Raw genomic sequence first — 565,609 nt, 5'->3', positions numbered from 1 at the left:
TGCCCCCAATCCCTCCCAGCATCAGAGTCTTTTCCAGTGAGTCAACTCTTCACATGAGGTGGCCAAAGTACTGGAGTTTCAGCTTTAGCATCAGTCCTTCCAATGGACTGATCTCCATTAGAATGGACTGGTTGGATCTCCTTGCAGTCCAAGGGACTCTCAAGAGTCTTGTCCAACACCACAGTTCAAATCTGCCACTGTTTCCACTGTTTCCCCATCTATTTGCCATGAAGTGATAGGACCAGGTGCCATGATCTTAGTTTTCTGAATGTTGAGCTTTAAGCCAACTTTTTCACTCTCCTCTTTCACTTCCATCAAGAGGCTTTTTAGTTCCTCTGCACTTTCTGCCATAAGGGTGGTGTCATCTGCATATATGAGGTTATTGATATTTCTCCTGGAAATCTTGATTCCAGCTTGTGCTTCTTCCAGCCCAGTGTTTCTCATGATGTACTCTGCATATAAGTTAAATAAGCAGCGCTCAGCTTTCTTCACAGTCCAACTCTCACATCCATACATGACCACTGGAAAAACCATAACCTTGACTAGACGGACCTTTGTTGGCAAAGTAATGTCTCTGCTTTTGAGTATGCTATCTAGGTTGGTCGTAACTTTCCTTCCAAGGAGTAAGCGTCTTTTAATTTCATGGCTTCAATCACCATCAACAGTGATTTTGCAGCCCAAAAAATACTGTGGTAAATCACAAGATAAATGGATTAATGGTGAATAAATAAACGAAGGAAAGTAACTAGCCTCGAGTTGTGAGAGATGGGCACACTTGTGTTTCTACCAAGAAGAAGCTCAATTAGCTAGCAAAAAGGCCCATAAATTAGAAGCATGAGACGTGGGGTAGTGATATACCTGCTAGCAATTATCCATTATGTGTCAAGGCTCTGGAATAATGACAGAATAGCAGGACAGACAGTCGTGGTCCTCTCACAGCTTAAAGTGAAAAAGATGCTGCTGCTGCTGCTGCTGCTAAGTTGCTCCAGTCGTGTCCAACTCTGTGTGATCCCATAGATGGCAGCCCACCAGGCTCTCCCGTCCCTGGGATTCTCCAGGCAAGAACACTGGAGTGGGTTGCCATTCCCTTCTCCAATGCATGAAAGTGGAAAGTGAAAGTGAAGTTGCTCAGTCGTGTCCAACCCTCAGCGACCCCATGGCCTGCAGCCCACCAGGCTCCTCCGCCCATGGGATTTTCCAGGCAAGAGTATTGGAGTGGGGTGCCATTGCCTTCTCCTATTAATAAGAAGTGTTCAGTTAGATCATGGAGGTCTTATAGCCCAGCTGTGAACCTTACCAGGCAGTAACGAGAGAACTATGAAGAACTTTCTACAGAGGAGTGACATGTTCACTTTTGCATTTCAGAAAGATCACAAAAGCAGCAGTGGCTAAGGTAGATTTCAGCAGTGAGTCTAGAGGCAAAAGAATACAAAGGAGGCTATGGCAATTGATCAGGAAGAAGTGGTGGATCCAACTACAGCAGTAATGACGGAGCTAGAACAAGGGGTATTTAGGAGTTCAAATTAACAGGACCATGTGACTTAGACGGGTGGTGTCATCCTAGCACTGGGACCCTCTGCACCTGCCCCAGGGTGGTCCCAGAAGTTTCAGGCAGAAGCCAGGGCTCACATGGAAGAGATCAAAAGACATTGAAGCCAAAACACTCAACGGGAACTTTAGCCAGGAAGGATCCCTATGGATGATTTTCATCATCTTGAAGGGCCACAGGGCAGGGCTGGGAACCTGAGACCTGGCCTGTCTGTCAAGGAGCAGCTACTTCATTGCACTGTGTTTACACAGACTATTCAGTTCACTTCATAACTTTCACAAATAAGTCTAGAATCTGTCTTGCTTCACAGGAAGTCATAAATTATATCACCTCAAGTGTGTTTGCTTCTGTCAAAGGAATTTGTGGAGCTGATCTTTATCAATATGTTTCTAGGTTCAGCAACTTTGTTTATGTTTTATACACTGACTTAGATGATTCTATGGTAATATGATATATCATCAAATTTATGCCCAAAAGGAAGTTCAAAAGCTCTGAAAAAAATTTTTTTAATACTAGAGGGACATTGTAAAGACAAGTGACTATTGAAATCCCAATTTTCATTCCCACCTTTTTTCATTTGTTAAAATGCGTACTTTTTGATCTGGATCGCTGTGGGATACTTGGGAGGAGGTTAAAGTTTAAAAACTCAGGAAATCAATGCAGCTTTTTAAAGCATGAGAAATAACTGTAAACTTCATGTTTTAAAAACACCACACATATATACAATGGAATATTACCCAGCCATAAAAAGGAACACATTGGAGTCAGTTCTAATGAGGTAGATGAACCTAGAGCTTATTATGTAGAATGAAGTAAATCAGAAAGAGAAAAACGAATATCATATATTAATGCATATATATACATAAACTAGAAAGATGGTACTGATGAACCTATTTGCAGGGCAGCAATGGAGATGCAGACACAGAGAAAAGACTTGTGTACACAAAGAGGGAAGGAGAAGGTAGGATGAATTGGGAAAGTGGCATTGAAACATACACATTGCCATATGTAAAGCAGATAGCCAGTGGGAGCTTGCTGTATGACACAGGAAGCTCAAACCCAGTGCTCTGTGAGAACCCAGTGGGGTAGGATAGGGTGGGAGGTGGGAAGGAGTTTCAAGAGGGAGTGGGCATATGTATACCTATGGCTGATTCATGTTGATGTATGGCAGAAACCAGCACAATATTATAAAGCAATTATCCTCCAATTAAAAATAAAGAAATTTAAAAAATAAAAGTAAAGACCGACATCAATAAAAAAATAAAAACACAAGTCTTTGATTGGTAAGTATAAGCTTTAATTGGCTCCATACAGATGGATACTTTAGAGGTATTTATTTAGATGTTGTTATTTACTTATTTAGTTAATTGTTTTGGGCGTATTTCCCATGGCTTGCAGGATCTTAGCTGCCCAATCAGGGATTGAGCACAAGCCCTGGCAATGAAAGCACCAAGTCCTAACCACGGAATTCCCTTAATTTTTTAAATTCACTTTTAAAAATTCACTTTTAAAGATGGGTTTGCAAATAAACAGAAAAATAAATAAAACAAAATAAAGGACTGCCCTAGTGATCCAGTGGTTAAGACTCTCGGCTCCCATTCTAGGGGGTAAGGGTTTGATCCCTGATCGGGGAAGCAAGATCCCACATGCCACACAGTATGGCCACCCCCCCAAGAAAAAAATAAAGATGAATTTGTTGTAGTTTTGCCATTAGTTTTGGGGTATAGTCTTTGGATCTAGGATATAAACTTTACGCCCTATGGCCCTCCTAGAGTTCTGATGGAAGGCCTACAGGGTTTGCGGTCCCTTCCAACTTGGTGAGACTAGCGCTATGTTCCGTCTCCCTAGCCCCCAGCCTACAACACGGTTGCTCTGTTTCTGCAGTTTTTTCCAGCTGTTGCTTTAACAGTTTCCTTGGAGTCTTGTCTAAACAAGCACAGGTCAGGGGTCAGCCAAGAGTTTTAAAGTGAATTTGTACCCAGATTCGGAGAACTTCCTCTCTGTGGCTGCTCTGTGGTTCCCGGCTCAGTTTCCAGCTGCGCCGGCATCTCTAGCCTCCATTTTCCGCCAAGCCAGATGCCCTGCGGTCTTCTGCTCCTGTTCTAGCTGCCCTGCTGGTGTAGACTGGGACGCACCCTCAGGAGACACCGGACACGCCCTGTGTAGCCCTGGACGCTAGTCATCCTGGTTCTCTTCCCTCTGGGCTCCAATCCCCGCCCCCTCCCCCAATTTCTATTTGACTTTGGTGGTTTTTCAAGGGCCTTCAAATAGTTAAGCTTTATATTTGTCCAGAGTTTATAGCCGCCACCTGAAGGAGAGTTAGTTCAAAACGAGCCACTCCACCCTTTCCAGAGCTAGAAATTCAACAATTTACTTTCAAGTGTTGATTCTTCAAATATTGCAGAGCAATGTTGTATTCTTAAATATTCCTATTTGTAATCCGATGGACTGACATGTAGATATGTAACAGCAAAATGGCAAAATATGTGTTCTGAGCCAGCATAGCATCAGGATTGGCAGTGGCTTAATGTTATCATTATGTGGGGAGTTCCCTTCTATAAACCCTCATCCTTCTACTTTTCGTAAACTGTGTCATCCTCAATAATCAATTTTTCAATGCTTAGACCTTAATTGATGTTTCTTTCAATTCTCCTTACAGGATGGAGTGTTGAAAAGTATGTATATTTTTAAACTACCTGCATGTTCCTTATCAAAGACTAGCAGCATATCCTTTGTTACATGATTCCTATCAAGACCGTGGCTGACCTAGCAGCCTCGAGGTTCTTTTGAGACTATATTTCACATTTTGAGCTCTTCATTTCCTAGGAAGATAAGCACTCTTGAAGAAGATATCATTACATGGTCTTCTCGGGGCTTCCAATTGATAACATGTTGTAAACCTAAAATCAGTTGAGAACCTCCGAACTTCTTAGTATTTAAAATTGACAATAAAATAATTGAGAATAAACCAAGAAAAATTTAGCACTTGTATATATGTCTTATTTTCCAAAAATTGTATTCTGTTTAAAAAAATGTTTTCATAAAGTATCTTTTTTAAACATTGAAGTATGGTTGATTTACAATGTTCTATTAGTTTCTGGTATACACCGAAGTGATTAAGAGATAGATAGACAGCTAGATTCTCTTTCAGATTCTTTTCCATTATAGATTATTGCAAGATAGTGAATATGGTTCCCTGGGCTGTACCTTGTTGTTTATCTGTTTTATATTTTGTAACCCCCAGTGCAGTGCACATCTGACTCTGGTGATCTCTTGGGCTGTAGCCCACCAGGCTCCTCTGTCCATGGAATTTTCCAGGCAAAAATACTGGAGTGGATTGTTATTTCCTCCTACAGGGGATCTTCCCAACCCAGGGATCGAACCTGCATCTCTTGTGTCTCCTACTTTGGGAGCCGGATTCTTTACCAGTGCACCACTTGGGAAGCCCTTGTTAATCCACAATTCCTAATTTATACCCCCCGCCACCCTTTCCCCTTTGGTAACCATAAGTTAGTTTTCTAAGTCTGTGAGTCTATTTCTGTTTTGTGAATAAGTTCATTTGTATCATTTTTTAGATTCCACATATAAGCAATATCATATGATATTTATCTTTTTCTGTCTGACTTACTTCACTTAGTATGATAACCTCTAGGTCCATCAATTGCTGCAAATGACATTATTTCATTCTTCAAAAAGTAACTTCGGTGTTCCAAACAAAGGGGTTAGTGGGCCAATGACTGTTGGTGTGTTGTTCATGAGTAACTACTAGTGCTGCTGCTGCTGCTAAGTCACTTCAGTCGTGTCCGACTCTGTGTGACCCCAGAGATGGCAGCCCACCAGGCTCCCCCGTCCCTGGGATTCTCCAGGCAAGAACACTGAAGTGGGTTGCCATTCCCTTCTCCAATGGATGAAAGTGAAAAGTGAAAGTGAAGTCGTTCAGTCGTGTCTGACCCTCAGTGATCCCATGGACTGCAGCCTTCCAGGCTCCTCCATCCATGGGATTTTCCAGGCAAGAGTACTGGAGTGGGGTGCCATTGCCTTCTACTAGTAATGGTACTTTATATTTGAATAGCATTTTACAACCTAGCAATGGCAAGTTTGATTGTATATTGATGATTCCCAAACTTGTGTCTCCAATTCTATGCCCCCATCTTGGACTCTAGACCCATATATCCAATAACCTGCTCAACACTTTACTGAGAAATCTAGTAGTTTGAACTGAACATGTTCAAACTCAGCTCCTAATAGTCTCTCCTTGCCCCACTTCCCCAAAGTGTTCTCCCTTCAGCCATCCCTATTGTTGCGGCAGTCTGAAGCCGAGTTGGAAAAGAATTTTCAGACATAGAGTCCTGCAGAAAGCAGCGAGTTTATTAAGGACAAAGTACAGAGTTAACGAAGGCGCTGCAAATCCAGTAGGCTGACCTCCTGTCAGACCAGTGAGAGCTAATGCTTTTCATGGGTTAGTGGCCAATTATAGACTCAAGACAAAGAAAATTCCTGCTGGAAGGCTGGTATTAGGTGATTAGTTTGGGCGTTATAGGGTGACTACCATGAGTGGGCATTTTTGCCTAATTTGGGGGTCAGGAAGCCTGCTAGAGATGATTGGGGGAGGGCCTTTGGCAATGGTTACAAAGGGGCTCGGTCAGTTCTGGAGGTGACCTTGGTTCTGGTCTCTGCTTCTGTGGCCTTGGTACAGGGCCTTGCCCCTGTGTCCTTGAGGCAGACTCAATACCTATCTCAGTTGGTATATATCACCACTGCAAGCGTCCAGTAAAAAAAGGATCATTCATCATCCCTTACTCCTTTTCCACTTTTTTTTTTTTTTTTTGGTCGCACCATACAGCTTGTGAGATCTTAGTTCCCTGATCAGGGACCAAACCCGAGCTCCCTGCAGTAGAACCTCAGAGCTCTAACTGCTACACTCCTAGGAGAGACTCCATTTCTACATTTTAGAATTGATTTCTCACTTAGTTTAGGATTTCCCTTGGAGAGCACTTAAAGAGTAGGATATAATCGTGGAGACTCAAATTATATTTATGCATTCTTTTCTGGATTACCTAAAGTAGATATATTTATATTTTTGAGAACAACTTTTACACTTACAGTCCAAAGAATACTCTAGAAACTCTTTTGGAATGTCTGATGTTACTGGTCAGCAGCCATTTTTGATTTATGATCTATTACAAATACCTGAGAAATCACCTTGAAATTATTTTCCTGGCATTTGCACAACTGATACAGGTCACTGATAACATTAGTTATTCTGTCACCACTTGCGACATCCTTCAGGTTCAGCAAATGCTTGGTATAACATTTCACAGATTCAAGGCATCTTATTCTCATTAAAGAAATGAATCTCCAGGGTCTCATGAAAATCGTGAGTATCTCTTCAGTGTTTTCCACCAGCAGTGCAGTGTAAAGCAATAAATAGTAGCAAAGCAAGAGTTCCAGAGCAATATGGTACATTTACCACGCTGAGGAGTAGACAAAATCTTACATATATGAACTTTGCATGTAATTAGTTCTCTTTTCTTCTCCACATAAAAAGCATTTTAGTTTGTTCATACATAATCTTGTCTAGCTTCAAATTATACTAATTAAATTTTGTCAAAACAAGCTAAGCTTTTATTCCATTTTATTAAAAAAATTTTTATTGGAGTATTAGTTGCTTTACTATGTTATGTTAGTGTCTTCTGTACAGCAAAGTGAGTCAGTTATATGTCAAACCAAGCCTTCAAAGTCTAATTATTCCGGGGACTTCCCTGATGGTCCAGTGGCTAAGACTCCCCACCCTCAATGCAGGGGGCCTGGGTTCAATCCGTGGTCAAAGAACTAGAACCCACAATCTGCAATGAAGATCATGTGTGAAGACCTGGCACAGCCAAATAAATTTTTTATATATATAATAAAGTAGGAGTATTCTAAGCTGTGTTTTATGTGTAGGCAGTTTGTAAGTGTGACCTGAGCTCTGGTCAGGAATGAATCATGAAAGAAGACAAACAGGAGATGTGTGATGAAATCCGTATTTGAAATGTTGACGTCTCACCATCTGTCTTCCTTCTAAGGATGTACTGAGTCCCGTTCTCAGAGGGGTGAGCTTGACCCAAGGATGCCAAAGTCCATGGGAAAGACTCGAGGATAACAAACTGCTTTTGCTTCATCTGATGCATTATTCTTCAATCTTTTCCTCTGTATCTTAGTAAGGTTGCTTATAAGCAAACTTCTTGACCACATCCTGTTTTCTGGTTCATTTTCACTCAATTATTTAAGATTGTAAAGCGTAAGTTTCCCATGTTTCTGTACAAATCCTCTAAATAATATAGAATCTCAGGGACGTTCCTGGTGGAAGCCCTGGTTCAATCCCCAGACGGGGAACTAGATCCCAGAAGCCACAACTCAGAGTCCTCTTGCCGCAACTAAATTAGATCCTGCATGTCACAACTAAGACCCGGCAAGGTCAAATAAGTAAATAAATAATTTTTAAAATGTAAAACCTCTGCTCCTGAATAAAAAGGAGAAATTTCAGTTCCTCGGAGAGGAAGGAACCAGAGATCAAATTGCCAACATCCGTTGGATCATTGAACAAGCAAGAGAGTTCGAGAAAAACATCTACTTTTGCTTTATTGACTATGCCAAAGCCTTTGACTATGTGGATCACAACAAATTGTGGAACATTTTTCAAGAGATGGGAATACCAGACCACCTGACCTGCCTCCTGAGAAATCTGTATCCAGGTCAAGAAGCAACAGTTAGAACTGGACATGGAACAACACACTGGTTCCAAATAGGAAAAGGAGTACGTCAAGCCTGTATATTGTCACTCTACTTATTTAACTTATATGCAGAGTACATCATGAGAAACACTGGGCTGGATGAAGCACAAGCTGGAATCAAGACTGCCAGGAGAAATATCAATAACCTCAGATATGCAGATGACACCACCCTTATGGCAGAAAGTGAAGAGGAACTCAAAAGCCTCTTGATGAAAGTGAAAGAGAAGAGTGAAAAAGTTGGCTTAAAGCTCAACATTCAGAAAATGAAGATCATGGCCTATGGTCCCAACACTTCATGGCAAATAGATGGGGAAGCAATGGAAGCAGTGAGAGACTTTATTTTGTGGGGCTCCAAAATCACTGCAGATGGTGACTGCAGCCATGAAATTAAAAGACGCTTGCTCCTGAGAAGAAAAGTTATGACCAACCTAGACAGCATATTGAAAAGCAGAGACATTACTTTGCCGGTAAGTGTCCATTTAGTCAAAGCTATGGTTTTTCCAGTGGTCATGTATGGATGTGAGAGTTGAACTGTGAAGAAAGCTGAGCACTGAAGAATTGATGCTTTTGAATTGTGGTTTTGGAGAAGACTCTTGAGAGTCCCTTGGACTGCAAGGAGATCCAATTAGTCCATCCTAAAGGAGATCAGTCCTGGGTGTTCATTGGAAGGACTGATGTTGAAGCTGAAGCTCCAATACTTTGGCCACCTGCTGCGAGGAGCTGACTCATTGGAAAAGACCCTGATGCTGGGAAAGATTGAGGGCAGGAGGAGAAGGGGACGACAGAGGATGAGGTGGTTGGATGGCATCACAGACTCAATGAACATGAGTTTGAGCAAGCTCCAGGAGTTGGTGATGGTCAGGCGTGCTGCCTGGCATGCTGCAGTTCATGGGATCACAAAGAGTCAGACACGACTGAGTGACTGAACTGAACAGAGAAGAAGGAACTACACCCCTCAAGTTGTCCCACAAAAGTAACAGCCTTCCTGGCATTCACAGTGGCAGGAAGGGCGAGGCCCAGTCTCGTCTCCCACTACACAGCTGTGAAAGGTTCTTCCCGGGAGAACCTTTCCTCTGCTATTTTCAGTTTTGTCTGAAGCTCATGTCCCTAAACGCCACCCATGTACTACAACGCCATCTGTGCATACATCTAAGTCGCCTCAGTTATGTCTGACTTGTGACCCCATGAACTATAGCCCACCAGACTCCTCTGTCCATGGGATTCTCTAGCCAAGAATGCTGTATGGGTTGCCACGTGCTCCTCCAGGGGCTCTTCCAACCCAGGGATGGAACGCATGTCTCCTGAGGCTCCTGAATTGCCGGCAGATCGTAGCCCATCTGTACTGGAGATGACTGCAAATACTTCTAGATTTTATCACATTCCATCTGAGTCTCTTTTTCTAGCTGTATATTCCTGGTCCCTTTAATCCACCTTTATCAAGTAAGTTGGGTAGTTATACAAGGCTACTGGGCTAAATCGTTTGGCCAAAGCTTATTCTAGATGTTTCTGTGAAGGCAAGTATTGACGTGATTCACATTTAGATTGGTAGACTGCCTATAAAAGCACATAGCCCTCCACTCTGTGCCTGGGTCTCACAGGATCAGTTGAAAGTCTTAAGAGGAAAGACAAAGGTTGCCTGAAAAAGAAGCAATCTTGCCTCAATACAGGAGCTAGAAACCCTGCCTGAATTTCCAGCCTGTTGTCCTGTGGGATTTAGACTCAGGACTATAACATCAACTCTTGCCAGAATTTCTAGCCTGTTCACTTGCCTTACTGATTTCTGAAGGTCAGATCTGACCGTTGTGAGCCAATTTCATATACAGATAGATAGGTAGATAGATAGATATGGATGTGTATATTCAGTCGCTTCAGTCGTGTCTGACTCCCTGTGACCCTATGGACTGCAGCCCAGCAGGCTCCTCTGTCCGTGGGATTCTCCAGGCAGGAATACTGGAGTGGGTTGCCATGCCCCTCTCCAGGGGATCTTCCCAGCCCAAGGACTGAACTATCATCCACCTTCACTTCCTGCATTGCAGGCGGATTCTTTTACCCACTGAGCCACCTGGGAAGCCCTAGATACGAATAAGGATATAGAGATATTCTCATCTAGAGGTATATTATATTGGTTCTTACTAAATTTGGTCCACACAACTTAGCGACTGAACAACAACAAAAATTTGGTCCAAGCACCAGTTGGATCAAAATGCTATACTAAAAAAAGCCTTTCGATAGAACATAAGCAGGGCATGAGGTTTTGGATACACAGAGAAGGATGTTTTTGTCCTTTTTTGAAAGGCTCTGCTCTATCGTTCCTTTGTGTGTAGGAGTCCGCTGTCAAAGCTGGGATGCAGAAGGTGGGATATTTATTTAAACAGATTCAATTTATTACAATAGGCCTTTTGGGGGGAAAGACAGGGAGCACTGACTAGCAGAGATGAGGTAAATTAGGGCATTAAACTATATTCTTCACTATAACCTATAACCAAGGGCACTGACGCCTGAACATAGAGACTGGAATAGATGGCATCTGTACATCCTCATCCCCTCTCTGGAATTCCCTGTGCAGTTGAATTAAGGTGTTTTTGTGTGTGTGTGTGTGTGTGTTTTTTTTTTTTGCTACATCTTGGCAACAGTTAGAAATGGTCTTTAAAAGCATAGTGCTTAGGGTGTTTAAGAGAATGAGTTCAGGTTGTTTATGGAAACCTGGGTCAGGAATGTAGTCTGTTTGGAGAGAACATTTCTAGGCAGAAGGCTTTTCCACCTCTGTTTTTTGTTTTTTGTCTTTTTTTTAAATCTAGCCCTTAAGAAACATTAAAAAAGAGAATGCTTATTTTCCGCAGGCAGAGGCCCCCATAGGTAGCCAGGTGGCATTTTTACTCAGCAGTGCCCTTCTGATTCATCAGTGGGGCAGCACAGATGGCTGAGAGCGCAGAAAGGCTTAGCCACCCTCTTCCCTCCAAAACCGAGGCTCGGACTGCCTCGTGTTCAAAGGAGATTCATCAGATGAGCCGTAAGACACAATGTGATGTGGGTAGCTCAACTGCCTGAGAGAGAATCACAAGACCCCGTTCTCAAGGGCTGATTAATGGAAAATCCATTACTGGTGCAGAACACTCTTTGCTTTAACCAGGCGGTATAGAAATAGAAATAAACAGGGTGACCATCAGCTGAAGGGGTAGGGGGTAGGACTCTACTTGTCTGACATGCAAGGTTGGTAAATATAAATGTTAAAGGGTGGTGCTTGGCTTTTTAAAACCTTTATTAAATTATCTCTGATTTTTTTTTAACTTTTTTTGAAGAAAATATGCGAGTATATTTTTCTTTCATGAAGCAGTAGTTTTAGATTTGGAAAGGAGAGGGAAGTATCAAGTAGAAACAGCAATATCATTAATAAAGTGATATAAGCATAAAAACATAGGTGCTAGAAATAATGTCAAACTATGTTTTTAAAAAAGGAAACACAAAAATAACTATAATCAGAGATTCACATACCATGATTTTTACATTCTAAAGCATGATACAAATATATTCTCTCCCATTAAGTAAACAGCTTGTAAAAATATGTTTTCCCCACACAAAAGTTCAGCAACCAAATTGTTCTAGGTAATGACATTTTCAGCCTCTCAGTTTATCAAATGTCCTTTACCACATTTTGACGAGGAATGAAATTACATTTTAACATTCTTCCCAAGAAGGAAGGCCAGAATACAGAATACAGAATACAGAATACAGAATACAGAATACCCAGTTAAACCTGAATTTCAGATAAGCAATACTTTTTGTATGTCCATGCAATAATCTTCCGAACCCAGAGATTAAACCTGTGTCTTCTGCATTACAGGAAGATTCTTTATGGTCTGAGCCACCAGGAAAACCCTATTTGGGATATACTTACACTCAAAAAGTACTTATTGTTTATCTTAATTTAAATCTAATAGGAACCATCTAACTTTTTTGCCAACTCTGGCAAACCCATCACTAAAACAAACTTCACTGGAAGGAATTTGAAGTTCTCAATGTAGTTTTTAATTGAACACATAGAGTTTTCTCTACAGTCCAAAATCTACATTGAATGTGAAAGGGAAATTCACTCAGTCGTGTCTGACTCTTTGCAACCCCACGGACTATACAGTCCATGGAATTCTCCAGGCCAGAATACTGGAGTGTGTTGCCTTTCCTTTCTCCAGGGGATCTTCCCAACCCAGGGTTCGAACCCAAGTCTCCCACTTTGCAGGCAGATTCTTTACCAGCTGAGCCACAAGGTGAAGCCCAAGAATACTGGAGTGGGTAGCCTTTCCCTTCTTCAGGGGATTTTCCCAACCCAGGAATCCAACCGTGGTCTCCTGCATTACAGGCGGATTCTTTACCAACTGAGCTTAATCATCTTGTCACCAGCTGCTTTGTCTTGTTCTCCGTGCACAGAGCCCATCACATCATGGAAAAAACTATTATCATGGTCACCCTTTCCACATTGCCAGATCCAATAAACTGAATCCCATAAGTTTCAGTGTGTTTTCTTCGGCTTTTATTACTCTCAAAATATTTTCTACTTTTCCTTGCAATTTCTTCTTTGATTTTCTGATTATTTGGAAGTATGTTGTTTAAGTTTTACATATTTGTGAATTTCCTGGGTTACTTCTATTATTGATTTCTATTCCATTGTGGTAGGAACACATACTATGTAGGACTTTTATCTTTTTAATCTACAGAGGCTTGTTTTGTGTTCTAACGTATGTTCTGTTCCGGAGAATGTTCCATGCACACTTTGGAATACTGTATATCTCTTGTTGAGTGTTCTTTGATGCCTGTCAAGTTTCCTTAGGTTATTGTACTGCTCATATCTTCTTTATCCTTATTGATTTTCTGGCCTAATTGTCAAATGCTGCTGTTTAGTCACTAAGTCGTGTCCAACTCTTTTACGACCCCATGGACTGTATAGCCTGCAGGGTTCTTCTGTCCGTGGGATTTCCCAAGCAAGAATATTGAAGTGGGTTGCCATTTCCTACTTTAGAAACTTGGAGGCAGAGCCCTGATGGTGGGCTATCGTGCATATTTCAGGCTCTAGGCAATGTTCTTTTCCGAAGGTGGAGAGTCAGCATGACAGAGCACAGGGCTTAATGCTACAGGAGTGGATGTAGTACGGAGTCAGGTTTATTCTTCTCTGTTACCGTGTGTCTTCTTACTCAGTGGCTTTCAACGATTTTGATGATTTTTTGGCATTTCTTGTAATGTCTATACTATTATTTGCTTAATATTTTTCCTTAAATTGTGGCTTTGCTCTGTCTCAGCGAAAATACCCTGAAATCATAGTTTGGATGTGTTGTTCTTTCCCTATTACACATTAAAATAAATCCTATTAACATACAATATTTGTGGACCATCTAGAATCATCCTGTAAGCCAGAGCACCCTTGTACCACACTTTGGGAAATGCTCACTTCAGGGTTTTGCCCAGGGTCTGTCTGTTCACTCCCACCCCTCCCCTACCTATTACCCTGTGCAGAACCTTTGGGTCCAATGTTAGGAGATTAATACTTAGCAGTAATAAAACTCACTACTCCATGCCAAGCACAACACTTGCTAAGTACAAGTGGGATTTTGTTGATAAATAACTATAATCAAAGCTAATGTGATGTGGTTAAAAGTGGGGACTCTGGAGATGAATTAAAATTCCAGCCCTGCCACTCACTATGAAAATCACTTGGCCTCTCTCAGGTAGCTCAGAGGACTATTATGACGATCAAATAAATTAATACTTGTTCAGGGTTTAGAACAGATTAGAAGCTGCGAGTTCTGGCAATGGAAATCTAAAGGAAAAAAGTAGTCCATGAATGTATTAGGCATCCTTTCCTTTGAAAAAAATTTGGCCATTGAACAGGAGTGTGCTGATACTTTTTTTAATCTCGTGGCCGGTAACGCATGCATTCATTACAGCAGTGTATGAGGGCTTTATGAATTGGGTGAGCAGTAGCAATAAATATACAGCGCTCAATGATTTAAAATGGCATATGACTGACTGCAATCTAGTTATGCAAATTGAGTACTGTAATCAAATTTGTGAATAATCCTCCTCCCCCTCAATTCTCAAAAATTTATCTCTATAGTTTGTTCTTATTTGAAAACTGAATGTTTTCATTAAGCACTTGGAGCTGTGCAGAAGTGCATGTTTGTGTGCACGTATGCACACTGCTTTGTTTTTTACTTTGGGTTTGTTGTGGTTGTTGTTCAATCTCTACGTTGTGCTTCTTTGTGACCCCACGGACTGCAGCCAGCCAGGCTCTTCTGTCCATGGGATTTCCCAGGTAAGAATACTGGAGTGGGTGGCCATTTCCTTCTCCAGGGGACCTTGCAGACCCAGGCATCAAAACTGCATCTCTTGCGTCTTCTGCAATGGCAGATGGGTTCTTCCCCAGCTGAGCCACTGGGGAAGTCCTGTTTTTTGGTAATATTCATTTATTTGACTGCACGGGGTCTTAGTTGTGGCCTGTGGAATCTTCAGTTGTGGCCTGTAAGACCTAGTTCCCTGACCAGGGTTCAGACCTGGGCCCTTTGCATTGGGAGCTCAGAGTCTTAGCCATTGGACCACCAGGGAAGTCCCATGCACAGTATTTGGAAGAGAATTTCTATTATTAGATAGCAAATAGTTTTCTCTTAAATAAACAAAACTTAAACTCGTATGTTTAATTTATTAAAACAAATGTTTCACACATCATACTATGAACAATTTTTTTCTATTTTTGTTACGAAGTAACTGAAGATTCAGCTATATTATTTTAAAATGTTATTTATTATGTTTACTTGACAACATTATCAATTACATTTATGAGGTGTACATTTATGAGCTTTATAAATAGTAAAGCTAAATTTGAATAAAACATCTCAATTCTAATTTTGAAACCTAGTCAAAAGATATGCTTTAGTACAGTAAAAATCCATTAAATATACATCATCAGTGTTAGGCTGTCTCTGGTAGGCAAACATTCATCAGTGTTGAGAGAAGATATTCAGCTGATACTGGAAACCAAAATTCACTTAAAAACAACTGTACTTTATCACTGTTACATGGTAGATTTCCTTAAAAGCTATAGATATATACTTTGGAGATTAAATTATGCAAATTACTTCCTGAAGTGTTTTAACAGGTTGTAAATGCTAAATAAAAGTCTTAGGAAATGACTCAGGAGGTAAGATTGTAAAGATATCTTTCCAAAGCCATTTTGACAGTCCCTAAGAGCCAAATAGAGATTTGTGAAATTCCCTATATATGATCCAATGGGGGAGGCTTTGAGTGAGAACCAAGTTTCTTGATTTCTACTCCAACTAACAAACTAAATGGACTTTGCTCATTAACTTTTGCTCTCGCACACTCGTGTGTGCGTGTGTGTGTGTGCGTGTGTGTGTGTGCGCTGTGCTCAGTTGTGTCCAACTCTTTGTGATCCCATGGACTGCAGCTCACCAGGTTCCTTTGTCTATGGGATTCTCCAGGCAGGAATACTGGAGTGGGTTGCTATTTCCTCCTCCAGGAGATCTTCCTGACCCAGGGCTCAAACCCTCACCTCTTGTGTCTCCTGCATTGGCAGACAGATTCTTTACCACTGCACCACCTTGGAGGCCCAACTTTCATGCTTATCTGTTCATTTGGAAGTCACATTCCAGACCTGATTCTATGTACTATGGTAGGCTTTGCTGTGCAAAATTTCCCTGTAGTAACTAAATATTTTCAGTCTATAATGTACTCTGATCATTGGTTTTGCTATCATATATATGTACATAAATATCATTGATATAATATACATTTATCTGCATGCTAAATGAATCTCCCAATTTAAGAGAGCGCTTCCGTGTCGTCTTCCACTGTGTACATGAAGACCAGTATTATGCTATGCCCAGGACTGCTGTTCAAAAGTTCTCATTGTCACAGCTAAAGAATGGACTGACTCGATCTGAATAGTTGACTGCAGACCCCAGTCTGGAGGGACACACTTCCCAGGCCTCTGCTCCGTCTGTCCGGGAGGGTGCTGCTCCTAGAGGATAAGGCAGAGAGTGTTGTCTGACAGTCCAGCAATCTCTGGGAATCTTCAGAGGAAGTGATGCTGTTGGAGAGCTTGCTGTGATGACTGGAGCTGGAAGGTCCAAGGCTTCTGGGTAGATGGACATCTGGGTGTTTTCAGAAGCATAGTCACAGCTGGAAAGGCTCTTTTCGTCCCGCACGTTGTCACAGCATTTCAGGGCGGGGGGCTGGCAGGCCTGGTAGGAGACTCTGGTGGTGGTGGTGATCACCGTCTGAAGGGCTGGAGCGGCGGGCGGGGCGGTCACAAGGTACCTGCAGGGGGGCTGTGGGGTGTACTGAGGGTGAGTGGCCTCGGGCGGGAACTGTCCTTGGTCTGTCCTCTCCCCCGGGCCAGCTTTTCCAAGGGCTGGTTTCCAGCCGTGCTGTTTACTGGTGAAATCAAAGCTCCTCTCAAAGCTGCTGTAGGTGTTGACATTGTACTGTAGTGCATTCAGATGGACCCAGTCCGAGTCCTTAGGGATACTGCCGGCATCTTTATAAAAGGTGGGATATGGGCTCGAATTTGCGTATCCAGGACCTGCCAATTCATAGCTGCAGGGGGTCCGGGGCAAATAGATTCTTGGGTTCGAATATTTCTGAAAGGGTGGTACTATGTCTCCCTGGAAGGTGGTGAGGTCGCATGTAGCTTTGTAAGCATCTGAGTTTGGAAAGGAAAGGCAGGGCTGGCCCGGAACAGGGAAGCTGGCATCAGGAATCACATCCAAGCCCTCTGGGTTCTCCAGGGAAGGGATGTTGTTGAAATGTCTGCTGTGATCTTGACTCTCTCCTGCCTAAAGAAATGACCCAAAGTTTTTATTTGTAAATAGAGATGTAAATTACATGAACACCCTCACCTGTCAACAGTCGCCAACCAACCAAATAACAAGCTTCCAGTTGGTGACTCTGTGCTATGAGCACAGAAACACTATCTGGGCATCCGGTCCAGGAATTTCACGGCTTGAGCTCAGGCTTGAATTCCACACTGCTGACCTCGGAGGGTCCAGGGTAGCCTGGGAGGGTGGGTCTCAGTGGTGGATGGTCCTATCTTCCGCACATTATGTGCAGGAGAGCAGAGGCTTAGGAGCCTGCTGCAGACCTGGGTTCAAATCCTGCCTGTCCCTCATGAGTTGGACAAGTTAGTTACTCTCTCTGAGCTTCAGGTTCCTCACTTAAAAATGGAGCTCAATAACCATAGTTTCTTCTTAAGGCTTTTGTGATCTTAAGAAGTATAAATCTCTTAGCCTGTATGTATTGGCACATAGAAAGTGCTCAGACAAGATCAGTGTCTCTTATCTTCAGGCAAATATTCTGTCTGCTTGGCATACTTTGGTAGAAAAGCCAAACTGGCTCAAGTTGCACAAAGAACTTTTATCTGTTCTACATTAATAATGCAAAGTGAAGTGAAGTGAAGTGAAGTCGCTCAGTTGTGTCCGACTCTTTGCGACCCCATGGATAGTAGTCTACCAGGCTCTGCCGTCCATGGGATTTTCCAGGCAAGAATACTGGAGTGGGCTGCCATTTCCTTCTCCAAGGACCTTCTCAAAGCTGTACTGTTAACTCACTGGGATGTACCTATATTTTTCTGTATGACCGTTGGATAATTGCCCTTGTATTAGAATGTCAGCTCACAGCCCCACTCTATCATTAACTGTAGAGATACTCTGCCTTTTTTTTTCTTCCAAGAAGAAGGGATTAGAAAACCTATTCAAAAATTTGATTCAATGACATTTTGTTAGAGACAGAATTTTCACATAAAATCAAACGTTTTAAATTGAGGTATGACATTCCTATTTTGTGTAAATCTCAGTGTATTTTGTGATAAAGACAAACACAGAGCACAAGTGTAACGGCAGCTGCCCATTACCTCAGGTTCTCGAATTCTCCTTTTCTGTGGTTGGTAAAAAGAAGCCATTTGTCTCTTGATTGCACTTCTTCTAGCTTCCGTCTCTGACTTACTCTCTGGTCTTGGGTGATCATGAACTCCCTTGGCCTGCATTAATATGGGGATGAATCACGTGTTCCTCTGTGGCGAAGCTGGGCAAAAATTAAATATGCCTTTCCCAACATCCCAACTTGTTATTTTTTTCAAAGAAACAGGGGAAAAAAAATCTTAAACAACGAAAACTGCACTAATTAATTATAGACATCTTAAAAGATGACCTAATAGTCCTTTTAAATATGAAAATAACTATAACTAAGTTCACTCTTAGCACACAGTAGGTGAACTAATTTCTAGGAACCTAGTAAGGCTAGGCTAGAAGCCACAACACCTATTTCTGGCCAGTTGAGCTGTATTTGGTTTGGTCCAGAGTTTCTAAGGAGCTTCCCTGGTGGCTTAGGCAGTAAAGAATCTGCCTGCCAACACAGAAGACAGGGGTTCAATCCTTGGGTGGGGAAGATCCCCTGCTGCTGCTGCTACTGCTAAGTTGCTTCAATCGTGTCCGACTCTGTGTGACCCCATAGACAGCAGCCCACCAGGCTCCCCCATCCTAGGATTCTCCAGGCAAGAACACTGGAGTGGGTTGCCATTGCCTTCTCCGAAGATCCCCTAGAGAAGGGAATGGCAACCCACTCCAGTATTCTTGCCTGGAGAATTCCATGGACAGAAGAACCTGTTGGGCTAAAGTCCACGTGCTCACAAAGAGTTGGACACAACTTAGGGACTAAACCAGAAAGGAGAGTTTCTAAGACACCTGGCAGGTGGCCTGGTCCCTGTGAAACGATGAGAATGTCCATCGCAAACTAGGGTTCCCTCACCTACCTGAAAAAAGATTGCATTGCCATCCAGTCGCCAGAAATTGGTTACAGGGTAACCGCTGTGCCCTCGACAGGGGATCAATTCCAAAGCAGAGTGACAGTTGGGACAAGGCTTCTCTGCATAAGCCAGAAGTGGGAAATGTTAATAATTAATATTAATACATATTAATTATATTGTTAACAACATTAATTAATAAATATTAATAATTCCCGGCCCCCCTGGAAGGAAGGAAGGAGAACGCATTCACTGGGAAGGGGAACTCACGCCTGCAGGGCCACCCCGACCCGGCCCCATGGCTCACTCTGCTGCTTCAGCCGCGCCTTGTCGCAGATGGCCGGCCGCAGCTGCAGCCGCGAGCCGTCGGGCAGGGCGCAGTCCTGCGCACACACCACCACGCCCAGGCACGACTTCTTGAGGATGTGGCCATTGTGATTGTTGGTGTTGCGCATGGCCCAGCCGCTCAGGTGCCGCTGCGCCTTCCTCTCCTCGCTGCTGTAGATGAGGCGCACATAGCCGTCCGGCCACTCGCAGAAGCGGTCAAAGTGGGCTGGCTTCTGCAAAGGCGTCCAAGGACAGCAATCAAGTTTATCCACCCCAAACCCCATGCAGCAAGCTTTTAATCTTCTCCAAGCATATCAGGATGAAAACTGAGTCTTTTTAATTCCAGAAATACTGTAAAACCCAGAAGCTGCGCTCTTACAAAATGTCACTCATTGTGTGTGTGTCCCCTTCTGACAACTGGCTATAAACTGATGCTTCTATACCACTTCCTACAAAAATGGTACAGGTATTAGTTTTAGCTTTCACACTGCCCACAGACAATAGGCGCAATATTGTCCCTATTTAACTGAATAGTAAACGGAGGCCAGAGAGCTTCATCGACTTGCCCAAAGTCACACAGCTAGTAAGATCTGGCTGTAGGATTTGAGCCCACACAGTTTGACTCCAGAGCCTGTCCTCCTTACCACCAGGTTATACCACTTCTTGGTGTATTCACATGTTACAAATATTTTTAAGGTAAGTATTAAAGTGCCAGGGCAGAAAGTGGTTAGAAAGTTCTTCACTGATATACACTTGAGCCTGTATCTTTTCTTCCATCCAGTGGTTTTTCTTCCAAAGCTCTTGGCTTGATACCCAGTACAACATGAGAGAGACAAGAACAGCTTCCCAAAGTAGCCTTCCAGGTTTGCATGTATACGTGCTGAGTCACTCAGCCGTGTCCAACTCTTTGCCACCCCATGGACTGTAGCCCCCAGGCTCCTCTGTCCATGGGATTCTCCAGGCAAGAATACTAGAGTGGATGGCCATACCCTCCTCCAGGGGACCTTCCCTACCCAGGGACTGAACCTGCGTCTCTCTCTAATGTCTCCTGCACCAGCAGGCAGGTTCTTTACCTCTACTGCCACCTGGGAAGCCCAGCCTTCCAGGTTTACAAGGGTATTATGATGACAGCCTGGATATAAGGTAAACCCGAGCACTTGGTGGAGCCTGCTAGGTCCTGGTCCTCTCTCCAGAGCAATATGGATTGTCATTCTCCTACACAAAGAGCTGCCTGGCTAGAATAATGTGATATCTAAAAGAATGAACACCGCTTTCCTATTCATGTTTGGTGGTCCTTGTCCATATTATGCATTATTTATACTGCGATGTCTTTCTTGTTATAAGTTTAATATAAAATTACCCTTTCCTGCACACTCAACTATTTACCAGCTACTCTTTATGGCAGGGGTCTGCAAACTAGGGACCATGTGCCTAATTCAGCCTCCCACTTGTTTTAGTACAGCTCACAAACTAAGAATGATTTTGACATTTTTTAATGATTGAGGGGACAAATCAAAAGAATTATATGTTGTGACACGTGAAAAGTCACACGAAATCCAAATTTTGCTATCCACGATGAAGTGGTATTAGAACACGGCCATGTACATTTGTCTACGTTTGGTCTGTTTTCACACTATAGTGTCCTAAACATGCACAGGATGAGAGTTTAAGACCGTTATCTAATTCCACTGCTTAATGACAAGTGAGTGACCCTAGACGAAGGCAAATTCAGGATGTCACAATGTGACAAATTCAATGTCACACTGTGAGTGTAGCCCTTTCTCCTTGGGTTAGCCGGAGCAGGACCCTCGTTCTCCAACCCAGAGCACCTGCCTCTTTAGAGACGGCACACTCACTCTGTTTAAGGACTAATCTCTCAGAGGATAAGTTCTTCACATTTACATGGGAAGTCTAGAAAATGCTTGTGAGGGAACCCATCCTTCCCTTATTTGGATATGGCTCTTTTCTAAAATACAAGAACAGATTCCCCCCAGCCCCCGTGGGGATTTACACGGACAGAGGTCAGTGGGAAGGAGATGCCGCAGCTGTACTGTGGTCCACTTTCACAGAATGGTGCAGTGTGACCCTAAAGTAGGCAGGCTTGAAAACAAACAGATTTCCATGAATGTGTACCCCAAAGTACTTATCTCTTTGAGAGGCTACCCAACGTTGCTAATGAATTGCTGTCCACCTGAACAGCTGTATGGCACATAATAGATGCTGAATAAAGGTCAAGTCTCTCTCACCCCTTGTACCAGGGCATTGCCAGAAGTCCACCTCTGCAAATGTTTCCAGGTCATTCCTAATTCTCCTTCCACCTCCACCCAGGACTTTAAAGTCACTCTGCAGTTTTTGCTCCCAACCACTGTGACCAAGCATAATGGCCCAGCCCATTCTGGGGACTTGGCTTGAGACACCTTCTTTCTGTTAAAAACTAAAACAAATTCGCCCTAAATTCACCCTAAACAGATGACACTGATTTCCTCCTCACTAGAGAAGTAAGCTCAGAAGTTGTGTCCAAAACCTGGATTCCAGAGGCTGTCTGGGCGCCTGCGACCTGGTTAGCGCGACTGCAAAGCCCCTCAAGAGCCACGCTTCATCCTAGCAGCCAGGATAAATGGCCCAAGTCCTGCTGTTTAAGATTCGGTCGCTGCAATTTATGGTCCTATCTCAGTTCCGCTGCGTGAGAAGAGGTGGCATCTGCATTCACCAAGATGCCCCTCCACCTTTCTAGTGGATGTCGAAGAATGGACAAGCAAGAGTCAGCGGATTCCTACCTCAGTTAAAAGAAAGTGGGGGACGCGGTGTCAGGCTCCCGGCGGCCAGACGACCTGAAACGTGGAGCCTAATTGACGGTTCCTGCTGCTTTCTGTGTTTTCAAAAGGGTTCGAGGAAACAGGTGGGAGAAGACAATCTCTAGCCCCAGCTCCGCCATTTGTGGAGTCCCTGCACATTGGCGGGCTCTCAGGGATGTGTTTTTTTGGAGGGAGGAGGAGGGTAGGGCGGCCTGTCCACAGGCTCTGCCAAGACATCCCTCCTCTTTGGAGGGAGAGCGGCTCGCGCAGCGGGTTTCACGCACCTGCGGCATCTGCGGGTCGTTGATGTCCCAGCTGAGCTTCATCCCGTAGGACCACGCGCAGTCCGCCAGCTGCCCCTCCGCCGCCGGCATCCGGTTCTCCTCGCGGGCGCTCCCTGCCAAGTGTCCTGAAAGACACAAGAAAAACAAACCAACCTAGAGCAGCCCAAGGTTGTTTTCCCGCTGTTTTAAAAGCAAGTGGAGAGAGAGACAGACAGAGAGGCCGATTTAGAAATGCAGAAGCGGCGGACAAGGGCTCGGGGCGGTTCGGGTGGAGCCCTGTTCTTGGTGGCAGTGCTGAAAAGTCTCCACCTGGAGCACAGCGCGGGCGCCAGGCAGCTGCCTGCTCGTTTATAAAGGTGCTCCCCCCACCCCCGCCCCGCGGCCCCGCGCGCTGTGCTCCGCCTTTCCTCGCTCCCCGCCCGCCCGCTCCCACCCTCCAGGGACCTGCAGGGCCGGTTCCCCACTTCCAGGCAGGGCGAGGGACGGAGGGGAGGTGGACCTGAGGACTCAAGGTGACGGGAAACTGAAGCCTAGACGGGCCAGAGTCGGGGGAGGTTGAAATGTCTAGTTAAAGTTGAAACTCATGTTCATTTTCCTAACTGCGCCCCACCTCTGGGGTTTCCTACTGGATCTAGAGAGAGGCTTTTGAGACAGAACCTTTCCAGCAAAATGCCCAAGAGGTAATACTCAGTCCCCAGGCAGTTCGGGAACCACCTCTAAACGCCTGGGCGGCCGCGCGCCCTTGTCCGAGAAGATGCGCGCCTACTAGCTTTGGGGCGCGTTCTTTTCGGGGATTTTGTTCCGGCTGATGTTGCTGTTCAGTCGCTCAGTCGTGTCCGACTCCCTGAGACCCCATGGACTGCAGCATGCCAGGCTTCCCTATCCTTCACCATCTCCCAGAGCTTGCTCAAACATGTCCACTGAGTCGGTGGTGCCATCCAGCCATCTCGTCCTCTGTCGTCCCCTTCTTCTCCGGCCTCTGAGTCTTTTCTAATGAGTCAGTTCTTCGCATCAGGTAGGAAGGGGGAAGGGGAAGGAGGGGGGGAACTCTGCGGCCCCCAAGCGCCCCAAACCTGTATTTTCTCTGCCGCCTTGGCTACTTCTGAGCCTGTTTTCTTTCTGCTAGGAAAAGGATCTGAGGCTCGGAGATTTCTCAGTCGCCATCCACATGAAACGACCCTTTTAAAAAATAGTATTTTTTTTTCCTCCCTAACCGCGTGGAAATCGTCGTGGAAATATCACAACAAAATCGTATTTACACCCATTGCGTCTGCAGAGGCTCTGGAGACTGGAAGAACCAGGTGAGCGCATAGGGCGCTGTGGGCTTCCCAGGGCTGAGACCAAGCTTTCTTTAGCTGTGCGCCCACTTCCTTAGGGTGATTGGAAGGGCCCAATACAAGGAACCAATGGAAGGGGTTTAAGTTGCTCTGTGGCCGCCACGGTCAGCGAGGGAGGGTGGGTTTCCAGAATTCACTCCCTGCGCCTTTGTTCTTGGGGATGGCACGTTTCTGCTACCAGCATAGCCAGACAGAAGTGACCTGTTAGTTGCTCTGCCGCTGCTGCTAAGCCGCTTCAGTCGTGTCTGACTCTGTGCGACCCCATAGACGGCCTCCCACCAGGCTCCCCCGTCCCTGGGATGCTCCAGGCAAAAACACTGGAGTGGGTTGCCATTTCCTTCTCCAATGCATGCAAGTGAAAAGTGAAAGTGAAGTCCCTCAGTCGTGTCCAACCCTCAGCGACCCCATGGCCTGCAGCCCACCAGGCTCCTCTGTCCATGGGATTTTCCAGGCAAGAGAAGTGGAGTGGGGTGCCATCGCCTTCTCCGGTTAGTTGCTCAGTCCTGCCCAACTCTTTGCGACCCCATGGACTGCAGCCCACCAGCCTCCGCTGTCCATGCGATTTTCCAAACAAGGATATAGTCTAGTGGCTTGCCATTTCCTTCTCCACTGATCTTCCCGACCCAGGGATAGAGCCCGGGTCTCCTGCACTGCAGGCAGATTCTTTAGGCAGCCAGACGGAGGCCGGCTTCTAAAGACGTTCACTGTTAGAGAGGGACGCTGGGAACCTGCATCCCGCCAAATCCTCACCCCCGCGCGCCTAGAATTTGGCATCTCCGAGCGCGCACGCGGTTGCAGCGTTGCACCTGGAGGGAAGGACGCACAGTCCAGCGCCTCTTGCAGGATTACAGCCTCTTCCTTTGGCGAAAGGTGAGGAAAGCGATGCGCACTTAAACTCGCAAGAAGCGAATCTCGTCCACGCTCCTAGTCCTCTTAACTTCCCTGGCGGAGGGCAAGTTAAACCAACAGTGAAGTTCGACTCAGAGCCGCTGCTGTTGACGGCCCAGGGGCAGAGAATTCCCAAGAGGGTAAAAGCCAGATTTGGATAATGACACGAATTTTCTTCTTTCTCTAGTTTCAAGCTGGGATTCCCGGCTCCCACCCTCCCCGAAACTCCCCTCCCCCGCCCCCCCAAGCAGAGGCGCAAAGTTCTTGTAAGAGAAAATGACAAATTCATTCCCCAGCCTCCCTACCGCGATCACCCTGCCCCTAAAGTTTCTATGTTCTTGTGGGTCAGCGTTTCTGATTAAAATCATTCACAGAGTTGCCGCGAAAATCTGGGAGGAAACGGAGAAACGTATTCACTGTTCACCCACTAGTTTCATCCACAGACTTTCAGTGTATCAGCCGCGCCCTGAACCTCCTGGCAACTTCTATCATTCAGTTGCTTTTTGGGTTCTTTTCTTTTTCCACGGTTAAAATAACTGACCCTTCTCTTTCCACTTATTACAAATCGACATTTCTTTGTCAAGTTTAAGATAATATTACGTTTTAAAATGTTTTAAAAACATTTTAAAGGAGATCAAGCCAGTCAATCCTAACGGAAATCAGTCCTGAATATTCATTGGAAGGACTATTGCTGAAGCTGAAGCTCCAATACTTGGATCATCTGATGTGAAGAGAGCCAACTCATTGGAAAAGACCCTGATGCTGGGAAAGATCGAGGGTGGGAGGAGAAGGAGTTGACAGAGGATGAGATGTTTGGATGGCATGACCAACTCAGAGGACATGAATTTGAGCAAGCTCCGGGAGTTGGTGAAGGACAGGGAAGCCTGGCATAATGCAGTCCGAGGAGTTGTAAAGTGTCAGATACAGCTTAGCGACTGATCAGTAACAAAAAATGTTTTTAATATAACTTCAAAATCGGACTTAAAATCACTTGTGAAAATATGTAGAAACTAATTTCTGGTCTTACTGTAACCATTGTTATACTATTCCTTTTCTCTGTAATTTTGGAATATTCCTAGAGTCCTTATCCTTCAAAAATGTAAAAAAGCACAATTTAAAAAAATGAAAGCCAAGTCAATTAATCAAGTACTTATTTTTTTTTTCTAAATAGATTCTGGTATCCAAAGAAAAGTCGTTGTCTCTACTGGATTTAGTTTGAGCAGAGTTAGAATATATATTCCAAGTTGTCCTAAAATTATGTCTGGGTAAAACATGTTAGTAAAAGAAGTTAATCAAAGTGAAAACATAAAAAAAAAATAAATGGTGTTGTCTGTGATGTTATCTTTAATTTCTCTTGAATTTTTGAATCCATTAACAACCATGTTATTTGAAAGACATATTTTTCCCACAGTCTGAAAATAATTGATTAAAACTTTTAAACTAATATCAAGAAGACTTAAATGTCATACATTATATTCTTACTGTATTACCTATTTTATTCTCTACAAGTGCATTTAAACTGTATTTGATTATTTGCTATCAACCTTAAAATTTTCCTGCATTAATAGTTGCATTGATTCAGAACACTATATTCACAGCTGATTTTGAAATCTTAGAAGTTTATTAATTCAAAAGCAAAGGAATCTAAAACTTTGGTTTATATTAAAATAAGTAAATTACATCATATTTACCAGGAATGGTTATGATGAGCTTTGAAACAAGTACTTTATTGAATGGACTGGAGATAGAAGGTAGAGTTCAGGGCTAACTTGCAGAGATTCTGGTTATATTAAGTTTACCTTGGATGCAAACAAATATCTTCTGTAAAGGTCATGACACCAAGTACCCACAGCATCTGATTATCATACAAGTTAATTTTTCACAAGGAATGTTTGGATCTGAGAGGTCCTTTTGTCTGCTTTTTTTCTTTTTTTAAAGAAAATTCCAGTCCAACTTATTTTTGTCACCGTGTACCCATATCAGACAACCGATCAGCCTAAACTTGGTACACATTCTTGTGGGGCTAAAGTAAGTGGGCAGAAAACAAGCAGCCTGGATGAAAATGTTTATTTTATTTGGACTGAGCACAGCGAGATGTGTATATTTTAAAACCCTTTCTTTTGTAAAATCAGGAATAAAGTCACAGTTTCAGGTACAAATCTGGTTCCTATGGGGAAAGTTCAGCTTCAGTCCGTTAATATCAATGGATCGAAACCAGCTCTGCTGTTAAAGGTGGAGAGAAAACTGCCGGCTTCAGCATAGGGTGCGCCTATCACCTTAGAACTTCGCTTTTAAAGTCTGTTAATTGACATGTTTTCATCCCTGGAGAAGTCGCTTTTCTTAAGGTGCGCTTGCGTGCGCCCAGGTGGCCTTATCTTGATTCCTAGTTAACACGCCAGCGTTTCTTAACACGCTTCTCAATCGCGGGACTCTGCTAAGTTTTCAGGGGCGGGATGATTGATTAGAGTTTGGGGCGGAGCTTGGGGTCCGGGCGCGGTGGGCTACCCCAGCCCTCGTGGGCGGAACCCAGGAGGCGGAGCGCGGCGTGGCGCGTCCGGCTCCCGGCGTGCGCCCTGGTTCGGGTACGTGGCGTCCAGCCTGAGCCTCGGGATGGGGGAGGTGAGTGACCTCGGGGGGACCAGAGCACCGTCGAACCCCGGCCCCCTCTCCACCGTTCCAGAGGGACGCGGGGGCGCACGTCCGTCGGGCTCTGGGCTCCGAGCCTGGCGCGCTCGCCCAGAATGCTCCGGTTGCTCCGTACCCCGCCAGGCTCTTCTGTCTGTGGGATTCTCCAGGCAAGAATACTGGAGCGGGTTTCCAGTTCCTTCTCTGGGGGATCTTCCTGACACAAGGATCGAACCCGCGTCTCCCGCATTGGGAGATTCCTTACCACTGCGCCACCTGGGAAGCCTGGCGTGCCCCCCGGCCCTTCGCAGGGGCGCTGGGGCGCTTCACCCTTCTTAGGTTTGCTGGGAGTTTGTTGGTCGCTTTCAGGGAGACCGTAAGTAGAATAGAAACTTCCGGTCCCTCGCTAGTAAAGCGTTTGGGGAAGGGGGACTGGAGAATTAATGTCTGAAGGCAAGGATATACTTCTTTTCGAGTTGTTCGGGATGTTTTCCCAGCCCGTTTTCTTCTCTGGTTTCCTGGAAAGTGCAAGGACACAAACCTACCCAGGTCCCAGATCTATGGCCCCAAGACTCTGGGGCTTCTGTAAGCCCCGCCGCTCAGGGTTTGAAGGGAGCAAAGTGGGTTGGTACTTTCCCTCATTCCTTTTCTTGAATACACTGTTGGTGGAAAAAAACAAGCCTGGATTTGAGTCTTTGAATTCACCTTTTTCCCCTATTTATAAATAATATTATTGTAAAATATGCTGACATTTAAGGATTTTGTCCAGCACACAAAGGACTATTAGCCCAAGCTAGATTAAAAAAAAAAAAATTCTTTAGGAGAGAGATTACATTTTTTTTTAAGTTATTCTTTAATTGTTGGGAGCAGGTGAGATGCCCTTGTTTAGCGTGTTTGTGAAAACTAGGTTGGTAATCCAGGAATCACTTCTTGAAGAAAATGTGCAACAACCCAATGTTTAGTAAGTTTTCTTGTTGCTGTTTTGATCCTTGAAGTTTCAGTTTTAAGCCCTGGAGTCACATTTAAAATTCACGCAAGTCAGAAATATAAAGCTTAAGCTCATGACTGGGGTTGAAACTCGCTTTAGAAAACCTTATTTTACAAGCTCTCATTCTGAAAATGGTTCATTCATTCAAAACCTTTTTTTTTTTAAAATTATAGTTGCTGCTATAGAATTTAAATTTATGTGGTCATTTATTACAATGATATTTACTTTGTTTCTTGTGGTAATTTGTATTTGTTATAAGTGTTAAAGAAGGTTGGATAAAGCTTTGGGGCTTTCTTCTAAGTCATAGTTTTCTTAGACCAGTGGCGTGAATGAAGAAAGTTTGTTCAGGAAAATAATATAAACCTTATTTCTTTTTAAAACTTAGTGCATTTCTTGGAAATAATTTTTTTAAAATGTTTTTTGTACACAGGAGAACGAAGGTCCTTTGCAGTCCGTTCCGGGAAAGGATGAGAGTGGACTGCCCCGGGACGCTTTCTCTGTAATGACCGAGTTTGTGTTCCGCGTGTGTGCTGTCTTGTTCTGTGTTTCCTTCCTCCAGTTATTCAAGCCTGAGAAGTCCTTTTCTACCTTTCTAATCTGCATCAGCTTATCACCATCTCTTTGATTACCCTACTAATATCCTAATCTAGGCTATTCCGTTGCACTGTTCTAGGTGGAGGTAGACAGTATCGAACAAAATAGACGCAATGCTGGCTCTCCTAGAACTTTCACCCTGGCAGAGAGCCAAAGAGAATAAGAACACAAGTAAGATGGTAGGAGGAAAGTGGAACAGGTGTTGTGATGGAGAATAATTGCCCTTGACTAACTTTAGATAGAGGCTTCCTAGGTGGTGCAGTGGTAAAGAATCTACCTGCCAATGCAGGAGACGCAAGAGACTTGGGTTCAATCCCTGGGTCGGGAAGATCCTCTAGAGTAGAAAATGGCATCTCACTCCAGTATTCTTGTCTGGAGAATTCTATGGACAGAGGAGCCTGGTGGGCTATAGTCTATGGGGTCGAAAAGAGTTGGACACCACTGAGCAACTGAGCATGCACGCACGCACACACATGCATGCAACTTTAGATAAGGTCCGGAAGACCTACCTGAAAAGGGGATATTAAAGCTGAGAACTGAGGGATGACAAGCAGCCAGAACGGTAAGTGGTGGGGAGAAGCAGTCCAGGCATAGCATATCCGGTGCAAAGGCCCTGAGGCCAGGAAGAGCTTGACTTATTCTGGGACTCAGAAGGGAAGTGAGACAGGATATGCTGACAGAGCCCTACAGACCTAGGCAAAGGGTTTGGATTTGTTCTGAGTATAGAGAAACCGCAAGTAGGAAGAAGCTTGAACTGCTGAGTCAGAGAATCTGAACATGAGTCCCAGCCGGGTGATCTCATACACGTTCTTAACCTTTCCCAGCCTTGTTTTATTATCCCCAGATAAAGAGTCTAACACCTAGATCAGTGGTGAGGAGTAAATTAGAATATCTGCAGAATGCCTAACCCCCTTGGTTAAAAAAAAAAAAAAACCTTACTATTAATATGTGGTCATTTAAATTCTGTTTAAATGTTTAATTTCAAAAGCTCTGTCCTCGTTTAAATCAGTACTAGGAATAGATGGAATTTCAGGCTAGGTATAGTAAAATGATTCATTAAAATACTGTAAGTTAGCCTATAGGACGGAGAAGGCAATGGCACCCCACTCCAGTACTCTTGCCTGGAAAATCCCATGGATGGAGGAGCCTGGTAGGCTGCAGTCCATGGGGTCGCTGAGGGTTGGACATGATTGAGCAACTTCACTTCACTTTTCACTTTCATGCATTGGAGAAGGAAATGGCAACCCACTCCAGTGTTCTTGCCTGGAGAATCCCAGGGATGGGGGAACCTGGTGGGCTGCTGTCTATGGGGTCGCACAGAGTCGGACACGACTGAAGCGACTTAGCAGCAGCAGCACCCTATAGGATTGGACTGGGTTTTCTTGATTACAGAAGAAGTCATATCTTTTATAGTATAGATATTTAGGAATATATGTTATTCAAGCACACATACAGAGACACACATATAGAGATAGGTCTTGACTAACTTTCAGGCAGAAAAGTTCAGTTTCATTCATCGTAGCAATTTGTGTGTATTAGTTCCCTTAACTGTAAGTATTGGTGTTGAATTCGTTTTCTCCTGTTAAAATCATTTATATAACTTAATGAGTGATAATAGGCTTGCATTTTGTAGTGTTTTAGTGTTTCTAACATCACTGGGGATAAAGTCTCTCCCCACAGATATCTGTAATTCAGGTGTGGTTTTCCCTAAGTCAGCAGTTCTCAGACTTTAGGGTGATGAGGATCACCTGAAGGGCCCTGCTCCCAGAGTTTCTGACTCCTGACACATGCCCCGGTGACGTCTGTGCTGTACTGGTGGTGGTTTTGCAAACTACTGTCTTAAGCCCCCAAAATAATTGCCTGCATGGTTACTGTTCAAGATATAACTCTATTCTTACCTTCTTTTTTGGCACTCAATTTTTCTACACGGAATTGTTATTGGTAACAATTGTTAGAAATATCACTATGAAATAAGAATCCTTGGGGAAAAAGAGTAATTTTCAAACTGTCAACATTCCAGCTTCAATCGCTTCTTACTAATGCATTCCATGATGAAGGATTTCAGAAAATCAAAGAATATTTTCAGGAACAGCGCCATGTTCTTCAAAAATATAACAATCTTTTATTACGCCATCTCGACAGATCAATAAATAAGGTAAGTGAGTTTTGTTTGTTTGTAATCAGAGTACCGATGTGTGACTGTGTAAGGCTTTTAACTTGGTGTGGTCTCATCCCAAGGAACTGGATAAAAATGAATTCCAGCATGTCTCTCTGTTGCTGAAATGTATCCAGCGATTCTTCATTGATGGCCTCAAAGAAGATGAGCCTTTACTGATTAAGCAGGGTCTGATCCCAAAGATAAGTGTCATCTTTTAATTTTGTGTGGATTTGGATAATGTAAAGAACAAGAGAGGATTCAGTTGCCCAGTTTGGTATTTTATATTCCTTTGAAGTCAGATTTGAAAAGGAGCTGATGCCAGGGCTTGTTGCCTGTATCCAACCAAAACTTAAGTTCTGCGTGTTTCCTGGTGTATGGGGTGGACAGGACACTTGGGGAGTGCACAGGAATAAGTCAGACACAGCCCCTCCTCCCCTTGACAAGTCAATGCAGTAATAGTATGATTTTATTATTTCAGTGAATTTAGCTTAAATACAGAATGAAGAGAGTGGACTATTACACCTCTCCCCCAAAGGCTTTATAACTGTTTCAATAGACTTTATTAACAAGATTGTTGTTCATTTACTCAGTCACGTCCGACTCTTTGCAACCCCATGGACTGCAGCGCTCCACGCTTCCCTGTCTTTCACCATCTCCCAGAGTTTGCTCAGATTCATGTCCATCGAGTCAGTGATGCCACCTGACCATCATCTTCTATCAGTCCCCTTCTCCTCTGTCCTCAGTCTTTCTGGCATCAGGGTCTTTTCCAATAACAAGATTGGACCTAGATAAATGATTGGTTTATGCTTTGCCACAGGCCATTTCTCCAACTTCCTAAAAGCCTAGTTGAATCTGAAAAAACACGTGGCAAAAGTATCTTTTGCTTATTCTACTGCTGCTGCTAAGTCGCTTCAGTCGTGTCCAGCTCTGTGCGACTCCATAGACGGCCTCCCACCAGGCTCCCCCGTCCCTGGGATTCTCAAGGCAAGAACACTGGAGTGGGTTGCCATTTCCTTCTCCAATGCGTGAAAGTGAAGTCGCTTAGTCGTGTCCTACTCTTAGCAACCCCATGGACTGCAGCCTACCAGGCTCCTCCGCCCATGGGATTTTCCAGGCAAGAGTACTGGAGTGGGGTGCCATCGCTTTCTCTGTTGCTTATTCTAGGTCACCTAAATTACACAGTTCTGTTTTTTAATCAGAAGGTAACATTGTGTGCACCTTTGATAATGGCTGCTACTGCTAAGTCACTTCAGTCATGTCAGACTCTGTGCGACCCCATAGACGGCAGCCCACCAGGCTCCCCTGTCCCTGGGATTCTTCAGGTAAGAACACTGGAGTGGTTGCCATTTCCTTCTCCAATGCATGAAAGTGAAAAGGGAAAGTGAAGTCGCTCAGTCATGCCCGACCCTCAGCGACCCCATGGACTGCAGCCTTCCAGGCTCCTCCATCCATGGGATTTTCCAGGCAGGAGTACTGGAGTGGGGTGCCATTGTCTTCTGGAAGCAAAGCAGAGTTTTCCCAGTCTCTGGCTGCACTTTTTTTTTCATGGTAAGATTTGCAGCCCTGAGATTGATTGTTGATGAGGACATGAGTGTAGGGGACAGAAGGGTGACCCGAGCTGGCAATAAAGTCTCTATTGACCCTCTGCAGGTACTTGCATCTCAAGTTTATCAAGATCGGGTTGGGCCAAGGAGATGTGTCCATCCTTTTTCACTTTAAAATGCCTATAATCATGGGGCTGCCCCTCCATCTGGAGAAGGGAATGGCACCCCACTCCAGTACTCTTGCCTGGAAAATCCCATGGACGGAGGAGCCTGGTAGGCTGCAGTCCATGGGGACGCGAAGAGTTGGACATGACTGAGCAACTTCACTTTCCCTTTTCACTTTCATGCATTGAAGAAGGAAATGGCAACCCACTCCAGTGTTCTTGCCTGGAGAATCCCAGGGACGGGGGAGCCTGGTGGGCTGCCGTCTGTGGGGTTGCACAGAGTCTGACACGACTGAAGTGACTTAGCAACAGCAGCAGCCCCTTCATGGAGGGGAGAGAGTAAACTCCGGGTTTTCCTAACTTCTCTTGGGGACTTTAAAAGTGTTAGCTGCTGGGGTGTAGGGGGAGACCCGCAGGAGGGAGTAGAAATCTAAGGGCTGTACTTAATGCAAGTTGTATATTTCATTTTTTTAATGGGGTATAATTGTTTATAGTGTTGTTAGTTTCTGCTGAATAGCAAAGTAAATCAGCTATCAGTTCAGTTGCTCAGTTGTGTCCAACTCTTTGCGACCCCATGGACTACAGCACGGCAGGCCTTCCTGTCCATCTCCAACTCCCAAAGTTTACTCAAACTCATGTCCACTGAGTCAGTGATGCCGTCTAGCCATCTCATCCTCTGTCGTCCCCTTCTCCTGCCTTCAATCCTTCCCAGCATCAGGGTCTTTTCCAGTGAATCAGTTCTTTCCATCAGGTGGCCAAAGTATTGAAGTTTCGGCTTCAACATCAGTCCTTCCAGTGAACATTCAGGACTGATCAGCTATATGTGTACATATATCCCCTCCCTCCCAGACCTCCCTCCCACCTCACCCCTCATCCCACCTGTCTAGGCCATCACAGAGCACTGAGCTGAGCTCTCTGTGCTATACAGCAGCTTCCCACTAGCCATCTATTTACACATGGTAGTGTGTGTGTGTGTGTGTGTGTGTGTATGTATATATCAGAAAGAGAAAAATATCAACATATGTGTATTTCATATTGATTTTAGCCCCACCCAACTCTCTGATCCCCTGGAGAAGGAACTGGCAACCTACTCCAGTATTCTTGCCTGGGCAATCCCATGGACAGAGGAGCCTGGAGGCCTACAGTCCATGGGGTCAAAAAGAGTTGGACACGACTAAGCGACTAAGCAACAGCTTCCTGATATACTTACTTATGCAGATAATATGAAACAGAGACAAAGAGCCAAAACTCCAAAGGAATGGAGCAGGCTGTCCCAGGCACCTTGGAAGCTGAAGCTGATTTGGGGGGATGAATTGGGATCTGCTCTGAACTGAAATCTATATTTAGACTTCAGAATGCCTTCCCAAGGGTTGAGAAGTGTCAGATCAAGTTTCCACTGGAGTTTTGACCCAAATAGGAATTTCCACATTCCGTTGTTATTCTAGCTGGTGATGGAAATGCCCCAGCCATGATTTAAACACCTTGTAAAGCATGTAATGTTAATTCGTGTAGGTTGATATTATCAGAGTGGAGGGGGTACCAGATTTTATACTTCTAAAGCCCACTGGGCTCACAGGCTCAACATAAAGTCTGCTGGGAGGTGGTTCGCCATAGAAGAAGAATTTCCTACAGAGAGGAGCAAGTTTGGCCCTGTACTTGAAGATTCAGGAGGACTGAGTGACTTCTCCTTTGCCATATGCATCATGAGTAAGAGCTATTGCACCCATCAGTAGTTATCTGTCTCGTTTCTGGTAATGACACAGCTGTAGGGGCAGCTGGTGTAACAGCTATTATGCATAATTTTGGCACAGAGATGCCTTCAGAGTGAATTCCTAGTCCAGGTTTTGATCAAATAATGTGGCATTTTGCCCACCTGTCTATACTCAGTGGATTTTGATGAGCTGGGGAGGGGGACAGGATTTGGGGGCATAAATGGAATAGAGACAGAAATGGATTTAAAAGCATAGAATTTTGAGCATGAGTATAGGGAGGGAGAAAAAAGTGCCTTAGCGGTGAGTTCACTTAAAAATTTTTTAATTGGAGAATAGCTGATTGACAATATCGTGTTAGTTTCAGGTATATAGCCATGTGAATCAGTTATACGTATATCCACTTGTTAAGTTTTCTTTCCCCATGTAGGCCATTAGAGTGTTGAGTAGAGTTCCCTGTACTATACAACAAGTTATTATTTGTCTGTTATATATATATTAATAGTGCTGTGTATAAATCAGTCTTAATTTATCCCCTGCCCCACTGACCTCTGGGACATTTCTTCCATGGACTGTTGGAGAAAAGTTTGCTTTAGGAGGTGGATGACCCAATCAAATGCAAATATTTGTCTGATTTGAGATAAAAGAAAATCACCTGGAACTTAATAGAGCTTCCAAACGTTGCTGTACCCTAGAATCGCCTAGAGAGCTTTGAGACATCATGTGAAGGTCTCATTGCCAGAGATTCTGACTTACTGGGTCTGCAGTGGTCTCACTCATGAGAGCATTTTAAAGCTCCTCAGGATTTCCTAATGTGCAGCCAAGATTGAGAGCTGATGGGTTCATCCATGGCCTTTGGATGGTACCTCGGTTCTTGACTCGAAAGTGGAGAGTTTCCAAGGCCCCACTCCTGTAAGAGAATGCCTCATCACAAACTCATGTCACCAACTTCTTGTTCAGTTGATTTCTGACTATGCATGCCAGGATTTTCTTTCTTTCTTTTTTTTTTTTTTTTAATAAAAGTGTCTAGTCTCTGCAAAAACATCCAAAGATGGCCTTTGCTTCATTGAATAAATATATTCTAGAGAGGTTTATGGGCTTCCCAGGTGGCTCAGTGATAAAGAATCTGCCTGCCCATGCAGGAGACATGTGTTTGATCCCTGGGTTGGGAAGATCTCCTGGAGGAGGGCATGGCAACCCACTCCAATATTCTTGCCTGGAGAATCCCATGGACAGAGGAGCCTGGCGGGCTCAGTTTGTGGGGTCGCAAAGAGTTGGAGACAGCTGAGCATCTGAGCGTACACAGAGCGCAGGGAGGTTTATACAAGTTAATTAAATCACACCAATTCTAGCTTCGTAATATAAACTTGGATAGATGTTCCTATGGGATGAAGGGTGGTGGTGAGGGGTGGGGATCTCCAATTAGCTGGAAGCTTCTGGCAGAAGAAAGGAAGGAAGGAATGTGGCCGGGCCTGTGTCCTGCACTGGCCCACTTCTGGAGAGCTCTCTGGAATCTGCTGTCCTTTGATGTTGGATGGCTTGTTTTCTGTAACCTCCGGGATTACAGGAATGAGGAATTTCTCCTGCGTTCTCTTGACCACTCTCTAGCCCCTTTATAAGGCTTCCTGGTGTGGATGATCTTGGCAAAGTCTCCGGTTCTTGCTGGTATCAGAACTTACTGCAACTCTGTAGTGGTCTGAGTCCATTCTGGAGTGGTCTAGATGAAGACTTCAGGACCAGACCTAATCGAATGGAAAGAGGTCTTTAAAATGATAGAGTTGTGAAATTTTATCAGATGGGGAGTAGAGATTTAGTCCTAGAGATTGTATAAGTATTTCTTTTATTGTGTACATGGTTTCCTGGTTTGAAAGAACAGTGGGATTTCTGACCATGGCAGATCTAGCCTCAGACACATCTCTGAAGAACGCGACAGAAGACTTCTTTGACACAGCCTTGGTAAGGATGGGGGCAGGCGCTTTAGTGAGCAGATAGCGTTGGTAATTTGCAGGAATCTGCAAGTTGTTTATAAAGCTTGTGTTTTTCCAAGAAGTGGATTTTACTAAAAGACTCATTTTATTATTAGAAATGTTATATGAAATAGTAACAAACAGTATTATGTAACCAACGTTATAGAAAAATAAGGTGATTTATTATCAAATATATTGTTCACCTGATTGGAGGTAATACAGTGGATTGAAGGTCAAATAGGATTTCTCTATAATTTTTTTCTATGGTAGTTAAAGCCAACTTCTGCCTGTTAGAGAATTATCAGCCTTAATACATTAATGTTACAGTTGATAATGCTTTTAAAAAATAATAGAAGTTTTACTTTTTCTTTTCATTAGATTATTTCCAGACGTAGTAGTCAAGGTAAGTGTATTATTTACTACTAACTGGCCACTGACCTCTCATTACTCAAATATTCTTGAATAGAGAAGAATATTTACCTAAATGATGGGAAAAGTGCTGTGGGTCTAACTGTTATAGTTGGATTAGCTGACCGTCTTGTGGCAGGCAGATTGTGGTGCTGCAGTGAGTTTTGCTATCAAGTGTGCCTCACTTGCCTCTGGTGCATCTTTATTTCGCTGCTTCTGCCACTGTTTGGTCCTTCAGTTCCGATCAGGGACGGAGAGGCACTTCTGTCATCCGAACCAGCAAAATTACCTAATACTGATTTAACTTGAAATCAATTTCATGCCTCTCTCTGTCTTTCAAGCGCACAAAAGGTAGATTATTTGGATGTTCGGGTGATATTGTTCCGCTTAGCTCACGTTAAAGGTAATTCCACATTTTCAACTATGAAACCATGCATTCAAAGACGCACAGAGCGGTGGGGTGGGCTTGGGTGGGGGAGGTAAAGAGGGAGGGGCTAATTTGTGCCTAATTTGTGCCGTGTATACTTACAGCTAATTCACGATGTTGTATGCCAGAAACCAACACGACATTGTAAAGCAATTATCCTCCACTTAAAAATAAAGAAGACAAAGATAGATAGATATCGGGGCCATTTTAATGTCCTCTCCCTATTTTCCATCTTTTTCATTCTTCTGAAAAGCTACTACTAAATTCACACTACATTCTACAGTGAATGTGCTGTGCTGCGCTTAGTTGCTCAGCTGTGTCCGACTCTTTGCGACCCCATGGATTATAGTCTGCCAGGCTCCTCTGTCCATGGGATTCTCCAAGCAAGAATCCTGGAGTGGGTTTCCATTCCCATCTCCAGAGTATCTTCCTGATCCAGGGATTGAACCTGGGTCTTCCGCATTGCAGGCAGAGATTCTTTACCATCTGAGACACCAGGGAAGCCGCCCAAGACCTTTATAAAATGTTTGCTTTTATAAAATTCACAAATGTGAAAAATGCATAGAAACAATGGGAAACTGTGTTCAGGAGCCGCCCTTGCACGTTGCTCACTCTGGATACCGAAGCAGCTTTGCCTGAGATGCGAAAAACACAGTCAGACTCCGCATGGACTGCTGCTGCTTATCTCCATGGGTGTCCAGGTCGTGCAGGACAAGGAAACCTGGTGCGCTGCAGTGCATGGGGTCGCAGAGAGTCTGACATGACTTAGCAACTGAACAACAAAGGCCCTGCAGATCTACTGTGGCCTGGGGCTTTCTAGAACTTGCAGTAGGCTAGCATGTGTCCCTTATCCACCCTAGATAGTTTCGGAAACATTTGCTGCCCTTGGCTTTTCAGCCTTTGCTTCTCCTGCTGTGTACGATCATTTCCTTATTCTTTTATTTTTATTTTTTTAGCATCAGTGTGATTCTTTGAAAATTCTGCTTTCAGGGAAAATTCAGCTGTTGAATTCCTTCATATTTACCTTGGGATTTCTAGTGACAGAAGCAGCTGTAAATCCTTTGATCCAACGGGAGGTGAGTTGCTGACACCAGTGGCCCTAGGCCCCATGGAGAAGTTTGTGCCTCGTCCTGTCTTTGTCTCTTCCTCTGAAAACCTTTCCCAACTCCCAACAGGCACTGAAGACCTTGAATGGCATTCTGCAAGCTGTACCTCGGGAAGAGAGAAAACGTCTCCTCTTGTTGGAAGGCCCTTGTCGTCTTATGTACGTGACCTTGACCTGATCTGGTGGTCATGTAAGGGCAAAATCTCTGAACTGTACTACCCCAATTTGTTGCGCTTCCTTGGTGGCTCAGATGGTAAAGAATCTGCCTGCAATACAGGAGATCGGGGCTATATACCTGGGTCGGGAAGATCCCCTGGAGAAGGGCATGGCTACCCACTCCAGGATTCTTGTCTGGAGAATCCCATGGACAGAGGAGCCTGATGGGCTACAGTCCATGGGGTCACAAAGAGCCAGACACAACTGGGCAACTAACACACAGACAGTCTTTGTTCTGTTTAGGTGTTTGTGGTGGTGGATTTTTTTTTTTTCTTCTGGTTCTATGACATTTGTGAGGTGAAATACTTTCTCAGGCTTTAGATTATTTTTCTCTGTGAATGTGAACTGAATTAGTGACTCATGGGAGAATGTTAAGAATACAGACCTGGTGCCAGGCTTTAGCCTTCCAACCCTGGTTTCACCACTTACACTGGTTGTTCCTCTAGAGCACAGTTTTAACTCACTACACCTCAGTCTGCTCACCTGTAAAATGGAACCAACATTAATACCTGATCGATAGAGTACAGGTCAAATCAGGCAATCCATTGAAAGTGATTAGCATATCACCTGGTAGAGAGCAGATATTCACAGGTTACCAGCTATTAGCTGTCCCAGTACAGCGTGTATTGCTTTCCACGGGATGGATTTTGGGGGGTTTGGTGACCTGCTCACAGTTACATAGTTCCTGGGACATTGACATTTGGAGGTAAGGTGGTCGTGTCGACCATGGGAAGCAACACTAGTACCTTGTTTTGAGATTTGAGCCTGAATCTGTGTGCTGAGCACCAGTCAGCATCAGAGACATCATTATGGCCCTCCATTGTTCAAGTGACACTCAGCCATGCCTGCAAGAGGAGGGGATCCAGCTGATCACAGTGAGGGCTTCCCTGGGGGCTCAGATGGTAAAGGATCCCCTTGCAATGCAGGAGACATGGGCTCGATCTCTGGGTCGGGAAGATCCCCTGGAGGAGGCATGGCAACCTACTCCAGTATTCTTGCCTGGAGAATCCCATGGACAGAGGAGCCCGGCAGGCCACAGTCCATAGGGTCGCAAAGAGTCGGACACGACTGAGCAACTGAGCACAGCACAGACTGAAGGAGGTGATTGGAGACTGTGGAGCTCACTGTGTTTGTCCGCTTACCTCTTTGCAGGATACAGTGTTTCCTCTGAATTTTTCCTGCTGTGTTTCTTTGAATACATTAGTTTAATTATTGCCCTTAGTCATGTGTTTAGATCTGGAGAGAAGTCGACCTGATGGACTCTGCTCAGTTTTCAGCCTAATGCACTTAACGTTTGAGTGTTCTCATCTGGAATGTTCTGCATTTCTAGTCAAATGTAAAACCTGCAAACATAAAATTAAGTAGAACTCTTGATAAGACGATTCTAAGACTTCTATTAAATTGTGACAAATCCATCCACTTATTATGAGAAACTGAACTGTTGGCAAGATTTCTAAAATCCATTCTTTAGCTTTGGAGTTATGACATTAAAAAAGATCAGCATCACACTTGTCAGCATTTAATTGAAATTCTTAAATGAACATGAAGTTTGGGAATCTCTGGTCACAGTAATGTGATAACTTAACCCCATTACATCTGTAGCTTTATCAGTTTTAAAAATTCATTCCAAACAGTGATAGGAAAGACTCCATGGACTGCAGCCCACCAGGCTCTTCCATCCATGGGATTTTCCAGGCAAGAGTACTGGAGTGGGGTGCCATTGCCTTCTCCAGGAAAGACCCACAGCACCTACTATATCATTTCTTCCAGGGTAAAGCTAGGTAATAATAAAAAAGAATATATATCTTCACAGGCTGGTGAGGTGATTATAGAGTTCCCGAATCTTAGCATTTGATAAATTCTTTGGGGAGGATCAAACTCATTTACAGAAGAACTAGAATCTCAGAATGTGTAGTAGTTCTAGTTTCTCTTTAAAAAAGTATATTTAAGTCAATATATAAATTTGAGACTTTTCCCATAAACATATGTTCTTAACATCGAGGACATTCTGATAATGAGTTTGAAATACTTTCAAAAAAATATACATCTCAGTTTAAAATTTTAATGCCAATGTAGTAAAGTTTTACTTATTTATGTTCATCCCAGTAAAATGAAATTTATCTAAATATTTCAGGAAAGACCTTGCAAGGACAATCTTGACTGTGGGTGGTAAGAAGCATTTAGAATTTTAAATATGAGAATATTAAATACTGGATGTGGGTTTAATGAGCATCTTGGAACTATGGGAAATAAAGTATGGTCAAATTGAAATTAGGAAGTAGAATTTTATTTTTAATTTATGATTGAAGCATTAAGCATGCTGAAACCATAAATAGTTAATGAATATTCCTTTACTCTCCAATGAGATGAGTCAAATTTGATCATTTTTCCATATTTGCTTCAAATTATTTTTTAAGTAAATCAGAGTTACAGGTAAAGCCCCATGTCCAAATTCCCATCCCATTCCCCTCTTTAATCTGTAGAGATAATCCTTGACTTGGACTTGTTTTCCATTTTCACGAATATGTTTATACTTTAATACATATATTCACAAGCAACATACACTGTTATTTTGCAAATTTTAAGTTTGCATATCCAGTTGCCATTTGGTTTTTACCTTTAATATTGTCTAAAATCTAAATATGTTGGGATATATAGTTTTGTTTATCCGCTCTGAAAAACCACAATTTATCTTGAGATTTTGTTATAGTAGAAATATTTCTTAAGACTGGGGAAAAAAATCTTTTTTTTTTTAAATTGAGGTCTAGTTGATGTATAATGTTATATAAGTTACAGGTATACAATATAGTAATTCACAATTTTTAAAGGTTATACTCAGCTTATAGCTACTGTAAAATTCTTTCTGTACTCCCCATGCTGAGCAGTGTATCCTTATAGCTAATTTTATACCCAACACTTTGTACCTCCTACTTTCTCACTCCTATCTTGCCCCTTTCCCCTTCCCTCTTCCCACTGGTAACCACTAATTTGTTCTCTGTGTCTGCAAGTCTTAGACATAGTTGGTTTTAAGTGTTTTAATATATCTGAAATATCGAATGCAGAAGTAACATTTAGTTTTTTTTTAGAAATTGTTGCATATTGACCTATTGTTTGGATTTTTCTCCTAAAATTTCTTATAGATGAATTTAAATGATTATTGGGGCTTCCCTGGTGGCTCAGATTGTAAAGAATCTGCCTGCAATGCAGGAGACCTGGGTTTGAACCCTAGGTCGGGAAGATCCTCCAGAGAAGGGAATGGCAAGCCACTCTTGTATTCTTACATGGAGAATTGCATAGACAGAGGAGCCTGGCGGGCTGCAGTCCATGGGGTTGCAAAGGGTCAGGCATGACTGAGCAACTAACACTTTCACACTTTAAATGATTGTAATTGCTCCAGGATATAGCTTGCTGCTTAACACTAGAAGCCCCGTGCTAGTCGTCTAAGCTGGAGCTTCTTAGAACAAATGCTGGTCTGTGGAACTCGTTGTTGCTTTTGCTTGGTGCCCAGAATCATCCCTGTCTGCCATGTCTTTAATCTCTAGATTATGACCAGCAGGTGGCTCTTTGTGAAGCGCTGTGTAGACTGACGACGAGACAATCCAGGGAGGACTTTGTCCCTCAGTGGTTTGAAGATGACACCGTTGCTAAGGCTTTCAAAGAAATTAACGACCGAGAATTTGAGACGGTGAGATCTGTGGTCATGAAAATTCTATTTAAGCAATACTCATGAAGCATCTTCTCAGAGCCTTCCAGTATGTTGGGCTTAGGGGAGGGTTTTTTTCCTTGAGTGTGATTGTGTTGCCATTTTGAAGCTTCCTGTTTCCCACTTATGTGAAAATAACTTGAGGACAACAGCAATAGAGTATGTGTGGAGCAAATACCAGCTTAGAGTTAGGACATCTTTATAGGACATCTTTATTGGAGACAGGACTGTGTGCATTTGATGGATCCAGTCAGAGACCATGTCGTGGAGCCGGAAGCGACTTTCAACAAATCTTGATGGGCAGGGAGAGTCAGAGGAGAAAAGGATGTGTCTTGCAGAGGCACCTGGGGTGATGGTGGAGGCTGAAGCTGGCCTGGGGGCTCTGCTGGCAGAGGAGTATCGTGGGGTGCTTATGACGTGAGCCCTCCAGCCTCTGTAGCTTGAAGTGAAGTGAAAGCGCTCAGTTGTGTCCAACTCTTTGCGACCCCATGGTCTATACAGTCCATGGAATTTTTCAGGCCAGAGTACTGGAGTGAGTAGCCTTTCCCTTCACCAGGGGATCTTCCCAACCCAGAGTTAGAACCCAGGTCTCCCACATTGCAGGCAGATTCTTTACCAGCTGAGCCACAAGGAAAGCCAACAACTTTTGGTGTCTTTCATGCAACCTGCTTCCCTTTTAGCTCAGTTGGTAAAGAATCCGCTTGCAATGCAGGAGACCTCGGTTTGATTCCTGGGTCAGGAAGATCCGCAGGAGGATGAATAGGCTACCCACTCCAGTCTTCTGGCCTGGAGAATTCCATGCCCTGTGTAATCCATGTGGTCACAAAGAGTCAGACACGACTGAGTGACTTCACTTTCACTTTTCACTTTCAGTTTTGCAAAACAAAAGTAATTATCTTGTTTCTCAAATCATTTTCTGTCACAGCCGTCAGTTTCTTAGTGGAATTGCTTTTAGAGGAAGGCTCACATCCGTGTCCCAGACATGGAGTGCAAGGACTGTTTACAACATACATCCCCCGCCAACAAGGGGGAAAAAAACCTCGATCACTATTTCTCTAGTTTTAGAATTTGGGAGGTAACAAGTTTGCCTCCCTAATGGTTTTTGATTAGGAGAATTCTAGACATATTCTTTATTCTTAGAACCTATAGCAGGAGAGAGATTCCAGGAAGGAGCAGGAGAGAGAACTCCTGATTAGGAAAATTGACAGTGGATAAAAACCCCTAGTTGTGGGGGTTTGTGGTTGGCTTGTGCTGGGGAGATGGATGCCCAAGGGCTAGTCAAATATTACAGTCTAGGTCATCAGTAAGAGGTATTCCTCTTGATCACTCTTTTAATCCAGGGAAACATAATTGCACATAAAGTATTCCTCAGCTGGGGGTTCAGAACTTGAGCGTGGAGCCTCCTCTTTCTGATACAAAGCTTTGTTACAGTTACCATGGTTAATAATGAGTCCTTATGGAGTCTTGATGTCACTGGATCCTGAAAATGTAGAAGCAAACACTGGTCCCTGTTACGCTGCAAAGGGTAGTACTTAAATTGAATATCTTGGTTTGTTTAACAAAAAGTTTGCATTATTTACTTTGAAGGATTGTAGACGGTTTGTCAATCACCTAAATGACAGGCTTGGTGACCAAAGAAGGTAAGACGTTTCTCTGAGCTTTACTTTGTTGACTAGTTCTATTCTGAATGTCTTTTTAAAAATTTATTTGATTTTTGGTTGCTCTGGGTCTTTGTTTCTGCACGCGGGCTTTCTCTATAGTTGCGGCAAGTAGGGGCTCCTCTTCATTGTGGTGCACGGCTTTCTCTTGGGGTGGTTTCTCTTGCTGCAGAGCAGGGGCTGTGGGGTGCGTGGGTTTCGGTAGCTGTGGCTCATGGGCGTAGCTGTTCCGAGGCATGTAGGATCTTCCCCGGGCTAGGGATCGAACCTGTTATCTCCTGCATTGGCAGGCAGATTCTTATCCCCTGTACTACCAGAGAAATCACTGAATGTCTAATGTTTTTTAAGAAATCTAGAATCCGTTTTATTTTAGGGGAGAATACAGAATTTACTGGGCATCACTGGGTTATCCATTGAGTAGAACCCTCAGAAGAGAAGACTCATTGTGCCTAGCGATTCATTAGTGTGTGTGTAAAATGGTTTCGTTCAGTCTGTAACATATTTACCTGTGATTTAGAGCAGTTGTAACATTATATCCTCCAGAGAGATTTTATGAAGAATGATTTCCTGTAGGTCTGAGGATAACTAGGGAAAGATGTATTATGGACAGTTAAGTCTCTGAGAAAATATTGGCTAAATTCACTCCTTTCATTAGGACTCTTGCCGGGCAGCTGGGTTGAGGTGTATGTAGTACTGGAAAACCTGGCTTGTAACCTGCCAGGTGGGATTTGAATTCTGCCCATGGTACCAAATCTCCATTTGCAGCTTGAGAGCCTCTTCCATACTTTGTACCAAGGGACTTACCAGCACACCTAGTTATCCATATTTGTTTGTAGAATGTCTGTAGCTTGTGTGTGGGGTCCATCCATATTTTATTTTACTTTTTAATTGTGAGATGTTTTGCAGGGTCTATTCATTTCCGTGCGTTGCTGCTTTTGCTGGTGATCATGAGGTATGTGTGTCTCTGGGGTTGTGAAGTTGGCTGCTATATAGTGAGATCCATAGGTAGATGTACATCAGACCAAACTGCTCTTGCTACACAGAAGGGTGGTTTTTTGTTTTTTTTTTTTTTAAGCAATCTTGCTTTTCTTCCTAGAGGCCTCAGCTCTGAAGCTTATTATTTAAGAGCCCTGCTGTCACTACTTGATAAATGAATTTTTGAGTTTATATACTTTGTTCATGAGGTCAGTCACAGGACCCTTGCCTTACTTTATCCTGTTGATGGGCATCATTGTTCATACCTGGACTGGAGGGAACAGGGCAGGTCCCTTGCTTCTTTCCTTCCAGTAAGTACCTCCCACTCTGTCCTCAGCAACTGGGATCACTCTCCTTTCTCTAGGTCATTCTACCTTGTACTTCATAGTCCAAAACTGTATGGTCTCTTTTCACCCTCTTTGGCTCCTAGAGGAACAAGATCCTTCATGTAAAAGTGCTCCAACCTGTACCATCTCAGGTTTTTTGTTTTGGGTAAAATTTTCAAAGGCCTCTGAACCTGGACTTTGCTGAGGTTTCCTGGATCGTGTCTCTTGAATGTCCTAGTGAACCCTTTCTTTGTTTGGGTCTAGCGTGCCCTTCTTGGCCTCTGTAGCTAAACTGTTAGATCATGACTACATAAATTCTTTCTCTCTCGAACTGATTTTGGTAGCTTGATTCCTGCGTCTCAGGTCTGTCTGTTTTTCCTTCTGGTTGTCTGAGGACTCCAATCCCTGCTTGCTTACTTCTTTCTAGGACTTCTAAATTTCCATCAGCTTCAGTAGGGGGTCCATACTTTGGCTTTCCACGCCACAGACATGTGTTAACACCTTTGCTCAACTTTGTAGCTGTCATTAATAAAAAGTGGACATGCCTGATGGAATGGTGGCCAAGAAATACTGTTTATTGGAGAAGCAAGTGGGAGAATAGTAAGTCTAGTGTTTGTCCCACTTGCTGAGGAATAGAAACTTTATATATGCTTGCTGAGTGTGTGTAACATATCTGGGAAGAAACAAAGGCGTTGTTAATGGTTCCCATGAAAAGGGACCTCTGTGAAGTTGGGGGACAAAGAAGGAGATATTTACTCTTTCTATAAGCACCATACACACACATTTATACACATAAGTACCATACTATTTTAATCTAGCTTTCTTTCCTTCTTTCCCCTTTCTGTAAGAGCATATATTTATTTTGTAATACAGTCGTTTCTTGGTACCTATGGGGGGCCAGGCCCAAGACCCCTTGTGGATGCCAAAATCTGCAGACACCCAAGTCCCTTATCTAAAATAGCTTAGTATTTGCATGCAATGAACACACACTCTCCCACATACTTAAAATCATCTCTAGATTACTTACAGTGCCTAACACAATGCAAATGCTATGCAAATAGTTGTAGATAGTAATACAATATGTTATGTAAATAATTGCCAGCATGTGGCAAAAATCAAGGTTTGCTTTTTAGAACTTTCTGAATCAATCCACATTTGCTTTAATGAACCCATGGATATGGAGGAGTGACTGTAATCAATGAAAATGAGAATAATGTGAAATCTTCAGGTCTTAGCCTTCTTCCAACATGTGGCAAGTTAGACAGCCAACCACCATTTTTATTTGATCACAGTACCTCCTTGCTAGAAGTTTCTATCCATTGCCATGTGGATTGTTACTGCTTTCACATAGAACTATTTTCTCTGTGACTTGCACTAGGAAAAAAAATGGTGTGGATAGTTATCTGACACATTTAAACATCTATTGCTAAGTATAGAGTTTTTATAAGTTTTTATAAGTATATACAGTTTTTTCAGAAATAGGTGAGCTATTAAAATTGAATCCCTCTTCCTGTTTTGCAGAAGTGAGAGACAGTAAGAGACCCTGTAATCTTAAAGTAGGATTGTTCTAGGGAAAAACGTTCTGTTTTTAGTGGAATTTTCATTTGACTCTTTCACATATTAATGCTGAAATTATATCTTACAGATGAGAAAACCTGCAGATGAAAAATTAGAGAAATTTTGGATCGATTTCAACCTAGGGAGTCAGAGTGTAACTTTTTATATAAACAATCCTGAGGTAATCATGTTTGATTCCTGTTTAGACCTCAGTGCTTAGAGAATGTTGATATCCAAGTGTGTGTTAAGTGCTCATGAATTTCACTTATTTATTTTTTTTCCAAGAGTGATCTGTGGGACTCAGTAAGACTTTTGAAGGAAGCAGTGATGAATTTCAGCATACTAGGTAAGATGTTCATTCTAAACCACTCCACGTTTTACCGGTGAGTGTTATTTCTGTTTACAGTTGCTGTGTGTGCTTAGTTAATTCAGGGCGAACTTTGCTTGCACTTGAGGTAGAGGGAGCTGGTGAGTGGGGTGGAAGCCGGGCTGTGCTCGGGGGCAAGGACTGGTGACTCCTCCAGTCTGTAATGTTAGGGTTCAGTGACTTGCCTGATTTTCTCATTGTAAAAAATGGCTGTAGTTCCTGAACAAATTGAAAATAGAGTCACCATGGGATCCAGCAGTTCCACTTCTGGATTTATATCCAGAAGAATTGAAAGTTGGACTTGAATAGATTTGCCAATATTCATGGCACGCTTATTCACAGTAGCCAAGAAATTGAAGACACCCAAGTGTTCATCGACCGATGAATGGATAAAGTAGATGTAATCTGTACATACACTGGACTGTTATTTACCTTAAAAAAAAGGAGATTCTGGCACATGCTCCAACGCAGATGAACCCTGAGGATGTCATGCTAAGTAGTAAACGCTAGTCACAAAAAAGACGAATACTGTATGATTCCACTAAAATGAAGTGTCTGAAGTCAAGTCAAGTTGATAGAGACAGAGAGCAGAATGGTGGTTACCAGGGGCTGCGGGGAGGGGGAAATGGAGAGCTGTTCAGTGGGTGCAGAGTTTCAGATCTGTAAGATGAGAAAGTTCTGGAGATCTTTTCCACAACCATGTGAATATAGTTAATACCACTGAACTCTACACCTAAGAAAGATTAACAAGTTAAGTGTTATATTTTGTATCACAATTTTAAGAAGTGGTTATGTTAAAATGGCTGTCTGGGGAGGCCTTACAAATAGCTGTGGAAAGAAGAGAAGTGAAAGCAAAGGAGAAAAGTAAAGATAAAAGCATCTGAATGCAGAGTTCCAAAGAATAGCAAGGAGAGATAAGAAAGCCTTCCTCAGCTATCAGTGCAAAGAAATAGAGGAAAACAATAGAATGGGAAAGACTAGAGATCTCTTCAAGAAAATTAGAGATACCAAGGGAACATTTCATGAAAAGATGGGCTTAATAAAGGACAGAAATGGTATGGACCTAACAGAAGCAGAAGATATTAAGAAGAGGTGGCAAGAATACACAGAAGAACTGTACAAAAAAGATCTTCACAACCACGATAATCACGATGGTGTGATCACTCACCTAGAGCCAGACATTCTGGAATGTGAAGTCAAGTGGGCCTTAGGAAGCATCACTATGAACAAAGCTAGTGGAGGTGATGGAATTCCAGTGGAGCTATTTCAAATCCTGAAAGATGATGCTGTGAAAGTGTTGCACTCAATATGCCAGCAAATTTGGAAAACTCAGCAGTGGCCACAGGACTGGAAAAGGTCAGTTTTCATTCCAATCCCAAAGAAAGGCAATGCCAAAGAATGCTCAAACTACTGCTCAATTGCACTCATCTCACACGCTAGTAAAATAATGCTCAAAATTCTCCAAGCCAGGCTTCAGCAATACTTGAACTGTGAACTTCCAGATGTTCAAGCTGGTTTTAGAAAAGGCAGAGGAACCATAGATCAAATTGCCAACATCCACTGGATCATTGAAAAAGCAAGAGAGTTCCAGAAAAAATATCTACTGCAGCTTTATTGACTATGCCAAAGCCTTTGACTGTGTGGATCACAAAAAACTGTGGGAAATTCTGAAAGAGATGGGAATACCAGACCACCTGACCTGCCTCTTGAGGAACCTTTATGCAGGTGAGGAAGCAACAGTAGGAACTGGACATGGAACAACAGACTGGTTCCAAATAGGAAAAGGAGTACATCAAGGCTGTATATTGTCACCCTGCTTATTTAACTTATATGCAGGGCACATCATGAGAAACACTGGGCTGGAAGAAGCATAAGCTGGAATCAAGATTGCCGGGAGAAATGTCAATCACCTCAGATATGCAGGTGACACCATCCTTATGGCAGAAAGTGAAGAGGAACTAAAGAGCCTCTTGATGAAAGTGAAAGAGGAGAGTGAAAAAGTTGGCTTAAAGCTCAACATTCAGAAAACGAAGATCATGGCATCTGGTCCCATCACTTCATGGGAAATAGATGGAGAAACAGTGGAAACGGTGTCAGACTTTATTTTTGGGGGCTCCAAAATCACTGCAGATGAAATTAAAAGACACTTACTTTATTTTGGGGGGCTCCAAAATCACTGCAGCCATGAAATTAAAAGACGCTTACTCCTTGGAAGGAAAGTTATGACCAACCTAGATAGCAAATTAAAAAGCAGAGACATTACTTTGTCGACAAAGGTCCGTCTAGTCAAGGCTATGGTTTTCCAGTGGTCATGTATGGATGTGAGACTTGGACTGTGAAGAAGGCTGAGCGCCGAAGAATTGATGCTTTTGAACTGTGGTGTTGGAGAAGACTCTTGAGAGTCCCTTGGACTGCAAGGAGATCCAACCAGTCCATTTTGAAGATTAGCCCTGGGATTTCTTTGGAGGGAATGATGCTAAAGCTGAAACTCCAGTACTTTGGTCACCTCATGTGAAGAGTTGACTCATTGGAAATGACTCTGATGCTGGGAGGGATTGGGGGCAGGAGGAGAAGGGGACGACAGAGGATGAGAAGGCTGGATGGCATCACTGACTTGATGGACGTGAGTCTGAGTGAACTCCGGGAGTTGGTGATGGACAGGGAGGCCTGGCGTGCTGCAATTCATGGGGTCGCAAAGAGTTGGACCCAACTGAGTGACTGGACTGAACTGAACTGACTGATGCTTACTTCACAAAGAATCTAGGGCGGCTTGCCTATTTATACCAAAATAATAGAAATAGAAAATTGAAACCGCAGACAAGAAGGACAGTGTCTGTCATGCCAGCTGAATTGAACTTGACCACCGTGGAGGTTCAGATTGGGGTGAAAAGTGAGACCATGTGTAATATGATTCTCACCTCACAAGCCCTGGAGAGAGCAGATCCATCCTTCCCAGCGTTGAACTCACACTGGAGGTTCTCCCAAGGGGCTCCTGCGGGTAAGGCGGGCCTTCCTCAGCTCCCAGTGTTCCTTGCTGGAATTTCCTGGATACATAAATTAACTTCAGTGTTTTGTTAAAGGATAATTTTTGAAAAGGTGAAATGGTGACCCTCATAAAAATACATTAATAAAACTTGGATTAAAGGCCACATTAATGAGAGAATTGGTAAGATGTAATAACCAGGGACTGATGCAAAGAACTACACAAATAGGTTTGTAAATAGAATAGTTGCATTTCATAAACACAATTTGAGTTTCTATGAACAAGAATCACTTGCATTATTTAATTTCTTCTGTTAAATATTATTAGAAAAAGAGGGAAATTGGGGCATGAGGAGGCAGTAGAGGAGGAGGCAGAAGGAGAGCTTTCACTGCGCAGCTGGGAGAAGGAAAGGGTGGTAAAGACCGCCCATCATTCAGATACTAATTGCAAGTCGATTACAGGTTGACACCTGTATGCCTGACCAACCGGGTACCACTCAGGCTCCCACAAGCTCCTCCTCAGCTTTCATAATTTGCTATAATGGTTCACAGAACTCAGGGAAACATGTTTGTTTACATTTATCAGTTTATTATAGGGGACATACATAATAAAGGATCCAGAGGGTCCATAGTGCAGGGGTCTGTCTTTCTGAGGAGGTGGGCTGCATCACCCTCCTGGAATGTTTGTGTTCACCAGCCTGACAGCTCTGTGAACCCTGAACCCCATAGTTCAAGGATTTTTATGGAAGCATTATCATGTAGGCATGATCCAATATTAACTCCATCTCTGGCCTTTTCTCCCCTCCCTGAAGGTTGGGGAGATGGAAGTTCCAACCCTCTAACCATGCCTTGGTCTTTCTGGGGACCAGTCTGAATCCTGAAGTTGTCTAGGCTCCTTAAGCCCCCAGTTACCTCAAAACACACTCATCACTCAGGAGATGCCAAGGATTGTTAGAAGCTCCAGTGTCAGGAACCAAGGTCAGAGACCAAATATGAGAGCAAAAGATGCTTCTAGCAACCCGTTGCTTAAAATGGATTTTAGAAGTTCTGTGTCAGAAACCGAGGCCAAGATCAAATGTATATTTTTTATGGTGACACAGATGGGAAGGAGCAGAAGCCAGCGGTTCTATAGTCACAGAATTGGAAAGGCAGTATATGCTGAACTGGAAGTGCCCCCTCTCTCTAGGAAAGGGGTTTATAAACATCTCACTAAAAATGTAAATATAAGTATAAATTAAGAGTAACTCTTTGCAAATCCATGGACTATAGCCTGCCAGGCTCCTCTGTCCATGAGATTCTCCAAGCAAGAATACTGGAGTGGGTTGCTATGCCCTCCTCCAGGGGATCTCCCCAGCCCAGGGATCCAACCCAGATCCCCAGCATTGCAGGCAGATTCTTTACTGTCTGAGTGACCAGGGAAACTATATAGTCACTACCTGTTACTATTTAAGATATATAACATATCATTGGTGTTTACTCTGAAGTCAATATTTTAGAGAGACTTCCCATGGATCTGACTGTGGTCAGATCCTAATGTTACTCTGCGTATTGTAAGTTTCCGAACCCTGAACTTTGCTTCTGAGGTGGTTTTCAGTAACCCACTTGCCAAGTCAATACCCTGTACTTCATAAATATATCACCTTTTGGGGAGACTCTAAGATTCATAAAGTGCTTCATAGGAGCTGGAGGAGGTAGCTGTGACGTGGGGTAGTTTTATAGTCGAGGAAACTGAGGCTTGTATAGCAAACTCGGTGAGCAAGACTTGCCTTTTGCGTGCACAGCCCTTCCTGCTAAGAGGTTGGTAGTGCTTTAGGAGCCTGTTGAGGGTTTGGTATAGCTCTTGGGCTATTTCTTCTCAGCCTTGTATCTTTGCATTTAGCTCCACAGCCCAGTTCAGTTCAGTCACTCAGTTGTGTCTGACTCTTTGTGACCCCATGGACTGCAGCACACTAGGCTTCCCTGTCTACCATCAGCTCCCAGAGCTTGCTAAAATTCATCCATTGATTCGGTAATGCCGTCCAACCATCTCATCATCTGCTGTCCCCTTCTGCCTTCAGTCTTTCCCAGCATCAGGGTCTTTTCCAGTGAGTCAACTCTCTACATCAGGTGGCCAGAGGATTGGAGTTTCAGCTTCAACATCAGTCCATCTAATGAATATTCAGGACTGATCTCCTTTAGGATGGACTGGTTTGATCTCCATGCAGTTCAAGGGACTCTCAAGAGTCTTCTCCAATACCACAGTTAGCTATTTACTTTTTCAGATATTGTTTAAAATTGTTTTTGCTGCAGAGTTTGAGACTTACCCTGCCAGAGACTGAATGTCCAGTATGATCAGCCTTTGGGGAATTGTTGAATTTCACTAGAGGCCAGCACTATCCTATGGAAATATGATCTGAACCATATATTTAATTAAAAATTTGCTGCTGCTGCTAAGTCACTTCAGTTGTGTCTAACTCTGTGCGACCCCATAGACAGCAGCCCACCAGGCTCCACCATCCCTAGAATTCTCCAGGCAAGAACACTGGAGTGGGTTGCCATGCTAGTAACCTCATTAAAGTTTTTTTTTTTCAAGTGGACTAATTTTAATGTGTATTTCACTCAGTATATCCAAAATATTCACAGTTTAACATGTAATCAGTATAAACAATTAATGAAATACTTTACCTTCTCTTTTTGGTGCCAGTCTTTATAAGCTGTAGTTTTGTGCTTATAACGCATCTCATGTTGTACTAGCCGTATTTCGAGTATCAGGGGCTAAAGATCTGGATCCAGATGTGTGTCTTTTTTTCCTTTTTCCGTTCTCATCAGTTTGTGAAAGAGCTTTGCCTGCTCTCGTGAGTTTTTGTTCCTGCTGCTTCTAATGCAGCCTGTACTCACTGCGGCTTATGTTTGGACTTGCTGTAAATTGTGGTCTGAACTAGTTCCTCTATTAAAACCAAACTACTGTTTGTCAGTAAAGAGCTGGTGTCCTGGTCGGAGACCCTCAAGGAGACTATTGTCTGAGAAGCAGGCCTCTCCGAGGATGTTTCCATTTCTCTTCAAGTGGAGTCTGTTGAGATGAGTGTGGATTATTTCAGTTTGTAGATTGGAAACAGTGCATTTTATTTTGAACTGTAGAAATGGGTGGGATCTAAGAGAAAGAATGAGAATGAAGGTTGTGCTTAATATATTGAGAAGTAAAATACCTGTCAGAGATGATAGCTTTGTATTCACAAATGTTCTTTAAAAAAATGGATTGAATTTTAGAAGACCCATCTCAATTGCTGTGCTGCTAAATTACTTCTGTTTCTGCAAGATTAACTACTTAAACATAATATTTGTATATAAAAACACATGTGTACTTGATAAAAACAATTTCAGGGTAACTTCATTTAAATCATATCTTTTCAACTTCTCATTGCAGGAAAATCTGGACAGTGAGCAAATATCCCAGTCATTTAAAATTATAAAATTTAAAAACACAACCCCTTTCAGTTTGTTGATCTACATTGACTTTATTTTTTGCTAGAAACTGAGATGAAGATGCTTGAAATTTACCTGAAGAAGCCTATTAATATCAGAAACAAAGAAGTGACGAAAGTAGAAATCCGTTTTGAGCTGCAGTTCAACATATCACACGCTTCCATGAAAGCTTTAGGAGAAGAGAAACAGGTGACGCATTTAATTCCTCTGTTTCATTTCCATATTGGGGTTTTATAAATTGAAATATAATTGACATAAAACATTATTTGTTTCAGGTGTAAATCATAGCGATTCCGTTTTGTATATATTGTGAAATAATTGCCATAATGAGACTCGTTGATAGTCTTCACCATTGTTAGAGGTTTTTTCTTCTTGTGAAAACTTTTACTTTCTTAGCAGCTTCAACTAGGCAGTATAGTATTAACTATAGTCACGATGCTATACATTAAATCCCCTTGACATACTCATGTTATAGCAGGAAGCTTGTACCCTCCGACCCCCTTCACTCACTTCGTTTACCCTCAACCCCCTCCTCTGGAATCACCAATCTGCTGTTTGTATCTGTGAGCTTATTTTTGTTGTTGGCGTTTTTAAGGTTGCACATGCAAGTGAGATCATACGGAATTTCTCTTTCTCTGTGTGACTTGCCTCAGTTTGCATAAGGCCCTCACAGTGCCTCCATATTGTTGCAAACGGCAAATTTGCTTCTTTTTAATGGCGGTATAATATTTTGTGTAAAAATACATATGTGACTCCAGAGAAATATTTGTCAGTTTTGTTTATATTTTCAAAGCAATAGCTCTTAGTTTTGTTGATCTTTTCTTTCTTTCTTTCTTTCTTTTTTTGCCTCCACTTTGTTTATTTCCATTCTTTTTTCTTCGTTGTACTAACTGGGTTCATTTATTTTCGTTTTCTAGTTCCTTCAAGTGTAAAGATATGTTGTTTATTTGAGATCTTTCTTCTTTGTTTTTTGATGTGGGCGTTTATCACTACAATTTTCCTCTTAGAACTGCTCTTGCTGCATCGCATAAGTTTGGTCTGTTTTATTTCCATTTTCATTTGCCAAAAGGTATTTTTAAGCTCTCTTTTGCTTTCTTCATTGACCCATTGGTTTTTCAGAAGTGTGTAATTTAGTCGCCACATATGCATGAATTTCCCAGTTTTTCTCTTGTAATTGATTTCTGGTTTCACATCACTGTGGTCGGTAAGGGTGCGTAATATGATTTCAGTCTTAAATTTATTAAGACTTGTTTTGTGACCTAATATGTAAGTGTTTCCTGGATTCTATGTGTGTTGAAAGAATGTGTATTCTGTTGCTTTTGGGTAGAACGTTATGTGTATGTCAAGTCCATCTGATCTAACATTAATTTAAGGCTGATGTCTTCACATTAGTTTTCCATCTAAGTAATGTATCCATTGATGTAAATGGGGTATTAAAGTCCCTTGTGTGTGCTCAGTCACTCAGTCATGTCCGACTCTTTGCAGCCCCATGTTCTATAGCTCTCCAGGCTCCTCTGCCCATGGAATTTTCCAGGCAAGAAACTGGAGTGGGTAGCCATTCCCTTCTCCAGGGGATCTTCCCGACCCAGGGATGGAACCCACGTCTCTTGCATCTCCTGCCTTGGCAGGTGTATTCTTTACCCCAGCTCTACCTGGGAAGCCCCCATTTAAGTCCCTTACTATTATCATAGCTTCCCTAGTGGCTTAGATGGTAAAGCATCTGCCTGCAATGTGAGAGACCCGGGTTCGATCCCTGGGTTGCGAAGATCTCCTGGAGAAGGAAACAGCAACCCACTCCAGTACTCTTGCCTGGAGAATCCCACGGATGGAGGAGCCTGGTAGGCTACAGTCCATGGGGTCGCAAAGAGTCGGACACGACTGAGTGACTTCACTTTCACTATTATCATATTGCTGTCTATTTCTCTCTATATATGTTAATGTTAAATTTATGAAAGAATTACTGCTTTTAAAAACTGTGTGGTTTTGGTGTGCATTTCAGGTCATGCATGACCAGACAAAAATCTCAGCCGTTTTTGGTGAATTAGAGAAAGACGACACTGAGATTCCTGGCAGCCACAAAACAGAGACAGGTATATTGGGAAACAGCAAAATTTCTTACCTGGATTCCCTGTAGAAGCAGTGATAAAATGTTTCTTAAAAGCAGTTACTGAAAACCTGTGGTCATATAAGAGTAATTAATGTGTTACACCTTTGGAGAAAAAGTTGCAAATTAAATTTGAATTATTTTGTCCACCTGATATAGTCTCTTTGGGGATCAGTTAAAAATGACAAAGAACTAATGATGGGGTGGCTGGAGGCAAATGCTAGGGGTGTGTAGGGGCCTGTCTGCCCGCAAAGCTGGCCCTGCACAGGTGAAATATTTCTTATGAGTTAGACCCAAAGGCCAAGATGCCTCTAGATTTTTGGTGTTTGAGGCAGGTCCCAATTACCAGTTCTTACCAGAAGATGGCGCTGTACCAGATGTGGCTGCATTTGCAGGGTGTATGCAGCATTTTGTATGGTTATTGTTACCAATTTTTTATTGCTCTTTCCTTCATGCGTATAGACCAAGCAAAGGACTCTACCGAGCCGGCAGAGTTAACCAGGGCTGAAGATGACCACCGCCTAATAACTCTCCCCTTAAATAACCAGTCTGAGCCTGCTGTAAGTACAAGGACCTGAGGGCAGGATTCTGAACCGTGGCCTCTGGGGTGCTGGCAGGTGGAAGCTGACTCTCCCGGGTGGTTCTCCACTTTCTCCTGGCCAGCCATGGCTGTCTTTTTTTCTGACGATCCCCTCCTCTAAATTAGGTTTATCAGTTGTACTTATTTTTCCTTGCCTTTCCCTCAACTTGGCTCTCCAGTGGAATGTGTGGCTTGGCTGGCTTTGCCTCATTCCCTCATTTGGGATTTGGAGACTGCGCTTAGGAGAAGCAGCACCATTTCTGGAATCAGACATGGCATTTAGTTACTGACTGTGGGAACTTGAGGAAATGACGTAACATCACTGGGACTGAGGCTTCTCATCTAAAGAACAAAGCTGCGTTGGGCTCCCCTGGTGGCTCGGTGATAAAGAATCCACCTGCCAGTGCAGGAGAGACAGGTTCAGTCGTTGGATCGGGAAGATCCCAAGAAGAAGGACATGGCAACCCACTCTGGGATTCTTGCCTGGAGAATCCCCTGGACAGAGGAGCCTGGCAGGCTGCAGTCCATGGGGTCGTAAAGAGCTGGATATGACTTAAGTGACTAAAGAAAACAAACAATACCGGGCTTATAGTGTGGCCCTCTTAGGGCCACATATAAAAACATATGTAAAGCGCCTAACACAAGGCTTGGCGTGTATTGATGTTCAGTCCGTTTTCTTATGTTTGATCACATGGACAGATTATAGAGAAGTGTGATGATAGTGTCATATTTTTTAAACAAATATACACCAAAGATTATTTCTACAGATATCTTTTGGGGAACTTGATCTCAACAGTTATGATGCTGTTGACATTTTTGTGAGTCTTCCTTTGATGTTTCCCTTAGTAACTGTGAGACACTCTTGATTATCTTTGATGTGGTAAGCCTTCTCCTGTGGGTGGGTATCTTTTTTTTTTTTAATAGCCAATAGTCACTTGGAACCAAATTTAATGAAGAAAGAGCCTGATATCTTAGTGTTTAAACGCTTTTCTTTGGAGGTGTAGAATGATCCCCAAAAGTCTCAGAGGCACCCTAATTAAGCAGATGTTTATATATGCATTTCCTGCAGCAAACAAATACAGCTGATAATTCACCCCAAAAATCAAAACTGGATGATACACAAAAAGGTCAGATTTTTTTTTTCTATCGTAAGACCTGAATGGTATATTTCAATGTATACTTCACATCCTTAACAGTTTTTGTTTTCCATTTTTATGCTTGGAATTTACTTCAGAACATGAATATTCTGTAGATTTACAAGAATCATCAGCAACAACTCAGTTTCCTACCTTAAATGATGCATCTAGGTAAGTGATTTTCAGAAGTCGTAAACCACGTGAAGTCGCTCAGTTGCGTCCGACTCTTTGCAACCCCATGAACTGCAGCCTACCAGGGTCCTCTGTCCATGGGATTTTCCGGGCAGGAATACTGGAGTGGGTTGCTATTTCCTTCTCCAGGGTATCTTCCCAACCCAGGGATCGAACTCCTGGTCTCCTGCATTGCGGGCAGACGCTTTACCATCTGAGCCACCAGGGAAGCCCGTAAACCACGTAGATTGTTGTTAATGTGATTCATTAATTGCAATTTGACTGTCTGGGTTTTCCCCTTTCCTGCCTGTGGCCATGCCCCACACAAGGAGAGAGCGTTGTGTGCAGTTTTCGGTGAATAATTTCAGCAGGGCTGGAGTGTTCTCTTGTCCTGTGGGTCTCTACCCCTTTCAAGGATCACAGCCTTGTCGTGGCCACGGGGCCTGCATCACTCAGTGAAGCTATGATCCATGCTATGCAGGGGCCCCCAAGACGGACGGGTCATGGTGGAGAGTTCTGACAAAGCATGGTCCACTGGGGCAGGAAATCGTAGTCCCAGTGTTATCTTTGGTGATGTAGTTTTCCCTAGCAGAACACTGGATACTCCTAGACAGAAAGTGCGTGTCGCTTGGCGATAATTTATTTGCCACTTTCTATGTAGGCCTCTGAAGAATGGGCCATACATGTGATTTTTTTTTTTACAGCTTTGTTGAGACATAATTGAAATAACATGTACCTATATAGAGAGTGTACAGTTTGAGTTTTGACATTTGTCTACACCTGGGAGCCATCACCGCAATCAAGATAAGGACCATATCCATCATTTCCAAGAATTTCATTCTGCCCCTTGGAAATCCCTCCCTCTTTCTCCATGCCCACCCCCACCCTTGGCAATCATTGATCTGCTTTGTCACTATAGATGAGTTTGTAGTTTTAAAACTCTTACTTAAATGGAATCAAACTGGAGGAATTCTTTTTTTTTTTTCTTTCCTAGCATCTTTCATTCATTGTAATTATTGGGATTGGCCAGGAAGTTTGTTTGGTTTTCTCATCACTTATAGAAAAATCTGAACAAAAACTTTTTGGCCAACCTAGTATTTTGAGATTCTTCGCGTTGTATCAGCAGTTTGTTCTTTTATGTTATTGAGTGCTGCGGAGAATAGTGGGCCCATTGTATGGATATACCACAACTTGTCTGTCCATTCTCCTCTTGATGGACACTTGAGTTTCCAGTTTTTGTTGTCACAAGTAAAGCCCTTAGGCTTCGTGTATAAGCCTCTGTGTGGAGGTGGAGGTGGTTTAGCTGCTGAGTCATGTCCAGCTCTCTGCAGCTGCGTGGACTGTAGCCCGTCAGCCTCCTCTGTCCATGGGATTCTCCAGGCAAGAATACTGCAGTGGCTTTTCATTTCCTCTCCAGGAGATCTTCCTGACCCAGGAATCCTGCATTCCTGGTCTCCAGTCTCCTGCATTGCAGGCAGGTTCTTTACCGCTGTGCCACCTGGGAAACTCCTCTGTATGGAAATTATGTTATCTTTTCTCTGGGGTGAATATATAGGAGTGGGATAGCTGGATCATCACTGGTGTATATTTAACTTTTAAAAAACTGCCAAGATGTTTTCCAGTATCTTTAGAGCATTCCACGTTACCACCAACAGTCTTTGAGGGTTCTGGTTGCTAGACTTTCTCATTAGTAGGTTCAGTGATATAATTTCATTGATGGATGAAGTAAGAAATGAATGAACAAATCCAGTACTGATGTGGGCTCCTTCCTTCCACAAAGGATCCTCAGTGAGTGAAATTTCCTTTATTTACTTCATTAATTTTTATATATTGTTATGACTCCACCTCCCAAACACCATTCTTCTTCTTTGAATTATTAGATCTCTTTCTGTGTTGTGTATCTGTGTCAGCATTTATTATTTGGGGATTTCAAGGGTTTACCATTTATACATAATTATAAATTATATATGTAATTTACATATGCAAATTCCAAGTTGTAAATTACATATGCAGCTCTAGGACCTGCATTTGTGCCCAGTCGTGTCCGACTCTTTGCGACCCCGTGGACTGCAGCCTGCCAGGCTCCTCTATCCATGGGATTCTCCAGGCATGCATACTGATGTGGGTTGCTGTTTCCTGCTGTTTTCCCAGGAGATCTTCCTTACCCAGGGATCGGACTGGTGTCTCCTACATTGCAGGCGGATGCTTTACCAATGAACAGCTCTATTTCTCCTTTAATACTGTTAGTTTAAAGTACTCTTTGTCACCCTGTGAAACCTGTTCCTGCCTGACCTTAAAAAATGAAAGTTCGAAGCTAGAAATAGAGCCTACATGTGTCAGGCTGTCCAGGAACTAAAAAGGAGTGTTTTTATATCATCGCTGAAGCTAGCCATTTCCTGGTCAAAGGTCTCTTTCAATTAGAAGAGAGCAGAGACCTACCCCACCACTCCGCTTCCTTCTTGTCATGCTTTCTTGTCCAGGCATCTAGTGTTTCATCATTTCAGATCTGTAGAGTTATCCAGGTGTCTTGCAGCTTTACTTCTTCCTCTCATGCCCGCCGAAGCAGGAGTGGGAGCTGGTTTGGAAGTGTGCCGCGCTCAGGCGACCCTGCAGCCTTCTTCTGGGGCTCTGTTCCTCCCAGAAACTTGCCCTTCTCTGCGCCTGTCTGATCCTCTATTCAGCAGTGAGAACTTCCCAGCCCTGCTTGAATCTGAGAATCCTTTGTCTCCTTCTGGGAAGTGTGGAACATTGTTGCTGCTGCTCCGAGAAGTCTAGATTTGCCTTTGGGAAGGGGCTGCTCACTTGTCGTCCTACGGAACATGTCCATGTAGAGCAGAGGGTAGGTCTTCGTCTTCCGGAGGGTACTCATTCCCCGAGAACATCTAGCAAAACCACCGCAGACTCTGAGCTAAGGATTCCAGACTGGAGTAATCTGTTCATCGCCAGGTCTCTGTTTCTCTGTCTGTAAATGAGTACCTCAATTAAAAGGGACATTCAGAAACCTTTACGGCAAAGAAATCTTGGGTACTGCTCAGAGCTTTTTAGCTCTTTCGTGTTGCAATAAGTGAAACAGCACGTACAACTGCTTTTACATTCAGACTGAAACCGCGGAATGCAATTCAGGGCTCAGAGGAGCACAGGTTTTTCTGTCTCAATTCATAAGGAACTTAATGAGAAGCAGAGTGGCAGGAAAGGAGTTTATTAGTTCTTGCCTGGAAAATTCCCTGGATAGAGGGCTACAGTCTGTGGGGTCCCAAAGAGTCAGAAATGGCTGAGCATGCTCTTGCTAAAAAGGTGCGAGTTGCAGGCAGATGAGAGGGTTTTGAGCGTTTCGCAGGTTACATTTTATAATTAACGGAACAGCAGGGAGAAGACCATCATCTTCCTTATTTTTGAGTTAAGCTTCCGACATTGGCTCTTCCTCCACGTCAGGCTGGGAAATTTTCTTGTCTCTACGTGGTCAAACTGGGACCATCATGGCACTATTCAAATCAGAGAAGAATGGTATGCATGCTAGACTATGGTAAATCATGTCAGCTATCAGTCTAACGGGGCTTCCCAGGTGAGTCAGTCAGTAAGGAATCTGCCTGCCAATGCAGGAGACGCAGGTTCGATCCCTGGGTCAGGAAGATCCCCCTGGAAAAGGAGATGGCAACCCATTCCAGTGTTCTCACCTGGAGAATTCCATGGATGGAGGGAGGGGCCTGGCAGCTACAGTCCACGGGGTCGCCAAGAGTTGGACACAACTTAGTGACTGAGCAATAGCAATCAGTATGATGAGGGTTTTCTACTTCGGAATGTCGCCTTTCCCCTGTATTTTTGTTTTTAATGTATGCAGAGGAGCATGTCCTAGGAATCATTAACCTAGTGACCTCAGCCGGCAGGATGCAAACATCATTGACTTGATGTGTATTTTTGTTGTTGGTTTCATTGTTAAGCAAGCCTGCTTTGCTTCATGATTTTCCATTTGCTTCCTGGGGTGATCATTAACTTACGTTGGTCTCCCAAAGTTCCTTAAAGTTCCCCCTCTACCTATAGTCTCCAAGTGGGATTTTAAACTAGCTCTTTGATTATCCTATTCTATCCCTGTTCAGACTACACACACATGCACAATAACATTTAGTATAGGGCTGACTTTTTAAACAATTGTGGTAAAATGAGCGTCATGTAAAGTTTGCCATCTCCACCATTGTGAGTGGGTGTTCCGGGCATTAAGCTCTCTCACGTTGTTGTACGTACAGTCATCACCTCCGTCCATCTCCTGAGCATTTTCCATCTTCCCAGTCTGAAATGCTGTCCCCATTAAACAATTCCCCAATTTAACAAAATTGAAAGATACAAGAGCCCTAGAAGGACACACCAAATGGTAAAGTACTTGTGATTATGAATCCCTTTGTTTGTGGCTCCTTGTGTTTTTTGGTTTCCTATTATAAATGTGGTAACTTTTAAGAAATAAGTGTTATTTTAAAAACCTTAAAAAAAGATTGGGATACAAAAATCTAATTTCTTTCTGTATGCTAGCAAATAGATAATAGCAAACCATGTTATCTGATAAGAAGTTAATATCCAAAATATATAAGGAATGCCTACATTTAATAGCCCCCCCCCCACCGCCGAAAAAATCATCTGATTAAAAAAGAAGGGGAAAGGCTTTCAACAGACATTTCTCCAAAGGAGATATGCAAATGGTCAAGAAGTGTGTGAGAAGATGCTTGATGTCACTAATCATCCGGAAAGGCTTTTGTAGCGCCCAGCTGAGTCTAAGACAGAACCGGGTAGGAAACTCTGCTGCCTTGCTCATTTTGTCCTGCCATCCTCGTCATTATATGCCTCACGGAGATGGGCTCAACAAAGGTTTTGTTTTCAATAGTGAATCGTTGGCAGGCAGAAGATGTACGGACATGGATTGCAAGACGAGAAGTTTGCCACAGAATGGGGTGCTTTCCGTGCACTGGGCTCACAGCATGCAAAGGGCACACAGCAGAAAAAAGAAGGGTGAAGCTGTCGGTGCCACAGTTCCGCTAATTCAATGTATTTTGCTTTCAGGAAAGATTCTGCTTTTGAGGATAATAGAAAGCAAGAAACAAGGATGTCGGTAATGGAGCCACTTTCACTGTTTCGGGCAGTCCTTCCCGTCTTAGTTATTTGCATACCATCTTCGAGCTTTGCCTTGGCTCTGCGCCTTTATGTTTCTCAGTTAAATTTATTTTAAGGTTTTTTTAAAAGGAAGTATTTCACTGTCAAGTGGAAAATCAGGGTTAATTCTAACAAATAGTTGGTAAAGCCCCCAAGTAAGTACAACGGAGAATAGCAAAGTTATATCGAATTGTGATACTTTTCCTTGTATTAGGCTTTGAGCCAAAAGTCTGTCCTTACTTTGTCGAAAAAGACACATGTATACTTAAGGCTGATTCATGCTGTTGTATGGCAGAAACCAACACCACATTGTAAAGCAATTATCCTCCAAATTAAAAGTAAATTTAAAAGGAGATTATGAAGTAAAAGAGAAGTGTTAAAGGCTTTCTAGCAGCTGAGATTTCCTCTGACTAGAATCAGAAGTGTTAATGAATTGAAAAGAAATTTTTTTGCCCTAAGTCAATGATGTTTTGTTCTACATTGCCTGCTTCTCTCTCTCTGTTGCTCTTCCTTTGGGAAACAGAGTGCCTTAAGTCTATCATCAGTGCATTGGAAAAGAAATCTGTATGGGAACAGGAAATGAGATTTTTGTTCCTAAAATTGAGATCATGGATTCCAAACAAGCAAAGTTCCTTCTGGCTGTCTTTTAACTGTAGTTCTCAGTCCTATGGGCTAGCGTTTTGAAGTTGGTGATAGCTCAGTAATCAGGCGCACCAGCTTTTGGAAAGTTCCCTACCATCTCTAAAGTTATGATTAGAGAGGCTTTTATTATCTTTTACAATAGCAGCTGCCTAAGGATATAATCATCTTCTCTTTCTCCCTTTTCTGTACTTGGGTGCCCTTTTATTATGTAAGACAGTCCAGTCTTCTCAAGGAGGTACTTCTCTTTTGCCTAACTTCATGGTCATGTGTTTAATTGTGCATAAATGCTACCAGCATCCTTTCAGCAGTTCTCATGTATCACCTGTGTTTGCAAAAGTCTGATTATAGGAAACACCTTTTCTCGGAGAGTGATCAGGATTCAAGTAGTAGTGGCAGTGAGCTGTCTTGGGCCGGTGACCGAAAGCGGAAATCCTTGAAGTCGTATCCCAGTAGGAAAAAGACCAGAACCAGAAGGAGCAGCATAAGAAGTAAGTCTGGTAATGTGTTTTCTTTCCAGTAGCTTTTCAAGTGAATCAGTAGGTATTACTTTTGTGGGATGTGATGGGAAAGGGCATCAACGAGATATATGACCACGTGATCCTGCTGCTGTTACACGGGAAAGGGAAAGTGTTGATATGTGAAACAGTACTAAGGAATATGGAATTGACCAATAATTGTGAAATATGAACTACAGATAAATGGAGTAATGAGTTCAGATAAGAGGAGTTTGACGTAAGCTGACATAAGCTGAAATCTTCAGGAAAAGCTTCGAGGAAGGCTGGGTGGGACCTCAGCTGATCCTTGGGAAAAGAATAGGATTTGAAGAAGTATGGAGAAGAGGAAGCATTCTGGTTAGGTAAAACCAGAAGAACATGGGCCGGTCCCTGGGCAAGATGGCAGCCCAAAGGAGAAGAGGGTGGCAGAGGACGAGATGGTTAGCTGGCCTCACCGACTCTATGGACACGAGTTTGAGCAAACTCCGAGAGACAGTGAAGGACAGGGAAGCCTGGCGTGCTACAGTCCGTGGGGTCGCAAAGAGTCGGACACGACTTAGCGACCGAACAGCAGCAAGAACATGGGAAGAGTGTTCAGAAACAGTATCTGGAGCAAAGAATTCATGCTGGCCAGAGGAACAAAGCTGAATAATTAGAGAGTTAGACATTTCAGCGCGGGAAGTGGGGGTTGCAGGAAGTGGGGGTTGCTTCTAGAGTGTATTTTGTGTTTCTCATAAGTAAATTCTCCACTGGGCTCTTGTTTCCTTTCATTCTAGTCTTGCCTCCTTTTCCTCCCAGTGGTGGCAGTGACCTTAAGAAAGATCAAGTGAGTAAATGCTTTCTGTGGTGCCCTGTGCCCTTTATGGGGTAAGTTTGAAACAAGTTGATCTGTTTAGGTTTGAATGACCTTTATTTAAAAAAACCTCCTTTCTGGAATCGAAAAATGACAAGCCAGTGGTTTGCTAGTATGTAAACTACTTTCGGTAGAAACTTCAAGGAGTTCCACACATTTAGTATGAATCTTGGGCAGAGATTTAGGATCTTTTTTCTTTGGTTGAAAATTTATTGAAAGATGGTTATTATGAAGTATGGTTGAAATCTGGGCTATTCTGATTTCCTACAAATAGGTGCTCTTTTGAATTTGTATTAAAATAAACTTCTTGATTTAATTCTTCTCTCAGTTTTCAGTTTGTGGACATGTTATTCACAAAGATTTTAATTATTTGAATCTTTATGTTGCCAGAGGTTGAACTACCTTCAGGCTTACGTAAATATTGAATAAACCCTGAAGGTTTCTTAAATTCTTTCAGTTATACTTGTTTTATAGAAAGCAGTTAAGAATATGGACATGAGTGTCCTCCAGACCAATTTAAAGATTACTTTACCATGTTTTTAGCTGAATTACCTCTCTCAGCAGTTGGCTTTTGTCCTTTGTTGAATGAAATGAGATATAGTGAATATAGTATTGTATGTGTGTATATGATTATATTTTATATAATATGTCATGTATATAAATATATATATCATATGCTATATGTATATGATTATATATCACATATGCCATATATAAAACATATACACATGATTATGTATTATATATATAATCATGTATATATGTAACATTTTATATGTGTGTGTGTGTATGCAGACACACAGAAAGACACACACTACAGAATTTGTCCAGTGTTCAAGAATTTTCTAGTTTCACTTTTCACTTTCACTATATAACATATAATCATGTATATATGAAATATATTTTATATAGGGTATATAATATGATATATAATGTGTGTATAGTATGTGATGTATATTATATATAATTTGTACATATATATAGAATACATACATTTATGTATAAATATATATATTTTATATGTATGGGTATATACACACGAAAACACAGACACACTACAGAATATAGTGTGAAGTGTTTAAGGATTTTCTACAGGCAGCGCTGGGATTCTGAGGACATCAACAGCACCCTGCTCACCTGTACACAAATACAATGTGTTTAGCGTTCTAATGGGATCTGGCCGTGGCGCTAGTGGTAAAGAACCTGCCTGCCAATGCAGGAGCCATGGGTTTGATCCCTGGGTCGGGAAGGTCCCCTCGAGAAGGAAATGGCAACCCACTCCAGTATTCTTGCCTGGGAAATCCCATGGACAGAGGAGCCTGGCGGGCTACAGTACAGGGGATCGCACAGAGTCGGACACGACCGAAGCGACTTAGCGCAGCGCAGCGCTCTAATCATACCTTGTTGTCTGCCCTCACCTACCAGCCTTCTTCCATCTGCCCAGGGGGACTCTTATGTTCTGCAATGACAGGGAGTGTTTATAGCTCAAACTCTAAGCCAGAGCAAGTACCTAAATATTTGTTGAGTAGTTCAACCTGAGATAAGGAGTTATCAGTTAGAAATAGACCACAGAAGGACTTCGCTGTTGGTCCAGTGCTTAAGGCTTGGCTTTCCAGGGCAACGGGTGCAGGTTTGATCCCTGTTTGAGGAGCTAGGATCCCATATGTTTCTGAGCCAAAAACATAAAACAGAAGCAATATGTAACAAATTCAATAAAGACTTTAAAAAATAGTCCACATCAAAAAAACTTAAAAAAAAAAAGAATAAAGAAATAGGCTCAAAGAACAGTTTTTAACAATATACAGCTTTAAAAAAAATTAGGTACCAAAAAACATCAAAGCTCTGAGAATCCACAGATTTACGATATGCAGCTGCCAGCCAGTCTGTGGTGATTCTCAGTGAGGGCATTGCTGACTTTATAGAGACATTGATAGCTGACACTGACGTCTCTGTGCTGGAGTTTAAGAGAATAACTTAGAGCAAGGGTTGGCAAACCTTTTCTCTGGAGGGTCAGGTAGTAAATATTTTGGTCTCTCCGGGTGGGTGGTTTCTATGGCAACTGTTCAACCCTGCCATTGTAGCATGCAGGCATCCACATGTGCAGTACTCAAGTGCATGGATGTGTTGGGTTCCAGTTAAACTTTATTTACGAAAACTTTATTCCCATTGAACTGTAGAGCTGCAGTTGGTTGACTCCTGGTTTAGAGGAGTGGCTCTCAGACTTTGGTGATCATCAGAATGACCAGAATGGTCACCAGAAATGCAGATCACTGGGACCTGTCCCCAGAGTTTTTGACTGAGTGCGTTGTCAGTGGGGCTTAAGAATTTGCATTTCCATCAAGTTCTCAGGTGCTGCTGAGGCTGTGGTCTGGGACCACACTTTGAGAACTTAGAGTCAGCTTTGAGTTAGTTTATTGATTCATGACCTAATGTGCTTCTAGCCTTGGGATCTTATGGTCTTAAAGTTTCTTTTTTCAAATGGATCATGTCCAATTCTTAAACATTTTTAAAAAGGATATTGGAAGTGTCTTGGAATGTTTTAATAACTTGCTGTGAGTGATTGTGACTGTTAGCACTTTGTAAAAAGTACTATGTTTTAGGTTAAAATTCTAACACCCTTATGGAAAGATTCCTCCAGGCAAAATAATGTCACACCTCCCAAAATTTCTGGAACCGAATTTCAGAGTAGTTCTGCCTTTTTAACTCCTGAAGATTCTGCCCAGAAAACAGGTATATGATTTTCTGTTGATTTACATAGAAAAAAATTCTATTTTGGAAATGGTAGTTTAAAAAAGCAAAATATGTTTCTGTTAATATCTGTTGAAGAAAGTGTGAGGGTATGATCGATTAATCTTCTCTTTCTTGTCCTGATTAACAAAAGACAGAGGACTTTGTGTTTTAATTCCGTTTAACATTTGAGATCACCTTGTGTGTAAGAATTGTTGGTGTTCATCTGCTTTTAAAATAGCAACAAATGGTGGTTGATTGCAGGGTTTGGTAAACTTTTTCTGTAGAGGAACAGGTAGTATTTATTTTTTGCTTTTTTGGCCCCTAGAGTTTCTGTTGCAACTATTCAACTCTGCATTCGTAGTCCCAAATCAGTCACAGACAAGATGTAAACTAATGGCTGTATCTGTGTTTCCATAAAACTTTATTTATAAAACCAAGTGACAGACGGGATTTGACCTGAGGGGTCAGGGTGTGCCGACCTTTGACTTATAAGGTTTTTCTCAGCCCCCACGGTATTCTGTTGAAACAATTCACATCTTTTAAATTGGTGAGAATCAGGATATTGTTTTCTTCACCTTTATCATTCTACAGCTCAGCACATTGGCAGGCACTTAGCAGGCACGAGTGCCAGCCTCTTAATTTGGCTGCCACTGGAAGAAAAGAAGTGGGGAGAGAAGAATAGGAGCGAGGGAGACAGAGCATTAGAGAGGAGGGGAACAAAGGGACAGATCTGAGAGAGGCAAGAGGGCTACAGCGGTGAGGTGATAGAGTTCCTGCCACGTGTTTGGGGCCACATGGGCAGCTACGAAAGGTGCTGACCTACTGGAGGTAACTGGCTATTCATTTTATCTGCAAACCTGTAAACCTAATACCCATGTATACTTTGAAAGAGACGAAGTGTTTTTTGGTTTGAGTTTTTTTTAAATAACTGTATCCCTTACAGGGGGCAGGGTATGTTGAAGTTTAATTTATAGATTGATAGAGAAATGTCATTTCCTCATTAGCTTCTTAGCATGTTTATTCTCTTAGAACTATTCATTTTCTCCAATACTCAGAACTTCACAGCCCCGGCCAGCTGAGCAATCTCTCTTCCCTGGAGCACTCAGATGTTGAAAATGAATCTAAGGTACTGTTTAATTGTTGGTTATTTATCTGTTTTCCAGAATTGATATTATACTTAATGTACTGGCTTATTCCTTCTTAAGGGATGATGTAATACCATGTGTTGCTTATTTTGACATAAATACATGTATTTCTGACCACCTGTTTTTTTTTTTTTTTAAGACTATGGCCCCAGAGTCATTGATGAAAAGTACTAGTTTCAAACATAAACTGCAAAACGTGGAAGACAGAGGTGAGAGAATTCTAAACTTTTTTATTTTTTTGCAGAATTAAGCAAAATTAATCTGATTTTGGCTGACAGGACTGTTATTCAAATTGAGGCAGATATAATCACTATACAGAGTGACAGTTGCCAGACCTTGGAGAGGGCAGTGCCGTCTGCTTCCCTGCTCCAAGTGGTAAGCTGGTACGGGAGGAGCAGGGGTTTCACTCCCGAAACTGGAAGGTCTGTGTCAGGAAGTGAGTAGCCTGGGATCCGAGTCCCGTCACCCAGCGCGCCTCCTCTCTGACCCCAGGGGTGGTATTGAAGTCCTGCACTATTATAGCATTGTTGCTTTGTCCCTTCAAATCTGTTAATGTTTGCGTAAAATAGGTGCCACGATATTGGGTGCATGTATATTTACAGTTTGTTACCTTCTTTTTATGAATTGATCCTTTTGTCATTGTGTAATGACCCTGTTTTCTCATTACACTTTTTAACCTAAAGTCCATTTTTCTGATAATCTATAGTAGATACATAAAAGATAAAGCAAAGGGAATCAAAACATACCACTGTAGAAAATGGACCACAAAAGCAAACAGCAAAGGAGGGACTATAAAAGAGCCAGAAAGCAAGTAATACAAAGGCATTAGTAGGTCCTTAAAAATCAGTGACCACTTTAAGTGTAAATAGATTAAACTGTCCAATCAAACGATGAAGAGTGGCTTCATGGATAAAAATAACAAGACCCAGCTATATGCTGTCTACAGAGACTCAGCTCAGCTTTGAGGATGCACAAAGGCTCAAAGTGAAAGAATGGAAAAGCGTACTCTATGCAAGTGGACGGGGCTCCCCTGGTAGCTCAGTTGGTAAAGAATCCACCTGCAATGCAGAAGAGCCAGGTTCGATCCCTGTGCGGGGAAGATCCCCTGAAGAAGGACATGGCAACTCACTCCAGTATACTTGCCTGGAGAATCCCATGGACAGAGGAGCCTGGTGGACTACAAGGGGTCACAAAGAGTCAGACGAGACTTAGGAGCTAAAACCAAGGGTCCCCTTGTATATGAGGAATTCTTTTCCACTGCTTTTGAAATTCTCTCCGTGTGTTTGATTTTAGACAGTTTTGTTATAGTGTGTCTTATAGAAGATCTTTGTGAGGGAATCTTTTGGGAGTTTATGAGCTTCCTGAACTGGGATGTCCAAATTTCTCCCCAGATTTTGGAAGTTCTCAGCCATTATTATTTTCTTAAATTTTATTTATTTATTTTTGGCTGTACCTGGGTCTTCGTTGCTGCAGGGGCCTTTCCATAGCTGTGGTGAGCAGGGCTTACTCTTGGTTGCAGTACCTGGGCTTCTTATTGTGGTGGCTTCTCTTGTTGTGATGGACAGGCTTTTGTAGTTGCTGCACGTGGGCTCAGTACTTGTGGTCCCCAGGCTCTAGAGCACAGGCTCAATAGTTGTAGCGCACAGGCTTGGTTGCTCTGCGGCATGTAGAATCTTCCCAGACCAGGCATTGAACCCACGTCCCCTGCATTGGTAGGCAGACTCTTTACCAACTGAGCCACCCAGGAAGCCTGCCATTATTTTCTTAAATAGCTTTCTGCTCCTTTTCCCTCTTTTCTCCTTCTGGGACTCTAAAAGAGTGTAGACTGTTTCCTTTTTTAAAAAAATTGGGATATCATTGACAGGTAACATATTAACTTCAAGTGTACAGCATAATCATTAGCTATTCATGCATGCTGTCAAATGATCACAATGAATGTGGTTAACACCTGCCCCACACATAATGAGTCTTGTTCTTGTGATGAGAACTTCTAAGGTCTACTCTCTCAGAAACTTTCAAATGTGCAATAAAGTCTTAACTGTAGTCACCACACTGCCTGTATATTTCATTCCCAGGGCTTAACTTGTTTTGTCACTGGAAGTTTGCACCTTTGAGTGTTCTTATAGCTAACTGACTTCCTTAGAGCAACTGTTTTGCATTCCTTTTTAGGCAAATTGCAGAGCTCCTTTTTTTAAATTTTTTTGTGGAGGTCAGTCGCTGTATCTTTTTTTGAAAGTCACTCAGTCACATCTGACTCTTTGTGACCCCATGGACTATACACTCCATGGAATTCTCCAGGCCAGAATACTGTATAATTGTGTTTTTTTTTTTGGAGGGGTAGCGTTTCCTTGAGTTCACGTCCCTTGAGGTTTCGTGTTGCTGTCTTCATATTTAGTCTATAGTGATTGGCTTCAGGAGAGAAATGCGTCTTGTCTACTAGGGATCCTGAAGCCTTCCCAGGCCTTTTCTAGGGATATGCCTGCTCCACGCTTTTCTTTCTCCGGGGAACCTCTGCGGACTGCGTTTTCTCTGCAACCTGCACAGCCAGGCCGGGTGCTGACAGCCTCCAGTCGCTTCCTCTGGGGCTGGTGGGTGCTTCCTCCCAGTCCTGCCGAATAGGCCTGGCTGTCTTACGAATGCTGACAGTCAGTGCCCTTTGTTGTTGCTTAGGCGCTCAGTTGTGTCTGCCTCTTTGTGACCCCGTGGACTGTAGCCCACCAGGCTCCTCTGTCCTGTGGGATTTCCCAGGCTGGAATCCTGGAGTGCTCTTGGGAGTGTACAAAATGAACCAGCCCCAGGTTGGGCTTGTGTGTAGGCAAGGCGTCCTGGTTGTTTGTGGTGTCCGTGGACCAGCTGTGGGGTGATCCTGTAGGTGATGTGTGCCCAGCAGCTCTTGAGAAAGCCTCCTTACGGGGCCCCTGAAGGCTCCCTTATAGGGTCCCTGAGGCAGGTAGCAGGATCTAGGTCCCTTCAATGCTCCCTGAGAACCCTGGATGCTGTTCTCCAAGCCCCTCCCCACCCCAGGCCGTGTAGTGCACCTCAGGATTCTGGATGGAGCAAGAAAGAAGTTGTCTTCTTTGCCTGGGGTGAGCACTAGCACAGACGCCCTCGCCTTCCCCCGAGGGAGAAAGCTTGAACTCAGAGGGTTTCTCTCGGTGCTGAGCTGGGCTGCCCTGAGCACACGCTGATGTGGCTCAAGTGACAGTCCGTGTTATCCTCTCGGATGCGTCCAGTCACATATTTTCCCTTGTCCAGCAACGTGTCAGGTCTTTACACTAGACTCAGACTTCCACAAAGCTCCTTTATCAGGGGATTTCCAAAACCCGGTGTCCTTTGGGGAAAGACAGTAGGAGACTCCTGTTTGGCTCTTTTTGCTCATGGGCTGCTGTTTTGATGTTTTCTCTGGAATTTTGGGTGTGCTGGGCTCCCCGAGCTGTGAGCAGACAGGATGACTGATTCCTCATGATTTTGCACTTTGCCCTCATCCTGTACCTTCTTTGAAAGGGGCTTCCCAGGTGGCTCAGTAGCGAAGAATCTGCCTCCAATGCAGGAGACCCTGAGTCAGGAAGATCCCCTGGAGAAGCAAATAGCAACCCACTCCAGTATTCTTGCCTGGAAAATCACATGGACAGAGGAGCCTGGCAGGCTACAGTCCGTGTGGTCACAAAGTCAGACATGGCTTAGCAACTAAACGGCAACAACACAACTTAGAAAGTAAGAATAAGAAACTTAGAAAATGAATAAGAAACTTAGAAAATGCTGTCATGTAGAGATGAACCTCTGCAGAATTCTGTGTTTGAATAATTATCTGTACATACTCACAAATCAGTATTTATTATTAATTGGTTTGTGTGTGTGTTCTCAGTTGTGTCTGACTCTTTGCGACCTCATTGACCACCAGGTTCCTCTGTCCATGGGATTTTCCAGGCAAGAATACTGGAGTGGGTTGCCATACCCTCCTCCAGGGGATCTTCCCAAACCAGGGATCAAACCCGCATCTCTTGAGTCTCCTGCATTGGCAAGCGAAATGCATTCCTCCAGACAAAAGATTTTTCAGTGGTCTCCATCAGGCTGATAAATTCAATAATAAAGATGGTCTTTAACTTTTCAGATTCTTAGCATAGTACACATTGGTAGAATAAACAGAGGAATTGGCATTAGGAAAGTGTTAGGTAAAAGACCAGGACACCAGAAGGGTGTCTAACAGGCTTTTTAATGGTGAAGCGCTCCCGGGCAGGGTCCCCGGACCTGAACGAGGCAGGTCGAGGGAGTCCGTGCCCGGACCGTGTTGGGGGTAGTTTTTATACGTTCGATGCGAGGGATGGTCAGGCTAGATGGACGGGGCTTCGGATAGGTTGCCAGGCCGAGGCGTTGCGGGCTGACAGGTCCTTCTGTGTGGCTGGGGTGGGGCGGCTTTAGCTGGCGAAGTGTGGTGTCATTGGTCCCTGGGATCTGGGAGGCTCCTTCCGTTGGGGACGTCCCCCGCAGGCAGGAGGGAGAGGAGGGGCGGCCCATCATGGCCCCCGGGGTCTGGCCTTACAGAAAGTACCTCCATAAGAAGGGTATTTTGATAAAAATGACTTTTCTTGTCCCAGTGAAGGCTCTTGACCTTTATCATTTATAGCCACATGGTGTCACTTCAGAGTAAGATATTTTTTAATGCCTCAACTTGGGAGAACTTGGCTGTTCATCATAGGGTTGGTTCTGTGTGGCACTAGAAACTGTTTCCATCAGAACTATGAGTAAATAAATGCAATATGGACACCAAATTATTCACTACATACAACCTGTGCCCAAAATAAGTTCAGAAGCTCCTCAGATTGCAAAAGCTGTCAACTTTCACAGTGATGAAGACACCTGTGTCCGAAAGCAAGTGGACACTCCTTTAGCAGCCACCAAGAGAACCAACATTCATTCGAGATCACCTTAGTTTTGGCCACGGTGTGTTTACTGCCTGTGTTCATTTTTTAAGTGCTGCGTGTACATAGTTTTAGCCCCTTTATGAGAATGTCCAAAAGTCCTGGTTCAAAGAGGCATGCAGTTGCCGTGGAAACAAAGCTGAGTCAGCTGCATCACTTAGTACCTGCATGCTTTAAGGAGTGGGCTGGTTTCCCTAGAGGAGCTTGTTCTCCCTGAAGAGCCGCTCCTCTGTTTCAGGTAAAGTAATTTACAAGAGTGCCCCTTCCACACTCTTGTGCCAGATTATTTCCATGTCACTGAAGTGGGCCTCTGGGATGAGCCCCATTGAGTAGGTTCACAAATTCTAAGCAGCTTGTTTAGGGAACCATCACGTTATTTACACAGTGTTCCTGGATTCCTCTCTCCACCGGAGCTAACTATTATATCATCTATGCCAGTAGATGCTTTGATTTTTCCATGGGTGGGGCATGAACATTCAAGGCCATGCTTTGAGCTATTGCTACAAATGTTGTCAGGAGAGGGGGAAAAAAAACCCAGAAGAGGCAAAACAGGCAGAAAGAAGAGAAATGTAACAAAACATAGTAGTTGTTCATGGGTATCTAACTGGGGCTAGCTAGAATTCTAAGTGGTTTCTTTGGGTCTTGACTGGGGTGTAGGCACTATGTGAGATTTAAGCCTGAGTGCTGTTTGGGAAGGCAATGGCATTCCACTCCAGTATGCTTGCCTGGAAAATCCCATGGATGGAGGAGCCTGGTAGGCTGCAGTCCATGGGGTCGCTAGGAGTTGGACACGACTGAGCGACTTCCCTTTCACTTTTCACTTTAATGCATTGGAGAAGGAAATGGCAACCCACTCCAGTGTTCTTGCCTGGAGAATCCCGGGGACAGGGGAGCCTGGTGGGCTGCCTTCTATGGGGTCGCACAGAGCCGGACATGACTGAAGCAACTTAGCAGCAGCAGCTGTTTGTTTTGAGGCTGAAAGAGGACTGGCTGTGTCTGGATTCTTTCCTGGATTAAAAAAAAATCATTTTAGTCTTGAAACAGTGCAACTCCCTAACAAATACCCATCCGACTCGATGGACACGAGTTTGAGCAAGCTCCAGGAGTTGGTGATGGACAGAGAAGCCTCGTGTCCTGCCGTCTGTGGGGTCCCAAGGAGTCGGATACAACTGAGCCACTGAACTGAACTGATACTTTTCAAACAAAGGAACACACCCGAATCTTAGAGCAGTGAAAAGAGATAGTTGCACCTCTCCAGGTTGAGAGTATTGCTTATGCTCTTCACTTTTTAAAAAAAGCGAGAGAAGCCGGATGTGAGTGAGCTCTTTGAGGTTCCGAGTGAGAATGTGATCACTCACACTAGTGAGGCCCTGGGTCAGACAGCCCTCAGTCTGGTGCTGAGGCTTCATGTCACCAGCAGGTGGTGCCCTCCTTGAGCTGATCTGATCAGCTTCCAAGGGCCAGTCGGCCTGGAAACCTTGCTACCTTGCCCTTTAGCCAGAAGCCCTGGTTGATGCCAACCATTACTGCTTTCCACTTGAGCCAGCCCGTATCCTGGTAAGGAGAGTGCTCTTGCATGTCACTGAGCTCATCAAAGCGTGCTCGGGTCCTCTCTCAGGCATGAGCACACCTAGCGCTTTGAGACGTGTCCTTAGTCGACGTGCCAAATGATAAGCAATTTGTAACAAGGCGGGAACACGTTTCACTTGCCACTCATCACGGCTAGATATTCGCTGGTAAAAAGAGAGCAAGATAAATCTGGGAACAAGGAGACGTGTGTGTGTGATGATCAGTGTTTTCCGCTTGCCTTCAGACAGAGCCCACCGTCACGGCACTAAGTGGAAACAGCCACGGCTGGAAGATGGTGGTGAACCAGGGGCCCTTTCCTTGGTGGCAGAAGAAGCTGAGTTGGCAGGTAATGCCGGGTACCCGGATGTTTCAGATGTGTGAGCACTGAGGGTCCCAATGTGAACTACAAGGCAGCTAGAGTTTTAAGATCATAATGGCTGCAGGAACCAAAAAACAAAGTGCTTTGTCTTCAGACATAAGCAAATCATCGCACAAACTGTAGATAAGAGCAAGTACTATCTCCTCCTGGCATTTTGATTTCTGCCTCTTAAGTCTTTGTAGCAATTTCCAGGCCCCAAGTGTTCTTAAACTTACAGGTATCTGCTTTAGTATAGCCAAATGTTTGTGTTAGAAATATCCACTCCACAGATGAAGGAGAATGATCTGAAATGTCTACATACGTGGGGTTGGCCTTCTGGATGAGCGACATGCCTATCCTTTGAAACAAAAGGCTCTAAGAAGGCAAATTTGGAGGCCCCCAGGTACTCAAAGTGGGTGGTGAGAGCCGGGCAGCCCTGCATTCCGATCCTGGAGCTGTTGGTGTGAGCACGTACCAGTTGTGTGATCTGTGTGAAAAGTGGACGTGAACAGTGCCTGCTTCACTTGGATTTTCTGAGAATTAAATGAGTTGATCCACACAGTGCCAGACCCTTTGTGAGCCCTTGTAAAGCCTCTTGGCACCCAGAAGCTGTTAAACGCCAGTCCCTAGAATGTCGTACCCATCACGTTATCCTAGAGCCCTCTAACAACACCTCAGCCTGCTTCTTAGACATGCTCTGATTTAAGGTGCAATCAGTTGCTCTGATTTAAGGTGCTGGGAAAGTTTGTTGAAGTGAGCCCTTGCCAGACAGTTTTGGTGGGAAGCTGCGTGAAGCATCGGCTGAGGACTCTTGGCTCAAGCTGGTCTGGTCAGTCACGGTTGGAGTCAGTCTTGCTGCAGCCACGGAAGTCCGTGACCCACAGAAGCCAGCAGGTCTTCTCTGGGTCATGCCTGAGTTTCTAAAGGACTTTCCATGCTCTGGGCAGCAGGAAGGCTGAGCACACCTACTTTGAGCCCTTTGTTAGTTTTACTTAATGTTCTATTCTTCTTGTGCAGGGAGCATTTCAACTTCATCCTTAAACGTTACGCCAGAGAACTTAAAAGGTTCTGTGATGATCACTGCTTTTGAAAACTTCACTAGAGAACTGAAAAGAAACTATGAGGTAATGGCCCGGTAAAAATGAAAAGCTAGCTCGTTATGCATGTGAAGTAGCAGGCTCACATTCCTAAATACCGCTGTGGTCCTTCCTGTGTGACGGTGTGCCCGAGTCTCTGGGGAGGTACATTGTCCTAGCTGTGGTTGCTGAATTTAGTGTCTTTGTGAATTGTGGTTTGTATTTATAAGACAGCTGTTCTGGGGACTTCCTGGTGGTCCGGGGGTCCAGTGGTAAAGAATCTGAGCTTCCGCTGCAGGGGGTATGGGTTCGATCCCTGGTTGGGGAACTAAGATCCCACATGCTGCACGATGTGACTCTCCGCCAAAAACCCAAAATCAAAACCCCAGCTTAAACTAGGTCAGCTGTTCCATGTCCATTTGCTCTCCTGGGACCAGATGGACCTGTACGGAAAGGCTTTGGTTTTTGTTGATTGCAGTCTCAGAAAACTGGACAAGCGGAAAGCAACGATTTGGTCACAGTGATAGACAAGGAAGGGAGGGCCAGGGGACCGTGTGGATGAGAGAGGCGTCTGGAGCGGAGAGGCAGGTGGGCTGGGTGGTCAGCTGACTAGGGCAAATCTTCGAGACGCCACACATGCAGGCTGTCACGGAACCTTGTCTGCAAGAGGACTTTGAAACCATTTGCGTCCCCTCCATTTCCGTACTGTTTATAAATCCCTAAGGAGTTATTAGCACGTTTGAGAAAAGTACTTATGGTCTCACCCTAACGTATATTCGTTGAACTAACTTGAAAGATCTCCAGTCTTATTTTCTGCAAGACTAATGTAAGCTGATTTATAATGGAAATTTGTCTGTGATATTCAATATGTATATCAGTGGCATGAATACAAGGTTTCCTGTTTTAGCTTATTGTCCTTTATTGATATCAAACCTGAGGTAATAACATATGAAATGTGTAGCATGGTGTCTTATTAAAGTACTTTAGAGATGATGTTCTCTGTGAATATCATGTGTGGGCAACATCTTTTTAATACAAAGCCTACACCCTATTTATGTAGTTATGTTTAACCCGGATGTGCTCATTTTGTTGTTGTTATGGTTTAGCTTAGGTACAGAAGGAGCCCACTTTATTCAAAAAATGCAAACGACGTACCAGATTGCCTGATAGAACTGTTAAACCAGATACATCATCGCAGGTAAGTGTTGGGTTTCAGTGCAAGTTTATGGAATTGTGATTCCTCAAAACAACATTTCCAAGGGGAAAGAAGAGAAAGGAGATGTATATTCTTAAGACAAGAAACATCTAGAGAAAAATATGGAGTATCTCTGCAATAAGACTAGAGATGTCTTTGTCACATCCAGCAGTCTGGTGAAGCTTGTTGCTCTTGTTTTTTCTCAGATTGAATAAACTAGAACAGTTTCACAGTTTCGTTCTTCAAGAGCTGAGCAGTCTTGACAAGGATTTCGAGGTTCTTCAACACCTTGAGGACAATGTTCTGGTAAGTTCTTTTTGTTTGGAACATTCTCTGTGACTTAAGAAGATGTGTTCTGGTGTAGAAATACTGTCAATCGCTTCAACCAACCCACGTCTTGTTCAATTTTAGGAATTTTGGGGGAAGCAGTCAGCTGACCTGAAATCATTCTGTGAACTGCAGTTCCAGAGGTATTATTTTTTTTTTTTTAAACAAGTATCTTTCCTAGAAGTATCTTCGTTGAAGTAGGAGGTATTTAGCTAAAGCATGAGTGATTGATGTTGGTAAAACCTTACTTAGGTAGCTAATTAGCTGCGTCTTTTCTAACCAGCCGCTTCTGTGGGACTCCTTGGGCGTAGAGTATGGCTTACGATACTGATCAAGACATATACATTTCGAAAAGCATAAGCAGGATCATGCAAACTTCATTTTCTTTTAGGATGCACATTGTTTTCTTTTTAAGCAAGATTTTTAAAAATTAAAACAGATTTTGAGAAAAATATCAAGGTTTCTGAGTGAACAGTTGATTTTCAGTTGTGTACTTGGTAGAATATATTCTATACACCTTATATATGTAGTGTAGGTATACATTTTTTTATTTTTCAATTTTATTTACGTAGTTTATTTTTGGCTGCGCTGGGTCTTTTGCTGCAGCAAAGTTTCTCTGGTTGCGGCGAGGGAAAGCTGCTCTTCGTTGCTGGGGGCAGGCTTCTCATCGTGGTGGCTTTCTCGTGGCAGAGCAGGGGCTCTAGGCATGTGGGCTTCCGTAGTTGTCGAGCGTAGGCTCAGTGGTTGTGGTGCATGGACTCAGTTGCCCCCAAGGTGTAATAAATGTTTACCTATTGATATAAATAACAGATTTTTATGAAAAATAACAAGATTTTTCAAAACAAGAACTTTGAGAAGATTAGTGTTGTTTTGTGCTTTTGCAGATCTCTAATGTTTGGCTTAATCAGTTCGGTCGCTCAGTCGTGTCCGACTCTTTGCGACCCCAAAGAATGCAGCACACCAGGCTTCCCTGTCCATCAGCAACTCTCAGAGTTTACTTCAACTCATGTCCATCGACTCGGTGATGCCATCCAACCATCTCATCCTCTGTTGTCCCTTCTTCTCCTGCCTTCAGTCTTTCCCAGCATCAGGGTCTTTTCAAATGAGTCAGTTATTTGCATGAGGTGGCCACAGTATTGGAGTTTCAGCTTTAGCATCAGTCCTTCCAATGAACACCCAGGGCTGATCTCCTTTAGGATGGACTGGTTGGATCCCCTTGCAGTCCAAGGGACTCTCAAAAGTCTTCTCCTACACCACAGTTCAAAAGCATCAATTCTTCAGCACTCAGCTTTCTTTATAGTCCAACTCTCACATCCATACATGACCACTGGAAAAACCATAGCTTTGACTAGAGGGACCTTTGTTGGCAAAGAAATGTCTCTGCTTTTTAATATGCTATCTAGATTGGTCATAACTTTTCTTCCAAGGAGCAAGCATCTTTTAATTTCATAACTGCAGTCACTATTTGCAGTGATTTTGAAGCCCAAGAAAATAAAGTCTGTCAGTATTTCCACTGTTTCCCCATCCATTTGCCATGAAGCGATGGGACTGGATGCCATGATCTTAGTTTTCTGAATGTTAGTTTTAAGCCAGCTTTTTCACTCTCCTCTTTCACTTTCATCAAGAGGCTCTTTAGTTCTTCACTTTCTGCCATAAGGGTGGTGTCATCTGCATATCTTAGGTTATTGATATTTCTCCCGGAAGTCTTGATTCCAGCTTGTGCTTCTTCCAGCCCAGCGTTTCTCATGATGTACTCTGCATATAAGTTAAATAAGCAGGGTGACAATATACAGACTTGATGTACTCCTTTTACTATTTGGAACCAGTCTGTTGTTCCGTGTCCAGTTCTAACTGTTGCTTCTTGATCTGTGTACTGGTTTCTCAGAAGGCAAGTCAGGTGGTCTGGTTTTCCCATCTCTTTAAGAATTTTCCACAATTTGTTGTGATCCACACAGTCTGCCTTAATAAGGGACTCCATATCTGCTTCTGAATTCCATCCATCGTGACACCACACGTCAGGTAGCCTCTGAAAAGCTCCACTGTATGTCTGTAGAGACAGTAGGAATGAAGGAAGCAACTTTTGTGCTGGTCTTCATCACAGTATTACCAGAATAGTTTTGACCTCACAGAATCTTTGAAAACTTAGACATCCCAAAGGCTCACACTTCGGGAACTGCTGGTAGTGGTGTATGTGTGTATGTGTATATGTGTAGACTGGGAAGGTTCTGCTTTTATTGATGGAGGGAGAAGGAGAAGGGTGTGGCTGGATCTTAAAGGCTGGATGTGAGATGTACATTAGATTTGTGGTTTCAGCATCTGAATGGAGCTGTCAAGTGGGTAACCAGATAGTCAAGACTGAAACTCATGGTGGAGGGTCTGACAGTGAGACCGGATGAGTTGACTTAGGGACCAGTTACAGAGAGCAATTGTTCCAGGACAGAATCCTCGGGATGCTGCAGGGAGCTGAAGTTTGATAAGGGAGAGGAAGCCAGCAGAAGAGGGCGAGAGGATTGTGCAAGGAGGGGGTGGGTGGTGTTACAGAGGATGAGAAGATGTGTGCACATGCATATGTAGTGAGAGGTCTGGATTCTAGGAGATTCTCATCAAAATGTCAACCATGGTTATTTCTGTGTGGTGACATTTTAGGTGACTTGACTTTTCTAACTTAGGCTGTTCTGTATTTTTTTTAGATTAAGTGCAAGATATAAATGACTTTGGGCTTCCCTCGTGGCTAAGATGGTAAGGAGTCCACCTGCAGTGCAGGAGACCTGGGTTTGATCCCTGGGTCAGGAAGATCCCCTGGAGCAGGGAATGGCAACCCATTCCAGTACTTTTGCCTGGAGAATTCCATGCAACAGTCTGGTGGGCTCCAGTCCATAGGGTCGCAAAGAGTTGGACACAACTGAGCTACACTTTCACTTTCACAAATGACTCTTGTGTAATAAACTCAAACAACATAACATTTTAAGTGAATTTTTCTCTCTCCCTAACCTTCGCTCTTTTTTATGATCCAGAGAGAACTATCTCTTTACTGTTTAGTATATATTCTTGATTTTTTTTCTGTTTCATTTGAGTCGCCCAGTCGTGTCCGACTCTTTGTGACCCCATGGACTGCAGCACGCCAGGCTTCCCTGTCCATCACCAACTCGTGGAGCTTGCTCAAACTCACATCCATTGAGTTGGTGATGCCATCCAGCCATCTCATCCTCTATCGTCTCCTTCTCCTCCTGCCTTCAATCTTTCCCAGCATCAGGGTCTTTTCCACTGAGTCAGTTCTTTGCATCAGGTAGCCAAAGTATTGGAGTTTCAGCTTCAGCATCAGTCCTTCCAATGGATATTCAGGACTGATTTCCTTTAAGATGGACTGGTTGGATCTCCTTGCAGTCCAAGGGACTCTCAAGAGTCTTCTCCAACACCACAGTTTAAAAGCATCAATTTCTCGGTGCTCAGCTATGTTTCTATGTTTACATAAGAATATATACAAACATCTTGATAAGTTTCAGTATGTGTATTTTAAGTAACATAAATGATATATTAAATTTTATGTGCATTGTTCTTCCTTTGCTCCCTCAGTAACAGAAGTAGGATTTCTTTCCAAGTGAGTAATAAGGATCTGCTAATTTTTAAAATAACTGTAGCTATTCTAGTTTATGGGTCTATTATACTTTCACATTTGATTTCCTGTTGATGAGCATTCAGATTATTTTAAATTATCACAAACAAATCTTAGTGAATACCCTTGTATCTTGAATGACTTTCAGTATCAGGGAAACGTTACTGTTTTACTTGGGGAAAACAAAAATAACAAAATCTCCAAGTCAAAATAGTACTAAAAGAGGATATGGATAAAAGCCTAATCTGGGCTAAGTATATTAGAATCCCAGCCCTAGTGGGGAATTGGATCTAATGTGAATTAAATGTATGTGTTACAGTCATTCATGTATAAGAGAAATCAGACTCCAGCAGCTGAACCAAATAGAGGTTTTGTTTGAACCCTGTGAGCAGTAGCCCAGAGGGATTTTGTCCAAGGCTGGTGCTGAGCTCAGTCATGTCTGACTCTTTGAGACCCCCATGGACTATAGCCTCCTAGGCTTCTCTGCCCATGGGATTCTCCAGGGCAAGAATACGGGAGTGGGTTGCCATTTCCTTCTCCAGGGGATCTTCCCAACCCAAGGATCAAACCTGCATCTCCTGTGTCTCCTGCCTTGCAGGCAGATTCTTCACTGGCTGAGTCATCGGGGAAACCCATCCAAGGCTGGAACGGCAGCTCTGAGTGCCAGTTAGGGATGCAGGTTCCTTTTGCTTCCTACTCTGTTATCTTTCCTTTCGCTTTGGGTTTCATGGTCACAGAATAGCAGCTCTAGCTCCAAGCACATCTGCTCTCTAGGCAGGGAGGGGCAGATGGTGAAGGATTTGGTAAAAGATGTGTGCCAGTAGAGTCTCTCTTCTTTTTTAAAAATTAGGGAAATAGTTTTCATGGAAGCCGAATCAGTAGACTTTTGTCTCCATATTATTGGCCAGAACTGAATCACATGAAGCTTTGTTAGTTACAAGGGAATCTGGGGCTGCAGATTTAAACTGAGCTTGTTACTGTCCTCCCGCAAAGTGGGGTTCTGTTAATAAGGAGAAAGGGGAGTATAGATGTTGGGTAGGTAACCAATAATGTCTGTCATGCCTGAATTAAATTGTAAGATTGAGAAATAAATCACAGAGGTGATTCTGTCTGTTCTCAATGAGCATGCGCCCTCGTGTTCGCTTTAGGATGGGAGAATGTGGTCCCACTGACTTGTTTTGTGAACCTCCAACTGCACTCAGTCTGCTTATTAACAATGGGCATTTTCCCAAAGGCCAGACCAGCCACTTTAACTGGCCCTCCTCCTTAGAAATAGCTGTCTTTTCTCCAACACCAAAGGGGGGAAACTCATGCATTAGACTGTGGAGAGACGACACGTGAGTCTTGAAAGCAGCACACGTTTAAGAGATTTTTGAGAGTGATTTTGACCCTGGGCAGTTCCCTCCAGTGCGGTGGCCTTAGCTCCCTGTGGAGCTAAGTTATTATCTGAGTTAGGGAGGTAGCTGATGACAGGGAGTGACATTCACGTTGGTTCCCTGAGTTCTAGGGACTAGGAGGGGGATAGTTCAGGCTTCACTAACTGCTGTTCTCCTGCTCCCTTTCTGCCAGCCTGAGCCACGGGGAGAAGACAAAGCAGCCTCCAGCCACACAGGCCGTGCCTTAGTGTTCTGTGCGCGTCCACAGCAAACGGAGTTCCTGAGACCTGCCAAGTCGGGACAGACTGTAATATGTTGGTCGTTTGTCCATTTGTTCACAAAGGTTTACCTTTGGTATTTAAATTTGGTCAGAAAATAAGAAGTTCAGGATGTTTAGCATCTTGGAGCGATGTTGCCCTTTTTTTTTTTTAATTTTTGAAAGTAAAATTGATTTTTACTTGAGAAGTGTCTTCAAGTTATTTGGGAGAAGGGAAACCTCAACATCTGTGTGTATATATATATACACTACATAGTGTGTCTCTTTAAGGAAGAGCTTACTTTGGGATGAAAATAGGTCAGATGAAAATGGTGTTGTATTTTGAAATAGTTATTCTTCTGTTTGGCAGATATTCTGGTTTCTCTGAAACTTTAACAAAACTTCCAGCTTTTGCAGAGGAGAAATATTCATCTTTTGATAATTACTAAATGCTCTAATAAAGTCTGGTGTGTGGAGTTGTATATACAGCTGATTGGGTTTATTTTAGAAAAGTGAAACCTACATAAGTTAAGGTAACTATAAAGTACATGATTGGATAACTGCAGTTAAAGACTACACTGAAGGCCAGATTATACATTATATAATTGTTATATAATATAGCTTAGTTATAGTTTAATATGCCTAAAGCAGTCTTTATAACCCAAATTTGTCATTTTTCTTGAATGTTTTAATGAGCTATGTTTTAGTATGTTGTAAGCTATAAGAGTATCAGAGCACTTATTTAATAGCTTCTTTTTTTAAGATGTGATTAACATTAAAATCAGTAGACTTTGAGTAAAGCAGATTACCCGCCATAAAGTGGGTGGGCCTCGCCTAATCAGTTGAACACCTTAAGAGTCAAGACAGGTTGCTGAAAGAAGGGATTTCTGTTTCAAGATTACAGCCTAGAAACCCTGCCTGAGTTTCCAGTCTGATGGCCAGCCCTTCAGATTTCACACCGGCCAGCTCCCACAATTTTGGGAGCCAGTTGCTGAATGATATCTCCCTCTCTCTTTATATACAATGTATATGTCTGTATGTTATATATATGTGTATCAGAGAAGGCAATGGCATCCCACTCCAGTACTCTTGCCTGGAAAATCCCATGGATGGAGGAGCCTGGTAGGCTGCAGTCCATGGGGTCATTAAGAGTCGGACACGACCGAGTGATTTCACTTTCACTTTTCACTCATGCATTGGAGAAGGAAATGGCAACCCACTCCAGTGTTCTTGCCTGGAGAATCGCAGAGACGGGGAAGCCTGATGGGCTGCCGTCTATGGGGTAGCAGTGTCAATACACGACTGAAGTGACTTAGCAGCATGTTATATATATGTGTATATGTTATATACACGTATAAATTGTATATCAAGATATTTATCATTTCAGTTCAGTCGTTCAGTTGTGTCCGACTCTTTGTGACCCCATGAATCGCAGCACGCCAGGCCTCTCTTTCCATCACCAACTCCTGGAGTTCACTCACACTCACGTCCATCGAGTCAGTGATGCCATCCAGCCGTCTCATCCTCTGTTGTCCCCTTCTCCTCCTGCCCCCAATCCCTCCCAGCATCAGAGTCTTTTCCAATGAGTCAACTCTTCACATGAGGTGGCCAAAGTACTGGAGTTTCAGCTTTAGCATCATTCCTTCCAAAGAACACCCAGGACTGATCTCCTTGCAGTCCAAGGGACTCTCAAGAGTCTTCTCCAACACCACAGTTCAAAAGCATCAATTCTTCGGTGCTCAGCTTTCTTCACAGTCCAACTCTCATATCCATACATGACCACTGGAAAACCATAGCCTTGACTAGATGGACCTTAGTTGGCAAAGTAATGTCTCTGCTTTTGAATATGCTATCTAGGTTGGTCATAACTTTTCTTCCAAGGAGTAAGTGTCTTTTAATTTCATGGCTGCAGTCACCATCTGCAGTGATTTTGGAGCCCCCCAAAATAAAGTCTGACACTGTTTCCACTGTTTCCCCATCTATTTCCCATGAAGTGATGGGACCACATGCCATGATCTTAGTTTTCTGAATGTTGAGCTTTAAGCCAACTTTTTCACTCTCCTCTTTCACTTTCATCAAGAGGCTTTTGAGTTCCTCTTCACTTTCTGCCATAAGGGTGGTATCATCTGCATATCTGATATTGATATTTCTCCTGGCAATCTTGATTCCAGCTTGTGCTTCTTCCAGCCCAGCGTTTCTCATGATGTACTCTGCATAATGCCAAAGAATGCTCAAACTACTGCACAGTTGCACTCATCTCACACGCTAGTAAAGTAATGCTCAAAATTCTCCAAGCCAGGCTTCAGCAATATGTGAACCATGAACTTCCAGATGTTCAAGCTGGTTTTAGAAAAGGCAGAGGAACCAGAGATCAAATTGCCAACATCCCCTGGATCATGGAAAAAGCAAGAGAGTTCCAGAAAAACATCAATTTCTGCTTTATTGACTATGCCAAAGCCTTTGAGTGTGAGGATCACAATAAACAAGATATTTGTATCTATGTCCTATTGGTTATCTTTCTCTGGAGAATCCTGACTAATACAGAAGGTCTCCAGTCCAGTGTAGCTGAACCTCAACTACGGAATGAAATGTACGTGTGTGTGTCTGTGTGTGTGTGTGTCTATGTGTGTGTGTGTCTGTGTGTGTGTGTCTGTGAATGTGTCTATGTGTAGCAGGAAAGTGGAAGGGGGTCAGAGTGGTTAGAACATATGGACAGTAGGTGTCAGTTCAGCATTCTGATGCTTTTAGAAAATGAGTATGCTAATTAAGATAAAAATCTTGGCTTCGCCTTGGGTCAAGGAAAGCCAGAGAAACTTGTTTCCACATGAACTGGGATCTGTTGAGGCGGAGGCCCAGCTGTAATTGGCCTAGCCCTTAACGTTTCTGGTCCTTCAATGGTTTGATTCTCCCGTTTATGATACAGTTGTTACTACTGACCAGATAACAAAGAAGCAGACAGCATCTCGGATCTGGAGGACTGGCCACTGTTGACTGAGACCTCTCTTGCTGGGGATTCAGGTAAGTTCAGCTGGGGTCGCTGGATCTTTCCCTACGTGCATGGGCATTTTCGACTGTTGCCACAGGACATGGTGGCTTTGCGACCTGTTGACTTGGGCAGGGTGACTCACGCCCCTGTACCTTTCTGGTGAGAGTGGCCACGGCGGAGGTCCAGGGGGAGGCTTGCGGGCAGAGGACTGGGCTTGCCACTTTGCACGCTTGCCTCATGGCCGGTCTGCAAGCTCCCCCTGAGGCACATGCTGGCCCTGCAGCTGCTGTGCTTCCCCAGCCGTCTATCAGCTCCTCCTCCTGGGCCAGGTGTGTGTAGGGCTCTGGGGCACAGGCCTTGGCTTCTGCAGGTCACCCTCACCACCGAGGTCAGAGGCACGTGACCGTCTGTCTGCGTGGGCTGCAGCTCAGGCTCATTCTCAGTCTTCCCCAGCCCACGTCCATATTCTCTTCCCGAATGTCTGTGGTATGCCCGCTGAGCACCCACATCACACCTGATGATAGCTGCCTTCCCGAGGCTCCTCCTTCACTCCTGCAGCCGTGTGAGGTCAGGTTCTGGGGGATTTACGTGGCTGTCACCTAGCAGTTCTGCTTCTCAGCTTGCATACAAATACACAGTGCAGTTGTTATCAAAAGAAGGGAAAACTTCAGATAGACTCCCAAAGTGTGCTTATTCACATGCGGTGATGGCGTTTCAGCTGTCTGGGTCGCTCTTCTCGAGCCAGGAGTAGCAGAGTGGTGTTGGGAGCTGAATCAGGCACAAACAGTGGTCTCAGCATTCATCTTTGGTTCCCCACGGGACAGGGCGAGACCAAATCCTGACACCTTTAACAGCATCAACAGCATGTTCTTGGAGTTTTGAGGTAACCCCTGTTTTCCTCTAGGAGGTACTCACTAGTTGTGAGCTCTTTTTTCTTTTTTTAATGGAAGGATACTTGCTTTACAATATTGTGTTGGTTTCTGCCATACATCCGCATGAATCAGCCATAGATATATACATATGTCCCCTCCCTCTTCAACCTCCCATCTTCCACCCTCAACCTGAGCTCTTTGAGCAGAGACCCTGTTTGATCTCTTCACTATTTTATTCCAAAGCCCCAGTACAATGCCAGCCACATGGGGGGCACTGGAGAAGTGCCTCATCCTTGGGAAAGGATGGTGAGTCCTGGTAGAATGCTAGGTGTTTAACCTCTGGGATTTGCTAGGACTAAGTTCCCTCCCTGTCTCATTGGAAAATTCCTCACCCATCAAAACTAAGCCCAGACACTGTCTCCTTTCGAAAAATTTTCTCGGTAAGTGGTTTTCCGTATTTCTATTATTTTTTTTTAAATGTTTCTCCATCTGCTTTATAAGACTATGAACTTGGAAGGGCAAATATTTCATCTGGGTCACTTCTGTATCACCATAATAACATACAGCACTGGGAAGGTAGATTTGATGAATTTTGCAATTGAACATGACTATTTCCGGAGTTTATCAAGGCTCATAAGATTAAACTGGACTTAAAAAATAAAGGCTAGCTCTGTACATGGACCATCTTTGGGACAGTGCCTAAATCTTTCAGAGAAATTTGCAACTTGTGATATTTATCATTAGGGTCACAGTCAACAGGAAAGTGAAGTTCATCTCCCTTGAAATGTGTGAACTCAGTCTAGGCAAAACCGTGCAGAAGAATTTTTCCTTTTGTTCTTTAGTGCTCAGGTGTCAAATTCAGATGCCTTTGGGGGTCAGCTGGGTTAACAAGCCGAGTGTAAAAGGATGAGTGGTGGTAACTGGTCACACAAGAGCACAGCCCCCGTCTCAGGGTCAGCCTGGTGTGTGCAGATGCCAAGGTGCCTGCCGCAGCTGGGCTGGACTGTCAGACGGGAGTTGGCTTCAGATGGGGTCATAGTAGGGCTTCCCACGTGGCTCAGGAGTAAAGAAGCTGCCTGCCAATGCAGGAGACGTGGGTTCCATCCCCTGCAGGAGGAAGTGGCAACCCACTGCGGTGCTCCCGCCTGGAGAGTCCCAAGGACAGAGGAGCCTGGTGGGCTGCAGTCCGTGGGGTTGCAAAGGGTTGGACGTGACTTAGCAGCTGGGGACACCCACACACAGGGTTATAATGGGCTCCCAGTGGGTTGCTTCTAAGAGCCAAACTGGCTGATTTACGAAGTGTTCAGTGAGGGTTTGACTTTCATATTTGCTTGTCCTCCTGGTGTCATCCCAGTGTTTCCTGAGTGCTGCCTCTCAAGACAGAAAAATGACCTACAAATCGATAGCTTTTGCTTCCCACCGCCCCCCCGCCCCACCAACCCATGACTGAAAGTCATGTTACTGAAGGTCAAGGGATATTTTAGGTGAGTGTAGTTTAGGTGTTGTAAGAGTGATTATTATTTTAACTTGCCTTGGAGTAGAACCCTTTATGTTTTATTTTTAGAATTCTTCTTTAATGTGAATATAATTTGATTTTGAAGAAATCCTAAATAGTAAGTGGTAATAATAAACTGAATAATAAAAACACATTGAGTTTTTCTTTATACTGAGAAACTGAAGCTTATTTAGGTGAACGTTTGTCATGTACAAGCAGCTTTTAATTTGCAACAAGTTACTAGGCTTTAATGAACTGGTTGCACCCACTGTTTAAGGTAAGGAAACCCCAGGAGGTGATGGGGAGGTCTCTGGCCCCCGTTTGGGGAGGTGAGGTGAAGTTTCCGCTCTCCAGGGCCACCTCCTACTCTGCCCCGCTCCTGCTCTTCAGGATATTCTGCCCCATCCTTGTTACTGTCCAGGAACTTAAGCCACTTCCTAAGCAGACTTGGAGCCCTCTCTTGTACCATTCTGCGTGTTGCTGTCAACATCACATTAAACCTCTACTCTCTACATCGACACCATGCCAGTCTGTGATCTGCCCCACGACCTTACGTCTGTCTCAGGCTTCAGACAGACTCCTGAGCTGCTGCACCAGCCTCCTGTCTGCCTGACTCTGCAGAGAGAGTGCCCAGGGCTGCAGAGCGTGGCCCCATGTTGCTTGTGCCCAGTCTAGCCTCTTCAGCCAGTCCTGCACTCTTCCCTGGGTCATTCTGTGTAGCTGTTTCTGTTATAACCTTTCTATCCTCTGCTTGCTGTGCAGTATGCTAAATCGCTTCAGTCATGTTCGACTCTTTGTGACCCATGACTGGAGCCCGCCAGGTTCCTCTGTCCATGAAATTTTCCAGGCAAGAATACTGGAGTGGGTTGCCATGCTCTTCTCCAGGGGATCTTCCTGACCCAGGGATTGAATCTGCATCTCTGACGTCTTCTGCATCGGCAAGTAGACTCTGTACCGTTACCACCACCATATCCTCTCTGCTAGTCTACTCTTAACTTTTCCTTATGAATGACCATTTTCTGAAAGAGTTCAACTCGGTATATGAATACTGCATAAAGGTGACATTGTTATATAAAAGCCCACTGCTTACTGAAATGGATTACACCTGCAAAATTAATTGCTAAAATATAACTTTGTTAAAAAAAAACCAAATTCCTGTGTAATAGGTCACTTGGAATAGCATGCAGAACACATTTTAACTTCTTTGAAGCGAATAAAAGGAATCATGACATACTTTAGTGTAAAAATCAATTTATTATACAACAATCATACAGATGCTTTTTATCTACAAAGGAAAAATGGCTTCTTCTGCCTCCCAGGCCACCTCAGTCATGATACTATGTTCTTAAGATATAAGTGTTTTCCAAGGAAAATAAAAAAAAGTAGTATCCTTATTTTCCAAATAAGGAAGTCCCCAGAAACATAAAATGAAATGGAAATACTGGAAAGAACTGACTGGTTTCTTACACAAGAAGTGAAGTTCTGTCCATCATAGTAAACTTTTGCCTTAAAAATACTTTACCAATGTGGGGGGGACTTCCCCCTCAATATGTCTAAATAGTTTAGTATGTAATTTTGATGGGTTGAGATTTCTGTATTTAATTCCAGTAAGTGAACATTCTTTTGTTTGAAAAATTGGAATAAACATCTGCTTACCATATTACATTACGTTTCATTCTTATGAGTGAGGAGAAATTTGAGGGAAAAACATTTCCCTTTTTTTTCTAACAAATTATACAGTTGTTTTTTTTTTTTTAAAAAAAAACAGCTTTTGCTTTAGAAAAATCACAGTAAAAGTAAACATTTTGTTTAAAATTGTAACACTTAATAACAGGTGAAGATAGTTACCTGATTCAGTTTTTGTGACTAAGACTTCATAACTCTGTATTTATTTTTTTTAACCAGCCCTTGAATGGTTTAAGGCTATCAAGTGTTTCATGAAGCTTCCCTAGGATTACAGATCAAGTCAGAAGTAAGCATCCTGAAGCCTCTATCCAAATCGAGCTGGAGAGTGTAAACTAACCAAGCTTCCCCTTTGATCAGTGTTTTCCAGCTGTCTGGGCCGTCTGCCTTGACTGAAGGATGCCTCTGTCCTTGCTGTGCGGGGATGGGGCCCACCGGAGCATCTGGAACAGCAGCTGCAAGGCTGAGTGCAGAGCCGGGGCCTGATGACTGAGGGGAAGCTGGAGACAACAGCTGACTGTGACCTCTGCCTTCTGAGCCTCCTTTTGACCTGCGGTGAGTGCATTTTGATAACATTTTAGCTCCCGTCTGAGACCTAAAACTGCACCAGAGTCTAGCTCCTCCAAGGGGTTTCCTCCCTAGTCTGTTGTGGACTTTGTTACGGGAGCAGGGAGAGTCATACTCAAAGCGAGCCCTTGTTTTAAAGTGAGTTTCTGGGAGGGCATGGTACTTACAGCTGTGCAGGCCTGATGTGATGGAAGGAGGGGGCTGAGCACCCTAGAACAAGTCAGCTTTAGGAGACTAGAAAGACCCAAGAGAAAGTGGCCGTCAGACGGAAGATGTCTGTTCCGGAGAAATGGGCCTGCTGGCAGAGGAGGGGCTGGAGGGCACGACACCCTTGCCGCGAGGACTGGGAAGGCCAGTTGCCTCTCAGGGCAGCGGAACCCCGTGGGGCATTTACAAGAAACACGTTGGAAGTGTCAGTGTACATGTCGGCACCAAAGTCCGTGTTTTTGTTTTCCCCTTAAAAAATGTTTTTTTCAAACAGAAGCTCAGAAAACAGAAATGGTCCCCAAAGGACAAAGTCCTTTTGTGCTGTAATGGGTTGGGGCATTTAAGCCTCTAATGTCAATGTTACGACCTAAAAACTTCTTAAAGTAAGGTAGGAAAGCAGATAGAGTGTCAAAGTGGGCAAATCTCGTTTTTACAGGGTATGAATTATTTTATAGGGTGTAAATCTGCATCAGATCTTCGGAAAATACCGTTTCTATTCTTGGGACAATTTAATGGACCGCCCTTCCCGTGGGGAGAAAGCAGTGGTCCCTCTCGCCTTCCTCTGTGTGCTTCTCTGTGGGGCTTGGGTTACGCCAGCAGGGCACGGGTGTGCTGGCTTTGCCAAACCGGCGCTTTTTACTGCGGGCAGGGCTGGAACCTTTCCACAGCCCTCTCTTTCTTCCTATTTTCAAAAACCTAACCTGTAAAGACAAACAGCAGCTGTTTGGGGATAATATTCACAAGCAGGCTCATAAGAAATCGTTGACAAGGTCAGCATCTATTTTGCCGTCGAGGCTCTATTAATTCTAACTTACAGAGAGTCCAGGGACAGCTCATTCCAAGGGCCCAGTGAGGCAGATCACTGGGCTCGAGTCCTTGTTCAGAGAGGAGATAGCCAGCCATATTCGGATTCTACTTTTAAAACTGAGCAGTGTCTGTTATCCTAACCCAGGGCACCTTAACATAGGATGTAGGTGTGAATACATGAATAACTAAGGAAACCCAGCTAAAACAGAAGAACTAGGCCTATCCAGAGCCCCTGCACTATGAGGGTTTGGGAGATTTTTCTTCAAAATAAAAAAGAAAAAAAGGAATAAAAAACTATTACCATGTCACTAAGTTGAGAATTAGGAGTAATTGTGGGAATCTGAGATTCTGGACATAAGACAGACTTGAGAGAGAGAAGGGGTTGCTGGGTTGTCCATCTATGTCACCATTTTAATATTTTCTGGGGTTGATTCCTAAAGGAACAAATGGACCGATTGTGTACTGACAATTATTGCTGAATATAGATTACAGCATACCCTGTATTTAGAAGATAATAACATTTTGTTTTAAACATTTTAATCTGAACAAAACTAACTTATTTGTAGACTTGCTGTGAGAAACAGCGCTCCCTGTGTCCTGGCTCTGCAGGTGCATAAGGCGTGGTGGGGACCGTGTCCGGGAGGGGGGCTAGGTCGGCAGGGCAGGTGGGGTGCTAGGTTGGCGGGGCAGGGTTGCGGGGGGCTAGGTTGGTGGGGAGAGGAGAGAAGGCGCACCGGTTCTGAGTTCTGCGGAGTTCTCGCCTCACTGCTGATGAAAGCTTTCAGTTAACAGATCAACCCAACAGCAATATATTAATACATTCTGGGTACAAATGATTTATAAACTCAAAAGAAATTAGTTTATGCTAAAACATATAACTTTCAATTCAGTCTTTGCTTTAAAACAAGCGGATCTGTTAGGCTATTATATATGCTTTGTCTTTGAGACGCGACCCTTATTGTGCCTTCTTGCTTATTACTCCGTTCGCTGCACTGAAGTAGGCTTTGGAAAAACCATTCTTGACTTCTTTCCCTGCCTCTTCCATGGCTTTCTTCATTGGCTTTTTCCGGTATGTCTGTTGGGATGCGTACATGTTGAAGAGAAAAAGAGAAAGGGATTCGTTAATAGAACCTTGTCTGTAATGTGACTTAGGGTCTAAAACAATGCATGATTTCATTGGGTACTGAACTTTCTAGTAAGAATGCTTATTTGTTAAATGATGGTTGTTAAGCTTCTGACTAAAAACAAGACAAATGCATGAATTCCAGTGAAAAGCTGTCTTACCTTACCCACATCAGCTTAGTACTGATATATTGTTTTATGGGATTAGCATTCAAATTCTGCATTAGTTGCTTACATGGAGGGAATGATTTTTGGGGAAGTCTTTTTAAAAAAATCAAGGTATAAGTGAAATTCAGTGCATTAGTTCAGGTGTATAACAGGATTTAATGCTTGTAAATAATTTAATGCTTGTTAAATGGTCACACTGTGTAGCTTACCATCCCACATATAGGATTTACCATACTTACCATCCCACAAGAATTTTTTCTTGTGATGAGAACTTTTAAGATCTAGTCTCTTAGCAACTTTCAAGTATGCACTATGACTTAAGGATATAAATTTAAAAAAAAATACAATCCAAGTGAAAAAGTGCTATTATTTCAAAAGTACTGGTACCTGAGCTTTTGGCTTTATTTGTGTCTTGGCACAGCCTCCCTATTCAGACAAAATATATGATCTCACTTTTTTAAAAAAAGTGAATAGTTACCAACTCAGGGTCAGGACTGACCTTGACTGTGGCTCTGAGCACCACTGCTCCCCACTGCGGGACTATGGATTCCTTCAAGTTTCAACACCAAGACAAATTGCTTAGTCTGCTAGCAACATTCGTCTTTTTTTTTTTAGGAGAGGGGTGGCTTTGTTTGGTTCTATCAATGGTTGCTTCTTTAGAAATTCTCAAAGGAAACTTTTATCTCACGGAAGACAAAGCCTTGCCAGTCCAAATTCCAAAACACAAGAGCTGAAAAGCAATCAGAAGTTCTGCTCCCACAGCCGCATTCTGTATAAAACCACCGTACATTTGCTCAAAGTCAACCCAGACTAACGTCAGTGAGCACTTGTTTGTTCATGGGAGAAAATGCAGTCAATACAATTTCAGAAGTACCATTCTGAATAAACTGTATACCCTCGTTTTTCTTATGAAGCGTTCTATTTCCGCAGCCCACAGAGAGGAGCAATTTAAAACCGACCACCACCTGAGGCCTGTGCTGTCACCGCTGCCATCAGTCCTTTAGAGCAGAGTTGCTCTGAAATTGCATTTTGAAAATCCCTTCCACTTAAATTGTTAAAAAGAAAATGACACTTAAGGAAAAGTCAATGTGACCTTCTCATCCTGGTTCACCTCAAAAGAAAATACAGTATTGTAAAGTAAAAAAATAATTAAAGAAAAAAAAGAATGTTTTCAAATCAGCAGTAAGCCTACACCCTTGCAGTAGCTGATGGAAACTGGTTTTCACCGTTAGGTTCATTTAGTCCATGTTCCCTCCATTCATAGAGATTTCCTGGGTCTGTGTTACTATACACAGTGTTTACCTTTCAGAGGTCAGACTTTGGCAGCCTGGTGCAAATACAAGATTCAAATGCATAGTATTTTTGATGAAACTTCACAGGCATGCATTGAAAAACGTTTGGCAGAATGCCCGCCAGACCAGTAACAGGGGTTAGTTATCCTATGGAGGAGGGTGCAGGGAGGACTCTGTGCATCTCTGTTATCTGAACTGATCAACAAGCCTGCACTTCCGCAACGTTTAACTGGTAAAATTAAAAACGTAACGCAGAGGTGCTCAGCCTCATGTTTTGCTGTTGACTGTTTGAGTTTAAACGTACCTGAATGTAGAAGTTTAAGAAGAGGATGACCAGCGTCATCATGTAAGAAGACTGGAAGAGGAGGCAGCCGAGGGGGAAGCCGCAGGGCCTGACCACGGCGCTCATGGTGTGGCTGATGGTGAGCAGGAACTGCACCTGTGGGCGGCAAGGGCGGCTCGCTCTGCGCTCAGGCAGCTGCAGGCCTGCTCCCGGGGCCGAGACAACCCCGGAGGCGCCCCAGGGGCCCACTCTCCTCTCCGGGAATTTGCTCGGAAGTTAGGAAGTGTGTAAAATTGGCCATTGTTAATTTTCTCTGGGAAATATCAGGTCAGGCCATTTAGCTAGAAACGCTTCAGCAGACAATAACATCAAAAGTATTCGTCTACATTTCACAGCAAGGAGTGAGCTAGCTGCATATTCCACACACACAGAATGCATTTCGTACACGAAGGACACTATAACAAGGTTTCACTCTTAAAAGCCCGTTTTTAGAGAGAGACTGGCAGCCTCATCCCCCACAGGAAAGCCTCCGGCCTCCAGGGCAGGGACCGAACATGCAGCCTCGGCAGAGCAGAGCTGGCGGGGGGCGGACGTACCAGCTGGGCCTGCGTCAGGTACTTCTTCCACCAGAGGTACTTGTGCATGGACGGGAACACGGACAGCCCGTAGTAGGAGTACATGAGGATGTGGATGAAGCTGTTCAGGGTGGGGCCAAAGAAACCTAGGAGAGCACAGGAGGCATTATCGTTCCTCTGGGAGGCAGGACCGGCCGTTCTGTGTCAAGTACTGTTCCTCCCGTCATAACCGCACAAACAACACGGCGCTCACAGAACTCACCCCGATTCCTGTGCCATCACCGCAGGAGTCAACCAGACACCTAGAGAGAGGGACTCACCTGCGACTGGCTGGGACTCTGAAAACCATACAGCTTACTCCCCATTTTGCCACGGCTATGCTGTCTCTGTCAGGACTACCATTTAACCAGGAAACAGAATTTGAGAGAGAACATGTGTTTGCTTTCGCTAAACCTTCCAGCCATTTGGATTGTAGACAGATTGTATGATTGTAGCCTTTGTACATGGCTGAACAGGGCGCTCGAGAGTCAGGGAAAATGTTCTGCCCTTCATAATTAGGTAAATGGAATCTCCCTGGAAGGGACCTAGAACCAGGAGATGCTGCAGAAGGTGAATCGGGGAAGGTCCCGCAGGATGAGAAGAGGCTGAGGTGGGCTGGGGACTTTCCCAGTGGCCGGGAAGCCTCCTAGACTTCTGGGACAAGGAGTGTCTAACACTTTTAGGTACCTGCTGTGCTGAGCTGTGCCGGGGCACCCCCCCATCCCCTGCCGTCAACTCATAACAGGTGCTGTCATCCACGTGGGTGAGTCGTGTTTCAGGAAACTAAGGAGCAAGGGCTAAGTTCTGTGTTGGGTCAACTAAGGGTCAAAGGATTGAAATGCAAGAGGTGAGGAAGTGCACAAGCCCAGGAGCGGGGGAGCAGGGTGTGAGAACGCCAGGTAGGTGAAGGGCTCCGGACGGGGCGCAGCACAAGGTGAGCGCGACAGGCTGGCCTGGGATCCAGGCGGCTGGTCTGTGAGCTGCCAACTCCGGGGAGAGGAGACAGGCTGTGCAGCTGGAGGACCACCTAAATAGCTTTGTCCCCTTGCATCTATTACTTTGTAAATTTTGTTTCTTATCTGGAAAATTGGTATAAGTAATTACCGCTTAAGGCTGTGATGGGGTTAACTATATAAACTAAAAGGCACTGCGCATATGTGGGTTAATTAATTTAAATTCTCCTGCCTGGTTTACCAGTCCTGGATTAGCAGTTTGGATAGATCAATGCAGATCAGTGAATATGACAAGAGGAACAGCACCAGGAATCTAGCAAGTCCTTATACACTGGCTGGAATGACTTGTCAGGGCACTGGATTTATATGAAAGCACAGAGTTTCAGACTACCCGGCAGCACAATATTAGTGATTTTTTTTTTTTTTTTACCAACCTGAGTTTTCAATTCCATCAATTAATTTTTAAAAAGTAGTTGATGCTTATAATTTTCATAGTATTCTAGACTGAACAGAAACTATCACACACATAGAATTCCCGTGAATGAAACACAATGTCTTTACACAGTGGTTAAAATCGACTTTTAGATGTTTTCAGTTCAGTTCAGTTGCTCAGTCGTGTCCGACTCTTTAGTGGTTTATAAATGAAACTTGATAATCACAAAAAATACCCTTGACAGCTGTCCTTTGGTATTGATTTTAGTCTACATGTTGATTACACTATAGTCTATATTCTTAGTAACTAAACTCAAACCGGAGTATGTCAGTCTAGGAGAGGTGGAAAAGGGTCTCTTCTGTCCACTGCACCTGCAGCAAGCTTACTTCACACTGGAGTTTAAACTGACATCTTCATAGTCAGTGTACTGCAGATACCCCTAGTTGTTTTTTTTTTTTTTAATATCATCTCTACAAGTTCCTATATCCCAGGACAAAATCATTCTGACCTGAGTTTCACCTGATTTTTCATAGAATACTTTTGAATTCTTGGGTATAAAACAATATCCAGTAGAAAAGTACTGTTCTCTCTTGAGCACTGTTTCTCAAACTGCAGGTCAGAACACATCAACTGTGAAAGTCAGTACAGTGAGAGTTATTAGCTTTTTGAAAAAGTGAGGTCACTTTTTTCTTTTTTTTTTTTTAAAGTGAATCACACAGAGCCAGGCTAAATACTGTTTCATGAAATTTGTTTCATTCAATATGAGTATCCTGGGTTGTAATATAATACTTATTGATGTCTCAGTAAAAAAAAAAAAAAAAAAAAATTGAAAGCCACTGCTCTGGTGGGTCAGAGGGACGTGATTTTAATTTTTCAGAATGGATAAACAAGCCCCCGAAGTTGAAATGACTGCATCTGTACCACAGCTGAGGGGTCGTGACTGGAAGGTGCTGTGTTTCTACTGCCCCAGGGCGTGGGGTAACTCCAGCTGGGACGTGCACTTCTGCCATCAGACGTATGGTGCGTGGAAGAGAAAACACTTAAAATTTATCCTAATACTCAAAGATTTTGCCAGGATCAAAGATGAGAAACGAAACGGCCACCAGCAAACATGTGCTTCCCCGTGTGACGGGCAGGAGACCCATTACACAGAACTGACAAACGTTTACTTACTTTGCCCACAAGGTATCCAGTTCAAGACGCACCACCAGATGTTAAACATGGAGGCGTGATGGTAGACGTGAAGAAAGGTGATCTGGCTGGTTTTCTTCCGCAACACAAAGAAAATTGTGTCCAGGAACTCTATTAATTTGGAGAAGTAGTACCACCACAACACCCTGGCTACCTGTACGAGAAGTCAAGCGGGAGGAAGACAGGGTGAGCTGCGACGCCGCCCGGGGCTGCGTGCCCCTGCGGGCGCCAGGCCACGCTTCCCCGGCTCACCTGCCCAGCTCTCAGACCAGCAGGAACCATCTCACCCGGTGTCCCTGCTGCCAGCTATTCCGTATTCCCAGCAACCCAGCCCCGTCTGGTGAAAGGAATTATTGTATCTTTCCAAAGTACTGGGGAGGGGGGACCGAAAGTCTGTTCCCTTTCTGTGCTCCACTGTTTTCTTTCCGATCTTTTATTTCTTAAACTTGATCAGTTGTATAGAATTCCTAATAGTATGGATTTGGGTGATTTACTTTTCCTAGTGTTGTTTAAACTTGTTTCTCTATCCGCCACACTTTCTGTAAAGAGCAATGACAGAGGCTTAGCTGGATTCAGGTTTAAGGCTGGGGGTAAGATTACAGTTGACCCTTAACAACGGGGCAGGGAGGGATGGTCATGGCATGGACCCCCTGCACAGTCCAGCGTCCGTGCATAACTTACAGCCAGCCCTCCGTAGCATGGTTCCTCCGTGTCGGGTTGTACAGCACTTTAGTACTGAAGAGAGTCTGTGTATTAAGTGGACCCGTGTAATTCAAACTCATGCGGTTTAGTGGTCAACTGTACTTCAGGCGTGGGTCTGTGTACTTCCTATGGAATCACATCAAGAGGTACCCAACTTCTGGTTGTCCCACTGACACTAACATCAACAGAGTTCAGGTGTTAACAGCCTGACCTAATCATCGTGACGCTTCCACTCAACTTTCACCCAGTAGTTTCAGCATTTACAGATGACTGCTGTCTGGACCCATTACCCTTCACTATAAGCTGCAAAATGGTGCTTTTCAAATTTTTTTTATACTTATGTGCATGTTTTTGTCTTTATAGAAATAGCTCTTCCTCTTGAGCTATTTGGAAACTTACATAGCAGGTGGGTTGTTGTTAGTCACTCAGTCGTGTCCAACTCTGTGACCGCCATAGACCATAGCCCTCCAGGCTCCTCTGTGGGATTTCCCAGGCAAGAATACTGGAGTGGGTTGCCATGCCCTTCTCAAGGGGATGTTCCTGACCCAGGGGATTGAACCTGGGTCTCCTGCATTGCAGGCAGTTTCTTTATTGTTTGAGCCACCAGGGAAGCTCTTCCTCTTTAGCTATTTGGAAACTTACATATGAATGGCAGGATAGATGTTTGATTCTTTTCAATTTTTTTTTTTTTCTAGAATTACTTGGTGTCCTAGTAACCTTCAAAAGGTAACAAAGAAATTTTTTTTTAGTGTCATTTTAAACCCGTTTAGTTTTTATAAATTTAATATGCCAGTATTCCTTTTGATACTCAAACTGTCCCACTTTAGCTGTGGGAGTCCCTTTAAGCTGGCCCTTACATCTTCTTGTCGTGACCCCAGCTTCCTGGCTCTGTCACATGATGTCCTGGATTCTTCTCATGTATGTATTTCCCCCCAGCCGCCCGCTGAACAGGAATCGGTCAACTCTCTAAGAACACTAAACCCTCCTGTTGGATTATATTTAGAGAGCATGATGTGGGTATCACTGCTGGTTTCTCAGAGACTAACTAGACCTTTCCTGTGAACAGAGCTAAACAACCACGTTTTAGAAAGAATGTTCATTTTGATATTTCTGATTTAAATCTATGATTACTGAGTCTTGGTTTCTCTTTTCTATGTTTCAAATATCAGTTGTAATGATATTGACATTATTATGTACTTTATCTTAAGCATACCTGTAATAGTCCCACAAAAAGGAATACCAATATTTTTATTAATAAGAGCAGCGCCCACCCCCCTCCAAATTACTGAATGCCGTTGAGGTCATCTTGCTCAGGGTATGCAGTCAAAACACTGTTTAAAGGCACATGAAAGAATTCCTTGGGTAGTTATGCCAGCAACTTAATATATGGGTAATTATTTTATTTCCAAGATGTGGAGTGAGAGGCTGCCTTGCATTCTTTTTAAATTTGCTTTATAATTATGTGAAAACACCTACTGTTTCTGAAAATTAGACAAGGGACATTCAGAGAAGTCCAATTTCCACCTCTGTCTACTCTGCCCTGGTCCCTCCCCTAAAAGGAAACCATCGTGTTTGCTTATGGTTTTAAAAAGAAACAATGGCAGAATAAACTAAAAGCTAAGACATGCATATTCCTATCATTTTCTGCATATGAGGCCCTGTACTATAAGCATGGTCTGTGGGTTGCTGTTTTCACTGAGCTCCATCCTGGAGATGATTCTATATCGGGACAGAGGTCATCCTCATTCCACTTTGCAAAGGGATCTACTGCGTGGATGTGCCATGGTTTGTCCCATCTGTCCCCCAAGTGAGCACTTCTACTAGGACAGAGACCCCTTCTTATCTAAGCCCAGCCTCCATCCTCGTCTCTGGGAGGAGAAAGCTTTCTCTCCTTTTCAGTGAGAAACGGTTACAAACAGCTGACTCACCCGGATGTCGGCCTCCCCTGCACTGGTCAGATCCTGACACTGTAAGTTGTAGCCTCCTTCCCAACTGGAGAGAATAAGCTGCCAAAGAAACAAAGGAGGAAAAAATCAGTGCAAAAATTTGGACGAAAACTCAACTTCCTATTCATGTTTCTGATTGGCATCTATTCAAGGTTTGAGTTCTCCCCAGTATGAGCTTTACTCTATCCTGTTCCCAAACACACATTATCAAAGGACCTAATTTCTTGCTGCTGAACTGGCATCAGTGGTTAAAATCTTTGGTTAATATAGAATTTACTTCTAACCTTCACAGCCACCAAAAACAGAATTTAGCTATCATTTGAGTAACAGAATATTTTCCGTAAGCAATTATCTAATCATATGCTCTACCAATAAAATACAGAATTAAATGTAAACAGATGTGAAGAAACTACACTAAAATTTTAGTACTTTATTGGCTTACATAGAAATATTTGTTATTGGATCATCCCAATGTTATGAATTATGTATTTGTTACCATTTTCCATGAGAAAACCAGGGCTCACAGACATTCTTAAATCATTTTCTTCATTGTATTTATGCTATGTAGTAATCAGTCATTTGTATGATTATAATTGATACACATCTGTTTTCCCCATTATGCTCAAAAAACAAAGCTCCATAAAGTCTATGCCTCCTTCTTTGCTCATTTTTTGCAACCACAATTCCTTGTCCAATGCCTGGCACAGAGAAAGTCCTGAATGACTATTTGCTTGTGATCACCCGACTGTAAGTAGCAGAAGGATGACTGGATTCAGGTCTTCTAATTCCTTGTCTAGTGTTCCCTCTACAACTTAAGGAAATGGACTTTCTTTGTGGGAAATTCTATAAAAGTTTTCTGCCTTCTTTTTCACTGTTACTAACAAACTTGAAATTCTAGACTATAAGGCCTTTGGCTTTGAGTTACATATGATATTATATGTGAAAGCCTATAATTTTCTGTATCTTATCAAAAAGGTGTAAAGGTACCGACTGTTAGAGCACGGAGGGAGGGATGTTAATGAACTCAACACCAAGAAAAAGAGATAAACTCGAAGAACACTGAGGATGTTTCAGAACCTTCGTGAGTCTTCCATATCCTCATCTGCTTCTCTTCTAGCAAAATCACCCCAGTTAACATCGTGATAAGTATAGATTATCAGGATAAATGAATCCAGGGAAAGTAAGAGAGACTGAATCTTCTTCAGGTCCCAGAGCTGTCCATGCTTGTTTTCAAATGGGAACCAGTGGGAGGCCCCAGTGGATCCAGGAATATCTAGAAGTATATGTAAATTTTTTCTGCCTTTTTCAAAATAAAGTTACTTAACTTTGTTCAGAAAGATTAATTAAAAATCTCCATGGTCAGGCTATTGTTCTGCAGCTTGGGGCTCTACCATCTACCGTGTTTATGTAATAGCAACGCCACAGTAGGAAAGAACAGGCCATGCTCTGCTTAGTCAGCTGTCCCCGGGCTGTCCCCTCCCCACCGCGCCTCTGCAGAACCATCTGACACATTGAGTGCTAGAACAAGCAGCCAGGCTGGGGGAGGCTCAGAGTGCCTTACCCCAGACCCCTCCTGATGCCCTGGGCACGCTGGTATGCAGGAAGCACCCAACCTGCGTGTTGAAGAGGAAGAAACCAGGCTTTCAAATGGGGCTGTCAGCCTTAAGGAGGTGTGGGCCAACTCGCTCCAGAATAGGACTAGAATCCACTCCCCATCTCCACTGCCTGAGTCCACGCCACTGGTGTCTGTGACTGTAGTACCATCAAGGCTCCCAAGCAGACCCTCTGCCTCCATGCTTGCCCCAACTCGCCGAGTCCATTTTCCATGTTGAAGATCCCATCCCTCCTCTATTAACATCCTCCGATGGCTCCTCCTAAGAACAGCCAAGTTCCTGGCAAGGCCCTGGGTAACCTGCCCCTATCTACCTCATCTCACATTACCAGTCTTCCATCCACTCTCCTTGGCACACTGCTGCTTCTCGTGGTCCTCAAACACCACCCGGAGCTTGGTGCAGCCTCAAGGCCTCCCCAGATCTTGACCCGCCTGGCCTGCTCTCATCACCGTGTGCAGCTCAGCCATCGCCTCCTTGGAGAGGCCTCCCCAACCCCGCCCGGTCCAGTGCTCCCTCTTGCACTTGGGCCAAGGCTGTGCTCCAGAGCCTGGGACTCGACCTGACACCGTGTAGGGCCTATAGGGTGTGTTTGCTGGAACAATGTTAGTGGTTTCAGGGCAGCTTCCTGGCCTAAGCGTACATCTGGCCTGGGTGTAACAGGTTAGCAAGGTTAAGGTAAGCTACCCCTTGACTAGTCTATAAATACAGCCCGTAGTGTAAGGGGGATGACCTTAAACCCCGAAAGAGGTTACGGTCAGGAGACTAGAAGGCACTCAACCACCAGCAGCGATTTTGAACTGAGAGATGGAAAAGTCTGCGAAGAGAAACAGCAGACGAGTGGGAGCTAAAGGTCACAGTGGAGAATGAGCTCTTTGCGGGGGTTTCTCCCTAAAAGAGACAAACCCCGTACATGTATGTGGCGGTTCAGGCACCGAACTGTCGTTCTCGTTCCTGCCGTCGGTGCCTGTTGTGGACTTCGTCCTAACTCACAGGACTGTCTCCTGCACTTGCGCTAGTCTGTGAGCTCTTCAAGAACAGAAACCACCTCTGACCTCGCTGTGGCCCCTGGGCCGCACCGAGCGGGTGCTCACTGAGTGCCGGCTGAACAGAACTGACGTCCTGACGCTCACGAGGGAGTGAGGCAGGCCAGACGTCGCGTCTCCATCTTACAGCTAAGCTGGCTGAGTGAGTCCCCCAGGGCCGCAGAGGACGTGGAGAGCCGCCACTGCACTCGGGTCTCCTGCCTCTGGGCGCCAACAGCTCCAAGCAGGGCTCGCACCATTGACCGAGTGAACCGCGAGGTGGGCCCTGCAGACGCAAGGCCGCTGAGACCCGGTCCAGGAAGAGCACCTCTCCCTGCTGCACAGAGAGGAAAAAACCCGTAAATTACTCTCTCGCAAGCTCATCCAGTGAACTAAATTGACCCAGGAGGGAAACTAAAATAAATGCTCCCCTTTTAGACGCAGGTGGCGTGATTTTAGAGCTGTCAGGATGGCCTCTCTGATCCCAAGTTCTGCCACACGCACTCTGATGCCTCCAATCCCATAATCAGCGTTTCAGAACAGTCATTTCAGACAGTGGTTACTAACCATTACTAGGATGGTGCATATTAGACTAATTAAACACAGATTAAAAACTATGGGTGAGAGGGCCTGTGTTTCAGACAAGAATTTACTTTCATTCAGAATCCAAGGACCCCAGGAAGGGCAGCTATATGTGTGCCACTATTAGCCATTTATAATACTCATGAATGATTTTATCCTAATTTTTCTCCAAAAACACTCTGTTTTAGTTCTCTCTCTCTCTCGAGGTTTAACACTTTAAGATTTTCTCTTGTATTACAGTAAATAATCTTTGGTTGTATAGGCAGGGCCATCATTACTTGTTCTTTTTCTTGTGAAATTACTCAGGTTTGGCACATTATAAAGGAATAGGGAAGACATGATGCAGTGCGGGCAACTATAGCCAAGCTGGGATGTCACCCCAGGCCTCTGGGAGTTGGTCCTCAGGACACACAGTGGCCCAGGGATGCAAGGAGCATCCTTTAAGGGATGTTATGTTTGCATTTCAGTCACACTAACTGTATTTGATGTTTAATTAAAAAAATACTGTTACTCAATAGCTGTCTCTCCTCAGGCAAACCAGTTTAACTTTTCTAAGCCTCAGTATCATAATCTATAAAAGGAGAAAATAATAATACATGATCTTTAAGCCCATTCAGACCTAAACTGTGACTTTAAACTACAAGTAAAGACTAAGGACTAAAGAAATAGGTCTAAATGACAATAAGAAAAATTCAAGTTAGAAACAAAGACTTCCACCCATTTGGAAGGAATAATATCAGGCGCTGGAACAGCTTCTTGAGATATTTAAGATCAGTATTGATAGAAACCGTGAAAGTTCTGGAATGCCCGACGTAACTGTTTTGCGGACACTTACCTCTGCCAGCATGTATGCGGAGAGAAGTGTGATTCCAAGATTGTACAATGTGAGGACGCCCCTGAGGGAAAGAGCAGGTCTGTTCCTCATGCATCTGTTGCCCAGCCATATCAACAGCAGGTATAAGACGGTGAGAGACAAGGTAGGGAGGTAGGAGTCCAGCATGAACCAGCCTCTGACTCGAGCATCTGGAAAGAAACACACAGTGAGAATCCCACAGAGCACCCTGCGTGCTTAGTAAGGAGACGCCGTCGCGTGTGGTGCGCGTGTTGCACCGGGTCCAGCAGGGAACCGTGGGCCACAGCATGAGCAAGCTGGATTCGGGTTCCATTAGGAAGAAGAAACCAGTGGGGCTGAAACAGTTAAGGAAGGTTCCACAGCATGAACAGGGCTTAGGCCGAACACTGACAGTGAACAAATAAGAGGTGGGAAGTAACTGTTCTCAGATGTCTAAGTGGCAGAGTTCTGTGTCTACTCTCAGTAAGTAGCAAGCATGTGTGTTACGCTGTCCCATACAATCGGCTCAGAAAGCGCCAGCACCTGCAGGAGGCCATCGGGCAGTTAGCAGCTGAGTCAGGACGTGAATCCAGCTCCTGGGTCACGTCACCTTGCTGCTGCCTCCACCGAGCGGCTCTGGGAGGCAGAACAGAGCATACGTCCATACTGCGCCCTAGCTCCTAACACCCACACCCCCTGGAGTCAGCTTAGGATCACTGTATAGAAACAAGGAGTGGTTAGAGTCCAGCTGGTCCAAACGGGGCAGCGGGATTACAGGAGGGTGACAGCAAGAGGCTGGAATGAGCCTTGGAGCTGAGGGTTCGGAATGGAGAACAGGAAACAAACCAAGGACCCAGATCTGATCGTGGACCAAGAATACGCACAGCCAGGAGGCAAGTGTCCCTTACTCTGGAGAGTGAACATGTACAAACCTAAAGAAGCTTTTCACGAAGATGGCACCAAAGGTGAAGAAGGAAGCCCCTGCCCCTCCTAAAGCCGAAGCCAAAGCAAAGGCTTTGAGGCCAAAAAAGCTGTGCTGAAAGGTGTCCACAGCCACAAACAAAGACGGGACGTCACCCACCTTCCAGTGGCCCAGAACACTGTGGCTCGAGGCAGCTCTCACGTCCTCGGAGAGCGCCCCCAAGAGAAACAGACTGGACCACTGCGCCATCGTCAAGCTCCCCCTCACCACCGAGTCAGCTGTGAAGAAGACAGAAGGCCACACCACACGTGTGTCCACTGTGGGTGTCAAGGCCAACAAGCGCCCAATCCAGCAGGCTGTGAAGAAGCCCCCTGATGCTGACATGGTCAAGGTCAACACCCTGATCAGGCCTAATGGAGAGAGAGAGAAGAAGGCATATGTTCGACCAGCTCCGGACTATGATGCTTGGATGTTCACAACAAAATTGGGATCATCTAAACTGAGAGTTTGGAGAAGGCAATGGCACCCCACTCCAGTACTCTTGCCTGGAAAATCCCACGGACTGAGGAGCCTGGTGGGCTGCAGTCCATGGGGTTGCTAAGACTCGGACACGATTGAGCAACTTCACTTTAACTTTTCACTTTCCTGCATTGGAGAAGGAAATGGCAACCCACTCCAGTGTTCTTGCCTGGAGAATCTCAGCGACGGGGGAGCCTAGTGGGCTGTCGTCTATGGGGTCATGCAGAGTTGGACACGACTGAAGCGACTTAGCAGCAGCAAACTGAGAGTTGGACTATACAGAAAGCTGAGAGCCGAAGAATTGATGCTTTTGAACTGTGGTATTGCAGAAGACTCTTGAGAGTCCCTTGGACTGCAAGGAGATCCAACCAATCCATCCTAAAGGAAATCAGTCCTGAATATTCATTGGAAGGACTGATGCTGAAGCTGAAACTCCAATACTTTGGCCACCTGATGCAAACAACTGACTCATTTGACAAGACCCTGATGCTGGGAAAGACTGAAGGCAGGAGAAAGGGACGACAGAGGATGAGATGGTTGGATGGCATCACTGACTCAATGGACATGAATTTGAGCAAGCTCCGGGAGTTGGTGAGGGACAGGGAGGCCTGGCATGCGGCAGGCCATGGGGTCACAAAGAGTCAAGACACAGTTGAGTGACTGAACTGAACTGAAACTGAGTCCAGCTGGCTAATTCCAAATATAAAAGTTTTCACTATTGAAAAAAAAAAAAAAAAACCTAAAGAAAACACACACAGTAGAACTATAATACAGTCAGTAATTAGAAAATAACTGGAGGCACAAAGTGATTTTTGTTCTCTGTTCTGCTCCTTTTTGTTGTTGTCTAGAGAGAGAAAATGGTTTGGCCCAGAATTATGAGAACTGCGCACTGACTCTGATCTCTGTAAACAGAGCTGTCGGAGCTGGATTCTCCCTTTCCGCAGTCCCTCTGGTCCCCAGAGCCCCAGTTCCCCTTCTGCTCCCTGCCACCCCACGCAGCCCCGGGCTCTCCACACCCTGTCCTGCAGAGCACAGCTTCTATGAGCCAAGTGCCTTCTCAAGCTCTGTGTCATCACTGATGCTGTGAACTTCCCCCATGTGTGACACAGCTGCAAGGTAAGGGGAGCGTTCCTGCAGCTAACAAGTTACCTTTCGCACAAGGGGCTCTAACCATCTGTCCTGAGGTCTGCACACCGTGCCTCTCCCTAACGTCCACCTCCACATCTAAAGCCTGCGTGTCCTTCAAGGCCCACGTCAAGGGCCTGGCCAATTCCCCCTGTTCTTCCATAACTACAGCTCTTCAGTGTAACAAAGCACTAATCATTTTTTAGTTGGCATGTTATCATGGAGACAGTGTGCGTGCTAGTCGCTCGGTTGTGTCCAGCTCTTCACGACTGCATGGTCTGTAGCTTGCCAGGATCCTTTGTTCATGGGATTTCCCAGGCAAGAATACTAGAGTGGGTTCCCTTCTCTAGGGGATCTTCTTGACCCAGGGATCGAACCCAGGTCTCCTGCACTGCAGGCAGATTCTTAACCATCTGAGCCGGCAGGGAAGCCCATGTGACTGTAGCACTGGTTTTATAATGAACATCTGCTGAGCACTGATTCTGTGCCACACACAGTCCTAAAGCCTTTTATGTGTGTTAACTTAAATTTCTCAAAGCAATCTAATTATATAGGTGATCTTATTTTGAACAGCTGTAGAGAGGTGTCACTGACATATACAGAAAACCCTGCATACTCTTTGTGTGTTCAATCTGATGAGTTTGGACACATGCAAACCCCTGTGCTGCCAACACCACAGTCAAGGTGATGGATAACTCCATCCTACAGGCGGAATTATCTCTGGTTTACAATAGAGAAAAACTGAGTAAAAACAGCTAAATAACTTGCACTAAACTCTACCTGCCTCTGCTTATGGTATTATGAGTTAAACAGTGTCCCCCAGAAAGGTGTGTTCAGGTCCAAACTCCTGGTCTCTGTAGATGCTGTCTTACTGAGAAACAGGATCTTTGCAGACACAAACCGGCTAACATAAGGCTGTACTGGGTAAGGTGGGCCCTGCTCAGGGACCTGTGTCCTGATAAGAAGGGGAGGCGCAGGAGAAGGCCACATGGAGACGAAGGCAGAGACAGCGGCGACGGAGCGATGGAGCTCTAGGGCAGCGGCTGGAAAGCCCTGAGTGGGAGGTGTGGACAGAGCGCTCCCAGAAGCGCAGGGCAGGCAAGGCTCTGCTGACACCATGTTTCCAGAACAGGGAGAGAATGGACAGCTGTTGTCTTAAGCCGCACAGTCTGTGGGGTTTTTGCTACGACAGCCCCGGAAACTAACACACGTGGTTGACTTCCGTGCTTTCTGTCTCAGAGGTTCTGGTTTCAGGCTCCAGCCACAGTGTGTACTCTGAGAGATGAGACTACCTTGTATTTCTACTCAGTCTCACTCATATCTTACAGCTGCTTAGTGTGGAGGTGAAGGAAACAGTCATTCAATGCATGCCAGTCAACAGGTCAGGTCAAGCACGGGAGACAGCGCTGGAGGCTGTCGTTGTAAACAGTGGCCACGGTTGTCAGGGAGGGTCACAACTGCCCTAACCGAAACCCAGGACCAGCACTTACAAATCATCGTCGTTGGGACCTGAGACCTTAACTCTGCAGCGGGGTCAGGTATGCGCCCAGAACAATCTCTCTGGATGGTGCCCACATGGCACGGGTATAGTCGGAAAAGGCTTGGGGACACCTGTCGGTTCCCCAGGGGACTTGCCACACGACTTCAGCCCGGCCACCTCTCAAGGGAGAGGAGGATGCCTGTCAGCCGGGAGGCTCAGCCTCCTGCCACCGTAGACGTCACCTGATCAGCAGTCAAATGTCAACCTCACAGTCTCCTCGCAGCAAAGGGAATTTCCATAAAAATGACCAAAACTGAGCAAACAACTGCAATCCTGTCTTTAACTGCTTCCCGTCCACGTAATTCCAGGTGACAGTGACCTTACTGATGCCAAAGCTCAGTGTGACCTTGGCTCAGACACTGCCTGTTAAGACTCTGGTGTAGACGTCACATGCTGGCTGGTCACCCAGAAGCCCCGCATGCCCACTGGAGTGCCATGCCCTTGACACCGCCTGCTACAACAGTGCCGCAGAGGGCATGCCACACAGAGCGGACCGCGGGGGACGGGTATCCCACCCTGCCCACCCTATGGCATTATCACAAGGAGAAGATGGAAAACAAAACGAAGACCAAGGACAATGTGAATACCCAGATGTATTTATTTTAAAGCTCCCTACAATCAGAGTATTATCTCACTAACACTATGTAAGTAGTCACTCGCTCAGGATAGTTTACGCAGCCTGTGTCTCTGCATGATTCTATTTAAAGATTCTGAGAAACTGGAAAACCTCTTTTCCCTCTCCTCCCACCCCTAATGCTGAGGAGACAACTTGTAAATTCTCCAGCTCTGTGAACCAGCAAGGCTCAAGGGAAACAAAGCATGTTCTTGAGACTTTCCTCATTTATTTGCAAAATATACAGTGTCTAATAGGTTCCTAGGACCGTTAAGACACCCTGGAGATACCAGTCATGGGTCCTGTCCTCATGGAAGAAAGAGCTATTAATCAAGTGCATGAAGGAAATAAACAGAAGCTGAAAGAGAGCATGATGCGAGGTTTAAGATTCGCTGCTTTCAAGGGCAGATCTCCGCCGTCCTGGTGAGGGAAAGGCTATCTGAGGAGGGGACGGTTAAGCGGCCATCCGACGGTGGGGACCAGCAGCATAGGAATGAATTTTACGCTCAGAGGAAGGAAAAGATGTCTAGAGCATGGGGAGAGTGGACAGCTGGGGCCGGACAGGACAGGGCTGCGTGGTCCAGGAGGAGCTGGGTTTTATCCTGAGGATGCAGGGAAGACCTGATGGGTTTTAAGCTAGAGTCTGCACAGTATGACTTAGGCTTTTGAAGTCTTATTGCAGCTGCCACTGAGCAGACAACGAGGAAGGGCAGCTGCGTCAGGAGGTCCCCTGTGGTCTGAGTGGGCGGTGATGGATGAACCACCGGGACCCTCAGGATGGCTGGGAGCTGAGGAGCCCAAACCGTGGCTCCGGGCAGGGAAAGCCCAGCATGTCTAGAGGGAGTCTATCGGACAGGGAGGGGCAGAGAGACCATGTGTGAGGAGGTGGGAGGCTGGTGGAGGAAGAGAGGAGAGGAAGAAGTAGGCTTGGAAGGAAAGGACTGCCACCATGGCAGCCATGGAGGGACCAGAGGCACGGATGGCACTGCAATGTGTTCCTGCCCCGGGGAGAGGCTGGAGGGCAGGAGGCGGGGGCCCTACAAGGGCGGGGGCGGGGGGGTGTGGGGGTGTGGGAGGGGCAGCAGGTCTCTCAGGGGAGGAGGGGCCCCGGGGGGAGGGGCGGCAGGGAGGAGGGGCAGCAGGTCTCAGGGGGTGGAGGGGCCCCAGGGGGAGGGGTGGCAGCTCTCTCAGGGGTAGGCATTGGACTGTTCACAAGACACCTGCAAGGGCGCCATCCTCTTCTCTAACTAGACAGTGCTCCTTCCACCTTGAGTTCTCAAGTTTTCACTCACCCCGAGGTCCAAACATATTGTCCAAAAAAGCATTGACTTCATCATCAAAGGCCTTTAGATGCTCCTGAAAAGAAAAAGAAAAAATGCTTTAAGCAGATGCTTCTGGAATCTCTCAAAATGAACCACTGCCAACAACACACGGCTGACTGAATCTCCAAGGGTCCTGGCCTCGGGGACTCTGACTGCAGAGATTTGCGGGAGGTGGACCAGAGATGCGGCCTCACCATCACCAGCCTGTAAGGACTGGGAAGGAAACAGTTTCTCTTTCCATTTCTTAGGTAAGAGGAGTCCTAGAGGACAGTTTGGAACCTTCAAACATTCAAGGGTGACTGACTGTCCCATCTCCTTTGAGGATGCTTAGAGAGGTAGAAGCTTCTCCACAAACAACTCCTACCGTTGCAGTTCCTGGGCTATGTGCAAACCACATGGAAGCCTAAACCCGCAGGACTCACGTGATGTCTGCACAAGCCACAGGCCTAGCATGCACGTAACATCTGTGCGCAAGCCACGGGGAGAGTCTACACCCGCGGGAGGCACGTAACGTCTGTGTGCAAGCCACGGGGAGTGTCTACACCCGCGGGACGCACGTAACATCTGTGCGCAAGCCACAGGGAGAGTCTACACCCGCGGGACGCACGTAATGTCTACGCACAAGCCACAGGGAAGTCTACACCGGCAGGACGCATGTAACGTCTGTGCGCAAGCCACAGGAAGAGTCTACACCCGCGGGACGCACATAACATCTGCGCAAGCCACAGGGAAGTCTACACCCACAGGACGCACATAATGTCTGTGGGCAAGCCACAGAGAGGGTCTACACCTGCAGGATGTGTGAAATGTCTGTGTGCAAGCCACAGGGAGAGTCTACACCCACAAGACACAACCTAGTATTAAAGAAAAATTTAGCTGAACTGTATTTCACAAAGCTAAACGTAAAACCATAAAGACAACTCGTTTTTCAAGGAAGGAAATTAGGTACTATGGCTATTTTTCCCATTGTCTTTATGTTTTGTTTTTCAAAACGTTTTCAGCACATTAGCATCCATTTACTATTACAATAGATAGTGTCACTGCTGCTGCTAAGTCGCTTCAGTCATCTCTGACTCCATGCGACCCCAGAGATGGCAGCCCACCAGGCTCCCCTGTCCCTGGGATTCTCCAGGCAAGAACACTGGAGTGGGTTGCCATTTCCTTCTCCAATGCATGAAAGTGAAAAGTGAAAGTGAAGTCGCTCAGTCCGACTCTTAGCGACCCCATGGACTGCAGCCCACCAGGCTCCTCTGTCCATCAATTCAGTTCAGTTAAGTTCAGTTCAGTCACTCAGTCGTGTCCGACTCTTTGCAACCCCATGAATCGCAGCACGCCAGGCCTCCCTGTCCATCACCAACTCCTGGAGTTCACCCAGACTCACGTTCATCGAGTCAGTGATGCCATCCAGCCATCTCATCCTCTGCCGTCCCCTTTTCCTCCTGCCCCCAATCCCTCCCAGCATCAGAGTCAACTCTTTACATGAGGTGGCCAAAGTACTGGAGTTTCAGCTTTAGCATCATTCCTTGCAAAGAAATCCCAGGACTGATCTCCTTCAGAATGGACTGGTTGGATCTCCTTGCAGTCCAAGGGACTCTCAAGACTCTTCTCCAACACCACAGTTCAAAAGCATCAATTCTTTGGCGCTCAGCCTTCTTCACAGTCCAACTCTCACATCCATACATGACCACTGGAAAACCATAGCCTTGACTAGATGGACCTTAGTTGGCAAAGTAATGTCTCTGCTTTTGAATATGCTATCTAGGTTGGTCATAACTTTTCTTCCAAGGAGTAAGCATCTTGTAGTTTCATGGCTGCAGTCACCATCTCCAGTGATTTTGGAGCCCCACAAAATAAAGTCTGACACTGTTTCCACTGTTTCCCCATCTATTGCCCATGAAGTGATGGGACTGGATGCCATGATCTTCGTTTTCTGAATGTAGAGCTTTAAGCCAACTTTTTCGCTCTCCTCTTTCACTTTCATCAAGAGGCTTTTGAGTTCCTCTTCACTTTCTGCCATAAGGGTGGTGTCATCTGCATATCTGAGGTGATTGATATTTCTTCTGGCAATCTGGATTCCAGTTTGTGTTTCTTCCAGTCCAGCGTTTCTCATGATGTACTCTGCATAGAAGTTAAATAAGCAGGGTGACAATATACAGCCTTGATGCACTCCTTTTCCTATTTGGAACCAGTCTGTTGTTCCATGTCCAGTTCTAACTGTTGCTTCCTGACCTGCATACAGATTTCTCAAGAGGCAGGTCAGGTGGTCTGTATTCCCATCTCTCTCAGAATTTTCCACAAATTAATTTACCGCCACTTTAGTGGGTTCAGGGTGGGACTGGAGAGTTTCTGCTAAGCATCTGATGGCTGATCACCTGACTGCTGCCTCCCTTTCACGCTGGAGTGCCACCTCCAGGAAAGGTAGGAAGAGATGAACACTGCACAGTGTTCCTGGGAAAGGGAAATCTGATGAGGATTTCAAGTGAGCAGACTGGCCTCTTGACAGCAAGTGAGTTACCTGGATGGTTGTCAGGAAGTTCACGCAGAACATTCTCCATAATCAACAGCTAGTGTGCAGTCAAACGCATTTTATTCTCAAAGAAAATGATAAGTGCCAAAGAGGAGAATGGAGTTACTGGCTGGCATCAGAAAAGATGTGTGTTGGTGATCAGCACTTACTGTCTGCGTCTGTCCCACATTCGTGACATTGATTCGGAGGCAATTTCAAGGAAACGTAGGTCTCTGGGAACCTCAGGCAGCTTGGGGAGGAGGATGAGGATGAAAGACGAGCATTTATTAGCACCCACGACTTGCTGACCGGTGAACTAGGACCTTTATTATTTCACCGTATCTCTATGGAAAGTATACAGACTAAACTGGGCTTCCCTGGTGGCTCAGTGGTGGAGTCCACCTGCCAGTGCAGGAGACATGGGTTCGATCCCTGGTCCGGGAAGATCCCACATGCCGCGGACCAACTAAGCCCGTGAGCCACAGCTACCGAGCTCGTGCTCTGCAACAAGAAGATGCCTCAACGAGAAGCCCGTGTGCCACAGCTACAGAGTAGCCCCTCTTGCCCCAACTAGAGACAAGCTCATGCGGCAGTGCAGACCCAGCACAGCCAAAAATATATAAATAGATAAATTAGGGAAAAAAAACTATCTGAACTAAACCAACTTTGGAAGATTTTAAATAGTGTTTTTATCTTTGGTTTCCATGAGGGACATTCTGGGAGACCTCCAGACTGGGGAAAGGTCGGTTACCTAACATCTCAGGGTGAAACGGTCTTATCTGTGCTGCTGTCCAAATAGGGCAGACCTGTCTAGAGGCCTCTCATTCCCAAGCAAAGAAGGTTAACCTCGCTGATGTAGCCACCCTCACGACAAACAACAACGAAATCTTCTCCATCGCCACATCTACCCACAATGTTTAAACTGTCCCAGTTTGTTTGCTAGCGTTCAAAATCCATCTTCCAGTGTCAGCAGATCTAATACAATGACAAAAGTCACAAGGCTTGTATTACTTCTATTATCTTTCAGAAATTCAGTCACAGTGGAGGAAAACAGGAACAAAAGGAAAGCTAAGAGGAGGAGACAGGAACAGCGAACAGAATGAAAGGTACTATGAATGAATTCTTTCGGTCATTAGCTTCGTGATTTATTAACCAATTCTCTGGATGTTACCATGTGTCAGCACCATGTTAGATGCTGACATATGAAGTCAAAGGAGGCATGGCCCTTATCGTCACACAGGATAACAGACAAGGCATCAGTAACTAGGGGTCAGTTTCTCAAGTACGATAGGAAGGGTTAATAGCGATGCGCTGTAAGAACCATGCACGAGAAAGGAAATACTATCCAGCCATAAAAAAAGTCCTTGAGTATACTGTTCATAACTATAGGAATGAAAAAGGAAAGAAGGCTGTTCCCAAGGTGGGGGGAAAGTCCTGGGTTTTCCTGGTGCCAAAGAAGGTGGTAAAGAATCCACCTGCCAAGATAGGAGACAGGGGTTTGATCTTTGGTCTAGGAAGATCCCACATGCTGCAAAGCAACTAACAAACCCATGGGCCACAACTCCTGAGCCTGTGCGCTAGAGCCCAGGGGGCCACAGCTACTGAAACCCAGGCACCCTAGAGCCCACGCTCTGCAACGAGAGAAGCCGCCGCAATGAGAAGCCCAGGCACCGCGACTCGAGAGCCGCCCCGCTCGCCACGGCTAGAGAAAAGCCTGCACAGCAACGGAAACCCAGCACAGCCAAGTAGATAAATAGTTAAAAAAAAAAAAAAAAACATACTTTACAAAAAGAAAAGAAAAATCCTGCCATTTGTGACAACATGGGTGGACCGTGAGGGCATGATGCTGGGTGAACAAATACATCAGAGAAAAAAAACAAATACTATATGATCTCACTTATGTATGGAATCTGAAAGAAACAAAACCAAAAGACCAAACTGAGATACAGAGAACAGATCGGTAGTTGCCAGAGGTGGGGGCTGGGAGGTGGCAGAAACGGTGAAGGGGGTCAAAAGGTACAAGCTTTCAGTTATTAAAAAAGAATTAAGTCCCAGCAATGCAATGTACAGCATGGTGACTACAGTTAACAATGCTGAACCGACACCACCGTGTGTAAAATAGACGGCTCACGGGAAGCCGCTACACAGCACAGGACGCTCAGCCCCATGCTCTGTGATGACCTAGATAGTGGCTGGGGGCAGTGGCGGGGAGGCGAGACGTGTATACTTATGGCTGGTGGCTGGGCTTCCCTGGTGGCTCAGATGATAAAGCATCCCCTTCAATGCAGGAGACATGGGTTCGAGCCCTGGTCAGGAAGATCCCTGGAGAAGGAAATGGCAGAACCCACTCTAGTATTCTCGTTGGAGAATCCCGTGGACAGAGGAGCCTGACAGGCTCCAGTCCATTGGGTCGCAGAGAGTCAGACATGACTGAGCAACTAACAGCAAGCCACTATGGCTGATTCACACTGTCGTGCAACAGAAGCTAACGCAAAACTGTAAAGCAATTATACTCCAATTCACAATAATAACAATATTGACTATTTCACAATAAACTGTGGAAAATTCTGAAAGAGATGGGAATACCAGACCACCTAACCTGCCTCTTGAGAAATCGGTATGCAGGTCAAGAAGCAACAGTTAGAACTGGACATGGAACAACAGACTGGTTCCAAATAGGAAAAGGTGTACGTCAAGGCTGTATATTGTCACCCTGCTTATTTAACTTATATGCAGAGTACATCATGAGAAATGCTGGACTGGAAGAAACACAAGCTGGAATCAAGATTGCCGGGAGAAATATCAATCACCTCAGATATGCAGATGACACCACTCTTATGGCAGAAAGTGAAGAGGAGCTAAAAAGCCTCTTGATGAAGTGAAAGAGGAGAGTGAAAAAGTTGGCTTAAAGCTCAACATTCAGAAAACAAAGATCATGGCATCTGGTCCCATCACTTCATGGGCAATAGATGGGGAAACAGTGGAAACAGTGTCAGACTTTACTTTGGGGGGCTTCAAAATCACCGCAGATGGTGACTGCAGCCATGAAATTAAAAGATGCTTACTCCTTGGAAGAAAAGTTACGACCAACCTAGATAGTATATTCAAAAGCAGAGACATTACTTTGCCGACTAAGGTCCGTCTAGTCAAGGCTATGGTTTTTCCAGTGGTCATGTATGGATGTGAGAGTTGGACTGTAAAGAAGGCTGAGTGCCGAAGAATTGATGCTTTTGAACTGTGGTGTTGGAGAAGAGTCTTGAGAGTCCCTTGGACTGCAAGGAGATCCAACCAGTCCATTCTGAAGGAGATCAACCCTGGGATTTCTTTGGAGGGAATGATGCTGAAGCTGAAACTCCAGTACTTTGGCCACCTAATGCGAAGAGTTGACTCATTGGAAAAGACTCTGATGCTGGGACGGATTGGGGGCAGGAGGAGAGGGGGACGACCGAGGATGGGATGGCTGGATGGTATCACGGACTCGATGGACATGAGTCTGAGTGAACTCTGGGAGTTGGTGATGGACAGGGAGGCCTGGCGTGCTGCGATTCATGGGGTCGCAAAGAGTCAGACACGACTGAGCGACTGAACTGAACTGAACAGAGCAGAGTTATCATCACAAGAAAAAAATGGTCACTGTTCATGTTAACTAGACTGACTGTGGTGTTCACTTTGCAGTGTCTATAAATACCAGATCACTATCCTGTACACCCGAAACAAAAGGAAAAATACTAGATTTCACTTAAATCTCTTATAAAGACAGCCTTCCAGGAAGAGCTGCTGCTTTGTCGAGTTTTGAAAGCTTCTAGGACATTGTCTAGACGAAGAAGAAGGAGCAGCAAACCCACGGAGATGCGACTCAGCTGGGAGATGCTCGTGGCCAGGGCTCCTGGTGACCTTTCTGACAGACAGAAGTAAAGCCAACCGGGGAAGGTCAGAAACCTGGGGACAATTACCTCTTTGGTTCTGGGTTCTTTAAAACAGTTATTGAGAATGCAGTCTAAAAAGACAAGGATGAAATGGCATTGGAAGAATAAATCAGAGTTCCCACCGGGTCAGGAAAAGGTAAGCCAAAGTACAGAGCTGGGGCAGTGTTAGTCACCCAGGATGAACTCTGAGCAAAGGGTGAGAGCAGAGCCTGGGTACCGAGTTCACAGCTGCACTCCGGGTCCTACATGTGGAAACGCAGGCGGATGAATGGATAATAGACTGTGATATAGCCTACAAGGAAATACTACTCTGCAACATAAAGGAATGAACTATTGATGCAAACACGTGTGGATGAATCTCAAAATTATGATGTTGCATTAAAGAAGCTAGAGCCCCCTCCCGCCCCCCCAAAAAAAACCAAATTACACAGTTTCCATTTACATGAAATTCCAGAAAATAAAAAATTATCTGTGTGACACAAAATCAGTGGTTGCCCAGGGTGGCAGGAGAGAGGAGCAGAGCAGCCTTCAAAAATGAGAGGGAAACAGGGAGCATTTTCATATACATGTGTGAGAGAATCTGTAGCAGCAGAACGACACCCCAAGGTGTGCGAAGGGTGTTGTCCTTTAGGAAAAAAATCTAGTGGGAAATGATTCCATATGGAAAGCAGCATTTACAGAGAAGAATAAAGAGCATCCGAAATGTCTCTACCTTATCACAGAGCCTCAACCCAGAGCCAGCTAACCCCCGCCCACCTGACCATGTCCACTGCCACGCCAGCATTCCCTCCCACACCCCCAGCATCCCACCCCTGGAGCAGTGCTGGGGGTCACCCAGGTGACGTCCTGCACCCGCCCCTTGTCCTACTGCTAGGAGTGACACCACCACCTGGGGGTGGGGACCCTTCAGAGACCACCCATCGATATTACATCATCCTTCACTTTCACTCTACCTGAAGTACCGCATCACTCTTTAAGACAGTATAAAAGGAAGTTTGGGGATATCATCATAGATTTCTTTTTCAAAGCTTTCACTGAACACAACTAAAAGTTTTCCATGCTCTGATGATCCTGCTCTTGAAACGTGCTTTGATTATAACCAAGGCTTCCCAGGTGGCGCAAGTGGTAAAAGGCCTGCCTGTCAACACAGGAAACTAAGAGACGCACGTTCGATCCCTGGGTTGGGAAAATCCCCTGCAGGACGGCATGGCAACCCACTCCAGTATTCTTGCCTGGAGAATCTCCATGGACAGAGGAACCGGGCAGGCAGAGGGTCGCAAAGAGTCAGATACGACCGAGGTGACTGAGCACAGCACCAAGGATTTCACTGCATATTCTACTCTATGAAACTCAAACTTGCTGTATACGGTGAGTTTGTAACTGTATACTGGTTACGTGACCATACGTTTCACAGGCAGTTTAGTAATTACCTGTCTCCACAAACCCGTCAGACAGCATCTGCACCGTGGAAACAGAAATAACATCACTTTTCCTTATATTTGTTTTATCTGAATACAATATTCTGAAAGTGGCCTACTGAGAGAAGACTGCAGAGAAACTGGTGGCCCCTTTTGATCAGGATGCTGTATTTCTATTAAAGTATCAGAAGACTGCACTCACACTCACACCAGTTAGTCACTGTCAACAAACATTTCCAGGTACATCTCATGTTGTGTGTGTGCACGCTCAGTCGCGTCCGATTCTCTGCGACTCCATGGACTGTAGCCTGCCAGGCTCCTCTGTCCATGGGATTTTAAAGGCAAGAGTACAAAAAAATAAAAATAAAGGCAAGAGTACTAGAACAGGTTGCCATCATGGTGCTGCTGCTGCTGCTAAGTCGCTTCAGTCCTGTCCAACTCTTAGCGACCCCATGGACTGCAGCCCACCAGGCTCCTCCGTCCTTGGGATTTTCCAGGCAAGAGTACTGGAGTGGGGTGCCATTGCCTTCTCCAAGGTTGCCATTATGTTTCATGTTAATTGCTATCAAATTCAAGCTTTACCCTTTCTATACTTAGACAACTGATTTTTTTTTACTTGAATGGAATTTAGACCTTTATCCCTTTTGAATTTATCTTCATTTCCAGCCCCACCTTATACTCTGAAGATTATGCAAACTCCAAATATTTATTTTCCCTTTGGGCTTAGTCACTTTTAAAGTGCCGGCACCTTTATTCAAATTACTAATTAAAACAAGTGACATAGTCTGCATGTTACGAACTGAATGTTTGTTTCTCTCATATTTGTATGTTGAAGCCTCTCCCCCAGTGACAGGGCCTTTGGGAGATAATTAGATTTTGATGACCTGATGAGGGTGGGTCTTCATGATCGGATTAGTGCCCTGATTATATTAGGTTCCCCTGCCAGTCATTTTGCAAGTTGTTGCCTTCTCTCCAAGAATAAGGAAAGAAAACTGAACCAACATTATTTCTTTTACAATATTCTGGTCTCATTAAAAGATATTATTAAATAACTTGCCTTAATTTCAAGTGTATAAAATGAAATCTGCTATACAGAAAAAGAGTCAATCTCACAGTTAGAAAATACAGCCATTCAGGGATTCTATACTGGGTATGTGAGGAGCCAGGAAAGCTGCTAAGGCTGCGATGCAAGATATTTGCAATGATTGCTACAACTTCTATTTCCCCAGGAAGTTGTCAGTGAATACCAAACTCCTTGGAGATTTAACCCAAGGCCAGATAGTTGTATTCAGGACACCTTGGAACAGTACCAGCTTCTGTGTTTGGGCACATGGGGAAGAATGAAGCTCTTTCACAATTAACAGCAGTGATGAAAGGAGATTCTGTTTGTATGTGCTCTGGTTATCAAGTGCTGACCAGAGGGGAGGCAGGTTGGCTGTTCTGCATGTACAAGCGCTATCCTTCCCAAAGTGAAAACAAAGCAAAGCTTTCAATGGTTTCTTCTAAAAGACATGGGCCAGACTTTATTTCCATTTTTAAGTGATAATCACACCTTTGTTTTCTACCTATTTATACATCTGTATTCTATTTCTATATGGTCTAAAAATATCTACAGGGACTTCCCTGGAAGTCCAGTGGTTAGGACTTTGCCTTCCAACGCAGGGCGTGTAGATTTGATCCCTGGTTGGGGGGCTAAGATCCCACATGCCTTAGGCCCAAAAAATCAAAACTTAAAAACAGAAACAATATTGTAGCAGATTTAATAAAGACTTTAAAAATGGTCCACATCAAAAAAAAAAAAAAAAAACCACCTTAAAAACAATACCCACAGCATTTCAGTAAATTCTTGGTAACATCAAAAGATGTGTACTGCTAATCCTAGGAGACAGTCTATGAGTCACATGGATAGACTATATTATATTCTCCTTCTTTCAAGCTATAAAAACAAACCAATAGTGGGAGTTACTGAGCAATCCAGAATCTCTCCCTGCTGAATGAAATCCTTATCACATCCTCTTTGTTTCAAGTATTAGTGACAGTGACAGTTACTTCACACTTCACCCTGTAAAGCCTTTTCTAAAAGGTAAAGGAAAATCATACCTTTTCCTTAACATTTTAATCCAGATGTCAAATCAAACTGAGCACCATTAGCAGGCTCTAAGGGGAAAAGAAGTCACAGAAAGGCAAAATGCAGTCTGAGCTGTATGTGAAGAAAAAAAAAAAAAGGCTTTTTTTGATGGTTACACACTGGTCATAGCAAACACCCACTTCCAACAACACAAGAGAAGACTCTACACATGGACATCACCAGATGGTCAACACTGAAATCACATTGATTATATTATTTGCAGCCAAAGATGGAGAAGCTCTATACAGTCAGCAAAAACAAGACCGGGAGCTGACTGTGGCTCAGATCATGAACTCCTTATTGCCAAATTCAGACTTAAATTGAAGAAAATGGGAAAAACCACTAGACCATTCAGGTATGACCTAAATCAAATCCCTTATGATTATACAGTGGAAGTGAGAAATAGATTTAAGGGCCTAATTCTGATAGATAGAGTGCCTGATGAACTATGGAATGAGGTTCGTGACATTGTACAGGAGACAGGGATCAAGACCATCCCCATGGAAAAGAAATGCAAAAAAGTAAAATGGCTGTCTGAGGAGGCCTTACAAATAGCTGTGAAAAGAAGAGAGGCGAAAAGCAAAGGAGAAAAGGAAAGATATAAGCATCTGAATGCAGAGTTCAAAGAATAGCAAGGAGAGATAAGAAAGCCTTCCTCAGCAATCAATGCAAAGAAATAGAGGAAAACAACAAAATGGGAAAGACTAGAGACCTCTTCAAGAAAATTATAGATACCAAGGGAACACTTCATGCAAATATGGGCTTGATACAGGACAGAAATGGTAGGGACCTAACAGAAGCAGAAGATATTAAGAAGAGGTGGCAAGAATACACAGAAGAACTGTACAAAAAGATCTTCATGACCCAGATAATCACGATAGTGTGATCACTCACCTAGAGCCAGATATCCTGGAATGTGCAGTCAAGTGGGCCTTAGAAAGCATCACTACGAACAAAGCTAGTGGAGGTGATGGAATTCCAGTGGAGCTATTTCAAATGCTGAAAGATGATGCTGTGAAAGTGCTGCACTCAATATGCCAGCAAATTTGGAAAACTCAGCAGTGGCCACAGGACTGGAAAAGGTCAGTTTTCATTCCAATCCCAAAGAAAGGCAATGCCAAAGAATGCTCAAACTACCACACAATTGCACTCATCTCACACACTAGTAAAATAATGCTCAAAATTCTCCAAGCCAGGCTTTAGCAATATGTGAACCATGAACTTCCAAATGTTCAAGCTGGTTTTAGAGAAGCCAGAGGAACCAGAGATCGAATTGCCAACATCTGCTGGATCATGACTATGCCAAAGCCTTTGACTGTGTGGATCACAATAAACTGAAAAATTCTGAAAGAGATGGGAATACCAGCCTACCTGACCTGCCTCTTGAGAAATCTGTATGCAGGTCAGGAAGCAACAGTTAGAACTGGACACAGAACAACAGACTGGTTCCAAATGGGAAAAGGAGTACGTCAAGGCTGTATATTGTCATCCTGCTTATTTAACTTCTATGCAGAGTACATCATGAGAAACGCTAGGCTGGAAGAAGCACAAGCTGGAATCAAGATTGCCGGGAGAAATATCAATAACCTCAGATATGCAGATGACACCACCCTTATGGCAGAAAGTGAAGAGGAACTCAAAAGCCTCTTGATGAAAGTGAAAGAGGAGAGTAAAAAAGTTGGCTTAAAGCTCAACATTCAGAAAACGAAGATCATGGCATCCGGTCCCATTACTTCATGGCAAAGAGATGGGGAAACCGTGGAAACAGTTGCTGACTTTATTTTTGGGGGCTCCAAAATCACTGCAGATGGTGACTGCAGCCATGAAACTAAAAGATGCTTACTCCTTGGAAGGAAAGTTATGACCAACCTAGATAGTGTATTAAAAAGCAGAGACATTACTTTGCCAACAAAGGTCCATCTAGTCAAGGCTATGGTTTTTCCAGTGGTCATGTATGGATGTGAGAGTTGGACTGTGAAGAAGGCTGAGTGCTGAAGAATTGATGCTTTTGAACGGCGGTGTTAGAGAAGACTCTTGAGAGTCCCTTGGACTGCAAGGAGATCCAACCAGTCCATCCTAAAGCAGATCAGTCCTGGGTGTTCATTGGAAGGATTGATTATGAAGCTGAAATTCCAATACTTTGGTCACCTCATGAGAAGAGTTAACTCATTGGAAAAGACCCTGATGCTGGGAGGGATTGGGGGCAGGAGGAGAAGGGGACGACAGAGGATGAGATGGCTGGATGGCATCACCGACTTGATGGACATGAGTTTGAGTGAACTCCGGGAGTTGGTGATGGACAGGGAAGCCTGGCGTGCTGTGATTCATGGGGTCGCAAAGAGTCAGACACGACTGAGTGACTGAACTGAACTGAACTGGTATTTATGATGGCGTCAGAATTTTACACACTGATTTTAGGTACCTCATGTTATTCTGAACACCTTCTGGATGTCACCTTAATTAATCAATCAACATTCAACCATCAGGCCAACACTGCCTCCCAAACCACTGGGCTGAGGAAATAAACAAGACAACTCTATGCGGGGTGTGGAGAGAAGAGAGCCGTGAGAAGTATTATCTATTTGACAGATGAGATAAGGCAGAAGATAAAATGACTACAACTATACATCATGCATGGCTAAGCCGATTATCTCTGCCAAGATACCATGTCAAAATAAAGAAAATTACACAAATATAAGTCTGACACCCATGTTTTTTAAAACAGCATTGCATCACAAACCTCTCCTAGTTCTTCCCAAGCTATTGTTTTGAGTCTGTTAGATGAACACTTTTATGAAGTATTACCATCCTTAATTTTTTTTTTTGTTTTTAGCCTCATGGCATGTGGTAGCTTAGTTCCCAGAGCACCTCAGTCCCCTGCAGTGGAAAGGTCTTTTAACCACTGGACCACCAGAGAAGGCTCACTATCCTTAATCTTATTGACCAGTCGTTTCTATTCAGTGGAGAATAAAAAGCATTTTGCAGCGTGTTTTCTCAATTTTCTTTAAAGTGCTAAACAACAGATGCTTCAAGCCCTCCTCTGTGGTCCGCACCCTCTATCTCTGCTTCCAGTTAAGACAGCTGTCCCCTTCTTTGCCTATATAAGAACTTTGAAGCTACTACTGGAGATCAACATAAAACATGGCGATTTACTTTATTAGATAACTAAATAAAAATATTTTTAACTTCATATATGGTGCCAGTGTCTGAAGTATGTTGGCCCAAAGGGTAATTTGGAAATGAACTGGGCAGACAGGACTGAAGTCGGTGAAAGTGAATCTACAGCCTTTCAGAGGAACACTGAATCATTTCTCCAGCAAGCTGGGTTACTTCACTCATTTTCATTCAATAATTTTTTAGTTTAACTTCATGCAACCAAGGTCTTTTGAATGCTTATCTGCCATGTAACTTTTAATAGAGTAGAAGAAATATTTAAAGTGAATACATGACTGAAGAAGTCAACGTCTCTCAGTCGTGTCTGACTCTTTGTGACCCTACAGACTGTATAGTCCATGGCATTCTCCAGGCCAGAATACTGGAGTGAGCAGCCATTCCCTTCTCCAGGGGATCATCCCAACCCAGCTAAAGCAGCTATAACAGGCTCACAGTGTTTTCCCTCCCAGTCTTTAAAAGAGAAAAGATAAATTCAGTAATGCTAAGGGTACCGCCTCTGGGCAGTAGAAGTGGGGGTGAGCCACATTCCAGAGTTCTATTTAAGAAGGTACCGGATGCCGCTCGGTTTTCGGGAAGATTATGTGAGCACGTGAAGTTCACTAGTGACCTTACTTGATTCTAGTTGTTTCTAGTTATTTCTCAAGTTGTGGCCCAACTTAGTCTCTAGAGCCGTAAGAGACAGAAAAAGCTCCGCGGTCTGACTGTGTGAAAACGGGTGTTGGATTTACATAAAGGTGGAAAGTCAAAGCCGGAGATGTTAGACAGGGTTTTGTGTTTTGTTTTTTGTTTGTTTGTTTTTTTTTTTTTTTCAAAAAGAAAGTCTGACCAACTAATTTGCATGGCTTTAAACAGCCCCGAGGCTGGAAATGGAAAGACCACCGCAGCCAGCAGCAGGCTGGGCGAAAAGGTCAGAAGACGCCGGCGGGGCTGTGAGCTTCTGCTGCACAGCACGTGGTGGGAAATCCTTAGCAATCCTTCCCGGCTGTAACACGAGAGACCAGCCAACTTTTCCGCGTTAATCCTGGACTCGAGTTAGGTGTTATATTACAGATCCCTGGGACAGCCACCAAGCAGCTGATTCTTAAATAGCAAGTCTCCTTGGTTTCTTCACCAGAAAAGCTAGAAATTGCGGGGAAATGGAAGCAGTTTATTTTCTTCATGTCCACTATCTCAGTAAAACAGAGCTCTGAAGCCCACCAGGACACGCAGCATGAGGCAGCAGCTGCTAACAATCAAAGGGAAACCCTTACAACACACACACGCTTTCGCCGGTTCTCTCTTCTCTCTGAGTGAGCAGGAGTCCTATTTTCACCTAACTGTTTATAAGCCTAAATGTTAGTCACTCAGTTGTGCCTGACTCTGTGACCCAGTGGACTGCAGCCCACCAGGTTCCTATGTCTATGGGATTTTCCAGGCAAGGATACTGGGGTGGTTTTTCATTTCCTTCTTCAGGGGATCTTCCCGACCCAGGGACTGAACCTGGGTCTCCTGTACTGCAGGCAGATTCTTCACCGACTCAGCTACCAGGGACTTATTCTAGCTTGCTATTCCTTCAATCTCAAGAATTTCCTAATAGAGTCACTTAAATATGTTCACAGACAAAGCTATGTAACTCCATGACAGCAACGGTTATTTTCAGTTCAGTTCAGTCGTGTCCACCTCTTTGCGACCCCATGAACCGCAGCACGCCAGGCCTCCCTGTCCATCACCAATTGCCGGAGTCTACCCAAACCCATGTCCGTTGAGTCGGTGATGCTATCCAACCATCTCATCCTCTGTCGTCCCCTTCTCCTCCTGCCCTCAATCTTTCGCAGCATCAGGGTCTTTTCAAATGAGTCTGCTCTTCGCATCAGGTGGCCAAAGTATTGGAATTTCAGCTTCAACATCAGTCCTTCCAATAGTTATTTTAGCTTAGGATAAAATCTTTTAGAATAAAACATATTCATGTCAGTCTCATAAGGGTAACTTGCATGCACTTAGCAGAGTGTCAGAATGTAGGACTAACTCAGTGTTACACACATTATTAATTAAAGCTCCCAGAAGGGGCTTTCCTAGTTCAGCTGGATCTCTTAAAGGAGATGCCCACACATTTATTTACTCAGTAAAAACGACTGCTTCCCTATAAAGTCAGCAACCATCTTCATGTGGCAGAAAGCACTGGAACACGAGTTAAGGGACCCAGTTCTTGCCCGGGCACCGGCACCAGGAAGTATTGTGGCCGTGAACCTCATTCACAAAATATGGGGGGAAAAAGGCATCTAATTCAACTTTGCAGCCAAGTCGGAAATGCTTGATTTCCACAATAATTCCAATAGAAACCCACCCACCCTACTGGAAAACCTCTAGTGAAACACTTCTCACTGCTTGGCAAGGTAGCACGGTCTATTTTTAGAATGTTTCTCATTTTTAGGAAACCATTTCTTATTTTGGGTTAAAAATCTTTCTCCATCCAACGGTTACCCACCAGTCCTAGTTCTCTCGTCTAAAATCACACACGACCAGGACCGTTTTCCTTTCACCTGAGAGCCCTGAACATACTTGACATTTCATATCAAGCCATCACTTCTTCCAAAAGCCTCAGTAAACTCCTCTTTCCCGTTCTCCCTCCCGACTTTGTTGTCTGGCCTTTCCTGCTCCCTTCTTCCTCCTCCCACGAGCATTAATTCATAAACTATCAGACACCCATCCACAGATGTGACAGGCACTCTCGACCCTCGCTTTCTTCAGCCTCCTCTTCTGGATTTATTCCAGTTAGTCTGTCAATATCTTTGCAAAATACAGAGCCTTCAGAAGTGAACATTTTCAGAACGTGATAGAACTATTACCTCTTACTGTGAATGAAAGTGAAAGTGAAGTCGCTCAGTCGTGTCCGACTCTTTGCGATCCCATGGACTGTAGACTACCAGGCTCCTCTGTCCATGGGATTTTCCAGGCAATAGTCCTGGAGTGGATTGCCATTTCCTTACTGTGAATAAGAGTAACCAATTTCCATTGATATAACCAATTCCTTTTGCCTGTGCCTAAAAACTTCCCCCAATACCATCCCTCCAAATGGGCCAAATTTGGACTTTTGTTGGGGAGAATCTACCGACATAGATTTCTCTTCTCTTTCATCAACTAAATGATGACTACAGAGCTTCTTAATGCAGTGTGTGAGTTGCTTAGTCTCTGGGGATTTGGTTTTGCTTTAGATTTGGATGTAGCGCTTTAACTCCGGAATAGAATAGCTTTTTGCCCTAGAATGCTATATACTATACACCTCCCTTGCGGTGGCTGCTCTGATAAGCTCCAGCTTCATTTAACTTTACATTTATCTGACTCTTCAGTTTGGCCACTTTTTATAGATTTTACTCTTGGCAAGAAGCTGGTGGCAACAAACAGGCTGATCTGTGATTGAATGGCTTTAGCCCAGAGTAACTATTTCCATCAGCAGAGAACTGCCTACAAGTTGTAAAAATGGGTGTAGATTCTCTTTTCTTCTTTTCTTTTTACATACTGACTGGTTCATAAAGAAAGCACTAATTCTCCTTCATTAGTTACCTACAGCTGTCAGGAAGTGAGCTTTTCTTTAAAAAAAAAAATGTTTTTTGAATTTTAAAACAATCAGGAATTCCTAATTTCAGAATTATCCTCCAATGTCACTGATTTCTTCATCATAGAAACTAGATGACAATGGTCTTCCCAGGTGGCGCTAGTGGTAAGGAATCTGCCTGCCAACGTAAGAGACGTGGGTTTGATCCCTGGGTCGGGAAGATCCCCTGGAGGAGGAAATGGCAACCCAAAATGGCAACCCACTCCAGTATTCTCGCCTGGGAAATCCCATGAACAGAGGAGCGTGGTGGGGTACAGTCCACGGGGTCACAGAGAGTCAGACAGGACTGAGCATATAGCACACACACAGACAATAATTGCAATAATAAATGAAAATGGAATGTGTTTATCAGGAATCAGCTGTCATATTTATTGGGCATATTAGATACTATTATCTCACTTAATTCTTTCAGCTACTCTATAAAATAGATATTTTCACCTCCTTCAACAGAGCAGGAAAGTGAGGCTTTGAGAAATAAAGCAACTTGTCTAACTTCCATGAGCTAATAAATAATGAACCACTACCCTCCGCTTAGAGGAATGTTGTGCCTTCTTGCCACCCACTCAGCTGGTGATTATTTTTAGCCAATCCTGGGTCTGGTGTGTGTGGGAGTTATGTTAAAGGAGACGGCATGGCATTCAGGGTGGTTCCTTGGAAAGAATGGGGGTTTTACAAGGGTTTTAGTCTTGGTTCTGACAGTAAGTAGCTGTATAACCTTGGGCAAGATAATCATCTGGGAGTAATATCTTTGCTATCTATAAAATAAGCATCCTAACTTACGTGAAGCTTAGAGGATGTCATATCTGTGAAAGTATCTATGACCGGCCTGTGCCCAAAGCAGACGCTGAACAGGTGTTCATTCATTCCCTGCATTTTCAGGCCCCCGCTGAGCAGCACAGTCATGTCTGTGTCTCTTTTCCACCATCACCCTTGGATCATTTAGAGGGAGTGACGTCATAGGAGAAATGTCCCTTCTTGAATTTAGGCTTATCTCAACAGTGATGTCTTTAAAAAAAATTTTTTTTTTCCTATGGTCCTTTTTCAAAAAATTAGAAGAGGAAGTGCAGTAGTGTAAAAAGGAGAGTAACGAAATTCTAGTTTGAGTTATAACACAGGAAAAGGACCCAAGGGATATTCAACATGAATATTCGCAGAGACAGCACTGCCTAAGTTAGCAGTTAGAGTGAACAGCTGCTGCACGCAGGCGTTCAGGGTCCATCCCCACGGCCTCCTGCGAGGACACACGAGCGTCTCTCCCCAGCCTGCCTCTGTTTCCCTGTCTGCTAAAAGGAGGTGTTGGTACCAACTCCCAGGTCTGCCCTGAGGATGAGTAAATATAGGAAAGGTTCCCCTGAGAGTTCCTGGAGCTCTGGCTTACTAAGGGTGATCAGGTGCTATTGTTGGTGTCTGGCTATTGTCTCTCTATGGCGCCTAGGAAAACACCCTTCTTCCTCTGATGAATGTTGAGAACAACAAACAGGCCCATCTACCGTTTATCCTTTAGTCCTCTAAAACCGCATGGCGACCGAGTCTGACCCTGTAAGGTCTTTCTTTCAGAGTTGGTTCCGCCAGACAAAAAAGGATGGACTAGGGTCTCAGCAAACAGAAGGCCATCCTGTCTTGAGGCTCATCTGTCCTACATGAGCTATTCATATCAGATCTCTAATGCAGATCCCACATCCATTTTCAACTTGAGAAAAAAACAGAAAGGCATAAAAAGGTGAAGAAGAGTAAAATAAGGACCACATGTCAAAACTCTATCACATTTGTTTCATATCTTTTAAAATTAATTCACTATTTCCCGAATACACCTAGCAGGTGCTGGGAACAGAGAAATAAAACATAATTGATCAAGTCGCCCTTGCCTTTGCATGCCTCCCTGACGCCGTGTCCCTTATTCCCTCCTCAGATATAACCACTGCAATCATTTTGATATAAGGCCTTCTTGTCCATTTTTATATATTTACATACAGATATTCAAACAAAAATCACATTGCTTTTGTACATCTTAAGGTTGCATATAAATTATACTTGATTTCTGCAGCTTCATCTATTCCAGTTCACTCACTGTAACTGCTGTTATGGATCGCATCCTATGAATAGTCTATAATGTTATGCATTATAGGTTTTTTAGGCTTTATAGGTTATTTCCAGTTTGGGGGCTATTACAAATGATGATGCTTTATCCAAGTCTCCTTGTGTTCATAAGTGAGAATTTCTCTGGGAATTGCTATGTTGTTTATTAAAATGTCTAATTTTGGTAAAAACTGCCATAGTGCTCTAAGAGAAGTTACAGGATTTGCTGCTGTCAGCCTCCTAAAGTTTTTGTCAAGTTCATGTGTGTGGCATGGCTTTAATTTGCATTTCCTTATTGCTCCTGCGGTTGTGCACGCCTTTCAATGTTTATTGACTTGTGGTTTCCCCTGCAGTGAGCTGCCATTAATAACAGCTGCCCATCCACGCTTCTAACAGGTTGCTTATCTGCTGTTTGCATTTATGTGTGTGTGGTCAGTCATGTACCATTATTTACAATCCCATGGACTGTAGCCCGCCACGCTCCTCTGTCCATGAGATTTTCCAGGCAAGATCACTGGAGTGGGTTGCCATTTCCTCCTCCAGGGGATCTTCCCGACCCAGGGACTGAACTCGTATCTCCTGTGTCTTCTGCAATGGTAGGTGGATTCCTTACCACTGAGCCGCCTGGGAAGCCTTTCCATCTACTGATTTTATAAAAGTCATCTATATAACAATCTGTACTCTTACACAGACGGCAAATATCTTCTCCTGGTCTGTTGCTTGTTTTTAAAATCTCTATCTAATAGTGTTTTCTGCCATGTCAAAATTTAACATTTTGATGTGATCAAATCTGTCACTTTTTATGGTTGGTGATTTTTCAGTCTTGCTGAAATTACCATGGGTAGCAGGAAAGTCAATTACTATAATGAAACAAGCGATGGTGGAAGAATGAGACACAGGTATAGAGTGGGCTTGAATCCTCAAACCACCACGTACTAGTCATAGGACTCTGAATAAAACAACCCGAGTCTGTTTCTTCTTGCTGGACACGTCTGACCATTTATCCAGTGAGTATTCTTTGGGTGTCTGTTGCACACTAGCACCATCCTAGTGTGGAAACTGCAGCGGTAAGCAAGATGTACAAAGTTCTTGCCCTTGCAGACCTTACACTGCAGAGGGGAAGGCAGATCATGAACTAAGCAATTAACCTATAACTGAGATGCCGTGAACATGTCCTGTAAACTGAAAAGCATACAAACATGTGGTGCTATGATTATCACTAAGAGGGACATTGTGGAAAGTTCCTCTAAGGTTGCTCACACACTGAAGGTATAATTATCCTATTTTTTCTTTTTAAAAAAGAATGAACCATACAAGGCAAAGCAACTACTAGGTAGGAAAGGGTTTTATGTGCAAGGGCATCATGGACTTTGACCAGCAACCTGGAGACTTCCCTCCACTTGGTTCAAAGTCCTCCTCCAGCCTTGCCTGAACCAGTCCTCTAAGCAACAACTTCATGCCAGGAAGACGGGTCTGTCCCCTGCCCGCAACATATCCAACGCGTCTTCGACTTTTCTCACCCAATCTTAGCCTCTTCTAACACTGTCCTCTCCTAGATCATGAAAAGTAATAAGCCCCATATCATCCACCTATTTCGTTTGGTTTTACACATACACTAAAATTTATAATCAATTTCCACTACTAAACTGATAGGGGAAAAGTAGGAAAAGCAGCAGTAAATATATAAAATCATGTATATCATATATATATATATATGATATATTCTTTCCTCATGATTTGCAATACAACATACCAATCTAAGAATCAGCTTTATTTAGGGTTTTAGTATGCGAAGTAACGGCAATCTGGTGGCAAAGGCAGAGCACGGAAGATCTGTTTTCTTGCACATTTGTAAGGGTTAAGCCATTAGATTAAGCACAATTAAGAGGCTCAAGACAAAGGCAATTTGATGTGGGCAGTTGGGAAAATAGCTGAAGTTTAATCTGATTACGTGGCACTCTTAGAAGGTTCCAAAATGGTACTTCAAATCCATTAAACAATTTTCAAAATACATTCAGTTATGTGACTGCATCTGTTGGTGAGAATCATTCAGTGAGAAAAACTGCTCTGAAATGAGAACACAGTTTAGCCTTTCATTTTTCACTATTTAACAGAATTCATGCAGCCTAAAGAAAAGGACAAAGAATAAAGTCTTTATCAATTTTTCATTCTCCCCAGAAAAAGTCCTGAATGTCAAAACTAAAATCTCAGGAATATGAAAAACTTTTTAATGTAAATATATCAATCAAGTTAGATTTTTAAAGATCTCTATCCTGGGCATAGAGAAAAGTTAGGTTTGTAAATATGAATATGATGAAGTTTCTGTGGGCCACCAGTTTTGAGTATTTACTCTTGGCTAGCTTATCTATTATGAGGGGCCTTATATATTATCTTGATCTAATATTCACCTTATGTTACTATATATTTTATAGATGAGATAAATGGAGTAGAGAATTGAACCTAGGAGTGTGTGGTGAAAGAGTTGTTTTCAAAAGTTGACAACATGAAAATAAGAGAACTAACACACTGAACTAGCCCCCTTATAACCTCCTTATCCAGGCTCTTCCAGCCCCAGCTGTTATGGAAACCAGCTTACTCTTCCTAAACAATGCTTTCATCATTTGGCTCTCCATTCCAAAATCCAGTTTACAAAACCTAGAAGACACTTCCCAGCCTCAGATTCAAGACTCTTCAAAATCTGGCTCAATTCATCCCATAATCCCCTTGGTCTCTAACCTTCCAACTCAACTCTTTTTTGAGCACCTATTCTGTGCTAGGCTCAGCAAAGATGTGTCCTTGTCTGTCACAAGCTGCTCATAGCATACAGTTCAGTTCAGTCACTCAGTCGTGTCCGACTCTTTGCGACCCCATGCATTGCAGCACACCAGGCCTCCCTGTCTATCACCAACTCCCGGAGTTCACTCAGACTCACGTCCATCGAGTCAATGATGCCATCCAGCCATCTCATCCTCTGTCATCCCCTTCTCCTCCTGCCCCCAATCCCTCCCAGCATCAGAGTCTTTTCCAAAGAGTCAACTCTTCGCATGAGGTGGCCAAAGTACTGGAGTTTCATAGCATACAGCTTTAACTCAAATGTACCTGTTAATGCTTTCTGCTTCCTTACCAAGTTATATCCCTAAATGGAATGTTCAATTCTACCTTCCTTTTTCCTACCTACTAAAATCCGACCTACTCAAGATCCAGTGTTGACCCCCAACACCTTTATGATCATACACTAACCATCTTTGCTAGAAAGTGTCCCTCGTTCCTTGAGAACCCCATCTAGAACACTAGCTTCCACATTCATGTACATGGGATTCCAAGAGAACAGATTCCGCAGCCCAGCATTCCGATTCTGAGTCCGCACGTGTGGCTTCACCAAGTCTGGGGATGTACACTTAAAATTCCTGCTCCTTCCACCCGTGCTAGCTCTCCAAGGACGGGTTTGATGTTTTTCCCTCTCACTGAATTGCCTCCTCTTCTGAGTACGCTGGTGTCACAGACTCAAATCTTGACCTCAGCTTTATCGACCCTGATGATTTCTGGCTCTTCAGTTACCAGCCATCTCCTGGTCCCGACCACATTCTTGGCCTGATATTGAAGCAAACGTGCCTTGTATTGCAGGGTTTAGATTTTTTTAAAAAATAAGACAACTAGTCACCGTATCATGTAAGTCGTCTTACTGGGTAAAATGTTACACAGACATAAAGCACATTTACTGGCCTGAGTGACTGGTCATCTCGGCTGCTGACTTGTGCATATGCTCCTGCTGGAGGACCCAAGAGTCTCTCGCTGCACGTCTGACTTCCTGAAGCAGGAACTGTCTTTTCGATGGAAACTGACAGTGCCAAGCGTACTGCCTGTTACCAACCACGTGCCAGATGAATGAACCAGTGGGTACACCTACTCAAAGGCTTACTGAGGCGTGTACTACATCTCCTTGATGTCAATTTTAAAGAACATGGTACTCAATGTAGACAACAGTCCTCTTTCCATCAAAAGAAAAATTAACGCAATTCCAAAAGTTAATGCAATTCTATCAATTCCCAAAGTGTGCACCAAGGACTTACGACTATGACAGACACCTGTTCTATCTTACATAATCTGTTACAACAGGGACAAACCCACTTACTTTTAAATTGTAAAGTGAAAAAGATTTATGGTACAGTAAATATAATTTACAAAGAAACCAAAAACACCACAGAAACATTTTAGTAGGAGAGGGAGGATCTTGAAGGGGTCAAGGTAAGCACCACACCGTTGCTGAAGAAACACGGCAGTGAAGGCAGTACGCTTTGAGTCTGAAACAGACTTTAGCCAGTAAATCCCAAGATGGCTTGGGACACACGCCATTTCTTCTTAGGAATCGGAATAGATAAGAGGCCAAAGGACAGCAATGCTTTCCTTGAATATACAAAGAACTAACAACTCTCCAGCCCGTGGAGAAAAGGGATGTTAAACAGCATCCAGGTACAATTCTGACAGCAGAGTATTTTGCTGACAACCCAAGACACCCTCTCTCGGGCATAACTTCACCAACATTAAACAGCCAGGAAATCTGTAATTTCAAAAAATCTAGCAAGCTGCTGGCTCCAAGAGAGGGCGTCTTCCTGGGATGAAAGCCTTTGAGAAAGTGGAAGCGCAGCAGCCCTTCTTCCCAAGGTGCCTGGAGAGCCCCCGCATGGACCCCCCAGAGGCAGAGAGGAGAGTCGCTTTCAGGCTGAGCCCTCCAGAAATCTCCAAGTGGCCTCACTGATTTTTGCCTTATGCACACCTTCTGATTTCTTCTTGAAAGGCATGAGTTAATTTTTAATCTAACTCTTCAGCATCAGTTCAGTTCAGTCGCTCAGTTGTGTCCGACTCTTCCCGACCCCATGAATCGCAGCACGCCAGGCCTCCCTGTCCATTACCATCTCCCGGAGTTCACTCACACTCACGTCCATCGAGTACATGATGCCATCCAGCCATCTCATCCTCTGTCATCCCCTCTCCTCCTGCTCCCTAATCCCTCCCAGCACCAGAGTCTTTTCCAATGAGTCAACTCTTCGCATGAGGTGGCCAAAGTACTGGAGTTTCAGCTTTAGCATCATTCCTTCCAAAGAAATCCCAGGGCTGATCTCCTTCAGAATGGACTGGTTGGATCTCCTTGCAGTCCAAGGGAATCTCAAGACTCTTCTCCAACACCACAGTTCAAAAGCATCAATTCTTCGGCGCTCAGCCTTCTTCACAGTCCAACTCTCACATCCATACATGACCACAGGAAAATCCATAGCCTTGACTAGACAGTCCTTAGTCGGCAAAGTAATGTCTCTGCTTTTGAATACACTGTCTAGGTTGGTCATAACTTTTCTTCCAAGGAGTAAGCGTCTTGTAGTTTCATGGCTGCAGTCACCATCTCCAGTGATTTTGGAGCCCCACAAAATAAAGTCTGACACTATTTCCACTGTTTCCCCATCTATTGCCCATGAAGTGATGGGACCGGATGCCATGATCTTCGTTTGCTGAATGTTGAGTTTTAAGCCAACTTTTTCACTCTCCTCTTTCACTTTCATCAAGAGGCTTTTGAGTTCCTCTTCACTTTCTGCCATAAGGGTGGTGTCATCTGCATATCTGAGGTGATTGATATTTCTTCTGGCAATCTGGATTCCAGCTTGTGTTTCTTCCAGTCCTGTGTTTCTCATGATGTACTCTGCATAGAAGTTAAATAAGCAGGGTGACAATATACCGCCTTGACGTACTCCTTTTTCTATTTGGAACCAGTCTGTTGTTCCATGTCCAGTTCCTACTGTTGCTTCCTGACCTGCATACAGATTTCTCAAGAGGCAGGTTAGGTGGGCTGGTATTCCCATCTCTTTCAGAATTTTCCAGTTTATTGTGATCCACACAGTCAAAGGCTTTGGCATAGTCCATAAAGCAGAAATAGATGTTTTTCTGGAACTCTCTTGCTTTTTTCATAATCCAGCAGATGTTGGCAATTGGATCTCTGGTTCCTCCACCTTTTCTAAAACCAGTTTGAACATCAGGAAGTTCATGGTTCATGCATTGCTGAAGCCTGGCTTGGAGAATTTTGAGCATTACTTTACTAGCATGTGAGATGAGTGAAATTGTGCAGTAGTTTGAGTATTCTTTGGCATTGCCTTTCTTTGGCATTGGAATGAAAACTGACCTTTTCCAGTCCTGTGGCCACTGCTGAGTTTTCCAAATTTGCTGGCATATTGAGTGCAGCACTTTCACAGCATCATCTTTCAGCATTTGAAATAGCTCCACTGGAATTCCATCACCTCCACTAGCTTTGTTCGTAGTGATGCTTTCTAAGGCCCACTTGACTTCACATTCCAGAATGTCTGGCTCTAGATGAGTGATCACACCATCGTGATTATCTGCATAATGGTCAATAAACGTTTTGAACCTGGTCAAAAAAAAAAGTTACGGTCTCCCAAGTTGCCATAGCATCTGTTATTAAACTCGAAGATTCTAGTAACCAAATTCTACTGAGCCTTATAGAAAAATCAGTACATCTTTTAAGCATTGGAAAAAAACTCAAATAGTGAACTCTCATTATGAACCAAAACTTCTTGTGCAGAGCTGCTGTTGGTCTGAGTAATGTCTCAATACTGCACTCATTCTACTAAAAAACAGACTTTACTTCCTTTGTAAATGAATTACCTACTATTCAGGGTTTCCATATTTATTATACTGGTAAGTAGATTAGGTTTGATATGCACATATATTGTTCATGATCACCTCCATTTAAAATGGCTTTCCCTTATATGCTCCATTTCCATACAAATGAAACAGACTTTTAGGTTTTATGTATATTCATTACTTTTAAATGTATGTGTGTATGTATATCTCTGTCCATCTAGCTACCTATTCTTTTAATTTATGAGAAAGAAATTACATGGGGAAGTCATTCTGATTTTTCCCTTCTCATCTATAGTAACAAGAAATAGGTCTTCTTTCATCATATTTGTATGAGAAGAGTACATTTGCACTGGTTCTAGGATAAGGTTATAAGGATTAGCAAAAGAGATGACATTTTTGGAGTCAGAAGGCTTGTGCCTGGTTTTGTTACCTATAGTATGTGATCCTGAGTAAATCATTTATCTTGTTTGAAACTCAATTTTCTCACCTGTAAATTGGTAGTCTACAGGACTTGTCTCTCTCAAAAGTCTTTTGTGAGGCTTCAAAACAGATAATGTGTGTAAAAATGCATTTAAAAAATCTTACTGATTAATAACTATAAAATATTACTATACTTGTAATGCACTGAAGTGATAATTCAAAGCCAAAAAAAGGCAACATATGTAAAGTAATTATTCAGTAAATGTATGAATAACAACTTTGTTTATATTATTATTAAACTATTCATCTTTAAAGAACTTAATTATATAATTATAGAACTTAAATCTATAATTATAGATTTCATTATATAAAAACAATATAATCTGGTCTGGTCTACAAATTATGAAATGCAAGTAGAATTACAGAAATGCATACACATTTTGATTTCAATAAGAACTTATGAAATTACAGGTTTCCCTATTTAAAAATAACAACCTAACCTCCCTTAAATATAATGATTATGAAGTATAATACAGATGTGGGAATACACACACAGGATCACTTACTAACAGGTCACTCGGGCGTCTGGGCCTTGGTGAAGTATCTATATTACCCAAACAGGCCTAAACTGAATGAATGGTGGTGATTTTAAACGCATTGAGAGACTGTCCTTTGAAGGAAGTTACTGTGGATATGTCTGCAAAGCAAAAGTTCGTTTCCCAATTTGTCCTCTGCAGGTGGGAAATGGGACATAAGGAGACAGGAGCACTGCTCGGGGAGCCAGCAGAACCTGCCAGCACTTGGTCAACAGCTGCTCAGCATTCACCGACCATCAGGGGTGAGGCTCGGTGCCTGAGCTACATCACTGAGCAACGGCGACAGACACCTGCCCTTGCGAAGCTTGCCTTCACATAGGAAGGACAAGAAAGCACACAACGTAATAAATGATCAGAAGGTTCCCAGGGCTATGTAAATGAGTAAATTATAAAGTTATAGTGTTATGGAAAAAGCAGAGAGCCGTAAGGAGATGCATGTAACACGGCCGAGAGCAGGCTCCAGTTTTAAATAGCGATGTTAGGGTAAGCCCAACTAAGAAGGTATTAGGAAGACAACTACACAGCTCGCAGGGGAAACACCCAGCCAGAGAGAACGGCCAGTGTAAAGGCCCCATTTGCTTCTGACAAAATCATCTTGTGAAAACAAGAGGAGCCCATTTCGCTGATGAGTAACCAGTGCCCCAGAGTAACCCGGTCAAGGGCACAGAGCTGGTCCACGACAGACCCAGGACGAGAGGCCAGGGCTCCTGGCTCCCGATTCAGGCCTTCCTTCTGCTTTGCGGCCTCGATCACCAGGCACAGAGGGCGGGGCCCTGTCCTGCTAGGACACTGAGAAACTCAGGGTGTTATCACTGATGTGCTGGTTGCTGCTATTATTATTAACCGGGTCCATTGACAGTTCTTAGAAAGTAGATGAAGCTCAAAAATAACTTCCTTTTCGCTGCTGGTGGTTGATATTTCTCCTCCCTCTCTCTTCCTGTGCTGCTTTTCTTGGGTGGTTCATTTTAGTATCACATTGTCAGGTAAAGCAAGTATATTTCTTTGGATATTTGATAAAGGAAAAGATGTTGAACACGGAAAGAAGCAATCAAATGGAAAGCATTTGTGACGCACGACAAACAGCCAGTGAAGGAATGGACAGAGTGTGGAGGCTGGTGGTTTGGAGAGAGAGGCAGGCTGGGGGAAGGGAAGCAGGGGGCTGGGGAGGTGGGAGGGAGTGAAAATACCAGGAGAGAGCCCCCAGCACTGAGCTATGTGAAAACGACGATGAAAGAACAAGCTTCAAGTAAAGAAACAATCAGACGACAAAAGAAGAAACCTGGAGAAAAAGCAACAGTGGAAAAGGGGCTGGAGACAGTAAACGACATTTTCAACTTAAAATATGAGATTCGATGATAAACAACACAAAGAAGAGAGAAAGACTAAGAATCAGATTTCTGACACCGTAGATGCCAGAGCTGGTGGAATTACTAACAGCAAGAGGGACCAGAGGCAAGTCTGAAAGGCGAGTAGCTCTCTTTCAGTAACGCTGGGTTTAAGGTGGCAGGGAGGTTCTTGCGAGTGCAAAGGGCCCAGCAGATAGGAGGTACATCTGGAAGGTGTGGATCACCCCAGAGCTGTTCTGTCTAACACAGTAACCTTGACCTCGAACCACATGTGTCTATTGAGAAATCGTGGTGAGGCTGAACGGAACAAGTTCCAAGCATAAAACACATACCAGATTTTAAAGATTACACACAGAAAAAAAAAAAAAAGTACCCACTGTTTTCTACGCTTACTACATGTTGAAATACTATTTTTGTGAATTAGGTTAAAAGTATGTTAAAAATTAATTTCACCTGTCTCTTTTTACTTTTTAAAGTGACTACTAGAAAATTTTAAATCACACATATGGCCTGCATTATATTTCTCCTGGAAGGCATGGATATAGAGCAATACTAGCAATGTTTTAGGACCACATAAGGGGACGAGAATTCTGGGAAGAATCACAGACATCATTTAGAAGGGTCTCAACTGCAAACACATATGCGAGAAAGGAAAAAAACATGTCATTATAACAGTTAACATTTACTGAACACTCGCAGCACTAAATGAGCCGCACCAAGTGCATTATCTTATTTGTTCCTCAAACAACCTTATGAAATAACGTTAGCATCTTTTTTTTCACAGAAGAAAAAGCTGGAGCCAAGAGAAGTTAATCTGCCCAAGGTCGCAGTTAACTGCTGTGCTGGAATTCAAACCAGAAGTTGAGTCGGAGCCTCAGGTTCCAAATTGCTACATCCACCCCAGAACAATTGACATTCTGCTATTAAACTGTTAAATTTTAAATGGCTGTATTTAAACTAGCAATTTATTATAATGGTTCATTGTTAAGAGCTAGTGAAATACCAGCATTGTCCTAATTCCAAGGTTAAGAAAAAATACAAGTGAGCAAATTTGTAACTTCAGAATTATGGGAACTACTAATGTTGACCTACTTTGGCTATGTTGAGCCTAAAGAAGAGCTTCCAGTGCAGCTCCGTGCCTTCAGTCAACGTCCACTCCTAACACCCAAACCTGATGACTTAGGTGGTACACAGCCGGCTGTCTAAGGGAGGTGATCCTGGACGCAACTCTAACCAGAAGGGCCCTGCCTCCTGAAGATGACTAGATAGACAAGACTCCTAAACTGTGATTAACATGTTTTGAAGGGATAAATTATATCTCAACTGAAAAAAAAAAAAAACAAAAAACATGTCTTGAAGGGAGCTAAAATTTCTGCCTTTTGTTGAAGAGCCAAAAAGTAAGCTTACCCAACTGGATGCGTTAAAAATGGATTTGATACACTTTTGAAGAAAAGAAAAAAATGACTTGATATTTTGACTGGAGTCATACATAGCAAAATCTCCTAAAAATATAAACTTGCATTAAAATGAGATATCTTACATTTGGTTTGGTTGGTTGCTTGTTTTTAATTAGAAAGAAAATTTTCTTTCCTTTTTATCTTTAATTTTTTACTACCTATCTGGGCAAGACCGTAGTCAGAACCACAAACTTGTACAATGATGGTTAAAATCACATCATTTACAGAAACTTTACCAGGTAGATTTTATCAACCAATTTGGCTCAGATTATAAAAGCACACTTTCCCAGGCTTTAAACAAAGGATTACCATAAATTTATACTCTGGAAGTGGAAAAAGGGAACTTGAAACAAAAATGGGTTTTGGAGTAAGACAAATTAGCAGAGACACCTTGAGAGACTGTTCATGTTGGACTTGGATCCAGAGGGGTGTCTCTGAACCGAACCACTACCTTATAAACCTTGAAGTTTCACACACTCTGCATCACTGCTTTTTTTTTTTTTTTCCAAGTGGGAAGACTCGGATTTGGACATTTACAAGTGAAATAATTCTCCTCTGAAGACCCAAAGTTTCTGAAAAATGCTTGTCTTCAGGCAGTATCGGCTTGCCCTTTATTCTGACTTTTTTAGGTTCCCATGACTGTTCCATTCAGGTAAGAAGACTTTCTTGGACATTTCCCTTACTCGTAATTCATAATAATTTGGAGCAAAGGTTCAGAACCTGAAGGACACAGCCAGTTAGCCCTAAAAACACTTTGTCCACCCAGGTGCCAAGCTGCCAAAAGCACAGCCATCTCTCCTCTTATCGTCAAGGGCCACCACACCGAGCCCCTCTCACCCAAGAACATGTCTCCTCTCAACATTACCCGTGATTCTCATCATTACAACTATTAATTGAATACATATATCTATAATCGCGCTGGCTACTTTTTTCAGTTTATGGAGCACTAGCGATTGGCCAGGCATCGGTGCAGGTACCAGGAATGGAGCAGTGAACAAAATGACGAAAAATAAAAATAAAAAAGCCCAACTCTGCCCTACTGAAACTGACAGTCCGGTGGGGAACGCACTCAATAAAGTCCATAAACTAAATAGAGAGTGTGTTAAACAACAGAGATGCTCCAGGGGGAAAAAAAAAAAATGAAGCCGACTAGGGTCATACGAACTGCGGTGAGTGGAGTGGGAAAGACTGGATTTTTAGGAAGAGTGGCCAAGCAAGAAGGCTCCTCCGTCCACAGGGAGACTGCGTGCGGAGGGTGGACAAAAATCTAGGACTGACTGGTGTCAGCTGGAGCGGGGGTAAAGGAGATACGCGTTCTTTTAAGGACACCTGAAGTGGGGAGAGGGGACCATCTGGGAGGAAGGAGAGAAGCAAAGATAGAACAGGGGCCACCGAGGACGTACGCGACTTCACATCTGAGCTCCGCACACACTTTCCTTTTTTTTGAAGTCACGGAATCGGGTTCTGCCACCGACACTCTCGGGCGATGTCTGGGTCAGGGACACGCGGGGACACACACACGCACGCACGCCCCTTTCTCTCCGGGAACTGAGCCTAAGATCCAGCAGAAAGCCTCATAAACCGAGAAATGAGCCGGAGCCTGCGGAGACAGCGGTTGCGGGGCGGGGCGGAGGGGGGGGGGGAGAGAATGGAGCAGAGAGGCCCGCTCACCCCGGTTCACACGGGGACACCCCACCCCGACCCCTCCGTGCAAACCCGGGGAGGCCGCGCGCAGACACACCCCCGGCTCTTGCAGGCTCCGTGCAGGAGGGAATTCAACCGTTAGCGCCCCGGAGCCGGCGTGAGTCCCGCGGCGGGGCCGGTCCCGCGCGAAGAGGGGCGCCGTCCACCGGGCCGGACCGGACCGGGAGCGTGGAGCGGCCGCCGCGAGACGAGGGGGGCGGCGCGGCGGGCACGTGCATGCAACAGGGGGCTGGACGCGGCGGCCGGCGCCCGGAGGAGCCGGGCAGGACCGCGGAGCCGGCGACACAGGAGCCCGAGCGCGGCCCGCGCGCCCCCCGCCCGCAAACGTCCGCCGCCCCCTCCCCAGGCCCGCGCGGCCCGGCCCGCCGACAGCGACGGGTTCCAGCGGCCGAACCCGCAGCCCCCCGCGCCGCCGCCGCCGGCCGCTCGGCCCCCTTCCCGCCCGGCGCGTCGGTGGCGGAGAGGAGGAAGGGGCGGCGGCGGCGGAGGCGGGAGGCGCGCGACGCCCACTCACCATGGCCGGCGGCGCGGCGACCCCGGCGGCCGGCGATGCGCTGTCCAGGGTAGCCAGCGTCCCTCTGCCCGCGCTCCCGCCGCGCGCGCCCGCCGCCCCGTCCCCGCCCCCGCCCCGCCCCCGCCCGCGCCCCGCCTCGCCCCCGCCCCGCGCCCCGCCCCCTCGGGCTCGCGCGCGCGCCCCCCGCTGCAGAGCCGTTTCGGGCGCCCGCCGCGCCCCGCCCCTGCCCCTCTCCCGGGCTTCGCGGAACGCCGCGCGTGCGGGCCGGCGGGGGAGGGGCGCGCGGGCCAGGCGGCGGCGGCTACCCCGGCCACCGGCGCCCCCTGCCGGCCGGGCGGCGATGTACAGGCCCGGCTCCCGCCACAAACACACACGTACACCGGTACACCGGCGCCCCCTACCGACCGGGCGGCGAGGTGCAGGCCCTGCGGGTGCCCGCTGCGCTCGGCTGCTCAACGTTCGCGGAGGCTCGGCCAGGACTCCAGGCATCGCCAGCCCCATGTACCCCGGTCTCCCCGACCCCAGCCCTGAGGCTGCGAGCGCAGCTGATCTGGGGGAAGAAGGGGCTGCAGGAGGCCAGGACGTCGTCCTTCGCTGACTCGGCTCTGGGGCTTTCAAGCACACGTTCAGTTCAGTTCAGCCACTCAGTCGTGTCCGACTCTGCGACCCCATGAATTGCGGCACGCCAGGCCTCCCTGTCCATCAAAAACTCCCGGAGTTCACTCAGACTCACGTACATCGTACATCGAGTCAGTGATGCCATTCAGCCATCTCATCTTCTGTCGTCCCCTTCTCCTCCTGCCCCCAATCCCTCCCAGCATCAGAGTCTTTTCCAGTGAGTCAACTCTTCGCATGAGGTGGCCAGAGTACTGGAGTTTCAGCTTCAGCATCATTCCTTCCAAAGAAATCCCAGGGCTGATCTCCTTCAGAAAGGACTGGTTGGATCTCCTTGCAGTCCAAGGACTCAAGAGTCTTCTCCAACACCACAGTTCAAAAGCATCAATTCTTCGGCGCTCAGCCTTCTTCACAGTCCAACTCTCACATCCATACATGACCACAGGAAAAACCATAGCCTTGACTAGACCGACCTTAGTCGGCAAAGTAATGTCTCTGCTTTTGAATATGCTATCTAGGTTGATCATAGCTTTCCTTCCAAGGAGTAAGCGTCTTTTAATTTCATGGCTGCAGTCACCATCTCCAGTGATTTTGGAGCCCAGAAAAATAAAGTCTGACACTGTTTCCACTGTTTCCCCATCTATTGCCCATGAAGTGATGGGACCGGATGCCATGATCTTCATTTTCTGAATGTTGAGCTTTAAGCCAACTTTTTCACTCTCCTCTTTCACTTTCATCAAGAGGCTTTTGAGTTCCTCTTCACTTTCTGCCATAAGGGTGGTGTCATCTGCATATCTGAGGTGATTGATATTTCTCCTGGCAATCTGGATTCCAGCTTGTGTTTCTTCCAGTCCTGTGTTTCTCATGATGTACTCTGCATAGAAGTTAAATAAGCAGGGTGACAATATACAGCCTTGACGTACTCCTTTTCCTATTTGGAACCAGTCTGTTGTTCCATGTCCAGTTCTAACTGTTGCTTCCTGACCTGCATACAGATTTCTCAAGAGGCAGGTTAGGTGGGCTGGTATTCCCATCTCTTTCAGAACTTTCCACAGTTTATTGTGATCCACACAGTCAAAGGCTTTGGCATAGTCCATAAAGCAGAAATAGATGTTTTTCTGGAATTCTCTTGCTTTTTTCATGATCCAGTGGGTGTTGGCAGTTGGATCTCTGGTTCCTCCGCCTTTTCTAAAACCAGCTTGAACACCTGGAAGTTCATGGTTCATGTATTGCTAAAGCCTGGCTTGGAGAATTTTGAGCATTACTTTACTAGCATGTGAGATGAGTGCAACTGTGCGGTAGTTTGAGCATTCTTTGGCATTGCCTTTCTTTGGCATTGGAATGAAAACTGACCTTTTCCAGTCCTGTGGCCACTGCTGAGTTTTCCAAATTTGCTGGCATATTGAGTGCAACACTTTCACAGCATCATCTTTCAGGATTTGAAATAGCTCCACTGGAATTCCATCACCTCCACTAGCTTTGTTCGTAGTGATGCTTTCTAAGGCCCACTTGACTGCACATTCCAGGATGTCTGGCTCTAGATGAGTGATCACACCATCGTGATTATCCAGGTTGTGAAGATCTTTTTTGTACAGTTCTGTGTATTCTTGCCACCTCTTCTTAATATCTTCTGCTTCCGTTAGGTCCATACCATTTCTGCCTTGCATCGAGCCCGTCTTTGCATGAAGTGTTCCCTTGGTATCTCTAATTTTCTTGAAGAGATCTCTAGTCTTTCTCATTCTGTTGTTTTCCTCTATTTCTTTGCATTGATCGCTGAAGAAGGCTTTCTTATCTCTCCTTGCTATTCTCTGGAACTCTGCATTCAGATGCTTTTATCTTTCCTTTTCTCCTTTGCTTTTCGCTTCTCTTCTTTTCACAGCTATTTGTAAGGCCTCCTCAGACAGCCATTTTGCTTTTGTGCATTTCTTTTCCATGGGGATGGTCTTGATCCCTGTCTCCTGTACAATGTCACGAACCTCATTCCATAGTTCTTCAGGCACTCTATCTATCAGAATTAGGCCCTTAAATCTATTTCTCACTTCCACTGCATAATTGTAGGGGATTTGATTTAGGTCATACCTGAATGGTCTAGCGGTTTTCCCTACTTTCTTCAATTTAAGTCTGAATTTGGCAATAAGGAGTTCATGATCTGAGACACAGTCAGCTCCCGGTCTTGTTTTTGTTGACTGTATAGAGCTTGTCCATCTTTGGCTGCAAAGAATATAATCAATCTGATTTCGGTGTTGACAAGGCTCCCGCTTGGGATGCAGGATCACCCTGCATTTTGCAGGATGCAGTGGTCAGATGGAGGCGTCAGTCCGGTTCCTCTGGGGGATGAGGTCGGGAGCTGATCAGTCTCCCTACTAGATCCCTTGTCTCGAGTGAGGCTCTGGCTCAAGAGGATGGTCTTGTTCTTTGAATTAAAAATGGGTGCTGGAAGGAAATTCACCCCAGTACTCACCCCAAATTGTTTTTTTTTCCCCATAGCCATATTATGAAATGATTTGTCTTAATATTTTTTCATTTTTTAGGGTTTTTTAACATGTATTATTTTATAATTTTAAATCCACAAAAATGGTTCATACATTCTTTGAACATTCAACTGGAATTGAACATTCAACAGGAAAAGACTGGCTCAGTTTCACTGTGTGATTAATCTACTGTAACACAGTGTGAATTCTCAACGTATTCTCAGACATTATTGTGTATAAATTGCACCTGAGGATTTAATCAACTACGGAGACCTGGATGCATCAAGCTGCTCTCAGGTGCAGATCAGGAATCCAAATTTTTAACAAGTATCACAAGTGAGGCTGATGCAGGCACGTAGGCCATGGACCACATTTTGAGAACACGAGTCCGTCATCTCTGGAAGGATTTAGTCTTATTTTTCTAATAAGATGGTGGAGTAGGGGGGAAGAGGGGGAGAGTGTGATAGCTAGCCCCTAAGCATTCTGCTCCTTGCTTGTAGAAATTATACCATTGATGTCATCTATACCTTGCAAAGAACACTAGGTTCACGTGTAAGGAACCCTTAAATTTTGAATTATACTTCCCATTTGGTCTGATACTTCTTATTTTATGTTTATTATTTTAAAATATTTATCAGTCCACAGGTCCAGAAGGAGACCTAAAATGTCACCGATATATTATCTGTCACTTAAAATAAATTATGGCTTTTCTTGTCACTACAGTAAAGGAACATAGGAGATGGCAAATGCCAGAAGGTATTCCTTTTCTCACTAATTATTTCATTAAATACAAAAAGGAAGTAGTTCTACCCCTATTAACACAGAACTGGGATCATATCTTCACGTTCTGACCAGAGATAACATGAATTCCCACTCATTTGTCCGTTATTAATATGCAATAAATATGCTTTATAAGATTTTTCTTTTATCTTCTTGTTCTCTTGTATGGATCACTCAACTTATAATGTATTGTGACTTTAAATCAGTCTGCTTTTCTTCAGAGTGTTTGTGTTTTTTGGCGAATGATAGAAACCGCCTCTAGAAATCACATTTTTTCCATGGCCATACACTCTGCCTTTGTGTAAAGAAAGCTCTGTCCTGGTGCGTATGGTCAGGCCATTCAAGATGGCTGTTTCTTTGCTCACCCTGTATCCCCTTCTTGTTGGAGAAGGAAATGGCAACCCACTCCAGTGTTCTTGCCTGGAGAATCCCAGGGACAGGGGAGCCTGGTGGGCTGCCGTCTATGGGGTTGCGCAGAGTCGGACACGACTGAAGCGACGCAGCAGCCGCCACCTCATCAGTTTTTAAAGGGTAAACTTTTTGCTGTTTTTTCTTTTTAGATTTTTTGAATGTGAAGTCTTTACTGTATTTGTTACGATATTGCTTCTGTATTATGGTTTTGGTTTTTTTGGCCAGGAGGCATGTGGAATCTTAGCTCCCTGACCACCCCCTCCCTTAGTTGGAAGGTGAAGTCTTAACTACTAGACCTCCAGGGAAGTCCCACCAGTATAGTTTTTGACGTTTAGGATGACCATGTTTGGGGTCACAGGAGCTTGTAGTCACGCTTACAGTACTAACAGTGGCTGCCTTTTATAGCATTCTTGTGTGCCAGGCACTGTGGCCAGTACTTTGCATGTATTATCTCATTTAATCCTTAAAGCAATCCAGCAAGTAAGGTATTATCAGCCCCAACTTATAGATGGAAAGCTGAGGGTTAGAGAGATGAAGAAATTTGGCTGGGGACACTTGTGTGCTAAGTCGCTTCAGTCATCAGACTCTTTGTGACCCTAGCGACTATAGCCAGCCAGGCTCCTCTCTCCATGGGGATTCTCCTGGCAAGAACATGGGAACGGGTTGCCGTATCCTCTTCCAGGGGATCTTCCCAACCCATAGTTAATAAGAAACAGAGCTGAGATCCCAAACCACCTTATTCTGATTCAAAAAAAAAAAAAAAAATCCATGTTGCTAACCTCTAGGCTACACTGCCTGGGCTTCTAAATGCCTGGGAGAAACCAATGCCACTCTGAGGGTGGTTTTATTATTCTTGGTACCTTTATGTGTATTTGCAATCTTTCTTAACTTGACAAGGGAAATTGACCATTGTAAAATGTCCATGTAGTGGATCTCGATCAACAGACATGTATTGAGCACCTTCTCTGTACACAGAGCAGGGTAGGAGCTGGGCCGAATCAGCAGATTAACAGAATGGATCACTGCCTTCTAAATGTCACAGTCCAGAGGTGGGTGTGGAGGGAGGCAGACGGATACCCAAGCAGATGCATTGCAAAGTGGACTGTGGTGTGTGCTCACAAAGAGCTACCCGTGAAAAGGGATGCGGATCGGAGAGAAAGAATTCTAATTTGTGGAGGGTGGGCGGCGCAGGGGAGTTGAAAAGCTTTTGAGAGTGTGGGAGCTGCAAGGCCCTTGAATGAGGAGCAGGATATTAGGTTTGGGATAAAGATTAGGCGCGTGGGGAGTGAAGACAATGGACATGACAGGATAATACCAGGTTCTAATGATGTGTATCTGGGGCTGCTGTTTCCCCCTGTCGATTTGGTGGAAATGCACAGAGAACAACCTGGCCCCTCGTACCACAGGCAGATGGAAATGCACTCCAGCCAGGGTCCAGGTTGGGGTGACCACAGTAGGTGCTTACTGACCATCCAGATTAACTGCCTAGATCTCTGTGCTGGTCTCTTTTAAAAAGCCCAGATTGTCTTTGATTACTCGTGGCCACGGTCCCTGTGACCCTTGCCGCCACTTACCGCATCAGCCAGCTTCTGATCTACAGAAACCTTGGGCTTTGCTGAGGTCAGGCAACTTGCCAGCTCCATGCTGACGGGAGAGCCTGGGTGACTGAGGTAACTAGCTTTATGCTGCTGTGATTACAAACTGACTACCATCCTGGATTGTTCTTGGTGAGCTAAGAGAGCTGTGACTGCCAGAGGTGGGCAGACCCTGTGCTTTATGGCGGATCCATGAGAGTCCTTTCAGGTCTGTGACAGTAAGAAAGGAAGCTCTTCGTTCCAGGACTTGGAAGGACTTCATTTTACAACTTTTGAGAAATCTGTTTCTCTGGCTTGATGGGGCTAAGCAAAGAGGGATTGCTGCGCACCAAGTTTTTCATTTCTGTTTTTTTTTTTTTTTTTTTTTTGCCATGCTGCGAGGCTTGTAGGATCTTAGTTGCCTTACTAGGGATTGAAGCCAGGTCCCTGGCGCTGAAAATGCGAAGTTCTAACCACTGGACTGCCAGGGAATTCCCTTTTCATTTCTATTTTGACAAGGAGACACAGGTTCGATTCCTGGGTCAGGAAGATCCCCTAGAGGAGGAGGAAATGGCAACCCACTCCAGTATTATTACCTGGGAAATCCATGGACAAAGGAGCCTGGTGGGTCGCAGTCCATGGGGTGGTGAAGAGTTGGACACAACTTAGCAAATGAACAACAACAAGGCAACATGGAGGAAATTCGCCTTGTAATTTAATATTAAAATTTTTATATTGGGTGTTAAGACCTCCTATGCCCATATTCTGCAAGACTACACCTTTTTAGATATATTTGCCATGAGAACCTCACTATCAAGACTGAATCAAGGAAACTTTTGCCAAGGGTCACTGTGCTTAAATTACATTTTAGCGCCCTCTGCTGGACAAATTGAATGCACCGCTGATAAACGCGGGTGATTTCTGCCAGTGGAACCTTTTATTTTTTTTTCCCCAATATGATCTTTTTTGACTTGTGCTGTTTAAACAAAGGCTCTGGAAGTATATTACAGTCTGTACTAAAAGAAGTTTTTCCTGTGAACAAATGCCTCTGACAAGTTCTATCCAGCTACCAGTGGTATTTGTCTCCAGCAGATCAATGTATATATAATTTACACATTTACAACCTAAAAATAAACTTAGTGAAAATCAGAAATTTTTAATATTTAATTAATAGTTAATTTTTGTCATTTAAATTACAGTGTGTCTTGGTGTGGTCCTCCTTGGGTTGTTGATCCTATTTCAGTCTCTTGGTCCTCATTTCCCAGGAAAGAGGATTTAGACCAGATGCAGAGATATCAGGTTTTTGCTGGCAGTAAGAAATATACTTTAGACTATGATCCCGTCTATATATAGAATTTTCATCAATAAGACAATAAATTTGCTTTGTGAAATGCACTCTAATATTTCTTTTTCAATTGCAATCCATCTGGAAAAAAATTATTTTCATATTCATAAACGCATGGTGACATGAAGCTTGGAAATGTGAACTCAAGGACCTTTTCAGTTTGTTTTTTTTTTTCCCCTGTCTTTTTATTTTTCATCGCTATTCGTCAGCAAAATGTCCTAAGACTGTTGCATTTAGGCTTCTACAGCATGCATTTGTCTTTCTGATTGTGAGGGAGGGACTGTTGGCAGTTGGGATTTACAGCAAGCTGAATGGCAGAAGAGATATGCTGTGTCTTCCAGAGCGATTTATATTATAGATCCCAGATACTTTATTTTTCTCCCAATCTGCAACATAACTACACAACTGATTCTTGGAATTTAATGGAGGCAGGTGGAAGTTTGGTTGTTTTCTTTTCCTCAGTAACCACTTAGCTCTCACTTAAGCAGGCAGAATAAGCATAGTAGTAAGAGCGTGGACTTGGGGCTGACTCTCTCAATCTGCATCCTGGTTCTTGCTTTACTAGTTATGTAACTTTGGTCTGGCTACTTAACCTCTTGTGCCTCATCTTCCTCATCTATAAAATGGGAATAATAATAGTTTCAACCTAATAGAATCGAGGTGAGGACTGAGTTAACATAGCAGACAAGCACAATAGGAATGTTATTAGCTACTGTTAGCCTAGACTTTAATTAAGTAACATCTGAACATTTGAGCCTAACTTTACATTTTCCTGATAATGCAGAAAAGTTATATACTGATAAGTACTTTTAAGACAGTGACTTTAAAACAGTAGCTTGAACTATAATATTATGCCCAGTAAAAATATTTGGCAGAAACCAACACAATTCTGTGTAGCAATTATCCCTCAGTTAAAAAATAAATACGTTAAAAAAAATTTTTTTTAAGTGTTTTCAGCAATAGCATAGCTGTCTTTTATAGGTCTAAATTGTCTGGTCTTTCTTTAAAAAAAAAAAAAAAGACTAACAAATCAACCTAAACAGCTACCATATAAACTTTTATGCATGTGGTCTAGAAGTAAATATTCTACCTATCACAGGAATAATCAGATCAAGAAAGGAAATGAGGACTGGCTGCATGCGCCTCCACAGTTGCTATCCGTGGAGATAACAGTCTTCTGCTATAGCTAGCTCAGAGGGTAAAGCGTCTGCCTGCAGTGCAGGAGACCTGGGTTTGATCCCTGGGTCAGGAAGATCCCCTGGAGAAGGAAATGGCAACCCACTCCAGTACCCTTGCCTGGAAAATCCCATGGACAGAGAAGCCTGGTAGACTACAGTCCATGGGATCGCAAAGAGTCAGACACGACTGAGTGACTTCACTTTCTTTTCTTTCTTTAAGTGGCCACAGGGAAACAGGTGTGTGTGCAGTGCCTAAGCATAACTGAACTAAACCACTTTTAAGACTTACACTGTATTTATGGGGGTTTTCACGAGGTCACGGTGAGAAGAGAGGACAGTATACTTGGAATAAAGATATTTTTCCAGGGACTTCCCTGGCTGCCCAGTGGCTAAGACTCGTGCTTCCACTGCAGGGGTGTGGATTGAAAGGAACAGTAGAACTGATTCCTCTCCCTGGCCTCTCACTCTTGCTAGTCACGAAGCTTGCCCCATGAACCCTCTCTGACCCCTCGGTCTTGCCCCATGAACCCTCTCTGACCCCTCGGTCTTGCCCCATGAACCCTCTCTGACCCCTCGGTCTTGCCCCATGAACCCACTCTGACCCCTCGGTTTTGCCCCATGAACCCTCTCTGAACCCACGGTCTTGCCCCATGAACCCTCCCTGACCCCGCGGTCTTCCCTCCCCAGGCCCTTCCCCGTGGACCTCATTAGTCCACATCTGTGTCCCTGCAGCCTCCTCTGGGCTGTCTTCACACTTGTAAGCGAAATCTCTCCTCTGTTCTCTCAGGTCTCTGGCTGAGCCTAAGGATTCAACATAAGACAGATGAAAAGCATAGAGACCTTATTTAGTAATTTTTGTATGTACATAGGAGCCATAGGCTGCACCGGCGCAGGAGGGCCGAGAGGAGCTACTCCATGTTCCAGGTCAGGAGGGGCGGCGGTGAGGAGATACCCCTCGTCCAAGGTAAGGAGCAGCAGCTGTGCTTTGCTGGAGCAGCCGTGAAGAGATACTCCATATCCAAGGTAAGAGAAACCCAAGTAAGATGGTAGGGATTGCGAGAGGGCGTCAGAGGGCAGACACACTGAAACCATAATCACAGAAAGCTAGTCAGTCTAATCACATGGACCACAGCCTTGTCTAACTCAGTGAAACTAAGCCATGCCTTTTGGGGCCATCCAAGATAGGCGGGTCATGATGGACAGGTCTGACAGAATGTGGTCCACTGGAGAAGGGAATGGCAAACCACTTCAGTATTCTTGCCTTGAGAACCCCATGAACAGTATGAAAAGGCAAAATGATAGGATACTGAAAGAGGAACGCCCCAGCTCCGTAGGTGCCCAATATGCTACTGGAGATCAGTGGAGAAATAACTCCAGAAAGAATGAAGGGATGGAGCCAAAGCAAAAACGATACCCAGTTGTGGATGTGACTGGTGATAGAAAAAGGTCCGATGCTGTAAAGAGCAATATTGCATAGGAACCTGGAATGTTAGGTCCATGAATCCAGGCAAATTGGAAGTGATCAAACAGGAGATGGCAAGAGTGAACGTCAACAATCTAGGAATCAGCGAACCAAAATGGACTGGAATGGGTGAATTAACTCAGATGACCATTTTATCTACTATTTCGAGCAGGAATCCCTTAGAAGAAATGGAGTAGCCATCATGGTCCAAAAGAGTCCGAAATGCAGTACTTGGATGCAATCTCAAAAATGACAGAATGATCTCTGTTCGTTTCCAAGGCAAACCATTAAATATCACAGTAATCCAAGTCTATGCCCCAATCAGTAACGCTGAAGAAGCTGAAGTTGAACTGTTCTATGAAGACCTACAAGACCTTTTAGAACTAGCACCCAAAAAGATGTCCTTTTCATCATAGGGGACTGGAATGCAAAAATAGGAAGCCAAGAAATACCTGGAGTAACAGGCAAATTTGGCCTTGGAGTACGGAATGAAGCAGGGCAAAGGCTAATAGAGTTTTGCCAAGAGAACACACTGGTCATAGCAAACACCCTCTTCCAACAACACAAGAGAAGACTCTACACATGGACATCACCAGATGGTCAACACTGAAATCAGATTGATTATATTCTTTGCAGCCAAAGATGGAGAAGCTCTATACAGTCAGCAAAAACAAGACTGGGAGCTGACTGTGGCTCAGATCATGAACTCCTTATTGCCAAATTCAGACTTAAATTGAAGAAAGTAGGGAAAACCACTAGACCATTCAGGTATGACCTAAATCAAATCCCCTACAATTATGCAGTGGAAGTGAGAAATAGATTTAAGGGACTAGATCTGATAGATAGAGTGCCACTACGGAATGAGGTTCGTACAGGAGACAGGGATCAAGACCATCCCCATGGAAAAGAAATGCAAAAAAGCAAAATGGCTGTCTGAGGAGGCCTTACAAATAGCTGTGAAAAGAAGAGAAGCGAAAAGCAAAGGAGAAAAGGAAAGATATAAGCATCTGAATGCAGAGTTCCAAAGAGTAGCAAGGAGAGATAAGAAAGCCTTCCTCAGCAATCAATGCAAAGAAATAGAGGAAAAGAACAGAATACGAAAGCCTAGAGATCTCTTCAAGAAAATTAGAGACACCAAGGGAACATTTCATGCAAAGATGGTCACAATGAAGGACAGAAATGGTAGGGACCTAACAGAAGCAGAAGAGATTAAGAAGAGGTGGCAAGAATACACAGAAGAACTGTACAAAAAAGATTTTCTTTGACCAAGATAATCACGATGGTGTGATCACTCACCTAGAGCCAGATATACTGGAATGTGAAGTCAAGTGGGCCTTAGGAAGCATCACTACAAACAAAGCTAGTGGAGGTGATGGAATTCCAGTGGAGCTATTTCAAATGCTGAAAGATGATGCTGTGAAAGTGCTGCACTCAATAGGCCAGCAAATTTGGAAAACTCAGCAGTGGCCACAGGACTGGAAAAGGTCAGTTTTCATTCCAATCCCAAAGAAAGGCAATGCCAAAGAATGCTCAAACTACCGCACAATTGCACTCATCTCACACACTAGTAAAGTAATGCTCAAAATTCTCCAAGCCAGGCTTCAGCAATACATGAACCGTGAACTTCCTGATGTTCAAGCTGGTTTTAGAGAAGCCAGAGTAACCAGAGATCAAATTGCCAACATCCGCTGGATCATGGAAAAAGCAAGAGAGTTCCAGAAAAACATCTATTTCTGCTTTATTGACTATGCCAAAGCCTTTGACCTTGTGGATCACAATAAACTGTGGAAAGTTCTGAAAGAGATGGGAATACCAGCCCACCTGACCTGCCTCTTGAGAAACCTGTATGCAGGTCAGGAAGCAACAGTTAGAACTGGACATGGAACAACAGACTGGTTCCAAATAGGAAAAGGAGTACGTCAAGGCTGTATATTGTCATCCTGCTTATTTAACTTATATGCAGAGTACATCATGAGAAACGCTGGACTGGAAGAAACACAAGCTGGAATCAAGATTGCCAGGAGAAATATCAATCACCTCAGATATGCAGATGACACCACCCTTGTGGCAGAAAGTGAAGAAGAACTCATAAGCCTCTTGATGAAAGTGAAAGAGGAGAGTGAAAAAGTTGGCTTAAAGCTCAACATTCAGAAAATGAAGATCATGGCATCCGGTCCCATCACTTCATGGGCAATAGATGGAGAAACAGTGGAAACAGTGTCAGACTTTATTTTTCTGGGCTCCAAAATCACTGCAGATGGTGATTGCAGCCATGAAACTAAAAGACGCTTACTCCTTGGAAGGAAAGTTAAGACCAACCTAGACTGCATATTGGAGAAGGCAATGGCACCCCACTCCAGTACTCTTGCCTGTAAAATCCCATGGACGGAGGAGCCTGGTGGGCTGCCGTCCATGGTGTCGCGAAGAGTCGGACACGACTGAAGTGACTTAGCAGCAGCAGCAGCAGATAGCATATTGAAAAGCAGAGACATTACTTCGCCAACAATGGTCCATCTAGTCAAGGGTATGGTTTTTCCAGTGGTCATGTATGGATGTGAGAGTTGGACTGTGAAGAAAGCTGAGCACTGAAGAACTGATGCTTTTGAACTGTGGTGTTGGAGAAGAGTCTTGAGAGTCCCTTGGACTGCAAGGAGATCCAACCAGTCCATTCTAAAGGAGATCAGCCCTGGGATTTCTTTGGAAGGAATGATGCTAAAGCTGAAACTCCAGTACTTTGGCCACCTCATGTGAAGAGTTGACTCATTGGAAAAGACTCTGATGCTGGGACGGATTGGGGGCAGGAGGAGAAGGGGACGACAGAGGATGGGATGCCTGGATGGCATCACTAACTCGATCGATGTGAGTCTAAGTGAACTCCAGGAGTTGGTGATGGACAGGGAGGCCTGGCGTGCTGCGATTCATTGGGTCGCAAAGAGTCGGACAGGACTGAGCGACTGAACTGAACTGAGGAGCTTTCACGAAAATAATAGAAACCCCAAGAAGCAGCTAAGGGCCACACTCACACACTAGGTTGGACAAAGAGCAGTGAATTTCAAACATGTGACAAAACACGAGGTCTGAACTAGGGCAGCTGATCCTGGAGAAGCGGGTGGGAAGAAAAGCGTTATTTTGGCAAGGTTTGTTTGCACAGATTTCTCTTGCCTATCGCTCCCCGTCTCTGGTGATAAGATGACTTTTTTCCCCTCTTGGTTCAGGGAGGTCACCTCTCACATAAGAATTTTATCTCCTGCTTTCAGGAAGAAAAAGGAAGATCAGAGTGACCTTTTTACATATGCTGGTTCTCTAGGGACTTTAACTCAAAATATCAATATGCCCAAGTGACATCATTTAGGGTGACGTGCTCAGAACCCCCATAAGACCTAAGGTCTTTCCAACATACCTTGCATGCCACTGCTGGCCTAATCTTTTTTTAAACCCTGTTTTTTTCCCCCTTCATTAATTTATGCATTTGGAAGCCAGTACTGAGAGACTAAGATGCAGGGAACACAGATGTCAAAACCTTTGGTTTGAAAAAACACGATTTAGTAGGAGAGAGAAAAAAATTGTGAGAGTACCGCATGATGCGTAGATAATCAGTGTGAATACATGATCTAGGTAGAGCCTGAGAGAGGTTGATAAGTCACCCTTGGGCGATCCAAGCTTTCACAGAAGCAATACAGTCAAGGGGTTTTAAAGAATGAGTTTGTCAGGAAGGCAAATTCTCAGTAAGTGTGTATCACACTCAAAATGGGGGAAAAACTCATAAAGAAGAACTTCCCTGATGGTTCAGTGGCTAAGACTCCATGCTCCCAATCCTGGGGACCTGGGTTCCATCCCTGGTCAGGGAACTAGATCCCACATGCCACAGCTAAGACCTGGCACAACCAAATAGATAAATCTCTTTTTTTTGGTTTGTTTGTTTTCAGTAATGAAGAGGGATTATTTCAAGAGCAAGCCCAATCTTTTAAAAATATTTCTCTGAACTCTTTGTCCTCTCTTCTTACATGTTCATCACTCCTTCAGCTTCCACTTTGCCCACTTTGCCCACTTTGCAGATGGCTGCTTGAGTCCTGACTGGTCTTTTGAACAACCTCCGGACACCCTCTGGCATCTTCCCGCTGAATATCTTTATCCACACGAGCATGCAGACCTCGCCCCATTCCCCAAGTCAGTGATTTCTGTGCAGGGCCTTGACTTCTGCTCAGTCACTCGGGCTAATGATTCAGAAGTTATTGGTTCCTTCCAGGTCCTCAGCAGGACAGAGAACTCATGGGTCTCTGTCCATCGCCTTCTCCCCTTCCTCGTTTTTTTTTTTTTCTCCATTCCCCCCCACCAATTAGTGTTCAAGAATAATTAACAGGGGCTTCCCTGGTGGTCCAGTGGCTAAGACTCCCAGGTTCCACTGCAAGGGACACAATTTCCATCCTTGGTCAGAGAACTGAGATCCCGTAAGCCTGTGCTGTACAGCTAAAAGAATAGATAAATAAAGGTGTGTGCTCAATAACATCCTTTTTTAAAACTAAGAATGGCAAGCAACTAAAAAAACAAAGATTTGAGAATGTGCTGGATATTGTGTTCAAAAAGTTAATTGTAGAAATTATGTGAGGACTCGGATGTTGAGCCTCTTAATTTGTTTCTGCCAGGCCTTGGGATTGTAGTAATCCAGGATTCCTTTAATCCAATTTCAGGATCTGAGCTTTTCTGGGTCAGCCAGATCAGACAGAGCTGACCCAGCCTGCAGGTTTATTTCTGGTTCTCTCTCACTCTTGTGATGCGGCCTTTTGGTTTTTCAGCCCCATGTGGCTTGGTCTCCCAGTGCCCTGAGCCTGGAGCCCCCAGAGCTCGCAAGGCACGTCTCAGCATCCTCTTTAAGACCGTCCAACCTTTTTTGGGTAAAAGAGCCCTAAATGCCTGGCTTTCTGGATTTCCATTTCCATCTGCTCCCCTATCTCGGAGCAATTATTCCTTGTCATCTTCTCAGTTTTTTTTTTTTTTTTTTTTGAGACTTAGGCTTACACTTTTTCTTCAGATTTTTCAAGTGTATTCAGGAAGAGGGTCAGCACTAGTCTATCATTACCAAAAGCACAAAGAAACTTGAGGGACCACCATCCTAGAGGTTCAGTCACTGAAGAATCTGCCGGCAACGCAGGAGACATGGGTTTGATGCCTGGGTCGAGAATATCCCCTGGAGGAAGAAATGGCCACCCAGTTCAGTAATCTTGCCTGGAAAATCCTATGAACAGAGGAGCCTGGTGTGCTCTAGCCCATGGGATTGCAAGAGTCAGGCACAATTTAGAGGCTAAACCGCTCACTACTACCACCACGCTAGACTGTGCCGACGATCTCTTTAATATCTCTGATCCTTCATCCTCCCACTTTCTTCTCTGCTGCCAAATCAACATTTTTTAAAACAATATTTCCATCAAGTCATTTCCCTGCTCAAAAACAAAACAAAACACTTCAGTGATGCTGTATGTGGTAGCTCTGTACTGTATCAACTTAGCAACACTGGAATTTCCCAGAATTTCCTTTCCCAAATGGTTCTGGATCAGCGGCGGCCAATAGAAACACTCTGAATCACATTTGCGAGGTGGAAATAAAGCAGCTGCCAAGTGTTTTTTTTTGCTTTAACGTTTTCATGGCTGATGGAAGGTGCCAGGTACATTGTCTTGATTGGCAGGTAGATCACACCATGTGGGGGGGTTGTCCTTCCCTTCTCCCCCAATTCACACGCACCTAGAATCTTAGAACGAAACCTCATATGGAAATAGGGCCTTTGCAAATGTAATTAGTTACATTAAGATGAAGTCTTACTAGGTCAGGCAGGTCCTGGATCCAGAGACTGATGTCTTTATAAGAAGGCCACGGGAAGACATAGAAATGCAGACGCATAGAGGACAGCCCTGTGAAAACGGAGGCAGAGACCAGAGATCTGCAGCTCTAAGGACTGCCAGCCACCACCAGAAGTCAGAGAGGATTCTCTGCCAGATCCTCCCGGGAGGGGACGTATGGCCCTGCCAGCACCTTGATTTTAGCCTCCACAACTCGAAGCGAATACATTTCTGTTGCTTCGAGCCCTACGATCTGTAATGCTGTGTCAGGGCAGCGCTAGCAAATGAATTCACCCCTCCTCCTGGGAGGTCTCCTCGATTTCCTCCAACTCCCGGACTGAGCGCGTGTGTGGCTCCCTCGTGAAGGGTACCAGCGTCTCCTCCACAGCAAACACTGCAGCCCGCGGCATATGCGACCTTAGATTCCTGACCAGGGATTGAACCTGAGTCCTCTGCAGGAGGCAGAGTCTTTAACCACTGGACCACCAGGGAAGTCCCAGGAATTATGTCTTTTCCATGGACACTTAAGGACCCTAAACCTCCCCACCTCCCTCCCCCACACACAAAATGCTTTTTCATGACTTCAGCACTTTGCTTATGCCTTTTCCCTTCATCATCCTCTTTCCCCAAGAACTTTCCCAGTGTCACTCTCAGCCTTGTGGTACAAAGGAAACACCTTTTCCTCTTAAGTCAGACTGACCTGTGTTTGAAGATCAGCTCTAGCTATAACAGCTTCCCTGGTGGCTCAGAGGTTAAAGCATCTGCCTCCAATGCGGGAGACCTGGGTTTGATCCCTAGGTCGGGAAGATCCCCTGGAGAAGGAAATGGCAACCCACTCCAGTATTCTTGCCTGGAGAATCCCATGGACGGAGGAGCCTGGTAGGCTACAGTCCACGGGGTCGCAAAGAGTCGGACACGACTGAGCGACTTCACCTTCACCTTCTATCTATAACCGGCTACCAATTTCTTAGATTCTCTAAGCCTCAGTCTCATATCATAAAACTCCTATGTTACACATGTAAAATAATATTTAATAAAGTCACATACATGTGTCTTGTTCCCTTGTTAGACTAAGATCTTCAACTTTTAAAAACTATAACTGACAGCGAGAATATATTTTGTATTGCAACTGAATTCACACACATACACACAGTCTCATCCCCCTCCCCCATATACACAGAAAACAGAAACAATTCTCACGAGTAGTGTGCCCTTACCCTTGTAGTACATACACATTATTTTGTCCTTCATAGCATGGTCATGACTCACTAAACGGATCTCACAAAGCACATACATTGAAAAATGCTGAGACGGTTTGGGTTCTTTTATGTTAGGGAGCACATTTTATTTATTTTTGTATTGCTCCTGGCAAGCACAGTGCCTGGCACAAAGCGGGTATCTGACAAATACTTGCCATAGACTTGGGTTTCACTTGTGGGCAGGAATCTTGTCTTGGTTATCTTGTATCCATCCCACAGCTAGTATAATTCTTCCCATAACGTTTAGAGATCAAATGGCTAAGTTCCAGGCCTACTGCCAGGCTTTGGAGATCAAACATTTGTTGTCTTTTTTTATATATATTTATTTTTATTTATGTATTTATTTGGCTGCACTGACTCTTAGTTGTGGCATGCGGGATTTTTTTTTTTTTTTTTAAAGATTTATTTATTTATTTTTGGCTGTGCTGGGTCTTCATTGCTGGGCAGGCTTTCTCTAGTTGCAGTGAGCAGGGGCTACTCTTTGTTGCCATACGCGGGCTTCTCATTGCGGCTTCTCTTGTTATGGCGCACAGGCTCTAGAGGGGCGGGCTTCAGGAGTTCCAGCCCTTGGGCTCAAAAGTTGTGGCACACGGGCTCGGCTGCTCTGAGGCATGTGGGATTTCCAGGACTAGAGATCAGACCTGTGTCGCCCGCATCAGCAGGCGGATTCTTAACCGCTGGACCACCAGGGAAGCCGCGTGCGGAACCTTTAGTTGCAGGGTGCAGGATTTTTAGTTGCTGCATTCAAACTCTTCGTTGCAATATGTGGGGTCTAGTTCCCCGACCAGGGATGGAACTGGGGCCCCTTGCACTGGGAGTATGGAGCCCTAGCCACAGGACCACCAGGGAAGTCCCAGAAATCAAACAGTATCTGACAGACACCTACTATGTGGTGATATGTCAGTGCCAGATTGATGACTCCTTCCCCTGACTATCTTAAACGCAGTGTGGGATCGCTGAGAGGGGGATACTGAATAATGCTGCCCACCTGGGAAACTGGAAAAGGAAATAAGGGACATGGAGGCCAAAATACCACCTTTATTATTAAGAAGAACTAGATCAGAGAACATATAATAATGTGAGAACCAGTCTGGCCTGTTAATTAAACCTGAAGTGGAGACAAGGCTGAACTAGACCTTCCCTATGCTGAAGGCCTACACAGACCACGCAGAAGGTGGCTCAGACCCAAGAGGAAAGTGGGAGGAGCTGAACTCAGCAGAGCCAGCTTGTTTTTCCTAAAATGCACCCGTTAGACAAGTCACTCCCCCCCTGACTAGGGACAGAAGGGATCAAAGGGCATGGAGAGACCAGACATAGTACCAACTGAGTACATATATGTAGTATTTGCATGCATGAAATACTAAATAATAAAACAATCCAAAAGTGAAAGTGAAAGTCGCTCAGTCATGTCCTACTCTTTGTGACCCCATGGACTACACAGTCCATGAAATTCACCAGGCCAGAATATTGGAGTGGGCAGCCTTTCCCTTCTCCAGGGGATCTTCCCAACCCAGGGATCAAACCCAGGTCTCCTGAATTGCAGGTGGATTCTTTACCAGTTGAGCCACAAGGGAAGCCCAAACAATCCAAGGAATATCACAAAGTGTGGTGGTGATTTAGTCCCTAAGTCACGTTCAACTCTTTGTGACCACATGGACCATAGCCCACCAGGCTCCTCTGCCCATGGGCTTTCTCAGTTGAGAACACTGGATTGGGTTGCCATTTCCTTCTCCAGGAGATCTTCCTGACCCAAGAATCAAACCTGGATCTTCTGCAATGCAGGCAGATTCTTTACCAACAGAGCTCTGAGGGAAGATCACAAAGAAGGGAACTAATTATTTGCTAAATGGAGTTGACACGAGTTTCTCAAGTCTGATTGTTCATCAAAACTTGAGGGACATTAAGTAATTAGAGGCCCTCTCTAACCCCCTCCCCAGCTTCAATATGCTTGCCATGAAATCCCGGAATCTGACTTGAAAGCTTCCTGGGTAATTTCGGTATGCAGGTGTGGGCTGAGAAGCATTGACTGAGAGGAGGCAGGCAAGTGATCTGGACTCGGGGAGGTCTTACTGAGGAGGAAATTGCACCGACATTGCAGGATAAGGACTGAGATAGTCAGAAAGGAGACAGCAAAGCACCTGTGCCGGAAGAACAGTAAGTAGAAGGACTCCAGAAATAACTGTGGCTCAGGGGTAAGCTTGAGAGTTTGTTCTTGAAAACCCTTACGAAGTTTGTCCCTGGAAAATAATCTATGCTAACAAATGACAAGCCATATCTCAGCATGGCTTAGTAGGAAAGACTGTGAACTGTTATGAGATGGTTCTTGGTTGTGTGACTTCGCCTCCATCACAACATCCATCACCCAGATATTTAAGGATCATTTGTAAGTGGTGCAGGCAGGGGGACCCCTTCCAGGGTCCAAGAGTGGGCTCTTGTCTAACACTCAGAAACGAATTGTCTCAGGAGATATAGTGCAAAGCAAGATGTCCTTTATTGGGAAGGGGTGCCCAGGAGGAGAGAAGCAGGGCAAGGGACCCCAGGACCCCAGGTATGTGGCTTGAAGTCTCCGGTTTTATGGTGATGGGGTTGGTTTCCGGGTTGTCTCTGGCCAATCATTTAGACTCAGTGACCTTCCTTGTGGCACACATATCTCTCAGCCAAGATGGATTCCAGCGCAAAGGGTTCTGGGAACTTGGCAGGACATGTCATCTCCTCCCTCCTTTCAGTCCCTCTCTTATTGTCCTGGTTAGGTTTCTGCTGGCAGCATGTCATTCTTTTATCTAGACCTCCTGTTGTGAGACAACTGCGGCAAGTTGTAACCGCTGTGTCTGGCCAAGGTGGACGATTTCAGTTAATGGCTCCCTAATATAACGACTGTGTGAGTACTCAGTTGTCTGAATCTTTGCAGCCCCATGGACTGCAGCCTGCCAGGCTCCTCTGTCCATGGGATTTCCCAGGCAAGAATACTGGAGTGGGTTCCCATTTCCTCCTCCAAGGGATCTTCCTGACCCAGTGATCGAACTTAAGTCTCTTGTATCTCCTGCAATGGCAGGCAGATTCTTTACCACTGCGCCACTTGGGAAACCCAAACATAAAGACTGGAGTTCTTATAGCATTCTGGGGAGGTGGTTACACAGTCTTCCCCATTTCGGGAAATAACACTGCATTTACCTAGAAGCTCAGGTTACAAACCTTGGAGCCATTTTTTGATTTCTTTTCCTTACCTGTCCCCATGTCTAATCCATTAGCTAACCCTGATGATTTTCCTTCCAAACCATATGCCAAATCTCTCAATTTCTCACTGACTCCATTGTTTCCTTAAGATCATTAATTACTGAAACCTATTCAAGAGAAAGCTTTTTCAGTCTCCTCTTTCACTCTCATTAAGAGGCTCTTAGCTGGCTTAAAACTCAACATTCATAAAACTAAGTTCGTGGCATCCAGTAAAGTGGAAACAGTGACAGACTTTCTTTCCCTGGGCTCCAAAATCACTGCGGATGGTGACTGCAGCCATGAAATTAAAAGATGCTTGCTCCTTGGAAGGAAAGCTATGACAAACCTAGGCAGTGTACTAAAAAGCAAAGACATCTCTTTGCCAAAAAAGGTCCATCTAGTCAAAGCTATTGGAGAAGGAAATGGCAACCCACTCCAGTATTCTTGCCTGGAGAATCCCAGGGACAGGGGAGCCTACTGGGCTGCTGTCTGTGGGGTCGCACAGAGTTGGACACGACTGATGCGACTTAGCAGCAGCAGCAGCAGTCAAAGCTATGAAAGGTATGGTTTTCCAGTAGTCATGTATGGATGTGAGAGTTGGACCATGTTGACTAAAAAAGATGTACAACTTGAGAGTTGTGAGTTAAATTTTATTTGGGGCATAATGAGGACGGCAGCCCAGGAGGCAGCATCTCAGATAGCTCCGAGAGACTGCTCCAAAGTGGGGGAAAGTCAATATATAAGGTTTTAGTGAGGGGGGAGTTCAATACCATGAAGCACTGACAAAAGGTTTTTTGTTAGTCATGAGGGTCTGATGTCACCGTGAAGGGATTTAGTGCTTCTCTAGATAAGAGGAAATGCAAGGATTGAGGTCATAAAATCTGTTCCTAAAAACATCCAGCTATCTAAAGACCTGTCTCTCCAGATTCCCTGGAGCAGAGTGCCTCACTCCACCCTGAACTCCCTTGGGGGTTGTTGAAGGTCAACAGCTGTAGCAGCGCTGAGTCGATCTCCACAGAGGCAGATGGTAAAGGGCTTTGATGTTCAGTCTTTGGCATGCTCTTGGTAAGTGCCAGTTTGTAGTTGACAACCATAAAGAAGGCTAAGTGCTGAAGAACTGATGCTTTTGAATTGTGCTGGGGGAGACTCTTGAGAGTCCCTTTGACTGCCAGGATATCAAACCAGTCCATCCTAAAGGAAATCTGAATATTCATTGGAAGGACTAATGCTGAAGTGGCTAAATTTGTTTGCCCTTTGTGGCTTTGGTGAGAACAAAAGAATGCAGAAACAAAAGACTGTTATCAAGGAAGAGAAATAACAATAGCAAAGATAATAAATCAGTCCTAAACTCCCAGTTCTGTTAGAAAAGTGAAAATGAGCCTGAAGCACTTTCTTGAGCTCCTTTGCAGAATTTAAACTCGAGGTACAGTAGTAAAGAATTCGCTTGCCAATGCAGGAGACCCAGGTTCCGTCCCGGGGTTGAGAAGATTCCCTGGAGGAGGAAATGGCAACCCACTTCAGTACTGTTGCCTGAAGAACTGGATGAACAGAGCACTACAGATCATGGGGTTGCAGGGAGTTGGATGTGACTGAGCAACTGAGCCTGCACACATGCACAGATGCTCAAACACCAGATCAACTAGAACCTAAGGGAGGAAGATGTTGACTCTTTCTGACCCTCCTGACTTCAGTCAGCTAAAGCTTGCGTTCAGTTGACCTTCCAACCCCCTTCATGAATATGCATGTACCCTTAGTTTAAAACTTCCCCAGTTTTGCTGTAGGTGAAAATACTGATTTGGGAAAGTTCCCCAGTGTTCTCCTAATTTACTGCAAGTAATAAATCCTTCCTTTTGCCTTTTGTCCCGGTTGTCTTTTGGTTTGACACCCTCCAAGAGGTGAACCCAGTTTTCGGGTAACAGCTTCTGCACTGGCTGCTCCCGTAACCTGTGTACTGTTCCTCAGCTGGATCCTTCCTGTCTTTATTCAAGTCTCAGACTAAATGTCACACTTTCTCAGGTAGGCTTTTCCTGATCCCCCCAATCTAAAATAACACCCCATCTTTATCACATTGTCCTGTTTGTTTTCATTATAGGAATCAGCAGTTCCAGAGATTTCCCTATTCACACTAATTGTATCTTCCAACTGTAACACAGACACCTTGAATATAAACACCTTTGTCTTATTCACTGCTGTATCCTCAGCACTGAGAACAGTGCCTGGCAGCTATTAGGCCTTCTATATATGTGAATGAAAGAGAAGATACAAAGCTTTAAGATAATTCTTCCAGCTTCATGTTGTTTTCAACCATTCAACTGGATTTTAATAAAATGTGTTTTATTTATGCAATAGAATTGAACCATCTATGGGGAAAAAAATCAATGGATTTTTTAGTAAATATATATATATTAATAATAGCATGAGATCCATTCTCTCTTCATAGAAACCCTGTATTAAATTTTATGCAAAGCCATTTTTGCTTAATATATTTCAATATGCAGTATTTGCTCATAATACTGCTGCTTAGGAAATTTGTTGTTTAGTTGCTCACTAAGTCGTATCTGATTCTTTGTGACCCTATGGACTGTGGCCCGCCAAGCTCCTCTGTCCATTGGATTTCCCAGGCAAGATTATTGGGGTGGGTTGCCATTCCCTTCTCCAGGAATCTTCCTGACCCAGGGATCAAACCCACGTCTCCTGCATTGGCAGGTGGGTTCTTTACCTGAAAAGCCGCTTAGGGTATACAGGCCACAGAATGGAGCAGCTGGGGATGGCCAGGATCTATTTATCAACCAATCAAGCAACTGCTGCTCAGATTCTGTTAGCTTGTTTTTGGAGACAGAATATTACCCCAAAACTGATATCAATAAAAAATTAATCAGTTGATTTAAGAAAGAAGTGGAAACTTTTATTTTAGCCAAATTTGAGGATTATAATCCACAAAAAACATCTGAGAAAGCTGTAAGAGCTGTTCCACCCATCAAGGCACAAATGTTTTTTGAGACAGAAGGCTGTACATTAAGTGTTGTATGATTGACAGTTTATACAACCCAGATCTGAACACCATCATGGTGGGTCACGTGACCCCTCAGAAGATCAGGAAGGAATGTCATCTTTCAAGGAATTGTTTCGATGTTAGACTGTTGCTCTTTATGGTTGATTTCTGCTGATGCGGAAGATTTGGCATAATGCAAATACACAGTGCACAGTAATGGGGAAAGAGGAGGCTGAAGGCCAGAGAAAAGTTGTTTACATTTTTCCTGTCTTGCCATAAAATACGAATTTTATTTCACACTGGGTTGGCCTCTTGGTGGGGGTTGAGTCAAAAGATACAACCAAGGCAAAGAATGGCATTAGGAAGCACTTATTTGCAGCAAGTCCGACTGAGCGACTGAACTGAACTGAACTGAAGGAGAGCACTGAGGATTTCCCTCAAAGCAGTGTCTTCCAGAACAGAACTGGGAAAGTCTAAAGCTAAGGGTATATGCATATTCATCAAGGGGCTTGGGAGGCCAAGAGTCTAGCTTTAGCTGGATTGAAAACCAGAGAGTCAAAAAAGGTCAACATCCTCTCTGAGGGCGATCTGGTGGTTGAGTGCCTCAAGGGGGTTTGAATTTTGCAAAACACCTCAAGAAAGTGCTTCAGGCTAATGGGAACTATTAGAACTGGGAGTTAACAAATGATTTGTTATCTTTGGTATTGTTATTTCCATTGCCTGATAACAGACAGTGAAGTTATGGGGGGGGGGGGAAGTCGGGGGAGGGGGGCGATGGCCAGGTGAAGATCACAAAAACTTGTTTAGTGTTCAGTCTGTCCCCGCTCTTTAGGACCCCAATGACTGCAGGCTTCACTGTCCTTCACCATCCCCCAGAGTTTGCTCAAACTCATGGGGTCACAAAGAGTCGGACATGACTAAGTGCCTAACACTACACTACTAAATGGCCACTGAGTCGGTGATGATCACAAAATGGCTTAGGCCGAAAATGGCTTCTGTTCTCTTCCTCAGCGGACCCTCTACCTCGCCTGCTAAGAAGAGGCCAGGGGAAAGAAATCAATAGAAGAGTGGAGAGGTATGTCAGGGAGCAACAGACTCATAGGAAATCATGAAGGCTACACCTGGCTCCTTCTAAAAGTGTAATACACATCTATCTTCATTTCTCCTGGGGCCACCTCTTCAAGGAGTGAGTGTCATCGGGCGGAATTGAGGAGTTTTAATTTCAGAGGACAGTAACTGAGATGATTACATCGTCCTCTTTCGCGGTGTGTTTGAGCCAGTGCGGCAAAATCTTCACTTGTGGGTCATCTGTCACTCGGTCTCAGGAAGGCGGCTGAATAAAATTCACAACTCAGGCGAATTAAGGGCAAAGCTGAGGTCCATAAGTCCCTCGCGGGCCGTTTCCGAAATACATTATCTATGAAAACACATAACAACATCTATTATGGGGGAAAGGGAGATTGCATGCCTCTGGCCCCCTCTCTTTGGCAGGGACGCAGGTCCTCAAAAGTCCCAAGTATCCAACTCGCCGCCAGCAAGAGGGCTAGGTTCACCAGCAACCAGTTTTTCAGGCAGCTGCGTCCCCTTTCTTCCTTCTTCGTGGTTCTTCGGTCACGGTGGCTTCAAAGAGAACGACTCTGTGTGTCTGAAATCAGCCTGGCGCTTTGGCACACCGCGGGAGGGGTAGACCACTGCACGGATTCCGAGAACCGCAGTCAGAAAGCAGAGGTTGGGCTTGAGGGAAAAAACCGTAGGCTGAGGGAGGGAGAAGGCAAGCAACTGCGTTGGCGGTTCATTCTGGGAGTTGTAGTCCCCGTGGAGGCGGCCTCCTCAAGGCTCCTGCGGACTCTGCACTCCATCTCCCAGCAGGCCCCGCGTCGCAGAGGCGGCGAGCGGTGGGGGCGCCGAGTGACGAGCTGCCGCAGGGGGAGGGGGCCTGAGGCGGAGAGTCGCTGCGGACGCCGCGGGGAGACGTTACCTGCCGTCCGCGAGGGGGGCCGAAGGACCCTCGGGTGGGCGACCGCGAGGGTCAGGCGGCCGCCGCACGCTCCTGTGCTCGCCCTCGGTCCGCCTCAGGGGCTCGCGGCGTCCGCCATGGAAGCACATCCGGCCGCCTCCGGGGTCTCCCGGAGCCGCGTCCCCGGGTCCCCGGAGCGATGAGCGAGTAGCGGCGCCCCCACTCTCCGCCTCCCGCCCGACATCGGTCGGCTGCCCTGAGAGGGACCGCGCAGGCCGGCCGCCGGCCGCGGGGCCGCCCCCGCGCCGCCCCGCCCCGTCCCGCCTCCCGGGGGCGCTGCCGGCGGGTGGGGGCGGGGGGCGTCCGCCGCTCATGCCGCCCCGGCCGCTGAAGCCCCGGCCGCGCCGCCCTCCCGCCTGCCCGCCCGCGCCCGCCGCCGCCCCGCCGCCCCCAAGATGTGGCACAACGTCGGGCTGACCCTGCTGGTGTTCGTGGCCACGCTGCTGATCGTGCTGCTGCTGATGGTGTGCGGTGAGTGGGTAGTTAACACCCGCCGGCTCGGCTGGTCCTGCCGACTGGCTGGTTCTGTCTCTGGTTTTTAAAAGAGAAAAAGAAAAAAGACTGCCTGGGTGGGCAAGTGACGAAAACCCGTGGGTTCTCCACTTGCCCCTCGGGAGTGAGCCCGGAGCTGGGTACCCCTGCCCACCGCAGAGGAGGGAGCCGGGTCCAGCGCTGGGCATGTGGACCCGGGGTTAAGCCTGGCCGCCGCAGCGCCTCGATCGCCACCCTTGCCACAGATCAGCCCAAATCGTCACCTTGGCCTGTTTGCGAAGGTGCGGTGATCGGTTCGTCCTCTTTCTGTCTTTTTACATGTTCTGACTCCCGATGATAAAGCGAGGGAGGTTTCATTACCTTCCTTGAACCAGGGGTAGAAGCAAGAGTTGGCTTTGCAGCACGCGTGAGATTGTTTGCTTGAAGTTTAGGCGTAAGCTGAATTCCAAACAGCAGTGTCGAGACGAGGCAGAACTTAAAAAACACCGGCTATATTAAACTTCCAGGGTCAGGTAACCTAACTCTTAGTTCTGTAGAAATGGTGCTATTTTGTTCGCTGTGATTTTTTTTTCTCCTTCACCTCCATGGCATGAGAGGACGTGAAACTTTTCTCAAGGTAATTTTAGCGCAATTGTAGATCTTTTTTTTTTTTTTCTAATATACAGTAACTGGTAGCTACCTAGCCGTCTCATCCTCTGACACCCTCTTCTCCTTCTGCCCTCAATCTTTCCCAGCATCAGGGACTTTTCCAATGAGTCCTCTGTCGCATCAGATGACCAAAATACTGTTGGATGGCATCACCAAGGCAATGAATGTGAACTTGGGCAAAATCTGAGAGATGGTGGGGGACAGGGAGGCCAGGCATGCTGCAGTCCATGCGGTTGCAAAGAGTGGGACAGGACTGGGCTACTGAACAACAAACAACAGCAGATAGCCACAGCTCTCTTAGCAAAGGGGCTGAGCAATTGTGAACATTTGGGAAAGTGTTTACAACCAGATGTCAGTGAGTTTGCTTTTTCATAATTATCATATTGAAGTAGGGATTCAGGTTGATGCAATAATTGGTTCATATTCAAAATATGGGGCTTATTCATTACCTGATTAATGCACCACGTGCTCAGTGTCAGCTGTGTTTGGAGACATTTAGGCATGTACATATATGTATATTTGTATCCATATACTTGTATGTGTATTTTAAATTTTCTTTTACATGACCATATACATGTGTATAGATAAACTTGTGTGTATATACTTGTTTGTATATTTTTAGTTTTCTTGCTTTTGCTAAGGCACTAGAGTTAAAGCTTCTAACTTACAGGCTTTTCTGATGATAAAGCAATTGGAAGGCCCTTGTCAACTTCCTGCCTGTGATGTCAGGATTTGGGGCTAATTGTAGATGTTTAGGATCCTTGAAATAAGGAAAACCAAATCTTTGTGGTTTGTGTGGTTATGAGGAAGGAGGTAAACATGCTCTCCTTTCTGGTTTGAACATGCAAACTACCTGGAGATGGCCCTGCACCATGTGAACCATACCCGTTTCCTTGTTGTTCAGTCGCTAAGTCTCGTCCGGCTCTTGGGGGCCCAGTGGACTGCAGCACACCTGTCTGTCTTTCAGTGTCTCCCGGAGTCTGCTCAAACTCATGTTCACTGAGTCTGTGATGCCATCCAACCTTCTCATCCTCTGCCGCTCCCTTCTCACCACTTTATAGAGTATTTGCCAAACTTGCCTTTGAGACCTCAAAATTCCTATTTGCTACATATTCAGACTTGCTGTCTCAGCCTCCAGTAGCCATTTGACTTAAATTCTACTCATTTTTCTAAAAGTACCCTGCCTTTGACTTCAGAAAACAATGTGGAATGAGAGGTGAGGTGTGCTAAGTAAAAGAATGTCGTATTTTGATTGGAGTGTTTGAGACTAATAGCTGTAAGAAGTAATCTGAGCACTTTTTTGTTGGGAGAGTGAATTTTGGGGTAGCTTCGTGTTTTGGCTAGTGAGGGAGCCTGGGGCTTAGGGAGGAGGAGGGATGGATCCCACCAGATATGAAAGAGAAACTAAGTCTGCTGTAACAATATAGACATTAAACCACAGAAATTTATTTTCTTACAGTCTGGAGGCTAGAAGTTCAAGCAGGGTTAATTTCCTCTGAGCCTCTCTACTTGACTTACAGATAACCATCTTCTCCCTGTGTCTTAACCTTTCATCTGTGGGTGTGTCTATGTCCTAACCTTGTGTAAGAAGGGCACCAGTCATATTGGATTAGGGCCCCACCCGTATCAATTTATTTAACCTTTAAATAAGCCTTTAAAGGCTTTGCCTCCAAATATAGTCACATTAGGGATTAAAAATCAATGACCTGGGTCTGTCCCAGGAAATGCATAGCCTGAAAGACCTCTGATGGGTTCTTTCACATAGTGAATTCTGATTTTCAAATTTCAGGATTCTTAGGGAGGTCTTCCTTCTCCTATCTGTTGGTTGTACTTTCTTGCCTCTCATTCATTCTAAAAATATTTTCCATTCCCACTATTCATTGAAACTGCTGTTGTCAAGGTCAGTCACAAATGGCCTCTGTATCACCAAGTCCATGGTCACTTTAGAGTTCTAATTCTCTTTATCCTCACAGACTCATTCTGTACAGGTGAGCATTCTTCCCAGGAAGCATTTCTTGTGGCTTCTGTACACTCTACCCCCATGGTGTTCTTCCTACCATAGTGGTTAATTGTTTTATCTTTTCCTGTCTTCCCATCCCCTAGAATTTAACTTTTTTTGACTAAATCTATGATAGGAAATGTTTTACATTATTCCCAGTACATTCATAAGTATGTAAATTACATGTATCAATCAGTTTATATGTACATGTTTCTATCTACCCATCATTGCTCTTATCTCTGACTTAAAAATTTTACAGACTAGTACTTGGCCATTACTCCATGAGATGCATGCTATTTTCTACACTCCTATCATACATTGTGTTATAGTAAAAATAAATATATATTTCTGTTTTTACCTTCCTTCCATTCTGTCCCTCATCTAGTTCTAAAGATTTAAATAGTAACTCTAACTAATGACTAACATTGGTATCTCTAGCTATCACGACTCTCCCACACCCTAGGTTCACGCCTCAGTACCCTGACTTGAAGATCTAATAACCGTCTCAAACTAAACACATCTAAAACAGAACTTTTGATTTCTCCAACCTGTTTGTTCCTCCCTGCTCACATGTTATCAGCAGCCAGGGACTTGGGTGTCATTCTTGGATTTGCCCTTTCCTTACAAATACTCACTCCATCTGGAAGTCACTTCAGTTTTGTCTCTCTCTTTTTTTGCCTTCCAGTGTTACTGAGCTATAATTGACATACGGCTGCTGCCGCTAAGTTGCTTCAGTTGTGTCCGACTCTGTGAGACCCCATAGACGGCAGCCTATCAGGCTCCCCCGTCCCTGGGATTCTCCAGGCAAGAATACTGGAGTGGGTTGCCATTTCCTTCTCCAGTGCATGAAAGTGAAAAGTGAAAGTGAAGTCGCTCAGTTGTGTCCGACTCTTCGAGACCCCATGGACTGCAGCCCACCAGGCTCCTCCGTCCATGGGATTTTCCAGGCAAGAGTACTAGAGTGGGGTGCCATTGCCTTCTCCAATAATTGACATACAGCACTGTATAAACTTGGGGCTTCCCAGGTGGCTCAGTGGTGAAGAATCCGCCTGCAGTGTTGGAGACGAAGGTTTGAACCCTGGGTTGGGAAGATCCCCTGGAGAAGGGAATGGCAACCCACTCAGATATTCTTGCCTGGGGAATCCCATGGACAGAGGAGACTGGTGGGCTACAGTCCATGGGGTCGCAAAAGAGTTGGACACACTTGAGCAACTTAACAACAATTGTCGAGATCTAAGGAGTGCAACTTAATTGACCTACACATATCATGAAATGATTATCATCGTAAGTTTGGTGAATATCCATCATCTCCTAGATACGGAAGTAAAGAAATAGAAAAAACTTTTTTCCAGTGATGAGAACTCTTAAATTTATTTACTCACTTAGCTTTCATATATAACATACATCAGTGTTAATTATATTTATCCTGTTGTACATTATGTCCCTAGTACTCATTCTTATAACTAGAAATTTATCCCTCTATTCAATCCCACCCCTCTCCTCCCTATCAGCCACAGATCTGATCTGTTTCTATGAATTTGTTTGTTTTTAAGTACTAATTGACCTACCACACTGTTAGTTCCTGTTACAGGATATTAGGATTTGATATTGGTATACATTTCAAAGTGATAGCCATGAAAGTCTAGTTATATCTGTCACTACAGAGATACTACATAGTTATTGATTTTATTCCCCATGGTGTACAGTTCATACCCATGACTCATTTACTTTGCAACTAAATTTGTACTTCTTAATCTCTCTCATCTACTTCTCCCTGCCCCACCCCCCTCCTTTGGCAACCATCTCTCTGTTCTCTGTATCTATGACTCTGTTTATGTTTAGTTATGGTTGTTCATTTGTTTTGTTTTTTAGATTTCACCTGTAAGTGAACTCATAGAGTGTTTTTCTTTCTCTGACTTATGACACTAACATCATACCTTTTAGATCTATCCAGGTTGTTACAAATGGCAAGATTTCATTTTTTAATCCCTATGGCCGAGTGATACTCCACTGTATACATATACTTTCTCTTTGTTATCTGTCCAGTTCCCTTTGCATCGACCGTCTCCTCAGTTTCAGTCTGGTAGTCAGTTTTGTCTGTGGTGGTTTGACTCTTTGGCCGTGGCACTCAGCGGTGCAGAGGCTCGCTGTATTTTATCTTTTTGTTTCCTCCAACAAGAGTGTAAGCTCAGTGGGGACAGGGCCTTCTTTGGCTTGCTCATTGCTCTGTTCTTGGATCTTGGAGAGTAATGCCTCACATGTAGAGGGCCCTTGTATACGTGAAGTAGAAGTGAAGAAAGATTGCTCTGTATAAATTGTTAAATTCCTATTAGAAACACACGCTTAAGTGTAGTACAAACCAAGGTTGTCTCAAACTGGATAACCTTTGTATTCCTCAGTAAAATACATTTGTGAAAGTGAAGTCGCCCAGTTGTGTCCAACTCTTTGCGACCCCATGGACTGTAGCCTACCAGGCTTCTCCGTCCATGGGATTTTCCAGGCAAGAGTACTGGAGTGGGGTGCCATTTCCTTCTCCAGGGGATCTTCCCGACCTAGGGATTGAACCCAGGTCTCCCGCAATGCAAGCAGACGCTTTACCCTCTGAGCCACCAGGGAAGCCCCAAAATACACTTAGTGAACTCTTATGTTCAGGTGCTGTGGTGGAGGTCATGAATATTCAAAAATTAATAAAGCACAGTCCCCAGTATACTTTCTTAAATGTCTGGTAGAATTAATTTAGGTCAGGACTTTTCTTTTGGGGGAAGTTTTAAATTACAAACTCAGTATCTTTCATTTGGGCTAATGTTGGGCTATTCCAGTTAACCTGTTTTTTTTTTTGAGTGAGCTTTTGAGTTTGTGTTTTTCAAGCACTGTGTCTGTTTAATCTGAATTAATATTCTCTCATCATTTAATATCTGTAGGATCTGTGATGATGTCTTCTCTTTCATTCTTGGTATTGTGTTCTTTCTTTTGCTTATGGTCAGTCTGGCTAGAGGTTTATGAATTTTATTGATCTTCTCAAAGAATCTGGATCTTTTTGTTTTACTGATTTTTTTATTTCTTTTTTTGGGGGGATCAAACCATTTTATTGAGGGGCTTTGGGGGGGAGATCGAAAAGCTGGGAGGGCAATGACATCTGATGTCCTTCTCTGAGCCATCTGCCCACTCCTCAGCTGCTGAAAGGCTGATTTTTTATTTCTTGTCCAAATTTTATTTCATTGGTTTATGTTTATCTTTATTTTCTTCTACTTATTTTGATTTTAATTTGTACTACTAGTTTCTTATGGTAGAAACTTAGATTATTGATTTTAAACTATTCTTATTTAAAAAGATAAAAATAGGTATTTAATGATGTTAATTTCTTTTTTAAGTATTAGTTTTGTATTTTTTAGAAAAAACTTTATTTGGTTCAAAATGTTTTTTAGTTTCACTTGTGATTTCTCCTTTCAATTGTGAGTTATTTAGGACATTTCTTTTTTTCCCCCCTATATATCATTTTATCATTTTCTAGTTAAATTTTATTATAGTGAGAAAATGTATCTTGTATCATAGAAGTTAAGAAGGTTTATGCTTAATGGGCTTGCCTAGTGGCTCAGATGGTAAAAAATCTGCCAGCAATGCAGGAGAACTGGGTTTGATCCCAGGGTTGGGAAGATCTCCAGTATTCTCTGATATTCAGTGTTATCACTGTGGTTGATAGCATTGTTCAACAGTTCTGTTTATCAGCTATTCTGTTACATAGTAGGAATCTTAGGAGCTCTGAGATGAAAGTCATTAAATCCTTAGTTTATGGTACTTTTGGTGTGTAAGGCTTCCCTGGTGGCTCAGTAGGTAAAGCGTCTGCCAACAATGCGGGAGACCCGGGTTCGATCCCTGGGTCGGGAAGATCCCCTGGAGAAGGAAATGGCAACCCACTCCAGTACTCTTGCCTGGAAAATCCCAGGGACTGAGAAGCCTGGTAGGCTGCAGTCCATGGGGTCGCAAAGAATCGGACATGACTGAGCGACTTTCCCTTTCCCTTTGGTGTATATTGAGGGTGGGGGTTGGAGGATGGAAGTTGAATAGTTTGTGTGGGGTTTCTACTCTGTGTTCTAAGACAGAAGAAACAGAAGAAAAAGTAGATAAGCCATACATTTTCCTTCCTTAAGGAACTTGTGTCTTGGGAAAAGGACTGTTATTAATACAGTGACAGATGGAAGTGAATGTGAAATCCTAAAGCAATCACCCAAGAGAGTGTAATACTGAAGAGATAGTATAGTAGAAAGATGTAAAAATTATGTGTTGACCTTGCTTAAAAGGGCTTCCCTGGTGGGTTAGATGGTAAAGAATCTGCCTGCAGTGCAAAAGACCCAGGTTCGATCCCTGGGTCAGGGTTGCTTAAAAATGTCAGTGATAGTGGTAATGACCCCTTGTCTGTAGAGTTTGCCCTGGGTGGGGAAGAGACCACAGCCTAAGAGATGGTGCCGATGGCTAACCTTTGACGAGTAATTTATGACGTACAGGCATTCTCCTTAGCACGTGACACATATTCATTCTTTTTATTACTGTACTGTCCCTTTGAAAGTATGTGGTGTTGTCTGCATTTTATAGACGAAACCAAGACACACAGAGGTTAGCTTGCTCACATTTCAAGTGAGTTGTTGAATTAGGATTCATGGCCAAGCAGTGTGGCTGCAGCATGCCTCTGAGTTAAGAAATTGCAGTGGTAATCCAGTTGACAGTAAGGATGGAAGATGGCGCTGGGAATGTAACGAAGGAAGTAGACGGGAGAGGGTTTATTAGTGTAGAAGCCACAGTAGGGGAAGGCCATAGTGCTGGAATACCCTGTTTTCCACCTGAGGGTTGGGGAGGGGATACAGTACCCCTTATGGAAATATGAGCATCAGAAGAAAGAAATGTCGGATGGACATACTTTTTAAAGGTGTCCTTCCAGCCAACGAGGTAGAGATTCCTTCCTGAGGTTTAAGAAAGGGATAAAGTATGGATGAAAATTTTAGTCATATGTAAGAGAGCTGATATTTGGATCTATGGGAGTGTTGTGATTGCTGAAAGGAGGGGAAAATTTTTAAAAAAAGGAAGAGGTTTTAAAGGGAATTTTAAAACTGTCCTTCATTTTCTGGATAACAGGGATTGAGGTGTGGAGGTATTTTGGTTCAACGTTGTGTTGGATCAGTGATGGTCCCCCGTGTGTCTTTACAGAAGAGACATGCAGTAGAGGGAGCTTTGTGGGAAGAGTTGAAAGAGCAAGGTTCTGTTTTCACTTTGCCTGTGTCTTGGCCTTGGACATACTACCTTAGAAGTGAGCTTTAGCTGCCTTCTGTGTAAAAGGGAAAAAAAGTTACAGGATGGAACATGGAAAAGAGCTTTATACCAATTGAGATTGGTATTGAGCCAGTCAGCTAACCATTTAGATATCACCATGATGGTAGGATTAAGTTAAGACTGTGGAGGAATGAGTCCACAAAGATAGGAATTTTTTTCTACTGCACCCAGGCATTTTGAACTAGGAGATCTTGGGTAGGCAGTCATGTTCTCATTTCCTGATTAGTGTTTTGTGTTTTAGCTATACTTTCACTATGAAAATATGAGAAATTTGATGCACTTACTGAAGAAGAGAAACTGGAGAAGGAATGGCAAACCACTTCAGTTATTTTTGCCTTGAGAACCCCATGAACAGTATGAAAAGGCAAAAAGTTAGGACACAGAAAGATGAACTTCCCAGATTGGTAGGTGCCCAATATGCTACTGGAGATCAGTGGAGAAATAACTCCAGAAAGAATGAAGAGACAGAACCAAAGCAAAAACAACACCCAGTTGTGGATGTGACTGGTGATGGAAGCAAAGTCCGATGCTGTAAAGAGCAATTTTGCATAGGAATCTGAATGTTAGGTCCATGAAGCAAGGCAAATTGGAAGTGGTCAAACAGGAGATGGCAAGAGTGAACGTCGACATTTTAGGAATCAGCGAACTAAAATGGACTGGAATGGGTGAATTTAACTCAGATGACCATTATATCCACTACTGTGGGCGAGAATCCCTTAGAAGAAATGGAGTAGCCATCATAGTCAACAAAAGAGTCCAAAATGCAGAACTTGGATGCAATCTCAAAAACAACAGAATGATCTCTGTTCATTTCCAGGGCAAACCATTCAGTATCACAGTTATCCAAGTCTATGCCCTGACCAGTAATGCTGAAGAAGCTGAAGTTGAACGGTTCTCTGAAGACCTACAAGACCTTCTAGAACTAACACCCCAAAAAGATGTCCTTTTCATTATAGGGGACTGGAATGCAAAAGTAGGAAGTCAAGAAACACCTGGAGGAACAGGCACATCTGGCCTTGGAGTACAAAATGAAGCAGGGCAAAGGCTAATAGAGTTTTGCCAAGAGAATGCACTGGTCATAGCAAATACCTTCTTCCAGCAACAAGAGAAGACTCTACACATGGACATCACCAGATGGTCAACACCGAAATCAGATTGATTACATTCTTTGCAGCCAAAGATGGAGAAGCTCTATACAGTCAACAAAAACAAGGCAGAGCTGACTGTGGCTCAGATCATGAACTCCTTATTACCAAATTCAGACTCAAATTGAAGAAAGTAGGGAAAACCACTAGCCCATTCAGGTATGACCTAAATCAAATCCCATACGATTATACAGTGGAAGTGAGAAGTAGTTTCAAGGGATTAGATCTGATAGAATGCCTGAAGAACTATGGATGGAGGTTCGTGACATTGTATAGGAGACAGGGATCAAGACCATCCCCATGGAAAAGAAATGCAAAAAAGTAAAATGGCTGTCTGAGGAGGCCTTACAAATAGTTGAGAAAAGAAGAGAAGCAAAAGCAAAGGAGAGAAGGGAAGATACACCCATTTGAATGCGGAGTTCCAAAGAATAGCAAGGAGAGATAAGAAAGCCTTCCTTAGTGATCAGCGCAAAGAAATAGAGGAAAACAACAGAATGGGAAAGACTAGAGATCTTTTCAAGAAAATTAGAGATACCAAGGGAACATTTCATGCAAAGATGGGCTCGATAAAGGACAGAAATGGTATGGACCTAACAGAAGCAGAAGAGATTAAGAAGAGGTGGCAAGAATACACAGAAGAACTATACAGAAAAGATCTTTAGGACCCAGATAATCACGATGGTATGATCACTCACCTAGAGCCAGACATTCTGGAATGTGAAGTCAAGTGGGCCTTAGAAAGCATCACTACGAACAAAGCTAGTGGAGGTGATGGAATTCCAGTGGAGCTATTTCAAATGCTGAAAGATGATGCTGTGAAAGTGCTGCACTCAATATGCCAGCAAATTTGGAAAACTCAGCAGTGGCCACAGGACTGGAAAAGGTCAGTTTTCATTCCAATCCCAAAGAAAGGCAATGCCAAAGAATGCTCAAACTACCACACAATCATGCTCATCTCACATGCTAGTAAAGTAATGCTCAAAATTCTCCAAGCGAGGCTTCATTAGTACATGAACCGTGAACTTCCAGATGTTCAAGCTAGATTTAGAAAAGGCAGGGGAACCAGAGATTAAATTGCCAACATCTGTTGGATCATCAAAAAAGCAAAAGAGTTCCAGAAAAACATCTTCTGCTTTAAGTCTTTGACTGTGTGAACCACAACAAACTGGAAATTTCTTAAAGACATGGGAATACCAGACTGCCTGACCTACCTCTAGAGAAATCTGTACGCAGGAAGCAACAGTGAGAACTGGACATGGAACAACAGACTGGTTCCAAATAGGAAAAGGAGTACGTCAAGGCTGTATATTGTCACCCTGCTTATTTAACTTATACGCAGAGTACATCATGGGAAATGCCAGGCTGGATGAAGCACAAGCTGGAATCAAGATTGCAGGGAGAAATATCAATAATCTCAGATATGCAGATGACACCAACCTTATGGCAGAAAGTGGAGAACTAAAGAGCCTCTTGATGAAAGTGAAAGAGGAGAGTGAAAAAGTAGGGTTAAAACTCACATTCAGAAAACTAAGATCATGCCATCCAGTCCCGTCACTTCATGGCAAATAAGTGGGGAAACAGTGACAGACTTTATTTTTTGGGGGCTCCAAAATCACTCAGATTGCAGCCATGAAATTAAAAGATGCTTACTCCTTGGGACCAACTTAGACAGCATATTAAAAAACAGACATTACTTTGTCAACAAAGGCCCATCTACTCAAGACTGTGTTTTTTCCAGTAGTCATGTATGGATGTGAGAGTTGGACTATAAAGAAAGCCGAGTGCTGAAAAATTGATGCTTTTGAACTGTGGTGTTGGAGAAGAGTCTTGAGAGTCCCTTGGACTGCAAGGAGATCCACCCAGTCCATCCTAAAGGAGATCAGTCCTGGGTGTTCATTGGAAGGACTGATGCTGAAGCTCCAATACTTTGGCCACCTGATGCGAAGAACTGACTCATTTGAAAAGACCCGGATGCTGGGAAAGATTGAAGGTGGGAGGAGAAGGGGATGACAGAGGATGAGATGGTTGGATGGCATCACCGACTCAATGGACATGGGTTTGGGTGGACTCCAAGAGGTGGTGATGGACAGGGAGGCCTAGCGTGCTGCGGTCCATGGGGTCGCAAAGAGTCAGACATAACTGAGCCACTGAACTGAACTGGTGAGCTCATTCCTCTGATTTGGTGATCCTGCCCTCTTCCATGGTGATGAATTACTTTGAGCCTTTGTTTTCTTTTCTAGAAAATGGGGATAATGATTCCTAGTCTCACTAGTTCAGAGGGCTAATGAGAGTATTAAATTAAATGTTGAATGTAAAAGCACTTGGTGAACTGAGAACTCTGTGATTACAACTGTCCTGTGGGTTTGTGGCGTGTTGATGGTGATGGTTCATTATTCAGGTTCATCTGCTATTGCTACCCTTCTGCTGCTAGCACATGTATCTTGCATTGTTGTGTTAGCTGCTCAGTCGTGTCCAACTCTTTTCGACTCCGTGGATGTAGCCCGCCAGGCTTCTCTGTTCAGGAATTCTCCAGGCAAGAATACTGGAGTGGGTAGCCATTCCCTTCTTCAGGGGATCTTCCCAACCTGGGTCTTTCGAACCTGGGTCACCTGCATTGGCAGGTGGGTTCTCTACTGTTTGAGCCACCAGGGAAGCCCTTATTCTTGCATAGAAAGGCAATATACAGTGCGTTTTCATGGAATGCATCCTCTGAACTAATGCTTGGGTACTGGCACACACAAGTTGAGTACTTTGCTTATCCCAGGATACACAACCTCTGTTGCCAGCCGGTTTATCTAACACACAGACTTGCCTTTTAAACTGTGAAAATCTGCTGTACTTATTTAACAATTAGTATACATTTTTGACTAACGTGCATATAATTTTGTTCAGTCCTTCTCCCTGCCCCCTCTTTCTGTTATCCCTCCCTCCCTCCATCCATTTTTCTCTTAGAATCCCAGGACAAGATAGGAGACCCACAGTCTACAGAATAAAAATAGGTAAAGAGTTTCCAGTGTTTGCATATCAGGTTTGGGTGGGAGGAACTGTACGAGCTACACTTCTACAAGAGGCCCTTTAGGCATTCAGTATTCTTGCCTAAAAAATCTCGTGGACAGAGGAGGCTGGCGGGCCATAGTCCGTGGGGTCACAGAGAGTTAGTGACTAAACAGCAGCAGCAGAGGAACTGTGAATACACGCGTGTTATGAGTATCCCACCTCTCTCCTGCTCCTCCATTGCTTGTCCTTTTCTCCTTTTCCTTGGCCACTTGCTGTAATTGATCTGCTGTAGCACTCATATTTCTTCTTCACGTGACCTCTTTTCCACACCTACCTGTGCATCAGAATCATCTAGGAAACTTAGAAAGGATGAGCAAGCACAATTCTGGAGACTGATTTGCAGTGTCCAGGATGAGTCGTTGGGAACCAGTAGCTTCTCAAGGCTCCTGAGCAGAGGATGGTGAGTAGCCAGTTTGAGTGATGCACAGTGTGGTCATCGCATGTGTAGGGTCATTCCATTGGACAATAAATAAATGCTTTCAAAATTGCTTTCCACTTAGACATATTCTTCTCCCGAAAAGGGAGAATAGGACTTCCAGCCTCAGCAGATCCTACGTCACCTGGAGGGAATGTGATGTGCCAGAAGTATGTAGAAAGACAGTGTATAGTGAACAACAGTTTGGCTATAAATGATCCGTGCAGAACATTTCCTCACAGTACCTGTCCCGAAGTTAAGTTTGTTGTGGTTTAGTCGCCAAGTGTCCAATTCTTTGTGACCCCGTGGAGTGTAGCCCGCTGGACTCCTCTGTCCATGGAATTTTCCCAGGCAAGAGTACTGGAGTGGGTTGCCATTTCCTTCTCTGGGGGTTCTTTCTGGCCTCCACAATTGAAATTGTGTCTCCCGCGTTGGCAGGTGAATTCTGTACTGTTGAGCCACCACACCAGGGAAGCCCAAAGAAAAAGCTGTTTTTATTTCCAGGTCTAATGAACATAGCCAGTGACTATTAGCAGTTTTATCCGGCAGTGTAGTACCTCTCTTAACTTCTTCTTTGCTAAGTCACACTTTTCCACTTTACCTATTGGGAGTTTTAGTAGTGGTTCTTTTTCCAAAATAAATGTTGTGTAGTTGTGTTTCCATTCAAATTGCCTGGCATTTTGAGTGTCACCCTCTATTCAGACAGTTAACACTGATGAATGGTCTGTTGCCTAAGCACCAGCTCTTCCCAGCTCTAAGTGCCGAGAGATAGAACCCCCTCCCCTGCCGTCTCCCCAGAATTACAGCTGTGTGAAAAGTTAGCCTTTACTTGGAAAATAACAGGTGAATTTCCCCGAATCTAGTGAATACCCCTGTAGTTCTTGGTTGTTCGGGTTCACCGCTACAATTTCCTTTTTAACTTTGCTTTCTCACCCTATCATTACAGTAGCCATTGAGAAAGGCAGCGCAGTGGATGTTTCTTTGGCTGCCCAGTGGATGAGCTCCACATCTGTATTAGGGAGAATTCTCTGCCTCACGATTTTTTGTGGGAAGCAGCATCCCTACCTACATGCTCTTCCACGTGCAACCCTCACTCACACCCAGGCAGAATAGGGAAAAATGAGCTGCTTTTCAGGTTTGCTTAACTGCAGGTGAAGGGAATAATTGAAGAGGTGTGACGTGCTTTAGCTGGTGTGGTGGGGAGGGGAGTGTCATGTGTAGAGGCTGTAACTTGCTACCCCAGCCTCTGGAGTCTCTCTGACTGGCTACCTCGTTCTGAATTTTCACTTCAGATTGAATCCCTTACATTGTTTGGTTGCTGGCAGTGATGTTTTTTTAAAAGTCTTTTGTTTTGGATGTGTTTTATTAAAATTGAGAAAGAATTCATGGTCTCACTGAATGCTCTTTTATTTCTATCTCCCAAGGTTGACTGCTGAAGCGGTCTCCAGTTCCTTTCTTGCAGATTCCTATGCTGGGGGACTTGACTTTCTCTGAACTGCCCCAAGGGCAAGAGTATTTTATGGTGGGAACCCCACTGGTGACAGCCCTTCCCTCTTCGGTCAGAAGAGTTCCAGTTACTTCCCTTTACATTCTAAATTTTTGCTCATTTTATACCTAATAACCACTGTTAGAATCTTTGATCTTTATGAGGTCAAGACTATCATCATCATTGATTGAGCTTGCTTATAATTTTCCTGATGGTAAATTCACCTCCATAACGTCTATTTAGCACTTAACTTTTAGGTTGAGTTCTCAAAATTAACCTAAGAGAGGTTTTCCTTAGTGTCTTGAAATCACTTGGGCTTATTTAGGCCAATTAATGGTATTTGGGTATTTAAAACGAGAAGTCTACAGAGTTCAGTTCAGTTCAGTCGTGTCCGATTCTTTGCGACCCCGTGGACTGCAGCACGCCAGGCCTCCCTATCCATCACCAACTGCCAGAGTCTACCCAAACCCATGTCCATTGAGTCAGTGATGCCATCCAACCATCTCATCCTCTGTTGTCCCCTTTTCCTCCTGCCCTCAATCTTTCCCAGCATCAGGGTCTTCTTAAATGGTCAGCTCTTCGCATCAGGTGGCCAAAGTATTGGAGTTTCGGCTTCAACATCGGTCCTTCCAATGAACACCCAGGACTGATCTCCTTTAGGATGGACTGGTTGGATCTCCTTGCAGTCTACAGAGTATTCATGAATTATTTGTTGGTTTCTGATATTTTTCTCCTGATTTTTCTGATTGTCAAAACATTTTTCCATGTCCACTGTGGAAAATTTTTGATATGGACAGAGAAGTATCATAAAAAAGTATAGTTTCCCCCCATTGACCTACAGATTCAATACAATCCCTGTCAAAATTCATGCAGTTTTTTTCCCCAAAAATTGACAAGATAATTCTAAAATGACACATGGAAATGCAAGAGACTCAAATGCAAGTGACTCAAAATAGTCTTGAAAAGAACAAAGTTCGTGAACTTATACTCTTGATTTTAAAACTAAACACAAAGCTACTAAAATCAACATAATGTATATATGGCATAAGGATAGGCAGATCAATGGAATAGATCTTTGTGACCCCATGGACTATACAGTCCATGGAATTCTCCAGGCCAGAATACTGGAGTGGGTAGCCATTCCCTTCTCCAGGGGATCTTCCCAACCCAGGGATCAAACCCAGGTCTCCTGCATTGCAGGTGGATACTTTTACCAGCTGAGCCACAAGGGAAGCCCAGAAATAAACTATAACATTTATGATCATTGGAATTTTGACAAAATTGCAAAGACAGTTTAATAGAGGGATGAATAGTCTTTTCAACAAATAGTTCTGCAACAATTTAGTATTCACATGCAAAAGGATTAATTTAGATCTTTTACACCAAAGTTAAAATCAATCAAAGACCTACGTGTAAGAGCTAAAACTAAACCTCTTAGAAGAATGCATAGGCATAAATCTTCATGACCTTGAGTTAGTCAGTGGTTCCCTAGATATGGTACCCAGAAGCATAAGCAACCAAAGAAAAACAAAACAAATGGATTTCATCAAATAAAAACTAACTTAGGCTCCATCATTATTAAAAAACGATCATACTTCAAAGAACATGATCAAGACAGTGAAAAGTCCAGCCCACAGAATGGGCAAAAAATGTTTGCAGATCCTATTTCTGATAAACAACTGGTATCAAGAATATATTTAGAATTCCTACAACTCAATAAAAAGACAAGCTGATTATAAAGTGGGCAGAGAGGTTTAATAGACATTCCTCCAAAGAAGATTTACAAACGGCCAGTAAACACAAGAAAAAGATGTTCAGCAAATTTAGTCATTAGGGAAGTACGATCATAAAAGCCACTATGATATACCACTTCATACCCGCTAGGATGACTATAATAAAAGTGGAAAATTGAAAGTCTTGGTGAGGATGTGGAGAAACTGAGAGCCTCTTACATTTCTAATGGGAATGTGAAATGGCACAGCTGCTTTGGACAGGACTTCAGCAATTTCACAGTTACGTGAAAGTTATCATATGACCCAGCAGCTCTGCCCCTTGGTGTACAGTGAACCCTTGAACAACACGGGTATGAACTGTGTAGGTCCGCTTTTGTGTGAATTTCTTGTCCTAAATACACCTGCAGTTAAGTACATGATCTGAGGTTGAATCCTTGGGTGTGGAACCATGGATATGGTAGGTCTACTGTAAAGTTGCAGATGGATTTTCAAAGGTGAGGAGGGTCTAACCATGGCCTTGTTCGGGGGTCAGTTGTTACACCCAGGAGAAGTGAAAATATGTTAGTGCAAAAATTTGTACACTTGGTCGTGGGCATCCTGTGTAATCCCAGAGTTTGTCTTTATGCCTTGTCCATAGTAAATGCTTGATAACTGTTTGTTACATAAATTGTGATCACTTACACCTTTAGATTATACATCCTATTTTGTAGTGTACCCCTGACACAGAGTTAACTGAAATGCTCTCAGTTGATAACGCTGGGCGTAATAATTTTTCTGAATGTTTTTTATCTCTCTTTAGGTTGGTATTTTGTTTGGCATCTTTTTTTGTCAAAATTCAAGTTTCTTCGGGAACTGGTTGGAGACACCGGATCCCAGGAGGGAGACCGTGAGCCTTCAGGATCTGAGACGGAAGAAGATGCTTCACCGTCTCCGCACAGGATCAGGTCTGCTCGCCAGAGGAGGGCCCCTGCCGATGAAGGCCACTGAGCCAGCCGGTCCTGTGATGGCGAATGACCAAGGGTTCTGGGAGTCTCTCTGTAATGACGGGGCTTTGCAGTTTGCTAAAGGAGTGAAGAACATTCATTCTTGGATTTTAAGTCCAATTCAAAAAAAGATTTACATGTAAGCCATATGCAAATAAAGGGAAGTTCAACCAAATCGAACCATTGCAGATTTCATCGTTAAGATAATTTTTGCTTGTATGCTTAAACATATATACTTTTTCTTTGACCCTTGGGCTTCTTTTCTTGCACTGGTGTTAATCTGATAAATATTACAGGCTTGAAAACCCATATTTTATTAATGTTAGTTCTGCGTCATGTTTCCCCTCCCCCCTCCCGCCCCCACATCATGCCTTGTCTGAAATTGGGATATATCTCACGGTTACAGTCAACCAGGCAACAGTCGTGATGTAATTACCCTCGTCTGGGCACGTGTGGACCTCAGGCTTGTCATAGTAGCATTACTGATTGTTGGTATCAAATGTGTCAGGTTTAACTGGCTTTTAAAAATGTCTTCAAAAAGATTACACTATGATTCAGCCTTGAAACGAAAAGTCATCGTGTATGCAGAAAAGCACGGCAACAGAGCAGCAGGGCGTGCGTTCCACATCAGCGAGGCAAACATCCGTCGCTGGAGGAGCGACCGAAATTCCATATTTTCTTGTAAAGCCACCACAAAGTGCTTTACGGGACCTAAGAAAGGAAGATACCCGCAGGTAGACGAGGGTGTGCTACATTTTGTCAGTGAGACGCGTGCAAAAGGACTGCCCGTCACACGCCAAGCAATGCAGCTGAAGGCCGGAGAAATTGCCAAAGGCCTCGGGATAGATGAAGCGAAGTTCAAAGCCACCAGAGGCTGGTGTGATCGATTCATGCGTCGAGCAGGACTGTCCTTGAGGCGTCAGACCTCATTGCGTCCAAAGCTTTCCGCTGACGTTAACCAGCGGGCGGTGCCCGAGCGCCGTTTAAAGCGGTGCTCTATCACCAGGGCGCTTGACGATGCCCAGGGGGGTGTGGTCTGGAGGAACGCAGACGCCCATTTGAATGATTCTGAAGAGTTAGACTCAGACTACGACGTTATAGTCATCACTTAACCAACTTATTTCATCATGCACTTCCTGGACGTGAGCACAAGGTTGATCTGATAAATACCTGTTTGAAAGCTCTGTTTGAGTAAATCAGAAAACTAGGCATTCTGCAGAATACAAAAGCATCGTGTCATAGTTGAATCGCCTGTGTCTTTTCTTAGTGATATTTATGGTGCATCTTACCGGTGATGGTATCTTAGGTTAGGGGGAAAAAAATAGTCTGTAAATTTATTTTTATTCCTAGGATAGCAACTATTTATTGGGGAACTTAATTCTGACTCTTACCATATCGTTAAAATAGTTATCCTCTGAGACATCTTTTGGAGCACCCTGTTCACGATTCTAGAATAGAAATGTGGGAATCTGGGCTCTGTCCTCTTCCTTCAGGAAGGGTAGGCTTCATTACTCCTTGCACATGGGAGGACTTCCTGCTCAAGGCATGTGCTGAGGAGAAAATACTTCTTCACAGACAGCAGTTCAGTGACAAGGCCTCCGAGGCGCTAGGTATTGAGAGAGCGGGTGAAAATGCCTGCTCTACTGTAAAATGATTCCTGCCATGTTCCCTTGTTTGTCTTCACTGAACTTTGGACTCAGTGTTTCCTGGGGAAGAGAGCTATGCATTAAAGAACTTTCCCATTTAGTGTTGCCTGCTTTACATGAAAGTGAATTGCAAAGCCAACTTACTTTATTAATCTTAAGTTCTTTCTATTTTAAACGTTTGTTTCTCAAGAACTGGTCATTACAGAATATCGCCTCTGTTTCATGACTGTGTAACTTTGTTTGATACCTCATACTCAACGCTGATAGTTTTATTAACAGTTCATCTGCTCTGCCCCGAATTGATGAACACCTGTGCTGTCATTGTGGCCCTTTGCATGTACTAAAAGGGAATTTACAGAGTTTAACTTTACTTTTCAATATTTGCTAAGGGGAGCGGTCCCCAGCAGCTCAGAGCAGGGCACCGTCTTTGTTTCCTTACTGGATACACTTTTTTCTCTATGTGACTATATTGTTCAAGCATTCATTTTAATGCTTTTGTACTAGCTATATATCACATTAAAGTGCTCATCAGGTAGGGGAAAACCTCATGCTTCTTGGTGCTGGGAGGATATTTGAATTGGATTTTTTGCAGGCTGATATTTGGAGCTATGGATTCTGCTTTGTAGTGAATGTCTTAGGTTAGATAATAGTTGCTGACCAACTTTTTTAGTAGCTGGAAGGCTTCCTATTGTGTCAGTATTAAGAGTGATGGCCAACATAACCGCTAAAATATTCAAGGGTCATCCATAAATTAATCCATGAAAAGATATACATGTTGGTATTATTTATTAATATTTATGCTTTTATGAATGTCTTTAAAAATAGAATTTTAAGAAATATTCTGCTTAGCTTGCTTGGGAAATATGCCCAGAGCATATTAATAGCTCACACTCTGCCATGTTTTAACTCTTAGGAAAGTAAAAAGAAGTAGCTGCTGCCATATGAAAATTCTACAAACTGATTTCTTTGTTTGAAACATTTTTTCCCCCTATGCACCTCTTTTCCAATAGACTCACCATAGTACATATTTCTAAGGCCACGGAGAGAGGCAAGAGAAATAGTTAACACAGAGTTACTTGTGTGATACAGGGTTTTTGTTTTTCCTGTTTTAGTGCTTTTGTAGCTGAACTTGCAGAGCTCATCATAAGTGCATTTTCAGTTTCTTAGTGGCCTGTGGTTGATGTTGAAGCTTGGAGGGTTCTGAGCATGAAAACAAAACAAAACAAAACAAGTATTAGTCTTGTCTGAATGCTCTCAGACAGTGATGGTAACCTCGGACGCCCTCGTTGGAGGATGAATTCTAAAATGAGAAGACTCTAGTGGGTGCTTTCATTTCTATCCAACCAACCACTTACAAATCGTTTTTCTTCTTTTGCTTCTGAAACTTCTGTGAAAATTGCGTATATCGGATTTTATTGGTAGCATTGCTCTGATTTCAAGGCCAAAAGACACTAAATATTTGTGTGACGCTGTTAAAGTTTTTAAGATTTATATTCATCCAGGGGCTCTCTGTAGTGATGTTTTCGTGGTGGGAACGTTTTGTGGTGGATAGCCAATGTACATGCTGATCCATTTCTTTAGATGTTATCAGATTTAAAAACAACTTCAACCTGTCATTTTAACTGAAAGTTGGGAATATAGTAGGTAATGGTTTCACAAAATAGGGCATTTTAAACCAAAATGTGTTGAAAGATTTGAAAGTAGTGCATTTTTACTTTTTAGAGTTCCATGCTGCAGTATTTTTAAATTCAGTTTTTCTTAAAAGCTATGTTTTAATGTAACATGTAACCAGTGTAACATTAGCTTTTGACTGGTAAACTTGAAGTGCTTTTATATTTCAGGTTGACTTTAAAAAGCCAGTGAGCAGTACTCAAAGGTTATGGGTTCTTAAGCAATTAATGGAGTAGTATTTTGATATGGAGTCTAAAATGAAAGCACCTTGTATTGTCTGCTTTTAAAGTATTCTATAGTTTTTAACTTAAAGCGTAAAGAGAAACATTTTATCTTATATTAATAAAAATTAACATTTTTCACTTATTAATGTACGTGTATCCCTTGCTTTATGACCAGTGTTTATTACCCTTTAAATTCTATGCATAACCATTCACCAAATAGTGCTGCTCTGGTTTCTTGAAGGAAACGTTCTGTGCTACGCTATGGTATATTGTCATCTTGCTGCTTGACAAATAGGTTTATAAGAAATTAGAACTGTGTGTGTTCATAATGCCTTTGTATAACGAGATGAGGAGTCCGTGTAAATGTTATTCGCTGTAAAACAGTTACTAGCTGTTAAAACTGGTCAACACTATGTCTAAAGCTTCTGTGGTTTGTCTGTATGATGTCACTTTACAAAGAATAAATTAAAGTGAAAACAAAAGTTGTGTTTGTTTCACTGATGAAGTATAAGAAGTATGAAGGGTGGCTTGGACATGAGGGATTGGAAACCAGCCATTTTTACCGGTGGGCTCACCCTTCACCTCATTTGTCAAACTAAACCTCTACAAGAATTAGGACAAGTTAGCAGTAACATTCCTAGTAGATGAAAAGAATGGACTTGAAACCTAAGGATATACAGTGTTAGAACTAGTTTACATTTAACGTTTAGCCCTTTTTTCCTTCTTAGGCTTCATCCCATATCCTCAAGATTGTTTGGAAGATCTGTTCACCATAGGTCACATCTCCCGTTTTGTTGGTGTTAACCACCAGGAAGACTGGTTGAGGGGACTGATGAAAGCCAAGTAAGAAGATGGAGGGATGCCTTTGAAACCCATTTGAGATGGGGAACCGTGAACTGCTATGGCTGGGTGCCAAGTTTTGATTTTTCCTCCACGGTGCTCAGCTGCCAAGAATGTAGAATGGAAAAAGTGGCCTGTGCCAGGGTCAGGCTTTGTAAGGTAGGGGTGTCTCAAGGGCATGGTCACTCGAGATTGCTGGAGGCCGGTCATGGGGTCTTGGCTGGATCATAAGAGAAGCCAGATCAGTAAGCACCGAAGTGGGGCAAGTGGGAAGGCATGGAGGTGGGAGGTAGTAAGATGCGTGAGTGTAATCGAACAGAAAATTGGGTTGGAGGCTAGGATTTTGGAGGGGAAGCAACCACAGAAAAGGGGAATCTGAACTGTGATGCATCCTAGGGTGTCGTGAGGGCCATCAGCCCGCCCACGAATAGTTCTGCCTGATGGCTGGAGTCAGGATGGAAAAGTGGACTGGGTCAGGGACGCGGAAGACTGATCTTCAGGTCTGGGAGGTCAGGCGGCTCTTAACAGGAGGGAGTTTGCTCAGAATGAAAGAGGCGTGTTCTTGGGGAGCTGTGAGAAGGCTTTGTCTTCAGCCTGCCCCTTCCCCCCACCCCAGCAGCTCTACAAGCCAGAGCGTGAGTGTTACAATTAATGTGCTTTGGTTATAAAAGTGATCACTGTTGATGAAGAACTTCCTTGGGGATCGGGAGGACAGAAGAAGGGAGGACAACAGAAGCTTCTCAAAGAATCTTAGGGGGCGGGGGGAGTTTATCAGGGAGAGGACGTGAAGAGGCTTCTGGACAGAAAAAAAAAAAAGGGCTGAGGGAAGGTGCCTGGTTTGCAGAACAGCAGGTATTAACGATTGACTGATCTGGAGTGGAGAATTTGACTATGGGGTGTGATGTTTTAGAGCTGAAGAAGTAGGAAAGATGAGGTCATCAAAGACCTCATACGCAGCGTCAGTGGCTTTACCATCTTGCGTGGCTGCAGCACCTGGACCAACTGCAGTGGCTCAGGAAGTTCATGCTGACCGCACGAAGGAGTCCTCGCGTGAAGATGCAGTGGAAACGGTGCTAGACAGCCAGCGGTGGGCTGGGAGGGAGTTACGGCCCTGGAAGTTTGAGGATGAAGCATCCTCAGGGCTTGAGGTTGGGTCATGAAGGCAAGTGAAAGAGAAGTGAAAGACGGTTTCAACATTGGAGGTCAACAGTACTGGGATGTGTACAGAAGAAGTAGGCTTGAGGTTGGTCCAAGGGAGATGAAAGATGAGAGTCCAGGTTGGGGCATACCTATCTGAGGTGCTTACAGGCTCCTGGGTGGACAGAAATAATCAACAATTGTAAAAATGGTAGGAGGGTCATCCATGGTCATCGCTGTAGTAGCAACTGTTGGCAAAAACAGGATCTACCAGGAGAGAAGCCAGAATTGGAGACCCAACGAGTTGCCCCTAAGGGGCATTGATATTTAAGAGGCTGGTTAAAAAACAAAAAAAGGCCACCAGGGACGCTGAAAAGGACTGCTAAGAACCAGCAACATACCTGGGAAGAAGGCAACGTGCTTGAGGCAAAATGAAGAACTTGAAGGAGCACGCGTTAAACGGGTATATATTAAAGAAAGTTGCTGCTCAGAAACTGGCTACCTGATCCTTGCAGAAGTCCAAGCAAAAGAAAGACGTAAACCTCTGCAAGGTGATGGTGGGACAGGCGGAATAGATGTTGATGGGGTTCAACTGGATGGGGTTTGGTGGTTGATTAGATATGGGAGGTGAAGGGCAAGGATGAACCCTTGGTGGAGGCTGATAGAGGACGTGGGGGGAGAATGTCTGAGGGGGTTAGTTCAGGTGGATGGAAATGACCAGTGGAAACGGCCACTCTGAGGATTCAGGTCAGAACCGAGTTCCTACCCAAATGCTATAACTTGATAGTTGGCAATTACTTAACCTTTCTGTTCCTGGTCTGCTGAATGAGAATGAGAACGTGTACGGTAAGTGAGGAGTCAATTTTTAAAAATACCTGTTAACCACACTCCTTAATATACAGTGGGCTTCCCTGGTGGCTCAGATGGTAAAGAATCCACCTACGATGCAGGAGACCTGGGTTTGATCCCTGGGCTGGGAAGATCCCCTGGGGAACGGAACAGCTACCCACTCCAGTATTCTGGCCTGGTGAATTCCGTGGACTACAGTCCATGGGGTTGCAAAAGAGTCAGACACGACTGAGCGACTTTCACTAATATACAGCAAGCAACCTGTAACTTCACCCTGCTTCTCTTCTTTCCTCACTTCTTGCTCTCCTTTGTAGCAAAGTAACCCTTCTATTGACAGCTTGGTCCAGGAGTTGTCAGTTCACTGAAAACAGTTGAAATGGGGAGTCACAAAGCATTCACATTCATCCTGCAGTATTTTGAGGAAAAGTCAAGGCTTTTTTCACCGATTATAGATCCCTGAGTTCAATCTCAGTTTCTTTGCAAAAGCCAGTCTTATAATCTGGTGGTCTCTAGTTTCATCCTCTTTAAAATTGGAACAAGAACAGAACCTTGCGAAGATTTTTACTGGAGTGTTTTTCTATGTTTTACAGTTGCCTGGCTTGCCCCCAGACAGACAAGACTTTTTGTATCTTGCTGTTATTGCTGTTTGGGCATTCAGTCATGTCTGACTCCTCTGCCACTCCATGATGGTGGCCTGCCAGGCTCCTCTGTCCATGGGATTTCCCAGGCAAGAACCCTGGAGTGGCTTGCCATGTCTTCCTGCCCAGGTTCTCTTCCTCGCCCAGGGGTTGAACCCAGGTCTCCTGCATTGCAGACAGATTCTTTAGCATCTGAGTCACCAGGGGAGACCTCCAAGTTTTTCAAAACATTTAACTAGGTTTTCATAGAAACAGCAACCCTTTTCTCACACTCATGGCTTGTTGTAATATTTAATTACATAATTACAAGATCTGAGATGACTGACCTAAGAAGGCTTGGAAACCGTTTGGGTTAAAAGTCATTTGGTGACAAAAATATGTGAACCGTACAAGAGTCTAACCCTCTATCCTTAATCATGTAGCCCACCCGGGGCAGAGACGGTGCATCTCACATACCGGAGCAAATGAAAGCCTCAGCGGGTATCTCCTCCCCCTTCCTGCATGGAACCTTCGAACCTGTGTGCTATCTCTTCCGATCCCCCCCACCCCCGCTGGCCCCACCCCGCATTCGAGGACAGACCCCTCTGCTGGTGTGACCTGAATTTCTCCTCCGGCACTCTGGATCCCCTTACACCTTTTCAGCCAAGTAACACTCAGTTATTCTGTACCCTCGATGGCTCTCTGTCACCTGGGTCATCCTCTTCGACGTCCAAGCATGTTCAATAAACACTCTGCCTCGAAAGAAAGAAGGAAAGGCCCCTCCGGCTCTCTCCCCTCACCACGCCACACTGGACTTCTCTAAGGACGTGTCTCCATGACCCTGGTGCCAAATCTGAGGGACAGTTTCCAGTCCTCAGCTTTGCCTGACTTCCCAACAGCATTCGTGTGGTTGGTTGCTCGTCCCTTCTCTGTTCCTTGAAGGCTTCTCCTCCTTTGGATCTTTCTTTGTGTATTTATTTGGCCACATTAGGTCTTAGTTGCGGCACGTGGGATCTCCAGTTGAAGCACGTGCGGTCTAGTTCCCCGACCAGGGATCGAACGTGGGCCCCCTGTATTGGGAGCACAGGGTCTTAGCCACTGGACCACCAGGGATGTCCTCCTTTGGTTTTTCATGGTACTAGATTCTGCCTCCATTGGTTTTAAGCCTTCTCTCGTTTGCAGGCTTATCCTGCAGTGACCTGTCCAAGCTCGTTGGGGCTACGTTCTTGCCCGCTTTTCCTTCCCGTCTCCCCGGGCAGTCCTGTTTGTGACTTCAGCCTCCGCCTCTCCCCCAGTGGAGCCACATTCCAGGCTTCTGAGACAGCGACCTCCTCGGCGTCTCCTCTTGGTTTCCTTGAACTGTGGTCACACCCCACGTCTTCAACCGCCTTGGACACTGACGTCTTACCAGCTTCCCTGTTGACTCTTGTGAAGCCGACAAAACAGGTGTCACTCCTGACCCATCTTTCAGGTCACTGATTCAGCCTATCAAAGTCTGGTTGATTTTGCTTCTGAAATAGCTCTTGAAACCTTCTCTACTTTTCTCCATTTTTTCCCCCACTATCTGTAGGCAATGAAGTGTAGTAGCCAAGAGGGTGGTCTCTGCAATTAGACCTCTGCGTGCCTCATTTTTCATCTGTACAGTGGGTGTAATAATAGTATCTGTCTCATAGGGGTCTCTGCAAGCCTCATTTTTCATCTGTACAATGGGTGTAATAATAGTATCTGTCTCATAGGGTTTCTGTTAGGATTAAATGAGTGAACCCACACAAAGCAATTAGTGCCCAGTATGTGGAGTTGGAGAAGGAAATGGCAACCCACTTCAGCATTCTTGCTTGGGAAATCTCACGGACAGAGGAGCCCAGCAGGCTTCATTCCATGGGGTGGCAAGAGTCGGACACGATTTGGCGACTAAAGCACCACCACTATAGTATGGGGGAATTCCCTGCCACTAATGCCCACCTGGACCTGCAGAGCAGCTCCTCAAATTCATTACAGTCCCTCTGCAGCCTTCTCCTTGTCACCAGAATAATCTTTTTGAAACTCAACTACGACTCTGTCGGCTCCTTGCATATAGCATGGGAATGGCTTCCCGTTGCCCCCAGAGAAAGGGTGGAAAAGCCTTAACACACTTGGGGACATGGCAGGACTTCACTCACCAGCTTCTCCAGCAGCATCAGGCACCCCTGCCTTCCCTGAGCCCACACTCTGCCCTGGGCCTCCTCTCAGCTCCACGATCACTTTGATCACCTGCACCCTTGTTCCCGCGTCCCTGCTCGGGCTCTCGCCCCTCCCCTGGTCTCCTAGTCATTTGTCCGGTTGCAGCTCAAAGTCGCTTTCTCAGGCAGCGTCTTTGAACACCACCCAGACCATTTCCAGGCAGTCCCTTGGTTACACAGAGTAGTCCTCCTCTCTTCCAGACAAGAGTCGGACACTTGGGCTTCCCTGGTGGCTCCGTGGTCGAGAATCTGCCCAGCATTGTAGGAGACACGGTGCGATCCTTAGGCCTGGAAGAGCCCATGGAGAAGGAGATGGCAACCCACTCCAGTATCGCCTGAGAAATCCCGTGGACAGAGGAACCCTGGTGGGCTGCAGTCCATGAGGTTGCAAAGAGTCGGACACGACTGAGCGACTAAACAACAAAGTGGATTTATTTAAGCTCCATTTCATTTTCCATATCCCCTCTGTTGAATTAATCAATGTAGCAGTATAAGATAGAACTTACAACTGCATATTCAATCTTTTGGTTGGAATCTGAGGGACTTAATTCCTGCTCTGTCAGCATCTCCTGAAAATGGTGGTTGTTTTGTTTAATCAACAAACGCAGAAGTGTATGTTACTGAGATGCTTAGTTTTCAAGCCCCTGACTCCTGTGCGTTTTGTGTCCATAACTCCTCCATCCCTTCTGAGAAGGTCCAAGGAGCCCGTCGAAATGGTCGGAACAGCAGCTTCTGACCACAAGATGGCGTCAGATTTCAGGAATTAGCCAGAGTCCATTGCCTGTCGGGGTGTGTTCCTTTAAGAAGACGTTAAAGGGTTTGATAATTATGTGGCACCGTGTTTTGCGTCATAGGTATTTAGCTTAATCCCCTTTACCTAAAGCAGCTAAGTGAGCGTATAAATCTTTGATCAGACTGGAAGGGGAGGGGGGTTATTCATCGCTAGGTCAGGACAGATGTAAACCAGGGCTATTCGGGCTGTCCAGGGACTTCTTTCCACTCCATTTAGAGCGGAGGCCAGCCAGATGACAATGTATTTACAGACCCTCCGATGAGGGCTTGAAGTCAGAGACAGAGGAGCCCTCCCAAACAGCGCCTGAACTCCACCGACAAAAGTGTGACTCCAGAAACCAGTCAGTTTCAGGAGGGGTGGGGAGAAGGATGCTTGGTCCAAAGGCCCCCATGTTTACTTGTGGGTGCAGCATCCTTACCTTGGGGATATGCCTTAGGACCATAAGGGCTCTGTGTAGATAGGAAGTGCCTTTGATTTGCCCAGGAGCCTGGCAGGCTGCAGCCCGTGGGGTAGGTTGCAAGAGTCGGGCACGACTTAGCTCACTAATAACTGCAGCTTAGCTAACTAAACAACAGCAACAGCAGTTTCATATCTTGCGTTCCCAAGCTCTGTGGGATTGAGGAAGGCAAGGAACATGTCACCCCTCCTTTATAAAAGAGATTGAGGTTCAAGCGGGTGAAGTAACTCGGCCGTGTGTGTGATGGTGCCAAACCCTGGACCCCCGCCTTGTTACTTAGAGAAGGGAAACTGTTTCTTTTTAATTTAAAGCATCCAAATCACCTTAGGTCATTCAGCACAGAGGAGAACGTGTAATGTTCAAATACAAACACGGCACGCAGCCCACACCTGTAAGAGCCTGCCCAGCGGGATAAGCTCGTGGAGAAAGTCACCGTGTGTCTCCTTTCTCCTCTGCGCTCCAGACCACGGCCGGCCTCTGTGTCCTGAGGGCTGGCCTTCCTCACCCCAGGAGGGTCTCAGCAAGCTGGGCTCACTGGGGTTCTGATGGTCCAGCAGGGAGAGGGACCTGCAGTGGGTCAATGGGAAAGGGACACTTGGGGAGAGTGACCCAGTTGGCTTCCCGGGGACCAAAGGCCGAGCTGTGTGTCCTGTTCTCACGCAGCCCTGGGAGGTGGCAGGCCTCCGATGGGGGTGACCTGCGGGTTCTGGGGATCCGAAGGCTTGGCTCAGGGTTTGGAAAGTGCAGCCAGCTTTCCTCCGGCCACGCTGGGGCCGGGGAGTGATGCTGGGAGTGGATCTCACGGGGCGGATGGTGAGCATCTCAGAGGCAGTCCTGAGGGACTGAAGAGTGAAGGTTCCTTTTGCTGAGGTTCTGGCTCTCAGGGAGGGAGCTGGGTTGGCCTGTAGTGACTAAGACTGAATGTCTCACCAGCCGTGGTGGAGAGCTCAGAGTCACAGCTCATTTGGTTTAGACAAAACAATGCAAAACAAAACACGAGACGAGTCTCGCACTGAGTGTTGTCACCTTAACCCGTCCTTGCTAATGATTACAAGTAAGAACAAGCTTGCAGAGCTCTTCCCCAGACCAGAGACAAACACAGGGAGAACCCCACAGCCCTGGGCTTTCTCGTATCTTCCTTCGAATCTCGCATCCTGGGTCCTTGCTCTGTGCTCTCAGACCCAAACGCAGGTCATTTTGCCTGGTCACCTCCTCTGGCCTTTAATTCCCCCCTTCCCACTCACCCCACTTCCTGGTTATCTGACCTGCTAGTGCCCGCAGAGTCACCAAGATGCTAAATGCAGACTCTGGGCCTCTTCCTCATTTCAGTTGACTTGACTCAGAGTCCCAGGCAGGTCAGAACTAAGAATCTGTGTTGTTAAATGTTCCCCCAGCCTTCCCTGGTGGCTCAGAGGGTAAAGTGTCTGCCTGCAATGCAGGAAACCTGGGTTTGATTCCTGGGTCAGGAAGATCCCCTGGAGAAGGGAATGGCAACCCATTCCAGTACTCTTGCCTGGAAAATCCCACAGACAGAGGAGCCTGGTGGGTACAGTCCATGGGGTCGCAAAGAATTGGACACGAGTGAGCGACTTCACTTTTGCTTTCTTTCCAGCTGTTTATGATCCTTTTTATTTAAAACCCCCAGTACTGGGTTGAATAGTGACCCTCCAAACTTTGTGTCCACCTGGGACCTGTAGATGAGGCCTTCTTTGGAAATAGGATCTTTACAGGTTAGCGTGAGGTCCTTCTGGGTTAGCTTGGGCCATAATCCAGTGACTGGTGTCCTTGTAAGGAGAGGGAGTAGCTGTTTGCAGTAGATGGGAACGCCTGTGTGCACGGCCTTGGTCTGTTGCGTTTCCGGAAAAGATTTCTCATGGTGGACATGTATTTTCGAACCTTGGAAACCCAGTGTACAGCACCTCGGGCCTGGTGTGAAATGAGTCCATCGCCCCGTCACCCCTATGGCTGTCATCCTCAGGGGCTGTCTCAACCCTGCCACTTCCTAGTAAATGTCAGATCCCGTTCCAGATGCATTAGCCAACCTGTTTCCCAGGTATTCAAATCCGTCTGGGCAGCTGCTTTTTACACTTTAGCAAAAGAAGTTGGTTCAAACTCTTAAGTACCATTGTTAAACCTCTGAGGCATGCTTTTGAATGACCCGAATGTACACGTGAGGAATTCAATTGAGAAAGTTGAGAACAGAGTACTCCCCCCAACAAATGTGTGGTTCAGTCAAGGGATCTTAGGTTTGGCAAGACGATTAAGGAGCATCAAGCATTTTCTATGTCACAACGGTGGAAGCACATCATGCTCTTTTTTTGTTTGTTTATTTCTCTTGTTTATTTTTTCCCTTGTGTATGTGAGGAGAGTGACTCCTCTGGAAAAAGGTGCTTAGTCACTAAGTAAGTATCAAGGCAAAGCTTAGCGTTTTCAGAGAAGAGAATTACACCTGTGCGCCATAAGGAGCACTGAGGAGAGCTTAACATGATATGTGAATGTAAGGTGTGACTATGAAGTTACGCTACTTTGGGGGGCATGTTACAGAAACAAACTTTACTATCTTGTTAGATTTTTAGTCATAAAAAGTTTATGCTCCTGTTTGTGGAGAAGTACCTTTTCTAAACGATAGTTCAGACGTGCCTGGAAACTTTTCGCATGTTGAAAAAGGGTGACTTCAAAAACTGCTTTCTCTGTTTTACCTCTATTTTTTTCAAACTCTGGGATATGGCCCATTAGGTAGATTGTGACATTATTTTAGGGTCACAAATAAGCTGAAATGTATGACATCACTGATATCTGATTTTTTTGATGACGGCGCCATGCAGTGTGTGGAATCTTAGTTCCCCGACCAGGGTCAGAACCTGCAGAGGGAGGGAGGAGCCATAACTTCTGGACTGTCAGGGAAGTTCTTCTTTTTCCTCTTTATTGCTTTTAAATTTTACCTCCCATTTATTGTCATCAAATAAAGCTGCTTTTGGTAACAGAAGAGGTGGGGGATTCAGACCAACCCTCTTGCTAAAAATAAAGTAAAGCTAGAGAAAGTATAAAATGCAGTTTTAAAAATCATCAAAGAATCAACAAGGTGGAAGAAATTAATGACCAAGATCAGAGAAGACAGAAATCAAGAGTGAGGCTAGTATTGGGGGCCACTCTTGGCCTGGATCAAGCTATGTCATCAAATCATTTCTACAAGTGATTTTTCAAATACAAATGTCTAGCACACACACATAAATTAGCATGGAAACACTTTTTTTTTTAACCCAATAAAATATGTATCTGTGTGTGTGTGTGTGTGTGTGTGTGTGTGTGTGTGTGTGTGTGTGTGTATCAGTCCAAAAGCCAGCTTCTTATTCAGTTGTGTCAAACACTTTCAGGGAGGCATTTCCTTCAAATCAGGAGGAAGGCAAGAATGCCTGTTACTTCTCCAGTTATTTAACATTGCATTGGAATGTTAGCTAATGCAACCAAGCAGGAGAAAACACGCTTGTAAGAGCTGGAAAGGAAGAGGCAAACTCTTTGTTGACAATATAATTACATACCTAGAAAAACCAAAAGAATCAGTGGAAAAGCACTGCAAACCATAAGATAATAAGGCAGCAGGACATAAAATTAGCCTAGTAAAATTGCTAGCCTTTGTAAATATAAACTATAAGACACTAGAAGGTATAATGGAAGGGAAGACCCTGTATACAGTAATAAAATTTTAAATGCCTAGACAGAAACCTAGTAAGAAATATGCAAAAATAATAAGAAACCTGCAAAACACTAGTGAAAGATATAAAAAGAACTTTGAACAAACTGAGTAAAAAAAGCACCATAATCTTGAGTAGGGAAACTTAACATCATAAAGATGTTATTTCTCTCTAAATTAGTTTTATAAATTTAATGCAATCTCAATAAAAATTTCCTCAGGCTTTTTTTTTTCTGGAACTAGACAAGTTGATTATAAAGTTTATATGGATGAATAAACAACCAAGAATAGCCAGGAAATATTTGGAAAGAATATTTAATGCATAGCTAATCCTATTAGAGTTAGCAAAACATTTAACATCCTCTAAATTAAAACAGTGAGGTATTGGCTCAGGAAAAGACTTATAAACTAGTGGATCAGAATAGAACGCCCAGAAATATACATAAGGAAAATTTAGTATATGACAAAAGAGGCATTGAAATCAGAAGGGAAAACTGAATAGTACTGGGGCAAATGAACTTCGGTAAAGAAAAAGAAAAAAATTAGATCTTTTTCTCATAATGTATGCCAGGAGAAATTATAAATATATTAGAAATGTAAATGAAAATTAAACAACAACAAAAAAGAAAAATACTAGAAGGAAATATGGGTAAATCTTTTATGACCCCAAAGTGGAAACTTCTAACTAAAAAATCTAGACAATAAAAAAAATTTGACAACTTTGCAAACAACAAAATAAGTCACAAGATAATTGTTCTGTGGGTAAGTCATGTCTGACTCATGACCCCATGGACTGCAGCACGCCAACCTTCCCTGTCCTTCACTGTCTCCTGGAGTTTGCTCAAATTCATTTCCATGAGTTGGTGATGCTATCTAACCATTCTCACTTGGAGCATTCCATCCTGGCAGGCTACAGTCCAAGGGGTTGCAAAGAGTTGGACAACTGAGCGACTAACACTTTCACTTTAACAGTTAATTCAGTTCAGTTGCTCAGTCGTGTCTGACTCTGCGACCCCGTGGACTGCAGCATGCCAGGCCTCCCTGTCCATCACCAACTCCCGAAGTAATTACAAATTGGGAAAATTTCAACTTAATATCACCAGGTACTTACTTAACCCACGTCTCCTGTGTCTTCTGCATCGCAAATGGATCCTTTACCTGCGCAGCCATTGGGGAAGCCTTAATATAATAAAGATTTCCTAAAAATTGAAAAGATCTACAACCTGACTTTTTAAAAGATTAGCAAAGGTGTGAATAGAGAATTCTCAGAAAAGGTACATGAGTAGCCCTCATTCACAATAAGAGCATTGCATGTCAAAACTACTGAGATTCATCTCTCATCAGTCAGATTGAAAAAAAAAAAACTCCCAAGTTTGACAATGTAAATTTTGCAAGGCTATATGAAAATGAGCACTTTCATACACTCCAACTGTGGACCCCAAATGGTACAATTTCTATGAAATGAAATTAGCATTATCTAGCAAAATTACATATGTATGTCCTCTTTGATCCAGCAATCATATGTCCAGGAGTCTATCTCAAATATTCAATTGCAAATATATGAAGACATATGCAGAAAGCTTTTCACCATGACCTTATTTGTTACAGCAAAAGGCTGGAACAACCCAAATGTTTCTCAGTAGAGAGTCAGTTAATAAGCTATGGGGTATCCATGAAGTAAAGTACTATGAAGTGTAAAAAGAAATGAAAAGACAACCCCCACTTCCTATGATGGAGTAGTTAGCAGAAAACTGTCTCTTCCACTGAGAACAACTGAAAAAGCTGGGAACAATTAAAATCGATGTGTTTGAAATTTTCAGAGAGTCACTACAAGAACCTGAGTTGAAGGATCAAGACACCAGAGAGAGGAATTCCATGGCACCCCAGTGGTTAGGGCTCTGCGCTTCCACTGCACGGTGCACGGGTTCGATTCCTGGTCAGGGAACTAAGATTCCTTCATGGTGCGCAGCAAGATACCAGAGGGAAGGGAGACTCACTGAAGTGGGCCTCGCTTCCTGAAGCTGCTTTTCTCCTCTTGGCATCTTGAAACTCTTGGCGCTGAGAAAGAGGCTGAGAGGTTTGTGGAAGCGTCACCACTCCCAGCAGACTTATCGGTCTGAGGAAATAAAACCTGGAGCGCGGGGCTCCCACGTCAGCCAGGATTCCAGAAGCAAAGGTTCCAGAGAAAAAGGGAGGTACAGAGAAAGGAGCCTGACATTTGGTGGTTTTCACTTTGAAGTCCTTGGTGAATCTTAGTCACATAAAGTGAAAGGCTGAGACGCCAAGAAAAGCAGCTGGAAAACAGAGTGGAATTTTTGGCAGTCTTATGTTATTGTGGAGATAAAAATTGGAAACCAGGAACTGACCAGGAGGCTGCACTCCATAAATGCTGTAGGCTTTCAGCTGGGGTCCTAAGAGAGGGTGCCTGAGCATCAACCAAGCCTCACTACAACTCAGCCTTGAATCACCTTAGTTCCTGGCTGAACTGAGAAAAGCTGCCCGCCAGACCAGAGAGTGAACCTTCTCTGAAGTAAAATAACTTCATCCAGAGCTTTCTGTCAGGCACAGGGGTGAGCATCCCATCCAAAATTATCAGGATCCCAGATATAGAGCCAAGGGAGAAAAGCGAAACAGAATATACTCCACAGGTGTCCCAGATTACTGCCCTTACCAGACACAGATTTAAAAATAATTGTAATCAATGTGATCGAGAAAATAAATGAAAAAACCAAAGACTAGAGAGCTGGAATCAATATTTTCAAGGAAGCAAATAGAAGTTCTAGAATTGAAAAATATAATCAAAATTTGAACTAAAAAGTGGCATTTAACAGCAGACTGGACACAGCTGAAGAGAGGACTGATGAGCTGGACAGGCTACAGTAGAAAATAGCCTGACTAAAGAACAAAAAAAAAAAAAAAATTAAAAAGATGGAAACACAGAAAAGCGTATGAGACGTGTGACATGGTCTGTCATATAAGACGTTCTAGCAAATGGAATTGGGAGTCCCTAAAGGGAAGAAAGAGAATGTAGCAGAAGCAATATTTGAGGAGATAATAACCAAGGGAATTTCCCAAAAGGGATAAGGAAATTTAAGTCACAGGATTAAACATTACAAAGAACCCCAAGCAGGATCAAGGCACCATATCTTACACTTTGGCACAACATAATCGAATTAATCTAAGCAATCTCTGTGAGATAGTGGAGGGCAGAGGAGCGCTGCAGTCCACGGGGTCACAAACAGTTGGACACGGCTGAACAACAATCGAATCCGAAGAGAAATCGTGAAAGTACGGACAGAAAAAAGATGCTTTACTTTTTAAGACTAAAAGCTACTTCTCAGCAGAAATTATGGAAACCAAGTGATGAAACAACAGCTTTAAAAAACTAAAAGGAGATAACAGGCAGTTTAGAATTCCATAGCTGGTGAAAATATCCTTCTAAAGAGGAGGCAAAATGAAGATATTTCCAGAAAAAAAAAAAAAAAAGCTGAGGGTATAGATTCCTGTATTTCGCAGGTAGACGTATTAGAAGAAATAGTAAGCGCAGTTTTCGTGTTTTGCATCATGACTGTGGTAGGTTCTCCTGATGCACTGAGGTACGTGATTCTTTCAATTTACTAATTTCTTGTTTAGGCTCGTTGCATCATTTGCATTCACTTAGACTATATTTCTTTTTTTCTTTTTGGTATTAAGATTATGTGAGATGAATTAGAAATGCATCTTTGTAGTCTGGAATATTCTGGAATAGTTTACTCACCGAAGGATTATTTATATCTTTTTTGATAAGACTCTTTAAAATCCACCTGAATCTAGGGTCGTATTTGGGGCTTGTACTTTGTAACTTGTTCAGTTTTTTTTTCCCCAAAGGATTAGTTTTCATGCAAGTTTCTGCCTCTTCCTGATTTTGATGATTTAAAATTTCCAGGAACTGTCCTACTTCATCCAGATTTTCAGACACATGGGCAGAATTGCATATAGTAGTCTTTCCTCTATACTGTGATAATTTCTCTTTTCCTATCTCATATTACAGATTCATGTTTTTTTTTTTTTTTCTCTTTTCTTTCCTGCACACAGTTGCCAGGGATTTGTCTTTTTTGTTGGACCTTTAAAAGCAAAAATCTTGATTTTACTTATTAATTGTACTCTTTTTTTGTTGTCTAGTTTATTACTTTTGCTTTTATCTCTACCAATTCTTTTTTTCTCACTTCATTTTGACTTATTTTGTATTCTTAAAATTTTTGAGTGAAGATTAGTTTATTTAGTTCCTTAATTCCAATTACTTTTTTTTTTTTTGAGGTTCTTTATTTAAATGTGAATTTGAAGATAGATGTCTTCTCAAGAGAACTGAAAACATCATTTCCAAATTCCAACTGTGGTAACTGTATGAATTGTTATCCCTTATTTAAGGAATCAGTCTGAGAGATTTCACGTGAAAATATGAAGTTAGATATACAAGAGAGAAAACAAGATTGTCGTTAGCCTTGTAAATTAGAAAGATGTGTCTTTATGAAAACATTAAGAAATGTGAATGACCATGTTTCTCTTCTTTTATTCCTACTTGAACCAAGGATTATCCAAATTCCCATTTCCTAAAGTTGCTATTCAAAAAAGGAACGCCTTTTCTGTTCCTTTTTAAACAAGGAACATCTTTCCTTTAAAATATCATCCTCTTTATCCCAAGTCTTGATTATTAATATTGCTTGTCAGATCTCATTCCTTTTTGACCAGCCAGTTCTCCAAGTTCAACCAACTTTGTTCAGAAACATTTACAATTTTTTACAATGTGGAAAAGCGATTCATTTCCATTGAAGAGAGCCTTTTCACAATTCCCGAAATGAAATTTGAGCTTACACAAAGAGAGCCTCAGACAGAAAGGGTAATTTTTCATAAACTACTGAAAATGAGATGCAGACTGGATGCTTGTCTGTGACCTTAGCCTTGTGGCTCCCGCCACGGAACTGAGGGGCTATTCTTCATTGTTCTGTGGCTCAGCCTCACGCATGAATACTTGTGTATGACAGAGGCATCCAGCAGGGCGATTCTTCACCGGTTTAAATTGTTTGTAGTCTCTTTTGTGTGTATAATTCAGAATTTAAACATCCCTCTAAGTGCATTTGTTTGTACGTTACTCGAGCTTCACACTGGGGCTTTGAGACGCCCCTGTGTACTATTTCTCTGTGAAATGCCTGCTTAGCGTGGATGAGAAGGCAGTAGTGGGGTGGAGAACATGACCCGAGGCCCCGAGAACATGCCCAAGGAACCCAGAACGCCTGTGAGAACCCAGCGGGGAGAATGAGACGCTGAATGAAAAGTGGGGAGTTGGGGCAGCAGCATCGGGATGATACCCAGGACAGAGCCTGCTTTTAGGAACCGGACAGATTCGTGGGTGATGGGTGATCAGGATGAATTAAGAAGGAACGTGGTGGTTGTGTGCCTGGCAGGAGAGACACAGCGTGAGAAAGCTGGGAAGATGCGGGGGGGCTGGTGTGTGCAAAGGGGCTCTTCACGAATACCCGAAGCAAGCGTGGGCAGGATGCAGGGACTGAGGTTCCCGGCAAGGAGGGCCTTGAACGTCCCCCAGGTGGGCACTGAAGCGCCTCCGGGGGTGACCTGATCACACTGGGACTGGATGGAGGGAAAACCAACAAAGGTCCGTCTAGTCAAGGCTATGGTTTTTCCAGTGGTCCTGTATGGATGTGAGAGTTGGACTGTGAAGAAAGCTGAGCACCGAAGAACTGATGCTTTTGAACTGTGGTGTTGGAGAAGACTCTTGAGAGTCCCTTGGACTGCAAGGAGATCCAACCAGTCCATTCTGAAGGAGATCAGCCCTGGGATTTCTTTGGAGGGAATGATACTGAAGCTGAAACTCCAGTACTCTGGCCACCTCATGCGAAGAGTTGACTCATTGGAAAAGACTCTGATGCTGGGAGGGATTGGGGGCAGGAGGAGAAGGGGATGACAGAGGATGAGATGGCTGGATGGCATCACTGACTCTATGGATATGAGTGAGTGAACTCCGGGAGCTGAACTGAGGCAGCCCTCGCAGTGACGTTGCTGGTACCATGATAACTGGCATCAAGGGACTAGCCACAGGGATGATGGAAAGTGAATGAATTTGTGATAGAGGCAACATTCTATTACTCTCGGTCACTGGTTAGATATGGGGCCTAAAGGAACAGAATGACTCGTGATAAGCAGGCTTCACCAAGCAGGTGGCTGATGATGTTGTTCACTGAGAAGGACCGCAGCCACCCAGGTCATCTGCAGAATGTGAGCAGAGTGCTGATGCATGCTGGAAGGCGTGAGAAAAGTGGAGACCACCCGAGAACCACGCGGGACATCTCAGAGCCCCGAGCTGAGCGCCTGGTGCTGTATCGTAGGCTCCCATGCGCTATCTGTTTCACACATGGGAGTGTGTTTATGTCAGTCCTAACCTCCCAGTTGATACCTCCCTTAAAGAAGATGTGTTCCGTATTTACAATGGAATATTACTCAGTCATTACTCAGTCCAGCTCCTGGAGTTCACTCAGACTCACATCCATCGAGTCAGTGATGCCATCCAGCCATCTCATTTGTAGAGATATGGATGGCCCTCGAGTCTGTCATACAGAGAGAAGTAAGCCAGAAAGAGAAAAACAATAATGTATATTTATGCATATATGTGGAATCTAGAAAAATGGTACAGATGAACCTATTTGTTGGGCAGGAGTAGTGACTCAGACGTAGAGAACAGACGTGTGGTTTTTCATAAGGGGTCCCCGCTGGTGGGGCTGAGTGGGCTTGTCCTGTAAAGTTCCCCTTTCCCTGCTCGCCTTGGCTGGGCCTGGGCCCCAGCCTGGGGTGAGGACTGGATTTTTCCCGTTGCCCCCTCTTCCAGCACTGATTCATGGGGAGGGCTTTGCTCTCAGTACCCCTGGTTGGTCCGTCACCCTGGGGGCTGACGCTTCTTGTTACCTGTATGACTCTAGCTCCTAATATGTAGCAAAAAGCCACCTGGAAGATTTATTTACACACCACTGCATGTTATTGAGTTGAAGGAAGCTTAGCGGTCCATTCAGCCCTGTATAACTGCTTTTTAAGATGAGCAAGACTGATTCTTAAAATGGATAGCCAACAAGGACCTTCTGTATAGCACAGAGAATGCTGCTCCATGTGATGAGGCAGCCTGGACGGGAGGGAGTTTAGGGGAGAATGGGGACATGTATATGTATGAGTGAGTCCCTTTGCTCTGCACCTGAAACTCTCACACTGTTGTTAATTGGCTATTCCTCAATACAAATTAAAAAGTTTAAAAAATTACACACACACACGCACACACAAAAGATGAGCAACTCAGGGTAAGAGGAAAATGAAGAGAGAGACAAGAAAGGGCCAGAGTATAGATGAGCTGAGTGGTATGAGGTCTGCTGGGGGTAGGAGGGAGTCTTGCCTTTGACCTTGAAAGTCCAGGGGTGGTAGCTGGGAGAGAAACACTCACGTTCCAAAGTCTACGAAGTTCCGAAGACTCATTCAGTAAATGCTTGGTGGCTTATAGCCATGCCAGGCACTATTTTTGCCTCTGAGATCACAACAGTGGGCGAGACAGAAGGATTTCTTCTCTCACGAGATCACATTAGGTGGAAGCAGACAGACTATAAAAGGCAGAACTATAAGAGCTATTAATTAGCGTTCAGAGAGGATTAAGCTAAGTGAATGTGCTCGAAGGTGGCCTGGAGGTGACCCTGAGGTCTGGGTGACAATGGGGAGCCTGATCTTGACCATCTGGGAGGGGAGCCCAGGGGCAGGGGGAGAGCTGGAGCAAAGCAATGACTTCGTCTTATTTGGGGACCAAAACACAGAGGCCTCCGTGGTTGGGACATGGAGGGGTCAGGGCGAGCATGGTCTGAGCTGAGGTCAGAGGTCAGCAGCGATCACAGTGGGCTTTGCAAGTCAAGGTTGGAGTCACAGGGCAGAGAGGAGGCCTGGAGGGCGCTGGGCGGGCGGCTTCCAGGATGTGAGTCAGGTTTTCAAAAGGTCGCCTTCTGTGTGGTCTCTGCACCGTGGATTCGCCCATGTGAAACAGTGAGCCCAGTCAGAGAGAGACGAATGTGGCTCCAATGAGGCCGACGAGCCAGGGTGAGACCCCGAGCAGAGAAGAGACAGATGGGCAGGGAATCCGGTGTTGTCTCGGTGATGGGGAGACCGGCTTGGGGTCTCCCTCCTGGAGGCACCCCCATCCACCTGCTGCTCCCCTGGCAGTGTTGCCTGTGATCACTCCACTCTGTCAAGCAGCTGTCTGATTTCTTCACCATATAATCACTGTTTCCCTCTTGCAACTCGTATGCAGTCTGTGAGCAGACTTGAGGAGCTATCTCTGCCACGGGGACGCAGCAGTGACAAGGTGGAAGGAAGATCTTCCCTCCTGTGGGAACGTGAGGAAAGTGGGGCTTGAGCTCCATCCACCTGGAACTAGGACTGCCCACCTCTGAGTTGCGAGCTTGCAGGTGTCACAGGGTTAGGGCTGAGAGAGAGCCCAGTAAGGGGCTTGGATGTTTCCAGGCAAGGATGATGCAACTTGCATCCATGAAGTGACTGGCATTCCTATGGTTTTTCCAGTGGTCATGTATGGATGTGAGAGTTGGACTATAATGAAAGCTGAGTGCTGAAGAATTGATGCTTTTGAACTGTGGTGTTGGAGAAGACTCTTGAGAGTCCCTTGGACTGCAAGGAGATCCAACCAGTCCATCCTAAAGGAGATCAGTCCTGGGTGTTCATTGGAAGGACTGATGTTGAAACTGAAACTCCAATACTCTGACCACCTGATTCGAAGAACTGACTCATTTGAAAAGACCCTGATGCTGGGAAACATTGAAGTCCAGAGGAGAACGGGGCGACAGAGGATGAGATGGTTGGATGGCATCACCGCCTCAATGCACATGAGTTTGGGTAAACTCCAGGAGTTGGTGATGGACGAGGAGGCCTGGCATGCTGCAGTCCATGGGGTCGCAAAGAATCGGACATGACTGAGCGACTGAACTGAACTGAACTGAACTGAATGCCTCCTGCAAGAGACATGAATGGGTTCTAATCCTCAATCTTATCTTTAAGAGTTAACTATTTGATACCTGTCCAAGACCACATTTCAGGAAAGGGCTTTAGTTCCCCAAGGGGAGACTGGCAGCAGGAAAAAGGGACATCCACACTGGTCTCATACCCAAGCCTGGAAAAAGCTGCACCGAGATTGATCTGGGGCGTGAGAAAGAGCCAAGAGAGGAGCTGGCCCAGCCCAGCCCCCGGAGGGTCAGGCGTCTGTAGACGAGACCCGGCGATAAGCCCTGTAGGACAGGCCCCGTCCATCCTCCTGGGAGCATCTTGACCCCACAGAGGAAGAGGCAGTATCGATGCTTTTGTACACACCCCATAAACATCCAAGCTATTATACGCTCAAAATATTATACATGAACACATGTGATCTTAAAGATATTAAGTAAAAACAGAAGACAGGGAATACTTAAGGTCAAAAGGATGAGATGAAAAGTTAGAACCCAGATATTCAAGCTTTAGGTTACTAAATAGTTACTGACGCTGGTTACTGCATTTGCCTTTGAACTCCTTGGCAGTAAAGGCAAAAGTGAAAACATCAGGTAGTTACAAAAATCTCATTTCCATGAGAAAAACCTTGTCTGTTACTCAGGAGAAACAAAACACACCCCGGCGTTTAAATATGAATACGTCTGCCGATAATTCGCTTACTGGTAATAAAGCTTTTCTTCCATTTAGCCTTTTGCTAGTTTTCTCTGTAATTGATTTTTACTTGTAGGAGCCATGGTTAAAACATCTGTAAATGCTGGGATATGCTCAAGATCTGTGTATGAGGACAGGGAAGTAACAGGAATGTTGAGTTGTTTTGAGAGATCACATGGGGTGATGTAACATCACAGTTATCCAAAACCATAGATTCTGAGTCCAGGGACTGAGGGCTTGGTCCAGTTACACCAACTCCGCATGGGAGTGCGCTGGAGCTGGCCCCGTGGGGCGCTATGAAACCGATTCTAACCTCAGGAACCAGCAACAGAGAAATCACTAGACATCCAACAGCAACAAAAAAAGGCACTGCAGAAAATGATGGGAAATTGCTTACATAATGTGAAACAATGCAACAGTAACTTATGGACACTCTCAATCCTGCCCTTTGGAGAGATTTCAGGTCTTACTATCTTTAAGGATTCTGCTAAGACCTTTTGTTTCAAAGGACTCCTCCAAATGTGGGATTAGTGGGGGGCGGTACTTGGAAACTGGATTCATTCACTCGGTCAGTTAGTCAGTCAACAAACCTGACTTGAGCTCCTTGTGTGAGCCTGGTCACGAGATGGAGAAGGGGAACTCAAGATGCTCTCCAGTCTGAAATGTAGAAGAGCACAGGGAGATATGCAGGCAGAGGCGTCTTAGTACAGCGGCGTGTTTGCAGAGCACTTAGGAATTATTTTCAATGCTTATTTTCACGTTGTCGAGCAAGGTCTGTTTAGGAACCCCTGTTTGCTGTGGCAGAATCTGGCAGAAAAACCAGATTGTGCTCTTGGGCCATTTTTCCCCACCAGACCACAAGGGGGTGCTGTGTGAGGCCACCCTGAGGGGTTCCAAGAGAACTCTGCTTTAGAGCCACAAAATGCAGGACCCTTACGCGAGAAATTTTGCCACCATCCTAGGAGGTGCCCACATGAAGGTCTTGCTCTCTGGGGTGAGGGGGTGCTGGCCAGTCACCCTGGGGGAACGTAAAGGACTCTTGAGGGACTCCTAACCACATCGGCGGCCTGGGACCCTTACTTGTCCACCCCTTCTGGGGAACTCTGCTCTAGAAAACTCTGCGTGGCAGGCCCGGACAGGCCCTCTTCTTAATGCTCCTTGCATTCCTTTTGTTTCTTGCTTATTGATTTTTCTTTTTGCAAACAGGATAGGGGTACCCACTACTCAAGGAAAACCTTCTTTTGTCAAAGCTCAGGCCTTCTAGTGTTGACTGGCTGTCTAGACAGAGAGGTAAAAATAATTGCCCTAGGGCAAGGACAACCTCAACTTCGGCGTCCATTTACATTTTTACATCTTCCTAAAAGTACACCTGCATCGTCCTTTGTCTTGGTGTTTTGACACTGGGCACGACCCAGGCAGCTGGCCCATTCACAACCATCCTCTTTAGAGAATTCACCGCTTTTTAATAGGGATTTAGGGCCCTAAATCACAAAGGTGACCCTGTCAGGCTCCCTGGGTCATAAAGAAGACTCATAAATGGTTCTTGGAAGACAGGCCGGGGAGGGCTGGCTGCTCCCGGGAGTCTCACAGCATCCTGACTGCCCGGCTGGCCAGAGAAAATTACGGGTATGTTTTCACTGAACATCATTTCTTGCTGATGCTTGTCTGCCTGGAAAATTATCTGTGAGGAGACGGACTAAGGTGCCCTTTCTGTTAGCTCAGTTTTCTTAATGATAGTTGTTGGGGGATGGTTTAGACCATGACAGCTTTGGGTTGTTTTCCCCACTCCCCCGGCCCTCCAGCTACGGGGGAATTTTAGAGGCTGGTAATAGTCAGCTCTGAGATAAAAGTCAGTGTGTGCTCGGGGTTTTAGTTATCCCTTTTTAGAGGCCATCCCCCCCCACCCCACACACAAATGTTGGCCTCTACTCATTAAATCCCTTTCAAGATTGTTTTTCTTTTTTTTTTTCAGCCACAAAATAAACCTGTGCCTACTTGTCCGGGACCTGGGAAGAAGGAAGGTGGGCCTAACATGGCCTCCTCCTGGTGCAGTTTTCATGTGTTTTGTTTTTTTTTTTAAATTATTGATTATTTTTGACTGTGCTGGGTCTTCATTGCTGGGTGTGGGCTTTCTGCAGTTGCTTTAGGCGGGCTTCTCATTCCTGCAGCTTCTCTTGTTGCAGAGCATGGGCCCTGGGGCTCGAGGGCTTCAGTAGTGGTGCTTCCTGTCGTGTTGGGACCTCCCCAGACCAGGGGTCCCTTGCTTGGCAAGGCGGATTCTTAACCACGGGACCACCAGAGGTGTCACTCTCTCGCCCTAGATTTTTCCCCATCAGCCCCGTGTCCTGGGCCTGATGTGGATGGTGCGGTAAGCGTGGAGTTCACGCAGGCTGGTTCCATGGAGACGCCGAGACTGTGGTGCTTCCTAGGTCAGAAACGATCCACACCCAAGGAGATGCCACAGGAGGAACCCGCAGCCCGGCTCCCGCTCCATCAGATCCCCATCCAGCTCTTCCCGGACCGTGCTGACTCCCCTCCGGCAGACCTGGAAGCTGTCCACGTCTACCTCTGCTCCTTCTTTTAAATCCAGGCTGCCTTTGCCTTTCGCCTGGAATGGAGGAAAGAGCTTCCAAACTGAGCTGATTGGATCCACAAGCGACAAGGTCCCTCCTCTCGTCCCACACTTCAGAGGGCTGTTTTCAGAAGAGAGTGCGTATTTGTCTTTATCACTGTTGGCCCCCTTTCAAGGAGCCTTCCCATGTATTAAACACCTCTTAATCTACGACTGGATTGCTCTTCCCGTCTATACTGTGTTTTATATTTCTTTCCCTTTCTTGTGTCCAAGCTGCAAAGTCCTTTTATTTTGCAAACATCTCATATGACATATATACTATTGATACCAGGTATAAAATAGATCCCTAAGGAGAACAGACTGTAGGGCACAGGGAACTCTACTAAATGCTCTGTGGTGACTGAGTGGGGAGGAAAACAAAGAGGGAGGTGGTACATGTGTATGGATGGTTGATTCATTTTGCTGTACAGAGAAACTAACAAGACATCTCATTCGCACGCCTCTCAGCCGTTTGCGGGGGGAGTAAAACAAAGATGAACTATCTGAATATCCTTGACCAGGTTTTCATAAGTGTTAAGAGAAAAAACGGAGAAGGCAATGGCAACCCACTCCAGTACTCTTGCCTGGAAAATCCCATGGACGGAGGAGCCTGGGAGGCTGCCGTCTATGGGGTCGCACAGAGTCAGATACGACTGAAGCAACTTAGCAGATGCAGCAGCAGCAAGAGAAAGAAAAAAATCTCATCTTAGGGTCAAAAAAGTTTCAGGGTAGCGGTAGACAAGACAGGTTTCTCTATTTCGAGACTCCGTTGAGGCTTTACTCTGCTCCCGAGTTTCACTATGTGCTCAGTGATGTTTTCCAAAACGACAAGACAACAGCCTGTCTACTAACAATTTATTTCTCAAGCTATCTCCAGAACCTAGACTATCAAGGAGCCTCAAATAAATTTTTAGAATATCAATTTCTTGAAGTTCGTATTTGCTCTGCTGCCCCTTTGCTTTTTTTTAAAATTCAATTCTTATTTTGTATTGGGGCGTAGTTGATTTACAAGGTCGAGTTAGTTTCAGATGTACAACGAAGTGACTCAGTTATGCATATAAGAGACAGCCACTCTTTTTCAGGTTCTTTTCCCGCAGAGGCCGTTCCAGAGTGCTAAGTGAGAGTCTTTTTCGGCTCTTGGTCTCTCCCCAGCCCTCTTTCTGCCCCCATCTCCCCTCCTCTCTCCACTCTCCCGCTTTCACGTCTTCACTGTCTTTCTTATCTCTTTTATCTCCTGTCTACCTCTTCTCCCGCTTGCTCCCCTTTCTCTTGTCTGAAAGGGTGTGAGCTCAGCGTGAAGCCCTGTCCCGGTGCGGTGGAGCCCCCCACGCCTCTGCCCTGCCCTCCCCTCCTGCCAGCCTCAGCAGGCTCCCCCCACGCCCCACCCTCCATCCGTGCTGCCAGCCCTTCCTTTGCCCTCAGTCCCCTTCGCCCCAGAGAGGCTGTCTCCCCATCCTGCATCCCTCTGATGCTCTCTCTCCCTGAGTCCCGAGTCTTTGCCTGAAGCTTTCAGCTGAACATTGGTCCATCCCCTGCCTCGACTTGTGTAAAAGGCATGTTTACTTTCAGTTCTCAAACAAAGAAGAGCAGAGAGCAGGGTTCCCCTTCACTCCTGCCCCTTGGGTACCCAGCGAGCTGCTGAGCAGAGACCCTGGCTGTGAGATGGGGGTTGCTGCTTGGACTGGGGCACCTGCTGTGTGATTGATGGACGGGGTGGGCCTGTCTGCTCTGCTCGGCCAGGCAGGAAACCTTCAATGAATAAACCAATCCTTCTTTCTCAAGTCCTCTGGTGAACGGCAGCGTTTCTTTCATCATAACTCTGCAAACACTGGGAAGAATGTAGATGTGGTTTATGGGGAATCATCAGAAGACCAGACCGCCTTTCACTGACCGGGGAGGAGGAAACCACGTCTGTCCCCAGGTGGGTCATGAACTAGCCCCGATGGGCTGTTTACAAAGCTGAGCTTTCCGAATGGCCCTTCTTTTGCAGGCCCTCCAGGGTTTCTGTGAGTCAGTGAACGATAATATTGATTTGAAATAATATCAATTCTATTAATATCAGCATTAATATTGATTTGAAAACAATGAAACGTTAGAGTCGGTTGGGAAATATTTTTACCTCTTTTCAAAATCAACTTTATTCCTGCATGACTCACATACAGTAAAATGTACCCACTTAAGTGTATATTATGCAAATATTGGGGCTTCCCAGGTGGTGCTAGTGGTAAAGAATCTGCCTGCCAATGCAGGAGACGCAACAGACTTGGGTACGATCCTTGGGTCAGGAAGATCCACTGGAGAAGGGAATAGCACCCCCACTCCAGTATTCTCGTCTGTAAAATCCCATGGACAGAGGAGTCTGGCAGGCTACAGTCTATGGGGTGCAAAGAGTCAGACATGACCGAGAGACTGAACACATGCAGATATTTGCGTTCACATAATTACCCTAGGAATCGAGATGTAAATACAGTACTGTCCACTATGATAGCCACTCACCACTTGTGGCTATTTAAATTAAAAGTAACTAAAACGAAAAACAGTTCCTCAGTCCATCACATTTCAAAATCTTAATGGCAACATGTGACATTATTGGCCACTGTATTGGGCAGTGAAAAGTACAAATGCAGGCACATCTGATATAAAACATATATATATATAGCATTGAGATAAAACATATCCATCACACCCAAAAGTTCCTTTGTGCTCTTTTCCAGATAACTCCAAACTCCCAACTCTGATTTCAGGAAATCACAGATTTGAGCTGCTACGACACATTAGACCTGTGTTTTCTAGAGCTCCATATTTATATGCAGTCTTGATTCACCTGGCTTTTTCTCAGCATAATGATTGTAAGGTTGATCCATTCTTGATGTAAGATCTGTAATTAGTTCTCTCCTTTTTATTTTTAAAAATTAGTTAATTAATTTTGAGGGCTGCACCTTGCAGCTGGTAGAACTTTCCCAACCAGAGATCCAACCCACACCCAGTGCAGTGCAAGCATAGAGCCTTAACCTCTGCACTGCCAGGGAAGCCCTCATTCCATTCTTTTTACTGCTAAACAGGATTCCACTGTATGCAGAGACCACAGTTTATCCACTCACCTGTTGATGCCGTTTGGATTGCTTCCATTTTGGGATTATGCTAAATAAAGCAGTTAATTTTGTGGACACTTCTTTTTCAAAAAATTTTGTGTTAGTTTCAGGTGTACAGCAAAGGAATTCTTATTTTCAGGTTCTTTTCAGGTTATTACAAGATAGTAATAACCTGTGCTATACAGTAGGTCCTTGTTAATGGACATAGATTTTCATTTCACTTGCCTAAATACCTTTGGAATGGCTGGGTTATATGGTAAGTGTATACTTAACTTTGTAAGAGATTGCCAGATTGTATTCCAAAATGGCTTTACTATGTTACACTCCTACCAGCAATGTAGGGGAGCTCCAAAGAACCCCAATTATGACCAGTTTTTGTTTTGTTGCTGTTGTTCAGTCGCTAAGTCGTGTCTGACTCTTCGTGACCCTATGAACTGCAGCACGCCAGGCTTTCCTGCCCTTCACTCTTTTTCATTTGTCTGTTCTATTCAGTACTAAAAGAGAGTATCTCCAGCCTAGAATCGAATACTGTAATTCTTTTCTGTTTCTCCTTTCAGTTCTCTGTTTTCGCTTCACTATATTTTGCACCTTTGTGACTAGGTGCATTTGCATTGAGGAACATTTTGTCTGCTTTGTGAACTGATCTTCTCATGATGATGAAGCCCTCTTTGCCCAAGTGAATTCTGCTTTGTCTGCTGAGAAAGCCATGCCAGCTTTTCTTTTTAAAAATTAGAATATGCATGTTATATTTCTCTCTCTTTGCTTTTAACTTATCTGTGTATTTTTACTTAAATTGGGCATCTTTTAAATAGCATATAATTTAATCTTGCAGGGGGTGGGGTGGGAGGGAGGTGAGATAAATGTAAAAGCTGACAACATTGTAAAGCAATTATACTCCAATGATGAAATAAACAATATATATGTTACTAAATAATTTTATAAAATATAATTAATTGATAAATACATACAATTAGTTTATTTAAATTCAATATAATTTAAAATTTTATTTTTAAAAATAGAATTTAAATTTTAAAATTTAAAATAATTCAAATGATTTAATTATTTAAGTTGAATAATAACATTAACATTGAATAATAACAATAACATTAAACCTGTGGCTGAGTCATGTCAATGTATGGCAAAACCAATACAGTATTGTAAAGCAAAATAAAGTAAAACTAAAAATTTAAAAAAACATTAAATAATAAATAATTTTAATAAAATAAAATATAAATTTAGTATTTCTTTTTAAAAAAATCTAGTTTGAGAATCTCTGACTTGTAATTGGAGTGTTCAGACCATTTGTATAAAAAAGATAATAACCAACAAAGAATAAACTGTGTTCATTCCAAGTGTGCAGTTTGAGGAGTTTCAACACTCGTGTACCCGTGAAGCTATCTCCACAATTGAGAAGCTGGGCGTTTTCATCTTTGCGCAGATCCTTGGGCTCCTTGGTAGCTCGCCCTGTCCCCGACAGCGGCTGCCTGCTTCCTGCCACTGCAGTTTGCATTTTGCGGAACTCTGTATAAACATGCACTCTGTGTGCACACTTCTTGTGTGCATCGAAACGACTCTGAAGCTCATTCATGTTGTTTTCTGTTTCACTTGTTTCTTTGCTCCTTCGTGTGTCTGTGTAGTATTCCGTTGTGTGGATATGTAACAGTGTTTATTCATTCACGTAGACATTTGCGTTGTTCCTAGCTTTGGGCTATTACAAATAGAGCTACTATAAACATGCTTTTTGTATGAACCTATGATTTTATTTTTCTTGGGTAAAAATTAATTCCTAGGTCCTATGGTGACATGAGGGCTTCCCTGATGGCTCAGATGGTAAAGCATCTGCCTTCAATGCGGGAGAACTGGGCTTGATCCCTGGGTTGGGAAGATCCCCTGAAGGAGGTCACGGCAACCCACTCCAGGATTCTTGCCTGGAGAAACCCACGGACAGAGGGGTTCAGCGGGCTACAGTCCACGGGGTCACAAAGAGTCAGACACGACTAAGCGACTAACACTTTCACTTTTCTTTTCATGGTGTCATGGGGCTTCCCTGGAGGCTCAGTTTGATCCCTGGGTTGGGAAGCTCCTCTGGAAGAGGAAATGGCCAACTCCCTCCAGTATCGTTCCCATGGACAGAGGAGCCTGGTGGGCTACGGTCCACAGGGTTGGAAAGAATCAGACATGACTGAAGTGAATTAGCATGCACACATGCATGGTTTTAATATATTAATTAAACTAAACTTAATTAATACATTTAATTTTTTTTTAACTGCCAATCTATTTTTCAAGTGTTTTGCACTCTCCATAGCAGGGTATAAGAGCTCCATTTACTCCAATTCCTTGTCAACAGTTGGTATAGCTTATCTTTTTACTTTAATAATTCTATTTGGTGGGTTTGTATTTCACTTACTTGTTGTATATTCATATCTTTTTTTTTTTTTGCTAGCTGCTTGGCTTGTGAGATCTTACTTCCTGATCAGGGATTGAACCTATGCCCCCTACAGAGGAAGCTTGGCACGCTAACCACTGGACTGCCAGGCAAGTCCTTCACATGTCTTCTTTTGTGAGATTTCTGTTCAAAATTTTTGCCCAGTTAAAAAATTTAGTTATTTGATCCTTATTCTAATACATATCTTGGGCTGTGGGTGAAGAGAGTGAAGTCGCTCAGTCATGTCCGACTCTTTGCGACCCCGTGGACTGTAGCCCACCAGGCTTCTCTGTCCATGGGGTTCTCCAGGCAAGAATACTGGAGTGGGTTGCCATTTCCTTCTCCAGGGGATCTTCCTGAGCCAGGAATCGAACCCACATCTCCCGCATTGCAGGCAGACACTTTAAGCTCTGAGCCACTGAGGTGGTACAAATATTGTTGCTGTTTGTGGTTTGACCTTTTGTTTTCTTAATGGTCTTCCTAGAAAAGTTTTAAATTGTGATGAAGTCCAATTTATCAGTTTTTTATGATTGATGTTTTTTGTTCAACCTAAGGAACTCTTGTCTACCTAAGATGACAAAGATTTTTCTCCCGTCATTTTCTTCTAGAAGTTCTAAAGCTTCATGTTCAGGTCTATTATCCATTTGAGCATCTGAGTTAACTTCTATGTAGAGTGTAAGGTAAATATTCTGCTTTTTCCATGCAGAGATCTAGTTTTTCAAGCACCATTTTTTTTTCCAGAAGACTTTCCATTTCCCAGTAAGTGCCTTGACACTTTCTTTGGAAATGTTTATAGATGTGGGAAAAGAGTATATTCAAGGTATAGTCAAATAGTTTATCTGTAACTATCAGTGGGATAGCAGAATGAAAGTGGGCCAAGCATTAAAGATAATTTATGTGGTTATGAATCTATTTTCATCGAATATAGTTTTCTTTTAAATATTTCTTGATGTCTATTCAAGAATGCGTTGAGCAATTCTCTTTGATTCTAAAATGACATCAATAGTACATTCACATTATGACAGCAGATACCATCCCACCTACCATTTAAATATTCAGGCTTCCTGGTGAAGAGAAGCCTTTTTTCAGACATTTGGGTTTGGTAATGCTCAAAAATTCCAGAATTTTCTTCAAATGCAATACATTCTGAAGTGACACAAAATGAGCGTATAGCTCTCAATTTTACTCAAAAATCCAGATCTATAGTATTAATAAACTCACCATAATTCACCTTTCTATGTTAGGAGTGCCAAAATAAGCTAACATTTAACTGTGTGACAAAGAAAGAAATGGAAAAAGAAAACCCAAGGCCTATGAAAACAGACATCCAAAATTTTAATGATTTAAAAATAGCCTCTACATATAGTACGGGAAAGAGATTAACACAGATTGAACATTTTGGTTTTGAAAACATGAAATGTCACCTCTTAGCATAGAACAAGTCATCTCCTAAGAAATACATGATACAATGAAATCTACAAGGACACTTTTTCAAACTCATTGCTGATTTTTAGCAACCCCCTTCCTCCACACACACTTGCTTGTCCTACAGCAATCTGACTTCTTTTGGCAGAATAGAATGTTGAGAACTACAACACTGGTTCTGAAAAGCACCTCCTGGATAAGTTTTACTGATTTTTTATTTAATCCCACTTAGATCATATATCCTTCTCTCCTAAATCCTCTCCTGTTCCAATAATTTGGTTGTCTAAAGCAAGCAAGCTTAATTAAGTCAAGGCATATATTGCAAATCAAACATTTTCCAGTTGACTGGAGTGGGATCATTAAATGAAAACTGGACTGACAAACCATAAATAACTTGCTTCTTGACTTGGTGATTTGTGAATACATTTACCCATTGGGTTGGAAGGGTTTCATTTGCCCCATGATGAATCCGATGGCTTGTGATGCTGTGCCAACCCCAGCATGTATCAGAGGACAGACTGTGGAATGGATGCTGTGCTGAGCTGGGGAACAGTGAATGAGCTGTTCACGGGGTCATTGGGCAGACAGAGCTGTAAAGCCTAGATGGGCTCCTGACAGCTGCTCTGAGCGCTGGGTGTGCGTGTGCACGTTTTAGGGAGGGTACAGGATCAAGCCACGACTTCCCCTAAGAGTAAGATTGTAGCCTGGCGTCTCTAACCTTTAGGTGATTGAGGAACTGGCCAGCTTCCCTCAGGTACCAGGGATAGCAGCACCGAAGAGGATGATGACAGTCAGTCAGAAAGGCCTCCACTTACAACTCGGGTGGAACCGTCCTTCTTTTGTGGATGATCACTGCCCAATGTGTTTTTAGGAATTCCTGCTGCAAACAATATGCTTTTTTGCAAATCTGAAAATGTCCTTTGGAAAATCTCATGGCCAGATTACTCACAAATGCCGATGATCAAAAAGCCCTGGGGATGGACTTCCTGGGTGGCCCAGTGGTTAAAGACTCTGAACTCCCCATGCAGGGGGCATGGGTTCCAGCCCTGGTCTGGAAACTAAGATCCCACATGCCACCTGGTGGGGCCACAAAAGAAAGTCTTTGGGGAACACATGGTCCCCTTTTGTTGGGACAGCGTCCTGTGTTGAAACAACCCAGCGCTAATCAGGAAGCAGCCTCAACACACGTGTCTCTCCTCTGGCACCTAATGTGTCAGAGTTTGGGTTAAGATATATCAAGACTTTCTGAAACTTTCTAAGAGGGTTTTTTTTCAACCAGAAGTGAGGCATCTTGCAATAACATGTCCGAGACGGCCAATTTTGGAGGGGCTTTCAAAAAGGAAAACAAGGTATTAACCCGCCTCCTTATGGAAGGTGAACACTTGCAAACACACTGTACTGTGTGTCTCAGACTTGGGAGTGACAGGCTCGGAACAATCACGAGTGTATGTAGAGCAATATTGCAACCAGCTGGTAGGTTTTTCTAAAAAGAAAATGCAGCATTGGGAGGTGCCTCCTAAGGTGCTTCTTATCTCATGGTTCTTAATGGAATGTATCAGACAAACATCTACAAACGAACGTGAACACGTAGTCACACACATGTGGATAAGATTCTGTACAATTTGTGTCTCAGATGCTTATGTGTATACATAAGAACAACACGGGGGGGAAAAAGCCACACACCACCCCCCTGGAGTTCCCTGAATTTCTGAATGCCATCTAACCCATGAAATGTGAAAGTCTTTCACTTTTATACAAAAATATCTACAAAAATAGACAAGATTTACAAAAACCAGAGAGTGTTTTCCAGTTTTCCTCAGTAACCCAAGGCAGTGCTCCCTTTCCTGCGTCTCCGCTCAGAACGTGGCCATCTCCAGCAGAGAGCGCTTGAAGAGCTGTGCGTTCCTGGACAGGTCGGTCACCTGGTGGACCATCTCCTGCAGGGCGGGGGTACTGGGGTAGTGAAGCGCGGCCGTCTTGGTGGCCAAAACTATAGTCTTGAGCTGCTCGCACAGCTGGTTGCTGGAGTTCATCACTTTGTTGCGAACGTCCTGGGCGGCCACCTGCCGGGTCAGCGTGTCTCCGATGAACACAAGTTTGTGGGCACTGAGGATGACAAACTTGCTGTGGGCCACGAAGATCCTCGGGGGCTGCGCCGAGCTGAGGCAGCTGAAGAGCGCGTCGATGGCGTTGAGCAGGGAGATGCAGTGGGTCTCGCACTGGTCATAGTAGAAGCAGAGGAGCTGCCGGTCCTGCGCGCTCACGCCGCTGCTGGTGGTCGGGAGGCTCTGGGACGGCTTCCACTTGGACATGTCGTTCTCCACGGGCTTTGTGATTTCTTGTTCCAGCAGCTGGAACTGACTCAGCTACAGGGGAGAAAAAAAGTTAGTTAAGGACAAGGCGGTGTGTGCCGAAGTGGAAACTAACCAGGGCTTGTAGCTGTAAGGCAGGGATGTTCATGTCAGGTGGTTTTTTAGATGCCAGGCCTTGTCAGCTTGCCTGGCTTTCCTGAGTTGTAAAATGCAGAGGTTGAGAAAGAGGATGCCTAAGGAATCCTCCAGCTCTGACTTCTGCAACTGGACACGATTGGTCTCTTCTGTCCTCAGAAGGGAAGGCAGGGTAGGGTTTCAACCCAGCTCCCTTGGACAGCGAAGAGATCAAACCAGTCAATCCTGAAGGAAATCAACCCTGACTATTCACTGGAAAGACTGATGCTGAAGCAGAAGCTCTAATACTTTGGTCACCTGATGGGAAGAGCCAAGTCAATGGAAAAGACCCTGATGCTAGGAAAGATTGAAGACAGGAGGAGAGCGGGGCAACAGACGATGAGATGGTTGCAGTCAAATGCTCTACCACTTAGCTACACACCCTGATGAGATGGTTGGATGGCCTCACTGACTCAATGGACATGAGTTTGAGCAAACTCCGGGAAATAGTGAATGATACGGAAGCCTGGCGTGCTGCAGTCCTTGGAATTGCAGAGTCAGACACGAATGAGCGACTGAACAACAGTTACCTATGTCTTTACGAAGGTTAAATGAGTTAACATTTGCAAAGTGCTTAGAATAATGTTTGGTATTATGTAGGCTCTAGGTAAATGTTTATTGAGTGGTGGCCAGGGAAAAGCAAATGTAGGGATCTCTTTGTCAAGTCAGCCACTGATGCTGTTTGCTCCTTCTAGAGGAAAGCCTTGACTTTGTCCCTTTCAGACACTTACATAAAAGATAATCCATGACCCTTTTTTATTTCTCCTACTCTTTCTGTCCAGATTTATAAATGTCATTATCCAGCAACACAGGGATGACTAATGCATATAAATAAGGCTTCTCAGGTGACTCAGTGGTAAAGAATCTGCCTGCCAATGCAGGAGACTTGAGTTCGATCCCTGGGTCAGGAAAATTTGCTGGAGAAGGAAATGGCAACCCGTTCCAGTATTCTTGCCTGGAGAATCCCATGGACAGAGGAGGCTGGTAGGGTACAGTCCATGGCGTCACAAAGGGTAGGACACGACTTAGCGACTAAACAAGAAAACAGCAAATGCATACAAATACACGGGCACTGTGGAAGAGATCTTCTCTAAAGGATCTGAACACTGATTGGGCTCCTAATACCTAGACCCTCAACACTGTCTAAAGGGACCTCAGCCCAGGTCAGACTCAGCGTTACCTTTCTCCCTTCTCTCATTGCTCCTAGATGGTGTATTATTTAAAATGCAATGATAATAATTTCCAGCTATTGCACCAAGTGTCAGGAGAGACTCTCTCCGGCATGCAAAGACTATCCTTCACTGGAGTTTAGGAGTCCGTCAATCTTCTGCCCTCAAATAGGGTTGAGCCTGAGCATGGCTAACCTCACCCAGCTTCTCCCCTGAGAAAGGCACAGTGAGCTTTCCTTTTCCTTAGACTCTGGTTTCTTCTTAGGAATTACTATGATTCCAACAAGTCCCCCAAAGCCCTGCAGTCTTAACTTGGCCAAACACCAAAGCAAATATAAACAGCGTGATGCTTCAGCATAGTTAGCTTATGCTTTTCCAAGTATGTTCATAAACATATCATCTCATTAGATGGAGGGGAGAGGGATTTTCTCACTTTATAGAGAAATAATTGATGTTTGGGGAGATTAAGTGACTTGCCTAAGGTCGCATAGTTGATTGGTGAGGCAGCACAGATTGGAACTCTGGTTTCCTGAGTTCTGTGTGCTATTTCATGTCACTGGACACCATTTCAGTTCATCTTAAAAGGCCTAGAAATCCTCGATCCATTTTCTCCCTTTTTTTATGCTCTTACATTAGCAATACCCATTATTATTTGCCGCACTCATGTCCAACTTTTGGATGAAAGTGCCTTGCCTGAAGCCCTTAGTAAATGGACTAGGATATATTTTGAAAACACTGAATCCTGCCCTCCAACCCTTTGACTGGACCTAGGATAGCCAAGCCATGGGCTTGTGTGGGAGAGACAGAGGGAGAGGGGAGAGGAGGAGACAGACAGACAGATGGATACGGCTCAGACTTTCCTTTGGAGGGTATTTTATAAACCACAGAAGGAGTTATTAGCTTAGGAAGCCGAGATGAAAACCTATCTACAGAAAAGACTTTGAGTGGCCATTTATGGGTTCTGTAAAAGTTCCAGGGAAGCCATATGAGTAGAGAAGCAGAGGAAACTGCCAGCAAACAGAGGCAAAGGAAGTCAATTTGGAGAGAAGCAAAGGAAGCACAGAAAGGAGATGGAATGGACAGTCCTAGTTCTTTCGGACGTGGCTCTACCTTCATCTTCTGCTCTTGAGCTCTCCCATTAGGGCTTTACTATAAAACCCACTTGCTTGGGCCAGTTTCAGTGGGTCTTGCTCCTTGAGACCAACTGCCTTAACCCAAACAATCCTAATGTGTTAGACGTACAGGCTTGGCCTGGAAAGCTGCTATTTGAACAGAGTGCAGGTATACCCAGCTGGATCACCAAGGCCATAAAACCTTCTTTTTGTTCTTATACCGTATTTATGCTAAAGTGTACTGGGAGGATCCAAATCACGATCTTTTGAAGCCGTACCTTTCTGATTAAATGGGAAGTCTTTTCAACACTGAATAGTTTTTGTTCTGATTGAACGTACCTGATGATGTTCCAGCTGCATCTTATTCTGTTTGATGATATTTTCTTTTTCCAAGAGCTCTTTCTGTTGCCTCTCGAACTCCTCCTTCCCCTATTATTTTTCAATGCAAAGAAAACATTACATCACCACTATGATTCACTTATGCTAACAGCTTCATTGACAAACATACAAATTCTCTGCTACTTTCCACTGCTTTGGAAACTTCCTGCACGACCGGTTAGGCCCTGTGAACCCCAGCTCTCATCCGGACTTCCAGAGTCACTGTGTAGATCAGAAGTGAAAACTAAGATCAATTTCCATATGGGGTGCCATGCTCCCCGCTCCACTTTACCATTTTTGTAGGACTATTCATGACCCCAACTCCCCCCAACCTCCTTATGCAGTGCTTTTTCTCAGGGTTCTTTTCTAATAGATTATTTGCAAACCCATAAACCTCCTGCTCAGTTGCTTCAGTCGTGTCAGACCCTCTGTGACCCAATGGACTGTACCCCACCAGGCTCCTCTGTCCCTGGGATTCTCAAGACATGAATACTGGAGTGGATTGCCATGCTCTCCTCCATGGGATCTTCCCAACCCAGGGATCGAACCTGCACCTCTTATGTCTCCTGCATTGGCAGGCGGGTTCTTTACCACTAGTGCCACCTGGAAAGTCCCAAAGTGAAAGTGTTAGTTGCTCAGTTGACCCCATGGACTGTAGCCTGCCAGGCTCCTCTGTCCATGGAATTCTCCAGGCAAGAATACTGGAGTGGGTGGCCATTCCCTTTTTCAGGGAATCTTCCCCACCCAGGGGTAGAGCCCAGGTCTCTAGCATTGCAGGCAGATTCTTTACTTTCTCAGCCACCAGGGAAGCCCCTGCAGGTCTAAATGTGAGCCACATTACATTTCTAGTCTCCTCAAATTATGTGCAGCTCTACACCAAATTAGTATTTTCCAAAATGCAGAGCTGGTCAACCAGCTGGGTGAATGGCTTTTGTTGTTATCGTTTTGTTTGTTATCTTTTGGCCCAGCCACACGGCATGCGGGGTCTTAACTCCCTGACCAGAGACCGGAGCTGTGCCCGCTGCATTGGAAGTGCCAAGACTTAACTCCGGGACTGCCAAGGGGAGTCCCCGGGGAGGTGTTTAATGCCTCCATCTACTCTCACCCCACACTGTTCTTCAGCACAAGGTGTGGCTCTGCTCTCTCCTCCCCCTGCTGCACACAATGGAGAGGTGTTCAGTAATCCCTGGGACAATCCATGGCTGTCAGTCAAATGAAAAGAATAGCGGAATGAGATAGTAAGCCAAATTCTAAATAACGGATCTTGTAGAATGTTTTAACTCCCTGAACGGAAAGGGCAAGCTGTCATGATCCTGGGTCAATCTGGTAGGACTGTCACTTGTAGGAGGCAGATTGTGATGGCCTGATTTCCCATAAGCAGGTCAACTTCTAGATCAATTGGGAAATGCCCAGTGGTCTTCAAAGTAAGTCTACGGTAGGGTTAAGTTTCTCTGTGAGTAAGTACACACACACACACACACACACACACACAGAGTACAGAGCTGAAGGTAACTTAGAAAATTTTCTAGTGCAGAGGGTTTTGAATCTTTTTTTCTAAAACATTGAAGCACCCCACTCCTCCTTTTTTTTTTCTTCAAATTAAATATCCTGTAGAACCATATAGTGAAATGTGAATATAAGTGGAGCTGGCCTGACTATTCAAGGACCCAATGCTCTACTTGGGGCTTCCCTGGTGGCTCAGCGGTGAAGAATCTGCCTTCCATGCCAGAGCCACGGAAGATTTGGGTTCGATCTCTGGGTTGGGAAGATCCTCTGGAGGAGGGCATGGCAACCCATTCCAGTATTCTTGCCTGGAGAATCCCATGGACAGAGGTGGCTGGCAGGCGAGGGTCCATGGGGTCACACAGAGTTGGACACGACTGAAGCAACTTAGCACTATTCTACTTGGGTTGGGGGTGGCTGGTCTCTTCCTGCTTGCCTGAGGCATATCAATCAGATCTAATTTAACTCTAGGCTTCACCCATTTGGCAAATGAGGAAGTCAGGTGAGTTTACGTAAGTTGGTGACACAGTCAGTGTCCTGGAAGTCTAGAGGCCTCTGGACCCTCACACCAGTGTTCTTCCTACTGGACACCACCACCTCCAGATTGTGAACCACTAACCGTGTTCCTGAACCTTTAACCGCGGTCTCCACTTCAACGGTCTAGACTACATCTTACAGGGGTGAGCCCCAGGCCCCTGCATGTGAATATCGGGGCCTTAGGAGTCTGAAGTCTTTACCTGCAGGTGGACATAGTCATAATCATCCATCCAGCTCCTTTCAGAGCCATCGCTGCTGCTACAGTCGGGGGGCTGCTCCTTGCCCAGGCTGGGGGGCAGTGGCTTGTTGAGGGCGGGGGCCTTGTGGTCCCCGGCGGGCAGCAGCTGCCCCGGGGAGCCGGCGGGCCGGTACTCGGTGGAGTTCGTGACGCTCTCCGGCCCGCCCTTCCCAGGGCCGGGTCTGAAGAGGGCCTCGGCGTTGGTGCTGATGGTTGTGGTGAGCTGCTTGGCGTCGTCCGGCACGGTCTTGGCCACCATCACGAAGCGGTCCAGGCTGTCCCACTTGTTGTGGGGCTTGTGGACGGCCAGCACGTTCAGGGACCAGCCGCACTCGCTCAGCTCGTGGCTGGTCTGGCTCAGGATTTGGTGGGAGTCCTCCAGCCTCTGGAGCTCGCGCTTCACCTTGTGGTGGAGGACGAGCTCGGGGAGGCAGGCGGCGTTCGCCGCGGCGCCCTGCGCGAAGTGCAGGTAGTCTCTGAGGGCCAGCTCCACCCTGTCCACGGCGGCGCGGACCCCGTTGACGTGCCGCTCCATGTGGCCGTAGCTCCGCCAGTCGGTGGTGACCAGCGCCATCAGGCTGGAGACGGCCCCGTCCAGGGCTTGCTGCAGCCGGAGCAGCCGCTCGAGGGCTGCATCAGGGTCCAAGAAGAGCCTTCTGTCCTGCGCCGGGGAAGTGGACAGCGAGGACTCCTTGGAGGTGGTGGAGGACGTGGACATGGTGCTCCGCGTGCTGCCCGTGCTGGAGAAGGACAGCCGGTTGATGCCGTCCACCACGTCCGCGGGGCCCTTGGCTTCCGGCGGCTGGTGCAGCGGCACGTCGTACACCCCGTCCCTCTCTTCCGGGCTGGCCTTCTCGCTGGTCTCTGCTGGTGCTTCCAAAAACTGGACGCCCCGGGGGATGTCGTAGGCATCGTTGTTCTGGGAGCCCACGGGTGGGCCCGGCTGGGGGGCCGGCTGGGTCAGGGACGCGCCGTGTCTCCGTGGGGCCAGCTCAGCAGCTCCGGGGGTGTCGCCGTTGTACTTAGGGTGCAGATCCTTCCCCAGGGGCTTGGTGCCCGTCGGGGGGATGTCGTAGACGCCCTCGGGCCTGCCCGCTTGTCTCATTGGAGGCGGAAAGTCATACTCTTTCTCCCGGAGCCCGGCCTCGTCTCTGTAGCCGGAGGGTGGAGTGGAGTATCCCTGGGAAGCAAGCGGACAAGGACGCTGTTATCTGCTGGGCTGGTCTAAGCGGCAGTGCAGAAACCGCGCGGTGCGTCCCCACGAGGGCCGGCGGTCCTCGCGGGTGCTGCTCCCTCCCCTCTCCTCCAGGCACTAGGTGTTTCCCGAGGCTGCTCTCGCCCCCACCCTCTGTCGAGGGCGCCCTCCCCTGGACACCCTGCTGCCCTGTGTGGACCCTCCTGCCTCAGCTGCTCTCGGGGTTCCTGGACCACGTGTCAGGAGACCCGAGGTCTCCTGCCGGACCTGCCAGCGGGGGTGAAGCTCAATCAGCTGCTGAAAGGGTCTGAGGTGCAGTTCCCTCTTATGTGGAATCAGGATAACTGTACTTCCTGTGCCACGTAGCCCACAGTGACTCCAAACTTGTATGCGTGTGCACAGCCTGAGTCATCTGTGATGTCCTGTATAAACATGAGCCATGTGACATATAGGCTTCCCTGCTCACTCAGTCGGTGAAGAATCTATCTGCCTGCGGTGCTGGAGACCTGGGTTCGATCCCTGGGTCTGGAAGATCCCCTGGAGGAGAGCATGGCAACCCACCGACGCCAGTATTCCTGCCTGGAGAATCCCATGGACAGAGGAGCCTGGCGGGCTACAGTCCATGGGACTGAAAAGAGTCAGACACGACTGAGCGACTACACCACCACCATAGGACATATATGAGTTGCTTGCCAAACAGAATCAATTGCTTTTCCTTCCTACGGGCTCGCCTTATTGACTGCCCCATTTTCTTATGGGGAGGGGGTTAAACATGGAATCCCTACAGTCGTCTTTGTTGTCTCTTCTTACCCCCTGGCTCCCCTTCCCTCCCTGTTCTTGCACACAAAGACAAGTTTTTTCCTCTTTGGATTATCTCAGTGTGTGCAGGCTTACACACACATACACCCCCACACACGCGTGCGCGCTTTTGGCAGCTTCTGCAGTAGCTCACTTACCCCTTTGCTAGGAGGGATGTCATAGACCCCTTGAGGCTTTATCTCTCCCACGGGGACAGAAAACACGGGGCCCTTCACAGAGGATGGCGGGATGTCGTACACCTGGGGAGAAACACCTGAGTTAGCCAGCATGGAAATACTTGTCATTTTTATGTTTTCTTTTTTTAAATTTACACATCTATTTTCGGCCGTGCTGAGTCTTTCTTGCTGTGTGGCTTTTCTCCAGTGATGGCGCGAGGAGGCTGCTCTTTAGTTGCCATGCGGGGGCTTCGAGTTTTGGGGGCTTTTCCTATTGCAGAGCCCCGGCTCTAGAGAACAGGCTCGGTTGTGGCTCATGGGCTGAGCTGCTCCGTGGCACATGGGATCTTCTGGGACCAGGGATCGAACCCATGTCTCCTGCACTGGCAGGCGGTTTCTTTACGACTAAGCCACCAAGAAAAATCCTACTTGTTATCTTGTTATGTACTAAGCTTTTAATGATGGATATGTTTACCAGGTTATGTATTCCCTTGCTCTTTGGCTGAATTCTATGTAATAAAAATTGATGGAATTTTTCAATTTTGGGTTCTTTGACTTAGATTGAGTATAAAAATGATCTTAGGTGAAAAAAAAATCTGCACCGTGTGTACTTTATTATTTTTTAAATTAATTTAACAGTTTATGGCTGCATCGCACAGCATGAGGGGATCTTGGTTCCCTGAGCAGGGATCCAACCTGTGCCCCCTAACCTTTGGATCTCCAGGGAATTCCCAACACTGTCTGTACTTTAAAGTGTAGTTTAAACTTTATGCTCCCTGAGAAAATGATAAGCAAGAAAAGCTTTGTGGGATCAAAGCCTTGGATTCCTTAATGAAGCAAATCCAGAAAACAAGTAATCCTGGCCCCTGGATAGACAACCTAAATAAAGCTTCACATGAAATGTGCATATTTTGTGAACTTCCCTTTCCTCTGGAGCCCAGAAGGAAAGCTGCCCTGAGGTGCCCCGTCCCCGGTGACGACCGTGTTCTTGGTACGTACCCCGTGAGCCGTCTGGAAAGGAGGGACATCGTAGACGTCCTTTTGATATCTGGTCGGGTACTCGTACACATAGCCATGGCTTGTCCTAACCGGCGTGATCACCTGTGGATGGCGAGACACGAGTTAACTTCCAAGCCGAGTCCTGAGGGCATTGCAAAGCCTAGTAATTAGACGCTCCGCCCCCATCTCTCCCCAACTAGGGAAAAAAAGGAAGAGGGAGGAGACCAAAGAAGGAGACGAGGAGACACCAGGCCAGTCAACTTCCAAGTCCCTCTTGAATCCCAGGGAGGAACCAGGCCCTGAAATCTCTCTGCCTTCCTCATGGTAATAAAATCACCTCAAAGGTGGTCAGACCAAGTCCTGATTCCCAAAAGGTACTTGAAGGGAGCTTCCTTTCTCACTTGCTTCAGTTGTGGCCAACTCTGCGACCCCCTGGACTGTAGCCCACCAGACTCCTCTGTCCATGGAATTCTCCTGGCAAAAATACTAGAGTTGGTTTCCATTTCCTCCTCCAGGGGATTTTCCTGGCCCAAGAATTGAATCTGCATCTCCTGCAGATTCATCTCACTGAGCCACTGAGAAGCCCCCTTGAAGGGAGACTTGCGTTTAAAATATGAAAGTCCCAGATCAATCCTCTGGAGCACAGCATAATGAAAAAAAAAGAAAAGAAAAAAAAAAAAAAGGGGGGGGGGGCTCTGAAACCATTTGTAAAGTGAATAATGTAAATAGAGTTGAGCCACTTAAAATTCCTCTCATACCTTCCCCAGGAAGCCTCTTCATCTGACGTGATTATGATTACAACTAAAATTCCATAGGCCACGAATTCCATAGGTTTATGAAACTAAAGCTTGCACACACTGTCCTGAGAAGCCTCCAGGAGCTTTCATGCTAAAGAATGAAATGCATGAAATACTGAGTCCTGGAGCTGACCAGGAAGAGAGTTCAGGTCTAATCATTTTCCCATTTCCACCAGGAAAGCAAATGTCCAGACGGTGCCCACGACCAAGTGATGTCAGATGTCAGACACACTCATCGCAGCCCAGCATCTGGAACTAATGTCAATGAAACAAACCTTACCCGCCAGGCTCGTATTTTCGTATCTACACGCCCCACTGTGTCCTAAGCATGGGTAGAGAAATGACTGGAACTTAAACTCCTTTGAAAATATATTTAATCCCCCACAGAGCTTCAAAATGACCAGGGTCTTGTATCTGCCTCACCCCTGTGGGGCGACATGCTAACAGCACCCAGCTCAGTATTGTCCGGGACATTTGTGAGAACAGACATCACAGATTAGGAAGAGCTGGTTGTTCCCTGAGAAACCATCATCGTTTATCCTTTCTCTAACGTGAAAACTCTGGCGTCAGGCTGCCTACGAAAGTATGCGAAAAATGCTCATATCCATCTTACCCTGAGATGGGTGGAACTCAGCCAAAAGCGCCAGTGCCCTTCTCCCTGGGGGCTCTAAATGCCTGGGTTCAATTTGCTCTTTAAATCCCTGGTGCTTGTAGCTGATTATGTCTTGCAATGAAGGTAAAAGAGATTAGCATGCAGCCACCAGCCCAGCCCATCTCTCCACTGCCTCGGGTTTAAAAAAGGAGTCTCTTGCTTTAAGGTTTGTTGGCACAGAGCATACAGAACCATTTCACAAAGTGGCTACTGTATCGTGCAGAGCAAGTCTTCCTTTTTAAAGCAGGATGCTGGTCGCTCAAGAAAGATACACTGTGTTCCCCATGCCTTTAGACGATTTTTTTTTTTCTTCACTCACTATTGTCCAGGAGAGACATGAAGTACCTTCTCTTCCTCTATCTCATCAGCTCCTCTATTTATAGTTCTGTTTTGGCTCTTTAATAGAACCTACTCACAACCCTGCTTTTGTTCAGTCTACAAGCTTCTAAGAGTGGATTCTATCCAAGGCTGCCAAGTTAGTAATAATGCTAATGGAAAATCAAGGCTGGTTATGCTGAAGGCCAGCCGAAGGGTTTCATCTTTAGTTTGAAAAATGGAGGGGGGCTGGGAGATAGATGGGGTGGTTCTTGTATCTGAAAATAGCCCTTGGTACATGTAAACAGGAGGCGCCGTCTCAGGAAGGCGGGTCCCCAGCAAGGCTTTGCCTTGCCTGTGCGGACGGTCCCTGGCAGAGAGCATCCGAGCTCCCCAGTATTTAACGCCTCACTTCCTGACAAATGTCACTGAACTCCTGCGTGCTCCCTCTTTCTCATTTAGAGGATGCCTGTGGTCATCTTTTTTTTTTTTTTCCAACTTTGCATTCCAAACCAGTCATTTTCTTTGTTTATGTATTAAAAGAAACAGATGGTGAAAACCACAGGGGCGAAAAGCCAACAAAATACAGCCTCCCTCGACGTGACCATCCAATTCACATCGGTTCTCAAATGGCACGGAGAGGGGACCTGGGCGTGCATCTGGTCAGACGCGGGCAGAGCATAGCGTGAGGTCCCCTGTGCCGCCTGGGAGGACGAGGAGCTGGACGCCTTCCCCTTCTGGACCGTCTTCTCCTCACCCCACTGCTTGGGTCACTTTCATGCCAATTGCGTGTTTTCTCCTCAGAGCAAAGTGCTGACTGTTCTGTACCTTACAAAGTATCCAGTTTTGTGGTTTAAAAGGCCAGTTTCTTTCTGCTTGACAAAGTACACAAAAACCTTTCTCTCCCAGGATCACTGAACCTCAACCTACAAGGAACACCAAGGTCTGGCTCAGGGGAACATACATTTGGGGCGAAATCTCCTGGGCGTTTGCACGGCAGGCAAGGCTGCCAGTGGCAAGGATGCCACTGCTCCACACAAAGGGTGTCTTAAAAACTAATTTTCTCAATGAAATCAGGTCAGGCTTTTCATTTCCTTTCTCCCTCCATTTGTTTTCCTTTCCTGCATTCCTTTCATTCTGCGTACGTATTTATAGTTACAAGGGCTTAGCCTTAGGAATTACCAAAGTGACCTCTTAACTCCTTAGTGATGGCACAAAGAGGGGGCAAACTGTGGGCTTCTCGAGGCTCTGTAACCAGCTGCACCTGAAACTGTCTTCCTGGTTCCCCTGCAGAGGGTTTTCTGTCTAGGCGAGAAATTCACCCTTCCTGGGATGTTTGTATACCTGTCATTCGTGTCAACTAATGGAAGAGTCTGAAGATGGATCTCTGAAAAGAGCTATGGAGCAAAGGGCAGACTGTATACCTGTAGAAAGGGACAGTCCATTGAGTAAATCTTTGAGGCTGGATCCCAGCAGGGGAGGATCAAATATTTGGAAACCAGGGTTATCTTAACTCACTAATAATTTTTTTTTTCAGATTTAAAAAAACTTATTGGAAGACAATTGCTTTTCAATGTTGTGTTGCTTACCATATGACCCAGCAATGTCACTACTGGGGATACAGTCTGAGAAGACCATAATTGAAAAAGACACATGTACCCCAGTGTTCATTGCAGCACCATTGATAATAGCCAGGGCATGGAACCAACCTAGATGTCCATCAACAGATGAATGGATAAAGAAGTAATGGTACATATATACAATGGAATATTACTCAGCCATAAAAAGGAATGCATTTGAGTCAGTTCTGGTGAGGTGGATGAATCCAGAGCCTGTTACAGACAGTGAAGTAAGGCAGAAAGAGAAAAACAAATATTGTCTATTAACGTACATATAATGAAATCTACTAATTCTGCTTGTAGAAAAAGCAAGAAAATGCTCAGGGCTTACCCTGTCCCATACTTTAGTTCGTGTCATTTTCTGCTTCAGATTCTGCACAGCATGAGCTCTTTAGAGATGCTATTAAGACTTCCATGTCTCAATTTTGAGACCTATGCATGCTGAAATTTGAAAGATGGGATGTGTGTGTCTAGGGTGGCAGTGAGAGCTAGGGGACACTGAAAACCACCAGGTGTGCAAGTCACTGGCCCGGGACGGAGCCCTGGGTCTGTCACCCATGTCTCTACATTCCGTTGGCCTGAGTTTGCACCTATAGCAGGGCCCAGGCCTGATGCTGAGCTGCCTGTGTGCTGAGCAGGTCGGGGGAAGGGAGAGACAAGCTGAGATCCTGGGCCGGGAGCACAAAACTCCTCCCCTTCTGAGAGGTGGCAGCCAGTCCTCAGCTCCAGCCAACTGCCATCTTGAAAAAAACACTCCCTGGGTTGCCAGATCTTTCCAATTTTCACGAGAAGCCAGAAATCTGGGTTTTTATGTGATATCTGATTTTCAAAACTGGCTCAACTATTTCAAACAGCATCTGGGCCAACGACACGTGCCTCTGGCCCCCAGGTGCCAGTCCCGACTTTCATCTGTGTATTTCTTCCTCCCTCACCCCCCTCAGTCTGAGGGCAGAAGCCAAAAGCTCTTTACCAGCTCTGTGCTTTGGCGAGGCGGAAGCACTCCATTTTTCGCAGGCACCCTGTTTGCCACACCTCTGAGCTTTCACTCATGCTGTGGCTGTACAAGATGCTTGACTTTCCTTCCTCCTCTGCAAATTTTATTCACTTTTTGGGGTCAACCTGAGTGCCCCTCTCCCACAAAGCCCTTCCCAGACAAGATACATCTCCCTCCTTGGAACTGACTGTGTGTGTACTTACATCTCTAACAGTGCTTATCCCTTGAGGTTTGACTGTTTCAAACTATCTCATCCCTTTTCTTCTCATTGTCGACATGGAGACAGGGCCGAGAAAGTGCCTTGAACATAGTCGATCTTGGAAAAATGTATGGACTGAATATAGCTTCCCTCGTAGCCCAGTTGGTAAAGAATCTGCCTGCAAGGTTGGAGACCTGGGTTTAATTCCTGGGTCGGGAAGATCTCCTGGAGAAGGAAATGGCAATCCACTGCAGTATTCTTGCCTGGGAAATCCGATGGGCTACAGTCCACGGGGTTGCAAGAGTCGGACACAACTTAGCGACTAAACCGCCACCACCATGGACTGAATACAGTCACGAACTAAAGAAAACTCGAGACTTTCCTTAAGCAAAGGGATGTAGCTCTGCAGAGGGGAATTACAGAGGATGAAGCTGGTTTCCAGATAGGTCAGCTCTAGGATGAGTGGGACTCGTGGGAGGAGGGGCATGTCTTATCAGCCATGCAGGGCAGCGCTGTGCCAGTGGGGTGGCGAACAAAGCAGGGGGAGTCTTGGGTAGAGGTGACCAATCAGAAACCATGGAAGCATTTTATCACCTGCCCCACTCTCTGGTGGTTTCCCTTCCCCCAGTCCAGAGCCCACATGTGACCCAAACACCTGCATTCTTCTCAGCTGCAAGCCAGAAACATATGCGGGAGCTTTGCAAAAAGAAATGAAAACAAACTCTGCCTTTTACCTTTACATCAGAAAGAAGATACAGTAGAAAGGCACAGGGGTCATGCTTTCTCTAGTTCTGAAAACAGGAGACAGGCCCATGTCACATGAAACCTCGGACCGAAGGCCAAGGTCACACTGGGTCTCTGGCCCATTGAAAGGATCAGGTCTGACGAGGGGAGTGATTGAGAACATAGGCTGGACACAGGCAGAGCTGGGTGTGGACCCTGGTTATGCCGCTTAGCAGCCATGAGGGCATGGCCAAGGCATTTGCCCTTCTAAGCCTGTTCCCTCACTGCTGTTTAGTCGCTAAATCGAGTCTGACTCTTCTGTGACCTCACGGGCTCCTCTGTCCATGGGATTTCCCATGCAAGAATACTGGGAGTGGGTTGCCATTTCCTTCTCCAGGGGTCTTCCTGACTCAGGGATCGAACCTACGTCTCCTGCATTGCAGGCAGATTTTTTTTACCACTTGAGCCACCAGGGAAGCTTGCTTCCTCGTTAGTAACACATAAAAGATAATACTTATAGGCTATTAGGAGTATTAAGTGACATCAAGTACATAGGGTACCTGGCATAGCATAAAATTGTAAGCCTCAGCTATCTTTATCATAATCGTTACCTAGGTTATGCAGATTTTACTTTTGGACTTAAATTGGGCACTAGGTAATTCAGATCAACCATCCTAATGAAGACAGCTTTAAAAAAGTGAGGAGATAATATGAAAAATCCTCTTGAGGGTATCAAAAGTTAAAAGAGAGTAAAGAATTACCAGGTCAAAATAGAAAAGTAGAGAAGGGGCGACTTCCCCGGTGGCCTAGTGGTTAAGAATCTGCCTTGCAATGCCAGGGGTGCAGGTTCAATCCCTGGTTAGGGAACTAAGATCCCACATGCCGTGGCACCACTGAGCCTGCCTGCCACAGTGAAAAGGTCTCACGTGACGTGATGAAGATCTCGTGTGACACAACTAAGGTCTGGTGCAGCCAAATAAATTTTAAAAAGAAGACAAAGAAAAGGAAAGAAGAGAAGAAATTCACAAAGAGAGGCCTGAATTTTGAGGTTGCTTTCTTCTGGGTATTTGCTGACCTAAAATAGGTGAGAGGCTACATTGTGTTTTTTCAGCTTCTATGGGTGAGGGGACTTGAGAGCTCCTCTAGGTAGAAACCATGAAAACCATCCTCCAGTTTGGGTTGGGATCTTAATGGCTGCATGGGAAAGTAAGGATTAACTGGAAGAGAACCTACCCTTGTACAGGCCTAAGCTAGGTTTTAAGTCATCATGGTGGGCAAGAACATCTCAAAGCCTGAAATCAGATTTATGTGCGCTTGTGAGGCTGGCAGAGAGAAGTGAAATCCTCTCTGAAAGTACAGAACATCTTTATAGGGCTTCGATTATTTCTACCAATATTTAAAAAAACACAATGTCCAACACAATCAAAGATAACCAGGAATGCAGGAGACAGACAAACGAAACAAGAACAGCCAATTCCTGCTTCCTTCCTAATAGGATCAGGATGTCTGGCCACAAATCTCAAAGCCACTTGCTTTCAAAATGTTACATGACTAAAGTGAAGTGAAGTGGCTCAGTCGTGTCCGACTCTTTGCGACCCCGTGGACTGTAGCCCACAGGGCTTCTCCATCCATGGGGTTCTCCAGGCAAGAATACTGGAGTGGGTTGCCATTTCCTTCTCCAGGGGATCTTCCTGACCCAGGAATCAAACCCACATCTCCCGCATTGCAGGCAGACGCTTTAACCTCTGAGCCACCAGGGAACCTCATGACTAAACAGTAGGAGAAAACCAAATTTAATCATCCTAAAATCGAAGTCATGTAGAAAGACACTGACCTTTGCAAACGTATAAAGTGTCCCCGAAGATGTCTTATGAGGCCGTGGAAATTTCAGACTAAAGCAGGACATGACAAAGACTTTGGCCCTGGTGATCATGAGCGGATTTACTGGGATTACTGTTTGACTTTGGCCATATCAGTGTCGCCATTGTCACAGTTATCACCACAGCACACAAGACACAACGGTAGGAAACCCCAGGAGAAAGCGTGCTTTGTAATCTTGAGAGATACAGAGATTTATCCAAGAGAAAGACAGCAAAGAACCTAATCCAAGAGACTTGAGTTTCTCCTCGGTGGATTTCTTTTCAGTGGGCTGGGTTTGTCAGGAGGCTCTCACGGAGAAGTGGGGCGCATATGCACGAGCAATGTTCAGAAGCAAAACGCTTCCTTTCCAGACAACTTCTGTTCACAGGGCATCACTTGTACCAATGTCTCAGCGAGTCTCCTTGGAGGCACTGCTTCCTGTGAACATCCCCTGAACCTTCTTAAAGCAGAGCTGGTGGGCGCTGGGGAGGGGGCGCAGCAGAGCAGAGGCCGTGAGGTTAGGGGAGCTTCAGCAAGATGCTACCCATTCAGGGGCCGCGAGCAAAGTGGGGAGAGAGCCGGCTGAGGCGCGAATGGAGGCAGATCCTGCCCGCCCTCAACGCGGTGAAAGCCCATTAATAGGGTCTCAGGCCCCCTCACGTTCTGCACTCCCTTGCCCCAGCCCTACGGCTCATGTACTTACACAAATTCTCATCTCCCTCCGCCAACCAACTCACGCCTCTGTTTTGACTCTTTCCCTCCTTCCACGCTCCCAGCAACCAGAAGGAAGAACAAAAAACAGGAGAAAGGATACAGAAAATTCCTCCCGCTTGAGAGAAGGCATTGGGCGGAGTGCATGAGAGCCCAGGCCGGGATGCGGAGGAGCACAAGGAACTTCAGCACCATCGGTCCTGTTCTTGTAGCTTTTACTAACTTTTTATTTTTTATTTTTTGATGTGGACCATTTAAAAACTAATTTTAAAATTTATTTATTGTTGGCTGTGCTGGGTGTTTGCTGCTTCGTGCAGGCTTTACTCTAGTTGGGGAGCGCACGGCCGGCTGTCTAGTCGGGGTGCGAAGGCTTCTTTCTCATTCTAGTGGCTTCTCTTGTGCAGCGAGGCCTCACGGGCACGCAGTGCAGGCTTTAGTAACTGCAGCATGTGGGCTCACTGGCGGCTCCCAGGCTCCACAGCTGTGGTGCCCGGCTTCGTTGCTCTCCGGCATGTGGGATCTTCCCTGACCGGGGATCGAACCCATGTCTCTTGCATTGGCAGGCGGATCCTTCACCACTGAGCCACCAGGGAATCCCTGATGCGGACCATTTATAAAAAGTCTTTGTTGGATTTGTTCCAGTATTGCTTCTGTTTTATGTTGTGTGTTTTCGGCCACAAGGCATGTGGGATCTTAACTTCTCCGCTAGGGATCGGACCCACACCGCCTGCTCTGGAAGGTAAAGTCTTATAACCGCTGGATCGGCTCCAGGGAAGTCCCTTAATATTTTATTACTGTTATTGCCATTATTATTCATGGTTCTACAGTTGATGTATGTATTTATAAAAAATCACAAAATCGCAAAAATAGGATTTAAGTTTTAACAACATTAAAAAAAAAATAAGAAATTCCACTCGGAGGGGGTAGGAAGGAGTCTTCTGTAACTGAATCTCTGTGTTCCATGATTTAATTCCGTGTCCCTCTCTACAATCCAAAGCAACATTAGGAATGGTCTGAATTCCACAATCCCTTGCTTCTGATACCCAGATAACACCTCCCCGGTGGCACTAGTGGTAAAGAACACGCCTGCCAATGCAGGAGACGTAAGAGATGTGGGTTTGATCCCTGGGTCAGGAAAATCCCCTGGAGGAGGGCATGGCAACCCACTCCAGTATTTTTTCCTGGAGAATCCCATGGACAGAAGAGCCTGGGGGGCTTCGGTCCATAGGTTTGCAAAGAGTCGGACACGAATGAAACGACTTAACACACACAACGCCTCAGTAATGGACCAGTGGAGCTGACCCTTGAAACCAGCAGAGCAGGAATGAGTGTGACCAGCTCCTGGTGCTCTGCCCTAAGGCCTCAGCGAGAACTGGGCAGCCCAGGAGGTGCTCAGGAAATGTAACGGGTGACTGATGAGAAGTGAAAAAATGCCACAGTGGTTACAGCACATATTCACCATCTTGCTGCTAAGCACCAAAGACCGTCTGAATTCAAAAGCAGACCTCACCGATTAGCAGTCGTCTTTTTGAATTTTCCTAGATATATACGGAAAGTAAAATTAGATGGCTTCCTATCTTTAATCCCTCGACACCGTGTTTTATTTATACTGTCTCTGGGACTTGTGCATTAACAAGGGTATTTCGATTTCAACAACTGCCTGTTGGAAAGGACTTATTTCACCTAAATGCCCTTAAAAAGCATTAACAGAGCCACCACAATATTTATTCTATCTTATAATAACCTCTTTGTCTTAAAGCCCATGGACGGTGTGACTCGTTCCCTTTAAAGAAAGCCCCAGGAAAAGAAACATCAGTATTATCAGTGCCCGCTCATGAGAGCTTGGATCCCATTTTCAGAAACTGCAAAGTTACAGGGGTTTGTCTGTTTAAAATACAAGATGACTTCTTGCTTTTCTCCGACTGGAGGAAATGCCACAAGTTGCCTATGCTGGATTTATTAATTCTCTATAAATTCTCTCTGCTCCGCTTGGGTGTAGCAGTGAGCTCATTTATTTACTTGCATAGCAACAATATAATGAAAACTGAGTCTGGCCTTAGAAATACACCCTCCTGGGCCGTGTCCATGGTTAACCCTTCCTACTGCTTCTCCCGTGTGCATCGAGAGCTCTCCTCCTGTACTTAGGGAGGTGATCAACTTTCCTTCAAGGACATGTGGATGTCTGGTTTTAGGCTAGAACGAAACCTTTTGCTAGCCACGTGAAAATCACGGCCGGGTCCTTTTTCCAAAAGAGAAAAATGTCACTGAAACTCAGAGGTGGAACGACGCTCTTGGGTCCTGCTCCTTTGACATGGTGTTTGGACGGCAAACAACTCTGTGCAAACAGTGGCCCGATTGTTAGACCCCAGCACATCTCCCCACTGCTTTCAGGAAGCGCTTTGTGTAGCAAGTGCTAAAGCAATATTTAGTTATGGAGTGACCAAGTGCCAGAGAGCAGCTAAGAGCATTTAAACGTGAAAGAACATGATGGGAAATGACGTCCGGTTTTTGCAAGTGTTTGAGGTCTTTCTCTGGACGGGGCTGAATACAGCCCATGACAGAGCTGGGCACAGCACAGCCATTTAAAATATATATATATATATATATATATATATATATATATCCCGAGGCCTGAAATGTTCTTTGAGTGAAAACTATAAAAGGCGCAAGCATGTTGGTTCTTTTCTTGTCCAAATAAATTCAAAAATACACGAAGCACAAAATCTAGATTTTTGACTTGGATTTTTCAGAGAGGTGCTCACAGACTGCCTGAAAGGGATGTGATGATGGGAAGAGGGAAGGGTGAAAATTTCTGCACCCAGATGCCTCTGGGTACCATTTCCTCCTAAATAGGATGACGGAAGATGTTGTGACTTAACTGGGAGAAAAAGGTGATGGCAGGTGGAGGCGGCTCACATGGCAGAACCTGGTGGCAGATCTGAAAGGCCCTGGCCCAGGGCTGTGGCAGGGCTGTTGTTTCAAGAGGCACAAGACCCATCAAGGGCCCCTGCCGAGCCCGGAGGATTAAACGGAAAATGGGCAGAACATGAGTCCCAGGATGACACTCTCTGAGCTCTTGGTAACAAGGCAGGCATGAGATGCTCCTGGAAAGTGTTCTCTGTATGGGACTAACTCTGCTGCCCCCCGGCTCCCCATCCTGCCCCCTACCCCGGTGCTCCTGTCTACTCCTTGCTCTTTAAGACATGGTTCTGCCTTCTAAGGGAGACTGGTTTCCAGATAAGAAGATGGGTGGGATCCTAAAGGAAGGGTGTAAGAAGGACCTGCCCAAAGGGAGGCGTCAACTGAAACTGACATCAACGCCCAGCTGTCTTTTCTTCTTTCTTAAGAATCTTAAGGCCAGGTCATGTAATTAAACTTTTCAAGAGACTAGGGAAAGAATCAGATGAGGATATTTGGGTCATAAAACTTTAGCTAAGACCATTAAGTGACAACCCAACCCTACTCCCCATTTCACGGCCGAGGGGACTCAATTCAGAGGTTATTCAGCTGGGGGATGACAGGGGCGTGCCCTCCCCCCCGCCCCAGGCCATGGAGACTGCAGTGTTCACAGGCTTCACAGCGAACAAATGAGACATTACCTCTCTAACTTCGGGCTTCCCAGGTGGCTCAGCGGTCAAGAATCCGCCTGCCAATGCAGGAAACATGGGTTCGATCCCTGGGTCTGAAAGATCCCCTGGAGGAGGAAATGGCAACCCACTCCAGTATTCTTGTCTGGGAAACCTCCATAGACAGAGGAGCCTGGTGGGCTACAGTCCATGGGGTTCACAAAAGAGTTGGGACACGACTTAGCTATTAAACAACAACAACATCACCCCTCTAACTTCACAAATAAATACTCCTAAAAGAAAGTTACTTCCTTATTCGAGAAGCAAAAGTTGAGATCTGGGGAGCTTATGTTTTGGGGGTGCCCCTTTCACTGGCAAGCCGGTTCTGGGAGATTTGACTGCATCTGCTTAAATGAATTTATCCACTTGGAGTGATTTAAAGTCATTAGAAAAGATGGTGTTTCCAATGGCAGAGAAAGCCACCATGGCAGTGTTCTTGGCGGTATCAGGGTCTTTACAGCATCCGGATGACCTGCTCAGAGCTTCTAAGGGTCAGCCTGCCCTGGAGCAGGAGATCCTGGGTCCTTGACTCCGACTCCCTCAGCCTCCAGGCCATGCTCTGGATCCGAGGTGGCAGCCTTTGGAAATGACTTTCATTCTTTCTGACCAACAGGATGCTTTTTAGCACCCAGGGCTCTGGTGAGCTGGAATTGCTCAGGAGTGTTTAAATATGCCTCTCACTTTAGGGCTTGGCAGCATCAGCCATTAGCTGGGATGTGAAAGTCATTAGCTTCAGAGTCAGACAGACGTGGGCTCAAACATGAACCCGACGTCTTCCTAGAACTACGTCCATCAGCGAGGTCATGTCTCAGGCCTCAGAGCCCACCCCTGGAAAGTGGAGGTGGTGAGGAACGCCTTAGGAGGCTACTGGGGGGACTACATGAGATTATGTATGTAACATCCCTAACATGCAACCAAGCTCCGAGGGATCCCCGGTTACCCCCACTTTAGATCTAAAATGATCTTTAAAACAATGAGTAACTTAATAACATGTTCAAGGTTAATTGGTGGTAAATGTGAAAACAAAAGTGTGCCATGCTGTAAGGAAACCAAGGACCATAAAAATGATTCAAATAAACCAGATGTGAGTATGGCCTTGCTAAGGGATTCTTTGTTCCAAAAGCTGATCTACTGTGGGATCCCTTTAAGGGGAGACTCCTTGTGCTCTTCACACGTTGCTGGAGTCACAACTTTGAAGGAAGACATACCATCCTGAGTCACACCTGGGCAGTGAGTCATACCTGGGCAGTGAGTCACACTTAGATAGGAGCAGCAGCCTGCCTCTCTGGATGGTGGCCTGGACCATGAGGTTTATGGCACAGCTATTCAGAACCAAGTGCATTTCTTTCTTTTTCTCCTATTTTTTGGCTTTAGCTCCCTACCAGGGATTAAACCTGTGCCCCCTGCAATGGAAGAGCAGAGCCTTAACCACTGGACTGCCAGGAAAGTCACCCCGGTGCATTGCTGACTACACCTACCTCTGTAAGCACAATGTACTCAAACCAGTCTGCCTTTAAAGATGTGTTCAACCAATAGTGTCTCAATTTTACCATCGAATCACCAAAATTTATGTATTCTTTCCTCTACCTCACAAATAAAGCATTGTCTACTGGGCCAGACAATACACTACCTATGATGCTGACCCGTTCTCTCTGATAAGCAGTCACATACCATGAAGTCATTCTAGAAGGACGAACACTACCTCTCTTTGCTTTGGTGTGAGTCTGTAAGAAGTGACTGAATCATTCCTAGAAATATGCATTATCTCTGAGCTTTGTAACCAGTTGCAATCGAGTGTGAAGGCTTTGGCACTGACTAAACAAAAAAGACCTTTGTTTGAAGGAGGTGTTACAATTTGCTCACCTCACTGGTGTGGGTGACTTGACGGTGAAGAAATACTTTTCATTTTTAAAGTGATGTCACAGAGTCCTTGAAATGCTCAAGGACCTCTAATTTTGTGTAAGATTTAAGTTAAAAAAAATTATTTGGTTGCATCAGATCTTAGTTGGGGCATATGGGATGTAGTTCCCTGACTAGGGATCTAACCTGAGTCCCCTGCATGCCTTAATCACTGCACCACCAGGGAAGTCCCTAAAGATTTAAATTTTATCTTGACTTTGAAGGTAGAGATTTTAGGTGAAAGTCCACTTTTCTGCATACCCCAAAGAACCACGTATTGACGGGAAAATCATTAAATTAGAACTATCTTTATCTAGAAATGCACAATTCTAGAACAGGGTCATATTTTATTGAATTTATAAGTGAAGAAACTGAAGGTACCCTCTACCTCGTCAAACTCTGATTCTCCCCAATATTATTCAGGGTGTGTATGTATGGTTTTTTTTTTGTGTGTGTGTGTGTCCATGTGTCTGTCTAGGAAGTGAACAAAGGAAAGTGAGGTGGAGTTCGAGTTCATCTTCTCTATTTCCTTTTAATCTATTTTCACTTGTTGGTAGACGAGTCATACTGCTAATAGCAGCTAGCTGGCTGGTATCTGAGTGCTGTCCTGGACAACCAGATTTCACAATGCTTCACATCCCAATAAGGGAAGTCCTCTGCCCCCTAACCAAAGGCTTTGTGGGGGTGTGAGCACGGGTGTGTGTAATTTATGATGACTCAGCGTCTAAGAAGGCACAAACATTGTAGCTTCAACTAGTTATGGTTCTTATATTACCTTTCAAGGAATGGGCCTGGAAGACCTGGCTAAAGTCTTTGAATCATTTCCTGCCAATATTGGGCCATGTCTCATTGTGGAAGGTAGGAAGTAGTCTTTATAAGGATGTCGTCATGGGGTTTAGATAAATCTTTAAGGTTACTTGAGTTTTCTGTGTGCTACCCGGAAGCAGAACGTCCCCCAGCCTAGTCTATCATACACAGTATAAAGGTGGGCTGTTTCAATGTGCTTGACCACTACCAAGGTGGTAGTGAACTTGCCTGCCAGTACAGGAGATGTAAGAGACTTGGGTTTGATCCCTGGGTCAGGAAGATCCCCTGGAGGAAGGCATGGCAGCCCACTCCAGTATTCTTGCCTGGAGAATCCCATGGACAGAGGATCCTGGCTGGGCTACAGACCATGGGGTTGGTCTCAAAGAGTCGGATATGACTGAAGTGACTTAGCACACATGCATGAGCTCCCTTAAGATTAGGTGAAATTTACAACATATTTTGGGAGCCTCGAGAAGGGAGCAATTGCTGGGGTGCAGAGAAAGCTTCCCAGAGGAGATGAACATTGAAATGGGTTTTAAAGTATGAATAGGAGTTCATGGGTAGCACAGAGAAGGGAAGGTGCTAAATGGCAGCATACGCAAAGGAGGCTCCGTTCCTCAGTAGGAACAGCTTGGTTCTCCTCTTTCGAGACTATACAAGTCTTAACTTATCCTGTTGTCTAAACTCTCCAAAATGCATACAAGTTATGCCTTCAGAAAAGCTGAATGTGACCTCAGTCATGCTTCGGATGCTCACTGGTTGTGAACAGATAGTTATGATTACAGAAGACAGATGGTGACATTCTCCAAGACCCTCCCGGGGGAAAAGGACCGTGTATTATCTGACATGTGTCGTAACAGACTAACGCACTGGATGCAGGATCTGACTTGTGTGTGCTGGTGAAGGGGTGATAAGATCAGAGCCACTGTTCAGCTTATTTAAAGGTCAACTCAAATTAAATGCCTCCTTCCTTGCTTCTGCCTGTGCATTCACTCACTGGCTGTTATCTATGTGCTGATGGTTTGCTAGGAGCTTGGCCTACGCTGTACAGAGGCAGCCACGTCAGCCTGGATGGGAGGGCAGTCTGGGGGAGGATGGATACATGCATACACATGGCTGAGTCCCTTCGCTGTTCACCTGAAACTGTCACAGCATTGTTAATCAGTTATACCCCCATACAAAATAAAAAGTTAAAAAAAAGAGAGCCAGCCATGGCCTCTGCCTGCCTTAATGGAATTTATAATTTAGCCCAAAACTGATTTGAGAAAGATGCAAAGGAAATCTAAATCCACCAGTTAGAATAAAAGCGATATGTTCAAAGACTCAGAGAAACACACATAATTCCCTGTGAAGATCAGGCAGGAAATGGGTGAACTCAGGTGGCAGGTTTTGAGCTCTGAGGCAGAGAAATCTACCTCTTAGACCTTTGTAGACCTTGTGCTTTTAAAGTGTGGGTCTAAATCATACCCTCTAAACCATAGAGCCCCATATTAAGGACAATTTTGCCTTGAAAAACTGGAGGACACTTTTAAAAAATATAATTCAGCTTTTCAAAAGCTTGGACTATGAGTAATTCATTTAATTTAGAAATGCCTGTGAGTTCTTGGCAATCACAGAGCATATTTAGAAGTCTCTTGCAAAGTGAGAAGAATCTAACCTACAGATTGCTTTCACATGTAATGAAATAGTTATGACATCTAAATGGAACAATTTATGAGGTTGACATTGTGTTGTTTCTGGCACATTTGTCTAAATGTTTACTAATTTCTATTAATTTCTATTTTGCACTTTTTGTATTTTGGAGCCAAAATTTTTTATTCAGTGCTCCAAGGTTCCCGTAGACACTGGGCATTCTGCCCACAGTGCCTAATGGATATAGCGGCCCTGCACACAAAACCCAGTGTGAAAGAGACCAATGAAATTAAGTCAAGGTGTCAATGTGTATGGTTTCCAGGTAATCTGGGGAGTTCTTTCCACTCTGGGCAAAATTTCCGGAGAGCCAAAGAAAGAGCCACACAATCAATGGGAACAGCATATACACTAGCAGTGAAGTATTTGCATATTCAGTGCAGCGTATAAACTCTGAGAAAGGAAAGAAAAATGCCAGGGAGAGGCACCGGTTTTTTAAGGCCCTGCTCTGCAAATCCCTTGCCGGCCCTCTCCATGCTGTGCGTCATTTCATTCTTACAGCAGCCCTCGCAGGGCCTTATGACTATTCCCATTTGACAGACGAGGAAACTAAAGTCTAAAGAAGTTCGGTCACTTGTCAAGAGATTTACAGCTACAGAGAAACAAAACCAGGAGTTGACCTCCCCCAGAGCCCAGGCTCTTTTCACAACACTCATGCTGTCTTCTTTCAGGAAAGGGTGGGGATGATATGATTTTCTTTCTTTCTCTAACCACTGATTTAATAAGTGACGAATGTCATTTTCTGTGGATGGGATGCAGGAAGTGGGGTGGGGACTGGAGTTTCCCAGAGAGCAAGACTGAATTGATACAAGGCAGAATTCACTCTTTTTTTTTTTTTTTTCTGAATGATTCATTAGTAGAAAAAACTCTGGTGGATAAAACTTCTGAAGCCCACAGGCTGTAGCAGCATCAAGGAAATCTTTAACTGTGGAAAGTCCCAAATCACAGGTTGGAACACGTCCAGCCTCCTTCGTGGCCCTGTCACAGCTCGTCTCCAAGGGCAGTCCTGGACCACCTTCCTCGGCTATCCCAGGAGCTTCCCCAAATTCCCAGCTTCCCCCGGGCCTGGGAACCTGCATTTCAACTCACCTTCCCTCTCTCCCTTGCTGACAGGTAAATTTTAAACCACACTTCAGTGGTTTCAGATTTTAGAACTACACTTCAGTGGTTCAGAGCTAGATTCCACTGCCTCTTCTTTCTCTCCTTTAAGAGATTGTAAGGACTAGAGCGTAAGCCACCAGGAATGGCCAGTTCTGGGTTCACCACCATTTTGCAGCCAGGAAATTAAAAGGGAAAACTGGATATGGGGCTCTTTAGTTAAGTCAGGAAACGAGAACTATCCAATGAGAACTCACACAAACAAAACCCCTGCAGGGGGTTTATCTTGGTACATCCTTCCAAGTACTGAGATAAACTCTTGGGGCCTTGGCTGAAGTCATCAGTATGATTCTCACCCAGTGAGAAGCTCCTGAGTCAGAGGAGATTTGTTTTTTAACAAGCACAAAAAAACGTTTTGCTTTATTCTTCTAAATCCCAAAGTGACAAAGATACTATCAATTAGCTCCAGGGTAGCATATAAGTATGCCAGTATTTTTCTCACACTGAAAATTTGAAGGAAGAATGAGTATTTGTTTTTTTCCTACTAGCTTCAAAAATTGAAGAAAAATCTGTGGCCAAAGCTCAGACCAGATGGGTGTATATGTTTTTAACAAAATAAGTTAAAGAAAGAGTTAATATGTGTGTGTTATGGGAAAAAAAAATCATACCTCTTTCCCTCAAGTGTCAGGAATTAATTCAATGATTTTAAATTTTTCCATAAAAGATTATCTTCTCACTTTAACGTGAGAAAGCTGAGTGTAAGCAAAATTGTATTTCATGTGTCATTCCTTGAAATAATCAATCATAAAGTTACTTTTCAACTAGATACAGTAACAGACCATCACAGACAAGGATTCTGTAACTGAGGGAGATGCTGACATAAGTTTTTTTAAAATTATTATTCTTATTTGATTTATTTATATTTTCTGTCTATGCTACACAGCATATGGGATCTTAGTTCCCTGACCAGGGATCGAACTCTCGCCCCCTGCACTGGAAGGGGGACCACTGGACCATCAGGGAAGTCCTGATGGCAGTTTTTAAAGCAGCTGTTGGTACTCAGAAGATTAAAATGACCTGTTAGCAGTCAGCTCTCCCCACTACAACAAAGGAAGAAAGGAGGGAAGAAAAAAGGGGCGAGAGAGAAAGAGCAGGAGGCATGGAGGGAGGGACAGGAAAGACAAGAAGAGGACAAGCCCACTCCCGTGGGGTACGAGCGAGTGGTCCAGTGGCAGCATGGAGGTGGCAGCCCAGAGCCAGTGGCATTGACGACTCGAGGTGAGGCCAGGGGTCTCACCGGGTGTGTGGCTGAGAAGAGCCCGGGCTATGCCTCCTGCCTCCGGACGTGAACAGCCTCAGACCTGGATGGCTCGAAGCTCCACCCTCGGGGGTTTGTCTGCCCCTGTGCTCAGGAAACCTCCCCCAGGTTTGCAGCAGCATCCTCCACGAAGGGCTGGCAGAGCGTGTGCCCTTCCAGAATCCGACTTCCTCCTATGGAAGCACATGCCACTTGCTTAACCACTGATTTCAGAATTAAAACAACAACAACAACAAGTGCCCAAGGGTAACCTCAGCACCCCGACCTCCATCCAAGGGAAGGTGCGTCAAAATCTCTCCCCTTTAAGTGGACAGAGGGTTCAGGAGTCAAGCTGCGGAACAGTTACACAACGGGAAGAAGTCCCAAGTTTCAGACTTTTCAGGCTTGGGCCTAAAAAGGTTTGAGTCTGAAAATGAAAACACCTTCCTGCCAAAATAAACTGTGATGGACGCTCAGACCCCACCACCTTTCAGCCAAGCATTTCCTGTCCTGCCACAGCACCCCCACCTGCTCACACCAGCTCTGATGAGGGAGGGCTATTTTTAAGATGCCACAGCCAGGACCAAGAATGAGAGAAGTTATTTATTTATAGTTACACCTTTCGAGCATTCTTTCTCTCCCTTATCTCCAGGAAGGCATCATACATATCTCCTGGCTTGACTCTCCCTTTGAATTTAAAATCCCTGGGATAAGAAGGACTATGAAAGGTCACAGATGCCATCCATGACCTCTAGACTGGGATCGTCATCCTGGACAATATACAAGTTGGAAAACTGTTCACTCCTTGAGGAATCCATCCTACACCAGGCTTGAGCGACACCTGTGCTTACATTCGTGGCTTTGTAATTTAAAAGATTCCAACAGTAAATCCCCCTACTTTTTTTTTTTTTCCAACAGAGGGTTCCATTATCATGCAAATAGACATTCCATTATCTACCTGGGATTATAAACTCAGACTCTTGTACTGGGTTTTTCGAGGCAGGGCGTATGTACACATCACGTTCTCCGCATCAGCAAGCTCTTCCTGGTGTCTAGCTGCATCCTTTCATTCATAACTCAGTGATCTTTTCTCATTCTGTTAAATGAGCCCCTTCTTAATACCAAGACTTCATAGGACCCACTGCAGATCCTTGGAATTTGCCAGTAAACCAAACAGAAACGCCCTCCCTTGTGAAGTGCACAGAAGTTTCATCTTCCAGTTGGCTCCTACTCCCACCCACCTCCACACACACACACACACAAGTTCACGGCCATTATTGTCTTCACAGCCGTTTCCCCACCTGACATTTGGTGTTGGCTGATGTCTCCCTGGTGGCTCAGATGGTAAAGCGTCTGCCTACAATGCGGGAGACCAGGGTTCAATTCGTGGGTTGGGAAGATCTCCTGGAGAAGGCAGTGGCAATTCACTCCAGTACTCTTGCCTGGAAAATCCCATGGACGGAGGAGCCTGGTAGGTTACAGTCCATGGGGTCGCAAAGAGTCGGACGGGACTGAGCAACTTATGCCCATGACTATGACGTCTCTCGCTACAGCGTAAGTGTTGTGGAGGCCACATTCCCTCTTGGATTCATCAGGCTATCACAAGCATCGAAACTAGGCTAGATGCTTAAAACTCCTTCAATGGTCTGCTTATCTCAAATTCTTACAGCATTTGGAATTACAGAGAGTGCTGAAGAGGTCTTTCTTTCTTTTTTTTTAAGATTTTTTGATGTGGAGCATTTTTAAAGCCTTCATTGAATTTGCTACAATCTTGCTTCTGTTTCATGTTTGATTGTTTGTTTTTTCTTATCTGACAGGCACGTAGGAATCTTAGTTCCCTGACCAGGGACAGAACCTGCATGCACCCTTGCATTGGAAGGCGAAGCCTTAACCATTGGATCACCAAGGAAGTGCCCTCACCTTTTTTTTTTTTTTTTTTTAGTATGATGCCTTTCTAAATACCCTAGCTCCACTATTTTTACCCACCGCCTCAGGCATTGTTATAGGAACTACTAGAAGGACAAGAGGCTGGCTCTTCTCTGAATTCACTAGTCTCTGTGTTAAGTGAGTCGACCTTGAGGCTGATGGCTCTCCAGAACACGGTGGCTGGCTTCACCCACTCCCCCTTCCTTGCGGCCTCGACTTCTCGTGCATTCATGCAGCCAGCCGTGTGGTGTCATGGCCAGTGGGGTCATAATCGAGCTTTTAGTGAAAGGAGAGTCCTTGCTGCTTCACTATGCTTGTGCAAAGTATGGTGCCTTGTACTACTCAAGGGAGAAAGAGAAAAGACTGGACTGTGGAGTGCAGAGCCCACGTGTAAAAGCAGGGCTATCAGAAAGATGGGAACACTTGACGACGCGGTATAACCTGGCACAACTCGGGAACCTGTAAGGGCTATGGATCAACAGTACTTGGCATGGGGTGGGTGTTCAAGAAGGTTTTACTGACCAATGAATGGAAAAATGACTTCCCCTGTCAAAAAAAACGTGCAAGCTAGAGTATTCAGACATTCTTACTTCTTGGAAGATTTACTTACTTCTTCGACGGCTTCTTGGAAGCTCCAAGTTCTTATTTTAGGAGCACATAGACACATATTTTGATTGCAATGGAAAAAATTAAATAAGAAGAGAAATCCAGCTGTTGTTCACTCACCTTTTTACTTAGGTGGGGACCGTTAGCGCCCCCAGCGCCTCTCTGCCCTGAGGGTGGCACTTGATACACATCTTGTTCCTGGGTCCCATGGCCGGTGGGGACTTGGTAAATTCCCTGATTTTGGTAGGAAGGCGGCACTTGGTAGATGGTGTCTCGAGGGGCGCCCTGTGGGTTTGGTATTTGATAGAGCTTCTGTTGGCCAAAGGGCGGTGGCCCCAGTCCCGAAGTGGGCAGGTCCTGATTGGAGGAGGTCTCCTGCACTGGGCCAATCAGAAGCTTCACCCGGTTGCCGGGGACAATGCCCTGCCGGCCGTGTAAGGAGCAGAGCCACCATCCCTCCAGTCCTCCTGTGTTCTGCTCAATGACAGTCAGGATGTCTCCCTTGCGGAAAGCCAGCTCCTCGGCACACTCCGGGACATTGTCGTACAAGGCTCGGGCCATAAGATTCTAGGCAGGAAAGAAGAGAGGGGGAACGCAGGTTAGCAGATGAACTGAGTCCCTGAAACACCTAAGCCCGTGCTCTGATGGAGAGGCACACTTCCTGGAAAGAGGAGGATCCAAACAATGGGCTGTAAGGAGAAAAACAGATGGTGCAGACAAAAGACAGATCCATACGTACTGTGTCTGCCACCAATGACATCAGACCGCCTCCTCGGAAAAGCTCGGAACACCACCGAGTGCTGTGTTCCAACAGCAGAGGCTGTGCCAAGGGAATTACGAGGAGCTCGGCAAAGGAGCTGGAGAGCAGTTCACTCTACAAAGCATTTTTCTTCCTTGCTCCAATCCAGCCGAAGGAAGAAAAATATATTCCAAGATATTCAAATGGACTGCAACAGACATTTTTTAAAAGTATATTGGAGGTAAAGAGAGTCAAAGAACATTCCCCCCAGACAAACAGCACAAATGGCGTTTATATCCAGTATTAAAATGGAAACAGAAGTACACTGATCTCTGCCTTGGCAGGCCTTAACAATTCATACTCTCAGTTGATCAAGAGGTCTTCGGATACAGGGAGACTCTACAAGCGGGGGATGTTTCCATGATAATCCTGTGCAGAGTGCAGTGACGGTGGTCCACACCTCCAGACCCGAGCATGCGGAGCTCCAAAGAGGTTACCCCACGTGGGCAGGCAGAGGCCGCCCCGTCCCCTCTGGTACTTTGTTCCCACCTTTCCTGAGGGCCCCTCCTCACCCCGCCACTTTATTTCCTCCTCCTTGAATCTCACCATTCACATCGGAAAGGCTCTGCCTTCCCCTTTCATGGGCCCCAGACACTTTCTCTCTTTGTGTGAAGGCCTGTCTGGCACTTTCAGTACGGAGCAGCCAGCCAAAGCAGGCATTCGGCGGGGAGCGGGTAGGCAGGACATGCCGACGTTCTTGGAAGTCTTTCAAAGGCTGGGCGATTTCATTTCTTGGCATCAGTCACGTCTCGAGGCATGAGGGTAGCCTTCCCCACCCCGATGCCGGCTCCTTCCCAGCACACACAGAGCCCTGGAACGTTGCAAATTCATCTCCAGCCATCGGAAAACTCAAGACGGTCTCTTCAGTGCTTCACTAGACAGTTGGGATGCCCTCGATGTTGGGGTGATGATGATCGGCTGCGGGAGAAAAGACTGCCGATTGGATGGAGTGTGCTCTGATGACATACCCGTGGAATTTGGGGCTGTTGTTGTCTGGATTTCTGCCCCCGTGTTTTCTTCTCTAAAAATGTGAATTTGATCTTTCAGCCTCCTGCTTTTCAGCCCTTCATCACTGACATGCACGCACCATCTCCCCCTGTACTATGCCCCATAACCACAGGTCCTGTGCTGTGGGTCTGTCCCCTGCTCAGTGGTTGGGGAGGTTCCTACTTTTACTCTGTTAACCAAGCTCCTCTGAGTACAGTGCAACAGCTTAACAGGAAAGGAGAGGAGGAAAGGAGATGAAGCCCTGGAATTCAGTGCCCAGGAAGCCTGGTGATGCTCTTTAAGAATAAGACTGCAGTCCTTGTTCTTGACGGTTTTCTGATCCAGGAAGCCTGTAATGTAGACAGGAGGGCAGAAAAGGGAAGTTGAAGGATACTGAGGGGTTTGTGTTCCAGGTGAAAGCTGTACTTGGTATTTATATTCTAGGAAGCTTCGGGTTCCTTCTAACAAAGGTTCACACACAAAAAAATAAAAACACACAGCACTGTAACATGATGTGAGGAACCATTTAAGGATGAGTCCTAACCCGAAAATCTCTTACGTTTCTCTTCTCCCATCTTGTGGGTGATCTGTCCTTGAAAGAAAATTCATTGAGTTGAAGAAGACAAGACTCTTTTCCTCTGTATCTAAATGATGGGAAGGAAATTCAGTCAGTTCAGTTCAGTTCAGTCGCTCAGTCGTGTCCAACTCTTTGTGACCCCATGGACCACAGCATGCCAGGCCTTCCTGTCCATCACCAACTCCCGGAGTTTACTCAGACTCATGTCCATTGAGTTGGTGACGCCATCCAACCATCTCATCCTCTGTTGTCCCCTTCTCCTCTGGACTTCAATCTCTCCCAGCATCAGGGTCTTTTCAAATGAGTCATCTCTTCACATCAGGTGGCCAAAGCTTCAACATCAGTCCTTCCAATGAACATTCAGGACTGATCTCCTTTAGGATGGACTGGTTGGATCTCCTTGCAGTCCAAGGGACTCTGAAGAGTCTTCTCCAACACCACAGTTCAAAAGCATCAATTCTTCTGTGCTCAGCTTTCTTTATAGCCCAGCTCTCACATCCATACGTGACTCCACCAAAACTGTCCTGAGGTGACAGAGCAGGGAGAAGGCTGACCACTCTGGACTCTGTCCCTTTCTCCGAGGCCCATGCAAAGACTGGGAATGGCTGGCAAGGAGGCCCTAATGCCTCCTGACATCAGGAGTGACAGGGTTGGAACCAGATCTATGGGAGTTGAGGGTCCAGAGCTTGATACTGGTGATCAAGAAGGGAAAGAAAAGAAACAGAACAGGGACTTCCCCAGTGGTCCAGTGGATAAGACTCTCCCTTCCAATGCAGGCGGCCTGGTTTCCATTTCTGACTGGGCAACTAAGGTCCCCTATGTTGCTCGTGGCCAAAAATCAAAAACAGAAACAGAGGAGACTAGAAGCGTGAAAGACCACAAGCCTTATTTGCATACATGAGCTCCAGGCATCTGGAGCTGGGCACGGCTGTGGAGCTCTGGGAGGCACTGAAGTGGAGCCACGGGCCACAACCAGCTCGAGGCGGCTAGCAATCCCCGCATGAAGGCTAGTCTAGATGGTCTCTGCCTCTTGCCCCCATGACCCTCCACCACCACCAGCTAAGCCGCACGTTCAGGTTTCTAGACAGGCTGCCAGAGCCGCTTCTCGTGGAAAACCCAGGGAGCCGCTTGTGGACGCACCGTGGGTGTCTTCTGACTAGCTCCTCCTCCGTGCCCACAGAGACTGGGATTCAGGGAGTCCGGTGAGGCTCCCCTGCCAGCCTGGTGCCTCAACACTGAGAGTTCTTCTCAGCCTCGGCCTAACGGGAATAAGTTATTTACCACCTGCATGAGCTACAGGGAGCCAGCAGCCTCACACACAGAGGGGTTACAGCTCCTTCAGAGGACCTTCAGAGGACACTTGGACCCGGCCTCCCTGTTCCACAGATGAGGAAACACATCTGGCAGAGGGGACAGTTAATCATCTGCCCAAGGCCACACCTCGGTGGAGTCAGAGATGGGAACAGAACTGTAGTCTCTTGGCCTTCCAGGCCACCTTAGTTCTAGTTCATACTGTTCTGCAAACTGGGCTCCTTTCCATTTTACAGTAAAGCTTTGAAGACGACGATTCTTTTTGTCATGTCTAGGGAATAAGCCAATTCTTGGGGTTTGGGGTCTTGGCTGTGTGACTTGGGCAGATTACTCCCTTCAACCTTTGCACCAGAACTTCCTCATCTGTAAAATGAGAATGAGGATAATATCCCTATGTCATGGATTTGCAGTGAGGATTAAATGAGTTCATTCAAGTCAGTCCTTGAACATAGTGGGAGACTTGGGAAGCAGTGATGACTGTTTAATGTGTTGATGGTGCTTTGATGGTAAACTTCCTAGTAGGTTACCTCCTCAGTTCACAATCAAGGGTTGGTGATACTATTATATATACTTTATACATCTGATGTTTCTCTTGCTCATAATTACACTTCAAGAGGATCATATCTTGAAGCAGTATTTCTCTGAATTAAGAATGAGTTCTGGTCACTGCAACCTCTTGTTGAGTATTTGCCTACAAACAACAAAAGTGAAATCATTGGTTGATTCAAGAGACCTTCTGAGACAAAGTAAAATAATAAAAGTTTCCCAGGTGACTCAGTGGTAAAGAACCTGCCTGCCAATGCAGGAGACAGGGGTTTAATCCCTGGGTCAGGAAGATCCCCTGGAGAAGGAAACAGTATTCCATTCCAGCATTCTTGCCTGGAAAACCCCACGGACAGAAGAGTCTGGTGGGTTACAGTCCACGGGGTCTCAGAGAGTCAGACATGACTTAGCGACTAAACAACAATGGTATTTCTGGAAAAATTTTATGAGGTTCCAGAAGAGTACCACCCATCAGAAAATGTAGAAAAACATGGGCAAAGAGGAGCTTGACTTTTGAAAACACTCGATATGTTGAGGCAAGAATTTAGTAAGAAGATAATAGCAAAATTAACTTCAACCAGAACAGGAACCATCTCATTCAAAAGTGCACAAGCAACTCACAGACAGGCAGGTGAAGAGTTAATGTCCCTGGCAAGGACAAGCTGGAGGGAACCTTTCTCTCACTGGTTCCTTAAAGGCCACAAAGTCAGAAGGTATCTCTGCATATCTCACAAAAACCCAGGCAAGACAGTTTGCCTGGTCAAGACCTACTGCTTCGCCCACTCCCTGGGATATTTATCTCCAGGGCAGGAAAGGTCAACACAGAAACACATCAAGGGAAGATAAGAGAGCTATGTAATTTTATATCCAGCTGGATGGTTAGCCTCCAGAGGCTGGCAGTTAGAAATGCGGCTAGAGCTTGGCAAAGCACCAACACAGTCGGGGCACAGAACTCGAAAGCCAGAAGAACATCAAACAATTATAGTCCAACTTGTTCACTTTACAAATGAGAAAAACGAGGCCCCAGAAGTTAATGATTTGCCAAGTCACCTGGCAAGACGGTCAGAGAGCTGAGCTAAGAATGCGGGCCTCTTGTCTCCAGCTCGAGAATTAGGATGGTATTTAATAAAGTCAGAGGCATGTGCTACAAAAGCTGTGGTTCTAATTAGGATGGGAAATCTGCATTTAGAGTCATAAATCCTATTTGAGGGACTCTAATTGTCTCAGCCTGTGGCGCTGACCCCACCCTGGCCTTACTTGAAACTGTCCTGGGCTTCTATGCTCCCCATCCTGGTTCTCCTTCTTCCCTTGAGCTCAAAACCAGTCATTTCCCTTCTCTTCCACAGGACATTAAAAAAATTTTTTTAAGGTTTATTATTAATTTATTTAGCCGTATAAGTTTATTTAGCAGCGCAACATGCAGGATCTTAGTTCCCCGACCAGGGGTTGAACCTGTACCCTGTGCAGAGGAAGTGCAGAGCCTCACCCCTCAACCGCCAGGCAAGCCCCTATTTTATCCCCCCTATCCTTTTAGTGGTCATGTTCCAAAAGGATCTCTCTTCTTTCTGAGCTCGCTCTCTACAGGACATCTCATTCATGCTGATGGCATCGAAACACCCAGGTGACACTCAGATCCACAGCTCCAGCCTCGATATTCCCTCTCCTCTCCAGTCCCGTACTTCCCATCATCTAGTGAGCATCTTCACTTCACATCCAAGTGCCAAAGCCCTCTTCTCCTGGTCTCTCTCAGTGAACAGCAGGCACATAGCTGCCCAAGACTGGAGCCTCAGAGGTTTGCTGAGTCACTCCACAACCCGAACCCCAATCAGCTGGGACCTGCTCATCCTCCTCACTGCCGCTCCCCGCTCAGGCCACCAGTGACTTATTTTTGGTGGGAAGGGAGGAGAGGGCAGGTACGGCAACTGCTTCCCAACTGGTTTTCTTGCATTCAACTTCTTCCCACCTCCAAACCCATCTTCCACATCACCAGAAGAGTTCTCTGGGCCCAAAGTTGGTTCCCTTTCTAGTTCTTGTTGATAGCATTTCTTGAGATCAAACCAGTCAATCCTAAAAGAAACCAACCCTGAATAGTTACTGGAAGGACTGCTGCTGAAGCTGAAGCTCCAATACTTTGGGCACCTGATTCAAAGAGCCAAGTCATTGGAAAAGACCCTGATGATGGGAAAGACTGAAGGCAGGAGGAGAAGGGGATGACAGAGGATGAGATGGTTGGTTGGCATCATCGACTCAATGGGCATGAGCTTGAGCAAACTCCAGGAGATAACGGAGGACAGGGGAGCCTGGCCTGCTGCAGTCCATGGGGTCACAAAGAATCAGACACAACTCAGTGACTGAACAGACCTGTACCATCCCATTCAAGACCAAGAACTCCTTAAGTTCAGGGAGGCTGTTCTTGGGCATTTTCAGAACCAGTGTCTGAAGCAAAATACTCACTCTTTGTGTTTGCTAACTTGAAATGGACTCTTGATTCTGGTTCTCTACAGAGAGGGTGAAATGGTTTTCTAGAGATGTCTGCAAGGTATGTGGTGGAGATTTTGGACGTGGGGAGATGAACTACCAGGACCAGAAAGATAAATGGTGCGTCCAAGTCACTAAGCCTCAGGGCCAGAGAACGTGGGAGGCGGCCGGCAGGAAAGCGCCCACCCTGCCCTCTTAAAACAGGATGGGGCGCCTGCGTCTGCCACAGAAGCTCTGAGCAAACAGGAAGGCCAAGAGGAGCCGGCGTCCCCATCTGGTTAAACACAATGGTTTCTGTGAGAGCCTTTCTCTCCCTTCAGTGCAGCAACCAAGGTCTGCCGGTGGGTGACTGAGCACCATTCACGCTTTGCCAGAATGCTTGGCTGCTGTGATCCCCGGGTTCCCAGGCTGTACCTGAGGACTGGGAGGAAAATGCCCGGCGTTACAGCAAGTACACAGAGCTCTGGACCACACTGGGTTTCCAGACCCGCTCTTGCCTGCCCTGCTACCAAAACGTCGATTGCGCATTACTCCTACTGCCAGGGAAATGATCTTCCAAATACGGAGAGGTGTGACTTATAATTTCCATGACCATTTATGCCGTTCTCTGAAGAGAAGTGAGACACAATGACTGGTGTGTCATCCTCCCGTCCCTCCCCCCACCCCGCCTGGACGGATAGCATCATCAATGGCCCAGCTTCCTCTTATTATTCGGCTTCGTTCTATATTTACCACGCAGGAGCTCCTGCCAAGGCCTTGGGCCGCCACATTCTCAACAACGTGACTTTCCTGCGCCCAACCCCAGCCCCCCCCCAAACTTTAGCCCTGGACTCCGGCAGGGACATGCGCACAGAGCAAAGGAGGAAACGGTCATGGTCAAGGAAATCGGTCCCCAAGGAAGTAGCTGGGGGATGAGCGTGAGCGAGGTCTCGGGACACACGGGAGAAGAGCAAGAGGATCTGGTGTCTTTAGTCTGCCGACAAAAATCAGCTTAGGTCTTTTCCATTACAGTTTATTATGAGCTTTAGAATATGATATCTTGTAATAACCTATAATGGAAAAGAATTTTAAAACGAATACAGATACACACACCTATGTGTGTGTGTCCATGGGATTCTCCAGGCAAGAATACTGGAGGGGGTAGCCATTCCCTTCTCCAGGGGATCTTCCTGACCAACCTAAGTCTCCAGCATTGCAGGCAGATTCTTTACCATCTGAGCCACCAGGGAAGCCCTGTATGATCCCGTGTATACATATAGCTTCCCAGGTGGTGCTAGTGGTAAAGAACTCGTCTGCCAGTAGGAGACTCAAGAGATGCCGGTTCGAGCCCTGGGTTGGGAAGATCCCCTGGAGGAGGAAATGGCAACCCACTCCAGTATCTGTGCCTGGAGAATTCCATGGACAGAGGAGCGTGGCAGGCTACAGTCCACAGGGTCGCAGAGTCAGACATGACTGAAGCAAGTTAACATGCACGCAAGCATGTAGATATATATATCTCCAACTCACTTTGCTGTAGAGCTGAAACCTAACACGATGTTGTAAATCAACTCTGCTGCTGCTGCTGCTAAGTTGCTTCAGTCGTGTCCAACTCTGTGCGACCCCAGAGACAGCAGCCCACCAGGCTCCCCCGTCCCTGGGATTCTCCAGGCAAGAACACTGGAGTGGGTTGCCATTTCCTTCTCCAATGCATGAAAGTGAAAAGTGAAATCAACTCTACTTCAGCTAAAAAAACAATCAGCTCCAGTCTGAGAGCCATCAAACCGCTTTGGCTTTCTCCTGCTCCCATCTTTAGGATATAGTGGGATGTGAGATTTCCACAAAGAAGGACACAGTCACGGTCCAAAACCCTGGATATCTGCAAGTGTCTGGGTTTTGATTCCTGGAATACTTGGTTTAGACCTGGATTCTTTCATCAGATGACATCTGGAATGTGGAATTTTTTAAAGAGCTGAATCCTCTGGAGATTAAGTAGTAGATACAAGGCTTTCAGGTTTAGGAGTCAGAAGATATGATGCAGAGCGCATCTAAGGTTTTTTTCTCAGTAATATTTTTCCATTGCGACCTGACACTTTTCATTAGGTGCCCTGAACCAGCTGCAGAACGGCAGTGTGACATCCCACGAGGTGTCTAGGAATACTATAGTCCCTAGTCGTGTTTCCTGACCTCTGGGGAGAGTGTCCACCAAAGGTCCCTCTGCACTGGGACCGAATTTCAGTCAAAGATTTACATATCCTGGGAAGTGCTTCTGAACCCCTATGATGATCACAAAGCTCACACCAGTGTCTTGGACTTTCTCTGAATATTCATGTCATCTACTTGGCTCCAAGTTCTCACATCCTCTAAGATGTTCATTCCTGAATGGAAGGTGCTTTTAAAAAATGTGGCCTTGGGCACTCGTCTCCCAGAGGTGCTCTTTGACCTGCAGTGGCCCTGACATGCACGGTGCGGCTGTGCCCCGGGCATGGTGGCCCAGGAGGCGCCCAGGTTTGGTTCCTTCCACGTTGGCCTGCTCCACTTTGGTGAGGGGTGATTCAGAACCCAGCATGACTTTGTGGTTCACAGACCAGAGGGGCATTAGTTCTTGAGAGCCAGTGAGAAGACAGACCTGATGCTCACTGCAAACCTGGATATTTTTAATTAATTTATTAATTTTTGGCTGCCCTGGCTCTTTGTTGCTGCACGTGAGCTTTCTCTAGTTGCAGAGAGTGGGGGCTACTCTTGGTGGCCGTGCTGGGGCTTCTCATTGTGGTGGCTTCTTTAGTTTCGGGGCACAGGTTCTAGGTGCATGGACTTCAGTAGTTGCGGCATGCAGGCTCAGTAGCTGTAGCTCTCAGGCTTAGCTGTTCCGAGGCCTGTGGAATCTTCCCAGACCAGGGATCGAACCTGTGTGCCCTGCATTGGTGGGCGGATTCTTATCCACTGTGCCACCAGGGAAATCCCAACAAATCTGGGTATTTGGATGTCAGAAGAATTTTTCTATGTAACTAGATTTTGTAACACGATATGGAGAGCATAGTTGAGATGAAAGAAGTGGGTCTTCAAGTGTTGGCTTTCTGCCTGCCCTAGAACAAATGCTATATATTTACCCCTGATTTTTGAGGTCGATGCAGGACAGAAATATCCACAGGCTGGGACCTGTTTACCAAGAAACCAATGGTGGCTGGGAGCAAATTCTCCGCTTCAAATAAGAAAAATGGGAAACAGGTTGTCAGGTGGTGCGGGTGTGCAAGTAAGTGTGCGACTTCACAGCCAACTTCTATTGCTTCTTGGCTGGCTGTGGAGGATGGGTTTGATTGCTGACATTAATTGAGAAAAATAAATCAGCTTTTGCTCACAAGTTTGATGATATACATGTGTCTTTATGAGCTCAATTCTCTGCTCTTTTGTGGTTTGGGGATTTTTTTCGGGGAGCTCCTGAGGGTCTGAAAGAAGGTGAGAGAACACCCAGGTTTCTGTAGGTACTCAGAACCAGTAGTCACCCATGGCTTGACCAGACCCACCAGGCTAGAATTTTAGACTGAGAGGGAATCCCAGAGATCACTGTAGCCCAAGCTTCTTGTTTTACAGCCCAGAGGGTCTCCTATTAGATAAGCAGCAAAGCGGATCTAGCATCTGGTTCCCTCTTAATCTCGGATTTTTTTTTTCCTGCTGGACTAGGGTGTGCTTCCTGAGAACCTTCTCCATCTTAGAATAGAGTACCATTGCTATTAAGCCTCAAATGCTGTAAGCATTTGTCCCAGGTTGCCTGGTTTTGATAGATTTAAGCATAGTGTATTGGCAAAGGATCAAAACCATGGGGCAGGCACAAATGCTTTTCAGGGTCTGTCCCTAGATAAATCTGACAGGCGCCATATAATGATGACGGCCTGACACCCACTCACCCAAAAGATAGGTTTTATTAACAGCAAAAAAACCATCTGGATTTCAGCCAACATTACAGTGTTGGTACCGAATGACTTCTATTTGCCTGTCTAGACAAATCCCTCTAACATTCAGGTACTTGGGGAAGTGAAATGAGAATTAAGTCATAAATGAGTAGGGGACTCTAGTCCACAAATATTACAATATAATTCCCCCCAACTGTATTAATTCCCAATAGTCAAAACACCCAAGTTGTAACATCTAATAAAGCATATTTCAAAGAAGGGAAAGATCTTCCTATTTTCACATGCCCATCTATCTTATCTTCCTGCATCAAGGTATGCAGTCCGCAAGGTATGAAGTTATATCTAAATCCATGAATGCATATATGTACATATGCTATCAATCTTTGCCTCCCAGCCAGAACACAGCTGATGCAACTTGGGTGGCACCCCTCACTGGAACTCTTAGATGACTCCTGACCTAGGTTTGATGCCTGATTGTTATTCTCCTACTTAATTTCTGAAGTCCTCAAAGAGTTTTTAAAAAATGGATTTGTACACGTGGTTGAGCAGGTATATACAATCAGAGACTGTCAGCACTGCATTTGCAGAGTTGCCTCAAGAAAGAATCTTTAGATGCTGAGAAGCTAATCTTCGCTTCAGGTGATATGTGGCCATGTTCAGAGGCATTTTTGGTCGTCACACTGCGTGTGCGCATGTGCGGATGTTATTGGTAGCTAGTGGTCAGAGGCCAAGGATGCCGCAATGCACAGAACAGTCCCCACAAGAAGGAATTATCCACCCTCAATGTCAGTAGGGCTGCAGGGTGGGGGGGAGGGAGGGGAAACCCGGACAGAAGGATGCACGAGACATTACTAAATCGATAGAGTCTAATCTCGGTCCTCATCTTGTCAGATTAATGACAATGAGTCACTGCCTTTTGTGCCTCTGTTTCCCCATTTGCAAAGTGGGGATAATGCACTTGTTCTTTATAATAACATCAAGAGGAGCCATGGAATTATATATGCAAAACACTCTGACTTCTTCAGAAGAAAGGGTCTCTGTAAAATCAAAGCACAGTTATGATTACTGCACTATTATGAGCTCATGAAATTGCATCTTAAGAACTGCACTCCTCCCCCTCAAAAAAAAAAGAAAAAAAATTCCTCCGGGGAAAGAAAACAAACCAGAATGATCTCATCATGATTACACCTGCCACACCAAAAAAACAGACACAGTTCAGAGAAGCTAAATTCTTTCCCTCCAGCAACGAAGTAAGCTGCGTCTGTAATTAAGATCTTAATAAGGGAGGGCGGGAGGCTGGATGCAGATGCCGCAGGCTCTGAAGCGCAGAGCCATCCCACCAGGTTTCAACAAGAACAATGGAAACACAGCCCCGGTCACTGCTTCTTGCTCTCTCAGGTGTTCTCTGCATGGTCCCTATTTCAAAGCGGTCTTGCCTTCATTTCTTCACTTCCACAAAGAGAAAGAAAAGGACCATCTTATTATTTACAAGTAAATGTGTGTGTGCTCAGTTGCCAAGTCGTGCTGACTCTTCGCGACCCCAAGGACTGCAGCACTCCAGGCTTCCCGTCCCTCACCGTCTCCTGGAGTAAAATGTTATGTTGTAGATATTATTTAGAAGTAGATTATGAAAGGTGTGCCAGAATCCACTTTAGAAAAAAAAGCCCCGAGGCAATTTTCTGATACAAAGCTGGAAAAACTCAGATAGAAAGCTGACCTAAGGCAAAGGGGATAATGCCCTGGACAGCCGATTGATCTTGGGAGCAGCTTGTGTTTAGTGTCCGGAACAACCACGTGTAAACTTCCCAAGATGGTCCCCGTTTCAAATATCCTTCCCAGGGTTAGACCATCTGTCCCATGTTGGGGTCTGTGAAACACGGATACGTACCCACAGAAGGGAAACATATTTTAAACTAAAAGTAAAAGATAGACATCTAAGTTGTATCTTGTTAATGGATCTGCCTGCATTGAATTGAGGATACAGGAGGAAAAAAGACAGGTACTGATAAGAGTCTTGGATTTAGTCAACAGACGTGTTCTCTCATTGGCAAGGAATCGAGGTCTGTTCCAAGGGCATCCGGGCCTCTGTGGGACTGTCGAGCCGTCTAACTCCACCGTGGACGCCCCTGGGCTGTGTCCTTATCATCCTTTTCCCGGTGCTCACTGCACTTAGCAGCTCTGAGTGGGAAAGGATGGAGAATCAGAGAAGAACACGGAAGTTCTATCCCAGAGGAGCACTCAAGGGAAAAGGGACTTCGAGATGGTTTTCTGCCAGTGTTCTTTTGATGGTCCTGAAGCGGTGCTGGTCCTCTCAGCCACATTTCCTGCTGCTTCTAAGTCACGCCATGAATGACAAGCAACAACAAGCAAGCAAACAAAAAAAAAAAAACCAGTGACGACAACAGGCTCGTCGACAGATCACTAGCACGTCCTTCGAGGAGGCTGCAGCGCCTAGAAGCCCGCTTTCCCGCCTCTGCAGTGTGCTGGCTTGGCTGGTTACGGCTATTCGGGGGCTGAGAGAGGGAAGTCCAGCTCATTCTTTCAGTAGAGTGCAGAGCCTGGGAACAGAGAAGCCTGAGGCCTGAGTCAGCCCCATCTTCTGTAGGAGTGAGGTGCTGAGTTCCGGGTAAACACACCGACTACCACAAGTCAGTGAGACTACGGCTAATTCATACAAGAGACAGCACTGGGTTTCCACGTAAGTAGAAGAAGAAGTTAGGAAAATTGCTGTCTAAATACACACTGCTTTACTTAAATAGAAAGATCTGGTTCAAATCTGAGCTGTATATGCTGTTTGGTGATCACAACTTAGAGTTTCACAAATAACCCCCCCTCCCCAACACACACAACTAAGGGTAAAGAAAGGAATGAAATTTAAATTAAAAAGATGCTATTAAGCATTTTTCTGCCATGCTTGCACTTTCACGTATTCAGGGCTGCTCAGTCTTTACTTCTGGTAAGTATAAACATCAACATTCCACGTAAGGAACAACTTTGGTAGCATCTTATAACTATTACCTTGACATATTAGAAATATCAGGAGGAATTCTCATCTGCAATGTACATACCAAGATCTACAAAGAAATAAGATGTCTTCAAATCAGTAAACCCAGCCTTTGAGGAAGGATCGTGAACCACCTACCTAAATACCATTTAGCACAACTCATGTACTAAATTAATTGGGGAAGAGGTTGAGAGAAGGGACTAGTCTTTTTTGTTTGTTTGTTTTAAAAAAGAATGAACTGGAATTTAGTGGTCCATGATGTCTGTGTGTGTTCTCAGCTGCTCAGTCGTGTCTGATTCTTTGTAGCCCCATGGACTGTAGTCCACCAAGCTCCTCTGTGCATGCGATTTCCTCTGTGCAGGCAAGAATAATGGAGTGGGTTGCCATTTCCTACCCCAGGAAATCTTCCTGACCCAGGGACCAAACCCTGGTCCCTTGTGTTTCCTGCATTGGCAGGCAAATTCTTTACCACTGAGCTACCTGGGTATCCCAGTCCATGATGAGACCTAAGCATATGTATTTAAAAACACTCCACTGGCAGCTTTATTGAGTTGGCCCAAAAGTTCGTTATATATGGAAGATATATGGAAAAATCCAAATGAACTTTTGGCCAACCCAATATTATCTCTATAATTAGCTGCCCCCCCCCCCCCACACCCCACCTCAACCATGAAAAATCACAGTCACATGCCATCACTGCTTATATTTTCTGGGCAGTCTGTTCCACCTTCCTCAAAGTGCATGCCTGAATTCACCTAGATCACACTGTCTGCCTTTCGAAAGAAGGCACTGCTCTTTCCAGTGCGGAGTGGAAAAGGTTACCAATGAAGCATTTATAGTAAAAGGAAAATTGCTCAGGAAGATAGTATTGAGTGAGAGTGAAAAGCTGGCTTAAAACTCAACATTCAAAAACCTAAGATCATGGCATCCGGTACCATCACTTCATGGCAAATTGAAGGGGAAACAATGGAAACAGTGACAGACTTTATTGTAGGGGGCTCCAAAATCACTGCAGATGGTGACTGCAGCCATGAAATTAAAAGATGCTTGCTCCTTGGAAGAAAAGCTAGGACCAACCTAGGCAGCATATTAAAAAGCAGAGACACTACTTCGCTGACAAAGGTGTAGTCAAAGCTCTGATTCTTCCAGTAGTCATATATGGATGTGAGAGTTGGACGACAAAGAAAGCTGAGTGCCAAAGAATTGATGCTTTTGAACTGTAGTGTTGGAGAAGACTCTTAAGAGTCCCTTGGACTGCAAGGAGAGCCAACCAGTCCATCCTAGAGGAAATCTATCAGTCCTGAATATTCACTGGAAGGACTGATGCTGAAGCTGAAACTCCAATACTCTGGCCACCTGACTCGAAGAACCAATTCATTGAAAAAGACCCTGATGCTGGGAAAGATTGAAGGCAGGAGGAGAAGGGGGCGACAGAGGATGAGGTGGTTGAATGGCATCACCAACTCGATGGACATGAGTTTGAGCAAGCTCTGGGAGTTGGTGATGGACAGGGAAGCCTGGCATGCTGCAGTCCATGGGGTGGGAAAGAGTCGGACATGACTGAGCGACTGAACTGAACTGTGATGTTCCCCAGGCGTGTGGAGTCCTCTTTTACTAGTAAGAAATGCCGCAGGGAGATAACTGGAATGTTCAAAGTAAATAAGAGGGAAGTGGGGTTGTTGACAAAGTATAAACGGAGTTTTTTCTTTTTTTAGGGGGACCCCTTTTCCATGCCCACGTTCTTTGCAATCATCCATTGCCTAGGTAACTGGTAGCTATTTTCTGCATTTTAAATTGAAAAGAGAGTATTTCTTCCCAGTGGCCCCATTTTGTTTATCTTGGCAAGGAGGCTTGGTAATTAAGTCTATACGTTACTGGAGGGCTGGGATACAGGGGCTGGGATTTCAAACCAATTTGTTTAGGTTCCTTTCTAGCCCTAAAGTGATCTAAAAACAGATCATCAGCACCTCTAACTTTATACCTCTGTCACTCTGACTCCAGTAGGATAAGGGATGTGGTTTACCCTGAGCCCTACTCACCTCCTGTATCAAATCCACCTCTGATTCTTTAGTCATGACTTTTCTCTTTTTTTCAGTAATATTTTTGTTATGGAAAAGCAATTCTAGTGAAGGTTTTCTCTTACATTTTAACCTATACAGTGCGTCTATCAATATCCCTATATATGAGTATATTCTGAATATTTTATATATCTTATAAATGCATCGTACCATAGCTGCCATTTTTAAATGCCTACTATGTGCTAGAAACTGATGATTTTCAAATATTATACCCTTACAACTATCTAATGAGACAGGTATTATTACTCCCATTTTATAAATGAGGAAATGGAGGCTTGCTAAAATTATACTGTTAAAAAGCAACAAAAGTGAGATTTAAAATAAAATCTATGTTCTTTCCAATAGGCCATATGGGGAAAACTCTTTTAATAGCTATTTGTGTATTTCATGTAATCCAACATTCAATTCAATGTTTGTTGAGTACCTCCTATGAGCAAGGGCCTATAACCTCAGGAATATCAAATCTTATTAATAACAATGAAGATACCAAAGCACTAATATATTAGCAAATGGGGACACAGGTGAGTTGGTACACCCTAGTGTCTGGCGACCACATTTCTACAAGACACAGCCAGGCCCGTGGAATATTTAATAGTACTCGATTATCTTAACATAGTAAATAGGGTTTTGACATAATACAAGTTTTGAGTCCATGCTATCCTTTCAACATCTGTTGGGTTTATACTTATATAAGGAGAGCTGGGGCCTGCTAGGATTGTCTATTTCCAGTGCAGCCATGGTAAACACCTCTCCATGCAAAACATCTCACTTCAGCTTGAGAACAATCCATGAGGCTGGATTAACCCTAGTTTGGTGGTGGTGCTCCCTCCCTCAGTCGTGTCTGACTCTTTGCGACTCTACGGACTGTAGCCTGCCAGGCTCTCTGTCCATGGGATTTCCCAGGCAAGAATACTGGAGTGGGTTGCCATTTCCTCCTCCAGGGATCTTCCTGACCCAGGGATTGAACCTGAGTCTCCTGCATTTCAGACAGATGCTTTACTGCTGAGCCACCCTACAGATAAGAAAGCTGAGGCTCACAGAGCTTAACTTGCCCAAGGTTACAGAGCATCGAGTCACAGGAAACAGAAATGCCTTTCCCCAAACCCCACGCTCTACTTTGCCTCTACTGCAAGAACACGTAAGACCAAGTCCCCGTCCAGGCCCCAACACACAACAGATCCTGGATCATACTTTTTATTCAAGGGCTTGCCTATCAATCTGCCTCTATACAGATAAAGGGTAAGTCTCTCATATTGAGTGGGGCTTACCTAAAGCTGGACAGCCCCAGTGGGCAACCTTGGTGAATTCCAGGTATCATTTAGATAGTGATTTGGTTGAAAGGGGTTAATGAGTAAGGCAGTGCTAACAGAGTAGGGCAGAGGTGAAAAACAGAAAGCCTACTGTAGAGATGATAGGAGACAAAGGTTTAGGCTTCTGATTGTTGCATAGAGTGGATGGATGAGGAGACTTGACTTCTAGCAAGTACAGACGAACCAAATCATGTAGGCACAAAGAGACAGGAGCCAATGAATGGGAGCAGCAAGGGACCACGATTTTCCATAGCAGACTCAGAGGAGAGCAGGAAGACAGGGGTACAGAGAGCGCTTTGAGTGTGTCACGCCTGTGTGGGTGGGGGGAGGCCAGCCCTCTAGAAGTCTGGTACTGGAGAAGTATAATGGATGCTTGAATGAAAAAAATGAGAGACAATGAGGTCATAAGGGCACAAAAGGGGAGTGAATTGGCAGAGGCTTGAAAAGTAGAGAGGAAGTTTCTTTAGAAGTGGGGGGCAGGGGTGCAGACAGGAAGCCGCCGCTGATGAGTTCTTAGAAGAGGACTGATGTACATCCCAGCAAAGAAGGGGTGCTTACGGAATCTTTGTTACGTGCATCTTGCACACTTGGTGCTCTCAGAACACCTTCAGTCCCATAAAGACTTTGATCTCCAAGCAGGTAAGTCATTTAGCTCTGAAAATGGGCTTGCTCAATCAGTGAAACAATACATAAGAAAACTGAATTTTTTTCAAAGCCTCTTTTGTTGCTTTGAAATCTCAGATGGGATTTAAAAAAGAGGCAGGGGACAGGGTGTGTAACACACCGTTCAGAAGCGTATAAAACGTTTTAAACCAAAATGGCAAAGCCAGGAAAGAATCAGGAATTACATATAGACTGTAAGTAAACAGGCTGACTAAATGGAAGACACTCGGATCACATCTTCTCCAGCCACTCTGAGAAAATAAAAACATTTCCAAAGTCCCCTTGAAAGCTTTTCGTTAGTACACACTTTCTGCTTTCCCTACCTACCTTACCCACATTCAGTCAGAACCCAAGAATCTGGACTTCAGAATGTAGTTTTCTTATTTGTAGTCTAAGTTTCATCTGTAATTTTCTTCAATCAAAACATTCAAGAATGAATTTGTTGAATGGCAGACTAGATAAATAATTTAGAGTTTCAGTGTACGCACACAGGATACAGAAATTTGGCCAAGCCACAAAAGCTGCTCAGCTATTAGAGATCAAACAGCCCAGGCCTGTGGGGCACTTACCAGGCCTGGGCCTGCACAAAGTGGGCGGGGCCTCTGCTCAAACACAGCTGTGCATCCACCTCTCAATTACCCTCCTGGCAGAAAGTAGCAACAACCCACCTCCAGACCCTCAGGAGGGAGGCCTTCACTGAGCACCATGGCCACTGAGGCATAGCCCCCTCACCCACCTCCAGTATTGCAGAGCATGCTGTGTATATTCAAAGGAGCTTGGGGAAAATTCTTAATAAATGAAGCCCCCCATAATTTACTGATTAGAGAACTCCAGATGGCATCCTTTAAAGAGCAATGGAACCTCAAGTGCATATGAGAAGAACGGCTCCCTTCTTATGAACAAATAAAAACACATACAATGTAACCAAAATAGACCCCATATAGGCTAACCAGCCCCAAAATTCACCAAAGTAATAGCTCGTAATAGCTTGCATTCCACCGTGCTCAAGATGACTATAAATGCATAGCTGGCTGACTTGGAACTATGTGTAAATTCAAAATGAGTGGAGGCTTGGTTGTTCTCTAGTTATGATCCCTGAAGTAGCCAAACCAGATAATCTGGTTAAAAAAAAAAAAATCTTATAGTGACAGGATTATAAATCTCTCAGTGAGCATTTTTAAGTCTTAACTGAGCTAAATTTATATTGTTTAGAGCAACAGAATATCTAAAAGGTAATTCCCAACTCCAGGGTTTTACAATCTAATAATTATCTGGCTTTACTACCTAAGTGGCTTCAATGCAATGACTGTCAGACACTCATTTCACTTTGCTTTGTAGGGGCACTGTTTAAAAAAAAAAAAAAAGAACCTATTCTGCAGGGATACTTCGAATGACATAGAGTCTTGAGCTACATGGGAGAAGAAAAAGCAGTCACACAGGACATTTTAGGAGGTCACAGATAGTTCTTTCTTTAATAGTGGTTTAAAGTCACAAGTTCTAGAGCCAGATCACCTTGGTTCAAATTCCAGCTCTGCTACTTTCCAGCTGTGTGGTTTGGGATAAATTACCTAGCCTCTCTGAGCCACAATTTCCACATCTGAAAATGAATATAAAGTATTAACACTACCTCATGGAGTTAATTGGGAAAGCTAAATATGACAACCCTGTATTGTCATGGTGAGTCTTAAAAACTGTTATTTATCATTCCTCTACCTTTGTGTCATCTCCTCTACTTAAAATAACAAAATCTCCTCCTGAAATAGTCCATTATTAAAAGAGAGAAAATAGATTTTGTAAGAAAGGGAAAGTAGATTGCTTCAGCTATTGGTTCCGTTTATACTCACCACAAGGTGTCAATCTGTCATTTGGTTAGTTGGGGAAGTCAGAAGTTTTGCTGGTAAAGATGCCCACAAGCTAATAAAAATCATATCTTCACAGCATTTGGCAGCGTGTTTGCCAGCAGAGAGGCAGGGTTTCCCCATGAACGCCAACCACAGTTCACATCATCAGCTGCCATGATGTTTTCTTTCCACAAAATAAAACTAAACATGATGAGGTCACTGAATAAAAGTGACTTGAGACTTTTTGTCACTTTCCAGACTGCAGTACTCTATGCTAAAAACAGCTATTTATACTTTCCAACAATAAATGCAGGAACACATTTTCTCCCCCACCCCACCCCCGACCTCACCCAAGGTTTTTATGAATCTAAAGGCATTTACAGTAGGAAGACGAGGGCAAAGATTCACTGAAGGCTAAATAATATGTGGGGACTTAACATTAGTGATATCTTATCACTGTTCTAAATAAAGGAACTGCGTAAATACCAGTGGACCATTTCAAGAATGAGAGCTTTCCTGCCAGGTAGAAGGATCTGCCTCTGGTTGTATCCTAATGTCAAAAATACTAAGAATCTTCAGGATTATCCATCTCTCTGATCTTTCCTATTGAGGCAGAAAATGGAAAGCTGATAGTTGTGATAATTGATACCCCTGGCCTTCAGAGGGTTCTAACCTTTTCAAGGAGAACTATAACTCATGCATCACAATAGATACTTTCAACAGTTAGATTTAGAGCTATTGAACATGATTTATAGCTTTTGAATAAAAGGCTTATCACGGAGGTTAGCCAGTGGCTATTAGCCAGGACTGAGGATTTACAACCTCACATTTAAGAAAGGATGAGCCAGAAGCTGGATGATTCAGAAAGAAGGCAAAGTAGCTCTCAGCTGGTACAATCCTGCAGGTCAGACAGGTAATTCAAATTGCCAACCCCCGAGCATAAATACCTTGCCAAAACGCATCTCAATAGCAGTATGTTTGTTTAAACGTGCTAACGTAACAATAATGCTCAGTCTCTTTTTCAGTCCTGTGGGACTCTTTGCGATCCTTTGGACTGCAGCCCTCCAGGCTCCTCTGTCCATGGGATCTTCTCAACCCAGGGATCGACCCTGTGTCTCTAGGACTGTGTCTATTCCAGAACAGAAGTGTTCATCCTCCAAGGAAAATTCACCTTCGATTCTGTGCAGTCAGCTTGAATAGGGGTCTCTGGAAGCTGCTAGCCTGGTTAGATGGAGGCAACTTAGACAAAACAGTATATTCTAAATAAGTTATAATCCTTTTTCCAGGAATAAACACACAAATGCATGGGAAAACAGGCTGCTGAGCGTCCTGACACTTTTTTGAGTTTCAGAGACAATAAACTGGCTGGAGCCTTCAGACCCTCCGTCCATTCAAACGCCATGAAAGTATTTCCAAGAAATAGCATATATTCAGTTGGTTCTGAATCCAACATCCTTTATGGATAGCAAAATCCTCCATCATCAGCTGTATAATAGTACCTGGAAACTTTAAGTTCTCCCACTAAAATTATATATGGCAAACTGCTTCCCAAAGCGAACGCTTTAATGCAAAGGATGAAAACTGCTTGAAAACAGCCAGCCTGAGAGACTTAGCACTTTTGATTCTTCTCTTACTACGGCTCCGGGGGCGTGGGGGTAGTGGAGGCTAGGCCCCGGGAGCCGGGAGTCCTGAGCCCAGGCGCGCTCCCCTTGGAGTTAGACGCCCTCCGATCTGCAGTGACTGCCATACCCCGGCGCCAAGACCGAGACCGACGCCGGGGAACTTGCAGCGGGGGTGGATTGGGCGCGCTGCGAGCTCCCGGCGTAGGTCTCAGAGGCTGGATCTCTGCCTGCCTGCTTGTCTGGCAACCCGGTGACCCATCTCAGAACCCCTCTGGGGGCACAGTAGAGGAGTTGTCACAGTGGTGGACACACACATACACAGAGAAACCTTCTGCATAAGTCACTCTTACCTTATACTTCATCTCGGCAGCGGTGAACTGAGCCGTTTTCCTGTACTAGCGAGACTGCCCTAAGCACCGGCGAGCCCGCCCCTCCATCGAGCGCTGGGCTTAAATGCAAGCGAGGACCGCCGAGCTTCGGGCCGCTTCTCCGCGCAGCACCGACCTCGGTACCGCTCAGCCCGCCCAGCCTCTGAGCTCACTGTTTTCGTCCGGGCCGGCAGAGCACGGAGCTCGTTTGCATATAGCCTCGCCATTGGCTCGCGGGCCAAGGTAACGCAGACGCCCCGCCCACCCCGAACTCCTGGAAACTGACAAAGAACTTGTAATGCGATCATTTATTTTTACATTGTCGGAGAGGGTGGAAAAGAAACTCGGGAACCTTCCCGGAATCCTACCAAACCTTATACTTTATCTACCCCGAACCTCTACCAAAACCCTGGGAAGAGGAGATGAACACTTAAAAAAAATTTTTTTTTTTAGTTTTAAAGATTAATCCGAATTTTAAAGAAATGGAATTCACAAAGCAGTCTGACAGCCATGCGACCTAGCAACTCCTTCATAAATCCATTTCATTCCAAAGCCATTCACCTCACAAGCTCTACATGAAACGAACTCAGGGAACAAAAGGTTTTCTGTCTCCGGGGGCCCCTTTTTACTAACTACCCCTGCTGCTATCTCTCTCTCTCCCTTTCTCTCCTCCCTCCCCTCCCTTTCCTTGTGGCTGTTTGCTTTTTTGTGTGTGTGTTCTTTTCAGTGTTCAAAGTACTTGCAGTGTCAGTCTGCAAGGCGACAGAATACAATTCTCCCTCAGTGAAAGGGAACTCTGAAGCTGGGCACCAGGGATTCCCTGGTTGGCTTCTCACCGGGGCCTCGGGGAGCTGAGGGGTCAGCTGCATTCAGAGACCTCCTCTGGCTTTGTAGAGGATAAAGCTTAGCTGTGACCTCTTCGATGGGGCTGGCCAGTGTGCCCGCCCCATACATCATCACTGTTCACCAAGGACTGCGTTCTTTGATGGCTGGCATTTCTAGCTCCAGCTTTGAACACTGCAGTTTTTCCTTCTGACCTCTCTCCTGAAGATGACCCATTAACCCACCAACACTTATTATCTGGGGAACAACGACCAAAAAAATGCCTGCTGTTTGAGAAAGTTGGTTAAAAAGACCAGTCTTCTCTCAGTAACGCATGGAACATTTGGTTCAGCTTCATGCTTTCTATAGAGAGAAAGATCACCCAGGAGAGGACAGAAACGGCCACCTTCAGCAACTCTTCTGAGGCGTGGAGCGGTGAGGGGAAAATTCTTTTTCATGGGACCTCAGGATTGAGACTTGGTGAATATAGACAATGGCTGTCCCTGAAAGGGATGGACTCCAACCAGACTACATGACTCTGATGGAAAAACTCAGCCCTTGGTGTGTTTTTTTTTTTTTCCTGACCAGGTTGGATGAGAATCAGTTTGATTTTTTTCCTTCCCAATTCCCAGTGGATTAACTTATGAGCTAAGCAAAAAAGTACAGGAGAGCAGCTGTCCTACAAAAGGGGTTTCCGGACACAGTTTAAATAAGAGGACCCCCCACCCTGGACAGGACCCCTAGAGTGCTACACCCCACCCAGGCCCAGGTGATCACGGCAAGGTTGACTCACCGTTTTGGACCTCCACTAGGCCTCTTTCCCTCATTTAGCTTTAGAGGGAAAATGAGCCTGAGTGATTTTGCAAGGTCCTTCTGAACGCACATTAAGCATGTGACATATGATGCCGCCATGGACAGAGGAGCCTGGTGGGCTATGCAGTCCATGAGGTCATAAATAGTCGGACACAACTGAGAAACTAGACAGCATAATCAACACACTGCAGGGACCTTCCTAACAGTCCTACAGACTCATGGGACAGTCACTAGCTTGCGGGAAATTTTTCTTTTGGTGTCTGCCTGGATATGTCACAGGCCTTCTCATCTGTAAGATGATGAGTCTTTGGCCTCCAGGAGATCTAGATAACATTCCTTTGGCTTCCTCAGCAGTAAAGCTGAATCACCTCCTGTTTCGTTTGATGAACATCATTGAATAGTGAACACGATCTCACCTCATTTTAATGCTTTCAAACAGTTTCCCAAAGCATAGCTAGGACTTTTTCATTCTCTAGGTAAAAAGCTTAACTCACCCCAAGTGGCTCTCCTGCTTTCCGGCTTCTGTTCTACACAGAATATACCTGAAAACCTACCTGAAGTTCATTTCAAGGTGGTCTGGGTCGCTGCCTTGTTAGTTACATATATATAAAAAAGCACAAAGGTGTTACAGTCAGGTAAACGTGTGTTAGAATCTCAACAAATTTCTAACTTGCTAATTTTGGTGTTCTGAAATGTAAAATAGAGAATAATACCAACCTGCTAGGGCTATAATGAGGATTAAATGATATCATGTGGATAAAAGTGAATAGTCTGGCACATAGTAAAACATTAGTTTTACTCTGAAATTAAAAGATGCTTGCTCCTTGGAAGAAAAACTATGACAAACCTAGAGAGCGTATTAAAAAACAGAGACATCACTTTGCCTATCAAGTTCCGTCTAGTCAAAGCTATGGTTTTTCCAGTAGTCATGTATGGATGTGAGAGTTGGACCATAAAGAAGGCTGAGTGCCGAAGAACTGATACTTTCAAACTGTGGTGTTGGAGAAGACTCTTGAGAGTCCCTTGGACTACAAGGAGATCCAACCAGTCAATCCTAATAGAAATCAGTCCTGAATATTCATTGGAGGGACTGATGCTAAAGCTGAAACTCCAATACTTTGGCCACCTGATGCGAAGAACTGACTCATTGGAAAAGACCCTGATGTTGGGCAAGATTGAAGGCATGAGGAAAAGGGGACGACAGAGGATGAGATGGTTGGATGGCATCACTGACTTAATGGCATGAATTTGAGCAAACTCCAGGAGACAGTGAAAGACAGGAAAGCCTGGCATGCTGCAGTCCACAGGGTTGCAGAGTCAGACATGACTTAGTGATTGAACAATAACAACAAAACCTTAGGAAATGGTTGCTTATTAGTATTATTTCCATTATTATTATTTTAATATTAAATTTATTTTGTATTATTTTATGACTATATCATATAACCTTGTAACATCATGTTATATGATATAAATTAATTTAAAATGATTAATTATAACTATTATCACTATTAGACTATTATCAATATTGTTAAGTGTGGTGGGCACTCAGAAGAAGCTGGAGGAATGTCCCCACCTCTGTGGCACCCCATCCCTGGGCAGCTTTCTAATTTAACAAACATCAATTCAGCACCTACCACATGCCAGGGGCTGTTCTGGGAAAGGAGGATACAGCAGCCCAGATAAAGATCTTACTCTCAGAGCTCACAGTCTGGTAGGAGTTGGAGGACAACAGTTTAAGGAATATATTATACAATTTTGAAGTGGTGGATGCCATGAAGAAAAATATTGAGCAGGGAAAAACCACTAGAAGGTGGGTTCTCACAGGTTCCACCCTCATAGACCAGGGTGGGTGAGGGGTGTTTCATGTTAGAGATAATGGTCATGCAAGCCCCTCTAAGGAGTTGATATGGAAGCAGGAACCTGAATATTATGCGGGATCCACTCTGAGATCTGGGGAAAGAACCTTCCGGACAGAGACAATGACCCACGGAAAGGGCCTGAGATACCAGTGAGCTCGGTGCGTTCAAGAGCAAGCAGGTTAGTATGCTCAGAGGGGAGGACCCACAGGAGGGATGGAGAGAGGGTGGTGGCAGGGTTTGGATTTTCTCCTGAGTGTGACAGGAAGTCACTGGAGTGTCCTGAGCAGGGAAGCAAAGGGTCTAGCCCTCTCTATTTTTACCCTTGGTTTGTGTAAGTCCTCATGCACAGCAGACTACTGAAATACTGAGCCTTTTCCTCATGCAACTTACAAAGTGCTGAAACTGTTACTTTGTTAGTGTCATCTGCTATGTTCTCTTCAAAACAGCTATGGAGAAACACAAATTCTCTCAATGAAAGCAGAAACAGCCCCCTCTCCATCTACTAAGTGAGCTTTTGGATGCAGAAATAACTGTTTAAATTGTGCTGTATAAACACTGGCGATTGGTTTATGCAGCCACCCTCATGCTCCCTTGGATGGCTTCCCAAAGTGGTCCAGGCCCCCGGGCCTTGGACACTAACCTGTCTCTCAGCCTGTCGGTCTTGCCACCTGGCTGCCACCTCTGCCAAGGGCTCTGCCCACCGCTCCCCCGACCCCCGCAACCCCCACCCACCAGAAGCTCGTGCAGGCCTGAACGAGGGAAATGACACAGGGGCCGTCCAGACCATTTTCCAGCTGCCACTGGGCACTGGCGTGGATGCAGCAAAAGTCAGAGAGGGTGCTGGCGGGAAGAGGCTCTTCCGTCCACACTGGGAGGAGCTCACATGGCTTCTCTCTGAGAGTGAAGGGCAAAGCCCAAGCCTGTGAGGGAAGGGAGCAACCTAGTGAGTCACCCGGTCTAGCCTGGGGAAAGGAAGACGAAGCTGCCGCTCCGGGGGGCACCCTGCTCGAGGAGGATCCTAACCACAGTCAGCGCTTTAGGTCAGTCTGCTGTATCTCCTGTCTGATTTAGTCCAGCCACAACTTTCAGTTTCCCTGCCTGAAGTCTCTCCCCGCTCTGGTCTATATTCCACATCGCCACTTGCTTAATTTCTAGAATACAGAGTCGATCATGTTACTACTATATTTAAAAGCCTTTAAAAATACTCCAGTGCCTTAAAAATAGAATCCACATGTATCGGCATGGACTATGATCCGAGCCCAGCCTCCCTTTCTGGCCTCATCTCCCATCGACATCCTCCACACGTTGGGGCAGAGTGGGGGAGGGGGCAGATTCACTGAATCTGAGCCGCTTGTACTGTCCTGACTTTACACAGACAGTTCCCTCCGCCCAGAATGTCCTCCCTTGCCTCTTCTGCTCTCCAACCCCGTTCCAACACTAACTCTTTTGTCCTGCGTTGTCTACACCCCCACCCGGCCCACCTCGCCTTTTCAGAACGAATTCCTCCCTCCTTTCACTATGCCCCTATTGTGCTTGGACCGAGGCCCTAGCAGAAGGCTCCTCCCCGCAGTGTCCTGATGACTGGGTGATATCTGGGTCCCCCGCTCCCAGGTGACCTGAGTTCCCTGCAGGCTCATACCTTACAGGATCTGAAATGCCTTCTGAATGAATAAGAGGACCAAGGCTTCTTAGAAGAATGTTGTTGACTTGAGGTTCTGCCTGTTGTTTAGGAGGAGAGGGAGGGAAACTCTTGTTTGAAGGTGGGACTGCTCTTTCCATTTATTACATAGGGAGCTTCAGACCAGCTCAAGGCCTGCTGCCTGTCCTGGCTCTTGGACGCAGGGCAGTTTGATAACTACAGCTTTTTATATGACCTATGAGCTAAGAATAGATTATATACTTTTAAATGATTAGAATAAAATCTAAATAAGGATGATATTTCATAAGACAAGAAATAATTACATGAAATTCAAATTGCAGTGTCTATAAATAAAGTTTTATTGGAACAGACACATCTGTTTGTTTACACGTTGACTTTCAGCTGCAATAGCAGACTTGAGCAAGTGTGAGCAGAGGTGGTGAAAAGGGCAAAGCTGGAAAAATGTATTATCTGGCCCTCCAGAGAAAAAGTTTGATGACCCATGCTCTAGAGCAGTGCAAGATACACGCATCGCAGAGTTCTTCCACATCTCCTGAGACACAATCTAGAAATACTCACTCTAGAGCCATCTTTTACCATTTCTAGTTTGATACCAGTTTTGTTTTTTGAGAGTCTACATTATGCCAGAGTTATTTCAAGAAAATAATTGGCAGCAGCAACTTTTCAATTCCATAAGTCTCCAGAAACTTCTCCAAACAAAGATGGGTCATTGGGAATTTTCTGCTACAGCCCACTGATTCAGGGGTCTGTACCTGGAAACTGTCCCAGGTTCTAGGCCCTGTCCTGGGCAAATCACAAACATTATTTCACTCAATATTCACCTAACGAGCCCTAATGAGGTGGGTCACAATATTCTAGGTTTACATGTAACAAAACGGAGACTTGGAGAGCTTGTTCAACCTACACAAAGGTCCAAGCAGGCAGGGGCAGGTCTGGCATGTGAGCCCAGGCTTCTTGGCTCCTTGGTTTGTGTGCTACATGCTACCAGGAGTCATCTGTGTGCTTTGGTTATTTGAGTCCCATTTGTGAGATCAATAAATTAGCATCTCCATCCTAGTGGGACTAAGCCTAACTGAGGAACAAGTACGTTCTCCGGTTGTGAATAAGGCTACTAGCGTGCACAAAAACACACACATATCTTACTAACTCGTACTTTCAAGTCTGTGTGTGTGTGTGTGTGTATGTATGCATGTGGTCCCTCTTGCCCAGACTGCCTTCCTTTCATCCTCTGCTTACCTACATCCTGTCTTCCCTCCAGTTTCCACCCCATCTTCCTCATGGAACCTTTTCCTACAAAGTCTCTCCTTTGTTGATTCCTCCAGTTCCCAGTGTCTCTCATCACCTATGATATGGGTCAGTGCTTCTCAATCTGACCTCCCTTAAAAGCCAGTTGCGACATTTCCATATTTACGTCAACAAAAGAAATTTGCAAGGCGTATTAGCATACCCTCTTGATGTTCAGTAATTGCAGTAAAACATGAAATGCCACGTTGGTTAAGTGCCATCATGCATAACGCAGTGTGTCATCTGGAAAGAAACTTGGAGAAACTGGCAGTTTAAGACCCAAATGGGAAACCCAAGGACTCATTAGTAGTTAAAAACAAATCACAGCACCTTGTTTTCAAAATGACCGGTGTACCTTTGAAGTGCAAAGTCCAGTCTGCTGCAGCAGCTCTGTGCCCGGCCCCTTTCACAGGACACTTCACTCAGCTTTCTATGCACGTGAAAGAAAAATAAATGTGGAAATTTCATCCTTGTGGGGGAAAAAAAAACCAGTTGTGGATGCTTTGGCTTCTCCCCTCTAAGTTGGATTCAGCAGGGCTGATGGGAGACCTTGGTACCTACACGTGAACAGAGATCCTCAGAGGATTCTACACACAGCGTTGCATGTGGGGCATATCACTTAGTGCTCAGTTACTGCTTGGTCCTGTTTCACCCTTGGGAATGCCTTCTCCACAGTGAGATTTTTAAGCAACTTATAGATGTAGAAAAGGATCCCTTTCTGCAGCTGTGTAGTTCATTGCATCGCATTCTATGTCTTCTCAAAGCCCTATGTCTTGTCCGCGCACCAAGCCTTCACTGATGTCAATTTGGAAAAAAATAAGCTACCGTTCAGCAGGCAGGGGCAAGAACACCTCCCACTCTAAGCAATCACTGCCCCTCCCTCCCTTTTTTGTCTGGTTAGGGCTTCCCAGGTGGCGGGGTGGTCAAGGATCTGCATTATTCCGACCCAGGGATCGAACTTGTATCTCCTGCATTGGCAGGCGGATTCTTTACCACCGAGCCATCTTGCAATCCCTAGGCCCCTCTGAGTCCTTGATAAATCTTCCAAGAATACATGTAACACAGTGTCACTAACATGCTACAAAGACTCTTGTAAATGGGTGATGGTTAATATCTTGACTTGATTTTTGAAAAACGTGTGCAGCTGCAAAATTTCTATACACACAGAATACTGCTATTATAACTTGGGAATAGTTAATTACTATCTTTCCCCGGCAAAGAACTAAAAAAAAAAAAAAGTAACAGAATAAATTATATGTTAAGTAAATCCACTTAACTCTAGTGAAATATGACAAGAATTTGTGAGGCTCCATCTCAACATTTAGTATGTTCTTTATACGAAAGGATTTGGGGGAGTTAACTCAGGAGTGAAATGATAAGCAAAGTTAGAAACACATAATAAAGATTTAGGTTTATTTATCGTCGTAAATGTGCAAAGGCTTAGATTTCTACTATTTGTATGTATCCAGCTGGGCAGAGGAATGAAGTTCAGTGGGACAGAAGGAGTTTTTCACAGTAAAACTGTGCAGACTCCTGCCAAGGGCTCCGTCCTGTTTTCCCCAGCCTTGAGGTGTTCTGTTCGTGCACGCTTTAGTGTGTCCAAATAAACGATTTGTTATATGAAACTGTCATGGAAATCTCTTCTGCTGGTAGAAATTTGGACTGTGGGCTTTTACATAGGTCAAGGTGATCTGCCAAGACCAAATAAACAGACGTGCTGTGACTGGGCGGAGGATGGCCCCTGCTCTCTCTGAAGGCAGGATCCAACACAGTGATATGCTCCATGGTGTGCATTCAACTGGTGTTACTTAGTCACTCAGTTGTGTCCGACTCTTTGCAGACTCACGGACTGTAGCCCACCAGGCTCCTCTGTCCGTGGGATTCTCCAGGCAAGAATACTGGAGTGGGTTGCCATTCCTTCTCCAGGGAATCTTCTTGACCCCAGGATCGAACCTGAGTCTCCTACATTGACAGATTCTTTACCACTGAGCCACCGGGGAAGCCTAAGAGGGGACAAAGGCTCCATGGTTCCTTCTTGGTAACTTCTGTTCTTCCTTTGTATATTCTTAAATTCGAAAAGACTTCCTGACCTCTCCTTGCATCCGTAGCGTCACTGTCTCTGTGCCCGGACATGAGAACACGGCGTGTTGTGCTAGAGCTCTGGCCACCCCTTCTTACTCTCCCCGCGTTGCTCCCGTCCAGGTGCGACGGGCAGCGGCTGGTGGACAGCCTGCCCTACATTCTCGGGTGGGGCTGGATGCTCTGTTTCCGGTCGACTCCTGAGCTTTACCAATCTCTGGACGCATGCACGGGTGGCTAAAAGTCACCCTTCCCATCTGGCATCCAGCGAGGCTCAGGGTGGAGGTGGGCGGAGAACAATGGAGGGAGCAGGGAAATGAGAGGGTTGGCACAGTGTTTCAAGCACTGAACAGTCACTTAACTGGAGGCCCCGGACAGATCATTTCAGGAGAGGCCAGAGAATGTCCAGCAGGCCCCGTCCCCAGGCATCTGGCCCATCTGAGCAGACCCTGGCGGCCGCCAGCTGGCGCTGAGGAGCGGGCCGAAGGAATCTGAGCAATGCAGGGCCTGAGGTCGGTGGGGGGTGGGGAGGAGGAGGGTTGGGGGGGGGATGGAGGAATGTGCTGTTGAATCCAAGCTTTTGAAGAGTTTGATTCATTTTAGAGAGCAAACAAAGCACTCCAGCTATCAGCGATCTTTTATTTTGTCTGCTGGAGGAATGCCTCTCCAGCGTGGGCCGGAGCCTGGGCGGCGGTGGAGACTCCGGCGTCCACCCTCGACGGGCTGGGCGAGTGTGGCCGGCACACTCTTTCCTGGCCACTGAGGCTGGAAAGAAACAGCAAGCAGCTCTCTTCTCCATCAGGAAAGCCAGGAGAAGCCTAGTGAACTGGCACGTGCAGGACCTAAAGGTTCACTCACAGCCCTGAGGTTTACAGATGCTAAGTAGCCGTTCCCTTAGCTTAAGTCTTGGCACCCTGAGATTTAGACCAGAAGGTGTAGACAGGGAGGGGAGGTTTGCAAGGGTTTTCCAGCTTTGATGGCCTGTGATTCTCACGATTCAGGCTCTAACCAGCCTGGGAAGCTCCTGGTCTTCGGAAGGGTGGAGGGTTGGGAGAAGCAGCCAGGCTGTGGCCCTCCCGTCCATAGAAGCTGGAGGCCATGCGCTCCCCACCTTGAGATTTTCCCATCTCAAGGTTGCTGTCTGTCTTCAAAAGCCAAACCCCATGCAGTCAGGTCACCAGGAAATGAAATCCTCCCACTTGAAGGCTTCCCTAGTGGCTCGGATGGTAAAGCGTCTGCCCGTAATGCAGGAGAGCTGGGTTTGATCCCTGGGTCAGGACAATCCCCTGGAGAAGGAAATGGCAACCCACTCCAGTACCCTTGCCTGGAAAATCCCATGGATGGAGGAGCCTGGTAGGCTACAGTCCATGGGGTCACAAAGAGTCGGGCACAACTGACTGGCCTCACAGTACCTGGCAGCTCTGTGCTTTCCATCCTCCCCATCAAGGAGGGGAGGACTCAGCCCCAGGACCCAGGTCCCCACCTCTCCGTGCTCCCATTCCCACCCCTGGTCTTTCGAATCCCCTTCTCTACAAGGATGTTCGCGCCTTCTTCATCCTCAACACAGATCCATGGTTCCTTGTTCAAAAACCTGGAGGCCAGACGAGCTGTGGAATTCTGAGTATTTCAGCTTTTCAGGACCGATTTCACGTCTATTTGGCATGCAACAGAACTCCCAGGGGGACCCGGCCAGCACACCGCACGCAGATTCATTCATATTTCAGCAGACGTGTGAACGTTTGGACCAAAGTGGGTGAATGAGGAATATGCACCACTTTGAGCCAATCCAGGCAGGTTTTGCTCCCAAACAAGTCATGAAAGAATGCTAAATTTTTGTACTTATAATCGTGGGTGAACGAACCTGGACCACTGACATACTCCCCAGCTTCTTGGACTCTCCTAGGCCACCTCTCCTGCCCCCGACTCCACGCACGCGCTCTTCTCTCTCTGTCACTTGCTGCCACCAGACACTGAACTGCCCAGTCCCGACCCCCTCCCCCTGGCCTCTGCCTTTGACACCCTCTCCACCCACCTGCATCCAGGCCGGTGTACCCCATGCACATGCTCCCTACTGTAAAATCGCGGCCTTTTCCATTCTCAAGCCATCAGGCTACGCTTAAAAATACATTACTAGAAAGACAGAATGAAAAAGACTTAGGAAGTACAAGTCTTGCTTGTTGTTACTATTATGTTGCTGTTCAGTTGCTCAGTCGTGTCCGACTCTTTGCGACCCCATGGACTGCAGCACACCAGGCTTCCCTGTCCATCACTATCTCTCAGTTCATGTCCATTGAGTCGGTGATGCCATCCAACCATCTCATCCTCTGCCACCCTCTTTTCCTTTTGCCTTCAGTCCTTCCTAGCTTCAGGGTCTTTTCCAATAAGTCGACTGTTTGCATCAGGTGGCCAAAGTATTGGAGCTTCAGTATCAGTCAATCCAATGAATTTTTAGAGTTGATTTCCTTAAGGATTGACTGGTTGGATCTCCTTGATGTCCAAGGGACTCTCAAGAGTCTTCTCCAGCACCACATTTGGAAAGCATCAATTCTTCGGCACTCAGCCTTCTTTATGGTCCAACTCTCTTATTATTACGAATGACTCCTAATGTCTGTCAGACTGTGAAGGGCTCACTCTCAGCTTCACTCTTGGTGTGGGCCTGGGTGCTGTGTGGACTGGGTCTGCAGATGGCGTGGCGTGAGGCCCTCACCCTCCTTTGCCCAAGTTGGTCATCTGCGTCCCTCTGTTCCTGAACTTCTCCTCCACTTGCTATCTTGAATGGCCTCTTCCTTCAGCCTCTACGGCAGTGGGCTCTTCCTACTCTTCTCTCACTGATGGGTACAGTTGGCACCTGGTCCTTGGTATCCAGGGTTCTGATCCACGAATTCAACCAATCGCAGATGGTGTAGATTTTTCTATCCAGCGCGGGTTGAATCTGTGGATATGGAGCCCATGGATAGAGCATCCTCGGATTCTGGTATCCACGGGAGATCCTGACGCCCATCCAGGATACCAAGGGAAGCTGCACTTCTGTCTTCTTTTTCAGGCAGGCTTTCCCCAGGGTGCATCCTTCAGTATTTTCTCCTTTATCTGTCTTATCTTCTCCAGTGACTTCTGCTCTCATTTCTGCGTTGATGACAATCACATACCCTGGCCTGTGTTCTGAATTCCAGACTCTCATTTCCTCCTGCACCCAAGTATTCCAGAGGCTTCTTATCAATTCCTCCTATTCGCATATTGTGACGGTTCGTTTTGGTTTTTAATTTTTTTGTAGATTGGAGGATAGTTGCTTTACAATATTGTGTTGGTTTCTGCCATTGATCAGCATGAAGCAGCCATAGGTATACATTTGTCCCCTCCCACCTTCCACTCCATCCCACCCCAACTGTCACAGAGCACCAGGTTTCAGCTCCCTGCGTGTGACAGTTCATTTTCCGTGTTAACCTGGCTAGGCCACAGTATCCAGTTATTTGGTCAAATTCTAACCTAGATGTGTTGTTAAGATACATTTTAGATGAGAATGACATTTAAATCAGTAGACTTTGAGTAAAGCAGATAAGGCTGCACCATGTAGGTGGACCTACCTAATCAGTTGAAGGCCTTAAGAATAAAAAGACCAGTGTCCCCCAGGAAGAAGGAATGTTCTTCCAGATGGCCTTTGGACTGAGCTGCACTGTCAGCTCTTCTCTGGTGTCTACAGCCTGCCAGCCTCCCCTGCAGAGTTTGGACTGGTCAACCTTTACAGTCATGTGAGAAATTCCTTAATCAGTCTCTCTCTGCACATGCACACACACACATACACCCTGTTGGTCTACTCGTTCTGTTTCTTGGGAAGACCATGGCTACACACCCAAGAAGCAAAGATATTTGAAGTAGAGGGATGATGGGAACTCTGATCCTGCTGTCTGCGCCTCTGCATGCAGCCATGCCTGAACTCCGATCTTAGCCTGAATGCTCAAGCAATAAATACACTTTTCTGCTTCACCTGGTTGGGGCTGAGCTTTCTTCACTTGCAACTGCAGTGTCCTGACTAACCTTCTGCCAGAGAGTATTCTCCTGAAGCGCACAGATGATACGTTATGCATTGGGCCCCCACGCGGCACTGCATTTAGAATCTTCTCAGTCTGCGTGTTGCGTTAACCCCCAACTTGCCCTTGAGCTACCAGCTACCTTGCGATATTGTGTCTGAATGAGAGGAGAGAGACAGAAATGACAGAAAGGAGCATTTCCCCTTGGTTCCTAAGAAGGCAGAAATAAAAAGGAGACTTATGTGTTAGGAAAATTCCACTGGGAATTTGGTGACCCAAATGAGAAGCAGATCTACCCTTTTCTTTCAGATTCATTGATTTAGATACACAGATTCACCAGTGAAAGGAAGAGCAAGGCAGAATTTTATTGTTAAGTGTGGGGTAGCAGTATCTTGTCTACCTGGAGATCCATATAAATGTTTACATCACATTTCCTTTGCCAATTAACTTATACTTGTTAATCACAGCTGAGATCTCATTCATTCGTCCACCAGGGCTTAACTAATTACCCAACAGAATGCCAGGCTCAGTGGAAATTACAAAGATGTATAAACACTCACACGCTGCTCTTACTTCTTAAATACCTATTACGGTAGCTGCCAAGGGGACTTCACGAAGATAAACGTGTAAAAAAAAAAAAATCACACCGTAAAGTTATGTAAGTTTCTATTTTAAAATCATCTGGTTCTAATTTACTAAATTTAATGCTTTAGAGTCAATGCCAAAGTGCTACATTTGATTTATGGAAATACTTCAGCACATTTTTCCATCGCACTCTTGTACAATATATTTACTGCCCTTTTGTTATGGTTAGAAAGATTATGGACCTTAGAAAAAGCCCTCTTTACGAGCTTGCTGATATTTTATTATAAAATGCCATAAGACAGAGTAAGAAGTCTAGTAAACAATAATACTCACTTAGGAGCATTCCACATGCTTTAGCTTTTTTTTTTTTTTTTTGGTATATACATATATAAATTTAACAGAGAGGTCCATCTGGAAAATGGATGCTTAAAAACTTTCACTTTATGCCAAACCACTTCTTTTCATGGCAGACAAGTACTTTGGGACGGGGGAGAGAAATTTAAATAGCAGTCATATTATGCTATGCTGCCAGCAAAATAATAACAACGTTAATACCGAAGGATAAAAAGATGCCAGAGACACAGACTTCCATTACCCCAAAGGGGGAACCTACAAAATATCCCAGTGAAGTGGAATATAAGAATATGACATCTGTACCTCTCTGTGGCTTTCCAGGCCCTGGGCTTGACCAACTTACCTGGCACCGTAGTTTGGCAACTACCCTATGGCATTTTATAGAAAAACCAAGGCCTCGTGCCAGCCTCTTCATTGAAACCTCCCAGATGTGCTGTGGTTTAGCCAACAAAGTCCGCCCTGAACTTTCAAAGTGGTATTTAGGCCCATGCATACTCATTTCACTTCTGCTGTACCTCCGTTTTGCTCAGCTTACAAAACAAGAGGTTTTTCACTTCACATCCACATAAAATAAGATGTTGGCCTAGGAATTTCCCCTGCGCCTTGCAGCGCTGTGCTTCTTTCAAACAAAGAAACCTCATCTTCTTCAGAGTTTAGACAGATCAAGGCAATGGCACCTCACTCCAGTACTCTTACATGAAAAATCCCATGGATGGAGGCTGCAGTCCATGGGGTCACTAAGAGTCAGATACGACTGAGTGACTTCACTTTCACTTTCGCTCATTGGAGAAGGAAATGGCAACCCACTCCAGTGTTCTTGCCTAGAGAATCCCAGGGACCGGGGAGCCTGGTGGGCTGCTGTCTATGGGGTCGTGCAGAGTCGGACACGGCTGAAGTGACTTAGCAGTAACAACGAACAATTGCAGAGACCAGGCCAATCGACATGTTTTTATTCCAACAGGCCATCTTCACGGCAGGTTAGAGGAGCCAGGATACAGGTATTCATAGAAAGGCATGGGAAAGAGTGTTGTGTGACCACCGGGTTCCAGGGCCCCAGATGACTATACCCTGCATCCCTCGCATCAAGATGGGGCCAGGGTATCAACAGAGCAGACTTGTCTGCTCTGCCCTGTTCTGCCTGGATTTGCTTTCCCAACTCCTCTGTCCTGGAGACCAGTCTTCCCACCTCCCCTTGAGAACACTGTAATAAGAAATGAAATTAAACAGGCAATGACCGCATAGTAAAGACAATACTATGATCTCTTACTCCTTCTAGGTTCTTCTTTGGAATGTCTCTTTTTGCACCTCTTCAAGTTCATCCAACTCCTCCCTCATCCCCAGCTGAAGTCTCACCTTCTCCCTGAAACATCCTCCAGTCTCTATGGATGAGTCCTTCTCGTGAATTCGTGCCAGGCTCACTTCTGGGCCACCTCCTGTAACACTGGCGTCCTGGCGCCACTGTGTATGACTTGCGACCCTCTAACTATGCCTTGTGTGTGGCGAGTGACCCTCATTTGCACAACGGCTGGTCTTGGAAGCAGGCAATCCCTTATCTGACCCAGGCAATTTACTGAGACACAATTCACATACCCACAGCTCACCATTTCAGAATGGACTATTTGGTGGCTTTTAGTATATTCGCAGAATTATACCACCATCATCACTATCCCACTCCAGAACATTTCCATCACCCTGAAAAGAAGCTCCACGCCCATCAGCAGTCATTCTCCACCCCTCCTCCCCACCACCCCAAATCCCTGACAACCACAACCACCGTTCCAGTTTCTTTCTAGCAGTAACAATTTATCACTGACTTCATGCCTTTCTTTCTAGGTGCAATTCCAAAGGCTAACACAAAAAGAGACGAGCTATGCAGTTTTCTGTACGCATCTGGAAAGATGGTGTCAGTTGTATGAACTGAGTGCTTGTGAGAGAATACAGAATGATAACAACCAATAAATGGTGATTCAATTTATAAAGGAAAAGCAGAAGTTGGGGGGTGTTGGGAAGTGAAGTCTTTAGAGCGAGAGGAGAAGCAAGTTCTCCCAGAGGTAGGGAGACTGTTGTTTGTATTGACCATAAAGAGGTCTTACTACGTGCCTGATAGTTATGTGTATGTCTGTTCTCAGTTGCTCAGTTGTGTCTGGCTCTTTGCGACTCCATGGACTTGTAGCCCACCAGGCTCCTCTGTCCATGGGATTTTTTGGCAAGGATACTGGAGCGGATTGCCATCTAAGGGTATCGTCTAATCTCTGTAATAACCAATCACATAGGGGTTAGGAATCCCATACCAGAGATGAGGAATCTGATCCTCAGAGAGGTAAATGCCTTGCCCAGGGTCACACAGCAAGGGTTTCATTAAGAGTCAGCAGGTTTCAAATCTCATGGATAGGGCTGAGGACAAAGTGCTGAGTACCTAGAATGACATTCATTCAGTTTTTTAGATTAATCACCCAATAGGTCAGTCAGTCACTCAACAAACATGTATTGAGTCCTATTGAAGGTTAAGTTTGACTGAAAATGATAGAAAAACCCTAGATGGGTGGGCTTAAAAAAGATAGAAGTTAATTCTCGTTTATTAGAAGTCCAGAAGAAAGCAATCCAGGGCTGTTTGAGGGCTTCATAAAGTCTGCAGAGATTTAAGTTCCTCCTATTGTGTGCTTTGCTATCCTCAATACAATGTCCAAGGCAGCTCAGATTCAAGCCATCACAGCCTCCTTCCAGCCAGCAAGAAGAGAGGCGTGAAAAAAAGGTGCCTCTTCCCTGAAAGGTGCCCGAGGACAATTTGCGGATATTCTATCAGCCAGAATCAGTCACATGGCCACACTTAGCTGCAAGGGAAGCTGGGAAATGTAGTCTTTATTCTGGGGAAGAGGAGAATGGGCATCCGAGGATGACAGTGTCAGCCACTAGTACCTACTAGGTAAACAGTATAACTGTGCATAGTACCGGTGTGACAACTGCTGAATGTACACACATTAGGCTTTGTCCGCCTGTCAGAATAGCCCTCTGCTTGTGGCAGATACTCATAACAGGCCAGGAGGCTATATACCGCATGACCCTCCTGCTGTGTGGAGGTTGCACTCTGTCTGCTGGAGTGGGCTTCCTCCCAGCCTCTGCTGTCAGTCTGCCCTCCTGGTGCATGCTGACACAAGTGTAGAGGCCCTTGTGAAGGGGCTCCTGCCAGGACCCGATCTTTCCCAGTCTTCTCCAAACCACAGAGATGTCTGGACCACGAGCCCTCCCTCTTCCTGTGACTCCGCGGGGAGAGGTGCGCACATGGATGGGTATGGCCAAAGCAGAGCCAGACCCCGGCCCTTGCGTGTGATCGAGAGAGTGGGAGGGAGGGAACAGCTGCGACTGGGAGGGGAAAGGGTCCCTGCTGCTCCGTCTGCCAATTGGCCATTGTCCTTAGAGGTCAAGGACAGCACAACGTCATAACACTGGTGAGATGTTGGCTCTGGATGAGTTAGAGCCCCATGACAAGCACAGTAGCCGAAGCCCACATTTAACTAGACATGCCATGAAGATGAGACAATCGTACGCTAGCCTTGCTGGAATCCCTACTTGTCACCCTTTATTAGTTACCTCCTCAGGGTGGCTTCCAGAATCTCTACTTTTCCTCTGCATCACAGAAGGGGAAGCATCCCTGGGCATCCTTAACCACCAAAGAGGACAGAGATGATGTTATACCCAGAATCCGTTCCAAATCTACGAGGAGGCTTTAGCTGACGGTCCTGCCACCCACCCCCTCCACCTGCCTCATCCAGTCCTTCCTCCCCAGATCCCAGAAAGACCCATTAGTTGAGTCCAGCGACAGTCTTTGAGCCTGACTACAATTGTTCCCTTGGGATAAAGGGATAAAGGTGTTGGCAAAACGTGCTGAGATTCCGTAAGTAGGCACAGCAACACCCTCCCATTCCTCCAAGCGAGGCTTCTTTAAACTTCACCCTCTGCCCTGGTTTCAAAGTTCTCATTTGCAAATCAATTTAATAAGGCCCCAGGTGGAAATCTCTGACTAAGAGTATTAAAATGGTTCTTCTGACTAGATTGGGGAATAAAACCACACACCTGCAAATTCCTTACTACCTTTAATTGTAATCTTTAACTGCCGGCCAGTGCACCATATTTTAATTTCTCTAGGTATTGTGCCTGGATTTTCCACCTGTGGAGACAGAATTTTGCTCCTATAACAGGGCTTAAGGAGACAATGGAGTATGGGATAAGGCACTGTTTGAGTTTTAAAGAAATATAACATTTGATGGAAAGAATAAATGCAATCCTATAAAAAAATTAAAGCCTTATAAAAAACTGGTGGCCTATTATTTCTTTCTCTGGCTCTTAAGTCTCTCAACATGGAAATGTCAGTTCAAGCATAACTAATATGGCTTATATTTCAGGGGAGATAAAGGTCTGGGGCAACAATAAGGATGTTACGTGGTGGTGGTTGCTTTGTTTAAATCACCTTCCTGGGTCTTTTGTCTTCTAGTCATGGGACACCTATGATGGGGACATCTCAGGGAGGTTGGTATTAAACAGAGAGCAGGAGGATCTTGGAGGCTGGGCAGTCAGGTAAGGAGCTCAAATCCACAGGGTAGTGGAAAACACCAGCTTTGCAGTGGAGAAGTTGTGTCCGGAAGAACCAGCTCCCATGGTTCTCTCTCCTCTTTAATGTGGGAAGGGTGCATATTAGGATCCTGGTGGCTCAGATGGTAAAGATTCCGCCTGCAGTGCAGGAGACCCCGGGTTCGATCCCTGGGTTGGGAAGATCCCCTGGAGAAGAAATGGCAGCCCACTCCAGTATTCTTGCCTGGAGAAGTCCATGGGTAGAGGAGCCTGGCGGACTATAGTCCATGGGGTCGCAAAGAGTCGGGCAGACTGAGCGACTAACCCTTAGCACTCTGGTGGGAAAACACTGAGCCTGCTCATCTGCTGTGGAAGCGACCTACACAGGCTTCTCCCATCGGATCCAGGTCCCCCACTGATGGGTTTGTGACCCATGGAAGTCTCAGAGACACGCTGGGGCGTTAGGAACAGAGCTAAAAGGGGAAAACAAAGCAAAACGAGGGCTTGGCCTGGTTTTGCTGAAGAATGTCGTTCTTTCCCGGTGTTTCTACAAAGAAGTAACTCTCACACTCAATTGCCTCAGTCTGACTAATTTTTTTGTGGGTTCATCCCAGGGTCTGTTTTCTGCGGGCTCTGTGTTGTTATACACCTCAGCCTGAGTCTGTGTGTGTGCGTGTGTGTGTGTGTGTGGAGTGGAGGGTGAAGGGCAGAATTCTCCCCTTTCCTCCCGCTTTTACTTCACGTAAACACCTCCCCACGAACCCGTGTGCTTTGCTCTGCCCCAGTGTGAGGCTATGTTATCTGACCTGTGAGTCACGGGCTGAAACGTGTGAGTTAGAGCCTGATCCTGAGGCCTGGGTGTGGCAGCTCCACCCCGGCTAGATCCTCAGATTTGTCTTTGGGCTCTTAGCTGCGGCAGTGGAAGCCTCTCCAGAAACAATGGTGCTGTCACTTTTTACCAGCCTGAGTGTGTTATGAACTTCTTGGCCCACAGGCCACTGAGAATATAGACAAATACAAAAATCGGAAAAGGGCTCTCGAGGGTCTAAGGAGGTGCCAGTCAAGTGAGAGAGCAGCAGGTTCCCACTGAAATATCAAAACCGGCTCTGGTTTCCCCACCTCGCGGTAACTCATTTATCTCTGTTCGCTTTGTAAACTGTGTGCTAACATACCTCTCTTTGGGGCCTTTCCTTCCCTTTAAATGGAGCAGAACAAATTAACACATGCACACAGACAGCCCCCACGCCTCTGCGCACGCACGTGCACACACACACACACACACACATACACACACACGCACAGATACAGACTAAAACACGATTCAGTGCCGATTGGCTTTAAAGACCCTGGAAGTTATGCTTGACCTTTCCCAGTCCTCCTGGAAGTACCCACTTCCATGGCCAAAGAAACACCCCAGCGATCAGAAAGGAGCTGCTAGGAAGTCGACATCTTTGTTCCATGTCCCTTATACGATCTGATTCTACAGAGCCTTCCGCACAGGCAAAGCATTGCTATCTTAATGTGCAAAGTCAGAAATGGAGAGAAGTCAGAGAGAAACGCATTCCTGGCCTGGCATAGTTCTATTTGCCTTAAAAAAGTTCTGCCTCTCAAATGCATGTCTTGTTTTGTGTGTAAATTGGTTTTGTATCCCAGGGTCCAACATATCCGTTAAAAAAAAAAAGAAGAAATAAAAATTAAACAGAGAGCGATGATAGGAATGTACCCCCCACCCCCCTCTATTTCAACACAGAAATCATTCTTTTAGAAAATTGAGCTTGAGCAAGATGTTTCTGATGCTTCCTGATGGTCGCCTAGGAACAAAACATTATCGTCTGAGGCAACTGTAGGGACAGAAGAATGTCTAAGTTTGTCTTAACAATCTCAGATTCTTGCAAACAGCCGAGTCCCAAGGAAGCCGGGACATATCTCGCAAGAACCTCTAGGACAAGGGATCAGATTATGGTCCAAAGAAAATGTAGAGAATTCAGTCCTAATAGGTTCTCAGGGCAACATCCTATGTTGGTTGTGCTGTGTTCACACGTGCACGTGGTCCCTTAACTCAAAAACACTTGTCAAATCAAACGGAGTTTTAATTCTTGTTAATAATAATAATAAAGTTTCACCTTGCAGGATCGTAAGGGAAGGAAAAGACATGAGGAAATTAAACAAAGCCTCCCCAGTTGTGAGCATCTGGCCTCCTCAGTCAAGGTCACTGGGAGTAAGTGTCATGTAGCAGTCAGTGTTTCTGAAGGGAAGATGTGATCAGAGCCTCTGCCTCATTCTTCACTTTTATTTCCTCCTCTTTGAAAAGCCCTATGTCTCCAGGAATGTTGCCGGAGAATTTATGCGTTTTCTTTTCCCTGCACAACCCCATTTGATTGTGAATTAAATCCTGAACTTTTCGGTTTTGCATATTTAAAGTGTTCAAAATGAATTTCTGCTTTTCCATTCTTGCATGTATAATTGTATGTGTGCGAAACCATTATCTCTAAATCTGTAAGAAGATATAAAGACTATGAACAAAGTTCACTGCTTTCTTCTGAACACAATAGGCAGCAAGACAGCTAGGCATCTAGGGCAAGTGTGACGGCTGCACCATCCAAAGGGCTTCGCACACACAGAAAACTAGACCCACACCTGCCCTCTAGGATGGCGATGATTCAGGTGCTGACGCAACAGCCACACAGACAAGCCCGTAAACACCGGGAAGGAATTACATTCACATGGTCGTTCTGCCGGCATTCGCGTCTCTGTGTGTCTGTGTTTGCTATTTGGAGCTACTGACTAATATCACAGCATCATCAACTAGATGGCAGAAGCATGGGGTTAAGGTTGTTAGGTGAAATACAGAATAGGCTCCATTTGAAGTTCAGGTAAATAAGAATAATTTTTTTAGTATATCTCATGAGATATTTGGGACATATTTCTACAAGAAAATATTTGTTGATCTGAAATTCAAATTTAGCTGGAAGTCCCCTATTTTTACTTCCTAAAGCTGACAACCTTACCTGCAGAGAAATAGTGTTACTGCCCTGACAGCCATCTGGAACAAGAGGAGAAATCCCAAAGATGATCATAGCTTATTTTTACGTAGAAGATGCTCACAATATACCTAATTTCTCTCCCTCTGTGAAGAAAGCACCTCTTCCCTTCTACATTCTGGATCCTATCTCAAGAGCTCAACTGGGCAGAATGTCACTGGTATGTGTTATCTGAGAGTGACTAATTGAAACTTTTTCCCTAACGCTGGACTTTTAACAAGTGGCATTTCAGTTCAACAAATATTTATTAAGCACATACAGCTTTGCAGAAGAGTATGCTAGGCTGAGTCTCTTTTCTCCAGAGTTTAGAATTCAAAGAGTATGCTAGGCTGAGTCTCTTTTCTCCAGAGACTAACATGCCTAGGATGGATGCTAATTAAACTGTATATTTGATAATTAAATATATGTTTTACATATTTAATTTAATAATTAATTTAAATTTAATAATTACATTGAAAGGTACAAATAAAGAGCTCTAGAATCATACAGAGAGACAGGTAAGTTTTGTAAGCATGGGAAAATGAGAGAAGAGTTCACACAGGAAAGAGTGGGTGTGACTTCCCTGGAGGTCCAGTGGTTAAAACTCCATGCTCCCAATGCATGGGGCATGGGTTTGATTCCTGGTTAAGGAACTTAGATCTAGCATGCTGCATAGCCAGCCAACAGTTGGACAGAAAATTCTAAGAGGAACCACTAAAGAGACAGAAATAAGAATGTGTGGTCAAGGAGAGTATTCTACCAGGAAGGAATGATTTATTTGCTTGTTTGCTCAGTAGGTATTTACTGAACACCCATGCACACGTCAGTGCAGAACTGCAATTGTGTAAAGAGCTACGAAGAAGAGGTAAGTGGTGCCATGATGCAGTGAGCGAGGTGGGACAGGATTTTGTGAGGGAGGCAACGATTGAGCTGAGCTCTGAAGGGAGAACAAACTGAAGCAGGGGCCGGGAGGAGGAGGACACTGAGGCAACTGAAATGGTATGTGCAAAGGTCCTGTGGCAGAAATAAGCAGGAAGCCTTCAAAGAACTGAAAGGAAGCCAGTGTATGTGGAGCCCAGAAAACGTAGTTGAGAGGCAGGATACAGCTGGATCCATGCAAGGCCTTTTGGGATCTGTTAAGTAATTCCATCTTGATCTGCAGAGCAAAAAGGAGCCATTCTATGTGTTTATGTAGGAATATAGCATAATTAACTTTGAGTTTGAAAGAATCACCCTGACTGAGCTGGTGAGAAAATTGGAGGGGAACCAGACAGCTGTGAGGAGACCAGTGAGAAGGTAACTTCAGTAATCTGAGCAAGAACCAAGGGACACATGTATTCTCCATCTTTCCCGATGATTTTTTTTTTTCCCACTATATTTTGAGAGGGATCTGGGAAGAGCATCACTAGGCCTCTGATCACACCACAGAACATCGGGGTCTTGATGACCAGCCAAGTGAGAGGAATTTCATAACTCACTGTGTGTGGTTATTGCTGAAGGTGGTCTCAGACCTGTTCAACAGAGTGCCTGGGGCTGTCCCGGGCCTCAGGAGTGGTGGGATGCAGGAGACTAACACCCCTGCTGGCCTTAGGGGTTTGGAACCTCCTTTCTCACACCAAGCAGCTGACAAAACACAGCCCCCACTGCTCCAGCAGGAGTCTTCCTGTGGCGTCCTTCAGGGAGCTAACATTTTCCCTCTCCCATCGGTCCCTTCCCTACCAGGTGTATTGGTGGCAGAGGGCAGAATGGTCCTATAACTCTTGGTAAACTCTTGGAACCTCTCCAACCCTCTCTAAAACCACAGGAGCACCTCTGCTCCTGTTGGCTGCACTCACCAAACAATTTTCAGGAAGAGCAGCTGGCATCTGTTTCAGGGTGTTCTTTGGTATTTAATTTTTACATGATGTATATAATTGTCCCATGGAGTCACAAAGAATCGGACACGACTGAGCAACTGCTGCTGCTGCTGCTGCTGCTGCTAAGTCGCTTCAGTTGTGTCCGACTCTGTGTGACCCCAGCTGAACAATATACAATTGCTACAAATTGTGGATTCAAAAGGGCCTTTGCAGCAGCCTTGGAGGATCAGTGATTATGAGTGGATTTAGGTGAATCACATGTTGTGCAGACTCGGAATGGCCCCCATGTGGATGGCATATTTGCCGAATGGGGATGGCTTATTTGCTGACTGGTCCACTTTCACTCACCTTCCAACTTTGCCGCAGGCTGAATCTCCCTTTGAGTAGCAGTGGTCAACCTCTACGTCTGTGGGACAGGAGTTCACGGATGCCAGGAAACAAGGTAAAATTTCGAAGTATGATGGGTCAGGTTGCCTCTTAGACCCCAGGGAAAAGGCAAAGGGTGGCCGCTGGACTCCTGGCTCCAGACCAATCCCCTTTCAAGGGGCCATAAACCACGTGGATCTTAGTAGACCCTGCAAACGAGGCAGTCCAGAGTTTTTCCCCACTACCACTGTGGACATTCTAGGTGGGATGGCCCTCTGTGGTGGGCTGTCCTGTGTATTACAGGATGTTGAGTGGCATCTCTGGCCTCTACACGTTGGATGTCAGAGCACCCCTCTCTCCAGTTCTGACAACCAAAAATGTCTCTAGACATTGACAAATACCCACTGAGGGGGCAGACTGACCCTGGTAGAGAACCTCCGGTGGATTCCATGTTCCTCATTTATCTAATAAAGCAGGACCTGGGCAAGGAATAATGCCTCCTGAAGGCCCACGATTCCAGGTGACGACGTGGAACAGCCCTAGGGTCTCTGGACTCCTGATCTGGCTCAGTCTCCTAATCAGACCAATTTTCTCAACTGTGCTTTTTTCTGTCACTCTCCTTCCTCTAGACGCTGCTCTTTACCCTTCCCTTCTGTTCTAGTGTCTCCATTTTTTAGGTCCTCTAGCTCTTGAGGTCTGCCAGGAAGCACTAAGAGATTTGCAAGGTCAAGTTCCAAGCCAACAGAAGAGCTGGTGTCAGGCACAACTCTCAACAGGATGAGAACTGAGGCTTTTCATTTCTGCCTGCTCCCAGAGCACAGAGCACTAGGCACAATGTAGATGGTTGGGAGGTGTGTGCTTTCATTGAGGAGCATAAAGATTTCTTTTCAATCCCTTGTCTAGTGATTAGTCAGTGTCTGGAGGCAGGAGAAGGGGATGACAGGATGAGATGGTTGGATGGCATCACCAACTCAATGGACATGAGTTTGAGCAAGCTCTGGGAGATAGTGAAGGACAGGGAAGCCTGGCGTGCTGCAGTCCATCAGGCTGCAAAGAGTCGGACACGACTGAGCGACTGAACAACAACACAGACAAGTGTCCTATGTCCATCTGTTGCTCTTAAAATGGAATCTTACAGCCTTTATTCACACTGAGATATGAATAACCGATAATAACCACAAATAAGAAGTTTCCGCAGAGCTGGCATATCCTGAAAGAGACAAAGGCCAGCTGGAAGAGGCTCTGTGGCAGCTGTGTACCTGGTAGTACTGCTGTAGCACCTAAGAATGGGCCTTTTTTTTTTTTACATGAATCGTCAAAAACCAAAGTCCACAGTGAGTGCAGATGAACTGAAACTTCACCCCAGCATCTTGTAGCACACACGGCAACTTCCCGGCATAACTGCATGTTTACAAGACTGGGGCCATTCAGCTGTGAAATGCTCTGAGGCCAGCACGTGCCCACCAGCGAGGCTCAGGGGCTTCATCCGGCCCCCCACGGCCTGCACATCAGCATTCTGTCACAAGAGAACAAGATGAGAGCAGAGCTCCAGCACCCTGATGGGTTTTGCTGTAGAAGGTGTGAATGCTCTTCTCTGAACTTTGCTTACTTAATGATTTAACACGGTTGCTATCAAGAATTTGAAGGGAAGTGGTTTTGTGGGTTTGAATACATTTTTTACATTTAACTTTTGGGTCACTCGCTTATTGGTCTAAAGCCCCATTTAAAAACTTTTTTTGGGGCTATTTGATCAGCTGTGAAAGCCAGCTTGCCATCTACACCCTTTCCCTGGCATCTGGACCAAAGGTTGCAGGTTCTGAACCATCCAAAGCCATGTAAATGGTCACAGCCCATGGGTGATGGTGCCCACACTTCCCCTCTAGAGAGCATGTGGAGCTGAGTGAGGTCATGACACCCTCCGAAGGGGTGATGTCGATCTGGGTGGAAGGGCGCAAAGTCATCAGTTGATCAGGGCTGATTGTGTCTCAAAGCACGATAAGGCTGCTGAGTGTCTGGGAAAAGGGTTATTTATTACTTCATTGGCTTCTGGCATTGCAGATGGTCCTCTGTCGTAAGAGGAGCTGCAATGTGAAACCAAAAAACGCACCCATCATGTCTCCCTGCTGGCACCCTAGTGCTGCTGATGTTTTTCTTGGGGGTCCCGGGAGTCTCTTTGTGCAGGACTGCAGGGGACCTGGAAACATGACCCAGCTCTGGGCAGTTCATGCAAAGGACCCAGATGTGGCGTCTAGGTTAAGAGGGACACATGCGTGGCTTTTGTGCTCCTCAAAGTGAATGTCCCTGCCTCTCTTCACCCAGTGACCCCAAGTCAGCTGAGAAGGCTTGTAAAATAAGGCCCTCTGGCAGGATGAGGGCGTCTCCCCTCGCCTGGCTCTGACAGTCTTGCACGAAGAACTGTGTCTGTCAGCGAAGGTGTTCCCGGGCGGCACTCCCTGCCTAGAACCTGGGTATTCAGAAGCATTTTCCAGTTAATTTAAGCTTAAAGGCCTTCTGCCTTTAAAGGCCACCTTGAAAGAAGGACAAAAATGGCGAATTCCAAGTTTTTTAAAAAGGCAAGTCGTTGTTTAGATTGTTATTCATTATGTGATCATATCCTTGAAAAGAGCAGGACCCTAAGAAACTTGATGTAAATGGTGGATTTTGAAAGTATTAGTCCTCTTCCCTGAAGTCAGGCACCAAAGGGGTGTCTCTGCAAATGATTTTATGAGCATGTATAACCATCCAATCTTAGGGCTCTAGGCATGCAGTATTATTAGCAAAATTGAGGGCTTATATAGTGGAGTTCTGTTTGTATGCTCTTATTCAAAGCAAAAAAATGACACCTTGCAAAAATAATGCACAAACACGCGCAGTCTGAAACATACTCTCTCCCCTTCACTGGAGTTAGAAAAACAAGTCAGATCTTTAGCATATTGTTTTAAGATAGACAATAAACTGTGGAAAATTGTGAAAGAGATGGGAATACCAGACCACCTAACCTGCCTCTTGAGAAACCTATATGCAGGTCAGGAAGCAACAGTTAGAACTGGACGTGGAACAACAGACTGGTTCCAAATAGGAAAAGGAGTACGTCAAGGCTGTATATGGTCACCCTGCTTATTTAACTTATATGCAGAGTACATCCTGAGAAACGCTGGGCTGGAAGAAGCACAAGCTGGAATCAAGATTGCCGGGAGAAATATCAATAACCTCAGATATGCAGATGACATCACCCTTATGGCAGAAAGTGAAGAGGAACTAAAAAGCCTCTTGATGAAAGTGAAAGAGGAGAGTGAAAAAGTTGGCTTAAAGCTCAACATTCAGAAAACGAAGATCATGGCATCCGGTCCCATCACTTCATGGGAAATAGATGGGGAAACAGTGTCAGACTTTATTTTTCTGGGCTCCAAAATCACTGGAGATGGTGACTGCAGCCATGAAATTAAAAGACGCTTACTCCTTGGAAGAAAAGTTATGACCAACCTAGATAGCATATTGAAAAGCAGAGACATTACTTTGCCAACAAAGGTCTGTCTAGTCAAGGCTATGGTTTTTCCTGTGGTCATGTATGGATGTGAGAGTTGGACTGTGAAGAAGGCTGAGTGCCGAAGAATTGATGCTTTTGAACTGTGGTGTTGGAGAAGACTCTTGAAGTCCCTTGGACTGCAAGGAGATCCAACCAGTGCATTCTGAAGGAGATCAGCCCTTGGATTTCTTTGGAAGGAATGATACTGAAGCTGAAACTCCAGTACTTTGGCCACCTCATGCAAAGAGTTGACTCATTGGAAAAGACCCTGATGCTGGGAGGGATTGGGGACAGGAGGAGAAGGGGACGACAGAGGATGAGATGGCTGGATGGCATCACGGACTCGATGGACGTGAGTCTGAGTGAACTCCGGGAGTTGGTGATGGACAGGGAGGCCTGGTGTGCTGCAATTCATGGGGTCACAAAGAGTCGGACACGACTGAGCGACTGAACTGAACTGACCAGCTATTGGGGATTCCCAGGTGGCTCAGGGGTAAAAAATCCACCCGTCAATGCAGGAGATGCAGGAGACACAGGTTCGATCCCTGGATCAGAAAGATCCTCTGCAGGAGGAAAAGGCAACCCATTCCAGTATCCTTGCCTGGGAAATCCCATGGACAGAGGAGCCTGAAGGGCTACAGTCTGTGGGGTCTCAGAGAGTTGGATATGACTGAGCAACTGAGTATGCACAATGAAATATTAAAGTCAGCAACTAGCCATCTTTACATCAAGGATAAAGGCATTGAGAGTCACATCAGTAAGATTGGAACTTCGAGGGATAAGAGCAGTTGGTGGACTGGATGGTATGGGGTTAGCAGTTCAGTGACTGCTGCTTTACAGCAAACACACACACACACACACCATATTTATCTTGCTTTTCATCAGCTTAGTCATTGTTGAGTTTATTCATTCATTCAACTTATACAGAGTCCTTTTTATTTGCCATGTGTCAGATAAGGCATTAGAAATCCAGGGATGAATCCACTACAGTCATTGCCCTCAAGGAGCAGTTAAACTGCGTCCTGTCTTTTACAAACTGCACCCAGTTTATAATTTTAATTTTCCTAGTTAAAAATGGAGACATACTACCTGTCAGGTATGACTATCTTTGTGGGAACAACTGGAGAGATGACAGGAACGCAAATGACAGGAAATCCAGGATGCATGGGGGTTGTTCATAACCTACGCCTTGTTTTTATCTCATTTTCTCTGCTTCCCCTTATTCTTGCTCCACTAAAATCCCAAAGGAGTGAAGCCTGGGCAGTGAAAGATCATGCAGGCCCAGTGGTGAAGCTTGCAGACCACCACACAATCGTTGCTGGGATATGTTAGAGTCTTGTCTTATCCTGAGGATGTCTAATTTGGAACTGATCTCCTTGGAAGAAACCTCCACCTTAACCACCTCCCAAATTTCTCAACTTCATCTGATTTTGAAACATCATCTTTTTAAAGAAATAGACAAAACAAAAGCCTCAAGTATGCTTGAATCTTCCCCAGTGTGGAAGTCTGGTGCAGGACATGTGTCCAGACTAGATTCACACAGGGCTGTGGTTTGCTGAGGCCTTTTGTCTTGCAGTCCCCTGGCCTGGGTTCTATTTGCTGTGAGTGACTGGTAAAGAAGCTCCTACTTTCAGACGGCCCGAAAAGGGCAAGAGGAAATTAATAAGTAACTTTCAAACCGAAAGTGCCAAAGAGGCTTTGCTTTCAAGATTTACTTTCTTTGGCACTTTGAAAAATTCTGGCGGCTCTCTTGGTGACAGGTTTGTGGCAACATTCTCTTGGCCTAGGTAAATGTTTGCTCTTTTTTTTTTCCCTTCCAGATTGTGCAATTATGGGTCTCAATTCCCTCCCTGCCCAGAGGTGGAAATATGCCACCTGCCCTCTGAGTGTAGAAGAAGGAACATAGGGACTCTGCTTCCCGGATTCTCTGTTTGAAACAAGTTTAGGAATTTATGTGTGGTTGGAATGGGGAGTTTTGACGATTCTGGAACCTGCATACCACCTCACATTTCCAATTTGGCTTCAATTGTAATCCCAGGATAGGGCTGTTAGAGGAAAGCATTTCCATCCAGAGAGCCCAGAAAACTGAAATAGAAAACTCTGAGTTAAAAACATAATATAGATTTGCTGAAAGGCTAAAATAAGTGAATGCCCAGAAAATATGTTTGAGGAGGAGCAGGGTAGAGAGAGAGTCCTGGACTCTTCAGACAGGTGTGGTTTCTTACATCATGACATCTGCTTTTTGTGAAGGTCACAGATAAAATCAGGTGACATTTTCACATACAGAATTATGCTACACATAAGTTATTTATTACATATAATTACTTTACACATTAATGTGTAAACTGTGGGCCTCGTAAAATTAGATCGAAATGGTCCTATAGAAATTAAGTTATTCCATTTTTTTCCATGGTATTTCTATGAAATCTAGGATAGCTGATGTGTTAGTAGAAAATCTAAAGGAAATGAACACTAAGTCCATGGCTGATTTTTAATTCTCACGATTTCATGATATGCACAGCAATTGCATTTTTGGTTTTGTTTGAGTCCATTTCAAACCTATGACGCATATTTTCCATGTTGGGTGCATGTATTCTGGGTAAACTATCATTTAAAAGTTTAAAATCATGTAGATCAAATAACCAGGTGGGATTTTGTAGCTTTCTGGGGGTGAGCTGGGGTGGATGGGGGTGATTCTGATTAAATGTAAAACAGTTCAAAGAAGTTCAAGAGTCTGGCCTGCACGACTAACAGTCTGCAGTAGATATTAGAAATCCAGACAGACTAGAGGCAAAATGCCCTCTCCTCATAGACAGACTGTATTCTAACCTCCAAGGACTCTGCTCATGCAGTCACTCTCTCAGTTCAACTGTCTCTGCCAGCCCAGACTTCATTGCTTTAGAGAGCAGTGGAAAAACCCCCTCCCAGGGATGACTGTATCAAATTCACCATGTGTTTAATCTGTCTGGCACGCTGAGGGCCCTCTCAAGTCGTAGAGAATGCGGGGCGAGGAGAGCCGTCTTGGGCTGCAGCGCTTGCGTTTGGAAAGTGAAAGCAAGTTGTTATTTTCTCCTCCTCAGCTCACATTCCTGGCCTTGGATGGCATGAGGTCATCATTTGGTTGGAATGGAAGAGTGTGTGTTAAGGTCACACATGGATAAGTGTCATTTTTGTCTGGGACACCGACCCAGGGAGTGTGTAACCTCCTGAGGGATGGAGTCCCATCATTTATACAGAAAGTTTATGAGTCCTAACTAAAATTTTGATTCATGGTTCATTAAGCCTAAACCTTTGCAATCCTAAGTCAAGATGGCAGACGGTTTTGTTTTCCTCACAGTAATTCCTGCAGAGCATCTCCCAGTCTTTCTGGGCTCAGGTTCAGACTTACCCACTTACTAGCTGTGTGACCTGGGCAAATTCCTTACTTCTTCTAGGTCTCAGTTTGGGACACGGTGAGGCTTTCTTTCCCCTCAATTTTTTATTCTTTTCTTTTTTAGTAGTCACAGTATTTAATGCATTGCTTAGAAATGCGTGCGTGCTAAGTCGCTTCAGTCGTGCTGGACTCTTTGTGACCCTATGCTTAGCAACAGAAGACTCAGTTAATATTTGTGAAGTGAGTGAATCAGTGTATGAATGAACAAGTCAATGAATAAACCAGTTAACGGGGGAAAAGCAGGGACTCTAACAGTACCTTTCTCCTAGGGCTGTTATAAAGATGGAACAAGACTACTTCTGTAAACAACTTCAAGCACTGCCAAGTACACAGGAAGCTCCCCTTTAATTATTATTATGAGTAAATTCCATATCCTGAGGTTTCACTGTTTTTGCTAGTCCCTTCAGTTCAGTTCAGTCGCTCAGTCGTGTCCGACTCTTTGCGACCCCATGAATCACAGCACACCAGGCCTCCCTGTCCATCACCAACTCCCGGAGTTCACTCAGACTCAGTTCCTTAGGCATCCTTTTTTCCCCTGAGCCCTGAGGACACTAATAGAATTCTCAAGACACCCCCTTTATCAACAGTTGTTCACTGAATACCTCTACGGGTAGGGTATCTGCTTTGAGAGGTTTTTTGACAGAATCTAAAAAGACAACTATTCATACAGTCTGAACTTTTCATGTGCTAAGGTGAAAAATGCAGTCAAAATTCAGCAGGGAGATGGTGAGAATGAACTGGAACAGAAGTGATACTAGAAGAAGCTGAAAGATAGGGATGCACTTAACCCCAGAATGTCAGCATGGAATCAAGGATAATTAATCTTTGGTTATGTATGATTTTGGAATGAGTAGAGATATTACGAGTATATAAGAAGGCTTCCTTGGTACCGACTAGAGACTGATTTTGAAGCTGAAGCTCCAATACTTTGGCCACCTGATGTGAAGAGCTGACTCATTGGAAAAGACCTGGATGCCGGGAAAGATTAAGGGCAGGAGAAGAAGGGGGCGAAAGAGGAGGAGATGGTTGGATGGCGTCACCGACTCAATGGATATGACTTTGAGCAAACTCTGGGAGATAATAAAGGACAGGGAAGCCTGGCGTGCTGCAGTCCATGGGGTTGGAAAGAGTCTGACACGACTTAGCAACTGAAGAGCAATAACAATAAAGTGCTCGAGGAACTAGGAGAGCAAGGTGGCCCAGAGGGTGGAACTCAGTTGCAGATCTTAAGTGGGAAAATGAAGCAGAAAGAAGACAGGAGGAGAGAGTAATTGTAGTTTATCCAGGGAGAGGGCAGGGAGTGATGGCTCTGTGCATTCTGGATCCAATGGGAAGAGAACTGGAAGGAGTGAAAGAGAAGCCAGCAGAGATCCCTGCATGTGGACGGTGGACAGTGGAGACGAAGGAGGGTCTGCGCCAGGTCTTGTGATGGGGGGTGGAGGGACTCTGAGCCCAGCACAGGCTACAGAAGCGGGAAGAGCCGCGCTTGAGCTGGTAGTCCACCACCTCCACCATCTGATGGGCAGCAAAGGCCTTCAGGTGATTGGAGCAGGAAGGTGCAGCCTCACTAAGGGATGCCCCAGAGATGAGAATCCAGGAAGCTCCATGGAGCCACAGCGCCCAAGGTCCAGTGGGCTCAGAGGTCTCCGCTGTGGGAGCCGGCTGTCAACTCTAGCAACAATCCTGGGGTGGGGTCTATGAACTCAAGGGAAGAAACGGTTGCCTGAAAATTGAATCTCCAGCCAAGTTGTCCTCAGAGTATGAAAACAGCAGACAGCTATCATCAAGGTTTCAAAAGTGCAAGAAATACAGTCTCAGTGGGTTCTTTTGACAAGTAAAAACTGTCTTGAAAGACAATCCAGCCACAAATAAGTGAGATACATACATCTCACATATGTGTATACACACACACAGACACACAATGGAATATTACTCAGCCATAAAAAGGATGAAACAATGCCATTTGCAGCTACATGGATAGATCTAGAGATCATGCTAAGCAAAGTAAGTCAGAAAAAGAAAGACAAAAGCCATACGAAAGTGAACGTTGCTCAGTTGTGTCTGACTCTTTGTGACCCCATTAGTCCATGGAATTCTCTAGGTCAGAATACTGGAGTGAGTAGCCTTTCCCTTCTGCAGGGGATCTTCCCAACCCAGGGATTGAACCCAGGTCTCCCACATCGCAGGCGGATTCTTTACCAGCTGAGCCACAAGGGAAGCCCAAGAATACTGGAGAGGGTAGTCTATCCCTTCTCCAGGGGATCTCCCCAACCCAGGAATCGAACCGAGGTCCCCTGCAATGCAGGTGGATTCTTCTGCAACTGAGCTATCAGGGAAGCAAATGCAATATGATGCCGCTTATATGTGGAGTCTAAAATACGACACAAATGAACATATCTGTCAAACAAAAACAGACTCATAGACATAGAGAATAGACTTGTGGCTGCAAAGGCCGGTATGGTGGTGGCTGGGGCGGTTAGCAGGTGCAAATGAGTGTATACAGGATGGATAAACAACGAGGCCTTTCCGCACAGCACAGGGAACCATGTTCAGTATTCTGTCATAAACTATAATGGAAAAGGATATGAAAAATAACAGACATGAATAGCTGAAGCACTTAACTGTACAGCAGAAATTAACACAACGCTGTACATCAACTACACTTTGAAAAAGTCAAAAAATTTAAAAATGAGTTAAAGAATTCAGGAACCAAGAGGCTGTGGATTCACTTAAAATGGAACTGAGAGCAAATAACTATAGGAAGTATGGCTGAGGAAGAGAACTTAAAAGGTCATATGTAAATATTATAGTTAATCAAATTGGGGATGGTAAGAACAGGGGTAGGAGAAAACTATAAGTTAACCAACTTCCTCATCTTTCCTGTTAGGGAGTTAGTGCACGCCATTCAATGTTGAAAGAGACAGTTTAAAAACAACAATAATTCTAGCTCTTAAAATTTTGCCTCAAGATTTTCTTAATTTAGGGAGATCTTTTAAGGACCAATCTCTCTAGTGGTGAAGAAACATTTATTTGAAATGCATCGATTTCTTCAGTTTTCAGTGTCTTTCTCATGAGAAAGTTAATATAATTCTTGTCATTTAAAACTGCATAGGTGGAATTCTTTTTCTTTTGTAAATTTCAGCAGGGAATCATGGGATTCATTCATCTTGGGCTGTTTTGTAGAAGAACTTCAGTACAGAGTCAGGCTTTATACCTGGTCTGTATTCATGAAGACTGTCTGGAAGAATACTCACCAAAGATCAGTAATAGTTATTTCTGCAAGGTGAGGTTTGGGGTGATTTTTAAATGTTAGTTTAAGGGTTTCCCTGGTGGCCCAGTGGTAAAAACTACACCTGCCAACGCAGGAGACGCGGGGTTTGCTTCCTGGTCTAGGAAGATCCCACATGCCGTGGAGCAGCTAAGCCGGTGCACCACAACCACTGAGCCCACGTGCCGCGCCACAGCTACTGAAGCTCACGTGCCCTAGGGCCTGGGCTCCGCAACAAAGGAACCCTCTGCAGTGAGAAGCCCGCGCCCCGCAGTTAGATGGTAGCCCCCGCTCGCCGCACCGAGAAAAAAGCCCGAGCAGCGGCGAGATCCTGAGCCGCCAACGACACATTTAGAAATTGTTTCCAAAAAAACTTCTCTATCCCTTGAATTTTGGGAGAGTACACGTTGGGCTTTAACCTATTCTTTCACTGAATCTACATTTAGAGTTTTCAATTTTAGTTTTCCAGGATGTGTGAATGGAAACACTTTTCTTTAAGAACTCTATCCTGGGATACCAATTGAATAGATGCATGTATTATTCTTCACCAGTAACACTGGTGGGAAAGTTCTAGAAACAAAAGTTGGTCATGTTTTACAGAACGAGAGGCAATTCTTCTGTAGGGCTTGGGAGTGAGGAGTTGGGAGAGAGGTGTCATGGGTACAGATGAAATGTGTTTATTAAAGAATAGCCTAAACCAGCAGTTTTCAACTGGGGGTGATAGTGCATCCCCCCCACCTTCCCCACCCCCGCCTTAGGGGAAATTTGATTATTTCTTCTGGGGACATTTTTGTGGCAACTAGGGTGGGGAAAGTGCTAGTGGCATCTAGTGGGTGGGGTCCAAGGATATTGGTTAACATATTAAACACAGAGACAGCCCCGACAATAAAGAGCTCTCTGGCCCCAAATGTTAACAGTGCCAGGGTTGAGAAACCCTACCCTAAAGTCTTAGAAAAGTAGCTTCTAGAGAGACAACTAATTCACTCACAAGAGGGAGTCTGGAGGCAGAGGATTCTATTTTGGAGATAAAAGAAGTTGGGTTTAATCTCTCTGGCCACTAGGGCTTTTAGCCAAATACGTCTTTAAAAACAAACTTTCTGCTTCTTATTGGTCTCTAATTAGTTTTCAGCTATGGGATTGATTCATTTGTCACTGAGGAATGAAAAACTGCCAGTGAAATCAGTGGTCTAACCAAGGGCAGATGTTTCTAGCAGTACTTGACTGAGTACAGTGGTACTCTTGATGAGGATGAAACAGGAGAGTGAAAAAACTGGCTTGAAATTCAACATTAAAAACCCAAGATCATGTCATCCAGTATTCACAGTAAATAGAAGGGAAAAAGTGAAAGCAGTGACAGATTTTATTGTCTTGGGCTCCAAAATGACTACAGACAGTGACTACAGCCGTGAAATTAAAAGATGCTTGCTCCTTGGAAGCAAAGCTGTGACAAACATATTTAAAAGCAGAGGCATCATTTTGCCAACACAGGTCTGTATAGTCAAAGCTATGGTTCTTCCAGTAGTCATGTATGGATGTGAGAGTTGGACCATAAAGAAGGCTGAGGGCAGAAGAATTGATGCTTTCTAACCGCGGTGCTGGAGAAAACTCTTGAGAGCTCCTTGGACTGCAGGGAGATCAAACCAGTCAATCCTAAAGGAAACCAACCTTGAATATTCATTGGAAGGACTGATGCTGAAACTGAAGCTCCAATATTTTGGCAACCAGATGCGAAGAACTGACTCATTAGAAAAGACCCTGATGCTGGGAAAGACTGAAGGCAAAAATAAGGGGGCAATGGAGAATGAGATGGTTAGAGAACATCACTGACTTAATGGACATGAATGTAAACAAACTCCAGGAAACAGCGGGGGACAGAGGAGCCTGGCATGCTGCAGTCCATAGGGTCACAAAGAGTTGAAGACAACTTAGTGAGTCAGCAACCTTGACTGAGCTGGCCTCTGATCTCATTCCTACAAGCCCAATCAGACCATCTGAAGTCTCTGAGAAGCCAGGTGATGGCCCAGCTCAGTTGCATTAAACAGGAAGTTAGTACAGGAACATTGGGCCATCTTGGTATGGAATGAACCACCTTCTCCTCACTCACTGTAAGGACCGTCCATCACTGCGGATCAAGAGCATCAAGAGATGGGAGTGGAGATAGCTTCCACGGAGGAGCAATTTTGCTTTCAGCCCAGCAGTGTCTACAGCATTCACACCAAAGAAAATCTGGACTTGCTGGCATTACCTGTCTGTCCTATAATTATAAACAGCCCTCCCATGAAAATCTCAGCATCTGTAGCTGCTGCCTGCAGCGGCTCTTTCTGAAGTCAGTATCCCTTGATGTCAATTATTTTATTTCAGGCACAGTCATTTCTCTGGCAGTGCTTCCTGAAAACGTGTCTTTTCAAGAAAACTAAAGCTGGAAATGGCTTGTGACATGCCATCCGACTTTATCAGGCCAAGAACAAATGACTCTCGAGTTTATTAGATGCCAGATGAGCTGATGAGCTGAATTCTTGGGCCGAAGCTTTGATGAGGTCTGACGCCTCTGCAAAAATAAGAAGTTACCACTTCCTTGGTGGCAGGGGTGTAGTTTCCCAATACCTTTTATTAATAATAATGCCTTGGTACTTGTCCTGTGACTTGACTCTAATGCACATATTTTAAAAATGTAGAACTGGCTTTATATGCGTTTGTGCTCTGTCCTTCAGTCGTGTTCTCCTCTTTGCGACCCTATGCACTGTAGCCCGCCAGGATCCTCTGTCTAATGGGATTCTCCAGGCAAGAATATTGGAGTGGGTTGCCATGCCCTCCTCCAGGGGGTCTTCCTGACCCAGGGATCAAACCAGCATCTCCTGCATTGCAGGTGGATTCTTTACAGATGAGCCACTGGGAAGCCCGAGCTTTATGGTGAGAGAGTTAGTCGCTCAGTCGTGTCTAACTCTTTGTGACCCCATGGTCTGTCCATGGAATTCTCCAGCCAAGAATACTGGAGTGGGTTTCCATTCCCTTCTCCAGCAGATCTTCCCAACTCAGCGATCCAAACCGGTTCTGCATTGTGGGCAGATTCTTTACCATCTGAGCCACCAGGGAAAACCCTTTATGGCTTTATGGTAGCAGAGAATCTTTTGGTACTGGAGAGCAAGTTAGCATCGAGGGCTGTTAGAGGTACTGGCTTTCAGTGAAGTATGTTGATTGCTGCATATATTGTTAATTTACAACAGAGATCTTGGGGTGGGGGAGAGAAAGGGGGGTGTGTAGAAGTAACATGAATGAGCTAGTGTGAAAAAATAAAACTATTACAGTGTCTATTGAGATATGGATCTTATCTAGGGGAGAAGAATGCCTTCCTTCTATATTCCATAAACTAATTATATTTGAATATTATATCTAAGGCTTATAATAAGGTTTATTTCTAAGCAAATGCCATAACAATAGATTGGATTTAAGTAGAGAGGTGTAAAAAGGGAACTGTGACCCCTGAGCCTTCTCCCAACAATGCCTTTGACCACAGCAGGCGGGTCTCAGTAGGTCTGAGGTTGGAAATTTTGCATACAACTTTTAGGAACAAGTTATATTACATATGGGAGAATCTTAGAGCTTACTTAGTTCCAAAATAAAGCCCTTCCTCCCGTGATAGTTCCTCCCATACTTAGAAAGTATGAAAACCACTAGGATAGTGTTCTCTAGTCATATTTCAGAGAGGAAGCTTAAGAAGAATCCTAGGGCTCAGTGTATGTCCCTTGTCCACGCAAGGACACATTCTTTAGCACCTTTATCTAGACAGACCCCACGTGGTCTACTAGTCTTTTGCAGACCAGACTTTCCCCACGCAAGCTGCAATGTAATTGCAAATTATTGCAAAATGATACTTCCTTGACAGGGATTTATGCATTTCCTATGTCTCTCAGCACGTATTTCAAAAGCACTTCAAAGACTGTTATTTCTGGCTGTGGATAAATCTGCATTTTGTGTTGCTTTTCACTAGATTTTCTAAGGGATCAATGTTCCTGATTTTATCCTTAATTTGGATTCATTTATCATCATCTTCCAGAGAAGGCAATGGCAATCCACTCCAGTACTCTTGCCTGGAAAATCCCATGGACGGAGGAGCCTGGTAGGCTGTAGCCCATGCGGTCAGAGTCGGACATGACTGGGCTACTTCACTTTCACTTTTCACTTTTCATGCATTGGAGAAAGAAATGGCAACCCACTCCAATGTTCTTGTCTTGAGAATCCCAGGGATGGGGGAGCCTGGTAGGCTGCTGTCTATGGGGTCGCACAGAGTTGGACACGACTGAAGCGACTTAGCAGCAGCAGCAGCAGCAGCATCTTCTATGGCCTGACTCTCCAAGTATTAATTTAACACTAAAGATCAAACCAGTCTATCTTAAAGGAAATCAGTCTTGAATAATCATTAGAAGGGCTGATGTTGAAGCTGAAGCTTCAATCCTTTGGAGCACTTGTAATGTTTGGAACCTTAGGTATTTTATATTACCAATAATAGAGATTTCAGTTATCATATTATTGGGTTGGCTATAAATACTCATTATGGAAAAACCCAAATGAAATTTTTGGCCAACCCCAAACATTTGAATAGCACTGCACTGTGTATGAATCATTTTCACAGGGAGGCTATTTTGCCATTCGATTTTCTACTGGATACAAGGAATCAGGGGAGGAGGCAGAACAGTACTCATTGTCTCCATCAGCCCTGGTGCATGTACCCAGCTCACACACCTGCCCTGGGATCAGGCAGTCACAGCCTCACCTCTATTCTAGTCTCTTTCCCTGGCCACTGGGGAGAAAGGCAGTTTTACATGACATGTTTGAACCATTCTTGTGAGTCTCTGGAGGACACAGAAGTAAGCATACTTTGATATTCTATATATTGATCTTACAATTTAACTCTCAACTGAAAAGCTTATTTTTCCAATTTCTCAATTATTCTACGGCAGCTTTCAGGAGCTCCCGCACACTCAAGACATGAGCAGGTATGTCAATTTCCTAATGCCAATTATGATGCATTTATTCTTTCTCTGTGACTTGTCTGCTGTCTGGGACACCCCTTTTTCAGAGCAGGACATGTGTGCATCAGGAATAAGTGTGGTATTAGAGAAAATGAACTTGAATTCATGTTTGGAGAGATATTTGGCCTTAGGCTTTGAAAAATTTGATGCAAAATTCCTGAGTTGACAATACACCCTTCCAGTGTCCCCTTCTGGTTATTATTTGGCTTTCTTCACAAGTTTTCAGGTAGGGATGGCATGAAATGCCAGCATTTTGTTTCTTATGAGAATAGTTCCTCAAGATGAACCAACAGAGTGGCTCCAGACTAGGACAGAGTTTCCCACAAGGCCTGAGAACTAGGTGGGCATCACACCCACACGACTGCTCAGTCTGGTCCATTGCATTTTGAATAGATTAGGTATTCCAGGGGATACCCTAAGCACATCAGCATTTTGGTTGATGGACACAGATCAACCTTGGACACCCCTGGACACCCCTGGACACCCCTGGACACACATAAGAGTAAGTTTCTGGGATCCCAAAGCAGAGCATGAAGCTCCTAGAAGGACCAACCTGTGGGATGCCACCTAGCCCTGGCCCCATTGCCTTTCCCACCTCGTCTTCATCTGATCTCTACAGGTTATACATCAATCTCTTCTGTGTGATCGGGCTGAATCAGCTCCTGAAAGTCTGACTAATTCTGGCACAAAGAGAAAATTTATTTATTTATTTTGACTTCTAGGAGCAAATCTTGGAATGTGATGATACAAGGCAAGTGGTTTAACTGCCTGGCTGGTTTCCCCTTATTAGCAGCTCTCTTTCCTTGACCTCTAGCTGAAACAGACATCTAATGAAAAAATACAAAAGAAGGTATTAATATTTTCTGGAAAATTCATAACAGTGGAATTAGTTGCTATTCTGTTTGCTGTAACAAGGTAGAAAATGAAAACTGATCTTCAATTAATTTACATCAAATTAATTTCTGATTTGAAAACTATAAAGTAGTGATTTTAATATTGGATGTCTATCAATCAAGGTAAACAATAAAGTCAGTATACTTATAAAAGGCATTCATTTGTTAACACAAGAGGAATAAAAGAGCAGCTATATAAAATAAGACTGAGTTAGAGTTGTTGACTTTTAATGACAATAAAGAATTTTCCAGTGTTTGGCAAAAAAGGATTACATTTATTTTTATTTCATCTTAGTTCCTTACCTAGTTTCAGAGATATTTAAGTCTGACTGAAATTAGGAGGAAGAATTTTACTTATTTATAAGAAAGTTCAATAAGGTTGAACATTGAAATTAGAGTTTGTGAACTTAAAGAAAGGGCCCAAATTCTTAAGAACCCTTATCTTGCAAAAGTGCTGTTCTCTTTTAGTTTTAAACTATTTAACGCAAGCCCAGGAGTCTGATTTTAACTGTATTCAGTGAATCTAACCCATGCTGGGCAGATTCACAAACTGGTATCTGATGAGGCTTTAGGGCTGGGGGAGACGTTTGGTGATAGCATTGCAGGATATGCTTTCGGAAGCCCTGCCCCCAGAGTTCTGCTCTGTGCTCCATTTGGTTAGGCCATGGGGCATTCTGGTTGCTGGGAACAACCTGAACAACTGATTTCTGACCTTCTCTGAAGCCTTAGGCTATTTAGAGAGCTGGTGAGAGCTTTGGGGAGAAGATTGAGAGACTATCCTGCTTGTTTTGGTTTGTTTTTATTCCTAGGGATCTATTCATATTACGATGACAAAATGGATCACTTATTACTGGTGTGTGCCAGGCCAAATATGGAGGTGATACTCAGGACAAATTACTAGACTTTCCCCCCTAAGGATGTTCCTGAGAATAATCTCTTTACTTCCTCAGCTGCAAGCCTGGAGTAAGCTGTAAAAAATAAACAAACACACCCTATTGATAAACAAGGAGAAAATGAGGTAAGAGGTAAGAGGTGTGCCATGGGGCTCCTTCTAGCCTTCTGTCAACTTCAATTAACAAGCAAAGCTCCAGTGCTCATTACCCTGAGGTTACAACCTAGTAGATAGTTATTTAGCTGCTCTTAAGGGGAAGCCTTAATTACAGCATCACCAAATGCAGAGTGCGGCTTTCTCTCCCTCCCCCTTCAAAAGTGCCAGGGAGACCAACATATCTTCACGTTGTTCTAATTAAAAAAGTCTCCAGTGATCTCTCCATCCCCCGGCATTTCCGACCCTCCCAGGAATAATAGCAACAAGTTTTCTCCCTAAAATAAGCAAGCAGACATTTTCAGGACAGTTGGAGACCTTGAATTGTCTTAGCCAGTTGATTAGCCTCCAGGAAAGTCTTGAGCACTTCACGTCATCCTGAGCTGCGGCAGCCCTTGTAGTGTCAAGCCTATGTTTCACAAGCTGAAACTCCTGGAGGTTAAGTGGCTACAGATAACGTATTAGTGCTACTCATTTATTCATAAGCTGAGTGCCTACCATGGTGACCGGGCTTTCCAGGTGGCTAAGACAGTAAAGAATCCACCTGCAATGCAAGAGACCTAGGTTCAATCCCTGGGTGGGGAAGATCCTTTGGAGAAGGGAATGGCAACCTAGTCCAGTATTCTTGCCTGGAGAATTCCATGGACAGAGGAGCCTGGCAGGCTACAGTCCATGGGGTACGCAAAGAGTCAGACACGATTGAGCCACTAACACACACATACCATGGTGATTGGTTTTGAAAACACGAAGATGAAAAGAACATTGCTCTTGCCTCCGAAAGGTGTTCCATCTAGTTGGATAGACAAACCCAAAGAGATACTTAGGAATCCAAAAAAGGCAGTCGATTTAAGAGAATTGTTTGAGGATTTCAGGGAAGGCTTCTAGAAGGAGGTAATACCTTAGCTGAATATTGGTGAAAAGAGAAACTATGAGTTAGATGACAGAAGGGAATTGGGTGGCGGGGGGGGGGGGGGGGGGGCGCGGTGGGAGAGAGCCTTCTGAGACCAGAAGCTGGTGATGCAGAAGCCAAGACAAGCTGTTGAGCAAACAGCAGCTGAGCAGTGCTCGTGGTTGGCATATTCCTAAAATGGTAGGATCCTTGACTGATGCCTTTTCTGCACTATGGAGTCACCGGCAGGGCAGGAAGGCCTACGTGGGCCATGCTGGCCCGTCTGGGGTTGCAGTGTGATCTGGTGGCAGAGCTGGATCTGAATCTTAACAATTAGCAGATGAAATCCAAGCTCTCGGGCTTCTGGGGGGTAAAACTAGTCCCCCAAGAGAAGGGCCCATAGGCGCCTGCAGAAAAAGGGGCCCAGTGCGGAGAGAGGGTCAACACACCCTAGAACGGTAAGAAGTCCTGGTAGAAAGTCATCTGATTTATTTCCAGCCCTGTTTTATGTCCATCTGTACTTCTGTGTTTGGAAGGAAAAAGGCAGAGTCAGGACACTGTGACACCAGTCATGTTACGACTAGATCTGGAGCGTCATTCATCAGGGAAGTTGTAGGTCATCTGTTCCAACACTTTAATTCTCCCTCCATCTTCCTTCCCTCCTCCCCAACCTCACTGAACCAGTCTTTCCAGCTGTCCTTGGAAGGAAATAACAAACACGCCTATAGTTCAAGTATGACAATACCATCCAGGGCTGTGTCTGGGCCTCTGCTGCTGTGTAAACCAGGCTCGTGTATCGTAAAACCGCAACGAGCATCCCTGCCCTTAAAGCCTGTTTCCGTCTGGTTCTCATATTGAGACACTTCGCCACTCTCATCTTAGGTGGCCCCCCCGCAGAAGGGCGGCCCAGGGAAGACCTGGAGAGCCGGGTCAGGACCCGCTCCCCACCTGCTTCCTCCACTGGCCCTGAGCTGGGCGCTCAGCTCACCTCCCTCTCTCCAAGCTGAAGACACGGCCTCCGCACATCACACGGTTGACCCCTTCTGCGAATGCAACGAGCCAGATCTGAGCACGCTCTCCATTCTCACCTCTGTCCACACTGGTCACAATCTGCACCTCCTCCCACCTGCCCAAGCTCCGTGGAAGGAAGTGGGGGAGGGGGACGGTGGGTGGGGGGTGAAGAGAGGGGAGCAGTGGGGTGGAAGGATCACAGGGAGTGGCTGATGTGACATGACCTTTTAACACTCAGCACTCCCCAAAGCTATGATCGTTTTCTCAACACGTGTTCAGTCGAGCAGTCGTGTCTGACTCTGCAACCCCACGGACTGTGGCCATCCAGGCTCCTCTGTCCCTGGGATTCTCCAGGCAAGAATACTAGGGCGGTTTGCCATTTCCTCCTCCAAGGAATCTTCCTGACCCAGGGATCGAACACACATCTACACACATCTCCTACACCTCAGGCAGATTCTTTACCCCTGAGCCACGGGGGAAGTCCCATGGAAGGAATTGGGGGCAGGGGTGATGATACAACATGACCTTTTAACATTCAGCACTTCCCAAAGCTGTGATTGCTTTTTTAATAAATGAAACAAAATGATCACCTCCTGCTTTTCAGATTTCGTGCTACAGTTGAGCGCAGGTTGACCTAGATGTGTCTCCGTAGTTTGTAATGTTTTATGTTGATTTTTATTGGAGGCACTGTACACCAGATGGGATCTTAGTTCCCCCACCAGGAATCAAACCCGTGCCTCCTGCATTGGAAGCACGAAGTCTTAACCAGGGGACCACCAGGGAAATCCCTGCAACGTTTTAAATTAAGGTAGGATGTGTGTGTGATGGAGCTGAGGCTCCAGTATTTTGGCCACCTGATGCGAACGGCCGACTCCCTGGGAAAGTCCCTGATGCTGGGAAAGATTGAGGGCAGAAGGAAAAGAGGGCGTCGGAGGATGAGATGGCTGGACGGCATCACTGATGCAATGGACGTGAACCTGGGCAAACTCCGGGAGATGGTGCGGGACAGGGAGGCCTGGTGTGTTGCAGTTCATGGAGTCGCAAAGAGTCGGATAAGATTAGAAGACCGAACATCAACAACAAGGATGTGAGAGCACCAGGTGGAAAACGAGAACCCCACCGTCTGACGAGGTGGTGTTTACCTCAAGGTCATGAACTGGGGAAATTCTGTTTTTCACCAATGGCAGAAGGTATGTTTCCTTCCTTCCTCCCAACCCCGGGCTGGATCTTTGGCTCCTCCTTGCACTGGCCTTGGCTCCCACAGACCCTTGAGATGTGTGATCTAGGTGTAAGAGCCCCAGGAAAGAGGCTTGGGGAGGGTTCTCCAAGTGAAGGAGAGAAAAGCCATGCCTGGGGGCTGCAGTTGGAAGCGCTGTTTCTTTCTTTCTAGCCTCACCCTGTTCGCGCTTCATTTCACATCTGCAGCATGCAAAGGAGAGCGCTGTTGATCCACACAGATACTGGACTGCTATGCTGCTTATCTGGTCTTCGTAACTGTCTGCTTGATTCTCATTTCTCTTCCCTCCTGGTTTGCTTAATCGCTTCTCTCTAGACCCTGAGGTTGTTAATCTGTCCAAGCCAGCAGGCTGACTCCCACAGCCGTGGGGCCTGGGGAATGAATGGGTCAGTCACACAGGGCTCTTTGTTTTCCAGGCTTCGTTATTAACAGATCATCAAAAGGACGACTGGCCTTGTGCTGGGGTATGGAAAGATAGCCCTGTTGCTTAATTGTTGCCTAATTTAACTCAGCCAAGGATGTGGTTTCTTGACAAGGTGAAGTTTTGTTGAAAGGGGTGTCTGAGATGATGACGTTATACATCAAACAGCCATATGATTACCTATTCACCTTTCCTTACGAGTGCATTTTATAATAGCTATACTCTTGAAAATAGGTATTGATGTTAAAATTTTATTTTATTTATTAAATTTTTTAAATCGGAGTTTAGTTGCTTTGTAATGTTGTGTTAGTTTGTGTGGTGATATATGTATATATAGCAAAGTGCATCAGCTCTCTGTTTACATATATCCCCTCTTTTGTGGATTTCCTTCCCATTTGGGGTATCCCTGGTGGCTCAGAGGTTAAAGTGTCTGCCTGCAATATGGGGGACCCGGGTTCGATTCCTGGGTCGGGAAGATCCCTTGGAGAAGGAAATGGCAATCCACTCCAGCACTCTTGTTTGGAAAATCCCATGGACGGACGAGCCTGATAGGCGATAGTCATGGGGCCGCAAAGAGTCAGACACGACTGAGCGACTGAACTGAACGAGGTCACCATAAATGACTGAGTAGAGTTCCCTGAGCCATACGGCAGATTCTCATTAGTTATCTATTTTATCTGTGCTATCAATAGTGTACATATGTCAGTGGGGTATATAGTGTCAAAAGTGTATATATGAAGTTGAAAATTAAAAAAAATATATTGTAACTACTAGTGCAGAGGTGTTATTTAAGACTCAGGTGAAATGAAAAAGTTGTTAGTAAGTGAATAATTCTCCTTTCATTTAGTTTCTGTAAAAATAAGTCCACCAAAAGTGAAAGTTAGTTGCACAGTTGTATCCGACTCTTTGTGACCCCATGCACTGCAGCCTGCCAGGCTCCTCTGTCCATGGGATTCTCCAGGCGAGAGTACTGGAGTGGGTTGCCATTTCCATCTCCAGGGGATCTTCCTGACCCAGGAATCTAACCTGGGTCTCCTGCATTGCAGGCAGATTCTTTACCAACTGAGCTACTAGGGAAGCCCAGTACACCAAAGGTTGAATTAAAGCAAGGGCAGGCTGCAGTGTGCCACGTGTCACACAGAGCCCCCGAGGCTGAGGCATGCATACTCATCTCTGTCTGCTCACTTGGACTGCCCTTGACGCGGTCCCCGCTGGGTGCCAACCCGAGGCTCCTTTTCCTGCTGGCCAATTCCATTCTGCCAGTGACTCAGTATGACGTCATCCACATCAATGCTATCAAGGTGGGATGGGTTCTAGGGCTTGTTGCTACAACTGCAGGCAGGATCAACACCCCGTGACCTGCAGAGTACCTGTCAGCAGTTCTCAGCACGTAGTTCAATATGGAGTTGTTCCCTGGAAAATGACTGTCCCTCTTGGACGAACTGACCCCTCCACGGATGTGACTCCCAAGTCTGATTAGAAATCTGCGTCCAATGGCTCTGACCCCTTGTGCTGGGTCTGTTCCTTCTTTAGTAGCATTTTCTCAAGTGGGGCCCAGAGAGGACTTGCCTGCACTAATGGCCAATGACACTTCCATATCCAAATGTGCTTCCTCCCTGCGTAATAATCACTTTCACTTTAAAGTGTCTTTATCTTGACATCATCTCGGGAAGATCCCCTAGAGAAGGAAATGGTAACCGACTCCAGTATTCCTGCCTGGAGAATCCCATGGACAGAGGAGCCTTGCGGGCTATAGTCCATGGGGTCGAAAAAGTCGGACACAACTGAAGCAACTTAGCACAGCACATTCTTATCTTGACATCACCTCAAGACAAATCTTCAGATACTGATGGATACATCTTGAATATATTTGTGGATATGACATGAATTCAAAATTTTAATCAATGAACTAGATTTGGAAATGGGAGACATCTTTTGGCCATCAGAGTTATGTGTATAAACACAGAAATGAATTAATAAGTATAATTTAAAAAAACAACCCTACCAATACCAATGAAATGGAAATTACCTGGAGAGAAAACCAGCCTTGACTAAGGGAAATGTCTAAATTATAGTTTTAAAATGCAATTCAGTTATTATTATTTATATGCTAATTGACATTCATTCTATTCTGGCCTGCGTTATTAGGAGTGTGTGTGTGTGTGAGTGTGTGTGTGTGTGTGTGTGTGTGTGTTTGTGTGTGCTGGGTCCTCCCTCCTCTAAAATGTAGGCTCCTTGTTGTTTAGTCTTTGCAACCCCTTGGACTGTGGCCTGCCAGGCTTTTCTGTCCATGGATTTTTCAGGCAAGAAAACCACTGGAATGGGTTTGCCATTCCTTTCCCCAGGGGATCTTCCTGACTCAGGGATCAAACCCATGTCTCCTCCATTGCAGGCAGGTTCTTTACAGCTGAGCCACCAGGGAAGCCCTGAAAGCTCCTTACAGGTAAGGATTTATTCAACCCCCGGGACCTATGCGGAGAAGGCAATGGCACCCCACTCCAGCACTCTTGCCTGGAAAATCCCATGGATAGAAGAGCCTGGTGGGCCGAAGTCCATGGGGTCACTAAGAGTCGGACATGACTGAGCGACTTCACTTTCACTTTTCACTTTCTTGCATTGGAGAAGGAAATGGCAACCCACTCCAGTGTTCTCGCCTGGAGAATCCCAGGGACGGGGGAGCCTCGTGGGCTGCCGTCTATGGGGTCGCACAGAGTCGGACACGACTGAAGCGACTTAGCAGCAGCAGCAGCCGGGACCTATGTGTCCATGAGCACGGCTATTTCTGCTACTAATGCTTCTGGCCCACTTACCCCAAATCAGTGATCAAAATCCTGCCAACTCACACCTCACCAGGCATCTTTTAACTTCAAGCTCCTTTTAGAGGCATTGGCACCACCACTGTGATACTTCTGCTTTAGGGCACTTACATTCTGAGAGAGGAACAGGAAGGGTTTTGTCTTCTCTCTGTCTTTACTCAGAAGAACCGAGTAGTAACACCTGCCAGGCTCCCGAGGGGGAGTGGAGCCAAACAGTGGTATATGCCGTATAATAACACAGGGTGTACGCTCAGTGTGCATGTGACAGGCTCCCGAGGGGGAGCGGAGCCAAACAGTGGTATACACAGTATAATAACACAGTGTGTGCATGCAGGGTGCATGTGATGGGAAGCATGAATCCAAAGGAATTTGAAATGAACATAATGGAATAAAGAGGATGAATAGTTCCATTAAGTCTAGTCGAGGAATATCTGGGAAAAAAAAAACAAAACCCTATGATGATGGGAAATGAGGCCAGGGTCACGGCAGGGTCTTCAGTGCAGCCGAGCCTGTGTATTAGCGCCCTACGAGAACGGCCAGACGTGCCCGGGCGTGAAGCTACAAGTTAATCATTTTCATTTGCAATGTGGGGTGGTGGCAAAACGCAGGGAGGAAATGTCACGCAATGTGGATGTCTATGGGGAAAGCCACTGTCGCCCTGAGCACCCCCTCTCATCCCTTACACACAGGGGCTTCTGCCTAAGCAGCTCAGAACTCACAGGGAGTGAGACTCCAAGGGCGGTCTTGTAGGTCAAATGCAAACACACCCCAGAACGGCAGCTTAAGTAGAAAGTGGGCGATGGGGAAAGACTACAGTCTTTATTGGATGAAAGGTCAGCATTCACGGGGAAGAAGAAAGAGGTGGTGTCTGGGGGTGGGGAAGTGATGGAAGAGGACATTCCAAAGTACGCTGCCCGGCCAGGCTCAGGAATGGGTTTCAGTTAGCAAAGGAAGGAAGCCAGGAACTCTTGCTTTCTGAAGCCCAGGGGCAGGGGCTGGGAAAGAGGCCCAGGTGAGCGCGTGAGAGATGGGCTCGGCCAGGAGCATGAACTAGTCCACGGGGGCGAGGGGCTTTTTGCTGAGCCCTGAAAGACCCAAAGAACTTAGGACCTTAAAAAAAAAAAAAAATCCAACTGGACTTTTGCTTACTTTTGCTTAAGGCTTCCCTGGTGCCTCAGATCGAAAAGCGTCTGCCTGCATGGTGGGAGACCTGGGTTCGATCCCTGGGTCAGGAAGATGCCCTGGAGAAGGAAATGGCAACCTACTCCAGTACTCTTGCCTAGAAAATTTCATGGATGGAGGAGTCTGGTGGGCTACAGTCCATGGGGCCTCAAAGAGTTTGACACGACTGAGCGACTTCACTGTCTTTCTCTCTTTTGCTCACAGCCATTCATAATCATCTTAGTTTGCTGCGAAAGGTCTGTGGGGATTGGCACTTTTCTCCCAGGAAGAGAGTGGTTTGAGGGGCAATTCTGACTCTACAGCTGATGCTAAATCCACGCTAGGGCAACAGGGACTTTCTCCAGCGCCCTGCAGTTTGTGTAATCGTGAATAACGGCTACGTGTGCTGGTTCTCCTCCGTTGGCCTCCCCACCCACTCAGGTTCCCTCTCTTCCGCTTTCAGCCCAGCTTTGCGCCCTGGGAGGCTGACCGCGAGGGCTGCCTCCCCTTCGCTGGCTGGCTTCTCAGCGGGTTCAGAGGTTGGAAGGAGAGAGACCCCAGTGTTTCTGCCCTGCCTGCTCCTTGCTCTGTATCTTTGGCAGCCGCCCCATGTCTCTCTCCAGCCTGAGCTTTCACTGGATCCTGGTATCACCTCTGCTGCCCTTGCCCTTCCAGACTAGACTGGGAACACCTTCGCACCGTTGCCAGTCTCTGGGAGTCATGACACCCCTGGTTTGCTCGCTTAGCCCTGCCTACACCTCCGGCTCAACACCTTGACCAAACCTCGAACTGCGAACACTAACTCTGCTGAGTGTTGTTATGAGCCAGGCTTTATTCACGAGGCCAAGGCACCGAAAGGTTAGGACGTTTGCCCAAGGCTGCCCAGTAAGTGGCAGAGTCAAGTCCAGACCCCGGTATCTGAACTCTCGGCTCCCGAGTACTTAACCACTGATTCATCCTAGATCTTTCCCTAGCTTGAGTCACTTCCTTGGAGCACAGCTGAAAAAATGAGAGCATGAATTCAAAGACCTCTAAAAATGCATGCCTCAGAGATTCATATACTAAAGCTTACTCACAGGAAAATCTCTCAGATCACAATCCCTTCTTGTTTTATGCCTAATTCTGACAGGCTATCAAATTTCCCATCACAGTGGTTCTCAGCCTCGGTTGTACAAGAGAATCATCTGGGGAGTTTTAATCCGTCCCTATGCCCAGGCCGTGCCCTCAACTGAATGCTTCCGCAACACTGCAGATGGAGCCCAGGCATGGATAATTTATTAAGCTCCCAGGAGATTTCAGCATGCCGCCAAAATCTGAGAACCACCGTCCTGACCCACAGTGGCAGTTACTGGAAGGCAGGGTTATGAGTGGGCAGGCCTGGTGATACAAACAAGGGGTAGCAGCTGGCAGCAGTCCAAGTGGAGAATGGAGAGGAGCCACGGAAAGTTTGCACAAGAACCAATGACAAATAAAAAATAAAGCATTCATTTAGTCAAACTGCTCCTAGGTCTGAAGACATTGTTTTCTTGCTATTACATTCTAATAATGGTCTGGAGTCACTTTAAAAGGTAGAGTTATCGTCCATATACTTTGTTTAATGAAGCAAAGGGACAGGTGTACCCTTCAGAAAACTTTTAACCCTAAAGATTACATCAGTGAAGTTATTCTTAAAGTATCTGGAAGATATGCTTAAAACACAATATTTCGGATTGATCTGTAGATGCCAAATAAAGAAGGAATTGCTATTTGACAACAAACATTTATCAAAATTTATCAAAATACACTTGCTGACCTTCAGCAGAAGCTTAGCTCACCTGCTCTTGATTCATGGTCACGGTTGACACTTTTACATTTTTTGGTCCTAACGTGGTGTTTGGCCTTGGTGGAAACCGAGGCTGCTGCCAGTGGCCGGTCCTTCTGGAGATGGTCGGCAAAGGGAAAATGCAGACTTCGTGTGTCTAAATGTCGGATGCGGTCTCCTAGTTGTTATTGTTGGTTGTCCCTTTTGGACTATGGTTGGAATATTCCACCAGTCTGTTCCTGATGGCAGACCAAACAACGTTTATTCCTTTCTTATGTTTCTCGTGGCTGGTCTTCTTGTTTACATGCTTGGCTGCACAAAACTGATGTGGGATGTGGTGATGGTTTGCACGCTGCTGAGCGCCTGGCTCTGGTCCACTTACTGTGCCCCGATGGCTCGCTTCTCCCCTCCCCTTCCCCATGCTGCCCACCCCGAGCTCAGAAGCAGGGCCACTGACCAAGGGGAGATTCGACAGTTGCCGTTCCACACCCAAAGAGGACCCTCTTCTCCTTTCATCTGCCTCACCCCTGTATCTCTGCTCCCACTAATGCCTCCCCGGCACCCCCTTGCTCTCAAAGGGCCCTGGTGCTCTTTTTTTTTTTTTATTAGCTCACCATGAGAATACAGATCCAGCCCAGTTCATGAGGGGAACTTTGGGGTGTGGCTCCTGGGGACTGTCTTACAGGGACAGCCTTGCACAGACAGGCCCTGCCGAAGGTCTCATCCTAGGCGCTGGTGACATTTGGGGCCACATCGTCCTGGGGGGTGGTCCTGTGCATTGTAGGATGTTTCCCAGCATTCCTGGCGTCTACCCACCAGGTACCAGTGGTATCTCTTCCTCCAGGCTCTGACAGTGAAAATGTCTCCAGACATTGCCTGGGGTGGGGGTGGGGGACTAACATCCCTGGTTGAGGACCACATATGTAGACCCCAAATGTCGACTTTCACTGGATGCTGGGGTCAAGGACTGCAGTCTGGACAAGTTTTGCACCAGAAGTTGGCTGTGAGATGTGCAGGCTGCTGTCCTCTATCAAAAGCCTCGTCATGGGGATGAGCAGTGACTCCCGCTGCTATGGACCCCCTGGCTGATGGGGAACTTTCCAGCAGTCAGAGGTGTCCCAAGGTGAAATGAGTGGCTTCTGGCTGGCTTCCAGGAAGACCCTGGTCTTCCCTTCCAGAGTAGGCTGGTATCTTCTCTTTGCTCTTCCAGAAGCATCCCCACTCTTCTCCCCCCTTCTCTGTGGCCCAGACTCTCATCTGCAGGGACTCCAGGGATGGGCTTCCTTGCCCTCTGGCTTTTAGTTGGAGGGAAGGAGCAGGTGAGGTCAGGCTGTTGATTCCTCGTGTTCCCTCATCCTGCAGGGTCGCTGAGGGCTGGCTGTGCCCCCTTCTGCGTGCTCGGCCTCCTCGGGCCCACGGATGGTCGGGGGGCCTCTCTGCACCAGCCCCGGCGGCTGCACTAACCTATGGTTTTGCTCTGCCCAGCCCCCAATCGGAGCATCAAATCCTCTGAGTTCCTGTTAAAGTAGGACAATCCAGGTATATCATATATTTCTTGCTGGGACCTTGTGTAGTACACAAAGTTGTGGGGACTTTATATATGTATATATTTAAAATTTTATTTTTAATTGGAAGATAAGTACTTTATAATATTGTGATGGTTTCTGCCATACACCAACAGGGACTTTATATTGAGGGTCCATGGATCTTCAAGGCTTCTTCTGAGCCCCAGATCTAAGAGGCTATGGTAGGCACAGGTGAGTGTTTCAGTGGTCACTTGAACACTACTTTAAGGAGAAAAATTCTTTTATCTTGGCTGAGAGATAATGCATATTTATTTGTAAGTGGCTATATTTGTGTCATTGCCGTGGAGGAAAGACAGGCATATTCAGAATGCCAAGCACTAGTGTTGCAGACAGTATCGGTCGTTGGATCAAGAACCACTCCAACAAGCCCTTCTTTCTCTCTCAGAATCCTGGCTGTTATCACCCTCCTTCAAGTGGCCATGTCCTTCAAGAGACCCTGGGCTGTTTCTCAGCCCCGGGTTGTGAGTACTGAATTACTTCACTCTTCCTACTAAGATGAGCTTTGGCATGGGTGTGTGATGCATTCGGAATTAGTTGGAAAGGGAGTTCTTCAGAGCGGCTACTAGTAAAGTTTCCTCACTCATAGAAAGACACACAAGTAAAGACTCTTCCCTTTATCCCACCTCTGGACACTGTGAGGGCTGTGATATCCATAGCTGCAGCAGCCTTCTTGCCACCAGGAGGAAAGTGGAGCTCAAAGATGAAAGGATCTTGGTCCTTGATGCCATCTTTGAGTCAATGAATTGACCAAACTTAGAGCTACTTTTCTTCAGAGTTATACCATGTGACACAGTAGATGTTCTTATTGTTAAAGCTACTTCTACCTGTCATTTCTGGTACTTGGCCAGGAGCCCAAAGTACCCTCATATGCCGCTGTCCGGTATGCACCTCATTTAATCCGGTAATGAACTGCAGGGATCAAAAATGTCATGCTAAGCCTCAAAGCTTCTCCATCTTGGCTGCAAAGAATATAATCAATCTGATTTCGGTGTTGACCATCTGGTGATGTCTATGCGTAGAGTCTTCTTTTGTGTTGTTGGAAGAGGGTGTTTGCTATGACCAGTGCATTTTCTTGGCAAAACTCTATTAGTCTTTGCCCTGCTTCATTCCTCATTCCAAGGCCAAATTTGCCTGTTACTCCAGGTGTTTCTTGACTTTCTACTTTTGCATTCCAGTCCCCTATAATGAAAAGGACATCTTTTTTGGGTGTTAGTTCTAAAAGGTCTTGTAGGTCTTCATAAAACCGTTCAACTTCAGTTTCTTCAGTGTTACTGGTTGGGGCATAGACTTGGATAACTGTGATATTGAATGGTTTGCCTTGGAGACGAACAGAGATCATTCTGTCGTTTTGAGACTGCATCCAAGTACTGCATTTCAGACTCTTTTGCCACCACCCTTATGGCAGAAAGTGAAGAGGAGCTAAAAGCCTCTTGATGAAAGTGAAAGAGGAGAGCGAAAAAGTTGGCTTAAAGCTCAACATTCAGAAAATGAAGATCATGGCATCCGGTTCCATCACTTCATGGGAAATAGATGGGAAACAGTAGAAACAGTGTCAGACTTTATTTTTTTGGGCTCCAAAATCACTGGAGATGGTGACTGCAGCCATGAAATTAAAAGACACTTACTCCTTGGAAGAAAAGTTATGACACCTAGATAGTGTATTCAAAAGCAGAGACATGACTTTGCCAACTAAGGTCCGTCTAGTCAAGGCTATGGTTTTTCCTGTGATCATGTATGGATGTGAGAGTTGGACTGTGAAGAAGGCTGAGTGCCGAAGAATTGATGCTTTTGAACTGCAAGGAGATCCAACCAGTCCATTCTGAAGGAGATCAGCCCTGGGATTTCTTTGGAAGGAATGATGCTGAAGCTGAAACTCCAGTACTTTGGCCACCTCATGCGAAGAGTTGACTCATTGGAAAAGACTCTGATGCTGGGAGGGATTGGGGGCAGGAGGAGAAGGGGACGACAGAGGATGAGATGGCTGGAAGGCATCACTGACTCGATAGATGTGAATCTGAGTGAACTCCGGGAGTTGGTGATGGACAGGGAGGCCTGGCGTGCTGCGATTCATGGGGTCGCAAAGAGTTGGACACACCTGAGCGACTGAACTGAACCGAACTGAACTGAAGCCTCGAAGCAGCATTTGCTCACTCTCTCCTTGAAAATCTTAAAATCTGGCTTCCGCGTTCGCGTGCTCTCCAGGGTTTTCCCTGGCCCCACTGGCTGCCCCATTTCCCTCTTTCTGAGATTCTCCCCTTCTTGCAGGGACTCTTTTTTTCCAGTGATAGTCACCACCTGGGTGCCCTCAGCCAGGGCCCTGAATCTCATCACCACGCGGGCACTGATGGCTCCATAAGCGAATCTCCGGACTGCCCCCCGTCGTTCAGTCCTATGTATGCAACTGCCTGCTCGATCTGCCCCTTGGCTAGCTGATAGACCACCCCAACTTCACACATCCCAAACAAATCCTTGGGGTGTCCCCCCACCCCTGCAAACTTCTCCAGGCTTCTATATCTCAGTCAAAGGCATCCTCTTCCCACACAGGCCAAAATATCAGAGTCATCCTTTCCTCCTTTCTTATCCCACGACATGGAACCCATGCATGCTCGGTAGCTCAGTTGCGTCCCTTTGCAACCCCATGTACTGTAGCCCACCAGACTCCTCTGTCCATGGGATTTCCCAGGTAAAAATACTGGAGGGGGTTGCCATTTCCTCCTCCAGGGGATCCTCCCGACCTAGGGATCAAACCGACATCTCCTGCATTGGTAGGCAGATTCTTCGCCACGGAGCCACCTGGGAAGCCCACGGAAGCCATACCCTACATCTACTTGCTTAACAAATGTTCCATTTATTTCTTGTCTCTTTCACCACTGCTGGTCTGAGCCACGAATCTCTCTGTCCTGCACCACAGTGACAGCTTCTGGTTCTTCCTGCTTCTCTGGCCATCCTACCATCAGCCCTCTGCACATGAGCCTCAGGGATTTTTTCCAGAATAAGTCAGATCTTGTTATGGGAAACCCCATGGTTTCCCATCTCACTTAGAATACACTCAAAAGTCACTATGCTGGCCTACACGGCCCCATTGGGTTTGGTCTCTAGAAGCCCCTCCTGTGATCTCTTTACTGCAACCCTATGGGCCTCATGCATTTTCCTGGAACATGTTTTCTTTCCCTCAAGCACAAGCCTGCCTTATGACCTTTGCACTGACCACTCCCCACGTCTGGAATGTTCTACCAACAAGCCTCATGTCACATCACTAATTTTTTTTTTTTTATTGAAGTAGAATTGATTTACAATATTATATTGGTTTCAGGTATACAACAGAGTGATTCAACAATTTTTACAGATTATACTCATATACAAAACATGGGCTGTCTTCCCTGCTGTATAAGATATCCTTTTAGTTTATTTATATTATCCTTTACTTACTTATATTTATCTATTTTTTAGAAGTTTGTGCCTCTGAGCCCCCTGCTCCTATCTCGCCTCTTCCCACTCCCCTCTGCCATTTGTAACCACCAGTGTATTCTCTATAACAGACACTTTTCACTTTCTTCAGGTCTCCACTGAACTGCCAGCTGTCTCAGAAAGAACTTCCTTTAATCCTCTACCAAACTAGCATTTCTTTTCATTCTCTGTCTCTTCACGCTGCTTTATTTTTTATCCTTATAAAGCCCTACTCCTTGATAATCGATTGCATATGTGTTTATTTGCTTATTATCTGTCTCTCTGACTTGAATATAATCTCTGTGGGACCAGGGATTTTGTTTTGTTTGCTGCTGTGTTCCTGCACTTTAACAATACCTGGCCGTATACGATTCGCTGAGTGAATGAATGATTTAGATCCAGTATTCCTTTGTTGTATAGCGGGGAGCTTACATGGGATCTCAGGTTACAGAGAGGGAAAAAAGGCAGCTAGGATTCGGACCCAAACCTGTACTTTTTTGGTCCAGGGCTCTTTCTATTACTTTATACTGTCACCTACCTACATAAGTTAATGATTATTTTCCTTCAAAGGTAATTTGTGATTTTATAGGGAGCAAAGTCACCTAGCATAGAAATGGGTTTCCAATTGGGCAGTTTGCGTCAACAAGCCAGGAGGGAGATGGGATGTGTGGGTGTGTGTTTGCTGGGTGCCAAGGGGTGCCAAGAGTCTTCCTGGACTTGGATATCATATCACACCACAAAACCAATCTAGCATATAGCCTGGACTGTTGTTTACCCTATAGCAAGTAGATGCCTTTTAATGAAGGAATCAGCTTTCTAAGGATTTTAAGAGCAATGAGAGAAAATGAAATGCAACATCCAAATTGCAGGATAGGGAGTCTGTGTTCAAGATTAAGGTCGGGTCTTTAAAGACCAAACCCCCTTCCAGAAAATTCAGTTCAGTCTGAGACATTCAAATCATATGAGAAACATACCTGAAGGTGTTAACCATGTAGCCTAGTTTAAGCTGGATCAGCTAATAATAAAATCTACCCTTTATTGAGTGCTTACTATGTTCCTGATGCTGTTTATTTATGATAAAATCAACAGCCATTGTTAACATTTATTTGTGGCTTATTACATGACGAGATTGCATAGTTTTAAGTATTTAACAAGTTCACTTGACCCTCGTGAGAACACTTATAAGGAAGGTGCTAGTATTTTCTGCATTTTGCTAATTATAAAACTGAATTCTAGAGGACTGCTCAGCAGTAGGTGGTCAAACTGGGATTTGAACATAGGCAGTTTGACCTACAGGCTGTGCTATATACTAAACGGCATAGATGCGCTCTCTCATGCAATGATCACAACTCTAGGAAATAGATACTATCACCTCCTCTTTATAGTTCCTGTCTTGAATTGCTGTAAAAGGATACAGGGGCTTAAGCCTCTAGTGAGTGCCTTTAGGATATCAGTCTTGAAGACATTGGTCAAGACTAACTCACTTACAGTTTGTGACTGAGAAATCACAATACAGTTCTCTAAACACTGAAAACTGTAAAAGATTGCTGAGAAAATTAAAGAAGACCTAAAGAAGAGGAGACATATAATGTGTTCATAGATCAAAGCATTCAATAGTGGTAAGATGTCAGTTCTCCCTAAATTGATTTATACATTCAGCATCATATCAATCAAAAGAGCAGTGTTTTTTTCTTTAGAAATTGAAAAACTGATTATAAACCTCATACAGAAGTACAAAGGACCCAGAACAGCAAAAACAAAATAAAACAAACCATAGTTTAAAAATGAAAAAAATGATAAAAGAACAAAGTTGAAGAACTAATGCTACTTGACTTCAAAATTTATAAGCTACACTAATCAAGACAGTGGGTTTTGGCTTAAAGGTAGACAAATAGATTAATGGAACAAAGTCATATACAGACAACTGATTTTTGATAAAAGTGCAAAAAAATTGAGTGGGAAAACACAGTCTTTCCAACAAATGGTACTGGTACAATTGGTTAGCCATATAAATTAATGAACTTCAATCCATAACTTCTATCATATAAATATTAACTCAAAGTGGATCAAAGAAAAATGTAAAACCAAAAACATAAACTTCTGGAAGGTAATGTAAGATAAACTGTTTGTAGCCTTGGGCTAGGTAAAGATTCCTTAGACATCACACCAAAAGCACAATCCATAAAAGAACAAACTAATAAATATGATTTCATCAAAATTTAAAACTTCTGTTCTTCCAAAGACAATGTCAACAGAATGAAAAGACAAGTCAGAGCCTGGAAGAAAATGTTCACTCCAGAAAATAATCATATCCAGAATTGATAAGAAACTCTCAAAACTCAATAATAAGAAAACCTTAAGAACTGACAAACTCTATGAATGGACATTTTATTAAAGAGGACGTATTGATGACAACTAAACGCAAGAACAGACATTCAGCATTATTAGTTATTAGGGAAATGCTAAGCAAAACCATGGTAAGATACCACTACAACTATCTGAATGGCTAAAATTAAAAGCAGAGTACATCATGAGAAATGCTGGGTTGGATGAATTGGAGGCTAGAATCAAGCTTACCGGGAGAAATATCACTAACCTCAGATATGCAGATGACACCACCCTTATGGCAGAGAGTGAAGAAAAACTAAAGAGCCTCTTGATGAAAGTGCAAGAAAAGAGTGAAAAAGTTGGCTCAAAGCTCAAAATTCAGAAAACTAAGATCATGGCATCTGGTCCCATCACTTCATGGCAAATAGATGGGAAACAGTGGAAACAGTTGCTGACTTTATTTTGGGGGGCTCCAAAATCACTGCAGATGGTGATTGCAGCCATGAAATTAAAAGACACTTAGTCCTTGGAAGGAAAGTTATGATCAACTTAGACAGCATATTAAAAAGCAGAGACATTATTTTGTCAACAAAGGTCTGTTGGTTTTTGAAAAACTGTCAAGGCTATAGTTTTTCCAGTAGTCATGTATGGATGTGAGAGTTGGACTATAAAGAAAGCTGAGCACCAAAGAATTGATTATTCTTAACTGTGGTGTTGGAGAAGACTTTTGAGAGTCCCTTGGACTGCAAGGAGATCCAACCAGTCCATCCTAAAGGAGATCAGTCCTGGGTGTTCATTGGAAAGACTGATGCTGAAGCTGAAACTGCAATACTTTGGCCACCTGATGTGAAGAGTTGACTCATTTAAGAAGACCCTGATGCTGGGAAAGATTGAGGGCAGGAGGAAAAGGGGACGACAGAGGATGAGATGGTGGGATGGCATCACTGCCTCAATGGACATGAGTTTGGATAAACTGCAGGAGTTGGTGATGGACAGGAAGGCCTGGCGTGCTACAGGCCATGGGGTTGCAAAGAGTCAGACACGACTGAGAACTGAACTGAACTGAACCGAAAATTAAAAGAAAAACCTGACCATACCAAGTGTCAGCAAGCATATGGAGGAAATGGAACTCTCATATACCGTTGATGGAAATGTAAAATGGTACAACTGCTTTGGAACCCAGTTTGTCAGTTTCTTAGAAAGCTAGGCATTAGACCTACCATATGACCTATGCATTCATTCCTAGGTATTTACTTAACCAAAAGAAAAGAGAATGTCTATCCATGCAAATACTTTTAATTTTCCCCAGGAGAAGCAGTCAGAAAGAAGGTATGTACTATAGGCTTCATTTATTAATATATTAATTTCTAGGAATTGAAAACGCAATGGCAGAAAGGAGATCAATGGTTTCCTGGGACAGGCGTAGAAAGGGGCAGAAGGTGGGATTATAAAGGAAAAAGAGAAAATTAGGGAGCAGGTGATGAATACGTTCATTATCTTGGTCGTAGTAATGGTTTTACAGGTATACATGTATGTCAACACTATCAAAATTTACAGTCTAAATATGTGCAGTTTATTGTATTACAAGTATACTTCAATAAAGCTACTTAAAAAAAATCAAGTAGTTAAATCTGTAGACATAGGTTTATATGTGTGTGACAACCTGGCATGGTCACAGAGTATACAAACCCTCTCCCTAGACACACAAGGAGACAGGCAGATAGACACAAACATGTACACATATTAATAAGAACACCTAGAGACTAGAAACAATACCCTCGAGTTTTCAGGCTATATTCTTTATCTCCTCTGTCTCTGCCCTTTATTGATGTTCAGTCACTCAGTCGTGTCTCTTTGTGACCCCATGGATTGAAGCACACCAGTCTTCCCTGTCCTTCACTATCTCCCGGAGTTTGTTCAAACTCATGTCCATTGAGTTGTGAGGCCACCCGACCACCTCATCCTCTGTTGTCCCCTTCTCCTCTTGCCCTCAATCTTTCCCAGAATCAGGGTCTTTTCCAGTGGGTCGGCTCTTTGCATCAGGTCGCCAAAGTCTTGGAGCTTCAACTTCAGCATTAGTCCTTCCAATGAATATTCAGAGTTGACTGTCCTTTATGTACTGTCCTGTAAACTCCTGAGGTTCTGTGGCAGAGCTTTCTGAGCTTATTTTCACTTAAAAAGGATTGTGTGAACACTGAAGCCTTCAGTGTACAAGATTTCAAACAAAGTTGTAAGAAGGAGAGTGGAGAAGGACCTACCTGTATAGCAGAAGGGAGAAGGGACAGGGCTAAGATGCTAACCCATCACCTGGTAGGTGAGAGGTGCCACTTACCCTTTCAGCTTCTGGAAGCTGAATTTTATAATGAGCTGTCACTGTATTTATCACCTAGCAATTACTCTAATTGAATAAGGTGTGAAGAAAACCTGGAAAACATTAGTTGTCAATGACCGTGGTATCTTTGATGAAGCTGTCTATGGTAGGGTCCCAGATGTAATTGAAAATCAGCCCACAGCCTGTTAAAATGGTCTAGGTTCTTTATGCCCCTTCATTCTATGTACTGCTTCTGGCTTATAATATGGCAATTGTTTTATCAGATCACGAAAGGCAGTCATATTATTAAAACATCTTGATCTTGACTTTATATATATGATTCAGTCAAAACTGAGTAAGGCTGGTCAGCTGCAGTTCGAGAAGAGTATGGGACGAGCCTGAGCTGCTCTGAGTAATATTACTTCCTGCACAGGTGCACCCCATAAAGTGATGTTTACCTCGAAGTATATAGCATGGTCTAACGTCTGTTCATAAAACTGACTTTGTTGGCATGCTCAAGGTGGAACGGGCTCACAGCATCAGATAGAGTAGTTTAAAGTAAATGCGACCGGCTAGTAGACCAGAAAGGTGTGAGACAGCTCTGCCAGGAGGCTGGCTGCACGAGGAGCCACATCATGACAAGGTCGAGTGGTGTCCAAAGAGTCATAGTTACTGACAGTGGTTTGAGGCACTTTGGCCCACCGTAGGGATGCTCTCAGTAAGAGAGCCATACCGCCATGTCCAACACTCCCAAGACTTGTCTTCCCTAGACGGTTTCACGTTGTCGGGCTCTGCCATCCAGAGGGCTTCTGTGACCCTCTGACTCTCTTAACTGCTCCCTTAGCTGCCCAGCTCCTGTTTACACAGCCTTCATCCAAACAACCACTCCGTTTTCTACCCATGAACTTAAAATCAAATATATACTCTCCTTGTTATTGTACCCCTAGATCTGTGGGGCTGAAGTCTGAGATGCTCCCATATACTTCTACTTGCCTTACTCCCACAGTGGGCTATTTATATCCATCCTGCTTTTTCCATTTAGTGTGCATTTGATCTATGCATTTTACTAGTTCCACTCTGAAAGCAACCTTATTTCCAAGTTCTGTAAAGACTCTTAACCAGCCAGCCTCTCTCTCTCCTACTTCCCATAGTGACCCTTGTTTTGAGCTCAGGCTTTGCCATGGATTAACCTGAGTTCAATGAATCCATTCATCTTGCTGTCTTAATAAGCTGTCACTCTATTTCCCCAACTTACAAGAAAAAAATTGTTTTGAAGAAGGGGAGGGATTTTCCTGGTGGTTAAGACTCTGAGCTCCCTGTTCCCACTGCAGGGGGCAAGGGTTCGATCCCTGATCAGGGAACTAAGATCTCCTATGCCTGTGCGGTGCAGCTGAAAAAAGAAAAAGAAGAAAGAAGGGGTACAGTGGGCATGGAAAGAAGAGAATGAGGTAGAAAGACTGCAGAATGTAGTTAAATTCTGTACTATTTTTAATATCTGATCTGTAAACATGAAAATGTGATTGTCCTTTGGCTAAAAGTATAATTTGGCACTGCTATATATCTAATTCTATTATTACTGTTACTTGATTTTATGTGATAATGTTTGGATTAGATCAGCACCTTAATTTCCAGCCAAGTGGAAGTTATTATTTTCATTTCTTTTCCCAGTCTTGTTGTTATGGTGGCGGAGGGGAGACCTCAGAATATTAACTAGTTTGACAAAGATTCTTAAACCTAAGAGAACTAATGTGCAGACTTTACTCAGTGTCATATCTCCAGATGAGAAAGTTAAAATCCAGGCAAAAAAATCCAGATATAGAACCTTCATGATGATCAAGTCAGAGTTTAAAAAAACAGATACATAACTGAATGTTCAGCAGACATTGATGGAGACAGTCAGAGATGTGGCCAAGGTTTCTCCAGGCAACTTTCAGAGCCTGACAAGGAGACCAGCCTTCCCTGGCCCACTTCCTCATTCTGTATCAGGTATTTTTGGGAAACCTCTGGTTTTTTTTTTCTCACATTTGATTTCAACTGTGAGGAGGACGTCCGGGCATCTTTTTCGAAGGACAGTGTGACGGTTGGCAATGGGGATGACACCATCCAGACTTTCTCTCTCCATAAACTCTGTCTCCACCCTTTAAGCTCTCTTGGTAGAATCGAGCACAAAACACAAGCCCTAATAGGTGACTCTGGCCTCTGAATAAAGCATTACAGGGTATTCTGTTTCTATTTTTCTTGACTTTCCGCAAAGTAATTTCATATCCCTTGGGAGCCAAGAGGCATTTCCTGTAATTAGGGTTTGCTACTGGCACTTGCTCCCTGAAACACTCATCTGTCCAGCTCCCAGGCTGAGAACTGTGCCGGAATTGTGGGTTCAGAGCAGGGGTGGTCATAGTCCTTCTCGCCCTGGAGTCCTGGATAGAAAGTTCTAGAAACAATACTCCAACTGTATCTTGAGATTTTTATGAGCCTTTTATACACTAATTGAAAGCAACAGGAATGGGCAGGAGCCTCTTGGCCAGACTGAACTGCTGCTGATTAGCTGTGTGATGAGCTGTGTGTAACTCAGGCTTTTGGGGTCTCTGTTGCCTCAACCCAAAAAAAAAAAAAAAACAAAAAAAACAAGTAACAAAAAACTTGAAGGGATGGAAAGCAAGAGGCATTTGAGGACTCTCTGAGGCAAACACTATTATCATCTTCGCGCTTCTTAGTTCTCAGCCAGTAGCCTGCTGGTGGAAATGATTTACTCCATGTTCCTGGTCTGTTCCCTAGAAGGTGCCCCACCCCTTCTTAGCCATACTGCTGGAAGGGGCGGACCCTGAGATGGTGGGGCCACATGATGGAAAGCCCAGATTCCTGAGGACAGCTGCCCAAGAGAGCCATGGACTCTCACAGGAGTGAGGACTGAACTGTACTGGGCTAGCCCTCCAAGATTATACAGGATTTACTTGTTATTGCAGCTCACACCAGGACTACGCTGACTAGCATGTTCTTCCAGCTCTAAAATGCTGCATCTAATAAACAGCAGTCATGTATGGATGTGAGAGTCAGACCATAAAGAAGGCTGAGCGCCGAAGAATTGATGCTTTTGAACTGTGGTTTTGGAGAAGACTCTTGAGAGTTCCTTAGACTGAAAGGAGATCCAACCAGTCAATCCTAAAGGAAATCAGTCCTGAATATTCACTGGAAGGACTGATGCTGAAGATGAAGCTCAAATACTTTGGCTACCTAATGTGAAGAATTGACTCATTGTAAAAGACCCTGATGCTGGGAGGCAGGAGGAGAAGCGGGCAACAGAGGATGAGATGGTTGGATGGCATCACCAACTCAATGGATATGAATTTCAGCAGGCTTTGGGCGTTGGTGATGGACAAGGAAGCCTGGCATACTGCAGTCCACGTGTTCGCAGAGAGTCAGACATGACTGAGTAACTGAACTGAACTGAATAAATGGCAAGTACAGATCAGAGATAGAAAGAGATTTGAACAGAGGAAGGAAGCTGGATGTAAGGCTGCTATTTACTTGGATGTCTTTCTCAAAGATGAGTCTCTCAAAGAGATGGTAAAAAGTCAGGGGGTCTGTGGGTAATACTTCAGTTCAGTTCAGTCGCTCAGTCGTGTCTGACTCTTTGCAACCCCATGAATTGCAGCACGCCAGGCCTCCCTGTCCATCACCAACTCCCGGAGTTCTCCCAAACTCATGTCCATTGAGTTGGTGATGCCATCCAGCCATCTCATCTTCTGTCGTCCCCTTCTCCTCCTGCCCCCAATCCCTCCCAGCTTCAGAGTCTTTTCCAATGAGTCAGTGAGGACAAAAAGCTCGCTGATTCCCACACTCCTGATGTTTGTGGGGAGATGGTGAGTGTAGAGTCACCTCTGACTTCTCAGTGGCTGTGATGTTTTGTTGTGCTGCTTCTAGAATTTTTTTTTTTTTTTTTTTGGTCACATGGAAAGTGATCAGGTCTAGGTGGCTACTGACCATTTCAAGGGAAAGAGCTGCCCTTTCCATGTTTTTAGTTTAATCCTTTTCCAGAACAGATTCCCACAAGAAAGTGTTTTAATCCCAACTTAATTTTACTGAGTGGAAGTACCATTTTCAAGAAACCCCCAAAGCTTCATACTTTAGAATAAATGAGGCCTCTCCATGGGAAAAGAAAGCCAGAAGAATTGACTGGGAAAGCACGTGGCCCCATGTCAAACTGGACCTAGGTCAGATGTCTCTTTGACAGTGTTGGTTCTTCAGGGCTTTGTGATCCACAGTCGAACATAATCAGCCCTCAGCATTCCCACCCAGGGGAGCTCAACCTGACTTGATTTAGATGAGAGAGTTCAACCTCTGTCCAGATGTGTTTCTTTGCAGGCGCAGCAACTCTTACCCATGCAGGACACTTCATCCTGGAATATGCTTCCCATTTTGCAGATAAGCTCAGGGGATCTGCATCCCCCGATACAATCTCTGCACTAAATTGCCCCGTAGTAGTGATTTATACCCCAATAAAACTACATATTGAAATGGAGAGTTGGTTTGGTTGTACACCAACATAATTTATGCATGTCTTAGTTTTGGAATAAACTTGGTATTTATGCAAGGGGGTGAGGTCTTTGTGATGGGAGGTATATTTTCACATTGACAGAGCTGGTGACAGTGACGGACAGCAGAAGGAAATGTCCCCAGACATCTTTAGATCACCCCAGAATCTGAGAAATGTCCTCCTTTGAGTTAGGAGATGAATTGTCTCTTTTCCATTTGCTGAAAGAAAGGGAAGGCAGCTAATTCTTTTTGGAGGGCTTCTTTGCATGAAACATAGTGCTAGCTGCTCTAAGTCCATATTTCTTATTTAAATCTTTCAACAGTCTAATGTAAGTTGGCATTATTCTCCTCACTTTGCAGAGGAGGAATCGGAGGTGGAGAGGGGGTAAGAAATGTTAGTAAAGAGTGGGGTTGAGATTTGAATCCTATCTTTTTGGCTCCAGAGAGCATCCTTTCCCCACTAAGCCACTCTGTCACCATCCTGCTGGGCTTTCTCTATGTGTGCTGAATTGGGTTCCATGTTTCAGGGTTCAGAATTAGTCACCTTTTAACCTACTGAGAGCCGTGATGAGAAATTTTTCAAGAAGATGACGGTGAATCCTTCCATCCGTTTAGGGGACGTCCATGCACGTGTGTTGCTGTGGACCCTGCAGAGCATTGACCGGGGGCCCCACTTGAGACCAAGCAATCATCCTGTCAGTGCCCAGAGACTCAGCCACTGGCAGCTCCCGGCTGAGTGCCCCCGAGACCATCCTTAACCGAAGACAGCGTCTCAGGCTGGTCTCAGGGAGGTCATGCCTCCTCCCTGGGGAAGTCCACTCCCTGTGGCTGGCCCACCCATTGGCTTCAGTTTTGGACCCTCGGAAGGGCCACCCCAGAGGGTCTGTGCGCTTAGCTGGGGCCTTTACTGTGACTGCGCTGCGGCCCAGCCCTCTCTCCGCCTACTCCTGCTTCCTTCACTGCTCGTACATATTCCTGAGACGGCTCCCCATCACCCCCTGCACGCCATTCTCCATCTTTCCAGAGTTTGCTCCCCTGGGAACTCGACCTGTGAGGCTGCTAAACCAAATCTTCCCTGTGGTTTCGTGTTGCGTGTGCTTAGTCAGTGTTCTGGGCTCGCATGCCTTTCCAAATTCATATGTTGAGGTCCCAGCCCCCCACGTCTCAGAATGTGACTTGGCCTGGAGATAAGGTCTCTGAGGAGGTGATGAAGGGTCAGTGAGGTCATCAGAGCAGATGCTGCTCCAAGAGGACCAGTGTCCTTGTAAGAAGAGACGAGCGCACAGGCACGCAGAGGGGAGACCACGTAGGACACGGAGAAAAGATGGCCGCCTACAAGCCAAGGAGAGAGGCCTCAGGAGAAACCAGACCGCTGCCAGCTTGAACTTGGGCTTCCTGCCTCCAGAACCGCGAGAACATACGTTTCTGTGAAGTCACCCGGGCTGGAGGACTCCGTAATGACAGCCCCTGTGGACTAATGAAGGCAGATTTCGAGGTACTACATTTCTGTCCGTCTTCTTTCATCTTTACTCTCAAGGAACAACTCAGAAATCTGAACAACTTAAACAGTCTTTTTAGATGGGAGGAGGTAAGGTAATAATTCCCAGTAGACAGCTTTCACATTCTCTAAAATATATCAAAATAATCATATTTTTAAAGAGGTGAGAAAAGAGTATGTGAACGACCCCCACTTCAATGTATTTTCCTTTTTAGGATATTTATCACAAGCCTATAAATCCACCATCTGACAACTAGTTTGGACCAGGACTGAACTTCTATTTAATGGGAAAAAAGGACACCATTTTCAAGCTCTGTCAGTCAGCGCTGGCCTCTGTGAAGCAAAGATTCAGTCTGGCTTTCTTCTTTAGAGAAACGCTAACAGACCATGTCCAACTGCCAGCTTCCTGCCTTCATACAAAGGGGAAGAGTCAGCGACGCCAGAGAAAAAGCTTTGCAGTTTAAAGAGTTTTTTCCTTCAGTTTTTTCCAAGCCAGCCTTTGACTCTCCCCCAGCAGTGTGTTGGGGAATGTTTAACTCCCGGCTTTCTAAACACAAAACAACATGAAGCAGTTTCTGCCGATTTCTGTGCTGTAAATACCCCACCACGGCTGACATCAAGAGACTGCGGAAGAGTCGAAGTAGGTCTGGGGGCTTGACCAGCTGCCCCCACACACACTGACTCCAGCTGGACGCAGAAGAAGGCTGCTCGCTGGCCTCTCTGCAGCCCTCAGCTGGCCCTCCAGGTGGGAGCTGCGTTCTCCACTTTCTTTTTTTCGTTTGTTTTAATAAATATATATTGATTTATTTGAAAACGCCGGGTCTTAGTTGCGGCAGGCAGGATCTGGTTCCCTGACCGGGGATAGAACCCGGGCCCCCTGCACTGGCAGCACAGAGTCTTAGCCACCGGACCACCAGGGAAGTCCCTCCACTTTCTCCTCACGCTGATATTTGCACTGATATTTGCTTCAGGGCCTGCCGGTTTTTGCTGAGCTCTTTGGTAAGTGCTTCCTTTTAAGAGTGTTTATGGATTTAGCACAGGTCTCCCCAAACAACCTTTTTGGGCCACATGCCCCAGAAGCTTTTTTCCTGGGGTCTTCACTGTCGCTCTTGGAGCCAGAAAACCACAGCCTGAGGGGGTCCCAGGAGATCAGCCACGTCAGCGTAAGCCTGACTCCCAAAGGCTCGTCGTCTCTCTGGACTCTCCTCACACTCTGCTTCTCCCATCTTCCCCCTTTAGTGGTTCAGTTTAGCTGCATAGACTTTATTTCACCTGTGCTGTAGGACTCCAGGTCGCACTGGTTGTCGGGTGTGCTCAGTAGCTCAGTCGTGTCCAGCTCTTTGCCACCCTGTGGTCTCTAGCCCACCAGGCTCCTCTATGCACGGGGATTCTCCAGGCAGGAGGACTGGAGTGGGTTGCCATTTCCTGCTCCAGGGGATCTCCCAACTCAGGGATCGAACCTGTGTCTCTTGCTTTTCCCATATCCCCTTCTCCCTGAAGAGCAGCATGAATATATCCTTAGGAAGCCCTGACAGCCGGGAGTGAATGCTCCTTTTTAATAGGTGATGCTGAGAACTGCCAAATATTTGCATCCTACATAGTCTACTGTCATGTAAGTGTGTGTGTGTGTGTGTGGAATATTTTAAATAAATCTCAATGATGAGAAAAAAAAAAATCACTCCAAAGTTGTGAAATTAATGATCTCAAAGATCCCTTGGACTCTGAATGTAGATAAGCAAATTGAGGATTCTGGGTGGTAGGAGTGTCTGGTTTTCAAGTTGAAGGTACCAAAACTCAACCTGTATTTGAAATACCCCAGAGCTAATATTCACTGCAGGGACTGAAATGAAGTGAAATACGCCTTGCTTTGGAGAAGGCGATCTCCTCTTGTTCCCTCCACTTCTTTCTCCCTTTCTTTCTTTCTTCTTCCCTTCCTCTGCTTTTGTCTCACTTTTGGAAAACTGGCTGAGCAGGTAGAAAAAAATGAGAAGAGGTGATTTTTATTTCACTCTTCATTAGGAAATTAATTCACACTGAATGCCTTGAGGAATCACAAACGTAATTTGCTCCAGTGGAGGCCTCCAAGTGTCCAATTCTGTTACAGATTTTTGTCATAGAACCCTAGGACTACGGAAGATTTTTAATAGGCCTTTAACTTTCAAACAGTACAGCGACATGACAACCTAGCTGGTTGAATAAAAGAAATCCTTTTGTTACTTAAAATATTTTAAGAACGTATTTGTCATTTTGCTTAACTGACAGCCGTTTATGGAGTTTTCTTATTTGTGTTGATGGTTAGTTCTTTCGTGATAGAGACGACAGATTACTGATCCTAACCCATAAAGGAATTAACTTTTTTTCCATTGAGCACAAGTTACTTTATGTACGCTTTCTCATTTCATCCTCAAGACAGTCCTTCTATCACCATTTTATAAACTTGAAAACAGATTCAAAAGTCTCAAGTTAGTAGAGTGAGGCTTAAATCCAGGTCTGCCTCCAAGGGTACCACGCAAGAGCACGCTGCCTACCTCTACTAGAAGTCAATTAATAGGCGAAATTACACGTCGCTTCTTTTACTTAGTTTCCGTAAAACCTTAGCAAGCCTTGGTTCAATAGGAGGATGGATTCTTTTAACCCTAACCTCCACCCTAGGCCAACATGTTTTCTTATGGGACGGCTGAATGGGAAAGGATTGGTTTAGAGACAACGGGCAGACAGAGAGAGGAGACACCAGAGGACTGGCTAATTGGTAACCTAGGTCAGGGGTCCCCAACCTTCAGGATCTAATGCCTGATGATCTGAGGTGGAGCTGATTTAATGATAATGGAAAATAAAGTGCACAATAAATAAATAATGTCCTTGAATCACCCTGACGTCATCCCCATCCCCCACCTCTGGTCCGTGGAAAAATTGTTTTCCATGAGACCAGCGCCTGGTGCCAAAAAGGTTGGTGGCCAATGACCCAGGTGATCAGCTTCTGATCAGTTCAGAAGTGCAACCTCCAGACTTGCTAGGGCACTAGTACACGAGGTGGAATATTCTGCCTCTGTCCCAAAAGATTCTTCCCCTGAGATTTCTGAATGGAAGAGGGTTTTCTGTGGGTATCAGCACATCCATGTAAAAAGATTTACCTAACAGAGCAAAATCTGGGGGCCTAACATCAACCTTTCAATTTCAAGTGTTCGTTGCAGTCCTGGGTGGGAAATGGAATACCATTTCTATTACTGTTTCAAATGCATTCGTCTGAGTTGGACCACACATAATGCGTGGTTTTTTCAACGGTACTCACCCTTGCCCACATTTTCCCAGGTGGCTCTCTGTCTCTTACGCCAAAGAATGCTGAAGCTCTGGGTCTTGAAAAGGATGATCCCAGTGTTTTAGTTGGCTGATCAGGTTCTTCGTTTTCATTGCTCTACTTAAAGAACACACGGTGTTCTCATGCGGGTGTACGACATTAGGGAGCTCACAGCTTCCTGGGCCTGAAAAGAGAAGTTAAAAAGAGTGGGTAAACTCTGGCAGAGGCCAAGATGCTTTTCATCACTAAAGGGTGGCATCACAGGAGCTGGAAATCTTGTTAATGGAATCCATAGTCTCAGTAATACAGTTGTCTCATTAATGGAACCCATCATTCATTCATGCAGTCAAGGGTAATATTTATGGAAAATATATTATGGTAAATATATTTTTTATTATGCATGAGCTGAAACCTTAGAGATGCACAAAGTATGGTCCTGTTCTCAAAGAACTCACAGTCTAGGAGGGCAAATGAAACAATCCGGTCCTATAAAATGTTACAGCAATTCTGGCAGAATGCAAAGCGGGTCTGGTAAGGGCACCAAGGAGGGAAAAAGTAAATGTTGGCTGGAGTCTTGTGCAATGGGTAGATGGTAGCCAGGTGCTTCTTACTGGGGTAAAATGGTAGACATGAGTGTGATCCTTCGTTGTCTGTAACCTACAACTTTCTCTGTCATTGATTTCCCTTCTTTTTCTGCACCTCGACCTCCCTGCCCCACTTGCTGCTGCTGCTGGTCAGTCGCTCAGTCGTGTCTGACCCTTTGTGACTTCATGGACTGTAGCCTGCAAGGCTCCCCTGTCCATGGAATTCTCCAGGCAAGAATACTGGACTGGGTTGCCATTTCCTTCTCCAGGGGATCTTCCTGACCCAGGGTTTGAACCTGCGTCTTCTGCTTGGCAGGCAGATTCTTCACCACTGAGCCACCTGAGACGCCCCCATTCCCCTTTAAACTAATCCAACATGCTGTTCCTTTGATGATCTTGAAATGTGCCTGGCTCCAATTTTTGGCATCAACTTGTGAAGGTCCCTGGAGCCATATGCTTTTCTTGTTTTTCCAAAATAAGGAGAACTGGTACTTTGGCGATGAGCCTTTTAAATAGCTCAGATACAAAGCCCGGAATTTGACTTTTTGCAAAAAAAAAAAAAAAAAAATTTGCCTGGGCTTTTGGTTGGTTAGTACTGGCCAGTTTTTCACTTCCTGTTCATCATCTCTCAGCCATAAGGTTCAGTTTTGGTATGAGGTATGTGTGTATCTTTATAGGCCATAGTTGAAATATATATTTTTAGAAAAACTCTTGATACTTAAACCATGTGGGGCATTTGGAAGTCTTTTTGAGAATCAGGAATCTGAATCTTTGTAAAAGGAAAGTGTTTTTCCCATCAAGAATGAAAAATAAAAACTAAATGGATGTTTTAAACTGTGGAGCAGAAAAATAAGGATTGTGTCTAAGACATTGTAGAAGCTTGGTGAACTGTGTAACGAACCTATCAGCTGCCTCAAGGCAGAGAAGTCTTTCTAGCAGTGCTTTCCAACTGGAGGGGAACAGGCAGCTGGCTGCCTCTCACTTCTCTTAAGATGGGAACGTCATCCTGTAGTTTGTTTGATAAACACGGTATTTGTAATCTCGGTTAAGAGGAAGAAGACTTCTCTCTGGGGTGCTTGCATGGGCTGGGCAGGAGGACACAGGCCTGTAACTTGCAGGCTCTGCCTGCACCCATCCATGTCGCTCAAGGATCTCAGTCCGGACAGTGGAGAGAATCAGCTGTGAGAGAGTCCACATCTCACTGAGGTCTTCGCCCCTGGAGACATTTCAACTGCCCGAGGCGTCTGAGCTTAAAGGCGACCACTCACAGCTGACCTGTCTATAGGTGCAGGAAGGTGAAGTCGCTCAGTCGTGTCCGACTCTTTGCGACCCGATGGACTGTAACCTACTAGGCTTCTCCGTCCATGGGATTCTCCAGGCAAGAATACTGGAGTGGATTGCCATTTCCTTCTCCAAGGGATCTTCCCAACCCAGGGATCGAACCTGGGTCTCCCGCATTGGAGGCAGACGCTTTAACCTCTGAGCCAATCCCATAAACTGCAGCACCATGGATAGAATGTATATAGAGAGGTTTCATTAATTCTTTATTGTGAAATATGACACATGTGCAGAAAACTGTATAAAACAATGTAGAGATTAATAAATTATCATGAATGTAACCACACCTGGGTCAAGATACAGAACACTGCCAGGGCCCCAGAAGCTGTCCAGTGCCTTTCCTAATACAACTTTCTTTTCCTTTAAAGGCAGGACACATCACACAGTATGTATTTATGTTGGTTTCTTCCACTAGGCATTACGGATGTGAAATGCATTGATGTTGCTGCCTACAGCTGCAGCCTGTCAACTTCATTGCTGTATAGTATTCCATCGTGTGGGTATCCTTCCATTTTAATGCTGATGGACAACTGAGTTGTCACTGGTGTTGGACCATTATCAACAATTTTTGCTAGGTAGATCTTTATCCATTTCTTCTGTGCATATACCCAAGAAGGGAACTGCTGGACAGTGGATATGCATATCTTCAATTTTAGTGGAAAATACCAACCTGTTTTCCAAAGTGGTTGTACCAATTCACATTCTTACTGGCAGGGTATGAGAGGCTCCATTGCTTCTAACAAAGTTTGGTACTTGTTTTTTAGTTTTAATCATGCTGTGTTCGAGTATTTTCCATATAACACTAAAAAGTTTCTCCCCTCCTGCCCCCCACCCTGATTATTTTCTATCTAAAGATACTAGAGTGACTTTAGTAACTTGGAGTTCTGAGTTGACTGCTAATAATATCAGTAGATGTACATTAAGAGAAGACATGTGGCCTTGGAAGATTCATAGTAATAAAAATCCCAATAAACAGAATTGACCCATACAGCATTTAAAAATAACACTGAGATTAGAAACTGACATAGGGATTGAATCAATACACCAGCTGGTGTTGACCTCTCATCCTTTCATAGGGGTATGTGTGTCCCGAGGGCACGCCCTACCCCTCGTGGCTGGGTGCAAGTTGCCGAATTACCCAGCTGGGGCCAGTCAGGACCACCTTAGAGGAGGAAGGTCAGCTGAGGAGCCTGTCAGCTTACAGCTCGTTAGCGGTCACATCTGGCAGCGTCTGCTCCTCCAGCAGGCAGCAGAGACCCCATGCTCTGGTCAACAGGGAGCAGGGGGCACGTACAAGGCTCTTCCACAGAAATAGCACAGCCCGCTCACTGCCCACCAGCTTCTCTACCGACCTGGCCTCTGAGCTTCCCCCCCAACTTCACCCTCCTGGAGCAGTCTCCTTCCCCCCAGGAGGCTATCGCAGCTTCCTGGGAAAAGCCTAGGTCTGGATCAACGCAGTTGTTTACTTTCTCTACATCAATCTCCCAGCTGTTGAAGCATGGCTGGAAAAACCTCACACCCTGCAGATGGTGCCTCTATAAACTTTGGTCATGATGCCATCTGGACCATGGTTACTGTCAGGCAGCCCTCCTCTCTTCCCCTGCTCAGCTCACCGCCCTGTCTACCATTTTCCTAATGCAATGATACTGGACCTTCCTTAATGATGTGCTGGGCCCCTACTGAAGACAGAGCTGACTACTGTCCGTTATGCACAAGGCTCTTTCGAACTGTCTCTACCTTCCTCAAGTCTCTGGTTCCACTTCCTGTCTGTCTCCTGAGCCCCAATGCCAGCCTCCACTGTCGGTCTCCACAGGCAGTCTCTCCTCCTGCTTCATGAAGAAAGCTGGGCCGTCTGAAGCCACTCCACTGACTTCCCTCCTCCATATTTGTATATCATTCTGAATGCACAATCATCCCTTTCTCCTCTCTACCTCCTGTGACAATACAGGAAGTGTCTCCCCTCCCGCTAAGGCTCATCCCTCTCCCCGGCCATGGAGCCACCCTCTCTAGCCTCCCATCTCTCTGTGCACCAACTCTCCCCTGACTTCTTCCCAGCAGGGGTCAAACAGGCTCATGACTCTCCCTTAAGGACCTGGTATTGGGAACTTCCTTGGCTTGACCGGGACCTTCATCTGGAGAGGGCAGGAAGCAGTGCTGTGGGTTGAATTGTATTCCCTATACCCCGATTCCCCAGTTCATATGTTGAAGTCCTAGCTCCTAGTATCTCAGAACGTGACCTTATTGGGGAACAGGCCTCTTTCATTAGATAAGATTCTTTCATAGAGATAATTCATCAGAAGGTCATATTCTCTTTGGATCTCAGTGTCCCCATTTTGGGACATAATGGGTGGTTGGACAGTCCTTTTTGTGGAGTGCAGTTCCAAAATCTGTGCGAACAGAGGTGGTGGGAGGGATGAGGGAGTTTAGAAAACAAGACTCTACTGAGCTCTCCATCTCTCTTCTGACCAAAGCAGGTCCAGTTTTAACTGTTTTGTATTTGGGAACTTTGGGTGATATTTGGCTTGAAATGTGTTTCATTGTTTAAAAAATAAAATTAAAAAATTCAAAGCTACTGGCTTAGGTGTTATTTCAGGTCCTTTCCAACTGCAATAACTTATGATTATAAGGTTTTACGAGTTAACACATATGGGTTTGATGAACGTATAATGTAGATTTTTCTCAAAAAAGCCTGATTTAATATATTTTATTTCTTTTCAGTAAAGGAAATTTGTTAAAGGACTTATGAAAGCAATTTAACTTTCAAGCCTTTTAAAGATGTTCATATAGAACAGTTGCAAACTAGAAAAGCAATTTTGGGGGGACCATATGTTGGGATTTGGGATTTAGAAATATGCCCATTGTCCACATGAGGCTATCAGACCCATGAGCAAGCAGGTGCACATGAATAGGACCTTCAGATGATGAGCTCTTGAGAAGAATAACTGTGTCTGTTCCGTCTTTACTTCCCCAGGACCTGGCTTAGTATCTGGTACACTGCATGCTACGTGCACACACGCTCAGTCACGCCTGACTCTTTGCGACCCTGCGACCCTGTGGACTATAGCCCACCAGGCTCCTCTAACCATGGAATTTTCTAGGCAAGAATACTGAAGTGGGTTGCCATTTCCTACTCCAGAGGATCCTCCTGACCCGCGTCTCTTGAGTCTCTTGGATTGACAGTCAGGTTCTTTTATCACTAAGCCATCTGGGAAGCCCCATCTGGTACCCAGTAGATGCTTAATAAATGTTTGTTGAATGAAAACATATGATGACATAAACTCTTTGCCTGGAGCTTGGTGAGAATTCTTGGTGACAGGAAAGAACTTTCTAAAGGAAGCGGTGGGTGGACTGGAAGCCAGAGGAGGGGCAGTGTCCCCGGCCCAGGCCTGGGTGAACATTCAGGACTTCTTCATGCAGGATGGCTATTTCTGTGGGCTGGGATATCCGAAGTTAAGGAAGGCAGCCTTCACAGTGCGCCTAGGACAGTCTAAGTTCCCGGTTTCCTGGCAACTTATTTCATTTCCCACACTGAGGCCAGTGGACCATAGAGTCTATATCTTCCCCGTTTCTTCCTGGATGTGTCTCTAGTCTCTATCTGATCCTTATATCTAAGATCCTTAATGAGAAGGGGCCTGGGTAGCTACTAAGATAAGCCAGGTTCTCCAGCTTTCCTCCTCTTCCATTTGGCCATCCACGACCGGGAATGCGATAGGAAGACCAGTGGCCTGAAATCAGGAGACCTGGCCTCTGGTCCCAGGTGTGTGACTGTGGGCAGCTCAGTCAGTTCCAGGCCCTAGTTCCTATGTGTGAGCTGAAGGGCTCAGACGAAACTATGTCCTTAATTCTACGTCTTGTTAGATGTAAGATTGAATACATGTCACCTGGATATGTAATTGGTGAGCTACCAAAAAAGGTGCTACTAACAAAGACAGTATCTTCCTGTCTCTTTCTGTTTCTGACTCTCTGTCTGTCTCTGACCCTGTCACACTGTGCGATGTTCCCACTTTGCTTGTGCCTTTGATGTAAGACCTTGAAGGTGATGGTGAAAATGCAGTGCTATTTAATTAAAAGGCACAGAAGCCGAACATTTATCAGTTGTTGTTATTGTTGAGTTGCTAAGTCATATCCAACTCTTTTGCAACCCCATGGACTGTAGCCTGCCAGGCTCCTCTGTCCATGGAATTTTCCAGGCAAGAATATTGGAGTGGGTTGCCATTTCCTCCCTCCAGGGGATCTTCCTGACCTAGGGATTGAACTGGTGTCTCCTGTGTTGGCAGGCGGATTCTTTACCACTGAGCCACCTGGGAAGCCCCAAGCAGTTATCAGTAGTGACATCATAAGTTGAGTGCATTTATCTGGTCCCCCTTTCATCACCTGGACAGTGTCCTGAGGGCTTGAGGCTTGGCCTGAGTCAGATGTATGGGCCAAGGTGTCGGAAAGCCCCTCCTCAGGGGGCCAGGTAATGTTCCCTAGAGGAGGACACCAAGAGAGGGAGAAGCAGAGCCCAAGGGCTGAAACCAGCTGCGTCCCCCTTATGGCTTGAGGACAGCTCTGGGCCCTGACTGATCAGCCAGCTGAGCATGCTGGCTCTTCACTGTTCGGCCACTGACAGTATCTGGAGCAGAGGCCTCTTGAAATTACACTTCCTGACTTGTCTTCCTTAGTAATTTCATGTCCTTGGGCTGTGGAGCCTTGTCAGCTGATGATAGAGTCCTTCTATCATGTTCGGATTTGCACAGTTTATTTTGGTAACTAAGACGGAAAGACAGAATTAATTATACCCTCCATGAAACAGTCCATCAGCCACCTGCTCATGGAGCAGAGTCAAATGTTTTGCTGCTCTTTGCCAGAAAGATCAGTCTTCTCTTGAGTCCCATTTGGGATTCTAACCAGGTTATCTATGAAAATTTCTTCTTAAATATGGTGTATATATATATATACACCATATATATATATGGTATACACACACATATATATATTTCCATTTGTGTAAAAACAATAAATAAATACCACTGATCTCTTTCTGCCTATGCCAAAGAAGAACTTGTTGAGGATTTAATACCCTAATGCATTAGACGTACTTAAATTCAACAAAACAGTCAAATTGGTGATTTGGCTTAATTTAGCCAGTTTAAATATTGTTAGTATATCGACTTGCAGATGACTTTGTTTCTTTCAGAGTCATCCCTAGAGGGGACTGACTATTACGTGAATTGGAAATGCTCAGGTATGTTTCAAAGGTCTATGAGACAAGACTTTACTTTGTTTTCACTCGGTAAGACTCAGTGAAGAGGGTGAGATGAGAAGAGCTGTTAGTTCATCTGTGTGCATGTCTAAATGTGCACCCTGGAGGCATGGCAACTGAACAATTCATGTTTAAAAATGTTCTGCAAACAGCAAGATGCTCCAAACTACAGCCAAACCCCAACCAAGAACAAAGGGAACGACAATGCTCATGAAATAAATGAGGATGGAAGTCAGAGTTCTAAGTCCTTTAAACCTTTCTGCACTTAGGTAATGTCTTGCTGAGCACATGGCCCTGGTTCTTTTCCTGGCCTTTGCCAGCAAACTTTTAGGAACCTCCAGGCAGAAGAGAAGAACCAGTTCACCGCACCTTCCACTCCTGAGAGTTCTCAGTTGCTGACTATTTATAGGGACTTTCACTTGCCTCCTTCTCCCATCTGGTATTAATTTTTATTTCTTCTTTTTTTCTAGGTTTTGACTCATCTCCGCCCAGACCAACAGGTTTCCTGGAGGCCTTGCTTCCCCAGATGGGGGGCTCCACCCAGGTAACTCCACTGGCTGCTGTCCACCAGGAAAGGAAGGGCTGGGTCCCCAGTCTCAGAGAACCAGGCCATGATCACTCAGTTATCCAAGTTAGAAGTAGAAAGCTTTCCTTAGCATTTCCTTGATTCCCACTCCCCACATCTAATCAGTACTGGGATCCTCCTCACTCCCGAGGCCCTGTGGCTCCATCTCCTCCAACTCTCCATCTCAGCTGCCACTGTCTTAGCTCATGGCGTCTCTCCTGGACTGTTGAACAATCTTCACATTTCAACCTCAAAACAATGGGGAAGACTTTGAAAAGTTTTAACTGGGAAGTAACTTGATCACATTCTGTTGTCATGGAAAATCACACTGAATCTAATGGATAAACTGGAAAGGCAGCTGGAATGGTGACAGAGAGAAATCCAATGCAGAGCTCTGCTGGGGTCTAGACAAGAAATTAGGAAGGCCCAGGTTAAGCCTAAGGAGGGGCAAGGAGGCGGGTGTTTAGCGTGTAAAATGGATAGAGCATGATAACGGATTGGAATTAGAAGGTGAAGGAGAGGGAGTGTTTATCATGATGTCTCCTGCTAGAAGCTTAGGAGATTGGGTGGATGACAGTGTCATTATGAGAAAGAGGCAATTAAGCCTGTGAGAAAATGATGAATTTAAGGTAGTGTGTTAAGTTCCAGTTTCATGTGGGGAATGTCATGTGGAGAAAGAATCCATGAGCAGTAACATACAAGTCTGGGATTCAGAGAGAGGTTAATGTTGAAGATAGGCTTTGAGTCTGGGCTTAGAGCTGGTAAGGTCACGGCATGTGTAACACTAATGGACAGGGATTATAAAGTAAAAAAGGAAGACAGTGTGTCCCCTGGGGAACACCACCGAGGGGAAGGGGTGGAGAGGTAGGAGGAAATTCAGAGAGCAAGAGAGCAAAGGATTTCACGTTAGATTATTGGCATTCTTGGCGGTGGTGGTTCAGCCGATAAGTCATGCCCAACTCTTGCGACCCCATGGACTGTAGCCTGCCAGGCTCCTCTGTCCATGGGATTTCCCAGGCAAGAACACTGGAGTGGGTTGCTATTTCTTTCTCCAGAGGATCTTCTCGCCTCAGGGATTGAATCAGTGTCTCCTGCATTACAGGCGGATTCTTTGCCAACTCTAAAGCCCCTTGGATATTCTTAAGAAAAGAGGGATAGGGACAGAAGACAAATGACATCTGGGTTGAACAGTGAGTGAGAGCTGAGACGTTTCAGACAGTGAATCTAGATTTCCCTTTCTAGAAACTTTGCCATAAAAACAAGAGGAGAAGTGGGACGCAGAACCTGACGACATGCAAGGTCACTGTTCGGGGAGCAAGTAGCAGCGGCCTGTACGAAAGAGAATAGAGAGGTGCCTGCGACGCTGAATTTTATGTGTCACCTTGCCTGGGCCACAGAGTGTCCATATATTCAGTCAAACACTATTCTAGGTGTTCCCGCAAGAATATTTTTGGATGAGATTAACGTTTAAGTAATTTATTTTGATAAAGGGAATATTTCAGGTTGAAACAAAGAGATAGAACACCAGCTCAAAGCCATATGAAGCATACATTTCTGTAGCTAAGGTCAAAAAAAAAAAAAAATCTAAAAACCAGTATCACTATGATGTTGGTTCATAACTCCACTCTTGATTCTTTTACAGTGTCTAAAAGACAAAAACTGAAAAAGTAATTATAAATCTACACTAATGGATATATAATATCAGTTCAGTTCAGTCGTTCAGTCGTGTCCGACTCTTTGTGACCCCATGACTGCAGCACGCCAGGCTTCCCTGTCCATCACCAACTCCCGGAGCTTGCTCAAACTCATGTCCATTGAGTCAGTGATGCCATCCAACCATCTCATCTTCTGTCATCCCCTTCTCCTCCTGCCTTCAATCTTTCCCAGCATTAGGGTCTTTTCCAATGAGTCAGTTCTTCTGTGGCCAATGTATTGGAGTTTCAGCTTCAGCATAACTTGTAACACAAATAACATACATTGGGGAATGTATTTAAAGTAAACTAAAGATTTGAATAAGTAGACAGAGTAAAGCAGTTTGCTCTCCCTAATGTAGGTGGGCCCAATCCAATCAGATGAAGGTCCGAGTAGAGCAAAAAGACTGACTCTCCCCGAGGATGAGAGAATCCCTCCTGCCTGAATGTCTTTGAACTGGGATATTGGTGTTTTCCTGCTTTTTGACTGAAGACACTGGCTCTTCCTGGGCCTCTCAGCTTTTGGAAAAGCTTCAGACTCCACCCTCGGTCTTTCTCATTCTCAGGCCATCAGACTTGGAATGGAACTAGATCGCTGGCTCTCCTGGGTCTGCAGCTTGCCTACCCACCCTGCAGATTCTTAGGACCTGCCCATCTCTATAGCTACATGAGCCACTTCGTTATAATAACACACATATATGTGTGTGTGTGTGTGTGTTCATGTTATTTTGTCTGTTTCTATGGAGAACCCTGACTAACACAACATAAAATGGAAAATAAAAGGGGGACAAAAGAAAATAAGGAAGGAAGGGAGACTGAAGGTCAGGTGTGGAATGGATGAGGTTCGTGAGAGCCTGCTTCAAAGCTGCAGGGAGAGGGCGGGTGACCGCTTAGCTGTCTGTAATCTCTGAAGGCACTGATGACTCACTCCTGTTATGTAATTAGAATTCGCCTTCAGACGTCGCTGTCTTGGAGGCTCGTGTCTCACAGAAGTGAGATTTCCTCGCCCGGCTTGTTTTCTTGTTCCTTAGGAGCTGTTGCTAGCATAAGGTCATACTTAGAAAATTGAACCCTCAATAAGATTACTCAGAGTCTTGGCTGCTTTCTCCCTGGCCATTTGGTCTTTAGGTTGAAAAAAAGAAACAGCTCACTTTCCTAAAGTGACATCACACGTCACTTGGAAATAAATACGTTCTATAGGCCAGCCTGAAATCTATGGTCTTTTTTTTTTTTTTTTTAACTCATGAAAGAGAAACTTTAGTTTTTAAAAATGTTAGAAAAAAATTTTTATTCTAAAAATCTTCTCTGATAACCCAGTTATTAGGAAACTACCTGCTGAACAGAAGCAGTAGCAGAAGTGAGGATCTGGCCTCTTTATACCTGACTCATTTTTGCCACAGTGATAGGATAGCCTCAGGAACCGCTAGGGTGATTTAAATGAGAGATTTATTGGGCATTCAGAACTCGGTTCACGTCTGCTCTACTTTTGTAAATTCTTTTGTTATACGATTCAAGCGACTGAGATAAATCATGTCATTTGCGGCTGTAGCCGATGCCATTTGGAATATCTGCTCAGTCGCTCTGCTCACTCAGAGAGGCAGGGTCCAGATTTCGGTTTGGACAACAACATGCTTTATTGGTCACAGCTGCCTGGACCTGGGGTGGGTGGCTGACCCCAGTTCAAAGTCCTTCACGCGCCCACTGAGTCACTCTTGCGGGCCCTCTCCAAGCGCGAGCTTGGGAGCAGGGCTGCCTGTCTGCTCTGGGGGCCTCGTCCTTATGATAGGATGACCACCTCCCTTCCTTTCTCCTTGCCCCACCCCCTGGGGCTGAGTTGAACTGTATTTTATTACTTGCAGTCAAGAGAGTCTTAATTTATTTAGTTATAATTTAAAACATAAAAATAGTCCCTACTTGAGTTGGAATAAGAATTTCAATGGTTACAGCTGGGAACGCTGCAATGGGGGAGCCCAGTTCTCCAGTTAAATAACCACCCATACTCTCTAACCCCTTTCTCATCCCAAGAAAGCCTCAGGGACCCTTGGAGGAAGGGTGGCCAGTGCAGTGTGTTTGACAGGACTCCAGAAGCACATCCCTGTTGACCCAGAAAGAGCATTTGCAGGAATTTGTGTTACATGTAAACTTGTATAGGTGCAGGGAACATGGTATGCAGATAAAATTGTTGTTCAGTTGCTAAACTGTGTCTGACTCTTTGCGATCCCATGCATTCTTGCCTTGAGAACCCCGTGAACAGTGTGATAAGGCAAAAAGATAAAATCGCACAGGTTCAAAAAAGACATAGCAGAAAGTCACTTGGTAAGGCACTGCTGGTAAGAGCAGACTATCAGAAACAACCTACATTTCTATTAATATCAGTTCAGTTCAGTTCAGTTCAGTTGCTCAGTCGTGTGTGACTCTGCGACCCCACGAATCGCAGCACGCCAGGCCTCCCTGTCCATCACCGTCTCCCGGAGTTCACTCAAACTCTTGGTTTTAAACAATGTTATACTGGGCTTCCCTGGTGGCTCAGATGGTAAAGAATCTGCCTGCCATGCAGGAGACCTGGGTTTGATCCCTGGGTTTGGAAGATCCCCTGGAGAAGGGCATGGCAACCTACTTGGTATTCTTGCCTGGAAAATCCTCTTGGACAGAGGAGCCTGGCAGGCTATAGTCCTTGGAGTCTCAAAGAGTTGGACATGACTGAGCAACTATATATATAGAGAGAGACTTTATATATATAAATATATGCTGCTAAGCTGCTAAGTCACTTCAGTCGTGCCCGACTCTGTGTGACCCCATAGATGGCAGCCCACCAGGCTCCCTCGTCCCTGGGATTCTCCAGGCAAGAACACTGGAGTGGGTTGCCATTTCCTTCTCCAGTGCATGAAGGTGAAAAGAGAAAGTAAAGTCGCTCAGTCATGTCTGACTCTTAGCGACCCCATGGACTGCAGCCTACTAGGCTCCTCCGTCCATGGGATTTTCCAGGCAAGAGTACTGGAGTAGGGTGCCATTGCCTTCTCCAATATATATATATATATATAGGGTTTCCCTGGTGGCTCAGACAGTAAAGCTTCTGGCTACAATTTGGGAGACCTGGATTCAATCCCTGGGTTGGGAAAATCTCCTGGAGAAGGAAATGGCAACCCACTCCAGTATTCTTGCCTGGAGAATCCCATGGATGGAGGAGCCTGGTGGGCTACAGTCCAGGGGGTTGGGGTTGGAAAGAGTCAGATAAGACTGAGCGGCTTCACTTTTTTGTGTATATATACATATATATACACACACAGGGTGTTGTCAGCTATTTTTAAAAAAAGAGAGTGAGAAAAGGGAAGGAAGGAAGGGAGGGAGTAGAAAAGGAGGAAATCGACAGCCTGTCTTCTGAACGGTCCATAGGATTGGTGGCACCACCACGAATAGGGTTTGTCTTTCTGAAAAAGGTGGGTGCATAGAAGAACAATGAGAGACAATAGCTATGCTAGATCGGGGCCACAGGAGAAGACTGGCTCTTTCTTGATGCTGCAGCTCATTGAATAAAAGCCGGAGCCACCAGCAGCCACAGTTTGATCAGAGAAGGGCAACCACCGCACTCACGAGATGCCGGACCCTGCAGGCAGTGTGGGCAAACAGCCGGGTGTGTGACATCACAGAGGCAGATTTCAGAGTGCGGTGAACCCAAGTGGGGTTTTTACAGCAGACACACGATTGCTTGCAAACGAGTAGCAGGTACAGTGAGCAGCGTTTTGTGTTTTTCTGCAGGTTTTCTCTTTGGTGTCTCGAGGGAGCTGGGAGAAACCCAGGTCTGAAATTCAAACCTGCCTGGGCCAAGATGCTCCCTTAAACTAGACCTGAACCTGGGGGCTCTTCTGGCTTTGTTTGCCGAATTCTAATGGGAACCAAGCCCTCCAGATATTATTCTTATTCTGGTGTGCTGATATTTTTTGCTGGAAACACATCATACCAAGGTGGCTTGGACTCCTTCCCTTTGCCGGACTGTTTGAAAGCTCAAGTGAGCAGACATCCAACTTCCGGGCTGATCCAGGTTTTTCATGATCAAGCCAGGGCAGGCAAAGATTCCAGGAAAACTCTCCTGGGAAGGCCAAAGATTTCTGAAAGTATCTGTGGACAAACGGATGCAATATTACTGGGCTAATTCCCATAATTCAGCTAAAGTGATGGAAGCACTTTGCGGATGACTGGCAGGTAGGCTGACCGTGGTCTGGGTCCCGGCACCTAAGGCCTGAGTTGGGGGAACCCGCCAGCCCTTCAGATGCTCTCTCACTGCAGAGGAGCAGGTAAAGTCAATGGGCATGCAGTGGGGACTAGATTTTTGGACACAGTATTGCCAGGTAGGGGCTTCCCGGGTGGCTCAATAGTAAAGAATCTGCCTGCCAATGCAGGAGACACAGGTTCGATCCCTGGGTGGGGTAGATCATTTGGAGGAGGAGCTGGCAACCCACTCCAGTATTCTTGCCTGGGAAATCCCAAGGACAGAGGAGCCTGGCGGGCTACATGGGGTTGCAAAAGAATCGGATGTGGGTTAACAATTAAACAACAACAACAACAACAACAGACACCTGGTTGAGCCTCCAGGGATGTGAGAGGGACCCCAGAGGCTTTTACTCTCTCTCAACCCTTTTCCTCTCTTTTCCTCTTTCCTCTTCACCCCTCCCCAACAGCTCACCAGAAATCATGGCCTAAAGCAGCAAGACGGCCACTCACCATCTCTTCCCTTCTAATCCTTCCTTACTCATCAGTAAGCAGAAGGTAGAGACGCTGCTCGTACAACGAGCACGCGTCAAGACATGAAATGAAAGCTGGTGACTTAGCTGGGTGCAGTCTTTCCACTGTTAGGGGAAGAATGGAATATGCAAATTGTGTAATTTTGTTGATTAGCATACGCGTTAAATGCTCTTCTATTTGCATTTAAAACAGGCACTGCACAATATTGAAATGAAAGGGGTAGAATTTATGCTAACAATTTAAAATTTAGATTTTCCTTGACTCCGAGTGGCATTCAATAGCTGCATTTTAAAAATAAAAACATGACAAGTGGAGAGAGAGACTGTGGAAGAAAGGCGAAGCTTTTCTTTAGTACCTCTAATGACACCTCTTCCCCTGCTTTTTAAAAAGGGGCTCCCACATTTTCATTTCGCCCTAGGCCCTGCCTGTACACTTTTCTTCCTACAGTGACAGAGGACGGCCTTCTGGCTGTAGAATCCATCCGTCCATGAGCAAAGGCAGTGCCCAGGATCTGAAGTTCCCCGGCAGTGGCACTGAACCAGTGATGATGGAGAAGCCGATAGAATCACCGCAGCTCCTGTGTTCCCCGCCAGCCCTGGCCTGGAGCAGCCCCCCATGGGTTTGATCCTCGTCACCCTCTATCCGGCTTGGCTCCTGGCAGTGTATCTTTCCTTGCCCTTCACCTTCAAGGTCCCACTTCCTCACTCCTTCTAGTTTTCCTGGGGAGATTTCTGCAATGATCACTTTCATTCAACCGGAAACATCATCACGTCCATATCTCTGAAAATCTGGGCCCCAGCCAGCTGAAACTTCTGAGGGTCTATGGACGAACTCACCTATCCTTCTCAGTTCTGTGATCTGTCTCTGACAAGGCCAGTGTTTCTGACAATTAGGACGTGGGGTAGGAACCCCAACACTACTGTTGTTCAGGCGTGAAGTTCTGTCTACCTCTTTTCGACTCTGACACTGCGGACCTCCCCAAAGCGCTCTTCCGGAAACACTGAGTCTTAACGTTTACACTGAAACTTTTTAAGCAGCAGTCTTTCTGTGCAGGTCAGAGGGAACCTGGAGAGTCCTTTGGAGAGTGGGCTCCATTGGGAGTCGCTCTGTTGTAAGCAGTGTTGTTCTTGGCAGGTCTGGGTCAAGCCCCCAGGCAGAGAAGACCCAATGACCTGGACCTCAGGGAGATGTGTTCTATTTACCTAACGAGACTTGATGTCCCACTGTCCCCAGCTCTGCTTGCTTGGCTGAGGGAAAGGAAAAAGAAAACTTATAAACAGTGGGCTTTATCTTTTAAAATTAGTCATAGTTGGGGCTTCCCTGGTGACGCAGAGGTAAAGAATCCACCTGCCATTCCAGGAGACTTGGGTTCCATCCCTGGTCTGGGAAGCAGCTAGTTCTCCCAGTTGTGAAACAAGGATACTAGTGCCCGCCTTATAGATACCAATGTGCTAGGCCTCAGTGCAGCTAGGCTGTGGGCTGAAACCACTGAACTCACGTTCTGGAGCCCAGGAGCCGTGACTGCGGAAGCGCTTGTGCTCCAGAGACTGTGTTCTTCAGCAAGAGAAGCTGTGGCAGTGAGAAGCCTGCACCCCGCAATCAGAGAGTAGCCCCGCTTGCTGCAACCAGAGAAAAGCCCGCCCAGCAACGAAGACCCAGCACGACCCAAAATAATACAGAAATAAATATATTTTAAAAAAATTAGTCATAATGTATTCTGTAAAAATCAGGCCAGTGCCAAAGCACACATTTGTATCATCTTTTTCCATTCATCCAGGTATGTGGTTACCTATCCTGAGCAATCTTGGGAAGTCTTTTCACCTTCTCTGCCGGGAAAATGTTTTCTCCATGCTTCAAAACACAGCACAATATCTACAGACTGCTTCACAGTCCATGTAAGTACTAGCCTGTATTTATAGTTGTGGGCTTCCCAGGTGGCTCAGTGGTAAAGAACCCGCCTGCCTATGCAGGAGACGTGGGTTTGATCCCTGGATAGGGAAAGATCCTCTGGAGGAGGGCATGGCAACCCACTCCAGGATTCTTACCTGGAAAATCCCGTGGACAGAGGAGCCTGGCGGGCTACAGTCCATGGGTCGCAAGAAGTAGGACACGGCTGTGTGAATGCCTGACAGAGCACAGTGCTCAGCACTCCACACGCAGTACAGCCGTCCCTCTTCACGACAGCACATTGGCACCTATAAGGCGGGCACTGGTGTCCTTGTTTCATAACTGGGGAAACTGAGGCCAAGGAAGGTTAGGTAAGATCTTGCCTAAGACCACACAGCTCCCCGAGCTAACAGAGCCCGTGTTGTTTGCCACGGAGTAAACGAAGTTGGTGAGTAGGTATTTTCCAAGGTTGTCAGGAACAGAGCTCATTAGAAGGCAGGCTTGTCTGTGCAATGGCCTCTTAATTAAATAGAAGAGCAAAATTCCTTATATTAAAAAAGAAGCTGTTTTCATCTCCCAACTCTCCATGGAACCAGCTTTCATTTTAACCAGTGTTTCCCAAGTCTGTTGAGCTCTGGTATGGGAAGGTCTCGTTGCACAGGTATTTAGCTCTGTTGCAGATTTAACAGCAATGCGGAAAGCAAGCACAGCTGCAGAACCAGGCTCCTCACAGCTCACAATTACAGCTTGCTGGGGGCCTCCACCAAAACGGCACTGTGTGTTTATGACATTTAAGACATACTTGAGGGTGGTACTGATATACCAATTACAGGCACTGGTATTTTGGCCCCTTGGGGCAGACAAGGAAAGGGGATTTTATTTTGTTATGAGAAACACTTTCTTGCTTATACTTAACTTTTATTATTCACAAAGGATTTCAAAGCATTACCACGGAGTATGAACACCACACTTGAGTCATCTGGACGTACTAGACTCTCACAACCTAATGGGTGGTGTTTCACAGCATATTTCTTTTCAGTTCATCTTGGATTCATTAAAAAAAAAATATCACGGACGTTCACCAGACTTCCTGCCCCCCATCCACCTCCAGCCTTGCTCACTGTGGATGTCAGAGCACACGGAGGGGCTTTCCAAGGCTTTGGTCAAGGCCAAGGACTTGCCTGGGCCCCACTGATCCTTCTCCTGGGGTGTCTGGCTTCCTCGCCCACTCAGGAGCCCAAGGCCCCTTAGTTCAGGCGGTCTGGACCTGGAGTTGTCATTTATAGCCACCCAAACTTCAAGGATGACCAAGTTCTGAAGACATGAGAAATGGACTCAGAGAGGAGGAAAAGTTTTGAGACTCATTAAAAAGAGAAAGGGGAAGAGCTGTGGAGTGGTAAAAGTGATAAACTGATGGTTAGAGGGACTTGGGTATGAGGTAGGATGATCACATTATTTATTACCCAAATTGGGACTCTTTTTGGGGTGAAGACTTCCCTGGTGGCCCAGATGGTAAAGCATCTGCCTGCAATGCAGGAGACCTGGGTTTGATCCCTGGGTTGGGTAGATCCTCTGGAGAAGGAGATCTAGCCACTTCAGTATTCTAGCCTGGAGAATTCCATGGACAGAGGAGTCTGGTGGGCTACAGTCCACGGGGTCACAAAGATATTACTGCTGAAAACTTTACTGGGACAGTAGGCATCCCTGGTGTGGCGTGGTCGCCATAGTACCAGGACACTAACTAGCTGTCTAAACTTCAGAGGAAGGTAGACACCACTAGCATTTTGTGCCAAGAAGTTGGGGGTGGTAGATGCTCTGCAATGAGCCAGAGACATTTGTGTAATGAAGAGTCATCCTATCCCGCAAGTTAGAAGCACCCCCACCGAGAAACACTGCATAAAAGAATGGGCTTTTAATGATTACCTATAAAGAATTGTTGCCTTCCTTCTCCAAGTATATTAGAGAACCACTGGAGAGAGAAAGTTGTTGCTTCTTAGAAATGATGGGGTTGCAAAGAGTTAGACACGACTGAGGGACTGAACTGAACTGAACTGATGAAAGCTTTTATCACTGCTATACCCTTAAGAGCCTAAGCTCTACGCTTTTTGAAATTTTAGGGAGAGTGAGCCTATAATTTCAAGATACCTTAAATAGCAAAATTTGAACCACGTCTTCCAAGTGCCATTCTTCATAAATCTAGAATCAAGCTTAAAATTCACCACCAGCAAATCATTTTCATGGCCTTTATGGCAACTGAACTTTCTTCTATTTAATTCTTCAGCACTGCTTTATTATAAGACATAGGTTGCAAAAAATAATAAGCTATTTGTATTGTAAGTGGAAAAGAATGAGAATCATAGAGCAGATTTGCATAATCTCTTCTGAGGATAGCAAGAAAAATAGACATTTCAACTGTGCCTTTAGATTCGCAATCAGGTTGATGGAAACAAATATCCCCAGGTCATTCACCTTAAAAGAAACAAACAATTGGCCAACCAGAGGTATAGAATTGGTATAGAATTTAAAGACTCCAAAGACAGTTTTCTATAACCTGGGGTATCCTCTAATGCACATTAATGAAGTCTCCTTTATGTACAGTTGGGAAGGTTCCCTGGAGGAGGAAATGGCGACCCACTCCAGCATTTTTGCCTAGAGAATCCCATGGACAGAGGATCCTGGCAGGCTACACTCCCCAGGGTCGCAAAAAGTCAGACACGACTGAGCAACTAATACTAATACTATTAAGAGGGTTCGAGGTGGTGCTAGTGGTAAAGAGCCCAGCGGCCAGTGCAGGAGACGTAAGAGACACAGGTTTCATCCCTTGGTCGGAAAGACCCCCCTAGAGGAGGAAATGGCAACCCACTCCAGTATTCTTGCCTGGGAAGTTCCATGGACAGAGGAGCCTGGCGGGCTACAGTCCATGGGGCCACAAGAGTTGGGCATGACTGAATGACTGGGCACACACAGAGGGCTCAGACCACGCTGCACTGCTTCCCATGGCGCCAGACCATCGGGCAGGACTTCTGCGTGGAGCCGCTTAGGTCTGATAGACCCTGAAAAAGAGGGAAGAGGAGAGGCGACACCACAAGTCCCTGAGTAACCCATCCCCACCCTTATCTAAAGTACACAAAGTATTTTGCTGGGCGGTTTCTTTTTTCTCTCAGTGTTTACAGAATTGTTGAATGATGGTGTTCATTTACTTATGAGATGATTGACATCGTCCCTCAAAACAGAAAAACAACTTGGGCTAACTCTAGAATGCAGGTATGCAGCCCACAGGGCAGTCCTGGGTCTCTGCTTTGCCTTCTATGGTAAACTTGGACTTCTCCTGGGTTTGGTTTCGGTCATCTCAGCTCGGCGTGTGTGGCGAATACACTTTTCACCAGTCTCCCCATGGAATGGTTGACTCAGCTCTGCAGTCTCAGTGGCCTCGGGGGGAGCCGGCCAGGGCTCCCCCACTGTAAGATGCCTCCTGAAAGGGAAGAGGTCGCTGACGACCCACAGAGGAGGCTGTGGCCGTAAATATTTCAGAATTTGGTTTCCTTAACATCTTCAATAATGGAAAACATTTGCTTGTTTAAGACTCTTAAGTCCTCTCCGGTCTTCGGATTCCGTCTCCAAAGGCGAGGTACAAGCATGATGTCAGGAGGAAGGCAGAGCCCAGAAAGCCTCGCCTGGGTCACAGAGAAGTACTAAACTCTTGAGAGGGCCCTAAGGCAAATAAACGGATGCGGCCTAGCACATGTCAAAGACCTGTGCAAGGGCAAACATCTTTATGACTTTGGTCCTGGGAAGGGAGACCCGGCCCGGGATTAGAATTTACAGCTGACAAGCTGCTGATGAGGCAGTCACGGCCATTTAGGGCATGAATGGTCACTCTGGGGACAGGGGGCTTAGCACTCCAGGCTGAAAATCTCAAAGCGAAGTGGGGGCAGCCCCCACTCCCTGGGAGAAGCGTACTCACCCCACAACCTGCCCCTCCTCCGGGGCCTTTTCTTTGCCTTCCTTTGATTTACAGCCCTCCCTGCAGCTCTGTAGAGCTCTGACACACGTGACAATTCAGCATCAATGGAATTCCTAAGACCAGGGGAAGAATCTCTTTCTTGGCTATAAACGTCACTCTGAAATTCTTCTCCTCTGTAATGTTTCAAGAGTGCTTGGAACATGCATGGCTTGCCCCCTGCAGAGTCCCCCTCCTCCAAGCACTCACAACTCCCTTAACCCATCTTGTGCACAAGTGTGCTGATAGATGGCCTCTCTGATCCCCAAATGTCAGCCAGCTTTCCTACAGTGCCTCTCAGATGGAGCAGTTTTGTCCCATGGGAGATGTTTGGTAAGGTCTAGAGACTTTTTGTTTGTTTGTTTGTTTTTTGCTACACCGAGCAGCATGTAGGAGATTGAACCCACGCCTCTGGCAATGGAAGCTCGGAGTTGTAACCATATGACCACTAGGCAAGTCCCTAGACATATTTTTGATGATGATAAGTGGATGAGAAGGGTTACCAGCATGCAGCCATGAAATTAAAAGATGCTTGCTCCTTGGAGAGAAAGCTATGACAAACCTAGACAGCATATTAAAAAGCAGAGACATCACTTTGCTGACAAAGGTCTGTATAGTCAAAGCTATGGTCTTTCCAGTAGTCACATATAGATGTGAGAGTTGGTCCATAAAGAAGGCTGAGTGCCCAAGAATTGATACTTTTGAATAGTGATGCCGGAGAAGACTCTTGAGAGTCCCTTGAACAGTAAGGGGGTCAAACCAGTCAATCCTAAAGGAAATCAACCCTGAATATTCATTTGAAGGACCAATGCAGAAGCTGAAGCTCCAATATTTTGGCCGCCTGATGCAAAGAGCCAACTCACTGGAAAAGACTGAGGGCAGGAGGAGAAGGGGACAACAGAGGATGAGATGGCTGGAGGGCATCATGGACTCAATGGACATGAGTTTGAGCAGACTCAGGGAGATAGCGGAGGACAGAAGGGCCTGGTGTGCAGTCCATGGGGTTGCAAGAGTTGGACACAACTGAGCAACTGAACAACAACGACAGGGGATAGATGCCAGAGATGCTTCTAAACACCCTACAATGAACAGGACAACCCCTCCACCCATCCGAAAACAGAAAGATCCAGTCCAAAATGTCAGTGGTGCCAAGGCTGAGAAATCCAGCACTGAGGTAAGGGTACATCACGTCTGCACAGGTCAAGAAAGTCCTCCTCTAAGCTTGCGCTGTCTGATGGAACTTTCTGTGAGAATGGCAATGTTTGGTACTTGTGCTGTCCACTATATTAGTCGGGAGACACATGAGGTTATTTAGCACTTGACATGTGGTCAGTGTGACTAAGGAGCTGAATTTTTACTTACAGTTTTTTCTTTAATTAACCAAGTTTTGGCTGTGCCGGGTCTTCGCTGCTGCATGGGCGTTTCTCTGGTTGTGCCCAGCGGGGGCTACTCTCTCGTCGTGGTCTCAGCCTTCTCGCTGCAGCGGCTTCGCTTATTGCAGAGCGTAGGCTCTGGGGCGGGCGGCCTTCAGCAGCTGGGACCCGTGAGCTCAGTAGTTGCAGCTCGTGGGTTCTAGAGCACAGGCTCAGTAGTTGAGTTGCTTCGAGGGACCTGGGATCTTCCTGGCTCAGGGGCTGGACTTGTATCTCCTGCATTAGCAGGTGGACTCCCACCACTCAACTACCAGGGAAGCCCTTTGGAAATTAAAAAATGTTTTATTAATATTTACTTTTAATTAATTAAATATTAGTCATCCCGTGCAGTGAGTGACATATTTTAGACAGTGCCGGTCTACATCACGGGAGTTTAGAAGCCCTGGAATAGCCTGCCCTGGCTGGTTCTCTACTCTACTGGCTTATAATTAAAATTCCACAGTTAGACACTCCTTCTTTCGCTAAGACTTTGACCCCTATTGATATGATATTATCCTGGGAGGGAGATGACCTTTAGCTTATCAGCCACTGATGCTAATATGACTAATGGATCTGAAAGGTGTCTGGGGGTGGGGCCCTGAAATGAAGGAGAGGGCACTATGAGATGGGGGACTTTGTAGAGGAAATGGGAGGGGGTGGTGACAGGCTAGAGGTAGCAGAGACCACCTGGGACTGCTTTACTCAAACTCTGCTGAGAACAGAAGTCAAATACAGTCATCTCTTAATATCTGGAGGGGACTGCAGTTCTAGGATCCTCCACAAATACCGAAATTCACAGATGCTCAAGGCCCTTATATGAAATGATGTACTATAGCTGGCCTATAGAAAGGTGGAGGAGGATGCCAGGGAAACTGGAACTGTGTTGTGGAGGGGGCGGAACCCACAGAAGCAGAGCCCATGGAAGCAAAAACCAGAGGTGGAACCACTGTACTCACAATTTCCATTCAGATATATTTGCCGTCTGCAAAAACGAGAGCCAGAGGCAAGCAGAAAAGACCAAGTATGTCACAGAGCCGAGCCCGTTTCCTGTTCCTTTTCTGTTTGCCTTAGGCTCTTAGGCCAAGTCTCCAAACCACTGAGATGTTAGGGTGTCCTCTCTCTGATGCAGCCCAAATGGTGGTGGTGATTTAGTCACTAAGTGGTCGCTCTTTGCAAACCCATGGTGGGTAGCCTGCCAGGCTCCTCTGTCCATGGGATTCCCCAGGCAAGAATACTGGAGTGGCTTGCCATTTTCTTCTCTGGGGGATCTTCCTAACCCAGGGACTGAACCTGCATCTCCTACATTGGCAGATGGATTCTTTACCACTGGGCTACCAGGGAAGCCCCATGTAGCCCAAATAGAAGCAGTAATAAACCACAGAACATAAAATGGTTTTTCCCTTTGATCTGATTATGAAATTTGGAGTTCAGTTCAGTTCAGTCACTCTGACTCTTTCCAGCCCCATGGACTGCAGCATGCCAAGCCTCCCTGTCCATCATCAACTCCTGGAGCTTGCTCAAACTCATGTCCATCGTGTCAGTGATGCCATCGAACCATCTCATCCTCTGTCATCCCCTTCTCCTCCCACCTTCAATCCTTCCCAGCATCAGGGTCTTTTCCAATGAGTCACCTCTTCGTATCATGTAGCCAAAGTTTTGGAGTTTCAGCTTCAGCATCAGTCCTTCCAACGAATATTCAGGACTGATTTCCTTTAGAATGGACTGGTTGGATCTCCTTGCTATCCAAGGGACTCTCAAGAGTCTTCTCCAGCACCACAGTTCAAAAGCATGAATTCTTCAGTGTTCAGCTTTCTTTATCATCCAACTCTCACATCCATACATGACCACTGGAAAAACCATAGCTTTGACTAGATGGACCTTTGTTGGCAAAGTGATGTCTCTGCTTTTTAAATGCTGTCTAGGTTGGTCATAACTTTTCTTCCAAGGAGCAATCGTCTTTTAATTTCATGGCTGCAGTCACCATCTGCAGTGATTTTAGAGCCAAAATATAGAGTCTGTCCCTGTTTCCACTGTTTCCCCATCTATTTTCCATGAAGTGACGGGACCAGATGCCATGATCTTCGTTTTCTGAATGTTGAGCTTTAAGCCAACTTTTTCACTCTCCTCTTTCACTTTCATCAAGAGGCTCTTTAGTTCTTCTTCACTTTCTGCCATAAAGGTGGTATCATCTGTGTATCTGAGGTTATTGATATTCCCCCCAGCAATCTTGATTCCACCTTGTGCTTCATCTAGCCTGGCATTTTGCATGATGTACTCTGTATGTAAGTTAAATAAGCAGGGTGACAATATACAACTGTGACGTACTCCTTTCCTGATCTGGAAACGGTCTGTTGTTCCATGTCCAGTTCTAACTGTTGCTTCCTGACCTGCATATAGGTTTCTCAAAATGCAGGTCAGGTGGTCTGGTATTCCCATCTCTTTAAGAACTTTCCACAGTTTGTTGTGATCCACACAGTCAAAGGCTTTGGCATAGTCAATAAAGCAGAAGCAGATATTTTTTCTGGAACTCTCTTTCTTTTTCAATGATTCAACAGATGTTGGCAATTGGATCTCTGGTTCCTCTGCCTTTTCTAAATCCAACTTGAACATCTGAAAGTTCACAGTTCACGTACTGTTGAAGCCTGGCTAGGAGAATTTTGAGCATTACTTTACTAGCATGTGAGATGAGTGCAATTGTGCGGTAGTTTGAACATTCTTTGGCATTGCCTTCTTTTGGGATTGAATGAAAACTGACCTTTGCCAGGCCTGTGTCCACTGCTGCTCATCAAACTGTACTGTTGTGATTTCTGCTGGTGCCCCAAGCAAGTGCGTGCCTCCGTCTCAACATAGCTCTGCTTTAGGGTCTGAGTTGTAGGGCCTGTAGTCTATGTAATCCACTGAAAAGCCAACTTACTGTATAAGCTTTCCTTGATGAAATATTGTGTACTCAACTTTCAAGACCTCTCGAGATGGAAGTCACCAGCCTCACTGGTAAACTCTATCTACCCATGGTTTTGAGATGGGGAAAGACTGAAAATGAAATCAAACCGAACACAAATCCTCTCTTCTTAAATGTCCTATAAGCTCACACTGGAGCAGCAGGTAGCACAGACTCTGGTCATTCCCAAGGGGCACAATGGAGATTGAACAGAAATCGCAAGTACACCAAAATTATCACAGGGACTGGCAACTGCGATATAAGCACAACAAAAACGATGAGAATTCTTCTGCCTAGAAAGATGCAACATGAGAGAAATACAGGAGAGAAGACAGAATTTTGAACTTTTTCACAAATCACTAGTTTGTCTGAACATGACATGGGTGAGGGAGCGCAGAGGGGAAGGTAGGTAAATTTAGGACAGTGTAAAGAACTATTTCTGTCTCAGTCCATCGAGGTTACTATAACCCAAATACTATGGACAGAGGGCTATACAGCAGAAATTTATTTTTCCACAGTTCTGCAGGCTGGCAAGTCCAAGATTAAGGCACCAGCAGATGTGATGTCTGCTGAGGGCCTGCTTTCTGGTTTACAGACATCCTATCCCCATGTCCTCCTGTAGAGGAAGGGACAAGAGAGCTTTGGGGTCTCTTTTCTAAGGGCGTTAATCCCATCCTCGGAGACTGATGACATAACAGCCTTCCAAAGGCCTCACCTCCAAACATCATCACACTGGGGATTAGGTTTTAATATATGAACTTTGTGGGGGACATAGACCTTCAGTCTACAGCATTCTGCCCCTGACCCTCTGAAATCCGTATCCTTCCTGCATACAAAATTCCTTCATTCCATCCCAGATACCTCTCAAAGTCTTATTTCAGCAACAGTTCAAAAGTCTACAGTCCCGGGTCTCATCTTAATATCATCTAAATCAGAAATGGGCGAGACTAGAGGCATGAGCCATCCTGCGGTGAATTCCTCCCCAGTTGTGAATCTCTGAAACCAGACAAGCTGTGTTGCTTCTCAGACACAAAGGTAGGACAGGCAGAGGCTCGACCTCCCATCCTGATGGAGAAACAGGAAAGGAGAAAGGGATGTCAGGTTCCAGCTCTGTCTAAAACCAAACAAGGTAAACAGCGTTGACACTTAAAGCTCGAGCACATTCTGGTTCAACGCTCATGCTTCCAGGCCTGCTGGGTGGCAGTGTCGCGCCCTACCATGTGTCCGTGGGACAGCGCCTTGGTGGCTCTCCGCTAAGGCTCCACCTGTGTCTGGACTACAGTTCTCTGCCAGGCTCTGCACCACGATGGCTCTTTGCGGGGATCTCCTGTCTCTCCCAGCAAGCCCTGTTCATGCCACGGTTCCACTGGATGTAGCCCAAACCGGGAGAATCTCTCTGCAGGGATCCCACACCTGGAGGTACTGCATGGGCATTTTGCCTCACCTGACCCAGAAAGGTGCCCTCCCCTCCCCCACCCCTGTTGCTTTGAAATCACTTTGCTCCCTAGGCCCTTGCACTCTAGGCCTGTGATAGGAGTGGTGTGTTTGATGACTTCTGAATTGCCTTCAGGGTCATCCTGCCATAGTCTTGAGGACTGGTTATTGGCCTCAGATAGCTGATCTGTAATCATTTCCTAGTAAACAGTCGCCTGACCATCGTCTTCATTTTTTTGCCATATGGACAGGCTGAGAATCTTCCAAATCTTGAAATTCTGCTTTCCTTTTGCTTAACAATTCCATCTGTAAGTTTTTTCTCTCCTCTCGAATTTTACTATATGCAGTAGGGAGTGGACAAGCTGTATCTTCTACACTTAGAATAGCTTCAGCTATGCATCTGATTTCATCACTCACTAGTTTCACTTTCTGTAAAATACTAAAACACAAACACAGTTCAGCCAAGTTCTTTGGCACTTTATAACAGGGATGGCCTTTTCCCTAGTTTTCAGTAACACAATCCTCATTTTCATCTAAGACCTCTCAGAATGACCTTTTCTGTCCATATTTCTACCAACATTCTGCTCATGATTCAGTTCAGTTCAGTTGTTAAGTCGTGTCCGACTCTTTGCGACCCCATGAATCGCAGCATGCCAGGCCTCCCTGTCCATCACCATCTCCTGGAGTTCACTCAGACTCACATCCATCTAGTCCGTGATGCCATCCAGCCATCTCATCCTCAGTCGTCCCCTTCTCCTCTTGCCCCCAATCCCTCCCAACATCAGAGTCTTTTCCAATGAGTCAACTCTTCGCATGAGGTAGCCAAAGTACTGGAGCTTCAGCCTTAGCATCATTCCTTCCAAAGAAATCCCAGGGCTGATCTCCTTCAGAATGGACTGGTTGGATCTCCTTGCAGTCCAAGGGACTCTCAAGAGTCTTCTCCAACACCACAGTTCAAAAGCATCAATTCTTCGGCGCTCAGCCTTCTTCACAGTCCAACTCTCACATCCATTCATGACTACTGGAAAAACCATAGCCTTGACTAGACGGACCTTAGTCGGCAAAGTAATGTCTCTGCTTTTGAATATGCTTTCTAGATTGGTCATAACTTTTCTTCCAAGGAGTAAGCGTCTTTTAATTTCATGGCTGCAATCACCATCTGCAGTGATTTTGGAGCCCCCCAAAATAAAGTCTGACACTGTTTCCACTATTTCCCATCTATTTCCCATGAAGTGATGGGACTGGATGCCATGATCTTCGTTTTCTGAATGTTGAGCTTTAAGCCAACTTTTTCACTCTCCTCTTTCACTTTCATCAAGAGGCTTTTGAGTTCCTCTTCACTTTCTGCCATAAGGGTGGTGTCATTTGCATATCTGACGTTATTGATATTTCTCCCAGCAATCTTGATTCCAGCCTGTGTTTCTTCCAGCCCAGCGTTTCTCATGATGTACTCTGCACATAAGTTAAATAAGCAGGGTGACAATATACAGCCTTGACGTACTCCTTTTCCTATTTGGAACCAGTCTGTTTTTCCATGTCCAGTTCTAACTGTTGCTTCCTGACCTGCATACAGGTTTCTCAAGAGGCAGGTCAGGTGGTCTGGTATTCCCATCTCTTTCAGAATTTCCCACAGTTTATTGTGATCCACACAGTCAAAGGCTTTGGCATAGTCAATAAAGCAGAGATAGATGTTTTTCTGGAACTCTCTTGCTTTTCCATGATCCAGCGGATGTTGGCAGTTGGATCTCTGGTTCCTCTGCCTTTTCTAAAACCAGCTTGAACATCAGGAAGTTCACGGTTCACGTATTGCTGAAGCTTGCCTTGGAGAATTTTGAGCATTACTTTACTAGCGTGTGAGATGAGTGCAACTGTGCGGTAGTTTGAGCATTCTTTGGCATTGCCTTTCTTTGGGACTGGAATGAAAACTGACCTTTTCTAGTCCTGTGGCCACTGCTGAGTTTTCCAAATTTGCTGGCCTATTGAGTGCAGCACTTTCACAGCATAATCTTTCAGGATTTGAAACAGCTCGACTGGAATTCCATCACCTCCACTAGCTTTGTTCGTAGTGATGCTTTCTAAGGCCCACTTGACTTCACATTCCAGGATGTCTGGCTCTAGATGAGTGATCACACCATCGTGATTATCCAGGTCGTGAAGATCTTTTTTGTATAGTTCTTCTGTGTATTCTTGCCATCTTTTCTTAATATCTTCTGCTTCTGTTATCTTATGCTTTCTGTTATTTCTGTCCTTTTTTGTGCCGATCTTTGCATGAAATGTTCCCTTGGTATCTCTAATTTTCTTGAAGAGATCTCCAGTCTTTCTCATTCTGTTGTTTTCCTCTATTTCTTTGCATTGATAGCTGAAGAAGGCTTTCTTATCTCTTTTGCTATTCTTTGGAACTCTGCATTCAGATGCTTATATCTTTCCTTTTCTCCTTGGCTTTTTGCTTCTCTTCTTTTCACAGCTATTTGTAAGGCTTCCCCAGACAGCCATTTTGGTTTTTTGCATTTCTTTTCCATGGGGATGGTCTTGATTCCTGTCTCCTGTACAATGTCATGAACCTCATTCCATAGTTCATCAGGCACTCTATCTATCAGATCTTGGCCCTTAAATTGATTATATTCTCTGCAGCAAAAGATGGAGAAGCTCTATACAGTCAACAAAAACAAGACCAGGAGCTGACTGTGGCTCAGATCATGAACTCCTTATTACCAAATTCAGACTGAAATTGAAGAAAGCAGGGAAAACCGCTAGACCGTTCAAGTATGACCTAAATCAAATCCCTGCTCATGATTAGTTAGGTATTATTTAAGAAGACTAAGGCTGTCTCTACAGTTCTCTTTTCTTTCAGAACTCTCACCAGAATCACCCTTGTTATTGTTTTAACTGCTAAGTCATGTCCAACTCTTTGGGACCCCATGGACCTGGTCCATTTATTGCCATGTAGGGTTTTTCTAACATGCACCTCAAAACTCTTCCAGCCCCTGTCCATCATCCTCATTCCTCAATGCCTCCACATCTTAAACTCTAGCATTCTTGGCCTTCCCTGGTGGCTCAGATGGTGATCTGCCTGCAATATGGGAGACGTGGGTTCCATCCCTGGGTTGGGAAGATCCCTTGGAAAAAGGAATGGCTACCCACTCCAGTATTCTGGCCTGGAGAATTCCACAGACAGCGGAGCCTGGCAGGCTACAGTTCATGGGGTCACAAAGGGTCGGACAAGACTGAGCAACTTTCACACGTACGTACCACATTTTAAAATATTTGCTACAGCAGCATCCCACTTCTCAGTAGCAGTTTCTGTCTTAGTCTGTTCAGGTTGCTATAACAAAAATACCATAGGCTGGGTGGCTTATAAGCAAACATCTATTTCAAATGGCTCCACATGCATGCTGAGTCACTTCAGTCGTGTTTGACTCTTTGCAGTCCCATGGACTGTAGCCCACCAGGCTCCTCTGTCTGTAGGATTTTCCAGACAAGAATACTGGAGTGGGTTGCCATGCCCTCTTCCAAAGGATCTCCCTGACCTGGGAATTGAACCCATGTTTCACGTCCCTTGCATTGGCAGGCGGGTTCTTTACCTCTAGCGCCACCAGGGAAGAACTTCATATAGCCCTGGAGGCTGGTAAGTCCAAGGTCGGCATCAGCAGATTTGGTGTCTAGTGGGAACCTTCTTCCTGGTTCATAGACGGCATCCTCTTGCTGTCCTCACGTGGCGTAAGGCACAACCTTATGATGTCCTTAAAGGAGCACTAACCCCATTCCTGAGGGCCCCACCTTCACGACCCAATCACCTCTCAAAGGTCCCACTTCCTAAAACCATCACGCTGAGGGTTAGGTTTCAACATTTGAATGGCAGAGCCACAAAGCATTCATTCTATGGCGATTATTTAATACAGTGTAGCAGTGAGGCAGGATGATTTAAGAGCCTTTTATCTCCATGCGGAAGGCTGCAGAAATAAAGAGCTCAACGATGTTTAAATGGAAATTGACAGTTCCATAATGAATGTTTGACTGGAGGAAACGAGGGTGTTTAAAGCTGATCTCCTGAGATAAGCAGAAAGAGAGGGGCTCCACCTCCTTCCCATAAGGACCCCTGTGCCGGTCTCTGAAAAGTGACACTAGACCAGTCTTGCCACAAATCTTTGGGTTTATCTCATTCAGCCACTCTTGCTGTGGAACAGAGGTGAGCTAATCTCCTAAGTGAGTTTGCCATTTACCGTTTGACACAAATAGTTTTTCCACATTAGTGTTAAAACAGGCTGAGAAACACAGACCTCCCTGGGAAGAAGTGGCAGTGGCCCCATGGCAGCAGCAAGCCCAGGCCTATGGGGTGGGGGCTGGAGTTCAAATGCACCAAGAGCTGTTTTTACACTGATCCACTCTAAGTCTTTGAGTGCAATGGCTGATTATTGGGTCAACAAACATGAAAAGCTTTGTCACTGGCCCAAGTTTGAACCAGAAGCAACATGTCTTTCACGAGCATTTGAGGATGAAAGATCTAAGATTAAAACAGAAAATCTTGGTCCCAGTAAGCACCATTTGAGGGTCTTTGTTCACACGTGTTTTGCCCTAAAAGAAAAAGTAAAGCAAGAAGACCTACGAAATGTCCTTGATCTTTTTCTCAGCCCAGGGTTGTAAACCCTGAGTTACCTCATGCGTCCACTACAGGAACTGTAGGGTAGGGTTTCCAATGGGACGTTGAGCTTGTAGCTTAGTAAAATGATGACACTCATAAACGGTGGTGCAGTGAACAAAGGTTCAGGGAACATTTGACTGAGTGCACGTTTGACCATATCATCCTTCTTAGACCCTTGAGACTCATCAGAGGCTCTCTATTACCTGCAGGATGGGGGCGGGGGTCTCCTGGTTAGTACCTACGACTCTCACCTTTGCTTCCAACCCCCTGAGGTTCTTCCAGTTCTTCAAACGCTTCATGCTTTCTTGTAATCCCACCCCTTAGCATGCACTGTTAGCTCACAGTCATATGCACCTTCCCTGAGAAACCAACCTCGACAGCCCTTGAATTAGCTTCTCCTTTGCACTCTGTGCTACATTTCATTATAGCATCCGTCGAGTCCTACTGAAATTACCTCCCAAGTCAACTGTGAGCTTCCTGAAGCCAGGGCTGGGGGCTAGGTTACAGTGGTCCATACACTTTCCCAACACCTAATCCAATGCCAGGCACAAAAGGAGGAGCAGGTCCATAAATGCTCAATGAGGAAACAAGTGATTCCAATTAACTGTGCATGACGGAGAGCTTTTTGATAAAGGTGCATCCCACATTTTCTCTTTGGCAGAATACTATGAGACTGCCTCGTTATCAGCTCCACATAAGGGATAGTCCTAAACTCCCTGGTTTCCCTTAAGACAGAAAGAAAGTAAGAAGGGAAATCGCTCATACACTTTGGGAAAAGAACAAAGAAGAAGGGAAGGAAGGAAGGTAGGAAGGTCCTTGGCTTCTGAAAGTCTACCTCAGGTGCAAGAGAAGAGATTATTTATATTCTGCTCGGAAACTTGACCCATGAACATAAAGAAAGAAAGTGACTGAAATTTATTACTTTACATTCATAAGATGAAAAGGAGTCTTTCAGCTCCTCATTGGTCAATAGACTCAAGTTATATTTCAACCATAAACCTTTTCTAAAGAAGCCCAGGAGTGTAGGTAGGAGCTGCATTAGACAATGGAGACCGAGCTGCACCTATTGTGCAGTGCCTGATTAATTAGTCTGTTGCCCAATACCGCCACTTTTCATTTTTTGGAAATGAATAAGCTGTATTATTAGCCTCCACTGGACTTATTGTGCCTCACGGGGACTGAGGCCCCTCTTGGAAAGGGCCGCTCCTTGTCCTCCCCCTGTCACTGTGCAAAGACAAAGCCCTGTGGAGAAGGAGGAGCCAGGACAAGCCGCCCTCCCAGGACGCCGGGACGAGGTCAGGGGAGTGACCGGTGCAGAGGCGGACAGGGCCGCACTGCGCAGGGAGGCTTGCCCACGTGGTGGAGAAGGCTGTCTCTGCTTGCATCTCTCTGAGACAGCTCATCAGGTGCGGCTGGATTTGGGACTGCCAGCAGCTGTGTTTAGGGGTGCCTTTGTCTTATCTACCCACATCCTTTGAGGATTTCAGGGCAGGCCATTTTTATCTCTCTTAATGAATGCCCTGGCAGTTTCTGAACACGGGGCTGTGTTTGCATGCCCTGAGGAGTGTTTATTTTCACCGCTGTTGAGATTGACTAGGACACGTATTCACGGACTCCTTTTGGATGTCTTTTTTTCTCTGACCTTCCCTCCAGTTCAGACCTGAACAGGAAGACAACTGCAGGGAGAAAAGTTTCTGCCCGGAAGTTGGGGTTTCCTGGTTTTCTCTTTTTTTTTTTTTTTCACACCTTAACAGCTCATCAGTCACCTCAGCATACTATTTGTAGTCCTTAAACAGTTTGCAAATCTGTCCTCTAGGTTGGCTAAATAAATACGTCACATCAGTTAAAATTCAGGTTATACAAATTCACTTAGTGGAATAGGGAAATAAGATATATAGAGTGGAAAAATCAGGTTACAAAAAATAGTCTGAGTAAATGATTATAGATGCTCACATATATGATCTTGAAAAAAAAATCTAATAGTATACACACAAAAACAATCATGCTTACTCCTGGACTGGAATTAAGGAGTTTGGGGATTCTAGAAGTTTGTTTTACTTCATACACATTTAAAGATTTTTCCAATGAGCTTGCATTAACTTGCATAATCTGGAAAATAATACAAAATTTTAAGCAAATGAAATGTACGCTTGCTAACAGGGGGAGACAAGTCTTCCTTCTCCTCTCTCTTTCTGTCATCACAACCTTGGTTCATCGCTCACTGTTTCCCTCATCTACAAAAATTTCTTTGCATGTTACCCTCTGCTTAATCTTCCACCTTTATCCACTTTCTTTCAGAAAGGTCTTTCTATAAAGGAAATCTGACCAAGTAACTCCTCTAAATGCTCCAGGGTTTCCTGCAGGATGAGTGAGTGAGTGAAAGTCGCTCAGTCCTGTCCGACTCTTTGCAACCCCCGGGCCTATACAGTCCATGGAATTCTCCAGGCCAGAATACTGGGAGTGGGTAGTCTTTGCCTTCTGCGGGGGATCATCCCAACCCAGGGACTGAACCCTAGTCTCCCACACTGCAGGCAAATTCTTTACCAGCTGAGTCAAAAAGGAAGCCCAAGAATACTGGCGTGGGTAGCCTATCCCTTCTCCAGAAGATCTTCCAGGCCCAGAAATTGAACCAGGGTCTCCTGCATTGCAGGTGGGTTCTTTACCAAATGAGCTATCAGGGAAGCCCTCCTACAGAATAAGGCAGTTCAAAACCCTCAGGCTGATGGCTGAAATGCTTCAGAACCTCAGCAGCATCTGAGGGTCAGTGCCAACTCCTGGGTTTCCAATCCTGGTCAGCGGTCACCGGAAGGCAGGATGAGTCTTTCCTGCTTTGAACGCAGCATCCCCTTCTCCTCCTTGTCTCCTCTCCCTGCCCTCACCCACTTCCTTTATCTCTGAGCCAACCCTCAAGAGTCAACCCCAGCATCACCTGTCACAGGAAGGCTTTCTCGCCTAACGTTAGGGGTCTTTTCTTGTTCATGTCTCTATACAAGCACTTACAACATCTTATAATTATTACTTTGGGTGTCTCTTTTCCACACCTGAAGGGAAGGAGGATCCTCTGTCCAACTCTACTCAGCTCTCAGAGCAGTGTCAGGCACAAGTAGGTGCTTAATAGACATTAAAGATAGACTATACCCTTGGCTGGTGTGGACGGGATGTGAGCGTGTGAGGGAATCAGTTCTACTGATTTATTGTTGTGACTGTGCTGCTGCTGCTGCTAAGTCGTTTCAGTCGTGTCCGACTCTGTGTGACCCCATAGACGGCAGCCCGCCAGGCTCCCCCGTCCCTGGGATTCTCCAGGCAAGAACACTGGAGTGGGTTGCCATTTCCTTCTCCAACGCATGAAAGTGAAAAGTGAAAGTGAAGTCGCTCAGTCGTGTCCGACTCTTAGCTACCCCATGGACTGCAGAAACTATTAATTCTTCATTAACCAAGTTTAGCCTTTCTGTTTCCTCAGAGGATAGTAATGCCCTCAAAAATGGTAAGGTAATTGACCATGCCAGCATTTATCCACTTTATACACTTGGGGCGTGAGGAGGTGTGCTTTATAGACACATTTCAATACACTTCCCCTCTGCAGCAAGGTAAGTCTGGATAAGCTAAGGTTACCTGGGGCTATGGGTTGAATTGTGTCCCCCTTGACCACCTGACCTGCCTCTTGAGAAACCTGTATGCAGGTCAGGAAGCAACAGTTAGAACTGGACATGGAACAACAGACTGGTTCCAAATAGGAAAAGGAGTATGTCAAGGCTGTATATTGTCACCCTGCTTATTTAACTTATATGCAGAGTACATCATGAGAAACGCTGGGCTGGAAGAAACACAAGCTGGAATCAAGATTGCAGGGAGAAATATCAGTTACCTCAGATATGCAGATGACACCACCCTTATGGCAGAAAGTGAAGAGGAACTAAAAAGCCTCTTGATGAAAGTGAAAGAGGAGAGTGAAAAAGTTGGCTTAAAGCTCAACATTCAGAAAACGAAGATCATGGCATCTGGTCCCATCACTTCATGGGAAATAGATGGGGAAACAGTGGAAACAGTGTCAGACTTTATTTTGGGGGGCTCCAAAATCACTGCAGATGGTGATTGCAGCCATGAAATTAAAAGACGCTTACTCCTTGGAAGGAAAATTATGACCAACCTAGATAGCATATTCAAAAGCAGAGATATTACTTTACCAACAAAGGTCTGTCTGGTTAAGGCTATGGTTTTTCCAGTGGTCATGTATGGATGTGAGAGTTGGACTGTGAAGAAAGCTGAGCAGCGAAGAATTGATGCTTTTGAACTGTGGTGTTGCAGAAGACTGTTGAGAGTCCCTTGGACTGCAAGGAGAACCAACCAGTCCATTTTGAAGGAGATCAGCCCTGGGATTTCTTTGGAAGGAATGATGCGAAAGCTGAAACTCCAATACTTTGGCCACCTGATGTGAAGGACTGACTCATTGGAAAAGACCCTGATGCTGGGAAAGATTGAGGGCGGGAGGAGAAGGGGGCGACAGAGGATGAGATGGTTGGATGGCATCACCGACTCAATGGACATGGGTTTAGGTGGACTCCAGGAGTTGGCGATGGACAGGGAAGCCTGGCATGCTGCAGTTCATGGGGTCGCAAAGAGTCAGACATGACTGAGCGACTGAATTGAACTGAACTGAACGGAATTTATATGTTGAAGTCTTAGCTCCCCGTGCCTCAGAGTGTGACCTTATTTGGAAATAAGCTTTTTGCTGATGTAATTAGTTAAGTTAAGATGAAGTCATTAGGGTGGGATCCCAATCCAATATGAGTGATGTCCTTCCAGAAGGGGGAATTTGGACACACACACTCAGAGGGAGAACACCATGCAAAGACGAAGGCAGAGCTGGGGTGACGCTCCTGCAAACCAAGAAACGCTAAGATTACCGGAAAACCACCAGAAGTTAGAGGAGAAGCACAGAATTTGTGGCTCAGATGGTAAAGAATCTGCATGAATTGCAGGAGACCCGGGTTCAGTCTCTAGGTTGGGAAGATTCCCTGGAGAAGGAAATGGCTAACCACTCCAGTATTCCTGCCTGGAGAATCCCATGGACAGAGGAGCCTGGAGGGCTACAGTCTGCAAAGAGTCAGATACGACTGAGTAACTTTTACTCACTCTCACAGATTTTCTGCAGAGCTCTTAGAAAGAACCAACTGGTTGACACCTTGATGTCAGACTTTAAGTCTCCAGAATTGTGAGATCATATATTGCTGTTGTTTAAGCAACTCAGTTTGTGGTACTTTTTTACAGCAATCCTAGCAAATGAGTACACTCAGGGACCCTTGAGTGAAGTGTCAGAAAGAAGGACTATATCCTAAACCTCCTCTATCAAATGCTCATTTATGTTCCAGCATCCGGCATGATTATGGCTTGTTTTGCAAATGGAAAAGGAAAGGACCTATTCCAGCTCTTTTGAAAATTTCATTGTGGATGTTATTTTCTTCTTTCCTAAACTTTTCAACATTTTCAACTGAGAAAAACAACCTATCTGAATTTAAGTACATGTAGAAATAAATTCAAGAGTTGAAGGACAGACTGAAAAATAAGTTCCCTGCTTACTCTCAGCTACTCAACTCCCCTCCCCAGAGCCTGCCTCTTTTATGTCTGTGCGTACTTATATTTCATTTTTTACACTAATGATCTTATACTATAAATATCATTCTGGCTGTACCTTGATTTGATGGCTGAGCTTTCATTGTCAGAGAGGATTCTTTACTAGAATACGCACATATCCCTCATTCTTTTTGTAGACTGCATTTTGTTTCCTGGATGGATATGTTCTGCCTGTTCTTAATAACTTCTCAGCCAGCTTTTCTTAATCAAAACAAGAAGAAAACATTTCTAAAGTTCTCTTTGCAGCCTGGAATGAGCCTGCCCACAGCTCTTATCCCATTAAAGAGATGGATCCTTTCTTTGTCACCAGGGGTTGTTAGACGTGCTTTAAAGCCTATGGTTTAAAGCTGGCTTTCCTTATGTTTTTGCACAGGTATCTCCAAAGCACAGCAGCTTATGTTTGGGGTAGGACTGACTGGTCTTGGCTCACTAGATCTTGTTTCAACAAGTTTTTCTTCTCCAGCGGGCTCTGATAGAAATGACCAATTAGTTACATGTTGGGCCAGATGAAATGTGAGACCACATGCATTAGTTAAAACCTTTGAGTAATGTATCCATTACCTTCCTGGGGCTCAAGGGCCATCATTCACCTCCCAAATGCTACTGCCTTGGAATTTCAGGACTCACCTGACTTCTCTCTCCCTGCACTTCTTGACTCTTTCCTACATTTTCACAGAGACAATGGTAAATGCTTCTGGTTCAACAAGATTCTGTTTGCATTCATCATCTAATTTCCCAAAGCAAGTTAATAAAGCCATTCAGCTGTACTATAACTACATGCTACTTCATATGTTAGATAATTAGGAAATTGGATAAGTATGTTAAGATATTTTGGGGGCTTCCCTGGTGGCTCAGTGGTAAAGAATCTGCCTACCAATGCAGGAGACACGGGTTCAATCCTGACTAGGGAAGATCCCCTGGAGTAGGAAATGGCAACCCCCTCTAACATTCTTGCCTAGAAAACCCTGTGGACTAGGACCAGGACCATGACCTCACAGCTGCTGGCAGGCTACAGTCCATGGGGTCACAAAGAGTCAGATACAACTTAGCGACTAAGCAACAACAAGAGATTTTTCAGGCAATGGAAAATAATCAGCACAAGAATTTCATGCTTGGGAGAAGGGAACTTGAGGGGAGCCCCGCTGTTGGAAACAAAGCCCTAGAAGTCTACGTAGGTGTGTGGGACGGTCGCTCATGATTTCATGGCTGAGAGCTGGACTGTACACGTGTCAGGCAGAACCATCCAATCCTTACCAAACATCTGCTGCCACGGGGTTGAAACTGAAACAAATATAAAAAAGGTTGAGCAGTTCTGGGAGGTAAATATGTGACTATTTAAACTTAAATTAGCAAAAATTAAATGAAATTTAAAATTCAGTTCCTCAATCATGTTCAAGTGTTTAACAGCTGCTACTATATTGCGTGGTGCAGACATAGAGTACTTTCCTCAATGCAGGATGTTTTATTGCTGATCTCAAGTCTCTATGATGCAAAATTCACAATGTCCAGTAGTCAATCATAGATCAGTAGATGTGCAAAAACACAAATAAACAAACTAGGATTGTGTAATCCACAGTAGACAATAAGAGAAGTAAGAAAAGAAAACCCACCTGATTTTAAGGTGGACCAAGTGTTGAACTTAGAAGGTAAAAAATCCAAAACATATGTGTTTTACAAAACAAAACAAAATTTCAAAAAAGTAAAATTAAAAATATACTTATTAATTAAAAAAAATGTCCTAATGAATGAATATGTAAGGATCTTAGTAGAGAAATAGGTATCAGAAAAAGAGTCATGTGGAAATTCTAAAACTGTGCTATACCTGAAATGAGTCACTCACTGGAGGGACTTAAAGTGAAGATGGAAGAAGACTCAGTGAAGCTGGGAACAGGTCAGTAGAAATCACCAAAGAGAGAAAAAAGATTAAGGAAAAATGAACAGAGGGTCAGGTACCTGTAGAAGAGTATCAGACAAACAGTGTAACACATGTGTGATTTGGGTCCCAGAAAGAGTAGAGAGCAAGGATGGAAAAAAAAAAATCTGAAGCAACAGTGGTCAAGCATTCCAGATTTTTAAAAAATGACCTACAAATCCAAGAAGCTCAAGAGTAAAGATAAAGAAAATCCTACATTGGAACGTCAAAGTCTAACTACTCAACACTGAACAGAAAGACAAAATTTTGAAAGCAGGTAGGAAAAAAAAGACAAATTATATACGGGGAGCTAAGTTAAAAATGACTGCTAATTTTTCATCAGAAACAATAGAGGCTAGAAGACCATAAAGCAACATTTTTCAGGTATCAGATGAAAAATCGTGCCCATCCAGAATCCTATATGAAACCAAAATATTCTTCAAAATATAAAGACATTCTTAGAGAAACAAAATCTGAGAAAATTTATCACCAGCAGACCATGGTAAAGGATGTCCTTCAGTCCAAAGGGAAATAATACCAGATGGACAGCACAGAAAGAATGAAAAGGAAGAGAAATGATAAATAATTGAATACATAAATTATGGTATATTCATTCAGTGGATTAATACTTAGTAATAAAGAGCAGAACTATTGATAAATACAGTAACATGGATTAAGCTGACAAAAAGAAGCCGCAGACAAAAGACTTGCTGCTATATGATTCCATTTACATGACATTCTAACAGGAAAAACTAATCTATAGAGATACAAGTAAAATCTATGGTATATTGGGGATGGGGCGTAGGAGAATGACATAAACCAGTGGGGCAACACTTTCTGGGGAGGGAGATGGGAATTCTCCGTGGCTTGATTAGGGTAGTGGGTGTGTACAGTGGTTAAAATCATCAATCTATTCACTGAAATACGTGAATTTTACAGCAGATAAATGAACAAGGTGGGTTAAAGTTTTAAGCTACCTTCTCAGCAAGGTTTTCCTCTCTATTTAAAGCTGCAGCCCACTACTAATTTTTAGTTTTCCCACTAGAAATTTTCCCACTTTACCCACTAGAAAATAGAGGTGTAACTTGGGAGTTAGGAAAATAACAGGGGGAAGTGGAGCTGCAGTTGGCAAGGGATAGATACAGATGCTGCTAAGTCACTTCAGTCATGTCTGACTCTGTGCCACCCCATAGACGGGAGCCAACCAGGCTCCCCCGTCCCTGGGATTCTCCAGGCAAGAACACTGGAGTGGGTTGCCATTTCCTTCTCCAACATACAGATGAGTGGGCTGCTACTGATCTTCCCGAGACCTACCACCCAAAGCCCCTTTTTGTTCTTTTAGAAAATCAGTAAGAATAAACTCTCTTAAAACTGTGGACATTTTGCCACCTGGGCCTGACATATCTCTGGTTATAAAAAGTACTGATAAGCACATGTGGGGGGCATAATATTAAAATATGAGAGTGGCCTCAGTTCTCAAGAGGTAGGCACCTCATTTAGCGTCACACTCCAGACAATTGAGAAAAATCTACCAGGTCCACCATACGGGAAGCTCCACCTTGTTGAAGACAGGGGACTCATTCAAGGTAGAAGAACATTTGGAAGGGGCACGGGGCGAAGTATCCCACAGCGTCATTCGCGCTCCTGTCCTAAGAGTCACACCTGTTCAACGCAAGAGCAAACTGGATTCCAAGCTTCAAGTAAAGGCATGTATATTCCATGTCATAGCTGATCAAATGAGATTCCAACAGCCAGAACCATCGGGATGGTTCTGAAGTATGCGCCCTCATCGGTACCTCCTCCAAGGCAAACGGCCATCTCACAGTGACTTCTTCCACAGGGACCACATTCTAAGGGGTACTGTCCCCTGAGGCCCCCTCCCACCCGCCATCGTGGTTATAGCTTCTCCAGCTCCAAAGTTCAGAAAGCAGGTAACTTTCTGTATTCTTCTCGTTCAACAGTAGCAACAGTATTCTCTTCCTTTTCATCCTTCTTTCTTCCCTGACACCAGTCCCCCACCCCCATTGGAGAATATTTAAAGAAACTGGAGATAAAGAGTCAGGGATGGGGGAGAAGAGGGGAGAACTCATACTTCTCATTCCATGACCTTCTGACTGTCAGAGTTACAAAGGCCAGGAGTCAGCTCTTCTAACGGAAACAAAAGGAATCTGGGAGGTTCTTGTAAAAGTACTTGCCGTTCAGTCGCTCGGTCATGTCTGACTCTTTGCGCCCTCATGGTCTGCAGCACGCCAGGCTTCCCTGTCCTTCACCATCTCCTGGGGTTTGATCAAACTTGTGTCCAGTGAGTAAAAGTAGAGAAGACAGCAGAAAAGAAAGGCATGGTGTGAAAGATCTTGTGTGAGACAGGGTGGTTGGAAAGGGGGCCTGGAAAGAGGGACCAGGGTGAGACTGGATGGAGAGGGGTGGGGAGAGGATGAAATACCCTTGAAGATTCGCAGAGAAGAAAGAGGGACCAGAAATCCTCCCTCCCCAATGCAGGGAATATCTAAGATTCACCAGGGAGTTGCTGGGAGTGGGGGATGGGAGATGTGGAAGACGTGCTGATCGGTGCTTTGAACCAAGTGGAGAAAAGTTGGCTGGGGTAACAAGACACCATGACATTTATGACTTATTTCAACAGTATATAGTCTGGGACACTGGGAGGGAATTTGGGGGTTTCAGCTTATACTTGTGGAGTTACCTTGCTTATCTCAGAGGTGGAGGAGATGGAAAAGTCAACCCCGAGGTAGCAGGTGTGAGTGTGTATGTGTGTGTGAGTGTGTGTGTGCATGCACTGTACTTGAACCAACTTTAGCTCTGCATGAGGAACCAGAGCTGCCTCCGCCCCTCCCTCCCCACCCCACCCACCGCCCCCCAGCCCCGAACCATCACGGCTGCATTTCCAGGGAACCTCAGACTGCCCAACCACACTAAGAGCGCCCTGAGTCCCTGTGCTCTGCCCCAAGTCTCCCAGCAGCCTTTCTGGAGGAGAGAGGATCTTCTTTTCAACCCCATGAACACTTGCAGAGTGTTCAAAGTACACAACATCACGAGCTGGTTGTAAATACCAGTATCTAGAAGTCAGCAAAGCGGTGCTGGTGAAAGTATCTTAGGTCAAGATCAAAAGGCCAGGTCAACGTGACAGAAGAGGGTGTGAACAGCTCTCCAGCCTGCCTCCTGCTCAAGCCCTGCAGCCCACAGGCCTTCCGCTGTTCCTTAAACACCACTCTGCCCCTCGTTCTCTTTGCCCCAAGGCTCTGACTCCTGGACCCCCTGAGGCCCAGCTCCTGAGACCTCTCTATCTGAAGGGTCTCTTATGCCACACTAGCCACGTTCGCTTCTTGATGGCACTTGGCACTCTGGTTACAGCCTAGTGTCTCCACTTGCTTTCTTGGCTTCCTTGTGTCCCCTCCTCTGGAACACAAGCTCCACGAGAACAGACAGCTTGTCCATCCTCTTCTGTACCAAAGATAGTCTGGCTCATAGAAGTTCTCAGTAAGCACTCATCGAATGAATAAACATGCCTATGGATGTAGCGTTTGTATGTTACATAGAAAGCAATTTTCTCCACTAGGTACTGATTCAGCAGTCTCTTCCCAGCCCTACCATTGTATACAATGATGAGAAGAAAGTGAAAGTGTTAGTCGCTCAATCGTGTCCAACTCTTTGGGACCTCATGGACTGTAGCCCACCAAGTTCCTCTGTCCATGGAATTCTCCAGGCAAGAAAACTGGAGTGAGTTGCCATTTCCTTCTCCAGAGGATCTTGCCTATCCCAGGGATCAAACCAGTGTCTCCTGCTTTGCAGGCAGATTCTTTACCATCTGAGCCACCCGGGGACGCCAAATACAATGATGAGGACGATCCTCACCAGATCAGAGAACAGTGATAGGTGTTAGAGACCCACCCCAAAGAGCAATGCTCTTTAAGGAGGAAGTAGATATCTGTGGTTCACTTTTGCTGTGTGGTCAGGAGAAGGCTCAGAGGCCCCCAGGTGAGTTCAAAGGCCCCCTCTGTTTGCTGGGTGGAATAATTCTTATTACAAGGCACACACTAGAATTCACAGGCAGGGAGGGCTTGGCTCTGCCTTGTATTTATCTCTAGACTTTCCCTCTAAGACTGGTGTGGACTCTTTCTGGGGAGGAGGGGAGTTAGGGCTGAGGAGGGGAGGTTAGCGCTGGGGAGCAGATCCAGGCTGGCTGTTGACTGAGCAGTCCCACCGCCCCCACCCCTACCCCCCACCCAGCCCTGCTCAGCTTTTCAAGGCTCCCTGACTGCCTTTGATCACTCAACCAGTAACTGCTGCAGGCAGCAGCCTGAATCTGTGTTCAGAGCCTCACGCAGAGAGGCTGTGAAAACCTTTTCTTTCTGTGGAGCCCAGACAGCCAGCTTCAGTCCAGGGCTACTGAGTCAGGGCCTCCAGGAAGCTGAGTTACACAGAGTCAGCCAAACTTCCCTGTTGCCTCCACTCACACCAGCCTTTCCAGGCCTCAGCCCCTTCCCCTCCGCCCTTCATGGCTCCTCATTTAGGAAAAGGGGAGCCAGTCTGCGCTGCCCAGCCCCCAACCCATCTCTCCACCAATAGAGCAGAACCAGGAGGTGAAGTGGGGTGAAGAGGGGCAGTGGAGGGGGGCGGTGGTATGCTGTGGGAGGTGGGGGCGGTGAAGACTGGAGGCCCAGCCATGTCTTTCCCTCTTTATGAGCTGCAACTTTGGGCAAGTCACTTCTCTCCCAGCTCAATTTCTTTCCTTGCAAATCTGCGCTAAAAATCCTCAATATCTCCAGCTCAGAGTTATCTCTACGTTCAAAAGAGGTGATGGGCAGTGTACAGTCTTACCCAACCTTCTAAACTGAGATGTTCACAGTTCACAGTTCTTCAGGAGCTAGTCTGGGCAATGAAAAACTAATTTACAATTGGCTCTTAATGGCCAATCAAGGGCATCCCGGCAGCTCGGCCAGTAAAGAATCTGCCTGCAAAGCAAGAGACCTGGGTTTGATCCCTGGGTTGGGAAGATGCCCCTGGAGAAGGGAATGGCAACCCACTCCAGTATTCTTGCCTGGAGAATCCCATAGACAGAGGGGCCTGGCAGGCTACAATCCATGGGGTCACAAGGAGTCGGACATGACTGAGCGACTCACACACACATTTAATGGCCAAACGTGACTTCAAGGGTTACACCATCTGGGTAACATATTTCATTTCTGTCTGGTCTCTTCTGGGACATCCAGCCTTAAGAAGAAAGCATTTAAGGTGAGGATTTCAGGTGTCAGGCTGACCTCTAGAGGCAATGCCTTGAGAGAGAAGAGTCTTTGAAACACTCAGATCAGTTTTGACAGTTGTCCTTTTGACTCCTACATAAAGCCGACCTCGCCCCCACACCCTTCCCAACCCCACAGCCACCAGAGGCTCATATAATCTGGACAGGCCACAGCTGGTTGAGACGCCACTGTCATTGTTATCCTGCTAGGTTTTTGCAGCTCTTGCCTCATCAAAACTGTTTTTACAAGTTGCAGAGACCAGGCCGACGTGGGCAGCCCCAAACAGAAGAAGTCTTATCATCCGGCTTTGGCAACTTCCTGTCCTCTGCGCCTCACTGCAGGAGCAGAAATAGAGACTCACAGACTCTCAGAGGAGATGGGAAGTCAGAAGGCGGCAGGCCCGCCTGTCCTCAATGTCACCAGCCAGCGGACAGGCTTACTGAGCACCCGCTCTGTACAAGAGGCTGTAGTGGGGGCTGGGGACATATGACCAAGATGCTGAGCAAGACCTCTCGATCGCTGGTCCTGAGGAAGGGAGGTGGGCAAGGAGACAGGCGGTTGGGCTGCTCGGGTAAGCAGAATAGAGGTGTTCGCTTGGGGGCTCGTGGAGAGGATGGGATGTCGGCCAGGCCTGGGAGAATCAGAAGAGGTTTTGGGGGAGAGGAGTCCTGAAGGAAGATGAGAGGGAGCCGGCAGATGATCACAGAGTTGGGCGAAAAGACGTTCCGGGGGGAGCTGATGGCACGTGCAGGGCAGAGAGGCCAGGAAGGAAAAGAGGCGGGAAGGGAGCAGGGGAGACCGAGGGGGCGGAGTGAGGGCTGAGGAGGCCCAGGGCCAGGGCACGTGGCTGAGCTCACGGTCAGGGCGACGACAGACGAGGCCGGAGCCGGAGCCCGAGCCCGGTCGGGAGGGGCCTCCACCTTGAGAGGAGTCACGGCTTCGCCCCGCAGACAACAAGGGGGGACTCCGAAGGCTTTAAACAGCGCAGTGGTTAGGGAACGGTAGATAAACTTAGATCCCTTCGGTGGGCCCCTGGCAGACAGCAGAGGCAGGTCAGCTTATTGGCACCAAGTCCACAGCTGCTGCCTACAAGCACACGGCCCGGCCCGCCCTCCGCGGCTCGCGCTCCGCCTGCAGGTGCTCGCGACAGGGCAAGCCTTCCCTTATCCCGCTGTGTCCCGGGTTTCCTCTCCTGCAGTGTTAACACGCCTGGGCCCTTCTGCTCCCTCTCACTGGACACAGGAGAGTTTATCCCCAGAAATCTGGGGCTTGGGCACCCCAGCCTCCCCCTCTTATCTCTCCTCCAGAGAAGTGAGTCATCTATACCCCAGCCATCCAAGTGTAGATGGGATCCGAGAAAGCCTCTCCGGGTGGGCAGCACAGACGTTTACACTGAGCCCAGCCTGCTGTGCCTTGGAACTATCAGAGTCTGGCCTTTGTTTCATGGATTAACTAGCGCTGCCATGGAGCTCGCCTCTTCACTCTTGCCTGTTCCCCAGGAACATGCTCTTTTTTGTATTTCTTTGTTGCATTCTGCTCAGCTTCTTCCGGCAGCTTAATTTGGGTGTCTTAATGCCACCCCTCCTCCCAGGCAACACGGCACAATGGTTGGAGTTTGAATGCTCGCTCAGTTCATTATTAACTCTGTCTTCAGGTAAGTGACTTAACCTGTCTGAGCTTCAGTTTCCCATCTGTGTAAGGCTGATACTGTCTATTCCTCAGAACTGTGGGGAGTGCAGCTAATTTATTAACAGGTATTGTCCTTGGTGGGCTTCCCTGGTAGCTCAGTTGGTAAAGAATCCACCTGCCATGCAGGAGACCTGGGTTCGATCCCTGGGTTGGGAAGATCCCCCAGTAGGCACGTGAGAACTGAGAGCTATTAATCATAAAAACAATGGTAGTATTAATGATGACCCACAGCCCTGGCTCTCCTGACTTAGCATCTCTATTTTCCCATCTGTTAAATGAGGATGAGAGTAGTTACTTAGTAGAGTGATTGGGGGATCCGAGGTGATAAAAAAGGGTGGAACACGCGGTCGGCTCTTGGAACGCGGGTGTTTCTCTGCTTCCTTGCCCTCCAGGGGGTCCCTTCTGCTTTTAGCTGTAACATTCATTACTAGGCCCTTTCCCTCTGTCTTGAGATGCTCTTGGCAGGGGTCTCAAGGACCTTCTTGGCAAACAGTCTCTGAGATGAGGTTCCACGTTTGTGTTGCCCAAGATCAAAGAGTCTTTTTTCCATCCCTGGTTTCTTTCTTGTTCTCTCTTTCGTGCCTGTTATTGGTTGAATTGTGTCCCCTACTCTCTCCTCTAAAAAAGATACCTTGTGGTCCTAATGCCCAGCACCTGTGAATGTGGCTTTATTTGGAAATAGGTTCTTTGCAGGCTTAAGTTAATGACGAGGTCACGAGGGTGAGCTCTAGTCCATATGACTGTGGGCCAGATGAGCAGAGAAGAGAAGTCGTGTGCAGCCAGAGACCCGTGGGGGAGGAGGCAGCAGTGTGAAGATGGAGGGAGACTGGAGTCTTGTCACCAGAGCCAAGGAACATCTGGGAACATGCCAGAAACTGAGAGGCGAGCAAGCCTCCTCCTCTAGAGGCTCTGGAGACCGCACGACCTCACCACCTAGACTTGAGGCTTCCAGTCTCCAGGACTGTGGGACCTGGTGACTCAGATGGTAAAGAATCTGCCTGCCATGTAGGAGTCCTGGGTTCGATCCCTGGGTTGGGAGGATCCCCTGGAGAAAGAAATGTCAACCCACTCCAGTATTCTTGTCTGAAGAATTCCATAGGCAGAGGAGCCTGGTGGGCTACAGACCATGGGGTTGCAAAGAGTCGGGCATGACTGAGCAACTTTCACTTACTTACTCACTCCAGGACCGTGAGAGAACACGTTTTGTCATTTTAAGCCAACTAGCTTAGTACTTTGTTATGCACCTCTAGAAAACTAACGCCCTGGCTCCATCACTAGTTTGGGTCCACATGACTGAGAGATTCATTTATTTGTGAAACAAACACTTGTACAGCCTTCAGTTCAGTTCAGTTCAGTCGCTCAGTTGTGTCCGACTCTTTGCGACCCCATGGACTGCAGCACGCCAGGCCTCCCTGTCCATCACCAACTCCTGGAGTTTACTCAAACTCATGTCCATTGAGTCCGTGTTGCCATCCAACCATCTCATCCTCTATCATCCCCTTCTCCTGCCTTCAATCTTTCTCAACATCAAGGTCTTTTCAAATGAGTCAGCTTTTCGCATCAGGTGGCCAAAGTACTGGAGTTTCAACTTCAACATCAGTCCTTAAACTAGTTTTTTATCCAAATGAAGAATATATTATGCAATTATGTATAACATAAAATGGATCAAATGGAGTAAGATTAGGCTGATCAAGAAGAGGAAAGAAAAAACTGCTTAAGAAGACCCCAAACACTACCTTGTTGTTCAGTTGCTAAGTCGCGTCAGACTTTTGTGACCCCATGGACTGCAGCACACCAGGCTTCTTTCACTATCTCCCGGAGTTTGCTCAGATTCACGTCCAAAACACTACCTTACTGATGGATAGAAGAAAGCAACTTTCTGTAAGAGTTGGAAAGGTCTTAGGTGTGTGTCCCGGTGGGAAGAGGTCTAGGAGGTCATGATTCAGATGTCTCTGGGGAGCTGGCATTTTTGTGCTAATTTAAGAGTTCAGTTTATGAAAGGATCTTGGAGAAGGCAATGGCACCCTACTCCAGTACTCTTGCTTGGAAAATCCCATGGACGGAGGAGCCTGGTAGGCTGCAGTCCATGGGGTCTCGAAGAGTTGAACACAACTGAGCGACTTCACTTTGACTTTTCACTTTCATGCATTGGAGAAGGAAATGGCAACCCACCCCAGTGTTCTTGCCTGGAGAATCCCAGGGACGGGGGAGCCTGGTGGGCTGCCGTCTCTGGGGTCGCACAGAGTCAGACACGACTGAAGTGACTTAGCAGCAGCAGTTACGAAGGGATCAGGTTTACAGATTAAAAATTAGCCACAAGGTACAACTTTACTCCTGGCTTAAGAGAAGACTAAAAGAATAAAACAATCAGCTGTGTCTGAACTTGCAGGCCAGCCTGAGAGGCTGTGGTTTGAACAAAACCGAGTTGGCCTGAGTATGAATTACAGGAAGAAAGGAAGGAAGAAAATGAGCTCTAAGGCTATTTATGCCTTTTCTATGGGACACACTGAAGAAAAGGTCGAGTCGCATGTCACAGACCCAGCTGGAAAACTCGGGGCCAGATGGGGCCAAAGGGATGTGAGTCACCGGCTCCCGACTTTCAGGAGCTCTGTATTTCAGACCTCTGAACCCAGCAAAAGCTCATGATTCCAGTGGACCACACCACCCCCCTCCCACCCTCCTGCCTCCGTCCTTGGTTCTCAGGTTGCTTCAAGCTTCAGCCAAATATGTGTAGGTCTTAAACATTAGAATGGATGATCATGGCCTTGGACTCACACAGCCTGGTGTTTCAGGGCAAAATAGTACTTAGAGCTCAGCTGCGTGGGGCTGGAGGAGGAAAAAGGGGTGCAGGCTGTTGAAGGCATGATCAGATGTGATGGGGGCAGTCATATGCCTACCACTGGCCAATCAGAACTCTCCATTGTCCTGGCTACAGTCCTGGCTTAGGAATGGGCACAAGACACATGTCAGCCCGAGGAGGGTCAATCCGGGGACTTTTACACAAGCTATCGGCAATGAGATGCAGTCAGCCAGATTGTTGAGAGAAGGTAGTGTGTGCCTGAAACTGCTAGGCGCATCCTGTTACCATGTTGGAAGAGCCAGCTTGAGTGAGTTCAGGGAGGGAGAGAGAGAGAGACTCAGTTCTGACGAGACTGAGCTTCTTGTATCCAGCTGCCACCAAAGCTCTTTTCTGTGGCAAGAGCTAATACCTTCCATCCTTTTATTTTCCTCAGCCATGAGTGGTTAGGTTTCCTTTACCGGCAATCTAAAGAATTCTGGCTAATACACAGACCTGAGCAAGACACGATAGGGCCACAGCAAATACTACACAAAACTACACAGAAGCCAGACCAAAGATTCTGCCTGTCAGCATGCAGCATATCACACCGCTTCAGTCATGTCCGACTCTGTGCGACCCCATAGACGGCAACCCACCAGGCTCCCCCATCCCTGGGATTCTCCAGGCAAGAACACTGGAGTGGGTTGCCATTTCCTTCTCCAATGCATGAAAGTGAAAAGTAAAAGTGAAGTCACTCAGTCGTGTCAGACTCTTCGCCACCCCATGGACTGCAGCCCTCCAGGCTCCTCCGTCCATGGGATTTTCCAGGCAAGAGTACTGGAGTGGGGTGCCATTGCTTTCTCCAATATCACACCTGAGGGCTTGTAAAGCAGAGCAGATGTAAACAAAGGCGTGGTTTCAAGAGTATTTTAGAGTATCTTAACACACAAAATGAGGGTAGTATTTCTTTACATCCGTCTGGAATTAGGGAATAAAGAGAAAGTTAACAAAAACAAAAACACGGTAATCTGGATCCTTGCAGTAAGATGGCACCATCACCACCAACACCATCACCATCATCCCATCCCAAAGGCAAGAAGGGACAGTCCCGCTGGCCAGACCTGGATGAGTAGCCTAGATCAGAGCCTAGACAAAACAGGGACTGTCCCTGTTTTAAAATTGAAAGTCCTACATTCTCAGGACTTCCTTAGCCCTTAGACGGTCAGTCACACCAAGGGGAGTACTAGGTTTTTATAGTCAAAGCAGCTCCTGTGGGGGTGGGAGGGTGCCAAGCGATCTCTTCTGCTTCAGGCATCAGAGTTCCTCTTCTGTAAGTTTTAAAAGTTGGAGACACATGGGGGTAGGGAAACCTGCTCTCCGAGAGACCTCCCTCAAGAGTTCCATGATTTTATTAATTTTTGTTACAGGGCTGGGCTGACAGGGAATCTTCATTTGCCATCAGCTACCTTCCGTAGCGTCTTTGCAGACTGTAAGCTCAGTTGAGGGTCTAGTCCGCTCTCCTTAATCCTTGTGATCATTATAACTCTCTCATCTCCCCCAGGACAGCACCCTTGGATCAATGTTTTATTGGCCTCAACAACAGAGACTTTTCTACCAACTTTCTAAAGCGTATCGTGTCCTGCACCCCTTCTCGTGTCAGAGAGCTCTCGGCTGGCTAGCTCAGGAGTACTGATGGTATCTGGGGACCTCAGCTGAGGACACGGGCGGGAACCACAGGATTTCCTGCTCTCAGCTTTAGGGGCTTTGTGCTGAATACAATAAGGTATGTTGCCTCTTCCAGGGCCTCCAGTCACGCTCACTGGACTCTCAAAGACTCCATTCTATAATGCTGGTTGATTTATTTTTCACCCATTAACTCCTTCTCCTCATATTTAAGTTTTAAAATTGACTTGCTGAGACGTTGTTCGGTCGCTCTGTCGTGTCCGACTCTTTGCGACCCCATGGACTGTAGCCCACCAGGCTCCTCTGCCCATGGGATTTCCCAGGCAAGAATGCTGGAGTGGGTTGCTATTTCCTTCTCCAAGGGGATCTTCCCGACCCAGGGAACGGAACCCACGTCTCCTGCACCGGCAAGCAGATTCTATAGCTTTTCATTTCTGTGGGTAAACTTGTCATTACCAAATCTGGAAGCCTCAGAATGAATGATTCCAGTCCCTGCTCGGGCCGTGCGGGGCCCCTAATCATCCTGCATCCGCTGGCCTGTTGGTTCTCCGTTGGTGCCGGCATACCGGTGAGCCCCTTGACACTGTCTTCCCACACATCTTCACTGGTGCAAGAACTGTTTCGTGGACTACAGAGATCTATGCGTGGCTGCAACCCGACCTAAACCCAGACACGCCCCCAAACAAAGTCAGAGAGAAGAAAAACACTCTCCATTTGGAGAATCAAGTTACTTCAGGAGGAAAATGGGTACTTCTCTTATAGATTGTGTGTGTGTGTGTGTGTGTGTGTGTGTGTGTGTGTGTATAAAATCTAAATGTGACCCTGGTACATGGCAGGAAGAAGTTACTCTGAACAGCAGCAGAGGACCTGTTAAAGGAATACTTAAAGGAGACTGCGTAGGAAAAAAACAAAGTCCGAATGAATGGTGCTAGGCTGGCTTCCTTCCCTTTTCGTCTTTCTCTTTTTCTGTCTCCCTCTCTTGCATGTTCTGCCTCGTGCTTCTCTTGTGCAAGTCAAGCCTTTCACCGGCACGCTTAGGCCCAGCTACAAGCAACCAGAGCCGCAATCGAGACTTTGACCTCTGTATTCTATGAGTTTCACTTATTTTTTCCAGCTTCCATTATTCATTCCTCAAATTATAACATTAAACAATCCCAGTCACATTGTTCTTTTACTTTAGTTCCCTTCTCATCTTGCTTTTCTCACTGGAGGATAGGATTTGTGCAGGTGTAAAGATCTGGCCCTGGGTTGACTATAGTCATCCAGGAAATACCCACCTACACATGTGGGCTAAGTCATAAGCTACCATGCCCAGAGGTGAATCTCTTATTAGGTGGCAATATATTAGGAATTGAATGTTAAAGAATGAAAAAGAAATGCAAAAAGGCAAAATGGTTGTCTGAGGAGGCCTTACAAATAGCTGAAAAAAGAAGAGAAGCGAAAGGCAAAGGAGAAAAAGAAAGGTATACCCATTTGAATGCAGAGTTCCAAAGAACAGCAAGGAGAGATAAGAAAGCCTTCCTCAGTGATCAATGCAAAGAAATAGAGGAAAACAATAGAATGGGAAAGACTAGAGATCTCGTCAAGAAATACAAAGGGAACATTTCATGCAAAAATGGGCACAATAAATGACAGAAATGGTATGGACCTAACAGAAGCAGAAATATCAAGAAGAGGTGGCAAGAATACACAGAAGAACTATACAAAAAAGATCTTCAGGACCCAGATAACCACAATGGTGTGATCACTCTCCTAGAGCCAGACATCCTGGAATGCAAAGTCACCTGGGTCTTAGGAAGCATCACTACGAACAAAGCTAGTAGAGGTGATGGAATTCCAGTTGAGCTATTTCAAATCCTAAAAGATGATGCTGTGAAAGTGCTGCACTCAATATGCCAGCAAATTTGGAAAACTCAGCAGTGGCCACAGGACCGGAAAAGGTAAATTTTCATTCCAATTCCAAAGAAAGGCAATGCCAAAGAATATTCAAACTATCGCACAATTAGACACACCTCACACACTAGCAAAGTGATGCTCAAAATTCTCCAAGTCAGATTTCAATAGTACGTGAAATGTGAACTTCCTGATGTTCAAGCTGGATTTAGAAAAGGCACAAGAACCAGAAATCAAATTGCAAACATCCATTGAAAAAGCAAGAGATCATTGAAACAGCAAGAGAATTCTAGAAAAACATCTGCTTTATTGATTACACCAAAGACTTTGATGGTGTGGATCACAACAAACTGTGGGAAATTCTTCAAGAGATGGGACTAACAGACCATCTGACCTGCCTCTTTAGAAATCTGTATGCAGGTCAAAAAGCAACAGTTAGAAACAGGTCAAGAAGCAAGCACAGACTGGTTCCAAATTGGGAAAGGAGTACGTCAAGGCTGTATATTGTCACCCTGCTTGTTTAATTTACATGCAGAGTACATCATATGAAATGCTGGGCTGGATGCAGCACAAGCTGGAATCAAGATTGCCGGGAGAAATATCAATAACCTCAGATACGCAGATGACACCACCCTTATGGCAGAAAGTGAAGAAGAACTAAAGAGCCTCTTGATGAAAGTGAAAGAGGAGAGTGAAAAAGATGGTTTAAAACTCAACAGTCAAAAAACGTGAGTTTGTGCAAGCTCTGGGAGTTGGTGACGGACAGGGAAGCCTGGTGTGCTGCAGTCCGCGGGGTCGCAAAGAGTTCGACATGACTGAGCGACTGAACTGAACTGATATTAGGAATTGAATGTTAAAGGAATAGACCTTTATTGACCATTTGCCATGTGGAAATTTTACATGCAGCTCTATGGGGAACAAAATGGCTAGGAAGTTTACAAAAATTTCATTTACTGGAAGAGGCACATGTGTAACAATGAACTATACTAAATGTCAAAATAAATTATTGCTCCTAGACTCTTCATTTCATCATACTGTATAGCCAGACTGCAATCCCCAGGGATAATGCATACTTTTAATTAAATTTCTTTCCTTGTAAAGTTTCTCTTTTAGAACTGAACTATTGAGGCAATATTCAAAGTATTCTGTTAGCCCTGTCCCATTTCTAAATCTTTTTTTTTTTTTTAATTAAAAGATCCCTCTCAATGGGATTCCCTCTCAATTGCAGTCAAGGGCTACAATTTAATACAAGGATTTCTTTGGCTCAGCTTAATATGACTGGGCCACAGTTATCTACAGCACCTTCACATATGGCTGACGAATGCATCTACCACCCATTCCATTGACATAGCCAAAGACATGAAATCCTGGTGAAAGTTGAGCTGGAGTTGGAGTTGTTTAGTTGCTAAGTCATGTCTGACTCTTTTTCGACCCCATGGACTCTGGCCCACCATACTCCTCTGTCCACGGCAAGAATACTGGATTGGGTTGCCATTTCCTTTTCCAGGGGATCATCCCAATCCAGGGATCGACCCCGTGTCTCCTGCATTGAAAGTGCAGAGTTTTAACCACTGGACCACCAGGGTAGTCCCATCAGCATTCTAAACCTAGTATTTTTTTTCCATTTAATAATTATGGCTAAAAACGTTTTCAGGGCTTCCTAAGTATAAAGCACTGTTAGCAGTACTACTTACTATATACTTATCTACTGCTTCAGTTCAGTTCAGTCACTCGGTCGTGTCCGACTCTCTGCAATCCCATGAACTGCAGCACGCCAGGCCTCCCTGTCCATCACCAACTCCCGGAGTTCACCCAAACTAATGTCCATCGAGTCAGCTATGCCATCCAGCCATCTCATCCTCTGTTGTCCCCTTTTCCTCCTGCCCCCAGTCCCTCCCAGCATCAGAGTCTTTTCCAATGAGTCAACTCTTCGCATGAAGTGGCCAAAGTACTGGAGTTTCAGCTTCAGTATCATTCCTTCCAATGAACACCCAGGGCTGATCTCCTTCAGAATGGACTGGTTGCATCTCCTTGCAGTCCAAGGGACTCTCAAGAGTCTTCTCCAACACCACAGTTCAAAAGCATCAATTCTTTGGTACTCAGCTTTCTTCACAGTCCACCTCTCACATCCATACATGACCACTGGAAAAACCATAGCCTTGACCAGACAGACCTTTGTTGGCAAAGTAATGTCTCTGCTTTCGAATATGCTATCTAGGTTGGTCATAACTTTCCTTCCAAGGACTAAGTGTCTTTTAATTTCATGGCTGTAGTCACCATCTGCAGTGATTTTGGAGCCCCAAAAAATAAAGTCTGACACTGTTTCCACTGTTTCCCCATCTATTGCCCATGAAGTGATGGGACCGGATGCCATGATCTTAGTTTTCTGAATGTTGAGCTTTAAGCCAACTTTTTCACTCTCCTCTTTCACTTTCATCAAGAGGCTTTTTACTTCCTCTTCACTTTCTGCCATAAGGGTGGTGTCATCTGCATATCTGACATTATTGATATTTTTCCTGGCAATCTTGATTCCAGCTTGTGCTTCTTCCAGCCCAGCATTTCTCATGATGTACTCTGCACATAAGTTAAATAAGCAGGGTGACAATATACAGCCTTGACGTACTCCTTTTCCTATTTGGAACCAGTCTGTTTTTCCATGTCCAGTTCTAACTGTTGCTTTCTGACCTGCATATAGGTTTCTCAAGAGGCAGGTCAGGTGGTCTGTATTCCCACCTCTTGAAGAATTTCCCACAGTTTATTGTGATCCACACAGTCAAAGGCTTTGGCATAGTCAATAAAGCAGAAATAGACGTTTTTCTGGAACTGTCTTGCATTTTCAATGATCCAGCAGATGTTGGCAATTTGATCTCTGGTTCCTCTGTCTTTTCTAAAACCAGCTGGAACATCTGGAAGTTCACGGTTCACGTATTGCTGAAGCCTACCTTACTATAATTCTGGAGCCTCCACAGGGGTTAGAAGTAAAGGCTCTGGAACCAGCCTGCCTGGGTCCAAATCCCAGTTGTGTTACGTGCCCACTATGTGACCAGTAAGTAAATATATAGTAAGCAGTAGGTATATGTTGTGCTAACTCAGTGGTGTCCAAGTCTTTGCAACCTTATGGATGGTAGCCCACCAGACTCCTCTGTCCATGGGATTCTCCAGGCAAGAATACTGGAATGGATATTATATTACTTCATCTAATCTCACAATAATCCAATGAGGTGATGTACAAAAAAGAGTTAACATAGCAGGCCTGAGGTTGCTATCCTTAAAAAGACTTGCTTGCAAGGCTGACCATTAGCAGCATCTTGGAACTTGGATTTCAAGAGGGTTCCTATCATTCCGAGGAGAATTATTCACTGCACGTAACTGTACAAACGTGGGGTTTATGCTGCTCCCTCCTGGGAATCTTGACTTTTGATATGTCACACAAAGGGTGCCCAAGCAACCAGTGCTCTAGCCCCGAGTCTTCAAGGAGTTTCCTGGTAGCCAGCACTTCACACCTCCCATAACTCGTTGCAGAAGAGTTAAGTATGTCCTACGTGACTCCACTGAGAGATGAACCTTGGTAGTTTTCGCCTGGTTTCCTCTGGGCTTTGCCCTATTTGTTTTCCTTTTGCTGAGGTTGATTTGTATGCATTTGATGTAATAGTTGGGCTTCCCAGGTGGTGCTAGTGGTAAAGAACCTGCCTGCCAATTCAGGAGACTCGGGTTGGATTTCTGGGTCAGGGAGATCCCCTGGAAGAGGGCACAGCAACCCATCCCAGTATTGTTGCCTGGAGAATCCCGTGGATAGGTGTAACAGATCTTAGTATGGTTATATGCTGAGTCCTATGAGTCCTCCTAGTGAGACATCAAACCCACAAGTGGGCTTGGGGACCCTGACACAGGTGTGTGACATTATCACTACTTTAATTTTGAAGGTGAGGAAGCTGATTCATGGAGACGTTAAGTAACTACCCCAAGGTCACATAGCGGGCACGTGACACAACTGGAATTGGGACCCAGGCAGGCTGGTTCCAGAGCCCTTGCTTCTAACCCCTGTGGAAGCTCCAGAATTACAGTAATAATGCCTCCTTCACTGGGAGATTGTGAGTTAAAGGGGGGAGTGTTTGCTCATAATACACTAAATGCTCAGTAAAACTACTATTGTTTATTATGCATCAGCCACCCATCCTTTCCACGTGTTCATCAGGAAATCTACCATACATTTCCTGCAGCTCAGTGACAAGTAGAATGTCTTCAAGAAGCTGAAATATTTAGGAGGAAGGGAAAGGGAGGGGAATGATACGGAACTCATCCCACTATTTTAACAATATTTATTATAACATTTTATCCTGACAGCTAACTGGAGCCTCGACTCTTTCCTTTTCCTTCACCTCTTCCATGGTCTCGGGCCAGTGGAGACTGGACACTGTGGTATCGGTGATGCAGTCAGTACAGCAGGCTGAGTGTTCAGAAGAACTGGGGCAGAAGCTGGACAGGAAGGGGTGATTTCACCCCCTTTCATTATGGTGACCATAGTTTCTATTACTTGTTCTCTAAACAGAACACATTGTCTAAAAACAGAATACTTAACATTCTGTTTGCTGAAATGATTTCCCAATCACCCTTACTGCTTCCTACTTTTCAAACCTTCTAATGAATGCAGAAACATCCTGTTTCTTTCCACTGAGGAAACTAAATGACCCCAGCATTCCGCACACATTCTTGCACTTCTTTCAAAGGAAAACAACCTTCATGTTTTTCTGGCCCTGCCACACAGAACTTCCCATCCCAGGGATCGAACCCGTGCCCCTTGCACTGGAAGTGTGAAGTCTTAACCATGGGACCACCAGGGAAGTCCAGAGAAAAACAACTTTCTTCTAAATGCCTGTTTTCTATGTGTCAAAACAAACGTGTGGTAAGTTGTTATGATGCTTCAGTTGATGGATAAAGATGCTCTAGTTAGAGATGGAGCTGGGTATGCACAGTATATATATATATATATATAGTAGAATTTAGAGGGTAAAGGAGGCTGTCCTTGTTTTAAAACCTCATCTCCATCTACTCCCCCAGACCCCCCTTACTAGAGAAGCAAGTTTCTCATTTCATAGCAAGGAATATGACTTAAAATGGAACTAGCAGGAGAGTAACGGCTTGACATCCCACCAATTAAAACCAATGAGACCAAATCTTTCCCAACGAGCACATTTTGATAAAAGTCAAATTGGAAGGAGCCCATGGATATTAGGCATACGGAAAGAGGACTTGGTCATAACAGGCACCAGAAAAAGGAAATGGAATTTAAGAAGAAAAACTGGTGGTACTCAAGGATCACTTCATAAATACGGTAGATTTTTCTACAGGAAAGCTTGGCTCTTCAAGGCTAGCACTTTATAAGCAACAAGGGAAAGATGGGAATAAAATGAAAAGCCTCCCATTTTTAAATAAATGCATTTTCCACTGAGAAAAATCAGTGTCTTCACACCAAAGGCGTCTACGCTGTAAGGATCCACTGCAAGGAGTTGCTTAGTCATTAGATGAACATCTTTATGCAAATACCTTATTTGAAAGACTGGGGTTTCAGTTTTAGCAGTTTTCAAGTGATCGCTTGCCTGACTTCACATAAGTCACTTCATATCACCTTGGTCTTCTCAGTTTCATTTTCTGTAGAGTGGAGGCTATAATAACGCTCCCCAGGACTGCTGTGAACATTAAATAAGTTGATGTGGGTCAATGTTCTAATGGGACTGTAAGTTAGCGCCTTACTGTTGACTTCCCCGGTGGCTCAGTGGTAAAGAATCCGCCTGCCAGTGCAGGAGGCACAGGCTTAATCCCTGGGTCGGGGAGATGCTTGGAGAAGGAAAAGGCAACCTGCTTCAGTATTCTCGCCTGGAGAATCCCATGGACAGCAAAGCTCGGTGGGCTACAGTCCATGGGGTTGCAAAGAGTCAGACATGATGGCACACATGTTTGTTAGCTATTAACATTCTGATCCAGCTAGCACCAAGATTAAAGAGGAAAATAAAACACATGAAACAAAACCCTAGTTTTCACCATGTTGGATGTCAAGACAGGAGGGTTACTTCAAGAGGAGAAACTTACAGAGCTAAAGGTAAAGGGTGTTGCAATAAACTCACGGCGTGACTGGTCAGAATGTCAGCCGTTCTCCACTGCAGCCACCTTAATCCTTCCTCCTGGGTTTGTCTGGCTGAAATCACACACACAGTGGTCTAAACAGGCGATGGCGTCAATTAAGATTTAGGTCAGAGCCTCTGAAGTAGCCAGTGATTTAGGTTCTGGGATTAAGGAAGACAAAGTCTTAGCAATGGCTGGATAAGAATAACATTCCTCTCTACTGTGATCATGCAACAGCAAGGAAATGTTTGAAATTCAGGCAGCCTAGTATGATGTGCCTGCGAAAGTTATTAGATGGTTGAACTTTTGAAAAACACAGCAGTGCAAATATGTTTTATCAATCTCTCCTGTTGGTAAGAATATTGGAGAAAGCAGATTGGACTCATCTCTCGGTGCAATTCACTCTAAAATAGATCCTTTTCCTAAAGGACTCACTCTGCCCTGCTGTATTCCCATCTGTCTGCCTGGAGTCCCCTCTCCCATCCCCATCATTCAAATACCGTGTGTTTTCTTCTCAAATGCTGAGGACCATCCTTAGGCTCAAAGAAAGCTGCAAATTAGCAAATCTCTTAGCTTTTCTTCTAAGGAAATTATTTTTCAGTGGAAATTTTTGCAATGTTCCTGTCTGATTTTTTTTTTTTTTAACTCTTCCCTGAAGACCAAGCTCCTCAGCTCTGTCCTTGGTAATGCGATTCTAAGGGTGAATAATACCCTTTGGGACCAACTAATTACCATAGTTACTTCAATTTAGCTACGAGCTGTTTTGGCACCTTCCAAACAGCATCCTTTGCAAATTAATCCCGCGTCAGTCGTGTCCAACTCTTTGCGACCCCACAGACCATAGCCCACCAGGCTCCTCTATGCATGGGATTCTCCAGGCAAGAATACTAGAGTGGGCTGCCATGCCCTCCTCTAGGGGATCTTCTCAACCCAGGGATCGAACCCGAGTCTCCTGCAGAGCAGGCAGATTCTTTACCACTAAGCCACCAGGGAAGCCCCAGTGTTTCAGGGACCTATTGCATTTCTTTTTTGGGAGATGGTGATAAGGTGTTTGCCAAGGTCACTTTGTTCAGTGACCAAGAGGCTGCTTAGAACTTACTGAGGAGAATAAGACAGCTGCTTCTCCTGTCTACCCTAGGCCCAGGTGGCCATTTGCAAATTGAGAATGAGAGAGAAGGAAAGAAGGATAACCAGAAATCCAAACAGATGGGGGAAGGCATTGAACGTAAGAGGCAAACGATGATAATTTAACTTACAGATAAACATAATTTAATCTGTCAACTATTTATTCCTGTGAGTCCTCATTAACACAGAAAATCAAGAGTTGTCTATCCTTTAAAGGTAATACAGGGACTTGCCTGGTGGACCAGTGGTTAGGACTCTGAGCTTTCACTGCTGAGGGTGCAGGTTCAATCCCTGGTCAGGAAGCTAAGATCTTGCAAACTCTAATGTATGACCAAAAGAAAATACAAGGTTTTTTTTTTTTTTTTTTTTTTCTGTTTATTAATGATGAGGAAACTATTCTAATACTTGGGTACCTTACAAACCAACACAAATGAAACAAATGATCCCAATAATTTTCTGACTTTTAACTCACTTGAAAAAAAGATCCATGCTGGCGGGGACCATTGTAGGGACTCCATTAATATTTGTTGATACGCAGGTTGGTCAACATGATCACAAAGGAAAGCTAACTTTAAAAAATCCTTCCTAAATTTCCTTTTGATACTTGTACCTCTGTGATCCGGTTTATCACCTAGATAATGAAGTGTATACCATTTTGACTTTCTTTACGTAGGTTGAGCTGAATTTAATTGGATTGACTCATTCATCCTAGAAGACTTCTCTCTCTAAATATATATCTCCATACTCTCCTCTTATGGAACGCTCTTTTCTTGTCAAATCCCACTCATTCTTTAGATTCCTTCTTTTAAAAAGCTTATTCTGTCTCCCCCTCTTCCTCTTATCAGCTAATAAATATCAAGCATTAAATGTGTCAAATAACGGCTTTGGGGATTTGGTGTATGTTGATTTACGGAACACTCAAAACCAGGTATTGACTCATAACTTTCACAACCACCCAGTGAGGCAGGACTGTTATTACCTCCTCGCTGCAGATGAGAAACTGAGGAACAGAAAGGTAAAGTAACTTGCTCAGGAGCACACAGTGGCTGGCTGTTGGAGGAGGGCTTCTAACCCAGGTGGCTGGCTCCAGAGCGGCCCTCGAAAGCACTCAACCAGTTACTCCGGCCAGACCAGTAACACTAACCCTGACACTAGCTATTGACCTCAGCGTCTCCACTCTGTGGACGGACAGAGCGCACTGCCTCCCAGCGTTCCGTTTCTCCTGCACATTTCCCTCTAGAGACACAGGTGCTGAGAGAACGCTGCACTTGCTCGAGCCGTGTTGTGATGGTGCAGGCTCGCGACCGTGCTTTTAGGGGAAAATACTTCCCATGGTGATGCTCAGCCACTGATAGTATCACTTCCTCTAAATGTTTCCACTCCTTATGGGTGAAGCTGTGGGTGGGGAATTTCAGAGTCATGGAAATAGCCAAAAGGTTATGAGAGGTTCATGGACATGGTACCATTCGATAACTATGTGCTAAACAGTCCCATATACTCTAAGGAAAAGATGAATCTAAAAATACTCTAGTAGGAAGGCTCCAGGGGAGTTTTGTATGAAAAGTGGACTCTTCAGGATCTAGCAGTGGTCAGGACTCACCGTGGCCATTTGCTGATTTTGGCAAAGGGTGCTTTTGAAAACTAAGCATCACACAGGCCCTTGCACTAAGGGTTTCTGCGGTAGGGGAAGTGGACAGTGAGAGTGAAAGCTTCCCTGAACGTGCCCACAATCAGGACAGTTCTCCTTCCAGGAGTCAGTTCTATTTCCTCTTTCCCTCCGTGGGTGTGTGCTCAGTCGTTCAGTCGTGTCCGACTGGACAGTCATTTTTATTTCTCCTTTCCTTTCGTTTAAGGACCCTTTCCTCCTTTGATGCTTTTTTCCTTCTGGCTTTTAGGTGCCTAGTTCGTTCACCTGTTACCCCCAGTTAAAACCAGTTTCTAACATAAGGCAAAGACGCTTCACACCTCTGCTGGTAGGGTTTTGTACATGAGAGAGGGAGAACTTTGGGAGGCATCATGCCTTCCTGCAATCATTCTTGAAACTTCTTCTTTGGCAATGACCTAGGACTGTCAACTGACAGAGATGATAAGTAGATTGTCCCTTGTTTACACAACAGAGTGCTCTACAGCCAAGAAAATGAGTCATCAGCATCTATTCGCATCCATATGGATAACCCTCCAAAACGACACAGAGTCAGTCTGGAGTCACAGAGTCAGTCATGGAGGAATGTCTATGGTATGATTACATGTGTTTAAGTTCCCCAACAGGCCAAAATAAACTGCATATACACATAAACTGCGTACAAATTAAGTATATATAAATTGCCTATACATGTATATATATATATATATAGGCACATGAGGCCAGTCTAAAAAGAAAAATAGTGGAGTGTAATTAATACGAAATTTAAGACAGCATTTCCCTTCAAGTGTTGGAAGGTGGGCAGTGGGTACACATGTATTTTTTTTCTTCTACTGTTATTTAGAATGTGTGTGCACATCACATATAGTTCTTTGTAGCACAAAATGTCTCATGTATTTTAAATTTTTTTCTCAAGTGAAATGGATCTGGATTAGTGGCCCTCATTTACCATCTTCCTTGGAAAGTGGAGGAAGGGACTTGGGGAAGAAGAGCCGCCAATAGAAATTAAGTAGAAAGGCTGCCTGGGTGGCTCAGTGGTAAAGAAGCTGCCTGCCCACGCAGGAGACATGGGTCCGATCCCTGGTCAGGGAAGATCCCAAGTGCCTCGGAGTAGCTAAGCTCACGCGTCACAACTACTGGGCCTGTGCTCTAGGGCCCGGGAGCCACAACTACTGAACCTATGTGCCCTAAGAGCCCATCCTCCACAACAAGAGAAGCCACCTCGATGAGAAACCCACGCACGGCAACTAGAGAGGAGCCCCCGCTCTCCACGACTAGAGAAAAGCCTGCACAGCTATGAAGACTCAGCACAGCCAAAAGAAAAAAAAAACTAAAAAAAATTAAATACGGGTGAGTTATAGACCTCCTTCCACCACAACTTCTAATCTAAAGCGAACGTGCAAAGGAAAGTGGGTGCATCGGCACCCCTGCTGAGTTACTCCTGAGCGGCCAGCCTCAGTCCTCAGGGCAGGACTCCCCGACCAGGAGCCTGGGGCTGCGTCCATCCCAGGCAGCCTTTCCCCTCACGGCCTGGACATGTGGGAGCCACAGCGGGCACAGTGAAGTTGCTTATTTTAATGACCAAAAAAGCCTGGGGCACACATGAGGCTGGCTCAGCCAGCCCCTGCCCAGGACGTCCACCCCTCCTGGCCCTGCAGCTGGGTGGACGGGACACAGCCATGCCATTGGGGAGCACCTGCTCTCGCGGAGCTCTGTCCAAGTCTTCCCTCCATCAGGCCCCACCTGTTGGGGTTTCCTCATCAAGTGTGCTGCCAGTACCAGGAGGGACACGGTCCTTTACTTTAAACGGACCCACTTTTAGGGTGGTGGAGGATGGCCAGTTGGATGAAGGTGGTCAAAAAGTACAAACTTCCAGTTATAAGTACTAGAGATGTAATGTGGTGTAGTTGCTGAGTTGTGTCTGACTCTGTGTGACCCCATGGACTGTAGCCCACCGGGCTCCTCTGTCCATGGGATTCTCCAGGCAAGAGTACTGGAGTGGGGTGCCAGTTCCTTCTCCAGGGGATCTTCCTGACCCAGGCATTGAACCCTCATCTCCTGCATTGGCAGGCGGATTCTTTACTGCTGAACCACCAGATAACATACAACATGACAAATATAATTAATGTTGTTCTATGTTATATATGGAAGTTTTTAAGGGCATAAATCCTAAGAATTCTTGTCACAAGGAAAAGATTTTTTTTTCAATTTCTTTAATGTTGTATCTATATGAGATGATGGATGTTCTACTATGACAATCACTTCATGATGTATGTAAGTCAAATCATTATGTTGTACACCTTAAATTATTTGTTGCTGTATGTCAACTATATCTCAAAGAAAACCTGGAAGAATACAAAAACAAAAAAAGGAAAATAAATAAAGACACCTTCTTTTAAACTTAAAGATATGTAAATCAAAAAATAAAAACCTTTCATGCCACTCCTGCAAATAAAAAGCCAGTGTCACTGTGGTTACTAGAAGACAAAATTGTGCTATTAAATTTTAGCTAGCTACCACTGCCTGCTGATGGCTCCTAGCCTGAGGTCTACTTCCTCTTTGTGGAAAAGGTAAATGGCCACAGTTAGACGGGTCTTCAGATCAGGCCTACATCAAAGGATGAAAAGAGTGAAATGGAAAAGATCTTTCTCCATGATAAAGCGATGAAGTCAAGTGACTCAGTGTGATTAAATGCCACACCTGGTGTCAGCTACCACACCCACTTATTGTGTCCCACACTTTGGAAATTTTGATCAAATGAGTTATGGGGAGGCCAGGAGGCAGAGGGGGAGTGGAGGTGATTCGAGGTGGGAGGTGTCTTCACGTGGTGCAGTTTTGTACAGGACATGCTGAATTTAATGGACCCTCCCTGGCTCTGGGGCCTGGGTCATTTTTCCAAGTGAAATCTCACAAGGGGATGAGAATGGGTAGGAAGAGTGCTAGGGGGAGGGAAGAGTGGAAAGAGAAGAGAGGAAAGCCAGAAAGGGCACATGACCAAGTCAGCTGCCACTGTGGGCAATGGGGGCATAAGTCCAGGAGGAAACTCTGAGAAAAAGTAAGATGGTCTTCCTCAGTGATCAATGCAAAGAAATAGATGAAAACAATAGAATGGGAAAGATAGGGATTTCTTCAAGAAAATTAGAGGTACCAAGGGAACTAAAGAGCCTCTTGATGAAAGTGAAAGAGGAGAGTGAAAAAGTTGGCTTAAAGCTCAGCATTCAGAAAACTAAGATCATGGCATCTGGTCCCATCACTTCATGGCAAATAGATGGGGAAACAGTGGAAACTGTGGCTGACTTTATTTTTGGGGGCTCCAAAATCACTTCAGATGGAGATTGCAGCCATGAAATTAAGACTCTCACTCCTTGGAAGGAAAGTTATGACCAACCTAGATAGCATATTCAAAAGTAGAGACATTACTTTGCCAACAAAAGTCCATCTAGTCAAGGCTATGGTTTTTCCAGTAGTCACGTATGGATGTGAGAGTTGGACTGCGAAGAAAGCTGAGCGCCAAAGAATTGACCCTTTTGAACTGTGGTGTTGGAGAAGACTCTTGAGAGTCCCTTGGACTGCAAGGAGATCCAACCAGTCCATCCTAAAGGAGATCAGTCCTAGGTGTTCTTTGGAAGGAATGATGCTAAAGCTGAAACTCCACTACTTTGGCCACCTCATGCGAAGAGTCGACTCATTGGAAAAGACTCTGATGCTAGGAGGGACCGGGGGCAGGAGGAGAAGGGGACGACAGAGGATGAGATGGTTGGATGTCATCACCGACTCGATGGACGTGAGTTTGAGTGAACTCCGGGAGTTGGTGATGGACAGGGAGGCCTGGCGCGCTGCGATTCATGCAGTCGCAAAGAGTCGGACACGACTGAGCAACTGAACTGAACTGAACTGATCTATAGCCCATGAGAGAGTTAATTCCTGGGGCTTTTCATTTGCCTTTGGGCAATGGAAGTGGCTCTACTTGGCCTGGAGAGAGCCGTCAGGTCATGAGATAAAGATTCAGGATGTTAGAAGTCAGCTCAAAGTTGTACTGAGGCCTGAAGAATGTAGGCAGGACTCTTCTTCTACTACACCCTTTCTCTGCTAGATAGTTAAAACAACAACAAAAATCACATGTAATCCTTACCACAGCCCTTCACAATAGTGACTAATTTCCCCTTATTTACATATAGAGGAAGAGGCACCAGAAGTTACATAATTTGACCAAAGTCTAACAGTCTGTCCTCCTGCACCTCCGCTTATACTTTTCTAGTCTTTTTCCTATCCCCCCGACTTATAAAATATTGAACTAAAACTCGCACAACATAAATTAGCCAGTTTAAAGAGAACAATTCAGTGACGTTCAATATAGCCACAATGTGGGGCAAGCACCACCTCTATCTAGTTCCAAACAACTGGATCACCCTAAAAGGAGACCCCGTACCCATGAAGCAGTGGTTCCCCATATTTCCCTGCTCCCAGCCCCCAGTCTCCATTCTGTTTCTATTGATTTCCCCAATTCTCAGTATTTCATTTAAATGGAATCATACATTATGGGACATTTTAGTTTTCATACATTTTAGTTTTCTTTTACTTCAGTTCAGTTGCTTAGTTGTGTTCGACTCTTTGCAACCCCGTGGATTGTAGCATGCCAGGCTTCCCTGTCCATCACCAACTCCTGGAGTTTGCTCAAACTTGTGTTCAGTGACTTGGTGATGCCATCCAACCATCTCATCCTCTGTCTTCCCCTGCTCCTCCAGCCTTCAATCTTTCCCAGCATCAGGGTCTTTTCCAATGAGTCAGTTCTTCACACCAGGTGGCCAAAGGATTGGAGCTTCAGCTTCAGCATCAGTCCTTCCAATGAATATTCAGGACTGGTTTCCTTTAGGATGGACTGGTTGGATCTCCCTGCTGTGTTCTTTTACTTAGAACAATGTTTTTGAGGTTCATATATGTTGTAGCATGTATCAGACCCTTATTCCTTTTTGTGGCTGAATAAAAAGCCTCTTGATGAAAGTGAAAGAGGAGAGTGAAAAAGTTGGCTTAAAGCTCAGTATTCAGAAAATGAAGATCACGGCATCCAGTCCCATCACTTCATGGGAAATAGATGGGGAAACAGTAGAAACAGTGTCAGACTTTATTTTTTTGGGCTCCAAAATCATTGCAGATGGTGACTGCAGCCATGAAATTAAAAGACGCTTACTCCCTGAAAGAAAAGTTATGACCAACGTAGATAGCATATTCAAAAGCAGAGACATTACTTTGCTGACTAAGGTCCATCTAGTCAAGGCTATGGTTTTTCCAGTGGTCATGTATGGATTTGAGAGTTGGACTGTGAAGAAGGCTGAGAGCGAAGAATTGACCCTTTTGAGATGGTGTTGGAGAAGACTCTTGAGAGTCCCTTGGACTGCAAGGAGATCCAACCAGTCCATTCCAAAGGAGATCAGTCCTGGGATTTCTTTGGAAGGAATGATGCTGAAGCTGAAACTCCAGTACTTTGGCCACCTCATGCGAAGAGTTGACTCATAGGAAAAGACTTTGAGGTTGGGAGGGACTGGGGGCAGAAGGAGAAGGGGACGACAGAGGATGAGATGGCTGGATGGCATCACTGACTCGATGGACGTGAATCTGAATGAACTCCGGGAGTTGGTGATGGACAGGGAGGCCTGGCGTGCTGCGATTCATGGGGTCGCAAAGAGTCAGACACGACTGAGTGACTGAACTGAACTGAATATTCTATCAAGACTTCCCTGATGGCTCAGCAGTAAATAATCCACCTGCAATGCAGGAGACACAGGAGTCACAGGTTCAATTCCTGGATCAGGAAGATCCCCTGGGGAAGGAAATGCAACCCATTCCAGTATTCCTGCCTGAAAAATCCTATGGACAGAGGAGCCTGGTGGGTTACAGTCCATAGGGTTACAAAGAGTTGGACGTGAATCAGCGTGCAGGCCCACACAATATTCTATCCTGTGACTGAATAATATTCCGTCTTACAGTTATATACGAATTTATTTATCCATTTATCTGTTGATAGACTTTTAAGCTATTTCTACTTTTTGGCAATTGTGAATATTGCTGTTATGAACACATGTGCATGTACTGATTTGAGCCCCTGTTTTTAGTTCTTTGGAGTGGAATGTGGGTAGGCATGGAATTGCTAGGATATGTGCTCATCCTGTGTCTAACTTTTCAAGAAAGTACCTAGTCTTCTTAGAGAGCTCACGCTCTTCTCGCTGTTTAAATGTTAGGATTTCTTAAGGTTCCATCCCAAGCCACCCCCTCTTTTCTCATTTGATGTTCTCTCTCAAAAATATTTCATCCAAACCCACGGCACCAATTAGCATGTATATACTAAGGATCCCTAGACCTTTGTTCTGGGCTCTAGGACAGCATGTCAACGGCCTGGCTGACATCTGCCCCTGGACGTGCTCAAGGCCCTCCAAAATCCAAGAGAACTCATCCCAGGCCTGGATGTTCATTAACCCTTCTAGTCTCAGCGAGCAGCATCAACATCCATTCAGAAGCCCCAACCAGGACAGCGAGGATCACCTTCAACCTTGCCCCCGGGATCTCCTTTCTTGTCTGCCCTCAAGTCCTGCTGATTGTCCTTCTCGATGCCTCTCTGTCTATTTTGTCTATCATCTCTCTATTTTGTCTCCACCGTGAATACTCACTAGACACCCTTGTCTTGTCTGGACTCCCACTGATGTCCTTGCTTGGCTGACTTCATCAGCCTTCTAACCGGTCTCCCTGTCTGGGTGTGGCTCCTCCCATCCATTCTCCACACAGCAACAAAAGGGATTCCTTAAAAAGGCACATCAGATGACAACGCTCCAAGTTTCTCCATTTTAGAATGACCAGCATCTTCAGCACTGCCTCTTTGTCCGGACTCCTGTTGGGCCACTCTGCTCTTTCCTCTGGCCACACCTTAATTCAGCCAGACAATTCGGGTCTCCCGCCTGGCACTAGCCAATGCTTTGCCTTGTGCATGCATTTTCCAGTTCTCCTGGTGCTGGGGTATGGAAACCTCGCTGACTCCCAGACAGATCAGGCTTCCCTGCTATGTGCTCTGGTCCTTATCACATTTATGTAATGATTAGTCAACGTCTGCCTCTCCTCTGGATTGCAAGCTTTTGTTGGGGGGAGGGCAGGGCAATGTCAGTTTTGTTCCATCCTACTGAAGTTTTGACTTAAATGTGGCTTCCACACTGTGAATACTCACTAGACACTTGTTCAGTAATTTAGTGACAAACAGTGCAGCTCTCACATGGAACAGCTCACACCTTGCCCTGTCCACTGCTCCCCTCTGCCCCATTCTTAGAACAGGAATATCCAAAAAATAAGCAAACCCGGGAGGAGACAGAAAATAGGAGGAAGACCGCTTGGCTGGTTTCCACGGCTCTGTTGTGGAAGATCCTACCTCACACTCACTTCTGGAGGGGAAACCAGCTTCTGGGGGGAAGGGAGGGGCTCTCCAAGCAGGAGTTGAAAGGACTGGAGCCCCCTGCCCTCACTTCTGGTCACTAACATGGGGACTAGCCTGCTCACCAACCTCCTGGCGGCTTTAGATAGTGCCTGACCCATTTAGAAGGGCTTTCCCCCTTTCAAGTTGTGTGTGTTCTCATTTCGAAGTATTAATAAATTCAGCAAGACAAAAAGGTGGCCTCCAGTTCTTTGAGGAATAAAGGCAATGGAACAAACGAATCCGTTAAATGAATTAATGTAAACAGAGAAATGCAAGGATGGAGCTGATGGGGTGGCTCAGTGTGGACATGAAGAATAGTGTCCTTTGTCTCCAAACCCCTTAGAGGGGATGATAACAGCCAGTTCGTGGCAGAGTCTAGACACTCATTGAGTGATTCTAAGTCACCACTTCCTGTCCCTCAGTCATTCCCACAGAGGCTGAACACCACGTTATAAGTGACTCAGATCCACCATCAGTTGTAAGTGACAGCCCACACTTAGAGGGTCTGAAATAATTTAGGAAAAGTAAAAGCTCAGGGTCATTGCAGGGGAAACTCTGACAGCAGGAAGGGGGAGGAGCCATGTCCTTTACACGCAGGAAGCACCCACCCAGGAAGATTTGAAATGCAGAACCACATCGATTTGAAGCTGCCCGTAAGCCAGCGTCTCCAGGTCAACCTGCAGGAGACCAGTAGCCCCTCGGCGGCATGTGGCGTCCCCTCGGCGGCATGTGGCGTCCCCTCGGCGGCATGTGGCGTCTCTCCCAGCAGCTGCAGAGGAGGGTGCCCACGGTGGGGAGCCCCACCGGCTGTCTGACATCAGCTCAGGAAGTCAGAGTCTGAGCGAGCCTGCCGCCCGGGGCCCCTCCCCTCAGGCCACAGCAAGAATCGGGGAACTCACCCAGGGCGGAACCGCGGTGGCGGGGCGCGGGGCTCCCTGGCGTCCTCGCCCTCCCTTTGGACGGGCGGGCTGGAGGTGGCGGCTCAGTCTTGCCTCATGGCTGTGCTTCTTTCTAGCTGCGGCCACCAGACCGGCTTTTGAAGGCAGCTGTGAGCATGGCCCCACCGAGCGACCCCACGCGTAGACAGCCAGTGGCGAGCCTCTGTGTGCTTTTCCTTCCGGTTGCTGAGAAGTGATATTGTCTCAGTTCATTTCCTTTCTGTGCGCCTTTTTTTTTTTTTCTCTCTCCTCTGTCAGACCTCCTGATACACTGAGTTGGTTGTATAGCGACAGGTGACCCGTCTAATTCTGATCTACACTGTTTGCTGTTTTGAGAAAGAGAGGTGATCTTTAGGTTATTGCTGCCAAGAAACTCTGTGGAATACCCTTTCTAAGTGACACAAGCACCTTTTTAGGCTGTACTGAGGCAAAAATTAGGCTATTTGAGACCTATTACTTTAGGATTTTTCAGTTTTATCAGCTCAATATGTTCTGTTGTTCAGTTGCTAAGTCATGTCCAACTATTTGTGACCCCGTGGACTGCAACACACCAAGCTTCCCTGTCCTTCACTATCTTCTGGAGTTTGCTCAAACTCACGTCCATTGGGTCGGTGATGCTATCCAACCATTTTTAACCTCTGTCGCCCCCTTCTCCTTCTGTCTTTAAGCTTTCCCATCATCTGGGTCTTTTCCAATGAGTTGACTCTCCGCATCACATGGCCAAAGTATTGGAGCTTCGCTTCAGCATTAGTCCTTCCAATGAATATTCAGGGTTGATTACCTTTAGGATTAACTGGTTTGATCTCTCTGCAGTCCAAGGGACTCTCAAGAGTCTTCTCTAACACCACAGTTTGAAAGCATCAATTCATCAATATGTTCTAAAGAGTTCTACTACAAATTGACCTGAAACATCCTTTCATTGGACAAGTATTTTATTGAACCTCTACTCTGTGTTGGGGGATAGGTACCCAAACAGACCATTCCTATTTACAGTGTGATACAGGAGCCCCCAGGTGGCTCAGCGGTAAAGAATCTGCCTGCAAGAGAATCTTTGGCAGGAGGCACGGGTTCCATCCCTGGGTTGGAAAGATTCCCCTGGAGAAGGAAATGACAACCCAGCCCAGTATTCTTGCCTGGAAGATCCCATGAACAGAGGAGCCTGGCGGGCTACAGTCCGTGGAGTGGCAAGAATCTGACACAATTGAGTGGCTGAGTACATAGAAATCTAGATGATGTGAAAGGGAATCTGAAAGTATTTCATCCCAAATCCGGGTCTTCTTCCACCTGGGCATCTGGGTAATAGACAAGGGGACGTGCTCTGAGACGGACCACCTGGGTTTCAATCTTGACTTTACTCTTCAAATACTTTAGATCTTTCTGTGCCTTGACCCCCTCATCTGTAAAATGGAAATAATCAAAGGACTGCTGTGAGAATTGAAGGAGTTAGTATACACAGAGTATTCAAGGAGCACCTGGCATAATAAATAAGCAAGCAGCGTTATGTGGGCTTACCATTATTAATGAGTGGAAAATTATATGTAAGTTCAGTCCTTTACTTTTTCCTTTTTTGCCCCACTTCCCACCTCTTGCTGGTGCCTAGCAGATGACTTGGTGGCATAGTGGATTGAGAGAGGAGAGGGAGATGATTTGAATAACTGATACTCTGAAATGATTATGGTGTCTGTTGTTTCAGCTCCATCTCCGAGGCAAGGACAGGGCTGTCCTTGGCCTTCCCCTCATCTTCACACTCTGCTCGTGTTGTCTGGTACACTCTTGTGACTTCTGTTTTGTTGTTGTTTTGTCTCAATTTCCTGTACTACTTCTCTGAAACTCAGATCCATGTCATTTATTTTTAAACATAGAGCTGGCCTGAATCAGGCTAAGGAATCCTCTGCTCATAAGCAGATGCTACGTTTAAACAGAGAAATACTCAGCTCAACGCCTTATCCAACTGGGACTTAGCAATACAGCAACAACAAGAAGGTCTCTATTAATCTTTATATGTGTACATATCAGCATTAATTTTTATACATGTTAGCGGCATTCATGGTACAAATATCATTAAGGTACTCCATTTTTTCCCCTCTCTCTCTCCTTAAAAAAATATTCTTGAGTATGTGCTATATATTGGGACCGGTTCCAGATCTGAGGTAGAATTATTCTACACTTATTATTGTAAGTGTAGAGTTTTCATAACAAATCAATAGAGGAAGAGGAAAAGGAGAGACAGCAAATAATTTTTTCAAAATGCTTCGCCATGCATTTCCCATATCATTAAAGTACCTTATCAATAAATAGTATTTTCTGTAGTAGATGTCCATGCCATATAAATTCAAATGCTAAATCTTAGGAAAATGCTTTACAGTCATATAATAAATAACCCGAAGATTAATGCCAGTGAGTTGTTTCTGCAAGTCAATGACACTTTAGCTATTCTAAGACAAAACTAAGCTTGGATTTCTTTTAAATAGAGTCCTTAAATTTGGTGATTTGACTATCCTTAACTCTGTTATTTCATCTGAATCCACATGGTTTCTTTTCCCACTCTGAGCTGCCTGAACCCCTACGGCTGAGCTCTGCAGGACCCAGAGAAGCCACATCTGTCAAGGCAAACTAATCAGCCCCAACTTTGTCCAAAGACAGATCAGCTTTGTTTTAGAAAAACATGCTAAATGCTTTTCCTACTTGGAAAGATAGAAGTTTTCTATGTCTGTTTTCCTACTTACAGTCTTAGACTGTCTTCTTCTTTTTTTCATTTGTTTTCCTCTGTTTTGATTAGTGGCAGGTTATGCCACATGTCAAAATTTTGACAAACCACAGATGGCTGTGAAAAAAAACAAACAAGTGTTATTTCTAATCACTGTATCCAGTGAAGACTGTGTTTACATTTTCCTTTTTATGTAAACAGTCTTCTTGGCTGCTTTAATTAGCTTATTTGTGCCATCTCGGCTGAAATCTCAGCGCCATAGAATGGTTTATAACTACCTGTTAGGCAGTAGCCAACCTCCCGGCAACTGTTTTGAATCTGTCATGGATGGATGAAAAGTTTAAAAAAAATCTATGGTCAAGATGTGCCTCTGTGTGTGTGTGTGTGTGTGTGTGTGTGTGTGTGTATTTATGATTCCATTGGCTTGACTCATTTCCCTCCACGACTGAACACAGTATTAGCCATGGGGAGTCAGCTGCCCACTGAGGAATTTAAATGAGTATGCTCAGGAGTTGGTTTGGCAGGTTTTATGAGCAGAGTTGTCTAGTATTAGAATGTATGCCTCCTCCCTTCTTGGGACTGGGGGCTGGTCTTGTGGTTTTCATTTTCAGATGAAGAAATCAGACCTCAGAAGGATCCAGCTCATTTGTCCATGCAGTAGCTATGCTGGACCTTCACACTCCCCCGAATGCCCCTGCACCTGGTTGATGCATCGGTTCACAAGACATAGGGCCTGTCCTCAGAAAACTCATAGCAGAGTGGGGATACTAGTGAGATCACTATTCCCATTAATTGGTTCACTCAGAATATTAAAAGCATTTATGGAACAAGTGCTATGATAAATAAAAAATGAATGAAAATCCACTCCTTCCCTAAGAGAAATTTCAATTTAGTAGGTATGACGTACTCACTCCAGTATTCTTGCTTGGAAGACTCCATGGACAGAGCAGCCTGGTGGGCTACAGTCTATGTGGTCACAAAGAGTCAGATACCTTCCTTCACTTTCAGATACGACAAAATGAACCTTATTCACCTTCTTTTGTTCTCTTGCTGCTTACAACCCTCCTTTTCTCTCTCCTGTAACAAGACATTTTTGTCTTCCATCTCTTCTCCTCTGCAGGTCCATCAGCCAAGTCTTGGTGTGTGGCACTCTTACACGACCAGAACCCCACAGAAAGCTATTTCAGCGATCCGTCAATGTTGATTTCCTTGTTTTTGTTCTTCTGGGTGTTCACCCACTTCCAGCCCCAGGTGGCAGTTCAATCTACTTACTTGCTCTCATGCTTCAGAGCTACCCAGACTCGCTGGGGCAAGTTAACAAAGACCACATTGTTTCTGGCAAATTCTCCCCAATAACCTCAACCGAGGCCCTTCTGCAGCTCATGAACCTTCCTACTCATCTCCTCCTGACTATCTGTCATGTCTTCTTCCCAAGCTTTCCTTACTCTCCAGAGCTCTGAGCCCCACCCTCAGCTCATGCCTTGCGGGGGTGAGATGCTGCTATGAGCTCTCTCATTATCCCTCATGATCTCTGCAGAACGTCACTCCCTCACCCATCCAGCTTCTCATCCTCTGCTCATTCATCTATCCTTTGAATTCTGCTTTCAAGCATTCCCATTAGATTAATAAAAATGTTTATCATTAGGAGGAAAATGACATTTTCAGAGATGAAACCATTCTTCTGGCTCACAGAACAGTTGTTTGAAGAAACATAGGTCCCACAAAGAACAAAAGGAAGGAAGACTGAATTCTTTTTAAGATAGATCTGATGACAATCATAAAAGATTCTGATTTATTGGAGGCACTCATTGCGTTTAAGCATCTGGCAAACACCAACTTTTCTCCATGACTGACAACTTAGTCACCTTCTCCTTGACTAGATGATAACCACCTTGGACTTTCCAAAAAAAAAATTAGGAAAATTTTGATAGTGATGACTTTGCCATAATTTTTAAATTAATTTTAAAAACATACAACTAGGACTTCCCTGGTGGTGCAGTGGATAAGGGGCTTCCCTGGGGGCTCAGATGGTAATGAATCCACCTTCAGTGCCGGAGACCTGGGTTCTATACCTGGGTTGGGAAGATCCCCTGGAGGAGGGCATGGCAACCCACTCTAGTATTCTTGCCTGGAGAATCCCATGGACAGAGGAGCCTGGTGGAAGGAATCCACCTGCCAATGCAGGGCTTAGTTGCTGGTCTGGGAGGATTTCACTTGCTGAGGAGCAACTAAACCCAATGCACCACAACTGCTGGGCCCGTGCGCTGCAACTACTGAAACCCACGCGCTTGGAGCCTGTGCTCCGCAACGAGAGAAGCCATCGCAATGAGAAGGCAGCACACTGCAAAGAGACGCCCGTGACTGCAGCGAAGAGTGGCCCCTGTTCTCTGCAACTAGAGAAAGCCCACACGGCCACGGAAACACAGTGCAGCTAAACTTTTTTAAAAAACAAACAAAAATAGAAAATAACTGAAATTAGGGCTGATGGTTGGGGAGCATTTTAGTTTTACCTGCAAGGTTAGCTTATTTTTACAAATCAATGTAAAATATGCAACTAATACGTTGATATTGTAAAGAACTAACATTTCAGGTAAAACTAAAATGCTTTCTGGCCATCGGCCCTCATTTCAGTTTCCTCCTCGGCTTTGCCCACAGGGAATCCTTGCTATCTGTTCAGTATGTGTTCTTTCAAGACGTTTGTGTGCCAGGCATTTGTGTGAATATACGTAACCACTCTCAGATTGCACCATGCACATGTGCAACCTCACCCTTGAGCGTGCTCTTCTACACAAACAGAACACAAGTCTGAAACCATCACTTGGAGCTCAGTTTCTGAAGGAACTGTACAAACTGCTGTTCTGCTTTCATATGAAACAAGACTTTGAAAACAACATCTTATTCATGAGAATATATGGAATAAAATTACACTGCTGTCTTCAATGCCTGAAGAGATTAGACTGCTCTGTCTATCCAACTTTGGATCATTTGTTTTCAAAGTACACAGAAAGCTGGGTTTACGTCCAACTGGTGTGCCCCTGAGTAGAGATTCCCGGATCAGATACGAAAGGTTGATCAGTCATTTGATAAAGTGATTTTTCTGAATTTTCCTTTCTGCCTACACAATCATGTAGCCAAAAAATCAAGTCCAATCATGCGACTCCCGAGGCAGGTCTGCCACCCTGATCGTGACCCAGGCCCAGGGCGGGACTGCCATGTGTTAAGATCATTTATGGACCCTTTTTTTCTCTACAATGGCTGGCTCTTTTTCTTTCCTTTTCCTTGAACATTTCTTTCTTCTGACTCTAGAGCAGACTCTATGTCTCTGTCCCATACTGAGACAATCTTACTCTGAAGACTTAGAAATATTTTTTACTTATTCCTGGTGCTTAAAACACTAGCATGTCTGCTTGTTTTCCCCTTTAGTTTTTACATAATTATTTTACTCTAAGACAACAGAAATTCTGAGAAGAAATCCAGCTCATCCCTCTCCCATCTTTACCACCACTTTTCGTATCTTATCAGCAAAAGCCTCGTGCTGCAGTCTCGTAGGGACCCTAATACTTACTGCCTTCCTAATACTATCCTTCTTATGGGGCCTCCTGCCTTTGATGCTCAGCTTTCCTGAAAGAGTCATCGACCCTGCGTGCATTCACTCCCACATGGTCCAAGCCCTTCTTCCTCACTGCCTTCCTGCCATCCTACCCTCTGCATGCAATAAGTCCCTGCGACTGTCGCCCATGGCATCCTAGAGGGTGAAGCCAAAAGCCATCACAATGACTTGCCTCGGCTGCATTCCCAGTGGCTCATCACCTTTCTCCTCTCAGACCCTCTAGCAGGAGGACCCTGCCCATCTCGGTTCACCCTTCACGGTTCAGCACACCTCCTCTGCTTTTTGCTGCCGATGTCTCACCCCTGGACCTCACATGTTTTCACTCTGCTTCTCTCTGGATGGGTTCCTCTAGTCCCATGTGGATCTGGGGCAAACCTTCTCCTCCTGACTCTCCATGAATGTGGTGGGGCAACTAAGCCTATGTGCTGCAATGAAAATCCTGTGAAGCCAAAAAAACCAAAACACAACAAACAACAACAACAACAAAAAAAAAAAAAAACAAGAAAAAAATACCTCCACCAACTCCCTGTTGCTTACTAAATAAAATGAAATGATTTGGTTGGTCAGTCGAGACCCATGCGCTCTTCTCAGATTCTCTCCTGTTATCGCACTCAGAGTTGCGCTTACTGCTCGCTCTTCCCTCTAGTTCACGTCTCCTCATGACTTGGGGCTTGTAAAGCCTGCCCCCTACCCAGAATGCTCTTCCTCCTCCTCTTTTTGTCAACATCTGTCAGGACTGCTGCCCCCCTGGACAGAGAATCTTTCCGCCATTCACTGCCCCTAAAACTACCATTATTATGCTTATCACATAGGATCACCATAGTGTGCCTGCCTCCTTGGACTTCCAGGCTCCCAGTGGTGAGAAACTGTGGCTTATTCATTTTGGAGACCAAACCAAACATTTTGCAAAGTGGTCTGTAGCGGTCCTGCATCAAAATCACCTACGAGGTGGTTAAATATAGATCCCCAGGCCCCATCCTTGGATTGCTGAATCAGTTTCTCTGGAGAGTGGAACCCTCCCAGGTAATTCTTATGCACATGGGCATTTGGGGACAGGGTTACAATATCCACCAAATATTTGATGAATAAAGACATGATGAAAAGAGCTAAGATGTCTGCTCCTGAAATCTGCTCTATTTCCTTCATTCCTCTGGGGTGTATTTTGGCTGGAGGCATGTCCAGGGAATTTGGCTCAGCCATGGATCAAAGTGACCTAATGGGAACAGCTTTGCATTATTTTCTAATCAGGTCATGCAAAGCACCTATTGTCCTGTCCAAATGCCAAATTAGGTTTAGGGCCATTCAAAGCCCTGAAGATGGTTGGTCCTGATAAGGATCGAGAAATTCTTGCTCAAGTGAGAACTGGTATTGCGGGCGAGCTCTGCATTTTTAACTCACCAAAGCCAAGTTCCTTTGCTTAAGTGGGTCACAAGTACCTTCCAAGGAGTCTCACTGTCTCATCTGCTGTACTTACCACCAGCATTGGTAACTCTAATACTAGTTCATGGTCCTCCCTTGTAGACATTGGGTAGGTTGTGAATGAGCCTAAGAGTTTTGAGACTTTAGGTGAGGCTGATGGATTGTGAAATCACAGAGTCTTCTTTTAAATTTCTTCAGTAGATTTTGAGCTCTATCAACATGACCTTGAGCTCTGCCACAATGCACTCACTATACCAGGCCTGAAGAAGACTAAAATATATATATTGTCTAAATGAGGAGTGCACAAAGTACCCTCAACAAATGTTTGCTGAACTTACTATTTACCAAATAAATCTTACTAAAAGTAAACAAAATAATTTCTTTATAACACAAGGAACATATACTCATTTTTGAACACAGAAGTAAATAATTCAAAAAGGCAACATAACCAGTGTTACACTGGAATGTGTAATTCTTTTAAATGTTTTCCCATATATATGTAGAGCAATATTATAGCGTATTAGCTTATTACTGTTGCTGTAACAAATTACCACAAAATTAATTGCTTAAGACAAAAACACACTTATTATCTTGTAGTTCTAGAGGTTAGAAGTTCAACACAGGTCTCCCTGGCTAGTTATCATGTTGGCAGGGCTGCATTCTTTTGGAAGGTTTAGGGGAGAATCTGTTTTCTTGCCCTTTTCTGTTTCTAGAAATTGCCTATATTCCTTGGCTCCTGGCCCCTTCTTCCATCTTCAAAGCCAGTAACGTTGAATCTCTATAACTGTTCTATAGTTACCTCTCACCTGATTTCAGCTGGGAAAAGTTCTCCTATTTGATTTTAAGGACTCATGGGACTAGCTTGGACTCTCGTGGATACAGGAGTCCAATTCAAGGTTCTTAACTTTATCAGACTCACAAAATCCCTTTTGCCATGTAAAGTAATACAGGACTTCCTGGATGGCTCAGTGGTAAAGAATCTGCCTGCCAAAGCAGGAGACATGAGTTTGACCCCTGGGTCAGGAAGATCCCTTGGAGGAGGAAACGGCAACCACTCCAATATTCTTGCCCGGGCAACGCCACGGACAGAGGAGCCTGGTGGGCTACAGTCCATAGGGTTGCAGAGAACTGGACTCAACTTGGTGACTAAACAATAATAACAACAAACGAACATATTCTTAGGTTCCTAGAATTAGGACAGGGACATGTTGGGGGCCATTCACAATTAGAGAATGAACCTCCTCTAATGTTCAAGGAGGTTACCCAAGATCACAAAGTTTGTAAATATTAAACCTAATAGTTAAATTTTTTCAGATGGCAAGAATTTGGCACAATCAGATTTTCAGTGAATGAAGATGTATGATACAGACATGTAAGGAAGAACAGCAAAGAGCCTGCATAAACATGGAATGAGCCTCCCAGGAGCTGGCACTTCGTCCTCAGCCTACAGACACCAGAATCTCACTGACACCTGGCCACAGCAGCCCACAGCCCCGCAGGAGGCCACTGCCTGTTTCTGGGCCTCTCTTGACACTTCTCACACCCTGCTGAGCTTCCCCTGATGCCCCACTCAGCTTCTTAATCTTAAATTCTACTGATCCATGGCTTTAGCCCACTGCCTCCTCTCCATGAGTCTCTTGGTTTCCGAACCCTTCTGCCACTTGTATTTCTCTCTGTGTGTCACCTTCCTGCTTCCTAAGAGAAAGTCTCTGATGGAGTCCGTTGGTCACTGCAGGGCACTGGACACCCCTGTCTCATAGAGGGCTCCCTGTGGCTGCTGGTCAGCTTATGGATGGCCATCTTCAAAACTGCCCCCTCCTATTTCCATCAGCCAGGATGACAGGGTCAAACGTGATGATTTGTACGATGCTTTTGAACTGTGGTGTTGGAGAAGGCTCTTGAGAGTCCCTTGGACTGCAAGGAGATGCAACCAGTCCATTCTGAAGGAGACCAACCCTGGGATTTCTTTGGAAGGAATGATGCTAAAGCTGAAACTCCAGTACTCTGGCCACCTCATGCGAAGAGTTGACTCATTGGAAAAGACTCTGATGCTGGGAGGGATTGGGGGCAGGAGGAGAAGGGGATGACAAAGGATGACATGGCTGGATGGCATCACGGACTCGATGGATTTGAGTCTGAGTGAACTCTGGGAGATGGTGATGGACAGGGAGGCCTGGCGTGCTGTGATTCATGGGGTCACAAAGAGTCGGACACGACTGAGCGACTGAACTGAACTGAACTGAACTGAAGGAATCACCTCGGGTCCCTTCTTTCAGAATAAGGTTGTGAGCAAGTGGTCACCGAGAGACTTCTCCAAAGCCAAGGCTGGAATGTCTTCCCTATGGACCCCTGGGTACACTGAATGAACGCTAGCTACATGGAATGAATCTCGCTAAATGAAAGCGTGTAAGCAGGGGCTGAACAAGGGGAAGAGAACAGTGCCCAGAACTAATACTGAATATGGACATTTCAAAAACGATTTGGGTAATTGCTTTCAGTTCTTTAAGGTCTTAAGTGCTGATCTTCAACAAAGAGGCCACACAGGCTTATGAAAGCTCTAAAATTATATCATATTTATCAGTCACTGGGACCTCAAGTTGCTCCCACAAACCACATAGAGCCTTGTGAAATAGGGCTTTGGAGAGGGGACCCTGAAGTTTCTAAATTTTCACCCTTTTGTTTCTCCATCTGCATTTGCTCTGAAAGGGGAAAGTGACCTCATTAATTTGGAAAGAATGAGTCGAAACAAGTTTCAGAAGGAGAAAACTTCTCTTGGGCATGCCAAAGCCTGCCACCACCACCCCCTTCCTCATGGAAGAATGCTGCCGTGGAAGTCTCAACGGATGGTTTCCACAAAAATGTGTGCTGTGGTCACAGCTCAGAGAGGCCAGCACAAATCTCAAACACAGCCACTTCCTGATGGAGAACACAATCTAGGCTGTCCTTTAGTCTGGACCTCGATAACCTGGGACAGAAACTGATTTCAAATTTCAATGAATTACACGTGAGGAAATGGCCATCTTAGCGTAAATATTTTCCCATGGTGACAGGCTTTGGGATGTGGCCATGTTACACGTGAGCAGAGCTGTTTCTATGTGCTTTGCTCTTTTCTCCCTCCTCTTGTGCTTTTAGAGAGAATGCCAGTGGCATGTTGTCACCTCGATTTTCTGTACCCCATAATAATTCACTGAATTCTTTCATCTTTACTCTGAAGCACACAACATTCTTCACACAGGCAATCAAAACTTTTTTTTTTTTTTTTTTTGAGCAATTACCACTGTGGTAGGATCTGGGGATAAACCAGTGAGTAAATATATACTCAATATATTGTGTATATTGAATGCTTTGTCTACAAATAATGTAAAGATAGCACTTAAATTGGCTTGAATAATAAATACTTGTTACCTCCCCAAGCAAGAGGTCTGGGGGTAGATCAAGAAATATCTTCATGTCAGTTTTATTCTCGGGTGGTTGGTTCCCTCATAATTGCAAAGTGGCTGCCATAGCTCTAGGTAGTACCTTCTCAACCACATCCAAATGCAAATGAATATATAAATAAATAAAGCCAAAAGGAAATTACCCCCGCTTCGGGTCCCACTCCCCAGCAGATGTGCCCTCAAGCCTTGGGAGGCAGAACTGCATCTCAAGCCTGTTCTTCAGCTGATCAAGCACCATGACAAATGAGATGGGTATCATTTGCTCAGACTAGTCAAATATTGCCTCTGGAGATTAAGAGAGGGCTCAGTCTCTGCTGAAGCACAGGGTTGCCCCACACACAAAGAAAATTCAGTTCTGTTAGCAGCAAGAAAGGATTAACTACTGGACAAGGAACCAAAAAGTCAGCCTTCGTGTGGAACTTCTAGATGACATATGAGGGACAGGGGAAACATTCCTCAACATACACATTTTTTTGTAGGGAGTCCAAAAGACAGAGGTTCCAATATCCACCTTGCTACTGAGCAGTTATAAGATCTTGGGTTAATGTCTTGGAACCTCAGTTTCTGCAGATGTAAAATGGGAAATCATACCTATCTCATTGGGTTGCTCTGGGATCAAATACGTTAGCATTTGCAAAATACCTAGCACTCTGCCAGGCCCATAGGGATTGCCCAGTGAATATCATTTCCTTCCCCAAAGTCCTCAGGCTGCTCAAATCTAAATGGCTGGGTAACTGACAAGTCAGTCAGCTTGTATTCTGATTGATAAGCACGGGGATATGAGGATTTACAGAGGCTTCCAGGTGGAGGTATCACTATCACAGTTACTAGGAATCATTCCGTTTAGTTCAATTCAGTCACTCAGTCATGTCTGACACTTTGCCACCCCATGAACTACAACACGCCAGGCCTCCCTGTCCATCATCAACTCCCGGAGTCCACCCAAACCCATGTCCATTGTGTCGGTGTTGCCACCCAACCATCTCATCCTCTGTCATCCCCTTCTCCTCCTGCCCTCAATCTTTCCCAGAAGCAGGGTCTCTTCCAATGAGTCAGTTCTTTGCATCAGGTGGCCAAAGTATTGGAGTTTCAGCTTCAGCATCAGTCTTCCCAGTGAATACTCAGGACTGATCTCCTGTAGGATGGACTGGCCAGATCTCCTTGCTGTCCAAAGGACTCTCAAGAGTCTTCTCCAACACCACAGTTCAAAAACATCAATTCTTCGGTGCTCAGATTTCCCCAAAATGCTTTTGATACATCCAGTGGGTCCTTTCCATCTTTTCTCCCTAATACTCTATCTTTCTATAGCATTGCTACTATCATCCACTTGTTGGATGTGGGGAGTGAATGAAAGCAACCAGGGTTAAGCCCAAAGGTTTGGGCTGTGGCAAGTGGTCATTTTAAAAGATGAGGAAGGCTATGGGGGACATGGTGGGGTGGGACAGAGCATTAGATCTAGGGCAGGTTAGGTTCTGGTGGTGATGGTGGTGGTGTTGACAGTTTAGTTGCTAAGTCATGTCTGACTCTTTTGTGATCCCATTGCGGTGGAGGGGGAGTAGCCTGTCAGGCTCCTCTCTCCATGGGATTTCCCAGGCAAGAATACTGGAGTGGGTGGCCATTTTCTTCTCCAGGAGATCTTCCCGACCCAGGCATTGAACCCATGTCCTGCATTGCTGGTAGATTCTCTACTGACTGTGCCACCAGAGAAACCCAGGTTAAGTTCTACAAGGTTCTTAGACCCTGAGCGTAGCCGCCGAGAAGCAAGTAGGATATACGAAGGCAGATGCTGGGGAGAGGTCTGGAGATAGATCTTTGGGTGTCACAGGCATGGAGGGTGACATTTGAGGCAATAACACTGGTGAGATCACCAAGGGCATGTGCTCAAAAAGGGAAGCGAACTGACACGTGAGCGTTGGGTGTGTGAAGTAGAGAGGCTGGGAGAGGCCGGTTCCCAGCAGGGGAGACTCAGGAGGACTGACCTGAAGGGAAAAAGACCTCTGTTAGCGCATGGTATCCTGAAAGACCACCGAGGAGCGCCCAGGGGGGGTGTAAAGTGAGTCATCTGCTGAAAGGGAAGTCCGACAGGGGCCAGGAACTGCCCGCTGGAGTCAGGGATGCAGGGGCCCGCGGTGGCCTTGACAGAGCAGTTTCAGCCGTGGGTGTGGGGGGAAGGGGAAGAGAAGTTGGAGGCTGCAGGGCAGATGACTTCTTCAAGAGCTTGGCTGTAAATCAGAAGAACGGGGTGAGAGTGCAAAGAGGGTAGAGGATTGAAGGAGGCTTTTTTTTTGATTGTTGTTAAGACAGGAGGTCTAATGTGCTTCAGTAGTTGACAAGCTAACAGGGAGATTTCATGACATGAAGGGAGAGGAGTGACTTGTTGGAGGAAGCTCTTGAAGAAGGTGAAGGGATGGGATTGAAGAAATAGTGGGAGGTGCTGGCTTCTGTCAAGAGTGTGTTAAACTTCTCTGTGGCATTGTTGCCTCAGCCTTCATGTTGTTTAGCCAAGTAGCCTGCAGGGGCCTTAAACAGACATATACAAGCCCATGCCCCAGAGAGCAGCCTGCAGAGTCATAAGCAAAATGTGAGTTCCTGATCTGACTTCCCCAGTGACCCTGTGATCAGCAAGCTCCCCTGTCTCCCAGGGCCTTCCCCTTGCATGCCCCGTAGATAAGACCCCGTGGTGCTCACCAAAACCACAGTCACTTTGGTTTGAGTTGACCAATCTGGCCTTCGCCTGGGAACCCCAAGGCCCTCCCCCCATGACCCTCAGAGACGCATGTGCCCCAGGTCCTGTCACTTTCTCGGCTATACCCCAACGTGACCTCCCCTTGTGGCCCCTGGCTCCATGCCCTGTGCTTCCTCCAGGATCCATAGTAATGAACCAGCTTCACTGTTTCCTGTGGTCTTTTGTTGAACCTCAGTCACCATCCTGCACTCTGCGCTTCTGTTAACAAAGTTGGTAACAGCTTCTCATGAAGAGGACTTCCCTGGTGGCTCAGATGGTAAAGCGTCTGTCTACAATGCAGGAGACCTGGGTTTGATCCCTGGGTTGGGAAGGAAGCGTAGGTGACAGGCATGGGGGTGTGAGTGGGTGCATGACCTCTCTGACCCTTGTATTTTTTCTGTGAAATAGAAAATAAGGTCATCAGCCAAGACTGAAGTCTGGGGAAGAGGTGATGGAGGTTTAAGGAGACAGGACAGGATGTGAGATAGTCAACTTGAAGAGTGAATGGATTAGGGAAATTGAATCCACACTGGTTACCGCATGTTGACAGCTATATCTATTTTTGAGCCCTGGGATCTCTCCTGAAAGGAGAAGGAAATGCCAACCCACTCTATTATCCTTGCCTGGAGAATCTCCATGGACAGAGAAGCCTGGTGGGCTACAGTCCACTGGGTCGAAAAGCGTTGGACACGATTGAAGCGACTTAGCTTGCATCTGTCATGAACTCCAAACTCATAAACCCAGCTACCTACTGATCACCATTCCCTGGCTTTCTCATGGGAAAGCTAAAGCCATTCTCTCTCTGCCCACCTCCAGCCAGTGTTCCTGCCCTCCCCAGTTCAGGGACTCCCCTGCACAGCCCCAGTTTCCAAAGAAAAATAATAAAAGTCTTTGAGTAGTTCATGAACCAGCATAGGACAATCTCTCTTATTTCCTGACATTGAGAACACTGGAAGAGAATCACGTTTTGGAAGGACCATTATCAGTTCAGTCTGACCATTATCTGTGAGCAATCTGGGAGTGGTAAGTAGTTCAGCTGATACACATTGGGCCTTTCAGTTGTGGTCCTTATTTGTGTTTTAATGTAAAATGAGTTTCAGGTCTTTTTTGAGAGAAGATTTTGGCTGGGAAACTGTGAACGGTTCCGTGCCCGGAGCTGGGGGCAGAGGCTTGGGGAGTAGAATGGGGAAGGGAAAGGGGAAGGAGGTGGCCCAAGGGCGCTCGACTTCACTTCCTTCCGGGATCTGTGTGCAGAGCCAGGAGGCAACCGCCCCTTGCCTTCCTGAGCCCCAGGGCTCTTAAAATGTTCAATGAAGGAGAAAAATAAATAATCTGGTTTTGCAGCTTTGCATGATCTGTGCTTGATTAGATTCTCATGCGAACCGGGCATCTGGATGGTTACCTTAAAATATGCATTTCTTTCAAAAGAAAACTCCCACTTGCATTTTGACCACTTTCCTTTGGTGTTGCTGGGCTGGGTTCAGCCATCTGCAAACCAGAAAAGGTTTCATGGGCACAGGGAAGCTATAGGGTAGGGCAGGGAGAATTGTGCACTTGAGTCTCAACTTTACAGAAACAGGGAGATGACCTAAGTGGAAGGAAGGAAAGTCATCACTTACTGAGTGCCACCTGGGTGCCCAGGTCTGCGTGGACACGTCTCAGGGAGGTTCTCTAGGAGGCTCCTCATTTCCTCTGGTTCTCCTCCAAATCTCTGGTATTAAAGATGAGCCCAGATGGTGAATACACCTCCTGCCAAGTCATTGACATGAGTATTAGTAGTAACTAGTATTGAGAGTCCCTTGGACTGCCAGGAGATCCAACCAGTCCATCCTGAAGGAGATCTGTCCTGGGTGTTCTTTGGAAGGATTGATGCTAAAGCTGAAACTCCAATACTTTGGCCATCTGATGGGAAGAACTGACTCCGTGAAAAAGATCCTGATGCTAGGAAAGATTGAAGGCAGGAGGAGAAGGGGACGACAGAGGATGAGATGGCTGGATGGCATCACCGACTCGATGGACACGAGTCTGAGTGAACTCCGGGAGTTGGTGATGGACAGGGAGGCCTGGCATGCTGTGATTCATGGGGTCGCAAAGAGTCGGACACGACTGAGTGACTGAACTGAACTGAATATTTACTGAGCACATAATGCACGCCAGGTGCTTCACAGGAATCCCTTCATTTAATACTCTACAACACCTTAGTAGAGTGTTCTCATCCATAGGCTCGTGTCCAGAAAAATAACTGAACCCTTGAGATGCTGACTTGTCCAGAATCAACGGTGTTGTGATTCAAACTCAGGTTCCTGAGATGACACGTTTATTAACAGTTGTTATGGGCCATTACCTTTCACGGGCTTCCCTGGTGGCTCAGATGGTAAAGCGTCTGCCTGCAATGCAGGGGACCTGGGTTCGATTCCTGGGTCGGGAAGATCCCTTGGAGAAGGAAATGGCAATCCACTCCAGCACTCTTGCCTGGAAAATCCCATGGATGGAGGAGCCTGATAGGTGACAGTCCATGGGGTGGCAAAGAGTCAGACATGACTGAGCGACTGAACTGAATATTTACCAAGCTGAGACAGGAAAGGTAAAACATTACACCTGCTCTCAGTAGAACTTGCCCCTATATTTACGTTTGATGTCTTCAAGGCCCTTAATTTTTGCTTTCTTTTTCTCCCTAAAGGCATTCTCTCTTCATTTAAGGTACCTATAGCCCTTCTTTTAGGCTTCCCAGGTGGCACTAGTGGTAAAGAAACTGCCTGCCAAGGTGAGAGACGTAAGAGACACAGGTTCGATCCCTGGGTTGGGAGGATCCCCTGGAGGAGGGCATGGCAACCCACTCCAGTATTCTTGCCTGGAGAATGCCATGGACAGAGGAGCCTGGCAGGCTGTAGTCCATAGGGTCGCGAAAGAGATGGACATGACTGAATGACTGAGCGAGCACACACGCACGCAGCCCTCCTATATTCTATACCTCCCTACACTACATATATTCCCTTCCTCTTGAGCCTCCATCCCACCTCTCTAGGTCATCACAGAGCACCAAGCTGAGCTCCCTGTGTTGTGCCTTTCTGTTTTTTACGGTTTTGGGATGTCTTGGGCTGGTGACTGGTTGGAATATCTAGGTTAAGAACCTCCTCTCAAGGTTTCCTGTTTATCTGGAGAAGGTGTGCTCCAGAACCAACCACAGGAAGTGTGTTCTCTGGGTGATGTGAGTAATAGAACAGGTGTCCCAGCCTCATCAGCTCCAGGAGCTGTGATTCTGAGACTCTGAGCCTACTCTGTCTGAGATTTCATTCATTCACCATGAAAGCATGGCTGCCTTGATTGGCACCAGGGATGCTCTGATCACCAAGACAGACACTGTTCTGTCTTAGTGATCACAACGCAAAGTGGGAGACATTAAACCGAACACTTCAGTGAAAAGTGGGCAGATCTCATCTCTCATTGGTCCTTTTCTGTTCTTCCTTTCTTCCTCTACTGACATTGTAATTTTTCTCCCATCCTTTTGCTCCAAGCCTGCCAGACACCATGTATCTAGAACCATCCTTACACCCTTTTGCCAGTATCCCATCTTGGACTTTCCTATCTCACTTCTGCCTAGTGGGTAATTATTGTTTGGTCCAGCTCATTGCCAGCCAGAAATTCCATGGCTTGTGACCCATTTTTCCTCTGCCATTAGCCTTTTGGTCATTCCAAACACACAGGATTAGGAAAAGTGTCAAGAACAGAGACCAGCTGATAATCAGGTTCAGAGCCTCCATTAGTTAATTCACTTATTCATTCAGCAAGCATTGCATAGTCGGTATCTGCCAGGAACTGAGATATAAAAAACAAAAATACGGTTTCTGCAGAGTTAAAAATATATATATAAATGTCCAAAGGCAAGGACCCCATCTATCTTCTTCATGACTCTGTCCCTAGTATTTAACTCATCAGCACAAGGCGGGAACTCAATAAATGCTGTGACTAAAACAATGATTTCATATTTTGGCTGAAAAGACAGATATATAAAGGATGGTAATAAAGTGGGATGATCATTTATTGAAAAAATGTTGATTGACTATCTCCTAAGTGCTGAATATCTCCTAATATGACAAGGAAGACAGATGCAGTCCTTGGCCTTTTGAGTCTTACAGTTAAAAATTTGCACCATAAGTATTACAGTTGTGATAAATAATGTGAAGAAGAGCAAGGTGATGAACACTGTTGATGAGTACTGTTTTGTCATTTATTTTATTTTTTATTTACCTATTTATTTTATTTATTTGGCTGTGTCGGGTCTTAATTGCAGCACGCAGGATCTTTAGTTGGGGTGTGAGAACTCTTAGTGGCAGCAGGTGGGATCTCTAGTCCCCTGACCAGGGATCGAACCTGGGGACCCTGCTTTGGGAACATGGTCTCAGCCACTGGACCACCAGAGAAGTCTCTGACGTGACTACCATTAATGTGTGTTATTATTCCCTAATGCCTAAGGAAGACAGGCCAGCTTCACCCCTTAGATCTAAAGATTTCCACATACTTACTTGCGTAACCTCTGAGCAAGGCTAAGAGTCCCTGGCTGGAACTCTTAACTTGCCCACAATTTCCTAGTCTTTCCTTAACTTTTTCACTCACTACCTGCTTCGCAGAGGCAGAGTCTGAGCTCCAGCTCTCTGCATAAGTGAAATATGGTGGAACTTGGGGACAGAGAGGAAGGGAGCTTTAAGAGTAGATTAACTGAGTTAATTGATCTTTATAAATGTCCTGGGCCAGAGGGAAACAAGTAATCCCATTATGAGCCTTAGCGTCTTAGCTGCTCACAGTATAACAGGGCTCACACCCACTTGGGCATATGAATTTTCTTTATAGAAGAGTATGAGATATAAAAGCCACAGAAAATTGCCTGAAAAAAAATGCATTAATTGGATTCTTGGCAAAAGACTGAAAAATGTCCTAGGCCGATGGAGCAAGTTATTTTTAGACAGTTTTGTCCTAAAATATGTTGATGTCTCTGTGAATGAGTTCATAACACATGCTAAAAACTCCTTTTGGCCTGATCCTTATTAAAAATAAAATCTGCATTTTCCTTTTTATTACATAATAAAATGAAAAAGCTGTCTCCCAGTGCTGTCTCTTGGAGACAATCCTCAGCTGAAATGCCTTTTTTCTGCTTCCATCTCTATGTTCTCCTTCATATGAGCTCCCTTCCTTCTTGTTTTTCTTTTGGGGTATGCCCTACTTTTGTAACCTAAAGACATTAATAGCAATTTAAGTTGTTTATACCACCATTCATGTAGTATTTTAGTTGTCCCTATTTTTAACCCATGAGCTCAACCTTATGACTCAGCAGATTGCCTATATTTCAGCCCTCTGCTCTTTTTCGAATGAAAAAGTTGAGGACCAACACTTTATATGGCATTGCAAGGGTAGGATTAAAGTCCCTGGTAGTTACAGAGATCTGACTTTGTGATAAGAGGCTGGCCAATGATTAGAAGACTTCACCTACTTGGTCTTAAAGTGGAATTAGTCCAGATGGTGCCAATGGGAATTAAGGGCTGCATGGTCCTGGAGCAAACACAATGCCTGTCTTATGGATGCTCTTAATCTCAGAGGTAAATGAGGGACATAGGGCTTTCTGAGGCCTGGCCACACATTCCGTGGTGATTATAGTACCAAATACTCATGATTCAAAGTGACTGGTTATCAGATACTAGAAACATCTTGTAAATCATTAAAAGATTTAAAGTCTCCTTAATGGTCCCATGGATTGAAACTAGTGAGTTTTAAAGTCATTTATTATATTTCTGAGGTTGTATCTATAGTTTTCAACAATCTTGGTCATATATATCACTGAAAGGAAAGACAAATTTACTTCTTTTAGAAAGCACAGCATGTGTGTGTGTATATGTATATATATACATATATGCACAGCATGTCCTGTTTATTTTGCTTGCAGAAACTCTACTATGTATTGTTATTGTTGTTCAGTTGCTAAGTCATGCCAGACTCTTCTGTGATACCACAGACTATAGCCCTCCAGGCTCCTCTGTCCATGGGATTTTCCAGGCAAGACTATGGGAATGTGTTGCCATTTCCTTCTCGAGGGCATCTTCCTGACCCAGGAATCGAACCTGTGTCTCCTGCATTGGCAAGCAAGTTCTTTGCCACTAAGCCACCAGGAAAGTCCTTCTACTGTGTCCATCCTAGACAAATTTCGGGAACTCTGTGCAGACAGGCATAGAGTTAGAGTGCTTCCTTCTTTATGTTTCTGGAAACCTAGAACTTGACATCAGATTTAAAGTAGATTCTCAGTATACAGATTGCATTAAAATCCAGAGGCCCTCTGTACTGACATGATCCTGCCTTTTGAATTATTCCCTACACAATTAATTGTCTGATGACAGGAAGAATCAGTTTCTAGTCTCGAGGTGTAAGCTCAAATCTCTGATAAAATGCACATTGTCTGACTGAAACATTCTTTATATTTCTATCATACATTTTAACTTTAATGCAAATAAAGATTCTGAGAGATCGTGACCTAGAGAAAAGAGGTGAACTGGGGTTACTGGGTTGTTATGGGGTAATAATGAGGAAAGATTTGCTGAGGGTGGAAATGAATCAATCCTGTTGTAGTTCATTGGCTAAGTTGTGTCAGACTCTTCACAGCCCCATGGGCTGCAGCACGCCAGGCCTCCCTGTCTTTCTCTATCTGCCGGAGTTTGCCCAAACTCATGTCCATTGAATCAGTCCTGACTTTGCCCAACTCAACAGTTAAGCATGGGATAGCCTTGCTCTCAGTCACGAATCTAGTACAATTCCTTCAAAAGGAGGAGCTTCCAAACTGTGCTGTAGCCAGGATGAGAATCTAAGGCCAGCACCCATTTCTGGAGGCCCCATCTGTGGGCATCACCAGTTTATGTCAGTGTGGGCAAATCAAAATGACTTCTTTTCAGAAACCTTAGGTCTTTGCATCCATCACTTATTCTTCATGGCTAACTTTCTTGCTTTTGGTTATATTGACTCTCGAGGAGGAGTGATGCCTGTCAAGTCATAGAGTTTGCATGTAGAGTTTTCTTTTTCTTGTGATGTCTTTGTCTGGCTTTGCTATCAGGGTAATGCTGGCTTTAGTACAGCAAGTTGGAAAGTATCCCCTTATGTTTTTTTTTTTTTAGGGAAAATTTATGAAGGATAGGTCTTCTTTTTTAAACACTTGGTAGAATGTACTGGTGACACCACTGGACCTGGGCTTCTCCTTCTGGAATGTTTTCTGATAACTACATGGTAGAGAAAAAGGAAGTAGATTAGTGGTTGTTTGATGACCACCAGCTTGTGACTGATTGCCTAGTAACTGCTAAGGGGCTGAGGGGGACAAAAATATGCTAAAATCAGCTCATGGTAATGGTTGCACAACTGTCGGAATACACTAAAAACACTGAGCTTTATGGTATGTGAATTATATTTTAGCAAAGCTGTTTAAAAACAAGTATTGATTCTGTTCATCATTTCTACTGCTTCTGTTTTCAGTATATTATTAATTTCTGCTTTTTTTCTTTCTTTTAAATTTCATTAGGTTTGTCCTTTCCTAGCGTAAGATGTAAATTTAATTCACTCATTTTTAATTGGTTTAAAGTTACATATTAACCTTTGACAACATTCTAGCTACATTTGACAATTTATTAAAGTAATACTTCTGTTGCAAATATTTTATAATTATCATATATTTCTATGCCTCTAAAATTACAACTTCCAAACACATAAAATATATGAATATTTTGCAAAGTCTATTATGATTTCTGGTTTTCCCCATGAGTCATTTAGGAGCACATGTAAAAGTTTTTTAAGTATGTGTTTGTGTTTATTATCTTTTGGTGGATTTTTATTTTTACTATTATGTGGAGAATCCCAGGGACGGGGGAGCCTGGTGGGCTGCCGTCTATGGGGTCACACAGAGTTGGACACGACTGAAGTGACTTAGCAGCAGCAGTGCTCAATAGGACTTGCCTGGTGGCTCAGACGGTAAAGTGTCTGTCTACAATGCGGGAGATACGGAAAAATCCTCTGGAGAAGGAAATGGCAACCAAATTTATTTTTATTAGTGTTGTTGGAGAAGGCAATGCCACCCCACTCCAGTACTCTTGCCTGGAAAATCCCATGGACGGAGGAGCCTGATAGGCAGCAATCCATGGGGTCGCGGAGAGTTGGACACAACTGAGCGAGTTCCCTTTCACTTTTCACTTTCATGCATTGCAGAAGGAAACAGCAACCCACTCCAGTGTTCTTGCCTGGAGAATCCCAGGGATGGGGGAGCCTGGTGGGCTGCTGTCTATGGGGTCGCACAGAGTCGGACACGACTGAAGCGACTTAGCAGCAGCAGCAGCAGCAGTGTTTTTGTGCCTGAAGTTCTGTTTTGCCTTATAATGATATTGTTACTCAAAATTTCTTTGGTTATCAATTGACTGATACCACTTTCCCCGTAATTTTTGATCTTCTGTGTGATTGTGTTTTCAATTTTGCTTAGGATTTCTTCAAACAGCAAGTAGTTGGGTTAAAAAAAATCAGTCTGTTAATCTCTGTCATTTATTAGACAAATTTATTCCATTTTCATTGCTATAATCACTGATACATTTGAACTTATTTCTACCACATTTTTTTTTTACTATTTTAATTGGATTTAAATATATGTATATATATCTTCATTCTTCCATGTTCTTTTGGACAAAGTTGTGTTTTTGTTATTGTTATTGTTGCCATTGTTCTCTTAAATACTATCCATGCATCTTTTTTCTCTGGTATGTTGGTTTGGAAGTATTTATATTATTTTAACTTTATTACTTCTATTGTTTTAACTACCATCTCCAATCTTTGACCATAATATTTTTACCAAAGTCTAAATTTAGTCAAGAAATTTTGGAATCTTACAAACTTCCTGGGCATATTTAAATACTCATTAAACAACTAACTTCCTGGAGATTTTGAACTTTGCCTCAAAATTGCTAAAATAGCTTTTAAGATAGTTGATTAAATTAATCAACCCAGTTTGTTAATATTTTGTCTACCACTATTTCTTGAATCCCATGCCCTCCCTCTGGGTCCATTTTTGTTTTTGAAACTTAAATACATTCTTTAATATTTGTATTCATCAGCATCAATTGATGGTAAACCCTCTTGTTCTTTCTTTATGAATCTAAAGCCACCTTTATTTCTCTTCTTTTTTTTTAAATGATAGCTTGTCTGGGTATGAAAGTTTAGACTGAGATGATTTCACTTAGCATTTTAAGGATCTTATTCTTGTATTTCCTGGTATCTACTGTTGCTGCCAATTTGTCAGTCCTTTGTAAGTAATCTACCTTTTTCCACCAGTCATTGTAAGATTCTCCCCCTCCCTTTGTTCTCAGTCATTTGTATTCTCACTACATTTGTTACTTTGTAGCAATTAATACTTATTTATCCCTCTGGGTCCTTACACTTAATTTTTACTCTGAGGACTCATGTCTTTCTTCAGTTTTGGAAAAACATTAGCAAATCTCTCCTCAAATATTGCTTTCTTACCTTTCTGGGAAATTCTACTAAATAAAGTAGACATTTCCACTAACCCTCTAAGATATTTAACTGTTTTGTCATATTTCTCTTTGCCTTTTTGTGATGCAGTCTAGTAAAATCCTCAGGGTTATCTTCCAGTTCCCTGGTTGTTAAACAAAACATCTTCACATCTAAATTTTTTACACTGTCTCTTTGAGATCTATCAGTTTTGTCTCATTTCTTCCTAATTTTGCTGGCCAATTCTATGTTCTATTTTTAGTGGATGCTATTCTTTCGCTATGTCCTTTATCATCCTGAAAGTCTCTATCAGGTTACTCTTGTACTTTAATTTTTTTGGCTAAATGTATATCCTTTATATTGATTTATATTGGCTCTCTGTCTTAGCATTCTATTCTTTGGTTTTGGTATCATGGTTTCTGGGCTCATTTTGAGAAGGAATTTTTTTCTTTTTGTTTTTTCCCTTCTCTGCTTATCCCTCTCTCTCTAGTTTTTAGAATTGCCTCCATTTGGCTTCTTGGGGCTTGTTGACCAAAGAACTCTGATGATACAGGTTCAGGGCTCACACACCTCAAGGTTTACAGCTTCAAGTGGTAAGGTTTATGGCCAGTTCCTGGAGATGAGAATGTTTTTATGCTCTACCAATTCAAAGAGACAATATTCCCAGGCCACAATCAGCAGAGCTTTTCTCAGCCTTTATTATTATTATTACTATAATTTTTTTTAATAAAGGGAAGTTCCCCCCAGTCTCCAGCTTCAGTCCTGTTGCCACTTTGTATAGAGTAATTTTAATTACCATAATGCAGATGAGCAAAATTCCCAGATATGTTTGCTTGTTTCCTGCCCCAGAAGCAGGTCCAGAACTTTGTGCCACATGCTACGGCTGACCTTGCTTTTCTGGCCTGCATACCTGGTCCATGTAGGTGTCTACTGTGTTTTGGACTTGCTTACATCGATTTTACTATTTTAATTATACTTTGCCTATCATTGTACTTATTTGAAGGGGGAAGGATTGCGTATACAAAGCATGTACTTACTATTATACTATAAATGGTGATGTGTAGTTCTAGGGTGAGTGGGCTTCAGGAGTTGCATCTCACAGGCCCTAAAGCAAAGGCTCAGTAGTTGTGGCGCAGGGGCTTGGTTGCTTCATGGCGTGTGGAACCTTCCTGGACCAGGGGTTGAACCCATATCCCCTGCATTGGCAGGCAGATTCTTAACCACTGGGCCACCAGGGAAGTCCATAAACACTTTCTTAATGCTTTCTTAAACTCTGGAGCAGTTTTGTCCAACAGCAATAAAGTGCAAGCCACATATACGCTTTTACATATTCTAGCAGCTACACTAAAAATATGTTTTAAAAAAATGGGTAAAATGAAATCTCATAATATATTTTACTTAGCCCAATATTATCATTTTAAAATAAAATCAACATAAAATTATTAATACAGGATCTTTATTCTTTTCACACTAATTCTTTGAAATCTAGTGTATATTTTATACTCAACAGCGCTTCTCAGTTCAGAGGAGCCATATTTCAAATGCTCAACAGCCACCTATGGCTAGTGGCTGCCACAATGGATGGTGCAAATTTATGGTATTTATAAGATAACAATAAATCTAATATCACCACTACCACTTTGGACTTTTTAAACCTTTTTTGGTTCCAAGAATTTCATCGAGTAATTAAGAACACAGCAAGATTTAGATGCCCTCAAAAGCTGTCTGGCCCTCTACAGTACACTTGTCATCACAGTGCTGGTATATTTGGAAAACTGTTTTCATTTGCTTTTTCTGAATCGAGGGAAGACAGCGAAAAGTCTTGTGTGGACAAATTTACCACGGAAATAAGACCATCTTTCCACCTTCAAAAACTGGCTTATGAAAAGTCAAAGTTTTGTTTTTTTCTGAGACAGGACATGAGAATATATAGTGTTTTGAAATGGTCATTACATTAATTGCCTAATGAATTAAGAAGTTAAACTCCATTTATTCCCCAAAAGCACTTGAAGGTGCTAAGAAGAGTTAGAAGAGTAAAATATGATGGAGTTTTATGAGTTTATATGGATTTTGGGGGTTAAGATTAATTTTCAACTCCCCCAAGGCAAAGGATATTTGGCTTTTCTGAGAGGTGTCTCTAGTGGTAAAGAACCCACCTGCCAATCCAGGAGATATAAGAGACCTCGGTTCTATCCCTGGGTTGGGAAGATCCCTGGAGGAGGGCATGGCAACCCATTCTAGTATTCTTGCCTGGAGAATCCCATGGACAGAGGAGCCTGGCGGGCTACAGTCCCTGGGGTCGCAGAGAGTTGGACACGACTGAGTGACTAAGCACACACACAGTGCTTTTGATAGGCTGTTTACAGTCTGACATCCCAGGTATTTCAGGCAGCGAGATAGGTCTGACCTCCTTGCCCCACTGTGGGCATTAACAAACCTTGCTATTTCTCCAGGAAAGTAATCCTTTCAAAGCACTTGGTTACATCGCTAGATTACTTGGTTTCCAAACCATGGGACCACCTGCTCTTAAGATCTCGAAATCACACTTTATAGAATTGTTTATTTTTACAGCTTAGAAACATTGGTAGTTCATCAACTTTCTGATTTTATGGCCAATTTTTAGAGGCACTCGTTTGCCACATCTTTTGAAACTCCTTTCTTCATGGGGAGTGGTTTTCCCCAGGAATTCCCAAGCATGCCATATTTAATGAGCACAATACCAGTAATTACATTAGTACACAGCTCTTTTCTCTCTGGAATCTCTAAATAGTTTCCAGATTGGTGCGGGGGGTGGGGGGGTGGAGTTGGTTTTCAAAATCTCCTTGTGGAGGAAGAAGGGGAAGGCATTAGCTTCCAGTCGAGATAGCAGGGAGTGAGGCTCCGGACAGGACTGAATTGTTGCCTGAGTCTCTCAGTCCATCTGTGCTGGAACATTTCCGTCCTGACTGGAGGTTCCCCCGAGCTGAAATGCACCTATTTGGTGAAGATTCCTCTTCTGCTGGCTGGGGAGCCATCGTGCTATCATCACAGCTGGACATGACAGGTTCCAGGAATCCAGAGTCTGTGCTCAACATGATGGGAAGCATTTTTTATGTCCAAGCATCAGGAATGTGTTACCTCCCACATTAGGAGGAAGCAGTACTGCCCCACCCCCAGCTCTTCTCAGTTACCAGGATCTACTGCTCCCTGTGGCATTTAATATATCCTAAAGGAATAGTAAATGCCATATGGCAGTCCATCCCAAAGGAAATCAGTCTTGAATACTCATGGGAAGGACTGATGCTGAAGCTGAAACTCCAATACTTTGGCCACCTGATGCGTAGGACTGACTCATTGGAAGAGACCCTGATGCTGGGAAAGATTGAAGGCAGGAGGAGAAGAGGATGACAGAGGATGAGATGGTTGGATGGCATCACCGACTCAATGGACATGAGTCTGAGCAAGCTCCAGGAGTTGGTGATGGACAGGGAAGCCTGGCATGCTGCAGTCCATGGGGTCGCAAAGTCGGATATGACTGGGCCACTGAACTGACTGAAGCGTGTTACACACTTGTTCATTTTCTGCCTCTGTGCATGAGCATGTAACCTCTATGAGATCCTGAGCTTTGTCTGGTTTGTTCACAGGTGTGTTTCCTGCCCAGGCACTTAGTAGGATCTCAGTGAACCTTTATTGAATGAAAGGATGCATTGACATGCTGGGACGCTGCCTTCTTTCAAATAGTGATGTGGGGTTAGGGGAGGCTAGACTGAGGTCACAGCGCTGTGGTCTGTGAGCTGTGCGATCCTGAGCAAGCTCCCTGGATTTCAGGTGTCTTGTGTATGAAACGGAGCAGCAATATGTATCTTATAGGCTGACTGAGGATTTGATGATGTCAAATGCTCGAACAAGCCCAGAACCTGGCCTGCAGTAAGCACTCAACAAAGCGTGGCTATTTGGAAAAAAACGCTTTACTATTCCAGTGGGTCCTGATGTGGAAAGTTGTTAGAACTCAGAACCCTCCCTTCAACCATGCGGTTTAAGCCTCAGGGCTAAGTCACACTCCTTCATGGGTCAGGGCAAAAGCCTGGGCCTGTCACAGGTCCCACAGTCTCTAGGGCAGTAGAATATGCTTAGGGATTTTCCCATATTGACACAGTCTTCAAGAATAACCTTGTTCCATATACAGGGGCCATAGGCCGGGTTGTACCTTGCCCAGTGTGGGCAGCTGCTAAGAAGGGGGGGTGGAGCACGTGGCTTTCAATAGACAGAAGGGTAAAAATTTGATTCAGCTCTCCCTGTCTGGCTTTGCTAAAAGGCGCTTTGCCCTTATTTGAACAGGGTGAGACGTGGGTGGGTGGGCAGCAGAGAGAAAGTCTGGGGCGGGGTCCTTCCTAGACTCCCGTAGCAGTAGCTAGTGCTGAAATAGCAGAGTCAGAGTGGCAACAGCGACTCACAGCCCAGCCCCTCATCATCAGAAAGAGAGATACCTGGGCACTCCAGCTGCTACTCCTCCCGGATCCTCCTGGAGGAGGCGCACCTCTGAAAAGCAAGTGAGTGTTAAGTGCATACTCTTATCTGCTTCTCCAAGCACAGAGAGAACACTCTAAGGCTCACTTAAAATAAGTGGCATTGCAAGAATGCAATATTAAGACGATAAGCATTCCAGAAAGCTCCAGGAGTAGGCAGATGCGGGATCACTTCAAAACCAGCTAACAATATAATGTAATAAATGAGACAAAGATGTGACAAGCCCACTTCGGAGCTGTTTGTAGTTCCGCGTGTTATTATGACTGATGCTTAGGCTTTGTTTTACAGATTAAGAAAAGGGAACTAAAAGGATTTCAGAGGCAAGGTGTGCAAATAAAGATTCCTATTAAAACACGTATGTGCATGCACGGGTGTGCGTGTACCCATACACGCACGCATGTGCACGCACACACATGCACAAACCCTGCCTTTGCAAGGTTCTCATCCTCTGACTCCTGGACAGAGCGTGGCCTTAGGGAACCCTGACCCTACAGACTCTGCCCACTCTCAGCTCCCCTCAGCTGACCCCTGCGCAGGAATGCTAGGAATGCCCTCCCATCTACCCACATCACAGGCTCCAATCCCAGGGCCTGGAGAATTCTTCCCTAGGCACTGCGCGGTGATCCACTTTCTACTGCCTCTAAATGTCTGTGACAGTTCGGGCTATCCGGTTTCTATCATTGGAAATTTGTTTCTGTAACTAGAAGAGTGGGATAAACCAGTACCTTCACTCTACTCCCTACCCGCTCACCAAGCCCAACAAGGTAGGAGCTGTGCCCTGTGGTCCTTGCAAAGAGGGTGGTAAATCCTCACGCTCCCTCTTCTTCTGATGGAAGGTCTCTGAGAGGCCTCCCGAAGACAGGGACGGGACTCAAGGGATAGAAAAGCAGCATTTCAGAGCTTCCGCAGGGCTTCCTGCAGCCGGCTAGGATTAGCTGGTCCTGACAGATCCAGGGTTTCTGGACCAGGGGGTCCCAGGCAGCCTGAGGTGAGTGGGGCTGGGGCTGGGGAGGACGGGTGAAGATACTTGACCCTTGACACTGTTCACAGCATTGATGCACGAATTCCACAGCATAGAATTCCCCTGTGTTCGTGCTGAATGGTCATGCTGTCCTCAGAAAACACGTTTGTTCCTGGATGTGGTAGTAGATCACATGAGTTTAAAAAGCAACGGTCATTTCTGGAAGTTGTGAGTGTGCACAGTGTGTGTGTGTGCAATCAGCAAGCCCCCCTTCTCCGGCCCACGTTCGAGACCCCCCAAGGAGACTGTGCTTCAAAGCCTCTCCCAGACCCCAGGCAGTCAGAAAATTCATTGAGCTCCGAGTACAAGTCACGCTCTATGGAAATAAATCAGTCCCCACCCCCCGGAGGCCACAGGCTGCCAGGAAGGCAGGGGAGACAAAGGCAGAGGTGCCCAGTGAGGGGGGGCCGCAGGGGAGGCTGATGGCTCCAGCTTAGATGAATAACATGATTGCAACACGGATGTGAAAGCTAATTCTAGAAAGAAATTCCTCTCTCCTGGAGTATAAACAATTTCCTGTAACTATTTTATTGAGAAATCTAATCTCATGAGTGGTTTTTTTTTTTTTGTCCTTTTCCTGACTAATTTGTTTTTCTGTGTTTAGCGTGTGTGTGTGTGTGTGTGTGTGTGTGTGTGTGTGTGTGTGTGTGTAACTGTCACTGAGGTTGCCATGTACACAGGGCCTGCTCAGGGGGAACTCGGCAGAGCCTGACTTGAGCCCCAGGCTATGTCTACCCTTCCCTGACCCTCCCAGTGCCGCCACACCCCTACACACACACACACTATACCACACACTTCAAAGGCACAACACACACACACAGTCCTACACACATCCCACCACACATACACACATCCCGATACACACACAGATCCCGACACACACATACACACACACATCCCGACACATACCATACATACCACACCCCACATACCCCCAGATACCACACCACATACACACACACACCACAAACCAACACACATCCCACCACACATGCACACATCCTGACACATTGCATATACACATACCACACCCCACACACCCCCAGATACCATACTACACACACACTCAACCCCACAGCCCTGCGCACATCACACCACACACACACACATCCCGACACATACCATACACACACACCACAACCCACACACCCCTAAATACCACACTGCATACATACACACCACAGACCCACACATCCCCAAATACCACATTCACACACGCACACCACAGACCTACACACATCCCACCACGCACACACACATCCTGACACATTGCATATAAACCACCACACCTCACACACCCCCAGATACCACACCACACACACACACAACCCCACAGCCCTACACACACCACACCCCACACACCCCCAGATACACCACATACACACACAACCCTACAGCCCCCAACACATCCCACCACACACACACACATCCCGACACATACCATACACACACCATGCCCCACACACCCCCAGATACCACACCACACACACACAACCCCACAGCCCTACACATATCACACCACACACACACACATCCTGACACATTCCATACACACACACCATACCCCACACACCCCCAAATACCACACCACACACACACACCACAGACTGTCACACATCTCTACGCATACCATATAAACACACCACACCACATACATCCCCCAAATACTATACCACACACACACACACACACACACACATGTCCCATGCCATACCACACACCCACATCCCAAATACCACATCACATGCACACACACACACACACACACACACACACCTCACCCTTCACACACGGGCACCCCACACCCTACACCACTGCAGGGCAGTGGCGCCTGTGGTCCTCCAGCCTGGGATCGTGGGGACAGAGGACACGGGCAGCTGCTTTTCCCCTGGGACAGTTTATGGTTGAGAGCAGCCCTTGGGGTTTCTGGGATCCGCTGTTATTCCTCTTCATACCTTTACTTCAAAGTTGACTAGGAACTTAATGATCCTTAAGATTCACTTGGAAAGTACATAGGAAGTCAGGGTTTCTGTTTGTTTTTTACTTTTCCTAAAGGGTTAAAATCACGGCAGGAAGGAGCCAACCATCAGTCCCCTGGACGAGGCTGGGTTGCCCGCGTACCTTTGCCAGTCTCTCCGTGGCTCCCCTTCCTCAGCCTCGTGGGGAGTCAGCTTGGAGGTGGTTTCCTCGGCCGCACCCTGAGCCCACCTTTCTTAGGCTGTTCTCCCCCTGCTTGGCCTCTTGCACTCTGTCCTCTAACCTCCTGAAAATGCCCTCCTGGCTTGACTCACCTTTGCCCCCTGACCTGAAAGAGTGACCCGTTTCTGGTCACCCCCTGCCCCTGCTGCCTGGAGTCCAGCCCCTTCCTGAAAGCATTGCTGGAATTCCACCTTCTTCATGAAGCCTGCCCTAGTCACCCGCGCCTGAACGGCTCACCTCTCAGCTTGTGGAGGACTCTCTGTCCTCAAGTGGGGCTCAGCTCATTCATTATTTGACAAATATTTGTTGAACAGCTAGTATGCACCGAATAAACACTACGCTCTCCGTGTGGGAGATACAGTGATGGATGAAGCTTTCTGCCCTGCTGTTGGTCCCCAGACGCTCAGAGGTTCCTTGCACGGGAAGACTGGATCTAATCGTTCTTTCCACCCCCCGGAAGGTACGAAGAATTCAGTCCCATCTACTGAACTGATTAACCAATGAAGTCATTATTTCTTTCGTGTAATGCCGTACAGAATTTGAGTCAACACTATAAATGACCTTTCTCAATAACCAAAGCTGACTGTGGGAAGAAGAGGAATACATCTCCTTCTTATGAAAAACAACATGTGATTGTTTTCTGTCTCAAACGCAGAATCCTGGTTTTATCAAACACATCTCAGAGAAACACCCCAGCCCTCAAGCCAGACAGCAGTTGGAAACATCTCCCTTTCCTGCTCAGAGGCTGTGGAATCTCAGAGCCTGAGCTGTGAAATGCCAGTTCTCCTCTCCCACCCCAGGAGGGAAACCGAGCCCTGAGGGTATTCGTCTCCAGACTCTCTGGGTGATGATGACTGGTGCAGGACAGGGACTTAGCTCAGCCCACAAACCAGGAGCAGGAAGGTTAGAAAAAGACAGATGGGACTCAGAGGAGAGGGAACACAATTGCTCAGTGACCCACAGTCTGGATGCTGGAAGCATAGTTATGGTTAGACACATTGCTTCATTACTGACCTTGTTCTTTGACACAGATTCTCCTGTGTACACTGCGTCTTTTTCTAACCAATTCCTCCTTCCTACCAGCACAGCTCATGCTGGAGGATGCCAAATGGCACGTATACCAGTGTTTTTCTACAGCTTAAGACCTCGTCAACACTCTTGATGCCTTTTAAAAAAACAAATGACATCAGCTGCGTCCTTCCTGATAACCACACGGCTTTAAAGGAACACAGAAGTTCTGTTTATAAAAATACACAGATGATTAGGTAACCAATGAGACCTATATTCTCACCATACTTTCTTACAGACTCAAATATTTCAGCCCTGGTTGTAACCTTCCTGAAGCTTTGTGGTTTATTGGACAACCTGGCGAAACTTCACACTTACCTACCTGAGGGTTGGGTGTGCATTTTAAGGTGTCAGGGCATAAGGAGTTCTGTGCCCTATGCAAGCCAGGAAGAGAGCCCTACTAGATACCAAACAGCAACTTGATCTTCACCTCCAGCAACTTGATCTTGAACTTCCCAGTCTCCAGAGCTTTGAGAAATAAACGTCTGTGTTTAAGGTGCCCAAGCTATGCTATTTTCTTATAGTAGCCCAAGCTGACCAAGACAAGCTGTCTGTTTTTGAAAAGGAAATAGCTCAGACCCACCTCTTTCAAGCACACTGCTCTCATTTTCTCTTTGTGTGTTAGTCGCTCAGTCGTATCCGACTCTTTGCAACTCCATGGACCGTAGCCCGCCAGGCTTTTCTGTCCATGGAATTCTCCAGGCAAGAATACTGGGGTGGACTACCATTCCCTTCTCCAGCGGATCTTCCTGATCCAGGGATTGAACCCTGGTGTCCTGCATTGCACGCAGATTCTTTACTGTGTGCACTACAGGGAAGTCCCTCTTTTCTCTTTATTCACCTAATAATTGTAGCATTTACTGAGCATCTTTTTCTCTCCTTTTGTCTTTTTATCTGTCCCAATATCTTTTTCCACCTCACTGCGTGTCTTTTCTGCTTCTACATAATCACCTGGATAAATCCTACTGCATACATGTGAAGACTCAGCTCAGGTGTCCCCTCCTACATGAAGCCTTCCCTGCTCTCTTCTTCACCTGAAGCTGGATTCAGGGCTGATTCTACACCACTCCCACCCTCCCCTCACCAGTATCACCCCATGGTGGCTTCTACCAAAAGCTCTATTCCTCTGAGTTTTACTCTTTACTGTCCTTCACTAAGCTGAGCTTCTCATTGAAGGCAAGGGTATATGCTGCGCTCCAGGAGTAGAGCCTAGAGCAACAGGCATAGAAAATGCTTGTTAAGTGAAAGATGTTTTCCAGTGAAATTCTTGGAACAGGGAGTTAAGCTGTTGACACAAAGTAGGGCCGGTGTGCAGGGAAGGAGGACATGGGGTGGCGGCGAGGGTGAGGGGGAGTAGTTTGCTGGGCAAAGACTAGGGAGCCATCGATGTTTAGCATAAACCTCAAAGTCAGACTGCTGCCTCAAATGTGGCTGGAATCATTGAGATGAAAGACTCCATGCTGCCAATGTAGGGGGTGTGGGTTCGATCCCTGGTTGGGGAACTAAGATCCCACGTGCCCTGCAGTGCAGGCAAAAGATGGAAGAAAAGAGAAAAAAAAGATGAGGTCATTAAGTTGGGCCCTAATCCAATATGACTGGTGTCCTTATAAAAAGGGGAAACTTGGCCACAGAGACAGATACACATGAAGGGAGGTAATGTGAAGACATGGGAGAACACTACCAACAAGACAAGGAGTGCCTGAGGCTGCTGGAAGTGGGAGAAAATAATGGAACAGATTCGCCCTCCCAGCCTGTGTGTGTGTGTGTGTGTGTGTGTTACTCAGTCGTGTCTGACTCGTTGCGACCCCGTGGACTGAAGCCTGCCAGGCTCCTCTGTCCATGGGATTCTCCAGACAATACTGGAGGGACTTGCTGTGCCCTCCTCCAGGGGATCTTCCCGACCCAGGAACTGAACCTGAGCTCTTAGGTCTCCTGTACTGGCGCGGGGAGGGGCGGGGGAGGGTTTCCTTACCACTAGTGCCATCTGGGAAGTGCTCCCAGCTCTCAGGAAGAACCAACCCCGCGGGCACCACGATCTCAGTGTTCCAGCCTGCAGAACTGCGAGGAAGGAAATTTCTGTTGTCGAAGTCACCCTGTTTGTGGTACTTGGTTAACCACAGCCTTGGGAAGCTAGTACAAACTTCTCTTATCAGACTTTGAATTACCTGCAGACAGGGATTTGGAGTTATTAATCCCGGGATCCCTAGCACCTGGCAACCTCACTGGATGTTTGCAGAAATCTGAGGATCAATTCCCTAGGACAGAGGCTTGAAGTGCCCTCTAAGGCAAGCTTTGCTCAGGCTTTAAGCTGGAAGACAGAGGCTACAAAGAACAGAGAACAGAGAGGCTGGAATCAGTAGACATTGGAATTTTGCCCAAGCTTTTACCGTCACTGCCCACCCTCCACTCCCAAATCATGATACTTTTCTCTGTACAGAGACCCCTAGCAAGATTCCAAGATCCAAGAAGTCCATTTGTGTTTACAACCATCACAAACAAGGGTGAGTGAGAACACCATGTCCTTGCACTGGGTCCTGCCCCCATTCCTACCCTGGGGTTTGGCTACACCACAATTGCATAGGAAACTCTTGTTTCTTATTATTTAAAGGTTAACTTGAAATTCATTTCTGATGAGAAAAGTCACAGAACTCTGGAGAGCTGTGCTTGAGTAAATGTTTTACCTTAGGTTAGCCTCCAATTCCAAAAGCTTTGAAAGCTATAAAACTGGAGTGATGGATTTATGTGGTTCCCTGACCAATTCAGATATTTGTAATAAGAATCAAAGAGCAAAAGATAGCACAACCTCAGATTTTTTTCCCTTTACTCAGCTGAAAATTAAACCAGACAGGCAATTACCAAGGTTTTGCCATAATATATAATATGTGTACACCACATTTATGGCGTATTTCATATTACATGGTTATTATTCTGCATTTTCATCCAATCATCTTATTAGCTCTGGCATTTTTATGTGGTGAATGACTGCAAGCTAAAAGTCAAGTGAGAAAGGCACTGGAGGAGAAATAAACACAAACTCAATAAAATAGGGCCCATTAAGAAGTGTGACCACCATGACGATGGACCACAACTGGAAATGTTGACTATGAACTTTTGGAGACTGGGAAAATACTAAGGTGAGAAACACCATCTCTAAAACCATTTTTCCTACTCCAGGACTGTAATTCATCCTAATATGACACGCAATCATTCCTTACTTGTCTTTCTCAAGAATCATGGTTAGATGGCTTTGTGAGTGGTTTTGTAATGTTCTATGATTCCTGAGAGTCCCTTGGACTGCAAGGAGATCCAACCAGTCCATTCTGAAGGAGATCAGCCCTGGGATTTCTTTGGAAGGAACGATGCTAAAGCTGAAACTCCAGTACTTTGGCCACCTCATGCGAAGAGTTAACTCATTGGAAAAGACTCTGATGCTGAGAGGGATTGGGGGCAGGAGCAGAAGGGGACGACAGAGGATGAGATGGCTGGATGGCATCACCGACTCGATGGATGTGAGTCTGAGTGAACTTCGGGAGTTGGTGATGGACAGGGAGGCCTGGCATGCTGTGATTCATGGGGTCGCAAAGAGTCGGACATGACTGAGCAACTGAACTGATGCACTTAGCTAAAAAAAAAAAAATCACAAGAGGAGAGTATCATGCTAAAACATATTTTTAGATATAAAATTTATTTAAATATATATTTTTAAACCTTAGAGAATGCCATTGTATATTCTGACATGTTATTAGAGGAAAATGAAACTGCTCTATTAAATTCTAAAAATAAACTTGGATCTATTTTTTATAGCTCATTCAACTGCTTTTCTAACTTATGAGTCATTTGGTGCTTTTGGTGTTTGATGTCATTTACTTGAAGCTAAGCTGAATCCTATTTTGGGTATATAAGCAAAGAAATGAAGGATTATAGTAAATCAGCCTGCTATTCAGACTAAAAAAATATTTTTCCTAACAGTGTTTTGTCTATCATTTCTTTTGCCTTCTTTCCTCTTTCTAAATTTCCAAACTTCCTTTGTCTTTTCTTCTGGAGCTAAAGTTTTGTTTTCTTTGGTTTCTTTCTTTCTCACTTGCTCTCACTTCCCCCCTGTTTCCTTCTGGAGTTAATGTCACCGTCACCACTTGGAAGTCTGGAGTTTTCCATCCTGAGGATAAATATTGCTCAGCCAAGCAGGTTTGAGGGTAAAATCCAAGTTCTTAATCATATTCTAAAAAGTAGGATTGGTAGAGAAAAGCTCTGCTTTTTTTCCCCCAGTGTAGGAGAAAGTGGTCATGTGAAGTATATTAAAGCTGAAGGATCTAGATACCACTTATTGGCACCATAACTTACACACAAGTTATCATCTGTTATAATTACCGTATATTCTGACTTCGAGAACAAAAAACCAGCATGCGTATGCTATGAGCAATTCTATTCTGATCCACCAAAGAGTAGAAAATGACAAAGCAATCTGTTGAAATATGTTAACTTCTTTTCTATAATCACTAGGTATAGTGAGCTAGTGAAACTCAGGATGTGGAACCATTTATTTCTGCTCTGCAGAGGAGCCTGGTAGGCTGCAGTCCATGGGGTCGCTAAGAGTCAGACATGACTGAGCGACTTCACTTTCACTTTTCACTTTCGTGCATTGGAGAAGGAAATGGCAACCCACTCCAGTGTTCTTGCCTGGAGAATCCCAGGGATGGGGGAGCCTGGTGGGCTGCCATCTCTGGGGTCACACAGAGTCGGACACGACTGAAGGGACTTAGCAGCAGCAGCAGCTTAATGTCCAGCTCACAGTAAGGCTTCAAAGGTCAAACTGAATCAAACTAAATGAGTAAACTCTTGATCAAAATCAAATCTGTAGCTGCCTATTGGAATAGACTTGACTCTGCTGCTTCCCTTGAATTCTGAGGAATTCCTTGTAATCTTTGAGTAACTTGATTACAGAGCCTAGACACTTGATTCTAGTCTTTCATTTTCTTATAACTTCCTGTAAACGTTGAAGAAATCACTGATTCTGTGTTGCCTTAGTAGACAGAGCTTGTATACGTACTATAATGCGTGCGGGCATGCTCAGTCATATCCAGCTCTTTGTGAGCCCACAGACTGTTGCTCATCAGACTTCCCTGTCCACGGAATTTTCCAGGCGAGAGTACCGCAGTGGGTTGCCATTTCCTTCTCCAGGGGATCTGCCTGACCCAGGATTGAACATGTGTTTCCTGCACTGCAGGCGGATTCTTTAGTACTGCACCACCAGGGAAGCCCCATAAGTATGGTATCAGTTCAGTTCAGTTGCTCAGTTGTGTCCGACTCCTTGCGACCCCATGAATTGCAGCACGCCAGGCCTCCCTGTGTATGGTATAGCAGGGAATTAACCAAACCAACTCAATTCACGGTGGCTGCTCTGATCAGAACAGTTACTGTGGTCAACCAGAATGGATCTTAGAGTTGCTTTTCTGTCACCAGAAACAGAAATGCGTTCTTGGCCATAAATCAATGGGTGGCTTAAGACCATCCACTGGATTGCTCAACCATGTTCTCTATGGTGCAATGCACTATGTTGGAACCCCATATCCTGAATTCTTGATCCTCAGGCATGGCCAGGACACTAAACTCCAGGTCGGTTAGGAATTCCTGGCTGTTTTTAGGCATCCTGAGAGGCTGTGGAATTCAAACAGGTGTTATACCAGGACATCCAGTTCTATGCAGAGTCAGTGATCCACATGTTACTGCTCCTGGTAGGTTATTTGGATACTTTTGGGTGGTAACAGAACCACCTATAGCCTCATTGGATGGAAAGAACATATAAGACTTTCTTGATTCCTACCAAAAGCAGTAAGTGCACTGGAAACATCAACCTAATGCCTAACATTCAGCATCAGTTATTGTTAGTATAGCTTTTCACAAACATGGAGAAAAATTTCTCTCCAAGAGAAAATGTAAATCCCCAGTCACCAATTCATTCTCTAAAAAGAATCAAACTTTCCTCAAGAAGGGATGAGACTGAGCAGGAGATGCCATCATTATAAAACATTTTATAACACTGCAGACGGCAGGGCAAATGACCGTTTATGTGAAACCATTCATTTCCTGCAGTGTGGTTCCCGAGTGTTTGCTTTCTTGGAACAAAGATGGGAAATTTCCTGACATGAGAAGGACTATGACGTCAGCTCCACTTACGTGTTGCTCTTCCCAGTCTTGGAAAATGTCCCATTATCCTTCATGCGTTAGATGGATCTAAAATAAGCAAGTCTAGACGGTGGAAACCACATACAAGATCTACGGTTTCTTTCCTCATTATTTAGTACTATCGCATGTAAGTCACTCAATAATCTCCCTCTGATTGAAGGAAAATTAGGAATGTACACAAGGGTATGAAATACATATGTCAGGTAATAAATCTTTGGCTGTATTTCTGGGTTATTCCTAGCTGCTTCAAGTCTTTTGAAGAAGCAGTTGGATATTCAATAAATGGTGCTGGGAAAACTGGACAGCTAAAGAATGAAAGTGGGCCCCTATCTTATACCATACTCAGAAGTTAACTCAAAATGGATTAAAGACGTGAATGTAAGACCTGAAACTAAAATTCCTAGAAGAAAACATAGGTGATAAGCTCTTCGGCATTAGTCCTGGTGATGGCTTTTTGGATTTGGCATGAAAAGCAAAGGAAATAAAAAAGTAGAAATAAGCAAATGAGACTATATCAAACTAAAAAGCTTCTGCACAGAAAAGGAAACCAACAACAAAGTGAAAAGATAACCTGCTAAATGAGAGAAAACATTTGCAAATCACGTATCTACTAAGGAGCTAATATCCAAAGTGTATAAAGAACTCATAAAGAATTCAGTAGCAAAGAAGTTCCAAACAAACAAACAAACAAACCCAATTAAAAACTGGGCAGGGACTTCCTGGTGGTCCAGTGGTTAAGAATCAGCCTTCCAAAGCAGGGGATGAGTTTCAGTCCCTGTTGGGGAAGTAAGATCCCACATGCCATGGGGCAACTGAGCCCATGCACAGCAGCTACTGAGCCTGCGAGCTCTGGAACCCACATGCCACAGCCAGGACCCAATGCAGCCAAAGAAAGAAATGAATGTATTTTTTTGAACGGGCAGAGGATCTGAATAGACATTTTCCCAATAAAGGCATACAGATGGCCAATAGGTACATGAAAATGTGATCAACATCACTAATCATTATGTAAATGCAAATCAGAACCACAGTGAGATATTATCTCATACTTAACAGAATGGCTATTATCAAAAAGACAAGAAATAACAGGGGTTGGTGAGGGTGCAGGGGAAGGGAACCCTTGTGCACTGTTGGTGGGACATAACTTGGTGCAGCCACTAAAGACAACGGCATGAGGGCTCCTCAAAAAATGAAGAATGGAACGAACCTATGGTCCAGCAATTCCACTTCTGGGTCTTTATCCACAGAAAATGAAAATACTGGTGTGAGAAGGGATGTGTGTGCTGTGCTTAGTCGCTCAGTCATATCTGACTCTTTGCAACCCCATGGACTATAGCCCTCCAGGCTCCTCTGTCCATGGATTCTCCAAGCAAGAAAACTAGATTGGTTGCCATTTCCTCCTTCAGGGAATCTTCCCAACCCAGGGACTGAAGCCAGGTCTCCCACATTGCAGGCAGATTCCTTACCATCTGAGCCACCAGGGAAGCCCATATATACCCCCATTTTCATTGTTCAGTTCAGTTTAGTCACTCAATTGTGTCCAACTGTTTGTGACCCCATGGACTGCAGCACGCCAGGCCTCCCTGACCCTCACCAACTCCTGGAACTTACTTAAACTCATGTCCAGAGACTAGGTGATGCCATCCAACCATCTCATCCTCTGTCGTCCTCTTCTCCTCCTGCCTTCAATCTTTCCTAGCATCAGGATCCTTTCCATTGAGTCAGTTCTTCCCATTAGGTGGCCAAAGGATTGGAGTTTCAGCTTCAGCCATCAGTCCTTCCAGTGAATAGTCAGGACTGATTTCCTTTAGGATGGACTAGAGTTTTGCTAGTTTAATTATTGGTCCTTTGTAAGTAATATATTTTTTAATTCTGATTTCTTTAAAAATTTTCTTTTGTCTTTAGTATTCTGCTGCTTGTTACTGACCATGTGTCAAAATTTCCTTCATTTTTAAGACTGAATGATATTCAATTATAACTGTATACCACATTTTGTTGGAGTTCTTGTTAATTTTTGAACAAGGGTTCCTGCATTTTCATTTTGCACTTGTCCTGCGATTATATAGCTAGTTCTGCTTTTATTCTATCACACAAAACTTTTATTGCAAAGCTGTAAAAGAATGACTTCCCTGGTGGCTCAGTGGATAAGAATCCATCTGCCAAAGCAGGGTTCGATGCCTGGTCCAGGAAGATTCCATGTGCCACAGAGAAACTAAGCCTGCGTGTCACAACTGCTGAGCTGATTCTCTAGAGCATTCGAGCCACAGTTACTGAGCCTGTGTGCCCCAACTACTTAAGCCCGAGTGCCCTAGAGCCCATGCTCCACAACAAGAGAAGTCACTGCAATGAAAAGCCCACACGTCATAACTAGAGTAGCCCCTGCTCACTGCAACTAGAGAAAAGCCTGTGCAAAGCAACGAAGATCAGTGCAGTCAAAAAAATAAATAAATAAACAAAAAAAAAGAAAGTGAAATCGCTCAGTCGTGTCCGACTCTTTGCAATCCCATGGACTGTAGTCTACCAGGCTTCTCTGTCCGTGGGATTTCCTAGGCAAGAGTACTGGAGTGGGTTGCCATTTCCTTCTCCAGGGGATCTTCCTGACCCAGGGATCAAACCCAGGTCTCCTGCATTGCAGGCAGATGCTTTACCCTCTGAGCCACCAGGGAAGCCCGAATAAACAAAGTAAAAAAATTAAAGACAAAGAAAAGCTCTAAAGGAACAGAGGAGGGGAAATTAATGGTGTGTCCTTCACAAAACTCTCCCAATAGTTCATGAGATAATCACTCAGAAAGTCAAACCTTTCCCAGATACACAGTGTGCTCAGCATTGGCTCCTGATACTTGGGTTTTACCTCTCTGTGAGGTGGGCTTCCTTCTTCAAACCAGTAGGGTGTGATTCTTCACCGACCCTTGGAGAAACCCATCCCTCCTCACTGGTAGCAGTTATGTCCTAGAATTCCCTCCCTACTCATGTCTACACTCAAGCAGTACGATTGCTCAGACAACCCTTGCAGCAAGACATTTCTCAACTTAAGTCTCTCCCAGACTCTCGTTGGGAGGTGGGGGGTTTCCTGAAGACAGTCCAGGATAAATTTTGGCTCTCCAAGTTCAGTACTCTTTGAGATTTCCCCGGTAGTATTATGTGCAAACATGCCTTATTATTTCTGAGTCATCCCAGAAGTAACTCATGTCTCAGGAGAGACATTGAGTATCAGAAATATCGCAATCAAGATCCATGTTAAGGATGAGAAACGTTTTTCTAATTACAGCAAAGTGCGCTCAGACTGCTCCCTAAGGCCATGGTGACATACATTACGATACACTGAAGTGGCAGGCTGGCCTCTGTCTCCTTCTTTATTCCACAGCTTGACCAGAGGCCCACAGCACATTAAAAATGAGCCCTAACATATATCACTTTTTCAAGTAACAGAACTATTCGCTTTTTGAAGTCCTTGTTCTGGCCACACAAAAAACCTAGATGAAGCTTTGACATAAGGCTTAGGCAGATCACACTTTTAAAGAAAATGTACCTACCAACACTGCTTTTTGTTCTGAAAAGCCAGTCAGAATTAAAGTACTAATTTAAAGAGATTCCCAGGGGTTACAGGATAAGATACTGCCGGGTTACATGTGTGGGGGAGGGTATGCCGCTCATAACGTGTGTTTATGTGAAATCGACTTGGATGACAAAATAATGGGCTTCCCTGGTGGCTCAGATGGTAAAGAAGCTGCCTGCAGTGCAGGAAAAGTCTCTTAGGTTGCTGGAGTTCCAAGTATAAATGAAAGAGGTCAGACTGTGTGATAATAAGAATGCATTATGGCTTTATGATTTCACCTAGTCCTGATCTGGCTCTCAGAGATCCTGTATTTTAGAATTGTTTGGACTTGGGCTGGCCAGCACAGTGGCAACTAGTGACAAGTGACTTTGGGACCCTTGAAATGTGCTGGGAGGATAACACTTGCACTTCATTTTGAAAACTTAGTATGCAAAAAAAAAAAAAAACACATCTCATTCATTTTTAGGAATGAGGTCATTTTGAACATATTGGGTTTCAGTTCAGTTCAATCACTCAGTCATGTCCAACTCTTTGCGACCCCATGAATTGCAGCACGCCAGGCCTCCCTGTCCATCACCATCTCCTGGAGTTCACTCAGACTCACGTTCATCGAGTCCGTGATGTCATCCAGCCATCTCATCCTCTGTCGTTCCCTTTTCCTCCTGCCCCAATCCTTCCCAGCATTAGAGTCTTCTCCAATGAGTCAACTCTTCGCATGAGGTGGCCAAAGTAAAATATACTATTTAGATGATCTTGGTTTCTATTTTTTTGGTTGTTTTTTTAATATTTGTTAGGTCTTAGTTTGCAGCCTGTAGTATCTTTAGCCAACCCTTAAGTTTTGGCATGTGGGACCTAGTTCCCTGTGTGCTTAGTCACTCAGTCATGTCTGACTCTGCGACCGCATGGACTGTAGCCCGCCAGGCTCCACTGTCCGTGGGGATTCTCCAGGTAAGAATACTGGAGTGGGTTGCCATGCCCTCCTCCAGGGGGGTCTTCCCAACCCAGGCACTGAACCCAAGTCTCCAGCATTGTTGGCAGATTTTTTACTGTCTGAGCCACCAGGAAAGCTCAACCAGGGATCAAACCCGGGCTCCCTGCATTTGGAGCATGGAGTCTTAACCGCTGGACCACGAGGGAAGTCCCTCTTTCTACCATTTTAATGAGGCTACAGACCATTTACAATCACGTTTGTAGCTCTCATTACATCTCTATTAGACAGGACTGGTTCAGAATCCAGTTAGTTTTTGATACATACCCATTTAGCTTTGGACCTTTGGTGTTCACACATCTGTTCTCACCCCCTAAAGGCCCATCCCAGTGTGCACTCTTCTTAACTTTAGTCTCAGAAGTGAGTCTTTTGCTGGTGAGTGAGCCCAGCCTACCCTCAGCAGACTCATCTCAACCTCTACAAGCTGTTTCCTACACAGACTTTGGGCAAAAGGGAAATCATTTTATTTCTTTGAACAAAATACCCTTCTCAATCCAAATGGACATTCCACACTGTGGGGTTTTTTTTAAACTGAAATTTGGATTAGAGTAAGGACTGAATTGTCAAATTTGGCAGAACATTTCTTTCTAACACCAATGAGTCTGTTAACCACACTATAAATAAATATATGATTTAAAGCCACTGATGTCTTCCTCGGTGTCTTGGCTGGACAGAGCAGGAACTGCTCATAAAGAGAAAGAGAAGACGTCAGCAAAAGCAGAATTTCAGTAGACTTTATTCTAAAAAAGGCAGTTTTTTTTTTTTTTTTTTTGTAGTGTGAGGAAGTGTACAGAAAATTATGTGCTCGGTGGATTCAAGAGAGACTTATTAGATTGGTTTTGCTGCTGGATGCTAAAGGGCAGACAGAAGGGAGACAGAGAGGAGAGAAGGAGGTATAAGAATATATTCTGTAGGGTTTCATTACTTAAGAATATACTCTGTGCATCAACTTTTTATTTTCTAAATGAAAGGTTTTTTCTATTTTGGTACTTGGTTAATAAATAATGAGTTTAATTTTATAGTATATTAAAATTCATTTGGTGTCATACTGAGCAAAAAATGTAGAATAGGACATGCTGCTCATTCATTTTTGTTGTGAATTTTATTTAAGTTCATGTTGAGCTTGTAATTGGAGCTCATAATGAATACATCCTATGAGATACAGAATTTTGGATTCACACCTTTTTATAGCTATTATTGAAACACAAAAACCTTATTTAGGATTTTTGTTTAAGTCTGTTGTTTCTAGTAATTGTTGTTGTTGTTCAGTTGCTCAGTCATGTCTGACTCTTTGTGATCCCATGGACAGAAGCATGCCAGGCTTCCCTGTCCTTCACCAAGTCCTGGAGTTTGCTCAAACTCATGTCTACTGAGTCAGTGATGCCATCCAACCATCTCAAACTCTGTCGTCCCCTTCTCCTCGTGCCTTCCACCTTTCCCAGCATCAGGGTCTTTTTCAATGAGTAGGTTCTTCGCATCAGGTGGCCAAAGTATTGGAGTTTCAGCTTCAGTGTCAGTCCTTCCGATGAATATTCACGATTGATTTCCTTTAGGATGGATTGGTTGGATCTCCTTGCAGTCTAAGAGACTCTCAAGAGTCTTTTCCAACGTCACATTTTGAATTAATAAGAGGTTATTATTCTAATTTTTTCCAAGCTGATTTAGAAACTTTCGATGCATCCTGATTTTTTTTTTCCCTTGTGTCACATGAAATACCCTAATATCCCCTTAAAATGCAAGTGACGGGTAAGAGAACTAACATTTTCCTTGAAATCACTTTATTGTAGTTACTTTATTGTGTCTGGGAGCAGTGATGGATTTTTCTGGATGTCATCCAAATGTCTTTACCGTGTTTAACGTTATAATAGGAGTCAAGTCTCTTTTTTTTTCCACCATAATTTCAGCTCTTGAACATATTTCAGAATATGTGTGGTACACTGTTTGATACTGCAGTGAAGACACTGGTTGCCTGCCTCCCAACATCTCCTGGGGGTTAATATTAGGAATTATAATAAGTAAATGAAATATGGAGCCCATTTCCTGACCTCACTCATGGCCTACTTGAAAAAGCCTCAAACCTCTGAGAAAAAAATGATACGGATTTATTTTAGTGCTTCTAAAGTTAATTGTGATAATGGTATTTCTCTGCTAGGTAAATTAACTGCTTTATTTCAAATAAAAGCCCAGATGTAATCTTGCTGACTTCAGTCTACCTAATACATCGTTCACACTGAATCAGTATTACAGTCATGGAAGTTGTTATTATTGCAATTCAATCTCAACTTTAATATCACATTTACATACGTCTGAATCATAGCTGAACTAGTAATAACTATATGTGCCGAGGACTGCTTACTGCTAATACATTTAATTCTCTGTCTGAGGACTCTTTCTGGCCACTGGAGTCTGATCGTTCCAACAATACAAAGGCTAAGCCAGAAATGCCAGAGAATGAAAACCCTCAGAAACTGCCTACAATCCATGTCAAATAGGAGAGCGGAGGGATAAATCTCACAGCTTCCCTGCCCCTTCGTTAGTTTAATGTTGAGGCATATTCTGCTCCAGTGCTCTATAAACTCTACCACTAGGGGATACTGTTAAAAATTCATGTTCTGATTCAGGAGATTTGGGGTGGAGCTTGAGAAACTGGTGCGAATCCACTTTGAGTAGGAAGTCTTAGAATCTCCCAAGGTCCCCAGAGAAATCAAGCGCCACTTGCCTTCAGCAGGAAGTGGGCTGAGTAGTCTCCTTTAGTTTTCTTCTCTTTCCTGTTTCACACGGCTTCATTCTCACACTAGTGTTTCCTTCCTGCATGTGGACACTTATCTCAGGGTCTGCTTCTGGGGAACCCAAATCAATAATATACATACACATACAGTACCTACCCATGCTATGGTCTGCCTACCTAGATCCTATCTATATTCTGTCTGTCTATCTATTTATCAATCATATCTCTACCTATCTTCCCATCCACTCACCCATCTTTCTGTCTATCTACCTATCATCTCGAACAGAGCAACCCAGTGCGGTTTCTTAAAGAAGGCAGACAGCTGAAGAGCTAGAAGAGAAAGAATAAAGAAATCTGGGAGAGAACAGAAAGAGTAAGTTGATGATCAACAGCTAAACTGACTTTTTTGTACTTCTGTGCAGCTGTCAAGAGGATCTGATGTCTCGGGACTCTGGTTAAACAGAAGACTGGGCAGTTAGCTATGGCTGCGTAAATGGTGCCTCTTCAGAAGTCCACAGAAGGACACCCATTCTGCTAGGAAAGATAAGCGAGGATGTTTCACCCGATTCTATCACTCAGGACACGCTGTGGGGAGGGTTGACCATCCAGGTCACAGAAAGGAGGTAGGTCAGATGTTAATCTTGGAAGAGACTGAAAGCAGCAGAAGCAGAGGGACACTCGGCAAGGAGGCAAGGGAGGCCCTGGCCCACTTGGTACTTGTGGGTCAGCTCAGCCGAGGAGAGGAAGACGGATGAACAGGCTTTGCAGGTGGTCACCCAGGAATCTTTACTGACTCTGCAGCTAATACAACGTGCAACGAGTGCTGCTTATCTTGCAGGATCTGTGGGAGCGGGATTGAGGGCAAAGTCAAAATCACATCCCATCTCTGCCACTTCCTGGTTATGTCCCCTTAGCACGTTCCACAAACTCTCTAAGCATCAGTTTTCCCATCTATATAATGGAGACATAATGCCTATCTCATAGCATTGTGATGAAAATCAAAGGAGATGTTGTGAATAAAGTAACTTGGATTACTATAACCAGAGGATGAGAGAACTGCCCTTATATTGGAAATATACCCAAGAATGCAGGAGAAATGGGTGCTGATTTGACCAGATTCAGCTATTGCGTACACATAGGTGCACACACACGTGTTTAATACCTTGCTTGCAGAAAGCCATTAGAGTGACAATGCCCTGATAATGTAAGTCGATCCCAGCAGTGACAGCCGAAAAATCCCACCATTGCTCTTAGCTATGCATGAAATCCCTCTGTGAACTCTCTCTTCCAGCAAAGCAAACACCTGTTTCTGATGAAATGCAAAAGGCAAACTTGGTTTAAAGCTCTTGTTCCCCCTTCTTTCAGGAGTCTGTGATCCCTGCAAAGACGGGTCCTGCCGAGGTCAGCTTGGGCTTCCGAGTCAGGCCATCCAAGTTCTCTTAGGACGCCGGCTCAGACTTGACAGTGTCCTACCGTACCTGAGAGTCTGGGGGCTGAAAGAGAAGAGTCACTTTGCTTTTATCACCAAAACCCAAGGATCACAGCCAGTGGTCTCACCATTTGTGGCAGTTTCTCTCCAGGGTCCTGACAGGTTGGTATCCTGGAAGCAACATTTCAGAAGGCCAAGGACATGTCAGCTCTTAGGACTGCATGGAAGAGAATTAGTCCTTGTTATCACCATTGGATCCCAGCGGCTCTTTTATCTCAGACTTGTGAAAGCAGCTTCTCCTGAGTTTTGCCCCAGTCTCTTAATGAGTCAAGGAAGGGAGACGCTGATGGAACTCACAGATGTGGTTAGACCTCCCCAGCAGCAGTCTGGTCAGAGGTCAGCTGGTCTCTTTCCAGTAACAGGTGGCCCTTGGCCTCTATTTCTCAAGAGAGCTTGAATCAAGAGACATTCAGGGTAAAATGCGGTCATGTTGCTTTTTATGTTCTGTAAAGCCTAATTTCTAAAAGCTATTTGACAGCTGACTTTTTGATAGAAGCCTGCAGGAGTAGGTGTCAGAGGTCTCAGAAGCAAAGTCTCTGCTCTTTCAGTCAGGTGAGCTCCCCTTGTTTCAAATTTCAGGATGTCACAAAATATACCACACACACACTTTGTCTCATACACCCTAACATACATGAGGAAGTGTGCAAGCAATCAGAGAAGGAAGCACAGATAATTTATTATAATTATGAATAAAATAAATGAAATCTTCTTTATACCGTGCTGCTGTTATGAAGGGTAATCATGTTAGTTAATCAGCATGCTGGACCTGAAAGTTTCATCACCCTGTCTGTGATGAAACACGAAATGTTTGTCCTTCACCCTCCTCCTTTCCAGCCAGGAAAAATAAAAGATTCGTAATTCACACATACTTGTGAAATTCTAATACCTTTTAAAAGAATCGATAGGCAGCAAGTCTAATCTGAAAGACTCATTTGGAAACCACTAGCCACAGAAATCTAAGTGGTCCTAATTCACAAAGAGACTCAAGCATTCCCTGCTTGGGGGGAATCAGCCTGCATGTCGACCTGACATTCATGCGGAGTGCAAAAAGCGTGAGTCGCTCAGTTGTGTCCAACTCTTTGCGGACTCTCACCCGCCGGGATTATAGCCATAGACTCTAGCCCACCAGGCTCCTCGGTCCATGGGATTCTCTAGGCAAGAATACTCAAGTGGGTTGCCATTCCCTTCTCCAGGGGATCTTCCCAACCCAGGGGTCGAACCCCCAGGTCTCTGGCACTGCAGGCAGATTCTTTACTAACTGAGCCACCAGGGAAGCCCAGAGTACAATCCCAGAGACCGTGGGACATTACCTAGAGCTCCAACGATGGCATCAGAAACACAGACATTACATCTGACAATCGTGTGGTCCAACATGGCTGACCTGGATGGACTCTTTTAGTACTGGCCTACTCTCCCATAGATGTAGGGGTTCCACAGGGTGCCCACCTAGGGATACAGGCATGCATGTTCCCCATGCATACCTTTTAACTTAAGAGTCATATTTGTAGCTCCCCTAGGGGATGGCCCAGACTCTTGTTTGGACTGGAGCACACAGACAGCAGCTGCAGCCCATCAGTGAGATTGGCTGCTGACAGGAAAAAGCATTAACAATTTCATCGGGTCTTATAGATCAGTAACAACAGCGCACCCTTCCCCAACTGGTGGCCACCACGGTAGCTGTAGTGGTTTGATTGAAGTCAGTATTTAAAAAATGCTTTAAACATGGCAAAATATGGGTAACATAAAATCACTTTTAAGTGCACTTTTAAATCACTTTTAAGTTCAGTTGTTTTAAGTACACTCACGATGCTGTGCAAACAGTCTGCAGAACTCTCTTTATTTTGCAAAACTGAAACTCTGTACCCATTAAACAATAACTCCCATTTCCTGTCTCCCCCAGCGGTGGAAACCACCATTCTATGTTCTGTCTCTGAAGGTGACTCCTCTAGGTATCTTACATAAGTGGAATCACGCAGCATTTGTCCTTTTGTGAATGGTATTTCACTTAGCATCGCGTCCTCAAGGTCTATGTTATATAGCACGTGTTAGAATTTCCTTCCTTTTAAAGGCTGAATAGTATTCCATTTATGCATATACCACATTTTTATTATCCGCTGATCTGCCATGAACACTTGGATTGCTTCTTTTGGCTTTTGTGAATAATGCTGCTATAAACATGAGTGTATGGAATCAGCACTTCTAATTACAACAGGAAAGGCTCAGATTCCCTTTCATGATGAGCTTATGAAATGGAGGGTTATGTGTGATCCTCAAGAAGTGGTGTTTTATGGACAGTGTAAAGTTGGTTCATTTCAGGAAGCCCTTTTGGCCCACTGTCCTCACTGATATGGCTGAGGGGGGATTGGGAAATCTATGGGCATGGAGCAGAAAATAAGCTAATTGGTCTATAAATCTATCTCAGTTTTAATCTCTGTCTCCTTCGCACTGAATGTTCATTGTTCCAGCCAACAGGCACCAAATGAGAAATATTACTCAAGAGTTCTACCTTTATTGGTACAACAGTATTGGCTAATTCTTGCAAAGTGCCTAAAACGTTCCAAACAACATTCTTAACTATTACACTATGAGTATACCTGTTGTACAAGCAGGAAATGAGTCAGAAAGTGGCAAAGCACCTGGCCCAGAGTACACAGCTAGTCAGGGTATTTGAACAACAGCAGTTTTACTCTAGAATTCATGCATTTTACCATCGCACCACATGTATCTCATTCTTTCCAATATATGAATAGGTGTGTGTAGGTGTATGCCTATAACAAATATTTTTTGACTGTCAGCAATGAAAGAAGGAGGGCTTCCCAGGTGGCACTAGTGGTAAAGAACCACCCTACCCATGCAGGAGAAATAAGAGACATGGGTTTGATCCCTGGGTTGGGAAGGGCATGGCAATCCCCTCTAGTATTCTTGCCTGGAGAATCCCATGGACAGAAGAGTCCGGTGGGCTACAGTCCATTGGGTCACAAAGAATTGGACATGACTGAAGCAAATTAAATAACCCTGCTTATTCAATTTACATGCAGAGTACATCATGCAAAATGCTGGGCTGGATGAAGCACAAGCTGGAATCAAGATTGCCGGGAGAAACATCCATAACCTCAGATATGTAGATGACACTACCCTTTTGGCAGAAAGTGAAGAAAAACTAAAGAGCCTCTTGATGAAGGTGAAAGAGGAGAGTGAAAAAAAGTAGCTTAAAACTCAACATTCAGAAAACTAAGATCATGGCATCTGGTCCCATCACTTCATGGCAAACAGATGGGGAAACAGTGGAAACAGTGAGAGACTTTACTTTGGGGGGCTCCAAAATCACTGTAGATGGTGACTGCAGCCATGAAATTAAAAGATGCTTGCTCCTTGGAAGAAAAGCTATGACCAACCTTGAAATCATATTGAAAAGCAGAGACATTACTTTGCCAACAAAGGTCTGTCTAGCCAAAGCTATGGTTTTTCTAGTAGTCATGTATGGATGTGAGAGTTGGACTATAATGAAAGTTGAGTGCTGAAGAATTGATGCTTTTGAACTGTGGTGTTGGAGAAGACTCTTGAGAGTCCCTTGGACTGCAAGGAGATCCAACCAGTACATCCTAAAGGAAATCAGTCCTGAATATTCCTTAGAAGGACTAATGACTGAAGTTGAAACTCCAATCCTTTGGCCACCTGATGCGAAGAACTGACTCACTGGAAAAGACCCTAATGCTAGGAAAGATTGAAGGTGGGAGGAGAAGGGGATGACAAGATGAGATGGTTGTATGGCATCACCGACTTGATGGACACGAGTTTGAGCAAGCTCTGGGAGTTGGTGATGGACAGGGAAGCCTGGTCTGCTGCAATCCATGGGGTCGGAAAGAGTCAGACATGACCAAGCGACTGAACTGAACTGAACTGAAGCAACTTAGCACACACGCAATGAATTAAGGCACATTAGAACTCCAAACAGATATTTCTAAAAAATGACACAACTTGAGATAGAAAACAGTCTGGTTTTATAACTGAACACAACTTTGAATCCTAGCTCTCCCATCAACTGTCTGGTAATGCTGATGCTACTGTTTAGTCACTAAGTCAGGTCTGACTCTGCGATCTCATGGACGGTAGCCCACCATGCTCCTCTGTCCATGAGCTTTCCTAGGCAAGAATACTGGAGTGGGTTGCCATTTCCCTTTCCAGGGGATCTTCCTGACCCAGGGATCGAACCTTCGTCTCCTGCATTGACAGGCAAATTCTTTACCATTGAGCCACCTGGAAATCCCCTGGTAACACTGACCAAGTGCTTTATCTTCTTGACTTTAGTTTCCCTACCTGGAAATGAAGCAATATAATATCTACTTGACTTAGTTGTCAACCTTTAAGGAAATAGTGTCTATAAACCCCATATTTCTTCAAGTGGGAAAAGGGCTCCAAACGCCAGGCTCAGGGGCATGTTAATGGGCTGCCCCTGTACTCCCATCCCCTTTGCTCCAGAACACCATGAGTTTGTACACTCATCCTAAGTCAACCTGCACCATCAGCACAGGAAGTGCTGCCTCCAAGCCTTGACCCCAGGCCATCGCTGTTTAATCCTGTCTTGACAGCCTTATTGTCGGAGTCTTGTCTGTTCCCTTGATTTGAATTTTTAATGGGGCAACAATTTGATGAGTCGAAAATGTTTATAAATCCACTACTTTCCTGATAAAACAAGATTCCCGTGGTAGCTAAGTTACTGTTTTTTTCAGTGAGCTCAGTTGATTCAAGAATGGTCACACTTGGTAGGTTAGTCCTGCATCCAGAAAGATTTCTTCAAATTGCCCCCAGACTCTCTGCTTTGAAGACACTCAGGGAGGCACCAAGAGAGCCAGTGAGAGGCACACATATCCAGGCCTGCCAGCCTCAAGAGAAGCCTCCAGACAGCAGAGAAGGAGCTTCTTCATAGACATGGAAAGAGAGTGGAGGTCTCCTTGTGGACATACTTCATCGTTACACACATATATGAAACAAATAAATGCCTCACGGAGTTTCTCACTATATTATTTTAGATGAGTTTAAGGTTCAGAGCAAAACCGAGAGGAAGATACAGAAGCATCTCATATAAGCTACACATGCACAGACTTGCCCAGTCAACCTCCTCACCTGAGTGCTACATCTGTTACGGTTGATGAACCTACACGGACACATCGCTATCACCCAATGGCCAAGGTTCGAGTTAGGGGCTCACCTTTGCTAGTGTACATTCTGTGGGTTTGAACAACTGTAAATGGCTCTGTTGGTAAAGAATCCGTCTGCCAATGCAGGAGTAGCTGGTTCGATCCCTGGATAGGGAGGATCCCCGGGAGAAGGAAATGGCAACCCACTCCAGTACTCTTGCCTGAACATCTCATGGACAGAGGAGCCTGGTGGGCCACAGTCCATAGGGTCACAAGGAGTGGGACACAACTGAGCGAGTAAACCACCGCCACCGTAGTGACATAAGCCTGCAGTGTCTAATGACAGTGGAAACACAGGTTGCTTTTCCTCGTGTTCTCTCTTGTTTATTGCCCGTGACAGGAAGTCAAAAGGCCAGTATCCAGATGAGCAGTATGGAGGCGCTGGTGCTTTCCAAAGGGGAAAACTAACTGCAGAAACTACCATTTTCCAGGGCTGGATCATCATCTCTGACTTGTAAGAAGTGGCCACCAGCTCTGCTTTCATGCGGCAGCTCAGGATTTCTGACGTCTTTTCTCGAATAAGTAGGTCCCTCCTTGGGAGTGGGTACAAGGTCTTCTGCCAACTCTTAAGTCGGATCATGTTTTCCCCTGAGGCCAACTCTGCTTATGACTGAACTATTCAGTTACTGCTCTAAAGCACTGTTCTCACATTTTAAAGGGTAATTACTGAACATTTGCATTTTTTTAAGTTCTCAGAACTGCTTTGCTCAGTTATCTGCACTATCTGCTGTGAGGGCATATTCTCATTGTGGAGATGAAACCAAGTGTGAAATAGGGTAGCGATTGGTAAAGAGGTGAAGGTGAATTTTGGTTCAAGTTGAGAATTCACAGGCCTTGGTCCACTGAGCCATATTTCCCACACTTACTATCTGTGAAACAGCAGCTGTGAGGTGGAACTCTGAGAAATGTGCTCAATAAAGTTCAAGATTTTAAAAGAATCAGTCCCTCCCTTCCCCTTCTTCTTTAAAAAAAAAATTTTTTTTTTTCGCCTCCATTTGGCTGCACAAGGCCTTAGCTGTAGCACATGGGATCTCTGATCTCTGTCGCAGTCTATGAAAGTCTTAGTTGCAACATGTGTCCTCTAGTTCCCTGATCAGGGATCAAACCTGGGCCCCCTGCATGGGGAACTCAGACTCTTAGCCATTGGACCACCAGGGAAGTCCCCCCTTCTTCTGATACAGTATCTGTCGTACTCCTTGCAGCTACTTGGACTCCTTGGCTTGAATACCTTGTGATGGGGAGATCACTACCTCATGAACCACTCATCTCAGATCCAAGTATCTCTTCTTGATGGAAGGTGTTCCTTCTTTAGGTAAAAATCCCAGGTGGTGCTGGATTCTACCTAAAGAACCCGCCTGCCAGTGCACAAGCCACAGGAGTTGCATTTTTGATCCCTGGGTCGGAGGGTTCTGGAGGAGGGCATGGCAACCCACCCCAGTATTCTTGCCTGGAGAATCCCATGCACAGAGGAGCCTAGCGAGCTATAGTCCGTGGAGTCGCACAGAGTCAGACACGACTGAAGTGACTTAGCATGCACGCTGTGTCCCTAGCAGTCTGCTCCTTGGTCCTTGAAACTTGGCCAGCGTCTTGGGACAAAGAATTTTAGAAGCAATTTTTAAAGGGGAAAATGTTGCATGCCTGAGCAGCTAGATCATTGCCTCTGAAGTTCATGAGCCTTATTCATATAATTGATAAATCAGATTAGTTCTCTGTTTCTCAGGGAACCATCACTTTGCTTTTTACCTCTGTCATTTTCTTTGGTTTCTCCCTGCATCTTCCTTCTCTTGTAGATGTTTCTTCGTCTCTCAAGTTTATATTTCTCCCTGTGATGTTTTTCTATTTTTATCTTTTTACTTCTTTTTCCTATTTGCCTTTCCTCTCAATATTAATGAATATTTATTAGACGCCTATTTCAGATTAAGGAATGTGCTTTGTTCAGTCACTAAGTTGTATCCAACTCTTTGTGACCCCATGGACTTCAGCAAACCAGGCTTCCCCGTCCTTCACTATCCCCCGAGTTTGCTCAGACTCATGTCCATTGAGTCAGTGATGCCACCCACCCCTCTCGTCCTCTAGTGCGCTAGGTACATAAAGAAGTATAGAGAAAGCCTCTGCCCTTCAAGAAAATGAGCTCTTCTGTAGAGTCTGCTATCTCTCCTTTAATTAACCACAACAGAAAACAGTTATTTTCCCTGGCTTTGTCTTTTGTTCTTCATAGTTAGTTGGGAAAAAAGGCAAATTGAACATGTTCTATCTCTTATTGGAAGGAACAAAAGGAAAATCTAAGTGGGTTTATTTTTTGTGCCTTTATGTGACACTCAACTTTTCACTTTTTACATCAATGGGACTTGGCTGAAAAACATGTTTTTCTCCATACCTGCATTACTCTCTTTTCTTTGACATGACAAAAATGTTAGGAAAAGGTTCAAATACTCTAGAGACCCTACTGGTTTTTCTATGTTATCAGTAAGCAATGCCAAATGATTGCTTATATTCAACCTGTTGGTTCTTCATAGAGTGAATTGTTTGAAGCCAGTGGTCCTCAACTTGAGCCTGCCTCAGCATCACCTAGAAACCCAGTCAAGGCACCCATTTTTGGGTCCTACTCCCAGAGTTTCTGATTTGGCAAATCTGGGGTGAAAGTGAAAGAGTTACTCCCTCAGTCATGTCTGACTTTGCGACTCCATGCACTGTAGCCTTCCAGGTTCCCCCGTCCACGGGATTCTCCAGGCAGGAATACTGGAGTGGGCTGCCATTCCCTCTTCAGGGGATCTTCCCAACCCAGGGACTGAACCCAGGTCTGCTGCATTGCAGGTGGATTCTTTACCATCTGAGCCGCCAAGTCCAGGCGGGGCCAGAGAATTCGTTTTTCTAACAAGTTTCGGAGTGATGCTACTGCTGGCCTGGGCACCACATGCTGAGAACCACTGAATCAACTGAACCTTGAGAGTTAAGAGCAGCTTTGCCAGTAGGGGACTGGCGGCAGGGCTAGTTACTTTTGCTCATTTTTAGGGTTCAGAACAGTGAAACTTAAAAAAGTTTTAAATAAAAATATTTTAGATACACTGTTCTTATGGACATGTTTTCTGTATGAGTGAGAAGGATCGTCCCCCAGAACCTCAGGACTCCAGCCTCCGCCAGGACCCCAAGGGCAGGAGGACCCTCCTTCATGCCCCTTGGTGTGCAGAGCCCCTCTCCTACCGTGCTGTGCACTACTAGCCAGGTTTTAGGTCAGCTCTGAGATACTGTTTTTCTCTAAGCAAAGGAACAAAAACATGAGCATGACTTGGGTTATAAAATGGTGATTTTTAGGGACCCGTTCTCACTGTTTTTTGTTTTCTTTAATTTAGAGATATCTAACCTCCGCAAACGATCCTGCTGTGACTTTCGCTGACATCATGTTTGTCTGAGTTTTGTAAGATCATGATTTAAAAGCCAAAGAAAACAGTAACCTTAAAAGTCAGAGTTTCTTCTAGACCTGGGCTGTGGACAGACCAGTGGTGGCGGCGTGGGCATATGTATCTGTACATGCGTGTGTGGTGTGCGCATATCCTTGCAAAGGACAGGTGTGTGGGGGGAGGAGTGCAGAGCTCTGGAACATACAGATATGTTAGCATTTCAAATCCCCGAGGATCAGAACAATAACTGGGCTTGGTGACACAGGGAAGAGCTCTAGAATGTAAAACTCCTACAGATCATAGTTAAATGCTATTCAGTGAATTTAAAGCTCCAAGAAAACAATTCTATTACTTTGCTGGTTTCCACTCCAATCTGTAATAGCAAACTTATTGCTCTGGTTCTCAAATGAGAACCTTTTTGATGTTCTGAGTTACACTGTAAGTTGTTGTGGTACTTCCCATCTGAACTATAAAAAATTCACTGTGAGTATGGACAATATTTCACTTACAAACATTATACTATCTTTTAAAATTTATTCAGCAGACTTACCTTCAGACCCCAGTTTAGAGGTGCAAGGAACACTTCACCTCAATTTATTTAGTCTTGTCTATGGGTACAATTTGGTCCCATCACTTTATGGGAAATAGATGGGGAAACAGTGTCAGACTTTATTTTTGGGGGGCTCCAAAATCACTGCAGATGGTGACTACAGCCATGAAATTAAAAGACACTTACTCCTTGGAAGGAAAATTATGACCAACCTACATAGCATATTGAAAAGCAGAGACATTACTTTGCCAACAAAGGCTATGGTTTTCCCAGTGGTCATATATGGATGTGAGAGTTGGACTGTGAAGAAAGCTGAGAGCTGAAGAATTGATGCTTTTGAACTGTGGTGTTGGAGAAGACTCTTGAGAATCCCTTGGACTGCAAGGAGATCCAACCAGTGCATTCTAAAGGAGATCAGTCCTGGGTGTTCTTTGGAAGGAATGATGCTAAAGCTGAAACTCCAGTACTTTGGCCACCTCATGCAAAGAGTTGACTCATTGGAAAAGACTCTGATGCTGGGAGGGATTGGGAGCAGGAGGAAAAGGGGACAACAGAGGATGAGATGGCTGGATGGCATCACCGACTCGATGGACTGAGTCTGAGTGAACTCCGGGAGTTGGTGATGGACAGGGAGGCCTGGTGTACTGGGATTCATGGGGTTGCAAGGAGTCGGACACGACTGAGAGACTGAACTGAACTGAATTGATGGGTACGATTGGAGAAGACAGTGGCATCCCACTCCAGTACTCTTGCCTGGAAAATCCCTTGCAGGAGCCTGGTAGGCTGTAGTCCAAGGGGTCGCTACGAGTCAGACACAACTGAGCGACATCACTTTCACTTTTCACTTTCATGAATTGGAGAAGGAAATGGCAACCCACTCCAGTGTTCTTGCCTGGAGAATGCCAGGGACAGGGAAGCCTGGTGGGCTACAGTCTATGGGGTCGCACAGAGTCGGACACGACTGATGCGACTTAGCAGCAGCAGCAGCATGGGTACGATAGCAGTTGGACTTGGCAGAACAGGAGAGATTCTGACACACATGTGTGCCTGGGAGAGAGGAGATTTAAAATGTTACAACCACAGAACAGAGAATGGGATGTCCCAACTTTATTCTGAAGTACCTCTGTAATGTTCCCAAGATGAGAATATCACAGCAGGCCACTTCATCCGTTGTCTTCTTTGGTCTTTCAAAGAACCTCTGTTTCTGAGATGAGGACAGAGACCCTGGAGACAATCTAACTGATGAGGAAAGTAATTCCTTGTCCGAGAACCAGACTAACCCAGAATAAAGTGAATCGTGTTCTCCTTGATGACCGTTAGTAACCTGTGCATTATTGAATCTTGAATAAATATCTGAAATTATCAAATTCTGAGCACCTGAGATCAGATTTCAAAAACTATGAATGCACAGAGCTTTCCCTCATATATTCTGGTGTAAGGTATGAGGTAAGGCTGAGGCTTCAGGATCTTTTTAAAGCTTCTCAATTGATTCTAGTGCACAGCCAGGTTTGGGAACCACCCTGGTATGAGACAGAGAAAAAGAGAGAGAGAGGCTTCCCTGGTGGCTCAGATGTAAAGCATCTGCCTGCATTGTGGGAGACCCGGGTTCGACCCCTAGGTTGGGAAGAGTCCCCTGGAGAAGGAAATGGCAACCCACTCCAGTACCCTTGCCTGGAAAATCCCATGGAGAGCGGAGCCTGGTGGGTTGCAGTCCATGGGGTTGCAAAGAGTTGGATATGACTGAGCGACTTCACTTTCACTTTTCTGATGAGAACACAGAGGGGTGACCCATTGATCTTTCAGGAGAAAACGAGGTCTGAGAAGATTTCACACAGAAGGTAACACTTAAGCTGGGCTCAGAAGCATGAATATGATTTCAACAAGTGCACAAGCCATTTCTAGGTAGAGAAGAAACCACAGTAGGTCCTGGGAGATGTAAGAATTTAAGGCAAGTTTGGGGAGGCAGGGCAGCACGCTGTGATCACACGGGGCTACATCAGATGATCTACGGGGAATGAGAAGGAAAGAAGGGAGTTTCGAAAAGAAAACTGGTGGCCAAGGACACACCGTCCTGAGTGCTACATAAGAAACCTGAATTTTAGTGCAGGCCGTGGAAAATCATCAACAATTTTTATTTTAAGGAATGATTTTTTTTTTCCAAAAAAGAATCTATATTCTAGAAATGTAATTTGTGAAATGCCATGAAAGAGAAAGTGAAATAAAAAGAGACAGAAAGCAGAGTCTTCATTAGTGGGGCTATCCAACAGACCAGAAAAGAAATAGTCTGGGTCTGATTTTAAAAAGTGGCAGCGAGGCACTTCCCTGGCAGTTCAGTGGCTAAGATTCCAAGCTTCCAATGCGAGAGGCTTGGGTTTGATCCCTGGTCAGGAAAGTAAGATCCCACATGTCACATCAGTTCAGTTCAGTCGCTCAGTCAAGTGGCTTGAGTGACTTGACTGAGTGATTTGCACTCATCCAGCTATAAGCCCCTCCAGGGTAGAGGTCATGACTTATTTGTCTTTATGTTCCCACAACAGCATAATTCCTGCTTTATAGCAGGTGCCCAATGAATTTTTATTGAAAATACTCCCTTTTCTGAAGGAAAGAAGAATTTGGATCATCTTCTGAGAGTGAGGGAGTAAAGAGCAGGGTGAGAACTTGAGGAAAGAGGTTGAGTTCAGAAACCCCAGTGCTGGAGAATGGGAAACTGGCTGGCTAAGGATCTACGTAAGGACTGTTGGGTAAAAGTCTGTGCCAGCGGAGACAGAGGCTTATCCCACTTGTGTAAGGGCAGCACGAGCAACGAGAAGGTAATAATGACCCAGGCACCGCCTTGTGTGTGCTCTCTGTGCTAAGTCGCTTCAGTTGTGCCTGACTCTGTGACTCCCGACTCTCTGGACGGTAGCCCACCAGGCTCCTCTGTCCGTGGGATTCTCCAGCCAGGAACACTGGAGTGGGTTGCCAAAAATGCAGGCACAACCTTATAAGAGCAAAAATCCAAGTTGAGGCTTTCAGAGAGATTTGCTCTGCGAATTCTCTGAAGACTGTGTCTCACGCATTGGTGAGCTCGGAGCCTTGAAGTCAGGTCAGCCCCCCTCATCCTAAGAGACACCCTTCAGTGTGTCTGAGAAAGTGATGTATGTGCTGTGACCGCCTCCTCCCGGCCCCCTGGCACGGGAACAGTCAGAACCCCCACTCTGCTGGGAGAAGGTCATAGTCCAAGAAGACAGGTAAACCAGAGGTCGGGGCACACAGGGCTTCAAGGATGCCAACCGGCTTTGCCGCATCGGGAGATTTCTCACACTCCCTGGGCCAAGTCTCCTGTTTTGTAACAATTCAGTCAAGGGGTTTTACTGAAGTAGACAAGCATGAAATGCATTTTCCAGAGAAGTTTCCGAAGTGGGGGAAAGTTCATGGCTCAGAAGCACTAGTGGGTAATGAAAGGAGACTGCGAACTTCTGTTTTTCTTTATAAAAAAGAAAAGTAAGAGTTTTCCAGGTTTTAAAACCTAAATCTAAAGCCTGTGCTGTGTCCTTGACTCTTAGCCCACCTTCATCTCTAACTCTGATGTTGCAAGCTTATTTGAGGCTGCTTCAAAATCCCCCAAGAGGGTGACCGTAGCGCCAGTCGGCACCAGGACACTCCTGGAAATGCATGCAGGCTGGCTTACCTGTGCAGGGACCTCAGCTGTGTGACTCCCCTCCAGCCCAGAGTCACAGCTACCCAGAGGGACTCACTGACAGCAGGCAAATCTAGCGAAGGCTGCTTGCCTTAGCCGGCTGGTGAGCCCTCATTATAAGTCCCGATTAAACCGCTGTTTATTGTCAGGAATTCATCTTTCCCTCACCTAAAACCAAATGCTAGCTTTAAGGATGAAGAAACAAAACTTAAACAAATCTGGCCGTCACTCTCTGCCTTGGACATTAACCCATTAAGCCCGTGTCTTTGATATGCGATCAAACACAAATGAATGTTATGTTCCCAGATTTAGGAGAAAAAAAATTAATAAAAGTACAAATACAGCTTTATAAAACAAGCCAAGTGAAAATGCTTTGACTCATCCTAGTCCAGCACCTACCCAATCTGCTGGTTCTCAGATCTAGTTCCATTGTCTGACCTTGAGTAAGATATTTAATAAGTCACTGAGACTCAATTATCTCTATTTTTTAATTGACGGATAATTGCTTTACAGAATTTTGTTGGTTTCTGCCAAGTATCAACATGAATCAGCCATAGGTATACATATGACCCCTCCCTCTTGATCAATTATCTCTAAATTGGATTAGTAACACCTCTTTGGAAGGGTTATGAGAATTAAGTAACGTATATAAAGTATGGAAAGTGAAAAGTGAAAGTGAAGTCACTCAGTTATGTCCAACTCTTTGTGACCCCATGGACTGTAGCCTACCAGGCTCCTCTGTCCATGGGATTTTCCAGGCAAGGGTGCTGGAGTGGGTTGCCATTGCCTGCTCCAGGGGATCTTCCCAACCCAGGGATCAAAGCCGGGTGTCCTGCATTTCAGGCAGACACTTTACCATCTGAGCCACCAGGGAAGCATTAAGCATGCAGCACCTTGATAAATGTCTATTTCTGTTCCCTTCAAACTGCCTCTTGGAATTACTCCTGTATCTCTATTAAAATAGCCATACCATCTGGCAATTCCACTCCTGGGCATATAGACAGAACTCTAATCTGAAAAAGATACATGCACCCCTGTGTTCATAGCAGCGCTATCTATAATAGCCAGGTCATGGAAACAGCCTAAATGTCCATCGACAGATAAATAGATGAAGATGTGCCATGGGTAAATTCTGACCATCGTTTTCTTGACTATGCAGCCCAAGAGGCTGAGTTCAAGGGCTTCAACTGCTCAGGAATGGACCCTCCTCCACGAACTTTGCCTTCCTCTCCGTGTCCTTCCTTCTTCCTTCTTTTTCTTTCCTTCCAGTAAAGAAGTATTTTATATTGACTCTTTCATCCTGCTCTGCAATGTCTTATATTTACCATTTCTCTACTACATTTTAGAGGTACTTTTCTGACATTTTTCAGGAGTGTCAAATGCAATGTCCTCCCCTGACTCTTCGCTTTTGCAGGCATTGTTTCAAGTCAGGATTTAGAATTGCTGAGTTGTATGTTTGAAGCAAAGCACCTGTGAGTTGAAAATTTGTTTCATTTTTTACTTTAGAATTGTACACAAAACTTTTTTTATAATACAGTGTGTCACAAAACACAGATGGTTCAGCATCCATTTATATTATGAGCTCATAGCATTACATCAGTGTTTTATAGACACAAGTTCATACCCCAAGGTTGCAATGAGTTTCACATCAGCATCTTTATTTTGTAATTCTTAAGAAGAGTTAGTGTTATGTAATCCTAAGACCGCTGTACTTGAAATAAACAAAAATGTTAATTTTGTAGCATTTTTTTAGAATCTTGATAATTGAAAATCACACATGGGCAGCCCTAACTCTTCCATAGCACTCTGCATTCTGAATTCAGATAAAATAAAACTCACAAAGCAGACAGAAAATAGAAAAATTAAAATTTGCTCATGAAACTCTACCGGCTCTCCTAACTGAATCTTTGATTAAGGGATACACAGCTGCAAAGCTAAGACTTAAAAGCCAGGACCTCCTTCTAATGATCAAAGTTCCACATCTTCTTTGAACAAAAGCTGCAAATGACACACGTTTCTTCCTCCAATGGTCAGATCCCTTACCAAGGAGTAGACTGGCAGACAATCAAGAGAAAAAAATTGGCTTGAATAATCTTAAAACCTGACTCATTCACTCAACAGATACTTACTGAACATCTACTGTGGCTAGGCATTTTTCTAGACGGTGGTGGTGTGGGAATGAGTAAGGCAGAGCAAGTCTTAGAGAGCTCACGTTCCTGTGGGAGATGAGTGACAGCCAACGAGAGACAGACAAGCCTGTAACTACAGCCTGCAGTCGGGGCTTTCGTGGGAGTGAACTGGGTGTGCTGATGAGAGAGAGCACGTCCTTTGAACAGAGTCGTCAGGAAGGTTTGATCTCAGGGGCTATCAGTTCAGTCAGTTCAGTCGCTCAGTCGTGTCCGACTCTTTGCGACCCCATGAATTGCAGCACGCCAGGCCTCCCTGTCCATCACCAACTCCCGGAGTTCACTCAGACTCATGTCCATCGAGTCGGTGATACCATCCAGCCATCTCATCCTCGGTCGTCCCCTTCTCCTCCTGCCCCCAATCCCTCCCAGCATCAGAGTCTTTTCCAATGAGTCAACTCTTTGCATGAGGTGGCCAAAGTACTGGAGTTTCAGCTTTAGCATCATTCCTTCCAAAGAAATCCCAGGGCTGATCTCCTTCAGAATGGACTGGTTGGATCTCCTTGCAGTCCAAGGGATTCTCAAGAGTCTTCTCCAACACCACAGTTCAAAAGCATCAATTCTTCGGCGCTCAGCCTTCTTCACAGTCCAACTCTCACATCCATACATGACCACAGGAAAAACCATAGCCTTGACTAGACGGACCTTAGTCGGCAAAGTAATGTCTCTGCTTTTGAATATGCTATCTAGGTTGCTCATAATTTTTCTTCCAAGGAGTAAGTGTCTTTTAATTTCATGCAAACGGAGACCTGACAAATATGAAGGTGCCCACTGAGCAAAGGGATGAAGGGAAAGCACTCTGGCATGTGGGAGGCACAAAAAGACAGCCAACAAGGCTGGCAGAGAGGAAGTGAGGGAGAAAGTATACTCTCAAATCATGATTTCCACCATACAAGTAAGAGCAGGATGTGAATCTGGAAAAATCCCATTGAATCATCAGCCCAATATACAATATGCAATCAGGCCAATATACAAAAGGAAATGTGTTGTATGGGGACTGATGGGTAGGGCAAACTTACCATATTAAAAAGCAGAGACATCACTTTGTTGACAAAATCTGTATAGTCCAAGTTATGGTTTTTCGCGTAGTCATATATGGATGTGACAGCTGGACCATAAAGAAGCCTGATTGATGCTTTCGAATTGTGGTGTTGGAAAAGACTCCTGAGAGTCTCTTGGACTGCAAGGAGTTGAATCCAGTCAATCCTAAAGGAAATCAAGTCTGAATATTCATTGGAAGGACTGACGCTGACGCTGAAGCTCCAATACTTTGGTCACCTGATGCGAAGAGCCGACTCACTGGAAAAGACTCTGATACTGGGAAAGACTGAAGGCAAAAGAAAGGAGCAGCAGAGGATGAGATGGTTAGATAGCACTGACTCAATGAACATGAGCTTGAGCAAATGCGGAGACAGCAGAGGACAGAGGAGCCCAGTGTGCTGCAGCCCATGGGGTCGCAAAGAGTAGGACACGACTCAGCAACTAAACAACAATGGGTGTACATTACTGGTGCAGCTTGGACAGAGTGAATAGAGAGCTTGGCACCTCAGGTGTAATCTAAGATATCTGTTCCTACCAGTTCCTAAAGACCAGTGCTTAGGTCTTTAGGGTGGTGGGCTCAGTTCAGTTCAGTTGCTCAGCCATGTCTGACTCTTTGTGACCCAATGAATCACAGCACGCCAGGCCTCCCTGTCCCATCACCAACTCCCGGAGTTCACTCAGACTCACCTCCATCGAGTCAGTGATGCCATCCAGCCATCTCATCTTCTGTCGTCCCCTTCTCCTCCTGCCCCCAATCCCTCCCAGCATCAGAGTCTTTTCCAATGAGTCAACTCTTCGCATGAGGTGGCCAAAGTACTGGAGTTTCAGCTTTAGCATCATTCCTTCCAAAGAAATCCCAGGGCTGATCTCCTTCAGAATGGACTGGTTGGATCTCCTTGCAGTCCAAGGGATTCTCAAGAGTCTTCTCCAACACCACAGTTCAAAAGCATCAATTCTTCGGCGCTCAGCTTTCTTCACAGTCTAATGGTGGGCTAGACAGATACAAATTTTAAAGACAGCTTCAAATGTGTGCGTGTGTGTGTTAAGCTGCTTCAGTGGTGTCCGACTCTTTGTGACCCTATGAACTATAGCCTGTCAGGTGCCTCTGTCCATTGATTTCTCCAGGCAAGAATACTGGAGTGGGTTGCCATTCCCTTCTCCAAGGTATCTTCCCCTTCCAGGGATCGAACCCAGGTCTCCTGTATTGTGGGGAGATTCTTTACTGTCTGAGCCACCAGGGAAAATCCATTCAGATGTGTGATGAATGTTAAATTCCTGTTGCAAGTAAACATTGCTGCTGCTGCTGCTGCCCACCAGGCTGCCCCTTCCCTGGGAGTCTCCAGGCAAGAACACTGGAGTGGGTTGCCATTTCCTTCTCCAATGCATGAAAGTGAAAAGTGAAAGTGAAGTTGCTCAGTTGTGTCCGACTCTTAGCAACCCCATATGGACAGCAACCTACCAGGCTCCTCCATCCATAGGATTTTCCAGGCAAGAGTACTGGAGTGGGGTGCCATTGCCTTCTCCAAAATATTGCTACTATTTCAATTATCCATGGAAAGTATTTCTGACTCTGTTATGTGAATAAGATTAATTCTCTACTCCCCTTGGTGGATATTGCGACATTCTTAATCTCCAGATTGCTCTGTGGAATAGCATTCTGAAACCATTATATGCTAATTTCAGGAGTCCCTGAGCACTCCATTATTATTTTAAAAAATAAAAATTAAAGAAATTATGTTAAGTTAAATCCTTCGCATCTACTTATATCCACTTGCTCTTCCTAACTCTGGGGTGAAAGAACAGTCCTCGTCCTTTCATCAGTCAGGAAAAGCACGACTTCTCCTCCTCCTTCTCTTCTCTAGACTAAACATCCCCAGTTCCCCCAATGCTTTCTTTTTGATCTTCATTTCCAAACTATTTATCACTTATGCTCTCTTCCCCTGAAATTTCTCCAGAGTTCCAAATAGTTGAGCCGCACAATGATGAAACAGCTCCAAGGAGGTTTAAGTGATTGCAGATAGAAGCAACCAGGACTTTTTTCATCTTCCCTGAAAGGCCCGTGGTGAACAAAATCCAGGGAAGACAGTTTCTTTCTTTATAACTTCACTTTCTTTTGGGGAAAGCAGTAGGTGAAGGAGGAATTAAGTGGAAGACATTGGTTTTGCATCTGATCTGGTTACTCTAAGAGAAATTTCAGTGTGAAGAGTTTTTATTTTCAGTTAGAACAAAATGCATTTTGTTTATCACTTTAAAAAGCTAATTTGAAAGGTTTAATATTAATTAATTCACATAGCATTTGCTGGTAACCACACAGGTAGCACTAGCAGCAAAGAATCCCTGACTGCCAGTGTAGGAAACCTGAGACAGGGGTTCGATCCCTCGGTTGGGAAGACCCCCTAGAGAAGGAAATGGTGACCCACTCCAGTATTCTTGCCTGGAGAATCCCATGGAAAGAGAAGCCTGGTGGCCTGCAGTCCATGGGGTCTCAAAGAGTTGGACACGACTGAAGTGACTTAGTACAGCACAGAGCACAGCATGCAACTAAGAAAAATATTCAGGGGCAAGACCTTAAAAGTTACTCTTAAGGTCTGTTAAAAACAAATGAACAAGCAAAACACCGATTAAAAATATAACTCTGTTTCCTAATACACCTTTTTCAGCAGTTGAACTGTCTTATGCCAACGTCAAATCCTTGATCAGAATGCTTGTTTGGATCCTGTTTTTAAGGAAGCGCTACATTTTGTGTCCTATACTGGTCCTTAAGCATCAGGCCTGTTTTTATTTCTTCTCTGTGTGATGAAAATGAATGTAAAGCACAGTTTCCATGCCCCCCACACCCCCCGCCCCAGCGTCTGATCTGGGCATACTCATGAGCAGAAGAAGAATCGAGGACGGTCGGGGCAGACTTGATCGGCAGTCTCAGCTTCCTATGTCAGTGTCAGTGACAGGCAGGCCAGGCCACCAGCCACCAGGCTCACGGCACAGTGTCAGTCACACCAATCAGTGGAAACAGGTGCGGAAGCTTGAATTTCACCTACAGAAGTATGGGGAAAATGATGGGCTTTCTGAGGAACAGCCTGTAGGCATTTCCCCCCTCATTTAACATCGGGATTATCCAGGGATTCCAACAACTTAAGCTCAGTTAGCCATGCTTCAATTCAGATTCAAAAGCTTTCTTTGCCTTATCTGTAAATAAAATACACGGGAGACAGCCACTCAAAGAGGGAAATCAGAGATTTAGAGCACTCCGGCATGTGGCAACGAGAGTTGCTGGGGACAGGAAGGCAACAAGACAATGAGTGTTGAGCTTCCCTAAAACTCACAGAGCTGTGCTTTGAAAAGCTTGTCATCTGAAACCAACACGGGGTGGAGAGAGACAATCAGTCAGCATTCTGAGCCCCTCACGTTAAAAAAATAAAACTAAAAATGTACCCGTGCTTAAAAAAAAAAAAAGCAGATACTAAAACTAAAATAAAATTGAATTACAAATCAAACTCTCCCAGCTGTCCCAGGTTTTTTTTTGTTTTGTTTTGTTTTGTTTTTTAAATCAAAGGATGTTCTGGAAGACAGTCAACAAATCAGAGATGAAAGAGTAAGATCTCCTTGGTTACGTTTGGACCCATTAGTCCAACATGATTCCAGGTATTTAAAAATCATGCTGAGGTCACTTTGGAATGCCTACAACCAATTGTTTTTCCCAGTTAGCAACAAAGAATGGGAGTAAGAATCTGGAATGACAAGTCATCAGCAAGATAGCTCAAGAGTCACTGGATTTTATAAGAAGCTATCAAAATCATCTCCCTGCCCATTTCTTTCACACAACGGAGTAGATTTCAACTCTGGTCATTGCTCTTTTCATCATTTTCCTGTCTCCTTTCTGGAAATGCACCCAAGTCAGATTCAGGGGTGTGGTTGGTGTAAGTGCTCTGGGACAAGAAGGAGGACCCCTGGGGCCTGGACCTACCACCAATCCAAGCTGTGTGACACCGGGCCTCAGATTCTTCAGGAGGAAAGAGAAAGAGTTGGATCCGGTGGTTAGCCAGGGGGTGGCTTAAACAACAGAATGTATGCTCTCCTCGTTCTAGAGGCTGGAAGCTCAAGATCTAGGCGTGGGCTGGTTTGGTTTCTTCTGGAGTCTCTCTCCTTAGCTTGTCTTCTCCCTGGCTCCTCTGTGTGCCCGTCTGTGTCCTAACCTCTTCTCATAAGGACACCAGCCACACTGGACCAGCGCCCATGCATATGACTTCATAATCACCTCTTTAAAAGCCCCATCTCCAAATACGGTCCCATTCTGAGGTACTGGGCGTTAGAACATATGAATTTTTGGGGAGGGCAATTGAGCTCCTAACTGTCCCCAGGGTACCTTTCAATTCCAGAGTTCTATGATTTCTTTTCTCCCTCAAATATTTTCATTAACTTATCTTCCCTTTTGTAATGTGAGGAGACCCATCCTGTTATGTTTATAGACTGCAAGGAACTGAGGTTGCACTTTTAGGCTGCCTATAGTCTTAAGCTTAGCAGCAGCAGCAGCAGTCTTAAGCTACTCCGCAGGGTGAGGATACCATTCCAGAAAGTAGGTGGCCAGGTGCGGGTTTTCTGCACTTTTTCTCAGGATGGGACCATTTACCCTACACCCACTGGAGACTCTTTGTTAAAGGCTCTGGCACTATGAGAATTTTCTAGAATTTCTTTCGGCAAGGATGCCAACACTTGCATCATACTCCGCCTTTCAGACTTAGCACGTGCTGGTTACATCCTTTCAGATGGTAACAGACAGAGCTGTGCTTGGGTTCTTTGAAATCATTTATCCTCCCATAAGGATGCAATGACAAGTAAGGTAGACAGACTCTCAGGAGGCTCTGCGGAGGAGACATTGTTCAAAATACTGTGAAGTTCCAAGGTTCTAGCCACCTTGTTTCTGAAGAAACAAGATATCCGTGGTTCTTTACCCCAAGCGATCCTGGTAACAAAGTGCTCCTTCTGTCTCCTCCTCTACTGCTCCCTGAGTCTCCCTGATGTCTCTGAGTTGTACCTTCTTGACACAGAGGATGAGTGGGTTGACCAGTTGGCAGTCAGTACGCTCTGTCTCTGCTGGACAGAGCTCTTCTACCAAACCACCCCATTCACCATTGGTTAGCTTAGGGAATGCTGGCTCCTGTCAGCTGTCTACGTCTGGTCCGACCAACCTCATCATGAGGCCACGTGGCTCTAAGGTGACCAGTGGCCTGCGATTCCCTCTGAGAAAACATCAGATGTTCCAGGTGCTCCAAGACTTCAGAAAAGTAGAGAACAGAGCTAGCAGGCAACTCACTACTTCCAGGAGATCTCACCTCTTTCCTTCCATTTACCAGGAAGCTAAGGAGTAGTTTATATCCATTGTCTTTACTGCCTCACCTTCATCCTCTACTCCCCTAACCCTTGATATTCTTGCACTCTGACTTCTGAGCCCACTTTCCTTAACTCTGGAAGAAATTACCTTTCAATTTTAATATCCCTTTGTCATTTTCTCCTCAAACTTGCTGCTGCTCTTAAAACCATTGGGTGACCTCCCCTACTTGCAAAGCCTCTTGCCTTGGCTTCTGTGACTGCATTATTCGGGGGTTGGAAGGGGGACCGTAAGCTGCAGGGCCAGCCTTGGAGTCAGTGCACCTAGACAGGAATCCAGGTTCTTCCCACTACTCAACATCCATGCAGCTTGAGTGTGTTAATTCTATTCCACTTAATACACTTCTTTTTGAGTACCTATTATATTTGTGATGACTGAGTAATGGGGAGAAATTCCAGATAGATAAAACCAGAGCCTGGACTTAGATGAATGAAGTAATAGATGTGCAGACACTTAAACCTTACTTCTTGTACCCAAGTGGACACTAAGATCTATTGATTCCACCTCCACAGTGCCGTGTGTTAGTTGCTCAGTTGTGTCCGACTCTTTGTGACTCCATGAACTATAGGCATTTCCCAGGCAAAAATACCGGAGTGGGTTGGCATTTCCTCCTCCAGGGGATCTTCCCAAACCAGGGATTGAACCTAGCTCTCCTGCATTGCAGGTGGACTCTTTATGATCTGAGCCACCAGGGGTTATTGCCCTCATGCATTCCTCTTCTTTATCACCATTATCCTGGTTGCATTGAGCTTTCCTGATGGCTCAGCTGGTAAAGAATCTGCTTGCAATGCAGGAGACCTGGGTTTGATCCCTGGATTGGGAAGATCCCCTGGAGAAGGGAATGGCTACCCACTCCAGTATTCTGGCCTGGAGAATTCCCTGGACTGTATAGTTCATGGGGTTGCAAAAAGTCAGACATGACTGAGCGACTTTCACTTTCACTGGTAGCATTCCCCACTACCTTTGACCTGGCTTAGCAGTTAACAAGGGAGCAGGCAATGGCATCCCACTCCAGTACTCTTGCCTGGAAAATCCCATGGGCAGAGATGTCTGGTAGGCTGCAGTCCATGGGGTCGCTGAGAGTCAGACACGACTGAGCAACTTCCCTTTCACTTTTCACTTTCACGCATTGGAGAAGGAAATGGCAACCCACTCCAGTGTTTTTGCCTGGAGAATCCCAGGGATGGGGGAGCCTGGTGGGCTACCATCTATGGGGTCGCACAGAGTCGGACATGACTGAAATGACTTAGCAGTAGCAGCAGCAGTTAACAAACTGAGTTCTGAGAAGTTTCTGGATATCACAGGGAGATTCCTCAAGGACATTCTGTAGGTGATAAGGCAAGAAAGTGGTGTGCCCCTCACAGAGTCCATTTCTGTGTCCTCATTGAAACAAAATCAGTTGTGTGTTTTGTTTTTGGAGAAAACATTTTGTATTTTACTAAAAAAAGAGAAACCCACATATTGATTCTCTCACACCATGAGACCCTATCTTCAGAGTACCGACCCTAAAATCTACTTTATAGTCAGCTTTCAGATTATTCAAAATGAAGCACACTTTTGATCATGTCATTTTTCCATTGTCTGGAAATGCTCTACTAGATCCGGTAGCCATTAGCTATAAGCACGCACGCATGCCAAGTTGCTTCAGCCGTGTCCAACTCTGTGCGACCCTATGGACTGTAGCCCACCAGGCTCCTCTGTCCGTGGGATTTTCCAGGCAAGAATACTGGCGTGGATTGCCATGCCTTCCTCCAGGGGATCTTCCCACCCCTGGAATAGAACCTGTGACTCATGGCTCCTGCACTGACAGGCAGGTTTTTCACCACTAATGCCACCTGAGAAGCATATATGAATCCAAAAGTGAGTGGGTATATGTATAACTGGTTGCTGTACAGCAGAAACTAACACGGCGCTGTAAATCAACTACACTTCAGTGAAAAAATGTCTTAAAAGAGAACAAACCCTAATGTAAAAAACATTAAGCAATAAATGAAACCAAATTAAAAATCCAGTTCATTAGTTGCCTTAGCGTATTTCAAGTGCTTGCTAGTGACATGTATCTACTGGCCACCATATTGCACAACTCATATTTGGAAGATTTTCATCATTGCACACATTTCTGTTAGCTAGAACTGGCCTAGCTCACCAGATAAAAATTCCTGACTTTGATTTAGGACTTGAATCAATCCTCTCTAGGCCCCTCTGTTGCTGTTTCCCTTCATGTAAGGATCCAATCGGACTGAACTGTTCCCAAATATTCACTTTCTGCCTCCATGTCTCAGCGTACCCAGCCGTGCCCAGAGCATCCATTACTCCATCCCTGGATGCCCAACCCTACTCCCCACTGGGGGGCTGTCCTCCACGAAGCCCTTTAGAGTTCACAACTCAAGGTCATTTTCTTGTCCTGTGGATTGTCATAGGGTTTCACATGAAGTGCCCTAATGTCATCTACCACCATTTTTTCACAGTCAGAAGCAGTGACCTGGGGACCCAGCCAGGTAGCCTCTGACTAGTGCTGTGGGCGTGGCACACCCGCTACTTCAAGTCTACAAAGTGGCTTGAGGGAGATTTGGGCTTCTTGGGCTTCCCTGGCAGCTCAGATGGTAAAGCGTCCATCTACAATGTGGGAGACCCGAGTTCAATCTCTGGAGAAGGTCTCCTGGAGACAGAAATGGCAACCCACTCCAGTACTCTTGCCTGGAAAACCCCATGGATGGAGGAACCTGGTGGGCTACAGTCCATGAGGTCGCAAAGAGTCAGACACGACTGAGCGACTTCATTTTCACTTTCTTTCACTTAGGGTTTCTTAGCAGCATGTGTATGAAACTCTGGAAATTTCCATTACTAGCTGGGAGGAACTGGAGATACTCTGAGGTTCCCATAGTCCACAGTTTATGGTTAAGTTAAAGAGGGCAGCGTTTGCTATTACTGGAGTGTCATAGGAAAGTATGTTACATGTATTAAAGCAAGCACTGAGCACCAAATGATAAGACTTCGCCGCAAGTAGTACCTGAAAAGCAATATCACTATTTATAGACACGTGTTAGGTAGAAACATCATTCTAATACCTTCACTATATATTTGTGTTTGTACTGGCTTTGTTTTAACCCCTATCAGTTCAGTTCAGTCTCTCAGTCGTATCTGACTCTTTGCAACCCCATGGACTGCAGCACGCCAGGCTTCCCTGTCCATCACCAACTCCCAGAGCTTGCTCAAACTCATGTCCAGAGACTCGGTGATGCCATCGAACCATCTCATCCTCTGTCGTCCCCTTCTCCTCCTGCCTTCAATCTTTCCCAGCATCAGGGTCTTTTCCAGTGAGTCAGTTCTTCACATCAGGTGGTCAAAGGATTGCAGTTTCAGCTTTAGCCATCAATCCTTCCAATGAATATTCAGGATGGATTTCCTTTAGGAAGGGTTGGTTGGATCTCCTTGTAGTCCAAGGGACTCTCAAGAGTCTTCTCCAACACTACAGTTCAAAAGCATCAATTCTTTGGTGCTCAGCTTTCTTTATAGTCCAACTCTCACATCCATACATGACTACTGGAAAAACCATAGCCTTGACTAGACGGATCTTTGCTGGCAAAGTAATGTCTCTGCTTTTTAATCCTCTTATGATGGTGATTAAAACAAAACAACAGGATCTGAGCTGATCGAATCTTGCGCTTGATCATCAACATGGTGGGTCAGCTAGAGTCTGGGCTGCCATTTCTGGATGCTCTCAAAGAATCATCTCTTCAGAGTACAGTTCTCTCCCACCCCAGCCCCCTTTGACTTACAGTCTACTGGGTTGCAGAGTCCTGGCCTCATAGCACAAGGCTCTCATCAGATAAACCCACCACAACCCACTTTTTTTTTGTTCTTAAGACCCTGCCCTATTCAAGCCCCAGTAGTACTTGAGCCACCCTGGGGCAGGGCCAGCTTTCAAGACTTACTTTGAGATGCTCAGACTGTTATCATCGCTCAGGCTGCCAGCCTCCTCAGGTTACTATGAATGATTATGAGTAAAGCCTGCTTTGAATTAGTTGGAAAGAGGGGTGAATTACAATGTGTTTGGCTCAGGCAATTCATTTCAAGGCTCTCGTTTCCCAAATTTCCTGCAATCATAATCATGGCCCATTTTCACAGCCACTAGACTATCAATCCTTTGTAAATAAGATAAAGAACTAGGAAAAAATAAGACCTTTAAAATCTGTGAAAGTGGTGGTACAAATATTACTCGGGACACTGGGAACCAGTATTCAGAATTACCCTCTCGCCATCAGAAGCTGTGACAGAGAGACTGCTGTTGCTGTTTCTAGATACGGTAAAGACTAGCTGCACTGTTGTTTATGGTAGAGACTAAGTACAATGTTGTTTAGAAATAACAGGTTTGCAGAGCCCTTCTCCTTTTCAGGGATTAAAGAAAATACAACCTGCTCTACCACATTTAAAATGGAAAAAAAAAAAATAATAAGTGGGGCATTTTCTCGTTCTTTGTCTGCACATCCAGTACGGAGGTAGCATTATTCATGTTTTCTTGGTTTTTTCGAGACTGCTTACTACAGTTTTCTAAACCGTCTTCCTTATGTATGCTAATTCACTGGTTTTGAATTCTTGTTCGGTCAAGTCCACCTTTTGAATGCGATAGAGGAAAATTGGAGGCGGGCTCCCCCTGGTGCCTCGGCTAGAGAACTGCACCTGCCTGTCAGACCTTCGCATCAACGGATAAGCGTGCCCTCTAGTGCCCAGAAACAGAGTTAAATGCTCATTGTTGTTCACTTGTTAAGTCCTGATCCACTCTTGCGACCCCACGGCCTGCAGCACGCCAGGGTTCCCTGGCCTTCACTATCCCCTGGAGTTTGCGCAAACTCATGTCCAGCCCACTCGCTGGAAAAGACCCTGATGCTGGGAAAGATTGATGGCAGGAGGAGAAGATGATGACAGAGGATGAGATGGTTGGCTGGCATCACTGACTCATGGATATGCTGCTGCTGCTATGTCGCTTCAGTCGCTTCGGTCGCACTGACTCTGTGCAACCCCATAGACGGCAGCCCACCAGGCTCCCCCATCCCTGGGATTCTCACTGGAGTGGGTTGCCATTTCCTTCTCCAATGCATGAAAGTGAAAAGTAAAAGTGAAGTCACTTAGTCCTGTCAGACTCTTAGCGACCCCATGGACTGTAGCCTACCAGGCTTGCCGTCCATAGGATTCTCCAGGTGAGAGTACTGAAGTGGGTTGCCATTTCCTTCTCCACTCAATGGACATGAGTTTGAACAAACTCCAGGAGATGGTCAAAGACAGGGCAGCCTGGCATGCTGCAGTTCATGGGGTCGCAGAGTCGGACACGACTGAGTGACTGGACAACAAACAACAAACATGTCCACTGGAGTCAGTGATGCCATTTGACCATCTCATCCTCTGCTGTCCTCTCTCCTCTTGCCCTCAATCTTTCCCAGCACCAGGGGCTTTTTCAATGGGCTGCCCTGGTGGCTCAGAGGTTAAAGCGTCTGCCTCCAATGCGGGAGACCCGGGTTCAATCCCTGGATCAGGAAGATCCCCTGGAGAAGGAAATGGTAACCCACTCCAGTATTCTTGCCTAGAGAATCCCATGGACGGAGAAGCCTGATAGGCTACAGTCCACAGGGTCGCAAAGAGTCGGACACAACTGAGCGACTTCACTTTCACTTTGGCTCTTGGCATCGGGTGGCCAAAGTATTGCAGCTTCAGTTTCAGCATCAGTCCTTCCAGTGAATATTCGGGGCTGATTTCCTTTAGGATTTGACCAGTTTGATCTTCTTGCAGTCCAAGGAATTCTCAAGAGTCTTCTCTAGCACCATAGTTTGCAAACATAAATTCTTTGGTGCTCAGTCTTCTTTATGCTAATTACTAATTAAATACTCATGAAAAATATTAAAACTACAAAATACTAACATTACAGGGGAAAAGTGACCAATTATGCCCTAACTATGAGGCACGCACTGTGCTGAGGACCAGGTGAGTACTGGTGGTTTGGCTGTGCATTGCGTGTGCTCAGCCACTCAGCCCTGCCTGACTCTTTGAGACCCCCCCTGGACTGTAGCCCACCAGGCTCCTCTGTCCATGGGATTTTCCAGGCAAGAATGCTGAAGTGGGTTACCATTTCCTACTCCAGGGGATCCTCCCAACTCAGGGATCGAACCCGAATCTCTTGCATCTCCTGCATTGTCAGGAGGATTCTTGACCACTGCGCCACCTTGGTTGAGCACTGCAGGGGGACAAATCATCTCCTAATGCAGTAACTTAAAAACATCAATCGTTTATTATCTCGTACGGTTTCTGTGAGCCAGGAATTCCCGAGCAGCTCTCCTGGCTGGTTCTGGCTGAAGGACCCTCATGAGACAGCAGTCAGATGCTGACTGGGGCATCTCTCAGATTTGTTTGCTCACCTGTCAGGAGGCTGAGCTGTAAGACTGGAAGAGCTGGAGCTGGAACATGCAGCATCACTCCCTGTCTCTCCATGAGGTCATAAACAGCAACACAGCTTCCCCCTGGCTCTCTTCCTTGGGACCCAACCTGAAAGAAGTCTCCCCTCCAGGGAGTCAACGGAGGGTCTACAGAGAGACAGAGCTCTGTAAAGTTAACATCCACTCACAGAAGATCTATATATTGCAATTTATTCCTGCTCAGTAGAAAAAAAGAAATCCTACAGACTGACTTTACAGGGCACTGATCAGTTTCAATCTAATGTGTAATCTCATTTCAGCATTCTTTTCACCTGCTGACTAGATATACTAGATCGTCCTCTCCTTCTTTATACTATCATTATCATCAAGCCAGTTCCTACTTTACTGTGTTAAATAAATCTCTGCCAGTTGTGTGTGCACACACACAGATACGCACATCAGCACCTTGGTAGAAAGCACAGATGGAGTTCTCTCCAAAGGGCAGGTGCGGCCGTCATGGAGAGGTGCTACTTGGGTCTTCCTTCAAGAAAGAGCTAGCAGATGAGCAGCGAGAGAACAGCTGGCTGACAGCCTTGACTGAAGTGCCTCTGCTGGGATCCATCACCGCGACTGAGCTGAGGTCATGCTCTTTCTAGGCAGTCTGGAGCCAGTGAATGAACCCAGTGGAGGCTATACTGAATGTAATTATTCATATGGTTGGATTTAAAGCTACAATCTTGCTACTGTTTTGTATCTATTCTGTTTGGTCTGTCTTGCTTCTCATTCCCATGTTTCTTTCTGTTTTTGTGTTAATAGAGTATTTTTGAGATTTTGTGATTTCACTTTAAATCCTGTTTCTTATTTTTTATGTCTCTTCTATAATTTTCTTTGGTTTGTATAAGATATATTATATATTGTTAATATATTATCAATTATATTATTATATATTTATATATGTGTATTTATAAATATATTTATATTATATTATATAGTAATATAAACACAATATGATTATATTATAAATTATTGTATATTATTGATATATGTATTCATATATTATGTTATAAATATATACACATATTTATATATAATAGTATATTATATATTATATAGTACATATTAATATTGTATTATATTATATATCAGGTATATATAATCATAAACCATAAAAATATAAAATTATGTAAATATATAATTATAAATATAGAATTATTATATATTATTAATATTATATATTATATATATGTATCTTTAGGCTTCCCTGGTAGCTCAGTGGTAGAGAATCCATCTGCAATGCACAAACCTCAGGAGACAGGGCTTCAGTCCATGGGTCACAAAGATCCCCCAGAGGAAGGGACAGCAGCCCACTCTTGTATGCTTGCCTGGAGAATCCCATGGACGGAGGAGCCTGGCGGGCTACAGTTCATAGAGTTGCAAAGAGTGGGATGCCACTGAAGCGACTCAGTAAGCACTCATGCACGCGTATGTATATATCTTTAATTATTCACGGCCTACCTCAAATAATAGAGCACTCCGCATGTAGTTTAAGGATCTCACAACCTACATCTACATACTCCCAAGTTCTCCTTCCCACCTTTTGTACTATAGTTTTCATAAATTTTAATTTATATAGTCTATAAACATGTACTAAAAGATTACTATTTTTATAGCAATTATTGAATAAATAATGTCTTTTATATTTACTTTCTATATTTCCTCTAGGGAAACAGAACTGTTAAAACATCTACATTTATTTATCTCCATAGAAAACAGAACCATTAGATATCTATATCTATACATCTCCATATCTGTATCTATCTGTGTCTATAAAGAAAGCTGAACGCCGAAGAATTGATGCTTTTGAACTGTAGTGTTGGAGAAGACTCTTGAGAGTCCCTTGGACTGCAAGGGGATCCAACCAGGCCATCCTAAAGGAGATCAGTCCTGAATATTCTTTTGAAGGACTGATGCTGAAGGTGAAACTCCAGTACTTTGGCCACCTGATGTGAAGAACTGACTCATTGGAAAAGACCCTGATGCTGGGCAAGACTGAAGATAGGAAGAGAAGGGGATGACAGAGGATGAGATGGTTGGATGGCATCACTGACACGATGGACATGAGTTTGAGTAAGCTCTGGGATTTGGTGATGGACAGGGAAGCCTGGCGTGCTGAAGTCCATGGGGTCACAAAGAGTTGGACATGACTGAGCAACTGAATTGACTGATGTCTCTATACCTAGAGAGAGAGATTCTGAGGAACTGTGTCACATGATTATAGAGGCTGAAAACTTGCACAGTCTGCTGTCTGCAAGCTGATTGTGGAAGGCACTAGTGCAATTCCAGTTTGAGTCTGAAGGCCAGAGAACTGGGGGAGTCGGTGGTATGAATCCCAGATCAAGGGCAGAAGACTGACGCGCCAGCTCAAGCATGCAGGCAGAAAGCAAAAGGGGCAAACTCTCTTCCTCAGATTTTTATTTCAGGCCCTCAGTGATTTAATGATGATCAGACACACCAAGAAGGGCAATGTCAGGGATCACTGAGTTCACCCACTCAAATGCTACTGTCACCCAGAAGCACCCTCACAGGCAGACCACCCACTCAAATGCTAATGTCACCCAGAAGCACCCTCACAGGCAGACCAGAAACAATCTAACACCACTTGGCTCAGTCTAGTTACACAAACAATTAACCACCACACCCTACTCTTTAGCATTTCTATGATTTTCATTTCTTGTGTACAGGTAAGTTTCTAGTATTGTAGTCCTTCCACTAAAGTACTTTAAATTTTCTTTTTAGCTGTTGGGTAATGAATTCTCTCAGCTTTTGTTTGTACAAATCAACATTTGACCTAATTTCTGAAAGGTGTGGAATCCTGAGCTGGTAGGTTTTTCTTTTTTCTCTCAGTTATTTTAAAGATGGCACTCCATCATCTTCTGGGATGAGAAATCTGCTGTCATTTTATTTGGACTGTCTATAAGATTTTCTCTGTGTCTTTGGTTTCCAGCAGTTTAACTGTCATTTGTCTAGGTGGATGGATGTCTTTTTCCTCACATTTCCTGTGCTTCCTGGGTATGCATTTTGAAGCCTTTCCTTATGTTAGTTTTGTTAGCTCTTCAAATATTATCAGTCCCATTCTTTCCTTTTATTTCACTTATATGGCATCTAACTTCTCTCACTCTCGTGCTTTGACCCATGTGTGACAGTGCCTACATCCTCAGCAGGGCCTGTCTTCTTTAAATTTCAGACTTCTTGGCCATCTTGAAAACTTAGTCCTCTGATGGGTTCAAAGAGAGCTATACTTTTACAGTTTATCTTGTATTTTCTTGTTTTCATGGTGGAAGTGATGTTTTCTTTTTAAAATATAGTTTTTTATATCCTTAAGAGAAACCATAATTTTTAATTTTTCTATAGCTTAACATTTAAACAAATGTTATAAGAATAGTGAAAGAAATTCCTGCTGCTGCTGCTGATAAGTCGGTTCAGTCGTGTCCGACTCTGTGTGACCCCAGAGATGGCAGCCCACCAGGCTCCCCCATCCCTGGGATTCTCCAGGCAAGAACACTGGAGTGGGTTGCCACTTCCTTCTCCAATGCATGAAAGTGAAAAGTCAAAGTGAAGTCGCTCAGTCATGCCCGACTCCTAGCAATCCCATGGACTGCAGCCCACCAGGCTCCTCCATCCATGGGATTTTCCAGGGAAGAGTACTGGAGTGGGTTGCCATTGCCTTCTCCAAAAAGAAATTCCTAAATAACCTTCATTCAGATTCATCAATTATTTATATGTGCCTCATTTGCTTTATCATTCTCTCTGCCTTTCTCCTTATATATATTTCTCTATCCATATATGTATATTCATATTTTAGGAATTATTTGAGAACTGGTTGGAGTTATTATACCTTTTATCCTAACTACTTTAATGGATTATCTTTATGAGAAAATTTTCTTATAAACAAGAGTATATTTATCACAATCAATATGCTTAACAATAAACACATATTTCATATTTATTTCATATATATAAATAAAGCCTATAATACACAGATGGACTTTTCAGAATTGCCAACCCATATCCCTGCAAAAAGCACTCCTATTAACTAGAGCTGAATAACTTGCTAGTTTTTTCAGATAAAATTTACATACATTTAAATGCAAAAATCATAAGGGTTCAATTTACTGAGCTATAACATTTTGCATACTCCTAATATCACACTGAAATGTCATCTCTTCCTTTGAAGACTGCCTGGGTTGCCTCCCCTTGCAGCTCGAACATTTCTCTATTAGAAAACTTACTACAATTATTTCTCTGATGCCCACTAGACTATAAACGCATGAAAAAAAAAAAAAGGGACAATGCTTCTTGGGGCCCCCAGTTCCGAACAGTATCTGGTATATAACAAGGTATCAGTGAAAGTTTGCTAAAGAAGCAAAATGACATTGGAACAGATAGCCTGCAGCTTTAAATAAGGGAGCTGTATAATTTTAAAGTTAAGATCTGCTCACTGTGTCTACTAAATCACCAGTAAGGAATGTATGATAAGAATTGTCAAGACACAAAAGGGAGAAAAGGCAGCAGTTGGAACACAAATAAATCATTAGGTTCCTAAGACGCCTCACAAAGACGTGAAACTCTTTTTAATCATTCATGGAGCCTCTAAAACTGGTGGGTGGTACAAATTGCCACCACAAGATTTATATAGTAAAACCTTCAGCTTTTATAACATGTTTAAAAGCAAATGAATGTTACCTGTCCAAAACCTAATGGAGAACATTTTTGTAGTTCCTGTTTGATATGCTGACACCTGAGATTTTCTATTTTCAAAAGAAAAGCAGTGCATAATCAAATGTGTTGACACACAGATATTTCTTTGGTATCACTTACTATTTTGACCAAGGGATAGGTTACATGAATTGAAATCTGATTTCGCGGTTGCTTCTGAGTCATATCAGGAGTTGCTCTTCTTTTTCTTAATTAAAAAACTCAAAAGAAAATATATATTGTTTTGAATATAACTAAGTAAATGTTTTTTAATTCCTGTGAGGAATTACTACAGAGGAGTTCTATGATATATTCAACTCACAATGGGTTTATTGGGACATAACCTCATTGTAAGTGGAGAAAGGTAAATAAATCCAAAGTATATAGAATGAAGGAAATAGTAAAGAAAAGGAACCAATGAAACAGAAAACATAAATGACAGAGAAAATTAACACAAAACATTTTTTTCCTTTTGAAAGAATAACAAATTTGAAACCCCCCACATGGGTTTCCCTGATGGTTCGGATGGTAAAGAATCTGCCTGCAGTTCAGGAAAGCCAGGTTTGATTCCTGGGTCAGGAAGATCCCCTGGAGAAGAAAAGGGCAACCAGCTCCAGTATTCTTGCCTGGGAAATCCCATGGAAAGGGGCGCCTGGAGGCTACAGTTCATGCGGTCACAAAGAGACAAGATTGAACAACTGATACTTAAGCCCTACATAGGCTAATCAAGAAAAAAATAAGAAAAACCACTAACACCAGGAATAAATGTGTGAATATACTACAGATGCTACATATATTATTAACAATTTGATGTTAATAAATTCAACAGCTAGATGAAATTCCTAAACAATGCAACTTACCAAAACAGACACAACAAGAAATAGGAAATATTGCTGAAAATGCATTTATTAAGTAAACTGAATTTGTGATTGAACTCTTTCCTTAAATACATCAGGGTCAGATGGTATCACTGGTGAACTCTTTTAAACATTAAGGTAAGAAAAGGTATCAAACTTACATAAATGTTTTCCAAAACAGAAGATGAGGAAACGCTTTGCAATGTGTTCTATGAGGTCAGCTAGACCCTGGTACTAAATCTGACACAGTCATTTAAAAAAAAAAAGAAAGAAAATAAAAACACCGGTCGTTTCCAACTGGCTACCTAGTCTGGTTTCCTTTTCCCTCCCCCAACAGGCACACACACTGCGGGGAGGGAAGGGAAGAACAGGTTAGCTGGTGGGCGACATCATCAGACTGTCCCCAACTGAACAAGGAAGTTGATGCAGCCCCATGTGACTTTCTTCAGGTTCCTGCAAGATCTAGACAGAAGCCAGAATTCGGCAAAGAAATGTAAGATACACGACTTAGAAGATAAACCACTTGATCTGCTAAGCAAACATTATTGCCAAATGCCTTAAGTAACTGATGGCTTGTAAAACGAGTACTTATGAGAGAGTTCTTTGAGATTATGCTATGCCAGCAGTCATTGATGTCACCAGTCATACGAACAACCCACATGGGGACACTGAAGATGAATAAAATAATGGAGTGATCATGAAATCAGAAATACAAACAGAAAAAGGAAATGGTAAAATTCTGAACTGGAACAAACACAAAGGAAGGAAACCTATAGCAATCCTCGGAACGCTGATGCAGAAGAAGAAGGCAAAGAATAAGATTTTTTTATCCTTAAATTATGCAGAGAATAAGGTCGAAGAGTGCCTAAAATCTTTATCGGAAGTTCCATTTTTATAAAGCACATGTCTGGGTTAATGAAGCTGACAAATATCTCAAAAGGTCTCTTTTCTCCTTCTGGCGTGCAGAGGATTTTCTGGCCAGGCAGTTCTGAGAAAATGCTTTGAGACAACGGCAACTGACACATCCATCTTTTTGAAAACACAGCAAAAATAGGTGCTGGAGATGGCGAGAGTGTCACCGGAAAGAAATAGGAAAGTGAGAGACTCACCTCTTCCATTATCACTGATAATAAGATGGGCATAGCGGGGGAAGAGCAATCACCAGTATTGCTGAGGTTCATCAGGGAATCAAGGTCACAGTGAGGAATACGGACTCTCTTCCTTCAGAAGCTGATGCAGACATTTTAGCTGTGAAATTTCACTCCGTGCTAATGGAAGAGCAGGGGACAAACATGCACTGATGCGGTCTGGCTTAGATTATGTCTAGTGGACTTTCCCCCGAATGCAAGTCATGCTGACTAGACTTTTAGGGAATAACCCCATGGTATGTACACAGTCTATTTTTCCTCTGCCTTAAATATGCGGTTGTCAGAAGCAGTGTCTGTTGTGGGAATTATCTGTTGCTTTGTGAACAATTAAAGATGTTTGTTCTTTTTTCTGTTGATCACAACTGCTATAGAGCTCAACAATGTAATATCTGTTCTCTTTTAGAACAGTGAGGGATAAAAGGCAAATGAACCAAAGCAAATTTGCCATTCTCCATGAATAGCGGGTATAATGCTTTTGGAATTTTTGTAGAACTCCTGCAAATCCTTGCTTTATGTTTAGATGGCATAAATAATGATACAAATGTTAGCTAGAATAACTTTATAGCTGGTTGAGATTTTGTTCCCCGTAGTGCACTGACAGATTTTTCATTTTAATTATCATTGTTGTTCATCAAAATGTCCTATTTTTTAAAAATAGCCTTTGGGAAAATTCCCAGGGCCACACTTCCGATATTTCTTTGCTGCCAGCACCTTTACTGCTGAATTGCATTATATGAAGGGATGGAAAATATCTATATTTATTGTAAATTTTGATTTGAAAAAACCGTGATGCAGCACCAGACTTGATTTTAAGTCGAATTTCCTAGAACTTCCTTGGGGCTCAGCAAGATAATCTCCACTAACCCTTGAGAATTACTGTAAACAAATACTTGCTGTCCCAACAATGAGGCACATTACTCAGGACCTTACAGATATTTTCTTAGAATAGCACCTCACCATTCTTAAATGCTTATCTCTTACAGCCTCAGTCACAGAACAGCTCACAGTCAACACCATGCCAACATGTAGCAAAGTGACTAATCCACTCTCAACACACTCTCTGCCAACCTTTGCTGTTGGTGCTGCGTGCTAAGTTGCTTCAGTCATGTCTGACTCTTTGCAACCCTATGGATTGTAGCCCACCAGGCTCCTTTGTCCATGGGATTCTCTAGGCAAGAATATTGGAGTGGGCTGCCATGCCCTCCTCCAGGGGCTCTTCCCTGGATCGAACCCAAGGATCGAATTCAGGCCTCTTAGGTCTCCTGCATTGGCAGTTGGGTTCTTTACCACTAGCGCCACCTGGGAAGCAGGATCAAACAAAACACGGAGGGAAAGACATAGAGCATCCATTAACCATGTACAAAGCCCCCTACCTGTCTCACTTCAATTTTTTTCTTATTATTTATATATGGCTGAAGGATTTCTCTGCAGCTCAAATTGTAAAGAATCTGCCTGCAATGCAAGAGATCAGAGTTCAATTCCTGGGTCAGGAAGATCCTCTGGAGAAAGGAATGGCAACCCACGCCAGTATTCTTGCCTGGAGAATTCCACGGACAGAGAAGCCTGGCAGGCTACAGTTCACGGGGTCACAAAGAGTCGGACATAACTGAGCAACTAATACATACACACATGCATGGCTGAAGATCCCATATATTCTTCCTTGATGAAGTCTGAGAATGAGAGCAGTGAAATTAGATGACAGCATCTTAAGCATAATTAAGAAATATTTCAACAGACCAGAGGTCAAATAACTTTAACATAATCCCTGATATAAAATATAATCTTAATTTAATGGTAGAAACACATATCAAACAATACAGTTAAGCCAGAGTTTCCTCCAAGCATTTTTCAAAAACCACTGAAAATATCTAGAAGTTTTAAAAATTGGTTTTATCCTTACAGTTGATATTTGGAAGAAAAGCTCTAAGGTGCATATAGGCCATTTAATCACTGAATATTTGCTTCTGGACCTTCCACTGAATGCATTAAATGTTGATAAACTACCTGATAAGAGGCCACTTTTTGAACTTTTAGTCTCCAAAGACCTCTCATTTCAGAAGACAGCACTGAAAGACCGTTTCATTTCTCTGTGACTTCTCTTGGTGATACTCTGGGGACATTTTAGTTGAGTCATTTAAAATAGACCATTACTACTGCCACAAATCAAATGTTGAGGTATTAGTTTCCAATTCTTTGAGGAAGTAAATGTTGGCGAGGCATGGGGAGAAGGAATATATTTCATAAAATACTGCAATAAAGCTCAGGACTGACCACTGACGAGTAGGTGTTTCAGTATGTGATTAAAAAATCTGTAATGGGCAGTTAAGAAAATTACCAATAAGAAGAAACTCTGAGCTCACCAAACAAGGACAGACTGCAGTGTAGATTTTGTCTCCATTAAGTGAGCGTAAAGAAAAAAAAAACAAAACTGAAGATCAAATAGAAAACAATCTACTGTGGTTCTACTTCTGGATATTATTTATTAATACAATCATTCATTGAATTTATTCTTTAACTGAGGCATAGTCTTTCTAGCAAGTGTACATTGAACACTTTTATTTCATGGTCAAGATAGAGTCTGTAGCCTAAGTTACTGACCATCTATTAGTTTTCTTTCCATGACCATACCTACTACATTGTCTTGGTTTATAAAAGTTACCTGGGAAAAATAGAGGTCTTTTTTCTTTTAGAGGAATAATACAGAAATTGTTGCTGCTATTTTGATGAGAAAAATTTTGTACAATGTGTTTTAATCTTTCTAAATGTAAATTTTATTTTCTTAAAGCAAATTACACAAAAAACCCCTCTATAACCATAGATGCAAACCCCTTAATGAGATATTCACAAGTAGAATCCAGCAATATATTAAAAGAATGATATACCATGACAAAGCAGAGTTTATCCCAGGAATGCAAGGTTGGTTTCATTCATATTCAAAAGTCAATCAGTATTACTCATCATAGTGATAGACTAGAGGAACAAAACCATAGGATCTTCTCAATAGATGTGTAAAAAGCACTCGACAGATTTTAAAAACTCTCATAGCATTAAAATGAATTCTAAGTAAACCAGAAATAGAAGGGAACTTCCTCCACCTGATGAAGGATATCTATGAAAATCTTACAGTTAATATAATGCTCACTGGTGAGAGAATAAGTGGTTTTCCTCTCAGACTGGACATAGGGTAAAGATATATCCTTTTAATGTTGTAATGGAGGCCCCAGCCAGTGGTCTAGGGCAAGAAAATGAAATAAAGAGCATAATGTGTTTGCATGAGAATTCTAGGGAACTTAAAAGCAACTTAACTTGGCTTAAAACTCAACATTCAGAAAACTAAGATCATGGCATCTGGTCCCATCACTTCATGGCAAATAGATGGGAAAACAATGCAAACAGTGAGAGACTATTTTGGGGGGCTCCAAAATCATTGCAGATGGTGACTGCAGCCATGAAATTAAAAGATGCCTGCACCTTGGAAGAAAAACTATGACTAACCTAGACAGCATATTAAAAAGCAGAGACATTACTTTGCCAAGAAAGGTCCATCTAGTCAAAGCTATGTTTTTTCCAGTAGTCATGTATGGATGTGAGAGTTGGACTATAAAGAAAGCTGAGTGCCGAAGAATCGATGCTTTTGAACTGTGGTGTTGGAGAAGACTCTTGAGAGTCCCTTGGACTGCAAGGAGATCCAACCAGTCCATCCTAAAGGACATCAGTCCTGAATATTCATTGGAAGGACTAGTGCTGAAGCTGAAATTCCAATCCTTTGGCCACCTGATGCAAAGAACTGACTTATTTGAAAAAACCCTGATGCTGGGAAAGATTAAAGGAGTGAGGAGAAGGGGACGACAGAAGATGAGACGGTTGGATGGCATCACTGACTCGATGGACATGAGTTTGAGTAATCCCTGGGAGTTGGTGATGGACAGGGAAGACTGGCGTGCTTCAGTCCATGGAGTCACAAAGAGTTGGACACGACTGAGCGACTGAACTGAACTATAAGCAATTACTAGAACTAATTAGCAAATTTTTAAATGCTGCAGGGTACACTGTCAATATTCTAAAATCAATTGTTCTTTTATATTTTACTGATTTGATAGTTTTAAAATTTTTCATTTACAAAAGCAACTAAAACATACAATATTTAGAAATAAACTAAAACATGCAAGATCTCTCTGCTAAAATATGCAAAACATTCAGTTCAGTTCAGTTCAGTCGCTCAGTCGTGTCTGACTCTGCGACTCCATGAATCGCAGCACGCCAGGCGTCCCTGTCCATCACCAACTCCCGGAGTTCACTCAAACTCATGTCCATCGAGTCAGTAATGCCATCCAGCCATCTCATTCTCTGTCGTCCCCTTCTCCTCCTACCCCCAATCCTTCCCAGCATCAGTCTTTTCCAGTGAGTCAACTCTTCGCATGAGGTGGCCAAAGTATTGGAGTTTCAGCTTTAGCATCAGTCCATTACTGAGGGAAATTAAGGAAAGTCTAAATAAATGGCTATGTGTATCAACACCATGTTCATGGATTAGAAGACTTAAGTGAACCTCAAAAAGAAGAACAAGTTGGAGGATTTACACTATTTCAACAAGATCCTCTGGAGAAGGGAATGGCAACCTACTCTAGTATTCTTGTCTGGAGAATCCTATGAACAGAGAAGCCTGGCGGGCTATATAGTACATGAGGTAGCTAAGAGCTGAACTTGGCTGAGTGACTAACACACACAAGGCTACATAAAATCAAGACAGTGTGATACTGGCATAAGCACTGAGAAATATAAACGGAACAGGACAGTGAGCCCAGAAATGGACTCACACTGAATCAATTAGTTTTCAACAAAGGTACCAGAGTAATACATTGGGGCAAGCAAAATCTTCTCAATGAATGCTCAGTCTTGTCCAACTCTTTGCGAACCCGTGAACCATATCCCACCAGGCTCCTCTGTCCATGGGATTATCCCGGTAGGAATAATAGAGTGAAAAGTACTGGAATAAACAGATATTCAACCGGGAAGTGCTTATTCAAAAGGCACCTGGATGTTCTTCAGCTTTGCCCTTGTTCAATACACTAATCTGATGTTTTCCTTTTCTATTTACACATCAGTAATGTAGCATCAGGCTTCCCTGTGGCTCAGCTGCTAAAGAAGCAAAGCACCATTTCCACTATTAAAATAATGTTTCCACTGACAATTTTTCCTTTTAGAAAATAACTTTTTTAAGTTACAAAGGCTAGTTTTTCATTTATGACAACTCATATGTTAAAGCATAAAGTCAACAAAAATTACTCATGATTACACAACCCAGAAATCATCCAAATTGACCTTTGGGGTTGGTCTTTTTGTATCTAGTGTTATAAAAATTGTATGATGTATTTTTAACCTAATATTATTTTGCATGTAATTTTATTTTTTCAAGACTCTGAGATTTTATTATTATTGTTGTTTGCCTATAATATGACAATATTAGCTTTCAACATATTTTTATGACACTTGTAATCGCATTTCCTAAAGACATAAATTTTCATTGTAAGCTACATTCAGATTGCACTTCCAACAGACATCTATTTCTGGTGTATCTGCCAACCTCCCCTATCCAAAATGTAACTGTACTACTGAACAAGCATGACTCAGGGAAGCAATCATGGAACATTTTATTTTAAACTCTTACTTTAAACTTATTTTGTGTGTTTAGTTGTTCTCTTACCCCTGATGAAATTCACGGCAGGTCACAAAACTGAGCATTTCAAAATTATTTTAAAATATCCTGTTACAAGGAAAACCACAGAAGCCATCTCTGGGCAGCCAAATTTATAGCAGAAAATCTGTTCCAAGGCCACGAGTGATTGTTCAAGTTCTGACAACCTGAACAAAATGGGCCAATAACGCTGTCACTCAGGAATTTCAAAATTAAGTTTGGGGGAAAGTTTGCCTACAACTAGAGACTGAAGACTGGAGAAATGGAGTCTTCAAAGAGAAAGAAGAAGGAAGTAAATGCAGAAAAAGGAGAAGCAGATATGAACCAAGAGCTTTTCCTGGATTCTGCCAGCTGCTAATTGCTGATTTTACTTCCTTTCACAACTCTAGGTGCATTCCTGCCTCTGGGTTCTGTGAAACCCCTCAATCATTGTCATAGCCAACTTCTCACTCTTTTCTTGTCAAATCAAGTTTTTGTTAAAAGAAGCCCAAATAACACAGAAACGAAATGGACTATGGGAAGTTTTATCCCATAAACAACCAACCTTGTTCATAAACCCTGTTCCTGTTCCGAGTATCCTTTGGCTTTGCCCATGGACGGAAGTCCTTCTCTCATCTATTCCCTCCCTCTGAGGGTCCATGTTAGCTGTCAACTTGCAGTGTCCCCGCTCACTCACTAGGGTGCTGACTGTATTGTTACCTAGATCATTTCTGCTCTTTTGAAATATCAATGTCAAACTTTTATGTGTACTTTCTTGATCTGAGAGAGCACATTGTCAGAAAATGCATAGGATTTGATATTCAGTGACTCCTTCAGGTGAGTTTTTAACTCTAATCCCTTTGTGTTGTTCTTAGAAAGGAAATCAAGTTTTATTTGTCTTACTAAGGAACGATGCTAAAGCTGAAACTCCAGTACTTTGGCCACCTCACGTGAAGAGCTGACTCATTGGAAAAGACTCTGATGCTGGGAGGGATTGGACGCAGGAGGAAAAGGGGACCACAGAGGATGAGATGGCTGGATGGCATCACCGACTTGATGGACGTGAGTTTGAGTGAACTCCGGGAGATGGTGATGGACAGGGAGGCTTGGTGTGCTGTGATTCATGGGGTCGCAAAGAGTCAGACACGACTGAGCGACTGATCTGATCTGATCATTCCCAAGGTAGTCACTAATTTTAATACTGTGAGAATAATGCACTTCAGTTTTTGGGACTCTGAATGTCGATGAGTTCTGTTTTCAAAAATTTGCCTTGAGTGAGTCATAAATTTACACAACATATTTTTAGTGACTAAAGGCAAAATTCACTCACATTGCTAAATTAAACAATTCCGGCATTACCAATGTAATTTGTATTGGTTAGTGTAGTTCAAAGGATATGTCTAGAAAACCAAAGACAGAGAAGTAACACAACCCTAAAATGTCCTAATATTATTTTTTTATCACATGACTTAGAAACTATCTTTACTATTCATATTGCAGACTCTGTTCTACCTTGGGTGAAATATTTTTAGTTTATAAAACCAATTTGTAGAACATACTAGGTTTAGAAACTTGGCTTCTTCACATTCTCAAACTATGGTGAAACTTTATTAAATTAGGTGAATCAAACAAAACATATTCAATAAATAGTCGACATTGGCTAGGTGATGTAGATGTGATAAAAACAAAAGATGCCCTCCTTTACCTGGTAAAGTAGTTAGGAAGAGACACAGAACAACGGTAATAACTCCAGACACTGTGCAAGGATGTTCACGCTGATTTTTAGAAGTCCTGAGATGCAGCGGTAAGAAATGGAAAAAAAAAAAAAAAAAAGCAAACAAAGAAGCCAAGACCAGAGGAAACAAAGAAAGAGCATGCATCTTGCATTTCTGACAACTTTTTCGTCATTCCCTTCTTGGGGCTCCATTGAAATGAACTGAAATTGAAACAGGCAGAGAGAACTTCCTAGAGAGTTGGATTAGATTTGGGACTTGAAGGAAGAGACAGGATTTGAAAGGATAAATGTTCAAGTAGACAACATAAGCCAAAGTGTGGAGATGAGAATACATTTAGTTTTGAAGAGGAGCAGTGAACCTTACTAGCGTTGGAAGTCATAGGAAAGAGAACTGGGAGAACGTGATGGAAAAAAAGAGAAGAATTTTAAACATGAAGAACACAGGGAAATGCTGAGAAGAGGGCTAACAGGATAAAAATTGCTTTGGGGGGATTAGCTGAGCATGGAGAAGGCAATGGCAACCCACTCCAGTACTCTTGCCTGGACAATCCTATGGACGGAGGAGCCTGGTAGGCTGCAGTCCATGGGGTCGCTAAGAGTCGGACACGACTGAGAATCTTCACTTTTTCACTTTTCAATTTCACGCATTGGAGAAGGAAATGGCAACCCACTCTAGTGTTCCTGCCTGGAGAACCCCAGGGACGGGGGAGCCTGGTGGGCTGCCGTCTATGGGGTCGCATAGAGTCAGTGCAACCGAAGCGACTGAAGCGATGTAGCAGCAGCAGCAGCAGCTGAGCAAGGTCATGAAAGATGCTTGGGAAGGGTGAAGACTGGAGTCTGTCATGGTAACTAGGGCGTTGCCATAGTGATCCTTCCACGAGGCGATGATGGCAGTGTTAAGGAGGACCAATGAGCGCTTTCCAAGAAAGAAAACTATCTGATCTTGAGCAACCTGAGTCAGAGGTGATAGTAGAAATTCTTGGTGAAAGGAGTTGAGAGATATATGAGGCTGGAGCTTAGGGAAGCAGACAGCTTGGAGAAGACTGACACAGATTTAGTAGTCAGTGACACAGAGGCGACAGCTGAAGCCAAGAGAACGAGGGAGGCTTCATCAAAGAAGGGATGTGAAGGAGAGAGCAGAGAAACGCAAGTTGGCAGGCACCCACACGGAGGGCACAGGACAAGTAAAGTGAGCCAATGAAGAGGAAACACGTGATCTGAGATGGAGGTGAGACTAAAAAATGGTGTTATCAGAGAACTGAAGCAGCAGGGTGCTTAAGGAGGAGGACTCTGTCACTGGTGCTGCCAGGGGGGTGAAGGAGCGAGAAGATGAGGACCTTAGGAGAAGAGTTAATAACCAATAGCCATCTGGGACTGGAGACCAGATCACGTAGACAAGGGAGGGAAGGAGCTGAGACAGTGAGCCAGAGGACACGGGCGGAATTATAAAGCAGCTGGGAGGACAGGCTCTGGGAGCAACTCCACCTGAATCCTGGCTCCACCCAGACCAGGCAACTTAACACACAGACGCTGCCCTAAGTCTCCATGCATGGGATAGAACGGCGTCCCGCCAAATTCACATCCCTCCCAGAACCTCCGAATGTGACCTTATTTAGAGACAGGGTTCTCACAGATATAAACTAGTAAAGATGAGGTTATTCTACAGCAGGTGGGCCCTTATTCCAATATGACTGCTGGCCTCATAAGAAGAGGAAAGGACAGACAGAGATGCACACACAGGGAAGACAACCACTTGAGGATGAAGGCAGAGACTGGAGTCAACCTGTAGCTGCAAGCCAAGGAAAGCTGAGGACGGCGGGCAACCCTGGAAGTTAGGAGAACCGCCCAGGACAGACTCTCTCCCAGGAACCTGAGAGGACACAGTCCTGCTGACTCCTTGATTTTGAACTTCTAGCCTTCTGAACTGTGAGAAAATACATTTCTGTTGCTTTAAGCCACCCGTTTTGTGGTATTTTGTTATGGCAGCTCCAGTAAACCAATATTCTTGGTAACCGGAAGGTTGGAAATATAATATTAAAAATGCTTAGCTCAGTGTCTGTCCCCTTGCAACAGCTCAGTTACATGTTGTCATATATTTTTCTTTGAACAGTTTGGTGTGGAAGAAAGGAAAAAGTGGTCCTAGATAAGTCATACATGTGGTAAAGTAAATGTTGTTATTGTTTCTTTTTAAACAGCACTTAGGCTTGCATATTGAAACAGAAAATAAAGAAAGTCTCCAGAGAGAGGGATAGACTAAAGAATCTGGAGATAATATAATCTTTGTCAAAGACCAAATCCAGCGCAAATGAGAGATTTCAAGAGATGAGACTATAAAGTAATAGACAACATACTTTAACGACTTACTACCACTTACAGTCCCAGGACGATATTATCCTTCAGAGACGATGTTCTGGAGGGTAGACTGCTCTTCTGATGGCATTGCCATTACCACAAATACCTTTTAACTTTCTTCCAAACCACATAGTTTCAAACCAAACAGACAAAGTTTTCACCAATTATGACACACCTCATTCTTTATCAAAATACATATCTTCCCAGGCTGTGTATTCAACTGACGTGACACCAAGCAACTTCTATTTCCAAGTGCCAAGTCCACCCTGGAATTATAAACATTAGCACCATTGAGGGTTGAGGGCATTTTAAAAAAGTGTACCAAATATTTATCAAAGTAGTCTTAAATACCAAAATTTGGAAGAAAACATTATGATTTCAAATAGAATATCAAACTTGTTGGCATCAAACGCTGATGACTTCAAACTAGACACGTGTTTTGACAAAAGTTTTTTAAAACAAATATATATCAATTTTCCTCCAGATATGTTAACACTTAAGGCCTAACTGGCTACTCATGGAAGCAATGATGGAATTTTTACTGGTGAATTTCCAACTGAAATCCACTCAGCTATTTCTAAGTAAGCCATTTAAGTACATGGCTTTATTTTTTTCCTCCTTATATCTCATACCTCAGGCTACACAAGAAAGAAACGGCTTTGTTTTCCAAAGGCTTACAAAGAACAGGAAGGAATAAACAATGATTTTAAAATGCTTACTAAACTATTCACATCATGTTCAGATTTTCAGAGAGGAAGGACAAGCAAAGGGGGAAAGGGTCATCTTTAATTTGTTCCCATTTTAACTTTCCTGGAGTTTCCATCCAAACAAAAAAAAATAGACCATTAACAAAAAAGTCACTTTGCTTAAAATGAGATCTTTTAAAATGGGCTTTTTAGTACATAAGAATCATGAATTTTTTTGCTGTTTAACCTTCACCATGGAGTAAATCAAATTCTTTACCCATCCTTCTATTGCATTCTGTACACCATATTTCACAGTGAAACACTAACCTGCACTTTATTTGAGCTTAGAAATCCAGGATAAATAGAAGGAGGTTGCAATAAAAGAGGAGGCTCCCCCAGAGCCCAGATTCTGAGAAGCAAAAAATGTGCCCTGCCTGGCTGCAGAACGGAAGTTGCATTTGGTTGTGCAACTCATTGGTTACACAGAACTCTTGGCCTGATTCTGAGAGATGACATCTGTTCAACCATTGCCCAACTCACTCCTTTCTCAATCAGGATGTGTTAGCTTGATTTGAAGACACAGTCTCCCATTCCTTTGATCATCAGGAGAGATGGGGGAACTGAGAGAGGAAGTGGAGTGCCCTACATAATACGACCTTCTCTCAAACTTGCAACTGGGTCACATGGCTGTGATTCATCCTGTCCTATTCTTATAAAACCATCAGCATTTATGGAATATATATATGTCTGTAACTGAGTACACACTTGCATTGTATGCATATATAAAAGGGCATAATATATGTAATATATTTCCTAAGTACACTAAAATATTATGCAACATATAAAATATATATAATATACTATTCTTATAATACATAAGACATATATTATATACATGTTACACAGAATACATACTAAAATTGTACATTATATACATTGTACATTATATACATGTATAACAGATAGTGTGTATTATATTATGTATCATATTATATACGCTTACATAATACACTCACATATATCCGTTCAGTTCACTCATTCAGTCACGTCTGACTATTTGTGACCCCGTGGACTGCAGCACGCCAGGCTTCCCTGTCCATCACCAACCCCCAGAGCTTACTCAAACTCACGTCCATTGCATCAGTGATGCCACCAAACCATCTCATCCTCTGTCATCCCCTTCTCCTCCTGCCTTCAATCTTTCCCAGCATCAGGGTCTTTTCCAGTGAGTCAGTTCTTCACATCAGGTGGCCAAAGTACTGGAGTTTCAGCTTCAGCACCAGTCCTTCCAATGAACACCCAGGACTGATCTTTAGGATGGACTGGTTGGATCTCCTTGCAGTCCAAGGGACTCTCAAGAGTCTTCTTCAACACCACAGTTCAAAAGCATCAATTCTTTGGTGCTCAGCTTTCTTTGTAGTTCAACTCTCACATCCATACATGACCACTGGAAAAACCATAGCCTTGACTAGATGGACCTTTGTTGGCAAAGTAATGTCTCTGCTTTTTAATATGCTGTCTAGGTTGGTCATAGCTTTTCTTCCAAGGAGTAAGCATCTTTTAATTTCATGGCTGCAGTCACCGTCTACAGTGATTTTGGAGCCCCCCCCAAAATAAAGTCTCTTACTGTTTCCATTGTTTCCCCATTGATTTGCCATGAAATGATGGGACCGGATGCCATGATCTTAGTTTTCTGAATGTTGCCTTTAAGCCAACTTTCACTCTCCTCTTTCACTTTCATCAAGAGGCTCTTTAGTTCTTCTTCGCTTTCTGCCATAAGGGTGGTGTCATCTGCATAGCTGAGGTGACTGATATTTCTCCTGGCAATCTTGATTTCAGTTTGTGTTTCATCCAGCCTGGCATTTTGCAAGACGTGCTCTGCATATAAGTTAAATAAGCAGGGTGACAATATACAGCCTTGATGTACTCCTTTCCTGATTTGAAACCAGCCTGCTGTCCCGTGTCCGGTTCTAACTGCTGCTGCCTGACCTGCATCCGGGTTTCTCACGTCTGTGTACATAACTATGTAATGCTCGTGTATACTCAGTCACAGGTTGTTACCTGTCTTCTTACTGTTTCTAATGTGTGTTTTATTCTCTTAAACCAGTGCTGAAGTCTTCAATGGTAGGGACACTATTGAGATATCATGGAAGATCTATACTGTGGGTTGGCATTGGGTAGATTTCTTTAAGAGCAGTTTAGTGAGGAGCAAGCTGTGCAGACCTCTGGGGTGGGGTGTTTCAGGCAGAGAGGTCAGTGGCTACAAGGACCTTGAGATGGAGTGTGTTCGAGAGTGGAAGGAAGAGCAAGGAAGGTCAGGGTTGCTAAAATGCAGCAGACAAAGAGCGGAAGGCAAAGAGTTCAGAGAGAAAGAAAAAGGGTGACTAGCTGACATATGGTCTTCCAGGCCTTAGTAATGCTGAACTGGACTCTAAAAAGCTGATGAAACATAGAGCTTGAAGTTGAGAATTAAGAGATTGGAGAATATCTGTCAATACAACAGAACGAGAGGACATAAGAACTGGCAGACCTTGGAAAGAAGAGAAATCCAGAGTGAGGGTACAACAGAAGTGGCCTGAAACATAACAGACCCTTCTGCAGACACAGTGAAGGGCAGAATAATGTCCTTTAATTAATTAGTGAGCACAATGAGAGTGAAATGAACAGTCCAAAAGGACCAAAAAAGAAATGACAGCTAAGGAAGACAGACAAATAAGATCTCTTCTAAGAAGAGACCAAAACAAATGGAAGAAGAGAAATATTCAAAAAAGATCATTTGAAACTGCACTTCAGAGGAATAAGCAAAGACTTAAACCTATAATATGTCTTAGGAAAACACTGATTCAAAATGATTAACTCTGAGATTGCTGTTGTTCAGTCACTAAGTGGTGTCTGACTCTGTGACCCCACAAACTGCAGCACTCCAGGCTTCCCTCACTCATATCCATGAGTCAGTGATGCCATTCAACCATCTCATCCTCTGTCACCCCCTTCTCCTCCTGCCTTCAATCTTTCCCAGCATCAGAGTCTTTTCCAATGAGTCAGCTTAGCATCAAGTGGCCAATGTATTGGAACTTCAGTTTCAACATCAGCCCTTCCAATGAATATTTAGGGTTGATTTCCTTTAGGATTGACTGGTTTGATCGCCTCACTGTCCAAGGGACTCTCAAGAGTCTTCTCCAGTACCACAATTCAAAAGAATCAGTTCTTCAGTGTTCAGCCTTCTTTATGGTCCAACTCTCACATTTGTACATGACTTCTGGAAAACTGTAGCTTTGACTGTACAGGCCTTTGTCAGCAAAGTGATGTCTCTGCTTTTGAATACACTGTTTGTCATAGCTTTTCTTCCAAGGAGCAAGCATCTTAATGTCATGGTTGAAGTCACTATTCAAAGTGATTTTGGAGCCCCCCAAAATAAAATGTGTCACTGTTTCCACTTTTCCCCCATCTATTTGCCATGAAGTGATGGGGCTGGATGCTATGATCTTAGTTTTTTGAATGTTGAGTTTTAAGCCAGCCTTTTCACTCTCCTCTTTCACTCTCATCAAGAGACTCTTTAGTTGCCCTTCACTTTCTGCCATTAAAGTGTTACCATCTGTGTCTCTGAGGTTGTTGACATTTCTCCTGGCAATCTTAATTCTAGCTTGTGAGTTATCCAGCCCAGCGTTTTGCATGATGCGCTCTGTATATGTTAAATAAGCAGGGTGACAGTATATGTACTCCTTTGACAACTGACGTACTCCTTTCCCAATTTTGAACCAGCCTGTTGTTCCAAGCCTGGTTCTAACTGTTGCTTCTTGTCTTAGACGTCTGGGATGCTTCCTGGTAAAATTACTGGACTTCCCAGATAAGAAAATAATTCTGTGGGCACTCAAGCAAAAATATCAGGTACCTATGAAAACAACAAAGTTAGCTTCTCTTAGCCACAGTCCATTCCAGGACAATAGATAAAAAACTGAAACTCCTCAGTGAAGAAAATGTGGCTCACTGATTTTGTAAAAAAATTGTATTTTAAGATGCACTCAAATTGAACTTTTTGATACATTTTATGCATTTTAATGCATTTTATGCATTAATTCATGTGAGCACCACCACAATGAAAATACAGAATAATTCTATCACCTCCCCAAATTCCCTGTGTTATCCCCTTTTAGTCAAAGCCATCCTTCACCCCAATTGCTGAGAATAAATCAGTTTTCCGTCACTATAGTTTGGTCTTCAGTTTCCTGGGGCTCCCCTTTTTGGGCTTCTGACCAAAACATGGAGCTCTGGAACCAGACAATATGCAATCTTTTGAGACTGGCTTTTTCCCCCCACTCACATAATGCCTTTAAGCTTCATTCAAGTTGTGTGAGTGTACCAGTAGTTTTGTTATTACTTTGTATTACTGAGTAGTATTTGATTGTATAGTTTGCACATATTTTGTGGTACAACTCACTCATCCATTCACCTATTGAAGGACATTTGTATGAGGTTGTTGATATTTCTCCTGGCGATCTTGTGTGCTTATGGATAGATATGCTGTAAACTTTCTGCTATTGAACCCATCCAATAAGTTCTTAATTTTGGTTATTATATTTTTTGGATAGGTATTTTTAGAACTTTTATTTTGTATTGGAGTATAGCCTATTAATAAATAATGTTGTGATAGTTTCCAGTGAACAGCAAAGGGACTCAGCTACACATACACATGTATTCATTCTCCCTCAAATACCCCCCCCCTTCCAATCTGCCACATAACACTGAACAGAATTCTATGTGCTATACTCTAGGTCTCTGTTGGTTATCCATTTTAAATATAGCAGTGTGTACATGTCCATCCCAAGCTCCCTAACTATCTTTTCTCCCCATCCTTCCCCTGGCCACAATATGTTCAGTTCTCTAAGTATGTGGGTCTCTTTCTGTTTTGTAAGTTCATTTGTATCATTTCTTTTTAGATTCCACATATAAGGGACGTCATATGATATTTCTCCTTCTCTGACTTCGCTCAGTATGACGATAGGTCCATCCACGTTGCTCCAAATGGAATTATTTCATTCTTTTTAAAGAATGGCTGAGTAACGTTGCATCATATATATATATATATATATATACGCACCATATCTTCTTTATCCATTCCTCTGTCGACGGACATTTAGGTTGCGTCTATGCTTTGGCTACCATAAGCAGTGCTGCCGTGAACACTGGGGTGTATGTATCCTTTCAGATCATGTTTTTCTCTGAGGATATGTATTTTCAATAGATTTTATCTTTTTGGAGCAGTTTTAAGTTCATGGCAAAATTAAGCACTGAGTATGGAGTTCCTATATGTTTCTTTCCCCCCAACACCATAGATTTCCCCACTATCAACATCTCATACCAGAATGGAATCTTTGTTGCAACCAATGAATGTTATTGTGTTTTTCAGTTTAGAAATTTCCACTTAACTCTTTTTTATAGTTTCCATTTCTTTGTTGAGATTGTCTTTAATTCCTTACTTAAGCATTTTTGTAAGAGTTGCTTTAAAACCTTTGTCAGATAATTACAACATATGTGTCATTTTGGAGTTGACAGCTGTTGGTTGTCTTTTTTCCCATGAAAACTGAAATTTTCCTGGCTTTTCATATGTCCAGGAATATCAGATTATTTCCTGGGCATTTAAAATATTGTAAAACTACATTTTGTTTAAAATTTTATGGATAATAATGACTTTTTTTTAATTTTTACTTTTACTTTATTTTACTTTACAATACTGTATTAGTTTTGCCATACATTGACATGAATCCACCATGGGTGTACATGAGTTCCCAAACATGAACCCCCTTCCCACCTTCCACCCCATATCATCTCTCTGGATCATCCCCGTGCACCAGCCCCAAGCATCCTGTATCCTGCATCAAACACAGACTGGTGATTAGTTTCTTACATGATAGTATACATGTTTCAATGCCATTCTCCCAAATCATCCCACCCTCTCCCTCTCCCTCAGAGTCCAAAGTCTGCGTGAGCAATCCCTGTGGTCTAGTTCAGGGCACAAAGTTCAGACCATTCTTCTGAGGGTTGTAGTTCAAGTCCTTCATAGTGGTTCTTGGAGCTTTCCAACACGCACACCACCTAGGTGTCACTCTGGCATCTGGATGGCAGTCAACTTTAGTTAGCAAGGGCTGCTATGATAAGTGTCATAGATTGGGTAACTTAAACAACAATGTTTCTTGGTGTTTTGGAGACTATGAAGTCCAAGTTCAAGGTGGCAGCAAGATTCCATGTTTGCTGAAGGGCTTCTTCATGGTTTGTAGATGGCCACCTTCCAGTCATATCCTCACACACCTGAAGGAAATCATTTGCCTTGTGCCTCTTCTTATAAGGGCACTAATTCCATTCATGCAGTCTCCACCCTCACAACCTAATTACCTCCCAAAGGCCCAATCTCTAGATACCATCCCATTGGGGTTTAGAGGATAAAGAGTAGAAAACATATCATAACCTGATAGAGAAGAAGAGGAAGAATTTGATGGAAAAGAGGAGATGGGAGAAAGTCAAGGTGTATAATATTAGGGTTGCTTCGAGTGGGTCAATAGATATATTGTAAACAGATGAAGTGTTTAGCAATGTTGGTGATAGAGATTACCATGAAAAATAAAAACAGAACCAACTGTTTCAAATTATATGGGACACATAAAAAAAGCAAAGGAAACAAACCATGCCAATTACTATTTTAAAAGAAGCAACAAAAATATAAATAATAATACAACTTTGATACAACTGCTACCATATACCTATTAAATCAACAAACAGAAATTGTCTAAATTCTCCTATTAAAATAAGAATCTCAAATTGGATCAAATAGTTAAATTCAGCAAGAGAATCCCTAAAACAAAATGATTCATAAAGGTTGAAAAGAAAGAACCAAGATATACTTAAAGGGGCTTCCCAGGTGACACAGTGGTAAAGAATCCACCTGCCAAGACAGAAGACACAGGAGACTTGGGTTTGATCCCTGGGTCGGGAAGATTCCCTGGAGGAGGAAATGGCAGCCCACTCTAGTATTCTTGCCTGGAAAATCCCATGGACAGAGGAGCCTGGTGGGCTATATAGCCCACGGGGTCACAAAGTAGGACACGACTCAGCATGCACGCAAGATATACTTGGCAAATACAAACAACAAAGAAGTTAACATTTCTACTAAAGTCATGACCTTTACATTCAGCTCAGTTCAGTTCAGTCACTCAGCTGTGTCCGACTCTTTGCAATCCCATGGACTGCAGCATGCCAGGCTTCCCTGTCCATCACTTAATAATACATATTAAGACATTTTAAATTAAAAAGTAGAATCATAATTAAAATCCAACACACTTCAATATCTATTCATCAAAAATATAGAATCAAAGTTCATAAAGCCCAAACTGAAAAAAAAAAGGAGAGAAATAGGCACAAATATATCGCTAGTAGGAGACAGATCTCACTCCACCTGTGCTAAACTGTGTTATGTGTTCAAATCATCTGTTGCCTCCACCCACCTCTCCTTTGTCATTCTTTTCTTTCGGCAGAATACCTCTTATCCTGTTCACTTTCATTTTGACCACACAACCCCCTCTGTCCAAAAGAGTGTGAGTATATGTGATATGGGCTTCCCTTGTCGCTTAGACAGTAAAGAATCTGTCTGCAATGCGGTAGACCCAGGTTTGATCCCTGGGTTGGGAAGACCCCCTGGAGAATGGCAACCCACTCCAGTATTCTTGCCTGGAGAATGCCATGGACAGAGGAGCCTGGCAAGCTACAGTCTATGGGGTTGCAAAGAGTCAGACATAACTGAGCGACTAACACACACACACACACACACACACACACACACACACACCTGTGACAGGGACCATCTGAGCATAAACTTTAAGTGCACTTGCACGGTTTGAGCCTGCAACTCTTGTTCTACCAGGACCAGGGGGAGGGTGGGGTGAAGCACGATCATGCAAGTGCAGAGTCATATTCTGTTTTTATTAAAAAATTTTTATATTTGTTCATCATGGATTTTTGTATTAATTTTAATTTTTTAAAACATTGCATTAGAAAATTCATTTATCCTGATTACTGAGGGTTTTTTTTTTTTTTAAGTCCTCTTAAATTTTGCACACAAGGCAAGTTTCCCGCTGGTGGCCCTGCTCCCTGCCCTGAACCATGATGACAGTATGAACCCAGAGAGTAGTTACTCGTTCAGCCCTGTATCTGGAGTGAGAAGACTGTGGAGCTGGGCCGGGCTGAACCAGGCAGATCCCAGGGGAACCACAGTAGGGATGCAGTGCTCATGCAGTACCAGCAAGGAAGAAGATTCGTTTTTTAAACCAACGAGATTTGAAGTTTCTTTGTTATGCAGCATGGTCTAGTGAACCCTAATGTATAGCCAATGGCTGATCTAGTTCCACAGGACTGGAAAAAGTCAGCTTTCATTCCAATCCCAAAGAAAGGCAATGCCAAAGAATGCTCAAACTACCACAGAATTGCATTCATCTCACACATTAGCAAAGTTATGCTCAAAATTCTCCATGGCAGGCTTCAACAATATGTGAACCATGAACTTCCAGATGTTCAAGCTGGATTTAGAAAAGGCAGAGGAACCAAAGATCAAATTGCCAACATCCACTGGATCATCGAAAAAGCAAGCTGCTGCTGCTGCTGCTAAGTTGCTTCAGTTGTGTCCAACTCTGTGCGACCTCAGAGATGGCAGCCCATCAGGCTCCCCTGTCCCTGGGATTCTCCAGGCAAGAATACTGGAGTGGGTTGTCATTTCCTTCTCCAATGTTCCAGAAAAACATCTACATTTGTTTTATTGACTATGTCAAAGCTTTTGACTGTGTGGATCACAACATACTGTGAAAAATTCTTCAAGAGATGGGACTACAAGACCACCTGACCTGTCTCCTGAGAAATCTGTATGCAGGTCAGGAAGCAACAGTTAAAACTGGACATGGAAAAACAGACTAGTTCCAAATTGGAAAAGGAGTACGTAAAGGCTTTGTATTGTTACCCTGCTTATTTAACTTATATGCAGAGTACATCATGCGAAATGCCAGGCTGGATGAAGCACAAGCTGGGATCAAGATTGCTGGGAGAAACATCAATAATCTCAGATATGCAGATGACACCAGTCTTATGGCAGAAAGTGAAGAAGAACTAAAGAGCCTCTTAACGAAAATGAAAGAGGAGAGTAAAAAACTGGGCTTAAAACTCAACATTCAGAAATCTAAGATCATGGCATCTGGTCCTATCACTTTATGGCAAATCGATGGGGAAAGAATGAAACAGTGAGAGACTTTATTTTTTGGGGGCTCCAAAAATCACTGCAGATGGTGACCGCAGCCATGAAATTAAAAGACACTTGCTCCTTGGAAGGAAAACTATGACCAACATAGACAGCATGCTAGAAAACAGAGACATTACTTTGCCAACAAAGGTCTATCTAGTCAAAGCTATGGTTTTTCCAGTGGTCACGTATGGATGTGAGAGTTGGACTATAAAGAAAGCTGAGTGCTGAAGAATTGATGCTTTTGAACTGTGGCATTGGAGAAAACTCTTGAGAGTCCCTTGGACTGCAAGGAGATACAACCAGTCTATCCTAAAGGAGATCTGTCCTGAATATTCATTGGAAGGACTCATGCTGAAGCTGAAACTCCAATACTTTGGCTACTTGGTGTGAAGAACTGACTCGTTTGAAAAGACCCTGATTCTGGGAAAGAGTGAAGGCAGGAGGAGAAGGGGACGACAGAGGATGAGATGGTTGGATGGCATCACCGACTCGATGGACATGGGTTTGTGTAAGCTTCAGGAGTTGGTGATGCACAGGGAAGCCTGGCATGCTGCAGTCCATGGGGTCACAAATAGACATGACTGAGTGACTGGACTGAACTGAACTGATCTAGTGGACAAAAATGTCAGATTATAGATGACCTTTAGTAATGTAATAAATATGTTAGATCTTACTCATGCAGACCACACTATTCCCTAAAAACAGAGAAAAGTGAAAAAAGTAAAAGTGTTAGTCCTTCAGTTGTGTCGGACTCTTTGTGATTCCATGGACTGCAACCTGCCAGGCTCCTCTGTCCACGGAATTCTTAAGGTAAGAATACTGGAGTGGATAGCTAATCCCTTCTTCAGGGGATCTTCCCTATCCAGGGATCAAATCCAGTTCTTCTGCATTGCAGACTCTTTACTGCCTGAGCCACCAGGGAAGCCCCAAAACAGAGAATACATCTTCTTGTACTGCGTACTAACTTACCAAAATTAACCATACACTAGGCTACAAAGAAAACATCAGTATATCTTTCAAAGTGGAAATGGTATAGATAACAGTCTTTGACTACACTGTAATTAAACTATGAAATGTTAACAAATATAGAACTGCTTCCCTTTGAAAGTTGAAAGTTATAAAAAGAATCTCTCTTTTACATGACTTCAAAATAGAAATCAAAGGTAAACTGGCAGAATTTCTAGAAGATAACAATAGAAAATGTTAATAGAACATTATGCATCAAAAGCTACAGGGTACAACCTAAGCAGTGCTCACGGCAAATTCAAAGTTACATACTTACATTAAGAAACAAGAAGAGGGTTTCCTAGGTGCCTCAGTGGTAAAGAAGCCGCCTGTCAATGCAGAAGAAGCAAGAAGAAATACAAGTGAATGAACCAAGGAGCTAGCATAAAATTTACAGAAAATAACAAAACAACTCAAGGAAAGGCAGAATAACGGATAATGATAAAAGAAAAAAGTGAATTAATATAAAGAAACACAGAGGACGGATAAATACATCGAATAGCTTGTTAATTGGGAAAAATAAAGAATGATTAGCAAATACAATTAAGATAAGACAAGTGAATTCACAAAATAAGCAATGTGTTGGAGAAGTGAAAAGATTTACAAAAGAGGTATTGATTAACACTGCAAATTATTTTTTAAGATTGTATCAGATGAAAACAAGCCAAGTAAAAGAATTACAGAAAGAAATCAGGGAGAGAAAAAAATGTCTAAATGGACCAATTGCCATTGAAAAAAACACACTGCATAGAAGAAAATGGACAAAGAGCTGCTTTCCTAAAGCACTGACAGCAGCTTTACAGTTGAATTTCACCAAAAAGCTGAAGGAAAAGAAAAATCCAAATAAGACAGCTCCTAAATATTTTTATAAAGCCAACACAACATTAATTAGCAAAAAAAATAAATAAATAAAACCCACAAAACTAAGTTAAGCACAGCTCTAAAGGGAAAAGCACAGATCAGTTTCACTCACAATATTGATGACATAATTCTAGTAAAAGATTAAGACATGTAATTAAGTAGCATATTAAAAAAATGAGAGATCATAACTAAGTGCCATTAACTCCAGAAAGTCAAAGAAAATGTGTTAGGAAATATTTGAATATAATCCTCATGTATTCAGAATCAAAGGAATCACATGCATATCCATAGATGCTAAAAAAGACATATTACACGTCTTTTCAAAATCAAATTTCTTAGTAAAAGAAAACATTAAGATCTCTCGATATCCCCTAAATTTGTTTATAAATGTAACATTATTTAAATAAAACCAGAACCAGTAATACTTTTAGAACTAGGAAGCTGATTTTAAAGTTCTTCTGGAATAACACACATTCAGGATTAATCAGGAAAAAAAACTGAAAATGAGTAAATAACAAAGACCTATCTTAGCAGAACCTGAAGCATACTGTAGAGTTAAGGAAAATAAAAATAGTGTGGTGCTGACACATGAACAGATAGATGGAACAAAAATGAAAGTCTAGAAATAAATCCAAGTATATATAGAAATTTTGTACATGATAAAGCTAGTATTTTAGGTCAGTGGGAAAAGGATGGATTTTTCAATAAATGTTTTGGGACAACTCAGTTGCCATCTGGAAAAACAAAATTAGATCTGTACTAACACAATTCCAAGTGAGCCAAAGGTGTAAACAAAGACACCCATAAAGTTTTTAGAAAAGATATGAGACTTAAAAAAATAAAATTAAATCTGAGACAGGGAAAAGACATTTTAAAGCAGAAAACTCAGATACCATAAAAGAAAAAGCTGACAACATAGTATATCCGAAATTTCTACAAGACCAAAGAGTTAAAGTTAAAAGGTTACTCACAAATGGAAACAGATTCATACAATACATATCACATATCCTACTCAAGGTGTGAAACGTGTAGCAAGATGAGATTAGGTTGCCTCTGTAATGTGACTATGATGTAGTACCTTACAATAGGAAAGAAAGATAATAAAGGGGAGAAAAAGATGTCCTCAGTAGTTAATGTTTTTCTCAAAGGATCAATATCATTTTATATTCTAATTGATTTTAAAAGCTTTCTTCTGGGCCCTCTCCAGACAATTAATAACATGCTAAGACTTATGGGTGTTCCCTTACTGGTGGGTAAGAAACAAACCAGGAACTCTTTGTGAATTGCTATCTATTTCACATTCAAGGCCACAGGGTTAAAGAAGACCTCCAGGATTTACTTGGGGGTGTTCCCTGATTTCTGGCAGGAATGTAACTGAGCCATTCCTTGATTGGTACATTAATTCATTATCAAAAATCTGTAAGAAATCATACAACTTCCACCTGCATTAATTCAGTTTGGGTTTCATAACCCTAGCCATTGGAAAATTGTCAATTCACTTAAAAATAAAGGCTTTCAACATAGTGAGTACCATTAGCTTTATCAAGGCAAACACAAGTTAAATGCAAGGTATTAACCTAGAGAACTGTGACCTTATGATCTTCAAATCTTACAGATAACTCTTAGCATAGAATGTTATTTCAGATAAGAGATGCCAAAGAAATGCTGATTGAATTGAACTGAAAAGCAGGGGAAAAGTTGTCTGGCTATCAAAGTACATTAACGCCTTGGGGCTTCCTTGCTGTGTCTTACTTTCTCATTTCCAGAAATCAACACTTAGGTTCCATTTTTAAAAACTACAAGAAACAAGAAAAATGCTAACTTTTCTATGAAGCTTATCCAGTAGTTCATTCAACAAATATTTGATGAATACTTTTTGTTAGACACTGTCCCAGGTTCTGAATATTTTAAATGCATGCTACCATGTTTTAAACAATAGTGTGTAATGATAAGAACCTCAGTGATTCCATGAAAGCTAAACATTCCTGATGTGAGTTTGATGAGCTGCTGTTTAGAAAGTTTACCATTAACCTGACATTGAAGGTAGTCACATTCTCCAATATCACTAATTATATAATGTCAACTCTCTTATTGGTAACCATTAGGTAACTTGCATCTTCTCACCCAGAACCTTAACAGAATGCAGTCGACAGTGAGTTAAGGAATTCAAAAACTGGACTGCAAAGTGGTGTCACCTCGGTCAAGTCAACTCTGCAAAATAAGCTTCCCCTATCTGCAAAATAAAGTGAATTTTAAAAAATGGTAAAGCCTCTTTCATCTGATATTTTAAAATCTTAAACTAAGATCTAATTAATTCTAAGTCCTCAGAAGAAAATCACTCCACATTATGAGTTTTGGCTCAGTTCCTATTCAGTTCAGTCGCTCAGTAGTGTCCGACTCTTTGCGACCCCATGAATCCCAGTACGCCAGGCCTCCCTGTCCATCACCAACTCCCAGAGTTCACTCAGACTCACGTCCATCGTGTCGGTGATGCCATCCAGCCATCTCATCCTCGGTCGTCCCCTTCTCCTCCTGCCCCAAATCCCTCCCAGCATCAGAGTCTTTTCCAATGAGTCAACTCTTCACATGAGGTGGCCAAAGTACTGGAGTTTCAGCTTTAACATCATTCCTTCCAAAGAACACCCAGGGCTGATCTCCTTTGGAATGGACTGGTTGGATCTCCTTGCAGTCCAAGGAACTCTCCAGAGTCTTCTCCAACACCACAGTTCAAAAGCATTAATTCTTCGGTGCTCAGCCTGCTTCACAGTCCAACACTCACATCCATGCATGACCACTGGAAAAACCATAGCCTTGACAAGACGGACCTTTGTTGGCAAAGTAATGTCGCTGCTTTTGAATATGCTATCTAGGTTGGCCATAACTTTTCTTCCAAGAGGTAAGCGTCTTTGAATTTCATGGCTGCAATCACCATCTGCAGTGATTTTGGAGTCCAAAAAATAAAGTCTGACACTGTTTCCACTATTTCCCCATCCATTTCCCATGAAGTGATGGGACCAGATGCCATGATCTTCATTTTCTGAATGTTGAGCTTTAGGCCAACTTTTTCACTCTCCACTTTCACTTTCACCAAGAGGCTTTTTAGTTCCTCTTCACTTTCTGCCATAAGGGTGGTGTCATCTGCATATCTGAGGTTATTGATATTTCTCCTGGCAATCTTGATTCCAGCTTGTGCTTCTTCCAGCCCAGCATTCTCATGATGTACTCTGCATATAAGTTAAATGAGCAGGGTGACAATACACAGCCTTGACGCACTCCTTTTCCTATTTGGAACCAGTCCGTTGTTCCATGTCCAGTCCTTTTTTTTTTTTTTAAGGTGTTTTTTTTTTGTTGTTTTTTGTTGTTTTTTTGTTGTTTTTTTTTTTGATGTGGACCATTTTTAAAAGTCTTTATTGAATCTGTTACAAGATTGCTTCTGTTTTGTGTTTTAGTTTTTTGGCCCTGAGGCATGTAGGGTCTTAACTCCCTGCCAGGGGTCGAACCCTCACCCCCTGCCTTGGAAGGTAAAGTCTTAACCACTGGACTGCCAGAGAAGTCCCCCATGTCCAGTTCTAACTGTTGCTTCCTGACCTGCATATAGGTTTCTCAAGAGGCAGGTCAGGTGGTCTGGTATTCCCATCTCTTTCAGAATTTTCCATAGTTTATTGTGATCCACACACTCAAAGCCTTTGGCATAGTCAATAAAGCAGATGTTTCTCTGGAACTCTCGCTTTTTCCATGATCCAGCAGATGTTGGCAATTGGATCTCTGGTTCCTCTGCCTTTTCTAAAACCAGCTTGAACATCTGGAAGTTCATGGTTCACGTATTGCTGAAGCCTGCTTTGGAGAATTTTGAGCATTATTTTACGAGCATGTGAGATGAGTGTAACTGTGCAGTAGTTTGAGCATTCTTTGGCATTGCCTTTCTTTGGGATTGAAATGAAAACTGATCTTTTCCAGTCCTGTGGCCACTGCTGAGTTTTCCAAATTTGCTGGCATATTGAGTGAAGCACTTTCACAGCATCATCTTTCAGGATTTGAAACAGCTCCACTGGAATTCCATCACCTCCACTAGCTTTGTTCGTAGTGATGCTTTCTAAGGCCGACTTGATTTCACATTCCAGGATGCCTGGCTCTAGGTGAGTGATCACACCATGGTGATTATCTGGGTCGTGAAGATCCTTTTTGTACAGTTCTTCTGTGTATTCTTGCCACCTCTTCTTAATATCTTCTGCTTCTGTTAGGTCCATACCATTTCTGTCCTTTTTTGTGCCCATCTTTGCATGAAATGTTCCCTTGGTATCTCTAATTTTCTTGAAGAGATCTCTAGTCTTTCCCATTCTGTTGTTTTCCTCTATTTCTTTGCATTGATTGCTGAGGAAGGCTTTCTTATCTGTCCTTGCTATTCTTTGGAACTCTGCATTCAGATGCTTATATCTTTCCTTTTGTCCTTTGCTTTTCACTCCTCTTCTTTTCACAGCTATTTGTAAAGCCTCCCCAGACAGCCATTTTGCTTTTTTGGATTTCTTTTCCATGGGGATGGTCTTGATCCCTGTCTCCTGTACAATGGATGCCTGAAAGGAGATAAGGGAAGAGATCAGGAATGAAGCACTCTAATCTCCAGGAAAAACTAGCAGAACAGGTCTTCAGATAGTTAGAGCCTTTCAGAAGACTTTATGAGCCCAGTTTCTTGCACATCTTCACCTATCTAGAAAAGCACTAAAATCGTTAATGGAGATATCTGCTCCTTGTGACTAGCAGCAACTGTCTGCCAAAATGTGTGCTTAAGTGCAAGCATCCTCTTCGTGGAAGTCACATACAGTGACCTTCCCCCACCTCTTCAGAGCAGTTCCTCACAGTTATCTGAGAGGCTATCTCCCGGGCTATAGTCTTCATTCTGCCCCAGATGAAACTTAACTCACCATTCTTGGGCTGTACATTTTTTTTTTCACATAAACACAAATACATAACTATACATACATACATACATATATATATATATATATATATATATATTAAAGCAGTCACCAAAGAACACTCTTTTACAGGTGATTCACCCTTTCTGCGTTTTGCTCAGCAAAGAGCTTTGGTGTCCTTGGCAGATTTTCTTTTGCAAAAGGATGTGGAGGGGTGGCTGCCTAGTGCATATGTTTTTATTACCCAAACTTAATAGTTTTCAAAATAAATGGTTTCAAACTTGAAGGAGTTTAGTTTGTTGTAGCTGAACTTTAGACAGTTCCTCCGCCTCCCATGGACATGAAGATAGGCAGCTAACCATAGGAAGTGGGATCTAGTTTAAGTCCTGGATGGGGAAGGGGGTGGAAATAATAGAGACGTTTATAATTTACGTACAAAGAATACTGTCACGGAAAAAACAGCGCTAGCCCGCTTCTTGACGTGTGGGAAACCTGCCCAGCCCCGGGCACCAGGTGATTTCAGATGGGGGGAACCACGCGAGGCCCAGGGTCTTCCCGTAGGAAGAATCCACTGGATGAATCGTTAAGTGGGTCTGTTTCAATGGCCTTCAAATATATTCTGCAGGTCATCTGATGCTCTCAAAAAAACAAAAAAACAAAACTCGCAAACTGACATATTTCAAATCTTTTGAGGTATTTACAGTTAAAAAAAAAAGTTGTACTCAAACCTTTTTATTCAAAGCATTTCATTCGAAACCAAAGACGTGAACTGTTACTGAATCCACCTGTGGGCGCTGGACACTGAGCTTCCCGCAGCGTTGGGTCCCTTCCACAGCCCCAGGCCTAGCGCTCCGGGTACCACGGGGCGGGGAAGTCTCCCAGGGCGCGCGCCCGCGGCCGGAGGGCGGGGCGGAAGGCGGAGGGAGGGAGGGAGGGCGTGGAGGCGGTTCCCTCGGAGCGTCCAATCAGCAGCGAGGGCCGGTGGTGGCGCTAGTGACGTAGGCCGCGCTTCCCCCCGCCCCACTGCGGGGCCGGCTCGGCCCCGCTAGCCACGCTAGCTCGCGCGCGCGAGACGTTGCAGGGGGCGGGGTGGGGAGGAGGAGGAGGAGGGCTTCGGGGCGGGCCGGCTGTCGGAGGGCGGCGGGTCGCGGGAGTGAGCATGCGCGGTGGCTGCGGCGAGGGCGGGGCGGGCGGGCGGCGAGGGGGCCCGTGTGCGCGCGCACGAGCGGCCCGCCGGCGGCCGCGGGTGGAGGGGGCGGGTCCTCGAGTGTCGGCGGCAGGAGGGTGGGCAGGCGGGCGGCAGGAGGGGCCGCGGCCGCCGCCGCCGCCGGCTCGTCTGCGTCGCGGTTCTCGTCGTCCTCGCGCGGTGATGCCTGGGCCCCGTCGGGGGCTGCACCTGCCGGCTGCCCGTCACCCCGGCCCTCGCGGCGTGACCTCGGCCTCCTCACGCGCGCCGCGCGGCCCCTGACAGGCCGCGGCCTCCACAGCGCCCCGAGTCCTCCTCGCTCGCAGGCCGCGCGGGGAGAGCGCCCGGCCCCCGCCCCTCGCCGGCCGGCCGTCCTCAATGTCTCCCCGGCGGGGAGGGGGCTGCCTGGGAGACGCGCTGATCGGCCCCCCGGCGGAGGCCCGGCGGCGGCAGCAGCGACCAGCCCAGCGCCCCGAAGCCTCCCCCGGCGGCGGCGGCGTTGGCGGCGGCCTGGAGGAGCCGCGCACCCGCCGCCGCCCCCGGAGCCCGAGGAGAGGGCGGCGGGCGACCCCCGGGGAAGATGAAGGCGGAGGGGGGCGACGCCTCCATGATCAACCTGTCGGTGCAGCAGGTCCTGAGCCTCTGGGCCCACGGGACGGTGCTGAGGAACCTCACGGGTAATTGATGCGCCCGGTGGGGAGCGGGACGCGGCGCCGCCCCTCGCCTTCGGGATCCCCGCGCCGCCCTGGCTCCGGAGCTCGCGGCCCCCGGTCCCGGCGTGGAGGATGGGAATGGGACCCGGTCTGTGCCCGTTCTGGGGGCGCCGACTCCGGCCCCACTAGCGCCCCCCGCCCCGGGGCTCCAGAGTGGCTGCAGACAGTCCACGACCCCCGCCTCGCTCCCTCCCGCCCTGCCTCCGTAGTACGCGCGGCACTGCTTTAGCGCGGAGTCTTAGTACACTTAGCCTTTATTTATGCCCCCCCTCACCTGCATACAGACACACGCGCGCGCGCACACACACACTTCCCCACCTGCATACACACACGCACACACACGCTTCTTGCTCTTGCGATCTTTTTCTGATTTAGCTCTTTCTAGCAAATCTCAAGTTGAATGCAGGACTTAAATTACCAGCTCGCATTGATCAGTTTGGTTCAGTTGTTAATTTTTTTTGGCGATATAAATGACTCCTTAAGTAGATTATATTAGGTCACGGGCTGGACCAAGGTCTAGCGCGTTCTAAGCACTTTTTGCTTTTACCGTGTATCTTATTCTATCTCCTTTTGTCTCTTTCCCTCTGCCCATACTGCCCCTGTGACATTTGATAATTTTGTGTATTTCCCTTCACAAGTCAAGGCTATCAGGAGGGAATTAGACGTAAAATGTTATAATAATTAACATCAATTTCTGGTTGTAAAATTGAGCCATAATACTCAGACTTTAAAAATCGAATTTGTAGGTCTGCTTTGTGAAGAAACTTCTGGCTTGGTTACTATAGAAATGCTTGTCTTATACCCTGAATTTAAAACATACCCTCTAAAGACAAGTGTTTACAGGAAAGTGATTTCAGTTGTGGTTTGATGACCCCTCAGTGCCTGCTTCTCAGTGAAAAATCTTACAGACATACTCAGGATTGAATTCTTGTATAAGACAGCTAATTTTGATAGAGCATTAGTATTTCAAAATGCAGTATGTTAAACTGGTTAAGAGGATGACTTTTATAAATATAACCTGTCTTGATAGGATACATGATATTATAAAATCTGGAATATATGGAATTCAGATATTCATAGAGAAAAATTGAGGGCTGACTTTAAAGGCATTGCGTGTCGCAGGTCAGGAACATGTTTTTAGTCCTGGAAAACCTAAATTGACATAAAACCATTTTATAATTCAGTTGAATTTTGAGATAGACCACTTTATCTTACTTAGGGCTTTCCTTGTATTTATCCACTGTTAATATTTCAAATGTTGTAAAATGAAAAACAAGGATTTGAGTATATGTATTTATATCTGTTAATGACTGTCTTAGCTCATCAGGGGATATTTAGAGAAAAGTAACTTTGGGAACCATAGAGTAAATGTAACTTAACCTCCTGGCCAGAGTTAACAATATTTTGAAATACTTACTTTTAAGATTCTGAATCATTATAGTGGCTTACAGTTCCCATAGGTCAACCATTAGGTTAACAGTAGTAGTCTCAACCCATGGTTAGCTCTAATTATCTCCTTATGTAATCTTAGTAATCATCAGTTTCTCATTGGACTTTGCCATTTTATAAAGGATATGGGATATGCTGAATATCCAAAACCAGGACTCAGGTGGGACTGAGGAGCATGGGAACCTCTTCTAGGAAATAAATACAATCTCGAGTGTGCAAAATTCTGTGAAAATGGATAAAACAGATTAGAAATAGGCTTCACCACCAGGTGAATGTACCACATGCTAGGAACGGCATCACTGCTAAAAAACGACTCTGCAGGTGGTGACATTCTGATGTGGCTCCTTGTGGCCTTCTCCATGCTGGTGACCTTCCTGATCCCATATGCAGCTTGATCTTTAGTGAAGAGATGTTACCTGCAGTGCCATTTAGAACTCAGTCTATTGAAAAGAAGTAGTCAAACCCGACTTGTGAAACAAGATAACTCCTGTTTCTTCAATGCGTGCTATGTATCAGGCACTTTACAAATAATTACTTCTAATCATCAGAATACAGTAGATTTACAAAGAAGCTCAGGGTGGTAAATTAAGTTGACCCACATCATATAGCTCTAAATGGTTAAGCGGGTCTGAAGCCCTGGTCTCTGCCTGCAGAACCACTCCTTCTCCCTTTCCAAGCTGCTTTAGCTACTTCTCTGTCCTCCTCAAACAAGGTGAATTACTCGCTTGATCCTGGTACTTCTGCTCCCTGTACATGCTTTTGTCGTTATGGTTTTCAGTTACATTTTCTGTTTTATTCGTGTCTTCGAGACTGTGAGCTTTCTGAAGGTTGGGTCCTTGCCGTAATTACGGAATTCTGGAATCCTAGCATGTTATATCTGGCACGTAGTATATGCTTAATGCATGTGTTTTGAGCTTTTAAAACAATACTTCACAGATGCATGATTAAAACATTCTGGTTGCCTTATTTTTCAGCTACATCTGTTGGAGTGAATGTGCTTTTAAGGAGGACATAAGGTGTTTAAGCAATTTATAGAGATAACTGTCATACCTTTAATACATACAAATGCTGTTTTTGCTGCTAGTTGCCATTCTTTCATGTGTTTAATTTCATCTTTTCAACCATTTTGAGAGAGGTTAGTGTTTGTCCTTTTATAGATTCAGACGTTGAAGCGTAGAGTGCCTTGCTTGGATCAGGTAGCTCATAGGTGAAAACTGCTACTTTTTCAGATTGTGATGACTCATATTAAGTCAGAAGGCATTTTTGTCATCATCATAAACTTGGAAATGAAACTAGAAAGGAGCATAGTGTAGAACCAGGCTGATATAGATTTTAGATCTAAAGACCAGCTTTTAGAAACTAGTCTTGTGAATGTATTGCTTTGATAGAAATACATGTTTAAAAAGTGATAGGAACTAGAAATTAGAACTAGATTAGCATTTTAGAGATAGAAGTTATAAAGTTTGGTTACTTCATTTTAGAATTACTGAAATACACACTGCTGGGACCAAACAGTCATTTAATGACCAGGGACAGGACTAGAACTGATGTTCACTGACTCTCAGTTCTGTACCTTTTGCTTTTATTCCACATCAGTTCTTAACTCAGGCAGGTCTGACAGATGATAAATCTTAAGGCACGTAAAAGTCGCTGTGTAAGTATTCACCCCAAATGAGCCCAAGAATGGGTGAATGGAACTAATTTTTTCCAGAAATGAAAGACACTGGACATTGTAAGATATTGACTAGTGATAATAATAGTAATCTTTCTAAAATGTTAAGTTGCCATAGTCTCTGTAAAAGTTAGTGACCCATATATATTATATATCTAGTTTCAGAAATTATACCAGTTTCTGTCTGTGTTTTTCTCCTTGAAGGAAGACAGTAGTATGGGGATTCTGTATAGAGATTAACCCCTAGAGACCCCATCTTTGTCACTTAGCAACTGTTGCCAGGGTTCTCTTCTGTGTTTGCCACTTCCCAGTGTGTGTGATTCTCAGGATTCCCAAATTGTTTGTTAACTGTATGTAGGTTATATGCTTATTCAGCTCACTCAAGTAGAGAGATACGTGGTTTCCTTCCTTCTCAAGAATTTTTTTCTTTCTCTGAATACGTCCTGAAGCCTTCCTCCTTGCCACAACTTAAAATTAAAGTCAGTATGTATATACTCTTTCAGTTTCGTGGTTAACCTGACTTAAAAAATGATCTACAGTGAAATGTATCCTTTTGCTTTATGTTTATTTTCTTCCCAACCTTGTGTTCCCACCCAAGTTTGGTTGCTAAGAGTTTAGAGAATTTTTTTACTTAAAAAGAGGCAGGATCCTTAGACCCCTGGATAAACACAGCCCAGTTGGTGTTGGAAAAGGAATAATTGGTCCCCAGGAAAAAAAGCGAAGGTAGGCTGCACCCCTCTCAGTGTCAGCAGCAAACGTGAGAGCTGGTGCTCTCTCCTCTATTGATACAAACACCAAGAGACTGGGAATTAAAACTGGAATGAAGGTCAGAGGTCTGTATGTGTGTTTATAAAATATACGTGTGCTTATGTTCACTGTATACATACACACTATTATAGTCCCCCTTTAGACTTTGTAGTTGCTAAGCCACTTTAGTGTTAATCGGATTATCAGAAAAAAAGAGGGAAAACAACTTGGTATGTGCTGTGCATATTTGTAATTGTTCACATCTCATACTGGGCTTCCCAGGTGGCTTAGTGGCAGTCTGCCTGCCAAGCAGGAGACTGGGGCTTCGATCCCTGAGTCAAGAAGATCCCCTGGGGCAGGAAAAGGGCAACCCACCCCAGTATTGTTGCCAAGGAGATCCAATGAACAGAGGAGCCTGGTGGGCGCTACAGTTTGAGGTGGTCACAAAGAATTGGACAGGACTCGATGACTCAACAGAAGCAGCACCTTGGGCTTGTGCAGCCGGCACCTTTCTTTGGCGGTGCTCCCAAACAGGTTTGCGTCCCTCGGTGTTACCCTGTATTGTAATGTCCCATTCCTAAATGATCTATGACAGCCGGTGAGTTGATGTAGGTAAAATGATCTCAGATGTCCACTTACAGATATGTTTTGAAACTGTAGTGTTTTAAAAAATTATTTATTTTAATTGGAGGGTAACTGCTTTACAGTATTGTAGTGGTTCTTGCCATACATGAATGGGATGAATCAGCCACAGGTGTACATGTGTCCCCGATCCTGAACCCCCTCCCCACCTCCCTCCCAATCCCATCCCTCAGGGTTGTCCAGTGCACCAGCCTTGAGTGCCCTGTCTCACGCATTGAACTTGCACTGGTGATCTGTTTCACGTATGGTGATACACATGTTTCAGTGTAAATGTAGTCTTAAAGACAGTGTGCTACTTTTCAGTATTTGTGCCCAATCCCCAAATTCACTTTTTCTGAAAACATGAACAATCCCTTATTCTTTTGTGGTGCTGAGCCAATTAATAAGTGACTTTTTTACTCTATAGGATTTTGTCATTTGGAAGACCTAGCTGTATATCTTGATCAAGAATGAAGCCACTATCATTTTTCAAAACTTAGAATTGTCATCTTCAGGTTTTTACTTTCTTAATTCCCACCTCATTATCTTTGAATGATGCATCTGTATCTTCTGGCAATACCATGTCCGAGGTCCAGATATTTCTTAAACCTAAAGCAATTTCCAGATAAGTCTTGAGACTATGTAGGCTATGAGTTTGATTCTTAAATAGTTAACTATCAGGATATAAATGCATTTCTCTTTTCTTGCATAGTGATTGGAAGGAATGACCAGAAAAGTAAGATAATTCACAAAGAGGACTTGGAATAGCTGGAGACATTTTTCCTGTAGAAAGGAATCCTGAACAGAAGAGGAGGGATGAGGCAGAGATGGGGAAGAGGAATTGGAGGCAGGGTAGGAGACTGGTATTCAGAATGGTCAGAGGTCAGAGGAGAGCCCAGAGAATTCAGAACCACTGAACTTACCTTAGAATCAGATGAATAATTCTAATGAGGCCCTGTTTACTGAACACCTACTGCATGTCAGGTCCTGTGCAAAACATTTCGCATGCATTTCACTTCCTACAATCAAAGTGGCCCTATAATGTATTGTTTCATTAAATGTATGTAGAGGATTTATACTAAAAAGCAGCCTCTAGCATTTTCAAGGGTCAGTCTTGTTGGGTATTTCTTGATCTTGAGTGATTTGCCAGTCTCTGTGGTAAACACTGACAAACAAAAATGAAAATGTCAGTCATCCATAAGTTGTTCATAGTGTAGAAATGCTAACTAACCTTCAGGTTAATAGCACTCTGGTGGTTTGTAGAGTTCAGAGAGAACCAAATAATGGGACTTGGAAGTCAACAGAAGAGGTAGAGAGTAGAGAAAGAACGTGTTTAAGGAATGATGGAGATGGAGGAGAGGATGTTACCTGCTTTTAGGATGGTTCAGGATACTACCAGGTTTTGATTAAATTTAAAAGTATAATATTACTCTTGGGTATTATGTATAGTGAGTCAGTTTTCACTTTAAAATTCTCTCCCTGTCCCTCCCCTTCCATGAATGACTGTAATCCAGCATGGCTTCTAAATCTTGCTACATGTCATAGTTACTTTGGGCTGGTTAAGGGTACAGTCCATAGCCCCAGTCCACTGCTGTGATTCAAATTAGGACCCTTGAGAACATAGTCTAGGAAGGTACATTTTTAACTAGCTCTTGAGGTGATTTTTTGGGGGGCTTCCATGGTGGTTCAGATGGTAAAGCGCCTGTCTGCAATGAGGGAGACCCGGGTTCGATCCCTGGGTTGGGAACATCCCCTGGAGAAGGAAATGGCAGCCCACTCCAGTAGTCTTGCCTGGAGAATCCCATGGACGGAGGAGCCCGGTAGGCTACAGTCCATGGGGTCTCAAAGAGTCGGACACAATTGAGTGACTCCACTTTCTAAGGTGATTTTAGTATTGAGAGCTCAAGGATTGGGAACGCCAACTTTTTAAAAATTAAGCTTTTTTGTGATATTTTAACTGTCTTGTGATATATAATGCAATCTAAATTTGGAGTGTGTAGTATAGCTAAAGATTTATTAAAATTTCAGCATAAGTGACTCATTTCCAGGAGGTTGCTATAACCCAGTTTTTAAAAAAGTGACTGCCTTTTAACATTAGAGGATAATATTGTGTGTTTAGTCACTCAGTTGTGTCCAACATTTTGTGACACCGTGGACTGTAGCCCGCCAGGCTCCTCTTTCCAAGGGGATTCTCCAGGCAAGAATATTGGAGTGGGTTGTCATGCCCTCCTTCAGGGGATCTTCCCAACCCAGAGGTTGAACTCAGATCTCCCGCATTGCAGGTGGATTCTTTACCATCTGAGGCACCAGGAAAACCCAGAGGATAATATTAGAATTTATCTTAAAAAAATGTTTTATTTATACGAGCTATTAGCAACAGAGAAAAATTCTTATTAAATGGTATTTTAAAAGAAATCCTAAGCACTTTAGTTATATTTAATCTGAAGTTTATATATATGGGAGAACTAAACATTAACAATGTTTATGTAAATACTTACATGATGTGCAGGTATCAGAACTTGCCCCCTACTAGGATGAATTGGATCCTGCTGGACTTTTGTATGCAAATGAAGGGTCTAAAGAAGTGATAGGATCCTTGAGTTTATGAGTCAATAAACTGAGTTTTATCCTTGAATGCTATTAATTTGCTCTTATACTTGAAAAACCACATATTTAACCAGGCCTCTGTTTCCTCATTTATAAGACCATCCAATGACAACACTTTCCATGTTGATGTTAAAGGAAAAATGATCTAAAAATATTAATGAGTTAAGAAAAAAGTTGAGAGATTTTATTGTGAGTTAAGGAAAACATTTACCCATTTGCATATAAATTTGTTTTTTTAATCTTTAAAATTAAGCTTTCTTTTTGAAGTGGGGCTTCAGACCTTTAGTATTGCTAATTTGTAGAGTGAGGTTTGTTTTTGTTTTAGTTGCTCCATGGACTGTAGCCCAGCAGGCTCCTTTGTCCATTGGAGTTCTCAGGCAAGAATATTGGAGTGGGCTCTCATTTCCTTCTCCAGGGGATCTTCCCAACCCAGGGATCAGACCTACGTCTTCTTCATTGCAGGCGAGGATTAAGACCTAGAAAACTCTTGGTGCTCTAAACACTGTTTAATAATTGGTTTTTAGAATTGGGCTTTCTTAAAACTTGATTTAGGGAACTCTGGATTCAGTATCTGAAGATCCTTTCCAGTTCTGAGATTATCGTCTTTGTTTGTTTTTTAACCTCAGTGGAGCATGACTGCTTCCTCAGCACTGCTATCATCCTGTCAAAGGTGTGACTCTTCTTACCAGGCCTGTGCATTATTTGTTTTCCCCATTGTGCTTTCATTAATATCTTCTGATCTGTCCTTCATTTGGACTCTTATTTAGATTTAACTTTAGAAATTTGTTACATTGAGAGTTTCAATAGAAGATATGCTCATTGATGTAAAGAGTTCCTATTGCAGTCTTCAGTGTAAATATCCCTTGGAAATACTGTATCATGAAGTTGTAAAACATTTTATCAATCCCTGAAAAGATGTTTTTTTTAGTTCAGTGACTAACTCGAATAAATACATTGTTACTGATCTTTTTTTGTAGGATGTATAATTTAAGATGCTTAAAGGTGTATAAATAATAACAATAGAAACTGTTGTATATTGTTCTAATTTCATAATAGACTCAGATTTTGACATTTGATCCTATACATTTATAACTATGTAACTAATCAGTTATGAAAAGAGCAAATTGGCATTTTTTAGGAAGATAGTGCTATTTTGGAACTATTTTAAATAGCCTTAAACTGATTTTTTAAATAAAAAATGATTTTCTGTTTAAAAAACTTGTTTTTCTGAGAATATTCTTCTTTCTGTTCAATGATGAGTACTGTAATTTACAGTTTAAAATTATATAATTAGTCGATAAAAAGGTAATTTAGTTTAAGTAGGTAATAAACAGTATTGTGATAAGCTTTGAGAGAGGCAGTATACTAAAGTAGCTCTTGAAGGTGTCACAATTAAAATTTCAAACTAATGTGTTTGCCCCTTTTTAAGAAGTAGGAGCAGACAGCTATTAAATATCTATCATAGCTTTAACTTCTGCGTTAAATGAGGCTTCAAGTGAACAAATGCAGCAGCTTATTTTTAAATCAAGTTAAAATATTAGAGTGATTAAAAATAAGAAACAATGTATTTTAACTTTCTTTGTTGCTCATTGCTTTGTGGAGAGTTAGGTTCTCATTTCATGTTACCCTGCTGTCTGAAGAACTTCCTTTAATATGCCGTGTAGCACAAATCTGCTGGCAGTTAATTCTCCCAATTTTGTTTTGTTTTGTTTTCTGGAAGAAAACTTCATTTCACCTTCAGTTTTGAAAACGATTTCTCTTGAATATAGGTCCTGGCTTTGCAGTTTTTTTTCCCTTTTAGTCTCTTGAAGTGTTGCTCTAGTTTGTCTTCTGATTTGATGGTTTCTGATGAGAAGCTTGTGGTACTTCTTCATGTTTGTCCCTTGGTAATACGTCTCTTTCCTCTCTTTCTTTTTTCCCTATTTATTCTTCAGTACTTCCCTTTATCTTTGGTTTTAGTCGTGTTACGGTGGTGTATCTAGGTATGGTGCTTGTGTAGTTTGTTTTTGCTTTATTGTTTTGTACTTCTTTTGGGTGGTCTTATCTTGCTTGGGGTTCTCTGGGAGTGTTAGACTTGTGGTTTGATAGCTTTCATCATTTTTGGGCTTTTCAGCCAGTATCTATTTAAGTATTTTTCTTCTGCGTGATCTCTTCCTTCTCCATCTGGGTCTCCAGTTACACGTACGTTAAAACCATTTGAATTGTTGCATAGCTCTTGTATGGTTCCTCTTTTCCCTCCTCCTCCTTCCTTTTTCTCATTGTATTTCAATCTGAGTAATTTCTGTTGGTCGACCTTTATGTTCGCTGATAGTTTGTCTTTTACATTTTTTATTGAAATATAGTTGATGGACAGTGTTGTGTTGGTTTCAGGTTTACCGCAAAAGGATTCCGTTATACAGATACGTTGTTTTTTAGATTATTTTCCATCATAAGGTACTATAAGATACTGAGTACATCCCTGTGTTATATAGTAGGTCCTTGCTGGTTATCAGTTTTGTATATAGTAGTGTGTATATTTGAATCCCAGACTCCTAATTTATCCTTCCCTCTCTTTCCTTTTGGTAACTGTAAGTTTGCTATGTCTATGAGTCTGTTTCTGTTTTGTAAATAAGCTCATTGGTATCATTTTCTGTTAGATTCCATATACAAGCAATATCATATGACCTTTGTCCTTCTCTGTCTGGCTTAGTTTCCTTAATGTGATGATCTCTAACATTATTTCATTCACTTTACGGGTGAGTGATATTCCATCGTGTATATACACTTCATCTTTTGTATCCATTCATCTGTGAATTGAAACTTAGGTTGCTTCCATGTCTTGACTCTTGCAAATAGTGCTGCAGTGACGAGCTCAGCTATTCTTAGCTCAGCTGTGTCGAGTTTACTGGTGAGCCCACTGAAGGAAGTCTTCATCTTTGGTATCACGTGTTTTTGTTTGTTTTTTTTGTGTTGTTGAGGATTTTTTTTTTTCTTGAGGATATTCATTTGACTTTTTCTTGGACTTTCTGTCTCTCTGCTGAACCACCCCCATCTGTTCATTTGAGTTGTTCACCTGTTCCATGACTGTCTTTGACATATTGGTTATAGTTAAAGTCCCTGTCTGCTCATCTGAGTCTCATCACTTAATTTTTTGATGATGAATTGTTTTTCTTATTTTTGAGAGTGTCTTACACTTTTTATTGAATTCAGGCCTTCACATGTATAGTAACTGAGGTGAATCACATTTGTGCCTGGAAATGGGCCTCCTCTGCTAGCTGGGTGGGGTTCAGGTTCATTTAACTGACTCAGGAGTGCTCCGAGTTTGAGCTTTCTTGTTAGTGGTTAGGCTTCCAGTTCTCTAGAAGGTGGTGGTGCGCATTGTGCGTGGGGCGCGGGCCAGTGCTGCGGGGTCGTTCCGGTGTTAGTGCTGTGTTGCCAGCGTTTAGCCATCTCTGCAGGCCCACGACCTGCCTGGGAGAGATTTTCCCACACTCGTTCCCCCAGTCACAGCCTTGCTGCTCATTGCTTGGTGTCAAGTTCTCATCAGTCTCCTGCCTGAGATCCTGAATTTCCAGGGAATGCTTGGTAGAGGCCAGTGGAAGAGAGCTTACAGGGACCCTGTGCTTTCCCGTGTCACTTACTCCAGGCTAACAGGTTAACCACACACCTGAACTTCAACTTTTAGTTAGAATTTCAGCTGATCTTCTTTCCCGCTCACATGGTACCCGTTTGTTGCTCCTGTGCTTTGCCACAGGAGACCCTTTCCTTGGAGGGTCCCTCTTTGGAATTCATGTTACTATGTTATCTTGCAGGGTCACCTGACTGGTAGGCTTAAAAAAGCTGTAATTTTGTAGTTTATCTTCTTCTCATTGTTAGGGTAACAATGACATTCCTTATAGTAAGTTTGATTCAAATTTGTATCTAATAACAGAATTGTTTTAGTAATCATAGATTTAAAATTTGACAAGTCACACAGTTAGGAAGATTAGAGATACTAAAAATTTGAGATTTACTCTTTTTTAAAAACACGTCCCATAGTATAAATGTATAGGTGATCTTCATATTTTTCTACTTGACATTTTCTTGCCTTTAGCTTCTTTACTGTTTGCTGCTCATCAATATTTGAATATATTGCAGATGTACCAGATATATTTCCCATGTTGCCATACCTGATGGCCTGTGCTCTATTCAACTGTGTCTGTAGCAGGAATCGGAGAAGCCAGACATCGCATCTCCTCTCCTCCATCATCCAGACTGTCAGCCAGTCCAGATATTTCACATTCTTTTCAACTGTCTGGCCATTGCCTAAATCCAGGCCTCAGTTTCTCTTTGGATTCTTGAAACATTCTGATATTCTCTCATCTCCATCTAGTCCCCCTCTCCCATATCTGCCAGGATATTCAATTTGTTTTAAAAGATAAATGTGATTGTATCAATTCCTTGTTTAAAGTCTTTCATTGGCTCATTATTACCTTCAGCCTTTGTGATGAAGTCTATATCTTTAGGGTCTATAAGCAGCCTCCCCTCCGCAACAAAAGCCTCTCTGGTCCCAGCCCATGTTGTAATCCAGAGCATCTTCTCTTGGTATTTCTTGGCAGTAGCCAAACCAGAGGTTGTTGGGCCTGAGTACCAGCCAGGCCTGAGAACCATGAGCCATTCTCCACCCCCCACCCTCGTCCATCTCCAGTATGTTTTATCATTCAGTTCAGTGGTTCAGTCCTGTTTATTAACAATTCAGGTGGTAACAGATTCTCTTGGGATCTTTCTTGATATTTCTTCCTCTGGTTCTTTGTCCCTGTGGTAATATGTGCCCCGTAGTCAGGTGGTTGTTGGGACTCGTGGATCATACTCGGCCAATCCCTACTCTAGGTGATTCTCAGATTATAAAGGCATCATCTCCCTGAAATTCAATGAGCCGCCAGTGTGGGACACATCCCCAAGACAGAGAGGTCTCATGTCAGAAACTAAGGGGGGCATTTGCCACACCTTAGATTTGCTGGAAGCTTGAGATAACTCAATTTGAACACAGTTAAATGTACAGTGAGGACCATTTCTGTTAAGAAGAGAGAAACTATGAGCAGCCCCCAAGTTTAGTCTTACTGGTGTATTATAGTCACCTCGAGACTTAGAGTATGTTGAGTACATGAAGTGTTCAGTATGATTTTGTTAGAAGGGTTAGATCCACTATAGAGGATTAAAGATTATATTTAGTGTTTGTCTAGAAAGATACGTTTTTGTTGTTTTTATGCCTTTGGGATTTTTTTTTATAGGTACCTCATGTGTAACCTTAGCCTAGAGCAGTGATTTCTATCTTTATCTCATGTCATGATTGATAAAGGCATTGAAAACAGAGTTGTTTAGGTCCCCCATCTAGAGATAGTTTCAGCTGCTCTGTGGGTAATTCTTGTGAGCAGCCTGGGTTGAGAAGCACTGGCCTCACAGAGCATCTTCTCCTTTGATGAATTCTAGAATGAAAAACTATTTTTAAAAGACAGTGTATCTGCAATGAAACAAATAGAACTTCAGGCTGGTTGCTAAAACATAGCCAGTGAAGAGTAAAATAATATCGCGCATATCCTCTCTTATTTTTAGAAGATAGCCATTATTTTCTGTTTTTCTCTGTACCTATTATTTTTAACAAATATGGGGTCATATAATATGTACCATTCTTTGAATTGTTTTTACTTGGTTAAATATACTCTAGAGAAATTCATTTCCCAGAAATAATTTTGTCCAAGGATTAAAAACAAAAGCACAGAAGATAATTTCTAGTGACTTGGCAACCAGGGCTGATGAGAGATCCAGACTGGGAGCGAGGCTATTTCTAGTATTGCTTGAAGGCTGAAACAGATCACAGCTCCCCTGCTTCTGATCCTGCTGAAGGAAAACACACATACATACACACACACACACACACACACACAAGAACAAACACACGACAAGAATGAACACACACATGACAAGAACGAACACAGTCATACACACTGGAACAGATCACAGCTCCTCTGCCTCTGATCCCACTGAAGGTAAACACATACAGACACGCGCGCACACACACGCGCGCGCACGCACACACACACACACACACACACACACTGGAACAGATCACAGCTCCTCTGCCTCTGATCCCACTGAAGGTAAACACATACAGACACGCACGCACACACACACACACATGCACGCGTGCACCTGAACAGAGCACAGCACACACACATGAACAGATCACAGCACGTGCACGCACACACACACACACACACGCACGCACACACACACGAACAGATCATAGCTCCCCTGCCTCTGATCCCACTGAAGGTAAACATACACACACAGACACACACAGACACACACACAGTTTTACTGCAGATACACTGTCTTTTAAAAATAGTTTTTCATTCTAGAATTCATCAAAGGAGAAGATGCTCTGTGAGGCCAGTGCTTCTCAACCCAGGCTGCTCACAAGAGTTACCCACAGAGCAGCTGAAACTATCTCTAGATGACGGGCCTAAACAACTCTGTTTTCATTCCCTTTATCGAGGCCGTGATTGAAGGGATGGCATGCTTCTGTTTTGTAGAGTGTTTTTTGATTTTTTTTGTTTTCTATTTTGTTTAGCACCAGCAGAAGCCTCCCTCTGGCTTCCTCCTTTCCTTGTTGCTCAGTTGCTGGAAGTGCAGGTTAGGCGGGGCATGAGTGGCAAGAGAAGACTGGGCCTCGGGGTTGTTCATGTGAGCCGTGCAGTGCACACCGATTGAAAAAAGGTGGTCCCCCTCCTCTGCTGGTCTCGGCACCTCTTCCTTCTCTGGGGCTCTGGGGCGTCTGTCTTTGCCTGCAGTTAGTTCTCCAGGTGTCCTGCATTTGCAGAAGTCAGGCCTTAGACAGACTTGTTTATCCAGGTCTTCAGAGGCCCTCCCTGTTCACTGATGGGGTGGTTGGTGTTGATCTATCCGGTAATTTAAAACAGTAGTGACAACATGCAACCTAAATTAATCCAGATATTCTGAGCAGCATTCAGGGTTTTTTTTTTCTGTAATAAATAGTGTGATTAAAAAAAAACATAAAAATAAATTTGAGTTTAGGTAGTTTGTGCTCTGGAGAAGGCAATGGCACCCCACTCCAGCCTGGAAAATCCCATGGACGGAGGAGCCTCGTGGGCTGCAGTCCATGGGGTCGCTAAGAGTCGGACATGACTGAGTGACTTCACTTTCACTTTTCACTTTCCTGCATTGGAGAAGGAAATGGCAGCCCGCTCCAGTGTTCTTGCCTGGAGAATCCCAGGGGCGGGGGAGCCTGGTGGGCTGCCGTCTGTGGGGTCGCACAGAGTTGACACCATTGAAGCGACTCAGCAGCAGCAGCAGCAGCAGCAGCAGCTTGTGCTCTGTCTGCTTGAGGGGTAATCCTGGCCTGATCCTTACAGGACTGTTTGAGATTCTGCCTTTTGGTTATATCATTCTTTGATATCTGGGGATTTTATAAGACATTAGACTTAAAAATTTACTTTTCCTAATTACTAGGCAAATTTATTGTTGAGGTCAATAGCTGTATAGTCAGTAGGCAGACAACATTACTTAATAATGTCAAATAATTCCTGTTCATAGTGTTACATACAGTCAAGAAATTTTTCACCCCACCTGCATGATAAGGACAACAAAGAAAAGTGCTTTGGGGGCTCAGTCTGGTAAGAAGCAGGCTTGGGGATCAAGGCAAATGCCTGATGCCTGCCTCCTCTTATTAAGAGCGGGTGCCTGCTGCAGATTCTTCCCTCATCTCAAAGCTCCCTTGATAAAAACCTCCCCATCCCCTATTTTTGTTCTCTTATATTCTCACTTTGTTAGATTCACTCTGAAAAGTTATATCTTTTAAAATACAAATATCATCTGGACAAATTAAGCGCTTTTGTCTTTAATGCATTTATTATAAATTGAAACTATTTGTTTGGGAGTGACAGCATGAAAGCATTGTTTCCCTGAAAGCTGAGATAGAAGCCTCTGAAAGGCAAGCTTTGTCTGTTTTTCCTTAATCATCAGCGTCTCTCTCTTCTGCCATAGAGAAGCATGTGTAGTACTTTAATACAGAGATTTATCAGATTTCTCTTCCTTGAAATTATCAATCCATTCTAAGTGTCAATTCTTACGAATTTGGCAGGGTGAAACTAATTTTTCTTTTTTTTTTTTAAATAAAATCTGTTTGCTATATATCCTCCCTTTTAAAAATTCAACCTTTAATTTGGAGATAATTGTAGATTCCCATGCAGTTGTGAGAAATAATACAAAGAGAACCCAAGTGGCCTTTACCCCAGTTGAAAAGTGAAAGTGAAAGTTGCTCAGTTGAATCTTGACTGTTTGCGACCCCGTGGACTCTACAGTCCAGGGAATTCTCCAGGCCAGAATACTAGAGTGGGTAGCCATTCCCCTTCTCCAGGGGATCTTCCCATCCCAGGGCTCGAGCCCAGGTCTCCCTCATTGCAGGCAGATTCTTTACCCGTTGAGCCACAGGAGAGGCACAAGAACGCTGGAGTGCGTAGCTTGTCCCTTCTCCAGGGGATCTTCCTGACCTAGAAATTGAACTGGGGTCAAATGGCAATCCACTCCAGCACTCTTGCCTGGAAAATCCCATGGAGGGAGGAGCTTGATAGGCTACAGTCCATGGGGTCGAAAGAGTCGGACACAACTGAGTGACTTCACTCCTGCATTGCAGACGACTTCCTTACCAACTGAGCTATACCCCAGTTACCCAATGGGAACATCTTGGAAAAACCACTGTGTAATATCAAAACAAGGATGTTGACCTTGATAACATCCAGCAACCTTTTACAGATTTACACCTGTACTCGTGTGTGTGTTTATATTTAGTTCTTCACAGTTTTACCACTTGTTTATGTGTACACCACCACAGTCAAAATACAGAACAGCTCCATTGCTGCCATGATCCCCTGTGTTTGTACCCACTTTAAGACGAGAAGTCCCCCATTTCCTCTGCCCCAAGTCCCTGGCACCCCCCACCCTATTTTCTGTTTCTGTTTGCTTGCCTACTTTAGATACCTCATAGAAGTGGAATTTACCAGTATTTGTCCTCTTGTGCCTGGTTTATTTTACTTAGCATAATGTCCAGAAGATTCATACATGCTGTAGCATGTGACAGAATTTTCTCCCAATGAATAATATTCCATTGTATATATAAACCTTATTGTTTATTACTTCATCCATCGATGAACACTTAAGTTGCTTCCACCTCTTGGCAGTGGCGAATAATGTTCCTGTAAGCATAGTTGTGCAACCGTCTCTTCGTGATCTTGCTTTAATTCTTTTGGATCTATACCCAGAAATGGAATTGCCGGATCAAATGATCATTTGTTTTTAAATTTTGGAGGAACTACCACACTGTTCCCATAGCTGATGCCCTGTTTTACATTCCCACCAGCAGTGTATATCTGTACTCCAGTGATGTTTGAGTAAATACGTTTCAATTAATCCATTTTTGTTCTCTTTATTCATGACTTTTTTATTGCCCTTCTTTTTCACTTGAGAGAGAGTGAACAAATAGCGCAAATAGCAGATGAGATATTTTGCACTGCAGAATGTTTGCATACCAAGGCGGATCCTCAAGGTGACATCTAAATATTTTGGAGTCAGTTCTTTCAGCTATAAATAACAGAAACCTTACATGGGCCAATTAAAAAGGATTGCATTACAAGGAGATTTTATCACATTGAATCTAAGGGTATTAACATGGCAGGGCTGTATGTAGCACTGGAATAAGGGATTTGGTTGTCTCTTGCCTTTGATGCTTCTGTTTTTCTTTTATCCTGTTATCATGGGTTTGATCATGTGATGATGAGATGCCTGTTCACAAAGCCTGAGCCCTTCAGGTTTAGCCTAAAGGATAAAGACTGAGGTGCTCTGTTTGGTCCCAGCTCAGAGTTCCCAGGGGAAGGGGCTGATGGACCCAGTTTGGATCAGTGGCCTGTCCAGATGTTCCTCCCCGCAGGCACGGTCGGGGGGGTGGAGTCAGCGTGAGGACAGGCCGTCTCCGCAGGAACTGTGTGCACGATGGAGGGACAGGTAGCCAGAAAGAAAGGGAGTGGGTGCTAGAGAGAGACCGAAGGGCACGCCCGTCGGGTGTCTGTAGCCGACTTCAGTTGAAAGCAGTTGAGGCCACATTGATGAGTTCTGGGTAAGGACCACTATATGACCTGAGACAAAGCACATAAAAAATTCTGACGATTCTTTAGTATACAAAGTTGAGAGCCAAGAGGGAAAGGACCTGCACTTCTTAAAATCGTAAAAGACAAAAATCATTGACTCACATCTGGAATTATTTGAATTAAGGGGTAGTTTTTTTTTTTTTTTTAAGGTCTAGACACTTAGTGTAGAAAATTATATAGCAGGCAGCAATTAATTAACTTATATAATTTATTCCAGGAGATTTGCAAACAAGAGGGTGTATCAGAGAAAATAATAGAGCATAGCTGTGTCATGGGGACATTTAGAGGAAACTGGAGTGTGGCTTTGACCTGGTGAAGTCATGGAGGTTGATTTCCCCATCAAGCAGTAGTAATGATGATAATTGTTAAAATTTATTTAGTACTCCTATGTATCAAGTATTGTACTGGGCATGTTTGTATCTATGATCGCTTTTAACCTTCATCCAGACCATGGGTGCTCACGCTTTGTTACACTGGATTTTTCCAAGATATTTTCCAGCACAGTTTTCAACGCCTTGCCTTCCCTTTCAGAGATGTGGTACTGGGTCTTCCTCTGGGCCCTCTTCTCCTCTCTGTTCGTCCATGGTGCTGCCGGAGTGCTGATGTTTGTGATGCTGCAGAGGCATCGGCAAGGGAGAGTCATCTCCGTCATCGCCGTCAGCATCGGGTTTCTGGCTTCCGTGACTGGAGCGATGATCACTAGTAAGTGGATGCTGTTTTAAGAATGTCATGTTATATGCAGGTACAGTTGGGGGCTTTTTCATTATAGGTTATTCTGCGTGTGTGTGTGGGTGCACGCGTGCGTGCTTAGTCACTCAGTCATGTCCAACTCTTGGCGACCCTATGGGCTGTAGCTTGCCAGGCTCCTTTGTCCGTGGAATTTTTTTTTTATAGGTTGTTACAAGATATTAAATGTAGTTCCTAGTGCTACACAGTAGGTCCTTGTTACCTGTTTTTCCTAGAGTAGTTTGTTAATTCCAGGTTTATTGCTCCCCCTGCTTTCCGATTTGGTAAACATCACTTTGCTGTCTGTGTCTGTGAGTCTGTTTCTGTTTTGTAAATAAAGTTTATTTGTACCATATTTTAGATTCCGAATCCAAGTGATGATATATGATATTTGTCTTCCTCTGTCCGACTTCACTTAGTACATTGATCTCTAGTTCCATCCATGTTGCTGCAAATGGCATTATTTCATTCTTTTTAAATTGCTGAATAATATTCCACTGTGTATGTATACCATATCTTTATCCATTCGTCTATCAGTGGACATTTAGGTTGCTTCTATGTCCTGGCTATTTTAGATAGTGCTGCGATGAACACTGGGGTACATGCATCTTTTTTTAATTAGAGTTTTCTCTAGTTATATCACCAGGAGTAGAATTGCTGAATCATATGGGGCCTTCCTGGTGGCTCAGATGGTTAAGAATCTGTCTGCAGTGTGGGAGACCTGGGTTCGATTCCTGGGTCAGGAAGATCCCCTGGGGAAGGGAATGGCAATCCACTCCAGTATTCCATTATTCCTGAGAATCCAGAATTCTGGAGAATTCCATGGACAGAGGAACTTGGCAGGTTACAGTCCATGGGGTCGCAGAGTCAGACACTGCTGAGCAATTAACACACACACACAAGCTGTATTTTTAGTTTTTTAAAGAACTTCTATGCTGTTCTCCGTGGAGAGGGCAGTAGTGACCCACTCCAGTACTGTTGCCTGGCAAATCCCATGGATGGAGGAGCCTGGTGGGCTGCAGTCCATGGGGTCGCTAGGAGTCAGACATGACTGAGCGACTTCACTTTCACTTTCCACTTTCATTCATTGGAGAAGGAAATGGCAACCCACTCCAGTGTTCTTGCCTGGAGAATCCCAGGGACGGGGGAGCCTGGTGGGCTGCCATCTATGGGGTCGCACAGAGTCGGACCCGACTGACGCGACTTCGCAGCAGCAGCAGCAGCAGCATGCTGTTCTCCATAGTGGCTGTCCCAGTTTATATTCCCAACAGTTTAGTAGGTTTTCCTTTTCTCCACACTCTCTCAAGCATTTATTATTTATAGACTTTGTAATAATGACCATTCTAACTGTTGTGAAGTGATATCGTATTGTAGTTTTGATTTGCATTTCTCTGATAATTAGTGATGTTGAGCATCTTTTCATGTGCCTGTTGGCCATCTGTATGTCGTCTTTGGAAAAATATCCATTTAGGTCTTTTGTCCATTTAGTGATAGGGTCGTTGGTTTTTTTTTAAATATTGAGCTTTATGAGCAGCTTGTATATTTTGGAAATCATTAGCAAATGTTGGTCCCATCATTAGCAAATATTTTCTCCTGGTCCATAGGTTGTGTTTTTCATTTTGTTTGTGTTTCCTTTGCTATGCAAAAAGCTTTTAAGTTTAATTAGGTGCCATTTATTTATTTTTGCTTTTGCTTCCATTTCTCTGGGAGATGGATCGAAAAAAAAAGATTGCTGCAATTTATTTCAAAGAATGTCCTGCCTATGTTTTCCTCTAGGCATTTTATAGTATCCAGTGTTACATTTAGGTCTTCAGTCCATTTTTAGTTAATTTTTGTTTGTGATATTAGAGAAGGTTCTAATTTCATTCTTTTATATGTAGCTTCTCAATTTTCCCAGAACCACTTATTGAAGAGACTGTCTCTTCTCCATTTTATATTCTTGCCTCCTGTGTCAGAGATTAACTGACTCTAATCGTGCACTTCCTTCTTCAACACGAGTTGTTACGACATGAATCTCCCTTGGCCTGCTAGGAACTGTTAGCCACTTTATGGTGTCCTCCAGTTGTCTGGAGGTTTTTTACTTCCCTGCCTCATGTGTGTGTCCTGCAGGCCCCAGGTTCATGCCCTCTGACCTTCACCTCTTACCACAGCATTGAGGCCCCAGCTCTAGCCTTAGGTTCTGCTGTGCTAGTTAAGCCAGGACTTTGATGTGTCCTGTTGAGCCTGGAGGGGCCTCAGCCGCTTCCTTCGCATGGTTCTGCTCGACACTGGGTGCTGCCGTCTGCTGCCGTGGTCTCATCACCACCAGCAAACAGTAGTGCTTCTGTTGCTGGTCACTTGCCCTGTTTCCGTGAGGTCAGGGCAGCTGCCTGCCACCACTGGATGTGTGCAAGACCCTCCTTAGCTCAGAGATGAGAGGAAATCTGCTCCTACCGTAGCTCTGTGGCCTCCCTCCTCTTGTGGCACAGTCACCTTTCCATGGAGTGATCAGTGTGCCTTGCCTGAGAACAAAGCCCTGTGCCCGGGGCTCTGGGTCTGCCCTAGGCACAGCTGTGGGAAGCAGTGAGCAGTCTATTTTCTCTTCCTTTCTTCATTTACTATTCTTGTGTGTCATCTTGTGTTAGGTTTTTTTGTTGTTGTTGCTGTATTCACCTGTAACTCTCTTGTATGCTACTTCATTCCCTTTGCCATAGGGTTTAAAACAAGCAATCAGGTTTAGCTGAAGCACCAAGTGTACAGAGTGGAGTAATGGGAAATTCAGCTGTGACAAGCCAGATCCTCAAAGATCCTGGAAGGTCAGCCAGAGTTTGGGCTTTATTCTGCAGGCCACAGAAAGCAAGTTGATATTTTAGAAAGGGATTGGCAAGGGGCAGAGCAGTTCACTAGGAAAATTTGTTTTGTGGCTGAATGTAGAATAAGTATATGTGAAGAAAGAACCAAAAGGAAACTCTGAGAGAGCAGGGGCCTTGCCTGTCTTCATCACTGCTGAATCTCCAGCAATAAGACAGCACCCGGAATGTAACAGATACTCAGGAAATACTGGTTGGTTGGATAGATGGACATAGTGAGGGAGGAAGCATAGAGGCAGGAAGAAGAAAGTGGAGGAGGGAAGAGGGGGCGGGGGGAGAGGGAGAAAGAAAGAGTGGAGGCTTTAATTTTTGGTCTGAATTTGAGGCTGGATCTGGAATAGGCTGTGGCAGTGAGATGGAAGAGTTGCTGTAAGAACTGTCACAAAGGGGAGAGTCCAGATGAGTCGTTGCTCGCTGTGGAGACGTACGAGGAGACCTGAAACGGGATGGCTCCTGTTTTTGATGTGGCCGCTGCTGTAGCTGTGGAACCATGAGCAGAGGCGGAAGGACGAGGGAACAGCTTGTTCAGAAGCCGAAAATAGTGTGTGTATTACATGTGTGTTTATTGACATAAGTCACTGAACGTTTAAAGAGAACATTATTCTACTTCCGTGTATCTCTAATGATGGGTGTGTGCATTACTTTCAACTCAGTCAAGAATAAAACATACTAATGATTTTAGAAACTGATGATTTTAGAATTCCTTACAGATATGTCTGGCCTCCCTTGGTGGTTCAAACTGTAAAAATTTGCCTGCAATGCAGGAGACCGGTGTTTGATCCCTGGGTTGGGAAGAGCCCCTGGAGAAGGGAATGGCAGCCCACTCCAGTATTTGCCTGGAGAATTCCATGGATAGAAGAGCCTGCAGGCTACACAGTCCATGGGGTCACAAAGAGTCGGACATGACTGAGTGACTATCACAAATATGTCTGACACAATTTCAAGTAAAAACTTGTATCCAGGTTAACGATAAAACATACAAATTTCTTCTGGCTAATTTTCTGACCTGCAAACACTTGAATGAAGAAAACTATCCAATGTGAATATTTACCTGCATTTATTTTCTTAAATGCATTTTGTGAGCGATAGCACAGTCACAGCTATATATTCCATTCAGCAAAATGATGACCGACTGAATATAGATACATAACTATTAAATTTTACTACCTCTTAGATTTTTATTTCCAGGATAGGGTGACTTTTCATTTTAATTAGTACTGATAGTTAATACCAGAATTAGGAGGAAATGGGTTTCTATATAATGCCATTGCTTGGCATTGTGTTGCTGTCTAATTTTAGCAAGTCTGAGGGCTAAATTAGTGACATCTCTTTGTTGGTTTGATTTGCATTTCTCTGATTACTAATGTATTTGAACATCTCTTTCTGTTCTTATTAGATATTTAAGCTTTTTTTCCTGCAAATTGCTATGTTTAATTCTGTGCTTTTCTTTTGGGGTCCTTGTTCCTTATTAAATGATAGATGTTTCTTAGATATATTGGTGTCTTATTGGTTTTGTACTTCTCAAATAACTTCTTTGTCTTTTAGCAGTACCTTTATTCATGATATGGTTCATTGAGCAGAAATTCTTATTCTCTGTAACCAGCTTAAAGAGTTTTTTGCCTGTGGTTTATAATTTATAATTTTATTTATGTTCTCTCCCACACTAAGGTCAAAAGATATTCTTATATATTCTGTTTTGTCAATTTTATAGTTTTACCTTTGTAGTAAAGTCTTTATCTAGAGCAGGACTGAGCAAAAATTTTCTTGAGAGGCCAGATAATAACTGTTTTAAATGTTGCAGGCTAGATGGTCTCTGTCACAACTCTCCAGCTCTGCCATTAGGACTTAAAAACAGCCATCAGTTCAGTTCAGTTCAGTCGCTCAGTCGTGTCCGACTCTTTGTGACCCCATGAATCGCAGCACGCCAGGCCTCCCTGTCCATCACCAACTCCCAGAGTTCACTCAAACTCACGTCCGTCAAGTCGGTGATGCCATCCAGCCATCTCATCCTCTGTCATCCCCTTTTCCTCCTGCCCCCAATCCCTCCCAGCATCAGAGTCTTTTCCAATGAGTCAACTCTTCACATGAGGTGGCCAAAGTATTGGAGTTTCAGCTTTAGCATCATTCCTTCCAAAGAACACCCAAGACTGATCTCCTTCAGAATGGACTGGTTGGATCTCCTTGCAGTCCAAGGGACTCTCAAGAGTCTTCTCCAACACCACAGTTCAAAAGCATCAATTCTTCGCTGCTCAGCTTTCTTCACAGTCCAACTCTCACATCCATACATGACCACAGGAAAAACCATAGCCTTAAGTAGACGGACTTTTGTTGGCAATGTCTCTGCTTTTCAATATGCTATCTAGGTTGGCCTTCCAAGGAGTAAGCGTCTTTTAATTTCATGGCTGCAGTCACCATCTGCAGTGATTTTGGAGCCCAAAAAGATAAAGTCTGACACTGTTTCCACTGTTTCCCCATCTATTTGCCATGAAGTGATGGGACCAGATGCCGTGATCTTCGTTTTCTGAATGTTGAGCTTTAAGCCAACTTTTTCACTCTCCTCTTTCACTTTAATCAAGAGGTTTTTTTAGTTCCTCTTCACTTTCTGCCATAAGGGTGGTGTCATCTGCATATCTGAGGTGATTGATATTTCTCCCAGCAATCTTGATTCCAGCTTGTGCTTCTTCCAGCCCAGTGTTTCTCATGATGTACTCTGCATAGAAGTTAAATAAGCAGGGTGACAGTATACAGCCTTGCCATACTCCTTTTCCTATTTAGAACCAGTCTGTTGTTCCATGTCCAGTTCTAACTGTTGCTTCTTCACCTGCATATAGGTTTCTCAAGAGGCAGGTCAGGTGGTCTGGTATTCCCATCTCTTTCAGAATTTTCCACAGTTTATTGTGATCCACACAGTCAAAGGCTTTGGCATAGTCATTAAAGCAGAAATAGATGTTTTTCTGGAACTCTCTTGCTTTTTCCATGATCCAGTGGATGTTGGCAATTTGATCTCTGGTTCCTCTGCCTTTTCTAAAACCAGCTTGAACATTAGGAAGTTCACGGTTCACGTATTGCTGAAGCCTGGCTTGGAAAATTTTGAGCATTACTTTGCTAGCGTGTGAGATGAGTGCAGTTGTCATAGATACAGGTAAATGAATGGGCATGTTTTCTTCCAATAAAACTTTATTTACAAAGGCAGATGTTGAACATTCAGGTCATAATCTGCCTTCTGGTGTAGAGTCTGTCTTCATTTTTGGAATTAGGTAGGATTTCAGGGGTTGTTTTTTTTTTCCTTCCACAGAGTAAGTCAATTTTTACCACATCCTAAAAAAAATCCATCCATTGATCCATCTTTGGTTGTATACTATGTCCTCAAGGTACATGGATCTGTCTCTGAACTCTGTTCTGATTTTTTTAGTCTTTTTAGCTGTTGTTTCAGCAAGGCCTCATTTTTTATCTCTCCTGTTTTGTACTCTTTCTTAATATCTGGTAGAGCTGGTCCCTTATTTTCTTCTTTATCGAAGTTCACATAACTATTCGTGGACCTTTATTCTTTTATATAAATTCTAGAATATGTCTACTGAATTCCTCAAAAAGTATAGCTGTGATTTTTGTGGGGATTTAATACAAGGTAAGAGGTTAATTTGGGAAAAATTGACATATTAAATTATTCTGTGCAAGAACATGTAATGTATCGCCATTTGTTCAGTTCATTTTTTGGTTCTTTTGTTAGAGTTTAAAAGTTTTTTTTTCTCCCAATAGGAGAGTTATACATTTTGATTAAGTTAATTCCTAAACCCTTATTACGTTATGGTTGTTGTACATGGTATGTTGTTTAGTTTTATTAGTATAAAGAATTGCTGTTTTTTAAGTAAAGTTTATGAAAGATTAATAACAAAGCAAAAAACTAATTTTCTAGAGAGATAATAAGGCAAATATATTGCTGCCTTAGCTCTAAAATAGTTAAGACAGAGAAATAAAATGTGGGATAAAATAGAAGAAATAACTACAGGCTTGACAGTAAAGGTAGAATAAAAAATTATAAAAATAGCAGTTTTATACACAGCTATATATTCCTCAGTATAAATTGTCAAAATTGGCATGAGAAGAAATAGAAAATATGAGTAATACAATAAATATTGTTAAACAGTTGAAATATTGAAGATCCCTCTTCCCTGAAAGAAGTCCAACCTCAAATGAGGTTTACAGAAGAGTTCTACCAGATTTTCCGGGAACAGTTCCTATTTATCCAGATTATTGCAGAAAATGGAAAGGTTAGAAGCTGTGCACAGCATGTTTGCTGAATCAGTATAATCTTCTTGCTAAACAAGATGCAGACTACAGAAAAATGGAAAAGTATAGGTTCATTTGCTTCGGGAGTATTATCCTACCAAGCAGGGCTTCCTGTACAGCATACGATCTCTACTCAGTGTTATGTGGCAGCCTGGATGGGAGGGGAGTTTGGGGAAGAATGGATGCACGCGTATGTATTGTTCACTGTTCACCTGAAACGACCACAACATTGCTAATCCCCTCCACTCCAACACAAAACAAGACGTTTAAAGTTTGAAAAAAAAATGTTATCCTGGAAATGCAAAGGTAGTTCAGTATCAGAAATGACTGTGGCTATATGCCAATGCAACTTTGTTTATGGACATTAAAAGTTGAATTTCATATAATTTTCATGTATCATGAAATAATACTCTTCCTTTGATTTTTTTAAACCATTTAAAACATTCAGCAGAATTGTTTTCCCTGCTTCATCTTTGCTATGCCAGTCTTCTCTAGCTCCCTAATGCTTTGGGGAATCTTTACTTATTTCTAGCTGATACCTTCTGCCATCGTTCACAGTGGCCATTCCAAACATGTTTCATTTATTTCATGCAGCCTATTACACTTCTACCCTCTTCATTCTTGCATATATTTCACCAAGAAAATAAGGATCACAATATTTGTACTTTTTCAGCTGGCTATTGTTCAGCAAAATATACCTTAACAAGAGTGAAAACTAAAGCACAAGTTGGGGTAAGACATTTGTTAGCTTATATAAATGTCAATAGATTAACATCCAAACTATGTTTTTTAAAACCCTATGAATCAAAGAAGAAAGTGACAGTCTAGTAGAAAAATGCACAAAAGATTTGTCAAGGCATTTCGTAAAAGTAGAAACCCTAATGGTCAGATTTTAATATGTGAGGAAAAGCTCTGTGACATTAAATATCAGGGGAACACAAATTAATTGCAGAGATAACATCTCTTACCCAGATTGACCAAAAAAAAAAAGTGTTTTTAAAGATATCAGCTGCTCCTGAGGATATGGAGTAACTGGAATATAAATTGGTTCAAATACTTAGGAAACAAATTGGCATTACCTAGTAAAGTTGAAAGTGCCGTAACAGGCATACCCACATGTTGTAGGGAAACTCGGTTTAGTATGTGTGCTGGGGGTCATATTACAAGGATGTTCACAGAAGCAGGGTTTGTCATTGTTAAGAATTAGAAACAGTGTCATCCACATTAGAAAGGACAAATAGGTTGTGGTATATCCATACTAAGAATTCTGCACAACAGTGGAAATGTATGAATTACAGCTCTATATTATACAACAGCCTGGATAATTTCCTGACATATGTGCTGTGCTTAGTCATTCAGTCGTGTCCACCTCTTTGCGACCCTATGGACTGTAGCCCACCAGGCTACAGGCTCTGTCGGTGGGATTCTCCAGGCAAGAATACTGGCGTGAGTTGCCATGCCCTCCTCCAGGGGATCTTGCCAACCCAGGGACTGAACCTAGGTCTCCCACATGGCAGGTGGATTCATTATCATCTGAGCCACAAACAGCCAAAAATTCCAAAATACTTACAGTATCAAATTATATAAAATTTGCTTATTTAAAAACTTAATATCTGAGGATATAGGCGGGTGGTAATGCTGAAGAAAAGCAAAGGAATGATGAAAACCAAACTTGGGAGGAAATGGGGTGTGACAAGGGAGTCCATGGGAACCTCACATAAAATAGTAATGTTCCTGTGAACATTTGGAAGATGGTACTTGGGCATCTGTTGGTTTTAATTTTATAATCTACATATATTTTGTAAATACTGCTTCCTGTCTGCTCAGTATTTAATAGCAGTGTTTCCAAAATCATTTAATAGGCACACAAAACTATCTTCTTTCTGATCTTTTTGCTGAAGAGTTCCACTGGAACAGTCTTCTCTAGCTAGTGCCTCCGGGTTGTGCAATGATATGATGCAGTGGGAACTACTGTGAAGTGCTTCTTTTAGAGGGAAGCTATGACTTACACATTGGTTCCTGATTATCCACAGGGAGGAAGATGGCAGTTCATTTTATTTTCTGTATAACACTACAGTGTCTCCCTTGATTTTGGAAACTGGAGTTTTACACTGGGTTTTCTACCCTTGACGTCATGGGCTTGAAGATCTTACCCTCTGTTTCTTGAAAGAATATAAAGAAAAGTGGATTATTTATGGTTGTGTAAGTACAACCTTCCAAGGAAAATTCATTTCATTTGTTTGTTTTTAGCATTTAGTTTTTTAATCCATCTGAAATTTACTTTGGGGAGTGGTGTGAAATAGGGACCTAAATTTATTTCTTCCAAATGGCTATCAATTGTTCCATACAACATTCATCTTACATGCTAGCAAAGATATGCTCAAAATTCTCCAAGCCAGACTTCAATAGTACATGAGCCATGAACTTCCAGATGTTCAAGCTGGATTTAGAAATGGCAGAGGAACCAGAGATCAAATTGCCAGCATCTGCTGGATCATCAAAAAAGCAAGAGAGTTCCAGAAAAACATCTACTTTTGCTTTATTGACTATGCCAAAGCCTTTGACTGTGGATCACAACAAACTGTGGAAAATTCTTAAAGAGATGGGAATGTCAGACCACCTGACCTGCCTCTTGAGAAATCTGGATGCAGGTCAGGAAGCAATGGTTAGAATTGGACGTGGAACAACAGACTGGTTCCAAATAGGGAAAGGAGTACATCAAGGCTGTATATTGTCACCCTGCTTATTTAACTGATATGCAGAATATATCATGTGAAATGCCAAGCTGGATGAAGCACAAGCTGGGATCAAGGTTGCTGGAAGAAAAATCAATAACCTCAGATATGCAGATGACACCACCCTTATGGCAGAAAGCAAAAAAGAACTAAAGAGCCTCTTGATGAAAATGAAAGAGGAGGGTGAAAATGTTGGCTTAAAACTCAACATTGAGAAAACTAAGATCATGGCATCTGGTCCCATCACTTCATGGCAAATAGATGGCGAAACAGTGAGAAACTGTATTTTGGGGCTCCAAAATCACTGCAGATGGTGACTGCAGCCATGAAATTAAATGATGCTTGCTCCTTGGAAGAAAAGCTATGACCAAATCTAGACAGCATATTAAAATGGAGAGATATTACTTTAACAACAGAGGTCCATCTAGTCAAAGCTATGGTTTTTCCAGTGGTCATGTAGGGATGTGAGAGTTGGACTATGAAGAAAGCTGAGCGCTGAAGAATTGATGCTTTTGAATTGTGGCATTGGAGAAGACTCTTGAGAGTCCCTTGGACTGCAAGGAGATCCAAGCAATCCATCCTAAAGGAAATCAGTCCTGAATATTCATTGGAAGGACTAATGCTGAAGCTGAAACTCCAATCCTTTGGCTACCTGATGTGAAGAACTGACTCATTGGAAAAGCCCCTGATGCTGGGAAGGATTGAAGGCGGGAGGAGAAGGGGATGACAGAGGATGAGATGGTTATATGGCATCACTGATTCGATGGACATGAGTTTGGGTAAGCTCCAGGAGTTGATGATGGACATGGAGGTCTGGCATGCTGCGATTCATGGGGTCACAAAGAGTCTTGGACAGGACTGAGTAACTGAACTGAACTTGAATGATGAATCACTGATTGGAAACTCATTTATCATGTACTACTGAGACAACTACTAATCAAAAGTTGGAGTACGTAGTAGGACCAGACACTGTTCTAAATACTTTCCAAATATCTCTTACTCTTCAAACCCACACATTTTACATTTGAGGGAATAAGGCACAGAGAGGTTAGGTGCTTGCTCATTGTCACACAGCTACTCATAAGTGAGCTCGGATTTTAACCCACAAGTCTAACTCCAAAATCCATATTCCTAACCTTATATAAGCATGAGTTGTTGGAATTAACATATTTGGTACTTCCCAGGCAGCCTCAGCTTATGTTTTTCACCTCTTAGATAATTTTTGAAATTATTTTTCTTTTTAGTTGCTCAGTCTCTTTGTGACCCCATAGACTGTAGCCCGCCAAGCTCCTCTGTCTGTGGGGCTTCTCCAGGCAAGAATACTGGAATGGGTTACCATTCCCTCCTCCAGGGGATCTTCCCAACCCAAGGATCGAACCTAGGTCTCCTGCATTACAGGCGGATTCTTTACCATCTCAGCCACCAGGGGAATTTAGTGCTGGAGAAATGGAGGCCAAATTGTGGTTTTTAAAATTGAAGATAGTCATGGAAATCTAGGGAAAATCCAAAGTAAAACCAGTATTTCTCAGGTTTATTTTAACATATTTTCTGATAACAGAGAAGCCTAAGATATTTAAAATTTTTTCAGGTTGTTATCCAGTTCTAAAATTTGAGGATAGGGCTTCCCTGGTGGTCCAGTGGTTAAGACTCCCACTTCCGTTGCAGGGGGTTTGAGTTTGATCCCTGGTTGGGGAACTGAATTCCTGTGTGCTGCATTGTGTAGCCAAAAAAAAAAAAATTAAAATTCAAGGATATGACCAATTATACTAGCAAAGTTTTCTACTTGACTGAATAAATGTTGGTGCTCCTAGGAATTTTATTTAATATTGATGTAATTATCAGTTACTGAATTTCTTATTCTATTTTTTCACTTGGTGTAAATGTAAAATGATAGAATGATTTGGAGATTTATAGCCAGACTAATCTGGATTGAAATTCCAGCTCTGTGCTTAACTGTATTTTCTTGGACTAGTAACTGAAAATCTCTGAACCTCTCTTTTTTTCATCTTTAAATTAAGTAATAATACTCAGGAATGGTATGATATTTAAGATAATATTTGTAAATTTTCTGACAAGTTACATACTATAAATATACATTTTAATTTCTTTCTTTAAAATATGTATATGAAAGCCCTTGGCTTAAATTAATAATTTGCTTTTCCTATTTGTATCTTCTATAGAGGAGAATAATGATTTTTATTTGGAAAATTTAGATGAACTATGGAATTAATTCTTAGCTAATTTTTGTGAGTAGATTTCTATCTCAAATGACTGTAATTCAAGTGTCTTCGAATAACATTATTGTTCTTCCCTTTTGTTTGACCATTCTAGGAATATATAGACAGTTTTTCCTAGACAAAAGTTTTAAGGCCTTTTCAACCTGTTAAATGCTGTAACCGTAGTTTAAATGTTTCCTCCTTTTATGATTTGAGTGTACTTTTAAAGTCAGACTCTTAGATCCCACTATATATATATATAGCAATAAGATAAAAGTGTTGAACCAGAGCCTCAGGGCGCTAAGGTGCCTGAGATTCTCTCATTCTCAGAAGTGCCTGATACCTAAAAAATTTTCTTGGAACAGATGTCAGGTTCATCTTCCACTTTTATTAGATGTCAAAATACTAGTCTCCAGATAACTTTACAGTTTTATTCAAATACTTAAACCAGTAGATTGTAAAGTACATTATTCAAAATTCTGATATTATTTATGACATGTAAGAATTCATTTTACTGAAAGAAATAAAAGTTTATTTAATATTAACTTTTTCTTGAATAATTTAGAAATTATATTAAATTGTGTAGTTTTTCTATATTATTATTTCTGATTATCAATATATTGTGTCATATGTTTTTAAAAATACTGATGGGATCTGGCCGAGTCAACACCCAGCTGAGAGATTACAGTAATGAATGATTCATTTTTTATGAACATACCTTGTGTCAGTTAAGCAGTGTATACCATAAATACGTATTTTGCAGTCGAATTGAAAAGCCTGTTATTCGGTTTTGTGGGTGAGTGTGGTATGGTAGGGTGTAGCTGGTAACCAGTCACGTGGAAACTCTTTCCTGCTGCTGCTGCTGAGTCGCTCAGTCGTGTCAGACTCTGCCACCCCATAGACGGCAGCCCACCAGGCTCCCCCGTCCCTGGGATTCTCCAGGCAAGAACTCTGGAGTGGGGTGCCATTGCCTTCTCCAATGCATGCAAGTGAAAAGTGAAAGTGAAGTCACTCAGTCGTGTCAGACTCTTCGCGACCCCATGGACTGCAGCCCACCAGGCTCCTCCGTCCATGGGATTTTCCAGGCAAGAGTACTGGAGTGGGGTGCCATTGCCTTCTCCGAACTCTTTCCTAGAAAACTGTAAAATGAGAATGCCTGGTGACTTGCTGTTTGGCTCACGGGGAAAGCGAGCCCAGCCGTGCAGCGTGCCTCGGGAGTGAACGTGTTGTCTCTCCTCTCTCGCCAGGTGCAGCCGTGGCCGGCATTTACCGAGTGGCCGGGAAGAACATGGCCCCCTTGGAAGCCCTGGTGTGGGGCGTTGGACAGACAGTACTGACGCTCATCATCTCCTTCTCAAGGATCCTCGCCACACTCTGAGGTTTCTGTGAGAATGTCTTTACTTCACATAAGGAAACAGACGTACAGATTCTCTGAAAACGGCGTCGTTAGCGAGTGGGCGTGAGATCGTACAAGGACGTGGAAGGAGCAGGTCGAAACCCAAGGCCTTGGGCCGTGTGGGAAGATCGCCCTCTGGTGTTCAATGATTGCACTACCGCACCGCACCTTACGTGCCTCCGTCCCGGGCAAGGCGCACCGCTGCGTGACGCTACAAGAAAAAGCACCTTGTTTAGCTGCCAATCAGGTTAACACTGGTGTTGAATCATCATTCTTAACAGTGTTGTGTTAAGTTACAGGGACGTTTTGAAGAACTGATACATGTGCCAAACTCTTTTTTTTTTTAACATTGATCATGTGAAACTTGCAAGTGTAGCTGTAGATGAGTGCTGTGAACATATTTGACATGAATTCAGGTGATGTAGTGAGAAATTTTGTTTTGTAATGCTAAATCCTGTATGAGTGCTGAATATCATCATTTATGAGACAAATTACCTGATTTTTAATGTTGAACGTTTCTGGGATTTAGGGCTTTCATATAAACTAGGTATTTATTGTTATTTACTTTACATGGAAAATGATACTGAATGGAAAACTGCTAGACTCTTTTAAGGATTCAAAGTAGATCTGTAGGGTGCATCCTTTTCACTCACTCAAATAACACTCTTTAATAGTTTCCCTCATACGTAAACATTCTGTTGCTATGAATTTAAAAACTTTTGGGGTCACACATATTGATTGTAGTTTGTGTGTCATGAAAATTTAATTTGAAAATTTTCTTATAAATTTTGTAAGAAAAGTCTGAAATGCACATCCTATTCTTGATCCTTCTGAAGAAAGTTTCTGCCATGTATCTCATGGAGAAAACATCTTTACAACTAGTATCTCAGTGGGATTATATTACTTATTGCATATATCTTATTTTTGACTAAACGTAAGCAGTCTCTCATCCTGGAGTATCAAATATATATAAAGAGTGGCCTAAATTAGGCTGTGAAAACAAGAAGCCTCACTTGTAAGGAACAAGTTAAGAAACAAGTCATATAGGAAGAATAATAAATGATCTTATTTTGAGTATGGTAGCATCATAATTTCTCTAAGTAAAAATTGGGGAATATAGTAAATAATTTTAAAATTTGGCAGTTATTCTCAGCATATCAGTATAGTGTTGAACATATATTTAAGTGATTCAGTTTTTCAACTCTTGTTTTATTTTGTTATTTAAATTTACTAGCATCTACAATGACATTTATTAGAATGAAAAAGTTATTAGTATAAAACATTTTAAGAGGTTTTGGCAATATGTAATTGTATTTGAGAGTATAAGTAAGGGAAGCATAGAAACTGGTTGAATTCATCTCCTACTGAGACTTTTTGAGTACTAGATACAATTATACATTGTTGTTTAGTTGCTATTCATGTCTGGCTCTTTGCAACCCCATAGACTGCAGCCCCTCTCAGGCTCCTCTGTCCATGGGATCCTCCAGGCAAGAATACTGGAGTGGGTAGCCACTTCCTCCTCCAGGGCATCTTCCTGACCCAGGGATTGAACCCGCATCTCCATTCTTGACCACTGCACCACCTGAGAAGCCCGTGATTATATATATGTTAATTCAAAAGAAGAGCCAGTTGCAGAAAATAGGAAGTTATGGACAATCCAAAAGATAATCTCCACACTCTAGCCTCGCTCTTCTATAATCTAACTGGGTAACAAGGAAGTTTCTACTAGGTCCCAATCAGATTTAAGACCTTTGTCGCCCACACCACCTTTTCTCTACCAAAAAGCAGAATATATCAGCAACTCGATGATGTGTTGGGGGTATTTTTCCAGTATGAAGCCAGTTTGGGGCAGGGTAGTTTTAATAACACTGTGGTTTGGAAATCTGTTTTAAAAGAAGCCAAGAAGCAACTATGCATTCTTAGAGATCTTTAAAGAAAATCTTAAAGTGGATTATTTTCATTATGTTCAGCCTGAAATTAGTTTCACATGTTCTTTATATTCCTGATGTTTTCTTAAATTTAGGTCTAAATCTCTCAAGTCAACTTGACTTTTCCTTTTCTGTTAGATTTGAATCACTTTCTTCCCTTACTTTGGTTATTCTGCCAGTAATTTAAAGTGTTCATATTCCTGGGGAGAAATTATCAATAATGTATTGAAATTGAGATTCTACAGAAATGAATATTTATTTTAACACATGATTAGTTTATGTTTTCAGAAAGTTATCATGGTAAGGTAACTGGGGCACGTGGTTCAGAATCTGAAATTAGCCAGAAAATAACTCGGACATGTTAAATGTATGGCTGCATGGACCAAAGAGATTTAAACTCCTGTTTTGCTCTCGGGTAGAAGTGTAAGAAGGTGGATCAGTTTGTAGAGTGCCCTGCAATTATCTCATTACCAAGTTGCTTTATATTACGAGCTGTGTGTGTGTGTATGCCTGCACCTGTGCTTTTAACTTTGGGGGAATTTTTGGTTTCTTCCGTTGTTTTTAGTTACTTTCATTGGGATTTTGTGCAACTGTTACTCTTCTGATGTTGTGAAATGCAGCTGATAGTGTGAATGGATGAAATGTTTTAATAGCTGTTTCTGAGATTTTTTTAAAAAGGTCAATGGTTTTCTTATAGAGGCAAAGAAAACATTGAATGATATATATCTACACATATATATGTTATTATACTCACACATACACATATATATGTAAAGCTGCTGTAAATGAATAGAGTCTAACTGGAAAGCTTTTGTTCAGTGAACACTTTGATGTAATGGAGAATTTCATGTATTTGCTCAGCTGAATGATCTTTTAAACAGATTTGAGGAAGTTTGAGATTTTTGAATTGGGGGAAATTTTTCTTGCTTTCTTAGTGCTGGATATCCTTGTTTGTGATATAACAATAGTCCATATTGACATATTTGGGTTATTCTTAAAATTTGTGTGTGATTTAGCAGTAAACATTTTTTTTGTGTGTGGTAAATGCAAGAGGGAAGGGGGCTGAGAGCCTCAGCAGTTTATACATCTTTATCTTAAGAAATGCTAATAAAATATGGCTGACAGTGAAATCAGTTCCTCGAGAAAGAGACTCCTGTCTGCCCAAACTAATCATTAATTACTTAACACACTGGTTAGAAATGTCCATAGATCAGAGTTAGGGGCCTCATCTGAGCTACAAGTGATGCTTAAAACCTTTAATTGAAGAAGGTGCCAGCAGTCCCCCCTGGACAATTCCACTGGTTGTCTGGAATAACGTGAGTCCTAAGTTTTGTCCATATTCTGTGTTCACACAAGTCAGTTACTCTTCCTTTAGATCTTCGTGTTTACCCAACAGCTTTACAGTTTGTAGCCCGGTGTGCTTTCTTGGTATTTGCAGCGTGTGTTTCCACCATCCTCCCAAAATGTGGAGATTTTGTTTGTACTTTGAGTGAGAAATAAAGAAATAAGCTACCCTGTATATCCTATTTGTGGTATAAGGAACAAGAACAAGTTTAAAAAAATGTTCTTGGAAAACGTCTTTAGAGAACCTATAATAAAGATCGGGAGAATGGAGCTGCCAAGTCAATGTGCCCAGGCTGGCACTTACATACCAACTAATTCAATTTTGTAAGCATTTTTGGTGGATCTAATATATACTAAGTGCTGAGCCTAGTATTTTCTGTAGTAAGCACAAGGATGCCCCCAAATGGGATCTCCCTGCGCTTGAGTCCACCGAGAGCTACTGAGATGATTTAAATCCTAAAACAGTTGGGAGAACATCCTGCTTCTAGTTGAGAGTTTAAGTCCTTTTCCCTCAGCCCGCCGGCTCCCCCAGTTCTGACTTTTCTCATTCACTAAATGGAATTTTAGAAACTGAGATCCCACTGCTGTGGCACAGCAACGAGAACACTGGAATGCACACCAGTGGCACAGATTTGAATCCAGGACCTCTCGCTTGTTGACCTTTTGTTTATGGTAGAAATGTATAGTTTGCCCTCCATATCTGTGGTTCCACATTCAGGGATTCAGCCAACTTTGGATGGAAATATTTGGAAAGAAAATCCAGAAAGCTCCAAAAAGCAAAATGCCCCACACAGGCAACAGTTCACAGAACATTGTCATAGTGTTTACACCATTTACACAGCATTTACATTGTGTAAGGTAGTATAAGTAATCAAGAGATGACTTAAAGTATATGGGAGGGTCTGTGTGGGTTAAATGCAAGTACGGCACCATTTTCCATAAGGACCTTGAACATCCTCAAAGTTGGTACCCATGGGGGTCCTGGAATCAGTCCCCTGTAGATACTAAGAAAATTCTCAGTATTTAATAGGAAATGATCAATAGTCATTTTAATTTTTTAAATTAAACTGCAATACCAAGTAAATACATTGTTTTGTAAGATTCATCTATTGTCTTTCATTTCCACATTTTCCCTACATGTATTTTAAGAAGGAAACTTAAAGAAAAATTATCTTTTGTTGCTTTCTTTACCTACTTTCAACCTCTTTTTTTAAATCAGCAGAAATTTTTCCAAGAGCGCTTCTCCGGGGCTGGTGGTGATAGAAATGGCCAGGACAAGCAGAAATCAGTATCAGGCTGTGCGTATTACTAGTTACAGCAGGAAAAGTGAGAAATGGCCAGGACTTACCCCTTATTTTCTCCAGCCTGCCTAATACCCATTAAATCTCCACTGCATGCAGCTTACTCTGCCCATTTTAGGGGTTGGGAAGTTACCCCCCTGCCCCCACATCCACCTCTCTCCTGCCACCCCAGCCTGTGGGAGAACAGAACTGGAGCAAAGGTGCTTAAGCCCTACTTGTTGTTTGTTTGTTTTTAACTTAAAAGGTAATACTTTTATTTTAAATTTGTATCCATTTTATAATTCAAGAAATAAGATGTTGAGGACTTTCTGAAATATACTCAAGCCACTTGACTCTTGTAACAAACGTTCCTCTCCGAAAGTCTTAGAATTCTTCAAAGAGTCGCTATTTGTTTTTAAGATGTGAAGAATGTAGAAAGTTACTGAAAAAATTCTAGTGACCTAGATTGCAGAGAAGTTTGGCAACACTTGGGTAACTGGGTAAATGGTTTCAAGGCTGAGAATCTCAGTGGTTGAAATTGACTAGCAATTTCCCTTTTCCTGTCCTTTTTATAACATTGTGGAGGAAGACTCTACAGCATAAAAAGGACATTAATTGATTAAAAAATGGAAAAAATTTTCAAACATGTAGTCATATTTATAGCAGGGGAAGTTTAAAGATGGGAAGAAAGGTTGGAAGGGTAATGCACAAAAACAGACACATTTGACGGAACACGCTGCATTATGTGAACACAGGTTCCCCTTCTGTTGAGACTGCAGATGACACTGTGTGAGTATATTTACTGCATGTTGGCAAAATGTGTTTCTTTATATGCGAGACTAAACTTAGCACAAAGCATCTGAAATTGTTCTGCGGTTTCGTGCGTGTGGCGGTCGGTTTGTCCCACTCACTCAGAGATCTCTGTTCAATGTAGGCAACACAGTGTTTTTAAGGAGGTCGCTGAAGCTGTTGTCTAAAAATTTATTTATGAATTTATCTAGAGAAAGTAACGCTTAATATATACAGTATTTTCCGTAAATGTGGAGATAAACCGGTTGATACATTATTAGATTATTGGCAACACCCAAATTTCTCAATGCACTGAGCTGTAACCATCTCCTCCCCTGAGCACAGGGGCCTTGTTTTCACGTTCTTTACGTTCATTGCACGTATGTTGAGGTTTCATAATAACCCTGTCTTGATTTTTGAGAACTAATTTAGCAGTTAAAAAAAAAATTCCTCCCTCTTCTATACAAATCTCATATGAGATAGTTTAAACATATGTACATTTTGTTGATAGAATCAGAAGTACTGGTTAGGAAGAGAATGTTAATATTCTCAACACCTTACGGTTATGCAGCTGTAATCTTGCTGAAAATTAAATACTATAAGCAAGTCAAGAGAGCATGGACCTCCTACGTGTTTTCTTTTTTTTTTTTTTAGGATTGTGTCCTGTACCAATATATATCTCCGCTCAGTGGTGACATGACTGTCCTCTTTTGGGGACTGCATTTAAGTGTGTAACTGAAACTGGGAAGCAGTGTAACATAAATACATAGGAAGAGGAGCTATATTGTATAATCACCATAACTATGACACTCTTTCTTCTGAACATATTGCATATAGGTAATTTCTAAAGCTCATCACTTTTTTGTAGCCCTGTGTGAATGAATGGTAACTTGATAGTACTAATGGCAGTGAGAAGTTTCCTTTGTCTTTACTGTATTTACACATCATCACTAAGTATCTTTGGGTAGGGACATTTTAAAGTTTTCTCCATAGAAGGCAAAAGAGAGGCACCTGTTTGACTTATAATCAAAAATTATTTACTTTCAATATTGGATGAGTTGATAGTCTGATTGTTGACACTTTCTTAGTATTTGTGGCATCACATGCATTTACACTGGAGGAATTTTAAAAGTTCTGGCTGGCTCCCAAACACACACATACACATGAGCTCTGCATATTCAGATGAACAGTATACAATTCTGCAGTATTTTTCATTTGAGTCATTTAATTAACTTGGTTAAAATTCATAGGATTCTACCATGAAGTATTAACTCCTGACTCTCATCATTCTAGAACAAGGGGATTAACTGTATCTCAATCAGCTAAAACGTTCTTATTTACATAGCAAAAATATACTTTGCCTGATAGGTATTACAAACTCACTTATAAACTGTGTTAACACTCAGACCACTGATGAATCATTTAGTAAACCACAGTGCAGTTTTTAAAAGCTAAATGATGCCTTAGTGCCTTGGAAGTTAAGATACTTTCGCAAAGTGAATTTAGCAGAATTCAGGATTGGTATGCCTGTTGCTGGGAATTCAGAGCTGAGGAAGGATGTAATTGAATTAACTCCTTGTGGTTTAGTAAAAAGTCAGTTATTTCATCCTTGACAGATGACAACTGCTTTCATTACATTATCATGATGTGTGGTGTTTTTTTTTTTTTTTTCCTCTTTCCAAGTAAGTTTGAAATGGGAGAAAATGTAGTCAAGACAGTTAAATGTGGAATGTTAAAACTTGGTTTTGTTGTGAACTAGAGATGCTAGCGTGAACAGTGTCAGCTTCGTATTGTAGTTCAAGGGCAGACACTTCATGTCACTTTTAGGAATATGTTTACCATCAGGGACTTTTTGTTTTTTACTCTAGAAATACTTAACGTACTGTGAAACTTAAAGACAGGAAGAAGAAACCTCGGAGGGGTAATGCACAGAACAAAGGGGTATGTGATGAAGTAACCTGCATTATGTGAACACAGTTTTCCCCCTTCTGTTAAGACTGTGACCTACACTGTATGAGTATGTGTACTGCATGTTTACATAATACTGTTTAATTTTGAAGGGTTATTTAAAAAGTATGTTTATTTATAATACCTAACAAGCTGTAAATATTGTATACTATTGATTTTTAATTTTATATAAGCAATTTTTTATTTCCAACTCATGTACAAATCTCACGGTGTATATAGTCTACTTTCCCGGAGAACACAAACTTTGCGGTGAATTTTTAATTGTAGTAAGCATCAGGTTTAATTGTGGTAAGCATAGAAATGTTGATCTTTATTTTTAAATTATTTTCCACCACTCATTTTCTTCAAAGGGCAGCAATAAATATATGCAAGTTATTTTTGATTTACAGAACGTTGGTCTGCAAAGACAAGGTCTGGGTTCCAATTCATTGCTTTAAAGAAAAGATGCACAATTAACATCATACACTGTCTAATCTCAGGACCGTTTCTGAGGTCCGTATGTGTCTCTCCTCTTTGTAATAGACAGGGTGAGCTCTTTACTGATACACACAGAACAACTGTTAAAAGCGAGTCCAGCACTGAAGTGTCATTACACAGAATTTATTGGGTTAAAATTTGTAATATACAGTATTTTAATAAAGTTTCTGTATTCAATTTCATGCACTTATATATAAATAAACCTGTCTTTAAAAGCTCTATGGGGTGCGTGTGACTCTTTATGACAGACATTATCAACTCATTCCTTGCAAACTCAAACCTGGCACAAGGCTAAGTGTCTCCTCTTACCCTGTGGCCAGGTTTCTGGGCCAGTTTTACACTGGATTTGGAAGACAGCACTGACAAGTTAATCACGTGTAAGAGACAAACCTGGCCTACTTCACAGTTTTATGGAGGACAGTGCCAGGCCACATAAGCATCTACTTCTAAGAATCACTGTTTTAAAGAGCCCATTGTCACTTTTGTTAATAAATGACTACCCTTTACTGAGTACTTAGTCTGTTAGAGGCTTCTCTGGTGGCTCAGAGGTTAAAGCATCTGCCTGCGATACAGGAGATCTAAGTTCGATCCCTGGGTAGGGAAGATCCCTTGGAGAAGGAAATGGCAACCCACTCCAGTATTCTTGCCTGAAGAATCCCATGGACACAGGATCCTGGTGGGCTACAGTCCACGGAGTTGTGAAGAGTCAGACATGACTGAGTGACTTCATTTTCAATAGGCATTCTTTAACACTTATATAGCCTTTCAGGCTAAGGGGATGACTAAGAATTCTGAAGGTAATCCTTCACTTTATGAGTGACTCATTTGAGGTTCAGAGAGGGTGAGCAGCTTCTCAAGGTCACACAGCTAATAATGCTGAGGTGGGCTTTTCTTACTTTATTACCTATATTTTCCCCCCACTGTGCTGTGCTGGTTTCTGTGAAGTATGAGATCGGTCAGTCACTCAGTTGTGTCCGACTCTTTGCAGCCCCTTGGACTATACAGACCATGGAATTCTCCAGGCCAGAACACTGGAGTGGGTAGCCATTCCCTGCTCCAGGGGTCTTCCCGACACAGGGGTCGAACCGGGGTGTCCTGCATTGCAGGCAGATTCTTTACCAACTGAGCTACCAGGGAAGCCCTGTATTGAGATAAGACAAAGACCAGATGGCATTACAGGGATTTGAAAAATTGTCCTCAGGATTTGTATTGGCAAATCTAGGCATATTTTGAATTTTTGTTAGGGATTCCTAAGGCATGGTCCTAGTTACCCAGTTGATGCTGCTGCTGCTGCTAAGTTGCTTCAGTCGTGTCTGACTCTGTGCGACCCGATAGACAGCAGCCCACCAGGCTCTCCCGTTCCTGGGATTCTCCAGGCAAGAACGCTGGAGTGGGTTGCCATTTCCTTCTCCATTGCATGAAAGTAAAAAGTGAAAGGGAAGTTGCTCAGTCCTGTCCAACTTATCGCGAACCTGTGGACTGCAGCCTACCAGGCTCCTCCATCCATGGGATTTTCCAGGCAAGAGTACTGGAGTGGGGTGCCATTGCCTTCTCCGACTTACCCAGTTAGGTTCCACTAATCTGCAGCCTAAGAAGAGATTGGGGATGACAAAGCCAGTCACTGTAATTGTTAACAAACACTGCTAGTGTGAAAACTTGATTAACTTTAAAAATTGTGCAAAGAAAGTGTAAACTTTTTTTTTTCCCGCGTATACTGACTTATTTATCGCTTCATTAAAATGTATTTTCTTATTTCTAGGTAACTTCTTCATTCAACCATAAGATTTATAAAATTATTAAAAATATTTTCCTTCCTGACCATGAGTCTTAAAAATTCCTTAAAATAAAAATCTTGAGATTAAAATTTTCCCTTTTGATTTTATTCTTTTGGGCTCTTGAAGTAATATTTTTAAAGTATTTTTGTAAAAGGAAATCTGTCTTTGGGTATTTTGATAATTCACTGAGCATCGAAAGAAAGCATTGGATTTCGTATCTGTTGCCACCCATTTAGAATAAGACCGGAGGGGAAAGTAATCTAGAAGAAAGATCCTCAGTTCTTAGACGGAGCTTGTTTTCTTTCTTCCTTTTTAAAAAAAGTTTATATTTTTGGCTGTGCCGGGTCTTCGGCGCTGCACGCTGGCTTTGCTTTCTCTAGCTGCGATAAGTCAGGGCCACTCTTCATTGCGGTGCGCGGGCCTCTCACTGCGGCGGCTTCTCTTGTGCAGACGGAGCGTGAGCGGTAGTGGCATCAGGCCTGCTCAGTGGTAGTGGCACGGGCTCAGTTGCCCTGTGGCTTGTGGCACCTTCCCGGACCAGGGGTCAGCATGTGTTCCCCTCATTGGCAGGCAGGATCTTAGCCACTGGAGCACCAGGGAAGTCCTGAGCTTGTTTTCTGATGGAGAATGAGTTCTTGGGGAGGAGGAATATCTCAGACTTATCAAGTGGACACTTAGGTCATCTGTGTTTTAAAGTTGTGTGTATGCTCAGTCGTGCCCGACTCTCTGCGACCCCATGGACTGTAGCCCGCCAGGCTCCTCTGTCCATGGGATTTTCCAGGCAAAAATGCTGGAGTGGGTTTCCATTTCCTCCTCCAGGCGATCGTCCCAACCAGGGACTGAACCTGCACCTCTTGCATCTCCTGCATTGGCAGGCAGATTCTTTACCACTAGAGCCACGTTTGCTAATTCCTAAAATAGTACCTTAAGTTTTAGGGTGTAAAGAAAAAGGTAAAAAGGACCTACGGCAGATTTGAGGAGTAGAACTGTAGTTTATATCCAGCTTCTAGCAGAATCTTAACAGAATAATCTGTCCCATTTTACTATTCCTGTTTATCTACTTTTAATTTTCTATATTCTTTGTTCTTGGGGCTTCCCTGATGGCTCAAGTGGTAAAGAATCCACTTGTCGATGCAGGAGATGCTGGCTTGATCCCTAGGTCCAGAAAATCCTCTGGAGAAGGAAATGGCAACCCACTCCAGTATTCTTGCCTGGAGAATCCCATGGACAGAGGAGCTGGCAGAATACAGTCCATGAGGCTGCAAAAGAGCCGGACACGACTTAGTAACTAAACAACAATTCATTGTTATCATTTTTCTTTAGGCCAATTTTATGAATATTCTTCAGGCTCAGAGTTCTGGGGATTGATTTGTAAAATGGAAATACATTAGTTGGTTTTCCTGCAAAGAGAGAGTTTTATCACTAGATGGTGTAAGAGTTCTATTTCATTTTATCCTGGCTTTTGGCCATTCTTATCTATGAACCGACCGTAATTAAATCAGCCTATACTTCTGGATTCATCTCTATAAGATATATTAATGTATGTTTTTCTGATAAAGATACATGTGAGGAAATGAAATATAAGAAAAACCAAGAGTTTCCAGGTTATCACTAATTTTCCAAGGAAGGTTAAGATACAGTGTTCAGGGCTCACTTACAAACTGGAAAATCATATTAACTTTATGATTTTGGCAGGTCATTAATCTGGACCTTGATTTTTCTATTTTTCATAAATTTGTGCTCCAGCTCATTGCGTAATGGTCTTTAAAAGTCTATACTTTAGTGATTTTTAATTGCAGAGTTGGTCAGCCTGTTGGGATGAAAGGAATATACCTGTGTATCACAACCAGTCTCATACTGTGAAACTTGGTTTTGAATTCCTGTTCTGCCATTTAGGATTTTAACTTGACCAGGTTGGTTCACTTCTGTGATCTTCAGTTACCTCACCAGTGAATGAGGTAATATCTCCTGTTGCAGGGGGCTCTCGGCAAACACCCTGTCCCGTGGGCTTCCTCCTCTCATGAATCCTGTGCACGAGGAAAGTTGATGTCCTCCTAGACTTTGCCGTGAGTTTTGATAGTAAGTCCAGGTACCTCTGTTTCACAGTCTGTTTCCGTACCGTGCACGTTAGGATTTTAGAGAGGACTTGTCTCAGGTTTAAACCATCCCACTGAACTGTGTGCTGCGTTGGCAGCAAAGTTTGCCGAGAGAATTTTTTAAAAACAGATCTCAGTGGGAAACAGCCTGCTTAGAAAACAGTGGATAAACTTGCTCAGCTAGCAAATTCCTTATGTTCTCAAAACCAAATATGTACAAGATAAGGAAGCCAAGGCAGTCAGCATAAAACCCCTGAAAGATGCTCTTGACTTGCCTGTCGGCTGCGTGCAGTCATTGACGACCGTGATCCTGCTGTAGGCGGGCTTCTTGGCTTTGCTTGTTGTTCCTCAGAGATGGTGTTGGTCTCTTCAGCTCCAGAGAGTCCGATCTGAAAAGCACAAGTCTCAGGACACGTGGTCTGTAGTGGCCTCGGAGACACACCTGCATACCAGGTTATCAAGGAAATCAGGACGGTACTTAAGAGACCAGAGAGAGGACCACACAGATTTTCATAAAATGACAGTGCTCCTGTCCCTTTCGCTTTTTCTTTTTTAGTGGGAATTAGTATCAATGGGTAGGACTCTAGGATGTCTTATAAGAAGATACTTGTAATATCTTTGTTGTTGTTTTAAGATGAAAAAAAAAATATATATGAGCCATTTTAAAAGTCTTTATTGAATTTGTAACAATATTGCTTCTGTTTTATGTCTTTGCTTTGGTTTTTTGGCCTCGAGGCACGTGGGGTCTTAGCTCCTCGACCAGGGATCAAACCTGGGTCGGAGACATTGTAGAGCTGAGAAAACACCAATTTTGAGAGACTTCAGACTGCTGAAGGCCCTGTGTGTGTTCAGAGTGTGAGGGTATCAGACCTGGGACTTCTCCCTAGTTTTGACTTCTTGTGCACAGGAAGCCTCATGTTAGACATAATCTATGACCACATCTTCTGTAGTAAACATAAAAACCAGTTAGCTTCTTCTGTCTTCCCTTAAATATAACTTTCAATGGGACACCATCAGTTTAGGTCTGTTATTCTCGGACACTTTAAAAGCTGGACCAGTTTGACACCTTGAACTTGACATTTGCCATACCTGCTACAGTTTTAAGCTTTAGTGCATCTATAAATGTATTTGGAGCTTGCTAAATGGGAGACTTTTTGCCAGGTAAGTGAGAAGAGATGAACATTTCAAATAGAAAGTATAACTTCTGTTGTACTTTTTAACAAGTATTTGGAGGAGCTATACCAGGCCCATCTTATTGATAAGGTAGTCCTAATAATGTTGGTATTCAGCTTCCAAATCATTTTCACATCTCTCATTTTACTCTCACAGTTTGTTCTTATTTGGGGGAAAGGGAAAAGTGCTTTAAAAAAAAAAACAAAGCCATTTACCTGGTAAATCACAGGTCTTTCAGGAGACCTGGGCAGCTATCTGGACAAATGCCAATAAAAGGGCAGACTTGAAGTAACCATAGCAACTCGGGAGCATGAAAGGATCCTGGTGGAAACTGACCACTTTCTGGGTAACCCAGGACTGGCTCACTTTCCTGCCACAAGGCTTTGGCTTCAGACTTTTTGAGAAAGGATGCAGAAAGATCCCAGTGTGTTCACACAAGTTCTTTCTGGGGCATTAACCTGTTTTCTTCTATCAGATAGCAGACATCTTCAGTCATCAGCGTATACACTACAATGTCGACAGACGCTCGTTATCAGCAGAGGTGCCCCCAACATTTCATCGTTTCCCAAGTTTTCATTTAACTAAGCAGATTATCCCTTTCATTGTTCAACCTCTTGATCTTCAGAGACCCTTGTGTCACCTCAACTGGTTTATGCCCACCACCAATGATCTGGACAGGGAAAGCTGCCACGTCGAGGCAAAACGTGAATACTCTGAAACCAAAACGGACCAAGAGAAGAAAGGGTAGTTTTGGTATCACTGGAACGGGAGGCAGGATCTGAAGTCTGCAGGTGGGGGCCTGCAAGGTGTCCTCAGCGGGTCTGTTGGCTGAGATGGAAAAAATGAACAGTGTGCCGGTTAACCTCAGAATTGGGATCAAGTGAAACAATGCGTCCACCCGAGACCTCAGAGATCTGTTTGTGGTGTTTGAAATTGCGCTGGGGAAAACTTGAACAGAAATTTAGATGACAACAGTGCCCATAAATAAAAGACCAGCTCAACATTATGGAAGGACAAGAGGCAGAGATAAGCAACTGACAGGTAACCCTGAAAGAATTTGTTGTTGTTGATGAGCCTTAGGGTTTCGTTGTTGTTAGTTGCTCTGTCCTGTCTGACTCTTTGCGACCCCATGGACTGTAGCCCAACAGTCTCCTCTGTCCATGGGATCTCCCAGGCAAGAGTACTGCAGTGGGTTGCCATTTCCTTCTCCAGGGGATCTTCCCGACCCAGGGATTGAACCCGCGTATCCTGCCTTACAGGCAGATTATTTGCCACTGAGCCACCAGGGAAGCCCCACTTTGCAAATATCTCTGTATTTTAAAGCGTTTCTTTCTCCAATATAAACCTGGTCTTCACTCACCATCTCCAGAAGGGGGCAGACATGGTCAAGAGTCAGAGGGTTTCTTTCCACGCAGAGCAGATGGAGAATTAAAATGGATCAAGCGGACAAGATTTTTTCCAAATGAAAGGCCCCCAAAGTTAACAAAATAAGCCCTTCAAGCCCTTCAAGATTCTGTCACTAGAGCTGGGCCTTTTCCATAAACTGAAATGAGGATAATCTCGCTAAGATAAATTTGTTTCTCTTAAATATGCATGCAGTGTCTTTAATATTGGAACACATCAAATATCAACCTGAGAAATCTATCAGATCATTTGGTGAGGTTCCAGTTTTATGATGTAGACCTCGAAAAATTTGATGGTTATCTTGGCTGTTATACTAATCCAGTCTGGGCTCATCCTTTTGTCTAAAGCTGATAAATAAATGTGCTGGCTTTTTATACGCTGATAAATTTGGTAAAATAAGGCCCACTCTCTTTACAGCTTCCCCGGCTTCTCTCTTGTTTAAGCCACAAGGAAACATGGGTCAGACTAAATGTAGACAGCCTGTGTTAAGTACGTGCTGACGAGCCCTCACCCGGGGCTTTTGAGGAAAAGAATCAGTTGGACAAGTAAGTCTGATTAGACTTACTTCCTATGCCCCCGTCTTGCTGCTGCTGCTGCTGCTGCTAAGTCGCTTCAGTCGTGTCCGACTCTGAGACTCCATAGACGGCAGCCTACCAGGCTCCTCCGTCCCTGGGATTCTCCAGGCAAGAACGCTGGAGTGGGTTGACATTTCCTTCACACAGACATATTTAAAGACTTAAACGTCTTGAGTCAGGAAACCCTATTTGGCTTTGTTTCATTGCCATGAATCCTCTGAAAAACGTCTATGGCAGTAAGAGAAATCTCGCTGGCTGACTCTGTGGGCTTCTAGAAAGCATTCCCAAGCATTTTTAGAAGTTCTACCTGGTGTCCCCAGGCAGATCTCTGGCTCAGTTACACTCAGTCTGAAGCAGGGTTTTCGTATCTGAGTTTTAATCTCCAGTGTTGTTCCTCTCGCCTCCAGTGTCTGTTGATGTGAGGTCCCTATCCTTTGCTTGGCCCTGGGACTCTGGAACCTTCCCAGCCCTGTGTTTTCACGCGTGGCAGGTCTCTGCCAGGTTCCTCCTCAGTACATGTCCTTCAGGCGTTTCCTGGGCCCAGGCTTCCTGGATAACATTTGCTACGGATTTATGGCTTTATGTTGGTCATATTAAGTGGGACCCTTCATAGGAAATCCAAGGTTGCATCTGACAAGTGTCCAGTGAGGGGTGCAGGCTAAATGTCTCAGCATTTCCCCCAGGGAAGAGGCCCTGGGGGCTGGGAAAGTCAAGGCAGCTTCACAGAATACTTGGCATAG

At 44.4% G+C, this 565,609-nt stretch overlaps 6 protein-coding genes, 2 long non-coding RNA genes and 1 pseudogene across 13 annotated transcripts; 5 read left to right on the top strand and 4 right to left on the bottom strand.

Moving 5' to 3' along the window:
• Window positions 1-16,220: 16,220 nt before the first annotated feature.
• On the bottom strand, window positions 16,221-22,619 carry GCM2 (glial cells missing transcription factor 2). The gene is made up of 5 exons (XM_004019134.5): window positions 22,530-22,619; window positions 19,431-19,683; window positions 19,133-19,245; window positions 18,236-18,361; window positions 16,221-17,162 (listed from the first exon to the last, which is right to left on the bottom strand). The coding sequence occupies exons 1-5, from the start codon at window positions 22,617-22,619 to the stop codon at window positions 16,221-16,223; spliced, it is 1,524 nt and encodes a 507-aa protein (XP_004019183.1).
• Window positions 22,620-27,296: 4,677 nt separating this feature from the next.
• Window positions 27,297-83,575, top strand: SYCP2L (synaptonemal complex protein 2 like). 2 transcript variants are annotated; one of them, XM_042236957.2, is made up of 31 exons: window positions 27,297-27,373; window positions 28,798-28,866; window positions 30,982-31,116; window positions 31,200-31,319; window positions 36,388-36,492; window positions 36,882-36,906; window positions 38,329-38,414; window positions 38,514-38,602; window positions 40,794-40,828; window positions 42,202-42,344; window positions 43,950-44,002; window positions 44,927-44,972; window positions 46,967-47,059; window positions 47,164-47,224; window positions 53,736-53,878; window positions 55,689-55,779; window positions 56,256-56,353; window positions 57,443-57,500; window positions 57,608-57,680; window positions 62,727-62,775; window positions 63,796-63,946; window positions 64,729-64,778; window positions 67,406-67,535; window positions 68,591-68,661; window positions 68,820-68,889; window positions 75,413-75,514; window positions 76,544-76,650; window positions 77,709-77,800; window positions 78,004-78,103; window positions 78,209-78,267; window positions 83,307-83,575. In XM_042236957.2, exons 1-31 carry the CDS (start codon window positions 27,365-27,367, stop codon window positions 83,359-83,361), a joined length of 2,568 nt encoding a protein of 855 aa, XP_042092891.1. In that variant the 5' UTR covers window positions 27,297-27,364; the 3' UTR covers window positions 83,362-83,575. The 2 variants fall into 2 exon arrangements, with proteins under 2 accessions (XP_042092891.1, XP_060259494.1); XM_060403511.1 differs by lacking the exon at window positions 36,388-36,492 and adding an exon at window positions 32,319-32,441 and having other exon boundaries at window positions 31,200-32,103.
• Window positions 83,576-89,956: 6,381 nt separating this feature from the next.
• ELOVL2 (ELOVL fatty acid elongase 2) lies at window positions 89,957-142,348 on the bottom strand. 2 transcript variants are annotated; one of them, XM_042236832.2, is made up of 8 exons: window positions 142,283-142,348; window positions 110,751-110,814; window positions 104,743-104,930; window positions 100,673-100,750; window positions 98,025-98,196; window positions 95,448-95,572; window positions 94,873-95,007; window positions 89,957-93,061 (listed from the first exon to the last, which is right to left on the bottom strand). In XM_042236832.2, exons 1-8 carry the CDS (start codon window positions 142,283-142,285, stop codon window positions 92,942-92,944), a joined length of 885 nt encoding a protein of 294 aa, XP_042092766.1. In that variant the 5' UTR covers window positions 142,286-142,348; the 3' UTR covers window positions 89,957-92,941. The 2 variants fall into 2 exon arrangements, with proteins under 2 accessions (XP_042092766.1, XP_042092767.1); XM_042236833.2 differs by lacking the exon at window positions 94,873-95,007.
• On the top strand, window positions 105,693-106,159 carry LOC121817351 (large ribosomal subunit protein uL23-like; annotated as a pseudogene).
• A 25,387-nt stretch (window positions 142,349-167,735) lies between the features above and the next one.
• Window positions 167,736-188,733, top strand: SMIM13 (small integral membrane protein 13). The gene is made up of 2 exons (XM_015102846.4): window positions 167,736-167,901; window positions 184,527-188,733. Exons 1-2 carry the CDS (start codon window positions 167,826-167,828, stop codon window positions 184,712-184,714), a joined length of 264 nt encoding a protein of 87 aa, XP_014958332.1. The 5' UTR covers window positions 167,736-167,825; the 3' UTR covers window positions 184,715-188,733.
• Window positions 188,734-218,017: 29,284 nt separating this feature from the next.
• NEDD9 (neural precursor cell expressed, developmentally down-regulated 9) lies at window positions 218,018-490,351 on the bottom strand. 4 transcript variants are annotated; one of them, XM_060403510.1, is made up of 8 exons: window positions 490,140-490,351; window positions 339,823-340,012; window positions 249,660-250,106; window positions 228,722-228,823; window positions 227,705-227,806; window positions 225,516-226,733; window positions 223,237-223,326; window positions 218,018-220,496 (listed from the first exon to the last, which is right to left on the bottom strand). In XM_060403510.1, the coding sequence occupies exons 2-8, from the start codon at window positions 339,832-339,834 to the stop codon at window positions 219,987-219,989; spliced, it is 2,481 nt and encodes an 826-aa protein (XP_060259493.1). In that variant the 5' UTR covers window positions 339,835-340,012; window positions 490,140-490,351; the 3' UTR covers window positions 218,018-219,986. The 4 variants fall into 4 exon arrangements, with proteins under 4 accessions (XP_060259493.1, XP_042093275.1, XP_042093276.1 ...); XM_042237341.2 differs by lacking the exon at window positions 490,140-490,351 and adding an exon at window positions 408,386-408,596; XM_042237342.2 differs by lacking the exons at window positions 339,823-340,012; window positions 490,140-490,351 and adding an exon at window positions 250,885-271,172.
• An 8,192-nt stretch (window positions 490,352-498,543) lies between these two features.
• LOC121817352 (uncharacterized) lies at window positions 498,544-501,358 on the top strand. The gene is made up of 2 exons (XR_006057197.2): window positions 498,544-498,812; window positions 499,251-501,358. It is a non-coding gene; the product is annotated as an uncharacterized LOC121817352 (long non-coding RNA).
• Window positions 501,359-508,574: 7,216 nt separating this feature from the next.
• LOC132658312 (uncharacterized) lies at window positions 508,575-517,558 on the bottom strand. Its single transcript, XR_009597751.1, has 2 exons — window positions 517,407-517,558; window positions 508,575-516,336 (listed from the first exon to the last, which is right to left on the bottom strand). It is a non-coding gene; the product is annotated as an uncharacterized LOC132658312 (long non-coding RNA).
• A 368-nt stretch (window positions 517,559-517,926) lies between these two features.
• On the top strand, window positions 517,927-558,065 carry TMEM170B (transmembrane protein 170B). The gene is made up of 3 exons (XM_027958480.3): window positions 517,927-518,541; window positions 536,383-536,553; window positions 549,912-558,065. The coding sequence occupies exons 1-3, from the start codon at window positions 518,445-518,447 to the stop codon at window positions 550,040-550,042; spliced, it is 399 nt and encodes a 132-aa protein (XP_027814281.1). The 5' UTR covers window positions 517,927-518,444; the 3' UTR covers window positions 550,043-558,065.
• The last annotated feature ends 7,544 nt before the right edge of the window (window positions 558,066-565,609 follow it).

This window comes from Ovis aries, chromosome 20 (genome assembly GCF_016772045.2).
Source record: "Ovis aries strain OAR_USU_Benz2616 breed Rambouillet chromosome 20, ARS-UI_Ramb_v3.0, whole genome shotgun sequence".
Lineage (NCBI taxonomy): Eukaryota > Metazoa > Chordata > Mammalia > Artiodactyla > Bovidae > Ovis > Ovis aries.
Note: the sequence above shows the minus strand (reverse complement) of the source record. Positions and strands in the feature narration are given on the sequence as shown.

Coding starts and splice junctions, on each gene's coding strand:
- TMEM170B (XM_027958480.3), top strand. CDS start 518,445: ATGAAGGCGGAGGGGGGCGACGCCTCCATGATCAACCTGTCGGTGCAG. Junction 518,542..536,382: donor GGTGCTGAGGAACCTCACGG/GTAATTGATGCG, acceptor CTTCCCTTTCAG/AGATGTGGTACTGGGTCTTC. Junction 536,554..549,911: donor GACTGGAGCGATGATCACTA/GTAAGTGGATGC, acceptor CTCTCTCGCCAG/GTGCAGCCGTGGCCGGCATT.
- SMIM13 (XM_015102846.4), top strand. CDS start 167,826: ATGTGGCACAACGTCGGGCTGACCCTGCTGGTGTTCGTGGCCACGCTG. Junction 167,902..184,526: donor GCTGCTGCTGATGGTGTGCG/GTGAGTGGGTAG, acceptor ATCTCTCTTTAG/GTTGGTATTTTGTTTGGCAT.
- SYCP2L (XM_042236957.2), top strand. Junction 75,515..76,543: donor AGAAGAAGCTGAGTTGGCAG/GTAATGCCGGGT, acceptor CTTCTTGTGCAG/GGAGCATTTCAACTTCATCC. Junction 78,268..83,306: donor TGTGAACTGCAGTTCCAGAG/GTATTATTTTTT, acceptor CCTTTCTGCCAG/CCTGAGCCACGGGGAGAAGA.
- NEDD9 (XM_060403510.1), bottom strand. Junction 226,734..227,704: donor ACATCCCTCCTAGCAAAGGG/GTAAGTGAGCTA, acceptor CTTGCTTCCCAG/GGATACTCCACTCCACCCTC. Junction 220,497..223,236: donor TGCAGCTGGAACATCATCAG/GTACGTTCAATC, acceptor TCTCCCCTGTAG/CTGAGTCAGTTCCAGCTGCT.
- ELOVL2 (XM_042236832.2), bottom strand. Junction 95,573..98,024: donor CTGGATACCTTGTGGGCAAA/GTAAGTAAACGT, acceptor GTGCTCTCCTAG/GTTTCTTTGGCCCCACCCTG. Junction 95,008..95,447: donor ACCTGACGCAGGCCCAGCTG/GTACGTCCGCCC, acceptor TGCCGCCCACAG/GTGCAGTTCCTGCTCACCAT.
- GCM2 (XM_004019134.5), bottom strand. CDS start 22,619: ATGCCGGCGGCGGAGGGGCAGCTGGCGGACTGCGCGTGGTCCTACGGG. Junction 19,684..22,529: donor ACGACCCGCAGATGCCGCAG/GTGCGTGAAACC, acceptor ACGCCTTTGCAG/AAGCCAGCCCACTTTGACCG. Junction 19,246..19,430: donor GGCGCGGCTGAAGCAGCAGA/GTGAGCCATGGG, acceptor TGGCTTATGCAG/AGAAGCCTTGTCCCAACTGT.